Consider the following 576716-nt stretch of genomic DNA (forward strand, 5'->3'; position numbering starts at 1 on the left):
TCGCTGCTGTCTCTGGACTGGCAGAAGAGCGGGGTACCTCCACTGAAGGAGCTGCTCCCAAAATTACAGGTTCCTGCTATTCCAGATTAGTCACTCCGCGTGCATGAGTGCAAACTGAACAGCCAGCAGTGAAAACACATACATTTCCCAGATGGAAACAGGCATTTCTGTTTGAGAACCTAGTGGATGTGGGAGACCAGAAGTGATTCCATGATTCACATCCCCACCAAGGAGGCAATTGTGTTCCATAATGCCCTGTGTACTGTAGAGTACAACCTTCCATGCAGAAACTCACTTCTCCTTTGCTGTCTATAGTGTGTGTCATGGAAAAAAATTAGATTATAGAAGAACATCTGAGATGGTCTCTCGAAGTTGTGTCTCCTGGTGCAACCAAGTGGCCGTTCATGTTTACAGTATTTCCCTGTGAATGGTGGTACCTGCAGTTTCTCCTGTTCCACACTGACACAATGCTGGGCATTTGGTCAACGAACAACTCTTCAGAGTCCTGTTAGAGCAAAACACTTTGGCATGTACTTTGTCTGCACTGTGAAACATTACTTGTTTTGAACACAGAAGTTATACTTTGTCATTGTGCGAAACTGTTCTAAAAAAACCTGAAAATGTACCTTGGGTGTTGGGATGTGGGTTTTCCTTCCTTTTTCTGCTACAAAAATATGGATCTTTGCATCTGTATGATATATTCCCAAGATGTGTGTACAACTCATTTCTTTGATGTGTGGGTATCTCTGAGCTCCTCAGGTGAAAGCTGGGGACAAATGTATAATTAGCTGGATTGTAAGATTAAACACCTACCCTTGTGACACCTACACTGTAGTCCTAGTTCCAGTTGAAAGGTGTGGTTGAAATGTTTCTATGATATATAAATCTCCTTAGGCTTCAAGACTTTACTGTTATATACATCACTGCAGTATCCGGTATACCACTTAGAGCTGTTACATCTTTTATGTGAATCACCATATGGGTCCTTGAAAAATTAATTTTAAAATGTTTGATTTTAATTTAGCAGTTCTTTCAAGGTAGTACAGCCCCAGCAATCACTACTTGGTCCTTTGGGAAACAAGAGAAAAGGAGAAAAATAAAAAGGAACATTTCTGGAATCGCTTTCTTTCACCCAACTCGGTATCAGCTGGCAGAAGCAATAACGAAGGGGCTGCAGGACTGCTCTTAGCTATTATTGTGCCTGGCTTGCTCTCAGCATGACTCACTGCAGACAATATATAACACCACTTGCAAGGGAAATGAACAGTAAATACTTGGCCCTGGATTTTTTTTAAAAAAAATCTCTTCAGTTTTTGGGTTTTGTGGGCTTTTTTTTTGTGGTTTTTTTTTTTTTCCTCTCTGATTTGTATCCCTTTATCCTTGCCCATGTGCTATATAAGCCTCTCAAATCTAATGTCCATAACACCACCTCCCACTGGTCGCAGCAAGCCCTTCCGCTGCTGTAGGGTTTACTTTGCAGAGGTTTACAAGGAGAGGCATTATTGAGAAAATGTATTTGTCAACCCAGTGGCACAGGTTTGCTCCAACTTCCCTCTGGTTTTTCTTTTCTTGGGGGAGGGGTGTCTGCTATTCTAGCTGAATGCATCTCTTGCTTTGCTGTAGCAGCCAGGCTAGCTTAGGAAGAAAACCTTGGGGCTAAACAGGCTAGGAGTGCAGCCAAAGGGGTCAGGAGACAGCTTTAAGGATTATACTACATAATTAAAAGCTGACTCTGAACATACTTCCTGGTATCCTGTGTTCAAACATACAAACCTTTTTAGGTAATAATTCTTGGTCCTCATTTGTATCAGAGGGATTTGTAGGTTAAAGTTGCCATACAGGTAGTGAGTCAGGAATACAAATTATTCATCTAGACTATAAAAAGGCAACACCTTCCTAAACCTGCCCTAGCCAGTGAGAACTGAGGGTAAAATATAAATAGATGAACATGTGTGTGTTTTCTTAGTTTGTTTTTGTGCAATGCCCTCTGGGTGCAGTTGATGTCATTCTGCAGCAACTTCCTATACTGAAAATGAGGATTCTTCTCCTGAAGTGCTCTGTGATCAGAACAGGGCCAGAATATTATTCTGCTGGATAAAACCTGAGACACTGAAGACCCACATTCAAACTTATATTGTGCTAGCTTCAAGGAAGGCCCTTTTATCTTCAAATATTTCTAATCAGCTGGAGCCGATATTGTAATCTAGGTCCTCTATTATTCATATTCTAGGCTAGGGCTGCTGCCCCATCAGCTCACACAGTACAAACACTTGCACTCCAGCCATCCCCCATCCCAGATCAAAATGACTCCTATAGACTCTTGTGTTTGCTAAAACACATATTCTGACATTTCAGGCAGAAATTCTAACAAAGTCTATGCAAACTGTATTGATTTAGCATTTATTGTCTAAAAATAGGTCCTAGCCAGATGCTGGTACCAAAAAAGCTATAAGCAATGGAGAGAAGGAGAAAATACTGAACATACATATTGATAATACATAGTGTGAGCAAGCACTTGCTTATCTAATGCTATGATGCACAAATAGACAAAGAGTCAAGGCAGCATATGCTCACTGATTGAAATACATAAGCAAGTATGAACAAGGATAAATCACACTTCCACACCTAAGTTGTGAAAAATGTGTATTTTATGTTTTGCCCGATTTTCTACTGGAATTATCAGTTTTCTATTTCAAGAGAAGTTGCAATAACCCAGACTTCATCCTCTATGAGATGATACATTTAAATCAGACCTGTTGGGGTTTTTTGAGGTTTTTTTTCAGAATACTGGCTTTTCTACTACTTTAGTTAAATTCCAGTGTGCTGTAAAGATGTCCCTTGTCACATATATAACAAAATGGAAAGAGACACCAAATCACTAACTTACAATTACAGACAGAAATGTGAAGGATCTTGCCCTGTGTAGCACTGCCTTGTACTTTTGATGAAGCTCATATTTAACTGACTCAGTGCTAATCTTTTCAACATATTACTGTCCAGTATCTGCCTGCTCTGAAGGACTTTTCATTCCTTAAAAATCTCTTGTTTAAAAGCATTTCCTTGTTTGATTTTTGGAGAACAAAGAGGAAAAGAAAGGCTTTATTCCTTGGGTTAGGTCTAGATCACATATAAAAAGGAGAAGAGAGATTCTGCTACACTTTATTCAATATGATGTTACAAGAAAACAACAGTTACAGCTGACGTACCATTACATCTTTCATAATACAGACAAATTACAAGGTGTAACAAATAATGTGACATTTATTTTACTGTACTGCTAACTATGCTGTTCTTCTGAAGTATATATATATTTAATTACATTAACATTGTTTTCATGTACCAGCCTTCCCCTTTTTATTTGTTAAAAAAAGAACACCTCTTAGTGCACCATACAAAAATCCGCATGGAAGCTGGCAAGCAGAAATTTTGTATGCAGCACCATTGAAATGCATTTTGGGGGATGGGAATTATTAGTGCATCCTTTACTTTTAGATTTTTTTGCTTATGTGAAAAATGCAAGGTAGTAACATACAGTCACTCCACCTAAATGCTGGTAGGGAACAGTATTGTTATGCTCAGTAATGCAACCAAATTTTGTTTATATGGGGTATCTGCATTTTGCTCCTTAGTCTGTACAGCCTAAACCTTTTATATAACAAAGATTACAAACCCAGTAATATTCAGAGATGAGTATTTTGTATATGAGCATATCAGAGCATTGACTACACATTTGGTTGTGTGCACTGACACAGGGGTGTGCATAACCCACCAGCCCACAGGGTATTTATTTATTTATCTTACCTTCTCTTCCCAGGAGTCTAAAGTGCAGAACCCCTACGCTCCAAAGAGAAAGCAAAAACCCCCTGTGCCTCCGCCTACTGCAGATTGAATTTTCACTGTTGTACTGATGACTTGTCTTAAGCCATGGTTCTGATTAAGAATGAGAATTAAAAGGACCCCACACAGTAATGTAATGTCAGAACTATTGGAGTGTCCTGTCTGGGGTGGTGCCTGCTGGGTGTGGATTAGAGTTGATCTGAACCCAGCAGGAGATGAGCAATCTCCAGCTGGTTGACTTGTAAATTTAGGTTCTGTGAACTTGAACTTGTAAGAACTCTGTATCATGCAAACCATATCACCATCTTCCCCATTCACTTAATATTAGATCCCATAGAGAGTTAGAACATGCCCTCCCACTTTTATCTGCCTGCTACCTGCTGCCCTGTTGCTGCTCTCCCATCTCGAAGCAAAGCCACATCCTCTCAAGATCAGGACAGATCTACTGGATCTCAGCCAGGTGGTAGGAAAATGCAAGTTAAGCTGCTGCTGGCTACTGACTCTGAGCAAATCCTACAGTTTCTCCAGGACTGTGCCCCAAAGACTACTGGTCACTGAAGCCAACTTTTGACTTCAACAATATCACAGTGTTGACAATGTGAAACAGCACATTCCAGACACCCACATGTATGGAAGGTTGGGCTACTACTTGTCTCTTTGAAGATTCTTTGGGGAAGTGATTTCAGGAGGATGAGAGAAAAAGAGAGTAACACTACTGATCTTTGCTGAAGCTGTCTCAAGAGCATTGATAGGGTTTAAACAGTGTATTCTGCAACACTGAGAAGAGCTGTGGTAAAAACAGCTGGAGAGGTGGGCAGCTGTCTGTGGATCCATATTGATGGGTGTTGGGCTAACCATGCAGGTAAGGGCTCCGCTGGAAGGGAGAAGAGGGAAATAAGGCTGTTGTGTTACTGTTGGTTCCCTGGCCAAAGGAGCTTCTACTATCTCAAAAAAACCTTGATATTTACCAGCAGATTTGATGTTAGAGCAGATTAATTTGCAGTGCTCATGTGAAAAGCACCATCCCGCTGAGCCTAGGTTGCCTTGGTGCTGGGAGAATATCCCCAGGACCCCCAGAGCCTCCATGGGAGAGCAGCAAAACCAAATCACCTCAGGAAGTTGGGGTGCCTGGAAAGTAGGTGCAGAAGTAAGAGACCCTGGTCACTCCTTAATGATCAGCAGATGAGAACTTCATTACTGCTGAAGTTGCTATTTAGAAATCTAGATATTTATGAACTTTCATTCAGGCAATTAACTGAGTTTTAATATTTTTGGATCAACTTTATTTCAGTGGTTGCTTAAAAGTGGGAATGAGGCAGAGAGAATAGTCTCACGCACACGTGTGTTCACACACATACACACACATACATACCTTAAGCAAACACTGTATGTGAGTCACTATGGATAGTAATTGGAAGTGCTAGGCTTGTGGGAACAGTCAGGGAATTACTCTCTATATTAAATCTTCAGATGGTTAGTTGAGCGGTGTAATTGCTTGCCTTCAAATTTAAGCTGTCAAGTAGAAGCATCTATGAAACTACCCTTATATTCCTAATCAAAATCTTTGTTACATTTTCAAAAATTCTTCAGATTTTGCAGCAAGTTTTTTTTTTCTAAAAATAGCTAATTTTAATCATCAAACTGCACACAATTTAAGTAGCAAAGATAATGTATAAAAGACTTTTCTCTTACAAAAAAAAAAAGAAACATGAAACCCAAACAAACCACGTCTAAGGCAGTTTCAGTGTGTGATAAATTCAAAAGTTCAGTGGTCACTTTTCCCCCTGTAAACACAGGGGAAGAACTATAGTAAGTTCTAAATAGGATTCTGACTGAAAGTGGCTTTCAGATGGCTTTTAGCAGATCCTGAAACAGAGATGTCATTGGGGAAAATTGTCTTTTAATGGCTGTGCAAATATTGAGAATATTTCCATGGTTCAGTTCTTTGAAAGTGTAGACTCCTGTCCTAGTTCATTAAGAGACCTTTTGTAGCTACTTGTGCATTCAAGGATTTGCCTTATTAGGTGTCTTTTTCTTATTAAACACTGCTGGAGTTTAATAAGATGGCAGTAGCACAAATCCTTTCCCCCTCCTTTTAAACACTGAAAGCTAACCAAAGCATTACCACATTTCCTTAAAATGTAATTCAATGCATCCAGCAAGCAAAGGATGTCAAAATTATGTGTAGAATAATATTGCCTAGCAAGTGCTTCTGTCCGAGCAGGACTACAACTCAACAGTGATTTTTGCACCATACCCTGCCCTCTCTGAATGCAAAGTTGTAAACAGGGCAGTTTTTTCACACCCCTGAACACAATGCTCTCCCCATCCAAAATGTAGCAGGGGCTTCCTTTTCTAAAATCACGCACACAACTTAGTTTCTTGCAAAGATTGCATTTGAATGATTCATTCAGAAAAACTATCTAAAGACTAAGGGTCATGTAGTGCCTTCCAATCAACTCAGAATACCTATGGAAAATAACTCAAAAGGTGCTTTGGTGTGGAACAGCAAACAGTCTGGGATGAGGAGAGTTCTCCACCTTGCTTTGTACGTGGCAAAGTAACACAGCTAGATTTAATGGCTCATTCAAAGGAAGTTTTTCTGTACCTCAGTATCTGCCTTCAATTAAACAGAACAGTTTCATCATCTCTGTTTTCAAGAAAATATTCCAAAAAGTAACTAGTATGAGGAAAAACATAGAGATGTTAGCCAAGACCCATAAAAAAAAGGTATATTCTTGAAGGGAATAAAACCATAAGGAATTCACTGTGTATCTGTCAGCTGCATACATCTCATCATTTTTGCTTTGTCCTTCTCACAGGCCTATTTTGAAAACTGGCATGCTACATAGCCTAAGCAGAGTAACCAAATTTAGAGTACTGAAGTAAACATGCAATTATTGCCATGTTTTTAAATGGATATGAATGGTCTGAGGGGATAATGAAAAAAGAAATAACCCAACAACACTTGAGGAAGAGTGGCAAGGTGCTGTAATTGTCAGCTGATCAGACAAGTTTGGCTTGCCCTGGGAAGAAATAGTCTTCCCATTGGTTGCAAACTCTGCACAACCCTCAAAGAAAACACACAGTCCCTTATGCCACTGCTGGCTCTTTTTGTACAGTTGTTACTGAAGAAGTGTGAACACCAAATGTGTTGTCTGAAAGTATTTAAGACATTGCTGGTGAAAGCATAAAAATCCTTACAAAGATGCAGCGCTGCAGTGGAAAATCAAACAAAATCAAACACAAAAGACTGAAAGAGTACATGCCATGTATCAGTAAGCAAAAGCTTAATCTTCACATAGTTCTCTGAAATCACAAGGTATCCAAATGCGTGCAAGGTTTTAAATAAATTGCAGGGAAAAACAGGGTCTTGCCAGCTTCAATTTTCTTTTGAATGAAATCCACCATAGAGACAGAAAGGAAACAGGCCGTGGTTCCTTCCTGGTGTCGGCCTCCTCATTAGGTTTTTGTTTCCCTCCTCCAACCTGGCAAATTTAGTCCTGTAAGGAAACAATATAAATTATAATAAGCCTCAGGAATTGCATTTTAATTTATTTTATTTTTTTTTTTTTTCACATGGTAAAAGATAGGTTAGGCCAAAGCCAGTTACGAAGATGCCAGCTTGTGAAGGGCAGACTTCCAAAGCATGTTTAGAACTGGTACCTCAAGAAAATGAACTTAAAAACCAATGTTTTCAGGGTGGTCGCCCAAGTGAGATATATTCATCCATATTCATGTGTCTGTGCCCCAAGAGCTAATCTTCACAGGTGCCATTAGCACTGACATTCTCCACGGAAATTATAGACAGCTGTAAATAATCTCTTCTAAAGGTGGTCACACCCCCTGAATGCAAAGGAAGGTTGCTAAAAATGCTGGCAGAATTCAGGAGTTCATAAGCTTTTTTTGCCCCCTTTCTTTTTTGCCCTCTTTCTCCCTCATGATCTCCTTCATAACAATGCTTGTAACTAGTTTTTGAAAAGGTCTCCTCAGCTTTCCTTCCTGAGACTTGTTTGGGGCACCCTGAGACAAATCACAAACATTTCTGCAAACAACCAAATTATGAAGCTTCTTGGTGCTGTGTCTAAACGTATTCACCTTTATTTCAGTGTATTTCTATTACTAGGCAGATAACTGAAAACTCTCCTTTCAAATATAAAAATCAACACTATCAATAGCTTCACTTGTTGTTTTTCACTCTACTGAAGTAGAAGCTCAAAGCAATGGCTGGACTTGCATGAAGGTATCCTGATATTTTTGAGGTTCACACAAAACAGGAAGCAGGCTGAGAATGTGGGACAGGAAAACAAAGTATCCAATAACTGCAAGAAGAGCCATATGAAAGCTGAATGAAGGCTAGATGAACAGGATGAATTGAAGCCACTGAAAGGCTTTTATAATTAACATATTTAACTCTTAATAAATCTCCAAGTAGAATTCTATACCAAGTAATAAAGTGAGACTTTCTGAGAAATTCTGAAAATACATTTGTTAAGTTCTTCAAGACTAGAACTACAGACCTTATACATTTTTAAAATGCCGTTGCAGGAAGATAGTCAGATGTGAAGTAATTTCATCCCTTAAAAAAAAGAATGCTGAAATATTCATTGAGCATGGAACTGGTTTGTATTAGCATGTCCTAAAACTATTTAAATCAAACTGGATGCAGGTGCCAGTGAATCTAGTCTAGCCCTCATTTCAAAAGCAGGAGAAAAACAAGGCATTGGTTTTGAGCTGCAGTGTCACATTGTGGCTTTCAACAAAACACCCCAGTGTCTACGCAATATCTTAACTTCTGTAATTTCCAGGGTTCCTGTCATGATTCTTGAGAGCTGTTCTTTAAGCACCAGGATACCTGAACTGGATTAACAAAAGCCTGTTCTTAAGCATCTTGGGTCCTCTTGGAGCTTGGTCTACCACCTCTAGGGTCCTTCTTGGGTTGTTTCCTAAATACATCTGGAGTTTGTGTGGACTGTCTATTCCACATGAAAGTCCCACTTTCCCCAAGGCCTAAAAGCTTGGCTGAAATGCCAGTAAATCTTGTTTCAAGGAATACATTTGAGCTGATGCATTTAGTTTACCTTCAAAAGCTTGAAAGGAAAAGCAATGTTTGGAACGTGCAGAGATTCATAACTGCTCAGTGATGAAACACCAGTGATAATATTCCCCAAGTTCCAGATTTCCCTTCCCTCATGAGCACTTTTCAGGGGTGTTCTTTTGGGAGCTCCTTCTTGGAAAGCAGCATTCCCAAAACTCCTTCCAACATTGAGGTTGCATTTGCCCCCGCTGCCACATACGCTCCACTTGTGGAAAGCAGGCTTGCAATTTGGAAGCTACATCCAGCTAGATCCAGAAAACCTGGCCTGATTTCAGGCTAAGCCCAAATTACTGTAGTTCCAGAGACTGGGATAAGCAGCAGGGACATCTGAGAGAGATAACAAAATTATAAGGATAGAAATGTCCCTGGATGGATGCTTTTCCAGTAGTTATTGAATTGCTCAGAGGGTCATTGCTCGTTTGAGAATAACTTGAATTTAATTACACAGAACTTTTCCTTTCTATCACTGGATCTCAGAACAATTTCTCAATGAGGTAAGTATCACACTTCTCCTAGGATTATTCTACAATTTCCCAGTAACAATAATACATTGTCTGGTTTCAAGTCTGGCTCCGTAGGCAAAGCTGATGACACATTCTCCAGGGCAGGGCCTGAGCTTGTGGAATGGGGAATACCCTCATTAGGAGCTTAGCACTTTCAGAATCAAGCCCTAGAACATTTAAGAGATTCTTTAGAAATTAATAAACTGAGAGCTGCTGCCATATAACACATGGGGGGGGAAAAGAAAAATCTTTGCACACTGGCAACTACTGCCAGCACCAATGCAGACTGGAGGCAGAACACTGCAGACTAAGAAAGGATAGCAGAGGTTACAGGTTTCCTGCTCTGGTTCAGTATCAGGCAGATCACAGTTTTATGATCACAACTCTATCTGCTTTAGCTTTGCTGGATCCTGCCATGCCAGGGCTGCAACTGGTTTCTTGTGAAGTTTAGAGACTATGTATGGGTGGGCATGATGGGTGGGCAACACCACCCTCCACCTTCTGCACAAGCTCCAGATTTAAATTAGATCACCGGAAAAGAACATGATTTGGTGCCGCATTTCACTAACAGTTCTGGATGGGGAAAGTCAGAAGACACAGTACAACAGGAACCAGGAAACAGTATGGTGGTGTCAGTCTCTCTGCAGTGTTGAAATGTGCAACACACCTGGTTTGGGAAGCCAGCCTGCATGACAGACCCACTGCTCACACGAGTGTCCAAATGGGCAGGGTGTTCTGAACCCTTTCTCCGCCTGCCGAGGTGTTTCTCCTGTGTACGGAATCCTTACATGACACAAGTGTGGTGGTTAGGAACAGATACTGTTTGCATCTGAATCCCTAATGCTCTGAATGTGTATTGTCAATTCAAAAGTGGAGTCAACAGGTAAAGTCCCTTCCCCTGCCTCAGAGAGCTGTTGTGGAGTGCCAGCTTTCTCTTATGCTGAACACAGATATGCCACTTGTCAGAGGAGTGCTGTAATCACTGTGCACTTTCTCTTCACATTTATTTTTGTTTAAGATGAGGCATCAAATAGACAACTCTCATAAGGTGGAGAAAGAGGAGATCATCTCTTTTTCCAAGCAGAAAATCCACAATAAAAAAAACCTAGAAAATTTCAGACTAGTGTGAACCAATCTTTTTAGTAAAAAAGCACTGTTTCTTCAGTGTGGCTCTTGAACTGAAACATCAGTTCACATAACAAAGACCCAAGGCAGGGCCCTCTACACAGTATTGCCATTCAGGTCCCAGATGGCTTAATATTCCATATTTGTATTTTTAAATATATATTTTTTAAATATCCTTGCTTAGAATTTATGCATTTCCCTCATCATACAAATCAAAATTTTGCCTGGTGACTTGGCAGATTATGCTTATGGCCTCTGGTCACAGCTTTGCTTATAAAATTGTAAATTGTTAAATGGAATATTTACAACTTGTGATTACCCAAGAGTAAAATATTGTTATTTCATATCCCCTTAAAAACCAAACCAAAACAACAAACCCCAAACAAACAAGCAACAACAAACCCTGAAACATAACAGACTGCCTTAAAAATGAACTTTTTTCACCACAGATCCTGGTACTTCTGGTTTTCATGACATCTCTACTAAACCTAATAGCTTTCTACAAGTAAATTAATGATGTACTTGAAATAGTAAGTGATCTATATGAAGTGACTAATTTCTATGTTTGTTACCTAGAGAAAACTTCTGCTGCATACATTCTGTTTGTTCCTGACCCTGAACGGGATAGAGTTAATCCACCTTAAAAACATCAGATACCAACTTCAGAATGCAGCAGCTGTTGCTACTAACAGTAGCAGTGGTTCCAGAAAGGCAAACCAAAGCTTGTAATTTAAACATTAATCATACTCTCAAGACATGAGGCAGAGGAGGGTGATTAAGTCCCAAATATTTTTCTTTATTTTAATTAGTGAAATAATGTCCTGTCCTGTAAAAATACTAGTTCAATACATGTTCCTTTTGGCAGCATCAGCATCCTTCTCTAGGTACTTTTAATTTTTGTATAAATTATCACATCGGGTGGAGCTGTGCTCCCGCAGAGTCTTTAGCATGCAAAGCACACTCAGAGCTCAGGTCTATTTCTGTGGCAGCTGATGTAGCAGTATTATAAGAGTATTCCAGTTTTAAAATAAAAATGTGAGCTGACAACTGGAGATACTGTATTCTTTATGAGCTGAAACATGGAGGTATTTAAGACCATCAACAATAATACTCTTTCTGCTTCTCCTTCCACCGCACATGCAGACACCACAGATACTGTTCATCCTCTCTGAAATAAAAAGTATAGTATTAACAGGTGATTTTCCCCACACCTTTTATTCCTACCTTTGTTAGAGAAATAATTTTAAAAAGCCAACTAAACATTAGTAATACTATTTGCACTCAGATAATATCTACATGCAACTTGTTGCTATAAATATTAATTAATTGGATCACCAATACCCATAATGCAACTTTATTTTGACCTACGTGCCCTATGAACTAGATATTTTTTGGATTCAATTTCCTTAAAACCAACTGTCAGCATCATGCGATGGAAGAGATGAAAAATGAAAATGAGCGTTCCTGCTGTGCAGGTGAGTGACCTGTGGGAGACAGCTCTGCCTGCTAGGATTTTTACACGTACCATCAGACACAGACCAATTGATTAGATCATCTTATACCTGCCACCAACTAGGCTCAAGAGACTAATTAGAGAGAGTACTGCCTGCGCAGGCACCCCATTGACACCTAATTTGCTCAGCCAAAGCCTTTGGGGAGAATGTATTATCTCTGCAGCTGCACTTCCTGCATTTCTGATTTGAGGCAGAAGCAAGGAGTACTTCTTCACTCTTTTGAGCAAACTGAGTATATAAGCCCTTAAGTGCTAAATACAAGCAGACAAATTAAATCTGGCCAGCTGCCATAAATCCTTTTTCCCCTTCAAATATATATACAGATATACATGCATACATATTTTATATCTGTGTCTATGATATATGTGCACAAATGCAAACATACAAAAAATGTGTATGTATGAGGCTGAATGTGTGTAGAAAGGATGGGTATAAGAAGATATTTCTATAAATATATGCTTTAAAATATGCAATTGTCACACTGTATAGTCTGCCTTCCTTCACAGTTCCCTGTCTTACCTCTGTGAAATTTAAAAGAAATGCATTTGTTCTTATATATGAAAAATAAATGATCTGCAGTGTGGTTAGCTCAGGCTCAGAATTACCCCATGGACAAGGCTCAGTAGATGGATGCCTATAAAGTTGCTCTGAGTGTCTTTAGAGGTGCTAATTCAAAGATTATTCAGTATACAGGCTAGCTTTGTTGGAAGCTTTTCTTCTATGGACTATACCTTGTTTGTGGTTTCCTGAGGAATACTATTCACTAAGGCTAAATATAAGGTTACTTAAATTGCTTTCTGCTGGGCTTTAAGTTTTATCTAGTTATCCATGCCCCAAAATACACAGGAGAGGCAAGACTTAAGGCTGCCATTAAAAATTTATTCAGAAAAAAAAAAAAAAGAAGAAGAAGAAGAAGAAGAGAAAGAGACACACTAGAAAAACTAGAATCTTTTGACAGACTGAGAAGGGTTTGAAGGAAATAATTTCAACTATAGGCTGGTTAGTGGTTCCTGAACTCAGAAGCCTCGTGACACACAGGAACATAGTGGATTTGCATCACTTCTAAAATAGCACTGAAGCAAAGTATCTTCTTCCCTGTCATGTGTCTAGAAAGCAACATTCAGAAGCTGAATAAGGCTGAATTATTGAAGCTTAATTTCAGTTTCTGTCAAAGCCCACATTGACAAGGTCAGTTTATAGTGTCAACTCAGGATCCTGCACCTCTGTAACTAAAGAACTAAAGAAGCCTTAACAAAATATGTACAAATTACATGTGTGGCCAAAATATCAGGTTCGCAAAATATCTCCTTTGCAAAATACACTATAAATATGATTTCCAGTCCTGTTCCTAGGATGGGGGATAATTCAATACAGAGAGATTATCCTCACCTTTCTCCCCTCACACAGGCCACATCTTTACCAATTCACTTCATATTTCTTTACCTATTTAATATCACTTAATGTTTAAATGACACCTCTAGATTATCTTGGCATTTATTGGCTACTACTCTTTCACAGATGCAGCACTTTACAGGATACTTATAGTAATTATAAGTGCTATGAGTACTTAGCAGTAACCATATTTGACAAATAAGAAGCACAGAATTAACTGGTTAATTTCTTCTCTTTTCTTCTCTTGTGTCTTAGATACTGGTATTAAACATAAGGGATTTCCCAGACTCCACATAAAGTAATGAAAATTGCTATATATTTTTCACAGTTCTAACATATAAATCTTAATACAGATCCTGATGCTGTGTTATGAATTCCTCTCTCCACAAAAAATTTTTCAGTGATTGACTTTGCCTCTAAGCAGAGCCCTGCAACTCTAAATAGATTTGTGTGTGGGAGTTGATTGCAGTTGCAGGGTGGGTGCAAAGGGATGACCCTAAAAGAAGTGAGTGCTAGACAAGGATTGTAAACTAGTAAGAAAATAAAATAAAAAAACCCAAACAGAATAGTAATACAATTATAAACTATATTATTTTATGAGCATACTTTAAATAAGTGACGTAACCTTTGAAAGGTGAGATGTCTGTGGCAGTGTGGATATGGGGCTGGAAAACAGAAACCAGGATTTTGGCTTTGCTGCTGAATGTGACTGTAGGCAAGTAATTTCATCCCACTGCAACCTGTTTTGTAACAAGGGTCCTGGTTTAGGTCCCAGACTCTGGGTTTAGAGTGTCTCCCCAAATTAGTGTCCAGTTTTAGCTGGAACCACCAATAGTTCAAATTATGTAAATACAGGTAAATTTATAAAAAATGCAATATTAAAACAGCTGCAACATTTGGTAGTTGAAACTACCAAATCTTGAAACTTGAAATCTTTACTTGGACTGTGAGTTTTCCAAATTTTATGCACAGTATGAATTCAAAATTAAAGTCCTGCATCACCTGACTCTGTGAATGTGCATCCATTCTGAAGAGCCAAGACTTACCCTTAAATTACACACCAGTTGCTAAGTAGCATATATGCATATCAATAATTGCAAACCAACCCTGTGAACTTTGCACACAAGTCTCTACAAAATATTATGATTAATTCCTTCATAGTGAGAAGAGAAAAAGGAATACAAGCCTGATCTTCACTGTAATATATTTTATTCATAATATTAATTTCCAATGTTATTTAATAATGTGATTGGTTTCACTGTTGATTTGTAGGTATACTTTTAACTTTCTAGTTAAAAGGCTGTGGTGACTTCCAAATCAGTTTTCTACAAGCCTTTCAGCAAAAATTCTTTCCTACCCTAGCTGCCCACAGCTGAAGTTTTTTCTTTGAGTTGAGAACAAAGTCCACAAAGCCCTTCACAATTACCATTTGAATAAGGCTTCACATGAAAAATGGCCAGGACTGAATCTACTACACGTCTAGTTTTTGAGAATAAAGCACAGCCCTCTGTGAGTGAGCTCTGGGAAAACCAGTACTTCAGATGAAGATACTATAAAAATAGCAGTGTTACTGAGCTTAATATAGTTTGCAAGCAAAGCCATAGAAACCTTATTAAATACAAAAACACAAGTTGAAGATTTTGGTATACATCAAGAACAGAAAAATATTAGTGCTAGTTGTTTGCAAGAATAGACTTCTCAAACCTGACAAACAGCCAAATCCCTACAACTTCTAACCTTTTTCCTATCTGATTAACGTGATATGTCTGAATTGCTATGCTTCTCACCCTGATAACTTGCAAAAAAGCCTGACAAAGAGGAATTGACTGAACATGAATTGTAGAAATGCTGTCTCCCTGGATCTATAATGAGAGAACCCAAACCTACAATTTCTGCCAGTGTTTGACACAATGAGATCCTTATCTCACTGGTAGCACCAGCTCTCATCTCTGAAACAGATAAGTAAATGCTATGCCTGAATAAAATTTGTGGATACCTTAATTAAAATATCTGAAAAAAAAAAAAAAGCCTATCTGTTACAGTTGTATATAGCAGAACTTAGAAAGGAAATACATGTTGGAAGATGATATAAAGGCATTAATGCCCTGGTTAACAGGTTTGTTACTGGTTTGAACCTGTCTCTGGAGAAAAGGAGGTCCAGAATGGCTGGTGAGAGATCTGCTCATTGCCAAACTCTCTTGCAGAGCTAAACAGTCAAGGGATGGGAGATTCAACTACAAGCAATTGGGTGTGAGTGAGCTTAGCTGTGGTACCCTTCTACCATGTCTCACCTTTGTGGCAGAGCCAGCTTAAGAAATTCCCACTGTTGCAAACCTAACTCCTTGTTCCTGTCCTGCTCCTTGTGCCCCCGTCACTCATAGTGTGAAATTTTCTGTGGAACTCTTTGTATCACTAAAGGTATCAGAAGTGACATTTTTACGTAGAACTTCGTAGTGAAGTAATCCAGTTAACACCAAACTTCCAACTAGCTTCATCACAGCTAATGGGATTGAAAACTAGTGAGGGAGCAAGAAGGAACTGCCTGGATAGAGCTAGACAGAAACTTACCATGGTGTTCTTGTTTGCAAAGACAAAATGATGGAATAACATCCTTATTTTTCATCAGCAGCATTCCCCAGTGCATTACTAGGAACAAAGGTTCATTCTAAAATCTGAATCTACTTCCCAACTCACAAATGGCTAATTATTTTCAGGTATCCAGAAACACTGTGAAATCTGCCTTAGCCAGCCACTTAGGGGAACAGACAGAAGTTGTCATATAATGACCTACTAATTAAAAAGGAAGAAAACCATACTCTAAAGATCTGGGAATACCCATAAAATAGCCTAATAAGGATAATCTCCGGTACATGTTTCAAGGGAGCAGCAAACAAGAGATGGCTGAGAGCCCATGCCTCTGACTGGAAGTTCTTTGAATTTTTTAGGTTGGCTTTAATTTTCTTTAGCAGCAAGGATATGTTGGCCTACCAGCATATCAAGGAGATGTTTAACAATTTGTGAAGCTTCAAGTCATATTTAACCAGAATTCAGAGAATTCAGGCAGAATAGAAAAGCATCCGATTCTTTATAGGTAACTATCTAGCTTTGAATGAAGAATATAACCCAAGAGTTCAGGGAAAGCAGATCAACTGTGCCCTCCAAACACCACAAATGAAACTTACTGACTGCCAGTGTCAGGAATGATGGTAGCTGTTAGGAACAGTGCTATTTATCAACTCAAACCTAAGCATATTTATTTATTTGTTTGTTTATATTATTTGCAAAACAGCTGACCAACTCAAAACCCAAATAAAATTATATGCTTGATTATCTCTTTCTACTTCTCCCCCTCTAACAAGAAGAAGTACATATCTTCAGAGAACTTAATCAGAAATTTATTCCTGCTTTTCCCTGTCATGGCTTTTATTCCCAAAGTGAAGTCTGCTGGACAAAATGACATGTGAAAGACTAAATGCCTGCCAGATGACTCATTAGCATTTACCTCCTCCCAAAAATTAAGCCCTGCCTCATGTAAAAATTGAAGTATCCACAGGTACTTAAAAATAGGGCATTTAGTATACATGTGATTGTTAATATTAGTCAAGTTACTTCTTGAAAGCTAAGTAGTCTTGGAACAAATTTAATGCTGCTGGTTTAATCAGTGCTGAGTAGCTGTGGGATAGTCTAGAGATGGGTGTGGACCGTTTTGCTCTAACAAAGATTCCTTGGAATTTAAAAATGCCTCTGCAAGGAATCACAACACTATAAACTACCTCAGACCCCACAGATAAATGCTAAGCATTATGAAAACAAAGTGTGAATGTTTATCACTACCACAATCGTTCTAGTAGCCTGCAAGTGCCTACAAGCAGCTTGGAATTAAGTCATGTCATTTTTTTTTTCTTTGAGAAGACAGGGTGAGTGTTCAGGTGCAGAAGAAAGAAAAAAAGAGGGACAGACAAAAGAAAAAAAAGTCCATTTCTCACCTGCATTTTTATTTCCATTAGTGTTCTTCCTAGAAAGTACTTTTCAAACCAGCAAGGAATTTTAAATCTGGAATGCAGAATTATGAATGCCTTTGTTTTAGCTTGACAGAACAGATATTATTGCAGCTGCATTCTGGAAAGTAAAGATCTTTCTAGGTAAACACCATCTGGTTATACATTCTGTTTGCTGCTGTGACTTTTGAGAGACTGAGCATCATGGCAAAGGGGTCATGTCAATTAAAATACATTTCTTAGGATAGCACTGCAACCCTTAAACATATATAAGTTGGACAGAAAGCAGACCTCACATGCTGAAGCAGAAGGATCTTTCCCATGACTATAGTATATTATATTGTATTAATGGCAAATTTAAGTAATAGACATATTTAAATTTTGGAATACATTTCCAAATATGATTATGTCCTAAGCTCTTAATCTATGTGTCCACCCCATACCATGAATGCCATACAATGGTATTTATTGACAGAGATATCAGGAAGTCTTTGCAGTTGACAATTTCAAGCCTCAGTTGTTTCCCAGCCTGAGAGTTCCTAAGACTAGAATGGAACAGAGGAGAAAAAAATCCCAGTTTAAGAAATGCAATGGTGTCTTTATGAGGTATTGCTTGTCTTCATGCTCGTTCCCTAGAAGATGTGCTGATACTTGCTGAATACTGCTATGCAGTCCTTTCACCTATACAGCTCCCACTTGGGATTTTTGCTGCAAATCTGCATTAGAAATAGTTACTGGCAGCTTCAGGCCAGCTGCTTTCTTCCCTGCCAGTTCCATTTTTACATAAAAAACCATATGGAGCACTAAAACAGAAGTATTTCCCCAGTGCAGTCTCTGTGGCATTAAATAGAAAAAATGTTCCAGAATTAGCACCTCTGCAGAGCATCACTACAGCAATGAGGATATTCTGTCTAGTACATAAGGAGATCACAAAGCAGCTCAGTGATTTTATTTCTCACAGCTCCCACTCTGGTTGGGATATGAACCTTTTCCACATGTATAACTAAGATGCTCAGATATTAGGCATGGTTTGTGAAATCCAGCGTGAGATTTCTCTCATAGACACAACTTTTAGAAACCAAGCAGGATCTACACCCTTTGAAAAGCAGACCTCCTTCAGATATTACAGAGGCTTCCCCCTTCCTTTTAGTTTTTTAAAAGATTCAAGTGTTTTTAAAAACCAGTCTCGCACACTAGAGAGGCTTGTGGCAGAAACAGTAGATGTCAAATCAGGTGCTACAAACGGTGCATTTTGTGGTATGCAAAGACAGGGATCATGGTAACATGGAGTACTAAAGGCTTTTCTTTCAAAAGTGGTATAACCATTGGTTTTCTTGTAACTGCAAGAAATACTTAGTCTTTTTTTTTGAAGCTCCATTATAAAAGTAAGGTTTTGCATAGCTCATTTAAATAGTTTAAATGACACAAGGTTAAGAACAGGAAAGCCTTTCACCAAAGGTGGTTAGTCCTTTTCAAAGATTTCATATTATTTGAAGCTTACTTTCACTGCATTCTTTTACCTTGGCTGCTTCCCAAGTGGCTATAAGTTAATTAAATAGGATTTTGACCCTTTAACCTTCCCTATAAATTGCATCTTTACCTAACTCTATTTAAATAAATCAGATAAAAAACCAATCCTAGCAGAATATATATTTTTACAGCTGCGGAAAAAACAAACATGTCTATTAAGCTTATTTGTAAGTACTTAGTAGTCAAAGCAACAGCCAAGACTCATGGATGATTTTAATTAAAATAAATCTGGGTGGGCACATAAATTCATTTATGATGTTTTTTTCAAACTGAAACTTCTCTAGCATTACTGAACAGCAAAGCACTACAGTAAGTTCTCATTTGTTTGTGGCTACTGAAGCTCAGTCCACCTGATTAGCTTGTATTCCTGTTGAGTAATGTTAAGTGTAAATTGTATCTACAAAAAATATCAAAGACATGAGGCTGAAAATGGTTACAGGAAAGAAGAGAAAGAAAGAGCAGAACAGATGGACAGATAACAGCTATACAGAATGATACCCAGCACCTCTGTAACTGACATGCTCTGGGTTTAAATATCAAAAGGAGGTGAAATAGATGCACCAGGAGAACGTTGAATTGCTCTCTACAGATAGTATGGCTTTCTGTATCTCATTAGCCCTTTTCACCTTAAAGTACAGGCTTCTGATTATTAGACCCTTCCAAAAAGTCTTTTAAGTTCATCCAGAAACAAAAATACAATTTAGGTATGAAGAATGATAGCAGTTATGTAAGGAAAAACGAGAAACTAGCTCATGCATAAAAATGAACAAAGAACTAAGCTGCCTCTTTGTGCCTAAGTGATGTGCTCAGGTCTCTGCATAGGCAGTAACAAAGACTCTGCTACTGGAGTCTGAGCATTGATCACATCTCTCACCCCCAGCAGGGACTTCTAAAACTGAGTTAATCACAGAAATAAGTCCTTACAAAATGCAGGCCTTTAGTTTGATATATTAATAGTGATACCATCTAACCACCTCACTGGTTATTATGTTCAAATTTTGCAGCCACTGGGTGATAAATACGTGCCTTTTCAAGGGCACTAGTTTTTGATCCTTGTCTGGGACATGTTTTCCCCTTTTCTGACATTCTCTCAACCCATCCTTGATGAATAAACAGCAGGAAGATGGCAACAACAATCATATTATGCATAAAAAGACCTCACTGCAGCATGAGCAGAGACAGGCACAAGTGGGGAGGCAGACCTCTGCACCAACTCGCATCTCCCAAGGTGCGACTCATCTCATTGGAAGTGTTTGGGGGTTCTTGATGGCATCATGCATCATCTTTGTCCACCTCAGTCAAACTATGTTAGACCAGGGTTGTTACCATGTACAGGCTGTGATAAAAAGGATTAACAGGAATAAGGTCTTCCATTTCTCATATTGCACAGGAGAGGATCATATACTGCCAACAGGAAGAGTTCTCTGCTCCTCTTCACTATCCCCAAAACAAGGCTATCTAAAGAAATATGTAGCAATAGAGAATGTCCAAAGGGGGAAAAAAAACAACGAAAGGATCAAAAAAGGTATTGGAAATTATAATAAATAGTTTGAAGTCATGTCAACAGCCTGTAACTCTCCCTCCTCAAACATTTTTATCCTGTCAAGTAATAACTGGCAATAATGGTACTGTAAACTCAGAGAGATACATTCTTTGTGCTTTGAAATGGCTTTGCGTAGAGTTATTTTAATTATTTTCCTTCTATAGTAAGTAGAGGATGAAAAAGATTTCTGAAATAAGAAATGTTACTGTTAACTCACTAATCAAAGCTGAGGGACTTAGGGGCAGTCTGGTTCCTGAAATATCTGAGTTTATTTTACAGAATTGACTTAGTTGGTGGTATCCCTGTCACATGGATTTCAATGCAAGGCACCAAAACTTCCTTTATGCAGAAGTACAATAGACAACACTGGACACTGAAATCATATCCTGGAAAATTCTAGATCACTAATACTTTAAACAGGGAATATTTATTAATTTTAAGAAGTTAATTTTTCATTTGTAAATGCCTATTTATGAGGTGATTGAGTTTTGAGTCAATGTGTAAATTACACACTATGTTATTTATTTTTCAAACATAAAATACACATCCCTGGTGTTTTGAGAAACTACTGACCATTAAAAATGAAAGCAAGGGTTTGGTTTCTCTCTGATTCTGGGGGCACCACAGATGAGATGGTTATGAGTTTCCCTATTTTGCTTCTGATAGTCAACCTGCTGATGGCTTGGAACCAGTGGAGTAGCTGGGGGCAACCCAGGTATCAACAGAGAGCTGCTAAGGGGACCTTGGAAAAATGCCAAGACAATGGCCAAGGAGCCCCGAGTGGCACAGCAGACCAGGAGGGGAGCCTGCAGCCAAAGCCAGGCAGTCACACAGCTACAAACTACGAGGTTTCACAGCAGAAGCTGCTATATGGAAATAGATTCTTACCCTCTAGGCCCATATGTCATCACACCAAGCTAAGCTGAAGCTGCCAACTAAAATGGGCAATTTCACATGAACTTGGCAGGGTGACGGCCAGCGCAGAGCTTGTTTTCCACTGGTGCCACCCACTCTGCTAATCCAATTCTGTCTCTTGATTTGCTTTTAAATAATAATGAACACAGCAGATGGGAGGGGAAAACGTTGCTGGCTGTTAAGCCAGCATGTGAGTGAGGCTCTTTGCTTTTCACATATCTAGTGCAAACTAGCTCTAAATGCAATGTCAAGTGATTAATAGTGGTTAAACAAGAAAGCCAGGATTTGCCATGTTCTCAGTCATTTAATCTTTGACCAGGACAGGCAGGCAAACAAAACAGTCAGAAGAGTAACATGTTCAAAGAGAAAGAACCAACTTCCATAACATTTAACTTTGATAAAGGTAGGGATGGACTCTTTTTCCCATCTTTGCAAGTATCAATTTTGGTGGGTTTTTTTGGGCAGTGGCATAATATGGGGTTGCTAAGCACCAGAGCAATATTAAAAACACCTTTCAAGTTAAACACACAATGATCAGGACAGGCATTATTGAGTGTAATGCCGTGACTGACTCCTTTTTGACAAGGAGAGAGGAAACAGGCTGAAGCAGCAGGTTAGGGAATAGGGATGTGAGTGCCAGGAAAAAGGGCAGAGGGAGGCATGGAGAGGCAGTGGGCAGACAGCAAACAGCCAGGAGGCTGCCTGTCTCTTCAGCAGCAGCAGGAGGACCTATTGTTCCTGGGTCACACAGCATTATCTCCTGCCCAACAAACAGCAGGTAAGCTTGTTTGCACAATGCTCCGTGTTTTCTCTTGTGTCAGCCTGACACAGAAGATAATCACCTCCTACTGCTATCTACTGACCTCACACTGAGGGTTGAAAGGTAGGAATCCCACTGGCAGCACATCTCAGTGAAGGTGAAAGAAGGTATCGGTAAGAAGGGATCAGTATGATTCTATATACCAAAACCTCTTCCACTTTATCAGTTTCTGAAAATTTGGGAACTTAAAACTCATGAAAGGAGTTAAAAAGCTTGTGAAATATCTCAAATCCCTTGTACACCTGTAGTAGTCTTTAACACATGATCATTTTCTTGTCCCCAAAGAGAACATTGCCAAATTTGCTGCTCAAACTATATGCTGCTTTTGTAAGACAAAGGGTTTTATTGGAAATAAGACCCTTGATTCCTTTACTGTGGAAGTTGGAAGGTCTCAAGTTGAATGGGCTGACAAGAAAAAATAACAAAGTTTCAGTAGCTGAATGCTTGGAAAGTTGCATTTGAGTCCTGCTCCTGCCATAGTTCTGAGATGATGCTAGAAAACTATTATCAGAGCTCTTATGATACTAGAGAAGTTATGGTAATTTTTTTTTTTTTTTTTTAACAGAAATTCACTTGGCAGCTCTCATTTTCTTTGTAATCCAAGATGGATCCTGGCTGGGGCTGCAGATAGGCTGAGCATTCACTGTTCCAGCTGCAGTCAATGCAGAATGAAATCAAATCTGAACGTATTGAGCACTAAAGGATGCAAGGAGCTCTGAAAAATCAGGCAAGAATAATTGATTCATTTTTAACAATTGCCATTTTAATACCTGTGCTTCAGCACCTAGTGCATAAAAATGGACACCTTGACACCATGTCAGCTCATGGGGGGACTGTGAAAGTGGCTTCACAATGCTAGCAAAGAACTAGGACAGAATGCAAATCATGAAAAGCCACCATGGAAACTAATGATTCCATATCTGGTGCAGATTATGGATGCTATAGCCATAATGCATAGGATGAAACACTGAATGATGAAGATGAAAGGAAACATTAACTATCCATCTGTGTCCACAATCCATTATCCTACAGAAAAGTGACTTGAGGGCCCGAAGAAATGAGAGTATATGATCCTGACAAATGAGAATTATAGATGAGTGTATAAACCACAGATGGACAAAATTAAATTTGAAACATTAATTTTTGTATTTCCTAAGTAGTGTCTGAATTTACCACTTTAATAAATTTTGTGAAGCAGACTTTAGAAGCAGACAGTGTTGCTAAGACCTCATGATACATCTTCCCAGTTAGTCACATACAGGATGAAGAGATTCCTAATATGAAACATAAGCTTGTCTCAAATTTACTATGTTTCTTTGCCTTTCAACTGAAATATTTTGTCTGGTTTGATGTTGCAAGGCCACAGTAAAATAATTTGAGACAGCAACCTTTGATAATACAGGTTAACAGATATTTCATTGTGTGAATGTTACAATCTCTGTTTTTCCATCTAATGTAGGGAGTTTAGCATATGCCTTCTAAAAACTGAAAGAATTTCATACAGGCATCTGTACTGGCCTGTTCTTTGTACTAATTAAATTAGTTTCCTGTTGAGTAAGTAAAGTACTGGCAGCCAGGAACAGTTGGGGAGACAGCTCAGAGGCTTAAGCACTGAACCATGAACTTTTCTGTTTACTACAACATTAAACAAGTAGACACTCTTGCTGACATTATGGGGAATGAAAGAGCATTCTGTTAAGATTGTTGTTTCATTACTGTTCGTGAACTACTGATCTTCATAAAGAGACATTTTTAAAGATACAAAAGGTATTTCATTTGATACAGTTAACTAAATAAACTCATTATTTGGTTTAAAAATACGTGTGTCAAAGTTAAAGCTGAATTTGAACTTCAAATCTAAGGGGTCAAAACTCAGAAGGGAGAAATAAGTCAAAGTGCCACCCAATAACCCGGCTGTGTCTCTGGTTCTGCACCTCCACTCTAATGATCACAAAGATGAAAACTTTATATGACACATAGATCTTCAGCCCAAGCACCTCACAAGGGGCACTGACACCTTGAAGGAGCAGGGCAAGAGACATGATGTCTCTGATCTTCTATACTAGTGGCTTTCAGCAACTGCTGGAGAGTTTGCCATTTGTTTAAATAAAGCATAATGACGAAGAAGCACAAGCAGTATGTGAATAGACTATCTAAATAGCTGTTCTTATTTCAGTTTAATTTTTCCTTGTAATGTAAGACCTCTTAAAATATTATAAATTGTTTACGTTAAAATATACATGCTTACTACAGTACATATACACTGAGGCTTTGTGTGCATATATTTAGCTCAAAGCTAATCTCTGAATAAAAGCCCTTTCTGGAAATAGAGATTTATAAAAAGAAATACTGATAAACTTTCAACTGTCGGGACTCTAGTGGTCACTGCAAAAACAGCATTGCAACACAAAACCTGTGTGATTTTGCAGATCACCCCATAAATCTTCCTTTGTCCCATGAGTTTAAGTTTTCAGCCAAGAAAAACAACATTCTTCATAAAATTAATGAAAACAAGCTGCTCTTTGCCTACAGAAAAGGATTTTTCTTAATTACATTTTTTGCTTTGAATCATATATCCTGTAGTTTGATTAAATTCCCTTAGAAGTCAACTAAAAATTAGAGCTTTGCAGCGTGAACCTCAAACATGGTGTTTGCTTGGAGAATATAAACCCACTGTGCATTTGGAAGGTAATATTTAAAGCAAGAATAAGAGCAATACGCAAGACAGTTTTTATTATTTTCATTATGTCACTGCATAAATTTATTTTCAGGGCTTAAGATTTTGCAGAGAAATATGATCTGGCCAATGTATTTATTAGGCATAAATGGTCTGTGTAAATGAACATAGATAAAGCAAGAATACTGGAATTCTGGTTAATCCCTTGAGGCAGTAAATCAGGATTTCTAAGGCACTTAATGCAAAATATCTGCATCAAGGGGTTAAATATATAAAATATGAAAAGTCAAAGACAAGAACTAGATTAAAAGGTTACATGGAGACGGTGTTGAAAAATCTGGAGCCTGCTGCTAAATAGATATCCAACAGGCATTTTATTTAGGTTCACTGGCTGCAGCAGCCGCTGGCATACTCTAAATGAACTCATACAACAAACAAAACTCAAATTCTAGTGTCAGTCTTTGATCATTTTTTAGAACCAAAGCAGAAAATTTCATAGAGAACCAAGCTATGTGGACATTATTAAGCTAATGCAACTAATTGCCCTAACTGAAAAATAAAAATGCCAGTTCTCTATATCCTTGCTGCATCCTCATTGCCTCAATACTTCAGATGAGCCCTGTATCCTTCCTGGCAGACTGTGCCTAATCCCCAGTAGGGACAGCAGACAGAGAAAAGACAGCACTCATTAATTTAAGCACTAATTGAATCAGTTCCTATTCAGCTGAAAATCTCCCTCTACTCCAGAGTGAAACTGGTCCCAAAACCTAAGTATTTGCCAGGCCTAAATCATAATTAGACTGAAGAACATTTTTTTTTTTCCTCTGGCTCCCAACACTTTCATACAAACAAGACTTTAGAAGACTTTTTGTGTATGTACTACTAAATAAGAATTACTTGAAAAAAACCCACTCCCAAATCCTAACCACTCTAACCAACAAAAAAATGAATATATTGCTCATTTGAACAGCAGTGTTCCCCCAGGTTCTCTGTGCAGCAGATGTATTCCTAACATGACTGCAGCTATCACCCATGACCAGTAACTGAGCTCCAAAGCTCAGAGGTGCACTTTGTTTTAAGTTCTAAGGCAACAAGACATACCTTGATATAGATAAATATATTTCTGCTTTTATGCACACACATGGATAAAACTGATCTTTTTTTTTTAACTACTGAAGCTCTGACCCTTTCAGGGGCTCCATGCAAAGAGGCCAGTACCCACACAGAGCTTGTTTGAAGCCAATGTGGTTTTCCCAGTGGGAGACAGGAAGAGATGGGAATTACTGAGTTAAATTTGTATATTGGTATTTTCAACATAAATTAAATATTTGCAGCTAAAGCAATAAATACTGAAATCCTGCTATGCATTGATACCTTTTAGATCTCTGGGAAGGCAAGTGACCTTGGTCCTGCTTCTGTCGTTCTAAACTTAAATGTTTTAAACCTTAAACAAAATTTAGTCCAGATTGAGAGAAGGATTGCTAGTCCCCCCTAGTACTCCAGAAACCTCATTTGCTTCAGTAGGTCTTAATCATATCCCTAAAGCTAAATATTTTTTCAGCTATGTTCCTAAATTGAATTTTGTATGAACAGTAGAAGACAAAAACCTTCTATATGTATGACAAATTACAGCGCTTTTGTACAGCAAGGTCTTACCAAATACTATTTCACAATTCAAGGAAGGCATTCAAATTCCTATGACGAGATCCAGGGGATTAGCTCTTGTACACATCTTTTCCTGTTTGGGACAAGGCTGACAAAATCTGAATGCTGAAATTCTGAGCAAGGTGAAACATACTTGTTAGACCTTTTAACCTATGATTGATAGCAAAAACTATATGTTGTAAAATCTGAGCCTAGCTGAGCAAGCTTTAGGGCATTTTCTCACTTGTTATTTTGTCTCTTGATTATCAATCATGCACAGAAAGAAGCCACCAGAAAAGCCCAGGGAATGGCTAATAGTCTCAAAGCTACTATTTAAAAAGAAGATATTGATAGAATTAGCTAGCATATAAAAAATGTGTGAACTGCGATTTGTGCTCATTATGCGCACAGTTTATTTGTAAAAATTGGCTATTATGATTACCATGTATTTGTCAAACTTGATTGTAAAATGGCATTCTTTTGACAAGCCATTTTACAGTGATACAAATACCTAATGAAGACAACATACAAGTGCTTACTTGGGAGAAGAAACTCTTGAAAATAAAGGACATTTTAATAATTATTTTTATTCATTTCACAAAGCTGATACCTTAACTCCCCTGGGTCTCTGAATGAGTATGTGAATATCCAGGGATATTCAGATATTCACAGAGTTGCTAATTCATCTGGATTTGACCTCTGAGGAACAGTTCGTGTCATCATGGAGCAAAAGCTCTGGTAAAACATTTGTCTAGATAAAAGACCTCAAGCAGTTAACCTGCACAGCAGAGGCAATGCAGCTGGGCACGAGGATAATGACCTCTACCCAAATGGGGAAGGTACATCAATGTAACACTACGACAGCAAGACAAAAGATGACGGCAGCTCAGCAGGAAAACATTAGCAGTGATATAATTCTTGGTACTGTACGTGAAGAAATGCCTTAAGAAGTACAATGCCAATCTGTTTTTCCCTAGTAATTATTTCAAGTTTTAATATTAAAAAAATTAAACATCACACCCAACTTTGTTCTTCACTTTTATTTTAAATCTTGCTTTCATTCTGTTCTGTTTTTTGCTAAATAAAAATCCTGATAGAAGTAAATACCCCGTGCAGGTAAAAGTTACAATTCAGATGGAATAAACTTTCCTCATTTGATACATGGATTATTGGATGGATGATTTTCTGACTTCAGGCAGTTATGACACTGTTCTTAAACATAAACCGGAAGAACTCGATGAGCCTTGTTTAGCAAGTTAAACCTGTCCTAACAGACAGATTAACTCATTTCTTATGCAGATTATTTACACTTAGGATACCTTTCATTGTTTATGCTGAAGTCTTCTTCTTTCTGTTTTTAAAAGGAGACACTGTGTCACATATCCATTATTTTTACCAGGCAAAATGCCTTGAATATTTAGCTACCACTCTTTTAGCACCACACCAAAAGTTCTGGTTTTAAACTATTTATTTTTAAAGTAGTAGCATGATCAGGCCTGCATGCTTATCTAAAGATCTTTGCTTTATGAGGGAGATTTTAGTCTGTGAGGTTTCCTCTACACATGGTAGGCAGCTGTCAGCAGCAGTGAGCAGGGTGAGGGGTCACTGCAGCTGCTCTGTGAAAGCACAGGGTTCCATCAACATCGCAAAAATCCTGCAGAGTGGGAGCTGGGAGACCACGGATTAGAGTACATTGGAGTGTGTATATAAGGTCACATCATGTCTATCAAAGTGATATCAAACTGCTACACTGTACAATACATTTTACTGTGTTCTGTGTTCAAAGAAAATAAAAGGAGAATGGACATGTGTGTAGCAGACCACGCTTTAATACAGAATTTGACACTGTCCTTTAAAATAGATGGTTCACAAAGACATGTCAAATATGTATACACAGTGGAGATGTGTTGACTTGAGAGAGAACTAGATTTCATGAATTCTTCAGGTCAGACATGAATGAGATCAAAATAATTCTTATTAATTAAATAGTAGAAAATACTATTAAGAGAAACCAGATGTTCACGTTTCCTGAATCCTACACACTAATATACATAAATGCCTGTCTTTATATACATATGTCAATAGTTTCCCATGAAGTGCTTTTTCATATCTCCTCATGAAACTTCACTTGGATGAAATCAGTAGCTCTGTTTAAGATAACCCTAAAATCAGGACAGATAGGTAGCAAACACATAATTCTGATTTGTGGGTAGACACAAATCTCTCCCAAATCTGCCTGTTTCAGAGCACAGTTACAGGATATCGAATGTCATATATACCATGCTGTATGGAATCCACAGAATCCAGAGATTTGTAGTTCTCATTGTTAGGGTGCTTCAACCAGAAGAACAAAACTATGCTTCCCAACAACAGCAACAACAACCACAACAACAATTTACTGTTACAACAAGTTACTGACCTGACATCTTGCATTAGGAAACAAGGAAATGGGTAGGGCAACAGAGAATTTATTCTGGCTGAAGTATGCAACAAAATGAGATGACTAGACACTAAACAATGTCTCCTATTTCTAGCAATCTTGTGCAAGCCGAAAGCCAGCAGAGGTATTCAGGCAACAAGGGTTTATCAAACTATATCTGTCTACAAAGTCAAAGGGTTGATAACACTCTAATAGTTTTATGCCATTTCAAAATTGTTTCCACAATTGTACAATTACTGGTAATCACTTTCAGCAATAGAAAATAAGAAATGTAGGTGCAAAGAATAAAAAAGGAGAAAGCATCCTGTTTGCAAACTGTACAGTTGTGAAGTATGAGCTGCTGAAAGAATCTAAATGGTGTGATTTAGACTAAAGCATCCCAAATATCTGAACCAGCAGCACTCTGTGACCTTCAAATTTCCTCTGAAAAGTTCTGAAGCTTTTCTGTTCATGGGGATCACTTTAAAAATTGCTGACCCTGGCAAAGATTGCAAAACTGTCAAAAAAAAAAAAAAAAGTTACCACCTTAAGCACAAGTAAATTACAAACCTCCCTTTCTCCTTACCATAAATACCACCACCCACTTGCACAGTAAGCCCTTTAATCTCTTCCTCACAAAACCCCTCATGCCTGGCATTCACTAACACATGCATTTGCAGTTATTTTTCACAGCCAATTACCATCCTGCCCTCACCTAGTCATTACCCAATCTTCCTGGACACACACATTCACTTGAAGGCATCCTCCTCCACTTCAGCTCTTCCCACACTGAAGCCCTCTCTTCTTAACCACTGGCCCAAATTCACCTGAGCTGCTGAGATGTTTCTGAGCCACCAGAGCTCAGCGTGAATGGGCTTTGTCTCTTTGGATTTCTCCAATTTTGTCTTATTTTAAGCAGAAAATCTTTGATGCAGGACCATTTCTTCCTGCTTTCCTGGGAAAGGCTTCCCCTTACACTGGACAGGCAGGAGTTGCCAAGACTGAAGAATAAATGAAGATGAATATCCCTGGCAGTGCCAAGGTCTCTCCTCAGCTTCACTGCTGCTGACCTGGGTCTGATCCCCACCTCAGGCCCCGCTGTCTCTGCAGTTTTCTAGATCAATATTGCTGCCCAAGCACCGACACTCCCCCCTCCCACAAGTGGGAACACCAACGCACCTGCTGCCTTAAGTGACGCACTTACCATCAGAGAGGATCACACAAGGGCTGCCTTAGTCTACCCATGAAATAATACTTCCCCTGCTTTACAAATGGCTTCTCAATCTTAAGTGAATTATCTTTGTACATGTCTGAATAAACAAAAGAGGTTAAGGACAGTTGGTGGTAGAAATACGAAAAAGTGGAAAGTTCCCATGGCTTTCAGCCTTGTGATTGCTCTTCTAAGCCACAGTTTTTGAGAAAAAAATTAATCTTCAAATGCTATCTTATTTTCTTGTAAGAACAAGAACACAGCTTTATCTTAAAAAAAAATAAAGAAATTAATACTAATCTTTCTAAGAAAAGTAAAGTTCCTGACAAAACGGAAGGGGCAAAGAGTCATAAGAAGAACATATCTGAAAAAGAATTTTTCACCAGAATTATGAGAAATTCTGTCACCCATTTCACTTTGAAATCCTATTTGCCACATACTCTCTCGCAAACCCATGGTACGGTACATATTTTTCTCCCATCAGTTCCTTCTTCTCGCATTATTCACAGGTTAGAGATCAGTTTCCTACAGATTGTAGAGCACAGCAGGAGCTGAGAAGAAGTGACACACAGACAGCCTTAAGTCTGTCTACCTGAATTCCCAGCTTCCACAGTTTCTCCTGCAGCGTTACGGGGCACATGATGGATGATTATTTCCCTTATTTTCTGTGGGACATAACCATTTTTCCACTTGACAGGTCAGCCAGCTAGATAATCAATACATGCAGACCAGTGGGCCCCAAGAGTCATCCTGTAAGTATGATAATTACATCCAAAATGCTGTAATTAACAACACAAACCACTATAAGCTCCACTTTTCAAGTGACCAGAGTGATGATTCAGAGCACAGCCCTGTACAAAGTTCCCATTTTAGGCTACAGAACTGGAAAGTCGAGAACTCTTCAATAATTCCATGTTAAAAACATCTTGGTTATAATTATTATGTTATGCTGGTAACACAATTTCATCTATAATTACTGACCCATATTAGAGGAGTAGGGCAACTAGTAGCTAGCTTAAAGTAGTTAACTTGCAATTAGCTCATAATGATTTCATTACTTGGCACATTGTTTTCTTACACAGAGCTCCCATAATTTCTTCTCTAAAATTACAGAGAGAATTGCTGATTAGGAATCTCCACATGAGCCTGGAATTTATGCACTTGTTTAATTTCAAAATAAATAAAACTAAATTATATACTTTTGCACATGTAGGCCAGGCCTACTGAGATCTTTAGGAGAAACATATTCAGGCTTTCAAAACAGAGGTACAGCCATTAACAAAATAATCTCCATCTGCAAAACAGTCTTTCCTTCCCTTTACAGTGTTTGCAGTAATTTAGGCAGGTAGTAGAATACTTTCACAGCAATCTTAATCTTAATCTTTGTAATACATTTGAAAGGTTCTTCATGCTTCTTATGTGTTTTTAACAAATTAATAGCTGTGGATTTGAAAAAATTCTACATGTATTTATTACACAAAGCAAACAGCTAAACCTTTGATTTTATATCCTTTCTAAAATATTGATCATATTTCCACATATGTACAAATTTTTTGGAAACACTCTTAAACATTCCTAAACAATAACAAAGAACCAGAGTCTTCATGTTTCCTGTATTTTTTTGTTACTTTTTGCAATCTTCTGCTTCCCACTGGTTTCCCTATCTGCCCTTCTGCTTTGGTAAGAAATCCTGCTGCATTTCTGGGAGAGTTAGTAAGGAAAAGAAAGTCTTGCAGTGACAGAGCTGCTCTGCAGACTGACAGCTCGAGACATGGCTTCTAATTAATTCAGTCTGGGACCAGACATGGCAATTCTGTCTATGCAGAAATACCTCAGAGTCGAGGTCAAACACTTCATGTTGTCAAGAACAAGCAATTAGTAAGTGGAATTTCCACACTTTGAAATGGGCTCATCATTTGCTTTCAACTATATGGGTAGGAAATATTAGTATGTGTGGACTCAAGTCACCATCCTTAAAAAAATCCCAACAAAACACTCTCAATGTCTGTGACTTTAGATTATTTGGGAGTTATTTAATTTTCTTCTGCATTTGAGCTGATGTTGATCAGTATAGTAGGTGTTACCATCACAAACAGAGATGGCTCTGTAATTCGCAAACAGCAAGGCAAACCAAACCAACCAAAGAGGGAGGCTATGCAAAGACAGCCGAGAAAAGCCATGTGATCAAATATTTAATATTTACTTACTTCACTTACACATATAATTAGCTTTTTTCCTGAGTATACAAACAAAAGCACGTTTCTATTTTCACCCATATGCTTTAGGCAGACTAAATTGTATAAATGCAATAGATTATTTGAAGGCTAAGTACATCCTGTAGGTGTGTGCACACATCTCTGCACCTGAGTTTCACACAAAGGAACTTACTCAGTCCCCGGAGAAGAGGATTTCTTAGCACAGTTCACTGTCCCTTTTGCACCGTCACAAAACAAATGCTGATGACAGCAACATGAACAATACTTCCAAAAAAAAGGGGCTGTTTAATTAAAGTCTATAGAATGCAAATTCATTGTGCTGTTCAACATGAAAGTTCTTTTCAGCTAGAGACAGGATTTTTTGAGGTGTTGTCTTTTTTAATTATTTTTTTCAAACATGCTTAATGTCTTAGGTCTGGAAGCAATCCAACTGGATGTGACTGTGAAGTATAACTCTGAAAATGCTTGCAATATAACTCTGGCCTATTGCAATGTTGTTACTTTAGTTCTGGTTTCTGCTGGAGCCATGGCCATGAAGCCGCACAGGAGTCATTGAATAAACAACTGCAGCTCAGCTGCTGCCTTTTAAATAAAAATATTCTCTTCATTTTACATGTAGCAGTGGCAGGTTAAATACATTTTGCCTGTGTTTTCTTTTTTTACTCCCCAAGTCATGGATCAACAGGCTGGGCCACAGTGAGAAAGGGTTTGGCATGTTTTACAAATTTTGCGTGTTTTCTTTTAGAACACAAAAAAAAAGGTGCCCAGAGGAACTATTTTTCCCTTGTTTAACATGGACAAAAAGCATCAAAAAATAGTAATTATTCAGATCCTACAGAAAAAATGTGAAATTATGTCACTGTTTCAAATGAAAATTCAGGTTTTCAGAGACATGCCCTATGATAAGTATGAAACTTGGTATTGTTGGTTTATGCTACTATCCTAGATATTTTTTTGGAAAAATTATCCACGAATGGTTTTATTCACAAAAATATGAGTTTTTTCCTACAGAACTGGAAGTACTGGAGAAAAGCTTAGCCCAGAGTGTTAAGTGGGTCAGAGGAAGACAAAAAATAGAAACTGATTGGTTTGGGAGAGGATGTGAGAATGATTATGTGATTTAAAAAACTCCAGATTCAATCTTTGGTAGCTTCTACACCAAAGATTTCTTGCGAGGCACACTGAAAACACGGTACTAATATATTTGTGTCATCCTATGCTCTTTTCCCTACCACTTGCCAATGGCAACTGCCAGGGACAAAACATTCATCTTGATGGACTTTTAGTCTGCCTTGATATGGATGTTTTCATGTTTGTAGGAACCTTGAAAAATCCAGTTTGGGAGGCAGCTAATCCTGAGATCCTAAGGGTACTTAGGATAATCTATCTGCCCTGAGTGAGCTGAGCTCACTCAGCTATTTTTTGAGAAATGTGGTTCTTAAGCCTAGAACATTATTTTAAAGTTGTAGTGTAATTATCTACAGGTACTTTTACATTAAATTTCATGTTTAATTGTATGCAATTTCCTACTAATCCTTAATTTTGATACTTCTGGAGCTGGAATTCATGAACATCTTGACAATAACAACTAATCAATATTTAGTCCCGTGATTCGATTCAACATCAATATGTGTCCTACAAATTGCATTTTTCTGCAGTAAAACACAATACTTTATGAAAAGAATTTGAATTTACCATAGTAGATAAAAATCTTACAGCACTATACAAACAAGGAAAACTTGTTCATCTGTGACAGCCTATAAACCCATCATCAGAAAAAAAAAAATCAGAAAAAAAAATCTCAGATGTGCCATGCAGTGCTTTCATTGTTTATCTAGCTGGCTGGTGGTTTCCAGTGTAGGTAGGTGACTCAAACTTCATCCACAGCACTTCCCGGGCAGGGGTGCTGGAAGAGTACCACAAGCAGAGGTGTCTGCACGCTTAGCCATTCTCAGGAATGTGAAATATTGAAAGCTGAAGACAGAGTCAAGACTTGGAAGCAATGCACAAAGCTGAAGTCAATTCTTCTATTTATATGGGAAAGCTGAGAAAGCAGCTTTTTATACATATTTTCTCCCATTATACCTCCTCTCCTCCCACACCAAGAAATATTCTCACTTATGAGGACACAAGGATGAGACTGGTTGGGGAAAATGTTCCTATATATGGAAGAGTCTGAGTTAAAGATAGCTCTGGATGACAGATCATGTTAAATTCTCATCATGCCCATGCTCCTCACAGTTACTGTAGTAGAGATTAAATGATGAAGGAAAACCCCACTATTTAATTCCAGATGCTTCCTGACAGTGAAAAACTGAGGAGTCCTAAATTCCTATTTAATTCCTCTCATCATACCATCCATAATGTTAGTCTACATCTTTTGGTGAACCTGACACCTGGGTAAGCATTTATGTTTTCATTTAACAGCAATGTAAAGGTGCCAGACAATATTTGTCAGAAAATGGTGCTGTTTTTCATTTGAGAGGACAGTCTCCATAGCTGAACAACCTGAAAGATCAGTGTTGCACTGTAACCATAATTCAAACCACAAGCCTATAATATGTGGTTTCTACTGCCAACATGTAATGCTTGCTGAATATTTAATAAAGTGTTCACAGACTTTAACACTATATACAAGCATTTTCCTTAAATGGATGGGGACATTGATAGGAAATGTGATTGCCGTTTTTACTGTCAGTCCTGAGGTATGTGTGTAAATGTTTATCATCTTTACAATCTAGTTCTGTACAGACAGGTTTTATCCATGTATTTCGTAATTTTTAAATTAGATGTGTTTGCTACAACAAATATTTCTATCACATGCCTTTTTCTCTTTTGAGGTTAAAACTTCATCATAAATAAATGTCCTAAAAGTGACATTTATGAAGTCTTTCTTTTTGTGTTGAATTCCTATTCCACTTAAGGACATAAAGAAGACTCCTCTCCCCAAAATATTTTTTAACAGGAAAATTTCTAATAACTGAATAGTAAGCCAAATAAAAGAGGACTGAGCCTGTATAACCAGAAAATATACAAGATTTCTCTCACTCCAAGTGACAAACCCAGAAACTGTTACAGCTGAAGGCCACATTGTTCTGGAGACAAGAGCCTCCTCCTGCTTTCCACCCTGCAGGAAATGAAGAATGGCTGGTTGGTCCACATAGCTGCAAACCCATTATTTCTCCTCACCTCCCACCTATCTCCCAATCTGCCTCTAAGGCTCTGTAGGTGATCCCATGGGGGACAGATCCTTGGTGTACAGGCAGATAACGTTTGGCATGGACTCCTCTGCCTGAGGATTTGACTCCTCTGAGTTCAACAGCAGCAAGACCACTCTCTCCACTGTACACTTCTAACCTGGTTAGCAAAGTTTTCTCTGTAAAGATGCTTGCCCTGTGCTCTACTCGTGACCCTGGGTTCAGCAGTGCTGCCATTCACGGCAATGCTGAATGAAACCTGTTTCTGTTCACCCTTCTGTCTGAGCAGGAGGAGAGGTTTGGGCTCCATCAGGGGCTTCAGGGCAGCTCAAGCCCTCAAGAGCAATGCCAAATGAAGGCTATATGGGCACAGGCAGCCCATATCCCAGCCCTCTCCACTGCATCCAGCTCTTATGGTGGTCTTTCCATAGAGGCCTGCAGTGGGGCTGTAAAAACACAGCATGGGAAATTCGGAATGAATATGTAAAGTATGTGTACATGGGCGTGCATTCAAGATGTACACTTCACAGCTGGATTTCAGAACTGGCAAAGCCAGAGTGTAAAAAAATGAGAATAGTTTTTTCTATGAGACAGTTTCAGTCTTGATGAAGAAACATCATTTGAAGAGTGAAACAGCACTCAGGGACTCCTTTTGAAATTCCTGCAGCTTCTATACAGAGTCTTGGTTTCAGCTGTTCCTTCAGCCTCTCCATGGTTAATTTTAAGCATCCCATAAAGTCACATGGTGGGAATGAAGGGCAGGATTGGGGGGGAAAAAAATGAGACCGACTTCATTCTCATTCCAGACAAATGGGGAACAAACCAAACAATTCAAATATCAAAGCAATTTATTGTGAAATTTAGTGGCAGACTGACAGAGACTGATAGTTACTTAAACATACTGTAAGCAGATTAATAATAATTATTTAATAGGAAGCTGAGTACATTGTACCTAGTTTGGTTACAAGCTGTATAGATTGCTACAGCCTGTACAGATTTCTTAGCCTTTTCAGAGTGGATAAAATAAAAAATTACTATGTGCTAGAAGCTTCTTTCTTTGCTGACAGGAACCAACTACACTTTTGCCCCCTCTTAAACAAACCAGTGTACTTTTCACTCCATAAATCTCATATTACTTCCTTCCTTTTCATTTATTTTGAACCAGAAGGAGGAGTTTTTAACAGAAGTGCTCTATGGCAGCAAGAGGAAAACAGCAAATCAGGATGGAAGCCGCATAAGGAAAGTAAATCAAAAGTAATAAAATCATGGAGATCTAGCAAGGTTTGTGGGAGGAAATGAAGTCGAAGTTGACTGAATCCAGAGCTGGAGAAACATTACACATGAGAAAACACCATTAAAAATAGGCTGCACTCTTAACAGATGAGATGGGAAATGAAGTAATAATTTATAGCAAAGATAGGAAAAAACCTGCCAGGTTTGCAAATTTCAAATGAGATGCAAGTTTGAATAACAAGTGATAATGAAATGCAAGCACACAATCTTAAGGGTAGAACACCATGGAACAATTTAATTAAAAGGAAAACAATATGCTGTGCAACACAGGATCAGAAACAACATACTGCCTGATGTTTCTGTGCAGCTAACTAGATACCTATCTATCCAACAGGGCAAGCAATACATTCCAGTGCTTGAAAAATTTCACATAAAGGTTTGAACTTGACCTGAAAAAATATCAGTAATGACTTAAAACTTCCCAAATAGGTATTTTCTAAAAATTCTTTCATCTGATTTTACGTGATGTGAGTATGAAACAAATGGAAATGTCTGTGGGCATAAGAACTGCTATGCATGTATATCTTATAAAGGTGGCATTACTTTCAAAAGCAGAATATGCCAAGCATTTACTGTGATAATTATAGCTATTTTTTCCCCCCAATCCTCTAGAATGGTCTTAAAAATTCACACAGTTTGGCAAGACTTCTAAAAAGGAAAAAACCTCACACCCTAGAAATCTCATGTGATATTAAGCAATGCAATAAAATAGTAGCTTATTCTATATTGAAGGATATTAACTACAGTATGGGATATTGCAGAAGAAGAAGGTCTGCAGATTTGCAAATGAAAGTCATGCATGATTTATAAATGCAAATGTGAATAGTAGGTGATAATGAAATACAAGCAAGCAAATACACGATAGATCAAATACCCTGGGGAGGTGGGGGAAGTGTGCTGCACTAAATGTACTTTTTTCAAATGTCAGAGTTGGACCCAAATGGCATGAGAAAGCAGGATCTTGATAGAGTGGAATTATAGGAAAATAGCATGTGGATAACACCAAATGAAGGTAAAGGTAGAATGAGTGTTAACAGTTGTGTGAGAAAATACTCTACTAAGGTGTATTAAAAATAAAGGCATTAATCTTAGTCTGGAAAAGAAAATAGTGCTTACATTGCCCACCAAATTTAGCCACGATTACCAAACCTCAGAAAGTCCACAAAAGAAGACAATATACATGGATGAATATTAGCTGAAGTTAATGGATATTCTTGATTTACTATGATTAGTAATATACAAATACAATATTCAAAAAACAGACAAGGAATGCATATTCAGAGGACAGTAACTGCTCCTGGGGAGCCAGGGAAAAGCAAACACCAAGAGGAGCTTTTTCACTCAAGAATACTTTCGGACACATAGCCCAGGTGCCTTCAAATTTCCTTCCATGTAGCAATAATGACAGATTGAAGGAACTAATCCATGCTTTCCTATATTTTGACTGGTTCTGTAGTTAACAATTCAACTGTTGTTTAAACTGAAGGACTGTACTTGAAGAAACCTTACTAGTGTCTTTTGGAGAATTATAAATTTTGAAGAATTATTCTTTTTAGGGAGGAACTGGGGTCAGGGTTAAAAATGCCCTCACCATATACAACTTTGCCTGACAAGAGAGAAGTGGCATACATTGATAAGGATGTAAAAAACCCAAAGAGGGTAAACTCAGACACAGCTCAATTAAAAAGAAAAAAAAAAAAAAGAGAAGAAAAAGAAAAAAAAAAGAAAAATGTGAGCTGTGTTACATGGTTCTGCCTATTTCATCTTATCTTGGCATCATTGCAGTAGCTATCTGCTGTTTTCCTATGGTTTTTAAAGCTACAATGATTTTTGTGTTGGTATGCAGAAGAAGAGTTTGATGGCCTTCCAAATCTGTATTTACAAATTAAGAATCAGTCACACAGGGCTCTATCAATATGCATATTATTAAAACATAACTAACACTAATAAATACTAATAAAACATAACTAATAAAACAATAAAAGATAAAGAGGTTAAGTATCTAAAATTATCTCTAACCTGTAACTTGATGCCTCATGTAAAGCATATACGTAGATAAAATAAAAGCTTGGAATTTTGGGGCAACTTTGACAGCTGATGTTTTAGAAGAGTTTTCCATCAATTACAATCATAGCTTTGCCTGGAATTGAGCCATGGATATCTGGCTTACTTTCCTTTCATATATTCCATGATCTCTACCTGAAGCAGCTATATCAGCTCAGAGAATTTACTTTAATGTTTTAGGTGGCACATATGAACAACTAAACATGAAATGTAAGAACAAGGAAAAACCCTCCTTAGGATGGATAGATGAAATATTTAAGTATTTATATATTATATAACAGACTGCCAGTACTATCTGGGCACCCAAGATATCCACAGAGGTTATGGGGGAGGCATTCAGAAAAAGGGCTTTCGAAAGAGCTGCACCATGGCTGAACCTTCAAAGGGTTAATTACATAGCTGAGTGTCTACTCCATTTACTGATAAGCAGAAAATGTTGTAATTTTTTGGATTTATGAATTGCTGGGGTCAGTCTGTATCTTGCACACAACAGTGTCTGTCTAGCTCTATCCCTTCCATGCTGGGCAGAGACAATCCCTCTCTCGCCTGGAACCCCAGAGCCCTCTAAGCCGCTTGCTCCGTAACCTTGGCAGCTGGGGCTAACACAATTCTTCATTTTTGTTTTTGCAACTGGGCCTCTCTAAATAAAAACTACAGAGCCTTGTTAGCCAACCACTGAGCGTGAAATCATGACATTGCAATCCCCTACTCTAAGACTCAATCAATATTTTTCATTACAGATTTGTACAGTTAGGTCAACGAGAAGAAAAATGTGCATGGAGCAAAACAGACAAAACAGCAGAGAATTACAAAATCTCTTTCAAGATGTAAGATTATTTTCATTATAATGATGTAAAAAATGCACTCTGATGTAGTTTTTAAATAAAAATGAAGGAGACCTACACTAGATTGGACACAACAAAGTGATCTGTACAGCCTGTATCGACACATCTTGGTAGTACAATCTGTTTGACACTCATAAGGTTTACTGTTCCTTTAAAAAAATATTACATTATTGTACATTAAGCAAGTCTAAACATAAGAGACAGGTTTAAACTGCTGAATTTTCTGGATGATATTTTCATTGCATTAATTAGTAGGAAGGAGGATTAGATAGAGGCACAGGGCTAAGCTGGTAAGTTTCAGCTTGAGAATCAGGGACAATCTGCTCCACAATGTAGTTACTGCTCTGACCCATTTCCAACAAGTTTTAGCTCAGTAGTATACACTGGACTACTCATTTTCCTGAACCACACTTAAAAGCATGACGATAGAACCAAACATACTGAAATTTTTGATAATGCAAAGGTGGCCACTACAGACTTTTACTTGTCAGGCTAGGTTTTACTTTACCTTCTATAGTTATTTAGAATAATATATGCTATATATATATATATGCAGGGTAACAATCCCTAACATGAAGCCTCATGATAAATCAGGATAATTTGGTAACAGAAATAAAGACCATACCTGCCTTTTAAAAACCTTATTTTTACATAATCAAACATTTGTTGAAATAATATTTTTCTTCTGTATTTGAAGAGAAACATCACTTTGTGCCATCAAATACTCTTACTCCCAGGAACTATGGTTACAATAAGCCAAATATGTGTTATGTGTTATATGTGAATCTATTTCACATAGTAGCTACATTCTAAAGTGAATTGAACTTCATATATGTGAACACTCTTGGTGAAAAATCACTGTCATGTAATAATGCTAATATGAAACCATGGCCTTGATCTGAAGGACAGCCATCACAGAGGGATTTAGAGGGCTTTTATAATCCTAGTGACTATTTTACCCTAATGAAATTGCTTACTGAAGGCCTCAAGACAAATTTTTCTTCTGATGGGAACATCCTCGCAAAGGGTGGCTTTATTACAGGTCTATATTGTTAAACTATTTCTTCTACTGGCAGAACATCCACTCATTTGTTCAAAGACAATCTCACTCTGGGTAGGAATTTGCTTCTTCTATGTAACCTCAATTTTCAATCTTTCTTTCTTAAATCCCAAACAAACCCTTTGTCCTCCATTACTGACTTACAAAGTTCATACAGCCAAAATACTTAATGAAGACTGAAAAAAACCAAATCACTTTATGATCTACAGAGGACTGAAGTTTAACTCAGCTGGTTAGAGCATGGTGCTAATAACACCAAAGTTGTGTGTTCAATCCCTCTACAGGACATTATTGAAAGAGTTGGGCTTGATGGTCTTTGTGGGTCCCTTCCAACTCAGAATATTCTGTGAAGTGTTTATAAATTTAAAATGGCTTTTGCAAACTCAACTGTTCTTCATGTCTGCAGCAAATGGAAGTAACTATGGATTTGAACCACAGCAGGAACAGCCAAGTCTTTCTTGATGTCTAACAGTAAGGACAGAAAGACTCTGGAACAGGCTACCCAGAGGAGGTGGTGGTATCACTATTATTGGATGTTTTTAAAAACAGGTTAGTCAAACATCTGACAGAATGACACAGATAGAGCTGATTCTGCCTTGGGGAAGGCAGGATAGACTAGATGACCTCTTGAGGCTCTTCCTGCCCTATTTTTTATGATTCAGTGATTCAGCACATAGCTTTGAAACACCCTGGGGCTTGCTTCTTTTCTCACCTCATGTTATTTTTAAACTGGTGCAACTTCACTGACTTCAGTAGAGCTTTTCCTCCCTGTCCTGCAGTAAGTGTGAGAAGAATCAGAACTTACATTTCTTACACAAATGGAGACTGGGTCTACCCTCCCACTGTGCTGCACAGCTGATTTCCCGAGATAACATTTTTTACCTCTTTAAAGCAGGCAGTATCAGTGATTTAAGTCAACCTTTGTATTATTTTAGTAAAAATCTGAGTCCCATTATATGAAGCAAAGGTGAAAAAAAAAAAAATCAGTAGAAACATTCTTTGCAATTTTCAGTGAATGTCAACTTTTTCTCCCAACATGTTTCTCTTTGTGTAGAGATGGAGCTTGGGACTGAGAAAAAGTCCACCTCACCTACAGAAGGAAGCCACAGTAGATAGCAAAGAGGAGGAAAGAAACAGGAGGGCCAATACAAAGTATTTAGCAGTGCCTCAGAAACAAGGACACTACACTACAGTTGGCTGCAACATCTTGTAGACAGGGTATTCTAAAAATATTACAGACTGGGGGTGGGTTTACCATGTGAGCTAATAAGTGTGGAAGCTAATCACATTCCCATCCATCAATCCCTAAGGACAAAGAAATAGATAAAATATGTCAGAAGCCCCCGAAGCTACACAGCATCTAGAATACCACGTATTTGAAAATGTCAGAGCCATCCACATTCCACATGCAGTCAGCAGGTTTACACAGAGCTTACAAAAACCAAAAAAACTCTGTAGCCCATGCCACAGTCAGTGAAATACTATTATAGTGCACCAGCTTCAGAGGAACCACAGAAAACATAGTCCATACTGACTAATTTGTTCTTTGGCTATCATCATCCATAGATGTTACCTATCTAGGGACATCACCATCTCTCTTATGGCATTCATATATATATATATAAAATATCTCAAAAGTATTTTCTGCTCATTTGATTTTGCTTTTAATGGATAATAAATTGTCTGCTTATTTTTTTGGTGTGAATGACATTCAACACCAAGTAGTGAGCTATGCTTTTCATATATTTAATGTAATTTAAACTAACAATAAAAAAATAAAAATGGCTTTTGCAAATTCACTGTCTTTAAAAATGAGTAAATATAAATATAAATATAAATATAAATAAAATATAAATATACTTGCAGGTGGATTTTCACTTTCAGAAAATTCATAGAAATGAGGATTTTGAAAACTGAGAGACTTCATCTGAAACATGCTGCTCAGGGCTCCAGCACTTTTTGAGACCTTTGGGAGATCCTGTCTTCTGATTAGTTCTACAGTGGTCACTCATCTTCTGTGCTCTCAATATCCCAGCTTATGCAAAACCTCATGAAAAAGATGATGAAGATATGAATGGAAAAATTCTCATAGGCTGCTAATTCCAGTGGTAATTGAACCTGGCATATTTCCTCTATTCTGGTCTAACTGGGATTTGAATATTTGTTTCCCTCAAGTAAAGGTTGTGAAATCCCCTGAAACACAAAACTATGATGAAAAGGTCCCTAGTGTGCAAAAGAGATTTCATTTACTTGTGTAGTGCTTTGAGATTTGATTCTTCACTTAAGAGTACCAGATTTCCTTGGGATGACGAAACATTGTATAAAACCCCAAGGAACACAGAAAGGTTTAACTCCCACTTCTGGATTCCTTTCATTAAGAAAAAAAAAGTATCTGCAGATTTGGTGGGAGGTGGCAGGGGGGATGTAAGTTTTTGGCTTGAGGAACAGTTAAAAATTAGTGACAGGTTTCAAGATGTGTTCAAAAACATAGTTTATCTATGCTCAGAGAAACAATCTTTTATGTCTTTAATGCCAAATCACTCAGACAAACCTGTACAAAGTTTAATGTGACAGCAAAATATACAGCTTTGTCTTTTAAGAAGTCCTCTGTCAAGCACCTTCACAGTACATCACAACATGCCTTCTCTGCTTCTGAATTTGAAAGCCTGTTTCACATGGTTCCTTTGAAAGGGCCTACTCTGCATCCAAGTTTATCACAAGGTCATCTTCCTTTCTATCCTTTTTTCTGACATTATATTTGCTTATCTCAGATTCTGAGCCTTTGAGATGGGTGATGGCAATCAGAGATAGCTGCATGCTGTCATGTTAGTTACCACATGCTAGCTCTTCCAGAAATGAATACTATTCACTTGAACAGGACCTTTGTTAACTTGTTTGGTTGGTTTAGTTTGTTGGGGTTGTTTGTTAGGTTTTTTGTTTTGTCTTCTTTTCCAGCAATGCACTGTGCATAATGGGCAAGACTACTCCTCAGCCTCAGTACTAAGCATTCTGGTTATTTTCTGGGAGAAAAAAGTTACCTGAAGCATCTTGAGTTTGAAATCTTTTTAGTATTATCTTACTGGTCAGCTGCCCAGATCTCTTCATAGGTAGAGACTGAAATAACCGCAATAATAGAGACTATCTAGAGAAATGAAGTGGATGTCTTTCTAACTGTGAACCTTCATGATTTAATCAGGGGCATTCTTGTGTATTCTGGTTTAAGTGAAGCTTTGTGAACCTCCTCCCCTTGGTACTGGCATATGGCTCTTTAACCTGTCTAAAGTTGCATCACTTGCTGTTCACTCATTCAGAGGATCAAGTCCAGGGTAGTCAAAACAGTGGATACAGCCTCTTAAACACAGTACTTAAAGCAGGGCTACCTTGTCTTCTATAGATACAAGGACATTTCTGACAGCATTCTCAAAAAAGGGGACTAAAATCTTCCCAACTGCCACCTCTCTTGCTCATAACAGTAGAGGCTTGGACCTCGACTCCCTTCATTGAAGGAGATATGCAAGTGAGCAGTCTTTACTCTGGAAACACAGAAACAATATTTTCTAGCCCCAAAAATTTGGTTATATTTTTGTAAGACTTCTGACATAATTAGAGTTAAGAAAGTTCAAGAAATGCAATTTACTACTGTCTCAGTTTTTAGTTCTTAATAATAATATGAATTCCATTAATAATATGCATTCATGGGGTTGTCTGAAATTGTGCATTAACATTTCTCCTAAAGCAATATCCCTTTTATCATCATGCTATTTTCCTATCTGTCTGCATAAGGACCCTAGAATTTCTTTTAAGATATAGCCATTCAATAATTACTCAAGACTCCCATCTATGAATTAATATGACTGGAGCATTTAAGTATCATTGAACAGGCAGGAATGAATTCCAAATGGAAAAGCCAGCCAGTCACCTCAATAAAAACAGATTGTGTGCAGAGAGGGGTGGCAATCTGCAAAGCTGAACATGTGGCCTGAGATCTCTGCATGAAGGAGTATTATTTAATATACTATTGCATGGTTCTTAGCAAGACTGAGCCTAGCCGTGCTCTGAGCCAGGGGAGCTACATCCTAAGACAAAATGTAAAATAATGACATTTCTCTTCCATAATAAACAGAACACATTCCTAAACAAAGACCAAAATTTCTGGAGTCAAAGATAAAACAGATTTTTAAAAACTGCAATGTCAAGGCCTTATTGAGCACTTCAGGCTAGTGACCAGCCACATTCTCAGATAATGAAGAACTTGCTAAGAAGAAGGAATAACAGAGCTGACAGCAAATACATGGACTGATCACTATGACATAGGAACTATAAAGAAAAGAAAACATGAGATTGTATTGGATCAAGTAGCAGCTGATAGCAAAGATGACAACATATAACCATATAAATATTGTGACTGGAGGCGAGTTAATAATGGTCTTGGTAGGTACAAGTCATTAGGATTTCTTTGTGGTAGCCCTGTAAATTATACATGGGCCTGCTTTTAGGGAAATCGCCTTTCTGCACTCCTGGAGCTTTTATGCCAAATAAAAAAAAATGAAGGAAGCAAGCAGAATTATTTTTGTTTATGTAGCAATTTTGACAAACAGGAAGGAGTGTCATCATTAGATTAAAAAAAAATTAACCACATTATGTCAAAATGAATCAATGCAGTCAAAAGTCAAGGTAGTCCTTTCTGTCCTCTTGCTCCTCAGAAGGCATTCTTTACCTAGTGACTAATGGGGGAGGGCTGGGAAGCTCCTTAATAAACACATTAACATACATTTTGGTGTATGCCTGGTATTATCCAAGTTCTTAAGAATCTCACTAAGTTAAGACATCTGTAGGGATGACAAGCAAAGCTGTCAAAGTGAAGTACAGCCCATATTAAAAAATGCTAATGGGTATTAACTCACATATATAAATAAATAATTAACATGCAACAATTCTCTCTTCACATTTAAAGAAGATACTTTCAAATCTTTCAGTCCACTCGGATTAGATAATGATCTCTTAAGCAAGCAGTTTTTTCAGCAACCCCAGCTAGAATCCCTTTCTAATTTATAGAACATCAGGTTTTTCCTATGTGATTCAAGATTATTATCACAATTTTAAAATAAAATTATCCAGCAAAATTATTTTAATGTAACCAAGTATTAGAAGATGATTTTTTTCAGTTAAGAGTTCAAGAAAATCTGATTGACAGAAGTATGTGTGACAAGGCTACAAATCCAGCTTTAAAGCTCCTGTGATTGAGTGAAAATCATGCTGACCCAGTACAATCTAACTCTGTTGTTTCAAATCTGATAAAAACCCCTAAACTGATAGGTTAACCTTGAACCAGCAGGTTTTATGGTGGCTCCCAGTAACCAGCATGGAGCCACTGTACTCTGCTAAATGGGATCAGCTATCCATTCTCAATCCAGATCAAATTTCTGCTGCTGGGAAAGCAGGAGTGCACAGACCCCATCTCAATGACTGTGGAACCATGGCATAATTGTAGTTAATGCTGAAAAATCTCTCTGTGCAGTAAACACACCTTTAACAGAGTGTTATTCATACAAAATACATTAAAGCCCTTATAATAATTCAGAAATTTATTTCCTGGAATAACAGATTTCCAGTGCTTTAAAAGAAAAAAATGTAGCACAAAGGAGCTCAGATAAATTAACAGTTCTTCCATATCTATTTTCTCCATGCCAAGTAAAAATAAATTTCACAAAATAGGTAAGGTCTATTTGGAAAAAAACCCCAAACAACTAAAGGGGATGCCTGGTCTCAGAGATGACCTAATTTAACATATTTAGGAGGGAATTTCTGTCAGCAGGGAAGTGGAATACAACTTTCACCACTAGAACAGGACTGACCATATGCACACCCTCCAGGCACAGCTAACATGGAGTGCAATAGGTAAGTTCCCATACCTCAAGAAATGGAACAGTCCAAATCTTGACTTCAGTAAAGTCTAAGTAAATGGCTGCACCTACAGAATCTTAACAGCATCAGCTGGGACTCAAATGCTATTCCTTCATGACAAAGAACACAAGCAACACATTTCTGACTAGAGCTTCCCAGCAGACGGCCCTTTGTCCAGTGACTCCAAACAGCTCTGGATTCACACGACGTGCACCCAGCACACTACTGACTCTCAGCCAAAAAGGAGAAAGAACTAGCAGTTAAATGCAGCTCCATGGTTCAAGCGACTCCCTCCTCAGCTTATTTTCTCCTTTGGTGCACTCACTGTCTTAAATTTTTTATTACCCAGTGAAATTCACTCTAAAAGAAACAACTCTTGGAATAACAAAATAAAAAGGAAACACATTTTCCTCCCTTAAATCAAAACCACTGTGCCAACCTGGAATCCCCTAATGACAACATGAGCCCAAGACAGAACAATGGCACAGTTGCTTGATAAATCACAGAAAGTGAAATGAATATTTTATAAATGGGAATGGAAAAGTCTGTCAGGAAACCAAGGTTCTGCCAGGATTTCATTCCAAACCACATCAGAATGAGATACCAGAATACAAATAAAACTGCAACTTTTCCTATGACCCTTTTGGTGGTCCATCTAAGTCACCTGCAGAACTGTATGGAAAGAGAACGGGACACCTTCTTTAAAATGAACACAGATCCATTTCCTACCTGCTGCGTTATTTCTCAAGGAATTCACATGAATTTGCAGTATGAGAGTTGAAGCTCAGATCTACAGCTTTCCAAGTGGAAAGGCAAGTCCATGGCCACACAAGTGATACCAGTCTGCATGCATGCATACCTACTGACAAGTGTTTCTCATTCTCCTTCAGCTGTACCCCATTGCTCTTGCTCAAAATTTCATGTCTCTCAAGGATTTGTTTTTTCCATTGTATCGCCGGTGCAGATTGCATGTCATACACAAGTAAGCAGCTCAAGTAACTTTACAGTCTTGTGTGATAATTCTAACATTCTAACATTATGAGCCATCACTGTTTTTTCCAACAATTTTTGCTCAGTGATCAATTAGCCACTGTATAAGCACAGGGAGTCACCATATCCACCCTCCTGTTACTGTCATAAAAAGAAAGGACCATTCCTTTAGTAAAATTCAGCACTGGATAAAGACAGCTTTTGCTATATCCTTAAATTTTACTTTGTAATTTTAATTGTATTACTCTAAAAAACTGGAATATAGATTTCTTTTGAAACTATTTTTTGCCTTCCAATTATTAAAAACTATATTTTATTTTCATCAGCTCACTCCCTGTTGACAAAAATGCCCTGCTTAAAGCACATTAAAATAGTGAATCAGAAAATGGATGCTCTAATTTACTAAATAAAGTAAAAAATAAAAGACAATGTAATAAAAAGATAAAGCCTTCATAGAGAATTGCAGCAATTATATCTCCACAGCTACAATATAACCCAAAACTTTGCAAACCCTTTGATTATTGAACCATGGCTGAAGTGAATAATTTGGCTTTCACTAAGAAAACAAGCACATTCATTGTCACCACAATAGAGAGAGGCAGTTTTAATTAAACCTTATCAAAAGATGAATAAAGAATAAACTCAATACCCATTCCACAGGATTCTATTTTCATCTGTTTAGTTTAAGCTTGCCATGTTCATGCAATAATTAACCACTGTCCAAGGAATGCTGGAGTTGTGTTAATGTTGGTAAAGATTTAATTAGTTCAATTATCTGGAGAGTATTGAAGGCTCAGCATAGTACCAATTTCTTCAGGCTTTATACATACCTCAGATCAAAATATATTAAACTGAAATATAAGCGAACAAAGAAAATTTACTATTTCACTTCAGCTACCAAATGAATGTGTGTTTAATAATTTCATTGCCCTCATTTTAAAATGAGGTTTCAGAAATAAAATATGTAAGCTGTGACTTACCCAGTCTTCTAGATTAGCTGGTGGGTTTTTTTTTTTTTCCCTAAGTCATCTTATATTTTAAACAAAACTAAGTTTACTTTAGAACAGAAAACCCAATGCTTCTTTAAGCAGGAAAAAGTATAGTTCCTTTTACATTTTTTTCCCCTCACTGCCTACATATTTTATGTCTTTCAAGGAAAGTGAGGCATTTAAAAAGCATTGAAAGCAGTGACACAGACAACTGTTTCAATCTGTCAGACAGCATGGACAGACAGTAGGGATCATTTTAGAAAATAGAGCGGCCCCCCAGCGGCCTGACCTTCCTGGTGGGAAAGTGAACACAGCGCGGTGCTTGACAAGCTCACCAACAAAGGAGTATATTTAGTCCCCCCAAATTCTGACACGCTTCTCACAGGAAAAACGCAGAGCGGGACGAGGCGTCGCTGGCTGCTGCTAACAAAGGGTGAGTTCTAATTGGAGATTGCACCGTTACTGTGAAACAAAGAGGAAGAGATGAAAAGTGAAAACACCACTTCTCTACACGCAGACTGTAAGCGTTGGAGTGAGCCCAGCTTCTATTTTTTTAAAAACTGTTCAACTCCATATTAGATGCTATTCAAGTTGCAAGCCCTCTGGATCTGTATGTGCAGCTCCTGCTGCCTTCAGTGGGAACAGAGCCCAGGAACGGGAGCGTTAGAAGATTTCCCTCTTTGTGTTACTAAAATATTATCATTAGCTCTTCTTTAGAAGGGATGTTTGAATAAACCACATTAATTTTCCTGTAAGGTTTAAATGACATGTTTATTCCTACCACGGTCTGTCCTTGTTTTCCCAATAGTGTGTTTTGAAGTATGAGTTCTTTATAACCAGTGAAAGCTGCACAAAGATGGCAAGCACGTGAGAAAGTCACAGGAGTTTATTTCCTCAAGAAGCTAAGCACTGTAGGATGATGTTATAATTTCCTTATGAAGCAATAAAAACTTAAGAGTTAATATAAAAGTAACTGTTTAGAAATTGCACATTCCATTATGCCCAGGCTGGATTCAAGCTGCTTGTCTCTTTAGGCAGTCAAAAACTACTTTATAGATTGCACTGCTACGCTTCCAATCAGGAAATACCATTTGGTAAATAAGCCTTGTGAAATACTGTACCTTACTTTCTACTACTCATTTCAGCTGGAAAAAGGTAAATGCTATAAGGAATAAATTAAACTAATAAGAGAAGGTGTGAACTGCACACCAAGTGCCAGCCGATGCCTCAGTTCAGCTCCTGATTTTACCAAAATTTGATCTCCCCTTCCAGTTTTCTCTAGGGTGGAAGAAAAAGGGAGATGCTGAAATTCATTCAGTCTTTTCTTGAGTCCAGATGGCAGATTGTGCTCAGGAAGCAACAGGATATAGCACATTTTCCATCAACCACCTCCCTTTTCTGCTGACTGATTTTCAAGCTGCACCAACAGTCTGAGGACTGGAGGTCCCCTGTAGCCTACTGATTGCAGACTTGCTTCTGACTGTGTTTCTTTGAGAATCCATCACAGCCATGTGGGAGAAAATAAGGCTAATAGATGATTAAGTATTTAATGATTCACATTTATCACTAGCTGAAAAAAATACTCAGCTGAAACATCAATGTCTGTCTCTGAGTAAGCATAAAGAAGCATTTCAGGTTAAAAATACCACCGCAAACAAGTCAGAGCATGTATAACTGAGAGCCAAATTTCATCATATGTGGACTCATTTATTAATATTAACAGGATTGTAATTTTTTTCCCCTTAATTATAACCCTTAAGCAACTGTAGAGTAAACACAAATATATCCATACAGGTATACCCAACATCATTTGGTATCTTAGAAATTGCTTCATCTTCTTTCCCAGAATTTCACCAAGCCTTAAAGACAGTACTGGTTTTGCTAGAGAAAATTCAAGCTCTATTCAGGCCAGGATGTTGCTCACCCTAACACTCACAAAGCATTACTAAGAAACATATGTTGCTTTATAACGACCATTAGTTACAAAGCTGATGAGAAAGTGAGCTATGTACAGACACATTTCTAGAAAAAATTATACATATAAATATATACATATATAAAAATTATATATACAATATTTTATATAAAATCATATATGTAGAATAGAATATATATTTATAATATACATAATATATATAAAAATTTAGATATTTTATTCTATTTTATATAATTATGTGTGTGTATGTACATATATATATACACACACACAAGCACACACACACAATTTCCATGAGTATTACCATTCAAATAAATATTTCATTACTAGCTAAAATCATTAAGACTATAGCAATCACACACAAAAAAATTGCAGCAATAAGAAGCAAAAGCCATCTATTTAAAGTGCTATGCTATTAGATGACCTATTTGGTCTCTAAATATTAATCATCTCCCTGAGATGATGCTCTTTGTCCCATGTGAAAAACCTTGGAAGCTGCAGTATACACTTGAAGTGGATAGTCATTCTGAGGAGTAATTTGCCTGCCACCACCTTTAAATAGTTTTGGGTTTTTTTAAACACAAATCAGATATTTTATCTGGAAAAGCTCTAAGGCATGGTCTGGATCTGCTGCAGATTAAATACAAGAGGTTTGAGGCTTCTGGCTCATCTCTCAGGTGAGAAAAAAAACCCCAGAAAGTACAGAAGAGATCTTAGTAGATACACAGCACTTTACCCCACCTCAATCTCAAAACACTGTTTTCAGTCGGTATGAATTGTCTACTTGTTAAAAAAAGAACTGTGTTGGAGAGGACAGCAAGATTTTTGTCTGCCTCAAGCCTGAAGAGTATCTGATTTTTGTGCTCTCTGCATTTTGAGAATATAATTCTCCCTTTTTTCTCCTAGTCTGAAAACATTTTGTGATATATGAGTTCAGCCAAGAAGTATTGGGGAACTTTGTCTACACCAAAAAAAGAAACTCTAGGGTATTTTGTGATGATAATGAAAAGAACTTGTTCAGGTCTGCAGTGTAAGTAATTTTTACCACACAAATTCCTCGCTTTTGTGTTAGCAAAGAGGAATACTTTGAGTCTTTCAGTTTAGGCGATCTTCAAACAGACAACAGTGTGTAAACAATCCCAAAGTACATAACTTTACTAGAACAACCTCCAGTCTGTGTGCAAGGGCTTCAGAAAGGCCCCCTTCATCAGATTTCCTTCTGCTCTTCACACTGAACAAAGCCTTGGCTGACAATACTGAAATCTCCTCCTTTATTTGGATTAAACCCCCTTTGCAGGAGAAGTATGCAAATGCTATACGTGTTTCTCTTGCTGAGGCTACTCTAACCCAGCTATCTTTTCACTGTCTATTTTCCCCCAGCAGACCATCCTATCGGCTGACAGGGGGACCAGACTTTTAATTCAATCTTTCACAACACTGACAGTTGGATGCTGGGGCCTGCCATGAACTCTAAAAGGAGCTCATTTAGTCATAATTAACTATTCCCTGCATATTTCCTAAGGTATGGTAATTGTGCTAAAAGCCAACAAGTGAAGCATTCATTCTGGTTTTCTTTTAAACTTTTATTTTTCCACAGCAGTCTCTTTCTCCCCTCCTTCCTCCCCCCCAGCCCCCCGCCTTTTTTATTTTATTTAATCTTTTCATTCTTTCTTTTCTTCCTCCTTGGAAACATTTAGAGTAAAGAAAAGGAATGACGGTGGAGATAGGGAGCTGCAGAAAACTGTGATGTGGGCAGTTCAAAAGGCAAAGTCTGTCATACGATACAGGACCCCATGGCAGCACTGAGCTATTCAGCTGGGTAAAACATGAAGAAAAATGAAATGAGTAGAATAGAGCTATGTCATTAATACAGAATGATGGACATCCTATTTGGGTAACAGGGAGTCATGAATATACATTTCTAATTCCTTAGATATGGTGATAAGCGATCTCTGTTTCCATCAGCACCATGTATTTGAACAACCTAAAATCTTCAAGTTACGCAGATGTAAAGCACTTTACACACTATTCCTCCTTCCTCCCCACAACACAAACATATACCATGTCCCACTGCATGCAGTGGGGTTCTCAACAGGGATAATGTGTGACAGATCCAGCTCATCTTTATCACTGTTGAGATGGGAAACTTTGGGAATCTGACATGGATTATTTACCTTAAAAGACAAAATATGATCTCAAATCTGCCCTTATCTGTGTTTCACTTTATTTAAATGAAGGAGGGGTTGACAGCACTCTCTGTTTGCTTATAAGCTTTGCATCTGTTGAAATTCTTGCACCTTTCAGAAAGTTTGGGACCTACTGGACACCTTTCCATCTTAAATGTGCATTGGGCATATACAAAAGCAAAAGACAACAAAGCTAAGTGTCTCCACATTCCTTTCCCTCTGAATGTGCACCAGGAGCAAAGAAATCACTGGCTTTTCAAGGAATGCATAAGAGGGCCATGTGTGTGCTGGGGGGACAGACACTGTCTTAACACTCAGCAGCTGGGCCAAAAGGGCCAAACACAGCACTGAGGTTCCTTATTCTTATGCAGTATTTTTCTAGAGCCACAAAATGTGGTAGGACCTTCCATGAATAGGGTAAGTAGGATCTAGGAATTACAGAATTTATACTTCATGTTTCAGGCATAATGTAACAAATAAAGTCAATAAACAAAGGAAGAGATAAGGAAGAGAGACTGCAAAACTTCAGACAAGGTCATATAACAGTTAATTTTACTTATACTCACATATTAAGGATCCTGTCTTTACTTTTTAGTAGCATTCATCTATAAATATACTACATTTGCTTTAGACTTGTAAAATATTTAAGAATAAAAAAATTGAAATTTTTAGTTCAAACACTAGAGTACAAACACTGTTCTGAAAAAATAATCTCAATGTTGAAGAGTAGGGTGGATAAAATGTTTCTAAAATCCTTGTCCCCTCCCTTTCTTTCTAGACTATATCAAATTTGTGGATCAATATGGTTTGTAATGGCAGGCAAAAACACACTAAGAGCCAAGCTGACAGGCTGTTGCTGAAATTCTTAATGATCTGTTTTGTTATCATGGTCTGGGATTTTGTTTCCTTAGGGGAGGAGGTTTGGGGGTGGGGGATGTTTGTTTAACTTCTGTGCATTATTGTGATCACAACACACAGTGGATTAACAACAGAAATTTAAAACAGAGCATCTCTCAGTAGACATGAGCTGAAAATGTTGATGTTTGTTAGCAAGAAACTGGGCTTGTTTCTGTGAAAATAAAATGGGTGAGAAACACCACATAGATAAGAAGCTTTGCAGATCTAACCTGGCAGAGCTCCTGCTTTTTTTGCCCACAGTGTTTTAGCTGCTCTTGAGCAGTGTTGCTTCCTCCAGGCCAGACCCTGCAGATATTTCTTCTACCTCTGATGATTCTGTAAGGGCCCATATGTTTAGACTGCATTTTGTTTACTCTCTTCCTTACACAGGAGCTCACAGAAGGGAAATTAGGTTTCTCAATCAGTCTGCTCCATTGAGGCACATTTCAAACATCTTTCTAAATCCCCAGGTGTGCTACAGTTTTTCTGCCTTGCATTTAGGAGTCTGGAAGGAGAGATGCCTGTCCTGCTGTCTGGTGACATGAGCTGTGACTCATTAGCAATTCTCCTACTTTGGATAGCACACAAGCTGGCACAGAAAATTGTGAAGTTTGGAGATGATTCTGGGGAGAGGAGGACAGCCTACACAAGAAAGCAAGTCCAGGACTTGAAAATTCAGAAAATCTCAGATTTTACATCATCTGAGGAAAACTGGCAAGGGTTAATGATCCAAAAGCAATGTTCCAGCTCCTAAGAAAATCAAAATGAAGACTTATGCCCAAAGCACCTGGTCAAGGATTTTGACAGGATCAGATCAAGAAATCTTCAATATGCTCAATCTACCTCCTTAAAGATTTAATAATAGATATAAATAATTTATGGGATATTTAATGTAAGGGGGAAGACTTAGTAAAAAAACTCAAAATGGTGGTGAGGCAAAATCTTAGAAAAGAATTTTGAGAGATACCTCCTTTTACTGCAAACCAGGTTAACAATACATATGAAAAAGAAGATTAAAAAGCGAATGATATCAAAGCCAAGAACTATATGCATACATTTAAAAAATTGTATGACCCAACCCTAGGTTAAATTTATGGATTGATTTATACTGCTTTATTTATTTGAAATATAATACATAAAGCTAAAGTTGAAATGTTACAGATTAAACCAGATTTCATCAACAGCTGCTCACATTCTGTAGAGTTATTTTGATGACCTCAGGGCTCACTGGATTTTTCTAACACTTTCTACATATCCAGCTTCTAAAAAGACAAAGGCAATTCATACAGATAGTATTTTTACATGCAAGTAATGATAAAAAAGAGTCACTGATGGAATATGGACCACGTGTCAGAGCTTCTTCTCACCTGAAAAGTGATTCACAAAGATTGGTAATGTCACAGAAAACACAAAAATCAGATGATGAATATGTGATTTTCCCACTTATTGCTTCTGCGTGATCTTCCCTAGAGAATCAAGGAACAAACTAGTGTTTATTTAGAATAGAGAAGTCAAGATTTGAGTGAATGACAAACCAACTGCAGGAATAGTAAGTTTTGAGGGGCAGTAAAGAATTTCCTACTAATTCCTTCCTGGCTACTATTCTTCATTTGAATTATCAAGTTCCTATAAGCTAAGAAAACACTTGTGTCAGTTTTGAAAAACCAGAAGCTGGTTAAAAAATTAAGAGTAATGGTTAAATTATTTCTTCTATTTCTGACTATAATTCTTTTTCTTGCCAGAAAATGTAAATTTGTGGGAAATATTAGTTGTTTAGCTGCTTCTTCTGAGTGATACCTTCTTAGGGGATGATCCTAGGACTTACACAGGTCACTAACCTATGTCACACACAGTCCTAGAAAAGAGCTTATGCACACCTGCCAGATTTCCTAGCCAAAACATCCTTCTGCTCATGTCCAAGCAGCTGTTGCCAGATGCAGACACTTCAGCTACCACAGATCCCTCAAATATACCTCAGGGTTCAAATCTAGCAGGTCTGTCCAGTGCTTACTGATCCTTGCCTTTAGTCCATGGAGCTAATAGACTTGGAGATTTCCCAGTTTACTCTATTTTCCCAACAGAAGCCTAATTTTCAAACTCCATACAAATAATTTAAATGCATATCACTTCCCCAAACAAAGTACCAGAGCAGACATTAAGTAATGAATACTTTCTGAACTTTTCAAATTAGTTTCCAGTTCTTTACTTAAATATTTAAATACTAGCTAGGCATCTGCAGAGCTAACCATGGTGGGAAAAATTCTACCGCGGAACCTGCACAGAGGATATTATATTCTGATATTTTGCTCTCTTTATGCAGCTTTGCAAAGGACTAAGCCTGTGTGTTCATTAGTGCAGAGTACAGCAGCCAGTATTCACAGTGCCTATCTGAAAGAACTTTACATTAAAAAGGTATCTGGAAGGTAAAGAATGCCCTTTCTGTGCTTTAGTAACTTCTTTTTTGCAAACTATCAGGCTGTAAATGCTGAGCTTTTTACATGAAATACAAAACAGAAAACACTCATCTGTAAGACTGTACAAATATTTTGATTAAGAAACTCCTTCTCAAAACCTGATTCTGATTCACATTTAGTGGAGAAAGGGAAATCCAACAGCCTGTGGTTACTCAATAAAGCAAATGCTAGCTACTCCATTACCAACTTAAAAACTTTGATGGACAGAAGAAAATGAAAGCTGAAGAAAATCAAGGACCTGAATAGTAAGCAAACATTCCTCAGCATCCAACCACAAGACTGCTTAAGCATGAGCTCCAAACTTCTGAGAAAACGATAAGTTTAATATATAAAAGACAAAATTCCTTAACAAGAAGAGATACAGTTTGTAAAATAGTTCTCAGGAATCCTTTCAGCTTCTAAGCCTCATTTTCTCAGCCTGAGATGGTATTGTTGTGTCTACATTAGTCTTGATAAGGGAGCCAGCTCTACTCCCACTGGAGTCTATGGAATTCTCCCATTGTCTTCAGGAGGAGCAGAGCTAGACACAAAGCTGCACAAAGATACCATGATAAAACAGTCTGGCAGGTACTAGGATCCCATCTTATTTTCTTAACATTTCTGAAAAAAAATGTGTGTGGGGGGGAAAATCTATGCAGCAACTTCTATTGATATGCAATATTCCTTTTATATTAAAATACAGACCAGTGAAGCAAGTTAATGGTTAGCAATATGAATAGCCAGGGGCTTGTTAAACTGCCTGGGATGAAGAGTTTGCCTGCAATCTTACCACTACAGGATATCTTGGAGAAGACTAAGCATTTTGTAATGCTGATATTTCATATATGCATTCTTCAAGTCCCTGACAGGCAGCAGACCCTGTAGTCTTCATTTCAGATTAAATTTTATACAGTAAGCCTGAATGCTGTATTTATTTTTAAATCCATACTTTCTAAGGGTATGTAGTTTTTCTTGGAAATAAAATTATATCATGCAACTGAAATTGCATTCTGATATTATGCAGTCCAAATAAGTATTAAAAATGAGCCTTTTTATAATTCAGCTTGCAACAGCAACATGTCTTTTTTACAACAGCAGCTTGCAGTAAACCCCCAACCCCACTTCATCCAGAAGATAAACCACTGCCCAATGTTAATAATGAATGCTCATATCTACTGTGTTCTGCTAAATTGCTAAAATTGCCCAGATAAACCATTTGAGAGTATGTCAGGTTAAATTAATACAACATGACCTGATCACTTCCACAGTTGGGAAGAAAGTAGTTGGCATTCTTTAAATCCAGAGCTCAACCTGGAGATTATGCTAAATTGCTTCATTCATAGTCCACACTCCTCTGCACATGTCAGGAGGACAGCATTTGTCCCCTCTAGTGATAAACAAATTATACATGAAATCAATTCCACTTCACAATAATTTTCCCTATTGGGTATTATCTTTCCTCCTCTGCTCCCTCCCTCAAGCTTGCATCCTGTAACTTGCTAATGAGCTGGGGGCTTTCTGTTCCAGGTGGCACCCCCTGCCTCGAAGTCATGACATTTCCCATTTCGAATGCTGCTGGCATTTTTCGACAGCTCCTGCTAACCAGCCTTTTTGACCTGCACCAAGAGGAACTCATCTGATCGAATGCTCTAACCTGCCAATCACGCCAGCAAATGATCTTCACAGTCACTCCCAAGGCAGGAGGGGGAAAAAAAGGGAGAGCGAGAGAGGGGGAGCGAGAGGCAGCTCGAGAGAGTGATGGAGCAGGCAAGCAGGCAGCCTCTGCAGCTACCTAATGAGAGCACTTTAAGTCTCTGAGACAGCTGAAACATTGAAAAACTGGTGGGAAAATTAGGACAGAACTGAATGCCTGGTGCTGTTACTACTGCTTTCTTTACACCCTGAGATAATTTTGAAAGCAATACCTCTGAGATGTGCCATTTTCAAAAGAACAGAAGTTAATTTTACCATATAAATAGAAAACAGATAGATTTTTCCCTGCCACTATCAATATGCAAACCTCATAATTCTCCTCTGCCAAATGGCGTTCTTTACAGAATTAATTAGGAGCTGTAAGCTTGTTAAATGAGTATCTTCACCTAGGGATGATTATGAGTATTTTTTTGTTGTTGATGTAAGCCATAAATAGCACTTTGAACCTAATTTAAATGCTGGCAACATTTACACCTCTGTATTTACAAATCTTTGCACACAGATACATAAAACAACAAATACAGTATCTGCAGAGTCTAGATGTCACTTCGTGGGCTGAAACCAAGCAGAGTCATGATAATGACTCAGTTGTTTTGATTTTGTTCCTTTTATGATGTGACAGATTACTCAGTGCCGAATCTTTCAAGCACACAAGGACAGATTTTTATGTAGACAGATAATAGTGTAGATTTTCTTTCCCTTCAGACTATAAGCTAACTAGATTTATACATTAATACACATATACATTAATACACATGCAATGCACAGACTGAACAAGAGAGGTATTAAAAGCAATTGGAAAATAAAAATTTCAGGGAGAAAACTTAAGTAAAAATGGTGTGATTTTACTGTTGAAATAAAAAAAAGCCAGAAAATATAATGCACAATTAGACTTTATATTAACATCAAAAGAGGGTTGTAGAGGTGGCTGTACAGAATTAAAATCAAGGTTACTAATGGCAGAGAACGATCGCCCATAATTACTAATTCAGAACACATATATGGTCCAAAACAACACTAATAATTTATAACACACCAAAATATTATGGAAATTATCCAAAGATGCTTTTCCAGGCTTATTCTTCTATGTTAGATATCTTTGTTTGGGAATTTAGTACTTTCTGAGTTTTCCTCCTGAGACTTAACAATTAACACTAGAAGGATGTGGGAACCCATCCATCCTCATCCCATTTATGGGGCATAATAAATTAATGTAATTATTAACTGAGTTGTAAACTATTGCCACATTTTTAAACAAGAATCTTCCCACAACTAGGGGCACTCAGTGCACATTTACTTTAATGGGTGTTGCCTTAAGACCAAATTTCGCAGTGGTTGGTTTAGTTTGTTTATTTCACGGAGAATCAGACAATATAAGCTACAGATGAAAAATGGCACCACAAAGCCTGTCCTCCACAGAAAAGGTTCTGGTATATGGAAATACTAAATTTCCTTCTTTGTTTACAATTTGGCTGAAAGTAAAATGTTCTGTTATTGTTTTATGTTTATGTTATTAAATGTGCTGCAATTGGTGCCTGAGAGGCCATGCCTCTCATTAGCTTTGCTGTCTCTCTGGGTTATGGGCTGTGTGTCAGCACTGGAAGCCTCTGCTTTGTCTGGAAACCTCAGTTTCTCCCCTCCAGTGGTTCCACATTCCTCTTAGACAAAGCCTAACTGAGGAGTCACATGAGGAAATAATCCTAAAGGAGAGGTGACTGTCCATGGGAGAATAGGGAGAGTGGAGACCCGCTTTTGCCTCCCTCCCGGTCATTGTCATCTAGACATTGTCCTCGCCGCATTCAAATGTCATCCCAGACCATCAGCCCACTGGAACTCAATCAGCCTTTCATGCCTAGACACTTCTTAGGCAGGAACAGACCACAAAGACTGTCTAGTGGGAATTGCTTGCTATCCTAATATTAATAATGCAATATAGTACACTTATGGCACAGAGGATTCCACCTTTCGTCTCCTAAATTTATGAGCAAACAAACTGGAAAGACAGATAAACAGCACTGCAACTGAGCACATGCATTCATGCAAATATCACTAATATCTTCCCTACAGCATAAATGACTGTAAAATTACAAACCTCTGCACTAAAAATTATTTGAAAATGAATCTTCACAGTGCTGAAGGCAAGTTATCATGCATTAGAAATGAACTGAAAATAGGCGCCATACTATGCCATAGTACAAGGAAATAAAGTATTGTCCTTCAAAAAACTTATCCGTAATGTTTGTAACGCTTTGTTTTCCTTCTGCAGCTAATTTGGCCATGACACATCACAGTTTTATAAAAATAATGTCAATAAATATGTACCCACTAGTTTCACACCAAATGACAGGGTATATAACTGCAGGAAAGGAATCAATATCTCCTAGCAATGGAGGTTTGAAATACTTGTGCTACCAAGTGGAGTACATAACAATAAAATGTGATGACCTCCCCTCTCTGTTCTGCATCCTTTCTTCTTCTTTCCTAAGGAGACTTCCATTATTTCAGGGAGTGTACTTATTTCCAGGCACAGATGCTGTCCTGGGCTTTCAGTCTCCAGCCTGGATAGGCTTCCATCAGAACTGGTGTTCAGCTTCCTCAGTGAGAGGAGATCCTTTCCAATTCGCTTTCCACACCTCTGTGCATTACATTTCCAACTCTTTTTATAAAGAAAATCAAGGGACCGTGTATTCTACTACTTACAAGGAGTGCAATTAAATGACTGCATTTCACATGACAACAGACAAAACGTGAGCTGTTACAGTACTGACACAAAAACACTATTAGACATATTGTCTAAGCCTTATTTGGCTTATTTGGATTTTGGATTTCCTTTACTGGGGCACACCTGGGGACCTGAGGGACAGCTCCTCCATCCTCAGTCCCCACATGTCACTTAGGTCAGATGGGCAGTTGATACAAAAACAGTCTGGCACTGGACAGCTATTTGCTCAGTCCATTTCAGCCACTGTGCAGAGTCCAGAGAATATGGGGGGATTTTCTTTATGATTGAATAGAGGGCAAAATTCAGTCTACAGCTTTCATTTTAGATTAATAGAAATAAGATAATAGATATCACAAGGAGAACGTAGACCAATGCCTGGAGTTTTTCCCTTGCGTGTTATATTTATGGTACATTCTAGCAGTGTGGTGATCTTATTCTTCATTATTAAGTAAAGCACAGCTGGAACAGTCTCATAAAACCACTATGTTGTTAACATAAGAAAATAATGGCACCGAAAGTACTAGAGAGCCAAAAAATATCTTGGATTCTGCAGTTATCTTTCACAGCTTAATACTAATTTAACATTTTACAAAATGGATGTTACAATTTCAACTCTGCTTAGTATTATCATTACTGGACTCAAACCCAAATTGCTTTCAGCTGCCCACCACAACTGCATCCTATTAGCCTTTTCAGGAAAGCCAATTTATGCAAATCCAGTATTAGTTAAATAATTAAACTGACCCTCAACATTCATGTATAGACACTGTCTGGCACTAAAAGATGCAAGAGAAATTTAAACCTCCCATCTTCAGTGCTTAGACTTCCATCTTTTCAACTGCAACAGTACAATGACCGTTTATACACATCTATCTGAATCCATCTATTTAAAAAATGCATTAAAAAATTAAACTGGTTACTGCTGTGCTTTTATAGCTCTGCTTTTCTCTCCCAATCTGGTTTTACACTGAATTTTGAGATTTCACACATATAAAGCACTACTGGCTACTTTGAGCTTTTGATTAAATCAACAGTGACAAAATCTGGCTGATATGCTAGTCTCTCAGTCTAGAATTTCTCTTTTATGCAGACCTTTCTCCACTGTAATTACTACAGTTTTATCCCCTGAAGCTGCAGAGATGAAGACTTAGATGCACAGTGTATGGTTTTCCACAGTGTTTTAGCAACACTGGGGCACCCAGAACAGAGTAAATGCAGGACAGTAGTAAATTAAAATGACTTTTCAATGCTGACTACTGGACACACACACTGCTAGACTACAGATTGCCTGTGGCTTGTCTAGGGCAAGGCAGGCAAAAACTCTATTCCCACACAGCAGTGCTGAAGAGACGCTCTTAAACATTTTATAAATGTAAAACTGAAGATGACAAAACTGAAACGATTTGGATGGGGATGCAACAACAGTCACCTCTCTAGCTAGCAAAGAGAAAAGGGTAATTTTACAGAATGATTCTGTGCTGCTGAACACACCCAGTCAGCAGCAACGAAATAACCAGCACTTTTCTGCCACTATAGTGGTAACTGTCACCTCTTGAGCTTTATTCTGTTTAACACAGCTGAGCTGGCCCGAGTGACGCCATCGTCCCTTCCATTGGCTGGGCTGGTGTCAGTTGCTGGCTTAAATGGACACAGAAGAAAGAATTCAGCACCCTGCAATTGAAATTCAGGATTGCTCGGATGCATGTGCATGTGGTGAAGCAGTACAAATAAAGACCACTTTTTGTTTTGCTTCAGTGAATTGTCAAAGAGATTTAGAAAGCCAGGGGATCTCATTATGGTAATACAGGTTAAATACTTTAAAAGCATATGGTGTTACCATCCTGAATGAAGCTGTCCCTGCTGGCTCCAGGAAGCAGACAATAGGCCAGAAACACATCTCGTGTCTCTGGTCCACCAATGGGAACTGGGGATTATAAATCACCACAAGAAAACATCACGTGCTATCTGGTATCAGGTAATGCCTTGTCTTTTCAATTACTATTTGACTCATCCTTTCCAGAGAGGAACAAGCTTTAGCCATGTATTCCACTAGTCAAATGAAAACAGAGCTCTAGAGTTTCATAGGGTTCATTCTTGTCTCAAAAAACCAGATCTGTAAAGATGGATGACTTTAGTATATACAGTATAACTCAACAAGACTTGTAGAGATGAGGAATGCTTCTACAGAGATGCTTCCTCCCCATGGAGAAAAAAATATCAATGAAAACCATCAGACACAAAATAAAAACATTTCTTTTTATCACAAAACTTTGAAGGTTCATAGATATGGTCGACAGGCCCCATCTAATTCAGAGCTGACAGATTCTTCTGTGTGCAGTAATGCTCATTTACCACTTATTTGCTAATTTTCTCCAGTAGAGAGCAGCCTCAGCATTGACCTTGCTAACTCCAAATGCCAGGTTTTTCCCCATGGGCACTGTCTCTTTTTGGAGCCCTAGACAATGACACAGTGTGGTCTACAAAGACCCTAATAGTAGTCCAAGTGTGACAGATGTTATCTAAGATGTTATCTAAGATGTTATCTATTCAGAAACATGTCCTACGCTACTGCTTTTTCAAGTGGTAAGATGATTTGTGAGTTGCAGACAGGGAGCTGAAGCACTACAATATTTAAAGACAGCAAAAATTCTCAGAGAGTCATCAGTTTCTGAGGGCTTAAGACAACCTCTAATCAATGATGGAGCCAATTACAAATTTACTGCCTTTAGTCCCTCTCCTTCATCAATCTGCCAGAGACTGCTGCTTCCAAAGTTAGCAGATGATGTTCCAGACGTTTCTTCCCTAATCTTTTTGCCTTCCAAAAAAGGGAGGGAGGGAGGGAGGGAGGGAGGGAGGGAGGGAGGGAGGGAGGGAGGGAGGGAGGGAGGGAAATAAGAGAAGAATTTTCTTCAGCATCAGGTTCTGGAGGTGGTTGAAGATGGTTCCTTGTTTGTGGCTCTTTGTGGGTTTCTCTAGTAAATTCCTTTACTATGTATAAATGCATAAAAAGATACAAAAAATAAAGCCTTTCCTTTGCATATGTGTTAAAGGATTCAGTGATCAACTATCTACAGATTTTTCTCTTTCACAGCTTCCTGGAGGATACTGGAACACCTCAAAATTCCAGCCCTTCCTAACTTCCCTGCCACCTCTATATATTCATAAAGTCAGCCCACAAAGTTGAGTGAAACATATGTAACTACCTCGTCCAGAAGACAAGCTAGAAACATTTGTTCACTATGGCTGGATTTTTTTTTACAGTCAGATATATTTCCTTGAAATATTTGCCTCTTCTCATTTTCCTTTATCCCACCAGTTGGGATGCTATCTGATCATGCTTGTTGACATTTTAACATCTTGTACTGTTTGCCTCTATCTCTCTAACTCTACTTGCTTTGTTTACCTGTTAACTTCATGGCCCTGGAGAACTACTGCTATCTTTCCTTTTTCTATTCATGCATCTTTTTGCTTCACAGAGCCTTGTGAATTGAGACTTTGACAGAATATATTGTAATAAATACTCCTAATGCTACTCTCCTGCTGACTGCAACTCCAATATTCTGCTAGAGTAACTGACTCATAACTCATCCATTTTACTGACTGAACATCCTGCTTGCCAGTCACTACTCTACTGTTTAAAATCGCAGCCACCTGCCATTTACCGGGTCTTCTTTTCACATTGCCAAAACTGCAGTCTCTTTTCCCAACTCCTTTCATTTTCCACACTGACTCACACCTCTACCTGCTTGGTAGTCTTATCCATTCTAGTAATTCCTGACTCAAATCCCTTTTCCATGTCCACAGTTCTCCTGCTTCCTTATGAATTTTAGTTTCATCTCATTAATCCCTAGCTCTCCACATGGTACAAGGACCTCTGTTTGGTACTAATATTTTTCCAGCATTACCTGCTGGTCTTCATCTCATGGCACAAGTCAAATACTACAGTGGGGAGCTGATATGCTGATATGATGTTATTGTACTGTAAGCACCTAACAGAAAAAAGTCCCAAGCCACAGTGGAAAAATGTAATCAATAATGTACACATCACAACATTTGCTAAGTGGTTTCAGACCTTTCACAATGAGATATGCTATTCTGTATTAAAACTGTGGTTGAGCAGCCATAACAGTACAGTGCTGTATATAAAGGGTACATTTGGTTTTCTCTTTCTGTTCACATATAAAATTTTAGAGCAGTAATTTGTACCTGCTCAAATAGATATTCAGTATGAATGATCCAATGGTTCTTTTATACTGTTTTACTTACTCATTTGCAAAAACCTTCCATAGTATATTTTATAAATGAAAAATTGCATTTATTTGGAAGCAACAGAAAGGAGATTCTGTCCATGAGAATTGAGATTCTGTACATAAGCTTCTACACAAAAGGTCTTTAGCACAGATGGGCACATTCTAAATATACTTTAGATGGATGATATGTCACGTTAGAACAGACAAGGTTGAAGAGATGTCTGCAGGGACACAGCCCCAGGAAAAAGTAGGGATTAGCTTGTCAATAAAGATGTAAACAGACTGCTCTGAGGCAGCCTCATTTATGACATTAGAGAATTTTAAATGGTTTGTTGGTGAAGAGCTTGTGCAAAAACTGGGGCAGGCTGTCAGCACCAAAATCCATTCATTCCAGTTTTTCAGTAGTTACTGCCTGTCAGCCAAAGACACTATAACATTACTGGGTTAAAAAACCCAATTGTACATATGCATACAACAGTAAACCCAAATGTAATTCATTAGAGAAAGTTATATCTGATACTGTAAAAAACAGACTTAGCTAAATATAGACATCATGTGAATATCAACTACATTTATAGGAGACTGTATCTTCAAATAGGTATATGAGCAGCAAATGCATTTATCTCAGCTCCTAGAACTTCTGTAACAAACTGATATAATGGACTCAACATGCAAAAAGCAACTGTGTTTTTAAAAACAAACAAGAAAAAAAAAGGCAGCCCTTGCTGTTCTTGAATGAAAAGAAACTGCTCTTTAGGTATTTTGTGAAACACTGTGGTATGGAACCATTCAGAGAAGCATAATAAGCAAAGCAGCTATATAAGGAAATAATGTTAATGTGGAAGAGTCTGCCAAGTGTTAAATCCCACTGAACAAACACTGGGGTGGTGCATACAGGCGGAAGACAATCAATGTCTTGATATAACTCCACCATTCCCTTGCTGTAATTTGGAGAGCAGCCTCTCTATTCACCTGGCCTTCCCAAGTTCTGCTCTGCTCTTAAAATACCAGAAGTCATATTACATGCTATTTCATTGCCAAGCAACAGCGGGTAAACAAAACTAGCATTAGTAGATCCAGTGATATAGATCATAATTGCTAAAATGACAGCACCTCTCTCTTCTTCAAGAACATCCTTCTGCTACCAAGACTACCAACCTACTAAATAACAGAATCATAGAATGGTTAGGGTTGTGAGTGATCTTAAATCATAGAATCATAGAATTTCTCCTCCTTGCCCCAAAGTTTAACAGAACTGGCAAGAGGTTATTTTACCAGGGGGAAATCAGTCCAAATTAAAGGCAAACTATTATTTAATATAGTAGCACCAACTTCTGCAATGCTTTCAGCCTGTCAGTGACACTCATTCCTGAGAACTTACACTCTTCATATGGACTGTAAAACTGTGAAAACAGAGTATCAGCCTGCATATGGATGTGCAGCTGAGCTCTGTATTTTGTTTCTCTAAAGAAAACTAAAGAGCATATTCAAATACATCCTTTCCAACAATCATGTCTTACCTGCATCTTCAGTTGTGAACATAGGTATTCTTCAGTGTTTGCTGTTTGATACACCCTTGCCATAACTATTGTTTTTTCCAAAGGCTCTCATGCTTTCTCCAGTCTCTGGCTGTAATCTTACATTCGGTACAGTAAAAATAGAAGACACTGTAAAAAAAAGAGTGTCAGTTCAGAAACTTCAATTTCTTTTTGCAATAAAAGCAATAATATAAAAAGAATTAATATTAATTATTAATATTAATAGAATAATTAAGTTATAACTAATGTAATGTATAATATATAATTACTATTATATATAATATACCATTACTATAACAATTAATCTATAATAATTAATAATTAATATGGCAAACACAACACATTAAATATATATACCACCTATTTCTGCAAGTAAGTACTGTACAAATTCTGAATGGAAAGAAGCTGAATGCATTATGATGGAAATTGTATGATGCAAACATTCTTAGCTACATGCATCTTCAAAAAACACCCATTTCCACATTGTGTGTGTTTATCTGTCCTCTACACCAGCATGCAATTAATAACTTCCACTTTCAAATTTCTGCCGAGAAAACTTAGAAATAAGAAGGTAAAACATGCATCAAGGTTTTTCAATATTATGATATCACATATTACATCTTCAGAATCTAGATATCAGTAGAATTTAACTGTCTTGTTCGCCTTTCTTTTTTGAATTACTAAAGACAACTAGGCTTGTTAAAAATACCCCAACAACTCAAAAATCTTTTACATGAAGCAATCCCCTTTCACATGAGCTAGAAAAACCTCGATGACTTGAATGTCACACCAGGCAACTAGTTACTAGGAGGCATGATGATAACAATCACAGGAATCAAAATGCAAATGGTTAAGAACTAACATATTGATAATATGAAAACTCATTTTTACTTAAGATAACTCAATCTGATGGAGAAAAATCAGTAACTTTTAATTCCTCCTGAAAACAGACTTCCATATAACAATATGAGAGCTGCCACTGCATGATTCCATAAGGAAATGTTGAAGAACTAATCAGGGCCATAAGAGTTTTCTTTTTTGCACTAACAACTGGCATACATATAATTTTCTAGAACTACTTTTTCATCTGTGTGTCTTTAAAAGACCTGGCTACTGCTTTACGCACAGACCTTCCCACTGTAGTTTGACATCTCAACTTGCATTTCTTACTCTGCAGATATTTCATACAAATACATGAATATGAGCTCTCAAATATAAAAGTAGAAAAGTGGAAGGATGGATTTTTGTCTTGTTTTGTTTTGTTTTTTGTAAATAGAATATAACAAGTACACATATTTAGTAAAAAGGATTAATCTTTGGATTACTATTCAATTTTCAGATGAATGAAAGCTATGCTGCATCATAAATTGAGTTGTACTCCTAGACAAGGTTTTTTTAGTAGAACTGCATTACTCTTACCTTTTGAATGTACTATTTTCAAAAATTGAAAGTGGCTACCTTTTAGACAGAGCTTATCTGGAAACTGAACTTCCAGCCCAACTGATATTGTGCCTTGACTTGAAACTAAGCCAAGTAAAAAAAGCAAAATTGTGCTTCTCACATAAACTAACTTTGCACATGTTTTTAAAATAAACCCCATTAAAAAATTCTACTGTAAAGTATTACATAGAATACAAATAGATAGTACTAAAGGTCAAAACCAGAACAGAAAGTTAAACACTTCATTTTCACTTTTTCAGTACAGACAGAGTCACCATACTTTTGTGAAATACAGTGATTCCAAGGAAACAATTTTCTGATGGAAAAATCATTTGACTGATTCATCCCGTTAGCTTTTCTACCGACGTATGAATCTTTCCCTCATTTTAAGTGCTAAATCCCCAAATTTACAATTCAGCATTAGGAACAAATGGGACAAAATATATTCCATGATGAATAATATTCACTACAGAGATTTGCAAAATCACAGTGGTGTCCAAATTAGATAGCAGTAATTTTCTTTGTACATAAAGACTCAATATGTTTATATTTAATTAAATATCAATTGTGTTTCTTGATGTGAAATATTAACACAGAGAACTTGAATCACAAAAACTGGTAGTTTCACTACACAGTAAACATTTTCCCAACTCACCAAAGTATATGACTTCTTTGTTTTGTAAATATGTTTACAAGTATATCCAAGTCATACTAAATAGAAATGATTGTAGTATTTGATACTGGGATTGTCCTTTCTTGCATCTGGATTTATGCTTCATAATGATTATCTACTAGACACAGAAATAGTCTTTCTGTAACTCAAAATTTTACTGGAGGCATTTAGAAGAACCTTGCTTTAAAATATAATGATTTTTCATCTTTATTCTCCCCCCTTCAAAAGGTTTCACTGCTCCTGATGTTTAACGTTATGCAAAGACGTGTTTCTGCCAATGAATATCGCCTTATGGTTATGCTTCTGCAAATAACCTGCTGTGAGCTGATAAAAGGATTAATGCAGCCAAAATTCTTAATCTGTGAAATTACAAATTAAATTCTCATATTAAAAATACCACCCTGAGGTATTTTTTGTGGTTTTAATTCCCCTCTGGTGTTCTGCATACATTGTGCTTGTTAATGACTAGGACAAGACTGTCTCTGTTGGCAGCCTGCTGCAGAGTGATAATGTGTAGGCATTTACTTCACTGATAGAACTGGATTTAACCACTGACTGATAAACTAAGTGGCAAGTGGGTAATAAGTCCATATTAACAGGAAAGTACTACTGCAGAATTCAGAATTCAAAATCCTGGCTAGACTAAATCACACAGTCATAAGGATTGAGATGTCACCACTGCAGAGTGATTTTTGTTTTCCATTTAGTGGAAATACCATAAATGAACTGGCATTCTTGGTGTTTCATTAGTCCAACAAAAAGAATCTCTTTGCATCAGTTTCTGCAAAGGCAGACTTTCAACAGCAGCTGCCTTAATTTACACTGAACATTTAAATTTTCTGCTTATTAAGTACCACAGTCAGCAAACTGAGTGGTGGGTCACCATGGCAGAGGAGGAAACTGGTAATCTTTTGCAGAGCCAGAACACTATCTATGACAATAATGTACAGAAATTCTTGGTGCAGAAATTATTTTTGTTTTAATGTTCATATTCTACAAATGTAAGAGTGCTCTCCATAGCAGAGCTGGGAGTAGGATACTTGGACTGTGAAGCCACAGAACAAGCTCAGAATGTGACTACTACAGCTGTTGAGGATGGAAAAGATAAACTTGAAGAAGACAAAAGTTTTTGTACTGACAGTGCTGTAAACATATTCTATTTTGGATGAATATTCAAAACGAGAACTTAGTTTTTAGAAGCAAACTTTTAAATCAGTCATAGTTACACAGTGTAATGGAACATACACTTGTTCCATTGTTGCATCCCTGAACTTTCTGCCTTGAGGTACTGGATTTAGATATTTTGCTAATTGGATGCATGTTTGAAAAGAGAAAAGAACATACAATGCTGTAATGAAAACATGTGTCTCTTCACCATATTGCATTAAAGCAAAATGATGACGGTTATTCCCTTGTGAAACCTTTTTTTAATAACAGAACCTTCTCCAAATAAAAAAATATCATTGATGATACTGTTTTTTCCCTAGAATAAATAGTTGTGTGCTTTTAACACTGAAAAACAACATGCAGACATACAATATAAAGGATTTAAAATTACTAAAAAGATACACACAATGATAGGAACATTTCTGCCAAGTCAGTTGGAATCTATTCTGTTTAATAAAAGAGGTAAAGGGATGTATGTAAATAGTGAAAGCATTCTTAGTTAAGAATATCATCTGCCATCCTCTTCGTATACAGTGTAATTCAGCAAATTAACCGATTGTTTACTTCGTGTTTCCCAGACTTCTGAATGCCGAGTCCTTTCTTAAAGGTTACTGTTATAACACATAGAGATTCTGTGAATCAAACACAGCTGGATTTTTATCCTGTGTGCTGCAGCTAGTTAAGAAGTACTGTATGTTATAAAGTGAAAAGCACTAAATATGTAAATTGCATTTTTCCTTTTGCTTTATGACAATTCAGAGAATTCTATTGGCTCCACACATAATCAAATACAAAGATAGCAGGCTGCAGACTGCACAGCAGAGATAGCAAAAAAAAAAAAAAAAAAAAAAGAAGAAGAATCCATTCTGTCCTGTGTCAAGCTAACTATGTAATTTCAATCTACACAACTGCAGTCACGTATTTTGTGTGTGGCAGTGTGTGTCCATGAAGCTGTCTGTATGTGAGGGTTAGCATACACATCTGTCTGAACTGGAATCTTTGTTTCCAATCGGTTTGGAGGTGTTATACTCACTATCAGTCAGCTCCCATAGCCGTGGGGGCAGGTCACTGAAGTACTCGTGGCTCAGAGCTGCCTGTGCTGACAATCTGTTCTTTGGGAAACACTGGAGCAGTTTGGAGGCTAGATCTTCTGCGTGGTTCACACAGCTCAGCCTGAAACACAAACATGAAGGTTTTTAATGGAAAGCAGTACCATTATTCTGTTTACTAATTCCATCTCCAGTCAGCACAGTTGAAACACCAAGTCTTAATAGCCAGGAGCGCTACCAGGAAAACTAGTCTTCAGGTTAGGGAGTTGATTAATTATTTCTGTATTGACAGCTCAAAATTCATACAAGTATTACAGCTACAGAGCATATAATATACCATATCACATATGCCCTGCCTAGTATGCATCATGAGCAACAGCATCTTGAAAGCAACTGTTTTGATCCTTCCATTTACATTTTATTGAGTGTATTGACAAACTGAAAATTTACAGTGCTGGAAACAAACGCTTATTACCATCTAAACACATGAAATCCAAGCTTACAATAACAGCAACACTCACACAACTTCAAGAAGTATCAAATTTTAAAATCCAGTGATGCTTAACATTCAACACATTCATCATGTTTCACAAGACATTTGTCTTTCAGGAAGTACTGACTTATTACTTTTTAATATATTCATATGGCAGGGAATTGACTCTTCATTAAGTGTTAATGCAATGCAAACATTAAATTTGAGTTATCTTTTCTAAGGTTCCTACAGAAACAGACAAAACTTAGTGCTTCGCTGGGAGCTAAATCATTGGGACTATTACAGGAAAATACAAACTAAAAGTAACAGACTTGGAGATGGTAAAATGGTAATCAGCAAGACCTGGCCTGGGTCTAGTAACCTACAGCTGCTTCCTAAATTTCTAAAGCCGCCAAGCTTTTTGTAACATGCAATCAAAAAAATGCATGCTGAATCTTGTTGACATGATGTTGCTATTATTACTAGGAAACTTCATAAATTCAATCATGCCTTTGCTCAGCAAAGATCCCTCACTGGGCAAATGCCAAAGTCCATAAAAGGTTTTTTCAGTACACTGTTTTCCCAAAACCAGTAGCTAGTAGACTGCAGTCCAAAGTAACTTGGCATTCGAAAAAGATTATGTCAATCAATCAATTATTGATTAAAATCAATAATCCTACAGCATGTTTCATGCAATTATTCCTTTTTTGCAGCTCAAGCTGACTTTCCAGAAAAAAATTCAAGAAGATGGACTAAACAGCATTACTCTTTTATTGGGCTGACATAGCATGATTTATATGAATCAGTACAGGCACAGGTGAAAACTGTCTCTTCTACAAAGAACAGAAAATGCTGGAAACACTAAATAAATAAAAAAGGTTACACAACTTTTTGTCCATGCCCATAGTAAGTGTGAAAAAAAATAATTTTAATTAAAAAAATAAAAATCAAAAGCATATATTCTAAATTATGTACTGGCATATGTATATATATGCTGATATTTGCAATCATTCAAAAAAATATGCCACTGGCTGTCTTTTTAATTTCTAGCTGTATGCTAGGTGGAAATTTGAATTCTGTGCCTATCTGATCTCTTCATGAGAACTGGCAGGATATATGTCCAGGAAGTACCAGGAATGAATTGCTTAGGAGAGCTGACGACTTTAAGACATTGTATGTCATCACTCAATCTTACTGAATTCTCAGGATTAGATTTCAGAATTGCTGTTTCTGGTTAAACAGATGCTGAATTCTCGTGTTTCTGATGGGCACATTTTTTCTGGTTTAATTTTCAGTTTGTGACAAAAGAAAAACACCTTGAATGAAAGACTCATTGCTTAGAAATTACATCATAAATTAGAATAATTCTAGACTATTTAAACTATCAGATTGTTGAAAATGTTCAGTAAACGTTTGTGACAATTAGAGATAATTACAGATAATTTAATTACAGAACATAGCAAAACACCAAGACAAAAGGTTATTATTAACAAAAAAAAAAAAGGAAAAGGAGGGGCAAATAAATATTCAAGGAGAATTGGTATTAATTCTTCTACACATCCAAAATTTCCATGGAATGGTGATTATACTGAGTCTGTGAGGCCTGAGTCCTAATCCCCCCTGCACCAATTAAACATTCTGTCAATTCATTTCACCAATGTAATTTTCCCCCACAGAGGTAGCTGCAAGCTTTTTAGGAACTATTGTAAACCTGCTCTGTCTTGAATGAGAACTACTGTTAATTCACAAAAATGCAGTCACTTAAGTAGTGAAATGTTACACCATTCCTTAGTTTATCCATACATATAGGGGAGATGCTAATTAGGTAAGGCAAAGCAAAGCAAAAGAAAATAACATTCAAACATCAACAAATTCTGATTTGCAGCTGAAATGATGGATGACATCTGCAGTTCCTCAAAGAGAGTGATGCTGACATTTTGACTGCATAAATGGTCACCAGTGTACCTGGCATACTGCTAAGATCTTGTTGCAAGAAATTCAGAAAAATGAATATAAATTGAAAGTGTTTTGAATAGGAACAGTTTAGAAGGCCAGTCACCTTCCCAGTTTAGACATAAAAAAGATACATGCTTACTGAAATCAGTTGAGAAACCGAAGATAAACATCAAATAATCAGCAGATTATACATTAATATAAACCAAACAAAAATATCTAGGGCTGCAAAATAATCACATCAACTAACTAAATAATTATGAATAAATCAGTCATAATTAGAACCAGTTTTACAATTAATAAATAGAAAGAAGGCTAAATTCATTGCACAGTCTGCAAAAATTGTTCAATCTGCTATAATAATTACATCTACCTGCCCTGATCACATTCCAAGTAGTGCTGGGGGTGTGGGGTTGGTGTTAGTTGTTTGTCAGTGCTTTGAAGATCCCAGTTGCTACATTATTGGTATTATGTTTCCAAGCATTTACAGATTTCAAACTCAGAAGGGACCATAACGATCAAGTGTCACCTCTTGTGTAATGCAGGCCAAAGATCATCTGAGTAACTCATGGATCAAATCACCACTTTCCCCCAGCTCAGCTGGATCTTTAAAGTTCTACATTAAAATTCTAATTTTGTTTATGGAGCTTCACACAGCAGTGAAAAAATTCTTCTCCAGAACTCACATCTTCTGCAAGGTCACTTCTGGAAGTCAGTGGGCACTGCAAAAATCACATGTATGTGGGCTCCTAAGGTTGTCAATATTAAAAACTGATGCCTTAGTGGAATGCATGACTAATTTGCTGCTTTGTTTAAAGACAAGCTATTCTTCACTTATGAAAAATGTACTGTATAATTATGTATTAAAATTACATCTGCTACATTGGAATTGTTTGGAAAACCCTATTTAGTGCAGAACCTCAGTGGTCAGAAGATTGGAACAATTGTTTTGTTTCTCTCGTTTGTTTTTGTTTTGGTTTTTTTTTGCCAATATTGTCTTTAAAATATTCTCCTTGAAACATTAACAATTTGATTTAAGTTTGAAACCTGATTCCTCAATAGAGAAAAAGGCTAAATTTTCTGATGGGGTTCAGTAGTTAAATACCTAATACAGAAGTTAACAAAAAGAACTGAAGAAAAAAAGATTTCATTTTTAAATACACCTCTTTCAGTACGAGACAGGATGGAATTTCATACAATATGGCTTTGTGTCTAAAACATAATAGCATGTTTTGTCTCACAGCAGTTGGGCCATATAGGAACTTGGCATGCATGATATGGCAAGTCTCAATATTCACGCTTCACTTACTGTCACACTAATCACTGAGGAATAGTTACTAGCCATGACAGCATACATACTTTCAGAAAATGTGGTGTACAGCAGAATACAGAGAAATCTTTGGCAATGAGCATTAAATAATATGTAGATATTGTTTGAGAAATACTGGGAATATTTTTGCACACCTACTCTGATGACATTGTGAAACACATTGATTTTCAATTTCATCACAAATGCTATATACAGACTTAGCTCAAGAAAAATAAACACCATATGAACCTGTCTCACTTGAAATACATACGAATCAGACTAGACTTGAGCAGTTGTAAATCTCATTGGATTACAAGAATTTGATTTAATTTCAGAAAACAGGCTTAAATGTCTTTCTACTGCAGAGGAAGGTCAGTATTTGGTCAAGCAGAACATGACTAAGATCACTGGAGTTTGGTTTAAGCTCTTAAGAAAAAAAAAAGTTTGGGGCACGTGCAGTGAACTTCTGAACTTGAGGTGATTTGCTTTTAAATGCAATGAAGAAGGCGGCTCAAATTCACATTAATAATTAAGACAAATGAGCATTAAAACAAATGGAGATATTATGCTGTCTATATGCTCCTAGCAGCATGAGGTAAATACTTCCCAAAGCAAAAATAGTTCACTGTGCACATTTTCCATGTGAAGATATGACTCTTGCAGTGTATCACTAATTCATTTCTCAACTGGCATTTATAGCATGGCCTAAAGGAGTGAGGCACCCTTTGGAAATTTCAGCTGTTTCTTTATTCTAAGCAAGCTCCTGCAACCTGAAGTGCTGAAAGACAAAACCACAGTTAACCTGACCAATCACACCGTTTAGCAGAGCTTAAAGTTTAATGGTATGAAGAGAACTAACAAATTGGTGTGAATCGGGCAGGCAACGTGGCAAGCCTCACAGCTCATTTCACAGAGGATGCTCTGGTCCCCTCAGCATTAGGGCTCCTGTACAGTCCCTGCACTACCCCACCTCCCAGCACACCACCACAATGGTTGTATTCCACATTTTCACCCAGGTCTGCTCGAGGACAGCAGCCTTTTCTCCTCATCCCAGGCTTTAGCCTCTCCTGAGTTCTGCACACAGCTGTACAACACCACGAATTGTAGTTAACATGTTCTTTGCAAATGCATTGTCTTCCAACCAGCTGACACAGAAGTGCCCACGTGTGCCTTGATTTGTACCTCTGAATATACACGTGCTCCCAGTAGCAGCAGCTACGTGAAACACGAATCAGAGCAGGGCCTACCCGAGTCATATTTCGTTTTTACCAACTCCAGCAGCTTTTTCTGTTGTTACCACCATGCAGAGAACACCTACTGTCTTCAAAGGCCCGACGTGCCAGCTGCAGCGTGCAGGAGCCGCTTCCCTAACGTGCCTGGCGGGCCTCCATGGAGCTTTTGTAGAGTTTATTTAGCCATCAATAAACCACCACAACAAGTGAACACAAGTTTTGATGCGAGGCTTTTAGCTTTTGATACAGATGAAGGCATAAAGGAGTACCTCAAGATGAGAATCTAACAGAGCAAAGATGTTACCATTTTTTCAGTGTTTTACATGAAGGGTATTGAGGACTAAAACTGATGAACAAAGAGAGACAAAACCATTGAAGGCTCACTGAAGCAGTGTTTTACTTGTTGCTGATCAATCTCAAAACACAGAATTTGCTCTACAGCACAATATAGAGGTGCTTCAAGCCAAACTATAGAATAAATAATACAATCAAACAGAGCCAATGTGACACGTCACTGTTGGGACTGTACCCCACACCTGCATGGGGCTGCCAACAGCAGTCCTGGGTTGTGCACATTCCTTAGAAAAGACATGTCTCCAAACACCTGGTGCCCCTCTTGCTCTTCCCAAATTGAGATGCTGGCAACAGTTTAGATTTAGAAACACTGAGCTCCCTATGGCGCGGAAAAACCAGTCTCCAGGCTACCCAGACCACCACTTTAATTGTACTCTTCTAACCAGCCCCTGAATAGAAGCAAGACTACCACATTAGCACAACATCCTGCTCTTGAAGGAGCTAGGCTGGGATGAAGCCTGGGTATAACATGTGAAACATGGCTATAGTGCTCCCAGTGTCTGTCCTTGCTCTGTGCTCCTGCACAACACTGCATGCCACAGTCTTCACACCATCGTGGTTTCCATGGTGCTGTATGAAATTATCATCTTGGAAATTTAAAAATTAATTTGATCCCCTTTAATTATATTACCATATTACAGCATCAGAAGTCTTATCCACTGAAGTATTGAAAAGGTGGTCAAAATATTTATTATTACAATAAAAGCCATGACAACCAATGATAAGCATTCACTGATACGGAACAGAGATGAAAATAAAGAGTGTCAATGTCAGATTCCTTGGCATTGCTGAGGTCAGAGCCCCATTTGGAAAGCTGAGAAGGTAAGTTCATTCAGTGCATTCCAGGAGGGTAAAGATAACCCTGGCCCATCTGAACTAATTCTCACTTGGCAGTTGCACAGATGCCATGAGCTGGAAAGAAGACAAGATAAATAGCATTTCATGAAGAAAGGTGAATGTAACAAAGGTTCTAACAATATAGAAAACTAGGTTTTCTATTTTAATTAATATAAATTTAGCCCTAGGTACATAGTGGCATATACTTGGTAAATTTTTAAAACAATCTACTGAACCAGTAGGTAAACCAAAATTACAGTTGCAGCTCTTGAACTTCTCAGAACAGAGAATTAAGATGCTTAAACTGCTCATGAATCACGTTAGGCTTTAGAGACTCAGTTTGGTCACCCCTAAGCTAGACAATGAACTGATCCAACCTCTCAAGGCAATTCACTCATGACAATGGCCATTCTGCTCAATTACAACTTGGTCATTTCCATGTGTCATCACCAACTGCAACTCAAGACAAGGCTTAGATATGAGTCTATTTCTCCCTGACTCTTTTGCACTAGATTTGATGTGTTTTAGTGTCTGTTTCAGGTGTATTTCTGTATTTCTTCAACACAACGATGCTTGTGATTTCCAGCTTGGAAGGTCTGCTTCATAGAGGAAGAACATTACCACCATTACAGAACACGCCAATTTTAAAAACTGAATTTGGTTGATGTTGAAAGCCTAAGCTTAAGGAGAACCAGTCAATATACAACAGAACTAAAAGTATCCTAAGTTTTGTGAGAGGTATCCAGCCTAGCTTTTTCTCTGATACCTCAGAATAAATATGCTGAGCTATGCTGAGCAATGAAAACCTGGGTTTCCAAAGAAACCCAGCACCAACTACTGAGAGCTTTGGGCAGGAAGACTGCTTATACTGTTCATTGACAATATTGCAGGTATTTTTCCTACTTGTTTCTTCCAGCTCTGACGCAGAGTAAGGTTTACATTTGATGCTCAGCATCTTTTTGCCAAAATAATATATGCTGGAGCATCAAATGAATCAAGAAGTATGGAGTCTACATGGTAGACACTAAAGTGAAGAAAGGTTTATTTAAACAGCAAACATTCAATGTATGTGCAGTGATAATATACCCTAAGCTAGTGAGAATGTGGTGTTCTGTGATATGATCACATAACTTCCTTAATTCCTAGGAATTCTGAGATTGTGATAGTCTAAGCAGCATGACTGCTGGGTACAGTGTTTTGCTACTGTTTAAAATCAGAACTAAGTAATGAAACTAAAAGAAGACTACCTTAAGTAATTCACATTATTTCACTCAGTTTTCATCAGTTTCTCTTAGACACAGGTATTTCCCAGAAAAAGTATTTTCTAAGAAATTTTAATTAGAACATGCCTTACTATGTTGTCTCAGAAACAATTTAGCAATTACTTCTTTTTGATTTTATGTGCCACCACCAATCAACTATTTTAATTCTTTCAGCATCCCAATTAGCCCAGTATTAAAGATACCAATTATGGAAGACACAGTACATTACTTACACCATGACAGACCACTACTGAATATGCCAGGTTTATAGTTTACTGGAAGATCTTTGTTTGCTCTAAGTGCAATTAATGAAGAAAAACAACACAGTGGTGACATCTAGTCAGAAGCTTTTGATTATTCTGAAATTCTTTAAAGGGTGTGAATCTTCTGATCAGGGTGAATGTTTTTTAAAGGCTGTCTATGTGCACCTCAGCAAGTTGAACAGAATAACCCTGGAAAATAAACAGAGCTTAAAATAATTACTAACACCCCAATCATTTTATGAGCTATTATTTCACCAGAAAATGGAGAAAATATAACTTTAATCCTGAGCAAAACTCTTCAAGGTTTATGTTCTCTATAAACCTTTCACTGAGAACTGAAAATATAAGTTAGTAATGCAATAAATGCCCTAACAAATATATCAGATTTTTCACTTAATGCTTTTTGCAGGCTTAAACCAAACTGAGTGAAAGAAAATCACCTTTTACAGTCTGACTCTTAAAGGAAGAATGCCTTTCTGTTATGCTTTTTAAAATAAGGCATGGTGAATTTATATCAACTTCAGTGAATCTTGGGGCATGATAAAAGGAAGAAAATATAGCAGTGGAGTTTACATTCCATAGTATTCTTTCTTCACATATTTATTTCCTCACTGGCTGGACATAAGCAAAAAAAAAAAAAAAAAAACAAACAAAAAAAACCAGGAGGGAATAACCCCACCCTCAACACAGAAATAGCTGAAATAAACCTTTGGCATACAATGCTGTCAAAGCCCTGTGCTTTTCCTCATCTCTCCTCATCTCACCCTTGACAACTTGAATTGCTTCTCTCCAAATAAATCCATGCAAAAGATATTCTGAGAAAAAAATAAAAGAAACAAATTCTGAATTTCAAATTTGTCAAGTGGGTGCACCCATTAGGGAACTAAACAAAGTCCTCCTTATTTTCCCTTATCCGCTGTCTTTCTGGGCCTATTACCTTTAGAAAGCAAGCAAAACAAAGACAGAACTAAGTGCTAGTAAATAAACATTAATACTGCTCTATGAATCTCTATCCTCTTGTCTGATATTTTACCATCTTGGGTTTAAGAAGTTTTAATTTCATTCTAATGTAAATAAGAACTGGTTTGTTTGCTCAGTACTTCAACAAGAATTTGCTACAAGGCTGCAGCATGCAGGCAGTGTCCTGGGAAGGGTGACCTTGCTTTAGTCAGGGAAGCCAAAGATCATTTATCAGAGTTAACCTACAATCTGTCTTGCTGGGGCCTCAGATCTGTCAACCTCTTGGAAGCAGCTACTTGCCCTGTCCTCCCACTGCTGCCTAAAACATTGCATGGGGCTGATCTTTTCTACTGCTGTATACCTCTCAGCTAATAAAATATATTTTTGTGGCTATGGAACTAACAGGAGTATTTTGTATTTATTTATACAGCTCATTAAAGGCGGATAGAGATTTGGAGGCAGAGAGAATGCCCCAAGCCTGGAAAGCTCAGGAAGACAGACCCCAGGCATATGCATGTATTTAACTTTATGCAGATGAGTTGCCTGGCTGAACCCAATGAGACTGAGCAATTATGTAAAAGCAGGCATCCTGGTCTTTTTGCAACTATACTCCTAAGCCAAGACACGAGAGGGAAATGATGCAGGACTAGTAAATACTGAGAGGAAGAGACTGAAATGGTTGCAATGAGAGCATATGGGCAGCATATTCAAGCTATGCAGTCAAGAACATTTAATTACGTATTATTATGTCTGTATTCAGACACATCACATAGAACTAGATTTAGACAGTCCAACATCACATAGACCTAGCTGCAGCTCCCTGACCCTCAGGCACTTGGTTCAGGTGACATCAAGAGAGAACACAGGGTAGGACACCCATTCATGCCAGCATTGCGGTGTAGAAAGTGCCATTCCTTCTCCAGATTCACTCTCCTGATTTGTGTGATATCACACCACCTTCTCTTTACATTAATGGAGATAGAAACTTTCTAAAGTGAACTTTAGGTCCTCTTTGAGTAGGGAGAACCAGTCAGACTGAAAATCCAGTGTCTGACACCAAAGGCAGTAATACTTGCTAAGAGACACTTATGCTCGTGTTAATGTATGAACTTGATTTTGAACGTGAACAGGGGGAAAAAAACCTAGGTTTCTTATGCAGGGACCACCATGAAAGGAGAAAACAGTGATCTCTCTAGTATGGAATTTGGAGAAAATGTAACATTATTTTGGATTGGGGTTTTTTGTTTTTTGTTTTTTTTTTTAATGGGAACATTACATATCCACACATACCTGTATTGAAGTGTCTTCCTAAAAAGTTGCTTGAATTTAACATATGAGTTTATGTTTTTTATCTATAAACATCTTTGTGACTTGGAAGTCACAAACTCCATCTATTTTATCTAACAATTACTGAAATACATGGCTCTTAAGTGTGAGGATGTAGTGCTGACACTCAGAAATTGGTTTGCAGTAGGGAAGAACTCAACCCTGAACTATTTTTGCAAATCCTATCCTGTCAAAGTATCATGAAAGAGAGACAGCTAAGCAGGGAGTTACTGCTATTTAGGCATAAATCAGCATAGGTGTTTTAAGAACTAAAATCGAAATTTTTCTCTATAACAGTGACCACTAAAGATCAGATTTCCCAAAGAGCCAGCTACCACTAAAAAGTGACTGCCAGCAGAGCTCGGGTCACTTCTAACAACCCAAAAAAGCAAGTAGATTCTCAAAAGATATCGCACACATGGAATTGTGGAATCCATGGAGCTCTGGTCATGTGTGCTGTCATTGAATTGGATGGGCAGGTAAATAAACATCTGGGTCTCATTTTAGGGTGTTAAATGAACATTAAGCTTTTGTAAAGGCAGATATTTGAGGCTGACAAGTTCTAGCAGATTCCAAACTGAGAACAAGAAGCCTGGAGCTAGGGACCACAAACAACTGATAAATTCACTATCTAAGCATAAGCCCATCTGATTCCTAGAGAGGAAATCAGCAGTCATGAGACTGCCTGACTAGGGGACATGAGAAGGCTTAAATATGAGAACTGGATCACTGACATAAAAATAGGGAATAGCAGCTTTGTGAAGAAAGAGAAGAAGAGGCAAAATTATGGAGAATTTTGAAAAGGATAAGAAGGGGCTCAAAAATGATGGAGTAAAACAGCCAGTGTTGGGATGAGAATTAAACAATACACAAAAAACCAAATTTAATTCACTGGTTGCTTGTTATATGATCTGAAGAAGGATGCTGATCAAGAGAGAACATGAGGAGTCTATTATGATAATCAAGATCAGAGTGACAAAGTTGGTTGGGAAGACAAGAAAGTATCTTGGAAAAGCTGGAAAGAAAAAACGGTAAAATGTATATGTCATTCTGGATGCACAGGATAGGGATATTTCTTATTTTTCTGCTCCTAAGACTTTAGGCCTAAGTGACAAAGAATCCAAGCAGAACAGTGTTAGTAGGGAGTTCACTAGGAATATGTTGGTGTGCTCAGGGCATAGTAGGAATCTCCCAACTGAATCCTTACTGCTGGATTGAGCAGGACTAGGGAAAGAGCCTGACTGCTCAATTGTTGAGTGTCCACAGTGCCCCTGGATTATCTGCCCCGTGTCAGCAGCATGCTCCAAGCTCTCTCCTGGACACAGTCCAGGGAACAACTCACGCCAGGGACCATTCCCAGAACACAGCATATTCTATGCTCCTACAAGCAAGGTATGCCATATATTACAGTAGAAAACACAATTCCTATGGTCTGCAACATTGTCTTCCTTTATTCTGGAAATTTTGATTTAAAAACCTGAGGCTGAACAACCCCAAAATAACAACTGCACCTGCAGCTGAATGGGGACCACAAAAAGCCCACAGGAGATGCATGCCCAAGTGTTACTTAGCACAGCTGTAGCCAAGGTCTGCCACATGGCCTCAGGGCCAGCAGACAGTCCCTGGCTCTGCTTTAGTTTGCAGTACAGATGTGGGCTGTAGCTGACAGAAAAATGATATTCACCAAACACTATCTGTCAACATCTCGGGAAAATTCATGCTCTCACGGCTGCCGAATAAAGCTTGACTCAAGGGCGCTGTAAGGATCAAATATGAAAGAAATAAAAGGAATGTAACAGTATTCTGCAAAAGTTAAAATGCTGAAGGGAGGCAAATAATGATCCAGAGCATGATTTTTTTTTGTCAGGGTGGTGAAATTAATTTGAGGCACACTAGCAGTATTTAATAATAAACAGAACTTTAAAATTGCCATAAAATCTAACCAAAGAAGGCAATGCAGAAGTGATGGTCCATTCTTAACATGCAATGATGTCAGAGTGAAAATCATAACTTAAACCTACTTTTACAAGATTTCTTTACCAGAGACCACAGATATCCAAATATCCGTACCACAGATACCCAAACGGTATCAATCTTTTAAAACTATTCTGTATTCCCAAACAATAGGGACAAAAAAGCAAAGAATACATTTATAAGAATGTGACGGAAGTAAAAATTTTACTTTTTCAATTTAAATTCTCCACAGTAGGATTCTGAGTTTATAAACTGAACATGAAAAATTAGGTCCTTTATTCATTTGTACTTTCAGCCTCCTGTTGCAGCAGTGATCATAAAACAAACACACCTGGCATCTTTATTATTTTATTCACTGAAGGATTTAGCTGGACAAACATCACAAAGATGGTGGCTGTTTTCATTGAATTTATGATCAAATACGCCCCAGCACAAGATCAATTCTGTTACATCAATTATTATGAGATGTGAATAATTTAACAGAAAGTTGTCTATTTATAAATCAGATCCTAAGGAAAGAAATTCAGCTGAGGAAGCAGCCAGTGGATATACACTGTATTACAGAATTCAAAAGGATGCAGGCTTTTTGTGAATCACATTTAGGGATAAACATATTTTGCTAGGTAGTGAGCTGCTAATTCAGGCAAACAATTTCAAAATTTTATTTTAAACTTTAATTAAATTCATCTTTATCACAAGAGAATTTAAATTTACTAATGCTTTTCAAAATTACAGAATGTATTTCCTATGAGGCTTAATAAAAACCAATAAACAAACTATCATCAACACCATATTTCGGGATATTTTCCACAGATTTTCACCAGAGTCTGTTGTTCAGCCTAACACCAGGAGAGTTATAATAATTTTAACACAGAATGTGTGCCTTAGGATATGGGATTGACTCAGTGCCTGAAAGAAAAAGGTCAGTTCCCTTTGGAACCACTTGCCTCTTTGCCCTCCAGCAATGACAGGTGCACCAGCCCTGTGCTGAGGCTGGTTATTCACAGTGTGTTGCTGCAGATACATAATCTCACCTCTCTGATTTAATGCATCAGCAGGGTGAGAGTCTCCCATCTTCCCGTTTTGACATGGGTCACGCAGGCCCTGAACACATATACATGATGACCTGCTTGCAGCCAGCATCTTTCACAAATTCTCAAACAGTAGCCTAAGACTTCCTTAGCTAGCTCATTTAAAGAAATCACTGATTTTAAGTATTAAACTGTTTGGCTAGCAAATAACTCAAAGTTATGAAAAAATCACTGTTTTCACCAGTCTTCTGCAATGACATGTGTTTCTGTGTCACTAATTAAAAAAAAAAAGAAAACCAACATGAAAAAGTAAAATTCTCATTTCTCTGTACTATATGGCAGGCAGGATGTCATAAGTCTTTAGGCAGATACGAGTCAGCACAACCAAAAATGCAGGAAAGGAAATGATGAAGATTTTCTTGAATGAATTTTGAGAGACAATCACAAGAGATGCTCATGATTGGCCATACCTGAATACCTGCGATCTTACCACAGAAAATGTGGTGGTCAAAATTACACTAAAACCCTCACATGAAACCCTCATAAAAGCCAGTATTTGCCTAAGGCAAAGATAGTTTATGATGTTTATATTGCTGCAGAAATCTTAACTGTTGTCATAAGTCTTTGGCTGGCAACAGAGATTAACAGCATGAGTTTTGAGATTGACTTAAACCATCTGCAGTGGTGACAATACCCAGGAACATTATTCATATTTTTGTACTTATTGTCTGGCTGCATCATCTCTCAAAATCATCTACGTTTCTGAGACCCTAAGATGAGAATCAAAGGAACTGTTCAGTTAAAGAAAAATTATCTGTAGTACAGAACAAACAGAGGATAATGAGCCATATAAGCCAAGAGCAGTTGTTTAGCACTAAGCACTTTTGAATGCCGACCCAGTTCTCAAGTTGCCTATCATTTTCACTCTCGTTTTGGAAAAAATCTACATGAAAAATGGCTACATGCAAACAATAAGAGAGACAGAAGTAGGGTCTACTTCATTTATATTACTACTTTCACTGTACGTATTTAATTCCTTGGACAAATATTTTTAAAAAATATCTCAGAGACTCAATTTTGTCAACAATGTCATTATCTGGAGAAGAGAGATTTCAGCAGATAAGCCAACAGCACAGAACTCAAACAAGAGGGTAGAATTCAGAATGTGAGGATATAATGATGCCTGGTCCCTCTGATCAAAAAGTATTAGACTTCAAACCAAGAAATGAACACAGACACCATGGCAACATACGAGTAACAGACTACCAAAAACATAATTCTGAGAAATTAATAAAACATTGGCATGTAGAAATGGAAGGAGAAAGAACAACTGGAAACATCTGAAGAGCTGATCAGAAAGCACTCAAAAATGTTAATGAAGAACATACATAGGAAAAAAAGTCATACCTGGAAACACCAAATAAACATGTCTATCTGATATACATCTCAATATCCTAAGGAATTCTTAAGGAATTAGTGAGAATAGCAAACAAATGTAAGGCATCTTTTAAAAGTCTTTCCAGGGATTCTACATAAGAATAGCCAGTTCTCTTTACTCATTTCTCTTCATAGGTTTATTACTGTAAATATGTTACTAACATATCTACATTTTCTAATTTTGCTGTGCATTCTACAGTATGGTACTAGACTTGAAAAAATGCAAATATATGCCCACACTTCCTTGCTGGTTTTCAAATAAGAGAAGCTTAGCAAATATTTGTTGGTCACTGACACACAACATAGAAGGAAAGTACAGACAACAGAAACAAAAGACAATATGGAAGCAAAATTAGATTTCAGAAGAAATAAGACAAAATGGCAATCAAAAGAAGAAGTGACTAATGCAAAAGACACCATATAAATTATTTTTTTTAAAGCAGACTTGATAATTGGTGGAACAAAACAACAAAAGATAACGTTTGATGCAATTTCTATTTAAAAAAACTTGCTCTGTGGACAAAATCCGAGGAGCTGGGATGTGATACACTATCCCAAAGACTAAAAACTGGCTGACAGACCATAAGCAAAGGGTAATGATGAGTGGCAATGTACTGAGTTGAAAGGGAAGTGTCCAGCTGTGTGCCAGAGGGATTAGCGTTAGTCACAGTTTTATTTAACATCTTTATTAATGACCTGGACTAAGGGATACCCTGCATACTGAATCAACTCTTAGATGACACTAAATGCTGAAATCACCACAAAAGACAAAGACATTAGTACAAAGAAACTAACAGTAGTAAGACATGTGGGCAGAAAATCTAAAAACAAGACAGAGCATAGAACATTACAAATAATTATTACCACAGAAGAATAAGCCAGAAGAATATCACAGAAGAATAAATGGATAGGTCCAGAGTTAATGCCAACAAACAAATGCCAGATACTGAATTAAATATTGCAGAAAACAAAGAACATCCACATGCATTGGGGCTGTATTTTCACTGCTGTCACGGATGGGATAAGGTACAGGGCAGTAACAATGTGATTTTAGTAATGAAGCAGCATAGAGTTATTAGTATTCTGAAACAAAAATGACAAAAGCTTTTGTGGTCCAGTTGAGGAGGCTTTTTAGTATTTTTAACTGGGACAAGAGGATGTAACACAATACCTAAAGCTTAGCAACACAAAAGAGGACTTATCAGGATAAATATGGTATCAGTGATTGACTGTCAGGATAAACGTGGTATCAATGAGGTCTGTTAGGAATAATCTTCCCCCTAAGTTTTAAAAGGTATAACATTATGGCACTTTGCGGTCGCTCCAGTCTGGACGAAAGACTGGAATATAAATCAGAAAGGATTTTTCAGCCTGGCTGAAGGATAGATGAAGGGACTACAGGGATGTTTCTCAGCGCTTGTCCCGTAGTTCCGCACGGCGAGCTGACAATCCCCGCAGTGCGGTGGGCTCAGCACCGCGCGGAGCTGCGCGCACAGAAAACAGCGCTAAGCGGGGGCAGGAAAAGACGCTTAAGTACAAACAAGCAGCTTCCACCACCCCGAAATCAATTCACAATTAATTAAAATTAATCTTAGCATTTACATTGTAAGGAATGAATTGATAGAGGCCGCCGAGCAGGGGGATGCGCGGCAGAAGGCGCTGCTGGGCTGCGGGCGCGCCCTGGCGCGGACAGCGCGGCACTGCAGCGCCGGGGGCTGGGGGGCACCGCCTTCCATCGCGGGCCATGTCGCGACAGAGCTCCCCAGGCCCCTCGGGCAACCGCCTGCTCACGGGAAACAGGGGAAAAAAGCCTGGAAAATAACAAATGGCTTTTGTTTCCAGTGCAGAAGTATCACTGCAAACCTTCAGGCGGTAGAGGCAGGTTTACATGCCTGTTTGCAAATACCTCTGAAAAATGTTTCCATCTTGTGTCCAGTTTCCACCCCTGCTCCCCCAGCGTGATCCGTGGCCCCTCCTGGTCCCAGCACCCCAGCGATGTGCTCACAGTGCACACAGAGCACACAGGCAGCCCACCTCTGCTCGGTGCTGCCTGAAACCCTTACTGCTCCTTGGGTTTATCCAGCAGAAAGGTTTCCCAACGACAACACTAAAGCTTTTTGTTTCTATTGTGTTGGAGAGCTTGAGTACCCTCGGTGGTACTACCGACTGTGTTACAATGAGCCGTGCTGGTGAAGGGACAGGAGGTGAAGGGATAAAAGTGACAATTAGAAGAGCGCTTTTTCTTTAATCAAAACCCAACTAAGGCAACGATTTTCTTAAAAACCCATACAACCGAATCCCAAACCAAAAATGCTTCCCAAGTCTCAGCTCTAAGCAATTCCGTAGTCTGTGCCTGCTTGAAATAAAATACAAACTCAAGCTACATGGACTTGTATCTATTCACTCCCTTTGCTTTCTCCAGGAAGTTTTCACTGAATAACAGTCCCAAAATAGGCCAGTCCATCCTGGAATGCAACTTTTAAACACCCTGGCCTCAGAAAGGGAGGTCTCAAGTACAGAGGCCATCTTGTTAAAGGAAGAAATCCTCAGCAGTGGGACTGGTTGTGAGAATAAAGTGTTATTTATATAATAAATACAGCCATGTTGGGAACTTACAAAGTAGTAGTCCTATTTATGCAGAGCAGAATTTGTTTTCAACTGCACCTTTTCTTTCCAACCTAATTTCTCACAATACAACCCATTATGGCAGAAGGATCTGAAAAAGCTTTTTATATCCTACCAAATATACACAAGGATAATTAGTTCTCCTTTGTTATTCTTCTGTAAGGGTTTATTATTGTGGAGAAGCTTTTGCAAATTGAAAGAGGTTGCATTGCATTCTGAAGGCAGAGCTGTTCTTGGTTTTTATTGTGTAGAGATAATTGAACAGAAAAGTTGAGGAAAAAAACCTGAAAATATAATTCATTATGAACTCAATGGGAAGATCAGATTACCACATCTTAGTTCTTTTTAGACCAGTATCTTATAATTACATTCCACAGTATGTTATGTCATAGGTGAAACTTCATACTAGATAGAAGCAAACATCAGTGCAAGATTTGTTTCTTAATTTTATAAGCATTACTACAAAATTTATAGATTCCGTCTTATCTAGTAAATACTCTCCCTATAATCTTTAAGTAGTCTGACAATCAGTAAAGAAATTCAGAGTTAAAGTTTCCAAAGAACTTAATTCACTGTAAGTGAAAGTTGTATTATTTGCCTCAAACGCTTCCCAAAAGTAGTCTCTAATATTAATTAATTCTATTTTAAGAATTTAAGGGGTCTGACTTATATAATGATCCTGCTGGATATCACTTTGTCATTGCTGCTCAATTCCATGCTTTTAAATAATTTCCAGTTAGACCAGGAATTAAAGAGCAATTGACTTGTGCCCAATATTGTTCCATCACCTTTCTCTGCCTTTAAAATCATCTTGTGGAAGTTGATGTTGGTCAAGTGCAATTATTTTACCCTCAAACTACTGTCTGTGACTTTTTGGAAGGTTTGGGGTTGGAGTTTTTTGCCTCTCTTCCTTTGGCCTTACAGAAGTGAAGCTGGCTCTGCCGAAACTGGAAGAGTATTATTTTTCCTCCTATTAACCTCCCCTTACATAAACAGTAATCTAATTAAAATATACATTTTGAGGTAAAAGCCTTTTTGAAGGTTTCTGAATTCATATTCTCACCCTTACATGCCATGACCTCAAAACCTATATATAAACAAGATAAAGGATCAGCCTGTACCTGAAAGATGAAATGGGGATAGTGAAACTTCATTGTGTTTAGAAAATTAAAGCTGTTCTCTTCCAGTCCAAGAGAATGAAGGTCAATGTTATTGCTGTACAGTTTCTGTGGCAGCTTCTACGTGGAGATTTTTCATTTATTTATTTTTTTTTAAATTGCATTTCCTCCCCTATAAAATGCAGTAATGGGACTTTGCAGAGAAAGAGAGAGAAAGAGAGAAAGAGAGAAAGAGAGAAAGAGAGAAAGAAAGAGAGAGAAAGAGAGAAAGAGAGAAAGAGAGAAAGAGAGAGAAAGAGAGAAAGAGAGAAAGAAAGAGAGAAAGAGAGAAAGAGAGAGAGAAAGAGAGAAAGAGAGAAAGAGAGAAAGAGAGAAAGAGAGAGAGAAAGAGAGAAAGAGAGAAAGAGAGAAAGAGAGAAAGAGAGAAAGAGAGAAAGAGAGAAAGAGAGAAAGAGAGAAAGAAAGAGAGAAAGAGAGAAAGAGAGAAAGAGAGAAAGAAAGAGAGAAAGAAAGAAAGAAAGAAAGAAAGAAAGAAAGAAAGAAGAGAGAAAGAAAGAAAGAAAGAAAGAAAGAAAGAAAGAAAGAAAGAAAGAAAGAAAGAAAGAAAGAGAGAAAGAAACAAAGAAAGAAAGAAAGAAAGAGAGAAAGAGAGAAAGAGAGAAAGAGAGAAAGAGAGAAAGAAAGAAAGAAAGAAAGAAAGAAAGAAAGAAAGAAAGAAAGAAAGAAAGAAAGAAAGAAAGAAAGAAAGAAAGAAAGAAAGAAAAAGAAAATTTCTAGAATGAATCAGTCTATCCATGTGTTAAGTTTTACAACTGGATTATAAACCCTTGGGAATATGATGTCTATAACGGAAATGTTTATACATCCTTAACTACAGCTGTGCAAGCAAACAGCGCTCTAATACAGCACACAGATAAAGATTTACACTGGAAAAAGAGAAAGCCCTTTACATTTCAAATGTAAATGATACATAATTTTGAGGCATTGAGTATTTCCTATTATAGTAGAAATACCCATATGAAGCACTGAACTGTATGTATTGTCATTGCTTCTGGTCTTTCAATCCCTTCATTTATGCTGAAAAATTGCAAATCCTTTATTCACAGAGCATTGAAAATGTATAAATATTTTTGAAGAGGTTTCACAGAATTTAAAAAGCTCTGGTCTTATTTGAATCAGCCTGTGATGTGATCAGAATTTGTGTCAATTATGAAATCTCAGAGACTGAAGCTGTTTTAAGCAAACTGGGTTTTGTTCTTTTTTGTGGTGTTTTATGAAAAGAGAAATTTCACGCAATAGTCTCGAAGGAAATATAAGACAACAACTTTTTCAAATTCAAACCAATTATTGTACTTATTAATACATAACTGTTGTATTTTAATAGTCTAACTGCTGTTAAAATACAGAAAAAAGACTTCAGCTCAGGCCTGCAGGATGGATCTAATAGCATGCCAGTATCTATTCACATTACTTAGGCAAATATGTGCCTCCAAGCAAACACATTCAAATCAACATTAGTTTCCTTGTCCTTCTTTCCCAATCCTGATCTCACTGCATATGTTGTAATATAATTGCTTCTTCTAAGCATTTGGATTTCATTAACTACTTGTAAAGAAAAAATCAACTTGCAATTTTTTTGATTGTAAAAGACAGGATGCAGATCATTATAGTGACAAAATTTTTAACAGATAAGCTGTGACTTTCAGGAAATTGAACTGTACTCCAAGCAGTAAGATTGAGGTACAGTCAAACATTTTAAGATGCCTGCAAGTATCACAATTTGCAAAATTGTCTGAGATGTTTACAAACACCAAATACAAGCAGAGTTAATCTTCCTGTTGTTCCCTCTGCAGTAATCAGGAGATGGACTCGTCCACCAAAGCCACCAAATTAGGCTCCTAGATCGAACTGGACAAGCCAGGAACTTTTCTTTAGACTATTGAAAGTCAATTAATGCAGGCTGCTGACACTTAACCTTTGTGGAGGCCTGAACTGGCTTCAGTGCCAGCTTTATTTCTCATTGCAGGAATTGGGAAGTTACTGCTAACCAAGGAGAATCCAGTAGTACTGCAAAGTGAGCTACAGGGTCATGGAAGATGCCTGGCACTACAAAAGTACAGATTTTGACTCAAAGGACAAACACTGATGGCATTACATTCAACAACTAATACCAAAAAATCCTGCTGTATTAAGAGATTCTTCCTCCTTCTGTCAACCATAATTTCAAAAGGTGGTTTTGTTTGGCTTTTGTTTGTTTGTTTGTTTGCTTGCTCTTTGTTATTTTGGGGGTTTTGCTTGTTTGTTTTATTTTGGTTTCTTTTGGTTTTGTGTTTATTTTTTTGGTTTTGTTTTAAATGAAAACACTGGACCAAATGGGTTTGGGAAGGAGCAGATAGAGAAAAAACTAACAGAATGGAAAAGTGAATATAAACCTAATCACATTTTGGGAAAGTGACCATCCAATGGATTTTGCAGTTGTAGACACATTTCATTGCTAGTTAAAAAGGATATTGAAAAAGCATTTGGATTTCTACTCTATTAATAACTCTTTTCCTTTACAGCAAGGAAGCTTCTTCACCAAAATATTTTTTATCTTCAGTTTCAGTGGTGAACTTGGAGATGTTAGTCTCTTGCTGATTAATTTCTTGAACTCCCTGGTAAACTACCAACAAGACAGGCACTTAGTAGCAAAAATAAAATTCTGAATTAGTACCAGAAAGAAAACAGCAATGCTGGTATAGCAAATGGCTTAGCTTTCCTGCAAAATTTTTGGTCAAAAGATAGTGGAGTAAAATTCTAACTGCTTTTCTGGCAAGACAAGTTGTTGACATAGCTGAAACCATCCAATTCAAATTCTGCAAGCTTTCTTCAAAATATAAAAGCTATTAATTGCTAAATACAGTGCAGTCTAAATATCCTGTCCACAAAGATTCTACATGTGCTGAGAAACTTCTAGCCAAATTAACACAGATGATTACTTAGAATAATGCCAGTAGTGGTAGTATTCAATCTGAATGCTCATCAGGCAACCTTTCTGGACTTTGAGCATAATACCTTGATATCGATGTCCATCTGGTGTAAATGTGACCAAATTCAGAAAACATTGAAAATTTAAAAAAAAAAAAAAAAAAAAAAAAAAAAGTGTGGTGAAATTACACTGATTTTTTCCATTGATAATTAAGATTACAACAGTATGGTCAGCAGCTCACAGCAATGACCAGATGGACCTGGCAACAGGGGATGATTATGTGGAAGCAACACTCAAAAGTGGAGTAAAAATAAATTATTTAAAAATTTCCTAATTTTTATAGATGAACAGAGAAAACAAGATTCCAAACTGACGGCCCAAAGCAATAACTGAGCATTTCTCCATGAGTTCAATACGCTTGCCAACTAACACCCCCAAGAAGAAAATACTACACTATGCAGTTTCTCCCTATTTACAAGAAACTGGCAATTCAAATCTTATTTGAAAAAAATAGAGCCATTCTAAGTTAGATATAATAACTTCAGCATACCCTTTAAGAGTCAGAAGTGCAATTTAAAAAAATACTTACTTATTCCATGCTTGTCTAAGGTTTTTAGGGCCATACTGCGTAAACCGTTCTGTAAGAAAAAGGGGTATATTCCATTACTCCACTAAATCCAGGATTTATTTTTTAAAAATAATTATTTACTGTCAATTTTCATAATTTCATCATTTCTGTGTATCTCCTGCAGCTCAAGTCCTATGGAAAGAAAACTAACCTATAAGCAATTGCCATACAAACAGAGGAAAAAAATTACCAAAACAAAACACAAAAACCAACTTGTTAAACCAAGTCACACCAAACCAGCATGAACTAAAGCTCATTTACTGTGGCATCACCAGAAATTGAAAGTTTTACAATTATTTCTAAAGTATTCTTTGATTGCTACTGGAAAAAAAAAGAATCCTCAAATTAGTATTTTTTTTTCTTCATCACAAATACAATTCTCTACAGCCTCACTGTCATATTTTTTTGTTTCTCAGGGTGCATAAGAGTAAGCATGGGTCTTTGTGACACACAGGGGCAAACAGAACATGATGGACACTAAGAAGTCTATTTTCTAAAGAATACATATAGATAATGAACAGAAGTAACAATTACAATGACAGCTTATTTACTCAAGTTCTTCAAGTTCTTCTTTTACTTAAGTTCTTCAGTTTAGATAGAAGGAGTTTCTCACTCATATCCAAGATGCTTGATCTGCAGTAGGACTCTGGTTGAAAAAGGAAGATGCTAAGTAAGCTGCTGCAGAAATGAGGGGTCAGTCCTTCATTAGCCTCTTGGACAGGAGCTAAGTGGCTCTCAGGTAGCAACAAACGAGTTCAGCTGGAGAACAGCACATTTTCCATGGAGATCCATTGCACGGAAATCCTGCCATGAAGACTGGCACTCACCATGACCAACTATCCTAATATTATTGCATTAGTTGCTGTGAAGAAGTTCTAAACTTACAAAACACTCCAAAAAAAATATACAAAAACCTGCTTCCTCTCCACCCATGTACATGACATTTAATAGAGCCACTGTACAGCTGCAACTGTATTTTTTATATATAGGCACACAGATATGCATGCTTCTTACTGTGAAAAACAGCTGTAAAGGTACAATCCTTCAAGCAGTTGTGTTCAAATTCCTGTATTTGTATACTTGCTTGTATCATTTCTAAAGTTGACATGTACACTTCATACACAGTCAGTTCTAAAGATGCCAAAACCAAGGCAGAAGCAAAATCCTAGCATCAATGTGGATGCTTTGATTTTTTTTCTTATACCTATTTTTTAGCTTTTTTGCCCCTTTAACTAAAAAATGCGGAAGCTTCAAATCTCATTGAATTCACTGTTGGAAGTTACTGAGAAACAATAACAGACTGATAACAGACACCTGCACACTGTATCTGAGGGCAACTTCGTGCTCACAAGTCTTGTTGCTTTAACCATACTGATGCAGTTAAAGAAATGAAATCACTCCCTTTTAGATATGTGTGACAAGTGTACTGAAAACTGGAAGCTACATGACTATAACTCTTCAAGTTTAGTTTGCAAACAGGAATTACATACATATATGCAAACAGATACCCATAAAAATTGGAAAAAAATAAAGACTTTTGGTATTAAGTAAATTGTCCAACCGTAACACTGTCAATTCATTTATGACAAGGGACTGAAAAATAAAATGCAGCCAGCTAGTGCTGTGTAACAACATGTCTGAGATACACATGGGAGTTCAGCTAAATAATAAACTGCAAACTTAAAAATTAATCTATTTTGGTGCAGAAATATCTGGGTGGAAAGAGAATTGAACCAACTTGAAGCACTACTGAAAAGGTAACCTGGACCTAGAGAGAGACAGATTTTGATCTTATCTGTCATTCTGCAATATGTTTTGGTCAGATACTGAGCTGATTCAAACTGGCACAGCAACACTGTCTTCAACAGAGCTACATCCACTTAAAACATTTGAGAAGTATCATATACAAGATATTTTCTTGACCAGACTATCCAGTATTTATTTTAATCAATTTAAGCTATTTTTACTGTGGGAGGAAAGCCCCAGAGTCAACAACTTCACCAAATTGCCTTAAGGCTTTAATGCCCAAAGATCTGTTCCAGTTCTGCAAAAAACCTGAAAAACTATTGCTATGCCAGATGAAATTTTACTGAAAAAAATGATACACTGGATCCAGTTATGTAAATGCTATAAGGGAGACACATGAGCAAAACAAATTTCTCAAAGGGATCTTCCTTTGCTGTTCCAGTCTAAATATCTTTTTAATAAGTACCTTATATATCATATTTATCAGGCAGGGAGAGGGAAAACTGGGGCAGAAGACATGGAGAGGGCAAAACCCTGTCTACAGAGAGGCAAATGTTTAGTTCATAGTCCTTAATTCCAGACTCTACTGAATATGTTGTGACTGCAGTCTATGCTTCTAACTACTGGTATCAACACTTTCTACTCAAGCAGATTAGAGGCTGCTTACTTTACATGCTTTATACAGAAAGAAACCACACATTGATAAAATAATAGCTCACATTTTTCTATATAATTTTATGGTCATGGCTCCAACCAGAGTCTTACCAACTTTCATGGACAAGATAATTAGATGGGACTATTGTGTTAATGAAGCCCAGCCTATGTACATGGCAGCTTTTTATTTTTCTGAACTTATCCCTTGGAGAAAAAAGAAGCAGTGAAACTAGCTGATTTTGGTTTCAGAGTTGCCAGAACGGAGAAGCTACAATAATCTTGTCCTTGAGCTCCTCCACCATGGTGCAGTTTGTCAATCACAAAATGACATACCTAAAACCACCAAACTTGCAGTCCCAACAGAGGCAAAAAAAGAGATAATTTCACAACTTTTATCTGGGCATCTCCTGCTTGTGTCAAATTTATCACAGAACCGTAATTCAGTCTCACAGTTACATCCCCAAGTTTGCTTCTGAGTCACTTTTCAGAGTGAGTAACTCTCACACACCTGTATGAATGCCTCTGGCCTTTACTGCTCGATTGGTGGAATAAAACCAAATCTAAACCTATTGTCTGACTGTGACCAGCTGCACAAAATTACATTCTATGATACTTTCAAGCATGTAGCTTTGATATTTGTTTTTCAGAAGCTATCACTGACATGTTCATAAAGAACAGTAACATAAGTCTGTATGTGTGATGGGGAATTCTGCAGAATTACCATGAATGCTCCCCCACAAAAGAAATCTTTGCCTGACACACTGAGACACAACAGTACTGGCAATGACAATCTTCCCACCTTGTGGAAGAAACCCTATGGAGCAAAAACTTAATATCCCTCCCTCAGAACTGAAAAGCAAACATGAACATGTGAAAACACCATGCAGACACTCACATGATCACCCAACCACACAGCCATCCTCCAGCACATGCAAACCACTCTCAAGAACATAAGGTGCACCATCTTTCCGAGGCAGCTGCTCATTCTCATCAGGCTGAGATTAAAGAAATCAAAAATTGTATGTTTACAGATCAGGATTTGATTTCAGATGTATTTTGAATTTTTATAGTTCAAATTGTAGGCATGTGTACTGAAATTAAAATATTTTTAGATTATTATTATTATTATTATTATTATTATTATTATTATTATTATGTAGTGTTTATTTTGAATTAAAACTCTGGAAGGTCAACACAGTAATCAAATCTGAAATTTAAAGTTAAAATTTTTATTTTAATTTCCTTTATGCAAATACTTCAATATTTGCCGATCTTTTGAGAACAAATTCAGGCAACAAAATTTGATCCTCTGCATTTTTATCCCAAATATGCATTCCTCATCCTCACTTCCAGCTATGTCTCACTGTTGCAGAGCTATTCATATGGGTGCTGTATTTCACCCAGTAAAAGGTGAATTTTTGCTTATGTGAAACAAAAGAAGGAAGAGCTTTTTAGTTTTGCTGGAATCACACAGCACCTTAGAGTGTTTACTGTTTGCTTCTTAGAAGGCCAAGGAAGCCAAATCTTGACTAAGTGCCATGTCCACAATCAAATGCAGTGTAAAGAGATGCCTGTATAGGATGGCATAAATGAGAGCTAACATACAGTATTTCCATTTGTTAGTGGAAAGATGTAGCAACATCTTCCTGTAGTGCAATTTTTACTCTCAGGATGTCCCAGGAGTATCCAAAAGGACTAGGCTGTGACTTCCACACCCCAGCACCAGCCTCAGCCTCGCTATTCTGCTGGGCACTGCACACAGCCTGCCCAGACGAGGTGAGTGGGGCACTTACACAGACATTCTTCTGGCAGCACAAGGATCTGAGCTGCTCCTGGCTTCGGACCTTGCAGCACAGCTTACTCAGTGCCTCATCTGCCAAGGAAGTTTTTAGGACTGTTCCCCACAAACAGTAGCATTGAGAGGCTACTGGAGTAACAACTGCAAAATGGAAGCAGTAATGAGCAACCAGAGGAAGAGAGGGAGGTAATTTCTTGAGCTAGTTAATTTGACAAACTTGATGCATCAAAAAAATTATGTTTTTAAAACAACTGCTTCCAAATTCTGGACAGTTTGAAGACCTAGAGGGAAAAAAAAAAGCCTGCCTAGAAAGTTCATGCATTACACTCAGCAGTACTAAGTGGTCTTCGAAAAAACAGTAATTTTTTCTTTCTTTCTATTTCTTATTTCCTTTAGACAACCACTCTGTAGCAACACTGCTGTGTGTGCATACTCACTTGTGTGCCCACACATATACCTACATGTTCTGCACTGCAAGCATCGTTATCTGCCTGATAAACACGCTCCATCTGACAGCCCCGCATCAAGGGCGGGTTCAAACGCAAGCGAGCTGCAGCAGAACTCACTAGTGAGCTTATTAGCAGACCACTGCAGGAGCACTGGTCTGCTGTGAGAATTGAAAAAATAAGCACTTGCATTTTAAGTACCATAAAACAAGATGAGGGGTTTTTTCCTCTTTTATCAGTCAGAAAAACACATGAGCTATTATACCATTGCCACGTTTGCTTTGAAAAGACCTAAGATAGGCAAGAAAAACCACAGAAGAAATGAGAGGCAGAATACATTTTGGTTTTTTAGCTTCTTTTTAACGGTATTGATAATCTAGTCTAAACCAAAGAAAAAATGCAGTTTAACTTCAAGGCATTCTTTATGTTGCTAATCAAAACATGATGGCTAATATGCATTCCTTGATTAATGTTCTTCTCTATTTAAAACCAAATGTGATTAGCTTAAATGCAAATATTTAAACATCACCATAATTAATATTTTGAAAAGTCTAACTCGTTATGTCTTTGATAGGGTTTTCTTTACATTTAATTTAAAAGTCTAACATGACTAACACTGTATTGTTATATATATGACATATACTACTTTTAGTAAAGATTCAGTGCTAAAATTATTCAAATTATGTTAGCTAAAGATATAAAGACAAGCATCCATGTTGACAAGAAAATTTTCAAGCACTATAACATTTGCACCCCTAATGTGCAATTAGAGTTTTTACTGAAGTTAGGTCACAACCAGAGGATTATCAAATACATGAGCTAGACTTTGGAGTTTTGTATGCCAAACATCTTTAGAAAAACTACAACTCCCTCCCCTCCATTCTGTCCCCTCTTCTCCCTTCTATTTCCTTTAGAAGAGCACAGCTTCTGTAAAGAGGAATAATAGCTGCTGTTTTCTAGACTGAGCATAAGTAGAAAATGTAATTTTAATACCCAGCATTCTCTGAAGCATTGGAGTCCTACATTAAATGGTTCCATCCTTTAGCAGAGCTCACCTTGGCTCCTCTGCACACATAATAAGTTACTTTAACTTTTCAGCTTAATGTAATTTTGTTTAGAGAATGGTAAAAACACTGACAACTCTGCTTCCCTTGGGTGGTGGATACCACAGATTGAAGAAACACTAAATAATACAGTTTTGTTTTGGCAATAGAGAGGGAGGATTTTGAAATTAATTCCCCTTTACAAATAGCCCTCCTTTTTTCAAGTGCTCAAATTCTTGAAGATTACATCCATACCAGTAATTTAAAGAGCTTGAGACTGTTTGGATGAGACCATCACTGTCCTGTAGCTCTGCTGCAGCACCTCCCACTTCCACCCCATACAGGAGATGGGGACATCTTACAGTCTCCATCCCACACTGACTTCCTAACCCTAAGGAAGCTTCCTAACACCCAGGAATTAATTATTTGCAAGTGCTAATTGTTATGAGGCATACCAGAGGCCACTCTGACAGTCTAACAGCAGAGGCTCTCACGTTGCCTGGGAACATTCCCTGGCATCAGTGGTGATGTAAACAGGCAAAATACTGATTTAGCACATAACAAAATGTTGGCAGGCTTTGGAGAAACTCTACAGGAAAAACTGCTATGAAAGTTTGAAAAGCCGTGTTTTCTTATGCAATATGCTCATGTGTTTGTGCCAAAGGAGTTCAGTCTCTCAGTCCAACCCTATTCTAAATGAAGACTTAATCTTTTGAAAAAAATCTGGCTCTCAATCAGCTGTTAAGATGCATGTAGGCAGATCACATTTCTTAACCAAATCTGTATTTATCGATCACCTGAGAAGTAAAGTAGAATTCCTGAGTTAGAACACCAGTTCTGCCGTGGTTTTGTCCGTCATAGACTAGTGATGTTTAAATAAATCCACGAAATGCCCATCAGTCCCTGGCAAAATCCATGTTATGCACTACTTCCTACGAAAGCTTTTTCTCACTGCTTCTTTTTGTGTTCTGCTTTCTCTTTAAGGAGAGACTCTTTCTTTTACCTCTTTTCATCCCAGCTTTAGGGATTCTCTTTTAAAGATCAGTGCTTAGCAGATGCTTCCATTGTCTCATAAAGGCACCTTTTCAGGTGTATTACTCTCTGATTGTCTGTACAATATTGTGAGGCTCAGGCTCCTACACCATCAGCCCATGATTAAATATTTAATTTTCTTTCACCTAGGAACAGTATTGTAAAGAAACTGATGCACAGTGAACCAAAGCATTCTCATGTTTTTTCCACCTTCCTAACAAGTTCCTTCCTCTCCTTGACCATTACCATCTCTTCATTGCCACACACAGTTCATTTATCTTCTATTGTGACCATATCTTATCTTCTCCCACTTTACTCACTGACAGTACCTCCTGATAAATCTCTACTTAACTTCCCAGGATGTTACACAGCACCAGTCCCAAACACTAACTGAGAATGTCAGAAAAGTGAAAACTTAAGTGTAGATATTTATTCAAAGGCTTCTCCTGCTCCTCTATTTGGACAGGACTCAATCCAGGAGAAATGGCTGGAGAGGGGAAATTGATAGGGCTGCAGACTGAAAAAAAAAAGGGGAGGTTTAATAACAATGAAGAACATAATGCACAAAAAATCAGGAAGACTTGGGCACAAGACTGGCAAGGAAGCAGCTTGTTTGGAAATACTGCTTTATCTCTACTCATATAGGAAAGACATAGTTAATGTCTACTTTAATTCATTCCTGGAGATAGAGGCCCAGTGATATGACTGGTGTTTGAATCTGTTTTAGCTCAGCAAATCCACATACTTCCTAAAGTATTGCAGCAAAAGAGTGAATAGTGAAAACATGTTCTCCAAATCTAGGGGATCATATTCATCACTGAAAGTGTCTCTGTCCTGTCACATGGGGCTTCTCGTGTGGGGGAAACATCAAGATTTTACTGAAACAGCAACTAGCACTTTTTCATAATTCCCTCAAACTTTTTTCCTCTTTGAGAGCAGATAATTACTTTCACAGTGATGCAAAATGACTGGGTTTCATTGGTGATGAAACCAATGAAATGATGATTCCTGAGTACAGGAAGACCCCTCAAGATTATAGCATCCATAACAGCTTCAGTGTGAATCACAGAGGTAATCCAAAGTTATTGAAATATTCCTGAAGTATTTCAGGTCTCCCAATTGCATTTTTTAGATTGTCCTTAAGTAACTTACAAAGCAGGACATGTGTGCAAGTGTGTCTGTGCTCACAGGTGCAAACACAAACTGAGAGGAGGAGGCTGCAGAACAGAAAAAGCTCAAAGACCAGGCCAACTTTTAGATTTAAATATCTAATCTATTACTTGAATCATTTGTAAGACAGTAAGTTATCGCAAAGCAGGCAGATAAAATACAAGTTGTTTTCTGACTTTTTAAATGGCAAATAAAACTATGACGATTTTATTTTCACTATTATAAGCTGTTAAAATCACCTAAGTTAGGGCTCTAAATGACCTAGAGCCAGCCACAATTAGCTTTGGGAATGTAAATATTTTTCAGGCTCAGAAATGTTCCTACATATTAAGATGTCAGAGATCATAGTTATTAAAGCACTGGATGTTTCCCATAAAAATTAAGACCCTTGGCCACGGTAGTAGAGACTAATACCACATTTTCCAGACATGTTTCTCCTAGTAAACTGTGATTAGCTCTCAGCAGCTCAAGACTGTGCCCTATCAAACCACAGTGTGAAAATTAGTTATTGATGTCTGTATGCAAACAAGAAATACAATGAAATTCTGTTTCAACTCTCAATAACCTTCCCAAATCCACAGGCACTTAATGTGCTCAGCATTTTTAAAAATATAGTAACCATTTATCACTGACATTTCTTTTCAAATGCTTTTGTTTTATGCTTACACAACTCAAGTCTATAGAATCAAACTCTTTCCTGAGAGAACATTGGTGACATCCTCACCACCAATGTTGTCTGCACTTCTCAATTTAGCACAATTACTGTTAGCAGCTATTTATTTCAGTTTTAAAACTTACTAACACAAGCAAAGGACAGGAGTTACTTAACCCCATATCACATATTTAAACACAGTAATTTCACAGATCTTCAAGAATAATGGAATTGGTTCCGATTTGGCAAGACATTTCAGGATACTTCATTATTTTGCTAGGAAAAGGAACAGATTAAGTCATCTTCAACTTTCATTTTTGCTCCTAATAAGTCAGTCAGGAAAGCTAGAGTGTAACAGCAATTTCAGACCATCAGGGAGGGGAGCGTGGCTGGTTGAGCACCTGTAGAAAATGATGCAGCAACCTTACCAGAAAGCTTTTGTGCACAGAACAGCATGAAGGAAAGCACATTTTTAAGAAGTGACAGAGAACCTGGTGTCCTTGACCAAGCATCTCCAACAACCCTAATGGTCTGAGTAAATAGTATTCATTCCAGCCCAGCCCATGTGCAGAGCATACCATAGGAGCTGGTACCGCAGAATGATCCCAGAGGGATGTGTTTTGCTGCTCTAACAATTCCACATTTACCAGCATCAAATTCCATTACTCAGTTTTGGGGTGTGAAAGCCAGTTTTGGTTGTCCAGTTAGATGGTGCTTTCTATTGCTGCAATTTCAAAAAACAGCAAATAAGGAACCATAAGACAAACAAAAAAAATCTTTTTACCAAGGTCATCAGTGATGTAGGGTACACAACACAGTATGTGTACAGAACAGGGATTTTATTTTTTGAGTGCTCACAGACCTCCACAGTGTAATGGAATGAAGGAGCTCAGTAGTTTGCAATAACAGGCCCTAAAAAGATTAAATGATTGCCAGCAAGAATAGCAGTTACTCTGACTTATGAATCTACATACTTCACAGACGTGGAAAGGATCTGAGAGAGCAAAGGCCATGTGCAGAAATGGAGAAAATACTGAGTAGCTATCTTCTGTCTTGGAGGCACTTTTCCTCCTGTCCCCACTCTCCATTTGTATAAATATTATGTATTCATAGCTGAAAAAATCTATAGTCTGGGATGGAGAAAATAGAGCAATTCTAACACAATGCCTGTACAAAAATTAGATTTAATGAAGTGCCTACAGCGGATTTATTTCCTGATGTTCTTTTGTGGTAATAAACCTACATCCCTTGACACACTTGGAAGACAAACTGAAAACTTAAACCTGGAAATTTCTTGGCTGCCATCTACTGTTCAAGACTTTCCTGTATCTCACAGGAAAACAAACCAACCCAAACAACAATCACTGACACCTTCAGGCTTTCTTCTCTTTACTATTCTTGCTAAAACCAATGTTTTTGGGCTGCTTTTACTGACCACTACATTTCTGTAAGGATTTTGTATTTGCTCACTTTTCAATCAGTATCAAGAATGAGAAACACAAAAGCTTGTGAACTTAATGACACACTGTTTAAGGGAAGAACACTGTAGTATTTTTAGTATTTCAGTGAAAGACTGCTAAATTTTCTACTAATTCACTTGAGAGCACTAGAGTGTGATTTCACTATACAGCAGTAAGTCAGCAGTGGGACAGAGACTGAAAAGCAATGTGCAAGAAAGCTGTCTGCATTCCTGTTTTTCAAGGGTTTGTGTCTCTATCAGGGTAAGCTCTACAAGATATTTCTCACTCTCTTATTTTGAGAGCTATCTAGATCTACTTGTCATTTACAACTCCTTTGCTTCTTCTCCTGCCTGCTCATTCACCTGCTTTGCCATGTTTAAAAAAAAACTATTTCTAAGATCCCCACTCAGAAGTTCAGAAGACTCTATATATTACAAACATAAAGATGCATACATGTGTAGAAAAACGAAGATGACCACATCCTCCTAGTCTCTAGGAGACAAACTGCTTCCTCTCACAAAAAGGTATCAGATGATGAAACAGCTTTTCAAAGATGGTTATAAAGTATGACAACTGCAAATACAACACACATTGAAAAATTGAACCTTTGCAGAAAGATACTAATAGATGATCTAGTAATAACTTTAGCTTTCACAATTTCTTCTCTCAACTTTTTAATTTCCTTTAGTATACATCAAAGTTTGGTGCGCTCTGTTGGAAAAGTAATCCTGACTAGAAAATCAGCACACTAGCAGTCTGAAAGGTACAATAAATATTCAGTGGCTGAGGAATGCAAGCAGGTCAGGGCTCATACTGTAACAAACAGAATAAAATTAAAAAGAAAGCAAAGAAATGAAACAAAAGAAAACCCACCCTGAGAACAATACAAAGTAAGCAGCTGGAGGAAGTGCATTACAGTCCACACTCTGCACACCAGGTCGTTTTGATCACTTCTGGTCAGGGATGTAATTATCTCTGTTGCGTACTTCCAGAGAGGGAATGTGAAGGAACTTGGTGCTTCAACCTACCTGGTTTGAAATGGGGTAAAGAGTGGACTCCAGGCCACGTATCTTCATTTGGTGTTCCAAGTACCTGTATACAAAACAAAAACAAAAACAAAACCACACTGCTTTAATGGAAAAGACATAACAAGTCATAGCACTGCAGAAAGCACTTCAAATAGGCCTCTTAATTGGGGGATGGGAAGGAGGAAGAAGGTACAAAAGGTTAAATGATTCAAACATTTCCAAGGTACCAGTGGAGTCTGTAAAGCAGATGGGAGTACTGTGTTCCTGTCACACTGCTTGTTGAACCAGTGGATGTTAAAGCTACTTTTCATTCACAAGTATCAAGCTATCTGAGAGCACTGGTGCAACAGAAGCTAGATAATTTAGCTCAGAAATAACTTCAATCCCTAGAAACTTAAATAAGATAAATAGATAATGAACAAATACTAGGATAGAAGATTTGCACAGATGGTAAAGAGGATGATCAAGAGTGTGACATGAACAAGAATGCACTGCAGAGAGCTGTGATTTCAATGTGGCTGCAGTACACATAAAAATAGTAAATTCTTAGGAGATACAGACTTTATTGACTTCTGCATTATGCTTTGTTTCTCTTCACTTCAACTGTCCTCCTTCTTGTAATGTGTCAGACCAACTTACAGCATCAAAGTATTTACACTTCTCACATGCATCTTATATTCTCTGTTCACATGAAAAGTTCACTCTCTGTGCCCTTGACTCAAGTAGTAATTAAAGTGAGAGAACTGCTATAAGTAGTTCTCCCAAACCTTGTTTTGCTTCATAACATGTAACTGTCAATGCCTGCTTTAAGTAAAGCCAGGAGGAACACTTAAGTTAAAAGCTCTAGAAACACATTTTGGAACGAACTGTGGAATTTAATATTTCACTAGTAGGATCTTTCTTTTCAAAAATGTACACTCAATTTCTAACATGAATGAAAATGCTAGATTCTTTTGAATATTTGTTATAAGCTCAGGCCCTGGAATAAAAGATTGATATTCTGAGTGGAAGTAATTCACATTACTCTGGTGCTCGTTTTGCATTATCAATGTACAAAAGCCCCTCCGAGCGCTGCCCCTATCTGCACTGCAGGTCATCTGAATAAATCTTTTGGGCATACATATCTTGAGTCCCTGTGACATTCTGTAGGCACTTATGAGCATCATAATCATCATAATCAGCATGAAGCAAGTCCAAAGTTAGTGTGAAAATCTCTGGTCCAAAAAATGTGAAAAGCAACATCTACTCCAAATCATTTAGAACTGAAGAGATTTATTTTAATTTTGTTTGCTGCAATATACATGTGAGTTAGGAGCATTAAAGGAAGGAGACCACTCTAGAATAGTTGTTTCATTTCTTAAACTATGTAAACATTTGTTCATGTTGATAAATTCAAGCTGAAAAATTTTTAGAAGCAAGACTGGCGGGACAAAACACAAAAAGTTTTTCTTCAACTCTGCCAGAAATTTATTAAATTAAATTTAGAAATAAGCTTAAAAACTTGAGACAAAAGTAAGTGACCTCTAAAATACAATATTTTTATATATATATATATTTATATAGTATAAAATATACAATTTTTACCTATGAGGTTTGCTTTATGAGTCTAAGGCCTCAAATTTGTTGAGCAGTTTAAAACAGTCATATGTTTCTAATCTAGAAATATTAATGCAAAGATGCTTTTTCTCCACAAATACAATAGGCAAACAGTCCAACTTGGATGTGGTATGGTCAGTAGAAGGTGAAAGCAGAGCACCGAGGTGACAAAGGTGACAGTATCAGTGCAGCTACAGAGTATACATTCACATAGTTATTTCCCAGTGCAAATTTTATTTGTAAATATTGTTTTAAGCACATCTCTTTCAGTCTTTGTAATATGCCTTAATTGGCACTTGAATAGGATAAACCTGGCCCTGCAACTCTGATTCATCACAACACTGGGTTCATCTCATTATTGCTATTAGAGAGAGCACAGTGCTGTCATTAAACATGGAGGAAATTAGGAGACACCATCGACACTATGTCACAAAATTCAATTTGCAAATAAATTCCACTTGCCTTCTGCATTAATCAAGCTCCTGATGCCAAGCACCTCCCAGACCAGGAGAGGGAGCCCGTGGATCAAAAACAGATTCTTGCATCAATTTAAATTTAGAAATAGGTTCTCAACTTTGCAACCCGTCTTAGTGAATCAAAGGAATATTATCTTATTAAATAAGATATACTGGTTATTAATATATTTGTTCTGAATATTAAAAAAAAAAAAATAGCCACATTCCTCCAAAAGTGTGTTCTTATATGCCTTTATTTTAGATGAGAAAGAGGCAGCTATGGGACTGTACAGATGAAAATTAAAACCAGCTAACAAAATCTGTAATTTTCACTTTTTAAAGGAATCATACTTGATTCAGTGTTTCTTGTTTCACTAGTTTTCCAATCCATTTCTTTAATAATACTCAAGCACATCTGCCACCATAGTATCTAGGAGCCAGCTACAAGCAAGTTCTCTGCACTGGAGTACTCGAAGCACTTAAAATATTTATACCTTCTCTCAAGGGCAGCAGTCAGGCTGAGAACGACTGAGAGTTTCCTAGCATATGAATGCCAACCTTTTTTAAGGTAGAGACACTTGGTAGTTCAGGCAAGGATCCAAACACTTTATTTTAATGCATGCTAGAAATAGTATAAAGTTCATCCTTCTTCCACATGTTTTTTAGCATGTGCAATACAGAAATTCACAATTTGTGACAACCAACAAACAGGGAGGAGAGGGCAGCAAACAACTGTGGCTTTGGTTAAGATGGAACAGTCACTGCTCACAGGTAAGTCGATATAAAGAGATTTGTAAGCATCACCTTGTAAGTGATTCTCCTAAGCAGCAATCAATCCCATTTTGATGAGTGGGATTAAGCAATCCAAAGCAACAAGTTTTGACACCTGCTGTAAGCTAAGCAAAGTTGGATTCACACTTAACTCCACAGTGGAGAAAAATCTGCCTTGTTTTGCAGCTTACAAGAGAGAATTAAGGCACCAACATGGAAAAGGGAAGTGGAGAGGAAGGGAGAACCCAAGAGTCTTCTGGTTTTGCTGGAATACACTGTCACTTAGCAGTGAAGACTGATTATCCAGCCCTGGACAACAGCTGAACACCAGGAGCTGTTATTTTACAGGTGACCTCCTAGCCCCAGCTTTCATGGTCCACCACTTTTCATCCCAAGCATGCCACCAGGAATTCTGCCTCCTCTACATTTCAACACTTTTTCTTTCTATTTCATGTTCCAAAACCATAAAAAAAATCACTGCTGTCACAGCAATCAAGCCCCAAATTAATACTGGAAATAAACTTTTATTAGCATTAAGAATTATTTGAAAAAATTGGACTAACTTGCTTTCTCTACTGATAATTTTCTTCTCAGCAAGGTAAGCCTTCAGCTTGCATGGTTTAATATCCTATTTTCTTTAAAATTAATTACTAACACAAGACTGATCTACAATTCTCAAATTTGGAATGGATTTTAAATTTTCCAGGGAGCATGGTGGTTGTGGTTTCTGCAAAAAATATTTCAAAATCTGCTGGGGTTCTGCTGCTTTACACCACAGAAAACACTCTGGGTTCTTTTATTCTCTGACAAGGGATATAAAATGATGTTCTCATTTGAAACTAGCTATTAAAAATCAGGACCAGATTCTAATCCCATTTGTAGGGTGAGAAGTCTGTTTATATAAAAATAACACATTTGCAATACATCAGGGTGCTGAGGGTCAAATACCTGCCAGCTGATATCATTAGGGTTTGGCAAAAAAACAGAACCTGCTGTTCAAATCTCCATACACAAGCATGATATAGAAAGATTTCCTAGGAAATGCAACAAAATGCATCAAGGGCTGCTGCATTGCCTTATTTTTTTAATGTACGAAAAATTTTGGGGTTAGCATCTGGTTTTGCAAGGACTCACCATTCCCTGGTGTACAAGGGAATAATTAGTTTACAGTGAGCTTTGCACCACTCTACCAACACAATTAGTCATGTTGTCCTGTATTCCGCCTTGAATGCAAAACCATCCCACATTACTGCCATGGATTAGATGAGCAGCAGTGCAAATCTTTCCTAACAGCTCTTTCCCAATTGCTGGCATAATTAATAAAGAAAAGCATTTATCCTTACAATACAAGTTTTGAATATACAAAGCTGCATATTTCTGATATAACACTTTAACCCTTGTTAGAGCTGATGGTCCTCAAGAAAGGTGACGGTTTGGACTTCAACAAGACAAAGAAGCTGCAGCCTGCGGTATTATTGAGAGCAGAATGAAAGACAAGACCAGAATGCAAATGAGCTGCCTTTCCTTAGACAACAGTTATGGAAATCAGGCTAAGTAATATGCAGAATTTTAATTTTTTTCAATGTTAGGTCAACTTGATAAACAAAGAAAGTCTAGTAAAAAAAGTGTCAGCAGAGGGGTTTGTTGAAAAATGCCCTGGAATTTTAACTGGGAAAAGTTACAAGCTGGATGTGAAAATGTTTTCTTATTTCATGGTACCTTTTAAGAATGTTCAAGATTTCTTCTCCAGTCTTTCTGTTTGCTGGGTAAAACATACTGCATTTAGTGAATCCTTGGCTGTGATGTACCATGGGAGACCACAGCTGTTTGAGGAACTGAACTCAATCAAAAGAGAAAGAGAATAAGAATTGCAGATGGCTTACAAATCAACAATCTCTTTTGAGTGAGATTTGGAGGTTTCAGATGTTTGGTTTTTCTACAAAAATCTGTTCTATTCCTCCAAAACATATATATCTAATGAAGATTTCATTTAGCCAGTGTTTCCTGTTTTGTTAGAGGAAAGTACATTACTGCTTTAGATTTGCCTCTTGAGGAGCAGTGTGAGTTCCAGGGTTTTTCTGCAGCAGTTCTATCACTCTTAGAGCCACCTCTGAACACAAAATTTCTGCTCTGGAAAGGCAATGGTGCTAAGCCATTTGTCCAGATGATCCACCTACATTCCCTTCCTGAGGAGCAGAGTCAGGTGGATCTGAACCAGATATTTCACATTCTGGAAAAAATTCTGTGTTACAACCTAATAATGTCAGTGAGCACAAAGTACATGCAGCAGTGAACACCAAAGAATGAACTTCATCCTTCAACTTAGCATTTGGTTTTAGTATAATAGGTTAGAAAAAGCATTCAGTAGCTATCTGTCTATTATGCATACTGACTCAGAGTCTGCTGACTGACAACTGCAGTGAGGCTTCCTCTGACTCTCTGCTGGGCACAACGGTGACAGCTGAGTGTCAAGTTTAATATCCAAAAGATTGAGTCAGAAACAGAACTGCCTCAATACCGGTCATTTCTTTCATTTCTTCAGATCAGGAGTTTAGAGGTTTGCTTTTACAGTTCAGTTTCCATCAGGGCCTGTAAATCTAATTAATTGTGTAATGCACTTACAGGTTTGTTAGACAGGGGCCAAACACATTTTACCCTTGGGAATGTTGTGGAAGTTCCAGGGTTCACAGCTGCATTGAAAAAGCCATCTCATTTTTCACTAAAGAAAGAATGTCTATCAGCTAAGATGGCAAGGATATATTTATTTGGATTCATGAAAAGTAAAGACCACATGCATATTCATTGTCCTTGAGATTTAGAATATTGAAGGCTTACTTCATTAAATGAATGGCAAAAATTATACATAGTTCCTAAACCAGGAATCTATGTCAATTCCAAGTTAAAACAACTGAAGTAAGATTGTGTAATCTAGGCAGCCTTTTCCCATGTGGAAAGCAACAAAGGCTTTGTTCAGAACTGAAAACCATATTTTAGTAGAATTATTTTTCTTAAATATCAGACTTTCTGTGTTTTTTTCAGTCAACTGACATCAAAATATCCCTTCATTATTCACAGACAGGTAAGAAATTAAAGTCCAGGGAAACAGATTAAAAATATAGAAAATGTAATGCAACAGATTAAGCATACAGAAAACATAACTTGTGTTATTCCTCTTCAGGACAAAAGTGTTAAACAAGAACATGTAATTCTTTAAAGACAAATACAGAATTTAAATTTTTATTTTTAGTTTTTTGCATAAAACAGGAGTTTTTTTTTTTTGCTTCCTTCTGTGTAAATGCTACCAGAGTCATGAAAAAAATCCTTACAATGATTTTATATGGCAAAAGGAAAAAGAAATTCAGCAGCCACCATTTTATATGCACAATGGTAATGTGCAAAAGAATATTTTTATGTGATCTGCATTAATTTAGGGAATTAAATCAGAAATATGGATTTAAGAGAAAACAAGGCTGGTTAGGAAAGAAAGAGATTGGAGTATTTATTTTGCAAGCTATTTTGTGAATGATCTAAGCAAGGTCTTTACCAAAAAGAAAAAAGAAAAAAAAAAAGAAAAATAAAGAAAAAGGAAGTTATTAAATTCTTTCATTAGCCTTATGAAGTACCTGCTACACAAAAGGGAGAAGGCACCTCCACCAACTCCATAAACCTGTTCCTGCTGTAAGGAAAGGGATGCTGTTTTGTGAAAAAATGGAATTTATTGAGGCTTATTCTTTAAGGTGAAAAAAGAAGAAGCAAGAACAGAATGAGGCTCAACAAAAGAATGACTCAGGCATCAAGTAGAATATCATCATTCCATTATATACGGGTAATTGAACCACTTCCTTTGAGCATAAGAAGTAATTTACTATAAAGCTGTATTCTAAAACCTTGGGGTAACGTGCCAGTATGGATGAAGGAAGCAAAACATTCCCACTAAATTCTAATAACACACATTCATTTAAAAAAAAATAAAAAATTAACAAAATCAAGCTCAACTAATATTTTTGCTTTAGCTCTGTCAAGTATGAAAAATTTGGTACTTGAAACAGTAGAGGGCCCAACTGTTCTTAACTTCCTTTCCCCATAGAGGCAAAATACAACAAAGTCTTGCCAGGAAACCTTTGTGATATGTGATTTTTTCCATCCTTACTTTATGTATATAAACAATATTTGAATAGATGTCTGCATTGCAAAGTTAAATTTATCCCAACACTGTTTCCATGCCATTTGCAGCACAAGAAGTAAATCCATCATCCTCCACATGCCCATGGTAACCACAGGTACCTTTTTGAGGGACCCTGGCAGAGACAGCCCTGCAGCTGTGCCAACATCAGGAAAGCAGCAGGGACAGGAGGGTGCCCAGACACATCTGTCCATCCTCACAGAACCCTGCACGGGCTGGGGGCCACAGCTGGGAGGAGGAGGAGGAGCAGGAGGAACTGAGCAGTCGTCACTGCAGACACAGCACAAGTGAGCACAAACAGAGCACCAGGACAGGATTAGATGAAATCCCCAGCCCTACAACAAAGCACCACGGGGTTTGACATGACAGCATCCTTAAATGCTCGGTCAGGGAAGAGTTTTGTTTATTCCAAAAAGTGCCTACTAAATACTTACTAGACTTTAACAGGGCTGTTTCTGTCATTAGGTGAGATGACTGTTAGAAACAAATTCTGACCATAATCCAAGCTGAACTGGAATGAGCTCAAAACTAGAGTATTTACTCTGAATTTCACAATGAGAAAAAAGCAAGTGTGAAACACCTAGTACAGGACTGTGACATCCTTTTCCTACAAGGAGTCAGCACATTTCATCATAACGTCCTATTTTAGTAACTCACAAATTCATAGAAGTTCACATGGTGGAAGAAATTGGTTTTTGTTTTTTTTCAGTGATTCTTACTAAAATATTTATATGAATAAGATGAATGTTTAAAAAACAAAAAACCTGGATAAAAGGATTTCACAAATTTATTTTGAAAACAGAGGAGACTAGGCTGTAGAGACACAATCTGAAATTAGCAGCAAAAGAGGAAAAAGGGAACTCCTGACAGAGACTGCACTTTCCCTCAAACCAGTGCAACCACGCAGCAATTTTGCCAAATCAAAAGATAATCTAACAATGAGGTACATGGTAAAAGGGGATTGTTTAGCTCCAAAGTGAAAAGATGGCTCCTCTTTGAGGGATGTTCCACGATGAACTGCTAAAAGCAGAACAGAGACCCTGTCCTTCCAGCTTTCCCAGCCATCTCTGCTCAGGAGTCTCCTCCCATCAGCAAACGATCCCATAATCAGAATTTAAAAATTCTGATATTAAACTAGACTTACGATCTCTAATACCTGCTTTGGAGCTGCAGAAACTATAAAAGACCTGAATGAAACCGATTCTTAGAAGAGAAAAGATTTTGAAAGCTTACGGAGACCTCAAAGCTGTCGATCAGGAAAAGACTGGGAAGAAAATTCATGTAGAAGACTCAAGCTAACCTCAAGAGATTTCTCTGCCCCTCTACAAGGAGAAAAGTTAGGTCTTCTGGCATTGACAGAGCTTGTGAGCTCTCAAGTAAGGTTACAGAGAGGGAATGATTTCACTGAGGAAGAGATTGGTGTTAGCACACGTGAAGAAGCAGCTGCTGCAGCTAGCTGTGCTGGAAGGTCTCTTCCTTACTGTTTGGGAACAAGCAGAATGGTTTTCTTTAGTGCAAAGGCAGCAATTTTCTGCCAGAAGGACCCCATAGCTTGTAAGTCATGCTTGTTTACATATTCTTTAAAATCTGTTCTGATTTACTCTGTTCAGATAGTGATATACTCTGCATTTCACATTTCCTATCCTGTCTAGGTTGCAAAGCCTTTGGAACAACCCACCCAAACAGAAAGTCCTCTCCTAAACATGCTCTTTAAAGATTTATTTCTAATTTTTTTTTTTTTAATGAGTTCTTTTATTTAAACTGAAAAAGGGGAATAAAAAGCCAAAACCTTGTGGGAGGCTTTTATGAAATGTACTTCCAGAAGCCCTGCTGTGCTGGCTCAGCAGCTAGCTCATTTGAATTCCAGGTATGCACTACACAGGGTTTTTTGGAAATGCTGGCTTATCGGAAAAGCAATGCTCCCTTTGGATCATAAAGCTGGCTTTATGGCCTTTTTGAAGACCATAAAACTGGCTCAGTTAACACATATGAGTTCCTACCTAGTGTTGTAGTATCCAATCTCGTTGGCACAGGCCAAGCTCTGCCGTTGCATCAGGATACTTAAGCACTTAAAGCTGCCATTCAGCTGGAAAGCTTGTTTAAATAATTAACAGTCCAAAATATGCATATTCCTATGAATCACCATAAAAACAGCAAGAGAAACTTTTTTATTTAAAATAAAATTAGGTTTCTTCACTATGGTGTCATTTAACTACAACTGTTTAAAGAAACCAGGACATTTGGGATCACACCCTTTCTCCCCAAGGATTTTCTCTGCACCAGGACCTGACCCACTGGTTTTTACAGGAACCAATCAAAGTTTCCCCAGAACAAACTTCCACTCCGGAGCAGTGAATGCACAATGCACTTCTCTGATACTGAAAACATTTTGTCTCTGGCCTGGTGCCCAGTCCCAACACATCAGAGCAACGATTGTGCCTCGTTATGACAACACACCAGCACTCACCACTCCTCACGCCCAAGGAACAGCATATGCACGCCACAATAGAAGCTCATGACACGTGCTGCTTATGTGATAGAAATATACTTGCAGAGGAAAGCTGTTGTGCTAAGGCAGATAGAATACTAGAGCTGGGCTGACTGAGCTGCCCGAGCTCACTGTCTGGGGAAAATAAAAAAAAAATTAAAAAAAAAGAGAAGTATCATGAAAATTCTTTTTCTCACCTAAAAAACCAGGGGAGATAACATACACTGAGACCTATATATGAAACCTGGTGCTCAGCATCATGGAACAGCATGACAGTAGAATCTGATCAGATAACCAAAAGTTTGCCAGCTCCTTATTTTGCCAATTAAGGTCTTGATCTTGTAATAATCTCAACTTGGAATAGGTATGTGAAGCCACATGGAGCTCAGTGATGCAGTGGGTATTTTGTCAAGCTTTTTTAAGTGACAATCTACAGAAAATGAAGGCAGCCAGTCACACTGCCATTTGAAGAATGTGCAGGTTCAAATGTTACAATGTTTCTGAAACAGTGAGGGCATTAATAATGAGCTCCAATTGTGATGGGTATATAGATAGATAAGAGTACTCTTCTTGGATGTCTAAATATCCAGCTGATTCCTACATTGAACCTTATCAGGATTCCCAAATCAAATCTCTTTTAAAAATGTCTAACCTTATCACTTAAAATCCATTTCAAGTGATACAGTTCGAAGTGTGCCTCCTACAACAAAACACAGTGTGAAGCTTGGTGTATTAACTCCAAACTTTTGCTGTTACAAAAGAAAAGAGTTTTATACTCTCCTTCTGAATCACAGGCACAGAACAAGTAAGCAGAATGAAAAATGGAAATTTTTTTTTTTCTAAAAATGGGGGAAATGTCAGCCTATGTCTGATGGAGAGACAGTGGCTCTAAAAGCAGCTGAGACATTTTAAGTGGGGTCAGTGCAGAATCCCAGGGAGTTTGCATTCTCAACCAGAGGATGCAAGGATTGGCTGAACAGAACCTGTATCCTCCAGTACAGACTAGTGAGCTAGCACACCTCACTCAGAGCACCTGGGAAATTTCCAGTGAAATCTTTGCTGAAACAACTACACATTTTCCTGACACTTTCTTTACCTATTTCCTTTCAAACCCATTAAGAGCAAGGGGTTCATTGCCCTGACACTTTGAGGTACGTGCCCAAACATTGAGATCAGAAGTGGGTTTTGAAAGAGTACAGAATGCTGAGATGATAAAATTTTCAAAAATTGGAAACTGTGATTTAAACATTTATTGCTCATTTAGCAGTTGTGGCCTTAACAAGCAGATGGCAGATAGCCTGAGAGTTTTCATTTTGCTTATTTAAATGAAGGTGAAAGGTGGTGCATCTCAACTGGAAGAGGCAGCAGCACTGCCAGCTTCAGTGAACCATCCTGTTTGTTTTGACAAACCGCACTCAGTGAGTTTGCCCATGACCTCAGCTATCAAAAGCACCATGCAGGAAGGACTAGGGAGTAGTTATCTCCTGTCTCCAACTGAACTTCAATCCATCTGCAGGGCAGCTGCAGTGGCAGCTCCTGCTCTTGGCATCATTCCCTTTGGGCAAAATGGAACTACTTCCCAGGAGCTGCTGGAATTCATCCTCTTTACTCACTGGAGAAAGGAGCTGAGAGGACTCAGTATTTGTACTGCCTACAGCTCCAATATGAATTCAGGGGCATGCACTGAAATAATTAGTGAAGTGTGAGTGAATTACAGCAAATTCTCAAATGATTTGACCTACTTAACACCTCTATGTCATGCTCCACTTTTTTTTTCAGAAAAACAGAAAAAAAACCAATCCAGAGGGGAAATGTGTAACTAAGTAAATAGGATACACAAATTTAAAAAAGAAAATTTGCATAGATACATGACAATGGGTTTCAGTACCACTGGTAGTCAATAATGAGACAGAGGAGGGGAAAGACTGGAGTATCTTCTGTCCCCATTAAGAGCCACAGAAATGAATGGCCTGAAATATTGATGACATGAAGGCTGAAAAATGATGGGACTTCCGATACAAGAACCATAAAATGACAGTTTTAATCTTTAACATGAGCAACTCTGCTATTACAAGGTGTTTTGGAGGTAAATTTTAAAGATCTCACTGAAACAGAAGAAAGGGAGATCTTATACCAATGAAACATGGACAATCAACTACAAAAGTTATCAGAGAGAAAAATCAGCCTCTCAACACTAGGCACAGCTGATCTCTTGGACTATGTGAGGAATGCACATGAGCAGCACAATGTTATCATTAAGCTATTTAAAAGGCTATTTAAAAGGCAACAAAACCATGAGAACATTAGCAAGAAGAAGATACTGTAAAGCAGAAGTGGTAGGAAGTTGCATTGAAAGTACATTTTACTGAAAGCAAATGAAGCCCAATGAGGAGATGACTTTAGTAACAAACAGTTTCACTACCCTTAGTTGTCAGCTACATTTGCTAGTCTGAATTTTTTTTTATGGAATAGGCTATTGCAGAGTTTTCATTAAAAGACCAATTAAACAAACAAAAGATGATTTTCCCTGGCTGCAGCTTGAACTGCTTTGAACTGCTGAGCATCTGATAAAGTGATCTGATAAAGTGAGGTCAGCAGGGCCTCACCCCCACCCCTCCCTTTCCAAGAGGAAGGAGCAATACTAACACGCTCTAACAAGCTGGCTCAGCAGCACAGCAGTGTCATCAACCAAATATCTCAGCCATCAGACCAGAGCAGATTATACCAAAATGCACAGGATCCCAAACATCCAAATTATTAAGGCCTCTTTTTAAGTGATTGGGGCAATATGTTTTGTGGATCCACACGAAGATGAGACATGAAGGATACTGAAAGGATTAAGGATCCTGCAGGATACTGAAAGGATAAAATCCTTGGCTGCTTTCCCTCTGATTTTATGTACTTTTGTTACTCTTATGAGAAAAGCACAATTACCAGCTATTGTAAAATATTCAGGACATATAGGTTAAACATGCATATATAGTCTGTTCTAAGATGAAAATGAGTTATAATTCAAATAACACCATTTTGGAAAAGAAAAATAAATAAATTTAGGATATTTCAAAATATCTGTGAAAATAAGTAGGCATTATTCTAAAGTAATGAATCCCCCTTTATAATGTAATAAAGTTTAATCAAATTGAAAGCTTACAAAGTCAACTGATTTGTCATCTATCAGAAGATACAGAAATCCAATTGTAATCTTCCAGTGCTCTAAGTCAGATGCTAAAAGTCTTCCTTGATTTGCACTCACCAAAGGGTAATCATATTTATGTGAGAACATACCTACTGTACCACACTACATTCATTCTCTGTTAAGTATTTACCTTATGCTCTTCTGCTCCTGTTCACCAACAGGTCTGAGAGTTTGCACCGCAGCCGTTTGCGTCCTGCTCTGCCCTGAAAAAGCACTGTGAATAATTCTCACTGTGGTCTCACAAAATATATTGTTAGCTTCCTGTGATGTACTTGGAAGCAGACCTCAATTGCCAGAAATGCAGCTATGCAGTGATACACATGCACACTCTAAAGACAAACAGCAAACACAGGACATTTTTCTTCCTGCAACTGACAGCTGGAGAATCCTGGTCTGCTTTAGCCTCCAAGTCTCTCTAAACTGAGAGCTTAGAAGACTGGGGAAGGAAGAACCAAAGCACCAGAATAAAACATAATACTGCAGAACTCATAACCTGCTCTGTTTATTTCACACTCAGTTGAGAATACTACTGCATTAAGATTGTAATCAGGTAATTCTCCTACTCTCAGTATCTTATGAGTCCTTTTTTTTTACATTTTTTTATGTAGCAGAATATGTTTCGTTTCTATAGCCTTTTTTCTTTCCTTTCCCTACTTATAAATACTGATTTTGTCAGCGTTTTCTTTTCTCTGAACAAGTCTCATAAGAAACGGCAACAACACACAAATAGTGGACACACAGAAATTTTGTGACAGCATTTTTACATGTATAATTAAAACTTGGACAAGGTTATACAAAATTTTCAACATATGAAAATTTTATGCCTAAGTTATTCAACCATAGCCATTTAATGAGCTAGAAAAGCAGCTGTCCTAATCAAGGTGTATTAATGTTTGGCCTGTGAAAACTTGAAGCCTCTTGAAATCACTAAGCTTATATCAAAATTTACATTTAGCTCACTAAGGATCAGCAGCTTGTAAAAATGATAGTTGAAGACAATCTCATGGCAAGTGCTCAGCATCTTGCTAAATCAATACCTAGTCTACTATTAGCACTGATTATAGAAACACTAAAATAGGTATTAAAGTCTACAATCAGATTAGGCTTACTGCAAATGGTACCTCAAAGCATGTGCATGGGCTGAAGGGGAAGTTTCCCCCAGACACCATGATAGAGAGAGCTATTTATTTTTACTAGTTATAAGGAGAACAGAAGAAATCAACTATTATTCTTGAAGTCTTTTAAGAAACATGTGCAGACAGTCAAGACATATCAATCTTATATTCCCATGTCCAAAATCATCGTCTAAAACAGCCTCACATTGTCTTTTAGACATTTTCAACCTTGAAGATGTTTCGACTTTTGCTACAGATCATAAACAACAATTTTGGCCATCAAGATGCTATAGAGAAAACTCTCTTTTGACAAGCAATGTGCAATTCAGACACAAGCAAAAGAAGAAAGGGAAAAGGGAAGATTCAAGTGCAATGAGCATTGTTTCTTTACTTATGAAAGAGAAAGCAATGTTACAATTTGATGCCTGATCATTTATTATCTCCCCTAGCAAATAAAGCCAGAATACCAGAGTAAGTTTTTTGAATGTGTCTATGTTTTTTACAGTACAATATTATCTTGTAAAATAAACTTTTGGATAGCAGACCAACACTTCTGCTCAGCATGGGTTTCAGCTCCTACAAATGCACAAATTGCTTGCAACTGCTTTTCTGTCCAGTGTCACCTGCATGCAAAAATGTTTGCAATTACAGCTTCATAACACATGTGAACACAACCTGCACAGAGGGATTTTACATGGCAAAGAAGATATTTCTGTGCTGTAAGGGGCCAAGAAGGAAGGTGCCTGTGAAGACGTAAATCAGTGCACAGATTTACACCAGGTACTGATTTGCTCCAGCTGAGTCTCATCACATTTTTTTTCAACGTATTGTCTGTAAATACCCTTTCAAAGGCTAGAGGCAAGTCTGGAAAAGAAACAATGCTTCCTTATAATTATAGCCCATTTCTCATTCAGCAACTGAAATATGGCAGAAAGTAAACATTCTGATTCCAAAGAAAACCACAAAGCCATTGTTTTCCACTGAACCATGTCTTAATTTGTTTTCTTTTTCTGATAGCCAATTACTCCTCATGTTTTGCACTACCAAGCTGATAATAACCCACACTTCTTTCAGTGCCAGCCCAGCCACACTCAGGGTTTTGCTCAGAATTAGCAGGCTGGATAGGAACATCTTGGAAGCAGATGACACCTATGTGCATGAGGTTGTGTGACTGCCTGGCCTGAAATCCAGCCAATCCTCAAAGCAAAAAGATGGGGTTATACTTTAATTTATTATTTCCTCTCCTTCTCTTCCCTCCTGCTACCAGCTGGTAGGTCCCCTGGAAAGTGTCCAGAATACACTGGTGGGTATTTTTATGACTTTAAACATGGATAAATGTGAGACTGCATGTCCCAATTTCTAAAAGAAATGTTAGCAGAATGTGAGATACATATTTTTTAAAGTCTCCTATCTAACACACATAGGCAAAGCTCCTCTAGAAATTGTTCTACATTTTTACAAGACTGCTGTTTTTAAATCTTAGGCCAGGTCTGTTTGCCCAGTACCATATGGGTTTAATGGCATAAGGAAAAGAACAGCACAGACTACTGATTCTCAGACATGGTAAGGATGGGAGTTCTTCATGAAAAGTGAATGTAAAATAGCATAATTTACCTTGTGCCCTGTTACATGGGAAAAAGTCTTCTCACACAGTAATACACAAAACAATATAGTGCCATTGGAGAACAAAAGCTGAGCTGAAACTCCATAAAAAGTGATTTAAAAAATTACCAGAATCCTTTACAAAGCATGAACACATAGAAGATTTACTTTGTTTTTTAAATTTAATTTTGAAGGTAAATTTTGCTCATACACACTGAGCTTAGAATTACCTTCATTTGAAGTTTGGCATAAGACATAAAGTCCAGAGAGGAACCTTGTAGAAGTGGTATCAGTGTAAAACCTGCAGGCAACTACAGTAAAATACTGAGTAAGTTCTAACAACTTCAAAGAGAAGACCCGCAGGTATAGAAGCTTGCTATTTATGTAATTAATTTTCAGTGGTGCTGAAAAGAAGTGAAATATTTTGCATATTGTTGTTATAAAGCAAAGCAGAGGTAGATTTATTAGCACAATTGCAATTCTCTACTTACATACTGTGTTATAGAAGACAGAACTCAATAGTCACATTTCAAATTAATTAGTTTCCAAAACCCCCCTCATTTTCCTCATGAAGTCATGGGTGGGAAGCAAATGGAAAGATTTGGGAGGAAAACACAAACTTTGCCCTCTAAGCAAGAACTATTTGTATTACAATAGATTCATCCAACCAAGAGAATAGATGGCACCATAGACACCATGCCTACACAAAATAAAATTTCAGCTCATGTTCAGCCTCACAATTACATGTATTCCATCAGAGATAAATGACCTGTGTTTCAGAGCCAAAGTATTTACTGAGTGAAAAAAAAAAAGACTATTTTAAATAATGAAACAGGGAAAAAAAAAACCCAACAAATTTGACTAAGTACCTGATTACACAGATGGACTTCAAAATCCAATGGTTTAAAGTACTCCTCCCTTGGGTTTAGCATTGCTAGCTTCCCAGAAGAGGCTATTAATACAATGTACCAGAAAGCACATTTTCCCTTGGTCCATCACAAGCTTAAAAGCTCTAAAAAGGTATTATTTCAGGCTTCAGAGGATGTCAGTGACATGAAGCAAACCTTCAGGTACAGAACCAGGGAGAAAACTTTGCAGCTTCACAAATGCCTGCTAACCATCAATCAATCATGGAGGAAACAGTACTAGCCTGCATTACAAGACACTTCAGGCTTGGAGTCCTATATTAAAAGTATGTGTGCATATATGTATAAAAAAAAATAGCCTATTAATTATTCAATAATGGGAGAAAGACTTCCATTCCCATTGAAATTAAAATGTCATTTCCCATAGCTATCTGAAATGGCCAACTCTTGTGAATTTTGCTGCTCAGCTCCATGTGGCATAGAAAGCTGCCATTTCTGGTGTTGCCCTTTGGCAGATCAGGCTGCTGGGCTGCATGCATATTGTTCTCTTTTAATTACTTTTTAATACTGTGTACTGTTATATCAACAGAGCAATAGCATCCAAAATCAGAAAGGAATCCTCAGCTTGTTCAATATATGTGTGTCAGGAAAGACAGAAGCTTCTGGCTGTCATTTCCCTCTCCTGCTGTGACACCCTACCTGCAGTGTGATGCTCCTGTGGTGCCATCTGCAACCATGTTTGCAGAGAGAATGCTCATTTTCAGACAAACCAGCATTTAAATGCCATTGTCCTACCTGTGCAGAGAGCTACAAAGTAGCAGGAGAACTCTTTGTACATTATTCTTGCAATAAAATCTAATTTGCAGTGTAGTTGGCACCAAGGCTAAAGTTCAAGCAATGCACAGATTATTCCCTTATTGGGAAGGCTTCAGAGCCTGGGAGGAAAATTCACTTTGATCAATTGTGGCTCTCAGAAAGCTCACATAAGATGGAAAACACAGAAATACCTTCCCACTTAAAAAAAAAAAAATCTCTGCAGAATTAAAATTTAGCTAACACAAGAGATTAAGCTCTTATCCGTTTTGAATCTGTTAAGAACAGCAAGTATAAAAGCACATGCTTGTATAAAAATCAGAGCTGTTAAACCAAGTTGCTGTCTCCAGTGTGGCATGCACAAGCATACTGCAGGCTGCTCAGTGTAATCAGCTTCAACACTCATCTAATTCATACTGATCATCACCAGATCCAAGGAGCTGTCAATTTTCCATGGTACAGGGCTATCTTGAAGGCATTTGGTGCAGCTTGAACTTCTAGACATGATTAAATTTTGTATTTACAATGGCACGTTCTCCTTGATCTGAAAACCTCAAAGTTTGCATCTAGAGATGTGTATGCTAACAAATGATCAACAGAAATAATCTACTGATAAAGACCTTAGCTACTTCTTATCAGAAGCTAAATGATATTTTCTGATTTTGTGTAATTTTATTTTGATTCAACAGATTGCCTCACATATTTTTCCTATTCTCACAGAAATTTGAGAGCTTTACCACTCAATGTGCACTTTATCAAAGTTTCATCCTGTCTTGTGCACATATTGCAAGACTACATAGAAATGCTAAGACTACCACTTAATGTCTTCAGTCCATCAGACTTAGCACCTTGCAACAAAAACCCAAGCTTCCTGTCTCAGAGAATGGCAAAGAAGAAAGTTTGCTGGAAATGATGACACACCATTAGTTTAATACTCTGAGGCAAGAGACTTGTTAGCTCTTACAGGCTGTAATTACAAAAACCAGCAACAGAGCAAGAGGAAATGGCCTCAAGCTGCACCCAGGGAGGTTCAGGCTGGATATCAGGAAGAATTTCTTCACTGAAATGGTTGTCAAGCACTGATACTGGCTATCCGGGGAGGTGATGGAGTTACCATCCCTGGAGGGGTTCAGAAAATGGCTGGACATGGCATTTAGTGCTATCATTTATCTGACAAGGTGGTATTCAGTCAAAGGTTAGACTCAGTGATTTTATGATTTAATTCTGATACTACACTTTCCTCACTTATTTTCTATGATGAATTTCTATGCAGAAAGTAACCTCAGTTTCAACATGCAGGAAAAAAGCAGGAGCAAAAATGTAATAGTATAGTGATTGAACCAAAACACCTCTGCATTAATGCACTTTATTCACTGTTAAACCTCGTTGAAAAAGCAACCTACTTATACGTGTGATTCCCATTTCATCTGGTAAGCACAGTTTTTTAAAAAGAACTTATCAATACTTTTAATTTTAGGCAGAAAAAAAGAATTCATATGATCAGATCCAAATTGTGACAATAACAACTTGCAGCTGCTTATTCATCAGAATCTCTAAGGGCTGGTCTGATTCTGAGAACAGATCCTGTGTATAAACCCTCGCTATTTTATTGAGGCCTGTGGTTGTAATAGAACCTGAGTATGCTTATTAAAAACAGCTGCTGTAACAGAAATAGAGAATCACTGTATATTACCATTTAAAAACCCACAAATTGAATCAATAGAAGTCAGGAGAGACAAGCTTAAAGAGAAAAGTCCTTAAACAAAACTGAAAGATCAATCACTGTTCTTAATCTGCTGTACACAATCACTTAATAAGGCTGTTATGAAACATAAATAAACATCATTCATAATGAGGAAGAAACATATGTGGTGTGCTGTTTTGCATCTATTTTTGCTATGTAGATATATGCAGAAGGCCAGCAGTAGAGATACACAAAAACATTTAGATAATCTCTCTGCCTAAACTTGATAATTGCTAAAACAATGTACATAAAATGTGTTTTAATTTCATTTACATAATAATGGTCACTAAACAATAGGAAATCAAACAGCCATTTAAGATTTTTAAACTGTTATCCACATCAAATTTTATTCGCTTCTCTTGGCTACTATTTCTTACAATTTTCTGGTTTCCTCCTACAATGTAACCAATTCCCTCAGAGCTGCAACCTGGCTCCTTACAGACTAAGGACATGTAGCTATGACAGGCAACAGCAGCAACAGATATGATGAAAATTAATATTCCTTTTTGTTGCAAGTTGTGTACAAGGTGTGAATAGAAGCATTACTAGATCAGAGCGACAGTGGACTTCAATTTCAGAAGAGAAACCCCAGTTATAAGAAAACTGTCACTGGTGAATGCTGAAAACATGAACTATGGGAACTCTTTCTGCAAAAGTTCTTTTATTGGCTGATCACTTTCGTTCACAGCCATGTAAGTGCTCACTGTGTGGGAGTTAATCATATTAGTTATCTGGTTAAAAACCTGATTAATTTTGTCCTTCAGTGCTATTAACTACCCTGCTATATATGATTCACTGGAGAATTAATGAATTTAATCCCTCTGTTCAAATACAAAACCAAACAAGAATAACCCTCTGGTTTATAACTTTTAAATAGATAACTTAAAGCCTTAATGAAGCTTAGAGTACATTAGGAAGGCACCCACTGAAACTATTTAGCTAATGGTAACTAGACACTACCATTAGAAAGCCTAATTAATTGTGATTTAAAATTAACTCTGATTTGAAATGGACCATTAAACATCCAGACCAAAATTTTATCTATTTATTTGATGGTTTGCAAAAGATCAAATTAAAGGAGTATCAATAAATTATCCCTAGTTACTTCAACACTGTTCTCAGTATTTGCAACTGCAGTTTAAAAACAAAATTTAAAATAATTGGCAGTCCTCAAACCTCATCTTAGATTGCATTTATCTTGGCATTTTAACACGCATATAGTTGTGAGGATAGGGAAAAAAATAGAAGTATATAAAAGATTTACAGAAGGCATGCAAAAATAGATTTATATGATAGACTTATCACTATGACTTTTTGCACTGTATCTTACAATCTCATATGATAAATTGCAAATCAGGCCCTGCTAAAGGAAGCACCCGATTTCTGCTGTTACAAGTGCCCTTAATTTCAACAACAAAAACAGTCAAAATTTTACTGCAATAAATGAGATGACGTCCCAAAGAGGAAATAATTATTTCAAAACTTCATGTTCTATAAATAAGGAGAAAATTTCAAATTAATAAATAAAAAGTATAATAAGCTTAAAAAGCAAACCCCAGAAACTGGCTCAGAAGTTGCTAGCTTAAAATACACAAGCTGGCAAACAAACAAAGCAATGAGACATGTCACAGGAACTGCTCAGAACTGCTGCTCCCAGTCTGTGTTGCAGCACAGCTATTCTTTCACAGCACAGAATTTTCAGGGTATTAGCCAACAGGGCAGAAAAACCAAATATTTTACAGAAAATGAGTTATATTTATATCACAATCAAGTAAGGCCTTGTTTTAGAAAGATGTATTTTATGAGTCATTCTTAAAAGCATTTGCTAAATTCCCTGATGTCCCAACAAAAGAGACATAGTGGAAGCAAGTCTGAATAAAGTGAAGAATGTAAATTTTTTAAATGTATTATGAAAGACTTTTTCTCATCTCCCCATGGACCAAAAAAGAATACCAAATGAATACTCTGCATTTGAAATAAATGAATAGTGACAAAATAACCTTTGAAAGCAAGGGTTTGCTCCTGTTTCCCTTCTAAATTGATGGTCAGAAGCAATCCAGAGATTGTCATGTTAGGGTAAGACACTGCTCCTGTGGTACCTTCCCCAGTGACCACCCAAAAGTACCAAGATCCACTCTGGCTCATCTGGGTGAGCAGTGGCTTCCCTGAACAAACCCACTCCACAAGAGCACAGCTCCCAGGAGGCAGCAGAGTAGATACAAACCTTTACTGGGAGTCAAGAAAAGTTGTTCCTGAACCTTTTGTAAGGGAACTGCCAAACTCAGAGCACAATAGAAGAAAGTGCAAATGAAAATAAAATCCCAAGCAAACAAACAAAAACCACAACCCTGGGTAGAAAAATGTATAAATGATCATTATGCTTGACTCAAATTACCTTTTCTTTCACTCCCAATATCAATGTGTCATCAGTGCCTTTGAGCAAACTGCATGAAGACCCTAACCAGGCTGCAGAAGCAGTAGTCAAGGACCCCTGCTGAATCTAAGCATGATTTCAGAATTCCTATTCTGTTTCTCACATCACTTCCTATCTTACTTTTCCTTTATATAACAAAAAAATACTTGGCATTAACACTACAATATTAGTAGAATATTAATAAGGCCATCCAGAGCTGTCCTCTGCAGAGCATGGATGACAAACTGGCTGGATTTCCATTGCCTTACATTTGGAAAGTTTTTCCACAGTTGCATAAACCTCTTTGTTGTTTTTTTTTTTTAAAAAAAAAAAAGGTGAAAAAAATTAGGACTTTTTTCATAAAATACATCAAGTAAACTGTAACTTGTGGACTGGGCTTCTGATCTTTGGCTCTATCAATAAGTTAATTCCTAACACAAAGAAATATGTGAACATTTATCAATTGATCCTTTGTTGTCTTACTTCAGCAATAAAGAACTCACCAGAAATATTCTTTCGAGTTGATCTTGGATGTCTTTCATTCCTGGAAAAGCAGCAACCCCTTGAATCATTTCTACAAAGATACAACCAACTCCCCTACAAAAGAAAAAAATAATAAAAAAAAAAGTTTAGATTCTTATAGACCAAAAAGCCAACAACAATGCTTTTGTATCCTTTACCAGCATTTAAATATTTTTTTTTAATTGATGCCAGGTGGAAGGACAGGCATGTGCATTTGCTAAAATCAGTGTCTACACATGAACATTTCTCAGGTGTTTGAATAAAGGTGTAGAGGTAGCAGGAATATGGTTGGTGGGTGTTGAGACCAGTAAAGGCACTGCTTTCATTTCTGTGTTAGGGCTTCCCAAGCAGAATAGTCATGCCCCCAAAGAAACTCTGGAGATGTGGGAATGGCAGTGAGGGAGCATCCTTGGGAGAAGCTGAATGGGGACAGACTGATGACATGAAAGCACACTTAGCATAGGAGGAAAAGGTGAGTAAAAAGGAAAAGGGCACATGGCTGCCCACAGCCACTGAACTTAGCTACTGCCCAAAGGCTGGTAACTTGGGGATGTACTTGCTTGGACTTTCTTCTCCCCTCTTCCAGCATAAATGAAAGAAGCTCAAAGCCCATAGCTGCTGACCCCATTCCCCAGGAGCTCTGGCTGAGAGGTCCTGCCATGGGCTCCCTCCTCTCCCCACAGCAGCCACCTCCTTTACAGCTCCTGCCCTTGGTGTCCCACACAGCCTACTTCACATGAGTCCTCCTCATCCCACTGAGTTAAGCCAGTGGTAGAAGTTCTGGGAAATCAGATGGTAAAAATATCTCAGGCACACTAACTACAGCACAAAGAATGCATTCTCAAAGGTTGAGAAAAGCTTCTTGTGACTGCCTCAAATTCCAGATAACCTGTAAACTCCTGCCTCTCAAAAGGCAAGCAAATTACAAACTTGCACTTGTATCTTTTCTGGATGAAAACAGCTCAAGACTTGATTGTTCTCTCAGCAAAAATAATTTTAATAGAAAACATCCCTCTTGGCTATCAGGATTAGGATGCAGAATTTGATGATACTGTTAAACTTCTTCAATTGCATTTTTCTCCATACATTTTCCTCCAACTTTCATGCGTAAATACCCACGGATGCTGTACAACCATGTCTAAGCAACCACACAAAAATACTCTTCACTCAAAGTAACAACATGTTTAAATCCCCAAAATATGTATCAAAATGAACTAAGATTTTGCAACACTAACTACAGCACCACCTCCCCCTAAAACGGAGCGTTTTGTTTCTGTGTCAGAAAAATCCCAGCAATAACCTCTAATTTAACTTTGTTTTTAGAAGTAAATTATTTGGAATGCAGTAATTATATAGCTTTTCATGGCTTATGCACCACGATGATGCATTCAGAAAGCAGCCTTTCATTTTAGGATTTGTGTGCATATATTGGTGAGGAAGTGGTTCTAGAATAAAACAGCTTAATGAAAACAGGTTTCATATTTTCATTAAAACTGGAGCTGAGTACTTACAGGTACCACTTAACTAAAAGTATCAGTAAATAACCTCTGCTTACTCATCTCTCAGGCTTTGACAAATACCCAATAATGAATACAGGACAATGAGGATTAACAGTCAAATTTCTGAAGAAGAAAATGAAATATACTTCACCACTTTCTAATTCTACAATCCAGAGCATGGATACATTAAATAAAGCTTCTCGTTGGCACAGAAAAGTGGAAGAAAACTTCGGAAAGCACAGTTGCAGTCAAATTTTAGAATAAATCAGGTGTTTATAAACAAGAGGTTAAAATTTATGTTCCATATGCTTCTGCTGGTTACCAAGTGAACTGAATTGATTAAACTGCCATTCATCATTTAGTCTGGTTAGTGCTTCATTAGGCACAGATAGGCACAATATATCTTAGTCAAATACTTATAAACAGTACCAGCATCTCAGGCAAGGAAAAAAAAAAATCAAGATTTTAGCCAGGACCCATTTATTCAATATGAGAAATAAAAGAACTGAACTTAGACTAAAGAAAAGAGGATCCCAGTGCTATTCTTGCAACCAGAAAACAGGCATTTGATTAAACCAACGTATCACTTGAGAGCCTATACAAATCTGCAGAGAATCTTCATCTAGCTGTTTGAAATGCGGTAAGGCACCAGAAAGATTTTGCCAAATTTTGTACTATTTTACATTATTTATAAATTTGTCCACTTTTAGTGTTTCTGACACAAGTATAAGCAAAAAAAAAAAATAATCAAGAACAGCAAACAAAACTGAAGAAGAATTTCCTGCTTGGAAAGCAGAATCCTATTACATGTCTTGGACGCTTGTGCAGCCTAAAATTCCATTTAGTCACAAGCAGGAATAAAAGAGTACTGGAGTTAAACAAACACCTAATACAAAAATCAAAAGGATATTATCATCACTGGGGAGAGAAATATAAGCAACCTTCAAGATTTGAACTGGAAGACTTGTTCCCTCCAGCCCACTTGAAAATTAAGCTTATGAGCAGTTTCAGAGGCTATAGTGTTCAGCACATCGACCAGTAAGTCAAAAGTAGAAAGAGAAGTTTAAATGAATACTAAAAAAAGGGAAAATAGCAATACAGAAAAAGTATGATACTGAACTAGGAAATGGATAGGAAAGACCCAGAAAGCCATAACAGCACATAAAGGCTGGAAGATGGATGGACAGTATTTTAGATGTCATAGTGGTATTGGAGAATTTCAGGATCACGGTAAGCAGAAACTGTACTCTGTAACAGGATCCCTGCACTGCAAACTCTAAGCACACACACAGTGAAAATGAGAAAAGAAATAAAGCCTCTACAAGACCTTGAAATTTTGTCTTGTTTTTGTAGACCTCACAAAATTTTAAACAGTTTAGAGATGCTTTTGAACAAAGGAAAAACTATTATCATGTCAGAAGAACTGGGTTTTGAGGAAAAATTAAGAAAATTATGTCATTCTTGGCTACAAAAAACCCAAGGGACAAGGGAGAATGTGATGACTCTGTATTTAAAATTATGCAAAATGAAGGACAGGGAAGAACTGATTAAGATTTTAATGGTTCCCAGAATAGTAGGTAGATCCAAAAGAGTATAACTAGAAATAGCAGAATGCCTTTAGGAAATAAAAAATTTAGGATGAGTGTTAGGGAAATAAAATTAATAATTGTGCTATACCCCAGCCTCCCAATGGACTTGAAGCCCAGTTACAGTCAAGTAAAACTAAACAAGTTGAAATACTTTAGAATATTCCTCAGGAAACAGACTTGCATTAACAGTAGAATGGATAAGATGATCTCACCCATCACTCCCAGCTCTAGTTTCTATGATACAAAGGTCACTTCTTAAAATATGAAAGAGAGGCTTTAAGGTGCATGCATCTCCAAGGGTATGTTATTTAGGTAAGTTTGTGCACGTTCAGCATACAATGACATTTTCAGGAAGCACTTAATAAATAATTTTTGACAAAAGAATATTGCCTTAACAAATTTAACAACCATTTTGGTGTATTCAGTTTGGATTTTCCTACTCTCTTTATAGGACTTCTGAGTTTGGATAAATAAGCCAAATGCTGCAATGTTGTTCAGAGATCTTTCCAATGTAATGGCATAGAATAAACCTGCAAAGTAAAAGTGACAGCCATTTAATGCTGAAATGGGTGGTTTACTCTCTGATGACCAAAAGCATGACTAAACCTATTGCTGTATTGATGAGACCATACATGGCCATGCCATCTAATATTGCTCTTCTATTGTCCTGCTTAATTTCCTGGGACTCTGGCTGTCACTGTACAGCCTTACACAGAGTAAGAGTTACTAGCACTGCTGAATGGCTTCTCTTGCATTTGAATTGACATAGTAAATGAGCCTGTAAAAATGAAGTTGAATGCCTCAGGAACCTACTTTTTTTTGGTTTGGTTTTGTTTTGTTTTTTTTTCCACACAGCTTTTATAACTCAGAAGGGTATTCCCTTAAAATTAACTTGCTTACTGGTGGATTGGTTTTATGTGGCTTAGGGACTCACATTACTGTCTCTGTGTAACAAAGATCCTTATTGCTACAAGAATCTCCAGCATATCTGTACTTGAATACTGTAAAACAAACAAAAAAAAAACCATAACACTTTTGGTAAGGCATAATATATAAAAGATTATAAGGGATGGTTCCTTCAGTTAATATTATGACTTATCTTGATGGAGCCATAGAAGAAAGTACAGACACACTCCAGAATGAGGAGCTGTTTCCAAACCAAGTTTTAGTTTATACTTATATCAAATATATATAAACCCTATATTCTTACTATATATGTTTTAAAGTGTTGAATATTCTGCTTTGAACAGATTTGTAGCAGGCTCAGTGCAGGTGATAATATTCAGCATGGCCTTTGCAGTGAAAACCTATGCTGGATCTTCACATAATATTTTTATCTGGTCAGTAAGCCTGTTTTCCGTGTGCAGGGTTTGGCTTCAGAGGGGGAAGGCATTTTATGAAAGCCAAGTAATTCCTTTCAGGAATTCCCTGCTGAGATTTCTGAAATTCAAAGGAACAACAGAGCTTTCATTCAAGTTTCTCAAACTACATACTGTAATGTTAAATATATCAGAATTAAAAAGCAAACAGACAAACAAATAAAAACACAAACAAAACCCCACAAAAACTACACACATTCCCCTTCAAAATCCTGCTGCTCTACTTTTTTATGGATTTGTCACCAAGATGTAATACTGGAACATCTTCCATAAAAACCTACTAATATACATGGCTTTAAGGGCGAAGAGATTTTTATCTTGTCTGATTTATTCAGGAAAACAAAGGTCATGTTCTTTTATCATCCTGGTTATGAACACAATGAAAACAAATTTTGAGGAAAAAGGAATGTAAAGCAAGGAACTTTTTTCCCCTTAGCTGACAAAAATCTGATTTATTTCAACTGCAGCAGACTGCCAGAATACTCACAAATGCTGAAGTTGGTTGGAATTTGTCTTTCATGACCATTACTCTTTGACATATAAGGAATAACATCTAATGGCCGAAACAGTCTGATAAAAATACACTGGCAATAAGGCGAACAGCAGTTCTCACATGAGACATAATGAGTGAATCAAAATTTCCCTTTCATGATGACAAAAAACATTAAAATTTGTGCAGGAAGCATATGCAGTGAATGAAAACTAATTTACTTGAGAGCATAATAGCTCAAGGTATTTCTTTACAGTCAGACTTGAAGTAATTGTAATTACAAGAGAATAGAGCAGTCATGTTCTTGTGTGTGTCACTGAATACCTAGAGATAAAAGTTCCAGATTTTTTTTTTTTTTTTTTTTTGCTTTGTAGCAAAATCTGTTCATATGGGGTTTCTGTATTAAGTTTCTGTATTAAGAAATACTATATTCATGAAGGATTGAAATCTACGTGAACCCTTCTTGTGGGATTCTTTCTATTGGACTCACTCGTTCTGTAAAAGCAGAGCCAAAATAAGCTCAAGAAAATACTCCTCAAACTTGAGGAACACTTTGCCAGGAGACACTTTCTTGTTGAACATGTACCTCCTGGTTTTGTTTTCTGCATTCATGTACTTTTATAACATACTTTCTTTGCACACATGAAACATATTTCTAGCAATGAAAAAGTAACAGCAAATCTGATGCTGCAAATGGATAAAAGCAGTTTTCAGATGGGAACTGAAATGCCCTTCCCCTAACTACAGACCCAGACAGTTCCTCACTTCCTGACACACAGCATTTCTATGAATCTGAGCCTGTAGAATTTCCCAATCAAAAGCTAATTCAGCTGATAAAACTTTTGAAGAACTCACTGACAGCAAGCAAACTTTAATTAACAATACCTTTATAATTACTGCAATATTACCTTAATACCCTAATCCTACACATTAACATCTCTTTGGAGTGGAAGTCATAATCCTGAGGAACATCAAGGGCAGGAGAACTAATTTCCCCTACGACGTTTTCTCTCTCAGGCCTCAAGAGGTATTTCTTCAGGGCATACTGGGACTACTGCTCTCACATTTCTCTCACTACAAACCATTTACAGGAGAAACAGGATAAAGATGCCTTTGTAATATCCCCCATGTAAAAAACATCATTTGGTGCATCTGTGTCTAAGACAAAATCCATTTCTATGTAATGAGTGTCTTAATTATGGTTGCAGGTCAAATATCCAGGAAAGCATGCATGGAATTATAGTGAGCACTCAAATCCACACTCATAGCAGGCTATGTGTGAAAATTGGTGTGTTCCCACTTACCGTTTATTTTTCTAATAATAGGATAGAGAAACTCCATATGAACAGGTTTCCCTAAATTAAGCTCGGATTTGAAATCATGTATAACAACCCAGATGTAACAAAGTTAAATAAGAGTGATTTAAGAAGCAATTTTGTAACATTTTACTGGCCTCCTTTTAATTTATTTCTTCCACAGTACTAAACATAGCTGATGCTAGTTAATCAAAATGAATTTAAAATATATTCCAGCCCATAACCGCTTAGGTTACCTCTACTGTGACTAAAAGTGTATTTTTTTTATAAACAAAACAACAGAATATGCAAAAAAATTGCCAGCTGTTAGCAAATGCAGCTTAAAGCCAGCTGTACTTCAAAATAAAATATCCCTAGTGACTTCTTGATGTAAGCAACCCAGATGCAGCAGCAGCACATGCATTACCAGAATCAAATGGATTTAACAGCCTGTTTAAATTGCTTCATTTACTAATATTATATTCCTCCTGTAAGGAACAAATAGAATAGGTTAATTTAGGGATTCTTTCCCTATGTTTCTGTGTTACTTATATATGGGTTTTAGTAATCCATAAACCCTTTATGTGTTGAAGCCTATTTTCCTTGCATTGACTTTCAAAGGACTGTAAAATTCAAGGATTAGGACAAGTTACACCAGAGGCAATGCAAAACCATTTTCCTAGCTACTAGTAAGTCCTCATCAAGAGGGAGTAAAAAAAAAATAAGCTATATCAAAGGTTATCACAACTCTTTGATGCAGCAGTGGGTAGTATAATACATTCACATAATGCTGCTGTATCAAACGCTGTCAGCAGTAAATCACAAAGCCTGACACACTGATTTCCATCACCAGCCTGACACCACTATTGCATGTACATCTTCATTAATATTATTTTATTGCCAGTGGCTATTTAAAAAAGAATGCAGGAGAATGTAACATTGCATGTGGATCATTAGCTTTTAGTTACTATTCTAATTCTCTACACCAGCAAATGAAGTGTAAAAATAGCCTGCAGCCTCTGCCACCTGCTTCCCAGCCACTGCCCAGTGGTTAATATTTGGAACTCTTTTTTCATGCAGCTGGTCTTCTACTCTGTCGGAGCCTCACTTTCTGTTCCCAGGGAACCACCATGAAATGTCATTTATCACGGCTATAGAAAAAGCCCTGTGACTTTATTTCTTTTTCTTTTCTCTAGATAGAGGAAACAGCTGTGCTTCCTACCTTAACATTATTTAAATATTTAGTGAAGTGGCTGCCTAGTTTTGTCATCATGTAGATCATCAATAACGACACAGGAGAGCACACACTATCTGCCATAAGGATATAATGCCAGTAATTGCATAAAAATGCTAATGCTACAAACACACTTTTGATAACAAATTACCAAATTATCTTGGAATCTGATGGTAGACAGGTTTCTCCATGTCTCCCTTCCTCCCACTCTGGGAAGCCACTAAATGGCTTTAATGTAATTATGGCTCAGCTCTGTACCAGCATTGTGTAAGCACAGCCCCAAGGCTGCCTGTGCTCCGCTGTCAGATGTGCCAAGTAAGCACAAGTGACCTCAGCACACAGCTACACCTTTCACAATCAAACTGCAAGTGCTGTCTCAGACAACCCAGAAAAGCATAGGAGTAAAAATCTAAAGCTCTTCTGTCCCACACAGTACACACTTGCTCTCATCTGATTTCTGATGCGGCAGAGGCCGAGCACAAATTGCTGCCATGTGAAAGAAACTGTATTACTAAGTTCCTTTTTCCTAAGCCCTTCATAGTTCCTCAGTTTGTACAGGGCAGAAAAATATTGTAATGGCTACAAAATGAGCATGAGAGGAATAGGACATCGTTTTTCATCTGAAACAGAATACACCACCTCTGACCCCCTGAGCACCTGGATTTTTTTTAGGCCTTATAAAATGCTCTCTGCAAGAGAACATAATTTATTGATATCATTGAAGATGTAACTATTGTGTTCTTCCCCAATACTTGAGTCATTCTTGTCAGAAAACAAAATAATGACCTGGTTTGCTGAAGCAGCAATTTAAGTCCTTCCTTGATTTTCCCTGCTGCCTTTTAACTTGAATACAAACATATGATTATGAAGGACATGCTCAGTCTGCAGGTATAGTGTGGATGCTAGCTCTGGAGCAGGCAGCAGAGTGCCTGTAGAAATTGCAAGCCACACAGCTTTTCAAGTCCTGCCTGAGAAAGTAGCCTGGGAATTCATAAGGAGAATTCAAAACAATCCTCAAAGACAGAAAACAGCCTTGCAGGTGTTTCTCTGTCTCTTGTTTTCTTTGCAGGAGAAAGTCAGGGGGTAGTGTGCCCCACTGACCAATGATGGTAATGTAGTAGTTTGCTAACCAATAAGAGTTTCCTTTCTGTGCTTTCCACGTATCGGTCTATAAAATAGACCTGAAATAATAAACTACGAGAAATTCTCCTAATTGACTCCTAGAGAGTCTGTGCCGCTCTTCTCGCCGTTCCTAATAGAGTGACAGTATAGTAACTTTGAAATGTTTTTCATTAGCTACATGACTTAATCTTTACTACAACCACATATTTTGACTGGACCTTCTAACAGCTCTTTTACTAAAATCATCATTGGGGAAAGTAAAAAGCTCTATTTTTGACAAGCTGTTGAACTTTGGAGAGAACCACTTTTATTTGTGGAAAAATTTTCAGCAATAATAAAAAATGTTTAAAAATCCTTTGTTCAGTTTCACAGTTCGGTGGTTTTTAAGTTGGGAAAAGTTAGAAAAATAAATTTCCAATGTTGATTTTAACTAAAAAAAAAGCAGCATTTTAAAGTGATTTTTGAGCAATTTGCCCTATTAAAGCATTAAAAATTTTCTTTAGCTGTTTCCACATATTCTCTGTAATTTACAAGTTGACTCATGTATGTGCAGACATACATGAATATGTGTGACTCAAGAACTGAACCAATGTATAGGGAACTGTGAGAAGATGAACAGAAAGGACTATTTATCTCTCCCAGCTATTTCCATCCTCTGAAGCAGTTGTCTTGCCTCACCCCAAGCAAGCTGAGCTTCTTGCTGAAGGCATCCAAGGCATCCTCTTGGAAAAGAGGTGACTGTAAAACATCACGAGCAGATGGGCTGCAGAGATTGTATGTCAAGACACCAGGTTGAACCTGGTATTTAGGAAAACAGGACAGTTTTAGGATATATGAGAAACTGAGATGCAGAAGGAAATTATTTTAAACCTCTGAAGTGGAGAATGGTCTGAGGGAAACCAGACAATTGATACAGAAGATGCTGCCTTTGCCTCTCTGGCACACTTGTAACATCACAGTGTTCACATTTGGAGTTTTCTCACTTCCCTTTCTTACCTCTTGGCTCACCTTGCCTTAGAGCTCAAGGAACTGCAGCAGCCAGAGCCCAGTTACACTAAGCACTCACTTCAGTATTAGATATTCTAGTATTTATACTCTGTAACCCCTTCACACCAAACAATCCTGTGATTTCTAATCATGTCTCCAGGAGTCAAGATTTTCAGGAAAACCTAAGCTTTCATCCTGTAATCTCCGATTTCAGCTACAGGACTAAACACAACCTCATGTTTAGTTCCTTTCCCCAACAAAAAAAAAATCAATTCTACATGTTCAGTTTTAATATTACACGAAAAGATTACCTTAAAAATATTATTCACACACCATATGAAAACATAAGGTGCTTTTAACCTTATCTTACAGTTACCTCTAGATTTTATATAAGCATAACTCTAACTTTGGTTTGCCTGTGTTTCAGTGAACAGCAAAAAAATTACTGTATTTTTCTGAAAATTCCTCAGTATAATTTTTTCTCAAACAAATGGGTTGTAAAGGTTTAAAAAGTCAAACATGCATTAAAAAGCCAAACCCAAGCCAACCAACTAACCAAAAAAACCTCACAGCAAACAAGCAACCAAAGAAAACAAAACCCAAACATCCCAGAGCATCTTCCTTTCTTTATAAGCGGATTTTTTTTCATATTTCAGAATTTGTACAGATTACAGAGATCCTGTCACCTCAAAACCTACAGAATAAATTAAGAACATCCAGCTTGGTTTTTAATAGTCAAAACCCCAAATACTTTCTTTGTTCCTTGTTCAACACAGCACTAAATGATGTCAGCAAAAATGAGCAAGGTGATATATATTATACAAATCAAACTACTCTTCTAAACCTGCAAGTCTAAATAAAATCTGTAGCTTTGAAAGAAAGCTATTCAACAATATTTACTGCTACCAGGCACAGTAGATTAAGAACAGAGGTTTTATGCTCAGAAGAGAACCAGGGAATTCTGGTTTGCTCCTTGCTACAAGCAGGCATGGTGAAAGTCTATCTTTTGCAAAACAAGTGTCATATCCTACGGAAGCACCACACTAAGACTCCAAAAGCCAGACTCCAGTCTCTTGCAAAGCACCACTGGGTGCTGTGTCAGCAGCTGGTAGCAGCTGCCAGCCCGTGGCAGGAGGGGGTTCTTTTAGAGAGGTACTGTATGAGCCACACATACCACTACACACGTGTTTTTTAACCTGTACCAATGATCTCACTACATTCTTGGTTTACACAACTGAAAAAACCAATCTGCATAGGGTCTTGTCATCTACACTTACCACATGTCAAGGCAGGTGGAGTACTCTGTTGATCCCAGAAGGACATCTGGAGGCCTGTACCACAGGGTTACCACTTCATTGGAATATGTATGACTAGGAACTGATTTAGCTCTTGCAAGACCTGTGGGGTAAACACAAATAAATTCATGTAAACAAAGCAAAGAAATAGTTTGGTGTACAGTTACATTCTAAAAGTATATATGAGCATGTGTCACGTAATGTGACAGGCGTGTTGCAAGAGTATTTCTCTTCTAGAACTGGAGTATTTTACTTAATGGTAGCATCTACTGTTACGTAACCTGGCTAAACAGAGCTGTGAATATTGTGAAAGTATAATAAAATATGTTTTCCATAATGACAACCACAGGCCCAGGAGAGATGCAAAGATATACTGTGGTATACCTATATAAAAGACAAATAAACAAAGATTTTAATTGCCATTAGCTGCTCATCCTGAGACATGAATAGTCTTCCATTTCAGTGTTATTTAGAAAAAGAAAATGAAAAGGAAACTCCCAGACAAATGATGCCACAGATGAGATTTGGCTTCTTAGGAAAGCCTAGGAAACCTTCAACAGCTTACACTGCAAAGCCCAGCCTGCTTATTCAAGTTTACGTTTGAAAGCTGTAGACACACTTACACATTACCATTCAAATAAATATTAATATTGCAGCAATACAGCAGAAAATGGTATGTGAAAAATTCCTCTCTCTCAAGAATTGAGTATTGGCAGTGCTCCAATTTCAGAAATCATTTCAATAAAATCTGTGGCTTACTAAAGATATAATATTTACAATTATTGTCTTTTAAGCTTGTCAGTCATTTAAAATAATTCAGATTACTACACAAGCTATGTAAAAGAGAGATCATCATATGCTAAACTGAGAAGTTTACAAGTATATTTCTCCTATAGAGGACTCTCTCCTCCACAAAATGGAAAAAGATCTTCAGGGCTAAGGTGACTTTTCCTCTATGGGCCTGCAAGTGCTTTTTCCAAATTATCTGATCCTAGCTACTGTCTTGAGAACATCCACTTTCCTTCTGGGAACAGTGGACATGCACAAGCAATGGAAATCAGGAGAACACAGTATTGGGTGCTTTTTTGGGTCTTCCTGAACTACTGGCTTCCTTTCAGAAAACAAGTGGAATTACTATAACAGAAGGTCATGTTTTATACCTTACAGAAACAAAGAAGGGAAGTCATACATTTAGAAAGAAATAAGCAACATGAGAATTCCCAAAAGAGCGCAGAAGAGAGTCCTTTGCCCCTTTCTTCTTAATACACTAGAAAAGCTATTTATGAACATTTACTGTCAGTGAACACATCTCCATAGCAATGATGGCAAATTTTGCCAGCAGATTGCATTATCAGCTGATTATAGCAATTAGACCAGTGTAGGGGAATAATTTGAATTGTGTACCATGGTCTCTTCCTTTAAAAATTACTTTTGAAACATGAATACCTAATTTTTAAATTTGCAGACCTCCATTTCTTTAAGGTATGTGCACTTGTCCATCAGCTTGATGAGCAAAGACAGCCCAGGGTTGGACAGGTACAGCCCCAAAGAGACCAGAGAGGTCACACCATGTGCTCCGCAGTGTCTCTGACTCCAGATCAAGGTTTTTGCTTCTAGGAAACCAGAAATTATCAGCAGCACTAACTGGTGAGCAGTTCTTATTCCTGGCACACAGAACCATTAGGAAGCCTGAGTTTCTGTGAATCTGTATTCCATGTGACTAAACTGAAAAAGCATTCCTTGGATTGGTGGACATGGACCTACTACTATTAAGCAATATAAAAATTATGAATGGCTTTGAGAAGTCTGGATGGTGAATGATTCCATCCTTTTTGCCTGTCTGAGCCCTCCCCATTAGTCTTGTCTGAGGAAGACTGAATTTGTTTGCAAATTCTAATCTCCTACCAAGCTTTCATAGGAGAAGAGGCCTAACCAAGTGGGCGAAAGGCTTCTTGAAGAAGCCACATCATGTATTTTGGGAGAAAACAGTCAAAAAATTTTAGAGCTTGTGGAATGACAGACAAACTCAAGTTTTCACGACACAAAGCCATTGATCCACACACTCCAGAAATCTCCCATGTAGAGAGAAATGAGTATACAAACTTGCCATACCAGAAATCATGTTGCAAATAACACCATAACCAGGCTCGCCGGCCAGCTTCTGCCATTTTACTGACAATGGGGCTTTGCAGGTGTTAGAGTTAGCCCAAGCACACCTTTCCTCCTCTCCTGTGACTGTTCAGTGTGGAACCAGTCCTCCCCTCCTGCTGGGAATGCCCCCCATGCTGTTTCCTCAATACATTGCTTCTAGATCTCCTCCACCTCTAATCCATCCCAGGTTAATAAAAATACATCTTATTTTCAAATAATGGCCCTTTTGGGCTAGTCCCAAGCCTGTTGGACAGCTAAATGTTTTTCTTTAATCCATTCTTCACTCCCAAAATACTATCAAAGTTTCATTTGAGGTTGGCTGCTGCACCTGATTTCTCAGTTATTAGAGGATCATTAATGGAATTGAGAAACATTTAAACAAAATCTTAATTTGTAAAAGCAAGCTGAGGCCATACATTGGTATCAGACAGCACCACCAGGTTAAAAGGTGTTCTAGTTTGAGTTAAACCATGTTTTAACTTGGGGCCAATTTGTTTCCTAGTTGGCCACATGCACTGCTTTGGAAAGTAAATGGAAAAATGGAAAACGGGAGTGAACAACCAAGGGAAATACTTACAAAAGCTAAAATTTGGAAGGGGAAAATTTGGCACAGTCCCACTGTTCAGTCAGTCGCTCCCCTTGTGCAGGATTGACAGGACCTGGATAAGGCTAATGCCTCAGAGGAGCTGCTCTCTCACAGAGAGGGAGCAACCTTTGCTTTTTCTGAATAATTCTCTGCATAAAGAATGCATTTAGCAATAATGAACACATTCACTCAAAATTATTGCAAAAGTGTCTCACTGTGCATGAGATATGAAAAAAATACTCTCATCTTTCAGATATATTTACCAATCTAAAAAGAATGCTATCAAAATATATATGTGAAACACCAAGACACTACATTTCTTGTTTTGATGGTCCTGATGCAAAGAGATGACAGTTACCAGGGTTTTTTAAGATATCCTTCTGCAAGAAAATTTGCTACATATTTTATACCCCTTTGCACATCCAAATATGCTTACTCATGCAAAATTTATTTAAGCACATCCTTCAAGTGAAAGAAAACTGAAGGGTAGGATTAATTAGCACAGCACGTTCGATCACTTTCTTTAAGGCTTCCCTGTCTGTTTCCATGGTTACACTACAGGAAAAATGACAATCTCATTTAAAAAAACTTATAAAAAAGCTTATAGGGGATCATCAAAACTTCAAACCTTAATAACCCATGTGCATAAAAGCCAAAAGGTAAGTGGTGGATCACCAGGTGAGTACACAATATTTACATATTGCTGCCTGAGCACTCTTTTAGCCTGGGAAGTTGGAGGAAGGCCCTCCTGACAACCACTGAATCCCACTCCAATTCCTGGGTCTTACAAAAGATAAAAGGTCAACACATGTCCTGCTGTTGCAGCCCTATTTTGAGAGAAGGAATCCAAGGATAATGCCCAGTTATTAAAATTAAGGCTGTCAGACCCACTGGGGAATTTGTGTGTAATTATGGGAAGGACAGACACTGTTTAATGTTCTCCAGGCACTGACTTCTATGACCATTCTTTACCCAAAAGGAAAGAAGAAATTGTTCTGATGCATTACATACTGCAAGGCTTGCACAACATCATCTAGCTGCTCTGTGGCACAAACCACAACTAAATTTTAACTCATTCATTAAACAGCAGCTCAGGATACCCTGGGAAGTCTGGTATTTAAAAGACAGAGTGAATGATCTATGCCTAAGTATGTTTTTATGTCCTTAACACAGAAAATCCCCTGCTGCCTCTTACTCTGAACTTAAAGAAAAAAAAACCTTCCTTTTTAAGAAATTTTCTTGCTTGGTAAACACAATTGTCTCTGTTTCATCTGGCTGAATCTTAGACTCAGAGGATGTATCTGACTTTACCTAGGATCAGTTATTGACAAAACATATTGCACTGATTTATCACTGTAGTTTTTAAATTGTATTTGGCTTTTACAAGAGGCTGTAGCTACATCCAGACTCGAGACCTATCCAATACACACACCTTTGGCTACATGAGCACAAATATTAATATTTGATACCTCCCTAGCTGCAGGATAGCTTCCTGGTAAGCTTCATATGACAATCAGGAAGCCTTTGTTCACAGCAAATATGATTCTGCAAATGAGAAAACCAGTCACGTCTGCAAAAACAAAGGCTTACCAACCATGTCATGGTTTCACTTTCTATTGTACCTCAAATGTGTTTATGATTGTATGTAATAAATGCAGTTTATTATTTTGATTTAGATATATTAAAAAAAGAACTAGCAAGCATCCTAAAAAGTAAGGTGTTTTTCTTGTTGCTTTTTATCATTCAGATTCTTTATGCACTTCCTTTTTTAGCTTCCTGTTTTGTTTATTTAACAATTACTTAGTTTGAGGTAAATGGCTTATTGAACTATAAATATGAGTCAGTAATAATATTAAAATTTTGCTAATGTATTCTGTTGTAGATCATGAACTGTCAACTTCACCTATTTACTCAGCTACTTGTTTTCCAACAGATGCACATTTATTCGGCGAATACTTGAGTGACAACAAAAAATAAAAAAGTAAAATGGATGGAGACATTGTCACTGCTTCAGTCAAGCAGTCAGCATTCTAACCCAGAAGCCAGGTCTTGGCAATCAAAAGTGTCCTGCAGCCTTTAGGTCCCTCTGCTGTTTATCTGAATGCATCTGTCTCCAACATGAAGCTTCACCAGAGCACCTGAGTTAAATTCCTCTCAAACAAGACAAATTACCTACAATAATCTATGTCCTGGTCCTGATATAGCCATTAGCTGATGATAGTACTGTTCATTTATAAAAGTTACTCACAATCAGAGAGAGACTAATTAGGATCTCAAATTAGCATTCCCAAAATGCACTTGAGCAATGACTAGTCTTCCAAACTGGAGTGCAAGAGTCAGTTTTCAAGTGACAGAGAGAAGTAAGTAAGACAAAAGGCATGTGTGCCTCTCAGCCTGTCTGGTTTTTCCAGCTGTTATCAGCTGTTGTAATAAAAGATTATTTTTCCCCACAAGTCTTATCTCATGTATGTCTTCAGACAATCACTTACAGTAACACAGACGATAATTACTCCTGTCTGTGAATAGGACTCAACTGTCAGTTGACAAACACAAGCTACAGAATGAGGAGACACAGAAATATTTTTCCTGCTACCAGAAAGAATGACTGCAGCACTCATGAAAAGTGTTTGCCCATTTCCAACAGATCCAGCATTATCTTTTTCATTTTAACCACTCTCCTCTGCCCCCCATGCCTCCAAAAAAGATCATAGGGAATAGAAAAAAAGGATACAAGAGAGAGCTCAGCTCTTGGTTGTATAAGATCCCTTTGGTTAATTTGTTTGAAAGCTATCATAGCTATAAAGCTGTTTATTTCTTTGCTTTAAAATCCTTATAAATGATTTCTGATACGTTTTGAAAAAAGGCACACTGATTTTGAATGTGTACCATGACTGAAAAATTAATTCCTTGTCTATAAGCAGGAAAAAGCCACACTAAAAATTTGGTATTGTGCAAAAAGTGGTACAGAAATACTAAAGAAATATACACTCCACTTTTGACACCAGAAAAATGTATCTACCCCTATGGCATTCTGGGTGAGCATGAATGTGTTCAAAGTGCCTCTACCAGTCTGGAAGTAGAAAAGTAACAGTGTGGGCAGGAAAAAAAAAAAGGAAAAAAACTACATCAACATTATGAACAGTCACATAGATGTAAAAGCTATCAGGACACAAGGACAGTAAGCAATTTCACATCAAAGAGAACTTCTGCATTACAGAAAAGACCTGGATTCTTTATGGACATGGTATACATGCCCACAATACCCTTAACAGGTGATTGATTTAAGACCTGCTTTCCAGATTCTGGATTTTTACATAACGATTTGTTGTTTCATAAAAAAGCCTATGAGAAGATGATGCTCTCTATATATAATACTATATACATATAGATATATGACATAAATACCCCAGCAGGAGCACACCACTGTGCTAATAAGGCTGTAAGTGAAAATGTCAGAATTACTCATTTCACAGTGAAGTTATTAGATTTGAAGCAAAGAGTTAACAATTGCTGAACAGATGGTTTTAAATTGGAAAGATCTGCAGAGTGCAAGGAGGAAGTTCTAGAAAGGACAAACAGGCAGAAAATAATTCTTTACTGAAAATGAGAGCTAATACATCTCAGGATATTTTAATATTCCTTGAGAAAAGAGAGAAAACGAGGAAGCAGCTATGAATGAATGAGCCTAGTCAATGCTGGCCAATTATTTGTGTTATAGTAATAATCAACATGTGTTATTTTAAGACATAACTAATGAACTTGACGAAGACAATAAAGGTAACAGAATCACATTCACACAGTTTTAAGGTATAAGTGTTTCATCACCATTAGGATTTTCCCCTAACAAATCAAAAGAACCCAGAAAAGAAAAAAAAAAAAAAGAAAAAAAGAAGATATTCAGGAGAACAGTGCTGTATGGAGACAAATTGAGAGCTATAGATGTCCCATTTGGTGAAGCATAATAGCCCATCAAGCACCAAACACAGAAGCTAACAGCCTACTGCAGGCTATTGTGTTTGAAACTAACAATTTACTGTGATCTCTACCTTTACAACTAAAAGCAGGACAAGCAGGGGTCATTTCTGGATGACTCCATCTGGCATTCAAGTAAAAATGAACCAATCCTTTTCAGCTGGTAACTGGACAACTTATCATTTGATAGGTACTTGACGTATGCCATGAGACAGGTTAAATACAACACAGCAGTAAAGAAATAAATATGCTTGCTCTCCTTACCTTTTTTAGAAATTCATCACATAGACAAACTGCCTCCCCCTCTACCCAGGTGCAAAGAGAACTGAACACACACCAGATGCAACTCAACTGTATACAGGGCATCAGTACCATTAAAGTCCTCCTAGTTTCATGTTGTATGAAACCTGACAGCTGAAGAACTGTTTAATAAGCACACTTTGGTGCTACTGCAGTGATTCACAGTCATCCACACAGAAACACAAAAGCTAAGTTTCACTGACACTTTTCCATCCAAACATCTAATCCCAGTTGTTTACCCTCAGGTAATTTTGTTTCTTAACTGACCATACAACACTGAAGTGAACCTGTGCAGTGCTGGACAAAAGACAAAGCTACTGGGATTTTACTCTGTGGAGTGATTTGTTCCAGTGGGGTCAGTTTTGCTAATCTATCATGTCTTATCTAGATGTAAAACATTTGGACAACTTTGATGAAGAGCATATCTCAAGTCATGGTCAGCTATTGAAAGTCTAACCTAGTAGCTGCAAATTTACTTGAACTTGTCTAGGATAAGTAGTTTAACGAGAATAGGGCTATGTGGAAAAACAAGTATTTGAACAATATTAAGATCTATAGACAAACAATATTTTCGAAAAGCAGAGCATTGTAACAAGTATTTTGTTTACAAATCAAACAACTCTGCCATTTGACATTATCCTGCACGAGTGGAATCTGTGAATTTGAAAAACTGTCACTCCATGGGTGCTGAGACCACCAACTATTACAATGAAAGGTCTGGTTTACGTATAAATGACAAAATTCCATGGCTAGTATCCACCAGATCCTCACCCCTATACTGCAGAGCCAGTGCAAGTGAGTTTGATGTGCCTCCTGTCCCAGCCAAGCACACATCCTGTGTGTCACCTGAGCACACATCTCTACGCTGCAGAGTGCAGCTGCATTTGGCCCCTCATCCACCCTCAGCTCATGAACCACGGCTGCCCTGCCTGGCACAAACTCTTCTCTAGAGCTCATGGAGTTTAATCCCAGCTGCTTCCAGTACCTGAGCCAGACTATTTATAGATAAAACAAGTATTTAGCTGACTTTTGTCATTGCTACAATGTGTTATCTCATAACTTACATATTCCCTTAGTAGGTAAAACACTGTCTTGGAGCTCTACCAAAGAACTCCAGTACATTTTGCATGTGTTATCTCACTGGTACATACATTCACATACTAGGTAACACCCACAGCATCTAAAGCCACATTTGACTGCACAGGCTTAAATCAGAGAAAAATGATCTGAAAACAAACACTGGTGCAAAACTAACAAAACTGGAAAAAAAATCTCAATTATATAAAAGCTTTTTTAAATACAAAGAACAAAATAACTACAAAATAACTTGAAGATTTCACTAATTTTCAAAATTGTTTCCACTTTGCTATTCAGAGTGAAGCCAATAACAGAATCTGTATAAGCACTGTTGCTTCTGTAAAGCAGTATTATAAAGCAACATCTAACAACAGAAATCTCTTGAGTCTCAGACTCACCTGTTCAATTGAATTACTCCTCAAAACTCATTTAATGTATATGTCATCTTAAATTATCTGAATCACAAATCTTATAAGAAAACTTATATGTGAGAGACATTCCAATATGCTTAGGTCTAAATTATTATTTGATTTTGCATCAGTAATAAGGCATCCATATTCCTGCAGAGCCATCTATTCAGTTCTTAATACAATTTTGTCAAAGAAAAAGAAGAAATTAAAGCAGACAATTTCATTTTTAAAAAAGTTACATTAGAAGGGCATTAAGGCTATTCCTTAACAGCACAATTCTGGAAATGTGCAGTTAAAACTCAACTGCTCCTAATGCAGCATTTTTCTCTGAAGTGATAATGAACACTAAAATGCCACTGCCAGAATGGCAAAGCTGGAGCTATACAACCCAATATAGTCCTTTATGTAAAGATGTAAGCTTACCAAGTCAGTAGAACTGCAAAACCCTGTATTGTAACTAATAAAACAAGTGAAAATTTATTTATTCAACCTGGGGACAACGGATGTACTTCTGAACACAGTGCTCAATAAAAATTACTTGTAGATTGCAAGCAAAGGATCCCTATTAGCACTTTGACCACCGACAAACTACTGCTGCCATACTGTTATGGAAGCATTCCATGCTTAATTTAAACCATTTACTCTATCAAGTTTGCATGTGTGAACTGAGTGTTAGTACACATAAGCGTGTCTCATTTAGTATCACAGCCTACAACCTGTGTAGCAAAGCTGGTGGTAATCCTGAGCACTGTAAGACAAATGGGCAAAGAACTGGCAAAATTTCAAGAAGCTAGCAACAGGCATTTGTGTTTATAAAGTACATTTTAGTGATCTGCTGCCTTTTTTCTTATCCCTCCCCCTGCCTTTTTTTGATTTATTTTTTCCTAAGGTCTACAGACAGGTCAGAGCTGAACCAAATTTCCAGCCTGCCAGACGAGTCCAGAAATAACTTAAAATAACTTAAAAACATTGCAATGACATATGGTTAAAAGCAAATATAGTCACAAAAGCAAGTAAATTTGATGCCCAAGTGACTTAAAAATTGCTGCAATAAGAAGGATATGAAAATATTCATGGCTGTGGGTGGGAATAAAAGAGATTACATCTGAAAATCTCCTCCTACTTTATTTCCAATGACCACACAAAAAAATTTGCTGTACAATTTGACATATTATGAGCCAGAAAAGGCCAAGGTGGTACAACTGACCTTGGAGAAGGGCTTGAGGACCTTTAACAAGGTGAAGCTCTAACCTGCCATTCTCCCTACCATGTAAATCAGAAGTCACTCAGCATCATTTTCTCCCCATGCAAAGCCTTTGTTAATGTTCCCACATCATCCAGACAAAGCTGCTGATTCCTGATTCTCCCACTTTTAAGTTTTTTAACTTTGGGTCTTCAAATTATAAGACAAAAAGGTCAAGCAAAGTATGGCTATTTGTAATACACATGAAGGTAACTACTTGGAGTTATCATTTATTTGTATAGTTTTTGGAAATGGAAGTTGTTGGAGAAATGTAAAGTATTGCTAAGACAAGCACTGCCTGATCACTTCTAGCTATCAAGGCTAACTGATGCAGGGGAAACTCTCATCTTAATGCAGGTAGCCCTGCAAGCATGATTTTAATTTATATCAGGACAAATTATGCATCTATGAATATATTAATACAACCAGCACTGTGTCTTTCAGAAGGAATGAAAAAATTAATACATAAATTATTAAGAATTACCTAGATAAAAGGCGACTGTGTTGCAGAAAAGTGAGGTTTTAAACTGTCTGGGACAAAACAAATGATGTTATAAATTACAGAGCTATCATTTCTTTAAAATGTAATCTCGCTTATGGAATTATTTCAGACTGTGTTAAAGGCACATTTCTCTTAATGAACTGCCAGTTCTGTTCACATTAATCTTTTTCTTTGCATATCAATATTTTTATTCTGACTGATGGCTAATTTTTTCTTCTTTAATCCACACCTTTCCCAGTTAACCTTTAATATCTACCTAGCTGATTATTTCCTCTTAAAATAAATCTGTGTAACTATTAACACACTAATGACATTAAAATAATTTTAAAACTTGGCATAATTTTTTCACTATATAATACAGTATGTTCTCTTAAATAAGGAATCATAAAACAAAATCATAATCAGACCAAGATAGAAAAGATAGTAGAAAAGAGCTACTTGGAGACCTGTATTCAAAAGCTTTACGATGAGCAGTACATTTTTTTCTATAGTATTTTTTCCTTGTAACTACTGTAACAGAAACAAGCAAAGAAGCTTCAAAACAATAAAGTTTAAATGAAAGTTTGATATTTTAAATACAGGAGCTTATAACTATGATAATCAAAATCAAAATCATAATCAAAAGAGTATGGAGAGGTGTAGGAAGAGAAAATGCTCTCATGTAAAACTGAGAGAACATCATGACATGACTGAATAAGGCTTTTTTCAAATAAAACAATATATTTTTAAATACATCTACAGATATGGATGGATGGATGGATGGATGGATGGATGGATGGATCTCTTTTGTACAGACAGCTGATCAGAGTTTTCCAAGTCTTTTGTGCCATTGTCACATAACAGTCTAATTCACACTTAAGTGGGCAATACAAGGAAAAAAAAATCATGATTATCATAATAACACAGCACTGAGCTAGCTGCAGTACAGATGACATTCAAATCCCATGTTCTTCTTAAGCACAAAATACTGAAACAGATTTTTCATCGCAGCTGTTTTAATGGTGTCATAACCAACTTCCTTTATTACCCTTAATGGATAATTAAGATGCTTTCCTCCTATTTAAAGGCTTGATATAACTCTCACTTGTAACAATAGAGAATTGCATTGAACCCGAAGTAATCTGAGATGCATTTAACAAGGGACCCATTTAGTGAATCACACCAATCTCCAGGTCCTCCATGCTTTTTAAAAAATAAAACATTCTCCTTTTCAGTCAATAATCCTGCACAGTGCTTCTCAGTGGGAAGAGCTTAAGTTACAGCATCTGATTTAGTAAAAGCTGAAAAGCATCATATTTAAAAGAATTTTAATTTCAATTGTTAAAAAGCAATCAATGAAGACTGGCATGGACAAAAATACAGTAAGTAGCTCTACTTTGTATTAACAATTGGCAGAGAGAAGTTAAAGTCTTAGTTGAATACAGAACCTCCCTAGAGTTTTTGCAATTGCAGTCTCCAGACAGTAAACCCATGTCAAATCTATTCTTTCTTCATAGACTATGAAACCAAATTTCTGCCCATAAGAGATTCTTCCTGCACTGACTCTCACATGGTAATTTTTTGTATAGATTTAACTGGTACCTCAAGAAAACCATCAGATCTATGAGGCAAATTAGATGGAGATCCGTGATGAGAACAACAAACCAAATAAATAGGAGAAAAAGGAAACATTTCCAGCAGCACTACACCACACCTTCTCCTGCATCTTCACCACTGAAACAATTTTTTAGCCCAAATGACAGAAATCAGATCTACTCCTTTGCACTGCTGTTGTTTGAAATTTTCTGCCACCTCCCCAACTCCCTCCCATTTCACCACAGGTCTGGGCATCACAAGAGAAGGTCACATGCACAGCATATGAACCCCTTGCTCCTGGGAGGGAAAGGGAAGAATGCAGCTTTTGCTACTCCCTGACAGCAGCCAGTTATACCATTAGAAACTAAGAAAGAAGGTCTGGGGGTGGAGGGAAAGCCTATCAACCTCAGAAAAGCAAAATAAATGACATGGTAGCCTGCCACAGGTCTCTGGGTCCACACTGCCCACAGCTTTTGCAGCCTACATTTTTCTTTCCTCCAAGAAAAAAAGATTTGAAGGTGCCATAGCTACCAATCAGCTCTGCTCCTAAGTTCTGGCCTTACTTTCCCTGGATCCAGGAAATGTGGATAGCAAGGGCTTTTTACCCTGACTCAGTAATAGCCCATCGAGGCTATTCTAGGACAAGCACACACAGTCTGCTCTGCTCTGCTGCTCCAGCCCCAGCTGCCACTCTAAACAGCAATGGCAGCTTCTGGTCTCCATGGAAAATGAGGAATTTACAGCTCAATGCAAAAATAACCATACTTTATAAAGAACTGCAAGCTGACTCAGGTTTAAGCAGTTTGGGGTTCACTTTCCAGGTTCCCACTTTCTTTTTTTCAATTTCCTCACAACATTGTCACTGAAGTCATCTTCCTTTCTTGATATTTAGTACAACTACTGTCCTCAGAGAAAGCCATTACTATCCTTCCTGAGGGGCAAAAGAGCCAATTCTTCAGATTTCAAAGGCTATTATCAGAAAGGAACAGGCTGCACCTGGACTAACAGCAACCTCCCACAGGAATATGGGAAGGAAATGTCTTTTCTTTCCAGGTTCAACTCAGGCAGGGTGTTAGAGGGGACTGTGGACCTATGTTTGGGGTAAACTGCTTTTCTTTACCAGCAGCAGCCTATGGTACCCAGACAGCTTCCAGCCCTTCTCTAGAGCCTGCAGAAGGGCTGCAGAAAGGAGCTGTGTCGGGCCAGCTGCCTCAGGGGTGACCAGGCTGCTCCTTCCTACAAGGCTCCCTAAATAGCTCACCAAAAGCCAGGCAGCCAAAGGGAGCCAGCCCATATAACTGGAGGCACTCTCAGAGGAATTTTGTTAACCATTTTGTCAGGCTTCACCAACAATATAACACCAGCTCTTTGGGCTCTGAGACAACTCCTTATATCAGCATCTTCAAGAACTGATACTCTGTGGAATATTTCCATGGGAAAAACATCACAGTTATCCATGCAAGCAATCTTTTATGCTATTCAACTTTTCATAGGAATTTTATACAGTATATTATAAAGAAACCCTTGTAGGATTCTTACTGTGAAGGAAAAAAAAAAAAACCTACTTTTTTTTTTCAACTTGTCAACATAGCTTTAGCCATTTTAACAGTAAGCTATACAGGAATAACCTTGTCCCTCATGACATAGTCCTGTCATGCTCTCCACAGAAAAATCTATATGGAAATGCATGGAAACATTGTGTCTAATACTCAGCTGCAGTTTTAAACTGCAACTCCATTGAGTATAATTCCCTTTATTTTAATCCTCAAGTCTCTTTGCTCCTGCTATCTATTATTAATCATTCTATGTATCTAGAAGGATGCATGGTTGAATCACACTGACTTAATTCTTTTACTACATCAGAGGACTTTATATTAAAAAAAAATCTAAAAGCTTAAGGCAGGACTTTCACCATAATACAGACCTCCTGCAGATCCTTACTCATCCAGAGATCCCCAAAGACAACAAAAAGCAGTCAAGAAAAGCTTCAGGGTCAGTGTTATTTGAGAGACTAAATGAAAGACATTTTCATGAAGATGTCATGCTGTTTTTCCTCTCCAAAGCCCATTCCCACAGATGAGAAAGAGTAACTCATACTGCAGAAACAAGCATTAAATTACTAAGTTCCTGATGCTCCTTGTCACTCACCTTGCAACACTAGAATTTGTTGGTAGTGTTACTGCAGCTTGAAGATTTTTGTAAAAGACTAAAATTACCAAAAATAGGAGCAGGGATTGGGAGGGAGGGGAAGCATCTATTCAAGTATTTTCTAAATTTTTCAATTTAGAAAATTATCAATCATCAAGTTTTCCTATCCTTGCTAATGATACTTAAGCTAACAATACTTCTATAGACCCGTTGTTCCATACTTCGAAATTGTACTTTTTATCTGTGTGCCTGCTATGTAGCTACCTAAAGTAGGCAGGTGCCTGCATAGTTTATACACCCTGTATTGGAGCCATAGCACAGAGAAAAAGGTACTAAACTATAATACTATAATATACTAAAATAGTATATTATACTATTTTATACTATATTATACTATGTATAATAGTACATTATACATACTAAAAAGAATGGCATCTAATTAAAAGATGTGATTACCCCGAAGTTCCTTGCACTTACAATAACCGCACAATCCAAAACAGAGACCAAACAGGTCTCCAAACTTCACATTCACCCGCTTCATGCAGCTCACTTCTGTTGCAGGTCTAACAGAAGAGATGAAAGGGAAAGGCAGCTGCAGGGAAGATTCACAAACAAGAAATTCCCTGAGAAACAAACCCCAGCAGCAGGTTGATCATCTCCGAGGTGAAGCAGGCCAAGGGCCCTACTAGTGACTTGGCCAGTTTCTCTCATGGCTTCAGAAGTGCTTTTACTGTGACACATGCTAGTTTACACACATAAATGTTTTGTTCTCAACACACATGGCCTGATGATGTTCCCAGTGCATTGAAAGCTATGTAAATCTTTTATCAGAAAATATGTAATAACAAGTATAACTATTTATTTTTCAACTCAGAAAGCAAAAGACTTTTTAACTAAAGAATATGTAAGATCAATTGTGCTATGATCAGATTAAAGGTCCCCATTGTTCCTGGAGGTGTCAGAATATTAGATTGCTAGTAGCCCTTTTCAGAGAATAAGAAACATGGCATGAAAGAGTAAATCCTTCTGTGAAAGTCCCACACAGAAGGTGGAACCCACCTCCCACCTGATTATTGTCAGCTATTTAGGGACTTGATGCTGGAGTTTATTAAGTATAATAATCTGCATGCAAACATATTTGATTAGCCAATCTTGATTTATATCAGCATATAGAATAACTAAATACCAATATCCAATCATTAAGAAACAAAACAAAACAAGCACAATATTTACTGAGCCACAGAACAACACAAGAAGGAGAATTTGCCTAGTTCAATCTGCCAGACTGTTCCAGGCATAGTCCACTAAGGGAAGCAGAGATTTCATAACGTCTCTGGGCTATTCCAGTGCTGAAGGATTTTCATACCAAACATTTCCTTCCTTATAGCCAGTTGTGTTTCAGCTTATGACCATTATCCCTCATCCTCCCACTGTGTTCCTAAGTAAAAAGCACCACTGTGCTCTTGGTAACCAACTCTTAAAGCACTGGGAGACTGTAGAGCTCCTCATCTCATTACAGAAGGCAATCCCATGGATCAAACACGATTTACCTTGACTGGAACTGGCACTTTCTTCACACCTACAGAAGCTACTTCCAAAAAGCCTCACCCCATTATTTTCTATGGGATAGTGGTTGACCAAGCTGCAGTACTCCAGACCTTCTTTCTTGCCCTCCTTGCAAATGGGTAAAGCAATAACCTTTCTCCAGTTATTTGGAACTTCTCTCAAAGTCTGTCAAAGATCAGAGAGAGCAGCCTGACAGTGACATCAGCTGGTTTTCCCAGTACACTCAGGTTCATGGTGTGATTCTTGGGTTTGTCCAGGAGTTGGATTCTATGATGCTTACAGGCCCTTTCCTGAGGTCAGACTGACAGGCCTGTCATTCCCCTGACCTTCTCCAGACCCAGAAGGGTTCCCAGACCCTTCTTGTAGATGGATTTCACATTTGCTAACCTCCAGGCATCTGGGACCTCCCCAGCTAACCGGGATTGAAGATAAATTATGGAGAGTGGCCTGATGAGCTCTTCTGCCAGCTCTTTCAGTACCCTCACACGAATCCCACCTGGATCCACAGACTCGGGAGTGTCTGAGTGGCACGGGAGGTCACTAACTACTTCCTCCAGGATTGCAGGGGCTCTGTTTTGCTCCCTGTCCATGCCTACCAGCTCAGGGGGTTGGTGCCCCTGAGGATTACTAGTCTTTCTGTTGAAGGCTGAGGCAAATTTCTTACCGTGTTACTCATTAGAGGTTTAAAATACTTTATTTCTACTTAAGACTGATATATGCAGGAGGGGAAATAAACAAACTCAGACAGCCAAATTCACACCACAGGATCAAAAATAATTTGTGCACTTCATTCCGTAAGAATTCCTAATATACGTTACTTTCCTCTGGAATTTTAATTAGATTTTAAAAAGAATGCAGGAATGGTGTTCAAGGACTATTTTTCACAGCAACAATTACTCAAGATGTAGCCTCCCCTATTATATCTTCTCAAGAAAGCCATTTTTTATAGGTCATCCATTTTTAATTTGATAAAGCCTCTATATTCTGTTCTCCCTTTTCATTTGACCGCTGAGTCTTCTCATAAATGTTCATTTCCTAGCAGCTAGAGCACAATGAACAGAAAAGCAAACCGCTGTTCATCTGAACAAAGACACTCCCACACAGTGAACTATCTATGTCTGGGAGTCCTGCTATAGAAAACACATGCCCACAGTTATTCAAAGATTCCACTTCAGCCGCAGTGCAATGCACTGGCAGATATGAACAGCCTTTCTTTTACCTTGTTTATTCAAGAACTGTGATCCACTAGCCTACTTTTAAGTATTTGATATCCTACAGTGAAGAGATTAAATAAGCCTGACGCCAAATGAAAAACTTCAGACATGATGATGATTTTTTTAGTAAACTTAAGTAACCAAAATCTGAAGATCTTGTCCTTAGAGACTAAAAGGCCTTTGCTCTAGGATTTTATATTTATTATGCTAGCAAAGGCAATCCTTTCTCTAACAGAAACTGATTTCTTGATAGGTTCTCTCCTGCCTTGAGTGCATTTGAAAGCAAAACAACCATCTTTCTAATTTCCACACGGCTCCTCATGTAATTAATCAAGTATACAATCTAAACTGACTTCCTTTCCAAGCACATTATTGCAAATCAGTCATTTGTGGGAGAAAATCATAAAGAGAAATAGGACTGTATTTTAGATCTTGTTTAAGAAGAGTCTTTCATACTGGGAAGGTAGAAGATATATAATAATATAGCATTTAAATAAGTTAAATAATAATAATATAATAATAATCATATACTGCTATCATAATACAGTATTTAAGTAAATAAATATGCACAGGGGCACACGGAGAGCACACAGGTGTGCTCTCATTTCTCATGCTTCCAGTGAAAGAGGTCATGACCTTTCAGACTTTAACCTCATCAGTTCTAGTTTTTCATCTTGGTTCTCAGAAGAGAAATTTAACCCATCTGGTTTTCAGTTTTATGAGGTCATGAGCCATGAAAGAAAATCTAGCTTTAAAAAAAAAAAAAAGATACATAATCTCTCTGTGCATGAGAGTAGATTACGCAGATGTTTCTGTTATGTCAAGGCAAACTTGAAAGGGAAAAAAATATCCTCAGCACAGTATTACACATTCATGTCTCTACCACTGTGTATTTCTTTCTGGTTGTACTTATACATTTCTAGTGCCTCTATGAAAACCATACACAATGGTCAACCTTAAACTGCTGCCAACACAAAGCTGTGAAAATCCAGCCTTTCATGTCATCACTGGGATATTTAGCCTGGTGCTACAATGAGACAACAATTTCATCAGAAGTGATAGTCACATTTTCTACTACAGCAGGGCACAAAAAAGCATCCCACCCTGTCCTCTGCACTCTGGCAACACCAGGCAACACAGCCAGAGAGTCAACTTACGTCTGAGCTGGACATTTGTGATCAGTTCACACCTCCAGCAATGCATTTAATAGTACTGGTGAAAGGCAGGTTGTTTTTTTTTAAAAAAAAAGCTCAGCAAAAAAGTTTCCTTCTCTCCAGCCACACAGACCATAGAGCTTCAGTAACACACACCACAGGAAACATTTTACATACAAAAGAGTTTGAGAGATTTTTTTATGGTTTTCAGCATTCCACAAAGCTAGAGAACTTGAAGAACATTGTTACAATCTCCTGGAAGGTTTATAATATGGGCATACTTGAAAGTCAGATTAGTTCATAGGGTTCTATACATGTAAATGATACAACAAAACTATTAAACAGCACAGCACCTTCATCAGATGGTTAACTCACATTTCACTACAAGAACACTGAATGATGCACCTGTTTCATGTTTAAGAGATGAAAGCTCATAGTAAAATGCAACATGCAGGAATGGCTTTTTAAAGCATTTATTTCAAAAAACAGCAAGTTTTGAAAAATGACAACAAAAAATAATACACAAACCAGGAGATAATTGCTTCCAATACTACTTCTCTAACTGCCTTACAATCTAAAGGCCAATCAAGTTCTTGTGGACTGTGTTCACCTTAAGTCCTGTTCCCTTCTCCAGCATAGCAAATACACACTGAGCTGTTAATTGCAGTAACACTAATTAAAAGACAAAACCTCACGACTACATTAACAGTGAAATTGCCAATTAGCACACAAGGCTTCCTCATTACTGCTGCTGCATGAAATGTGAAGCATGATGTGGATAGCAGACATAAAATAAAAGACATTTTTAAAAGGCCAATAGGTCATATTTTCAGCTTACTTCAAAAGTACTGCTGGAATCAGTAACTGAGAAGCTGACCTACAGGAAAGAAGGAAATTCCTACAACCTTTTGTGAAAACCACTAAAGAAAAATATTGCCATTTTCCACATCTGCATTCACAATAGTTTTCAGAGGAAAGAGTACTTGCCTTGGTGTAGCCACTAGAAAATGGCTTAAAAATTTAAAAATAGGCCAAAGGCTAAGATTTCAGTGGATAATTTATCCTGACTTTATACTCCACTAAAGGCTTCCCCAGAAAAAACTAATGGATACTGAAAGCAGTCCAGGTGATGCTAGTGTCCTCTATTCTACAGAAGGAACACTTATTCTTGTGTCCTTCAGTCTCTTTCAATGACCATTTAATGAAAGTTAATCCAGATCTTCACAACCCTAGAGCTGCTTCCATAAAATGATTGTGTTTTTTATATAGTCTGTATTTCCTCAGGTCTCTCTCTACCTTTTTTCCTTCCTTTTTAAAGGTTTTTAATTCTACTTCAGAGGTCTCATGGTAAATAAAATGGAAATACTTTCAGCATGATCTTCCTTGAGAGAACTCGAGTAGGTATTTGGTTTTTACTTGCCCCCTTTTAATCAAGCATTTTGTTGACCATAATCAATTTCTTCACTCAGGAGAAAAATGTGCCATTATCTACAATAAAGAAGGTGTGTCTAAGGAATAGGGTGGGGGTAGGGGAAGAGAAGTCAATGGAACCATCTGTCTTGACATTCCTGAAACATTATAAGAGACTTGTAATTAACTGCTTGCCTACCAAAGTCTGCCAGCTTTAACTCCCCCGTGTCACTGATCAGAAGGTTCTGTGGTTTCAGGTCCCTGTGCAAAATGTAACGCTGGTGGATGTAAGACAGTCCTCGCAGCAACTGAAATAAAAATAACTGAAAAAGAGGGGGACAAAAAATGACCTCTGTTAATATTTTGCATATAACCACAGGTGATTTCTTCACAATATGCAGGGTGCTTGCACATTGCGGTAACATTGTGTCAGAATTCCTCCCAATCTGGCTAATTCCCACCCAAATTTAACACAATGAAATTTCCATCTGAAATATACTTACTTTGCAAGGACTAAACCCAGCCTCCAAGCCCTACTATGTCATAGATTCAATTTGACTGCTTTAAAAAGAATGAGAGTAATACAACAATGTGCAGAAGGCACATAATTTCTACCAAATTATAATTATATTCCATTTACCCATACAGCCTTAAAGATTAGGTGGTAGCCTGAAGACAGATGTGTATCTTCACTAATTATGGGAAACAACAGAACAGGGTGGATAGGGATGGGGTGATAAGGCTGGGGGATAGAAAACTGAAGCTAAAACAAAGAAATTAATAGTATAACAATAATGCCCGTGTACCCAAGGAAATCTGCAAATAAAATAGATTTTATCCTTATATTTTAATGGGAGTTTCCTATGTATTTTTCACTAGGAAATAATAACCCTCACTGAACCTAAAGACAACTTTTGAAACCTACTTGCAGTAGTCTTTAAAGTAAATTTAGATAGAAACCTAACTCACCTCCTGGTTTCTTAGAGTCCTTCCCTGGATTCTATCAATGCTTACTCCTAAAACTAAGCATTACTATTGTGTATTCTGTAATTTACAATTATGAACAAAGAGCTGGATGAAGAAGATTTTTTGTGCTCCCCTTTTCATCTGCATGCATCATTCTCCCGCATCCTTTCAGACACTTTCTGTGAAGGGCTGTGTTAACCGCCATGGGTTTTGTCAGTACAAAGGGTGAATGAACTCCCAGGAGTTTTCTTTGCTGTTATGAAGAACCTATCCCAATGCAGAGACTCTTCCTTCCACCTGATATATTTTAAGAAATACTTCAGTTCCTAAATGTGAGCACACAAATCCCTTCCAAAGCTAAACACGGAGGACTCAAGAGCAGATACAGACTTTGTGTCCCACGGCTCAGAGGACAGCAGAACGTGCTCTCCAGGAAGATGTGGAAACCACACCAAGGATTTGGGAAAAGTCAACTCAGGCACACGAGAATTTCTAATTAAATTGCAACACAAGCATCCTATTCACTGATTACTGAAGTGAAGAGACATTATAAAAAGGGTTACAAAATCTGATTATAGAAGAGAATAAAGGCTGACATGAAAGAAACAGAAATGTCATGTTACTGAAGGTGAAATGAATTTAATTGCATTTAATTTTTTTCCCTGAGTGCAGACACAATGCACTCTGTGTTTAGCTATTTAGCCAGGGCACAAAGAGCCATATCAATCACCTTCTTGCCAGGATTGGGTCTAACAATGTGCTGAGGAAGCCTAAGAGCAAAATACAGAAACAAAGAATAGCAGGAAAGTCATAAGTAACATGCACATTCCTTTTTGAATTGTGGTTAAAGTGGAATTCATGGTACATAAAAACTATTTTAATAAGAGCAAGAAGCAGAAATGGCTTTCATTACAGCCCAAAAATATCAATTTAATTCTATTAAATTGCTTCAGAATAATTAATTTTTTAAATAAAAAGATGGGAAAAATAACCAGTTTGCTAGGCTAAATCAATGGCATTTAACTTCAAACATTACTTCTAAATACACAAAGAAATTTCAATTATCATGGTAACTTACAGCACTTAATCTTTATAATAACTCAAAATATATTTATTAATGTCTTTCATTTGGCTTTAGTGCAAAGACTCAAGTGATTTGACATAACGTGCTAAAAAAAATGCCCAACAACTTCACAGCTAAACAGAATAAACATCTGCTCTTGAGGACAGCTTTGGAATGTAGTTTTATTCCAAACTTGTAGACATTCTGTACTCATTAAGTACTTCCCCAAAAGTTAATTAATTCACTCACACCTCCTTGGAGGAAGCTCATGGAAGACAAGGGGAAAAAAAAAACCTTCCCTGAATTCATTATAGGGTAAACTCAGATAGTGTTTTTTTTTTCTTTTTGTTTTTCTCTTCCTCTTTGATTTTATTAGGTAATATTAAATGTGAAAAGATTTAAGTGAGCACAAGCCTAATGTCTGGCAGCAAAACATTCTGCAAACCACAGGCCCTTTGTGATTGCTTAGGATGAGAAAACACCAAGGGAGGCCTCTCAATTTCCAACAGTTTCCCAGCCCACAAAAAGAAAAGATGAATTGGAAAAAATGTTTCTGCTTCCTCATAAAACACTTCTGCCCTCTCACAATCAAGTTCCCTCTCCTGATCTTGAGGAAAATCTTCTCCAAGGAACTCGTTTTCCTTCCAGCTTATCTGCATTACCTTCACAAGGACAAAAAGGAATCCTAGATGAGGATTCCTACTACCAATCCTTACCCATATACCCACTCTGCAATCAACATCTACTATACCTCCTATCACGGTCGTACTCTCATCTTACTTGCTCCTTTCTCCACCTCACTCAATTCCAATCACTATGAAACCTCAGCCTGGGGTTTTATCAGGGGGTTTTGAACACGCAACTGAACTGCCATTTCCCAAGGCCCCAGGATGGCAGCTGGAGTCAATGGCAAATTCAACATGTATTTCAGCAGATCGGTTGTGACAGTAAAACCAACACAGGTTCATAGCTCTTTAGCTTTTACGTTAGTAATTTTAATATTTGCATGGTCATACACAAGGCTGCATAGGTATTGAATAAATGGCAATAAACAAACTCAGACATCATTCACTAAGATATCATTTGTGTACAGTTCCTAGCTTATTAGAAAAAACAAAGGTTTTGGTAATAAAGTTAGGCTCACAAAATGACAAAGGTCATTGTGGTGAGAGTTGAAAAAGACAGAAAACAGGACAGGGATTTGTCCCTAGAAGTCAGGTTTTCAGCAAAGCTTAATATTAGGAAGCTCAACACTTAACATTCAGACAAAAAACCTAACACTTGTGGCTTCAAGTCTTGCTTCTTTATTATAGCCATTAAAAAATACCTTTTTTCCCCTGACTGTTATGCAGCTCTCACTCTAATGAGCAACGTGTTTTAATGAAGACTCTTCATTGTCAGCGAGAAAAATGCATGCAGGTCAAAGATAATTCAGAGTTTATGGACTGTGATATTAAAAGAACATTAGCAGTTTTTAAAACTTACAAGAGAAAGCCTTCAACTCCACAAAGGGGTGAGTTAGCACCCACCTAGTCTTTCAAGTGTAATGCCTGGATAGCCATTTGAGCTATATGCAACATTTGACCAAATGCCCAAAGTTGTTTTAAAATATAACATTTTCTGAGGGATTTGTAGCTATCTGGATAAACAGCCCAGCTTGCCTGGTGTTTTAATGAGTCTGGGTGAGTGTACAACCTAGAGCCTCACATGCAGGCATCCAGTGGCTGCCTGTTGGCCTCTGTGCTGCAGAACACTTTGCTATCTATCCGCTGGCCTCTGAACGAGCTTGTAAGTTAGACACTGACACAGGCCATGCAAAACACATCTAAAGGGTGGGACTGAGAGCAGCTAAGGCTGTCTGACTCAGGTTCAGAAAGCTCTTCCCAATCTAATGATGAAGGGGAACACTCACATACAGGTAACCTGTGTAAAGTACTAAGATGACTCCATACAGTTGTCCTCCATTACCAGAGGTGGTAGAGAGTTTCTGGCAAAGGATGCTGGGGTAAATGAAAAGCAGAAGTTTCCCTAGGGATGCTTAGGGAGATTCTCCAGAAAATGTACCATTTCAACAGACTCTGCTGAGGCACTGAAGAGCCCAATGACAGAAAGGATGTTCGCCAAGAAGACAGAATAATGATGCCTGTGGGGGCCTTTTTTAAGTCTTTCCATGATGGCAAAGAGGGATTTCTAAATTATTTTCTTCATTTGATCTCCCTTAATTCATGTTGTGTTGTGGGAATAGAACACCTGGCCCTGGATACAGAAGTAGAAAGCTACACAGAATTAGTAAGCTACAAAGAACTTTTTAGTTTACAGAAGATGCACAAAACTCTTGGTTCTGCCCTTTTGCCAGCAAAAGACTGCAAAGAAAGGCTGAGATAATCTGAACCAGAAGCTAACATTATTTCAGAAGAAAGCTGAAAGCAAGCCTGAATTAATGTGTCTTTCCTTTAGCAAGCTCATATTGCTCGATTAGTATAGTTACTTTTGTAACATAATACACAATACAGCACAAGCTTTATAATCATCCATCACTGATTACACAAATGCTCCTGCTTGCTCTGTGTATAAAAGCACACTGTCTGGGTATCACACAATCATCTGAATTCCCAAATGTGTATTCAGCATCAATTGAATCATATTTAGTCTTAACTGGCCATCAAATCTAAAAATACCAGTAAAAGAAACTAAATTTGAGACATCCCATCTCACACTTGCAACCTGTGAAGTTCTCCCTGTCATCCAGAGGACAGTACAGGCTTCTGTAAATTATTAGCTATTTAGAAAGGCAAAAATGAGGTAATAAATCACTACAGTGCCATCTCACAGCCTTGGAAATAAACACAACCGAACACATTACTCAGTTCCATTTGGGTTCACTAGACTTTGTGAGTTAGAACTACTTGCTTTAAAACATTCACATTAGGAAAAACTACCTGGTAATATGTACTATCACAGAAGCAATGACAAATGTCTCCCTGTGACTTCTGCTGGCATGTCAAAAGCTCATTGAGAACAATCTTTTTTATTACTCTTTGTTTGCTATTCATTTCCCTCTTCTCAACCAGGATAATAACCATGAGATAAAATCCAACTTTTTACTTCTATGAGCTGGGGAAATACTGCACTTTTTAGGCCAAATCTTTGTCTACTCTGTTGCTTAAATTGTCGGAAGAAGTTCCAGAAACAAAGTATCGACTTGAGACAAATTTGCATCCCCATAAGTAAGGAAAATCTGAATAAAAAATTATTAGCCATTTGAATCTGCAAGATTTTCAGGATCATAGTAAGATTTATCTCACTAAAAGGTTTCTCTTATCTGTCTTCCCTGGAATCAACTGATTTGTCATCAACATTCTTTTTGTCTCCAAAAAACATTTAAAACAATCCACTCCAAAATGCATTTATAAAGGCCTCTAACTTCCTCCTGCATTACTTACACAAGAGTCTTACCAAGGCAATGTCACACAGAAATACATATGGTACAGCCACTGGAAATGTGTATCACATCATCACTTAAAAATGTATATATACAGATTTTTCCACTTACTTCCAGCGGAACTGCAAAGGAAAGAGATCGGAATGTGTTAATTTGCTAACTTCTATTCTCTTTGATGCTCTTTTAATCATTTTTTGTCCCCTCTGGGTACTACTACAGTCATTTGCAATGAGGAAGGTGTGCTTAATTAACTGAGTATAAAGACACTCCCTCATGATCAGTTATAGCCGTCTGCTAATGTTCAGTAAGTGGAAGGCTCAGGTTTTTTCTTCTGAATGGCAAAAGTAAAAATAAATTCAATTTAATCTAATCTGCTTTTTTACCTTTCATCAACTACTTCCATGCTGAAGTAGGTCAGAGTGGCAATTGTTGCCTCACCAGTTTTAAAATTTTGAAGTGTACTCTCTATAATATACATGTTTTCTTGCCATATGTGAATCATTAAGATCATACAGACAATAAATTACAAGTGCACTTATGAAAGTGACATTCTTCTAGCATGAATTTTAACATGCTAATGAAGATTCTGCATTAACTGTTCACAGTTGTGCATATTATCAAACCATTAAGTGACAAGACTGACATGAAGTAGATTGAAATGCTGATCCCATATTTAATGTCTGATAACTAAAAAGTCTAATTTAAATAATCAATTCTCAATGCCATTTGTAAAAGACGACCTTAATTTGGCATAACATTATTCTGTCTGCTGCACACCTGCTTGCTCACCGATCGAGGAATGAAAAATAGCACCTTCTCAACCACATTAAACAGCATCACTTCTTACTTAACATATCTGCTGAAATACACTTTTAATTCAACTTCACATCAGCAGCATGACCAATTTTAGTGAGTAGGAGAGAGATTTCAAATGGATGACATTAGTTTAGATTTGCTTCCAGTAACAACAGATAAATTTAAGAGGACCACCACAGCACGTTTTCACCTCAAAGTCAAAGATTCTTTTCTTCAAACCCCAGTGAGTCAGTGACATGAAAACTCATCGTACCTGGATCTACTACCACAGGTTAACTGCCCACTTCCTGTGCACCCGTGGTGCTCAGCCTCCTGGTCAGACACCTCTAGTTACACACAGGTGCTCGCACACCTACATCACGTAACATGTCTTTGTCACAAGGGGATGCAGAACTTGGCATGTAATCCAACACGTCTCCCCAGAGAAAAGGGGGAACACAAACCTCCTGTCCATGCCACAGATCTTGATACAACCACCCAATGGAAAGGAAACAGAAACATGCTAGGAAAGCCTACATTGCTAACACAACTACAGCCTAAAACCTAATGCATTTTTATGCTACTTTTCAGATATTATGGTTTTCTAACAAGCACATGGGTTTGTATCTTACTAGCTTCTGCTTAGCAAGAACCAGTATGCCATGCTCTGCCACTGCCAAAGTTCAAGCAGCTTCGTTTAAGTGAGGCTTACGTGACTTAAGTAAGCCTCAGATGGATACGACACAGGAGCTGCCTAATCCTTGCATGTTCTGAATGCTTCCCTACCCTTTGTGCTTCAGACCATCCTAAAGCTGAAATCAGTTCAGTGATAAATATTAATGTTTACAAAAGACATCCGATGACAACTAACCTATGGCTTTGACACAGATTATTAATTTTCACATTAGTCATTAAGTGCCAAAATTACTCGTCTGACAAAAACAGATTCAACATTAAAAACCGAAACCATTATTTAAGGACAATGTTCACAGTGCTGCAGTGCAGCAAGGAACACATGAATACTATAAAGACTAAATTCCAGAGATTTCAGGTAATATAATAACAATCAGTAGATTTCAACATTTTCAATCCAATGTTATGGAGACCACCATTAAACCCTTGGTTTAATAAATCAAATATTTTTATCATATCTAGATTTTTTTTAACTGTGTAGATGCTATAAAGTTGACTGATCTCTTCTTGAGCATTTAGCACAGAAAAATGTTGCAGCATCCCATTATATGTCACTAATTACTATCTATTACATTCCTTTTTTAAAAGTTTTAAGATAAACTAATTATATTCTCACTGAAAGATAAGCACATTTTTACAGAGATTATTGGGCTGCCCTAGGAAACTTAGTACCCAAATCCCAGCCCACATTTTGCTATATACCCTGACTCAGTACTGCAGTGATAAAACACATTTTAAAAGGTTCTGGTGGGGATAGGGCTTAGTTAGTTGAGGTTTTGCTTCAAAAATATCCATCCATTATGCACAGAAGACTGCTGTGTCCTGCTTACTAGGAGAAAGGAAGGCTCAAAATTGAGATGGTAAGAGCTGAAGTCTTGAAGAGTCCTGGGAGAAGGCTGAATATTCTTGTTGCCTGCATGCAATGCTCAACAAGAGGGTCTGCCTATTTCTTTTTAACACTTTTTGGCCCCAGGAAGGGAAAAGGTGCCCAGGGAAAAGAACAAATCAGTGCAGCAATATTAGATAGAATAAGAACAAACTGGAAGTTCCTTCCCCCTCTGGTCACAGCAGACTACAGGAGGCTTCCAAGTTGCCTGAAGTAAAAGATTTGGAGAGCAATTAAGGGACAGGGACAGTTTTTGTCTGGTTGACAACCCGTTGTCATTCAGGCTGGTGTTGCACAGATTAAGGAACAGTGGGTCAGAGGCAAGTGTCCTTTTATATTGCCAAAGACGGGGTTTTTCCTCTGTCAAATGCTCACACAAATCAATATTACCTCTAACTGCAAGTAGAAGAAAAAAGGCAGAGAGAAGAAATTCGGGATGCTTTTCTCAAAAGACTTCAGATATCTCAAGGCAGCATCACTAATTAAGAAGCAAATTAGCTTTCATTAATAGATTTATTTTTAAGGCAGGGATGCAAACAAGTAATGCAGGCATGACAGATGCAAGCTTTTGCTCCACTTATTCTACCAATAATAGGAGTTACAATAAACAAACTCAACTATAAAATGAATGCATCAAAGCATAAAGATGAATTTATGTGCATTACTAGGAATGTAATAATATGGAGTAAAAGTTAAAATAAAGGTGATATGATTAGAAGAATCTAAGAACAGTTACAGTTTCACAGAACATGCTGAAATGCACAAATAAAAATATACTTAAATTATGAATTTACAAAACCAGAGCCTGTTATGCACAGCTGCAAACAAAAGCTCAGGAGAACCAAGAAGATAAGAAAACAGACTGGTGGCAATAGCCCTGCACCAGACAGAAAGGAACATAAATCAGAATGAAGATCATAACAAAAAAAAAAAAAATAAAATATCACTGGTAGGGTCAGCTAGTTGCTCTGACCCATTAGAGTTCCTGCTGTAGGAAGCAATCCAGATGTTCCAACTGAGCATGGACTATTCCTGAAGGCTGCAACATCTGTAGGAAAGAAAGCCAGGAGTACAGATTTCCATAGTCTGGGCCAGGAGGAACAGCAGAGGGAGAGCCAGGAGAAAATCTTGTACCTCAGTTTGCAATAGCACATTTTGCAGCTTGGCAGGCACCACACGGTACACACATAAATCAATTCCTATTTCCAGTCATGGACAAGGCTGCAGCAGTAGCTTCCAGCAGAAACATAATTATATGTGGGGCCATGTATTTAAGATTTATTGCTTGCCTTCAATTGTGGAAAAATTGAGAAAGACATCTTTTAAACCAGACACAGGAGGATGAGGCCATGCCTACTCCACACAGACTTATTCACTGATTACCTTCTCCTCAACATCTCTAACTATAACACTCTACACAGTATATGAATATATAGTTATAAATAAATGGTAGACATGCAAGTTTGTTAGCTACCAAAGACCTAAATCATTGTATCTTTGAAGCTAATGAAGTTTGCAGAATATATGGACTGAAACAACTGCTTTATGCCAATTTCTCTTCAAGCTGATGAAGATGTTTTAGGTACACAACCGCGTTTATGTCATCAGAATAACTGGCTTAACATTACCAGGGATAGGCATTTTTAAAACATCTCAGCATCACACACAAATTCCTTGAAGGGTTTAAAGCCAGATGTTATTTGTAAGACTTGCACCTCCACCCATGAATTATAAAATCCTGAAATCATTATGTGTCAATACATACATACCAATAAAAATGCTAAACCTAATACTTTGGGAAATAATCTTGTTTTATTTGCCTAAGCATACTGGCCCTGGACTTCTATCATTGCCAGCTGAGATATTCTTCTTTATACTTCCACATAGTTATAATATCCTGCTAAGTCTTTATTTAAAACAGTTAAGTGACAGCAAATAGCCTATTTAAAACCACAAAGAAAGGCAATGTCAAACACAATACCTGAGGGGACAACAATATGTGTGTCCATCAAAGTAATTTAGATTTTTATTCTATTTATGAGTCTTCATTTAAAAGTAAGCCTGAGGGAACAAGCATTGTCTTTAGCCTTTAGCAAATACAGAGAAAATTCAGAAATATAATTAAGCTGAAGAGATCCTACAGAAGTCAAGAGGTAAGTAAATAATCATTGTGCATCTGCCTTCCTATAAAATGCTTGTTTAACAGGAACTACTGTATATAGTTTTTGGAAAAAGAAAGATGTGTGATTATGTGGGTTTGTATTTATAACCGGCAACAAGCCAGAAAGGAATATCCATCAATAGGCAATACTTTCCTCAAGAACAAAATTAAAAGGCAGGAGGTCTTTTGTCATGCTGGGAGAGCATCAATGGCTTAATCCCACAGGTTAGTGCCAGAGAGCTGAGGCTAATTTATTGCTACTGGAATATAATTGCTCAACTGGAAGCTTTTAAAATGGATTTAGGGATCACATAACCACTGATTCTGAAAAAACAGTGTCCAAAAGTCTGACTAAAAGTGAAATTACTGAAGGATCTCTAGGAAGAAAGGGCTGGCAGGAAGAGAAGGCTAATTAATATAGCTCAGCTTAACCCTTAGAAATCAGCTGTGGATCCAAACAGACAACTTTGTCCAGAAGCTAAACCGAAACAAGGTGGCAAAGTCTTAAATCCCCAGTTGCGTAAGTCAACAAAGTGAGTACAGCACAACAAAGCATTAAAATGAAATGGTTATGAAATAATTATCATACTTCCTCTGAAACAAAAGAGCAGCACAAGTTTTTAGTTTGGCATGCTGGTGAAGGTCTGAGAATTCTTAAGATATATGACTGGGTTTTGGTCCTCCCAGATGAAGAAATCACTCTCTTGGGCTATTTTTAATTTAGCTTTGAGAGCAGCTGAAAACCTGAAAAACTGAAAACCCCAAGCAGGCTGATTCATTCATTAAAATGGTAGGATTCAAATCATCATGTCTGGTTTTAGCAATTACTGCATGATTAAGGCTAGCCTTTGTTGCTGGCCTGGCAAGAGAGTCTACTAAATATATAAAACTGATTTTCATCAATATTATTTAAGAGAAGAAAAAGTTAATTGTTCAATGGGATTGCTCATGTTTTGTCTGCTGATTGAAGTTTCATCTGCTACAACTTCCAGGTTTTTTTTCTTTTCTCCCACCTGCCACCCTCCACTTTTATTAATAATCCATTAGTAATTTAAAAAACTTGAACCAGCAGTACATCAGGATTCTACACTTAGATACTCAAATACATATTTGTAATGTGTCTATAGGCTTCAAAGGTGTTGCTGAGCATTGTTAGATGGTACGGATAGCCACAGAAACACATGCAGCAAAATCTGAAAGGGAAATGCTGCTGCTGCTGCAGTTCCCTCTGAGGCTCCTGTTTTAAAAGACAGGTATCTCAGGATTTAAGTGGAGTGACTTACTAGCAACCCACACTATCTGTCTATATCCATCCTCCTCAAAGCAAGCTCACTGGGTCCTGATATGATGAAATAAAAGTACAGTTATGTGAATTATTATGTCTTTTTTAGCAGGGAAAAATTACAGCTACAACTACTGCCTTGAGCTACACAGCACTGCAGCCTTGGAGTAAGACAAATCTGAAGCAGCACAAAGAATCTTAGTAGCCAGTCTTCATTTATCCCAAAGCTCAGAGAAATGAACATAAATGTATCCACACAGGGAAATGAAACATAACCCCTTGTTTTAACAAGCACATTCAACACCTGAAATTCTGCTTAGGAAACTGAGCAGGGAAAAAAGTTCAGAACTTTCAGGGGTCGAAAAGCAGGTCCTACCTCACTCCCTTTAGTGCCACACTCATGGTATGTGTGTGTGTGGTTTTGGTTTGTTTTTTTTCCCAAATATATTCAATAGAAAGGAATTTTCCATTTTTTTTTTTTAGATGGCAGTAATTCTCATCTAAATTCATATGTTGTAGATGCCCCTTTTCATTCAAAGAACACAGAAAATTAATGAAGCTACATGATGTGCAACAATGATCAGCTATTGCAGAAGAAAAAATACTTCCTCTTTTTCAAATAATTATCTTTTGTTAAAACCAAACAGGCCTTCTGGCTTTTCCAGCAAAGAGAGAGAGTTTTCATGAACTTCTACATTGCAGTAAGTTACATCCTGGAATAAAGTTCCCAGTATGACAGATGAAGACTTAAACACTTCCAAAGTAGAACAACAATGGGACTGAAGTCCAAGTGCACGACAATTGTAACAAATATTGAGTGATCTATATAGATACGACACATTCTGCACATCTGCTTGGCTTCCATTTAATGCTGAAAGCATTTGGCTGACTTCCCAAATAGTAACAGGCTCAAGTCTCTACTCAACTACCTTTCCATTAAATCCTGCTAAGAAACTCTCTCCTTCCTGTGTGATGATTCTCGGTATCTACCTCAGAGGGGAAAAAAAATTTCCAAAGTGAGATCAGCTATGAAAATGCTGATCTCATCCAAGAAAGTGAGCAAAAAGATTAGGGAAGATTTTATATGTTCATATAAAAAGCAGTACATTCAGCTAATAAAATTAATTACAGTTCCTTCAAACTTAATGAACCCACACTAAGTTACCTAAATGAAGATCTAGCACTGACAGCCTAAAGAATGTTTACCCTGGGGTTTTAGGGCAGTATTGTCTTAAGAGCAAATGTTTGAATGGAGGGGAGGGATTACCAGCACTGTTAACAACATACACTAATATATTTTACAAACCTCAGAAATTCTATTGCAGGAATGGTCAAATACTTTAATCTCTAATTATTTTCAAAGAAAACAAATATTTAAAAATACAGTTCACTGCCAGGCTTTTTCCCTTTAGCTAGCAATCAGTTTCTATGAAACAACTGACATGACATTTTTTGCAAAGTTACTGCTACTGCATTTGCCTTGAATGTGTGCTCTTTTTGACTCTTACCTTCACATTGTCTGGATGAAGCCCTCCAGGGTGTTTGTCCATGTACTGACATAAATCAGTGTGCTAAAAGAAAGTCAGATGGAGAAAACTATATTAATATCCATATGACTGCAGCAATAAATACCCTTCTACTTAGGAGTGGACATAACAAATGGAAAACAAGATTTATTTTTTTCAGCCACATATGTGCAAACACACACTTGTACCTTTACACTCATTTTATTTAACAGCCTTGATAACTGATATGAATATTCAACAAATGCAAATTAATATTTTTTCTAACACCCTGCATTTGGTAGATTAATTACCTGAATTTTAATACCATTCTAAAACTTGTATCACCATCAACACCACAAAGATACTATTGAGACACAAGAGGAAGAACATAGAGGGAGAATCTCACATCCAGCTCCCATTGTTCACATTATAACATTGCCCTTTAAATATAATTTTATAGTGATTCCAAATTAAGATGGGTTAAAGGTTTAGAAAATGAAGCTGAAAGGCATTGCATGTCAGAGTACTGAATGGTACTTTCCAGTTCAAAAAGAAGCACATATTATGGACATGTACAGCCATTAAATACAGATACTTTAGGAAAGAACTTCATGGAAAATTCAAACCAAAGTTTTTACTTCATAGTTACATATATTTCCTGCAAACGTAGCATGAAATCTCTTCATTAAAAAACAAACAAAAAAAGGCTTGCAATGTATAGATTAATGTTATTTTAAATGAATAAATGTTTATAGCTTTTATTATGGAAACACTTTTCTCTGTATTCTTCTCTTACATTTCTACACTCCAGCAGCATGGTTTCAGTCAAGTGGCATGCTGCTTCTCTAATGTGCTTGCACAACTCAGCTTCTGGAATTATGTTCAGAATAAAAAAAACCAAAAATATTAATTTGATTAACCAGAAATTACTCAGAGACAGACTCTGCCTTCCACATCTGGTTTCTGAACACATCTGGTAAAAATCATCCAACATTCCATGAAAAGCTACTTGGCAATACCTGCCTCGCACACACAACAACCCAGCTAAATACAGGCAGTTTTCAAAGTGAGAGTTTTGGACAAAAGCTGCCTTCCACACAGCAGAATGGTGTCTCTGTGCAACATTTCCCAAACCAGAAGATATTCTTTAGCCTTCTTTTGCAGAGTTATTCAGATACATAGGAAAGTTCACACCCAAGACACAAAATTTTTTCTAGTCACAACTATCCTGCATAATCGCTTCTGAAATCACAAACTACAAATGTGATTCTACTCTGTGCATGTAGAATTAACATTGTAAAGACATAAAGATGCACAGGATGATTAGGCTCTGCACTAGCACAACTATTTTCACAAATTCTTACATGGCTTCAAGAGAGCAAGAGCCCTGACTGCAGGAAATTGCTTGAATCCCAAAATGAACAGCATGTGTATCACAAGGGCAGAGGGCATGCTCAAACAGTCAAACCACACTAAATACAGCAAAATAGAGTCTATTACAAAATGCAAGATACAGACAGCAATTCTTCAATTTATAGCTTACAAGTTAGTGAAAGCATTTACAAAGAAAATTTGAAGATGGATTCTACCAGTGAATTGTTAGTGTCAAAGATTTTATTTATTTTGCATAAAGACTCTTAAGACTCTTAAGTTAAAGACTTACTCCTCATTTCTGTAAAATCTTTAGCCTTAAGGTACAAATTCCTCTTCCATTCTCCCAGTTAGCCTTCTGGGACTGCATCAGTAAACCATGCCACAAATGGGCCGGGCACCCTTCAGTATGCATCACTACATTTCACATTTTTGTCTTGTTTACTGTATGAATACCAAGAAAACACACTTAAACAAAGTCATCTGCTAATCTTGTCATTTGTTTTAATAAACTAACAGGTTCTGAGTACTAATCCTAGCACAAGAATCTGCCTTAATATCAGCTGAAACACCATTACTACAGGTGATGACTGATGTCAAATAAGAAATTTGTGGGAGTCCACTAATTTTAATGGGTTATCTGTTATTCAAGAGAAATGCCTGTCTTTGAATAGTGCTGGCACCAGCAGTGTTCAAGAGATGTTTAAAGAAAAGACTGAAATGTCACTTTAGAGAGTCCATTAGGGTGGCCAGGGAAGTGCTGTCCCATCCTCAGACACAGCCATCGTGGTCCCTGAGCACGGCACGCTCCCTTGCGTGGGCTGGCTCAAGGAATTATCATTTGCCCCCAGTTCAATCTTTTAGCCTTTGTGAACAACTGATAACCTGGTAAGTGGGAAGTTCATTGCCTCCTTCACTTTCTACTGTTTTCTATGATTTGCAAGCAGTCAGCTGACAGAAACCAGATCAGAGGAAGACAAACCCAGTGTTACTTCTGAAGGTCCCCTTCCCGGAGCCCCACCACACCAGCTGCACTAACTGCATATTTTTATTCACCAAAAGCTTCTCATCCTATTCAGAGTCACAAGTCTAGGAATAGAAATAAGTCATATTTTTTATTTCCAATATACTTGTAACAAAGGGTGAGGATAACCCCATTTTCTTATGCTTATATTTCAGTTACTATTTGGATACATTTTCTCCATACAGAAACATCAATGATGATCGCATTTGTGTTATCCATCATTAACTTATTCTTCCTACCCCAAGGATGAAGACAATTTCCCAATTGCCTGATATAACCTTCTGCCATCAGTCTAACCGTCAAAACCTACAAAAACTGATTGAACATGTCTGCCTGAAAGTCAGGGTAAGCAGCAATTTCCTCAGGATCCTGGAAACCTTACAGTCAGTTGTGCTGCAGTCTTTTGGCATTTATTTTTTTCTCTACATACACACTACAGACACAGAGGAACGTGTACCAAACCTTCATTCAGATGGGGAAAAGAAATGGAAAGTATTTTCTGTTCAAATCTGTCAACTATTTGCTTTCATAAAACTAAGAGTCCTTCTCATAAAAGTAGCTAAACATTATGGTAAGAACTGTGGAAGGAACTTAAAATGTTAGAGCACATTGCTCCCCAGTTTAAAAAAAAGAAGGTGGCAGCAAAGCAAAGGCAACATCAGCTGCTCCCTTTTTCCAAGGTAGGGAGCGAATGCACATTGAATTAAACATTAATACAGCCAGGAAAATTGACAGTGCTGCAGAGACAGCTCTTTCTAAACCTGTTTTCCCTTTTGGCAGCCAAAGTGTCTGCTCCAGTGCTGTGTGCACAACTGACACTGAAGAAGACAAAACGAATGCAAGTTTCAGGAAAGCATTAGAAAAGAAAACAAGGGAGTAAGCTGGATGAAAGCGGTTTTTTAATGGTATTCCATGAAATTTGTGCTATATAGATGGAGTTTTTTTCTTCATGCTGTATTTCATGGTGGAAAACAACATGCTTTCCCAAGTGTAAAGAGTGGCTGCAAATACAGCCTGCCATACTCTGACACTGGAGTCTTTGCTGCTGTCACCACCCTGACCTAAGAAAATATATATACCCTAAAGGAAAATTCAAGATACAATTACACATTGGCAGTAACATAAAACTATACTGAAACAAGGTACAAAGACAAGAAACAGACCAACCAACACACCTTTTACAGTCCATTCTGCACTGTCTCAGAGGGTCAGGCAACCTCACAGGGAAGCAGCATATTGGGAATGCAGTACAGAGACTTCCAGGTAATTGTACACCTTCTGATCCCAAGTGGACCTGGCTAGGCCAATTCTGCTTCAAGCTAGCTTTTAACAGCTCTATCACCCATATTGTTAACCCCTAAAACACATAAATCACCAAAGTAATATCATGCTGACAGAACATGTGATATTTTAGTTTAAGTTCAAAATCCCATTAGTTCCTGCCCTTTACACTTCACCAGTATACCCACACCTATATGTACAAATAATCAATTGGAACTCCTCTGCTCAAAACGGCTACACAAAAAACAATAAGTAGAGATAGATCAAGTTTCTACAGAGAAGAACTCAAAAGCTAGGGAAGTGCAGAATTAATGAGGTTTATCCAACCTTTTATTTGTTTCCCCATTAAATGTGGATTATGATAACTCCTAAAAGGTCTAATGTAATCATACTTTTTTTCCTTTCCAGGATTAGACACACTCACTGAACAGAATAGGAGATACTTGATTAAAAAAAAACTGTGCTGTATTACAGTTAGGGGGTTTTCCTCTACTCTCAAACAGCTTGCAGAGTCTGGCCTTTTTGCTACTTTGAAGACTGAAATAATGTCACAGGTTTTCCTACCCTGCTTATTGCTATGGTATTGACACATTTTACAAATGTAGAATAATTTCATAGCAATGTAGGAGACATAAGGCATTACTTCCTTTTTTTATGAAGCAAAGACAAAAAAAAATCCTAAGAATCATTGATCTGGGCAATTCTGCTCTAAGAACTTTGGGTTTGACTTTTCAGAGCATTTGGCACTATTTTTTCTTCTGTGTTTTGACTGATTGTGGTCGAAATGGAAAATATTCTGGTCTTCAGGTGCATCCCTTGGCCCCACACACACCCTCTTCCTTTTTGCTGTCTCTGATGGGCAATGTGGTTTGTCCTAAGCTAAGAACACCTGGTGGACATTACAGAAAGAACTGTCGGGTTGCTCCCATTCCAGAGATGGGGAAGCTGATTTGTTGCTATTGATTTTGGTGCACACTGGCCTGAAAAGGAATATAAAATGCATTGGTAATATTTAAATACATATTAGCAATAAATCTACACATAATCATCCACCTAAGCACTGTGACTATCTCATGCCTGGCTGAGAGCCTTGTCTCAGCTACTCTGCAACAGTGGCTTTAGTTACAGCTGTAAATGTATAATGCTTTTGCAAAGGAGACTGAGATTCTCATGCTGAATAGCAGAAATCTGTAATGACAGCAATTTCAACTAGTGATGACAATTCCCAATACAGCAGGGGTGGAAGCCAGTTCTCTACAGCAGTATTACCTAGCTAGTCTTGAAATGATACTTCGAATGAGGCAGGAACCTCAGAAGACATCCTGGTTCCCACATTCACAAAAAATTAGAGAAATTCAACAACAATCACATGCCTTCACCACATAATCCTTAGTAGAGATGCACAACAGGCACTTCCACAAGGGTGAAAAAAGGAGACTGCCCAGGCCATCTTTATCTTGGTCCTCCAATTATAAGAGCTTCATTTTCCCACTTCACTAACAGAACAGTGTTTTCTGCAAAACCTGTTATTCTTTAAGTGAGCAACTTGATCTCTCCTCCCACTACTGGCTTCCACAGGAACAATTTCTCTTTGTCAGAAATTAGCAGCTACAATAGTTGAAGTGAGAGACTAAAGTCCTTGAGAAGAGAGGAGGAATCTTCAGACATCACTCTTAAGTACAATTTATGATTTTTCTGAAGCTTATCACTTGACCAAACTTGGGGCAATTTTCAAAATAATAGTCTAATGCTACCCACAGCACAAAGGCTATCCATCCCCTAAATTCTGAATCCATACTGTACAACTTGAATATTTAAAATAAGGGTCCTCCAGATAGAGGCTCAAGATATCACGGACATTTTGGCTGAAAGTAAAAGTAAATATAGCTGATGTGAGACAGACTTTGGCATTTTTACCTTTGAATAATTGCACTTCACTACTGTATGCCAGAAGATGGTGGCTCCAGGGCTCCACCTTAACTTCAGGGTTCTGGCACACACAGCTACACCTCCTTGAAAAGGCCCTGTCCAGCCTTTCTGTTACCTTCTCTCAGGACATTGAAACACAAACCCTTTCCTCAGTGCACACCTCAAGTAACAAGACCTCCATTAAGAAATCCCATATCCCTTCCTGGGCTAGATGGAACAATTTCTACATGGACCAGAGACTGCACAGTGCTTCCTAGGATAGGGCATAAAAACCCAATGCTGGTTCACCTACTCTTGTTTCCAAACTAAATATAGAAGCACATCAGCCAATGCCCATTTTTGACCCAAACTTAAATTATTTGCTAATATTTTCCTCCCTCTGATAGAGACAAGTATCACAACTCCTACAGGTACCTGAAAATGAGAGAGAGTTTAAGTTACTTTTCAAACACAAGTGCCCATAGTCTAAACAAAAATCAACAAAGTTGTACCAGGATTTAAAAAAAAAGAAAAAAAAGAAAACACTTTAAAAAAAAAAGAAAACACACACTTGCTTTTAAAATATTGACTCTCTCTGTAATATAAAATACAAAATACAGACTGTCTCTGTAATATTTTTCACTCATTTTCCCCCTCATACCATCAGCTACCATGACAACTCTATAAAAACTATGATTTACTTATGAAATATTGTCTTCCAAGCCCACATGAAGAAATGAATTGATGAATTTGGGTTTTGATTTAAACTTGGGGCAGTGTGTAAATGTATGAAAGTCACTTTTATTCAGCAAGACTCTGGTTTATAAGTAGACACGTGTGTGTTTACGTTTGTGAGCATACTGCGTATAAGCATCTGCTGAAGGGAAAAGAATCCTGGCTGATATTTATACAGCTGAAGCAAGGTTTATATACATTACATCCTAGGTCTGGAAAAGAGAGAATATGTAAACAAAGCAGGGAAAAAAGACAAATGTTGATGACTCCCCCTCTCCTCTTGAAGAAATTCTAATTATGAATAGATGAGTAAACCACAAGCTAGAAATGTCCTCAGATATGCTGTGTGCTTCACTTTTACATCAACTGTTTTGCTCAGCTATCTTGCTCAGAAATCAGACTCAAACACAAACATGTTCAGACAAAGGGTGGGACGTTTCGTTTCAAAGGCATGGCTAGTGACGTGAAATGATCTCTACTTTGTTCACCCTTCTCCATAATAATAATGTGAATGTCATTCTCTTCTAATTAAATTAGTCTCTTCTACTTCCCATGCAATACATTCCTTTTCCCTCCTCTTCTTCAGTCATGATAAATCTCCATGTGACTTAGGCGTCCCATAATTCTGCCTAATTGGTTTCAGCTGTCATTTTTGAAGCTGAAATGCACGGAGAGCCCGGGGCTTGTGAATGGAACAGGAAGCACTTCCAACTTCATTCCCATCATGCAAAACCAGCAATGTGTAAGAACCCTCCCATTAAAACAAGAACAGGAGTATTTGGCTGCCGGCGATGCCATGGTGCAGCAGACAGATTGTGCTGCTCCACCAAGGCAGCGAGGCTGTTGTGAGCCATTCCTCTCTGTTCAAAGAAGGGCACACATTAGTTATGCCCTAGCAGCTTTCCTGACTAAAATACTTTCCTTTTTGTCACCAACAAATTTTTAAACTGATAATATAATATATCAATAAAAGGATGGGTGCCAGGAATATTTAAAGTGACAGGAGAACAAAAGAAGTTAATTCCTTTTAAATGGCATGTATCCTCCAACCTAAGCACTCTGCAGATTAGTGTGCCACAGTTAAAACTTATTTTGTGTCACTGGTATGTTCAAAAGTGTCACAGACTCTCATTTTCATGTATTTCTGTGGCTTTCTATAATTCTATCTGTTCCCTCTATGAGATGACATGGTGTTACCCATGCTAGCAGAGAATACCCTTACAAGGTATCTCTGGGTGACACCTAAGCAACTTCCAGCAAAACAGCAGCAGGCAACAGCACCAGCTGGGCTGAGCAGCAGGGGAAAGATCTATACTAGGGATTCAAGGAAGAAGAAAGTGCCCCACAAGACACTCATAATGAAAACAATCCTGCTAACAGATGTTTTCAGTGCCTTGGATTTCTCTCACACTGTCAACAAAGATAATTATACTTCAAAAAATGTGAACAATACTATATAGAAAAGGAGACTAGATGGTGGGGGAGTACATAATACAGATAGAAACATATCTGAAAATCCCAGAGAGAAAAAGGGATGCACAGTTGTCTGATTTTTGGCTGTTACTGGAAAAGATATATTTATTTATGGATACAAAGCCCCTGTCCATTTCACAGAGAATAATCTGGTTCTTTAGAGACAAGTGAAACACACACCACTAAGGAAAGAATAGTTGAATGAACTAAAAGATCTTCAACAAAATACAGTTTTCTAAAGATGCCAGCTTATCCTCCTCCTTATTCACTGTCTACCTTAATAATTTCATCAGTTTTGTGTTCTTCATAAATCAGGTTAAGGAGACAACCTACTTAATTTACTGACATTATCTGAACAAAAGAATGACATTGCAAAAATAAGTAGGAATTCCTGTTTAGTGTGACCAAAACCTAGCATCAACTCATCAGCTTGTGCAAACTGTGATGGACTTAGAGACCTCAAAATCAACAAAGTTGGGACAATTTTTGCAAGCTGTAACACATGTGCCTATAAGGACAGGCATGTGAAAAAATAACAATCTTACCTATGTCTACTATCAATGACAGAATTCTGTTGATTATTTGCCTAAATTGTTCTTTAAAAACTGACAGTATTAGACAAACCATCACCCCACAGTAACTTCTTAAGTGCTTTATTATTGTTAGTATGAAAGGGGCATTCTTTGGGTTTAATCTTTCTCTTCTTTCCTGTAATTTTAGATTTTCTTTTTTATCCTCTTTATGATAGAAATAGGTCACTGACTTTCTCTATGATACATTTAAAGGTTGTAAATGTCTCATCCTTTTTTTATCCACACCTCTTAAGAGCCCTATTTACTTTGACTTTTCCTTAGAAGGCTTTATTCTTGATGTTTACTCACCCTTGTCTTTTTCCCCCTCAGGTCTCCAGCTGATTCATGTCTTTCTTTTGTGTACAATTTGCCCCTTAGGATGGTGGCCTTACCTGTATTAAGCAGAATGTCATCACTGGCATGTCTACTATGCACACGCATCCTACTACGTGTATGTGTTTTCGATGGACTGCAATGACACTTGAATTTTTACCTCTCATTTAGGAAAAAACTAACTGGGAACTGTCAGGAAGCAGACTATCTCATGGGATTTCCAGTATTCCATTTCTCAGCTCAACTCAATGTTTCTTATGCTTTGATTTTGTTGTGTGTATTGTTTTGGGGTTTCTTTTTAATACTTACATTGAATGCAAGGGTTAATACTTAATAAAAAGAAGAATAAATAACAGATGCTAATTATTAAATGGTGCACAGAACATCTAACCAATATTTACCAACCATTGGTAAATAGTACAAAAATTGGTCATTCAGATACACACAGCCTTCCAGCCTGTTGGACTGTAAATCTTGATTAATTTTATTAATACATCTATTCATCAGCATGTGCCCTCCATATGAAGTCTACACAACATCTGGAAATCCTCCAAAGACAGGATCACAGGGTCACAGAATCATAGAACATGCTGAATTGGAAGGAACCCACAAGGACCATCAAGTCCAACTCCTGACCCTTCACAGCATCATCCCCAAGAGTTACACTACATGCTCAAGAATATTGCATGAGTAACATCTGCTCTCCCTAGACATGCTAAACTTCTTAGCCTAGCAAGAGTATTTTTATTTAAATTTAAATATAATGTTTCATTCCTTCTTTCCTACCAATTCCCATGTCTGGCAGAATCTTTACCTCTCAGCAAAGCACTAAACAATTTCCTCCTGAAATCCCACCTCAATCCCTCCCTCCTGAAGCCTATTTTGTTTGCATTTCCAGACTAGGACATCAGCAGCACCTATCTCTGATCTGCTCATGAGAACTTGAGAAAGAAGGCTTTCCCAAGAGCAGTATTCCTTTACTGCCTCTTCTCAATAGGACAGGATTTCCTTTCCCTCTGCTGACCCTCAGCCTTGATCTGTCATCTTTTTGACTGCAACTTAAGCAATGCAACTCAGGGCAAGCCTGGGGCATGAGGCAGGGTTAAACTACAGGGGAACAGCTGCTTCTCTGGTCAAGGTAAACAGAAACTACTAAATTCAATTGTTTCCAGGCTGGGAGCCCTCGCTGACTCTGCTGCTTGCCAGGGAGGACAGGCACATTCACAGCAAGCAAAGGTGACTGGAGGCACCTGATTGTTGCAGAACTTCACTGGATTTCAGTTCTTCCTCACCACAGCTGGACAGGCACCTCAATTTCAAATGGGAAGAAAATCACCCATCATTACACTTTCACACCAAAATAATGTAATTCAGGCTCCAAATACGTTTCACTTTAAGTCAAGGATTAGAAGACTCTTCCTTCCTTCTTGCTGGTTTCTCCCTAGGTATTACACATCACTGAAGGATCCTAGTGTTAAGAGCTCAAAAGCAGCTCTGGGACACTACTGATTTTCCCTGCTCTCTCACCCACTAAAAAAAAATGTGGCTTTTTTGGTTTGTTTTCACAATCCATCAATGCCGTCATACCTTTAGTTTCAAAATTTGCTCCCTAATAAAATAAATAAAAACTGAAAAAAATAATAGTGTTCAATCCAAATTATCAAAAATTATAAGAAATTGAATTTTTTCAATGGAAAAAATTATGGTCCTTGCAGGTAATTAATTTTGCCTGTTTTCTTATGTTATACTTCGTAAGTATTATGTGAGCTAAATTTGTCTCAAGACAAATTCAAAATCTCAGCTGTGTAATTCTTAATTCTGATAAAGAATATATATGTCGATTTCCAATAAGCTTTAAAATGAGAAACTCACACCATTTCTTTTCTGACAGGAAATGGGAGGGAAATGTAACTAATGAACTTTATTAAGTAAACTCATTTTATAACAACTTATTTTAGCTGCTGTAATGAAGCAATGAAAATTGAACATTTTTCGTTAATGGAAACTAATTTTTAGAACCAAAAACATACACAAATGTTAAAATAGTCAAGGCAATTGAAAATGCTTGGGTTTAAATTACATTATTAGATTACTCTGGAGATTTTTTGCTGTTGAGGCAGACATAATATTGCTCATTACTCATCCTTCCAATAATAAGTATCTGTTCTTGTTGCAAACCTAGTTCATAAATATTGAAAGCATGATGTAAAGTTTGCTATACAAGCTCATTTTTACATGCCAGGAATAGGACGAACTGCTGGTTCATTTATTGATAATAATATACTTACATAATTATGCATAATACTAAAAACCTCATTATCATTCTACCAAGCCTGTAGCAAATACATTTTGCTTAGGATTGCCTTTCAGCAATTAAATGTTCCTAAATTCAGTCATCTTCCTTCTAAATAAACAAGTGAAGCAGCAAAGGGCAGCAGCTAATGATCATTTTAGAGCAAACAGATGTGAACCCATCTTCAGAGATCCCTCAATATGTCTGAGATGTAAAATTCACCACCTCCTTGGGCAAAGCTGGCCATTATCAGTGACACTGGCACTAAAGCCACCATCACCATAAGATTGCCTAAACACCTAAAGAGAGCCTGGTGAGGAAGGGAACAAAACCTGTGTGAGTAGTCACACATCTCCACTGAACTGTGACACTGAACTGACCTTTGACTTTGGGAAGTTACTGCAGTCTCAGACAGCAGATGCAAAGTGTGTCGAAACTTCATTTTCATTGCTTAGCACATCCCAGTTAACTATACAGAAATAATTTTCTTTACCATTTATACATGAAAGACTATCAGCCATTCAGGTTCTGTAGAGGAAATTCTAAGCAGCTCATTCTCAAAGCTCCCCAGGTAATAAGCAATGGCTCTCAGTCATCCAGTGATAAAACTGAGCTCCAAGCATGCTTTGCAATTCACTGATATAAGTGCTAACAAAGAATAACAAAGTATTCTAAACTACTTTTGACTAAGTTCAAAAGGAGTAAGTTCCCTTTCTCCTCTTCCACGTAAATGTACAGCTCCAACTTCGCCGTCAAAATGTTTATATAGAGAATAAATTTTTCCTGATCTTCAGCTGTCAGACAGAATTTTTAAAGATTGCCTTTTCTTGGCTTTGCAGATCACCAAGGTTAAAGTTAACAAACTCTGTCATGTTTTCATATAACAGACATACATATTAAAAAGAAGCTAATTTGAGGGACCCAGAGAATTTAATGACTGCTATGTTCCCTTTCAGAGGGTATTCTGCTTTCAGCATCTAAGTAATTACTGTAACACATTCATTTGCAATGAAAGATTACTATATGACATTAAATTTCATTCTATTCTTTCAGGGTTAATGCTGAAACCAAACACCTCTGATAGCCTCAGACATTTCACCAGTATTATTTTCCCAATTGAATCATCACCAACCTAGCAACCCAAACTTTCCATTTTCTGAGAACTCTCAGATCAATAACTGTTCATTACTAATTTAGTCATGATATCTCACTCAAACATCTTTTATTATGTTTGAAAAGGTCAATAGCGATCAATGGCAATAGTGTATCAGTTCTATGATATCCCTTTATGAAATAAATCAAATTCAATCCCTTTTGTGTTAGGATTTAGTCATTCAAAAATGTACACCAGCATGTAATTTTAATCACATGACTATTTTGACTTCTTTCAGTGCAAATTACTTGTATGATTGAGTTAAACCATGTACAGGTGTTAAAATAACAACAAACCAGACATTACAGATACAGAGCTCAGTAACACAAATTACACAGCTATATTGCATATTCAACCGGCCAAGATTTGTACATTTCAATGGGCAACTGTAATCTTTGCCTCTGCACATTCACATTATATGCTGAATGGAAGCTTTTTAGCCAAAGGAACAAATGAGATCCCTGAAATCATGCAATTAAAGCCTCTATCATGCACACCCACAAGAATTCAGTTCAGGTTATATGGGCATTCTCAAGCATTATCAGATAGCATTCACTATGTGATCAAACTATAACTTTACATTGCTGAACAATGAAAACAGACTTTTGTTAAGAAATTCTGTCATCTCAAGGCACAGGAGCATGTTACAATGTCATTATTATACAGTCTTTAGGCTGTTTGGAGAGAATAAAGTATCCTTCCCTTCTTCCCCAGCAGCACCTTGAGAGGTGCCCAGCAGCCAAACACTAAAATATTACTTGGATCAGCTGCTAGAGACCATTACTAAAGGAGATTCTCAAACAGTCTCAATAGGTACCAAACATCATGGGAAAGGTGCAACCACCAGTAGGGTTGGTCTCTTGCTGAAAAACAGCTAAGTGAATCCAAAAGAATGTGCTACTGCATGAAGCTTTATCTGTGCCTGTACATGGCTGAGAGCCAGTCTTAAACAACCTGTCTGAACATCCTTACTGGATATAAAATCCAGAAACTTGGCATCAGTGTAATGTAAATGTAAAATGTAAAATCCAGCAATTTGAAATTAGTGTAATAAACCCTTCTATTTTAGGGAGAAACATATTCTATACATCTGATTTCTCAACAAGTTCTGAAGAATACAGCTAAATACAGCTGCTGATAAATGGGACTGCTAAATGTATTCATGTAAAGACATGCAAGTAAGTGTACACTGATCATTACATAAAATTAAGTATCAAGGTTTTCCCTATGTTAATTCAGTGAGTAAGTCAGGAGCAGGAGAATTACTGATTTTAAGAAAAGGAATTCAATTTTTATTACTGTTCCAATATCTGAGGTGAAAAAATACATACTGTATCAAATGCTCTGCAGGCTGCTGCAGCTGAATACCCACACCCTCACAGTGTAGCACATTTACATAAATACACATGGTGAAAGGCTTCTCCAGACAAGATTCTGTGATGCTGTGTGCATTATCACAGAAAAATTGAGCCCTGCCCCAAAGAAACACACAAAAAAATTCCATCTGTCCTAAGCAGAGATGTATTTAGAGTAATGCTAGCACTTTATAAACACAGTGTCTTACAGACTACAATACCTGATATTATACTGAAAACCTAATGGTCTCTAAACTCACTTGTTTCTTTTAAATTACATGTTCTTGGACCCATCTGTGAAAACTGGGAGGTTAATTATGATAGTACATTGCATAATTCCACAGCTAAATGCTAAAGTAGTTCTACATAAATGCCATATGTTTCTCTTAGAAAAACAAAAAAGATTAATTAGGAGGCCAAGGCCAGTACTTTGGAAAGTAATACTCTCAACACAATTAGATCCTTACTGCCTACTATGTAAATTGAAGTTTTAATTACTAGGTAAAGTATTAATCATGGCAAAATTTTAAAAATCCCAAATTCTAATTTGCATGCACCAGACATTTTTTTACTGACATTGCTTATAAAAAGACACTCTGCACAAGCCAATCACAAAAAAAAAGCAATTTAAACTTAATATGTGCTTTTCAACCTGTTAAGCATTTCAGTCCTGCTCTTCCCTACAGTATTCTCACCTATTTAAAGTAACCTGGTCACATCAATAAAGAAAAAGCTCCAATAAACAACCTATAGCTAGGAAGCAGAGTAAGTTGGAAAAGTCAGCTCAACAGCATAAGTTCCTTCAAGAGCCCTGGCAGCTAATTCTCCATCTCTGAATCTGGTTTAGCCCAGCTACAAAGCAGAATCTCTTACAGCCATCACACTCCAGAATAAAGAGTTTTTTTGGCCTGATTCATAGATCACTGATGATAAAGAGAACATTTCCATAAAATTCAATACACTGTGGACTATATCTAGGATATATAGTCACTTTACTCACCACATATTCAAACACAAGTGTCAAGGTCTCCTTGGTGTGAATGATGTCATGAAGCAGCACAATGTTTGCATGTTTCAATCCTTTCAAAAGAGAAGCTGAAAAGCAAAACATACGTGTTATCTTAAAGAGTATCCAGATATTTTATATTGATTTGTTCTCTTTTTTAAGTGACTTAAGTGAGCTTCATAACCTAACAACCAATAGTTGGACTTCAGTATCTTCTATGTTCGTGAGTTCCACACATCCAGTTTTTGAAGATCACACCTTCCCATTCAGTGCTATTTTCTCCACCTTGCTGGTCAAAGTCAGCCTCACTCTGAGGCCAAAATGAGCTGGAGCAAGAGATGCTTTCTTTACACAGCCTCCTCTAAGTGAATCACTCATGTCTGAGCAACCAGACACCAAGCGCCCTCCTACACTCAAAGGTATTTTTTTTGTCTCAGACAAAAGTCAAGCACGTCTTTTCAAAACAATCTTTCCTATCCAACACAACCAAGCTGCTGTCTAAATTAAGTACAGCATCTATCCTAAGAAAAGGGCTTTAAGCAGTAATTCTCCTTTTTCTCAAATAGAACAGAGATTTAATGAATCATTTGTACTAGCCCATGAGAATAAATACATGGTATTTTCTCACTATATTTTTTAATGGTACCACCTCATGTTTTCAGAAAAGACAAAGACTTATCTAGTGAATTTTCAGGTAATCTCCTTCACTAATTTTTTTTTTATAACCTAATACATATTTAATGTTCATTCCATATTATATATTTAATGTTCCACAAGACATAGCATATTTTAGCAATATATGCTGACAAGCCATGTGTTGTTACCAATGTCATTCTGTCGTTGGTGCCTTGTCATCTCATGCATACATCTGAGCAGGACTATCAGTCACCCTAGCAAGTAAATAATAGATACAAAGACATGCAAATGAACAGCATATTTCTAAGCTGAATAATGTGGAACTTTCTTCTGTCACCCATCTACTTTTGTCAAAGAAAAAAAATGAAAGACCAAATGCATGTCTCAATCCTTTACTCTGCAGAAAGGAAACTACAGAGCTTCCACGGCACTGTTACCCCTTGCTGTCCTATTCAGGGCTTTCCATCAGGCTGAGGTAACTCCAGGGGTCATCTCGCTTTGAATTAAGATAAGTACATATCATCTCTCACACTGGTCTTTAGGAGAGCAATCTGACAAGTTAATTACTCTAGGAAGCAACACAAAAGCAACATGGCATCTGTTTGCATCACTGTTCCTCCACAAGCATCCTCAGCATCACACTCTGGAGTCCATCTGAGGCAGAAGGCAGACAGCAAAGAGGAGAATACCATAAAGACGATTCAAAGTCGGTAACATCACAGACATCATGAAGACAGGACTGCAAACCTGCAAGGAAGCTCTATGACCAAGAATGAGACAGCCCTACAACCCAGCAGAAGAGGTGAGAAGAAAAATTTCCAAAGATCTTGCTTTGGCCTCTACTCCACAGCTCACGCTATTTAGAGAGCCAGCACACATGAGTCTTTCCTGTGCTCTGATTTTGTTGCCACCGAGCTGTAAAACAGCTACTGTAATCACAAATAAGAATTTTAAACAGTTGATCAGTGCAGAAATTTAATAATCCAGATATTAAATAGAGGCCTATTTGGAAAGGAAGAGCCATGAGCAATTTTCATAGGATCCTCATCCTAGAACTTGGACAATTTCTAGGAACTAAAGCTCAGAGGGATTTGGATACATTAGGGTTTTTTTAAAGACAATGAGGAGAAATTGCTACTGGTTAAAGAAATGGACACAAGCAAAAGATAAAGAATAACTGTTTTGAAAGGTACCTTCTAACAGAAACAAGAACTTTTAACCTGGGGAAACCCTAAGAGCTCACTTGAAGTACCTGAAGTATTTATCAGCTCTTCCCTCAAACCTTATTGAAGGACCATACATTCACAGACACTAGGAACAAAAAAACTTCCTCCTAGCAGAGCCTGTGTTGAACTGTAATAGCATTTATGACCTCTGTCAGCTTTTGCTGCTCAGATCATCACCTGAGGCCTTTAATTCCTCTAGCTGGCCATTACTTTGTTGGTAGAATCTCTATATGGTTCATTAAAGCTTAAACAGTACATTGAAAGCAGCTTACCTCAAGGTCTTTGCAAATATTGTCTTTCCCCTTCAGTCCCGTCCCCCACTCTTACTTATCTTCTCCAATATCCAACTCCCCCCTTTTACAGCCTCAATAATCAGCATCTGCCATATATTACAGGAACTACAAAATATCACCTGCAGGGTAAAATTTCTGTCTTCTCCATTAGTACAAGTGAAATACTGTAGGTAATATAGCACAGAGAGCAAAATCATCTTAATTGCACTAATTTTACACTGCAGAAATAAGCAATTACACTATCAATTTATATTGTGAGAAAACAAACATAAATGGTAAAAGCAAGAGAATTACCCCACATGTTCTTCTATCTGGACTGACCATTAAGATTGCCTGCCTTGTGAAAACACTGTTTTGTTTCTTAAAACAAAAGGGGGAGGGAGGAAATGGGGAAAAAAAAAAGTTGTCTGAAATAGGAAAGCTGTTTCTTCTTTCACAGAATATTTTAAAAGCAAAATGAAATATGCACCATAATATGGAGATATTTTCCAGAAAAACAACTTTTCAAAACAAATGACCTATACACCTCCTCTTTTGGGCAAGCTCTTACTCAAAGGTGATAGAACTTTGGATGAACTCCACTAATTCAGTGACAAACCCCAGAAATTTGCATCCAAAAGAATAAAAAAGAGTCCAGAGAATCTGTCAGAATCAACTTGAGACAAGGCTGACTTTACCTCTGAAGCTGCCAATGCAGCTGCTACAGGAGCTCAGTGGGAAGTCAGGTGCTGCTGTGCCTGGTGCTACTTCTAGAACAAAATAATTCTGTCAGAGAAGGCCAGCTCCATCCAGTGATTACTACCCACAGATTTCACACAGAGTTGTTTTCTTTTAAGATTAAAAAGACTAAAATGTTGTTGAAAAAACGTTGCAACAGCTCACAAAAGTGGGACCAATGTACTAGTACTCACTGTATCCTTGTCATGTATTTTTAATAACAAAATTATACAATGCTGCTTCAAAAGTACTGGCACTCTTTTTTTACCCTTGGTATGAAATAAACAGATGGCCGCAGTTTTTATTAATTTCTCTAAATAGTTCTGAGGAGGAACAGCAGCAAGGAATAATAAAATTCATTTCTAAAACACCTTGGACAAAGTATTATATGGGTTTGAATGGCCAGGTGCTTGTTCTGTCACCTGCGTTTGCACAGTCCCACACAGCAAATTCTAACAGTAAAACCCAGGGAAGGTGAATTGTTGACATACTTCAGCAGTCAACAACATCCCAGACAATAATTTCTGTGACTTTTACACAAGCTCCTGATCTGAGTCACCAGCACTCCACACTTTCCATCAAGGGCTAATAACCATATTTGCATACTCAAAGGAAACACATTGCGTTTGCTTGAATAACCATCACAGGCTTTGCTCCCAACAAGGGGATGCTCTCATCTATTATGAGCTCCTGGCAAGCTGCCATATCGCTTGTGCTGGTCAAGGAGGTTTTTGCTGTTCCCAGATGAGCTTTATTCTAAAGTACACTCACTCCATGAGCAAGGCAAGCCAGATGGACTGCAGCCAACTCTCACCCCAAACCTGAGTAGCATCAGTAAATCAGTGCTTCACTCCCTGCAGGTTTTACAGCATCAGCTCAAGCCTGACACTCCACTAACAAAGCCTTGTGACTTTTAGATCAGCCTCGCTTGGGAGTGTTTTGAAAAAGATTATTCTCATATCTCATAAAGCAGTATTTCACAACTGTATGATAAATGCAACAAAGGTAACAATTACTATTGACTACCAGGTCACATGGAAGAACTTTTCACCAGCGAAGATAGTAGTTTTGGACATGGTACGCACATTAAGCTCGAATATTAATTATGGTCTTTTGATCAACCATTCAGTCTTTCAATTCCTGACTATCATTTTATTCTCACTTTGTGAAAAATCACAAATCTCCACTGTGGCCCTAGACAGAAGAATAACCCATTATTTTCAAACTGGCTGATGACTTCCAGTGACCTGGAAGCTTTTCTCAGCAGCAGCAGCAGAGCTCATGCTGCTCATATGCACCATAATGTACAACTGCTGAGGATGCTCTCTCATATTTCCACATTTCTAACATTTTTCTAAAAAGTGTAACTGTAAAAATACCTTCTTTCTTCAGTAGCTGGGGTGTCAGCTGGGACTACCATGCACCACTACTAACTATTGCTCATGCTGCTACTCACATGCAGTGCTCATCCTTTCTCACTGCCACTCCAGGAGGATTTCTCTCATCAGGAGACTTTTGAAGACTGCACACCATGGAAGCTTGCACTTTTCTAATGCTGTTATTGCAACTGTGCATCTTTGCTGCCCTGCTGGATTTCTGAGATGCCAAAGAACACACATTCTAGTCAGTAACACAAATCTGTGAAAGCAAGTAAGCTACTGTGCTTCAGAGCCAAACAACTTATCTTTAAAATTCTGCAGCTTGTCACACTCTGCAGACACAACGGTGCTCTCTGTCAGAGTGCCAACTCCTCACTTACACGGTTGGATCAGTCTCTGAGCTCTCCTGGAAAGGCCTCCTCAGTGAGAAAACATTCATGGGGCCTTTTCCTTATAATCATGTTTTCTGAACAAACACATTCAAATGTGTCTTACTGCCTGCACAAACTACAGTTCTGCTTCTCTCCCAGCAACTTATTTTCAATCTATACATCTTTCATAGCAATTTTTAAAATTTGGCCTGAGAGTAGAATGTCCCTTATGCTTCTCAGCCACTTCCCACACAGCAGGAATTTCTGTTACTTAGAATTCTACCACAGGGACAGGAATTCAGCTCTCTGTTCTGTTGGTTTTGCAGCAATAAATGTGCAGTAATTTCCTCCTCAGAAATTCAGTCCCCAAATCTACACTTTGCCATTTTCCAGTTCACCCATCTGAAATTATTTACTACAAGAAAATAGCTTTGCTTTCCTAGAACCCTAACATAAGAAAATTCAGTTCAGTGAAAACTGTACATCCTAGGTAAGATCACACTGACCAGAAACCTCATATCTTCTCACCACAGGATATATTCTGCAGAATAATCATTATTTATAGAACATATGTAATCTGAAGTAGTTGATTTTAGAGTTGCATACCTATGAACACACAGAATTGGCCAGCTTCCACTCTGATCTTAGTGAACACAATGCAATAAAGATATATAGGTCACTCTTCAGCTTGGAAAACTTTCTAGGAGGAAGTTTCATAACAAATTGCAAAAGAATTTGTGAGCTACAAAAAGAAGAAACAACAGAACAGAAAACTTTAGATGGGTTATTACATAAGCTTAGCTCAATTACCTTCTTTATGGCTAATTCCAACCTCATGGAAGTCTCTTCTAGATTTAACAAATGGTCCTTATTCTAGTTTTCATTAAATCAAAATAATGACAGTCTGCCATTAAGAAAGCAAACATTCTTCACACGCTTGCAAGAAAGGACTTGGCTGTCCTTCACCTGTCGGGTGCTTTGCTGGAGGGACCACATGGACCAAATTAGCTTCATCTACCTCCTCAGCCTCAATTCAGGCTTACATGTGTGACTTGAACTTTAAACCTTTTTTTTTTGTGTGTGTGTGAAATTTCTTCTTGCTGCTCCTCCTTGAAATTACAGTATGCTGCTAGAGAAGAAATACAGGAAAATTGTGTGTGCTACAACACATAGGCACCTTCAAAGGTTCTTCTTGTTACAGCTGTAGTTCCCTAAGCAAAAGGCAAGTCACAAACCTGCTAAAATCTCTTTGCCTACTGAACTGGAACAAAACACTGGAAAGACTGATTAAATAAGCTCTGAAAAGCACTTCAATATGTTATTCTAACAGTCCTATAGAAGACTGCTGTCATATGAAATGAATGTCTCTTTCATTACATTCTAGATGTAATTGTGTGAACAATTCTAGATATGTATTGTTCCCAATACTCTTCCAACTCAAGTACAGATGGAGGTTAAAAATAATGAGACATCATCCTTTTAAAGCCAGACTCTTTTGGAAAGCAATTGCAATATGCTATTCCTATCTTGTAGCCACCAGTCATATTTTGCCTTCCCTATCCATTTCAGTATTCAAGAGGAGGAAACTGTGTAAACCAAAAATATGCAGTGTTTACAGAAAATAAATCTATAATGCTGGTAGCATGTGAAAGCAGGAACATTTCTATTACTTTTTGATGCACACATAGCATGACTGGGACTAATAACACAATCTATTTATAAAACCATCGCTGGCTGTTTTTAGATTTGTTATCATGATGAATTTCAGACACTGTCTTCACATAAATATCTATCTAACTTAGGATTACTTTGAAAGTTTTTAACCTAAACTCCCATCTCTTAAAAATAGGCTTTAGTAACAACTTCTGTAACCCACAGAATAACTTTCCCTTTGGAAAAGAAAACCGTTCAACCCAGTGTTTTGGAGTAGAGACTCAAAATCTGGGAACAAAGAGGCCTTAGAAATAGAAATACACATTTTGCCATCTCTGTGAAACTACTCTAAATTTGGTCAAGTTAAAGCTTTGGAAATTGTCCCTTTGGGTCAGCCTGACTATCAGCAGTGTGAAAGGAAGGAGGAGGAATAGCAAAAAGGAGATGGCAGCAGGGGCTATGATCCACAGTGGAAGCTAGGACAGCTGGGTAAGGAGAAAGAAAAGCCAGAGGACAAACAAACATCCTTCACAGGTGGAAAAATGCAGGAAGTGGAAAGAGCACACAGACAAGACAAAAGGGACAGGATGCAGAGCACAAGGTGGGCAAACATATTTTGGGGGAAGTACACAAAAGCCTGCAGACACTATCACATACGATATCCATCCAAGAACCCAAGATTCCCACTGCTTTCAGCAGGAATCAAAGAAAGCATCTGGTAGTTTTCCTCATTCTCCTGCAATTTCAGTCTACAGAGAGAAGCACCCTTCAAAGTACCAGTTAACATTTCAGTTCAAGCAGGATGTGTTCATACGAGAGCTAGCAAATGTAATGAAACATTGGAGTGCAGGTGCAACACCAGAAATTGGAATATAGATTTTTCAAACTCTTGGAACATTACTTAAACAAAATCCAAATTAAAATAAAGAATGCCAGGCCAAGTGCTCAAAACAGAGATGGACTGCAATTGCAGGGGCTGCTGCAATGTGAACTTGGAGATACCTGTTCCTGATGTCACTGCCATGAGATAAGCCAGAGTTTCAGTTCACAGCTGCTTCATATCTATCTTGCACATATCTATCTCACACTTCAACAGCCTGCAAATTCACAGCCTAACTTCTCCTGCAATAGCCGACTTGTGTGCTTGCACCCATTAACTGTTCTCAGGTCTTTATTTTTATTTTTTTTTTCACAGATGGAATAAGTAGGGGAATGATCCTGTCCATTCAACAGAGAAGCTGAAAACTCCACCAGGTCCAAGACAGAAGAAAATCAGCCTGATCTTTACCCTTACCTTACCACTGACTCAGCATCACTTTAAGTCACTCATGCTGATGATATTACCATGTCCCTCATTTTCTGAACATTTCATTTTGATCTTCCTTCACACATATCAGAACTGTAGAGTGCATACAATGATTAGAGAACCCCTAGCAACCCTGTACACTGATATTACCCAATGTTATGCAAGTACTTTCAAAGTCATCTCAAAATCATCATTTAAAAGGACTCTCAGCAAGTGGGGTGCTGACAAGATGAACAAATATTTAAGTAGTCAGAGTAGAATGACGAGTGTTCTAGAAATTTTCTAAACCATCTGTGTTTTAGTAATGCACAGTAGGTGCCTACAGCTAGAGCCACCCATCAAGAACATTAAATTAAATTAATCGATCATCATCTGACACAGGCAGAGATCACACAGCAGGAGCAAACATGGTGATGTTGTGTAATTAAGGAAAGAACAGTAGAACTAGAGAGACCAAATTAAGTTTTCCCAGGTAAACTTAATTCTGACAACTTCTCAATGATTTAATTTGCAACCATAATAAAGATTCTCTGCTGTAAATGGTATATCTGCAATACTAGTATTACACTGTCCCAATGAGGGTGTAAATAAGCCAAGTACCAGCACTGTATCCCATGCTCTGCTGAAGTCAATGAGCATTTTGTTACTCACTTTTACCAATGCATCAATATGACAAGAAATCACTTAACCTTATGTACCTGCAATGAATATTTCTTTTGTACACTGAAGACAGAAAGGCATCATAGGAAATAATGAAATTGCATTGACATGAAACTCAGTTGCCTACTAGCATACTTGAGCCACTACTTATAAATGAGGAATTCTACAGAAAAGCTATTTTAGAAAAAATTACTTTTGCTCTATTTCTCAGTGGGCCATTTCCATCAGGAAAAAAAAACAAACCTACATGAAAAGCAGACTCATTTGTCAGCACACACTTCAGGCAGCAGAAAAAAAAGGCTTGTGGCATATGTCTCGCTATTTTTCAAAAAGGGAGTGAGACAGGAGTCTTTAAAAGATCATGTCAATTTTCTTCTTCTGGGTGGGTGAGGCTCAACATGCCTCTTTGCCCATAAGTGGAAAATAAAGCTGGAATGCTCATAGCATTGCTGTGTCTCTTGTGGAATGGTTTAGATGTTAAAGAAAGCCAGACTCGGTAGAAAGCTAGCAAATAACTATTTTTACAACTATTTTAGTAAACAAAATCAATCACAGTGAAAATAAGGCATACTGTTCTGTAACTGAAAAGAGAAAAACATGGAGTGTATATAGGAAAAGAACAAAAATTTCATAATAAAGCAAATTAAATCCAGTCACTGTGTAACTTGCCCTAAAAAGCAACTCAAAGCAATGAACTATTATGCTTTTAAGCATCGTTAGAATATGAATAATATCTAGAACATTTTAAAAACATTTTTAAGGACAGGAAATAACCTTAATTCAGGCTAGATCTCTTTGATGCCTTTTATAAGATTTGTAATTGATTTTTCTTTCCCATCCAAAAATATGCTAACCATGCAGATTACAAAATGGCAATATCCCCTCAAGTAACTTGTAAACTAATTTCTACCATGAAAAAAGCAATAGTGATGAAGAAAGCTTGCAGACACTATAGCACCAAAACCCAGTGAAGGTCAAATTCTTTTCCAGACTAAATTAGTTGAAAGATTATATAAGCAATGGACAGCCATGCTTTACCATGACCAATAAAGTCCTTTGGTGGCAACACTGCTGGACACCCACTTTGCAAGCACATAATCTGAAAATACATTGTAAGTGTTATTTTCACATGTAAAGGCCCTATGAATTCACAAGGAGCAGATATACTGTCCTCCTTCTGCATTTGCCCCGTGGTCTCTAGGTATTGTCTTGGTTCTCACCCCATCACTGAACTATCACTTACTCTTGCAGTTCACAATACCCATCAACAGTGTTAGTTTAATTCAAGGTGCAAGGAATGGAGAGGAAACAGAAAAACTGGAAGCCCCAGGATTTTTGCTTTATTCACCCCAGAATGTAATTACATACAAATCAGTTTGATTGCAAACTTTACAAATTTACATTTAAATGACAGTGAAGACCTGTTATTATCATGTCACTCTCTAGAGCAGTATGTGCTTATTGAAATGTTGGAGACATTGTTCAGCTTGGAAATATGTGTTATACAGGACAAAAATTTTCATTTAAGGAAAAGATAGCAAGTCCTGTATGTTTCTTTAAAAAGCAGGTGGCCCTCACAATGTGCAGGAGAGGTGCTAGAACAGAAAAGATGAGCTGACGGAATGTCTCAGCTTCACTGAGTTGACAGCCATAGCTGACAGTGACAGGGTGATGCAAAAGTTAAGTGATGCTCAGAGGAGACCTAGCTGAGGTAAGGTAGTGATTTTTATCCTCTTTCTTTTGCTAAAAACATACCCATAATTTTCCAGTACAGATTCAAAATTACCTGCAGATGCATGACATGACTCAAACTATGGATCTAAATCATACTGGAAGCCACTCTGAGCAATGACATAATTAAAGCACTCCTAAGCAATGTGAGAAAACACATTAAAGGGATCTTTGAGCATAACCCATTAACACCTCAGGTGGTAAGAATTTTTTTTTTTAAAGGACAACTCAACAGCTTGTCTGTCTACTACATACAGATATAAAACATCCAGCCCCCTTGAAAATACACTCAGTTCTTCCATCCTGTTGTGTCATTCATCAATTATAATTACAGCAATTTACTGTTTGCTTTTCCAGATAAAATTCTTTTTATAGAATCATAGTAATTAACAATGACAGTAGCAAAATTGATAGCCCTGCTTCTTAAAGTACCCATTCCTCTAAAATGACATTACTGCCTTAACAGACTTTAAACAAATGTCCTCATCTTTTCCAATTTGCATCTAACAGTGTTTGTTCCAGTCAAAACAGGTCAGCTCTTTCCCAAGAGAGAACTAGAGAACAAATATGCTCTTTAATGTTGCTGACCTTTTTTTTTCAAACAGTTCTCTGAACTCCTTCACTGAAAGGTGGCCTTCAAAAGTTAGACTTCAAATCAAAGAAATGCTTTTTCTAGTTTCTGTGAAAATCTGTCCAATTTCTCAAAGTTTACATCCACTCAGTGGAAAATCATACTTTAAAGCTGCACTTAAGCAGCTAAAATCTCCCAGAGAATCCATTCTCCCTGAGCATGCTTAAACCTTCAGGTATTTGTCAGAAACAGAAGTCTGAGGCAAGAAATCCAGAATACAACACCAGTTACAGATAGGACAATGTCATCAGGAGAACAATTGTAACAAAACTTCCAAATTTCTCCAAAATCTCAGTCACAAACCTGGTTTGGCTGAACGCATTTCCAAATCCTGTGCTCCATTTCTGCTCCTCTCCCTTCACCCCTGATAATAACAAAAAGGTTGGGAAACGCTAGCCCTGTCCAGTTAGATTCCCCATTCTCCATGCCACAGGCTCCTGACTGAGGCTAGCCAAAGTCATCAACCCTTCCCATCTTCCCAGTGCTGCTTTGAATGGCCTGAATTTGCATTCTTCCAAACTCACTGTCATAGCTCATGTAATCCTCACACCAGCATCTATTCTTAACCTCCACTGCTCCTGGTTCTCCTCCCTACCACTGCCCAGGTGTGGAACTGCCAAGCATTCAGTGGGGCAATCTTCTCCAGGCTGCCAGAGCATGTCAGAAAGGGAAGCAAGAAGGCTAGAGGGAATACAGAAGGGAAAAGGGAATAAAAATGCATGGACAATGCATGTACAGTTTATAACTCTGTCAGTATGAGAAAAAAATCCAAAACCAAAGCTAAATGCAAAGTGGGAGGTTTACACCTGTGCAATGAAAATTGCTACCTAAAAAGCCAGTTTCACAAGACGACTTTCATAGGCTCAGGACAAGCTAACAAGCCAAAATCCAAGAGCTTAAATCTTGGTCCATCATCCCACATAGTACATGAGCCTAGAGATATAGACAATTCTTTAGTTATCTCTTTAAATCCTTCTTTTTGCTTACTGTTACAGCTAAACAAAATAAAAAAGTGACTTGCTAACCAAACACATGAGGCATGAAGGTTCCTGTTCCTCAAGAGAAATGGAACAGAAAACAAGCAGCAGGACTTAGACAGAACATGACAACATGCCTAAATTGTATCTCTCTATAACTTCCATTTTCAATTAGAAAGACAAAGCTAATAAAATACGAAGAGATTGAGTAGCTGAATCAATAAGTGTAGCAGAAACTCCTCCTGATGAGCTCCTTTTTACTTGCAGAAACCAAGGGAGGAGAAACATCAAACTTTAGCTGTTAATTTGATTTGACCAAGCACGAACTGGATCAGACCACTCAGTGTACAACTATGTTGCCAGTATGGGACCTGAACACCACAAAACTACTGGATATAATCTCCTTATAAATGTAGCACTATCACACAGTCAAAGATGAAACGCTATCATTTCACCAACTGATCCCGAACAAACTTGGCCAACACAAACAAAAGACAAGTTTGCACTGAAGTTCAGCATAAGCAACAATTTCACGCACATAAGACCAAGGTTCAGGAATACGGCAAAGCCATAATTGCTTTGAAGCAGTTTCTGAACCTCTGCAATGTTTTTTCAACAACCTTTGGAATGTTGGTTTTGGTTTTTGTTTTTTTCCTTCTAAAGAATCCTTTTCCAAGCAATCCTTGAAGATAGATGACCTACAACAGTATTTTGAGAGTATATTTGAGTATATTTGAGATTTTGAGTTTCTACAACGAAAGTGAGAACATCTTAGTATGCCAGAAAACACAGCTCAAGCACTGTAAAGTGCTTGGAGTTCTTTACTAGTGATTTGCTGCCTCATCACCTCATGCCAAGTAAACCAAAGAATGACTTAACAAATCCACCAAATTTTTATCAGCCAAGTTTCTCTCCCAAACGAACATGCTCTGACCTAAAAAAGGTCACAGGAATTACAAGTACCCATAGGCACTAATGACTTTTTTCTCCTTCAGCATGGCTACTTAGTGGATATGTTATATCAGACATTCTGCAACAGTAAACTGCACCTCTAAGGGAAATTGACAAATAAGGAATACTAAGTCCCTGTTTATCCCTGTAATTCCAACACATGCCAGAAAACTCTGGCTAAAAATCAGTAACTGATTGCATTGAAAACTCTAAGAGCACATTCCAGTTCAGATGCTGATGTTAAAATAGTGGCAGCCAAAGTGCTAACATTCACAATGCTAAACATCCTCCCTAAATTCACAGCATGGTCCAGTGTTTCAAATAGCACCAGCCTTATGAAAGCAGAATAGAAATATTCCCAAATAAAATATTTTTTTTTTTAAAAAAAGGAAAGATCAGTCAATGAAACAGGCACAGGAACCCTGCTCATTCATTTCTAATTAGGGCTAGGTACCCCAGTGATGACAGATCACAGATACTGTGAGGTCCATCAAAATGCCCATCCCCCAGCTGGTTTGGAAACTTATACATGACAGCCTGATAATATTTGAAAGAAACTGACAAGATCTCCACAGATAAACAAACCTGGTCTGAGTAAGTAAAACACATTCTTCTCCCCAAGTTCTCTGACCACAATAAACTACATCTAAAATATTAAGAACCATTTACCTGAGAAGAAACTACAGCTGCATATCCATATCTTGACGGTATCTGTGATGTTAACTATACAATGAGTGCTACACATCAGTGTTTTTGTCACAAAGGACCATATGACTATCTGCAGGTATTTTTCCAACATTTTGTCGGGCTTTAACAAGTGCTGCTAATAAAACCTTGTCCTTCTATATGTCTGGGTTTCATTTAATTTTCTAACAGCTTGAGAAGCTGTTATAAACTTGTTTACATAATTCTTAAAGATGTAGATTTATAACTGTCCATGATTTTATAAGGTTAATGGCCTCTGAATTAAATGAATGAGAAACTCAACTTTAAATTTATGTGCTTCAGTCAACTAGAAGAAAAACAGCAAACTCTGAAAAGAACATGGATGCTTGAACCAGACTAAACTCACCTTTTGCTTACTGCTCCAAAGCAATGTACAGGAAGCAAGGTATTTCTATTAATGATGCACTTACGGTATGCAGTATTTTGAAACCTAAAATTCTAGGAGCAGAGATTAATGGAATATTTAGTCTAGTTCCAGATCAAGATGCATCTGAAATGCACTTTTACTCCAGAGGTGTAATTTGAATTTAATAAACAACAAACACACACACACACCAGAATAAAACTTCGTACTGTATGATATTGAAGACTCAAAAATACAGATTGTCTTTTCAGAAGCATATATATTATTGAAGATAGTTTTAATTTACTTAAAACCTCACTTTCTTTTATTTTTATTTGGACATCAAGCTTTTCATTAGTATATTTTTAAATAAATGAATTTAATTAATATCATGCCTCAAACTTTTTTATATTGAATCAATTGACATATATAAACAAATAAAAGGCTAGATCACACCATATTATTTTTTAAGGTTCAATTATCTGAAGCTGTAATAATTATATTACAATATATACAATATATAACCAAATTTCTTTGTGGAACTAAAACTGCCATCCAAATTCCACTAAAGAACTTGATTCAACAGTAACAACACATCAGAAATTCAGTCTAGAAAAAATTAAAGGGATGAAATCTCCTAATATTTAAGGGGTTAAATAAGGTTCAAAGGTTTCCTACTGCCTCAGAGAGGTCAGAAGTTGCTTCGTACTCTTGAACTGTGACCAGGAGTTATTCATCTGTAATTGAATGTGACATTCTACCTTCTTGTCCACAGTCATAAAAATGGATGAAAAACATGAATGCACGGGCTGATGGCAAGATGGGACTATTATTAATGCAATTCATAAGCCTCTTGGACTGCTGGCAGAAATCTGACAGAAAGGTGGTAAAGTCTTGAACACACTATCCACGATACATACTTTTATAGGTTATTTAGTTTGACCTCCTTAGAATAAGAAGCCATTTCCAAGCTCATAAATTTTTGCTGAGCATATCTTTAGAAAGACATCCGTTGTCTTGCAACAACCCAGCAGCACAAGTGCCCCAAACTTCATTCAATATTTGGAAGAGTAGGAAATCCATCTAATCCTCACACTGATAACTTACGCAAAGCCTGCTTAATCAGACTTCTAATGGAGTCTATGCATTGCTCCAAAAACCTTTTCTTTGGCTTTTATATAGATTTGTACTAATTTGTGCAAGCAACACCGAGAGACAGCAGCATTCAGACACACATCAATGCGATCACTTGAATTTTGTCAGTGAGCCACAGCTACAACCCTTAGCTTCTCCACTGGCATGCAAAATAAAGCATTTTTGATTATGCAAATAGTGCTCTGCTTTGTGAATAGGGCCTCAAGTGATTCAAATGCTAATTCTGTTAGAAACCTTGATGAAAAGCCAGAATTTCAACCATGTCAGCTTTATAACCAAGACTTTCTGAGAAACACGTAATTGCAAATTGAAAAATATCTTTTAGAACCAGAAAATACACAGACAAAGTAACCTGGAGAAGTGGGCAAGTTTTTACAGCTTTCTGTCAATGGCCCTGAAACCTGCTGGGTTTTGCTTTGAGTTAGATGCCTCTTCAGGAACTGGCAGTTTCCTAGCAGAGGCAATGAAGGCACTGCTGCACTGAGAAAACCAGAAATGAAACAACAAAAGCAGATTTTTATCTTGTCCAGAGAATAATGTGCTATGTAGTTGGGGTTTATGTCTTCTTATTTTCTTAATAAAATCTTCACACAATCCAGTGAATGTCTGTATGAAAATGTCCTTGCCATTATTAAACACATTTTTTGAGCCCTCACAGCACACAAAAGAGGAAGCATGCATCCCAGATTCCAGAGAAATAGGGGGAAAGGGAAGTGAGTGAGAATGTGTACATGAAATGCGTAGAAAGCTTTTCTTTTTAGTTTGCGAGCAGTTCTGATTTACATTTTTTCTCCTGACTAGCTGCATTTAACCTACTACAGTACTTTGTTCTCTCAAGCTCTGGAAGATATGAGGGAGGGGAGAATGTTTTCAGAAGTAAGCCAGCCACACTGGCACTGCCATCAGCCTGTGTGCACAGCTACCTTGGTGGTACATTCCTACCACCCTCCTGACTTTCTTGATTGCTTCTGCTCAGGGAAAACCAGCTGATAATTAAGGCTAAGCAAAACCTATGGATCTAATTACCTGAGCTGTACAACTAAGACAGGCTTCAAAGAACTAACCTGCAGCTTAAGTTGCCTACAGACAAAAAAAAAGGGTGTTAGGAAGCTTCCCCACGAGGTCCAAGGCAAAAAGTTAAATAATATAAACATCCATGCTTTTGATGGTGCCAGTTTTCAGCATCTCCTCAAGGTAAAATCCAGAGGACAGAATCCTTATTTGCATTAACCCCTTCCGAACACCCCAAAGTAAAAATTAAAGAAAACTGGTCTATACCACCTGTGCACTGATTGAGGAAACTCTGAAACATGCACCACAAAACACACACAACAAACAAGCTTTATCAGATCAGAACAGATACAAATCACTGAGTTTAGCACACCTGAAATATCCTTATTTACAAGGCTTCCTCCATCCATTTTGTTTTAAATTCACTTTTCAATTCGCTCCGGCTAAATCTGCTGTGGAAGCTTGTGACAAGTGGCACAAACCTCAAAAAAATCACAAATACACAGTTCCAGATTCTACAGCTGAATATCCCATAGTAATGGCTTTTAGACTCCACTGTCATGGCTTATATTTTAGTAAATGGGTCAGAGGTGGAAGGTCACATATCCTATTACCAGTCTCTGAACCATCCAGTTCCCCCTTCATCTCAGCAGAAAAATGCGACACATTATCAGCTTCTTTTTAATATTGCTTACTCGGGGGGAACATTCTGAAGTAAAATAATGTGGATATTCATTTTCATTTCTTTGAAGAAGACAGTAAAGGTCAAGTTCTAATATTGAAATGCTACTCTCTTCATATTGATTATAAAGCCTGAAAGCAGTAACTCCACCCATGCTGGAAAAAGAGACCCCATTATGAAGCCTGTATTCCAGTTCTGTACAATTCCTGAGAGATAATCTCCCACCTCTCCCAGCAAAAACTGAAGAATTGAACTGAAATGTTTGCAACACAATCTTCAGGCTATGGAAAAATACAAAAGAGAAAAAAGTGCAGTGCTGTCTCCCGAAGGAATGGTCTCACCCAGACAACTGTGCCTACAGCATCTGACAGCAGGTAGACCAAAGGAAAAAAGGAGCTTGTGAAGAAACAGGAAAAAGGAATATATTTTTTCTCACATATATAACTTTAAAATAAGATGTATTTGCTACCACTTTTTTCACTGTTTTGATTATAACTGACTTTTTCCTTCCTATGACAAAGGTATTAGTGCTTCTTAATGGCTACAGTGGCTGCTGCCATACTTCACGCCAGTATAAAGACGTAGGCTGCTGCAAATAGTTCTCACCTATTTCAAAATTTTAAAATAATTAATGCTTAAAATTTTCATAAAATTACTGTGAATTATAAATTTTACCATACTGGGGTTTTTTTACTTCCCTGTACACATGACATATTTAAGGAAGAATTGAATAATTACCACAAAAGATGGGAATAAAAAGCAGCAAAACTAAATACTGCAGCGTTCTCATCCTCCCAGGCTGCCTGTCTTCTCAACTAGCAACTCTCTACTTATGTCATGGCCCCATCATTTGAAAATAAGTGTCATTTTCCCTTTGGTATAGGAGTGATTTGTTAGATACTAAAGTAGAATAGTGTCTTGTATCTGTAAAGAGACTAAAGGTGCATAATTTTATAAGTTACAAATTTGAAATGAACTAGTGCATTTTTCTCAGAGTAAGAAAAAGTATTCATTGTGCTGTGGACAAAAGCATTGAAAACAAAGGTACTGTTGTGGATCCAGCAGAAGCACATGCACATCTTCATTGTATGAAGAACCAAGACAATTTTTAAATTATTTATACACATCAGGAGAATAAGGATATTCATTCATGAACTTCCTGTGTTAGAAACACACAAAGCTGTTCTGATGATGTTTATGAATGATGACTGAATTCAGTAGCAAAGAGATGGTGACATGTCTCAGACATGACTTCTGATGAAGATGGACAACTTTCACAGGAAGCATTTTTACTTTATCTAGAGCTGGTTACATGTCCAACTCACATTAGACATTCTCTGGGTTGATCAGAAGACAGAATGTCACCCTTCACAAAGGATTTTTTTCTTTGGGGGACAGGGTTAATTGTTTTTCTATGTCTTAAAAATGTACAGGAGACACATGAATGTACAATGCACCCAAACATTTCTTTCCATCTATGTAGTGGTGTATCTCCTCCAAGGGGAAAAGCTGTAACACAAGGAAACCAGACAAACTTCTAAAGTCCTTATTTTGTACAAAACCCATTCTGCTGAGATACAACAGACATTTACTAATTTCACGTGTTAAAAAGAACATGGATAAAACTGAAACTGACTGAACTGGTTCAAACACTGAGTTGCCACCCCGATATTGTATTTACAAAATGCAGGACATAACAGTGGAAAAAGACCACAGAGATCTTGACAAATGTCTTTGTGCAGATTTGAAGTCACCACTTTCATCATAAGGCTAAATGATACAGTTGTCTAGGTTATCCCTTTTGCAAAAGGGAGATATAACAAAGAAAAAACAACTAGAAGAACTAGCTAAGTTCAGGAGATATTGCCTTAACATCAGAGATATAAAATTTTTATTTCACCAGGTAGCCATGGAAGATACTGGCGCTTGGATGGGTGCCTGAGGGTCTCCAAGCAGTTCTAGCTGAGACATGCCATCACTTGCTAACATCTCCACTCAATAAAGAAGCTGATTTCTCTACTACCAATTCAGTCTGCTCCAGCTGGGATATGGTCACAAGGTAAAAACTAACGCTACTTGGAGAAGGATTAACTCAGCTCTACTTTTTATGGTGGCAGAATGTGCTGTATGATGACATTAAATTTGCATACAGTATAAAAAGACAGACTCTCAACAAGTTCCACTCAAAAAAGAAAGCCATGAGGGCTGCATAAGGGTTCTGTATCACTTATAGATGCATATTATCATTATATATGAAGAAAGGATTGCCAGCCTTCTTGTATCCTCCAAATTCTGTGTTTGTCATGTGTTTTCTACCCTTCTTGTCATACTACCAGGGACAACAAGAGCAGCAGACCAGAGTCTATAAGGCAACAGTTCCAACCCCTGCACTAAATAGGGAAGAGAAGAAACAGTTTTTGAGCAGAAGAAATCTCTCTAAGCAGAAAGCCCCAGGGGCAAAAAGCCAAGTCAGAGAGCCCTGAAACTCAGGTTAGAGGAAACTGTAAGGAAAAGCCATACTGAGGAGGGTTCAATAGCACTTGTGAACTAATGGATTTGCAACCTTCCAGTGCTGGAACTAGCACAAGATCCCTTATCCAACACTTTCCATGTTAGAAATGAGGATGCATGGATAACTTCTTCAGAGGAAGTAGGGCAGAGCCTGAAAGGTCTGCCATTAAGCTAACATAACAAGGATGAGGTAAGAATTCTTGACGGCAAAATGATCATATTAAAAAAAAAAAAAAAAAAATCTTTAAAGTGTCACCCCATTCTTTTCTTGCTTGAACTGTGCTCAAGAACAAAAGCCAGAAGAAGGTCACAGTTTGAACATCAAAAGTACTTAATAAAGATTCAATTGGTACAGTCGTGTCCCATCTCAGCAGGCCACAGATAAAATGTTGGAGGGGGAATGGGGGGAGGACAGAGGAGACGGAATATTCTGTGGAACAAATCTAGATGAAACTGGATAAATTGGAATTTGCATTTGTACTTTTGTACTGCACAACACTTTTCCTGGACAACGGAAGCTCATTATAGATTTTAAAATTTATAACATGATTCTCAAAGGGAAACACCATAATTTATGCCGTATTTATACAATCCCAGCTCTCCAGAAGGTTTTCTAATTGAGAAAACTGCTAATTTGTTAGATGGTTAAAAAAAAAACTGAAGGAAAAAAAAAAGGAAAGACTATGTTCAGTCTGTGAATAACCAAATAGAAAGAAACAAACAGGACAGATTTTTTTAATCTCTAGCATTTCTGACCACCCGATGTGGACAGAAACTTTCATTTGGCCCAACAAAAAGAAGTAGCACAGTGCAATTTGGACACACTAAAAAGCAATATAAAATAACATCATAATTAGCATTGTATATGAGACTAGAAAACTATCAGCTCTTCCATGTTCATCTTAGATGACAAGGAATTCAGTTCACCTGCTTCAGCCAGCCAGTCCAACTGCTTTCAGGGAAAAACAAATGGGTACTGTCAGTAAAAAAAATTTGCAGCCAATCAGGGTTGGAGAGAACAGCAGGAGGGAAAGCAGAGAAAAGATGAAAGCTCCTGCTGCTTCCAAGCTCCATATCACATTGCCAAAGATCTAACATGCTTCTCTTAGACATACACAACTGCACATGAGGACAAAGCACAAATGAAACATAGCTGAAAATGTGAGCTATCAAAGAAACAATCAGAAAAAAAACCTCAAGAAATTAAAAACAATTTTTCTATTATTCAAGAAGAATATTCTTTATTATTTCAAGAAGAAATAGCATACACTTCTCTGCAACATGAAAGAGTATTTAATAAGCAACTTCCAAAAGTCTTGGAAATTTTAAAAGTTAACTTCATTTAATGAAAAAAGGTCCCAGGAACATCCTTTTCAAAATGTACTTTAGTTTTTGAAGCCCAGCCTGTCCTAATTTGGGAACTCTTTTACTTCAAGGAAACCCACAGTTTGCATAAGGCTGCAGGGTTCAGAGAAAGAGACCAGACAGAGAAATAAAAATTGCTGGAGTTTCTTTACTTTTGAATATTCTTGACCTTAAATATCCAACAACATAGTGCTCCAGAGGTTCTTGGCTTACATGTTTTATTTTTAACAACACTGAGAAACAAAGTTGTTACGACTCCAAGCTCAACTGGCTTTGCAGGGACTTTGCAGTTAATTGAGCCGTAGCTATTTAGCCTGCAGTAGGCACCAGCTCTGCCAACTCTGTAGGCAATGAAAAGGTTCCCCAAGCTACAGCCAAGCTACTGTCCTTTTCTTTTTTTCACTTAAATGCTCCAAAGCAATGTGGCTTTTGGGGAGAGTGAGCTTATCCTCAGACCCTAAAACACAGACACAAACCCCCTATAGTAACTCTTGTGACGTGCACGCTCAGAATAGCTACATCTCCATGATCTTAAACATAATCTCTTGAAGTTCCCTCAGGCTTGCTGAGCCAGATAGACGTGAAGCTTTTAGGCATTTCAGTTATGGAAATTTAAATTTCATGACTGGACTTTGTGAAGGACATCTGAAAATCTTCCAAACTCCTATCACTAAAAAGAAAGCAGTTGTTAAGCTTCCTAAAAAGAAAAAAAACAACATCCAAACCAACCCTGAATAAAATGAATAGGTTTACCTTAGGTAAGTGGATGACTTACTGTCCAGTTAAAAAAAAAATATTTACTGAAAGACAAAAACAGGATTTTCATTGCAATTTTCATGTTTACCTTCTACGAATAGATCAGCCAATGACTCTTAAAAAGATATGGGCAGATATTGTTTCACTGTGCCCTTGACCTATGGCATACAACCTTCCAGACCTACTCTAATACAGCAAATAGGAGTTTTATCACCATGAGTCATCCAACCGGTGCCATGAGGTCATTTGTTGACTTCAGTGTTGTAAAGACCATTAGGCTACACATCACTGAGTTGGGAAGTGTCTGCAATAACTCAGGTCATAATTCAGGAAGAGGTCACAAGACTCTTCTCACAAGTACACTTACTGAGTCAAAATACAATTTTCTGGAGCTCTTCCTTAGATGGTATGTGTTGTAGTGTAGTCAGGTACAGGTTCAGAATCTGCTGTTTCTCCAGGATAATACAAAAGCTCAGCTGCTTTACATCACTTGCAGCATTGTTAACACAAATCAGTGTTTTCCACCGTGCACCAGTTAGGAACATGAGGCAATAAATTACACATTCACTCAGGTAAGAGCTTTCTCTTGGCAAACTCCTGATCTTCCCTGTATTCTTTTCTTGGCAGTTATTACACTTTGATTTTCCAAAGATAAAAATTTTGTGAAGATCTATTCCCTCTGGCCTGACAATTTCAGAAAGGTAGGCTGTAGAAAACCTCCCAGCCTCAAAGAGGCTCTCTGGTATAAATATATGTCTTGGAGAACTATATATTATATATTATAATATATAAAATATATTTTATATAATCTGTATCATATATATAATATAAATCCTGGGGAATAAATGTGAGCTCTCATTTCTTTCTTAGAGACTATTTCAGGTTTTCATTTTTTGTTTCTCTTATAATCACAGAATGGCCTGGGTTGGAAGAGACCTTAAAGATCATCAAGTTCCAACCCCTCACCATAGGCTGTGACACCTTTCACTAGACCAGGTCGCTCAGAGCCTCTTCAACCTGGCCTTGAACATTTCCAGGGATGGAACAGCCACAGCTTCTCTGAGCAACCTGTTCCAGTGCCTCACAACCCTCACAGCAAAGAAACTCTCCTTAATATCTGCTCTCTGTCAGTGTAAAGCCATTTCCCCGTGTCCTATGACTACATGCTCTTGTTAGAAGTCCCTCTCTGTCTGTCTTATAGGCTCCTTCAGGTACTGGAGGGCTGCAATTAGGTAACTCCTAAGCCTTCTCTTTTCCAGACTGAACAAACCCAATTCTCTCAGCCTTTCCTCACAGGGAAGGTGCTCTATCTCTCTGATCATCTTGGCAGTCTCCTCTTGATTCACTCCTACCACACAGTGGGATAAGGATGGAAGAGGCCTGACACTTTGCAAACTTCTGTGGCCAAGAGTTAAGCATCTCTCTTCCATGCTTTATACTGGCACTCAGATGCACTAAGTTTTCTCCCCTAACACACAAAATAAACTTATTCAGTATGCATGATAAACTGCTCTTTAAAAATTTAAAAAAAAAAAAAACAAACAAAAATCATTAAACAATTCCTGTATTCTCTGTAATTTTATAATGCAATGCAGCAGACTGCTTCCAAAGCACTTATGTTGTATTTCTGCATGCTGCTATCCATACCCAGCATTAAGACCACAGCTTCTGACAGTGAAATAGATGGAAAAGTATTATCTGAGAAACTGCCAAATCAAAGATGTAGAGACTCTTTGTCACATGAGCACTTTTAAATGTGACACACAAATTGGTACATTCATATGAAATCATATCAATACATATCAATTGCAACATGTAAATACAGTAATAAATAAAAAGAAAAACAAACTGAAAGTTGCCTAATCATGGCATTTATATGACAAAGTACAAAAATAGCTACAAAACTGGATGATGCTTTGAAACACCATCTAGACCTATGGGAAATGAAACATTAAGATATACCAAAACACTGAAACAGAGTTTCATTCCTATAGTAAACAGCAGCAATTCCAAGGGTGTAAAGTGAAAAACAAATGCAAAGAGGTTTTCATGATTGGAATGGGGAAGAAAGAATTTTGTTACCCAAGAAAAGAACACAGTAAGCAAGTTAACCTCAGAAGCAAGGTGCTGATAAAGCCAAGGGATGTTTGTCTATATGCATACCCAGAAAGCCAAATCTTTGTCATGCTGGATATAAGCAGTATTATTACCCAGAATGAAAAAAAGATAACTACAGAACTGTAAATCAAGCTGTTCCCAGAATTAGAATCTACCATACAGTTCAGTATTTCGCCTAGATGTACATATGATATTCCAGGAAATTAAGGGAATGAAATATCTAAGATAAAAGTTGAGGTCAGGGAACTTTTCTCCTGGCTGCTGTGGGTTTATACTTCCAGTCTGATGCTGAACCTTTTCTGAACAGTTGATAATGAACATTACAGTAAAAGAATAAACCACAACTGCACCAATACAATAACACCAGTACAATAATACCAATACAGAAAACAAATAATTTGATAATCTGTATACTACCTAATTTATTTTAAATGAGAAAATAGGATGTAAATGACTTTCAGACTCCACAGTGTCTCAGCTATCACTGCTGCAGGCATATTTAGCCCACAACATTAATATGGTGGCCTGAATCACTCACATATATGTTACCAAAAAATCTCATAAATTTATCCCACTCAGGTATATGCACCAAATCAGCTGTGCTTTTTTTCTCCTTTTTTTTTCCCTTTTTCTTTTTTCATCCTCGGGCTCTTCAAAAGTAAATTAGATTATCTCAGACTAAGTGAATTAAATTCGGAGGGAAACATCCTATAAACTGCATACAATAAGATGGTACATCTGACTCAGGCCAAGTTGAAAGAACATTTAGCAAATGCTACTTCTAAATTTTGTTCTAAAAATTCAATAGAGAGCTGAACAGCACCAATAAATCTGTCACATTCACCTATTTTCATTTAAACCTATGTAATTTTGATGGCAGAAGACACACCATATCTGCTGTAAAAACAGGCTTACTTTCTAAGCTTTGATTGAAGCTTCAGCTAAACCTCACCCAGGCCTTAAAATTAACTATGATTTGCCTTATGCAACTTTACTGGTTTTTTTTTTTTTGTTTGGTTGGGTTCATTTTTCACTTTACCTTCCACTTTTTGATTCAACCAAGTTAGCTCTTGTCTCTACAGTCACATATTCCATATTTATCCCCTTCATTTTCCCAACTGTCTTCGTTTTTTTCCTTTGTAGCTTTGTTTTTCTTTGAGCTCCATTCTGCTGCTGTCACAACAGTAACAATACGCTTCCCTGTACATAGACAGCTACAACATTCCCTCAGCATGACCACTGCTTAGGATTTCAGCCTGTAACTTCCCCCTAATTAACATCACACAGCATCCCCCTCAGGAACACGGAGCAGGAATGCTATTTTCTTTCACTGCTTTACTCAAGGAGCCATGAGAAATGTTAAACAATTTCCTAACAGTAGTTTTAATTTACAACTTACTAGACTTCCTCCTGAATTTGCCTTGCATTGGTGGAAAACTAGAAAATAAGGAATAAGTCAAGATGAAACCTGCCTGGTTTCTCCATTATGAAAGAGGTTGGAAAGAAATGTCCTCTAACAGACCTCTGGCTCATACCACCACATATGCATTTTTCCATTAGGGGAACACTATTCCTCAGATAACTGAAATTAGAAGTTGATCTCATCTTCAGTGGTATTTGTCCTTGTTCTAGTTCTCCCAGCCTAAATTATAGCACTGGAGCCCATAGTTAGTCATTAAAGATCAAGAGAAAACTGCTTAACACAGTGTCCCATTCTTACTGTTTTTCCATATCAAACTTATCAGATAATTTCAAGAGCTCATAGAAGCATTTATTTATTTTTTTAATTTCTTTTCCCCCACCCTTGCAGCTGCCAGCAGCCATGGATGCATTACAGAATCCAGCATGTCCAAGTTGGATTAGATGCTGCCAAGAGGAAAGGAACTTCTTCCTAAGGTCCTGCTAGTGAAGCCCATGGCTGTAGTGGCTGTAGTATTACTGTCAAATACTACAGGCCTGGCACAACATCAATGAGCTCACCTTCTGAAAACTGCATTCCTAATACAGCTTTCCTTACTTTTCTGGTCCTAATAGTTGTTTCTGACAAAATCAAAACCAACAGAAAAGTCAAAGCCTAAATCAATATAGATTTTTCCTATCTTACATATCAGGTATCTGTGACATCTACATGACATAAAACATACAACACTGTACTCACACTGATAGCTCCTCAATGAAATTTCACTACCAAGGAGACAAGATTTCATTCACCAAAAAAACCCCATCATATACAACCTATAACCCAAGTTTGACCCTGCTTTTGACCAAAAGTCTACCAGAGTCAAGAAAAAACTTTTTTATTTTCTTAATATTCTTTGGATCTAGTCTCAGCTTAGGTGAAGACTTAAAAATATAATGGATGCACACAGTCCCATTGTAATCAGTGAGACACCACACACTTGAATTAGTATTAATTATTAACTTCAACAGCTTTTCTAGACTTTAATATTAGTAGACCTTTGTTCTGCTAATATTAAAGCACCAGGATTTTAATAGGCTTCAACCAGAGTATTGTAGTCACAGCTAGAAAAAAAAACTTCTCCAATGACAGTGTGGGAAGTATTTTCCTGCAAGTGTGCCTTTATAATTTTTTTAATATATCAAGTGGGAAAAATCTCTGTTCTTGTTCCTAACAAATATTTCCTTATACTGAGTTCACACAACACACTATTTATGAAGGAAAATGGATTATACTGCATTTGACATTTATAGCACTATAAACATTCATCTAGACCAAGCTCACATTAAAAAACCTTTTAAGTGTCACTAAAAAGGCACAAGAAAGCCGTATTTACTATTCTCTCATTAAGTTAGTACCATATCGACTATAAACCTGAAGAACAATAAACATATTTGAAACACGGACTGCTATAACTTGCAACTGAATATTACAGATATTGAAAGCTGCACCTGTAACCTCTGCACACCGCGTTATCACAGCACAGCTGCAGGAACAGACAGCTCACAGATAAAATAGATATTGTTATGAATAAATGTGTCAGATCATTCAATAATTGTTACTCAGATGAAGCAGTAGAGAACTGCAGAAATTCCTTCATAAATTGGCCACCCACGGTTTTCTCTCCTTTGTGAAAGAACCACCTTTAAAATGCACAATCTTGGGGCGGAAATCCACAGTAGTTTAGTGACTTCTAACTCCGGGGTGTCAATCACATGAAACATGGGGGCTTTTTTGCCTGGCCCACTCCAGAATGGGACAGACATACAGCAGACAGATGGCTGCAGGAGCAAGGCACAAGGGAGCTACAGCTGCTGTGTCTGGGGCTGTCATCATCATGAAGGCACACATCTCACACATCTCACATCTCATGTGGAGGGCCAGCTGTGGACCCTGTGAGGGCTGATGTTCTACTACCTCCCTGGCTCATCTCACCCTGGGAATTATGCTGATAATACAATTTTAAAAGGGCCCTCAAAGTCATAAGAGTTCCACCTCTTTAGTTCATTACCAATTTCAGCTGAGTCTGAATCAGCAGCATGATGGTAAATTGATTGTTGTATCTCTACCAAGGCTCACTTTTAGTGCCTTCTAAGAGAGAAGGACCCCACAAAGAAGGCATATCCAGCAATTTCTGCAAAGGAGTTCAGTGCAGACAGACTCAGATAAAGCAGCCTCACTAGGGACCAGGAGAGGACGACAAGGAAGGATAAAGGACTGGAGCAGAAAGCTTAACAGGCATCTCCAAGCATGCTAGATAAGAATCATTCCCAGGCCACACAACTTAGAGTCCATGGGGAAGGAAAAACAAACACAAGCTAGTTGCAAACTACACACAGCTTCAAAACCTCCTGCAGTTTTGCTCCCTGATCTTTTGATTGCCTTTATCAAGAAATGCTTGTCATTGCTTCATGCTGCGTATATATGAAAAATCACATCTACCTTCATCCTAGGTGCTGCCTGCAGGCAAGAAACGCATCTTACACAGTTCCCTCATCTTCCAGAGTGACTCCTCACAGCCACCCTAAACATGCTCTTAAGTACTCGCTTGGATAGTAAACCTAACAGGAGCCAAAGCACAAGCAGAGCTGCATTCTTTAACAAGAACTCCCACACCAGAGGCTTTGTTTTTGAAGCACCAAAATAGAGAATATAACCATGTAATTTGAATTCTCAAGCTATTCACTATAGCATGGCACAGAAATAAGAAGCGCAATGTAATTGCAAAAAAAACCCCACATATAGTCACTAAATGTGAGTGCATACCTTCCCTGATAGCGGTAAATGGGGTTCCTTCCTCTTCTTGCAATCTAATCACCTTCAATGCCACCAGCTTTCCATTTACCCTGAAAGGGAAAGAGGGGAGGGGAAGGAGAAATTTAGAAAAATCAAAATTATAGCAGAAATAGTATTTCTCATAACAGAACTTGTTCCTTATCATGTACTTATTCAATTTCTTCCTGTCAATGCCAGTGATTCATTTATAGCACTGTAGGAAGTACTTCATAGCTTCCATAATGTCAACTTTATATTTTCACACTCAGATGCAATCCAAGAAATGATCTCAGTTTTCTGTGAGTCAGTCTGTTTCCTTTCTACCACAGCTTTGTTACTGAAGCTTTGTTAAGAAGTAACACATTTTAAAATTTCATTATATCTGTTCATTATTTGATCAAATTTTTCAATGGAAAAGGCATATGATTTTCATCAATCATTTCACTTGTAGTATATCCAGATTTACACTGATTACCTCCTTCCCACTGCATGATACACATCATTACAGCCTTCAAAAAGCTACAAATAATTTTTAGGTCATTCTGGACATTTCCTGCTAGGGCAGGATTGATCCTGAGATATTTTCTTGACTTCATGGCCCAGGCTACTTTTAGATTATAATAACTCCTATTTATATGTTTAAAAATATTTTATGCTCCAAGAGACAAAAGTTCTTAACAGGCCATTTTAGTGTAAAATCTATTTGGGTTGTTTCACTTTTAGCATTCAAATTTTCACCACACATGAACTTCATTCCAGGCATTGCAAAAAAATCCAGTCGGTTCAGTTTATCCAAACAAAATTTCACAGAAATGAAACAAAGCTGTTATTCATTAACCTTTTCAAGAACAAACTCATACCATGAAATTTTAACAGACTCCCCATGTATGACAAGCAGTGGTGACGATAAACTACCAAAAACATATAATACAGTTTAAAAAAGATATTGTTATTATTATTATTATTAAGATTTATTTCTGTAAAAGCAAATTTAGCCTTTACAGCCACAAAGCTCAAGGACACATCGGGTCCTTTACACTCCTGTAGTCATGGAGGCAATTCTCTACTGTTCTACAAGAGGGATAGCCCTAGAAGATGTATTACATTTTCAAAGCAAGATGATATGGACAACTACCAACTCTGAATTCATCTTTTCCCTCGGGCTTTTAATTTTTGCGGTTATATGAGTTCAGTGACGGATGACTACTGTCTTGTTTCTTCTGCTTATTCCTCTTTTATAATTACCAAAAACTCATTAGCCCTATACAGAACACTGCACAATGACTCTGAGCAAGTCAAGAAACCCTGGTTATTAAAAGATGGTTTACTCATCACCTTCCAATTGCTCATAGCGTTCAGGATGGCACTAGATCAAGTCTCAGGCCACTAGTCACTGCTGAAAGGAAATTATCAGCTCAACTCTCCTGGATTTCTCCTTATAATTACCTTACATATTTTTTTATCATTTATTTATTTATTTATTTGGATTTAAACAGGACTTAGGGCATCAGAAAAGGTAAGCCTTGCCTCAAATATCTTCATCTGTCATGCTCAGACCCTAGAATGAACCAAAAGCAGAACTAAAAGCAGAAGGACTGATGACAGACATGCTGTTCATAAATGTGTGTAACTTTTAATTCCTCTGTCAATCCACCACCCTACCTATCATATACATATGACTTAGATATCTGGATAACTTGAATATTTTACAACAGATGAAATAACTGCAGGAGGAATTCAAGCAAGAAAAGCAAGATCATTTTGCAGATAAAGAACAGGACAGATGCTGTGTTCAGAGAAGGCAATGCAAAATACAATGAAAAAAACACATCAAAGAGATATTAAGGAAACAGGGATACGGCATCTCTTGATAGAGAAGGACAAAAAACATGCAGTATTGGATAGCTTATGATCTTTTTAATCTGAAGTTCTACATTCCATTGGTTCATGAAGACCAATATAAATCACAAATAGCAATACTATGGAACCAATTTCAAAAAATTCACAATTAAACACAGTAGGTGAGGTGTGCTTTTTAGTTATCATTGCCCCTTTGTCATTGAACATGTCATTATCTTGACAGACATCATGGTAACTCTCAGTACTATCAAAATAATCAAACTAGTCTCAAGTAGTGCCCCTTTGGGATTTCATTCTCCTCTTTAATATAATTTACCTCCAATATATCAATCTATAATTTCCATAATACAACAGCCTCCTTATTAACATTTACTACCCTGCCATTAAAATATTTTTTTTTCCATTTAATTTTGTATAAACAGGAACATATAAAACTGGAGATGTGAGAAATTATGAAGCACCAATTAAAGAGATAGGGTGTATATTCATGTCCTTTAATTATCCTCCCACTGATGCAATCTCAGGATGCAGTGAGATGATGCTGAAGAGATGAGCTAAGGGCTGCCTCATGGTATAGTTTTCTCCTGCTTAATCCTTGCCACACACTCCTGACACTGCACTGCACTGTATTTGCTCTCATTTCTGCTGGACTTTACAATGAGACTGCTCAGAGAGCTTAAATAAAAGAAGACTGGCCCTCCAAGAAAAATTAAATCATATTTTAAAAAAAATTATAAAGGCATGAAAAGAAAGAAAGAATAAAACCACTAGAAAACACATAAGAACTGGGTCCACATTTTGAGAAACAATGTGTCATGGGATCAGCCAGCTATGTCATGAAATTATGCTCTGAAACTTGTGATGCCATGTCAAAATAATATGGTATTTTCCTTAGAAACAACACTGAAAAAAGGAAACCTGAGTAAAATTACCTCTGCAACCTATCAATACCTGTCATTGCAGACTTCAGAAGTGATCAGGTAAGGTTAGCAGAACTCCTTCCAGATATTACTTCACATTTGTCTTCCACAACTTTGAAAGCATGCTCAGTATTTTCATTATTTTCAAATACAAGTAAAGAAACTGACAAGCAGACTGCCTTTAGACAGTGAAAAGGCAGCACTGCTGACTCTTTTAACATCTAGGATTCATTAAACCACCTCTATTACTCACTGTCCAAAGCAAACAGTTTCACACCTTCTCAAAACAATATACTTCACAGTGTCAAAGATTACACTTATCATCTTATGCCCATCCTGTCAACTGCCTCATTAGCTTCTATTAAAGACAATATTGACTAAAGAATTCCTATTTTTTAAGCCATCCTCCCTCCTAAACTAATTCATTTTCTCTTTCTCATTAAAAAGCCTTCAGAGAAAGTACAGAAGTCCTAAAGCCTCTTTAATCATCACACAAAACAACTTTACTCTAGGCAAAACACCTGCACCTGACGGACAGTTTTCCAATTTATGGAAATTCAGCATTTTAACATTATATAATCTTTTGCAATAAATTTATGATTATATATGCATTGTAGGCAAAAGAAAAATTAGTCCAAATTACTTTATGCAGCATAAAGTAAAAGTCTGCATATCATAAAAAATACAAATGAGCCAGATATTACAAAAAAAATGCTAAAATATTGTGTCATTCTGCATTTTCTAAACCAGCATATATCAGCACTACCAAAATAAATACATTTATAAGAAATGACCATTTATGACAAAGTAGAGAAGATTGGAAATTATTTAATGCTTTAATGCATCATTAAGAGCATATAATACTGATGAATATAAAGTAACTGATGACTTAATTAGCTTCGCTGGGGATAATGCTGATGATACCACATAAAGAACAAGAGTACAATAACACTATTTTCTCAAGTTCTTCAGATATATTTAGATGAAATAAATGTTCTAAATATACACATTTAAAAGAGTCAATTAACATAAAATCTGTCAATTCTGATTTCAATTTGTTTATTTAATATTGAGTTTTACCACTGGCTGGAGTTGAGGTTGAGCTCATAATTTGAGCAAGTGCTAAGCTTGGGAACACTTCTTTAAAGAAAAATCAGTAGATGGTACTGGGATGATGCTCTAATTTGTGATACAAATTTCAAAAATTCTTATGAAGAAAAGTAACTTTCAATTGTTAAATATTCAGTTACAGGAAGATCTCAAAGTTTGATGATAAAACCTTGAGAATATCTAGTTAGATCTACTCTGTAGTGATATTAATGTCATAAACAGACCATGGGGGCCTAATGAAACCAGGCTCTGCCAGAAATTTCCTTTGAAGAAACCTGACAGAGGCAAATTCACTGTAGGTTTAGTCATCTCTGATTATTCTACCAACGAATAACTAATTCCACATTCAGGGAAATACTTCTTTTAATCATTAACATAAAAGACAGTTCAGTGTAAACATGGTTTATATTATATTTTTCTTACTAAAAAGGACTTACATTTCCAGTTTACAAAAGTCAATCCCAGTCCTACTAAAGCCCTATCATGTAAATTCTCAGGGGACTAACACAGGCCCTGAATTTCTCTTTTTGAATCCCACCATCTTTTAACCACATCCTAGACAAAAGTTACCTTGTCTTAGTAGGAGCCAGTGGATTAAAGGTACTTCATAATCCTGACATTTATTAGGGCTGAAAAAACAGAAGATCAAAGAGTTTCATAAGAGATGAAGTATTTAAATTATTAATTAGTGCTGTCACTGGAACTCAGGAGTTAAGGCAGCCTCGTACAAGCGGTGTGGCATCCCTCACTTAAACAGGAGCAGGTAAGAGTTTATCTCCAGGTCCTTCATCCCTACCAGCAGCTCACATCAGCTCAGACTGCTCAGCAGCTCATCCAGCACGGGGGCTGTACTCGCCCTATGCCTGCTGGAAGGAGTCACCTGGGAGGGCAGCAGGGTGAGGAGCACCATCCTCCTCCACACACCTCACATCTCTCCACACCCCTCTGATGCTCATATGAGGAGAAGCTGAAGACAAACACAGAGCTATCCCTTTTAAGTTAGGTGGCCTCTTAGAACTTGCACACTGGCATTCACAGGGGGTCTTGTGAGAGATGGTGCTGATCGGCAACCTGGAAACTGCTCTGCACAATGGCAGCTGGAAAAGTACTCCAGCATCCTCCCTACCATCCCAGTCATGCCTATATGGCCAGTTAGTGGACAGTTATATGGCCTATATGGCCCATGTATGTCATATAACTACATTCTATCCTAGCTTTTAAACCAAGTTTTCCAGGGCAGTCCTGGGTAAGTAATATAATGGAATTACTTCAGTTTTGTCCCCTGCTATGTGAGATAATAATACTAAGTCACCTCCTAAAACTGCTGTCCAGGTTGAAGCACTGCACATAGAGTGTGATGTTCTTTTTGTATCTTCAACTATGGAGAAAAATTTTCCCAGTCTTTTTTTTAAATGCTGAGAAGTTCACTCAGTAAATGACCAATATAGTCAATGATTCATCTTCTAGTTAGAATCCTAGTAACTTATTTTAGTACTTACTCTACTTTAATAATTTTTTCCAACATATGGCATTTTAGTTGCACATCTAGCTGTCATTAGTCCTATCTAATTCAACTTTAAGTTATTATTTTTATTAAAGATTTACAATGCTAGAGATTTTTTTGAAGCATTTATGCACACATTTTATAATCCCATGTCATAACATGCCTACAAAAAATCAGTTAAGGAAATAAGTTAAAAAATGAGGAGGGAAAAAAAGAAAGCCTAGTTGGTAACCATAAAGTGACTTTTTGTAACCCATGAATATGTATTCCTTTTCCAGCCATCTGTTATCCTCAGATGAAAAGAGGATTTCATTTGTAGAACACTAATTTCACACAATTTTCAAGAAATAAAGAAAAGGTTAAGAAAGTTTAGGTCATTAAGGCAACATGAATCAGAGTAATTTTGAAATACCAGTCTAGATAAATTGGCCATAACACGAAGAAAACCCTTCCTGTGAACTGGGCTGTTGTACATGAAACTTATCAGGGAGCCTGTGAACACACCTCACATGGACACAGAGTAAAGCCTGGGGAATGACTAAAAAATGGCAGCTTGACCATCGCAAGCTGATGGCACTTGCAAAAGATTGAACATGAAAGACAATCAAAGAATCAAGGAGGTTTCATGACAAGTAAAAGAAATTCTGCAATTTCAAAAACAAAAGTCAGAACAAGCAATTAGTCCTGTCAGTCATCCTCAGGTTCCAGCATCATAAACATAAAAATCAAAATACACACACCATCCCTTTTCTGGTGAGCAGGCATTCACACACGTATTTATGAAATATTATGGTCAGCTGTATTCATAACACACACTGCAATACATCACACCAATAACAAACAGAGGTAGTTCCCCCTGATTATTCAAAGACTCCCTGCTGCCTAACACAGCATGGAAACAACGCCAGTACAGAGCATGATGCCTGCCTGAGCACGATTTCTCTCAACTTTGCACCATGAACTCCCTATTGGTTTTTAAGGTCAATAGTAAAAGGTACTGCCTTTGATGGAGAAAAATGTCAGATACCCAGGCTCCCTGAAAAAATACATTTTATCCTTGGAGTCATCTTGACAACAAAAAATTCCTATTTTGAACTGAAATGAGAGAGGTGCCTGGATGGAAGGACTGCACTATCTCTGAAGCCTTTGAACTCTTGTTGACAGCACCAGCTTCTACTCTGTGTTTCACTGATTTCTCATATTAATAGTTAAAAAGGATAGGGATCACAATTCATTAGAACAAGTGTTTTATTAAAAGTTAGTTGAAATGTAATTTTGTGATAGGGAAAATAGGCAAAAATGTCCTGATGGAGCTGTTACAAATTCTACACATTTTTGCAATACTCTGAGCAGATGCAATTCATTAAAGGTGCCCAAAAAGGTAAAGGTACAGTAAGAAATCACATGGACATTCAAGAAGCATATCGAGATTACAGTGGAGATACCACTGGCATGCCTCTCAAAACACAGACACGTGCTGTGCAAGCAGCAGTCACAGATCACATCGCTTTAACTGAGGGAATCTTTTCTAATTCTTTGCCTTGGAGGGCAATTGAGCACAGTGGGAGAGGATGGAAAGCACGCCAACACACAGAATTGCCAAAAGCACAGGTTTTTCCCTTAAGTGCAATATGCAGAGCTCTCAGCAGGGGAATGCAAGGCCTCCACACTGCTTTGCAAGGGGCTCTGGTTGGCAGCAGCTCCCTTGTGCTGTCACCAGCTTCATCTCCAGACTCACAACTCACATCAACATTTATGTGCCACAGATCAAGCCAGATATCACTGCTGTATGTTCAGGTAAATTTATAATCAAGCTCAAGAGGGAAGAAGGTCAACAGCAGCAGGAAGACACACATGTCAACACACAGACAGGCAGCACTTCCTCAGCTCAGCCACACAGTGAAATGATACAGGAATTCAAAGGCCACCCATTGCTTTGCACCTACTGCATGGCAAGTGTCCAAGGTGTTAATCAAATACAGTGTCAATGGAACTTGAGTTATTTTTTACAGTGCTATCAGTAAATTACTCAGCCCACTTCTCCAAAATTTTACATTAAAATAAGTCCCTTCAAAGTCATCTGAATCTCATGCAGTAAGCAGCCTCTTGTGATTTTATACAACTAAGTGAAATAGGAGAATCTAGCCTGAATGGAAGTAGAAAATGAACATGCCAAGATGAGCTTCATTACACACATCTGATGTGCAACACATGAAATCAAATAGATTTACCTATTGATGCAACTGTCAGCCAGAAAAAAATGACTGCCTGTCTGTTTCTCCTATAAACAAAAGAGCCCAGCCTAAGAGAATACTGCTTCACTTTCCTCAATAACACAGTCCTCTTCACTCTGCTGCTTCTTCACCCCAGGGATTCATTTTTATCTGACTACAGAAAGAGAAATCCATCATCCAGTAAAAGGAATTAGCCCATTTCATATCACTTTCCTGGAATACAACCACAGATGCTCAAAAAGATAGAAGAGCAGCGGGTTTTATAGGAAGACAAGGGCTTGCTACCATTTATCCTGCTCCAAGGTGCAAAAAGCCAGGATTGATCTGAAAGCAAGTTTTGAATGAAAGCACATACTACTTTAAATTTTAGGAAGGGAATGGCTGATTTTTTGTCTTTTCAGGCAGGTATGCATCTTTTAGACTCTCCGAACAGTATGCCAAGATTAAGAATATTTTATTCCATCATTATGATCAGCAGGGGAAATAATTTTAAAAGCTGAAATGTATCTCAGGAAATGCATAAAGAACCCCAACCTCTACTATTTGCCACATGCAGCTGGTGACAAGTACTGAGCAAAATAATTCTGAGTACAAAGCATCTTTCAAAAAGCTCAACACAAACTTTCCATCTTCAACTACAGTTAAGGACACATCTCATAAACATTTTGGCAAAAACGAAGAAACCAACCATTAGAGCTGGTTATTAGGGATTCTCAAACATTTTGACCAAAATCCACTTGTGTATTACCAGCTCCAGCTTTTCCATCATGTGTCTGCATCCTGCACAGTGCCGTGAGAGCTTAATCCTTCAGCTGTCAAACTGGGCACATACCAAAATAAACATCTCTTTTGCTCATTTGTATTCCCTCTGAGTCTGTAGGCAGGGGAACACAGTGATGCATATCACAGTCTCACCCTACACACCCATATCAGAGTTTAGGGAAAAAAAAGAGATCTCTATCTATTCCTGTATCATTTTAAGATAAAGCTATAAACAGTCAGAGTTAACCTGCCTGAAAAGCAGCAGCCAGGTTCAGAATGGAATCAAGGAATCATGGAATCATGGAATTGTTTAGGCTGGAAAAGACCTCTATCACTGAGTCCAACCATTAACCCAGCACTGCCAAGCCCATCACTAAAACACATCCCTAAGTGCCACACTTGCACATCTTTTAAATACTGCAGGGATGGGGCAGAGCCAATGTTGGCCCATGCATTCAGCCCACATCTGTTCCCCTCTGTTCTCCAGGAGGACATCACAGCAGTGATGCTCTTCCTTCTACGGGGATACCACATAGGTCAGAGATTCCTCACCTTCTCACGGGGACAGAAGAGGTAACAGGGCTACATTACCTCAACGAAGAAGTCCTTTTGAAATAGCAGATAACACCTGTAGTGTTTCCCAAGTTCTATAAGTACAACCTTTTCCTGCTGTGAAGTAATTCATCTCTCTAGTTCAAGAAACAGAAGCCTGGACTGGAGATCCTGAATCTGGATAGTGCTGGATAATATAGAAATTATTCAATTCTCAGTGGGGGAAAAAAAAAGTCAAATTCAAACAGGTGAAGGAATACTACTGTAACAGTAGAAATACTCTCTGCATATGAATTCTCATCCACACTCTAGTTACACATACTTTTTTCAGAACACATTTTAAAGACCTTGCAGAGATGTTACAAAGCAGCAACAGAACAAAGTCGTACATAATTGTTACAACTCTCACTACTTATTCAGAGCAAGCTGTTTATAATAGAGAATGTAGTGTGCCCAGTAATTTCAATTTATTATTCAAGTACCATTAAAATCATTGAAGTATTTCTTTCAGATTTGCAGGCAACTCTACTAAAATGAGTATTTCTAACCAATCTACAATTCATAACATGCTCATGCAATAGCTTCAGGGAAGGGTTTTGCTTTGTTTTTAAATTTCAGTCTGTTCCATTGACTGACAAGACATCCACTGACTCTGTAGCCTTAGTTCAGTCTTACTGAAGACCGAGACATATGGACTGACTGTCATCAGATACTCACTGTGATTTCACTAAAGGATTTCAGTAATAAGGCACAAGCTGAAATCTATACTGTTTTCTCGTATTACATAGACCTCAATAAAAAGCTTACACATGTATAATGTCTGGGAACTTACAGTAATGCATAACTGAGCCATTAACAACACAAATTAATAGCATTTCCTTGAAGAAAGCTGCCAGTGAAAGACAATACCTGCAGTGGCACGGCAGAAGTGTGAATATTTCTTCTACATTTAGAACATGTTTTTATTCCTATCAGCTGTCATTATGCTTGTCAATACCTAAGCAAGCTATTGAGAGATGAGGGAACCCTCACTCTGATTTATTACAAATACCCAGTGAAAAAAGATAATTTTCAGTACCTAACCAAGTTAATGACCCTGCAAAATGTTAGGACACACGTTATTTTTTTCAGTAGTTATTCTGTCCCATGACCATTGTGGTATTCTCTGCTGGAATGGCAGTGTTGCCTCATGTATCATTGACTAACCAAAGTTTTTAAATAAAGATATCACATGTAACAAATCCATCTTTCAGAACTGCTTTGTTATGATTGGAAATCTGATTATGAAAACTTCATTAAATATGTCAACTGGCACAAGAACTCTGCCTCACAACGGGTAACTCTGAATAGTTCCACTGGTTGAGGAATATTTTGAGAAATATTTTAAGCGTGTTTACTGAGTTATTTTAGGCAATATAAAAGCACTTAGGGCATTTGGGGATAAAAAAGCTGCAACAAATAACATTGAAGTGGCTGAAAAAATATGTGACATGTATAAAGTAGATTATTTTGAGGTAGACTAGTTGCAACAATTGTAAATAAACTCCTGTAAACAAACTAAACCTAGAGTAGCCCAAACTTCCATTAATTCCCTTCACGTTGTTTTATTAAAGTTTTCTAATAATGATAAACAAAAATTAACAACTTATCACATATATTCAGCACTGCTCTCAGACCATCATAAAACACTGCTTGACAGCATATTTTGCTTTTACCCCTAGATATTATTTTGGTGTGGATACCAAGAATGTAATAGAGCATTAAAGTGCAAAGAAAACATCAGATTAACAAGAACCTCATCTTGTTCTGGCGTGAAGGCAATATGCTACCTGTGCAATATGGTCTCGGCCCCCTTCACTAGAGCACGTGGCAGTCAGTAGCACTTTGATTCACAGGGATCCATGTTCAGCAACAGTAGTTGATACTTTATGCTCATCTTCACTTACACACAAAATTAAATTAAAACACCACTTACTTGCTTTTTCCTTTGTATACTGTAGCATAGGACCCTTCCCCTAGTTTTTCCAGTTTTTCATACGAGTCTGCTTTTCCAAACTTAGGGCTTGTAGGCTAAACAAAAGGAAAAAAGAAAACCTTTCAGCATTGCACCCATAACATTAAATGCTTTGATTCAGCCTTTAGAGACCAAATATCATTATCAAGGCTCATAGGCATGCCTGTTTTCAGTAACCAACAAGAAAAAATTAATTAATAAGGAAAAAAAATTATTCTGCAACCCAGATGGTAGTTGCTAGTATCAACCATACACCTACATCACTGGATCTATCAAAAGGATTTTGTTCTTAATCAAAGAGATGGTTCTGTTTTATTTTTCACATATATCACTTCATAGAGGGAAAAAGACCATTAACAACTAAAGCATTTTATCCATGTTTAGAGATCTAAACAACAGCTTTAATCTGCCCTACAAAATCAGAGTAATAAAGCTGTTTAATCATTTTTTCTTTCTCATTTTTTTTAGACTAAAGCCCATCCAAAAACATTTCCCTTAGTAGTCAATGTCCCATTAAATCAATCATTGTTCAGATAGTGGTCAAAATGCTACAGGAAAGCATCTTTAATGATGTCATCTTCTGAATTAAGATTACAGTCTTCAGAGATGGATATAATCACATCATACTTTAATGTACATTTTACATAGTTGCTATATGTCCTGTATCCTTAACACTTGCAGCCTAAGTGAAGAGTCTAAAACTCAACCAAGCTAAGGAATGATTCTTGCTCAAAGGGCCAGATAGCTCAGCTGGCCTTTGTGATGGGTTGATACTTGCCCCACTTTTACAGAGTCCTAACAGAGAGCAAACCAACTCTGCAAAAACAGAAATTCACCGGACCATTCTGAAATTCTGACAAAATGTTTGACTTTTTTGAACTGCACCCTATTTTCCCACATTTCCCCATTTTCCAGTTGTCTGGAAGGGAAGGGAATTTTATTTTTTCTCGAAGACCAGATGGACACTGAAAAGAACTCACCTGCAGCTGCCCTCAGCATCACCTACACATCTTTTAGATTGCAGTGCTCAGATATCCTTCCTGCCCTAAACCAACCGAAAGATCATAGAGGAAGTTTGGAGGGCCAGCACTAACACTCAAATCACACAGAGTGACTGATTTTATAGTACTCTTGTTAAATGTCACAAAGAAAAGCAGACAAGCACACGTGGCATGGTTATGGTTGAATTCAGCTGGGATGAGCCACGTGCAGCTGAACACATGGTGCCCTCACATTCAGGATCCTGTATCTGATTTACAAAAGGGATTCATGCATCCTTTTTTTGCAAGGAAGCAAACATTACAGCACAGGGCACATCTGTGTGTAAATTCTTGCTAAGCCATGGTTGAAAGTTTTAAATCAACTGACCCTAAAAACTACTTTTATTTAAATAGGCAGAGGCATCCCAGGTAAGCTGACTTGGCGCCTCAAACTTGTCCAACACACCCAATTAACCATTAGCCAGAAAAGGCAAACCTTCTCTTTACTCAACTATTCTTCATTTGTCCTATGGAAAAATTCTGGCACTTCAGCAACTATACACCTTTTTCTGATATGAACATTCCAGCTTCCAATTCAATGGCAGAAGGACATACATATGTAGGTTTGCAAAACTGAGCCCTTTCACATCTCTCCAATACAAAGAACAACCCATTATTTTGCTATCCAATTTCTAAGTAGCAGTAGACTTACACTAATTTACCATAAGGAAACTCTCAGATCTTTTTCCTGCTACATTATTTGGAACACTTCGTTATAGATAAGGCTGTAATATTCTTGGTTTCCAATCTGTGCTTAAAAAGGCATTCTGCCGGGTTAAAAACAAATTTTAGGATTTTAAAAATAATTTTTATTACAGATGTCACTAATAGAGGTGACTAAAATATTTATTCAAGTAGCCTTGTCATTTAGCTATCCAATTATGAAGTAATGCAACATGAAAGAAACCTCAGAAAAAAAGTGGTCAGATGTTTAAACATCTTGCATATAATGAAGAGGGAGCACAAAGTATTTCCCAAATTGCAGGCTGCAATGAACACACAGTGAGTAGCTTTGTTTGGAGTGGAAATGCTGCCCTAGTTAACAGTGAATAGTTCACTGTTGGCCTCCTCATAGCGATACAGAGAAAGGGCAGGGTGTATACATGTGTTTCACATCCATTCTTATTTTCACACTGAGATTTACTTTTATTCTCTGCCTCCGGAAACCATAATCTAAAGGTCACAACAACTTGTAAAGCCTTAAGATCTTGATAGGAAACAGGATGCCTTTATTCCATTACCACACAGTAAATCATCAACAATAGTTATTCCTACAACCTCAAGCTCCTTTCTCCATATATATATATATATGTATATTATAATATATATATTTTGTTAATTAAAAAAGGTTCATTCTGAGGCAAAAGAATATACATAATAATATAAATAATTTGCATGATACTTCTTAATGAAATGCCAAAACACTCATCATATTGCAATTACTTTAGACAATGTAGGGACAGCTTTAACATTTCCCCAACATTTTCTCAATTTTTTGAAAATGAAATCTCATACTTCATATATTTCATAATCTCATATTTCATAATTCAAACTTCTAATTACAAATTGCCTATAAAGTTAAGAAGTTCAGATACTTATTATATTTCCCTTTATTTCTGGATTATAAAGGAGGTGAAGACAGACAGAAATAATGCAGTATATTTAAAGGAATCTAAATAACTTGAAATTCCACATGACTGCTGAAAACTATAACCATTTCAGCCTACTTTCCTTTATTATTACAGTCCTCCCATTCATATGGGTATTTTTTTCAGCTTCATAGATATGAATTTCATTGTTCAGATTTCTCCAATTAGCTTATCCTTTTCAACCATTTCTGTTTAAAAAATATTATTTGTTACAACAAGGTTGGTGACTTTTTTATTACATACTAATATTAAAATCAAATCTAGAAAATCCACTTTTAATTTCTTCTTCCTAAGTATTTTATTCCTTCTGGTAAAATACATGGGAATATATATACACAGGGATTGGTGCTTGTTAAATCACAGGCGTCCATTACTCTGCCTGAGATGTGGTTGACTGAAATACACAGTGAGTGAGACATAGCCAGAGCAAATCAGATGTACAGTGCTTGCATCAGCCACCGACAGGCATCACAAGCAGCACTCACAAGAAATTCCCATGTTTTACATAACTGGTGCAATCCAGACAATATTTCTCAATGGAAAAGAGTACTGGTTTTAGCTGAACACATGTATTTTGGTAAGTTTTTTCAAAGCTTCTTTTTGAAGATCTAACCTTACAATACTTCTACAGCTATTATTTTTCCATTTCTCTTGATCCTTCTTACTGCTTTTTAGCCCTCTAAAACACCAATGGAGAATCGCAGAATGATTTTGGTTTGAAAAGGCTTTAAAAGGCCACCAAGTCCAGCTCTAATCCTAGCACTGCCAAGCCCACCACATATGTCCCCAAGCATCACATCTATACACATCTTTTAAATATCTCCTAGGATTGTGACTCACCCACTTCCCTGGACAGTCTTTGTCAGTTCTTGACAGCCCTCCTATGTACTAAACATCATTGGGACTACTTAGGTACAAAGAAGCCTGTTGCTCCATCTTAGAGCTCCTCATTTGCTACAAAAAAAAAACCACCAGCTTACAAAACTGAGAAAAAAACCCCAATGCCTAGATGCATACCTTGTGACCAAGACTGAACTATCTAACAGCAAAAAGTTAAGTAGGCAGTAAACAACCAGGCAGCAAGAAATTGATACAACTGGAAAACTCACTGCAAAATGAATCTTCATGCTCTGGAGAAATATTTCAAAGAACTCAAATGAGAAAGCTAAATGTGACAAAAGAGAGTAAAGGTCCTCATGCCTCTGAAGAACACAGTCCCAAGTCACTGTGAAAGTCAGCACAGGTCATGCTATCCCCAAGAGGACATAGGCAACTGGAGTGCAGAACAATGCAGATCTTTCCCTTCAGGAAACTCAATGGCAATTTTACTTGTTTGCCTTTACATTTCCCTTTCCTTGAAAATAGTTTTCATTAGGCAGCTTTCTTATTATAAGCCTGTATTTTTTTCCAGTGCTAGATTAGTCTGAGAGTACCACTGAGCACAGAAGTGAGCATTTTTAGCAGTGTGGCTTGCAGTAACCAAGATTAGATATTTTTTCCCCTCTGGTTAAGGAAATACAGATCATAGTAACAAGGATAGAAAGAGTATGCCAAAATGTTGAGTACAGAAATAGAAGAAGCTAGTATTTCAAACTGATGTGAGAGCAGTAAAAATAACAAAGGAAAAAAAAAAAAAGAGTATAAACTGTCTTTTCTAACCACATCGTTTCAAATGGCCATTTCATTGATACAGCCTGAAGGAGAGATAATAGGCTTAAAAAAAGGTCCTGCACTATGAATCCTTCCACTACATCGTCACGTGAATACTTCTCCTTCTCAGAATTTGTCAAAATCTATGTAATAAAAAAGGCTTTAAAGGCAAATTACACTGAAAATCACCTGACTATTCCTATAGAAGCTGTGTGGGTTATGTTCTCATGCATTTTTCATAACTGCAGAACAGCTTGTGAATGTCACACTTAACTGTCACACTCACAAGTCTAAGTTTTAAATAGATCCTTTTTTTTTTTAACTGGAGGATATTAAACTTCAATGTAAAACTATCATTAAGAGAAAAATATTATTTTCACAGTACCTCTGTAAATTAAAGAATATCACAAGTGAATATATGCTTTGCTATATACCTCAAAAGAAACAAACTGATTGCTAGAAAAACTTGAAAGCAAAACACAGGCCAAGAAGCTCAACTGAGATGAAATCACAAGAAGGAAAGATAGTAATTACTTTTTAACCATTTTGCCTTCTTTGTCACAAGAGTAAACCTTCTTTCACAAAACCATATGTAGGTTTCACACTAATTGCAGGTTGTATCCAACCTATAATAATAGGCCAATTTGACCATATCTTTAAAGTTGGACTGTTTTCTAGGGCAATGTTCAAGGGATACAAAGATGTTCAAGCACTCAAGCCAAGCCTCAGTCTCAGTTCTCCCACTCTCTGATCCCATTCTGTTGCTTGCATCTTCCCAACCCTTTAACACACAGCCATAAATTAAGAGCAACCTGGGTAGAAGCAACCATAGAGCTGTCTGTGAAGGGTGCAGTTTTTAAAGCTGTTCACTTGTTCTCCAGGCTATTAGAGCACAGGAGCTGGCTCAACTGCCACATTTTATCTGCCTTTTCATCTAGAGAGTATCCCTCAGGTTAACGATTATTAACGCTTCCTTTGTGCCAGTAAAAAAAACTCCACTCTCTACATTGAGCTCTGAAATTATCTTACCTCCATAAAAAAAGGAGGGATGTAGTTACCCTCATAATTAACAGTTTCCTAACTGGAGAAGGTTACCTACATCTGAAGGGGAAGAGAGGAATAACTGGCACAGCAAGTGTTTATTTGGGGAGACAGAAATGATGGCTAACTTTCACTAAAAATCAGTGTCTGTTTTAAAGCTAGATTTCTCACACAACTTGTTTGCAATGTGCTAACAGGATCAGTAGGATCATTATAGTATTTATGCTTTTTTGCTTGTACTTCTTGGAGGAAAGTTGCATGTATCAGGACTGAAAATTAATAAAAGTTACAGAATCAGAAGAAAGGCTGCTCTGCCAAAAAGCATTGCTAATCCAATTCTTTTTATTTGAATGCTGATGTTCTTTACATTTATCTGAGTTAGCAGAATGATAGTGTTTTGCTTGATTTTGTTTTTAAAAAGTAAGTGACAGGTAGGAACATATACCTTACCATGACATTTAAATTCACCACCAGGGAGCTTAAGCTATTCAAGGAGAACAAACTGATGTGTATCACTAGATAACTAAATCTTGAGCAGATGGCTACTCTATACAGCATGCAATATTCTATTTACATATGGTGCAAAAGCACTGTTTTAGTGGATAAAATGTGTACTCTGAATACACCAAAACTTTACCTTGCACTGGAGAGTTTGATCATGTGTCTGAAAAACAAGGATCTCAAATAAAATTTTCAGATATTTAGAGTAAAATCTTCTTTTAAAACCAGCTGTTTGGCGAAGAGTGGTACGTGTTTCCTTTTCAGTTGTGATTTTTTTTTGTCTTGTCTAGTTTATTATGTAGTATTAACTTTTCTTCATTTAAAGAGAAAAGCTTTTTCTTGCCTTGGTAGACTAAGGATTTGGCATGAGATTTTTAGAAATATAGACATAGACTGAGAGAGAGAGCACAATTATAGCTATATGTACATTATATATATATATATATATATATATATATATATATATATATATATATATATGCACTTACATTGTGTTGGAAAAGGTTTGTCAAGCCAGATTCCCTTCTAACAGTGGCTGACAGGCAATGCACAGGTAGGCAAACATCTTCACAACCTCCAAGTTATCCACTACTCTGATGTGATAAAGGAAAAATTCTGATTTGCTGGAAAATTCATCCCATAATAACATACAATTTCAATCAGCAAAAGGACTTCAGAAATCACTGTCAGAGATGTTTTCTTGTGTTCAAAGCAAGTGGAGAAGGTGGAAAGACTCCAAGTGTAAAAATTAAGCTTGTTGTACAAGAACAAACAAACAAATAATGCTAAATTCTGTCTGTACACTACTGCACTAATTAACTACACAGGAATTCTACCATGTTTCAACGAAGTGTGACATTGACTGCAGAAAAATGCTTCATAACACCAAGAGATTTATTTTCCAAGTGACAATGTGTGGGAGGATCATGGAGCTCCAGCTTCCCCAAACCTCTGTGTGTGTTTCATCTTTCTCATCACAAAGCACAGTGCATTTCAAAGGCATGGACAACACAAAATGGGCAATATACCATTTGCAGAGTATTTTGTGATCTTTACCAAGCACTGAAACTGATACCTGTCAGAGAGGTGATAAAGCTGCTGAAATTAATCAAAGCAGAAACTAACACTCCAGGGCATTATAAACCAAGTCTTTCAGGTCACATCCTGAAAAATGTTATTTTTCTGAGACAAACAAAGGATTTTTACCTGAGCAGAAGCAGTGAGTGATATGGAAACTGCAAACCTTGGCCATGTACCTTCTGTAAGACATCATTTCCACACCTGATGGCTACAGAGGACCTCAAATGATGAAAGGAAAAGACTAAATGGAAGCCTGTCTCTACTTCAGCTCCTCTGCTTATCAAGCATAGAAAGGACAAATTGAAGGTAACGTATCTCTGTCAGTATATCTTAAAATAAGGCTTACAGGAAGCAGAGCCAAAACTGAAACATAACTCCACAACTGTAGCCCATATGAGCCAGAGGGCATAGCGTGTTCACAAACATCCACAGAAATTTAAATGCTTCTTCAGACTGGTATAACCTATACAAGAGGAGAATTTCCAGAGAACCAAGTATGAATTCAGTAAAGGGGCAATATGCAGCTGACATGGAAGCAAAAGACGTAATGATCAGAAGAGCAAGTAGCAAGGGCATCTGCTAGACAATGTTAGGGCTAGAAAAAAAGATGAAACCCTAAACCCTTTGTTAATTCAAGTATAATTCAAAACCACAGAATGACACATTTCTGCAACTAACCACATGAGCATCACTCAATAAAATGTGCATCAAGGCATCTACTGCCTGAAGCCATGTATTCAGGTTCTGGGAATGGGAGTAAAGCATCTTGATCTTGTCTCTGCATTGGATGGCTGAACTCAAGTCTGCCAGAGAGGACCAGGTGTGACCTGATCAGCAGAGGGCTAACACCACCTTTGTTGTGAACTGCTCTTCTCTCTTCATTGGCATGAACACTTTCATTGTTCCACATCCTCCTCCTTGTGAGGAAAAGTCAAACATTACTAATAATGCCTCCAAGCAGAAGGAAGAACTGAGTTCACCAAAACAGAGCTATAAAAATCAGAGAGAATTACAGGAAGCTGAGAAATAAGAATTGTATTTCAAGAAATTCCTTTGCACCTCCTGTATCCAGCAAGTCTCTGTGAGTCACTGTGGACAAAGATTACCAAAAGCATATGTTTTAGCTAGGGCTCTAACCAGCAGCATACTAGTAGAGGAATCATTAATGTCATTTACATAAGAAAATACTGGGATCATAGGAGGTTGTATGGATGCAGTCGAGTGCCAGCCTTCTGGAAAAGAACAAGATGCCTAAAACACAGTTTCAAAAACATCTGCTTCAAAATTCTGGAAGCAAAACAACTGAAATCCTTCAGTGTTAACAGAAGAATGTAAAAAACATTAACAGAAATTAGTAATGGCTTCTAACAGGAACAGCAGAGATGAGGAGTGAGTTAATACCACAAAATACTTAAGATTTTCTAAAAAAAAGTAATTTAAATTAATAGTTGTGGTGCCAAAAAATAATCAGGCATCACAAACAAGTAAAAACAATGCAAATAGATTCATCCATTCTTAATGATTGTAAAAGTTTTATGGTAAGAACTCTTTGTCATGGACTCAGATGGAATACACAAGAGACATCTTTGGCAGCAGCTATATAATGCCAAGTGATGATGAAAAAGCAAATTTGTTTTTGCTACAGATGGTTACATTTTAAAATGTAACCTTTTCTAAAAAGGACAGTCCCCTGGAGGCGTGACATCTTACCCGCTAAATTCACATGGGTTAAACACAGCTCATCTACAGAAAATGAATCTCTTGCCATTTCTCGTTAGAAGTCTGACAGGCTTCAGTCAAACTTCTGTAGGGAAGACAGAAGATGTCCAGAAGATAGAGCAAAAGAAAGAAAAGAAAGAAAAGAAAAAAGAAGAGGCAATCAACCTTTTAAATTTTTTCGCACCAAATAAGATTTGAAGTGTTACATCCATTCCACTTAGATCTGGAGTTTTCAACTCAAAGGTCACATTATTATGGATTTTTCTTGCCAAAGCATAACAGAAATAGTTTTTCAATAATTTTGAAGGTCTTTTGGGGGAAATCTGTTCTGGGAATTATTCATGAAAGATATGACATTTTATTTATCTAGTTTCTTTCAAAATACTTGAGAATAAAACTATTATGATGTGTTGCCAAGCCCTTCTCTATTATTCTTCTCTCTTCACTCTCTCTTGCAGAGTTTCTGACAAGGAGATAAATGTTATTTTTACTACTTGATTTTAAAAAGAGAATTATAAAATGTAAACAAAATCTGTCAAATCTGATGTTTCCCTAAAACCAAAATCTAAATATCAAAAAGGCAATTCATGTGGTTTCTTAAACTTCATGGGAAAGAATTCCTCTTCACAAATAAGCAATCCTCTGCCAAATTTGCTGCATAAACATTATAGCAGCTGTAATGACATAGCAGGATAAGGAGAGGAAAATGCTTAGAAATCCTAACATCTGAAAGGAATTTCATAAATCATATTATTTTTCAAGTTTTATTTTCTAATCCTATTTCATCAATAACTCTACAAATATATATGGAAAACACATTTAATAGCAGCTATGACATTTCCTTTGTTGTTTCCAAGTAAACAATCCCTTCTTAAGCAAGAAGACCTTTATCTCGTGCCCCTAATTCCACCATTTGGCACCTGCAGAGGTATCAGGACTGCGCACTTACAGAGCTGGGGCTGGAGTGTCGCCTCACTTTAGGTGATTCCTTCCCTGCAGATGAAGTTTTGAAGTTAATGCAAGCGTTGTTCTCTGAATGAACCCTCTTCACTTGATTAGTTGGCTTCTCAAATGGATCGAAACTACTCTGTGTCCTCTGAACCCGAACTTTTTTATCCTCAGGAATTGTATCCAGAGGTTTGATCACTGAATCCATTCCCTGGCAGTTCCGTGTAGACATCTTTGTGACACATATCTGAAAAGAAAAAACATCATTTGTTGACTCTAACAGGCTTAAAGTCAATATCATTCCATGCACCAGCCAGCACCAAAAAAGGCACTTCATTCACCTTCTGTTTCTATGTTAAAATTGAAAACAACACATGCATTTTACATAGGGGACACCCACATCACAATTATAACTATAAAAAGCCTATCTTTGTACAATGTAATAAAAGATCCTGGAAAAGGAAGGCAAAAGAGGAACATACATAAATTCATACATTTGTGTTTTCTTGTACAATGTGTTCTTGGCAACAATGCCACTTCACTTCTCTCTCCAACCTAGCCACAGATATCCACAAGCAGTATTGATTTCCATTTGTTCAAAATTGGATGAGACTAAACTAAATAAATGATGGTAGTTTGTGTGTGCACTGGCTGGTGCTGGCTTTCCAAAGATTCAATACCGGTATATTATTGTATTTTTAAATAATGCTTATACAGTGTTATTATTATTATCACCATATGTCTCAGAAAATCAAATCAGTAAATCAATTCCCAGGCACTGAAACGTGAGACTGCAGCTTAATGGCACACTAAAGCACAGGAGTTCAATTCTTTGTTACTGTGAAGTATGACTCTGCCAAGCTCTAAAGACTGCCACTTGCTGCTTGAGCTATCAAAACACGCCATGGTTAGTTCAAAAGAAGAAAATGAGCAGAACAGCACCTTTAGATACTCCAGTCATGTACGCTTCTGCTTTTAATTTCAATACACTCCGACACATATGACATTTTTTTAAATTACACTGTTGGTGAGGGGTTGTGTTTGAGGCTTCACCTTCTGTTTCACCCAAGAGAGACTTGACTTTTATTAGGACAGAAAAAGAAATAGTTTCAGCTATTCAGGCTACAGGGAAAAGTTACGAAGTGTGATGCAAGCAGACCCAAGAGCCCCCTTAAATTGTAAGGCACATCGAAGTAACCTACAATGTACTTTGTCCATGACATTTGCATGTGTTTAAGTATAGACAGCACTGATTTGCTGTCAACTGAATTGTTCACAAAAAAAAAATTAATATTCCATTCAAGCACATATAAACTATTCTAATTTTTGAAAACTTGTCATCCTAAAACAGTTAGGATGTTTTTTTTTTAAAAAAAAAAAAGAAAATACCATTAAATCATGAGTCTTCCTTCCTAACCCAAAGTATCGCCAAGAACTTCTCAAATAAATTATTCTTTGCTATTTTCCCAGATGCTTTATATGCCTTGAAATCCAACTACCTTCAATAGTTTATAGAAAATACTGGGTGACTATACCTTGTGGAGTTTGGCTTTTTATTTATTTATTTATTTATTTATTTTTATGATTCACTGTAACAGTAGATGAAAGATTTCTTTTCTACATTAAAAATTTAAAATATGTTTCGTGCATTGTGCCATCTGGCCAAATGATCATATATCAGGTCAGCTTTAATGAAGGACATCACTACTGTCACAAAACAGGCATTACAAGGGTTCACATTTCTTCTCACTAAAGTGATTTCTCCAAGACTAACACTTCACCAAGTTATAACTTCCTTGAAAAAATTACATTTTTTTCAATTTCCTTCCTTCCAGATGACAATTTTTTGGGGGCTTATTTTAAGACAAATATGTAATTTTGGTCTGTTACTTCAGAGAGAAAAGATAAAGAGCTGCAGCACAAAGAGTTTTTAATTAGTCTTCTTGTAAAACTCATTGGCTTCTTTTCCCTAAAACCACTCATATGCACAGATGTGTAACCACATATTCCCACTGTCATCCCCATGTTCTTGCAATGCTTGCTACCAACAAAGATGTTTTAAAATAATGCAATTTGAAAGTACTGTTAATATAGCAGCACTTCCGCGTTGCTTAATCAACATGGATGTAAATAAATCAGTAATCAGAATTTCTCAGCATTTGAAAACCTATGACCTAGAAAACAGGGTCAGGAGATACGGACAAAGAGTTCCAAAGCGGTACTTGTCTTCCTTTCAGGTTAACAAGGCACCTGTAGCAAATTAAAATATTTGGAATACACATATATAAACATACTATAGATAATAATGAATGCTACTTCTGTTTTCTTTTTCCACTGGAAAATCTCCATGTATAGGTCTAATGTGGACCATGTAAGCATGTGTTACTATTGTCTTGACTGGAAGAAGTAATAGTTTGGAATTAGATATTGAAGGGAGGCACTTTAGCCTTCAGCCACTTGACTGAATCTGCAGTAGGATAAAAAACCCCACCATCATCTTATAACAGCCAGCTTCCAACTTGCAAATGACCAAAACCAAGATGAGCACCAACCAGCACCCCCCTCAGAAGTCAAACACCTTGGTGGATGCACAGGCTGGACACCACTGTCACCTGTGGAAAAGCCTGAAGACTGCAGAGAAATGCAAAAGTAGAGGCTGGACCCCCTGCCCATCTGCCTGTTCTGCAACTGCAGTGCATCTCCTACCAGAGCTGACAAGTGGTTTAATTCATCACTTCTCTCTCACCAATACCAGTATTTCCTTGGATTCTCTCCAAATGGCTGCTGAGCAGAGCGCACTGCTGAAGCCAGCAAAGCTAAGCTTATGCCGCTGTCGCAGGGTACACATTTCCAAACTGTCTACCCTGCCTATAAAACACTGACGAGAAACAACATTTAAGCATTTGTTTTACATTCTGCTGTCCACTGACAGGCCAGCTTCATGATGAAACTCTGTTCTATGAAATCTGAAAGGACCAGGTCTAGAAGGTCAGCACTGAGCACTGGCCATAACCACCTTAAGGACACAAACTCATTGATGGTTTCAGGTTTCCCTCCATCAGCAATCTCAGGCTAGCACAGTAGAGCAGGAGTGCTGATGGGCTGCTCCTGTGCTCCAGCTAAGGGTACAACTTATTCTGTAGTGGCTTATCATGCAAAAAAAAGCAACAATGTGCTAAGCAAAACTGAAACAGAATTTACTTTGGAAATCTTCCACTGTATATAAATGATTATAGATTTCACCAGCATGACCACACTACCTTTAGGAACATTATAGATTTGAATTTTTTTTACTCTAATTCAGCCTTTTAAATATAATTTTCCCTTGTACAGCATAACTGCTGCTTATAAATTTCAACTTATCAAAGGATATGTACAAATACTTAGCATCAGAAGGTGTTAGACGTGTAAACCGGTGTCTACCACGCGGCAGCTCCTTGCTGGTAATCAGAAGAAGCCTAACACACCTTCTCATTTCCAGATTTCTTTTTGCATATTTTCCAGTCAAACACAGTATTTGTCACAAAGAACACTGGTTCAATTTCAGGATCTTTTAGATGCTCCTGGGTGATCCTCTGGGATAGTGAGACTTTCCCTGTAAGTACATTCTGCTACCTCTAAGACCAGGCTTTTCTTTTTACCCTGTTTCATTTGTTCTATCTACCTAAGTCACAGGTTCTTCAGAGTGGGCACTATTCTTTTACTGACCTTTCTTTTACACACAGAACAGCCCTAGCGCACCTCAATGAAGATGACAGTCCAGAAACTTATGGAAACTTTTTCCAATGCAGCCTCAAAACTGGGTAATTTTGTTGAATATCTAATTTAGCCACAGTTATCAGAATGCAAAACAAAGTGAAACAAGCTGTTACATATAGGAACTCAATATCTACGATTCATTAGCCCTCTCTATCTATGCGATGCCATAGTTAAAACAGTGCAAAAAACAGACACTCACTGAGATGCTGTAAATGCCACCACAGTCAAAACTGGGGCTACATGAAGATGTGATATTCAATAGCACCTTAACTCTTAAAATACTGACCTCAAACATATGTGTAGACAATAAACATAATACCTTGTTTTGTCATACACAAGATGATAAGTATGATTTATAAAATGCAATCAAGGAGAAGAAAATTTAAGTATGAATATTCTGTGCATTTAAAGAAAACTCTGTCTAGCCAACTGCATTTAGCAGTTTAAATTGTCATTTCTTTAAATCAAGTAATCATATAAGTAAACATTAAGGTATGTCAACACTTGGAAGTGTTTCTTTCCCCTTCAGGAGCTTCTTCCACCAAAAACTACATTCAAGGCAAAATTTTCTGAGGTATAAACTATTTCCAAAACTATTTGGCTTTTAAAAGTAGGGCAGTGGAACCACTCATCTCTTTCAGATGGGGTCTTTTTTGCCAGCAGATCTCACAACTATGAGGAACAGATGTATGGGATCTTCATTTATGCTTTAACTTTTCTTTACAGGAAACAGGATTTAAAATAAGCCAATCAACTTAACACACTTAATAGCTATAAATTATTACAGGTATAACAGGGAATACACAAAAAACCCCTGCACCATGTATGGATTGTTCAAGAAAATATTACTATCCTTCCAACCCTCATACCAGATATAAAAGGCTCAAAGAATTCACTGGACTATTCACCACTTCCAACTTTTGGCATGTTAGGTGGCCCCAGACATGAAAAGTAAAAGAAGAAATAGCTGGTCTGTCACCAAGGTTCCCACCTCACAGGAATCTCAGTACCTGAGAAAACCATGATGAAAAATGGATGTTGGCAAAAATTGCAGGAGAGGGACCGAGACAAGGAGCATATGATTAAAAAAAAATGAATTCTAGAAGGGTTAAAAATGTAAGACAAAACAATGGGATTGGTATGTATGGTATTCACACCAGAGAACTTCACATGTAGAACATTCACCCCCAAAGTCTCTGCTTTGGTTCTAAGATCAAAATCCTGAAAAGGCTAAACTAGACCCCAGTGCCAATCTCCCTTTAAGGAGATTTGCTTTTCTACACTGAAAACAGAGTGGTCCTCCAGAAAATCATTTTTTGTGCTTGAAATTACTCTTTGGAAAAACACTTCCAAAGCAGCACTCAGAAACTGCCCAGGCACTTGGTATCTTGTGGGAAAATATTTAATCTGGAAAATAGCAATGACTATTCCTACTCAGTGAGGCAACAGCATTAATAGCTAAGACTCCTGATCCGAGATATGATTTCCAGATCTTGGAAAAAAGATCCCTGTCAGCCCAGGAGTGATCCAACAGAAGCACCTCTCCATGAGCATCCTGCCCATTACATTTCCCACACATGGATCATTAATGTCAACACATTATTGTACTTCCCCAAGTTGTCCCGCGTGCTGCTGCCAAGCCATATACATTCTCCATACTCTGATTATTGAAATAAACCCATTATCAAAATTTGTCCATAATTGTTTACTCAATCTCAACTGAAAAAGTAAGACAAAATGAGACATCATGATGAGACATTTGGCCACTTAAAGCCTACAGTGCAAACAACCACTCTGCAGCTATCCGAAGAACTCTTTTCTATTTTTAAAAGAAATCACAAGAGGAAGATTTATCTAGAAAATCAGAATATTTGTGTCAATTTCAGTTATTACTTGAGCTATCACAGATTCTGGCAAGGTAAAGCAAAATAAAATGCAGCACCACAAAAGTTAGTGCAGTTTGATATTAGAAGTTATTTTAGTATTTCTCTGTGTTTTTTTATTCATTTAAGGTAAAAAAAGCCAGAATATTCAAGAAATAATTCCTCATGTTAGAACAACAAAAAAGCACAACATAGTTTTTACTTTGTAACTTTCTTAGTTGTGGCAAAGAATACAGCTGAAGTTAAGAGACTGAAATCACAAGGAGAGTAATTTTGCTCCACGTGTAAAGCTCCGTAATAAACCCTATTAAATAAATAAAAATCAGCATAATCATTCATGGAACAATTTCTAAATAAAGATGACTCTTTGAATCACCTTAAATCTCATTTCAAGCAATACTCCTTAATCTGCATTTGGGATTAATGTGAAAATAATGAATGGTATATCAGATGTAGTTATTGTGATACAGTTTCAATGCAAGATTTTTTCACTTCATCACTGTCAGCAAAATTAAGAGGCCCCAAAGAAACAGGAGTCTTGAAATTAAAGGTTACTAGACTAAGTCATTTACTGTTTAAAGTCATATAGCATTGAAAGAGTGATACTGATCAGCTAAACCATGTAAGTAATTTATTGTCTTACAGTTCATGAATTTTAAAACAGTCATGACTGACCCTGGAATTAATCACCTGTTTGGGCACTTCATAAAATACAGACTGTCCCCTATCAGTGGAATTTATTCATGTGAATAAAGACATCCTCAGTAACAAAGACTAACCAATTCTGGCTGAACAGGTCATACATCCTACCACACAGAAGTAAAAAGTTTAAAATGCTTGTATAGTGTAAAGGCACCCTACTCTGAAGCTCATCACCTCTTTCAGGAAGCTGCATTATATCTGGGTTTTAATTCTTACATTTAACACTACAATGCTTACTTTGGTCATCCAGTAGATACAGACTTAGGCAAAATATCAAGAAAATTTCCAACCATCTACAATTTTCTATTGGTTACTGCCACTGTGTAAATCTGGGGGAAAAAGTGACAGGTTAGGTAAATATCCAAGTGGACATCCAAAGCTGCTACTGAAAAATCTAAAGGAAATATCTGCATTCCACCCATTTGCACCATTCCAGGAGATGTAGTATGAAAAGACCATATACAGGGAAACCCAAGATCTAGCATGCAGCAAGAAAAAAGAAAAAAATTAAAATTACTGAGTGATGTGAGGTAAGGAAATCATTCAACCTCTCCACAACTCCATTTTTCAGTTCACAACTGTGATCCTGCCCCTATCACAAGCAGAAACTGGGAGTGCTAATTAAGTTTGTAAAGCACTTGGGCTTTTTTAAGTGAAAAGTTATGAAGATATAAATTATAATTTGTAGAGCCAAAGCCCATTGGAAGTAGTGCAACAATCTCATTATTACAGACAATAAGACTTAGCAGCTGCATTTAGCTGAGAGATGTATAAAGAAAAAAATATATAGTTAAGTGACCACTGGTTCAACAGCTGAATTGCTTAGAACATAAGCCTGCCATTAATTTTCACTGGAAAAATCCTATCTGGATACAAGTTTTTATTACCTTTTATAAGCATGTTATTTTCTATCATGCTTTGGTACCATGGCAATTGAGAACACAAGTCATCTGCAGATTCTGGCATCCCTGGAATTTGACATTTGCTACTTATAAAACACAGTTTGGGAATGTTCTGTAGTATTATAAGCAGCTTTGTTCAAAATAAAAATGCAGCTATCTGCAGATTCATTCTCTTTGCAGAACAAAGCAATAGGGAAGCTCTTTCTCATTACAAACAAAAGTCTTGCCTGCTTCTTCTCGCTTCATCTGGTAGCACTCTCCATCCTCCCCAAGAGAGGGTCAGCAAATGGCTGCTGCACCCACAAGCAGAAACATGCAGCAGTTCAGAAGAGAGCTCAGTTGGTGAGAACTCTCAATATGGGAAAAGATCCACGAAGAACAAGAGATGAGATAAGGGAGCGAATAAAATTGTGAGAGGGGAAGTAGAGCATGTAATGCAGCACGACATCACCAGCCAGCTCATACCAGAGCTACCAGTGCAATCAGGCTCATACTTGAGAGAGGTCCTTGAACACGCTCACCCCTCCCTGTAATCACCTACACCAGCCTCTTGGTCTGAACATTTGATGGGCACAGCTAAAAGAAACTGAAAGACAACTGGAGTACGATGGGGAAAAAAAATAAAAAAAAAAAACAGGGAGATGGTGGAAAGGAAGGAAGATGTAAGGAAAAAATGGTTGCAAAAAAAAGACACTTCTTTTCCTCTCCTGTGTCCCAGACCTATATGGCCTCTCTTTGTGTCCCAGAACTATAATTCACATTCTTGGGTAATATTTATTTAACTTTAGTTGGCCACAGAGACTGCTAGCAGCGCTAGCTATGAGCTAGCAAATGCAACTGAAAACAGAGCTCAGAGACTGGAAATGGTATCTGGGGATATGGTATGCTCCTTGCTGTACCTATCACAGACTTACTCATACACCTCCCACAGCCCATCTCAAAGGCACTCGCCCAAAATGGCCGTTTCATTTCCAAAGTCAAAGCTGATGTTAAACCAACTGTCATTGTCATATGGAAGAAGGCGAATATAAAAAGGTCACTGAAGTGCCAGATGGGAGAATTTTTGAACTAGAAGCTCTGACATTAATTCTCTGTGTTTGTCTGAAACTGAACTCAATGAACTGATTAAATGTCTGTGCTGAATTGCCAAGTGAGAAAAAAGTCACTCTCAGAGAAAGACCAACTGATCAGACCTGGGGTAGGACTCCCAGTTGCATAAAAATCTCAAAACATTTTTACCTGCATCAAGGAAAATAACATTTTATACTAGAAGTTAAAGCTGGCTACACAATTCTTTCCTTTCACCACCAACACGCCAAGAGCTGCAATATAGTACTTATTTATTCTGCTAACTTGATACCTAAATATTAGCATACTTTCTGAATCAAGCACAATCCTGAAATCAGGAATTCTTGAAAATTATTTTAGGTGCCCTCAACATGGTAAGGAGAAGCTGAACATTTCTAAATTTATTTTTTTTCTGTTCACAGCACAGCCTAATTTCAGAAAAGTGAGTTTCCGATCCATTAAAGTTGATGCTCCTCTCCTTGGAGAGAAAAAAGGTCCGGTTTTCAAGAGAGTCTGGATTAGATTTTAGGTCTATAAAAGCCTACATATCTCCTCAAAGCAAAACCCTGTTCTCTGACAACAGACGTCAGGAGGAGTCACCTAAGGACAGGGTCTCAGAAAAAGGTCACACCGAAGTCCTGACAGCCTCTAACATTCATGAAAAGAGACAGAAACTCAACAGAGCTGATCTAAAGGGGCATCTTGCTCTATTTCTGTCCTGATGACCCAAAATACAGTAATTGTGTTAGTAATAAAGCCTGGCAAATAAGTTCTTCCTTTTACTTGCACAGTGTTCACATTTGTCACGGTGGAATGTAATGCAACACGCCATGCAAGCCTCTCCTGAAATTGCAACCAGGTTGCTGCTACCATTAACCTTGGATGCAAACTTGCTGCATCCAAAAGTAGGAGGGTCATTCCTCCAATAAACCAAACAGGAGAGCGCAGTTGAGGATCAGCAGAGATGTCAGTGTGGGAGAGGCAGCTTCCAGTGCCAGGCACGAGCCAAGGATGCCTTGGTAACCAGAAAGGCGGTGGAGAAAGCGTCTGAACATAAACACTCTCCTGAGAAATTGTGACAGGTGGTTTTTATACTCTTTTACTTAGTTACCCACTTGTATCTGTTGTCTATCCTCCTCTGTAACCATATGAACATGATTTAAAAATAAAGAGTAAAAAAATATTTTCAATCCCTTTTCCATATCAGCCTCCTGCTCCAACAGATGGCTCCATGTGCCAGTGCTAGTTTATACAGTTTTCTTTCCATAAGTGCATTATTAGTGGTTCTGTGTGAACAGTATATTAAGTCTTTCTGAGTTTACAGGTTTATAATTTTATTCTATCTTCCAAAACTCCCCCTGATCATGAAGTTATCAAAGGCATATCCATAAATGCAGTAAGTCTTCCCACTACCAAGATCAAGTGTGAGAAATCTTGAGAGACTTGACAACAAAATGCCTATTCTTGCTAGATTCTGAGGCTGTCAGTAAGGTTTTTAAGAAAATAAATTGTAAACAACTCCATGCCTTGAAAATAAGTTCTACCCAGTTCCTTTAGGCTCCTTTGCCTATCCCTAGCAAGCCTCTTGATTCTTCCATAGTTATCATCAAGTACTTCAGACTGAAACTAAAATAAAATGTCCTCTTACAAGCAGGGACTGCAACAAAAACACTGCTGTTGGCGAGATCCAGTCATGCAGCTGACAGTATAAGACTTTAGCCCAACTACTCAGACTTTTCACATATATGCTCTTCACATAAATGCTGAAGAGCACTTTGTTAATTAAAAGACAAGATGAAGGGGATAGGTCATGTAATCATCTATGTGAAATATACACATTTGCAGGTGGAGAGGTTTTGCAGCTATCCTTCGGTGTGATGACAACCTTCATTGCAGGGAAGCAGCATGCATGTTGCATGGTCATTAACAAATCAATGCCACTCTCACATTAGCTTCAGCAGATGTTTTAAAAGTACTTTGAAAGAAATAATTCAAGAATAGAATGGTAAATTAGTTTGGCTCTTTTTCCTTCAGACCATTTCCTTCATTAAAAAAACCAAAACTACTTCATTCTTTTCCCTGTTTTCTTCATTTTTCTTCTTTTATTTTCCTTTTTAACTTTCTTTAGCAAAAGCCAGACAATAAACTAGGTAATGAGAGTTGCTTGCTTCATTCTGCTAATGCATTTCAAAGTTTCATTTTAGCACCAAGAAAGAAATCTCTTCTGCTCTTATTTGCTTCATCCCTGAGGTCAACAACCCTACAGGTTGAAAAATGCAGCTTCCAAGGTGCTGACAAATGTCACAAGGAAAGACAAGCTCTCTGAGCATTTCTAGATCTGCTCCTCTACATATTATCTTCCAAACCACTGAATTTGACAAAATACCCTCTATCAAATCAGCACAATATAAAGGTAAAGGTAGAAAAAGAGCTTCATCTTTGTCATTATTCTCTTGTGTGAAGAATCTTCCAAGATCTGAATAACCTACATTCCAACTCAGTCTCCCTGAAATCTTAGTAACAGCCATCCATGACCTTTCTGCCACTGCTTTCCTTCATGGAAGTTTGAGAGTTCAGACAAGGATGACAAGCCCAGTTTCACAAATAATCAAATGAAAAGTCCTCATCTGTGTTTGGATTTCATATACGCCTGACTTCTTTTTTTTTAACTCATTCTTTCTGGTTTTTTTCCTCTCAGACAAATGACCTGGTTACAGAATTCTACAAACTTGAATGAAAAGTCTCAAAGGAATTTTCTAGCAGCTACCACAGGTTTGCTAGACTTGCAGCAGCACAATAACTTTCAAAGCAAAAAAGGTGTAAGGGAGCCTAATGAAACTTGCTTCTCAGTGCATAATGTGCTACACTGGCAAACACGCCATATCCTACAATTTAGAATTTTGTCAGGAGCTTAACTGAAAATTATAGCATATTAAGTTACTCAGAATATAAAGAACACTCCAGTATATCTTCTCTTGCCAAGATGTATAAAACTTAAGAGGTTTCAAGATTATACTGAGAAGAGCTCATCATAAGAAGGATGGCTACAATTTTATAATGAGAACTCTGTGGACAGCATAGAGATAATGCTCACTTTTTTTTAAAAAAAAACCCTATGTATTTCAACAGAGAAGTGAAAATCACTGCTGTTTCTTTGAAGTGTTCAAGCCAAAACAGGTGCTGTAGTAGACTTACAAGTGTGCACAAATGAATTTTAAAGAATAAGCTGTAACAGTACAAAGCAGCCAAGTTCTGCTGCAGTTGGTGGCAATTTGCACCTCCAAAGCTGTGAGTTCATCATGAATCACTTTCAACAAGCAACAGATTTTGAGAATCAATTTGGTCAAAAATCACATCTATCATTAGAACATCCAAGTGAGAAGTCCTCCAACCTTACAGTACATTAAGCTTCTCATTAAGAAATTGTCACAAAACTGAGTGATTGTAGATATTTTGCACAGCTTTCCCTACACAGCTGCCTACCAGCAGCACAATCACATTTTATAATTATATAATTTTATGTATCTGGACTACTTTGACAAACAGAAAATTCCTTGAAAACTTGAAAGTTGGGAGACTTTCCTAGGTAGCAGCAACACCATCATTAAACTGCAGAACTTTTCAAGACAACTCTTCTGCATCACATTAAAATAAAATTTCTATAGTCAATATTTAACAACAGAACCAATTTGTTCGTTAAAATCCCCACTATTTACAGGGAAGTCTGGGAAAATCTATTTTACACATACTCTCTAATGGTTTAAATATATTTTCTGTGTACTTACACAAAGATTTAATAAAATGGAGGACATATTCAAATGGTCTAAGCCTGTAGACTGAAAAGCATCAAAAATGAATTAACTGAAGCTGAGCTTTCACAATATATAAATAGTTATTATGCCTTTTCCTAATGGTTTTACTTCCCTGCTGTTCACTTGGCAATATTTGGTATTTTCCTCTTCAGGTAAGTTGTATACAATTTAACATTAAATTACAAACATCCAACACAGCAAAACTGAAATATAACTGACATAAATTCTATTCAATTTCCTGAATAGAATGATACAGATTGGATCAAAAGCTTGCTGATATGATATTTCTTACTAGCTTAGGTTATTTTACATTTATATAACATCTACTTTAAATTTATCAAGTTATTGTTCAATCAGAAGCTGCAAAGAACTAGTCAGCAGGATGAGATAGCAAGTTCAGCTCTAGAATTAATGTACACAAATTGCAACAATAAATCCTACAAATATTTGAAAAATAAAAGAGAAATCTCCACTCACACTTTTCACACCATTTCTGACTAGCACACCAAACCAGAGACAACTAACAGATAAAACTGCTTGTTTCCATGTCCTCTGCAGGCCAGTCCAGAACTGATACAGCAGCTTCAGAGAAGCCCATCCACCCATGAATATGACAAATAAAAGAGCAAGGTCAGCAATAGAGAGAAAGCCCAGAAGTTACTTCTACAAAGGCAAAATTATGTGTTTATGGGGTTGATTTAAAAATTTTATAATACAAAATCACCCCCCCTGAATTCAGCATTCAGTACTAGGTTAAATTACTATTTCACTACTCGCTTTTTGCTAAACTGCTAAATACGGAAATATATGTAGGTTTATATTAGGGAGTGGAATGAAAGATATCAGTGAAAAATATGCCACATGTCAAAGAGATGCATATAATCAATGATTCTGACAATATACAATACACTTATGTCAGAAGTTAAAAGCAGCTACAGAAAGGTATTCACTGAACCATAACAAAACACAGAAGTCACCATGTAGGTGAAAGGAGCACTTAAGGATTAATGGAATTACTACTGGGAGAACTTGTCCTGACATTACCATTATAATAACAGTTAAGTTAATAATTCAGAAAATTAAGAAAAATAAAGTCCTTAAGGGTCCGATTCTTAACATGATCAGTACATTCCTTCCTAACCTGTTAGCAGAAAAAAACCCAACCTTAATCAAAGATTCTGGAAGCCAGTATGGACCTATCTAAGGGAATTCAAGTTCAAAAAATAGTAATTAACCTGTTCTTCCCAAACTAAGAACACCAGCTACTCTTTTCTTTAGTTCAGAAACAGGCTTTGGAGCACTGATATTGCACAGGCTCTCTGTTGTTTCAGGTAATATTTGCTAGGATACTCCATTTCAACAGAGACTATAAACTGTAATTATCATTATATCAATACCTGAAACACTTAGGAACATTTTAACACTAGTATTATCAAACCCAATTTACAAACCGTGTATAGCAGCCCCTGACAGCTGAGTATTTTTGCCTTTCTGGGACTTCAAAGAGAAATGACCCCAACAGAGCTGTCTGGATCTGCTCAGCAGTTCCTGTGACCTTTAAGGGGCACATCTGCACTCACATTTATACCAAAGTTGCCAAATATGACAGCCCAAATTCCCACTTGTCCCAGGCTAAGTACTCACACACACTCCCACCCCAGCAAACTCCTGCTGACCCCGAACACCCACCCAGGGCAGCTACTAAAATCTGCAGGGGCAAATGCACTGGCACCATTCAAGGACTTCCCTTAAAAAGCAAAATAATGCCTTACCCCTTCCCTGCACAGCTGGAGCCCAGCAGAGCTGCCCAGTGGGACCAGCCAGGTACTCCCCTGCTCTTCAGCCTAATCCCAGCCCCTCCGTGGCTCCATCCATGCTCTCATCTGTGGGGGCTCGGGGAGGCACAAGAGCTGCCTGAGACAGACAGAGCTCCTGCCCAGAGGTCAACCCTCCAAACAGCCCACCAGTGCCTACAGTGTGAGGGGAAAGTGTCAAAACCTGTTGGAGCAGATCTGGTTTTAGAGATTTTAGGTACTGGTTTTGTTTAAGATTTACACAGAAAAAATAATTTTTTATTATTATTTACTATTTTTTAATAAAAAAACCCAAAAGGATAGGTGACTATATTTGCTATAGGACATCAATGGCTGGCCAACCTTGCACTTATATCTTGATGATATTTTGCCTGCTCAGCTACAGCTCCTTGAAGTTCTTTCTTCCTAGAGTCAGGGTCATTAAGGAGACAATGGCAAACACTCCCCTCAGGTAATCCCTTATTTCCTGCTGTGACAGACCCCAGCCTCACTACAAAACTGATTCACACAAAGATCTCTATATTCACAGAGCACCTGGCAATAACTGCCTATTAAACTATGTATTTCTTCCCTTTCCCATCTGTGTTCTTAAGTTTTGGGCACATTTTGAACATTTTAAGTCAAGTTTTCCAGCTAGTTAATTTGGGATCTGTGTTTAACTAAGTATTACCACAGCGGAATATTATTTATGAATAAAATATGGCCACAATGTTATTCTTCTCTTAAGCTCAGAAAACTAAAATGCGAGAACTCTAGAGACAGTGGTAACACCGCAAGCAGAGATGATGACTTTAGATTTGGGGAAAAGAAACACTTGGAGCTAGAAAGATGATAGAAGCAACAAATTTCATATACATAAGTAGATGAAAGACAACACTAAGAGAAAAATACAGTTTAAAATTTGTTTTTAAAAAATCCCTCATGCCTGTACTTCCATTCTTTGTATAATATGTGGGCAAACACAAGTGGTTGGATTAGTTCTATGCATTAAACAATGGCTTGCAATTTATTAATAGGCATGGCAATATAAGCAAAGCTTCCAAAAAATCATAAAAAAATAATACAAAATGGGCAATCCTCAATAATAACAACAAAAAAACGCATCTCTACTTTCTGAGGACAAAACTATGTGAATTAAGGTTGCATACAGTGTAAAACTGACCACCTCACATCACTTACATCACAGTATATATAGCATTTTTAAAGAAGGAACTCCAACAAAATAATAATGAAACCTTCAGAAAATAATTGATGTAGGACTGAATCTTTACCCTTTAATCACATTCAGTGACAAAGAAGAAGAACCCTTTAATTGGCAAGTACAAAAAAAGGAAACATGAATCCCTGTCAAATTAGTTATTTGATCCCACACTGATATACAACTGATCTCTTCCTGGAGTATAATTCACATGCTGCATAAAGATAAGCATTCTCCTCTAGAAAAAAGCCCCTTTGCTTTTGTCCTTAATTAGTAATAGCAAAAAACCATCTCTCATCACTCTACCATTACTACCACCGTTCATTTCCTTTAAATAGTAGAACATATGGTGAAATACTATTTTTTTTCAGCTCCAATTGATTTCTGTTGAGAGTTAGTTTTCTATGGCTTGATCTACAATTGAAACACACTAGCTGTCAGTTAAAGGAATCAGAAATAATTCAAATAATTCCATACTATGGTCACATTTTAATCTTTCTGTCTTGTACTAATGGTATCTGCTGCTCTTTTCTTCCTCTCTTTCCCTGAACATGCTGCTGCTCTAAGCTTTCATATGTTGAAATATTCCACTAAGATCCAAACTGCTGTCAACACACTCCTACATAAGCATTCAGGAACGACTACCTAAAAAGACTACCTCACTTTTTGTTATATTAAATAAAGACAGCATGCAAGAGAAATAAAATCATGACAGAGGTTAACAAGGCAAAAAAATATTCTGACATCCATGATATAGTACGTATCTATAAAGGATCATTTTAATTTTATCTTCTACCACCCAGCAAATCTGTAACTGTTATAGACATTTATTCAAATATAGCAAGATGCACAGACTTGTTAGCAGAGATGAAAAAGTAGCTGATCACGTCCTTCACTCACTCATCCCAGAGGGCGTTCAGCCAAGCATGTATCAGAAAAAATTGCCCATAATATCCTCTTAATACAATTATAAATAAGGCTGCCAGAGAGAGAGATACAAAGCTGTACCGAGAAAAGCATCGCTTTTAAGCCTTCCCCTACCTTTTCCCTGGTATTTACAAACCGCAGGCAGTACTGCTGGGGAATCTCACCAGGGTGGCTGCCGAGAGGTCTCATGTGGCGTTCCCAGCTTCCCACCGCCTCCCTCTGCCTGGATGTTAAGCATTCCTGAGAAAACCCACCCTGACATGCACAGAATGAATCCTGCTCAAGTTGGAAGCATGTGATAACCAGGCTTCAGGTTGAAACAGGAAACCCCAGCACCCAATTAATCCCAGAGATTTACACAAACCCCATCTTACCGTTTTGCTGTTGCCCAGATCAGGTCAGATTCACCTGCAACTCTTTGGCATCTCTCTAGCAATGTTAGTGTTTGCAGTCAGGCCGGGCTCATTCAGCAACTGAATTCACAACATCTTTCTGCACTAGCAAGCTGAAATGGTACGGCTGTACTACAGCTAAGAAAGGGGGAAATCTAAAGCAGCAAACAAAGAAATCCCTCAAGACAGGGTAATCCCAGTGGAGTAGAATGTAAAAGGTACAGATGAGCACCGAGGGTACAATATTTCTCTGTCTAAATTTCATCAGCAATAGTATGCTCTTTCTAAAAAGATTTTTTTTTTTTTAAATATATGATGGACTTGCCTGTGGAGTTCCCAGAAAGGCAGAGTATCCAGGCTCTGCAGCAGCATTGCAGCCAAAGTAACCATGCATATGCTATCTAGGCAATTTACAGCAGTCTTTTTGAAAAGATATTGATTTACAGTGTAGCACTGCCTCAACCCAACACAGAACTGCAGCCAAAAGAGCTAATGGTGGTTTCACAGGAATTAAGGGGACAAACTCAACATTCAATAAAAGGATGAAACTAATCATTCCCAATTCAGTTCTGTCCCAGTCCTGAAAGATATCAGCAAGTTCTAGAGTGACAAAATGACATTACAGAAATCATCTATGGGCCCCTGGAAACACGTACTATGAATACCACTATCCACTTTTACTATCCACTTTTACATAAACAATAAATATTAAAAAGCATTTAAAATTTATTGACTCAAAATATAAACTCTCAAGTTAGTTTCAGCATTTTAAGGATGAAACTCTGTATTTAATTTATGAATGTACAAAATACACAAAGCTGTAAGCAATAGACACCTACTCCGTGCTGAGAATCCACCACTCAGCCCAAGCAAGCTTGAGTGTGGTAGGAGGGAAAAGAGGGCAGCAGGAGCAAACCCTGGCAAACCCTCAGAGAGAGCTTCTCCAAAAAGGAGGCAGCACATCTTCTCCATCTCCTACTCCTACAGCAACCCCTGCTGGCCTGTGCTTCAGATGGCTCCTGGCTCCCCAGAAACCTCCTGGGATTGGGGGAGCACTGGGCAGACTATACTAGGACAGGAAATAGTAACGTGTACATCAGTGAAACCTTCAGGAGAAAAAGCACACAGCTCAGCCGCGATGGCATCTTCAACATCCTGAGATATTAATTTTTATGTAATGATGAGGTACAATGAACTAGCAGGCAAAACACAGCCCTGGCTCACACCCTGGGCAGCTCCACTGACCCTCATCACAGAACCACTGGAAATGGGCTCCCCTGTAGAGTTCCTTTGAAGAAAGCAGAGTTTGCTCAAACTCAATTCATTTGCTCAGGTCCCACCACCGTCACCAAGACTTACACATGTTGACATACTTCTCAACTCCAGGCTCACACCTGAACCTAGCATCAGTGGCTCCAGTGACATATAAAATTGAATGGCATAAGCAAATTCTATAATAATTATATTCTGTTATTATAATTCCACAATTCCAAAATTATGTAGTAGTTGTTATCTTTTCCCCTCATCTATTACCCAACCTCAGTCACAGGAGCATCTCCAGACTTCTCAGTTTGTCAACTTGGTTTCTAAGCAGATAGGTGTCTTCAGATCTCCTGAAAAAATATGACTTCCACTCTCTTGAACAAAATTTCCTTCTCCTCTGTCTCAAGTGTGAGGCTCAGAAGAAAGCATGAATAAGAGCTTCCCGTTGAAATTAGGAGAAAATGCTTTTACAATGTTTACAATTCTTGGCTTTACTCAAGCCAAGAGTAAGCAATAGGCTTTACTCAACAATAAATTTGTCTGAGGCTGAGGGAGAACAGGACGGAAGGATGCTCAGAAAAAAGAAAAAAACATAGTGAGTAAGCACCTGCAGAGACCAGTGTGTGCCAAAAGACAGGCACCATATTCAGGGAAAAGTGGTGGACAGCCATGGAAAGAGGAAACACAGAAGGCAAAAAAGGCAAGCCAGAGAAACAGAGAACTGCACTCCAGAAGCAAACAAGGTGTTGGGCCAAGGCTCAATGACTGAAAGCAAGTCAAACAGCCTACAAAGTTATAGAATCACAGCATATGCTGAGTTGCAAAGAACCCACCTGCATCACTGAAGTCCCAACTCCTAACCCTGCACAGGACCATCCCCAAGAATCACACCACATGTGAGAGTGTTGTCTAAATGCTTCTTGAGCTCTGTCAGGCTGATGATGTGGCCACTTCCCTGGGGAGCTGTTCCAGTGCTCAGTCACCTTCTGGGCAGAGAAACTTCTCCTAATATCCTACTGAGACTCCTCCAACACAGCTGAATGCCCTTCTTTTGGGTCCTGTCACTGGTCAGCACAGAGAAAAGAACAGCACCTGCCCCTCTGCTTCCTCTTTTGAAGAAGATGTAGACTGGCATGAGGTCTCCCCTCAGTCTCTTCTCCAGGCTCAAGAGATCAAGTGACCTCAGCTGCCCCTCACAGGGCTTCCCCCTAGGTGGTCATTCACCATCTCTGTAGTCCTCCTTTAGACATTCTCTAATACCTTTTATCCTTCTTATACTGGGCACCCAAAGCTGCCCCAGCACTCGAGGTGAGGCTGCCCCAGAGCAGGGCAGAGTGGGACACTCTCCTCCTTGCCTGGCTGTGATGAGTTCAATTTAGATTTTAAAATTCTCCATGGAAGCCAGCTGCAAGTACAAGTTTCACATTATCAGTACTTTAAGTCCTGCCAACACTTTCATCCCAGGGCAGACTGCAAAATGCTATGTGGCACTTGGGAGCAGTTCTTCACCTATAAGGAGTTATCTTCGGAGCTTTTCAAGATGATAGCAAATTGCTACACTTAAAACAGAGAAATTACAAAATGTCACAGCTCTGATGGTCAATTAACTAAAAATGCAATCCATCATTTATTAATATAGCATATTTGAAAAATGCCAGTAGTTACTTCTGTTCTGTGTGGTCATACTACACACTAATAAAATGAACTTGTAAGTAATGTCCCATTTCCATTAGTCTACACTGAGTCATTTGAGAGGAGGGGAGAAAGGGAGCAAGGGAGAAAGGCAGCTAGCACCACCCTCCTCTCCAAGTGGTAATAACCAAATGCAATAACTAGCAAAAGTTTCACACATATGAGCCCATTTTCTCCTCATAGAAGAAAATGCATGGTTGAGAAGAGCCACTGCTTCTCAACACAAACCTTTCCATTTCGACTACTGCAGACTCAATATACAAGGAAAAAATTAACACTTTTGAAAATTTACTCACTTGTGACAGTCATTTAGACATCTGTCCAGCCACTTCACAAGCCACTGATAATATTTCATGAAGAAAATATTTAACAAGACATTTTAGAAGTTATGTCCAGAAACTGAGTGCTGGATAGAACACCTGTCCAAGCCCAGTTCAGATCCTTGATATCACAGGTGACCATAAAATATGACTGACTCCCTTCCTTAAATTGAGAAGTATGAGTTTAGATTGAGTTAGAATACATAGAGTACAAGAAGACATGACCTTGATGAAACAATCCAGCAGTGACACAAATGTATTGAATGCAAAGAAAATATTTTTTATCTTAAGAAGACAAGTGAAGCAGTGGTAATATTGCACAATGGAATGCATGACAAGTTATTCCAAGCACAACATCCTGTTAAACTTGCTTTGCAATACCAATATTTGCACTATACCAGATGCATTATCTGGTATGGTGGAACATCACTTAAAAAGTCACTTTCTGAAACAAAATACAATGCAACATAGTGCCAATCATTTTAAGACAAAAAAGAGATTTTGTGGGTTTAGGGACTGATTCCATATACAGTTTGGATTACAAAGCCTTCTGTGCTTTCTCTACCAGCTCTTTTTGTTCCCCAATTTGTCCTTTCATAATCCACAGTTTGGGGAAGTCTTCATAGTGCTTTAAGGCTTCCTCACAGAGCTCCTGGGCTGCAGCAGTGTTTCCAAGCACGCATTTCAAATTCACAGATTTCATGGAGACCCTTGCTGTGGGAACACTGCTGTGAGCCTTTGCCTCCTTGCTCTTTCATATTCATTGTTCTCTGACTCAAGCTTCATGGCAGCCAGCCAGATGTCCTCACTGCTGGGGCTGTGACAGGACAGGGGCCAAGATGCTTCTGGCTGCCGGCATATCTCCTGCCAGCCACTTAGATTTGGCTCCTGTGAGCCACAGCACTTCTGCTTTGGGACACTGAGCAACAGCTCTCTGCTAAAGAGCCTCTGGGGATTCTCTGGTTCCATGGTTCTCTTCAAAGTAGGCAGCTTCCAGCCACACATTCTTCTTGCTTGGGAAAACTTGCAAGGAATAGGCATAAATGGCTCAGGCACACTCCAGAGGACTATGAACTGTCTGCATCTTCCATCCAGGTTGTTTTTGATCTTCTTCTTTGATCCCAATCCCAATCACAGCTTGCATGATTGACTGGCATGTGCCATACTTTCAGCTTTATCACATTGCTCAGCATCTTGTGCATTGCTCAGTATCTGGTGCTTCCTGTTGAGTTCCAGACTGTTACATGTGATGTTAGATGTGTGTTCCACACATGAGATGTGATGGCTCTGTCAGTGATTTACTTCACCATCTGGGTGTTTCCATTGGTTTCCTCCAGTTTGGCAGCAGTAATCCAGAAGTAATAGTCCCAGGCTTTGTTAAGGACTTTATGAGCATTCTCACATGTCTCCAGCCTTGCCAGCACCAGCCACAGTTCAGCACTGGTTGGACAGGGCTCCACAGCCTGGCTCAGCATGACCCTGGCATTCCCAGGTTGCTCCAGCTCCGTGGCTGCTTTTCCATCGAGTTTGGAACATGTTCATGGCTTTCCTCAGGACACATTTCTTGGCACAGATGTTCATCTCCAGCTCTGCTGCTCTGATATAAATCCAGAATAACTGGAAGGTGCCAGATAGCCTGGGTCACAACAGCCTTGTTGGCTGAAGCCAAGCAGCTTCCAACCAAACATCTTCAGTCTTAGGGCATGTCTCTGTTCCTTTCCTGATGTGGTCGCAAGCCACCTGGAGTTTGCCAGTGACCTCCTCCAGTTGGGCTGATGCTATCCAGACTGGTGGATGATGAGGATTGGTCTCTTGGACAGACTTCAGGAATAAACAGGCTATTCTGATATTATCATCAATATGTCCTCCATGTGTGGGAATCATGGAATTCAAGTCTGAATCCCAATCCTTTTGGGTCCACTACAGTCTGGCCATTCACAGTCTGACACCTGGCTTAGCCTCATATCCATCAAAGTGCTCCTGGCTTGGCAAATCTTCATATCCAATTCACCTGTCCCAAGTGTTATCAAGCCTCACATCATTCCTCCTGGGTATAGCATACTCCCTGGACGTGGAGTATTCAATCCACCAAACTGTGTCTGGTGTGGGTCCACAGAAGTATGATTCTCCCGACTGTAAATGATTTGCAAAGAAGCTGTCGGACAGGAGTTAGCTTCTTGTACCAAGGATTCCTCTCATGCTTGTTCCTGGCATCACCAACCTCTGGCACACGCAGCCACTCCTCCTCAGAAACCTCTGCTAACTTCCGTTTCAAGTCTGAGAACTGCTGCTGAATTTTAGGTTGTTCCATATGGTATTTTCCTATTTCCTCTTTTCCTTGTTGCTCCCTTCTCTCTTTCTGCCTTCATCCATCCTCTTATCCAAAGCTCTATAAATAGCATCTGTTTCCTCATCCCCTTTTTCATAGCGGCCGCTTGAGGACAGCTCCCAGTGTAGCCACTGAAATCATCATAACTGGTGTCATTCAAGTTCTCAGCTTCATCATCTGCTGTCTGGTTCTGCTTCATCTGGTCCCCCACAGTTCTCTTCCCCAGCAGGGCATGATGGTCATCCATGGGGTCACTGGCACCACAAGGGTGGTGTCAGAGTGGGTGGTGGAACCTGTGGCTCTGCAGCCCAGCCCCAGCACGTAGCCCAGGGGTGTGGGCATGCCCAGGATTAGCTTCTTGTGGTGTGATGTCCCAAGCCCCCAAAAGAGCCCAGTTTATATATAGTCAGATTCAGGCAGGAATGCCCAGCACCTCCTCCCAGAGTGGGGAATTTCACAATGGAATGATGTAATCCTGCAAGTCATAGGATATTCTGGGCAGTCCTTGATGGCCTAGGTCACATCTGCCCAGTGTGGCTGTTGAGTCATTATGGCCCATTGGCAGAGAGGATGGGTGTAGTTATCATGTCTGAGTCAAGTTGTGAGACAAACACTACCTAGGCACTAAGGGCTCCCCTCTTTCCCTTATCAAACACCCAGTCTGCAGCCTGAGGGCTGGGTGTGCACTGGGCAGCTGCTGCAAACGACCCACCATTAACAGTTCATCAGGAATAATGCACATGGGAGTAGAATACATAGTTTGGTTACACCTCACAACGTAACCCAGGGCACCCAGAGAGCTGACAATACTTATGTTTGCAATCCAAAAACCAATAAATTAAAAAAAAAAACAACCCACTAACCAGTAAAGGATAGTAATACTTCTGTAACACCAATTTTAATGATGAATACTAAAAATAGAGTTTACAAAGTTTTTCTTTAGAGATAATTATAAAGAATTAACAATAGCTTCTAATATCTACAAGTATAAATCCCCGAGATGAATCCCTAAAAATGTTTCATTTTTGAGTCACATATATTGCTACAGCTGATCTCACAGAAGGACAAAGCTCAGAGATATCCGATTTCAAAGTCATCTGCAGTATTTTAGCCAGGAGAAAAAAGCTTTCTAGAAATGAATTTAAACACAAAATGATGAGTTCACCTTCATCTCTTTCTTAAGTTTAAATATGTCATGTACCAAAATTCTCATCAATGAAAGCACTGGAGTTTAGCCTCCCTTCATTTTCACTTTGAGATACTCACATAAAAGGCTTTGGGTTTGGGTCTGTATTGGGACCAGTGTTATTTAATATCTTCACTAATGACATAGATGAAGGGATCAAGTGCACCCTCAGCAAGTTTGCAGATGACACCAAGCTGAGTGGTGCAGCTGACAGCCTGAAGGACAGGATGCTATCCAGAGGGACCTGGAAAAGCTCAAGAAGTGGCCCATGGGAATCTCATGAGGTTCAACAAGGCCAAGGACAAGGTGCTGCCCCTGGGCTGGGGTGACCCCAGTATCCACTCAGGCTGGGGGATGCAGGGATGTGGAGCAGCCCTGCCCAGAAGGACCTGGGGGTGCTGGTGGATGAGAGGCTGGACAGGACCTGGCCATGTGCACTCTCAGCCCAGGAAGCCAAAGGTGTCCTGGGCTGCACCAAAAGCAGCGTGGGCAGCAGGGCAGGGGACGGGATTCTGCCCCTCTGCTCTGCTCTGGTGAGAGAGATCCCACCTGGAACACAGCACCCAGCTCTGCGGTGCCCAGCTCAGGAAGGACATGGACTGTTTAATTTCTGTTTTACGAGGCTTAATATTTAATATATTTATAAAAACAGTATTCCTGCAATAACTTCATGACAGCTATGGTTTTGTTCTCCTTTCTTTTCCTATTTGTTTCTGAAGGTTTACCTGTTTTTCAGAGTACTGCCTAAACACTATCTTCACACTGTTGTCCCATGATCCTACAATTCTTATCCAGAATAATGTAATTTGTTTAGACTCACCAACAGACATGCATTGCTGCAGTTAATTTCTTCATATGCATTGGTTGACACATATCAGCATGAAATACTACTACAATTTTATCATCCCAATAATCTATATTGCAAAATCCCTGGGCAACTTCTGGCAGTTGAACTAAATAACTTTTCTTAATACATCAATTTTTCATCCCTCTTCCATGGCTTTATGTCCTACCTGCAAGGTTAGTTGCTATTCCCCTTTAAGTCTCAGAAATGGGTATTTTACTGGTTCTGCATGGTGTACACAGCACATGTGACAGATGTATAACCATCACACAAATCACAATGGCTGGAACACCTGATGATAGCGAAACACTGGGTTAGATGGGGGCATGACACGAGAGTAAACAAGTGGTTAACAAACCAAACAGAAACATTTGAGTAACCCCTGATTTAAGGATATTTTTGGTTCTCATGATAAAATACGAGGAGCAGCTATGAGCTCTCTATAAGCATCCTTCCAGCTGTATTTGTCTAGAAGGGTGCACTAGCTAATTGAAAAGCATTTCATTGCAGTCACCCATGATGCTGTTCTTTACTAATTAAATTGGCATAGAATGATGATCAGCAAAAGGCATGTCAAATCTCAAAGTGATGCAATGCTGAGTCAAGCACCCAAAGGAAATAAGCACCAGAAGTGCAGGTATTGCACTAATATTCATCTGTTCTTTGGTTAAATACAAAGGATTGGTTTTGACCTATAAAACCCTCTACTGTCTGGGTCGCTACCCCCTTGCAGACTGCTTTTCTTGTCCTCTTTTATCTCAGTAATTCAGACAAGAGGGTTGCATTCACCTGGGCATTCTCACTGAAGGGCACTTCAGTCCAGAAGCTGATAAAGCTTTAATGCATGTTGAGCAGCTTATCTATTTTCCCAGGACTTCTTAGGTGCAAAATAGAAAGCATCTCAGGAGGAGTGAGCTGCTGAAGATATAAAACTTCAGAAAGGACAAGAGAAAAAAGCCGCTTCCACATACTATTAAAAATAGTTCTGCGAAATACAGTTAGTGGTGGCACAGCTGCAGCAGCTTAAGCATTCACAGAGCACCCATCCTCACAGAGTATTTCACCTAAGCCATTTTTTCCTTCTCCAGACCATCTCCTTCCATACCTCTAGAGCTGAACCCCATTACAGCATGTTCTAAAACAGACTCCCTATTGTCCTATCATCTCATTAAGGACAAAAACATGGATTTTCATGTGATGGAGCACAGTGGCTACAGAGAGCTGGGATGGATTTATACATCAAAAGATTTATTCAAGAGAAAATATGTGGCCTATAAAAAAAAGCCTCTGAAGTTTTAATAATTTTAAAAGGAGAAAAATATCAATTTCAGAGTGAGAAAAGAAATTTCCTTACCTTGTTTCAGATTTTCATTAATTTCTTGAAAGGAAATTTTAAAGAAAACATACTGTTTCAGTCTTAACAAATTCAAATTCAAGTGAAACTTCTTTTGGTTAAATGGTTTATTTGGAAAAATATATATAATATATATATTTGGAAATATATAGAAATATATGGAAATATAATATATATATTTGGAAAAATATATAGATTAATTTATCTAGCTTATATCTATCTCTCTTGCATCAAGTTAAGGAATCGGAGGAAAGAGAAAAGTTAAGGTATATGACAAACAAGGGGAATGATTCCATAGAACTGACTGGTTGAAGGCTGTGAATGGACATCTTTTTCCACTTAAATCACCACTACAGGATTTACAGCACAGTGTTTCAAACCAAAACCTCTACAAAACACTTCATTTAGCTTTGCGTGAGAGCTTTCTATAGTATTGAGGTGTGAGAGGGGTGTGCTTCCAAACAGTGAGAGAAATTTGGATAGAGATGGCCTCCAAATTGAGAGGCTCATCACCTTTGCAGGGATTGAGGTAAGGCTGGCTGGTATTTCCCTGCATCCTCCTTGCTGCCCCTTCCAAAGGTCTGGATGATGTTTGCTTTCTTCCAGTCTCTTGGACTGATAATCATGACCTTTCAAACATGATCACGAGCAGCCTCCCTATGGTGTCCACCAGCTCTCTCTTCCATTCATGGATGCACTAAACCCATTTGCAAAATCTTCTGGGGAGGAAAAACCAAACCTGGTACTATATTTAATTTGTGACTGATTTAGCAGAATATTACAATGAAAAATATTCTTACTGTACCATAAAGCAAAGTCAAATCCCATTAAAGCAACAATTCTCACAATCTAAGACATCCCATGAGTATCTACACACAGAATGATAATAATGTGCTCTTACCTTTTTTTTCCCTAGAAAAAACCAATAAATTCTCGAAAAAGGAGACAACATGAGCCATAGAGTTCATGGACTAAACTATGTAGCAGTGAACACACTTTCTTAGAAACTTCTTGTAAGAAGCAGAGTCACCAATGCTTGATTATTCTGTTGTTCTTCCAAATAGCAAGATGTCTTCTTAATTGATACTTAGAAATAAAATTAGCATTGCCCTATCAGCTTAGTCATTAAAACAGGTGTTCACTCTACTAGACTCATAATAGACAGAGAAGCATTTTTTTGTGTTCACAAAACCCCTTACAGCATCAGGAGTAAAACAAAAGTTCTACCATAAAAACCAGTAGTGCATTTAGTTATGAATGGTAAGTGAAAAAGAGTCTAAAGCAGGAGAAGCATCATAACATATAAATTACATAACATATAAATTATGATTCCTCTAGAGTCTTTCAAGGACAAATTGCAACCTAAAGTTTAACTGAGGAAAAGTTTGAAGGCCTCAGAAATGCAAATGCTGCAGAACACCTCTTTTGAGGTACGTTTCCCAACAGAAGTGGGAGAGCCTTTTTGCATAAGGTACTTCAGCATAAAATTATGGCTGCTGTCTAACAAAATTTTAACAAAAATGACTGAAAAAGCCCCTTAAATTATTTTAGAACTTATAATATTGAGGGCATAAATGTCTTATAGAGTATCTGTTTGTCCTCAGAAAAGGTTACAGAAATAATTTAAAATGTAAAAAGACAGTAATAGCAGAAGCAATTACTACAGCAATAAAAATTCAGACAAGAAGAAGTCAAACAAAGATTCCACTGAAGCCACAGTGGTATAAAAAACCCAACAAAAGATCACTTTAAAATGTCTTACGGCTGCCTTTGAATTTCATATGCCAAACACACTTCTGACACTTCCAAAATAAACAGTTTCTATTTGAAATGTTGTAATAAAAATACACATCTCATACTCCACTCTTATACCAGGGGTGTTTATATTCCTGGGGAGTCTCATTAACCTCTGTGCAACCAGTATGTTGAGAGATAAACATACAAAAGGCTGGTTGTTCTTTAACTACCCGTGACAGCACCAACCACCAATTACAATACATGCACAGATGGCTAATTGGTTTCATCACTGTTTTCACAAGTCTGGGAAGGGGGACACAACCTTTTCCCAATTTCTCTGAAGGTTAGTACCAGCAGCACAGATCCAATTCATGTGTTGAGGACCCTCGGGTCTTGCTGCCCTACTTGGTCAAACAAGAAAATAAAAACATGTGCAGTAGTTTATGTGATATGCTCAACACCCCTGATTAAATTTTATGTAGGTCTTCAGTACACACATGGATTTTATCTCTCAGTTACTTATAAAATGCTAAGAAGAATGTCACATAAATGATAAATTCTAAACAGTTCAGAACAAGTAAAAAGTTTATAAGACTCACAATTAATTTGTCAGGAATGGCAACACTGAAACCCCATTAAAGTAAATGCAAGAAACAGTCTTCAAAACTAAAGGTAAATTTTAACTGGGCATTGTAGTTCAAATCTATTGTATGTAACATTATTTCTTCCTCTAAAATACCTGATGATATAGATCTCTCTCATCAGTATTGTTAACAGGAGAACTAGATCACAGGCTTCTGTAATTAAGTTTAAACAGCAGTAACAGCTTACATCCCATAATCAGCTGTATGTTCTGCATATCAGCGAGTTTCACACCTACTTGCTGAAACAGAGCAGGGAAACTGAGACTCCACACAAAGATATCTGAATTTCTTCAAGGACCTCCAAATTTTAGAGATCATTTTCTCCCACAGTAGTCCTAGACTCTTGCCCATCTCCCTAAAACCTGTTTCTGTTCCTCCCTTTGCTCCTGGCCCTCCATACCCACCCTTACGCTTTTGCCCTCCATACATACCCCTACACACCAATGTGCTTTTCCAATATCTTCCTGAATCCTCCTAATTCCTTGTTAGGCTCCTCTTTCTTGGAGGATATTTCATATTCTGTGTTTCATGTATTAGAAGCACTGAATATTCAGGGGAAAAACCGTATCGTTGCCCTCACAGTCTCCAGGAACCCCAGCCTGAATCCTGAGGGGGAATGTCCAGGAGCAGTCTGGCTGTCCCTTTCCATACAGAAGTTCCTTTTTGTGCTTTAGCACATGCACAGGTAGGTTAGCACAGGTTCTTTAAGGAACTGCAGTGTGCTTTTGCAATAGGAAACACTAGAAAATTTCAGTTATGCTTTAACAAATCTCCAATATGCATTAATTAGGAATATTTTCTGCGTGCCAATTTCAGGAAAAGCTGGAAAAAATGACAAAAGCAGAAGAAAAATCTTGGTAATAAAGTCTAGCCCTTTCCAAACTTTAAGTGTTTGAGAAAATGAGGATATGTAATTTCTAAAATTACTAATCCTTCCTCCATGTCCTTAACTTTCCTGAGAATTGGCATCTGCAAAGTGATGCTGCAAACAGTGTGGCTTGCAGAATGCACATGATGTCAAGTCAGGAGAATAGTTCTGTCTCCCTCAACATGGACTCTGTATGTACAGGATGCACCTGTACTCCTTCATGAACATGGAGGGAAAGCAAGCAGAATAACTTCCAATTTTTCTCAGCATAATGAATAAATGGTGCCCTCCATCTCATCCTTCAAAAGTTTATACTAATTTTTAGGCTGGGGTATTTCTTCTTCAAACAAGCACTGAAACTAAAATGACTCAATTTTTTGATAGGCCTTCTTATTGAGTATGTATTTTTACAAAACAGCTGGCAATTAGGGGTCAAGCAATTCAAATCTATCTTTAAAATTACTGCTTAATGATGTTGGCTCACTGAGGACTGCTTACTAATATGATTACCAGCAAAGGCTGCCAGTATTGTATGAGATAAATTCTATACTGGAATAGTTAGACTAGCCTTTTCTTATCCTTCTTCTTCCCTGCTAGCAGCAGATGTCTTATCACTGAACGAATGAAACAGTCTCTGCAGACACATCAAGGATCATGCCAGGCCAGAGCACTGCCATTTCCCAAGCCATTTCAATGGAGATAAGAAGTAAGAAATGCTCTTTCAGAAGACAGGGGGAGTTTATTACATGAGAGCATGTACCAGCCTGGGAAATACAAGTTTCCAAGTTGGTATGTTTCATATGATCTCAAACTTCAAGGGGTTTGAACGTGGGATTTGCTTGTGCTAAATTAATACTTTAGCCTCTCTTCTGACTCTGCCAACTGCCTTTCCCTAAAGCTCAACTTTTGAGAGGGCAGGGGGCAAGCTATCATGGAATATTAAACTGCATAATATGGCATAAACAGTAGCAAACAACACAGATCAAATGCATCCCTAAGGTCACTTTCAAGAAATATTCATTTACATTTTTTAATTGCTGCTTTTCATTTCAAACCCAGGTAATATAAACAACATTAAGCCTGCCCTTATCAAACAGATGTTCTTTAAACAAAATCTGAAGTTAAAGTAATAAAAACGAATACCAATTAAAGGTATGCACCCATTTCCATACAATGCACTAGGAGGCCTGTATATTAGTACTAGAACAAAACACCTAACAGGAGATTTCTAAAAATGCAAGTAAAAAAGAGACAAAATAAAAAAAAAAACACTTTATTATATAAAGTTAAAAGCCCACAAAGCCAGGTCTTCCTTTAGCAAAGGCCAGTCCATGAAGATACAAGAAACAGAACCATTAATACACACATAGTGTGAAAAAAAGGACCATCACAAAATAAAGCCAGCCCTCAAAAAACAACCAAACAAACCTTGAAACAAACACATAAGAATTTACATCTGAAGTGCTACATGCATTCCCTGAATCACACATTACATATGACTGGCATGCTTTAATTCATGCAAATCCTTTCTGAACTAGCCCAGATGTTAATGTAAGTTTGGCGTAAGTCCAACTAATACATAAATATGATAAAAAATTATGACTACTCCCCTTGTTCTTAAAGTAAGCAATTACAGCTAGGGAAAAGATAGGGTGGTGCACAGTTATCTGTTAATCTGCAGTGCAATATGTGGTTTTACAATAGTAAAGTATCTTCAGAGCAGAACCAAGTAGTAGAACAAAGAAGACTTTTTTCCTTAGACTGTCTCATGAAGGCCTTTATACTTAAAACATCAAAAATAAAGTGCTCTTTCACAAGAAGGTGCTAAACTTTAGTGTTGGCAAAGGTTCATGGCATTGTTTTTGACCAAAAGGCTAAAAAAACCCCACCAATCCAAAAAACACATTAGAAAGGATAAAACTTCTTTGTGCTATGGGAGCAAAGGAATGCAAGCAATATTGAATAGCTTTTCTCTGACTTCATCTTTGTATTTTCAAGGCCATCCTCCCTAATACCCTAGCATCTGAATATCTTCAAGATGTGCTAAGAAATCTGTCTTCAAAATCCACTGAGAAAAATACTAATTTCCTTCTCCGTCAGACGGAAAATTAAGGCTCAGATGTTTAATAACTTCTTCTGCCAGAAGAAACTGTATTTGAATACAGGTTGGTCCTGAGGTTAAAAGTACTGTGAAATCTAATGCATTCACTTAGTCCTGGCCTTTTATACAATTTTTATACTGCTACCAGGTTGTCAGATTCCAATGAGATTTCCTTCGATGTCACCTTCATATCTTCCACTCAACAGAACAACCTTAGGGTTTTAAGGTTTGCTATTGAACTATTACTTTGGCTTAACACCAGCATCAACAATTAGTATTAAAGGTATGAAATAAAATTAGATATGAGGCATTGTGCACTACACCATAAACAGGTCATTTTTACTACCTCCTTTTACATCTCCCTTCCAAAAACATTGCCTTCACTCATTGCAATCTATTAAGATATGCTTCTATCATAACATTCCCTCTAAAAAAGAAATTATGTTTCTTAGTGAGCGCTGAACTGCAACTGATTGCAAAGCAGCCACGACTACAGAACATTAGCAATATTTTAAAAGCCATAGAATTCACTCATGCCACTGCTAGAACAAACACTTCAAACAAAATGTGTTGTAATTCACTCAACTTAATGGGAAAAGTAATGCCATTATGGAAATGTGTGGACATTGCACATAGTGCAAGGTCAGTCAGCAGTGCTTCATCTTCATAATATCTTGGCTCCTTGCAGGCATTTTTAAAACACATTTCATATAGTGGTGGGTTGGTTTTTTTTCTAATTTGTACCAGAAAAATTTCAAACCTGTGATATAGAACAAAAATACAGAAAGTAGCTTCTTAAATTTAACTCAGTCTATGAGCTTCCTGGATCCCTACTCAAGTGCATCCTTAACTGGACACACCTACAGACTCAGACACACTGACATTCACCACACCAGGCAGCTCAGAGGCTCACACTGCCCTGGTTCCACACCACCTTACACTTGTGTCACCTGTGATCACTGACCCTGGAAAAAGTCTCTGGGCTCTTCTCCTCAAGGTCGGGATTAATGAGTGAGAGACAGTTTTTGTGTTTGGACTCCGTTGTTTATTTTTTCTTAGCTAGGTTGCATTCTCACAAATAGTGAGTTTGCACACCAAGCTAACAGTCCACAAAATGGAGCCCCAGGTATCTCTTTCTAAGGCCTTTTAAGTGTCAACTACCCAATTATAAAATGCCAACTAATTTATTTTTACTTATAACCCAATAACCAAACACCCGTGCTCAGCACTGTGGATTTTTCTATCCAATCACACAATATTACTAAAATCCATGAAGAAGAAGGTAAAAGAAAACAAGGCAAGCCCTAAAACATCCATCTTGTTACACATATATATATTACTATATTCTAAAACCTTGAAGTCTAAATTTTCTACTAAGTGATATAACACACGTCTGTTTAAACTACACACTCACAGTTTCAGTTCTACCTATCAATTTTGGAAGCCTTTTCCATGGCCTCAGGTAAAACCCAGTGTTCTTTTGTGGGTCTGTGCCTGTCAGCACAGAAAGCATGAAATTCTCCATGGGTTTCAACATGATCCAAGCACCGACTGCTCCAAAAATGCCTGAACACATTCTGCATGTGTGATACCAAAATGCTTCTGAAGCAGTTTTAGAGTAGGCAGCTCTGAAGTACAGTTTCCTAAGCTTAAGCATTATAAATCTACATCCAACAGTAAATCAAATTTAAATCATTTCAACCTCTATCATATTTCATGTTTAAAATGTTCTGAAGAAAACCTTTTTCTATCTGCTCTCAAAACTAACACTGCCCTTTCTCACAAATCTTTCAGTAGAACATGAACACTGCCTGACTTTAAGTCACTAAAAATTTAGCTTAGACTTCATGAGTAGCAACTGCAGGAAAAAGGCTCCAAAGAAAGGCACTGACAAATCCAGATAGAAGTATTATTTTCATGGTTACTAATGACAGTCAGAAATCAGCAGAAATGCATTGCATTGAGTTCCCAAGAATTAGTGGATCAGCATTAATACAGGCAATAAATTTGCAAAGTGTAATGAGGTTTCAGAAGACAAATAGCAAAGTCAATGCACATGACTCCAGGCTTTGTTTCACCTCCCTCACAACTGTAAAAGTCATGACTTTACTTATCAGTGTACATTTTGTATAACCTGCATGGTAGACTCAGTTCTTAGGCATGGGAGGGTTGTGCTTTCTTTTTTTAAATTGCTTTTATTCAAGTAGAGTTTCTTGTTTTTACACAAACAGAAGCACAGATCAGACACAGTTACATACAAAGCAGGAAAGGTCATCATGGGAAAACATTTTGCAATAAGTAATGATTTTGTTGAGAAATGGCAGCATTGAATGAATATAATTAAAACTGTTTTCTTTACTTGGTGCTATAAAAAGAAAATTACCTCCACATGCAAATTTGGTGACCTGTTCTCAGAGCCATCCGCTGTTGGCTTCTTTGATGAGCTGTGAGTCCTCAGTTAGACCTTTTATTTACACATTGTTAGATTTAAGCCCACAATCTCTACGTAGGACTTTTTACCTTCAAGAATAAAAGCCATTGGCAGATACAGAGGTTTGTCCTTTTTATTTCCATAGAAAATGAACTATAATCATCCCTTTTAACCAAGCAGAAAAACTTATTTTAGAACTTAGAGTAAGTTTATGCCAAAGGATTGTCCTTAAATGGCTATATAGTATCACTTGGTAATAAAAGAGCCAGTTTTGACTAACTGGAAGTGTTGGACTAAGTCTGCAATTTCTTTAAAGCAAGGAATTACACAACTATGAACTTCAGTAACTATGTATGTATTCATATTTTCAATTCATGTTTCACTATTACAAACTGAGCAATTGAGGTCTAATAAATAGGAATTATTTCCATATCATTTGTCTTAAGCAGCATTTAGAAGGAAAATGGATTGATACCATGAGTTAAGATGTTTGAGTAAATAAAACCATTTTAAATAGTGGACAGAAAACCCACAAAAATAAATTTCTTCTTTTAACAAGTGCATTATTGTCTGCAGTTATTAGAAATCAGAAAAGCTCCTCAGTGTTATTCTTTAGTGACTGAAGAACTGATACATGTCATCACTCCAGGCTCATATTCACAGATAAACTGAACATGAGAACAAAGCATCCTGATTTTCAGCTACCAGCTACCTTCCAGTTTGTGAATGAACTAGCTACAGAATTAGAAAAAAAAAATTTTTTTAATTCTGCAGAAATAACTATTACTGTCAAAAACTGATTCAGCATTCAAAAGGTTAGCAGTCTGTCTTGAAATTTCAGCATAAGAGTATTTCTTACCTCACCCAATTAAACTTTCAACTTTTTTTTTTTCCCAGTCAAAACTAGTCACAGTGCTTTAAAGTTTGTCATAACGCTAAAAAAAATGCAAAATTTAGACCTTTTTTTCCACTCATTTGTCTTTAAAATGCTTTTCTATCATCCTATCTATTTGCATAATGCTAAATCAGTTTAGTTGTATAAGAGCATAGATAAAATACTTCTCTGTGGCACATTTTGATGCCACCAAAAATGCAGAGAAACTCTTCTTCTGTTCCATTGATTTCACTGCAGTCCAAATTAAGCTACATTCTGCATTACTCTATTTGTCATATCAGAGCTCACCGTTAAAACATTCGCTCCATTTTTCATAATCAGTTAATCATGGAAGTATAGAAACACTTCCTCTAGCCACTGCAGCTAGACAAGTGTTTACACCCTGACTGTGAAGCCCCTCTGTCCCTGCTCAGTGCTGCCAACTGCTCTCCGGCAGCGCTCCAGCTGCTTCCCCGCCGCACAGCTGGCGCAGTCAAAACCCTCTGCTTGCATTTTACCCACTCAAATGGCTGGCATCCCAGTGGATTAGGCTGTTCCTGTGCACACAGACCTGATACCTTCCAAATCACTGATTCGAGTCACTTACCCAGTCTCCTGCTCAAAAGCATGTTATTGAGACCCGCCATTTGATGGAGCATGCCATAGGAAAACCATAACAAACTGAGAACACTTATTTATTTAAATGTACTAACACGTGACAAGAGCAGTCTGCACCAGTCTGTAACAGAGGGAAATGGATGGCAGTAAAACTAGAAAAAAAAACAGGAAAGATTAAAAAGGGTTGAAGCAATTCTAGCAGATGTTTACTAAAGGAAAGCTCAAGGGACAAAAGCCGTGAAGGTAAAAATGACAAAAATAATTTAAAGAAAGAAACTAATTTTAAAAAGGAAGGCAACACTTTTGGTAAGGTGAGGACTGATAGATGGATACAATCAGGTTCTGCAGACCTCTGAAACTAAAACTTTGAGGTTTAAAGTAAAGCAGGAATAAAAAGGCTTTATCCTAAAACATACCCAAAGCCAGTTTCCTTGTTTCACTTGAAGAAAGATGCTGCAGTGTTGTATAAGAGAAATCAAAGCTTAGCACCATATGTATGAACTCTCTTTATCTGCAAGAATTAAAAGACTTCAAAACAGCCTAACTCACATAAAGGTGACATTATCAGCCATTAGACAAAAGCCAGCCTGAGTTTAAGGCATGCAGACTGCTAGAAAAAAAATATTAGCTGCCACAGAACCCTACCACGTAAGGAAATTTCACCTTTAGGTCAGAAAACATGGACACTTGCATTTCCATTATTTTTCTGAGTAAGAGAAAGGGAAAACAATGAACATTAAGCTTCTTTCCTTCATGAATATATGTAAGAGTCATTCTTCAATGAACAATTTGATATACTAGATTCTGAAGCTTTAAGAGATTTGTTTTAAGTGGATTCAGCAGGCAGAAGGGTCTTGCTGGGGATGCCAGAGAGGTTTTAACCTGCATGAAAACAAGCCAGAAAGTTACTGTGGTCACAAAACACAAGTAGCAAAGAAACTGTTTATATAAAATGCCCAGAGGTTTTCCACATTCACACATCATAATTAACACTTTAAACCACTCCCTGGTAGTTAAAAGCTGAGTATGACACACTGCAAACACTTCAACAAAAGGCATTCTAAACACTTTTATAGTTCCTAACATATAGCAGAGACCTGAAGAAGAAAAATATCCTTTTTACTGACACATAGCCTTTAAAGAAGTCAGCCATTTGCAAAATATATTTTGGCAAATAAAATACCACCCACAAGGCAAAATATTTGTCTAAACATGCAACCTAAAAGAATTTTATGCAATAGGAAAAAAATATACTTTTCTTCTAATTTCCCTCAATTTGCTCCACAGACTTTTCCTGAAATAGTTTTTGTATGACATATTATTATGAAACAAAGTTCATTTTTGGCATCAAGCACACAGCAGGCAGTATTTCAGGAGTGCCCAATATAAAGCTTACTTAATTACCTAATTTCCATTTGCACTCCTATAACACATCGTTTATCCCAGTGGAAATCAGTATCACCAAATGGTCTACAATAATTTACTTACTCTCTAAGTAACCACAGGAAAATAAGTTATTAATACAATGTATTATTTTCTTCCTATCTGTATACAAGGCCCTCGATGCACATCCCTGTATTGCACAGGGAAGTGTAACACCACAAAACAGGCCTACATAAAGATAAGGTTATATATTTAACAGCCTGCACTTGCAAGTATCATTTATGGTTACCCATCTGCTTCTCAGGATAGTGACCACACTATTGTTGAAGTCCCACCACACCACTTTCAGTGCTAGTAAATCTGAAATAGCACAGTGTTTTCCCAGCTATTTATAATAAAAAGGCATTCCAGGTTTCTTGTTTGTATTTTATTCCACACTTACATAACTATCAGTGCTCCACACCAGAGGCATGAACAGGTGGTTCTGAGCAAGGGTGGGCTGGGGGAGCAGCATGCATGGAGGCAGCCCACACCTCCTCGAGCAGGGCTGCTCCTCTGTTCCAGCCGCTCCCCTGCATCATCAGTGCAGCTGAGGCACAGGCAAATGGTGACAGCTACCCTTCCCAGGCAAAGCAGAGAGGGGCATGGTTTGTGTAATGATAAATCTATGTGCCGTGCACAGACCCAACCCAAAATGCCAACCTTTCAGGTTTTGTGCAATACTCAAAGAGCCTTTTGTGGAATACCTGAAGGACACTGCTCATATTAGTCAAAACAGAGATTAAGATCTCCAAAAATATTTGCTCAGGCATTCCAGAATCCTGCCCCAGAGTCTACTAAGAGCAGCAGGGTCAGTGAAGCAAATGTTCAGCCAAATGAGTAATGCTTGGAGTCAAGAAAACAGCTGGACAGACACAGATGTTATCTAGGTTGCTCTTTTAGACAACCAAAACATTAAGGGCTTTGATTCATACTTTGCAATAATCTCTGTCAGAACACCAGCTACTGGTGCTGAAGATCCATGTGATGCTAGAGAGATCAGACAGCCCGGAAAAATTCCAGCACACACAAGTATTTTCAAAGGCACATACACCTTTGATATTAGGCATTTACGTAACAGCTTCTCTGCACCAAAAATAAAGTCAGCACCGTTTTTCCCAGAATCTTAGCCAACCTCCCCTCCAAGGACACGAACAGGGAATGCTGTCAAACATGGAACCCCACAATTTTCCTTAGTACTTTGATCCTGCATTAGCACTTGGCATCCTCATCTAAACAGCTAATGGCAACCACAGCACCTCTGACAAACCAGCTATAGAGAAAAGACTGAGGTATGCTGCAAAACAATTTCTGAAGTTTCTAGGTAATAATGTGGTTAGATGCATAAGCAGATTATCAACTGTGTTACTGTCGTTCTATTAGGAATGGCGAGAACGACAAAGACTCTCAAGGGAGTCAGATCAGGAGAATTCCTTAGTTTATTGCTTTAGCTTTGTTTTATAGACTAGTTCGTGGCAAGTACAGAAAGGAAACTCTTATTGGTTAGTAAACTGCTACATCACCATCATTGGTCAGTGGTGTACACCACCTCCTGACTTTCTCCTGCAAGGAAAACAAGAGGACAGACAAACAGCACCTGGCATGGCTGTTTTCTGTCTTTGAGGATTGTTTTGAAATCCTCCCATGAATTTCTCAGGCTAGCTCTCAGGCAGGACCGAGCTCTGTGGCCTGTAATAGCTACAGGCACTCTGGTTCAGATTTAGCATCCATATGTTACAATGTGGAAATGCCTTCACTGTACTTGAAAACACCATAATAAATGTAAACTTCATTTTCTATAGGGAGCAGAGCATCAGGGGGAAAAGAACCACACCTGAAAGAAACTAAAAGTATTTTAACTTCTAGAAGAAATAGTGAGAGGATATTTTTTCTCTTCCAAGCATTTCCAGGCAGCCTGAAGTAAGAATTCAGGCTTGCAAAGTAGACAAAAAAGTACCAATATGTTCCTGAAGTAGTTTCTGGGTGACATGAAATCCCTTAGAAATGGAGACTGCAAAAGGTCGCTGATGACCAAAGATTGTTGTATCCTTCTTCAGAAAAAGACCAAAAGGACAATCAAGGAACTACAAACTAGTCACCCTCACTTAGGTCTTTGGAAAAATCATGGAGCAAATCCTCCTGGAGCACATTTCCAGGCACATAAATGTGACAGTGACTGGTAACAGATGGCATGGATTTAGCAGGGGCAAATTGTGCCTGAGAACAAAATTGTCTCCTCTTCTACAAATCTTGACTGGGTTTCTGGACAACATTAGAGTGATGAACATCACTGACTTTAACTAGGTTTTGACAGTCTCACACAGCATTCCTGTGCTCAGGTTAAGATGTTGCACTCTGGATGGGTAGACAACTAGTTGGGCTAAAAAATGTTTAGCTAGCTGTGCCAATAATGGGTTGTACTGTTCCTGCAAGCTGGTAACAAATGAGGCACTGCAGGGGCACATCTGGGGACGTGCCCTGTTTAATACCCCTACCAACAACCTGGAGGAGATGAGGGAGTGCACTCTCTGCAGCTGCTGGGCTGGGATGTTGGTATCCAGGGCTGCTATCCAGAAAGACCTGCACAAGCAGGAGAAATGTCCCGATGGAAACTTCACCCAGTTCAACAAGGACATACAAAAGTTCAGCATCTGGGAGTAAAGATGTCCCAAATGCTGCCCCCGCCTTCTGACACTGGGTGAGTGCATGGGCCAGATCTGCAGACACAGCCCTGAGGAGGGTGGCAGACTGAAGCTCCACAAGAAGAGCCCCATGTCCACAGGAGCAGTGGGGGTCAACAGCTGGAACAGGAGCCAGGGAAGTGACCCACCACCTCTGCTCAGCACTTGTCAGACCACATCTACATTGCTGAGACCAGTTTGGGGCCCTTCAGTACCAGGCACTGACAAACCCCTGAGTTCAATGGAGCACCCTAGGTTGGGGGCTAGAGCACTTGTCCTTTCAAGGGGGTCCAAGGTTTACCTAGCCAGGAGAATAGACATTTTCAGGAGAGTCTAATAGCAGCCCTCCAGTACCCAGTATCTACAAGGAAGATATGAAATGACATATGAGCCTTTATGATAACGTATAGTGGGAGGAAAAGAAATGACATAGCATAAACTTGTTTATGAAAGAGAAGACATAAGGAGAAACTTTTCAACCCTGTTGACAGCCAAGGATCAGATAAGGTATCCAGAGAGGCTGTGCAGTCTCCATCTCATCCATGTGGTTGTACAAGAGATTTCCTCAGGTCCCTCTTGACCTGAATTATCATACAGTTCCATAGAATTCTTTCTACTGCTGCAAAGACCATCCCTGCAGTAAAATGTTCCTGGTAACTCACTGGAAGTTGAAAAGGTACAGTATTGAGTAAGATGGTGATGCTAACTGGACTACTCAGTCCAATTCATCTACTCATACTTGAAAGATCTCCAAATGAGACTTGGAATCTAATAGGAAAAAAAAAAATCACCATGCTACTTAGTTACTTGAATGTATACATTTGTCTTGCTTAGAAAATCATAAAGCAGCTCTAATAATTCCTGTTTAGTTAAAATATGATACACAACTTTTTATTTTGCTTTGTTCAAGGTTTCAGTATCTACAAATAAAAGTCTTTGTGAATCTGGTATCTTTCCTATGTCATGAATAGAAACTGGCCAGCTGCCAAACAGCCTCACTGCAGAGGCCAGTCAGGGGAAATGAATGCAGGAGAAAGGGAAGGTCCCTTCCCACATGTGGAAGTACTGATTCAAAGATGCTCAACACTCAGCATTTCAAAAGAAGAAATGTAATATTTGCCTTTTCAAGCTGGAGAAATATGTCCTAAAAGAAGCACCTTTAATTTTGGAAGGAAAATTCCCAGCCTATTCAACTCACCATGATGAAATGCATGTTAGACAACTGAAAAAGTTTTCATTTCATAGCACACAAATTAGCCAGCTACTACACTTCCTAGAAGAGAATGAATCATGTGACTTTTGGCCTATGCTCCTAATGATAGGTAATTTTCATTCCCAGAACAGGGTGATGTTTTATTAAAACTTTCCCCAAGGAAAAATCAAGGTGGTGTTGCGTCATCTTTTTATGCAGCAATTCAGCAGCTGAACATTTGCATTAATTGAGTATGATACTGGTGATGATTCTCTTCTGCAATCATTGGATATGCTCCGTTTCTCCTCCAGATGGTCTTCTCCCAAGTCCACAAAATTGTCTGGGAAGCTGATAACCTTTTACAAATTGACAGCTATCCTAACAGTAACTATCGTTTCCTGACATTTACAGAATATATAACAAAATACTGGTGTCCAGTTGTTTTTATTGTGTATTTTCGCATTTTGTTTTGGATTGGGGTTGTTATTTTGGGGTGTGGTGCTTTTGTTTTTGTTTTGCCTTTTTTTTTTTTTTTTTTTTTTAAAGTCCATCACCATAATCAGGCTAACGAAATTACTAGTGATTTGAAGAAAAATAAAGAAAGAAAAAAAACCAAGGTAGTCACGTCCCAGGTCTCTATCTGGGCAGATGTCTCATTTGTTGGGGAGTGAAGAATGAAATTTCACACTACCTAAACATGCTGAGCATCACTTTACTCCAGATGGAGGGAATAAAATCCCAGCACTGCAATGGTAGCAGACATCCATCCACTGGAGTTAACTGCCCATTGAGACATTGGAGGTCAACAGACTGTTAAGGATTAACACTAACCCCAAAATTACTATTGAGAAACCTGAACAGAAACAAAGACAGGGTTACAGAAATTTTCAAAGCTCATCTGCACTAAGCTGCCTTTTCTTCCCTATGAAATCTGAATATTTTATCAGTTTGTTGGGTTTTTTCCCTTCACCTATGTAACAGAAAAAACAACAGTTGACTTAAAAGCAATACCTGGTCCCACTGAGGGCTATGCTTTCATTGCTGGTCAAAATCTAGAATTAGTTTTATAAACACTGTGTAATTGACCTGTGAGGTTCAATAGCTCAGAACATATTGAACAAAGACCTCAGCAGTATCCAAGAAGGGATTGAACATAATGATTAATAGCCACTGTAACTAGACCAAAAATTGCAAGAACCTCAGTCTTCATGCTCCAGGGCACAGACAACCAGCTGAGAACAAGCATAATTTTCTGCCCACTATATTACTGTGAAGTTACATACAGGGGAATAGCTTACAGCTTTAGAGACTTGCAAGACTTTTGGTTTCTCCCACTGGTTGGAAAGCATCTACATTCATCCTTAAACATTCTGGAAAGCAAGACATTCTCAGGGAAGAACTGCCTAAATTGAAACAATTTTTGACAACTGTCCATCTCAACTGATTTCTAAACTTTTTAAAAATAGCTAATGTTCCACAATATCATTAGAAAACTGGCTCTGAAACTCCACTACTCTTCCTTGGTGACTGGGAAAAGAAGCTACTCCACAGACAGTATCCCCTCAGTCAACATCCCTCCACCCCCAAACACACACACACAAACACAAAATAAAACAATTCCAGCCAAATCCTTTTTTACTGAAAACTAGTTGCACCAACTTTTCTAAATTATTTTGCTCTGATGAAAAAGAAGCTGATTTTTCCATAGAAAATAATTAAGAACATTAAAGCCTTTCTAGTTTTCACTCAAGAACTACTTCAATTTACAAAGGGCAAGGTTGTGTTCTACCCACATTTTCTTTCTTTAATTCATACTTCCATGGGCTGTATTTCTTATATGAATTAGGCTTTCTGCCACAACTGTATATGGCATTGAAATAATCTATTTTCCTATTGCAAGGCATCACACTGGACTTAGAGGCAGACTTGGCAGGAAACAGATCCACCGTGCAGCAACCACCCATTAACTTGGGTAAATGCTGCACTGGCATTTCCAAACCCACAAATTTGGGAAAATACTATTATTCATCCAGATTGTCTGAACAGGTAAGAATTCTCCCAGCTGTAGCATTTACATTGACTTTATGGTTCTTCTGATTTTCAACTTCAAACATTTACATATGTATTACTATTTTAAACAGTTATCCTTCCATATCCATCCCAATGCAACCAAATTTGCCATAGCTTTCCACAGATTTTTGCAGTTCCAGTAATATTTCATTCCTTACTAGTGGTCTCTGAAATCCTTCTTTTTTACCAAAATCTTCCACAAACTAAAGGATACTGCAACACAATGACAACAAAATTCTAGCAATGTTGCTACTAACATAAACATTTGGTGTATGGGTTACTTGACTTCAACAAAGATCAAGTTCTCAAACAAAAAATATATTCTTATTAATAAATACATATATATACACAAAACACACTAAATATATTAATACAATGAGGTAAAAAAATATAATTAAATGGATGAAAAGTGGGCAGAAAGAACTTCCACTGCCATTAACACCTGAAAAACCAAAGTACTGCCATGTAACAAACAAGAAATTATTCTTATGGCAACAAGGATACAACAAAAGCAGAGTAAGAATGTGGTTTTTTTCATGCAGTGAAAGACAAGGGCAAGCTACCCATCACTCTCAGTTTGGAAATCTGGACAGGAACTTTCTTGATGCAAGGCAAGACTATATAAAACTGACAAGATATTTTAATACTCCACAAGAAAGAAGAAGCTGCAAAGTCGGAAGTTTATATATATATACATATAATACTTAAAATGTATACATATACATATATATATATAAAAATAACACTTAAAATGTAAAGGGAAAATAAAAGCAGAAATTTTGAATTCTTATAGAAATTCGGAACAGGTGAGACAAAGGAAAACATGACAGAAGTCAAACAGCATCTGTTACCATGCAGGAAAGCACTGGAAGGAAAGGAAGGCATGAAAAATAAGAAGTTAAAGGACAAATATCTAACAATTTGATTTGCAGTTACTTACAGTCACACAGACTCTGAAGATGTCTGACACTCCTTTGTTCAGGTGAGGATAATAAGGTATCCTCACCTAAGGGTGGTGAAAAACAAAGCCTTAAGGGGGAACTGGAAGTATTGGGACAAAAAAAAATACAGAGCTGCAGCAAGAGCCTTCTAAGGTCTAAATACACTTAATTAGAAGACAGATTGATACACAGGGCTCTGCAACTTTATTGCGCGTCAGAAGTCACAAAACCAGCTGAATGCATCTTGTTCCCACTCTTCTTCCATGACATTTCAGTCAAAATCCATAATAACCATTCCTTTGATGGTGCTGTGGGCATAGTTACATCTCAGGGGAAAGAAAGTAACTATTAATTTTTTTTTAATTGCCCTGTTTCACAAGGGTCTAACTCAATTTGGATGCAAATGTGGAAGCAAGATAGTCCATAAAGCAGCAGTAACAGAATCTAAGCAGCTGAAACACCATAAAATGTAGTGAAAAATGTTTCTTTTCCTTCCCCATTGTTTCCTACATTTCAACATCTTCAGGAAAATAAGATACAAGAAATAGTCTAAGTTCCCTTTTTTACTGTGGGATCACTCAATGAGTTTTCCCTATTCATTTATCTTCATGATAGAATTTCTCCCAAGAGACCAAGACAACCCTCTCAAAGCTGCTCCAGTATAAAACAGAATGAAAAAAATTAGCATCACTTCAACAGTTTCCAAAGCAGATCCATGTTCTGCCCACGTATATCCATGTTCAATTCTCAGTACCTTCAGCAGGCACTGCTCACAAATGCCAGTTGCTGGCCTCTACAAACCCAAAAGTGAATGAAGCCCATCTCAGGAGGAGCAAAAGCAAATACATCAACTTCAAGCACATACACCTTACAGCACACAAGCTGCAGCCACCAGACCTTGGCATGGAAGAGGAAAGTATTGCCCTCACTCCAAGAGAGCAAACAAAATAAAAATAAATCACTATAATGTAGGGAATTCTGGAAGTGAAGTAAGGTGTTCTACAGGATGAATGGAGTTAATAGAAGTATGTTTGTTTTACAGACAAAATTAGAACAAGACTGTCTTTTCCAGAAGCCAGGAAAAAGGCATGAAAGCAAAGTGGGTCCCAGTTCCTCTTCTGGCCTAGGATAATTACTAAGAAAATCTGGAATGTTTTATCTGGAATCTCTTCTGAACAACACAACTGCCCACAAGAATTTTGGTCCTACTATAGTTTTGATGCTTCAGTATCAAAACTTGTTTTTAAAAACCCCACACATTAAAATCTACTTTCTCAAATGAAAAAGCTGTTCATCGTTAAAACTGGGAGCCAGAGCTTTGCCAATCATACAAAAATTTATTAGTTTCATATATGATGCAAAGTCATATATGTATAAATATGCTGCACAGTATACATGTAATAAAACTACATTTAGTGCTCCATATTTACCTGACACTTCATTTATGAATGGAAAGATGGGGCCCCCAAGAAAACAAGCAAGGTCTCCTAAATATTTTCATGTCTTACATCAGACTTTAAAATGTACAAAAGAGGAAGCAATTTTTCATGTGATATTTTGAATAACTTCTCTGTATTTCTTGAACCACTCATGACCAATGCCTGGGCATTTTTTTGGAAGCCAGTCACTAGTTGGGAGGAATGAAAGTCTGAGAAAACAGACAAAATGTTCTGTACTTTATTAGTTGTCATGAAGTGCATCTCTGATCCTTACAATTTTGTGCTATAACAGGCTAGGACAGTGATGTGACATTATGCTCACACACGCACACAGATGCTAAAGTTGAACTACATGTTTAATTCTCAACTACATCTACATGCAGAAGCCTTGTTGTTTCAAATACCTGCAAGCATGTCCTATAGAATCACTTCAACTCAGGACTGCATTTGAAATACAAACTGTCCTAGTCCATGAAAGACATTGAATTGGAATTCATTTAGAGTTTTTCTTTTTAAAGCTTTCAATCCGACCCAGCCCAGCTGCATACATCACTACAGCTTTCATTTTTCCACTCTGGTGTGTATAAATTACTAAAACATCACCAAATTTACAGAAAATTAGAAAGCAGTTCCAGTTTTAGCACAGTGGACTGGTTGCTCTGTGCACACAGTTACTTCTCCCAGCTCTCCCCACTGTGACTGCTACCAGCTTGCTCTTTTCTTATGGGAAAGGGTTTTTACTTGCCCTCCTTCTTCTTCCTCAGAGTTTACTGTACACCACTTGGACAGAGAGATAGGCAGTAGAGACTTCACACTTGCAGGCCCTTGCCAATCATTCATTAGTATTTTCTTTACCCATTTTCAAGTGAAAGTGGCTGTTACAATTACTAGCACTGGACAGATGTTACAGTCACTTTAGCTAAGTACAGAATGATACTATTAACACTTCTCAGCAGAAAAATGTCACTTGCGCTGCAATAGCCAGCTAAAAGAGCCATCCATCTCTGTGGATCAGTTAATAGATTTTTGACTGCAGAGCCCCCTTGGTCACAAAAGGCCAACAGCAGAGATCAGAGCAGGTCTAACAAGCGAGAGCTGCAGCCGTAACGTTGCCCCAAGTGCAGAGCAAAGCTCCTGTCTGAGAAGCTTCTGTTCGGTACATGGGCTTGGCCATCACTTTCCAATGAAAATTCCACCCCATGGACGAGCTTTCTTCTAAATGAATTGCAAATTATACACCCATGGAGTGCCAGCTGGTATTGTTTCTCTGTAGTTTTCCTTCGGTTTCCCTCTCTCTCTCCCCTCAATTAATACAATGATATTCATGCCCTGTCATGTCTTACTGCTTAATTATGTACTTTGCAGAACAAAGCTTTAAAAATGAGACTATCAGGCTGGAGGGGGGAAGGAGGAAGAGCAGGACAACCAGATGTGCAGAGAGAGAGAAGGAAACAAAGGGCATTTTGAAACAGGAGTGAGAGAACTAGGATTTGTGTGAGGATGAAAGGATGGGAAGACAGAAATAGAACAAGAAGATGCACATAAGATTTATTGGTTCCCTCACTTTAATTTATAAAAAGGTATATGCTGCATTAAATAATAAATCTGTAGTTATCTAAAATAATTTAATAAATAGTTGGAGCTGTTTATTATGAGGTATCAACCTGCTTCCGTTTTATGAAGCAATAGATACACACTTCTTGCTGGCAGGGAAAGAATGCTGCATTGTTTTGCAAAACTGGAAAAAAACAAGGTAAATGACAAATATATTGGCAAATCTTGTGTTATAAGGCATATTTTAGTTGAGTGAAAGAAGTTAAACTAAAAGATATTACAAAAATCTGCTGCACAATATTTACTTCATTCACAGTAAGTTTTTCACACATCCATTTTATCTGAACTTCTTTATTGAGTGCACTGCTAAAATTTATTTTGCTTACACAGTCAAGAGAAGGTAATTAATTAATGAAACAGCTGCTTTATCTTCCCTTACAACTTGAATGTTGTGTATATCGTGGTACAACAGACAGTAGGGACACCTAGAGCAAAGCTCTGGAATCAGTTTTGGTGGGACACAATTACTGGAAACCAATTTGTTCAAAAGCATTGAGGCTCACTGTAGTCCTAAAATATTCTTTTAAAAACAATTACCAACCATTGCAAGTATATTATATTTTGGCATGCCAATAATGTTTTGTATCAAAATTTAAAAAATTTCAGGGAAGAAGAAAGACTTTTTCCACTTGAATAGGAAGGGACCAGAAGAGCCCTTCAGATCTCCACTAATCACAGTTTTACAGCACAATTCAATGCCCAGAGTGACCATTAAGGGAAATTAGGCTTTTCTAGTTTTCCACTTTGTACAAAACCATTTAGAACCCAGCTGTTGCCTCCTACCAGTGCCAAGGGAGCTTGGTGGCAAGGGGAGGTTTATTGACTATGAGTTAGTGTGTCATTTGCTAACTCTCAGATGGTAACATAATAGTTTGGAGTTCCACATCTTTTTACTTTCCAATATATCACAGAGAGAAAAATAATTCTGAGGTTCCCATTTCCTTTGCAGTTTTGAAATCCTTTATTCAGCTGCAGTATTCAGTTCTCAGAGTTACTGTGTAGGCAGCAAATTCTCCCTGATCCTGTATAACAAATAAATTATGTCACATCCACTTCAATTCTATTTGTATAAATATTTTGTAGGGAACAGCTTGCTTACTATTGATCTACTTCTTCTGGTTTCACACACCATATACAAAGGTCTTCAAATGTTTGCTGAATTTGATTCTCCTGTATTGAATGCAGAGAGAGGTGGATTCTCCTTTAGCCTTTCGCTGGTGCTAAGCACAGAAGGAACAGCTTTACAAATGAAACTGACAACTTCAAGACAATTTGTAAAACAGACAGTAATGCTCTTTTTGGACAACAGAGCTAACAGAAGCATTGACTTTCAAGCAGTGATATACTTTAAAGTTAAGCACTGTCGGTCTCATTTCGTAGCAGGAGCCTTCAATATACGAAACTGTCTTGCCTGCAGAGAGGGGGCAGAGCTCAGCACTGTGTGGGCATGGCTATATTGCTATTTTATACCCACATCATCACCAGGCTTGGTTTCAGGGGAAAGGAAAGCTAAGACAGCCCTGGAAGTGCACCCTTCTGCCTCCTTCTCTCCAGCAGACAGGTTGTCAGGATCTGTCCTGTGGACCCCACCCTCAGCCAACGATGCCATCCCCTGCCCCTTCCTCTGAGACATAGCTCCACGATGCGCTGAAGAGAGGCACTGGTGCAGGAAACACTGCGTGGAACCAAGGAGTGGAGGCGAGCCTGAGGCCAGCTGAGTCCAACCTGAGCCCAAAGGAGCCAACCTGAGCTGAAGGGAGCCGAGCAGAGCCAGGCTGAGCGGTCAAAAGCAGCCACACCAATGCCAGAAACAGCTGTGTGGAATCAAGTCCAGTATCCAAAGTGGTGGCACGGTGAGATGTGCACATCCTCGCTTTTGGGGATTTGTCTGTCATTGTTTTCTGTTGTCTTGGGCTCAGGGACAGGGAGAATCAGCCACAGGAAGTGGCTACAATCCTGTCTCCATCCCAACTGCCACACGGAATTGAGCTGAGGTGGTGAACACTTTCTGTATGTAAAGCCCCTTCTCTTTTGCATACTTTTGTTCTTAATATTGCTGCTTCTGTGCATTTCTTATTCCACTGCTTTGTGCTCCAGAAAATTGTTATTCCATATTCTCTGCCTTTGTCCCTCTCTTACCAGAAGGGGCAGGAGAAAGAGGACTGACTTATTTGGAGTTTAATTTCCAGCCAGTGTTAAACTACCACAATAAAAATCAAAGAGAACTCATTTGCTTGTCCACAGTTTAATGTAATAGCCTCCAATCTGAAGTCACTTCTCCCAACAATAGACTGTTCTGCTGCAGTAAAGAAACCCAGTACAACTGAAAGTTGATCCATTGAAAGAACTGTTTCAGTTTGTTTCAAATCAGATTAATAGATTAAGAAAGAGCCTTTTAAATTTTCTTTTGACATACTCTATTTTTATTACCTAGCTGTTCTTGTGAATTTTAATGCATTAAAAACCTCATGTAACTGAGCATGAATGGAGGTTGTGAGAATCAAATTTACTGCAAAGGAGCCCTTTCAAAAAGGGGATACTCAACATTAAAATTTCCAGTATAAAAAACAACAAAGTAAGCTTGGCTAAACCTTTACTGCAAAAATTAGGCTGTAGAATCATGCAACCATAGAATCATTTGGCTGGAAAAGAACTTTAGGACCATACATTCCAACTGTTAACCTAAGACTGCCAAGGCCACCACTAAACCATGTCCCCAGGCATTACATCTACACTTCTAAGTCTTTTTTATGTCTTTTTTTTTTTTTTACATTTACTTTTTTTGCATCTTTTAAGTACCTCCAGGATGGTGATTCAACCATTTCCTTGGGCAACCGTTTCCAATGCTTGACAACCCTTTCATCTGAAGAAGTTTTCCTAATAACCAATCTAAACCTCCCCTGGTGCAACTTGAGGTAACTTCCTCTCATCCTGCCCACTTGTTACGTAGATAAGAGGCTGGACCCCACTTGGCCACAACCTCTTTCAGGCAGTTGTAGAGAGCACTAGCATCTTCCCCTAGTTTCCTGTTCTCCAGGCCAAACACCCCCAGCTCCCTCAGCTGCTCCTCATCAGACTTGCTCTCCAGACCCTCTCCCAGCTTTGTTGCCCTCCTCCGGACATCATTTCAACGTCCCAGAACTGAGCCCAGTATTTGAGGTTGAGCCTCACCAGTGCCAAGTAGAGGGACAGTCACTGCCCTGGTCCTGCTGGCCACACTAGTGCTGGTACAGGCCGGGATGCCACTGGCCTTCTTGGCCACCTGGGCACACACTGGCTCAGGTTCAGCCATCTGCTGACCAGCACCCCAAGGTCCTTTTCTAGCAGGCACCTTTCCAGCCACTCATTCCCAAACAGCACTACAGGGAGTTGTTGTGGCTCACGTGAAACACCTGGTACTTCACCTTTATAAACATGACCTCATACCATTGGCCTTGGCCCATCAATCCAACCTGTCCAGATCCTTCTGCAGAGCCTTCCTACCCTCCAGCAGATCAAAACTTCCACACAGCTTGGTGCTATCTGCATGCTTACTGATCCCCTGGTCCAGTTCATCAATAAAGATATTAAATAGGACTGGCCCCAATACTGAGCCTTGGGGTACCCCACTAGTGACCAGCCACCAACTGGAGGTAGAGGCATTCACCACCACTCTCTAGGCCCAGACATCCAGACAGTTTTGAACCTACCGAAGTGCTGTTGCTGTCCAAGACACAATCAATCAGTTTCTCTAGGATAATGCTTTGAGAAACAACATCATAACTCCAGAGATCCTAATGGCTAGGAAGCTTGCACTGTCCAAAGCCACATATATTGGGTCTGGCTGAGATGGAATCCATTTTCCCCACAGCAGCCCTCATAGTGCTGTGCTTTGTATCAGTAGCTGGTGAGGTGTTGATGAACACTCGTGTTTTGGCATCTGCAGAGCAGCACTTGCACAGCATCTGCACTGCCTCTCCGACTTCTCAGCCCTTCTACCTGGAGCTGGAGCTGGGCAAGATTTTGGGAGGGGACAGAGCCAGGACAGCTGACCCCAAGTGACCAAAGGGATATTCTATACCATATGGCATCTGTTTAGCAATAAAACATAAAAGAAAGGAAGAGAAGTGGGAGGGTGGCGTTTGTCATTAGGATGTTTGTCTTCCAGAGCAACTGCTAGGCACACTGAAGCCCTGCTTTCTGGGAAGTGTCTGGACATCACCTGCTGATGGGAAGTAGAGAATAGTCTTCTGTTTTCCTTTGCTTCCATGCATGTGACCTTCACCCTATTAAACTGCCTTTATCTTGATCTTCACATTTTCTCCATCTTATTTCCTTTCTCCTCCATCCTGCTGAAGATGGGTGTGATAGAGTGGATGGTGTGCAACTGGCATCCAGCCATGGTCAGCTCACCACACTGCATAATGTTGATGTCCTTCTCAAAGAGACTTTGCTGACACAGCATGACTAATCAAAAGTCTGGTCATCAAATGCCATGTGACCAATCCTGCCAAAACCAGCTTAATCCAACAGGTTGTCAAATGCTTTAACTCGCGCTGCACCTCATTCTTCAAGTCATCTTTTTTTCTTGGGGACACTTGCACAATCAAGAACAAATGTACGAAAAAAAATACTCTGCAGAAGAAAAATTGCTCTTTTGCCTACAAATTACTGCCATGACAACACTTTAAATCCAAAGCAAGAAGAAAGAACTACTCCAGAGACTACAACTATTTTATATGGCAGAAACAAAAGCATTCATTTTCAACAAGAGATCCCTATGGTTAATTCCTCTGTTTCTAAAGGCAGCTCCCACCATATAAAATACCCCAGTGCATGTCAGAGTTTCAAATATCAAAAGGTCATACTTCAGTAATTAAATCACTGGATGCTGTACACAAGAATTTTCCAACTTTCTCAGTCACAGTGTAACATTTAAATTCATTTTGAACTCACACCCAGTCAATCAAATACATGCATGACACCTATTTTCAGGGTTCTACTCTGACAATAAGAAAAATAATGTTATAAAAAAAAGTTAATCTCATGCAAAATCTATCTTACCACACTATAGTAATGCATCAAATGACAAATCACTGACTCCTGGCAATAACTGATATACAACAAATACCATCCCAGTTCATTTGTATAGCCTTTACTTAAAACAAATACAGACAACTTATTATCTGTTTTCCATACTGAAGCTCTTTAAAAATACTGTTTCATTAAACTGTGGGCTTGATGCATTTTTAAAATTCTTTCACTCTTCCCAAAAAAGTAACTGCCAGAAAAAATTTAAAGGTATTTATACAGTAAAAAAGCTGCTGTAGTAAACCAGAAAGCATATGAAACATTCTTGCCCACACAAGTCAAAAAATATTAAGTTATGGAAGTTCGATGCAACAGCTCAAAGCCTTACTTCCAGAGATAGAATTTTTTAAGTAGTTGGACTAAAAAAATTTCCTCAAAGTTGAGGAAATTTTCCTCAAAGCATATGCTACACTTAACAACCACTAGACATAGTGGCATTACTTAGATTCAGCCTTATCTATCTGTACAAAAAAGTGAAAAACACAGATGTAAGCAGGTTGAATGGGTTTTGGGTTTACCTCTTTGTAGCTTTAAATACATGCTTGTAGTTTACACATTTCAAGCTCTGTAAAGTCATTATCCAAATGTGGAACCAGATGAATTCAAACAGTTTGACACCTGAGATATCCAAACCAGTCCTGAAGTCCTCAGCCTAATGACCAAGGGGCCAACTTCAAAGAAGCTGTCAGCATCAAGAGAAATTGTGTCAAAAACCTCCAAGTGTTGTTGTTGTTGGGATTGGTTCCTAGCCCCGGCAGCAGTGACCCAAACTCTCAGGTCCCAGGCTTCACACCTTGGTGTGAGCTTTGTGCCCTGCGGTGGTGGCAGTCTTGGCCTGTGATGGTACAGTTATTTTCAAGTCTGACTTCAAAACAAGTATTAGGGTGTATAAAATTATACAAAATTAAGCCTATTATTTCCATAGATTGCCCTTATGTCAAAAACTTTCCAGGCCTCTTCATCCCTTTGCTTTTTATTACTTTACTGATGATGAGGTAGTTTCCTGTACTTACAAACATAAAGCAAATTAAAAAGTCCTCATTTTCATACTAACTTCCACTACCTTTTAGGTTTTCACATACCTTTTACCCCAATTTAAAAACAAAAATAGTATTTCATTAAAAAGACCCAAAATGAAATGTTTTTTTATGTATCACGCACTGCTTATTAAATATAAGAAAAAGAGTAACTTTTTTCAAAACAGATTCACCTTAGAATGTGCACCTTAGAAGCGGTGTAGCCTGCTCCCCAAAATTAAAGCATTCATTTGCACAGAACACAGGTAGCTACACATTTCTATAACTGGGACTTAAACCTGATAGCTACACTAATGTCTGCTAGTATGTTTTTTAAAAATCCTGTGCCAGCGATGGCAGCCTAGGTATTTACCGGTATTGCATGTCTATACCATAATAAGATTTACTATATGTAGGTGTATATGTTTATTCATTTATTCTCATCCAGATGTCCCATCTAAATGTCAAAATATACATATGAAAGATTTACACATCAGTTGTAAGTGCACTTTGAACTTCCCCACCATTATAGGATTGACTTTGCAAAAACAAATATTGTACACTGAGCTGCTGTTTTACAGAGATGCTGTGAGGCAATAGAACTATTTTGTCAAAAAATATACAGAATTTAAGACTCAGCTTAAAACTACCTAAGTACTGAAACAGGCAGGTAACATTATTTCCTTTGACTCCTCCTCCCCAATCACCTCATAAGAACAGCTGTAATGAAATTTTACCAATTCCTTCAAACTAACACTACATCAGAAGTACTTTAATAAGTATAAAAAAATCAAACATTCAAATAAATACTTCCAAATTGAACACCATAGTTTTGATGAATTCTCTCTGAATGAATGAGAGTTGGCACCAAAAAGAAACTCTGAGTTGTACTTAAAAAAGGGGTTTTTTCCTCATTTTTATGACCTAAAAACCTAAAAATCTCAACTGGCTTCTTTGACTTCCTGCCCCAGCTGTAGAAGAGGCACTCACCACTCTGCTCCCAGCAGTGGGCAAAAGACACTTGGTCATCCGAAGGACAATTTTTTATCCTAAGTGCCAGTGCAAACAAACCAAACAAATACACAGTAGACAAGCACAGAGACTGAAGAAGTGGAAGACCATTTCTAACACTGCACCATCACCCCAGGATATATTGCAGTAATCAGAAAAAAAATAACAGCTTTTGTAATCACAGTTTTATGCATCCCAGTGCCACTTTTTGCTTTCAATATTAGTATGAGAGGAGGGACCTCAGCCAATTTTTTTTTTTAATCATCCGGATCTTAATGAAGTTTATGTCCCTGCTTGCTGTTAAATTACACAGATTAGTAACACATGAGTAAAAGAAATACAATCCTTCACATGATTACATTTTAAATTACCACATCTGAGAGGGAAAGCACAAACAACATGCACTTGGCATGTGTGGAACATTTGCTGCCCAGTTTTGAAGGCAGGACTTCTGTTCAAAAGCCTCTACCTCTTCAGCCAAAGAAATAATTTATTCAGCTGGCTGCCATTACAGACTTCTCAATGGGAGAAAGTACCTTCTAACACTGTACAAATACAGTGGCAATGAAATACAAGAACAAAGAATTATCTGGACTCAACTGTTCATCAAATGCTTCTGAACCTGTGGCCCCAGCTGACACTGCACAGATGCACAGAACCCAAGGATGCAAAGGTATGCACATGCAACCCTCCACATTTCCACCCTGACATTTAGACTCTGCCAACCAGGTATCTTAAAGGATTTTATATATTGCAGCTCCAACCACGAGTTTATCAAATGCCTATGAATGTGCCTGATCTGTGCAGTTATGGGAAAAAGGACGCTTCACTTAACCTCATCTGGAGTATGTACCGTTCATCTCAGATCAGACACCAGTTTGCAACCACGTACATTCATAATGTGTTCCTATCAGGTGTTTAATATATATCCAAATCCTACTGCTAACATCATTTTAGTAGTTAATCAATCAAGCCTAAATGTTCCCAAGTTCAAAGCCAGCAGCTGCTGTGTGCTGACACGGATCCAGCAATGAGCGGTTTGTTTAGGATTACGTACCCAATTCACCTCCACGTCTAAGGATGCTCATGGTGCTGTGCAGCAAGGGTCTCAGCACCATTTTTCTCCACCAATTAATTAGCTCATCAACTGAAGACAGCTCAGGGGGCATGGGATTGAAAATCTACCATCAACATAAACTACTTTTCCTAGCAATCACTGGTGGAGACAATAAATGGCCTTGCCAAAACACAGTGTGTATCCCAGTGCTACTTGAATACATTACCCTCCAAATAGGAATGAGAAGCAGATCATTTGATTAGCTTGATCTAGATGGGGGAACACTGTATACAGCCCCACAACCTTCAACCCAGACTTGGACAGCCATCAAATATTGGGGCTTTTTAAAGATGGCCATTTTGATTCTACTTCCCTTAATAACATAGTATCAGCAATTCTTTAGTCCTTGAATAAGGCACTGATTTGATACATTTTGTGCTTGAAAGACACACAACACCACAACTACAAGAACACCTTTTTCAAATAAACTTTTCATAACGCAATACCAGCTCCATTTTGTTCAAACCTTGCAATTCAGAGGCAATTGTTTTGGACAGCAGAACAGCAACCTCTGGCATGACTCCCACCAGCTGCCTCCATTCACATGTAAACCACAAAGGTTGGAGGATATTTTTCCTCACAGACTTGTCCATGAATGGTATGACATGATTCAGAAAGGAAAAACCCAAAAAGACACGCTATTAATAGCCTCTCTACACATTCCCAACTAATAACTCAGTTTCTAAGTCTTTCCCTGTGTTTTCCATCATTTCCCTCTCCTGATTCTCTTATTCTGGTAACACTGCCAGGCTAGACACTCCTTTTTTTTATTCCTCTTACTCTGCTTTCTTTCTTCTGTGCTGGAAAGGAGGCTTTGTCCTATTCATTTTCCAACATGCTGAGCACAACTATAGGAGAATCTGCTTATTGCCTCAAACTATTGCTCACTGATGGGTGAAATAAATAACAGTGTCTTGCTCCTTCTCTTTCCCACACTTTATTCCTTAGCAATGCAAAACAGAGTCTTTATATCAAAAAATAATGCATTTCTTCTTTTTAGAGGGGTCTTGGTAATGCTACAAACCTGAAGGAAGTGACAGTAAATATCATCAATCTTAGATTTTTTCTGGCATCCTTCTGCCACAGAGTTTATTTGTACAGTCTGTAGAACCACTTTGGCCAAAATTTTACTTTCTGAGCATGCCAAGTTCACTTCAGATGGCTGACATTCCCCAGAAGAGCCAGGGAACAAAGAAAAAGAAACATCTTGGGACTTCCCACTTCCTCTCAGCAAGACCCTGTCTCAAACCTCCTGCCCTCAAAAATATGTAACCACTATATTCTGTGTAATTTCCAGTGATAGAAAAGTTCTCCAATCTGCCTTCCCAGTTTAAAAAAAATGGATATTTGTGCTTAAAGGGGAAGAAGGAGCAAAAGCAAGATGAATTTTTTCAAAAAATATTTTAAGTATCACATTTAAAAGCTCTGTTTTGTAACTATTTAGTTTCTTTCCATTACTTGCTTTTGACATACAAATACAAATGCTATTGATGAAAGTCAAACAGAAAACTATATCCCTCTGCATGTAGGACTTTAAGCTAAAAAGACCTCAGAAAGCCAAATTAACTATCTCCCCTCATCAGATCTACCAGAGACAAGCTCTGAGGACCACAATTGGTAATAAATTACACTGGTGACATATTCTTACTCACTTTTGCTTGAATCTCACACCCCAAAATATAATGAAAGCAATTTTAATTTATATTGACAAAATTACCCACTAAGAAGACATAGACAGCATTGATGATCAAACTGCTGATAGAATTTATAGTATATGTTCATATACTAATTTACCCACAATAAGTTATTAAGCTACTTCCTCACATCACCTTTTGAAAACTAATGAACTTTTCCAGGTATTTGACTATGAAGACCTTTTTCTGTAATACTGGACACTGAAGCTGCCTGGAAGCCACCAGCTCATGTGCCCCTCTCAACTTTTGTTTTGATCTTGAAAGGGATCAGATTTTCCTGCCCTATCTGAAAATTCCACATGGTTCAGATTTAATTTCTGAGGGGCGAGAAATCTTTTTTTCCCTCAGTATCCTTATGCACTCCAATTAATTCATTCAGATATCTTCTCATACCTGTACTATCTATACACTACTGAATAAAGATTCTAACAAACCTGCAGAAACAACCCTGCTACAATGGCTAGCTTTAACACACAGATTTCCGATTATTCATGCATGTTTTGAAATTTGTTTAAATTCCCTTCTGGGCAGAGGTTCTTCAAATACAGTCAACATTTCTTTCTCATTAATTAACGGGAGCTATTTTTTACTTCAATATTATTTGAATAGTAAATGTTGAAATGCATGTGAAATGAGTTGCCTTACAAAGATACAGAAATTCCTGCTCTTCCTCCTAGTGCACTGGACAGAAATTTGCTCTTGACAACTGCAGCAGCCAAATGAGACAGCTCACAACATTACAATAATTGAAGGAGTAAATCACTGTAGTAGATGGAGTGCTGACATTGTTATGCCACATTCAGAGCTTCATGTTAAAAACCCAATTCCTAGATCAAATGACATATTTTAAGTTCTTAATCACTTTTCAATATAATTTTTTTTATGTACACTTACAGAACCTTTCCTAATTTCCTCTGCTTTTCCCACTTTTTACCTTGGGGATGATAAAATTCTGATTCACTTTATCTGAAATACTTATTTCAAGAAACAGATGATACTTCAGTAGTGATGTAGTAGGCTACATCAGATCTAGGTTCTGTTTGAATTACTTCATCTTCTTGTATCTCAGTTAATTGTCTGAAGACGATGCAGTCCGTATTTCCAAATGACTCTCCAGGTTTCTGTTTGTCAGTATGACCATCTAGCTGACCTATCTAACCCAACTTGATCCTTCAGCTGGTATCTGAAACTATCTGTGGTGTTCCCCATTCTATCTCCAGCATTGCCACTGATAAAAGATGCAGTGTACACACTTCCAATTGTTTCCTTCCTTCCTTCCTTCCTTCCTTCCTTCCTTCCTTCCTTCCTTCCTTCCTTCCTTCCTTCCTTCCTTCCTTCCTTCCTTCCTTCCTTCCTTCCTTCCTTCCTTCCTTCCTTCCTTCCTTCCTTCCTTCCTTCCTTCCTTCCTTCCTTCCTTCCTTCCTTCCTTCCTTCCTTCCTTCCTTCCTTCCTTCCTTCCTTCCTTCCTTCCTTCCTTCCTTCCCTCCCTCCCTCCCTCCCTCCCTCCTTCCCTCCTTCCCTCCTTCCCTCCTTCCTTCCTTCAGTCTTTCTTTTCTTTCCTTCTTTCCTTTTTATCTCTGACAGATGTTTCTAAACAATACACTCTCCTTTCCCCTTCATGGCATTCTCTGTATCAATGGCTGTGTGCATGTTCTTCAGCCAGTCTCTGCTGAATGCAAGTCATTCAGCACATCAGGATCTGCTGGGAAAACAGGCAGATACGAGAGGAATACATGAGATGCCTTTATGGCAGAAGGCATGAATGAAACAACTGTTTCTTTTTTGATCTGTAAACAACTACAGATGTTCTAGACAACGTGTCTTTGCTAGACAAAGGAAACTAGGAAGCTGTTCCTGACAGTGTCCTGAGGCCTTTCCTCCAGACTGCCCTCTCCCAGCAAGGAAATCCCACAAAGATGTAGAGTAAAATACCTCATACCACTCATGCTAACAAAACCAGATAAACAAAGATAAGATCCAACTTCCAAGTCACATCATTGAAACACAATCTAGAGGTGTGATCAGAATATAAAAATTTATACACACATCAGTCATGACATCAGTATACTCCTTTCCTTTTAAGTTGAATATAAAATGTATTAAGAAACAGCACTTATAATCAGAAGACAGTTTAATGGCATTTGGTATCGTTATTCACTTAACAGTAACAGTAGAAAACATTTCTTTTAAAAAACCCAGTTGTTGTGGGAAACATGGTGCCCTTAGAGCCATCAGAGCAGGAGCTGCAGCCTCCACAGTACTACAAAGTCAAGGTTAATGCCCTTCCAAAGCATTTAAGTACTGCTGTTTGCAGCAACCTGAACTGAACAACAAGGTAACGTGTGCTGCCCCTGGCTGCCTGGAGGTAATTTTCTTCACAGCAGCCCATCTGGTGCTGTTTGTATTTGTGACCAAGGCAGTACAGGTAACACAGCACTGTTTCTGCTGCTGGTGGTGCTTGCACACACTCAAAACCTTCTCTGCCTCTCACACTGATGTAGGCTGAGGGTGGGCAAGGACATAGCCAGGACAGCTGACCCCACATGACCAAAGGGACATTCTGTGATACATAACGTGATGATCAGCCATAAAAACTGGGGGTTTGAACTTTCCAAGGTAGCTGCTGCTCAGAGACTGCTTGGTCTCACTCTGCCTGTGGGAGATGGTGAGTGGCTGCCTTTACATCACTTGTGGGTTTTCCTACCTTCACTTATTAAACAGTCTTTATCTCAACTCACAAGGCGGCTTTCTTGCTTTTACTCTTCCAATTCTTATCCCACTGCAGTGAGCAAGGGAGGAAGGGAGGGTGGGAGGGAGGGAGGGGCTGGTAGGTGCTTATTTGCTGTCTGGATTAAACCCACCACATAAAGTCTTGACTTAAAAAGCTTTACTGTAAGTACTTGTGAAATGTGAAGTTATCGTGCTGCTTAAAACATATGTCTGTTACAGACTTAAACACTCATCACTTGCTGAAATGAAATAGCAGAAGTATCATATTCTCAACTTTATATATAGAAAACAAAGCATTTCATACAACTGCAAGGTTATGTGGGCATACTTAAGAATAAATAGATTCTGTATTTTAAAGTACTTTCAGAATGCCCATCTTGTAGGGTTCAGAACCCTGGATTACCAAGAAACATCCCTGTGAATGGAAGCTGTTGATCAGAGCACCTTTAGGAAGTGCTGCAGGTATTTTAAATAGATTTTAGTAATTAAACAACCAGGGACAAAACAGAGCAAGTCTAGTATTTCCTCCCAATAATACAGCATAATAAGCGCAGATTCTGTTCCAATGTTATGCAAATATGGGCTACAATTGCAAGTTAAAACTCTTCTGTAGAAAGAGGCTGCATGCCAACAGAAGTGTACATCCTATTCTTCTTTATTTCACCTTTATTTTTGGAAGGAAAAAAATGTCCTTATAAAGGAGAGAATATTGAGCAGTATTTTGGGCTTCTGTAATTCTTTAAATTCAGAGCAGAATTACAACCGTTCCAGCCTCCCTTGTTTTCTAGGTATTTTCTATACCTTATTTTCTATTGATTATTTTCTAAAATATTCAAATGGGAGACTAGACAAAACAACCTACTGAGGTTTCTTCCTATTTTCTTTCAGATGAACTTTTTGTATGCCACTTCTCTACAGAGGTGTTCTACTGCATACTTATGAACTCATGGTAATGCTGAAGTTTAATGGCAGGGCTGTCAGGCCACAAACAATGTAAGCACAAACTGCACCAACACTGCAAAAACTCTACAGAGTGAAAATAAAAACCAATGTTCTCATTTGAAAAAAAAAAAAAAAAAATCTAATTTGACACAAGCAATACTCTGAAGCATAAGCACCAACATAACAAAAGAGGAAATGAAACTGATCCCACAAAAATAGACATACAAAGCAGAAGAACGAAGGTGGCACATACAATAGCCTGTGGTATATTACTATGAGAGCTACAAGCAAGATAACTGAACCCATGTACACAAAATATTTTGAAATACAGATGATGGATGATAAGCATAACTTCAAAAAATATATCAGAAGTTATACATAATCTTAATTAAATATAAAACATTATCATGTATCAAGTCAAGAAATAGAAAGATATAGAAAATTAGGCTGGTCAAAAGTTTTCCACTTTTTTTTCAGAGGCATAATGGTTTCTGGAAAGATGTCATTAAGAAAGGATTTTTCAGAACCAAAATTGGACCTAGGTATTATCTCATCTCTGTAAAAGAGAGAATTATCTGGTGATCACAAAATGCAGCTGGGCTGTGTAATACACATGCTGAAACACTAGCTTGTCTAGAGTGGGCTGGATCTTCTTTAAGAAGAGGAAAGACAGCCTTTCATCCTGTTACAGACAAAAAAGGGATCTGAAATCTCAGTACTTTGAAGAATAGATAAAATGTTTATTTCTCAGCTCAAAAAGTAAGGCGTACCACACTTTACACAGTAAAGGAGCCTTTACTCACAACTCTTCCCTGATGTTAAATGAAAGAGCATATGCTCATATACACAAAAAAAAATGCCCACAGAGATATCCAAACTTGCAGGAAACAGAATACAAACAAATTAAAGCAACAAGTCCCTGTGGTCTCATTTGGAAATACTGCACAGGAAACCCAAGTCGTAAGGTGAAACTATTCTGACTAGGAATGCAAATAGAAACTAAATAGAAAACAGTTTAGTTGTAAGTTATTTTAAAATATTTAACAATTCAAGAAGGCACAATGAAGACAACTTCATAATAAAACACTTGCTTTTCATTAGCATTTTTGTGAAGTTTGTAAAATCTCTAGAGAATGTGTTGCCCAAATATGAAGTCACATTTTGAATACTGTGTAAGTAACAAGACATCTTCCCCTCCCTAGAAAATATCCAGATCCTTCACTATAGTCCAGTTTTCCTTCACTGTTCTTCTCTTTACTCTCTCCAGGCTATTCTATGATGGATTTGTCAGCAGCTCCAGCTCTCTCCTAAGAGACAACTCATTTCTGCAAAAATAATAATTTTCTTCTCTTTATTTATGCCAGGCATTTGAGTAAGATAAATCAGAAACTATAAAAGATGAACCAAGGCAAAGACAGGACTATACCTGGAGTTTTGCCAACAAAAGTAGCATTGTTTAACAGAATTACCCCTAAGAAACATTTCCATGTCACTGTGATTTTTATGTGCCCCTAGCTCCAAACATAAAAATGCCAATATTGGATGAAACCACTCAGCCAGTACGTTTTCTCTGTCTCTAAATAGATAAGCTCTGTGGGTTCTCTTGAGGGAGAGCACATACCCTTCCAGTGAGAGTCATCTCCAGATGTTTTCCATTTGTCCCCTCCTCCAACATGTGCTTGTTGCCCCCAGACATGCTTCACTGTCTTGGGGAAAAGTTCACCCCCACCCCAAGCCCTGGCAAGGCTTTTTCCAGTCCTGAAGCACCTTTACTGCAGGAAGGCAGAGAAAGCAACACAAGGCAATGAGGTCAGTTCCATGGAGCTCTCCACAGAAAACTTCCCCCTGTCTGCTTAATTCTTTTTTTACTCAACTTGTCCACATCACCCATAGATTTGCATATCTGACATAATTCTCCTTGGTGGTCTTTTCCAGGTTTAACAATCCTACTCTATTTGTTTTCTCCCTGCAGCACAGTTAACTGCCGTACCTGGGTTGTCCAATTCCAGCAAGTCCTTTCCAAGAAGGACTCCAGAGGGCACCCTGATAGACTACCAAAGAGAGAGCAAAGAAAACAGTGACACCCTTTGTAAAGGCATGCGAGGGAAAAAAACATCCTTGACTCCCTCAACTATCTCCTCCCCAAGTCCTTCAAAGTGCCAAGTCAAAATCAGAGGAGGAGCAGGGCAGCATGTCTGTCATCTAGAAAAGCTGATAGCTGCTAGCTTCCTCTCCCAAATCCCTCTGGTTAGCATGAGGGAAATCATTTATATCAAGTAAAGATGGTAAAGTTTATATGCAATAGGTATAACAAATACAGACAGGATTCAATGAGCAAGTAAAGATGCAACCTGCCTAACATGGATATCCGTAGTTGGAATGCATTGTGTTAGAGAAATCAATTTATTCTGTACTTGCATTCATGTTTGGATACAACTGCTTTGCATAGCCTCAGAATAAATACCAACTTTCCCCTTATACTTGCAAGCACATTTGTGTTTATTACCTTAAAAGACTGAAAGTCATTATGAATATTTCTAATATCCTTTGCTACTTTTTGAACATGTACTTCCTTAAAACCAGCCAACTTTTTAAAAGTTATATATAGTCAAAGATAAATGCAGCATAAGTTAGAAAACTCATTTTCTTAGAATAAGCCTAAAGAAGAGTTCATTTGTCCATATTAAAGCATAACATAACAGCACTTAGTAATGGGGGAGAAAAAGGAATGGGGGGAGATACCTATGCATGCATCAAAGCTTCACTTTTATAATATAAAAGCAGTAGGTAACAGGCTGAAGCAGCATTACATAGATACTTCATAAGGAAAAGTTATGTTTTAAGTATGGAAGAATTTTAATTTTCTCTCCCAAGTTTTTTTGTAGCACACTTTTTTTCTTCCAAAAGAACTAAACTAAACCTGAAAGACCAGTTTATATACCTGCTGCAGCTGCAAGGGACAAAAAAAATTTATGGCATGATTTGCACGTTGTCATGTTAATCACTTCTGCACCTCTTGTCAGCAATCAGTCAAGGCTGCTAACATTTACCTGAACAATAACCATTGTTTTCAACAAGAAAAATTACTACCTTGTGCCCATTTTTCTTATTAAGTATCGTTTTACAAATTAAGGCTTTGATTCTACGAGTACACACATTTTTGACAAGTTCATGTATTTCCCTGCAAGCCAGTGAGGCTCTCAGCCCACAAAGCACAGAGAACTTCATGCTTTGCAAAAGCTTTACTAAGAATTTAGGAACCAAGTATTAAAATCTACTTTAGTAACTAATAATATGAATCCAGCTGAGAAATGCATGTTAATAACCTCCTTATTAAAAGGTACTTAAAATGCTGACCCCATCAAGGTTACCAGAACAGTAGGTTTTTGTGATCAAAATATAAATAAAAATATCTGGAAAGAGAGAAAAATAACAGACACGGCAGAAGATTAAAGAGGGATAACAGAAAACTTAGGTAATCACGAATGTGAGGATTTTAGTATTTAGGCCCTGTCCATATCTTACTAAGTAATAAAAACCAAAACAGTAATCAATACTCATTTTCAAATCCAGAATAAACAATAAGTTTATGGCTCACATCAATTCTAGAGAGAGCTTTATGATGTTTTTAGTGGCACAGGACATTAATTAGAAATGTCAAAATGCACCTCAGCATTGGTGCTTTGTTTTCCATTTGTCTCGGTTGTTAACTTTGGCCATTAAGACAAAAACCCAAAACCAAACAAACAGCAAAACAAAAAAATCTGCTTTAATGACCACAATTCACTAAGCCATAGCTGATTTTTCATTATGAGTTTTGGGATTCATTTTTTAGTATTTTACATACTAATTAACTAGTTTGGGAGAAAACCCTCTCCAGGGGACCATTAATTAATTACAGGCATATTGTTTATTAATGCATATTTTTCTTTTCCAAAACTGTGCAGCAAGAGTGAACATAATTTACTCCCTTCTCTTAAAAACTTAATAATAAGTCTTTTTTACTGCACTCTTAATTATAGCCCAGTTTTAAAGCATCCCCCACCTTGATCAAGCAGGAGCCTAAGGGTACCATTTTCTGGCATAATGAGCACAATCTTTTGGACTATTCTATTGAAGAAGTTTGGTGCTCAGGACAGAGCTTCATGAACCAGTTTGCAAGATGCACATCATCCTGCAATTACAAAATGGTGGCAATTCCAAAAATGCAAGCTAATATAAGGCAGTTCACCTCTAAAAGGGTAAACTGAAAAAAAAGAAAGGAGTAAAATACGTGATCATGTGCCAGTCTTAGGCAGAAAAATGAAATCAAGGTATGCCACTCTTTCAAAAGAAGAGGTCATTCGGCTGTGCTTTGTTGATGTTGACTGCAGCTTTATGCGTAAGCAAAGAGCTTACAGGTACAACACAGCCTTTTCCAATTAAGAATACAGCCCTGCTATCAACTCACAGACCCTTTCCTAGAAAGCAAGCATTAGACCCTGAAGTGTTAAAACCAAAATTACAACCAGGAGTCCTGTTGACAGCCAGTACAATGAAATGAGTAATTCTGGCTAGACTCTGGTTTCCCAGCTTTTTATTCCACAGGATATCTCTTAGTGCTAATGCTAATTCCAGAACTGGAAACATTTCAGGAACAAGTCTGTAAGCAGAGCAATTCACCATAGGAACCACTTAAAGATGAAGAATTGAGAGGTTTCAACTAGCCTGCATTTGCTCCACACAACTCCACATAAAGTTAGAAACATATCTAAGGAAGAAGTAAATGTGAAAACCAAGGTAAAAAATTGCACACAGCAGAAGTGTGATGGGATTTTCCCTCTTCCCCTAGGTTTATGGAGGAAGAACAACATGTTAAAAAAAATTATCTCCCTTCCCACCCTACTGCCTAGACCCACTACTAACCAGAAAAAAGTAGAAAAGTGAAAGTTCTTTACTTTTCTCTAATGCTGTCCCTCTCCAACCCTCCCAGTGTCCTTTACAAAGGGAATACTCAAAACACGGTACAGAATTCTTTTTATTTGACAAAGCTTATTTTTGCTCTGATGCTTTTGGCAGCAAATGTTTCCTCTTTCCAGATAAATCAATCTGGAGCCTCAAAATGACTGCACATTGCTACGAAGGGATAATTCCAGGCAAAAGATACTTTATTTCTGTCGGGAGTATGTGGTCTTTTAAAAGTTCATAAATACAGGTGATTTACATATATAGGTTATTCCCTCAGAGCCTCTTGTTTTTGAAACTAACCTCATGGAAGAGCAGGCAGAAGAGAAGCTTAAATACACATATTATGCATGTTAATAAAAACAAACAGCACTAGAGCCCCCTTTTTTGTAATTTCTCATGGGAACAGTTGATAAGAGGTAAAGCTACAGATTCCTGTTAGAGGAAAAAATTCAAACCTCAGCAATAAGCTCTGTGTTGCTTGCTCTGGAGTACCAAGTGTTGGGATTTGGGGAGGGAAAGAAACAGAAGGACTTTTACAGGGGTGTCTTTGGCAAATGAGTAGCGGATAGGAATGAGTTTCTAAAGGTAAACATTTTATTACAGATGTTTCTAGAGAATCTTCACAATTATATTTCTTCTCAGCTCTTATAAACAAGCGGTTTGAGACAGTATCTCCTACAGTCTTTCTAAGTACTTGGACATCAATTATTTGCAATGTACCACATGGAATCACAGATGAAGCAAATCACTTCCCCTTACAGAAACAATCAGAATATTGCAGGTGATCCCATATGACAAAAGTCACAATAAATCAATTGCATGTGATACAAGCAATGCAAAAAGCTTCAAAAAAATGCAGAAAGAAAGCAGCCTGTAAATAAGTTCACAAGAGAATGGTGGAGACTGGAAGGCTCCTCTGCAGGTCATCTGGTCCAACCCATCTGCTCAAGCAGGGCCACCTAAATCACAGTGCACAGGATGGGCAGGTTGTCCAGATGGCTTCTCCACAGATGGTGACTCCACAACCTTAATGGGAAACTTCTCTTTTTGCTAGGTCACTCTCACAGTAAAAATGTGTTTCCTGATGTTCAGGAAACTGTCTCAGTTGATGCCCACTGCCTCTGATCCTGTTGCATGGCACCACTGAGAGGAGCCTGACTTTGCCTTGGGTACATCCTCCCTTCAGGCCTTGGTAAGATTCCTCACTGCACCTTCTCCTCTCCAGGATGAACAGTCCCAGCTCTCTGTCATTCCTCACAGGAGAGATGCCCCAGTCCCTTAATCACTTTTGTGGCTCTTCATGTCTCCCTTGCTCTGGAACCCAGAACTGCCTGTACAGCAGGTGTGGTCTCATCAGTGCTGAGTGGGAGGGAGGGACCACCTCCACTTCACCTGCTGGCAATACCCCCAGTGCACCCCAGGACACCAGCACCCACCTTTGCAGCAAGGCCACATTGCAAGCTCACATTCAACTTCATGTCCACCAGGACTCCCAGGTTCTTTTCTGAAAAGCTGGTCAGTTCCAAACATAATAGGTTTTAATGAACAGTGTGGTCTGAACTTGGGGACTGAGTCTCTTTTTTAACTCCAGGCAAAATGCCATCTTGTACCCAGTTAAAGGCCATGGTGGGTGACACAGGGTTTATTCTGGATGTTGTCTCTCAGAGTGGCTCATACCAATAGTGACACGCCATGAGTGCAAGTTATGTGGTCTTGAGGCAAAATGAAGAGGTTGTGAATGATGACATTTAATCTAATTTCTTCCTGATTAATCATCTATTTGAAATCTTGAAGAAGGCTAAGAAGCAAACTCAGATTGTAACTAATATATTCCAACTGAATATCTCCTATTCCATTTGTGTTCTTTGGCACAAGGAAAAAGAATTACATTTTCCATTTTTTTGCCTTCCTCTCCAAGAGGCCTTCTCTCTGATTTTTTTCACAAGAAATAGAAACTGAACAAGGAAGATAGCCATGGCATTCTTCCAAATCTTAACAATAAAATAAACCAAGTTCACATAGGCTTCCAAGATAAGGATTCACTCACAGTAGAATATCTGCTCCAAAGTCTTGTATCACCACTGAACCCCAGCAGCCTCTTGAAATCACCTCCTCAGCAGCGAGTATTAAATATACTGATGAGTTCTGCTGGGTCTCAGGGGAATAGGTTCACACTTCACTAACTGAAGCTTAACTGACAATACCAAAATGAAACATCATTTTGACTGTAAAAGTCTGAATCGTTTCTGCCCCACCTGCGGATGAATGAAATAATTAGTGCTGGGAATAAACCTACCAGAGCATCTCAGTTAGAACACTGTTGAAATTAATGTGTAAGACAGAAATTTAAGAAAAGGATTCCTGTGTTCCATTACAGTATTTTTTCAAATATGACAGAATTGTCTTTCATAACCTTTTTCTTTTTACTTTTGAAGAAACATTTTATTGAATATCAGCTCTGTGTTGTTAAATATCAGCACAAACATAGTTTGAGCCCATTGTCTATATATCCATATAAAATGCATGACGACTAAGCATTCTGTTCACACCACTGAAAAAAACCCTGTTTTTAAGATATAAAAAATATATGCAGTCTAGCTCATAAGTGCTCAGCTACTGCAAACTGACTTTCAAAGATAAAAATACCATTTTCTTACTGACTTGAATAGAAAAAGTCCTGAAGTGCTACAGCACATCTTTTTGGAGGGCATGCAAATTAGGCACTTCCCTTCATCTTCTCTAAGCTTCTCTCATGATTTGATGATGGCCAGACAAATCACATTTAACTGAGCCATACCAGAGTAAAAACTAGCTAAATAAGTAAAAAAAAAAACCCAGCCACTCAAATATTTCTCCAGATGCTGTTCTCTAGTTTCTGGAATTCTGTGCATTTCCAAGGTCATCAGGCGATGCCTCTAACAAACATCCTGTTTGTATCTCGTTCCTCTCTGTGCATAAAATAAATCTCCACTGCTTTTTTCTTTCCTTATTTAAACAAAAAAACTTTTTCCCTCCAAACCAAGCAAACCTGCAGTCATGGGAGACTTCCCACATCTGAATGAGCCAGGACATGGTAAGAATGATAACAAATTTGACAAATGGAACTGGCATCATTCTTTGCATGGATAAGCTAAAAAACCTTTTTCTGAGCAAGCATGGATTGCTATTTAAACTGTAAAACTGCATCAGCAACTGGCATCAATTATTGAATTGGCATCAAGGTTGGAGATAATTTAATAAATCTGTTTAGAAGGCCAGTAAATAAAGGAAAGGTACCAACCCACACTTTGCGTGGCTTCTGCTGGTGTCTGCCAGCACCAGCAGCCTCCAGCAGCCCACAGGTGCTCCCTCCTCTCCCTGCCCACTCCACTCAGGACAGGAGCTCCCACCCTGGCTCTGCTTCCCTGCAGCTGACACAAGTGACAAGGACTTCAGAACATCCTTGTCACCACGGACAAGGTGATACCACCGGCTTAAGAACAGGACAAACAGCACAAAGGCATTCAGTCAATGTGGATAACTAGACTAAGCCATACATGAAAAGAGGCACAAACAGGAAAGAAAAAAGGGGAAATCAAGGAAGCATATCTCTGCCTCAGAGGTAACCACCAGCTACAGGCACGGCATGCAGCTGTAATCCAAACTGTAATGCAGCATTTGTCGCCATAGTGGTTAAAAGAAAGTAACTAAAATGAAACCAGAAATTGTTTTAATAAGAGAACCACCAAATAAAAAAGGTAAAGATAAGGATGGACCCATATTGGTCCCATGGGGGAATGGGATAGATGTGTGCAGAGGTAATTTTTAAAAAAAAAGAAAAAAGAAACCAAACAAAACAACGAAACTTATTAGAACTTCCAAAAAAAGTAACAAGTGAAGATCTTGTTTCTCTGTCAGAAAGCAACAATAACTGTTAATGCAGAGATAAAGATAAAAATAATTAATGATTAAGCTATCTACAAATTTCAACATGTACTCCTAACAATACAGGAAGGAAAAATTCTTCATCTGAGACAGCATTTAAAAAAATGAGCCAAAATATGCATCATGTGCACTACTTCTTACAATATAATTGGGATAATGGAAAGTCTTCCAGATCTCATTGCTGAAGGGCATATCTGACCTAACTAATCACAGCAAGTGACCTCAGACAAATTCCTGCAGTGTTGAATCTTCAAGACAGACAACAGAAAACAAGTCCAAGAACAGCATGAAGCCACCCTCAGGTACAGTTTCAGGATCACCATGCCTTAGTCTCAATGTGTATCTCAGTGGAGAAAAAGCAAGGTAAAGATCCATTAAAAAAAAAAAACAACAAAAATATGATGAGTGTGATTGTGTACAATAATAATCCACGGGCAACAAGAATTTTACCCTCCCTAAAAGAAACAGGAAGATTCCTCAAACACATACATATGGATGAACACCTTTTCGCATGCGTGAGATATCAGAGAAGTTCATGTACAAAGAAAAGCCCTGATGAGTACATGGCAACAAGAAAAAATACTGTAAGCCCCTGGATTTCCTGAGTTGGCACATCAGCAAACATCTTCCAAAGCTAGTAATGTTTTTATTTCTCAACACTAAAGAAGGTGAACACCTGGATTCTACTGAAAAACTTAATTCAAGTGAAGTAATAACCTCAGAGGGCCCCAAACACAATCAGTTCCAGTTGTTACTTAGAATTGGTTATAAAGCATTATGTGCTCTCTCAGAAGTCCTGCTTCCATCATTTATTACTAAGTTTCCAGCAGCATTCACACTTATTTTTACTTATTAAATTATTGTCAATATTCATATTTAAATAGCCTGTAATATTCAAGTTTGAATTTTTAAACCTGATAAGAATTTCCATACCTGAAATATACATAGCAGGACTCTGACTCAACTAGCTTAGAAGTAGAAAAGTTTGCTGGAAGGGGAAAAAAATAAATTCCAGAATATATAGAAAAAGAGGTATAAGGCAATAACAATTTCTTTAATCCTTAATATCATCACGATGACATTGTTTTGTGTTCATAAAACCCATTTTGTTTGAATGAGGCTGTACTCTCCTTTTTCTTATCCCTTCAACAAGAGATGTCACTTGAATCAGAACTTTGATTACTGTGGATAGGATCCTGCAAATATATGGTTGTCAGCAATATTGTGACACACAGCAGATGAGGCAGCATACATGCAGAATTTCTCAGGAAAGCTAAAATGCAGACAGAAATAATTTTCATTTAGATCCCTTCATGAGAAGAAGATTCAGATATAGTCATATGTCTGTTCATAGTGTGGCTTGGAAGAAAAAAAGAATGAAAGTAATGATGTCTACAAGGCAGATGGAAGAGACAGGCCTGTCAAGGAAGCAACACAATTATTTCTTGCCTCACAACTGGGAGATTGCCCACAAGGCCAAGAACAAGAAGATACGGATCCCATGTATAGCATATCGTGCTTTGTCACTCTATTTAATCTATCAATAAATTGCTATATTCTGTATGTCCCAAGAAAATAAACAGCAGGATTTACACGTAAGCATACTTCATCAGAATAATAATAGCTTACATTCAGATTCCACATTCCTGGAATGCATACACACTCTCATCTGATGAGCAGAAACATCCCAAAATACACATGCACAAGTGAGAGAAGTAGGCCTGGAAATTCATCTCCATTTCACAGTGTTTCTCTGATAGCTAAAACACTTGCCTGCACACACAACAGAGCTATATATGTCAGTATTTTGGCCAAATCCTCATCAGTCACTGCTGCAGATGTGGATTCAGACCAAGTTCTGCTCCTTTGCTCCATCCATTTTCAAAGAAAAGTTAAGCAAAGGACACAGGCATATTAACTAGTCACATGAACCCTTCTTCTGTCCAGTTTATACAGAAGAAAAGACAGAGAAAGGGTAAAGTAAGCAGGTTCACACTTGACTTAACCACTTTTCTAATGTCATGAAAATGCTACACACCTTCTAAAAGGTAATAGGATGCACTCTCACCAAATACACCAGGCAGAACACACAACTGAACCTATTGACAGCCGGGGCAAAAATTCAAACCACTGCCACTCAACAAATTTAAGGGATGTGCCAAGATTAAAGCTCTTCCTCAGCTACAAGAGAAGATTCTCAAACTTTCATCTCCGAAAAGCCAGGTCTATCCCCCAACACTAAGAACAATTCCTATACTGATTGGGTAGAGCCACGGCCAAGAAAATCTCAAAACCTTCCACATGGTCTCAGGTTTTGCTTCAAAGCCTTGAAATTGACAAAACAAAGCAGCTATTTCATAGTCAGTTTTTCTTGGTGGCTTTCCTGCCACTTCTCATTTATTTACCAGCTTGCATTGTGGCCACCTAGATCTGTTTCAGAAGTGTCCCACGTCTTCCAGAACCTGATTTATTTCCATGTGCAACATAACACAAGAAAGTGTCAGGAATCCCTAATCACCATATAAATATTAGTAATTCTCTGAGAAATTATGCAAGGCTGCCCAGGAGCTGGGCTTTTTTAAGCCACCAGAAGTTTCACAAAGCAGCGTTTTTACAGAACAATGCCCTCCTGTCCCACAGAAGGCACATCTGTCCCACAGCTGATGCAGTAAGAAGCTTTAGCAGAATGGCAATATTTGCTCTCTTCCATCCATGCCCTTCATACTCAGACTCACCTGAAACACAATTACTAATAGTATTATCAATCTAGAGAACAATTTTTCCCTTTAAGCAGATGAGAACAACTTTGCAAGACCTGAAGTGCTGGCACAATTCTGCTACAGATGCACACACATTAGCATCACACACCAGCCCTAAGAATTAGGATACAATTCGGATTTGTATTTTGTTGGTATAGTCTCAAAGAGATGCAGCATCAGAGACCAGTAAATCTGTTAGACAAGCTGATATCTAAGCCATCTGCTGCCAGGGAACCACTGGACCAACACCAGATCCTCAGAAGTGTAAAGGAACAGTACTGGGGAAAAGAAGACATGGACTTAGGAGCAGTAGGAACATAAATCATCTCCTGGGAAATCTCTGTCATGTGCACACCCAGGAGACAACATCATCCCCACCCAACTTCCCTCTCAGAGGTGGCAGTCTGGAAAGATCTTTATCAGACACACACAGACCTCTCTAACACAAGGGGATGGTCCTCCTGCAGGAGGCATTGGATTACATTATTGAGCCTATTCTTGTCACCAAAAAAATATTTGCCTGTGTCACGCACCAAGTAACACTACAAAAGCAGCAACTACCAGTGCTGAGTTATCATCTGCCTGCAGTTATGTTTCCTCTCATTTGCTTTGTGACAATACATCTGAACAGACACATCTTTCCAGACACTTGAACAACTTTTGTACACATTTTGCTAAGTAACCTAACCACCAGATTAAGTTTTCCTGACCAGTTCCCTGGTATTATTTAGAAAATGCTTTGACACCCATACTTCTGGTGATTTTTTCCAAATTCAGTTTTAAGGGTTTTTTATCTTTCTGTCATACATGTACTTCTCTCTCAAGCTACTTGCTATAAATAAAATAGAATGCAGAATTCAGTGCATTACGTGCCACCTGCATTATGGCATTCAAATGCCTCTTGTTCGTGCTTTACAAAGCTTTACTTTTTTCCAACTACACCCTTTCCTTTAACTGTTCAAAGTCAAAATAATCTGTACTCAAAAGTTCTGGTTCAGAGATGGGTGTCCTTTAAACTAAGACATTTTTCATGGCAACATCCCACAGAGGGAGTAGCCTTTTTATTTGGGGTGAGAGAGACTGAGAGCAAGCACATTACAGAATCAAGAAGTAACTTGGCAGAACGCCCTCCCCCTTCACACACTTCCACTTCAAACAGACAGAAGTTGTTCCATGAGTGAAATAAATGAAATTTGACTTCCTCAGAGTTGGAGACTCTAAGGGTAGTAAGGAGTAGATGAGTACTAAGGATTTTGCTGAAGTCAGAGTATTCATAACACCTCCAGCCGCATTCTCGTATGCTCACAAGAACTTGCATTTCAGCTTTTCCGTCAGAGAAGATCCTTATCTCCACCCCTCAGCCAGCTCACATGCTTTTGTACCAAGCATCTAGGCATCTAATGTCAGCCAGCTTCAAAGTTACTGGGTGAAGTCAGACGATGTTACACATGCAGCATGTACAATCACAGTATCCTAACTTCCTAAGAAAGATGGCCTTAAAAAAAAGATTCTGCTCTTGATATCAGTAAAAATTAACAATAAAATACAGCTAAACAATAGCAATGAAACTCAGCAAAAGAAGCAATAATCAAAGAAACTCATGTTTATTTTGAGTCTGAAGATTATTTTCGATTGCATCGTAACATTGATATTAATTTATTTAGTGTGCACACATATGACTGAAGGTCTTAAAACATGATTTAAGTGCTCAGAAAAACCAAGAACAGAAGGATAAGAACCAACAGGTTGTGACTGCTGACAGTAATTTAGAAATAAATTGTAATAGCAAGCAGCTAACCAAAGGAGCAGGTTACTACCAGCTACAATGGCTGTTATTCCAACAAATATGCTAAAATTCAGCCATTTATTAATGGCCTTGATCACATTGTAATGAAAAATCAACTGGTTCCATCATGATAACTTGTTACACCAGTGGTCCAAATACATCCAAGAAATCCTGCACAGCTGGAAATTATTAATCTAAACTTTGACAAACTATTGAAGGACAAATTAAGTGCTAATTCTAGGAATACTAATTAGTTTTCAGACTACTCTTTTCATGTAGTGCTGCTCCTCAGAGGTGTTCATTTTCTATCACAACATTCAGTATAGATAATCAGTGCTTTGCCTAAAACAACAAAACAGATGCTAACTGTGCCAGAACCCAGAGTGAAACTTAGGTTGTTTTGAAAAAGAGGGCAGCTACTTTCGGGGGGAGGGTGGTTCCCATTTTGCCATTTTCAGATAATAGATAACGTACATAAAGACACAAATGAAGGTGCCTTACTCTAGAAGTGTTGAAAACAGGAAAGAACAGCCCCACTCCCGTGCTACCTCATGACAGAGGAAACCAATCCACAAACCACTGAAATCACTGAGAACCTTCCCACTGATTTCAGCACATACTGACACAGGCCTAGGTTACAGTTTCCACAATGTGACCAGTATGACAAAAAGGAAGAGGCTAGGTTAAAAAAGAAAAAACAAAACCACACGATTACTGCTTTGAATGAAAGACTACAGAAGAAGTGGTCTGTATCCACTCCTTTATTCTTATGAGTCTCTGGAAGATGTTACAGCATCTTGGGAAGATGAGCAGGCTACCACTAAATCAATTAAATGGATTAATTCAGTGTTCTCATGGACCAAAGCAAAGGTTTGCATCATTTACAAAAAACTGGTTTTTCATCTAAAATTTAATCAAAGCAACACAAGAGCAGTTATTAAGAAGTGAGAAATCTTACATTACTCCTTCACACTACTGTTGTGCTCTGATCTTGTGGGTAGGACTATACACAGCCATAAGATCCCTGAAACAATTCTACGAATAAAAGTATTTCCTAACACATAACTTATTCACAGGATTCCCTGCTCATGATCTTCTGGTCCTAATTTACTGGAGAGATTAATTTCACAACCAACAGAAAGCAATTATGTGGTACACTTGTCTGTCATATCTGACATCTTAATTTTTAGTAGTTTCTTTTCACAAGACAGATAACTTCCTGCACTATTGGGCATTTTTCAGCTACTGCAAGCAATTGAAGCAGGTAGAATTAAGAGCCACTGAACTGCTCGATTTATTCTCCTCTGTACCTGAGAGATAAACAAATAAGCACCTCATATAGCACCTACAATATGCAGAAAAAAGTAAGAACCTATTCAGCTGCAAATGCAGACCTCGAAGCTTTAGAAGGGTCATCTTCCTCTTCATGCCACTTTCTCTCCTCTGCCAGAGATTTCAGGTCCCTGCTGGCCAACTTCTGCTCCTGGTGTTCTGGTCACAACTTGAAAGGCTAAAACATGAGTCCTCCTCCTCTACCTATCAAGAGCATTAAGTCCCTCTGCAAGTTCATCACTCCTTGTTCAAGCACTGCTTCACAGGTCAACCTCCCTTCAAGAAAGGCAAAACACAGGCTGAGAAGAGATACACAGCACCTGCCAGCAACATCAAAGAGCTTCTTTTCACTAACCATACAAGGAGAATGGGCTGCTTGAAAAATGAAATTTCTGTTTCTAGAGTTGACTATTTTGTTTTTTGTAGTAGGGGGCCCAAAGCTGACAGCTTTGGACAGCATGGAAAACTACTTCCTCTCTCTTCTTCCTAGCTGATATTCCCAGCTGATATTCCCACTTATTGTCACCTTAACTTTCCTCATAACTGCTTCCCTGTTATATCAGTACTACATATACAAACCAGAAGATTAGACTGTTTTTTTTAATATCATGCTACGGTCTTAGTAGCATTTTTCAGGATGACCTCCTAAGACCAAAATGTGCACCCACTCCTCTGCTCACAGACACTATCTTCCTTAGAAGCAGGCATTATTAAATCAGGTACATTATTGTTACCAATGTCTGTTTCATCCTCTGATTTGAAGGATGTTTGAAAAGAAAGGAATTAGGTGATACCTGGTACAGCTCATTCTCTGATTCACACTTTAGGCTAGAAAATTGCCAAGAACTGTAGAATTTGAAGAGATAATAAGGACAACATAAAATCTCAACATACTTTTCTTTCTTCTAAGGAAACTAAAACTGTGGAACCAATTGATGCAAATGTCACATCAAGCTCTTCCATATTTACAGGAAATGGAAGAAAATTCTTTTGTGTACCCTTCCCACTAGATGTCCCTTACTGCCTCTGCAGTATTTCATTGCAACAATCTGTCAGATTCCACAATAAAAAGATTATTTCTCCCCCAACCCCTTGAATTTAAATAAAAATTTGCTCCAGTTGTTTCCTGTTAAAGCAGAAAACCAGGTTTAAAGAAAATAAATGCAACCTGCAGATAAACAATCTTGGGGAAAGGAAGGGGACAGAAGAACTGCCCTCTTCATGACAATGCTTTTTAAGAGATCCTTTCAAATTCTGAATCAGATTTAATACAAGGTATTACTACTTACTGAGTAGGTATAGCACAGATATACCACTGCAGCCTTCAGAAGAAAATACTGAACAGAACCAGCCTCGGTTTGTAAAACAAGGATTCAGAATTTACTAACCACATATCTGCACCTATTTGCACAGGTGTAACTTTTAGGCAGGAATCAAGTTACATGAGTGTTACAAGAGAAATAAAATAGTCATGATCACTGCACGATGCAAGAGAGCTCCTGAAAAGAGAGCCCAACCCCAGGTCCTTCACTCCAGACCTGAGAGGGGTCAAGGTGAGTTACAGCTTTTGCAACTCATGTCAGGAAATCACAAAACACTTCTATTGTTACTGCTGTATTTGAGCATCAGTGTGATCTGTTTAGAAAGAGATGGAGTCTGATTTGATCCAGAATCCAGGACATTACATCATCATTTATTTATTCTAGAATCTGGCATTATACAACAGCTATCTCGCTCTATTCAGCCAAGAATTTAAGCTTACAGCAGGCAATGAAGAAGAAATGCCAGAAGCCTAATATCAACACATGAAAATACTGCCATTTGCTTCCAGCTATGGTGGCAGAGGGAAGTACAAGGCAAGCATTGATTACAATATGACCAGTCATAACACCAAGGTCTACACCTCTTCCTGCATAAACTTGCTCTGAGAGATAACTTGCAGTGCCCTGGAACTCTCAACACAAATCGTGAGCAGTGCATTTTACAACTTGCTAATCATATCACAGATAGGTCAAGACCCCAAAATGATTAGATTGAATAATCAAGTATCAGCTTTACCAATAGACCATTTACTGGTTTTGTGCCATTGAGTTGGGTTTCTTTTTAATTTCATAATAAGCATCTCACTCGGTTGACATATTCAGCAAGAAGCCAATGCAGCAGCACTTTACATAAGGTGTTCTCTCAGGAGGATGTTTTTTCCCTGTCTGTTACAGCACAGGCATGAAGTTACAGGAATTATCACAGGCAAAGTTCTATAAAGTATTTTCCCTACATGCAACATTTCTTAGCATTGAGCATTTTTAAATGGCCACTTTCCTTAAAGCATTCAGTTGTATTACATTAAAAAATAAAACCCCTAAGTGTTCCTTTCAGACCCCTTGACTAACAAATTCTTCTGGTAATTATTTAGAAAATGAAAATATGTTTGAGCAATATGCATGTATTAATTCACATGCACATCATAACACTGCTATCTTACTGTATGAGTTTCTTCCAGCACCAGTGAGAAACACTAAAGGCATACCTGGACTACGTAAGGTAAAAAGACATTTAACCTACCTCATCAAAGCTGCTATCTTCCTTCTTCAAGGCTTTAAAATAAAAAGAAAAAAGAAATTATTATCTGTACTGTATCACAATGAACACAAACCACCAGAAAAGGGAAAAAAAACAAAAACAGAGCATCATTTTCCTATTAGAAAAGAACAGGCTGGCATGAATAACAATTTTATACTCTGAATCTGTAAGTGGAATGTAGAACTGCACAGAGAGTTCCTAAGAAAGTAAATTTACATATTTATGAAAAATATCCTCTCAGGTTAAAGAAAATAAGAGTTTGTAAGGGTGGGTTAGTTTTTTTTATTTTAATTCCTAGTGAATGTGAAAACCCTTTATGGAGAGCTTGACTGAACTTCAAAAAGGGAAAGTATAACAACACCTAACCATGTTTTCAGTTTGTAAAGTACTAACTCTTTATGAACTAGTATGCATTGTAACATGCTTTTTTCCTTTATCTTTTTTTCTTTCTTAATTTTTAGTATGACACTAAAGCAGAAGAGATTTATTTCTTACACTATCAACAAGCAGTTAATGAACAAACATAGGAGAAAAAAACAGTGCAGAAAGTATGTGAACCGGTAAGAAAATTAAGACACAAATAGTTCTGCAGTTGTAGCAAAGATTAAGCTGATGAAAAGTTTTCCTTTAGCATACTGGACGTTATTGAAATATGAAGAAAAGTAATTTCTCCAAACTGCACTGAACTGTGCCAGTCCGAAGGCACGAGACTGGTTCTGCTCAACCAGACCCACGAGGGACTGCACTCCATGTGCTGCACGCTGTGACCTGAAAGTGCTCTTTGCTTCCCTCTTCTGAAGAGCTAAAATTAGATAAACCATTGCATTGGTGATTGCACTGTTTCTTTTCAGTTTAAATCAAAAGGTTTTCAGTTTGAGGGAGGTCATCTGAACAACCAGCAGCTCGTGCAGTGCTGCACCAGAAGGGGCCCTCCTCATCATTTAAGTAGCATAATGTTTCTTACACTCCTACATATTTCTGCAGGAGATAAATATTTAAGCACCTAGCATGGTTGAAGATCTAGACTCCAGTAGCTGTTTTTCTCTTTTGGATGCTCCTTCTGCCTTCAAATCACTAGTAATTTCTAAACAACCAGGAAAAAAAAATACCCTCAAAACAAACAAATAAACAAAAACCTACAACAACAAAAAACAAACCAACCAAAACAAAAAACAAAATAAAACCAAACAAAAAACCCACAACAAACAAAAACAAAAGCAATGCCAAAACTGTAGAAGCTGTATCAGAGATGGTACAGAGACAGAACCACCTGTGCAAACAGTGCTGCACCTCTAGAATCTCCACCAAATCCAAATCCTGGGGCAGCAAGGCACAAACCCCAGTTATCTTTGTACGGAAAAGCAGGGAAGGTCCAGCCTTCCTTTGCTTTTAAACTCCCATTTCTTTAGGACATGAAACATGGCTTCTCTCAAACCTTTGAAGATCACTGCTGTACAGTTACTCATCTACATTTTGTGCTCCGTGATAAAACAATGAAACAAACTCTGGTGATTTTGCTTAGGAGATCTGAGGCACATGCTGTACATTTCGATAGTTAAATATATATTTATGGTTTTGAAGGGTGATCAAAACATTTTCAGACTGCCAATCCCAAGTACTCAGAACTATGAGTCAGGAAAGAGGAGGAAGGAAAGAGGAGGAAGGAAAGAGGAGGAAGGAAAGAGGAGGAAGGAAAGAGGAGGAAGGAAAGAGGAGGAAGGAAAGAGGAGGAAGGAAAGAGGAGGAGAACCCCTAACCTGTGGAACACTTTTTAAGAACACACTTCTAATCTTCTCAATTACCATTCAGGTCACAATGACATACAAGCTATAAATTAGTAAATAACACACCCAGGCCATGCTGACAAGGTTTTCTACCTTGCTAAGACACGAGATTTTCGCATGACCAGAGCATTACAGGAATAGCCAAAACAGATAGCTAAGCCAAATTCACAGTGAGCAGAAAAAGAAGAAATGGGAATCTGTGGTCTACTGCATATATTAGGTTTGTCTTTAGCTTCTACCTTTGACTAAAAGAGGGCTTTTAAGAATCACAAAAAGAGTAAGAGAGTTCTGGCCACCCACTTAATGAAATTCTGTTTAAAAATATGACCAGTCTCAACCATAGTATCTCCCAAGCAAGACACCAAAGCAGCATATTTTATAGAACAAACTATATTAAAAATGGATTTTTCTCCTTGATGCAAACTTTTTGTTTTAAACTGTAAAAAAAAAAAAAATTCTGCTGAACTTAAAAAAAAATAAACTGTTTACAAATGAACATCTCATTATCTCAGGTATGCGAGCTATGTGGATGTACATCAGAGGAGATTACTGGAGATAACCTTTGTATCAGTGAGGAGCTAGTGACAAAGCCCAGGGATGGTCAGAAAGGCCACAGATTGCTTTCAGCACACTGTGATCAATCTCAGCAATGTTTTCTCTCTCTCTCTCTTTGTAACCTGGTGTTAGTTTTTGACTAAAGAAACGCATAAGGAAACAGAAGTTAAATGGCATGAGCTGAAGAGATCTCAAATGTGATTCTGGTACTATACAAACTTCAACAAATGCATAGCTAAGAACATAACTAAAAGATGACTATTAATTTTATTAAATTATTCACTATTAATTTAATTACATGTTTATCAAAGGGCAAAACTAAGAACCAAACCTAATAAAGGTTTAAATGCTAAATTAAACAGTGAGTCAACTGAATTGATAAAAGTTGGTTAACATACAGTTATGGTGTGTTCATTTATATAGCCAACACAGTCTGTAAGCAAGGAAACCTAATTTTTTAAACTAATATGGATGTTCATATAAAAATGAATAGGCCGACAGAAACTTATGAATGAAAATAATTAGGTATATTTTTCAGATTCTTAGCAATGTAAGTTCTTTATGATGAGATAACTTTTAAGAAGGTCATTCCTTGAAAAACCAGAAAATTTCTGCCAGGAGAAAAGGCACCTAAGCTGCAAAGATAGTTCATTTCTCTAGAACAGGAAGCATGCAATTTCTGCAGCAAAGAGCCACCCTGCAGCACCACAGGCGGCACACATTTCTCCCAGCCCACCACAGCACTGTATCATCCTCTGCCAGATTTGCACATAATGGCACAAGGCAATTGCTCAGGAAAAGGCTCACTGAATGGGCAATTTCACACATCACAATTTTCAACTCAGCAAAATAAACATTTTCAATATTAGGTACTCTAAGAGTTACAGGACTTAGCCCAGTTTTGTTGGATGAGCCAGATCTTCATCACCCTCTTCCAGGAAAGCCAGTGGCTGCAAAGCATCAGTTCACAGTTAAGAAAATGGGTCAAGTCTTCCTGAGGCTGTTGTTGGTACCCTTTGGGCCTCTGCAGTGCCCCAGGAATAACGGCACTGTCTAGAGATGGTGGGGAAATAGCTTCAAACTAAACTGTTACCTAACATACTTTAGTGCACTGTACAAAAAAAAAAAAAAAAACATAAATTAATTGCAGCTACAACTTCTCAAATTGAGAGGATTACTCGGTGGGGAGAAGTGGGTCTGAAATGCAGTTTATTGAGCGATAACCAGCAAGCTCTAACAAAAAAAAATTCGCTGTCAATGACAGTTTGGGATACATTTCCATCACTTTTATCCAAGAGGCTAACAGAAAACCTGAGTACCAAAATCCGGTACCAAAGTGTGGGGTCTTGCAGTATTGATAGAATTGCATTTGGTAGACAGAATATTGCCAGCACTGGAGGAAGGTGTAACAGTGTTTTATCATGTCAAGAATGATCATCTTGAATCAAGAATGATCTTTCCTACTGCAACACAGGAAGGTTTGACTCACGAATTATTTGATTTAAACACCATAGTACTCTCACACCATTTATATGACTATGCTCATGATACTATGTTGTGTACTCAAACCTACAAAAACACAGACATTGAAGCAGAACAGAAAAAGCTAATATATCACCACTGTGGTTTTAAAGAACCACAGAATGGTTTGGGTTGGTTTTGGGTTGGGGGAGAACTTAAAGATCCTCCCAACTCCCCTGTTATGGGCAGGGACAACTTCCACTAGACCAAGCTGCTCAAAGCCCCATCCAACCTGGCCTTTACCAACTGTCAGGAATTTACTATTTATGACAAGTCACAGCTGAACAGATGACTGAAAAAGTTACAAATTAAATAGATATTTAATATGTAATTTGCTAACCATACCAAGCAACCAGCACTTACAAAAAAGAGCTTTAAAATCCGAATGTCAAATACCCATAAAGACTTTTTCCAGTGAGGTTTTTGTTTTCTCTCCTTCACTTCAATATAAGAGTTAAAAGTACAGCACATGTTTTAACCAAGGATTTCCTGGTATGCAGGTTTAGAATTTCTTTGCTTGGGTTTATCTGTGGCACTGGTATCAGGGAGTGGACTGTCTTCAAACCTCATACACAAAAAATTAGAACTTTTTTTGCTCGAAGTACAGTTACCAGAATGATGATCAATATATTTGAGCATCTGAAGACTGAACAAACTTGCTGCTAGCAGCTGTGTTTTAATCACAAGACAACCACCAGCAAACAAACAAACCACATACCAGACCACACTCCTACACTTCTGCACACATACACACGGAACTGGAGGAGCTTTTAGACATAAATATCCGTGTATCTAAAACCAGGCCAGAGCTCCCAAGGAAACTAAAAGCTTGTTTAATTTGTGCAAAATGACAAAAAGAGATGATCACCCAACCGAGCCAAATAAAACATGCAGAAATTACCAGCCAGAGGGGCCTTGATCCCTAAAAGGCATTAACGGGACTGTCACTGTTACAACAAAGCAGCATCCTCATTCAAAACATTTTCTTTGTTAATGACTTCCACCATTAGCAAAACCCTTTCACAGCTCTGTGGAAGAGTGTCTCTCTGTGTTTATACACTCACAGAGACACATAACACAACAAACACCTGACCACTTCTTTTCTTAAAATTCTAATCAAAGAAAGTTAAATGTATTTTATAAGTTTAAGACTGATGATAGGTGAAAGCTGTTTTCATGTGGGGACAGAGAGCTTTGTAACAGTGACTTGATATTTGCTTTACAACTGTAACTTTGCATTTCCCCTTGAAACTCTCTGGTTTACAAGTAATAAGCATTTGTCAGTCTTTTTCATTCTGGAGTAGGACAATAAAAAATAACTGATTTCAAACGCAGCCATCCACTTAAAAGCTTGCAGTGCTTGAATGCATACACAGCACGCGAAAAATTAAAATGCCCAAGTGTGCCAACGTATCTCCTAGGTAGGGTTATTGGGGGAGAACCAAAAGCCACAGCTCCTGGCTGCGGCACAGGCACTTCACACCCCCTCACTGGGACAAAGCAGCTCTGCCAGCCAGGCTGCCTCTAAGGGAATAGCTCCCAAATGGAAAGTGCATGGGCACGGACAGTGGAAGTGCCCATACAGAAGGTCTGCAAGGACAGGGGCTGCCGCATCCGCTCTCGTGTGTTACAGCACTGCCTCCAGCTGCTCTGTCCCACCAGCTCGGGGATATTTCACACCTCCTCTGAGGTACCTTCTCTCCCTGCTCAGCTGCGTGGTGATGGTGTCAGCGGGAACTAATGCTTTAAACAGTGAATTAAGCAACAGAGCGTGCCAAAGACTAAGAGGAACTCCAGTCCGAGCAGACCAGAACTCTTTGGCACTGTTCTCAATAACAAATTCAACGGCAGAATAAACTGGTGTCAAAATCAAACACGGTGCGGTGGCACCGGGAGGTAACAAGCTTGGCAGTGGCACTGAAATGACGCTACCTCAGGATGCTTTATGTCAGTGACAGAGCGACAAGACCTCACGGCAGATGACAGACTTCTTTTGTCTGGCCCCCTAAATCATTGGGCCTCTTCAGCTTACCTGCTTCAGCATCTCACACCTCAACCAAAAACAACCGCTGCAGTCCGTACAAAAATAAATCACCAGACTCGCAACAAAATGAAAATAACCGATCGCTTTCTGTTGAGGTTTCTCTTTGGCAATGGAGGCACGTGAGCCAACTCTCGTTTATAGTTTGTTCTTCCCAGCCGATTTTGGGCTAACTCCATCACAGACCCATGCAGCACTACTGGGGCTACAGGAGTTATTTCCCGAGCTTTCTTCCCGAGAAAGGTTTTTCGGGCACGACGTCGTCGCGGGCATTTCCAGCCTGGCAGGGCTGAGCCCACCGCCCCCCGTGCCCTCCCTGCCGGGACCCCCGGGTGCCGGGCAGCGCCGCCGGGGCCCGGGCCCGGGACTCACCTATTCGGCCGAAGCTCTCCGATAAAGTTCTCCGCAACTTTTTCATCCTGCTGATCTTCTCGGCGGACTGCGAGTCGCTCATGTCACACATCGGGGGGCCACCCCCCGCTCCCGCCGGCCGCCACCCCCGCTCCCCTGGCTCCGGGGGGACACCGCCCTCCGGCCCCGCGGCTCTCCCCGCGCCCCGAGGAGCCGCCGGCCGCCGCGGGACGGTCCCGCTCCCGCCCGGGAAAGGAGCCCTACGCCGCGGCCGCGGCTGCTGGAGCTGCTGGGCTCGGTGCCGCCAGGGCCCGGCTCATAGCCCCGCACGGCCCGGGCCCGGGCTGCCGGCACGGCCGGACACGGCGCGCAGGGCCGGGGCGACGGCAGCAACGAGAGATGGAGGAGCGAAAGCAAAGTCCGGCGAGGGGCTGCGGGCGCCGGCGGCGGGAGGGAGGGAGGGCGTGAGGAAGGGAGGGAGGGTGCGCTGAGAGAAAGGAGGAGGAGGAGCCTGGGCGGGCCAGGGAGCCCCGGGGAGGAAGGGCGGCGGCGGCGGGGGCGTGAGGGGGGCAGGCGGGGAGCGCCGGGGCCGGGCCGAGGGATGCGCGCAGTCCCGGGCGCCGGGAGCGATGCGGCGATTCCCGTCGGGAGCGCTCGGGGCGGGGGAGTCCGGCAGGGCAGTGGAGCCACCGCGTCCGGCCGGGGCTGTCCGCAGCACGCTGTACCCCCGGTACCCCCGGTACCCCCGGCCGGCGGGGCCGGGGCTGAGCCAGGGCTTGGCGGTGGAAGGAGGCAGCCCCGGGCTGGCAGAGGAGGGAAAGGGCATCTCGCTCGCCGAGAGCGCCCGGCCCGACAGGTTGAAACTTGGGGTCCTCTGCCGTGTGTCTCCAGGCACGGCCAGATAATGTGCCTTCAAGTGCCTCAGACTGCAACTTAATGAGTGTTGGGAGCTTTTGATCTTGTTAACTCAATTGAACCAACATTATTGAAAAATAAATCAGTTTAACCTATCAAAATGGATGGTCGTGTCTAGTCTGAAGTACAAAGTAGGTACTTTTCAAGAACAATATGTTAGGTAAGATTTTAAAGCTCAGGTCTTTGTGGTTCAAATTGCATTTTAATTCATGTTATCTGGTTAAAATGAACTTGGCTTATAATGAGACTACCTAACACAATTTGCTGGGATTAGACGGTGTCTAAGCTCAGTTTCAGAAGCACATTTGTCTAGACAGGTGTTTAGGTGAGTTGGGTTCAAGCCATCTGTAACTCTGTGCTCTGGGATTGGGGTTGAGCCTTTCTATTACAATGCAGTGAGGATGGACAGCATCCAGCATCTTGAGGTGGAAATCTATTGTAATTCTCTATTTTAATCTACTATATGTAGAATATGCATGTATCTCCCATGGTGTACAAGATAATGGGAACTTGTCCTGGCATATAGCAGTACAGTAGTGCTGGTAAAATGTCATATGGATAACCCCAAATGAACAGGCAGTTTGATAAAAAGGGTTTTGGAAGTGTCAATCCTCTTGACCCTGCTAGCATCTTTGAAACAGGAGCTAAAATGGCATTTTCAGTGTTGGCTATGTCATGTTATGGGAGGAAATTGAGAAACGGTGGAAACGAACCTGGCAGAGTGCAGTGCACAGAAAAGGAGGAGAAATAAAAATTAGGAAGAAACAAAGGCACTAGAAGGAAAAAAGGAGAGAGGTCACAAGTGCTTAAGCATGTTTAACTAAATAATTTCAAGAAAATTACATATAAGTCCTAAATAGTGGCTGATGATTTGATCTTTGTCTGAATCTGACATTACTACCCCTGTTCTTAGTGGAGAGAAAAATGCCATCGTCATAAATAAAATATTCTGGTCCAGGAGCTGAAACTGAGTTTAGCATCTGAGCCCTTTGCATTTTCTGTGTGCACCATTCACTCCAGGTAGCTATGATGTTTGGCTGAGACTTGTACCAACACTGCTATAATCCAGTCTGTGACTTGCTCTCAGCAAACAGGGATATCATTTCTGAGAGCTTCTTAGGAACCTGTAATTAACCATGCTTAATTGATTGATGCTGTCTTACCTACTGAATTAGCCTAGATACTAGCACCAAGTGAATTTGGAAAAATATTCTCTTTGTTTCTCCCTATTTCTGAGTAAACTATTTCTTTATCACTTGTTAAGGAGAAGTCTCTGCCAGGCTACTGCAGTCTTTCTTTCACAGAAAAACAAGCAACCCAAAATTTCTGAGAAGCATCTGGCTTTGCAGCTGCTTGGGAATGATTTACAAGCACATGTCAGGGTCTTTTAAATCAATGAAAATTTTGCCTAAATTAGACACCAGTGTGGTGCCAAGTGAGAGAAATCCAGGTCTCGTCTTCTGAAAAATTGTACAACCTCAGGATGCAGAGAAGTTACACAGACTTTCTCCACCAGAGGAAGGACAAGCTTCCAGCTGTGCACAGATTCTCCAACTGCACCCTGCAATTTGTGTCATTCTTCCCACCATGGTCTTTATTTGGCAGAAATATTTCTGTGAAAGTCCTTCTTTGTTCTCTCCCCAACCCAAACCTCTTCTGTTTCCAAGGGCAGTGGTATTGAAAATTCATTTAATTCAGGAATGTGTAATCACTTTTGTAGCTTTGATCCAGCTCATAAGCTGGTGGTTCTTATTTCTCATCTCTGTATTTCCATCACCCATCTCAGGAAACCAGTAAAGCAGAAACACGCAATTAGCAAACCACAGAGATAGCAGCTACTCTGATGATGATGTTTTGCTTCCTTGTAGGGACAGGATTTCAGCTCTGTTTTAAGTCTTTCGATTTGTGGCATAAGAATTAACATGAAAAACATGCAAAATTATATTGTTGTTTGCTGCCTCCTTCCACAAGCTTTTACCAAGTTAAAGCATGTTTGCATTTAATGGGGCATCTGTTTTATAAAAAGCCAGGCACACTATTTACAGCACCTTTTCTTACATGAACTCTCCAAAGAAAAACCCTAAACAAAAACTACATGCAGTTACTTTATGACCCAAGCATCTCCTTTCCTGGCTTTGGTAAGAATTCACTACAAATCCTGGCCTCTGCCACAGCCACTGAGTCATGCTGAATCACTCTGCAAATATAACTATTATCAAGTGCAGGAAAAATAGTTGCCAAGATATCATTCGCAAGTTGGACAACGCAAGCCAGGAACCTCATCATTTCAGTGTTTCACACTGAGGTGTGTGTTATTTCCAAAGAAGGGGAGAGCAGGGCTGGCAGTTTGTTCATTATTGTGTAAAAGAACATATTGTTTGGAGCTAGAAACAGCGTGGTCATGGGCCTGGAGCACAGGGTGTGCCAGCAGTCCCCTTGCCGCAGATGGAGCAGCCACGGCTGGGCTATTCATTACTTGCAGGGTAAGATGAAACGACCGAAAAATAAATCCATGATGCATGGTGCAGATGGTGACTCAGGGTGTAACACAGATCTGTGCACTCTCCAGATCTCAGGGCAATTGCTGTTGATTTTATGGGGTAATTTTATGTGGTCTGAGCTCTCTCTAAACCCCAGTGTTTGTCATGTGTCCCCTGACCCTGTTACACTTCTTAGGGGCTCTTGCAAGGCAGTGTGTACTTAAATTACATTCCTGGGCCAAGTGTTTGAATTTCAGAAACCTTAGGAGCACATAAACAAGCAGTGTGTGTTTGTGGAAGAGGCACTCAATGCCGTTGATTCGGAGTGTTATGTGGGCAGAGTCAGAGCTTGCATGAAGTGGTCTGTTGGAGGAAAGCAGTAAAGCTCTCTAGGGAGATCAAACAGTCAGTCTAACTTCTCTGGGGAAAGCACTGTCTTGTCAGACCTTCTGCTGCCAGTATGAAGTAGATTTTCATAAATCTCCCTGGCTGGAGACATTCTGCGTTAGGCCAGTCTGCTCACCTTGAAAAGGTCTCTGTGCTGCAGCGTCTGGGACCTGAGTGCTTGGAGCTGTGTTGCTTGTTAACACACAGCAATCCTTTCGTGACCCTGTAGTGATGAAGATGGATGTAAAGTCACATAACACACCCCCCTCCTCTTCCCCCTCCCTCAATCTCACTTTCACTTGTCCTCTAATAATACTCAGTCCAAGATGACTATTATCTGAAGAGAAAGCCAGGCTCTGCTAACACAAATGGTGCCATATCCTTAGGGACACGACCTTTAAGCTCTGCTAGCAAAATGCATTAGTGACAAAAATTAAACTTTGGCAATAGCAGAACAGAATGTGTGTAATCTGCATCCACATCAAAACTTGTTCCCACAAAAAGTTCTTAGAGCTGATATATTTTATGTTGCCTTATTGGTGATTGTCATTAAATCCCAGTTTTTATCCACCCGTGGAAATTTTCCCCTTGCTGATATTCCATGCATCCCTGCTGATAAACAGAGGGCACACGGGCCCAGGCATTGCCTCTCCAGCCTGGCTGCTGTTGCCAATGCTCTGTGGGGTAAGAAGAGATGAGTTAAGGTTCACACACATGGTTCCAAAGGCACAACGGGAAGAAAGTATTTTTTCTGCTGCCTTATATCCAACTGCTGATTAGATGTGACCTGCTGAGCCACCCGTGGTTTTACACCGCTAGTACCCTCTCGTGGTCACTTTATCTCATGTATTAACATATGGGGTCACTTGTTTCCTATTTCATTCTTACTTTACACCATCACATCAGGGGTTAAATGGCTGCAAGTGAGACACAACATCTTTAACCTTGATGCTTGCAGTTCCTGTCCCTGTTAGGCAGCTTCCTTGTGGTGTTTGTGAGCAGTTAATTTCCCAGGAAGGTATGGATTCTTTTCGGTTTGGCCATCACACAAAGTTGTGAGTTAACCCCTGTAGGCAGCTGAGGACTGCACATCTGCTTACTCACATCCACAGAATGGAAAAGTAAGAGCAAACACAAGAAAACTCATGGGTTGATAATTTTACAAGCAAAGAAGTGGAATAATAAAAAGATAGGTGATGCAAAGGCAATCACTTGCCACCTCACCCAGACAGTGATGCCCGGCCTGTTCCTGAGGCAAAAGACAACTGGCCTAGCTAAACTCCACTCCACTGCACTGCTGAACATATTGTTATATGGCATGGAATATTGCTTTGGACGGTGTGGGTTGGATCTGCTTGTATCCCCTCCCCACCTCTTGTGCACCCCTGATCTACTGACTGGTTGTGTAGCAGGAGAAACAGAGGCAGCCTTAATGCTGTACAAACACTGCCCAGCAATAAAAAAAGTCTACATTAGCAGCACTGTTTTGGTCACAAATCCAAAACATGGCATGTACGAGCTGCCATGAAGAGAATTAACTCCATCCCAGCCAGACCTAGTACGCACAGATGTAGGAAAATCACACTGAGGATATGGTATGCAGAAAATAAAATCATGAATGGCAATGTATCAGAAACCTGCATACTTCAAACTAACAAAGTAGCATAATTATTATGAACTTAAATATTCTATAGTATGTCTTTCTGTACAAATGGTGTCATCTCAGAGATTCTGCTGGGCAAGTACAGGTAAGTTAGGTTTGCAGGAATAGGCTGAGGTGCTTTCCGGTTTAAAATCACCTGGCTACCTAGCAACACAGTATTGATACTGAATTTTATTCTTGTGAAATAAATGGAAACACCTTTTGATGAGCTCATTTTCTTATGCTATCTCGATAAAAGTCTAGTAAAAGAGAAAATGGGATTTAATATGCCATGGCCCCAGCCATTATGGTTTTATGATCTCAATGTTTTGAAGTCACCTAAATATTCAGCAAATACTCATGATGAAAATGATGCAAAACGAAATGGCAGGAGGGCTGAGGTTGATCCACTTAGATGCACTAAAAAAGCAACATGTCATTTTATCATAAACATTGAATAAAAGGTGTTTACTGTAACAACACAAGTTTTCTTCACAGCAAAATCTCACCAGCACTGGAGTGTTATTTGTGCAACTCAGAGGTCTGTGCCTCTACACACACAAAGCCCTACTGATTTGGGCTGGGAAAATATGATAACTGGCATACATAGTCTGGGGAAATTCGTCTTGTAGGTAACCCATGATTTTGAAAATACATAGGCACACAAAGCCAGTTGATTCTAGGTGTGAATATTTAAACATGTAAACATGTAAAATTAAAAACCCATATGCTGATATCTCTTTGAAACAAACTTGAAGTAATAACCCTAATTTATTTCTAAGATATCCCAACTTCTTCTTGCTCTGCTTTTGGATTTTCTCCCCATTTCTTAACTAGTAAAATCATATGCAATGACTAATAGAGAAGCATGCTATAGCAGCAGCTGGACTCCATTTACTCATACTTCTCTTTATCCTTTTGGACTGCTTGAACCTTTAGGACAGAGTATAATGGGAATGTTATCTCACTGTAGAGAGAGAAACTCTCCCTCAAAAATAATACTAAATATTTGTATTTTATATTATATATTTATTAAAATACGAAGTATTATACATGAAAGGCTGCTTTGTCAAAATGGAGATCTGCCCTCTTAGCATGAAAATCTGGATGGACTTCAGTCATGCAGGAAAACATTGCTTGTTCTTTCTGCTCAGTTTTATCCCCAAATCGACACCTAAGGCAGTTAAAAACAGTCCAGCCCACATGACGGTCTGCTGAGGGAAGGTTTACAGAACCTGTATCTTACAGTTTTATTTAGTTCTTATCACTGTGGTAACGAAGCATTGCACAAATTAAGTGCCACAAATTCACAGCTGAATATTGTCCTTCACCACCAGCTCACAATATAGCTGGTCTTCACAGAATCAGCACAAATGAGCTCCTGATCTCTCAGTCCAGGACTTTCTTACAGTGCAGTAGCAGTACAGGCTCTGGTTGCCATTTAGGGGGCTTATATAGTGATCAGGAGCCAAACAGAAGTGATGTCTCTGCAGGTTATGCAGGTATTCTCTCTACACCAAAGTGTTGCAGGCAAAGTTGACAATGGAGGATGGCCACAGTAAGTGTGACAGTGGGAGGATGGCAGTACCCATCATCTGCAAAATGAGTCAGAACCACAAGAAACGGCAAATTGGCCACTACGGAGTATATCTCCCAGGAAATAAGTGATCATGAGAAAGATGAAAGAGAGGCTTTGTGTTTGTTTAAAGCCCTGCTTCCAGGAGTTAGGGGAAGAAGTATAAAGACATTTTAAGGAAAATTCAACTAAAGAAGAACTGGAAACTCTAATTAGAGGCAGGGGTTGGTGCTGCTGCAGAACTTTGGTAATGCAAAGATTTATGTAATTAGGAGTTTTAAAAGGAAAGAAAAGGTGGGGGTGTTTAATGCAGCAGAAGGTGGAGAGGCAGCAGAAAGAAACAAAGTGGGAAAGAGATACTCAGGATGATAAGCTGGAAAGATGACCTATAAAACAGATTTTAGAAGCTGGATAAAGAACCTTTGTCAAAACTGAAGGTTAGGAGCTTGTGAGATTAAGAGAATTTCTGTTGCATGGAAAAAGGCCAAAAGTCACTCTGGACAAGAAGGAGCTGCCAGATTTAAAGTACCTGGACCTGTGTGAAAATTAGATGTGACAATTTCTTCAATTTTGTTTTAAAATAATGTATGAAGTAAATGCTAGAAGGTGAGACCTCCTGTAAAATTAGGAGGAGAAAAGCACAGGTTATTATAATAAATCTGCGATGGTCTCCAGGCACACCAACTAATTGTGGCACTTGTGACAGTCTTGTCAGGAGAGTGCTGTGAAAATTCAACGTGGCTGACCTATGAGACAGTGACAACACAAGTTATTTTAATGAAGTGTTGTTCATACAAACTAGCAAGAAACAAGTCAGAACAGAGAGCATCTGCATTAGATTTAGTGACATCTTCATTCACTTCACTCCTGTAGACTGAGCTACCCAGGGTCCATTCCATGCACTGCCTGACCACTGTCTGACCAGTGCTGCACAGCAGCAGTCCCCACTGGGACCCCACTGCCTCTTGGAAGGATTGTGTGTAAAACATACAGCTCTCCAAAGGGAATGGAAAATGGGATCATGAGAAAATATTGTTGGAGTGTGGTGCTAATAACACCAAGGTTCAATCCCCATTCACTTAAGAGCTGGACTCGATGGTTCTTTTGGGTCCCTTCCAACTGGGAATATTCTGTGACTGCCATTCTCTGCTGGATGGAGGGAGTGCTCTCCAAGGACAGAGTCTCTTGGAAATTTGCATTTTTGAGGTATCAGGGCTGGATGCAAAGAGGCACAACACAGGGACGGGTGAGATGATGACATGAAGAGAAGGCAGTGGACTGGGATGATTCAGGGGGACACACAAGAGAAGTTAACAGAAAAGCAGGTTCAGATCTGAGTAGAACAAAGCCAGTCTGACCCAGAGATAAGTCATCCCTGCAAATCTTGTAACCAGTACTGCACAGTGGCTTCAGAATTTAATGGTTAAAGGTCCAAGTACTCCATTGAACTCTCAAAATAATTATTGTTGTTGGATTATTACAAGATTACATGGATTATTACAAGAAAAGTCTGCTTTCATCAGTAATGAATTGATCCCAAAACAAATGCAATATTGCAACTAACTTTATTCAACATTTATATCCTTTGGTTATATATCTTACTAAGGATTTAAATATCACATTTAAAAACCCATGGATTCCAAGCCTGGGATACAATCATGTCTGCTAACCTCAAATTTGAAATTAAGTATCTAACCCCTTTGTCTAACTGATGAAAATAAGATGATTCACATTCTTATTTTTATTTCTTAGTTTATATCATAAAAATTCACTGCTCACAATCTACTCTAGCAGGACTTCATTTACTTGTACAGAAATTTCCAGAATATGCATTTATGTTTCTCCTTTATAAGGAGAAGTATATAAAATGTGGTAAAATGAAAGGACTTTCAGTTTGATTCAGTTTATTAATGTAAGAGTTTAAAAAGTAAATAATAGCACATTACTTGCTAAAGTATTTACAATATTTCTGAAATTCCTCCTGCAGTAACAGCCATCCATAATAGATGTGTCTTTAAGATTTATAAAAAGTGATACACAATATCAATAAGTGCATATACCCAGGGAAAAAGGTCCATGAGGAGTGATTCAGAAGACAAATTCACTGCAAAGTAATTTTTTTCCTGGTGAAAGATTCGCTTGACAGAGTCCCTGCTAAGAAAAATCTCTTTCAGAAAAAAAAGTTTGTCAGTGATACAGTCCTAAGGAAAGCCCCTGATAATTCCAGCTTCCTGAGTTCACAAAACAAGGCTCTCATAATTGCATGTGGTGCTCCAAGCATCCCAAAGGAGGTGACACTAAGCCCTCATTCCTCCACACCAATTAAATGAAACAGAATCTCTATTGTTTTAAACTCATCTTTTCACCTAGTGCCTCCAGTTCATATATAGCCACTTTGCCATAGAAGAACTTTATGCTGATTGAAAATATTTCTGTCAATTTCTCAATTGTTGTTGGGATCAAGAAGGTGAAAGATGGAAAGCCAGTAAATCCAAATAACTGATATCACAAGAAGCTCCTGATTACAAGAGCAACAGCAGAGAAAAGAGACTATCAAGCAGAAGAGAAGGGAGCATATTCTGAATATTCTTCAGGGTAAAACAGATTAGGAGGTAAGGACAGGGTCATTCAAGGAACAGGCAAATATCCACAGCTGCACCAGAATGAAGGAAGGAATATCTCAGCTGTGATATGTACTTCTTGGGTAACTTCTTGCCATTCATTTACTGCATGACACAGTTACTCTTGGTGCTGTCTCTCTCTAGAATCTGGTCATTTTGAACTTCCAAACCAGCAGCGTTGTAGTTGCCCAACCATTGCTATGAACCAGATCCTTCTCCAATGTGCCCCAAGGCACAGCAACCACAGAGCTCCTGCTGCTCTCAAATGGTTCATTGGATTCTGCAGCTCCAGGTACTGTACAGAGATTAACATTTTCTGTCATTTAACCAAGTCCAGTGTTGGGTGGTGTCTAAATTGGATTTTATTGTTTACTAGAAACGGGATGATTCCACAGCATCCCTCTATTTTTTTTCAACTTTTACACCGAGGATTAGTGGTTGGCCTTGGGAAGTGATAGCCAGTGACCTAGCAGGGCTTTCTGTGGTCCAGTGTTGCCCAAAGGTTATCTGTCTTTTCAAATAAACAACTCAGCTGCTGTGATTCATGATCTGTGTTTGATGTCAACAAGAACATTGGTCCCAGTAATGACAAACAGCTCAGTCTGCTTCTAGCCTTCAGCCCAGCTGAGCAGCTTTCATGGTGAGTAAATGAGCCCAGTTTTGTATCACAGATCTTCAGAGAATAACTTGAAGAGAAGACTTGCTTTACTGTGTTCAAAATGAAGTAAAAAGATACCTGATACTTTTTTTTTGCTACAAGTCCCGGTTCCCAAGTTATGCTCCTTGCTGCTTCAGTATTCTCCTTCATTAAGTGTATTTTTGTCTGTCTTAATTTGGCTGAAGCCATGTATCTGTATTTTAGAATAAGAGTTCATCAGGTAATGCAACTAGGGAATAAAAGGAAAAATATATTTTTAATTTATTTGGTGTACTGAAAAGAATGTCAGGAAGGAAATGTGTAATAAAAGACAGTTTTATGGCTCCTTTTCTTGCTTCACAATGTGATCTAATTATGTACTTGTTCAAATGACAGTTCCCTCATGATTCTCATTTAAGAGAAGTGCTAACCGATGCAATGATCAAAACCAACACTGTAGAACAATTCCATCATATTCAGGATACAAGTCCATCACAGGACTGTCTGATCACCACATCTGCTGGTGTCTAGCCTGAGGGCATTAAATACCTTTTCTGAGCGACACATTTATGTCTATTTGCAGAGTCTATCCATGTTTTCCAAAGTTTAATAATCTGTTCTTCTGGAAAAGAAAAACCTAAAAATTTCCTCATGAATGAAAATTAAGGCAGCAAAATGCTTTTCTTCCACTGTCTGAGCAGCCTGGTGGTGCAGCCAGGCTGTGGGCAGGCAGCTGGAGCACCCCTGCATGGCTGTGATTCCGCACCAGGGCTTGTGTGCCTGCCCCAGGAGTGGCAAACAGAGAACACTGCCTCAAGGTTCACAGATGGCAAAACTCATCTTGGAGTGTGGGTGAGCAAGAGGTGTTGAAGGGTTTCATTTATTTATCTCCCTACTCCCCCAGTGGTTTCTGAACTCTCTATTTACCCTCTGAGGGAGAGGGCTCTAGTGTTTGTGTTGCCAGATTCAGCAATATATGCCTGAAAACATCACTGACTTCCTGTGCTCTTCCAAATGAAAGCAAAGCGATTTTTAACTTCCTCTGTTTAAATTTGATTTATAATACAGTTTAACAAAGGATTTAGAAGCATTTTTAGTGCCATGTTAATGTGAAAACAAGAGCCTAAATTCTTGTAATGCTGTGTGTTCTTTTTAATTCCAGTCTGAAAAACTACATTGATAACATACTATATAGATAACATTTTTAATTTATTCATTACATTCTGATAATTTTTCATATAATTACATTAATAAACTTGGCATAGTCCTTTGAAGTTCAATTTAGAAAGTACCATGTTATCTGCATGTAATAAACCTCATGTATCTATCCTCCCTCCTCTAGTATCAGCCTAGTGACTACTATTACAAGCTTTTTAAACTATTCCTCTGCTCAGTCTAATAGGGATTTTTACAGTATCATTACACATTCTAATTGGGCGATTAGGGGTTTCATGCCACTAATTGAAATGCAGGGCGAGTGACTGAACTAGTGCAAGTTATGTAAAAAGAAATGAGCTAAGTTCTACCTACACAGAGTGACAAAACCCAGAGTCAAGTGTCAGGCGCAGCTGGCACTGCAGCCCAGAGCAAAACCCCTGAACAAAATGCATCTGGTCAAAAACTAACCCATGGAAAAAGGGATTTTCCAAATTTCTCTGTGAAAATGGGTTTGCACATCCCTCACTACTGTTTTGATTTTGAGGCCCAAATACCCTTGTGCTAGAGGATTTTCTGCTTGCAACCATTTTATTGCTCGTTTTGGAATACTTTGAGCCTGGGCAGCTTTGGCTAATCATTGTATTCTACATTTGACAAGGGGACAAACTCAGCAGCATTGAGCATTGGGATAATCTTGAATTCTCCTTTTTCACATTCATAGCCCTACATTAGAGCATTAAACAGTCTCTTCTCTGACACAGGGGCCCATATGAATGCTTGATAAGCTCTAGGGGAAAATACTCACTTATTTTGGTAATACCAAGCACATTACAGTCTGATGAAGCTGGTGCTTCTGATATTCCTAGAACATGGACACATAATAAAAACAAGAATCATCATGGCTGATGGGTTCTGCCTTAGAAATATATTCCTATGTTGATCTGTTTGTTATTAGAAACATGACTTCTTTTTTTCATACTATTTTCTTCATAGATGGGAATGGCAATTTTGATAACAGGGGAATTGGAGATGGGCTTGGATACTGATTATCTTAGGATAATTTGGTTATTTCCCCCTTAGAAGTCATAGTCTATCAATTCCACTGACTCAAATTCACCATGCATCAATGTACACCCAGTTTTAGTCCTGTGAATCAACTTAATTTTGAGGACAGAACGGAGCACCAAAATGAAGTCCACGTTTCAGCAGGAGCTACTCAGAGCAGCAGCTAGTCATGTCTTTAGCAACCCAGGACAGATGTTCGGTCTGCTTAAAATGATTAAAACAACACTCTCTGAATGTCTTTATTCTTTGTTTTTCAGGTGTGAAGCTCCCTTGCAGCAGCAACAGACAGTCAGGAGGATGACACTGCTGTGCTGACATTTGGATCTTTGCAAAAATTGCATCAGACCAACAGTAACAGTTGAGGGAAAACTTTGAGATATCACTGAGACCACGAGGACTAAAACCCGGAAGGAATTTGTCCCTCCTAATCCACCACATCTGATCGCTCTTGGCTAGTACTGAAGAATGGAAATGTTTTTCCAGACCACAAACTCTGTCAGAAGCCCACTCAGCACATGATGTTGCATCTGTGGGTAGCCTGAACAAGCCATCTCTTCACAGCTTGCCCAGAAATGCAGCCATGACAAAAGGGTGCCATGCAAATTCCACGTGCTTCCTCTTGCTTTGCAACTGCAATGAAAGCAATGTAGCCATACTGAGGTTGAGCCTTTGATCTGCTGGCTCTGGCCATGTGCTCCTCAAATAAATCATCAAAGCACTGCACTGGTCTGTTGCAACAATCTCAGCTCTGCTACAAACCATCTTTTTTAAAATAAGCTACTCAGTGGTGGTAAAAAAAAATTATTAGGAGTCAAATGGATTTTCCCTATGTGCTCACTGTCACCGTCTCACAACCCAGGAGGTCTGGGAGGCAGGATTTCCCTTTGCAGATTCCATGCTGACTCTTCTCCACAGCAGGCTCAATTGTCCAGTGTAACTGATCTGGATTCACACCGTAACGATCTAGGTTATTGGAGTTTCAAGAACATATGCGAAGAAGAAAGCAGCATTAAACTGCTGAGGCAAAATTGTCATTGTAGAAATGACGACCTTGAAATGTTGCAAACCCTCTTTTGCCAGGACTGAGAACTTAGGTCATCTGGTAACAAGAATCGTGATGCTCATAAAAAGGAAAAAAATGATGAACGAAAGTAATGGGGACATAAAGGACTCTCCTTGAGGGCAAGAGTGGTATGTGTGTGTGATTCCTGAATTGATACATGGGAAATGAGTAACTAGGGCTGGTCTGAGAACACCAGGGGCCAGATACTATTTCAAGCCAGGTGACCATTACAGGTATATGAGAGGCTGCCCTTGTGATGCAGGTCAGAGAAGTATTGAGTTTAGTAACTGTGACAGAAACAGTGGTATGAAAATCCACATCAAATTGGGGTAATTAAACATTTCCTAATCCTTTTTGCCATGCTGCTACTTGACAATTCCTTGCAGAGATTGGACTGAAGGTCAAATTAAAAAAAAAAAAAAAAAAAAAAAAAACAAGCAACAGCCAAGTCTCTGGACCAGCTGTAAATATCTTTATCTTCTTCCTGCATCTTACTTCAGCATGTTAATACACAAACAGATTCAAGCTTACAGGGTTCTCAAAGTGACTTTGCTTAGTCTATCACCCATTTATCTGCCACACCAGCACTTGACTCGAAGTGACAGCTCAAAAACTCTGCCCTCTATTACTTCTTGTTTAAAAGCAATTGCTATATCAGCAAGAGAAAAGTCACTCCATTTGATTAATAATACATACTGATGGTCAAGACATTCAGTCAGAAAACTGATAAATTGTTAAGCTGCTGAAATCCACTTGCAGGTTTCTTTAGGTCTAGACTTACCTTCTGACCTTCTCGCTTTTTGGAAGCTCATTTAAGACATCACTAAATATTTTCTCTGTAAACTACTTATGGTAGGAAAAAGGAAAGTATGTGATTTTCAGACAGCCTTCCTATAAACAAACACTAAGCCAGGTTATTGATACTGCAAGTGAATCAACCTGGGAATTTCTGATGTAGCAATACAGAGTAGTTGCATTTTTTCATTTCTATTAAAGATGACAGGACACAACAAAATACAAAAATGCAAATCTCATCAAAGTTGTGCAAAAGAGAACACCAATTGTTGATGACTGCTGTAGCGTTTTTCCTCTATTTCCCTTCTGTCTCCTGTGAAAACTCACCACTCTTACCATTTGTGGATGGTTTGGCTCATTCACTACTTGCACAGATCCTTGCCTTCACCACTTCACTATGGCTTAAAAATTTTATTCTCATCTCTGACATTTAGCATTTCTTGTAGGAACATCAGAAAAGAAAACAGTTTGTTTTTCTTGATAACTAAGGTGTGTTTTTGAGGACAAACATACTTGAACTCACATGTGACAAGACCTAGCCAGGAAACTAATGCTGAGTTGATGAAACAGAGCTCTGGGCTTGAAAGCCAATGTACACTTCTACATATTTAAACATTTGATCCTCATGCCAATTCCAAAGGCTTAATGATGCCACAATAAAGACTAAATGTATTTGCTCAGCCAGATATTATTAACCATGTGAAGGCATTAAAATTAATAAAGGTTTTCAATGTTGTTTGAAGGTATCAGAATCATGACCCTGTTTTTTTAAGCTTTGGTTGAAGAAGCTTTTGAGGAATGGTCTCAGAGGATTCTGTCAAGTGCCAGCAAGGAGAAACACAACTTTAGGAATACTCTGGAGATGTTTTTACTTCAGTCCTGACATGCCACCTTCTACATATTTTTGACAAGTTCCTTCCTCTCTGCCCTTCTACCACCCACAGAAAGGATAAATCAATCAAAAGCAAGCTTGGCCCTGCTGCATTTGGAAAGATGAGAGCCTATGTGAGCTTTGAAAAGCTTCCACTCATGTAACCTCCCCAATTCATGATTTGAAGCACAGGGACAGTCAGAGATGCTGGCTGATTAAAACCCTGAAACCAAAGATAATAAAGCCCAGATTCAGGCAGGCACTGTGGGAACAGCCACATGCAATTGCTGTCAACTTCACTGTCTCCCCAGACTATTGACTACCCCTCTCCCCATCATTTCTTCTCAAAGTGTCTTTCATCCTCTCTGTTCCTGTTTAGCTGACACCCAGAAAGTCAGCAAGAAGAGCATCCTAAGTGTTTCTGCCCCACTTCTCTCTGGACCAGCTCAAATTTAGAGAACTGCATGTTCAGCAGCTCAGCTGGGGCACCCTAGGATTGCAAGCTCTGGGCACACAGCCCAGAGCCACTCCTTGTGCACCTGCTTGGCATAACAAGAAACTTTGAAAGTATACATGGTGAAATCTATGTATGGGAGTCTGAAACAAAGACACCCTAAGAAAAAAAATAACTGACCATTTTCCATAATTAGTATTTGTACATCTACTTAATAATCAAATAACAATTAAGAAAGACATGGTACAGACAACTAAATGGAGTCATCATCAAAGCCAAGATTTCTGAAGTGGCAAAAAAGCTCTTGCATTAAGACAAGTTAAAACAATATTCTTCAATCTACTAAAATTTTCTTCACTTACATGAAGTACATCCAGCAATATCACTCTTAAACCTGTCCCACTTGAGTTTTGAGTACTGGGAGCTCTATTCTGTGGAAAGATGAAGACAAATTTAAGGTTTTTTTTACTTCCCAGACTGCTCTTCTTTTCCAACATCAATACCTTCACTACTAAAACTCACAAGCAATAACCATGAAAAGTGTAAATACAGAGAAAAGGGAATAGATTGCGACTGAAGGGGAAATCAGAAAAACACAAGAAAGATACAGCTCTCAGGCCTAGGTTATGCTGTTTCCCTGCTTTTGTTATTATGTTGCATACCTTCTGAATCTTTTGTTGAAAAAGTGTGGAGGAGGGGAAGCTCACAAGGAAGGTGATAAATACCCTTGTTCATACACCAGAGAAACAAAGATACAATGATACCTCTTTCTACCGTTTTACCAATTACTTGTGACTACACTGAAATATAAAGCCAAGTAACACTTCTCATGGAAAGCCAAAGAAATAGTGACATACAGAAAAGCAGAGAAGGTAATTAATATAATGAAATAAGGGTATTTCCCATCCAATTATTTGCTCCAATGAACACAGAAAAGGAAGGTTAAATAATCTGAACAGTCTGGGGATTTTATGAGGATTTTTGCATTTTCTATTAAGCTCTAAGGCTGGTGTCCACAATAGTTTCATCGAATTAATAGTCTTAACTGTATAAGCAAAATATACCATATTTGATGTCCAGCTTAACATTTTGTGTAAACTACAGACTGAATTTAAGGCTTAACATAAAGTAAATTTGACCACAGTTGTTAAGTTTTTTATGTCCACAACTTTGATTTAGTAATGTCAATACCCCTGTTCCCTTTTTTCAAAATATTTTGGTTCTCCGAGTACTTTACCATCTTTGAAATGGTAACAAAGGTTGTCCCTCCTCCCCTTTTAGACAGAATACATGACAGCCCTTCATATATTGTAGCAGGTGCTGAAGAAAAATGCTTTTCTATTAAGTCAGGAATGTCACTACTTGGTCATGAGACAGCAGACAGACCTTCATCATTTTTGCAAAAGTTATCTCCAGGGAAAACAATAGCATGTTTCATTTCCACACTATCAACTCACTCTTATCACAGACCATCATTCTTCTAAGACAGGCATTTGAATAATACTTCAAATTTGACAATGGCTGACAGATAAACATGAAATTAAATAGAGTGCCTACTAATAATGCACTAAATAGGAGTTAAAGAAAAAAGGAAAAAGAAAAAACAGACCAGTATTTCATTAACACTAATTACAGTATAGATTCAGAAAGTGGGAAACCTATTTTTATATAAATTCCTGAGAAACTATGCAGAGAAACGGTTTGCAGAGCTAAAGCCAGTGAAAGAACAGTGTACCAAAACCAGTGATAAATGTTATTTACTGAACCTAAGCAGAGGCAGGTTCTTTGACACTACGAGGAATGGCAATTCACATCCTCATCTACAGGCATGATCTAATTCCTGCCACACACCTCCAGCAAAAATACATCTTTTTCCTTCACCAAAGTTGTACTTGGTAACTTCTTTTAAATCACGTTAATTTCAAATGGTATGGAACAACAAAAGTAAACAGAACCATATTCAAGATGTTAAAGAGTTTATTTTAGGAATGTGGACAAAAATAACACAAATATCTTCAATACCATACATTTGTTTAACAGATAATCAACAGCAAGGGAGGTGATTTAAAGTGTACAGAATAAATGGGGACATACAATTAGATTGGGAGGACAGAAGAGCTCTTTGCTTGTCACATCATACTGGTAAGCAACTAAAAGTGCTCAATAAAACATCTCTATGAAAACAAAGACACAAAATAAATCACATTATGGAAATATCAAAATAACAATAAAAGATTTACAAAAATACTGCCTTCTTACTGTATTGGCTCTGGCAGCGACTGAGGTAACTTTCCTCATAGCAGTCCTTACGGTGCTGCTTTGCTTTGGATTTGTGGCAAGAATGGTGCTGGTAACACCCCAGTGCTTTGGCTTTTGCTGAGCATTGCTTGAACAGCATCAAAGTTTCATTTTTTCCCCCACTCTGCCTGTTCCAGCAACTAGGCCAGGGGTGAGCAAGAAGCTAGGAGAGGAAGCAGTTTGCCATAATTAACCCAAACTGACCCCAATTCCAGGCTCACCAAGAAAAATGGAGGGGGGACTGGGAAAAGGTCTGCCTCTGGGAGGTGGCAATTGCCTTTGAAGACCGTGTTCCCAATACCCTCCTTTCCTTCACTAACTGTGCCTTTATTGCAACCCTTTGCTGCTCCCATTCTCTCCCACAGGCCTCCAAGGGAGGGAGGAAGCAGCCGGGCAGCTGCTGACCAGGGTCAGCCCTGGTAAAATGCAGAATCCGGGCAACTTTATACTTTTTTTTTTTTCCAATATACATTAAGTTTGCAGAAGAAAGTGTTCACACAGACTGATGTTTCTTAAATTTAGGAACACATAACTATGTTTGTTTCAAGATCAACCTTCCTCCTATTTTGCTAACTGGCTTCTTTTTCACATTAGTGCTATATCCAAAGTACAGACTAACATTCTCACAACTGAATTTAATTATTCAAAGACAACTATGCTCTTCACTGTCAACCTTTACACATTACACTCTTGGAAGATCTTTTTCTAGGCAAAAAAACCCTCCACCCACAAGAATGCACATGATGTATTTTTCATCAGCTATTTCTGCTATGTGGAACTATGTTTCCATGTTGCTTTTTGTTTAGACACACACACACATATATATATATATATGTATGTATAAAATCTCTGTTTAGGAGGAGAGAACAACATGAGAACAACTACTTGAAGTGGCGGTTAAGACTGAACTCAAACACACTATTGTGACTATTAGCCATCTAAGTCAAGTAATAGAATATAGATTTAAGAAGAGGAAAGATAACCAACAAACTTCAGCAAACATTTCAACAACAAAAACCGTTTATAAAAAAGTAGTTTTACACACACAGGAGATAGAAACATGTTATTTCAGAAAGTCTTTAGCTGCTTCTAGTTTTACAACCAGGAAAAAACACTTCAGAGAGAAGAAAACAAAAGCAAAAGAGCACAAAAGGCTAATGAAAACAAACTGTTTTCCTGGATTCTGCAGTTACAGCTCTTGTGGAAGGTGCTCATCTTTATTCATTCTCAAATCTGCTGTAGGGGTTATCAGAATCCTGGAGAAGACCTGCAAAACAAAATGGAACCACATTTACAATTTTCTTATTACAGGAAAGCTTTGAGTTACTGACTTCACTGCAACAGGTACTGCATGTAACAAACCCAAAAGCCAATTCTTGTAATAGTTGCTCTATTACCTGAACACTCAAGTATTATAATAAATTAGAAGTGTTAAGCACGCTTACTTCCCAGACTATAATCATGTATAAGTATTTAATGATTTAGCAGGGAGAGAACGTTTTCCTATGAAAAATTATCATGGAAAACACATTTCTCTTTTGTGACGTATACACCAAAAATGCACTTGTGAGAGTCAAGTTGACAAAAACCTAAGTATAGAGATGTCTCAAAAAGAACAGATTCCAAGTGGCCTGTTTATAAATGCAAGTGACTATAAGATCATCATCCTTTTAAAATGTAAGATACTGCTACTTTGACTTAGTTCTACTTCAATTATACCCAACCATCTGTCACATTCAGCCAGCTTTTCTGCAACAGGACAATAATCTCTAAGAAAAAATGAAGATCACTTCTTATGTGCACTAAAACCTCCAGGGACCAGAACAAGAGCATCACTTAATCCAAGGTGCAGTATATTTCCTTCACAAAGATTCTTAATGACTTTATACTAAAATACTATCACAGAAAGCGCTGCAAAGACATCCAATTATGCTGAGTGCCTGGATATGCACAGCATCCTCTGTACGGATTAGCTGAGCAATCGCTGTTCCACGCAGAAACTATTTCAGAGACTTTAAACCACACTTCAGACCTGGGGTAGGCAGAAGACTGAAAATAAAGAAGTTCTGTAAGGGTCCAGAGGCTGACCTTATGTTGTGAAAGCACAGGACACTACTGCTATCTTTTCTGCCAAGATTTTTATACTGATGTCTGACAAGGGCTCTTCTCTAGCTCATTTGTCTAGGCATGGAGACAGAAGACAGTGTGAGCAACTCCAAATCACAAATGTTCAGATTCAAAAAAATGACCAAAAAAAATTTTTCTAGTCACTGCCAAACTTTGTAAGAACTCCTCTCAGTCCTTTTCACACCATACCTCTTTTCCACATGTAACTACACACAGATAGTGAACATTCACTGTTTTATCTGAAAGTGAAAACCTAAGGCTGCTGTAGGCAGACTACACTATTGCCTACCTTGTGCAGTTGGTGAGCTTCATTTGAACTGCCAGGTTATTTTAAGATGCCAGTCAAGCTGCACAACTGCTCAGTGCTGATTACTGTATCAGTTACTGCAACTAACCACCTGATAAGGAACATTAAATATTTGGAATAAAGAATAAATATGAAAAGTCCTATAATCACTCAAATAAACAAGATTACGAGCAGTAAACTTGTAAAATGTTAATAACAAAATTATTCCTTATATATAATGACACTTACTTGTCCAAGGAATATTCCAGTAACATTTATAAAGCTTCAGCCATGTATCATGACATATAGTCTATCTACCTGGTGTAGTACCTTGTATCAGAGGTACTATCCCTTTCTATAATTGTTTTTGAAAAAAAAATTAAAATTTAAGCATTTAATAAGAATATGCTTAGATGATATAATTTTCAAAAATAATCAAAAATATCTATTTTTAGATTTTGAAATTTTTATATTTTTAAACTTCTAAAAAGTGGTTACTTCCCAAATTTTAATCTTACCTTTGATGCATTTAAACAAACAGTTGTGATGTCCACTAAGTTTATTCTAGATGTGAAGTAAACTAATACACAATTTAAAAAAAAAACCCTCTTATCCTTGGCCTGCTATTCAACCTTCAGTGCCTCCAGGTAATTTTCCTGCATTAATTTAACCCCAACCCAAAGAGAGCAGACACATTTATTTTACTCCCAGATCATCACCACCCTCACCCTTCCTCCAGACTTGTTAGTACTTTGGCAGTAAGGATATATGGCTCCTAATATATTTAGTTGCCTAAAACACAACTGAGTAGTCCAATTAAAAAAAAAAAAAATACTGTACTTCTGTATCTCACCCCTTTGAAATACAAAACACATTTACACAACATTTACTGAAAATCAGCTTCAATGCTAGAAATTACCACTATTATTACAATTGCCATTGCATAAACTCCCTGCACTCATTAAGTTCCATCTACAAATAAATGCACCTAACTTCCAAAAGCTTTCCACAAAGTGGCAAGAGGTGGTATCATATTCCCTGACAAAATGAACACAGCCTGTAGACTTTTCTCTGTAGAGTCTGGCAAGTGCTTACTATATTTTTTTGATATTTCATTCAAGACACATACTCAACACTTCATAGGTCTGAAAGTAACACAGTAAAACAGCAGGTATTGTTTTTTACAGCTCAAAAAGATGAAACCAAATGGAAAATATTTTCTACATCCAGTAGTGCCAATTTCAAATTAACGAGAGGATTGTGTAAGACTCCTGATAAACCTTTCCTATACGATTCTGAGTGAATATACTTTTCCCCTGCCCCAAAACACTCAGCTAAAATCCATTTTAGAAAACTAATCCACATATTTCAAGTGAATGTGCCATTTTTACTCCTCATTGCAAATGCCATTCCCAGCAGTACTTACTTTAATTTTACTGAATTATGTTTAAGAATGAACAGATCTAATCACCACCAATCAGGCATTAGTATGCCTAACTTAAAGCAATCTCATCTGCTTCATCACAGAATACTGAAACTAAATAGGCTTTAAGAACTATGGGCCAATCCAATGTGAATACTATTGGCTCTGACTTCAGAAATTGATCTCCCAGGAAAAAGGGACTCCAAGAGAAACGGCAAGCCCTCCTTCAAAATGAGGATAACCAGGGGTTACAAATACTTGATACATTGACCTTTCAGCCTTGCTCTCAAACCTGCATCCAGCATTTAAATTTCTTTTACATTTGCATTTTAAGTACATTGTAAGATTACACACATTAAGTAAGAGGAGTGAGACAGCAGCTCATCACTTGCACTAACTCTTATTGAGGAAGTATCAGGCTCCAGTAAGTGGACAACAACTATTTGGAGACACATTCAAAAAAAGAGGCATGACAAAAAGCTTCTGTCAGCTGCCTGCCACAGCTGCTCTGCCAGTGCCACTCAGAGGAGCTGGCGGCCCATGCTAATGGGGCAGCACACTTGGTTCAGCTGAAGCTCTCCTGCTGCCATGAACCAGACAGGAGTTGTCTCTCAACTGTTTCCTGTCATCATGAGAGCCACTACCCAAGTTGTCATTTACCCTCAGGGGTTCAGGGAAACCAGATGTTTGTATCTTCAGGAGCCTTGTCTGCAATCAAGTCCATTACATGTCACTGGTGAACTTGAATATTGGCACAGAGGTCACTTAAAAGTTCTTACTTCTATTTATCCTCATTTTGAGGTTAGGACTTAACCTACTTAGCAGTATCTAAAAAACACTCAAAAAATTTGAAAGGTATAGTAGTCCAGTATCTTTCATTAGCTTGTATGAAATAATGAAGAATCTTAATAAATATGAAATGACAGAGCAATGGTCAAGAGAAATTAATACCTCTTTCCAGCATTATCCAGTATACAATTTATATTGTATACTATCTAACTATGCAGATTCCTAGTCATTGAGATCTCTCATCCCATTTCATTGCCCACAAAGAGAATTAACAAGTGAAATACCTACAAGAGATTGTGTATAGCTGAAAACAAAAAAAACCCAAAAACTAGTTTGCTGCATGTCTTCACCTCTTATTAAACTTTTCCTCCTTATTTTTTGCCCCTCAGATTAACAGCTGTATTCACTAAATAGCTTTCAGTATTCGGCAATGCAAGGTTCTCCTGCCTTGCATTCAGAACACTAAAGAAGGTCAAGTATCTACCTTGAACAGAAGAAACATTTACTGTCATAAACAACTGAATATAAAAACCGATGTCTTACATAAATAAACAAGGGAGGATTTCGTATCATTAAAATAGCTAATCAAAACCTTTGCAGAACTAAAGCAATGGAATTATAATAATTTTGCAAAAATTAAATGAAAAAAAATCCTTCCACTAATACCAGGCAAAATCCTCAAATAAATAAATAAATAATAAATCAGCTTCTTGCTAATGCTGTACTGAACACACAATAGAAGCAAATGCAGCAGGAATTAAATTGTAGTTCCTTTGTGTACTACACAAGCTGCAAAGTACTCTGAATTCTACTTTAAATTTTTCCTAAGAGTCAACGTATAATTTGTGTAATCATATTGCATTCATATTTGTGAGCAAATGAAAAATACTATCAAATTGTACAACAAAGAAACAACTGAAACTGTGTACTCCTGGTTGCTAAAGCTCTCCATTGCTTCCAATGCTCCCAAAGGATTGTGGCTAGAGTGACACCTGCAGTGCATTATAAATGTGTAATTACCATTTAAATGGGGTATGGAAAGCTGGGGGATGAAATGGGAAAAGGCATTCCCTTAAAGCCAACCAAATACTGAAATTTTGAGCATCATCTTAATCTACAGTCAGGTTAACAAAGTCATTGTCATTCTGCCACTCATTCATGCCTACTTAACTGAGAATCTCTGCAGTGTGTAAGAGTGCAAAATAATCTAGAACCTTCATAATTATTTGCAGCAATTTTTATTAGATTATGTTTAATATGCTAACATCTGTATTTTCTAGACAGTAAAAAATGCGAACAGAAGATTCAAGTCTACTATATGTCTCATTGAATTATTCTATGTCTCACTGAATTATTCTGACAATCATATGTCTATTATCAGAATGCAACCCTTATATTCAACTGCAATTGTATTTTTGGATTTCAAAATTTATACATATTTTGTATTTTATTTTTCTTCAGTTACAAACATCCTTTAAGGATGTGCTAATTATGTTTATGTGAAAGTAAGATTTTTCTTTAAGACAAAAATTAACCATGAGATTCCAGGCCTCAAATTGATATATCTGATAATATAAATTATTTTTTGCTCAGACAACACAGCAAGCCTGTCAATAAACTTCATATAGAAGTTTGCTAATAAAATTTAAGCTTTATAGTTCAATTGCAATCTTGTGCAGGTAAGCTGCATTGCAAAACCTAAGTGCAGGAAGGAGTGAGTATGTCTGACTTACAAGGACAAGACTTATGTCTGACAAGAAGGAACACCTTCCATTAACACAATGACCATACAAACTTGTTTCTCATTAAATCATTGATAGAGGAGACAAAATGACACTAGCTCTCTATGACTGTGTGCACAGTATAGCTATAAGCAAAACCTGATTTACTGCATTTGATGTCTGTATTCCAGGGGCATTGCTTTACAGGTTTACACTTCAGGGAACTCAAGCACTCTAACAAGATCCAGCAAAGCACTCCACAAAGAACTCAAAGTTAAGCACTGAACAGACAATTGTCTTCAGTAAAATGTAGGGCCATACAGACACAAGTGAACTGGTTTCACAAGCAGAACATAACCGAATGCAACTTTCACATCACCGAACCCCAGCGCAGGGCTCTGATATGGGAACTGCAATTCTTCATCCAGGACCTGCATCCTGGCTGCATCCAGAAGATGCAAAGGTCCATCTGCACTGAGTGCTGCAAGTTATTGTGGGGACACAGCCACTGCACTAAGTTCTTCATCAGACCTTTCGCAATGATTCAAACTTGCTGAGATTGACTGTGAGGTCTCTTCTAAGGAGAAGCAAACACAAAAAGCCTGTGCTGTGTTGGATTTTGTTTGCTTTTTTTACATCTGGACTATTGTTGTCAACCACTCACAACACCTCTTGAAACTGAATTGTGGTTGAGATACAGGGTTAATTATCCTGTAAAATACCACAGAACAACTTCTGTGACTAAGGCTTAACAAAAATTACTTCCAGTTTCTACAACATTCTTTCTCCTACAGCTCCAGTGTCACAGTGCAGTTCTCCAGTTCTCCTCCATTCCAGCAAAGGATCATTCTTTTACAAACATTCTCCAGGCAGAGAATTTCCTAGAGTTTGTCTGTAACACTTCTGCATCAGGCAAAGGGCAGGCTGCAGATTCATGAAGGCATTCCTAGACCCTGCCAATCAGTTTAACTAGAGGATGAAAATTAACAGCTTCAAGTGACTGTTCAGACCCCTAGAAACACCTTCTCTGACATTAGTGCAATTTGCATAATAAAAAATGCAGCCGAGTTTTAGCAGCTCTGTCTCTGAATATACAGTACTATTAACCTTATGAACAAATCAAAAGAAAAGTGCAAGCACTGACAAGCCTACATAATAAGAGCCTCCTATACAATACAGCAGGTCCTACAGTCTTGTGATATTCTTCTACAACTGGACCACAGCTTCACTTAAAAACAAAGAAAAACAATATTTCATCCCTGCAACAGGCTGCATCCTCCACCCTTCTTTTTCAAGCTTGATTTAAAAAGCTTGCTAGCTACTAGTCAGTCTCTCCTCCTTCAATAGGCATGGCTCCAGTAGCAAAGATCAAGTAGGTTGATTTATCACATTCAGTAACGAACAAAAAAGCCCCCAAACTCAGTCCTCTTACTTAGGAACAGACAGACTGAACCACTGTTCAATCCCAAGCACACTGTCTTCTTGCCCAGTTGGACATTCAGTGCAGAAAGAGAACAGGAGAATAAATGTGCTGAGATCAGGTGTCAGAACACAGGCATCAGCAGAAAACTGGGCTTGATTATTTCTGCTGCTCATAAAGCAGCTTATTTCTGCTGTGAATTTTAACAATAATTAGGGAAAAGGAATCAACTTAGGCTTAATATCAAAACAAAATGACACATACCATACTTCTTACGTATTTCATCATGCTTCAGTTTTCTTTCGTGTTTCCTGCAAGAAATAAAGGCATCAGAAGAACATTCAGATGCTTTTGAGCTGTAAGCGAACTATGATTACATCCAAAAAGGACAACAGTACTTTTACATTGGTATTAGTAATTACATTACGATTTTTTTTTAAAAAAAATCCCACTTAGCTGTTACACACATATATAATTTTTCTATTTACATTTCATCTCTAAGTATCTACATACACTGTATAAGACTTACCATAAATTCCTACTAATAGTGTGAATTCTTACTTGATAGTGCGAACATAAGATGTATTACAATAAAAAATAAGAAATACTTTTCTATATAAAAGTAAATTATCCACATATATGCACACTTCCACACACTGAGGTGTTCATCTATACATAAGGAAGGCACTACACTGGAAGGCTCCCCAATGCTTTCCAGCAGGAAGCATAATTGTAAAATTTAGCTGTGCACAGAACACGCTTCAGAATACTAATTAATTATAATAATCCTAAATGGATAAAAATGTGTAGTACTATTTTGCTTAAGATGTACAGCAAGTGAAAGTGAAAACCACTGCTTTCTAAAATGCTGCATGGCATCCATGCAGAGAATAAACTAAAATATTGTGCTAAATATAAATTGGTTTTTATGTTGTCTGACCATAAGACCATTTTCAAGGCTGTATCTGATATTGCCAAACTTAAATTATTCACATAAACCAAGTCTCTGATGAGTTGATTTCTCCTTCCCCTTTGCAAACGTGAAGGGGGAAAAAACGAAAGATGCTTAAGTGGAAAAAATTCCATCATTTCTCAGATAGTTTTTCTATATTACAAAGGAAGGATCTATTTTGCTTATTTAAAAAACAAGCATAAAACCTCCTACACAGCTGCTTCATGAGTATGATCCAGGATCTATATACCTTGAGGAAAAGACACAGAATTTGGCAAAAAAGTTGTTCCTCTAAAAAAACAAAAAACAAACATTAAAAAAAAATACACCCTTTGTTACCCTCTGTCAAAATCCAACCCAGTTAGACAAGTTGTGACTTTTGCCGGATTCCAATTTGCACATATTCAGCAGAAAGCTGTTAAGCACTGACAGCTTATTTCACCAAAGATCCCGTCTGCCCTATGCATATTCCACTTCCAAACAATTCCTACTGCTAATCAGATCCTGTGTGTCCTCAGAAGCAATTATCCTGCTTCCTTCAGAGCTGAGGGTTGAACTGGCCTTTTCCAGCAATTGCACTTCATGGAAAAGCATGCAGATAAAGCATGATGGGAAAAACCAAACAAGACAGAGACTCAAAACCTTCCACTACTGTTTCCCAGAGATACCCATGTTCATTACATCCCTCTGCATTACTAAGCCCAGGCAGCATAGCAAATAAAGCAAGCTGGCCAAAATACAGTAAGAGGAACTGGAGAGTCAGGGTAATGAAATTAATGTAGAGGAACAAAGTCAGGATTGAGACATTGAAAAGAACAGAAAAAAGAGGAGACAAATTTACCTATTGGAGGTAACCTGGCAGCAGGATTTCTGCTTTCTGTGTTACATAAGAGGAAGATATTATATAGGGTAAGGGATCTCAGGAAGAGAATAGAGAAATTCTGCTTAAAGCAGCCTTCTCCAGTGTAAAGCTAAACCTTTCTACCGTACAGTTTTCACATGACCTCAAGCCAGGCTTATTACTGCTGGTACTAATGGTATTTCTTCCTCGTTTTGCATATCCTGTCTGAAGTAACAGAGACTCACTGCTGCACTTCCAGCTACTGAAAGTTCAGTACTTCAGCAGTCAGTGTGAATCAGTTCTGAATTCAGAAATCACATGCTTAAGAAGGGGATGGTGCAAAACCAAGCTGTGTAGGCTTTAAACCTCAGAAAGGCTTTAGGATACTTCCTGAGGCTATTCAAAACAAACCACCAAACATCTAATTAAATTTGAAGAGTAAAACTACCAATATCAGTGAAACATTCAAACTCTGACAGGCAGCCACGACGGCATCACTTCACCCATGACTAAGTCATTGCTCAGTAAATAAGGCTTAGGTACACATCAACCCAGAAGAACCAGACACAGCTCTGAACAGGCAGTCCCTGAATCAGCTGCCCAGAATTACTGCACCACCCACATCTCACTTTATTATCAGCTTAAGTCACTTCAGTCTTCTGAGTTGGTTCTGTTTCTTAACACCACTGCTATTACTCCATATTATAGATGCTAAAGTTTTGGCTTCTCATGCAAGCTGTCCCCACTGCCATAAGCTGAGGGAGTATTTTTCTCAATACTAACAATTCACATAATAATTTTCCATACTTGGTTCTTCACAAATAAACTGCCATCCTTTCTTTTCCTGGCCTCTCTCCTTGTTCTTCCTTACCAATACACTATCAATTTATACTTGGCACTGGATCTTATTGTTTAGCATTTGTTTATAAACTTCTAAAATAAACAGTGATTTATAAATTATATAAATCTAACATATAAATATACCATGTATTTGAAGCTGTAAATAATTGAGTGTATAGAAGAAGACTCATTACTCAATGCTATGCTTAAAAATTATTTTTCATGTTAGAGATGAAGTCAAATAAAGGACTAAAGCTATGCAATAAGATACCTGTTTTAAGTAAAAATCTGAACTCCAGACATGCTTCTCTTAATGCTCCTCACTATAAGTGCAAACTCAAACTATTACCAGTGATTTTCAACCCTCTCAGTAAACTGGCAGCTAGTTTCAGCCTTGTGTAGACAAGCAGAGAGCAAACATAATTATCTTTACTTTTCCTTTTAACAGGCATCTTCCAAAGAGACACTAAAGTATCCATAAATAACTGAATTTTAATGCAAACAAATATTAAACTTAAAAAGCAGACTTTTTTGATGTACCTGAAAAGGCAGAAAATACTAGGTGCTGCAATCATCTTAAACCTTCCACAAAAAATATATCCATGGAACACTATGGAACTTGGGCCGCCTTACTTTGTTTTTACCACTCACTATTAGACTCATGAAACGAAGCTCAAGCTAGTCCTGTTCACCTTCCATTGCCAAATGATATGAACAGCTGTATTTGAAGTAGCTGTATCCCACAGAAAAAAAAACAACATGTAAGATGACAAGAAAAAAACAAAACCAGATAGACACAAGGTCAATGCTGTGCCTATTTTCCTCTCATAATATTTATCTGAGCATCTATTCAGCTATTTTCATAAACTATGTGTAAACTTCACAGTAGGAAGGAAGGACTACACAGTACAAGGCACTGTTGTCCTTTGCAGGTTGCTTGTCAAAAATGGGTTGTTGAGAATATTAATTTGTTCTACAGTTTGCTACTAGCAATTCATCCTCCAGAGGTCTTACAGGAAGCAAGCAGTGGGTAGGGTGAGGTGCACTAGGTTCTGGAAGTGGCCTACTCCTTGTGTTTTCCCATGACCCCCAGCCACACACACAACAGGTATGCATGTTCAGAACATGGAAACACCCCAGGGTTGCTGCTAAGCTCTCTCCTGCAATTAAAACAGTTTCTGTTTCACAGACACTCCTGAGACAAGCTGGGAAAGAGGAATGCTGCTCTAAGTAAGGCTGCAGCAATCATTCTGGCAGCACAGTCTGCTCCCAGTGATCCTTATTCCTAGGCTAAATTCAAGAATGGAGCTGGTATTAGCTCTGTGTTGCTAATTGCCTGGTGCAACACTACTTGCTTGGTGTGTGCACAGCACACCTTACGCTCCAGAAGCATCAGACCTCCTACAGATTAACTGTACCAAGAATTTAAAGCTGATACACAAATCGCAGAGGAAAGGCTATGGAACAAACATCCTCTGTTATGCACCTAGTCAGAAGTCTGCTATAACAAACATAGGTAAGTGCTATCTTAACTGAATGAATTATTACATAATTAAGGATGTGCATTTCATCACAAGGCACATGGTTTTGGCATACAAAAAGATGTTGATATTCCTCACTGGATCCCTTCTCTTTAGATAGAAACAAAAGCATTATATGAAAAACATCATGATCATATTAGTACTCAGTCTACTGTGCTGTGACTAGTTATAACTGGATTAAGAGGTAGAAAATTCCCCTTTTTTCTGATCCATTTCAAATATTTTATATAACTTATCTAAGAAACTGTGTGTGAGCGTAGTTCTTAAGTTGGACACCTATTTGTTACCCTTCCAGGCTTATTTAAGTCTGACACTTTCAGCTCACAAATTCAGATGTTTATGAAAACAAATTTGCATCTGTTCTCTTCTTGGATAATGTTTGTCATGCACAGAGCATGCTACATGAGCATTCATGGTACCTGACACACTGAGCATCAACTTGTTTGCCCTCTTGTTTGTTCATTTACAGGAATACAGCTCCTAATCAGGTACATCAGCCTCACAATAAAGCTGCTTTGTAAAAACCTGACACTGTCATGTCTAACATCACAATGCCTCTTTGTTTAGTACTCCATGTATTTCTTAGAAAGGCAGAATACTCCTACATCACCAGGAAGTGTACAGCTATATATCAAGCTGTCAAGACTTACCTCTGAAGAGACTGTAGTCTTCGTTCCTCTCTCTTCCTAGCTAGCTGCTCCTCTTCTTCATCTAGTCTGCTAGAAAAATAAGGAGGCAAGGAAAGCGTGAGGAGGAAAAAGCAACTTTATACTATTTAGTTACCTTAAAAAAAGAATTTAGTTACTTTCAAAAAGAATTTATGGTCTGACCAGAGATACTACTTCATAGCCTCTGATCAGAGATACTACCTCATAGCCATGTAAAATTTCACAGCTGAGTAAGTATAATAGACAAGTTTGTGTAATTATCCTTTCACATTTTGTAATAACAAAATGCTTTACTCATGTAGTAATATGCCCTTCAACCTCCACAGGACTATTCACAGCTTCTTAAAAAGAAGATGCAGACTGCTCCAGAAGCAGGATTCCTAATTGCCCTTTTCCCCATGTGTCACACACCATTTAGGACTCAGTGTTCTGCATGTGCACAGTTAAGTCCATTGTAGTCCTCTGGAAGAAGATTGATGGTTCAGAAGCCTTTGATGCCAGAACAATTTATCTTTCCAACAACCAATCTCGAGCTGCCCCCAGGAAACGAGTCTGTTCTGGAATGAGCAAGGATTTACCTGAGTATCAGCCGTGTGCTTCTGGGAAGTGCTGAACCTACACATGCCTGAGCTGTGCATGTGCAGATTTGCACTACTGAATTCTCTGCTGCACTTTAGCTTTGTGTCCTGCCTTGGAGAAAGCTCCACTTAACTATTAGATAGACTGTGTAAGACTTGTAGGACCCTAAAGCAAATGTCAAACAATTTTTCTGTTAATTTTTCACTGACAGAATTTATGATGATTCTTTGGGATTAATAAATGTACAACTGCCATACTTGCCCATCATCTTCCAAAAGTGAACACAGTTCTGAAGATGTCTGAGACAAATATTTACAATATTAATACACCTGAGCAGCATTACCACACATCTGCAGCCACCAACATCTAAGTTAAGCAAGAGTGACATCCAGTGGTTAATTACAGCATGTCAAACACTTTAATACAAATAATAAATAAAATGTTGGTATATGATTCAGAAAATACATTATCCTCTGTAATTAAAGAGCATTAGGTATCTTCTGATTTTCTGAATACTTTGAGTTGCTCTTCCAAATTCAGAAAGCTTGAGATTATACAAATAAAAGCATGGCTGATAATGGATGCTCACAAGAGTCTATTTAGTAGTTTAATGAATAATAGCTGTTAACGAAACTGTCACAAGTACATGGAACCAGACTCTGAAAAGTCCAAAAACACAGGATAAAAATAAAAACTATGCACCAATATTCCTAGGTGGTAGGATGGACACAGATAAGCCAACTACATTACTGGTGTGGGGGTTAATGCACTTAAGAATTCTCTGTGTTCAAAGAAAAGGTAAATTCAGGCTTTTCAAACACTTATACACCACAGTTTAAGAATTCCCACAAGAAATATGGATACTTCTGCAAAACAAGGATATACCTCAGATACATCAAAAAAGTCAGTTAAACAGATCTAGTCATTTCCACAACCTTTCCTTCCTCCTATTCATGAAAAAAATAAAAGTTTCTTTTGTTGAAAGTGAGTCCCCAAAAACAAACAAGAAGAGAGCAAAAGAATTCCTGCTGAGGATCAGTGGGCTTAAAGCCAATAATGTACAAGGCTTCAGTGTAATAACACATTCTGACTCCTCCTGAAATAAGCTGGACCCCAGATTGACAAGACCTTTAAATTCTCTAAGGGTCACAAGATTAAGCTTGACACCTCTGGAGTCTTGGCATATGATAACTCTAAACTAACCCTCTATTTTTAGAATTAGATGTTACAGTACTGATTGACAACTTTGCTACTAAAACTGAAGTCTAGCACTAATATCTCTTTTCACAGGATTCAAGCTTTATTTGCTGACATGTCAGCCACGGGAGCCCACTCAGTTGTTCTGCAGAGGATGTTGGCAGATCTTACGTAAGATCTAAACATGTTCTTTACATCTTCAGAGCTTATCAGCACAGGGCTAAAGAGTATTCATTTCTGTGCTGGGGCAGATTTGGTAAACCAAACTACCAACAAAACAGGTAAACAGGTACATGCTTATTCCTCAGGAAAGAGAGAAAGGAATGAGATGTTATTTGCAATTACTCACGATTCTTTAAAGCCACACATGTACCATATTTCTCTGGCTTTAAGATCAGCACCAAACAATGTACAGTTACATAAGTTCTTTTAAAAAATACAAAACCAAATCTCAAACAGGAACAATGAGCCAAAGGTACTTTAAAAAGTACAAAAATAATTTCAGACCAAGAAATAAGGTCTCCGTTTTATTCATATGGGAAATACTGAAGGACAAAAAGAACAGAGCTAGCTGAAACTACCCTGTCCAGAAAGCTTTAAAACTTGAGTGATAAATGCAAGATGTTGTGCTGTGCCACTTTGCATTGCAGCACTGATACACATTTTAGCTACTCATCAACTACTTCCCTCTGTTTAATAATATCAGCTACTTAGAGGAGCCAGTTGAAAAAAAAATTCACAAGTTCTCCAAGATCTCAAGAACATTTAATTTTGCAGTATTACTTGCCTTGAAAATAAGTAAATGATTCTTAGTATCTTAGAGCAAAGAGGTATTATCTTACATTTAGAATATATTTTTGAATTGGCAAAGACAGCTAATCCCTTCAACACTGACTGTTAGATCTGCTTAGAGACTAACAGATCCTAGAGCAACTCTGAAAGATGGATACCAAGTTCTGTATAGGACACTGTTGCCTAGTTACTTGTTAATCACCTGGTCCCTTTTTGCTGTACCATGAGCTTGCCTTGAAAGAAATTATTTATACCATTATCACAAGAAGCAAGGATTTACCTGGTTGTTGAAAGATTTCATGTCCAGTGTTAATAAGAAAGTGTAAAACACAGATGTTAATTAAAGCAATAGCTTACCTGAAGTCAGACACATTAGTGCTGTTACCACTAGAAAAATCACTTCATTGTCACTCCAGCATCATTTCCAGTGTCATACTACCTGCCACTAAATATCTTGTTGTCTTTCACAAACTAACAAAGTGACCAAAACTGCTTCCACATGAAAATACTCTTAGAATACTGAAGATTAAAAATTGTAGGTAGACAGGGAAGACCAGGAGACAGTGTTAATAAAGAAAACAAATACATGTGTTTACCTCCTGGAACGCCTTCTGCAGTAACAGCAGTAACAGCAACAGACTGTTATGGACACCAGAATGAGTCCAGCTATCACAGCCATGGCAATAATTAAAGCCTCAAAGTTTACTGAAAAACATGAATATATTCAACTTGTTAGACTCCATCAGTAACATTTATCTTTCTGAGAATTCTTCCTTTCTTTCCCAGACATATTTTTCATCCCTATATGTAAAAACCTCCACGTGATTCTGCTCAGCCACACCAGATAAAATGCATTCAAACTTTGCTATACACTGAACAGACATTAAGTAAAACCATATTTCTCATTCTCTTACTTCCCTACAAGTTACAAACAATGAAATATATTTCATCCAGTAAAGCAAAAATTTTTAGAAAAATCTCTTTTAAAGAAATTTTTTTTTTTTCAAAAGTATACTATTTAATTGAAGCACAAAAGGTTTTTTGACCCTATTATTAAAGTGCAGAAAAAGACTGTCAGTTTTCAATCTGCATTCCTGGCACCTGTACCTATTTCATCTGCTTACTATTCATGAAAACACCCAACACAATTAAACTACTTTGTATTACACTGTTCTTCACTCTGGTTAATAATCTGTCAGCATATGTTATTCTTATTAAATTGTAACTGGAAGCCAGTCATTTGTTTTTGACTTTGAAAGCTGCACTATTCACCTTCATTTTCAGCAATGGTGAACAACATTCATCTCTTAATTTTATTTGCTCAAAGGGAAAAAAAAAAAACCATCACCACCACCTTCACAAGTTAATTAAATTTCCTGCTGTGTTTGTAGGGGACAGTCTCAGTAAGACCATATAACCCCATGGCATGTTGCTGCCTGTAATTTGTATTAAGGAAATGCATATTTGAGGGTGTTTTTGTTGTTTTGGTTTGGGGTTTTTTCTACTTTATTTATTTTTTTTTTTCTGAGAATGTGCTCCATTGTGAAGTTTTCGTTCTGTGCTTAAGCTACAGTTAATCTAGAAACACAAATGGCACACAAGACAGAAGCCATTTCCACAGCAGCAGTAAACTGTCAAGACCATGCTTAGTATCAGTAGAAAAGGACATGTGTTTCTCTACTTGATGTGTTTGAGAGCGTTAACTTCATAGCAGCTGACTTGATGCTGTGTTTTGGATTTCTGGCTCAAACATGCTGGTAACACACCAATGTCTCTGCTGTAGCTGAATAGGATTGAAGAGCACCAAAATATTTTCCCACCTCCCCCCCTGCTCCCTTCCCTCTGTTCCCCCCCAAGTGAGTAGGGCTGGACACAGGCAAAAGACTGGGAGAGGTCAGGAGGGGATGCTGACAAAACACTTGACCCAAACTGGCCACCATATAATCTTGTGGTCAGTGAAAAAATCTGAGGTAAAGGAAAGATAAGTGGAGGGCGTAACTGGCTTCCAAGGGGAAAGGCAATTCCAATGGGAATTTATTGTCTGGGGACTGGCTGAGAATCAGTCTGCCTGTGGGGGGGAATGGTAAAATAAATTGTGTTTTTTCCTCTCCCTCTTTTTTCTTTCCTTTTTAAACCATCTTTATCTCAGTCAAGAAGGTTTTATGCTCTTGTTCCTTTTTCTTCCTCCATCCCACTGGGGCTATGGGAGAGGGGAAGGAAACAAGCAGCTGTGTGAGTACTCATCTACTGGCAGGAGCCAACCCTCCACACTTTCAGAAAAGTCTGCTAAACATTTCATAGTTAGAGCCTTTACTACAACACTCTGAGCTCAGTTTTCTTAAAAGAGAGCTTTATCACTGAAATTATAGTCTTACCATACCCTAAAAAAACTTCAACAAAAGTCTAAGCATAAATGCCTGTTCTCAGAAAACAAAGCACAAAGCCCTTCTGTAAGAATATAGAACTAATAAAGTTCACCTGTACTTTTTGATCTAGGCACTCTGCAGCGGTCATTAACTGGTAGTGTTCAGAAATTTGCATGTTCTAACAGCAATCTTCTACCTCTGCTACTCTAATTTAGACTGCTGCAAAATCTCTCTGCTCGAAGCATGGTAACTTTCTTCAGTAAACACAGTCACTGATAGTTCACCCCTACTTGTTTTTGTCCTTTAGCCTCCTGGTGTCCATGCACAAACACACAGAAAGCAGCAAGCCTTTGCTCTGGTGGACTGAAGCTGTACTCTTGTTTCATACACAAGGCTTTCCAATGCCTTAGGTGTTCTCTGTCCCAGTCTAGTCTGAATTTAGATATGTACACACATTATTACAAAACCAGCACCAAATATTTCACCCTGATGGCAGCACATGCTCAGTCCTGTATTTTGTAGTAAAACATGCAAAGCAAATGGGAATTGAAGAACAATGACATGATGCAGGATTACAACCTACAGTGGCACCATGCATGTTTCTTATAAACCTTATCTACACTGCCTTTGGTACCAGTCAATTACACTGTTATTTCAGTTGTTCACTGCTGCCACTGGAATATAATAGAACTGTGGATCTAGACAAATCACCCAACACTTCCAAAAATTTTAAAGAAGGTAAAAATGTTTTAAAGACATTGCATCAGCACACCTACACTGTCTGTTCACACAGAAACCTTAGCAATGACCGTTTCTAAGTTCAGAAGATTAGAGCTACGGCTCCAAATCATAACCACAGCTTCCTCGCCCCACCCCTCCAAATAAAGTATCAGGAAACAGCTCTAGCAAGCTGCCTTATTTTAATCATACTCATAATTCTCTACAGCAAAAGTAAAATTAGTACCTACTCCAGCAAACTCCCCATCGAGCATTTGAGAGAGAACACAATGAAGACGGTGGAAGAATACTTCTTACAGGGTAATCAATACACGTGTTGTTGGTGTAACACCAAAGGCACTGTGCAGAAGAAACAAGAAAAAACCCAAATTATTAATCTTCAAAAACAGTTAACAATTTAGTGCACCACTCCAAAGACAGATTTCTTATGTGAATGCAGTACTGGAGAAATGGAAGTGCTTTGTTTTATAAAGCCTACAGAAGTCCTCATGCAATTTCTCAGTAAAACTAAATGGTGAATAAGAACATAAGAACATTTTGTACTTACAAGTAACACTAGCCTGAAAAGATCTGGGAACATATTGAGGTACTCTGAATATTTGAGGGCAAAATGGCTTTGGGTTTAAAATTACTGGAATTTACAAATAAGAAATACAAAATCAGACTGACAACTGTTACAAATTTTAAAACACTTTATATCTTTAAGGAATAAAAATACACCTATACTCTTACTTCACCCTTGCATTTAATTATCAACAGAAAGAAAATAGTAAAGAATCCTTATAAGTCTGCAGAAGCTTTAGCTGTAAGGTAATGAATGATACAGCCTCATCCAGTCTGCGTTTCAAAGTACTCTGTGTACCTTAATTGCACATGCTTATATATATGGATATTTTTAAAATTTAAAGTTTTTATGTGTATTAGAGTTAAAATTCCAGTACAACATTTCTGCTTTTAAAGTCATCACTAAGCATCAAGCTTAGGTTTTGGTTTTCATCTGTTAAATTAAATACTTATTTGGAAGTCATTTACCACACAACTCAAACAGTGATATAGTTTTGAATAACAGCAATAGGAATCTTTGATAGAACATGTTTTTTTAGAATTTGTTATAAAAAGAGTTCGGCCAGGAACTATGGTTTATCTATCAGTATCAAGAATATGTCTGTCATACAGCCTCAATTACACAAAGCCTGTTATCTTGCTCTTAATGGATTACAAAATGTTAAATACAAAGGAAACCATCTGTAGCAGATTCTGCTTTCTTGGAAAGTGTGGATACAAGAAATATGTATTACTATTTTGCAGTTGCTAGACTGTACAAGTTAAACATATCCGTAAGGACACATCAACAAAAAAACCTAAGAAAACAGAATTCACTTTGCAAAAACTGTGCCCTTTCAATTATGAATGTAAGATGAGAATGTGCTTTTTTGGTTCAAATATTTAATAAGAATCAACAGTTAAAAAAAAAACTAATAGAGGGCATAATAAAAGTCACTGTTAAACTCTGAATATAATGTTGACCCTGTTTTAAGTCGGAAGCTGGATTAGGTGGCCCATGAGGTCTCTCCTAATCTGAATGAGTGTACACTGTTGATGACACCTGGGAGCCCAGGAAGGCCAGCTGTATCACTCTGATGGAGATCCTCCATCTACCTACTGAAAACGTGTCTAACCCAAAAGGCAATACATGACACAGCTACAGGCTAGAGCAGGGGCTGAAGTACAAGAAAATATTTCAATTGACTCATTCCCAATGATAAAAGAATCTAACAATACACAATCAATACAATTCAATTAACATTCTTCCCAATATATGCTTAAGACAAGCAAGTAAATTCAGATATTTCTCAGTCTTCCTTGGTGAAAAGGTTTTTCAGTAATGGAAACTTATATGCAACTTTAAGACTCCTGAAATGTTTCTTTTCAGTGACATCTGAAGTTTGAATTTGAAATAATCTCTCACTTCTGCTCTCCAGGATGCTTTCTGCATACTTATCACAATCCTTATTGTAGAGCTAAAGAAGTTTTCAGGAAAGAACAGAGAAACAAACTCTAACATTTAAATGTCTGCCTTACTGCAATCTCACTAGAAATCTGAACACTTTACTATCAACAGTAGCTTAGTCTGGCTGTCTTAAGTACACACAGTCTAATGTAGTCAGTGGAAGGACCCCATACACTCTGCCTCAGTTACAGGCACTTCTTGGGGCATCTTTAGAGAAAGGCACTTCCAGTTTATTTACATTCATTTCCCCAGTTTTCCTAGCACAACAGAAGAAAAGCAAGGCATTTTAACTGAGTTTATTAGATGGACATTTAACTAAGTGCTACCCTCAAAATGAGGATGAGTCTGAGGCAGCAGCAACATCAGCTTGCTCAGCTGAGCTATAAAAGCCCTGAGCACACACTGATACTGGACACCTGGATTCCGTCTGTCCTCTCCAAACAAAGCACAGAAAACACCCTGAGCGACCAAATCATGGAGCAACCCCGGCAAAGTGAAAGCACACTGGCATCATGTGTGACAGAGGGGAAGCAACACATCAGTTGACTCTATTGCTTAAATAAGAAACAAACTGCCAAAGAAAGCTTAACAATTTGATTGCATATTAAGTGGAAATTCTTACCAATCAAAAAAGATGTTAAAAATCTTACCGAAACATTTTTTAGACATTCTTCACAGGACTTCTGGGAAAATGCTGAACATGCTAAAAAAATAAACAACACCAAAATACACAGAGATTATACATTTATTTTTATTCCATAAGGTCAAGCATTTATCATAATATTTAACCTTTTTTTTTCCTAATCCTAGATAAAGCAATAATTTTGACTGAAGTAATGAGATCTCAGTAATTCCATTCCAGGAGAACTGCAGTAAACAGAGACAAAATTAAGTTCAACCTTAGACACAGGGAAACAATTCAAGCTTACCTTTAACCTCAGCTTGCTTTCTCTAAGGACAACATTGAAGATGTAACCCAAGAGTCTCCTGATATCTCTGCTGAAATTCTAGAACTTACACATTTCAATTTAGGGAATGTTCCAAATTGTGCAGCTTTGGAAGCTTTGTAAAAGCTGGCCCTTGCTTTGGATTTGTCTCCTTCCATAGGTATTAATGCTTTTCTGGGAGAAAAGAGTTTTTAAAAGCTAAAGCTCTCCAAATACAATGATTTTAAATAACAACAAAAAATATTTCCTAATATAGGATACAAAATTAATATGTAATATGTATTAATATGTAAGAGTTCAATAAGAACTTTAACAGAAGTTTGACACGCCAAGTGGTGCATTTTCTGTGAATTTAAAAAAAAAAAAAATACATACATACTGGTGTTCACATTTACTTTTTGTAGAAGTACCCCATATTTACCATCTTAAGACCACGCTTTCTTTATCCATAACTCAGACATAATTTCTTGCCCACAGGGCCACATACATGCCATCATCTTGACCCAGATGAACTACTTGAAAGACGAAGGGAAAACTCCTTTCCTACTCTGAACCTGGATTTTTCTTCCAGTAATTGTGCTTCCTACAACAATTTTTTACACCAGTTAATGAAACAAGCTTGTTCTTATTTCAGCATAAAAGAAATCATCTCCAAATGGAACATCAGTCACAAGCAGTAGTCAGTTTGAACTACAGTGACTTGTTTGTGAGACAGCTACAGATTTCAATATTCTCTTTTCATAATTCAATATGAAATATTTCTGGTACTAATTCTTAACATTAAATGCATTTAATTAATATAGTCATATAGAAAAACCCCTTACCAGTTTATCCCATATCAATTAAATTGTTACAGGTACCAATTAACAGCCTAAGTGTAAGGCCCATATACTAATTCATGAACCTGCTTCATAAGAAGCAGGTTCAGAAACTGTTCAGTTTATACCCAAAAATTTTCAAATGGGATTTTTCAACACGGAGTACCACCATAACTATTATAAAAGTACTTCACTACTTTCTCATTGTGAGATTTAAAACATCCAAACAAACAAGCTTTTTGAACACGAATTAGCAAGGCTAATTTGCTTCAAGTTAGTTGTCTCAAAAAGCTGGGGGCTCCCTTTTCAAGTATAAACCCTTCCCTAAAGGAAATTAAATACTTCTAGCTGGGATCTAGACACACCTGTCAAGGTGCACTTGAGATACCCAAATTTGATGCCAGCCAACCTGGTGTGCAGCTTTGTGGTCACATCTGTTGGTGGCAACTAAATCTGGGGCCGAGCTTCACCAGCTACTTGCCAAGAGCAGCGAAATGATAAATGATTCCAACAGAACAGGGAGAGACGAGCATCTCTGCCAGCTTCTCCTGAGCCACGTTCCTCATCATCACCCAGGGCTGAGCAAACCCTGGCGACTGCGTCTCTAGGATAACCCTGCTTGAGCAAGGGAGGTTGGACCAGGAAACCACCGTGGTCCCTTCCAATCTGCCCCCTCCTGCGATTCTGTGACTGCTGTTTCCGTCCCGCAAAGACCCGGAAAACCCCAGCACTTCGGCCGGGAGCGGGCCATTCCACGGCAAGCCCCGAGCTCTCCGCAACTCTCCTGAAGGCGCTTCGGGCGCCGCTGGGCCCTTGCAGGCCTCGGGGCGAGCCTGAGCCCCTGCCCGCCGCCGTGCCGCTCTGCCCGGCTCAGGGCCGAGCGCGGGGCCCGGCCAGGCCCGCCCGGGAAGGCCGCACGGCCCCACCCGCGGCACGGACGGGAAACAAGGGCAGCGCCGCCCGCCCCTCCTTACCCTGCACAGGCGGAACCGTGGTGCGGATCTGCTCCAGCCCCGCCACGGCGCGACCCCACAGCAGCGCCAGGCTCTGCAGCCACAGCGGCCACCGCCGCGCCGCCCCCATTGTCGGCACGGCACAGGACGGGACCCCGCTGGCTCCGGGACCGGCACCCGGCCCCGCGCAGGCGCCGCCAGCCCCGGGGCGGAGCGGGCTCGGGGCGGGACACGGGCCGGGCCTCGCCCTCCTCGCTCCCGGGTCGGAGGAGAGGCGGGGATGTGGCTGCCGCTCATCCGCGGTTACTGTAGGCGAGGTCTGACGTACAGGGGGCCTTTTCCTCTCCCTTCTTCACCCTTTTTATTTCCTCTGCGGTGAGGAACTTTCCGGTGCCTGTGAGGACAAGGAGGTGGCGAGGATCCTGTGCCCTGATTCTGCTTCCTGGTTTCGTTCCTTAGTGAGGATGCCCAGCAGGCTGCCACAGCCAGTTTAGACAACAAAGACATCCCCAAGCCAGGGCTGGCCAGAGAAATTGATAAGGAGATGGAGGCAAAGTGAAAATTTGCCGTGACCTTCCCATTTTAAAAGACTGACGAGTGGTTGGTTTTGCATGGTGACCCACCTTTCAGGGCCTTTGGGAAGCATTTTCAAGTGCCCAGAGATACACAGAACACCCAGATAAGTCTGCAAGATACAACACAGGAGCAAAAAAACAGGAACGAAAGAAAGACCCCAAACCCTCCGAGATGGCAGGGTAAGGATACACAAGACATTTTGGGCATCTCAGTGGCCCTAGATAGCTGTGGTTAGGCACCAAATTGAGTCCTAATGGCCACTGAAGTGACTTGCTATGCTGTGACAGCCAACCTTGCTTTAGTTAAACAATCCTACTGCTGAACTTCATTAGCTTCTCTGTGACTTGTTCAGGAATGGGAAGTTTGGTATTTGGCAGTCAGTAGCTGAAGTACCGGTGTAGGTTTTGTTAAAGATTCTGCTTCAAGGAGGCAGTGAACACTCCTTCCAGGTATGGCATTGTTCAGTGAGTAGTGACTCAGCTGCTTGTGACCTCCCTTCTCGAACACTCCTTCTCTTCTATTTGGACCATTTTTATTACTCTTGTGTAACAAGGCCGTTGTTGCTATAGAAAGAATTGAAATTGGTTTGTGGACATAGGGACAGGAGATGTGGGCTGTTAGAAAGGCTTTTTTAAAGACTTAAGCCTTAACAAGAAATAAGAGGAATGTTTTTGACAGTGCTTGTCCTTGATATCCTATCTATTTTTAGACACCTGATTCACCTTACTGCAGATTAGTCTCCCTAAAATCCTACATAGTAAGAGATGAGTAGCTCCAGGAAAAAATCAGAGGGAATTAGGATAACTGCTAGTATCTCTGGTGGCTTAGGCCATTGTGTAAAACTGGAGAGATCAATTGAAGGTCAGGTGCCCTTACCTTAAATTAAGTTTTAACCTGTGCATTAAGAAGTTGTTCATGTTTAATTTTGTTTATGTTATCTTCAGATTTTTACCATCAGCACTAGAGCCCCTGATTCTTGGTTTTCAGGGATATTAGAAAAATAAAACCCAGGTCTGGGTATACAGTCCATATGGAGACCAAGATGTTTTTGTTTTGTTTTTTTTTTACCTGAGGTTAAATAGTAGGACAATATTATTATGACTTCAGTGTACTTCAGCTGGCAGAATCCTTGAATGGTTTGGGTTGGAAGGAGCCTTTAAAGGTCATCTTGTTCCACTCCTCTGCAATGAGCAGGGACATCTGAAGACCAGGTTTTACCACATGTTCAAGTCTATAAATTTTTATGCTCTGAAATTTTTTTTTTCTTGTTTCTTGAAGTCACTTGGAATGGGCTCTTGGGATAGCAGAGAGACACAGGTGGCAGACAAAGACTGCCAAAGATAAGGAGCTGTTTACAAGTAATAATTCAATAGACTATAGCTAGGCAGGCATATGGCAGAGATGTATCAAGTCACGAAAGGCACAGAAAAGATGAACACAGAAGGGCTTTTTTCTAATAGAAGACCTAGAGGGCATTGAACACAATTATCATGTAGAAGACTGAAAAAAATGTTCTTAGAAGAAAATAAAGTGCCCTAAATTGTGAAACTCTGGATATTAAGGACATTAAAAGTTTAGATTGGGCCAAAAGTTTGGATTTTTTTCCCCATAAATGTATCTGTTAACAGTTATTAAATACCCACATGTGTCTGGTTCAGAAAGTCCCTGAACCACATTGCTTGAGGCTGTGTGCAATTGCTGAGGAAGATGCATTATATGATTGCTTTATTCTGACATTCTTCCTTAGGCATCTGTTGTTGACTGCCATTTTAAGTGAGATACTGAGTTAAAAGTGCCCTTGAAATGACTTTATAGAGCTGTTCTTATTTTCTTTTTCTTCAAAGCTTATGTTACATTCTGCCTGATTGTCCTGACTTATGTTTGAGGCAAAGGGGAAATCCTTTAGCTATTTTTTTTTTTTGTATCTTAGTTTTGGATGGTTTTATGTATTCACTGAAGAGTGACTTCTCATAAAACAGCTCAAATTCCAAGCTTTCCAGAGTTTGTGATTTTTCATTCAGTTGCTTATAAAACAGTTATGTTAGAAGAAGTATTTAGCTGGAGCCAAGTGGGAGAGGAGATGAAAATAGAATTTGCTGAGAGCTCTTCAGAAGTATGGATACATTCATCTTCTTAGATTTGGTCTTATTATTCCTTTGGGGGGAAAAAACCCCATTAATATAATTTATGAACAGCTGTAGTAATTCTCTCACAATAGCTATTCCTACAGCAATGAAAAACGTTTTTTCTTGGTTAGGTAGCCACTCCCTCAGAAAACATAGATTCCCAGGAAAGGAGTGTAGATGACAATAAAAAGTGATCGACCAAGCAACTGACTTTGGAACAAGTCATATGTATTAAGACTGCAAATAAAATCTCAGAACTTAAACCAAATTTTGATTATTTTGTAATTCCATGCATATTTCAAATTATAAGAATTTTTTTTCAGCTCTCTAGATTTTGCCTGGGGTTTTGAGCAGTGTTTCTACTCATGCATTTTCAGCATCACCTCTGGCCCCTTTGCCTGATCTCTGCTCCAGCTCCACCACTGTGACAGAGCAGCTGAATGAGCCATTCACTGGTATCTGAACAAAGAACAGATTGGGCTGACAGAATCTTGTCTTCTTTTTTTAGCTTGTTTATTTTCTCTTATCACTAGTGCTAAGAATCTCAAAGGTGATATATGGGTTACAAAGCCTGTGTGTGTTCAGTTGATTCCCTTAATGGCAGTATTACTTCATCACTGTGGCAGAGTTTACCCAGCTTGCCTGATTGCAATATGTGTAAATAATTCAGCTGATGAGTCACAAAAGTGATTAGAATGTCACTGTTCTTTTTCTGTGTTGGGCTTATGAACACCAAGGCCCTGGTAAAAGACATTTTACTGCAGCAATACATTGTTCAAAAAGCTTTTTTAAGTTTGTGACTGGCTGGAGCATGAATGTATCTTCAGGTTGCACTTTGGTTGTAATTAGATCAGTGTTCCCACAGAAAGCAGTCTGTACTTCCCTCTCCCTCAATACTTGTTCTTGCCTCTGAAAAGCATTGTGGTACATGCAACAAAAGCATATCTGCAGTCCTATAGTGAACTGATGCAACTGGAAGTTAGTTTTTCAGTGAGATCAGTGATATTTTATGGGGTTCACTGAGTAGGGGACCAAATTCTTGTCACAGTAGAGGAGGAATTGTACCCCAGGAGCAATTGTTTGTGTTTGTTTGCTTTCTCAGTTGCAAGACCAGCTGAAATGTCTGTTGGCTCATAATGTCTATTGGGTCATATAAAGGCTTCAGGGCATTGTTGAAGTCGTGTGAGAGGGTATGTGTGAGATCTAGTACTTTCTTAAAGTACTAATTGATAATATAGCTACAGGGAGCAGATCTGCTGAATAAGGACATGCACCTTCATGTAATCTTCCTTAGGAGTGTATTCAGATTTTAATAAAATGGTTTCTACAGCTATCTTCTTAAAAATATTAATAATATTTTACAGAACAAAATGTGCAACTATGAGTCCAGACTATTTCTCAAGGCCAGATACAGAAAATTAGATCTTCCAGATCAATGTTCACCTTCTGTCATATAATAACCAATCTGCCATAAATGATCTTTGGTGAAACAGAACTCTTAGAGATGCTAATAATTAGAAGTGGGAAGTATCATAAACAACCTAGCTCTGGTCCTGCAAATACACAGGTATCAGATATTTGCAGAGGTCAGAGCAGTGTGGTTTATTCAAGGTTTTTGTGAGTTTGCTATAAATGCAACAGCCTAATTTCATCTTTCAGGCAAACCCTGGATTAAACCAGAGACTGGCTGTTAAATAGTGTTAATAAATTCAGACACAATCAGCTGAATACTGCTGGGACAGTTAAAGAAAGTCAGTCTTCTCAGCTGACGTGGGCCTTTGCTGCCATGGAAGTAAGATTTGCACGCACAGTGAGTTTCTGCTTGCAAAGAGATAGCCTACAGGAGCAGTTCAGTGTCTCTGCTAAGGGTGGTGGTAGCAGTTGATTTTCCTCAATTTTCATTGCAGAGTACTCAGGTGATCACAAACAATGTTTAGGGAATAAACATATTTTTCAGAAGAGTATCTGCATATGCAACTCAATCATCTTGTGGTTATACTGAGAGATAAAAATATTAGTCTCGTCAAAAAAGGTGTACAGTGAAAATTCTTGCTGACCTACACGTTTTCCAACCTAAAGTTTGTTTTTTTAAAGGAATATTTGAGAATAGCTTTATGTACACTGTTCTGCAGAATGCTTAATAGTACTGAATTTCAGTCAAATTGAATTATTAGATTTATTGTAATGCTACTATGACCAAAGTGGCAAGCCAAGTGCTTCAAACTTACATTTCAAATTAAAATACACTGGCAGTGCATAAACAGCTGCTAACATTTAGTCCTCTCTAATATTTCAAAAAGGAGAGAGTAATGAATTTTCTAATATATCATGTACTAAACTGATCACTCCTAGCAGGGCTAATTTATTTTGAAAAGCATTGGACATATTTAGACAAAGACTAATTGTTAAAAGCTGCAATTCTTCAATGGCAGGGCTGATTTGGTTTCTGGCTGAGCAGTGTTGCGTAAAAAATGGTCAGAGTGTTCAAGAAAAATAGTGTCTGGGGCCATGGCATAGGGTATTGTTCAGATCTCCCAAACAGGCTGGTTGGTTGCTGTCTGGGTAGTGATGGAGTCACTGGGCCAGGGGAGACTTCCTTAACTGCTTTTCTGCTCAATTCTCACATGCCAGCTGGCTCCTGATCCTGTGTGACTACTTCAGAATGTGCATTGTCCATTGTTGTAGAGTATTTTAAACTAAAACATCTTGCTGTATTAACTATGTGCAAAAAGACTGTCCTGTGTGACCATGTTTACATTTACAAGAACAGTTTCTAAAATTTGCATGCATCCTACCTGCATGCAATCCCATCAGTTCTGCAGCAGGAACCACCAGGAGGGTCTGAAAGGGCCAGATTCTTCACCCAGGAGGTTATGAGACAAATTTAGGTGTAGAAATTTGTCTTGGAAACAGCAGGAGCTGCCTGGGAGGAACCCTCAGGACTGTGTGAATTCCTTACCTGAAAATTTCTTGCAATAGTCTGATCCTTTCATTGTGGAGGTGAGGAGGAGCCAGGTTTGTCTCTTCTGTGCAGGGACTGGCTGAGGAATTCCTGAAGCACCCAGGGAGGTAATGAGTTTGGGGCACTGAGTGTGCACACAGGGACACCCCCAAAACCCAGCTACATCACAATTACAACTGAAGGACAGCTTGACTTTCATCCATATGTCTCACACTAAACTTAGATACCAAAGCTCTTGCTGCAGCACCTCTGTAATTGAAAACGTTGCAGAACAGCATCCATCCAGCTGTGAAATAAGATAGGCAGCTCGTGATTTCCTGTGGGTCTGTCTTGAAGTTTAACTGGGCACAGGCTTTTTCCTGGGAACATGGATATAATGCTATGCAGATCATGCTGTTTTAAATTGCTCTTGCTCTCTTGAGAAATTTGTTTCCAAGATTCTGCTCTTTTCCCCAGAAGGAATGAAATGTAATGATACTTAATTGCATGTTTTGCATTTATCACTGGCTTTTCTGTATTAAGTCTTGCCTCAGTCATAGCTGACTGGGCAAGAGAGACATTGTAGTGCTACAGCCACCTGGGGTAAGGTAAATGGGAGAGTCACAAAACCACAGCCCAACAGAAGAGTTCTGTTGCATTCCAGAAATTACTAACTCCATTTGATTTAAGCTATTGGTTTAACAAACTGACAGATAATATCCTTTGGCTGTTATTTCCCAGGACTTATCTAATATCTGAAAGACTTCCGTTGTCATAAACTGGTAAAAATCAGCTAACATTTTAATGCCAAAATATGGGATAATTATTTACCCACACAGCTGCTCTTATCTAGTCCATTTTTTAAACTGTGAGGGGACCAGATTTTCTCTTGGCATTTCACAGTCTGTATCATATGAGTTAACAGACTTTTTCAGTTGGACATTGGATCTTTTCCTTAATACTGTGTATTTCCTGGCTTGTCAGCACTTCAACTTTTTTTCCCCTGCTGCAGATTTGAATTTGGTTCAGAATGCCATATAGCTATGCAAAAACTGGTACTGAGATCTCATATAGCTCTGTTCTGATTATTTTCAATACAAAGTGCTAATATAATTTGCTTCTTGGATCAACTTAAGTAATTCAAGAATCCTAATACCAAAATATCCTGCTGTGGCTTTGGTCTATCCTCCTCGCTCCATGACTAATCCAGACCAATTAAGAAAAAGTATCTGTGTCTAATTATTGTCCAGGAATTTTGGGCAATACCAGTTCTACACCATCACAGAAAAGGAATCCCTTCTTCTGTCATATGCAATATAAAATTCCCGTACTTATATCTTGTTTCTTTGAAGAAATTAAGATACAAATGATGCCTTAAGTTTTAGCTTTCATATTTTTCATATTCTGTGCTGCCTAGATGTGTAGTTTTGAGCTTCATATTAAGTGTCAGTGAGCTTTCTTCACAGAGTAGGTAGACAAAACAATTCCTTTTCCAGCTTGATACCAAGGACAGTCATAACAAGTTTCAGGCCCAAAAGCATAAACAATGGTGGACTGAAGAGAGAAAACAAGGATGGGACTTCATAACCTGAGGCTGTAATTGGACAATTAACTTTGATGTGCAGATGGACCAAAACTTAAAAAAAATTGAGACCTTGTGACCAGTTGTCCATTTTGTGACCATTTTTAGATCTATCTTTGGTGTCGCCCTGGCCAGGCTCTTGTACTGCCCAAGGTGTATCCTTTAAGGCGTTTCAGTAAATACCTACTTTATTCTTAACTCTGTCTAGCCTCTGTTCTAGGTCAGCCTTCTCAAGGCATCAGTTCTGGGACAGAAGACATCACAGAGAAGAGACTATTGATTTCCCTGCTTAGTTTCACAATATACACTCACCTGTATTAACCAAAGCACATAACTACTGTTTTAGAAATTATAGCTTTACAAATGTTCCCATGAACACAGCGTCCTGTCCAAATCTCCTTGCTTGTACTACTGAACTGTGATGTTTGGAATCTGGGAGTTTACAGTCTGCCTTTACATCTCAGACATTTTCAACACAGCTGTGATCAAATCCTTATTTTGATTTACAGATAATTTCTTTCTACGCAGTGGGTGACAGACTTGTTTATAGATGGATAATATACTGAGGGGGGATCTCCAGTTTAAACCCGATGTCCAAATCTGTAATATTTTCCTCCATGCCTGTGCCAGTGGGAAAAGGAATCCTGCCTTCTCCTACATTCTCCCTGCTTATGTCCAGCCAGAGTTGTGCACTTTGGACAAATGATAAAAGACACAACAGGCACAGTGGATGGATACAGACAATATTTTCAGGAAATGTAATAACAATTTAAAGCCATAGAGGAAACTTTAAGAGCTCAAGAAAATGAATTGATAGCTCTCTGACATTAGGAACTTGTATTTATTCCTGTTAAAAAGATGTGACACCAGAGCCAGAAATAAACCCAAGAAAATGTGTTGAAGTATTTCAGTAGAGGCTAATATCAAGATGAAATGCAAAACATTGTAAAAATAGCTGTAAGAAAAATATGTTCCAGAACCAATGCAGGAAACATGACCAATTTTAGTTTGCTAATTTACAATAATATTCAAGCAAATCTAGGCTTGTTATCTTTGACAGACCACACAGGAGCTTCTGCAGCCCCTTAATGCCATGTCTGGGGCACTACAAAAATAATGAGATGTCACCTGAGAGAATGTCCTGTAAAAAATGGCTCCTGGAGGGCTGCTGTGGACTTTTGGTCCCAGAGAACTGGCTTGCCCATGCTAGGAATGCAGAAGGACCCTGAAATTCTTTAGGGAATGAAACCATCCATGAAACAAAGACAGTTATGATGTACAGAAAGGCTCTTAGAAGGACAATTTTCTATGGCAGAAACTGTCAAAGGCAACCTTTCTTTTCTAGAAATGGTAATCTACTTGGCTGACTGGCAAGTCAAAAGCTGCAGGGTTTTAGTACTTTTGTATGCACACACAAGAAGCTCAGAGGCATATTTCATCAAATCATGTTTTCATGCTATATGTCTAGTAAGACCTTTTTGAATTCTTTTAGTGAGTTTCAAACCAGTAAGTGTTCGTGATGTGTTTGAATCTTACCGTGAGTAGTGAAATTCTTTCGGAACAAATTCTGTTCTGCCAAGTGTTCAAGACCTTCTATAGCAGCTCTGAGTAGATTAGTGCTGAGAGCCTGAGAGAATTACAGCTCCCAGGGGAATTCTCAAGTGAGGCATGAAGGCATCAACTACCAAGATCAGTGGTTCTCAGGGTTCTCGTAACTCCTTGGCTAATTAAGGTGCAGCCACACAGTGTTTGAAAGTGTACATGCAAACTAACTGGGACTGCTGCAGCTCAATGACCACAGTACCAGAAACTTGTGTTGTGGCTGCCAGTGTCCCCAGTGTGCCACCAAGCTGGCAGAGCCAGCTCTTTCCCAGTTGTTCAGCTGACTTGCCCAAGTATTTGCAAGGGAAATGTCTTCACCTCTGCACCTGCAGAGGTCAACAGCATTTGGTCAGAGTTGCAGTAACAAGTTAGATCTGAAGGTGCCCCCACCACAAGCCTCACAAAGACCAGAAAGGTGAATATATTTTTTTTTATGACTGGGCTTGTATTCTCAAGGCCTTCCCTGTGAGACGTATAATTGAATCAAACAGAAGGCAGCTAAAGTTGTGCAATCTCACTTACCTGAAGCTGCACTGTAGAAAACATGCCCTCAACTAAGCCCATTTTGTGAAAATGTAATTCTTTGTCAGCTGCTTCCCGAGATCAGAGTTTTGCCAGGAAATTCAACCTGTCTACAGAATACCATAGCAAAACAGTAGAACCTGAGCTGACTTGATTAAAGAGTCAAAACGGTGAAATCATAGTAATCCATGGTGCTGAGTCTCTAGAGATAACACTAAACTATTCACATCTAACCTAGAATGTGAATACCTTACTATCTGGCACTATTAATCTACTAAAAAATTAGCTCTTTTCCTTACTAATATCATCAGTTTCTGCATACATTTATAGTCTAAAGTAGTGTGATCTTCAAATTTGATAGAATTCAAATAAATTTGAAGCACAAACTCCTTTTTGTGCTTCATTACCTTTTTTTTTCTTGCCATACTGTCTTTCTGAATGAATTAGGATGAAAGGAACAAAGGAACAAACTCTGAAATATTTTGAAACATGATTTTTTTTGCCTTGCTAATAAATGTGTTTTTTCTCCAAATGCAGCATTTTTCAACAATTTCTACAGTTGATAAACACAAACCACCTTAAAAATTTTTCAAATTAACATAATCTTTCTTATTCAAATTGCTCACTAAGTGAGAAAACAAGGGTATCATGGCTTCATGAAGAATCAACCTAAGACTGACATCTTGCCCTTCTTCCACTCACATACGCCCACTGCCTTCCTTTGTGTTGGCAGTAGAGCTTGTGACCAGGAGGCAGACCAGATTAGCCACCTGGGCTGAAAACTAAATAAGCAGAAAAGATAAATAGCAAAAGGAGCAGTAAAACATGATTTTATCATCTGGTGGCAGACTATATTTACATCTGCTTAAGCCCATCAAAAAAATCACATGCTGAAGCCTCTTGAAGAGTAGGTCACAAAGGGTTTGCAGTAACATAAGATAGATCCAGGACCAGTTTTAGGAAACAACTTATTTTTGACATAACTTCTAGTATTTATTAAAATGCCAATGTAAATTTGTAAATTATCTTACACATTTACTTATAAATATATTGTGGCCTTGACAAGAGAACTAGCACAGTATCAATGGTTACAGACCCTCTGACTGGTGGAAGTGCTGTAATATGGAGTGATAAGACCAGAGAAACTGGATAGCAGCAAGCTTTGGTGCTGAAATGTCAGCCTTGGCAGTGATGGCTACACAGCAGGCAAGGCATATAGCTAGGAAATGGTACTGTGCACTTGGGTCAATGTCTGTGGTCCCCAAGGACACATACTGCCTGGGCAGTACTAGTATGCTGTGTTTTCCAAGTTTGCTTATATTCCTCTGGGAGTCTTGGATGTCAAGTAGAGTCTATTCAAACACTTAGAGCTTTTATTACATATTTTTCTCTTTGTTAGAACAGAAACTAGGACAACAACCCTGCTCTTGGAAGTCCAGCTGTCTGGTCTCTCTCCTCAAAACAATCAATAACTTACACCCTACAGCTCACCACGATTTCTACTGTCCTGTTCTCAGCCTTTACATCTTGCAGCTGCCACACCCAGAAGACAAGGCTCTGTACTGCCCAGCCTGAGTAACCAAACATAGACAAGAAGCAGTTTTGAAAACAGCAAGAACTTATCTTCCAATGACGCCTCTGTATGTCCCTCTTGATGAGTAACGATGCAGCAGTGGAACAAGAAGCTTACAGGAAAGCGTATGCTGCTTCTGAGGTGCACTACAGCTCAGTAGGTACATGAAGGGATAAGTAACATTACACACCTTATGAACCACACATGTGAACCCAAGTCCTGGGAAATAAAACAAGGGAAAACACTGCCAAGATATTTGCTTCCAATGAGCATAAATAGGTGGGGTAGTTTTTAAAAAAAAATAATATGAAAAAAATGAGTCATTCCCACATTTTGGGAGAAACTGAGTTCTCTGCATCCCACTATTTATGCCAACATCCAACCAGCCCCTAGCTTTCTGCCAGCTCATAGAGAGAGGAGGCCTGTCTCAAAGTGACAGCAAAGAAGGAAATTAAGGAAATCACTGAAGCAGAGAATATAAAATCATTTTTCCACCCCCTCAAATGAGTTGTGGTACCGACAACTACTTTTTACTGTGCCTACTCTACAAGAACAGTTCTCATACAAACTATTTCCCAAAACAGATAAAAACTGAATCTCCTAGAATGCCAGTAGAGAAGACTAGAAATCCTGGGGAATTACCAGCAAGTCTCACTCTATTCTGCAAAATAATTCAGGTTTTGTGAACTTGAACTATGGTATCAGCATTTTAATGCTCAAAGGGTTTTTGTGTTTCGTCTCTTAAAAATGGGGAAAGGCTCAGTACTGAGTCACCATAACGCTGTTGAGCTGTAGTAGCCAGGAGCAGCACACAAGAACACGGAAGTGTAGCACCAAGAACCACTACCATCCTTCTGGACTGCCACAAGTCCCTGGGATGCCCAATGACTTTCACAGGTCAGGAGGCAGCATGTTCTCCAGCTGACAGCACATCCAGCACACCAGATGGGAGGGCAGGAGTTTGGCTTATCCCCCCTTTTCAGAAGGGTTAGTTTGGGGTTTTGTGATACTTTTAAAAATTATTTTGTTTTGCTTAAAGCAGGAGTCCTATAAAATTAGGCAACTAAAATGCAGTATACACATTTTAAACGTGTTAAGGCATCTGAAAGTCTGGTGATCAGTATCAAAAGGTAAAGTCTTTCATAATCTAGTAGCTACTGTTTTCAACACAATTAATCAAAATAAACTGCATCTGTATGAGAGTCTTTTATTAAAAATACATATCTTCTGTTTCACATAAAAAGAACCAACACTTAACACAATTTAAGGAAGTTGGACAGGAACTACTTGAAAAAATACAGGTTCTTGTAATCCCAGAGCACCCAACCTTTAGTGCACAAGCTACAAATTAAAATCTTTCTGTTCAAGACACAAAGTGCTTGTCCTGCACACAGCAGTGCCCGAGAAGGTGCAGCTGGTCATAGGCAGGGCTGCAAAGTGCTCCCCAGAGGCTGCTCCCTGGCAGACATACCTGCAGGTACCTGTGTTCTCTCCCAGTCCAGGGAGGCCTGTCACTCCCCAGCCCTGGTACTGGGCAAAATGGCAACCTTAGCGAAAAAAAAAATGTTAGAGTGGCACTCGGCTCAAGTGTCACAGGTTGGCCATCTCTTTCTGTAACAAAGGAAATACAGCACAGCACTTCCAGGTAATTTCACTTAGGATGCAGCAGAAACATATTAACAGCATTGATAAAAGAAAACCAGCCGTGCTTCGGTGATAGAACATGATGCAACAGTCTTTTTGCTAACTAAAACCTATGCTGGAATCCATTATTTTCTGTAGCTCCACTTTTCGTAACTCACTCATGTCTGACTTTTGGAAAGACAATTTTCAAAGCAATGAGTTATCAGCTTAGGCAGCAGCAAATACTAATTAAAAGTTCTGTGCATAAAAATCAAAGTCAGAATACAAAAGAGCTGTCAGAGTCATCTGCTATTAAAGTGCACAGAAAACAACACTGGCTAAACTTATATTCTTGTAGAAAGCAAGAACAGTTTGCCAGGCTGTCATTCTTGTTCTGGAGATGCTGAAAATTCAGCTCCTTTTAAAGTCACTAAGAGACATATTCATCAGCTCTTAAAAATGATCAAAATTCTCTGCAAATTCCAGCTCAAAGAGTGTATCAGATGCTGATTGTAACATTTACTGGCCAGCTCATAACTGGAGCAAGGCACAAAGAAGAAAAGACTGAAGTGATGCAGAAGCAAGATGATGATGTTAAATCACAAACCAGTGGCCCTTTTGCTTTGACCTTACAAGGCATTAAAGGATACAGGCAGCTAAACCAGCAAGTGTTGGACAACCAGATTAACAGCAAAACAAAGTTCAGTTTTGAAGAAAAAAAAACTGGCTTGCATGTCATTACACGTGTTCTAATCCCACGCAACTCATGATCTGCTTAAAAAAGATACTTCATACTCTCATACCTTGTAAACCTAAGAGAGTGTTAAGCTCATCTTTAGGCCTCTAGAGGCATATCTCCTTATGTCTTCTTTATTGTCTACAGCGTTAATTCCTTAAGACTGTTGTTTAATCAACCACTGTCTTAAAGGCCTGTCACTTTACTGACTATGCTAGGAACTACGATAGAGATCAGCTTCCTCCCTCAGTCCACTGAAGTCTGAGATCTACCATCTAAAACACAATCTTTGTTTACATACTGTTATTTCACAGATTTTAACAGAACAAGATTTGCCCAGTGGAGTATTTGTTTCTATTTCTAACACCTAGAGCAGAAAACTAAATGGTTTTCAGGACCTTGGATGAATTTTCAGAACTGGAATTAAAGAACTTGATTGGATTTTTTTAGAAAAACAAATTTATTCTGGGATTAATGAAATGCAAATACCCACTAAGCTCCAGAATGCCACCAATCAAAACAACTTTCCCTACTGGGACGACATGTTAAACATTAAGATCTCAATTTACCAAAACCTGAGAGAATCAAATGCTTCCCTTATTATAGCACTCTTCAACTCACTGTCATCAAATTTTCAAGTAATGTCAAAGCCCATATTGAAGAGCTTTGATCCTGAAGGCTCACCTGCTGCTCTGTATTTTAGAAGGCAAAAAGTGATTTAAAGACATCCCAGGCTGGGAATTTACAATCCCTCCTCATCCTTGTAGATCTACAAGGTGAAGCTCACAAGTTACTCAAAATCTCATCTTACGGAAAATAGGAACTGGAAACTTTCTGCATTTATGAGGTGGCAGCAGGGGAAATAACTGGATTTTAAAACAGCTGAATTTGAAAGGTGTTAAAGAACAAGGCTGAAAAGGCCGAGTTTTAATTAGTAATGAAATAAGCTGCAGCATGAAAAGTCTATCAACCATAAAGATCAACTCTGAAAAAAACATGAGCTCATTGTTCCTTGTATATTCACTTTTAAAAAATATGTAGATTAAAAAAATCTCTCCCCAGGGTTATAATTCCCTTTTCAGAAAGAAAGATGCTTGTATACAGTGTTTCAAAAGAATCTTTCATAGTCTTCAGAATTCTTTATGATTTTCCTAAACCTTTTTGCTGTGAGTGACATTTCTCTCCAGAACTGAACACTTTATATCCTACTTGAAAATCCATTCTTAAGACTGCTTTCAAATAAAACATTCAAGGTTCTAATCACAATTTTGAAATACTACTGTTTTTTTGTTTTAGTCATAAGATAGATCTAGTGAATTTGCTAACTTAGTAAAAAACAGACTAGAAATAAAATTCACAAAAGATTTCTAGCCTCCAGTAATTCACAAAATGCTATTACAGCACAGAACAACACTCTTAGTTAAATCAGTTTCATTCCTTCTGATAACTACTTTGAAAATAAAGGGTAATTTGGCACTAATTCTGTTACAGAAGTTCCTAAGCAGGTATCTGTTTGTGTGTACAGCAAAAAACAAAGAACAGTGCACAGAACTGAATTAGTCTGCCAAACACCCTTTTCAGACATCACATATTACAATATGTAGTCTGGATGAACAAGAAACTCAGTGAATCCCCTACACCCAGTTCCACTGCCTGGATAATACACAGGTGCAGGGGCCTTAAAATGAGATCGGAATCTAGGAATAGCTTATCAAATTTCAAAGAGGTTCAAACCTGCTTTGAGATCAGTAAGTAAAAGGATGGATACATACAATTGTTAGTGTACTGTTCCAGCATTAGCAGCAACTTTGACTGTAGTGAGCTCAGAGTAAAAAAAAAGAAAAAAAAACAAAAGGAAAGGTGGTCAGGAAATAACAAACAGACCAGAACAGCAACAGACTTGCTGAACTCAGGTCTCCATGGCTTTGTGCCTTGGGAAACTTAACCTTGCCAAAGATTATGCTCAGTGCAGGGCAGGCAGCACAGAGAATTAAGCCTGCAACTTTCATGGCTTGAACGAGCACAAGAACTTGGCTTCCAAGGCTTTGTCTCCTTAAGATGAATGTGTCACAACAGGAATGTCAATTTCTACACCAGAGAGGCGAGAACGTGCGGAGTAGGGTTGAGAGGCATAGCTGTGCATGCTGGGGGCGTGGGAATACAGAGGCTGCCAGAAAGGAGAAGGGAGGCTTTTGCATGCACAGTACCAAAGGAACAGCAGGATGGAAGTGAAAAACAGACCGCCAGCACTGGCAATGGCAATAAATACAGAGATGTCAAAGCTGAAGATAGGCTCATATTTTCTGTTCAGATAATTGTTGTAAAAAATTACCCAGATGGACGGAGTGAGACAAATGGCACAGGCAAGCAGGAACAAGAGGCCAGCCACGAGATGGCAGCCCGCACTGTTTACCAGGCACTTAGCCAGTTTGACGTTTGGCACGCTGGACACAAAGGCTGTGTTACACATGCCAATCATGCAGAGGAACAGAGCTGAGACAGCAGTAAACATACTCAGAGGAAGGGCAAACTGAAGAACACGCAAATCCAGCTGATCGACAGCCGTGTACCACTGTGGGTCATAGATCACACAGTCTCTGCTCCCATCAAAGCGCGCACACTTAATCCAGAGTCCAGTGTAAACGGTCACATTCCTCTCATTCTTGTTGTATGTGTACAGTCTCATTTGCCTCCAGTTTGGAAGCAGAACTGCTGCAAGGAGCCCAGCTACTGAGGCTGTTCCACTGAGGAAGGCCAGTACGGTCGCTGCATGAACATCCCGGCAGCCCATATTTGCCCACAGAGGTTGTTTCCTGCAATTAAAAAGAGAAATATAAAAGAAAACCGTGGACACAGGACTGACTATAGTTGATTTGTGCCAGGTTAGTAAACTCAGATGACAGCTGGTAGGCACAATCTCTGTGGCACCTTCTTTGTCTGACACACTTAAGACAGTGGTAACACCACCATATTCACTCTTTAATGAAACATCAGGTTATTTCACAGACTGTTATGACATCTCAGCTGACAGACTGCTAAAATCACTGTGTTCAAGATGAGAAAGAAGCACATTTGAATGTGTTAGTCAACACAGCCATGATTTAAGCATGATTTAAGTTCACCTGCCCTAAACTGGCAGCTCCCTGTCTTTAGTTCAGATACAGTATCAGAATGCATGCTCAGTCCTACCATGCTGCTGCATGAGTAAAAAGGAGTTCCTTAAAATCTACATCATTAGGCTGGCAAGGAATGCATATGCAGGCAGTTATATAGGCCAAACTGTTGACAAGAGCTGTGAGGTAGTGGTGGAGGCTCTGCTGAGTAATTCACTGTGAGATTTTCAACAGCAACTAACAGTTCTTCCATACTACTCTTGCCTTTCAGAATCAACTGTCCGAGCACACAAACAATTACTGAAAACAGATGGCTTTTCAGCTTTCTACTACATCTTCTACTTCAGAGCAAGTGTTAATACTGCTTCCTTTTTAATATAACCACTGTCTGCATACCTACTATAGCCTCTTGCCTGCAGAGATGATGAGAAAGTCTTAATGATGCATCTAAAACAAACAAAACCAAAAAAAACCCAAAACAAAACAAGACTCAATTAAAGTTATCCCTTCTCTGCATGCCCAAGTTGTTTTAAAGAAGCCTAATACATAACAGGCACTGAGCATTTACCCCAGAGTGTACTTGAAGCTGGACACTAAGAATTATAGTATCTAAAAATGAACAGATACTGTACAAATTCTCACTGCCATTCAGTTACAAACTCCTCCTGAAATTTCTTCCTAATTATACTGCATTGTGCATATCTGTCAGATGCCCAAAGTCATAAACCATTTCCTTAAGTACCAGAAGTTCTGCTTAATGCATATACAAGTAACTGAGTATCTGTATCACAGAAAAGTTATAGACATGGTTGCAAACAAAAAGGCAACTGGATCTGATTCCTCACTCTCCTTTTATACCTGCATACATCCAATAAACAAGGAGCTCCAGTTTTCAGATAAGGAATGCCCATGCATACTGGGAATACTAAAAGCATTATCAAGCCATATAGCTAGCCAGCATTCTATTGATTTATAAACTAATAAATGAAGTTCAATTTGTTTCCTAAGAAATCATTAGGCAATTATTTTATGCCATCTAACACTGAGGAACTGCACTGGAATGTGCGCACTATTTAAGTGCTGATCACAGTTTTGTAAATAAGCGCTCTGGAAAGAAATAATGACAACCACATTTATGGTAGAAACTATCTTATTTGTCAGAAAGACAGCATTATATTGTTGCTAAGGACAGCTGAGCATGGGCAAGCTTCTCTTCCCAAGGCAGTAAACTTTTCAGATGTCAGGTCATTAACAGGATAACCCCTGGGTAGGGGGACCAGAAATATTTCCACCATGATTATTTTAATATGATGCTTAACCCTAACTTCAGTAAGGTCAAAACAATCAACTTACAAGAAAATGCAACTATAGCAAATGAACTTGACAGGTAAATCTAATATTGCATCAAATTTTGTTCTCCTCAAGCTTGATGGTTTTGCTCTTCCATAAACAGCTTGCCTTTACCTGGATAAAATTTCCATGCAGACAGGGCAGACTCCAAGACAGAGCTATAAATGAAACAGCTGGAATAAACACATGACTGACCATTTTCAGAAACCTGCTGTTTCTGAAAATTCATTTGCAGTAGGAGATTACTGCAAATAGGCAAGTTACCCACCATCCCTTCCACCAGGGGAGACCTATCCCATCTTGCAAATACTGATGGCTTTATAACTGTAATTATAGCTCAGATCCCCGATGAAGACAGTAACAAAACAAGCGTTGTCTTAATTAGATGGCTTCAATGTACTTACCAGCAGTGTCCTGAAATCAAGAGAAACCTTAGCAACTTCTACAAGTAGCAAAAAAGCTGTTACTGGAGCTAAGAAACAGAACAAAGAAAGAGTCAACATCACATTTGTTCCATGCAATTTCAGCAACAGCATTTACACTGTAATTCAGGAATTAGGAATATCAACTATGTTTGCATTAGGCCAACTCCACCACCTACAATTTACTCTTACTTAAAAAACAAAACTCAAACTACTCTTTTTTTTTTTCCTTTCTTAATTTTTTTTCTCCAGAGCTTGTTCTCGGTGTATTCATCTCAAAAGGTAAGGGTACAAAAAACTGCTTTCCTTATGGGTGTTCCAAGACAAAGAGTTTGCATTCAGAATTTTATGTTTTTAGCAAAAAATCTACAAGAAGCCATACAGAATGATTACTGCAGATGTTAGGTTCAAGGCTGCACTTAAACAGCAGTGAGGAAAGGCTGCAATGACTATTTAATGTCAGAAAACAAAGCACAAGCTCTAAATTGTTTATACATCTTGTGGGTCTCTATTCCTTCCTGCCTTCTACACGACAGTTTCAAGGAAATTGGAGAAAAACAGGAAACACTAGTAATGGCTTTCAATGGCTGTCAAGCTTTTCCAGAGGAAAAGCTCCTCTTGTGGATTTTCTACACCCATATCTAGGTCCCAAGATCAAATCTGCAGGTCACAATAGGTAATTCACTTTACTACTGGACAGCATCGACCTCCAAGTATGTCAGTAAGCGACTGTTAAAAGTTACAACCTAAAGGCAAGTTTGTTGGGCTAACATATACAGAGTTTATTCTAAACTGCCCATATCAAACCCTGAATTATAAAATTCATATATGAATTGGCTCCATCACCTACAAAAACATCAAAGACATTCTTCTATCAAACTATCTAGGCAAGAAAGAGATTTTACAACACAGTCATGAACCCTGATTTTTTCACTAAATGAGAAAGAGGGCTTCAGATTTGGAAACTCATTAATATAAAAGCTACTGCATACAAGACACAGAAAAGCAGACACAGCTTGGAGCAGCAGCTTTTGTTCACTAACATTACTGACAAATTTTCAAGCTTTCTGTGCACTTTGCAGCTAAAGCCAAGATAAACACACAGACCTCCCTCTGCAGGTTCACACCCATGAACAACCACAACAACATAATTAAGAAGAAAATTAGTACAGGCAAACAAAGCTGTCAGAGGGAGCTGCGCCCAGCCCAGGAGTCTCTCCCATTAAATGATGAAACCTGTGTTGTAATAAACAGATACAGAGGAGCTATGGAATATTCCCCAATACCCAACTAATTTCTGCAGACACAGAGTTTCTTTTGGTTTTCTCTTCCTCTCTTTAGTCCATCTGATTTTACTGTCTATCCCTGGTGGTGCTGAACAACTAGGAACCTCAGCCCCTTCTCAACTAGTTGCCCAAGGGAAGAAAGTATACTTTGGCCAGATAAACCCCTGCCTTGCCTTAGATTCTTGGCTTCAGCGTCTTCCATCACAAGGATTTTAAAGCTGTACTGTGCTAGGCTCTTCTATCTCAGAAGTTACCAGTCCTAATAGCACCCCTTAATAGGGACAGATTTTACCCCCTATTCTAAAGATGCATGTTGCTGTAGCAAGAGGTGTTGGCTGAAGCTGGCAAATCATTTAAGGCCCACAAGATAAAATTAAACAAAAACGACAAAAAAGACATTTACTATAGACATAATTCAGAAATGAGTAAAAGCAGCTCTGTTTCCTTGCATGGCCTTGAGAAGACCATGGTCTGGGAAGCATCACTCTTTTGTAAAGATCTCTAGGAGAGAAGTCGCAGTATAATTTATCAACGCAATTTATAAATAAATGGTTTTCCAAGTATCCACAACAGCATAAGCAGTTTAAAAATTTTTATGAGTTTTGGGAAACTGGCTACCAGAAACTGGAGGCCTAAAGCTGTCCAGTTTTAAGGGACTGGTTCAGAACCAGTACCACCACTCTTCTTTTTTTTTTAATTCTGAGAATCAATCATGCAGTTCCACGTTCTACAAAACTCCTTTTAAAATTAAATATAGAAGTACCGGCTTAGAATTAACGATCCTAGCTAACAGATTAGGACTTCCAAGGAAAACGTGCAGCACGAGTAATAATTTTACCGACTGAATCGGAAAGAGCAGCTGACGCACGGAGAGAACACACAGAGTCCCCCCGGGGAGCACCGCCGACCCCCGCCCGCGACAGCGCTCCGAGCCTGCCGCGTTCGCGGGGGAGCCGGGAAGCGCCGCAGGGCCCGGGCCGGCCGTGCCCGCTCACCTTGCCGCCGCCCCGAGGAGGCGCCATTGCCGCCGCTCCGGCCGCGGAGCCGCCGCGCTGAGGGGAGGCCGCGGCCGCGCGGGGCCTTGTGGGGCGGCGCCGGCGCAGTGCGGGCCCGGCCCGGCACAGCGAGACTGCCGGCGGCGCGGCCCCGCCCGCCCGCCCGCGGCTCTCCGCGCACCGCGGAGAACTCCGCTGCCCCCGGCCGAAAACGCCGGTGCTCTAAAACACGTCCCTCCGATAAGCCGGCTATAACCGATAACCGCAGGGCGGAGGAACCTGACTACTACTACAGGCAGCTACGGCCCACGGCGGACAGCTCCGGTCAAGCCATGCTGGCTCTTCGTCCAAACACCTCCCCGCTCCCCTCTTTATAAGTGAGGTTAAGACCAGTGTTCGCAAAGTCTGTAAAAAAACAAAATGCTATTTTCGGCTATGAAATAGCCTGCAGAAAAGGAGGCTCAGGGGTGATGTTATCACTGTACAAGCCCCTGAAAGGAGGCTGTAGCCAGGTGGGTCTCCAAGGCAACCAGCGACAGGATAAGAGGACATGGCCTCAATGTGTGCCTGGGCAAAATCGATATTGGACATTATGAGGAATTTCTTCACAGAAAGGGTAATGGGCTGCCCAGGATGGTGGAGGGTAGAGATGTTTAAGGAAAGAGTGGATGTGGCACTGAATGCCATGGTCTAGTTGATAAGGTGGTGTTCGATCTTTGGTTGGACTCAATCTCACAGGTCCTTCCTAACCTAAGTGATTCTGCAATTCTGTAAAACGGAGTAGCAAAAATTATGACAGCTTATTCTTAGCCTTAGTGAAAGCATATTAGCCCCAAACACAGTAAAATTAGAAGGAAATCACAGTAAGAACCAGTACCAATGATAAAATAAATGCATTATGAGATACCATACCTTTCTTCCCAGTGAATGCTTTAACAAAATTTAAAGAAGCAGGGTATGACACATAAATTAGAAAACAAAACTAGAAGTCTTTGATGTATTCAATCTTATTCTGCTTTATAATCAGTTTAATACCTTTAAAACAGAAAACACCCTGACAATAAAGGACTTCTGATTTTTTTTCAGAGTAAACTCTAAGTGTGCCTTCTTGTAACACAAAATCTAGAATACTAAAAATTTCCAAAAATGTATAGCTCTGTCGAGAAGAAGCCATTTTTTTCACCTAAACGTAACATAAACCAAATGATTCCATAAAAGGAGGGAATCACAAATTAACCATAGGAATTTGGAGTCAGGATTTATGCAACTAACATGACTACAGCAGGCACCAGCAGGTGTCAATAAAACCTCCAAGATTACAAATCAGTCTTGCTTTTTGTGCTCCTACAAGTCACTTCCTTGCAGCCATTTATATGTGTTTTCCTTTAAACCCTTAAAACAAACAAAACCCCTACAATCCAATGCCTGTCACAATAGGAGAACTGGTTCACCTTAGAAGCCTCAGACCGTGGAAAATTCCTCCATCAGAAACTTCCCTTTCTTCTTCTAATGCCCACAGGACATGAAGAGTTGCTGAACTTGCTCCTTTGTGCAAGTTACATTCCCTCCATTCCTCTCACTTGGCAAAAAATATTCCAGGGATCATCAGTTGTTAAGCAGTGCTCTGAGTTACACATACTTTGGTTTTTACATTGTTGAGCTTTTTAACCAACATAAATAAAGAAAACTTGCCCCTTTCCCCACTGTGCCCTACCCAAGTGCCTAAACAAATGGAGGGAAGCAGGCAATGATGGAAGAGGGAAAAATTAAATGGAAGGTCTGCACAACAAAGGCTTCATGTACATAGTTAAAATATTAAAATGTGCTGCATCCATTCAGGAATGCCAGCTTCTATTCATTTGTTTGTTGGAAGTTTGTAAAAGCAGGAGTTTCTCTTTCCGATATTCTTCATTCACCTCCTCTGCTTGCTCATCTATGGATTTTCTTAGACATGTTTTAAGTTCCTCAATTCCTTCTCCAGTGTACGTAGATATAGGAATCACCTCTCTGAATTCAAGAGTATTTGCTGGAATAATATCTTCCTCTAGTAAGTGTAAGAAGTCTGAAAAATAGTAGTGAAAGAGTTAGTACAATCCCCTAATTCTTTATCACTACAAAGCCCATAAAATCCCATTAGTAGAAAATAAACTTCAATAAATTACAGTTATAAACATAACTACAATTAATATACATATTATCTGCTTAATTAGTCTTTTAAAATATAGCTAAAAGATCTCAGAAGACAAGCGCTAACATAGCAGTTATACCATTCTTAATACTGCCATGAGAAGACTCTATTCCAATGAGTACAAAGAAATCCCAAGTTGCAGAATATGGGAGAGTACAGTCTTAAGCCTTTCTGGTTTCTACACAGTCCAGAGAAGAGAAAGCAATTCACCCCAATGTAACTGCAAGATTGAAGTAAACCCACAAAGACCTGTCCAGATTTTTCATGTGTTTAGGCCAAAGTCACATGACAAGTGGTTTATATGTCAGTGACTGTAAGGGGACTTCTATGCACGTTACTCTTCCTCCAGAAGACACTGAGACTGGAAACTTACTTTCCCATATCATGGTTGGGAAAGATCATCTGGATATCTCTATTTTATTACAATCCTTTCCCAACAGTGAAGCCATTAAAAATGCATATAAACAGAGCTCTAAATGCAGGAAGTGATTTTAAACATATGTTCAAATAATAAATTTAATAGCTGACTTCAGTTTCAAACACCTCTCTGCCAATACAGAGTTATCCATATGAAATATTTCTACTACTTTTGATGAAAGTTACTGTTGGAATTGCATTTACCCTGAGGATTCTCTAGTTGTGTCATAAGTTCATCCAAGTTATCTTTTGCACAAGGCAAATCCATTTTATTAATGGCAAGAAGTGCAGGCTTTGTTACAAGTTCCTCTTTGTACAGCTCCAGTTCCTTGAAAGAAAAGTAAATTTCCCTTAGTATTTGTCATTTAACAAGTGCTACTTCAATTTTACATCTTGTCTTGCTTTTGTTTAATTAGCCTTTCTTGCCCAAGCGCCTGTGAGTTTGACTCAGGTGCTCAAGGCTGATATATTGAAGAACAGAAAAAAATAATATTCAGTGATTCAGTAATTTTTTGCTCAAAGACAAATTTCAGGTAAACAAGCCACCTCATTCTGAAATGCCCTTTACAAAAAGAATGAGTGTTTTTTGTTTATTCTGACATCCATGAACACAAAATCAGTTTCAGAAAAACTTCAGATCTATAAAACATGTAAGAAAATAATTTGGAGAGTGTTATAATTCTTAAACATTTTAATATTAGAAAATCACAACCTGAATAAACTAAGCAGCAATACCTGAAATTTAGAAGATTTATCAACTTAAGTCACACAGTTAGAAATAAATTTTAAATTACATAATATGAATTATTTTAATCAGAAACATAGTTAAGAGATGAAAACAGTGCATGTCTGCAAAGCTGGGGCCTGATGTCTTACCTATGTTAGTCTATGAAGTAAGGGCATCGAGGCAGGGCTTTAAGTGTAACAACATATTTCTACTTCTTAAAATGCTATTGGATTGGGGAACTGAGAATGATGTGTCTTTTTACATTTACTGTAGGAAATATCCCACATGCTGCATAGATTAATCAATTCTATTAATAATTATGTGGTACCCAACATAAGCTAGAGTGATTTAACCTGGACAAGTAAAAATAGAGACTTCATAATTTTGGAATCTCTTTGTTAACAGAACCTGCATTGTAAATCCAGAAGACACCCTGACATTTGAATGTTTCTTAACCAAAGCTTTCTTGACTCAAGATGTAACTACAACTGTCACATAGGAAGATGAGAACTTACCTTTGTTAGAAGCAGTATCGTTTCAAAGGCTGTTCTGAACTGAGTCTTGACAGACAGCTGAAACCCAGAAATATCAACCTGAAAAAGTTACACAAAAAGCAGCTTTGTGGTGTAAAATTATGTTACAGTATCAAGGTACTCTCTATCAACTACTTTGCCCTGGAATGTCCATGTGTTCACTCCTGGGCAAACAACACACTGCAACTACACAGCAAAGAAACATCAGAGGCTGGAGGCACAAACTGGTTACTTCTTATACAGTGTTTCTCAAAGGTCTGGTTTTTAAACTTATTATGGGAATCTTACAGAAAACAAACAAACACATTTTTGTTATGCTCAGAACACATCACTGTTCTAAATTAACTGGAAATTTTCAATGATGAATTCTATTTAAGAATTTAATTTATCATTAGTCACTTGAGTGCTCCATTCTGTAAACAGAATTACAGCTATATTTATGATAATCATGCAAATTTCAAATTATTTGAGAAATTCCAACAACACTGCAATTAAGATGTATTTTATTTATTGCACATTGATTTCAATAAACTGTAAATTTTATTTAACTTACAACTAAGAGAAGCTGTTTAGTTCTTTCCACATGTTTGAGAAATCTGTGGCCCATTCCTTTGTTTGCATGCGCACCTTCAATCAGTCCTGGAAGATCAGCTACTGAAATCTAGGAAAACAAAAATTTCAAACAAAATACTTCCAGTAAGCAAACCCAGGGACTTTAAACCATAAACAGTGACTATCATTTCACATAAACAAAAGAACCCAGACAAAATAATATGCATTGACTGTTTCAATACAATTACAATCTATCATTAGAAGCACATTAAACAAAATGCTGCTATTACACAGACCTGGTGCTCCTCACATTCCTCCTGTCTATTTTTTATAGCTGTCTGCAAAGTATAAAATAGAGGATAATAATACCTCAGCCTCAGCAGAGATATTACAAAATTTAGCTATTACCAGACAATAAAACAGACTCTGAAAGGTGAGCAGGTTAGGCTATCACATTTGAATAGAATTCAAACTGTCACTAGAAAATAAAATAATGCCTGTTCCTTGTGGCTACAGAGCATTATTATTCCAAATACAAACCCACTTAACACTGCTCCCCTGAGAATGAGAAGATACAAGAATTTGACTTCTGTCCTTGAGCTCAAATGAGACTTTGATTAATCAATCAGCCAAAGCCCAGCAAAGACTACCACAATGGACAGGGACCTTTGTCATTTTCTCTACTGTTGAGAGGGCTGCTGGACAGCTGAGGCAAACCAAAAAAGAGCAGGATGATAATGAAACCATCAAAATAGCTATTCAGTAAGTCATAGAAAACTAAGACAGAGAGTGAAGAAGAGCAGAGGTAGGGTCTTCACATCTATCTAATGCCCATTTAGACAGCAACTGCATTAAACTGAACAGTACCCAAAGCCAGTATACCATAAAATTTCCAGCGTGCTACTTATTGCAGAAGGGGGCTCAGATACTCTGTTAGAAAATGTAAGTGCTTCTGCTAGTTTTCATGATCTGGTACTTAGACTTGAAACCCAACTCTGCTCAGATCCTCTACTTTTGTATCTTTTTTTCAAGCAGTAATGACAGCACCAAGAAACTTGCACGTATTTTCTTTTTTATATTGTACTAAGATAAAATGAGTAAATTTTTTCTCTTTAAAAATGTCAATGTTCTGTAGGAGAAAATGAGTCATTGTCCCTTGAGTGATACAAGAAAGACACCTCAATTATTGCTCTTAATTACATTGCTTATGTTGTTTCAGCTTCAGCAGCTGCAATATGGAGAATACCTTTACTCCTAGAAGTTCTCTATGATCACAACCCCTCATTCCCTCGACTTTAGAAAAAAGGAATTTTGTCCACATAGTTCCTATACAGTACCCAAAACTGTGGTATAAAAACCATGAACTGTAGAAATGACCAACAGTAAGGATCACTGGCTATGACAAAAAGACTTCAGAAAAGAAAGCCAGGAGAACAAGTAGATCTCTTGCTGGAGAAGGATACACCAGTATGAGCAAGAGATCCTCAATCATGGCAGACAGTTTTTTGAAAGGGCTATGCAAAATCCTGTTTATTTTCAGCATAGCTTTCTAAGATAAGCTACCCTAAACTAGGAGATAAAATGAATTTAAAAAAAAAAAAAAAAATCCCTTAGAAATACTGCATCTCTACAGGGAACCAGACAAACTAGACTTACTTTCTTTCCTACACAGCTTTGTTGAAGTTTGTTAAATGAAGATTTCAAGCATCAGCTACTGAATCTCCCTAGCATTATTGGTTCTGAAACCAAAAACAGTAGTTTTTTGTCTTTTCATATCTGAGGGTTATGTTTTTCTGGTTAACTCATCTGAAACCCTTTTATGCACTCGCCTTTTATCTTGGAAGTGATGAGTCCAGTGCTGCATGTATCATACACTTCAAAAACAAAGTAAAAGCACATCAAAGAAGATTCAAGCTTGAGGAATGAAAACATTTGCTGCAACTTTTAAGTGAAGCTGGGGTCCAAAATCTAATAGCCTCTCTAGTCTCATTTAGCACTGGTTTCCTCCTCAGTGGATACTGCAGAAAAGATTCCAGACACAATTATCTGACAACTTTTATCTGAAGAAGGTGGGTGGTACAGAGTTCACAAAAATTAAGGTGGTAGGGCTATAACTCCACCAGTCTTTAGAACTACAGTTTACCACAAAAGGAACTGGACCCAGGTGCCTCACCTATCAGGTAGTGCACTATCCTGGCTGTTCAGGTAATCACCATCATGTCATACTATTTCAGTTTTTAATTAAAAAATCCAACCCGTCAAACAAAAAAACACTCCTACACCCCAAAAATCAAACCAAACCAACAAAAACCCCACAAACACAAAAAAATGAAAAAAATAAAAAAAAGTTAGAGCAGCCAACCTTGAAAGTTGTAACAAGAAGTTACGGTAACAGGGTTATAATCTCAAAACTCCCTGCCATTCACTAACGTAGATCTTCAGCTATTGGACAAATGTAACACTATTTGCATTCTGAAAATTACTCACTCAGTCCACAGCTCTCTGTACAGGCAACTTGCATAAAATTTGCTTCTTCTAAATAAAAACAACGGGCTGGTCTCTGAAACAGTGATTTTTCTCAAGTCCTAAACTTGTAAGTGTATACAGCAATCTCAGTTCCGTAAACAATTTCATACCTCTAAGACTGTAAGCCAGGATAAGAACCACAGAAAGAAGGTAAGGGAAAAGGAGAAGCTATTTATTAAAGTGACTTGAAATAAGCTCTACAGCGTAACACTATATTTAGCTATGAAACTCTCTTATTATTACTTCATAAAACAGTACTTTTCCCACAACTCCTGTTAAGTCCATGTAATTGCATTTGACATGTACATATAGCTACACTTATGAAAAGACAAGTTTTCATAAAAATAACTAAAATTTTTCCTTCTCTTTCTGAAATTCTGTTAAGGAACAGAAATAGTCAGTCCATGTAACTTTAACAATCAGAGTGAAGTTTCATACCAACCTGCTTATAATCCGCATACATGATCTTTCCTAGTTCAGGCTGTATTGTTGTGACTGTGGCAAGGGGACAGGAAGAAAATAAAACTGGTTTTAACATTTAAAAAAATGTTAAAGTAACAAAACATTTAAGTATTGTAGGACTTTCTCAGTGTATTCATATTAAATTAATGTGCAGTAGCAAAAAAAAAAAAAAAAAAAAAGAGCAAAAGGAACAAAGAGAATCAAAATAAGAAAGATGAAAATTAGACAATAAAAAATCCAGTGCTTCACCAAGTCCTGTCTCTTTCTGCAGTTCTGCTCCAGTCATCCCAAAATAGGAACAGTGAAGGTAGAGAAGTCTCAGACACAAAAACTATTACCTAGACTTTGGATTAGCTCCCAAACAGGGATAAAACAATGAAAGGTAAAGTGAAATTGGACTCTTCAAACTAAGAAAAGGCTGTAGAGAATTGGGAATGGTGCAAAAAGGTCAGTAGGAATTATCAGTACCTGCACTCTTTAATTAAAGTAGATCAGACAACTAATTCTAATTTACTGATAGAAAAATAATAAAAAAAAATCTGTCCATTTTTCAGTGGACAGATTAAAACCCCGAAATCTTATCTGTAACAAGTGGTAGCAAATTCTAAAGCATACAAGATATTTGTGCAAAGGAACTTGACAGTACGTATTCAGTAGACTGAGGATATTACACACCACGGAGAGTCTCAGTTGCAATAAAATGGGCTGAGGAAAAAATAAATGCTAAATAGACCCTGAATTAGTAGGTTGAAGAATTGTGGAGGTGTATACATGAAAAACTGAGGTGGGTAAAGAACTGGACACTGGGGCAGCAAGTATCTCCTTGAAGTATTTCTTATCATTAAAACGCCAGGCAACATTGCTATACCCTATTCTTTATTATAAACCTTTATTATAAGCAAGTCAGTGAAAAAGACATTTTGCTCTTGGGAAATACTACTGCTCTAAAAATAAAAGTATGAACTTACATGCATAATTTGCAATCTCAGGTTTGGCATGAGAAATCTTGCTTAACAAGGATGACTTTCCCGCATTTGGAAACCTAGAAGGAAAGTCAGGATTGATACACTGAATAAACACCTATATGATTCCTGTATACTTATTTCCAAACGTTTTCTTTGATGCTATCAACTCATTTTCACACTCATCTACTCAGACTATTTTTTTTTTACAAAACAAACAAGACCCAGGGCATTATGATTTAATTTTTTACATCAAATCTGAATTTTTCTAAATCCAACAATGCTTCCTAAGGATGCAGGCAGAAGAGTTATGTAAATACATGTGTAATATATTTAAGAGAAACCTTTCAAAGTCACTCAGATAGAAATACAGCATTACCATCCAGGCATACTTGGATTCACTCTTTAAGTGCCACAGCTAATTTTGTAAATTATGCTTGCATTCTAAAAGGCTGTCATGCAAACCTATCTTCCCAGTTGGATTTACAGTCTCTTAGCATACACATCATGGTTTATCAAAGTCTACACTTGAAGTACCAAGGATACCTATGCTAGAGTTTAGCTAACATAGCAAAGCAAATGTAAACTCTGAGTGAGACTGTACACAGACACACACGTGCACAGTTTATGCGTGGATTTAAGGCAGCGAAGCTGTATGGGGGATCCTGAAACTAATACTAACCTGTTTTGTTACCAAGTAAACCTAAAAGAACACCTAGGAGCTGGTCTGTGCACGCCTGACTGTTGTAACGTTTTCCCTTTACAAGGGATAGCTATACCTGCATCCTTACACAAAGGTGTTCCTTAAGGGATACACACCAGCTTTTATAAAGGATTCTTCACAGAACACATGTACCCACTGAAGTGGAAACCTAAGTTAAGACTGAAATTGTAACACCCACCTGTTTTAAAGATTAACCCGAGCTGGAATGGGCACAATAGCTTTGATACATGTAAAACTTGAAGTTAATCCTGACATCAAAGGATAGACTACAGTTCTTATTCTTAGCACTCTATCCAGAAAGTCCATACAAGACTTGTGTTCCAGTCAAATTCACAAATATTCACCACAGCAAGAGCAAAGAAAACTCCTTCTACAGACTGTGTAACTCAACACAGTCACAAGACACAAAGGCAGGTGTCCCACAGAAAACCAAATACTCTCCACTTGAATACACGGAGAACTGTGGCCTGTTAACAGAGCTGGTACTGTACTACATGCCTTTATAAAGGGGCTGTACATAAATCTTTCTTAAAAAAAAATAAAGCAACCTAATGACTCTTGTTATAACAGGGAAAACTACTGAGTGCATTTTTCATACACTCTGATGTTCAAAGGTGCCTTAAAGACATTCCAGAAGGCTACTCTGGTCATATCCTCAAGAGAGCACTTTGTTTCCACTGAAGCAGAATATGTTCTTTGAAGTTTAAATTGCAACCTAGACTAACACATCACAACCTGTACCCAAACTTGATGGGCCTTTCTTAAGTCTACGTATTTTGGGTTTTTTTTAACATGATCTAATAGCAAACCACTCACAAAAAAGGTGAAAATAGCAAACACAAAGAGATCAAAGAACAACCACAAACTATTGGAGGCTGATTCATATTCCCAATAAGAAAATTATATGCTTCTCTAATTGAATGATAATGATTTTTGTATCCATTTTGAAGGCAAACTGTCAGCTAAAATACAAGATTAAAGAAGCATCAGCATCGTAAAACTCCTGTACTTTCACACTGAACAAAACAAGAAAAAAATTCTATCATGTAATTACTGAAAACCAATTGAAAATTATGTAACTTTAGAGAAATTTTGTATTAACAAAATTATTTCTAACAACAACAACAAAAAGTTAGAAAACCATGCTGTCTTCAAGCTTCCATTTTTTATTGGTATATACCAACTAGATTATTTCCACCTCAAACTCATCATTTCACGTTTCCTATGTTTTTCTATTAATAAGGACCACAGGGCTGATTTATGTTAGGGTTTTATTCTATTTATTCAGGTGCTGAATAGAACAATAGTTGTACTACACTACAAGTGTAGGTTGTTGAAAGCTTTCTCCTAATAAAAATATATTTATCTGCTTTGCTATGAAACAGCAACATCAATATGCAAGTCCTAGTGTTGTAGTTTGTAATTACTTCCTTCCAACATTACAAGCTGGTTTTTTGGGGAGAGTAGGAAACAGCCTTTGGAATTCACTTCAGAATTGCTACTAAAAGGATCTACTTGTGCCAGTGCCATGAAGTTAAACATACAATATGCAGTGTTCTTGGCTCTGTTTTGCACCTCCTATCTACTAAATAAATATTATATATTTATGATATTGTGATAATAATATTGTGGCCATCACTGCAACTGCTAAATACAATTAAATTACTAATTATGTATTATCCTGATTCATGAAGCCCTTCACTCACCAAAACATCATGAATACTTTCAAAATGTTAAAATTAATTTTAATAGCTTGTCCTGGGGTGACTTTATGATACTGGTATCCCCAGTTGTCTGGTTTATGTTATATATTAAGTTCTGCACCTTTAAGACTGGCTTTGAGAGCAAGAGAGGGGGAAGAAGAAGCCGCAGTTTGTGTTAAAGAAAAACATCACTCCCACACATCCCACTCCTGGACTGTGGTGTCTGCAGCACGGACAGACAGCGGGACAGAGCTTCTCTCTGGCTTTTAGTTAGTTCTAGCTAGCTGAGGCAGAGGAGTTCCCTGGACCTTTGTTTGTTTTTTTTCCCAATTTTCTTGGATCTGTGCAAGCCTGCTCTGGACTGAACACCCAGCCAAACCCCGGGAGCTCACGCCTGTGGCCCACCGGGGCCTGGGCCTCGGCACTTTCCAGCGCCGGAGGGACTGATAAGAACCTGAGCGAGCCGAGCTACACCACATGAAAAGGACTTTTTCTTCCTAGACTTGCCATCCCATCGAACAGCAAGAGGTTTTATTATTTAATATTACTCAATTTCTGTTAAATAAACAGCTTTCTCTCTAAGGAATTTTTTCTTTTCCCGGACCAGTTAGTGGGGACGGGCATTTCCCTGGGGAAATCCCCATTTGGAGTTTTCCTTCCTAATTTGCCCTAAACTAAGACATAGCTTTAAACTCAATCTAATTTTTTCAAATTGCAAATAACTTACACGACAATGCAAATGCACAATTAACACTCATCATCCAAACTGTCAAATTTCTTTGAAATCAAATCTGAAATATACTACTTTGTTTTCTAATATTAGTTTTCAAATTACAGTACTTACCCAACTAAGCCAACATCTGCTATAAGTTTCAAATCAAGGTGAACAGTTCTCTTCTGACCCTTGCAAGGTAGAAAGTTTGTTGCCAAAGAGCCTCCAAGACCTCCACGAGCTGCTAAGAATCTCTCTCCTGCTGCATTAAGCTCTCCTGAAAATAAATTTGTTAGTGAAAAAACACAATCCCCTGCAGTAGCTCAGTTGTTATTTTCCACTTAAATGTCTCTAGTTATGAGACAATTTTCTGTATGCTTCCCAGCAAGAACTGTGCCCTCAAGGTCATGGTGATTTTCCTTGTTTGGCAACAAATGAAAGCCATCACACCCAGCATTCTTCTGTCATACAGTCAAGTCACCTCAAGAAAACTGCAGACAGGCAAAGTATGGCCAAGATGGAGGTTCTGAACCTTTCAATATTTGAATTCAATAATGCATTCATAAGATGTGCCTCCTTTCAGATGGTGCATATTTTTCCATTAAGATGCAGACTGTGAGATCTCCCTTAGGGTCAGAATAATTAAAACAACAAAAAAAGACCAACATTTGGATATCTTTACCCCTCTGATATGCCTGAATTATAAACAAATCTTGCAATACCTCAATCTAGTTAAATATCCAAACCAGGGCAATTTCAGAATTTAGTTTTAATTCTAAACAGTCTGAAAAAGAAAAACTCTGAGAAACTGCAAATGAACTATTGAGAGCTATTCCAAGAGTAGTATTGGAAGAGATCTTCCTGGTGAGTGAAAAAACAGATATGCATTTTAAGTAATCTAAAAGGTTGACATTCAGCAAGGATCTTTGTCTTTTCATAATTCATAAAGACACAGGGACATTTACTTGGGTTTATGACCTCACATAATTTATGTGAGGTCATGAATGGTTTTGTGGAGGATCAGTATGGCTTCCAGCCTTTAACACTTGCTTCCAACAGCAAAGGACTTGTACGTAGTGATACAAACCAACTACTGCTAATTTCTGGAAGGGGTCCCTACTTTTCCAACACTTTTTACAGTATATTTGTCAACTCTTTGGCCAAACAAAGAAAAACACAGCCATATTTTGGAAAATGTGTAACCTTAAAACATCCTAGTACTAGAAATCCACTCAATGTTATCAATAAATGTGACAAACATTAGATACCTTAAAACAAAGCAAATGTTCTTACCAATCTGCTTGCCCTCATCATCAAGAACTGAAATTCCCAAAGGCACATGAACTTCACAATCTTTTCCTTTTTCACCTTTCAGAGCTCTAACACTGGGAAATATTAAACCAGGATTAGTAACTTAAGCTGACATTTTGCTTTCTGGTAAAGCTGAAAGTAACAATTCTCATTAAATAGATTCTTACCTGCTGTTGGCTCCTGTTCCAGCTACAAACCGCTTCTGGGGATATTTCTCCCTAATGTTCTTTAAGGTAGTCTTGTCTCGGGCGACGAACCAGACATCACCACCTCTTCCTCCTTCCCCTCCCAGATTAGGGTAACCCATTCCACCAGTTCCTCCTCTCACATAGACCCGCAAATTGTCGATGAAGTTGCTGTACTAATAAAACAACAGGTTCAACATCAGCTAATTACGTTCTGTTTATATTTCGCTTATGGAAATGTGTGAAAAACCTCTTGGACTGATCTTTCCTGGCAATAGATGAAACTTCCGAAAGCAGAGCGTAGAGTTTTTAATCAGTGTTCGGCATGTCTTCCCCGGCAGCGACACCTCACGGCGCGCAGGGCCGCGGGCCGGGCTGGGCCGGAGAGCCGCGTGTGCCGCCCCCCGGGACATCGCCGACGGGCCCTGACGGGCGCCGGGCACTGCGGCCAGCACGGCTCGGGACGGGACCGGCCTGCGCCACCCGGCACACGGGAACCCCCGGAGAGACCCCGCAAGCGGGACCGCGGCTCCCCGCCAGCCCTCCCCGCCACCCGAGCGCTGCCTGCGGCTCCATCCCCACCGCTCCCCGGGCCGGCCGCACTGACCTTCCGCAGCACCGCCGCGCCGCACCGCACCATGTCGGGAGCGGCCGCCGCTCGGGCCCGGGCCCAGGCCCAGGCCCGTGGTTGTGCACAGGGCACGGGGCAGGAGGGCGGGCAGGCTCCGGGTGCCGCACGGCGCCAGCAGAGAAGCGGCCCCGCTCCGGCCCTGCAGCCGCGCAGGCGCGGCCCGGCCCGCGGGCTCCCTCAGCAGTGAAACCGTAACCTCAAAGGAGAGACCCGGGGCAAAGCACCACCTGGGCTCGTATCGCACAGTCCTGTGGAGCCGGCGGCTCCTGCTATGTCACTGGCTATCTCTTGTCACCTGCTGGGTCTCTTGTCCCTTGGCTGGCGCCACGGGTCCCCGTACCCTGTGTAATGCAAGGGATTGGTGCCACTCCACGGCCTTTACAATCCAGCAGTGGGAGGTGGCCACCACCAGTACGCCAAATCAAAAGAACAGAAGACTGAGCATGTGGACTAATTAGAAAGAAAAGACTACAAAGAAAATAATAATTTAAGCAGCAGAAGATAGAATACTAATTAATAACTAGATAGCTGAAGAACTTTGACTTATTTGCTTGCTAAAATATGTATATAAAGTCTTGAGAATTGGTATGCTTGATTTGTGGAAAACTTCCACCTCGCACCCTGCGCAGAATAAACGATGTCTCGCTTAGAAAGGAGAGATTTATAAACCTGGCTCTGTCGGTGTTTAGAGGGTCCCTAAATTGGCAGCAACAGGAGTGCCTGAGGGGAGAGGTTTTGGTTAGCAGCGCTCTCCAGCAGCGTGTTCTCTCCTTGGAACCTGTGTGCTGGCTCACTGCTGCGCGCTGGACCCGTTAAAGGCTGTTGGTCATATTGCTGGTGTGCTCTCCTTCAAGAAACTGAGACCTTAAAATTATGCTATTTTTCAGGATAAGTATTCTTATAAATTAAAAGCTAGACTTGCCAATACATCAAGCAATATAGCAAATTTATTAATTTGTTTGATAAAAGGTGAATAAATTTTACAGCACTGGGTGTGTGGGGGTCTCTGCCCCAAGCAACGTACAAATTCAGGGTTTGAACAGCAGTCTTCTTATACCATTCTAGGCACTTCACTTCCTCAAATTTTCAGTTATTTTCTACCTGCTTTTCTTCGTAATCAGCAGTTGTGGGTTTTGAAGATCTGTTGGGGAAGTGGTCCAAGATGGTCTTCTGATGTCTCTCCAGCCTCCCATTCTTCTTTTAAAATATCTTTTATTTCCACTAGCATTATTTTTGGTTATGCAGTTTGTCTAAGCAAGCATGTATATTCTGTTAGTCAGCATACATTTTGCAAACCTTCTTTTAGTCATTCCACAACCTAAAGCTAGCATGTCTAAAAAATGTCTTCATAGGGCTTCTTCCTCAGTTATTACAAAAATTAAAGTCAGCACGTTTCAAAATGCCTTTGTAAAGCCTTTCAGTTCATGTTAGTCCTAATTCCCCTTTTTAAGTGATAACAAATTCTTCTATACTCAAAAAAACACAGTTTATAGCTTGAACAAAGGATAATTTGGAACTTACACTACAAGGTAGTTTAAAGCTTATATTAGTTACTTGTAGGTAATTACAATTTTGTTGTTAAAACAAACTGTTAGCTAAAAGTTTACTGTTATATAGTTACGTTGTTAAACCTTACTTCCATGCCTTACTTTAGCTGATTCTTAAAACTCTTCTTTATCATAATCCCATGGTCTCTGTCTGCATTGCTTGCATACACACATACATAGGTGGGTGCTATTTGATTGACACAAATCACAACCTGATTTCTCACAGTATGACAGTTAAAAATACATGGCTTTAATAAGGCTTAAAGTGTTTCACATTTTTTAAATGTTCATGAATCTAAGAAATGATTCTGTAAATCGTGACATCAGTAAGGTCTGAAGAGTAAAACTGCTGAAAAAAACAGAGTCATAGAATGATTTGTATTGGAAGGGAGTTCCAATTCCATCCAGTTCCAATCCCCCTGTCACAAGCAGGGACACCTCCCACTAGACCAGGTTGCTCCAAAACCCTTGCCAACCTGGCCTTGAACACTTCCAGGGATGAGGTATCCACAGTTTCTCTGGGCAACCTGTGCCAGTGTTTACGACCCTCACAGTAAAGGACATTTCCTGTGTATCTAACCTAATTCCTAATTTCCACTTTTAGTCTGAACCTACTGCCACTTGTACTATCACTACAGTTCCAGATAAGTCACTCTCCAGCTTCCCTGTACAGCCACTCCACATACTTGAAGGTTACTATAAAGTCTCAACAAAATCTTCTCCAGGCCAAACAGCCCAAATTTTCCTGGCCTGTCTTCAGAGGGGAGATGCTCCAGTCCCCTTAGCAACTTCATGGCTTCCTCTGGGCTTGCTTCAACAGTTCAATGTCCTTGTGTTGGGAGCACCAGAATTCCACACAGTGTTCCAGGTGGAATCTCATGAGAGCAGAGCAGAGGAAAAAAATCCCCCCCAAGTTCTTCCATAAGCCTCTACTTTGTAGATAAATATTTCTTTGGCAAAATGAGCATGTTTTTATACTTTTTGTGGCTTTTTAAAGCACTAATCCTCATCAAAAAGTAAATATTTTTCTGTTCCTTCTTACAGCTTTTCCACAAGGCTTTACATTCTTGATTGCACCTGCTAGCTGCCTGAGAAGAATCATTACCATTTACAGTAATTTAATACTAAAAATAACTTTAACAATGCATGTTACCTGCTACATAATAAAATAATTTGTAAAAGATTTAGAAAACAGTGGTATGCCTTATGCATCCTAAATGTCCCAGCAGAACCTTTAAGTTCATGTGATTGGCAGAACAGAAATTATCGCCACAGCAAAAAATTCAGAACTCCCGTGTTGTGCTTTCAGATCATGGGGACCACATCTGAGCTGTGTAGCAGGTAATATGTAACATCTAGTGGGAAGTGTTTTGAACTGATCAGTTTAGAATGTCATGACTGGAAAGTAGCAAATGTGGGCCTGGCCTTGTCCTTGGGGCATTTACCTGAGGACTTGCAGGCTGAGACTCCTATACTCTGATGTCTCCAGAGGTGCAACCACGTCGTGAACAGCTCCCTGCGATCTCCATCTCTCTCTCTAAGTTAGGTCAGCTGAACTTGAACTGTAATTGCTTATCTTTGAAAAGAAGAAAAGTGACCTGGCCAACCACAGACCCTGAAGCCTGGTCTCAGTCTCACTGCAAAGTTTTGGAAAAACTCACATTTGCTGTATTAATTCCCAAAAACATTTGATATGGTATCACCTGGGAAGGAATGAGTTTATTTGGGTTAGAAGAAAAACTGAAAAATGAGATAGCCACAAATAAGGTTGAAAAGAAAGATGCCAGGCTTAAAGGGTTAGTTTTAGGATAGTCTTATTTGATATTCTTTGTAGTAGTCCTGATAAAATCAGTAAGAGTATGCTCATGAAATTTGGAAATGAGATATACTTAGGAATCACCGTAAGTACAGAAATGTGCTACTTTTGGCCGGGGTAGAGTTAATTTTTTTCACAGTGACTAGAATGGGGCTGTGGTTTGGATTTGTGCTAAGAAGAGTGTTGATAGTGCGGGGAATTTTTAGGTGTTGCTGAGCAGGGCTTGCATGGAGCTGAGACCTTTTCTGTTCCTCACCCCACTCTGTCAGTGAGTTCATGGGAAACTGGGAAGGGACACAGCCTGGACAGCTGGCCCCAACTGACCAAAGCATGTCCCATACTATGTGGCATCGTGATCAGTAAAAAAAGTCAGGGAAAGAAAAAAGAAGGAAGAACAGTTCAGTCATGGTGTTTGTCTTCCCATGCCACTGTTATGTGTGACAGGGCCCTGCTTTTCTGGAGATGGCTGAACACCAGCCTGCCCATGGGAATTCGTGAATGAATTCCTTGTTTTGCTTTGTTTGCTGCACAGCTTTTGCTTCCCCTATTGAACTGTCTGTATATAAACCCACAAACTTTCTCACTTTTACACTTCCAGTTCCACCTTGCTCTTGAGGGAGTGAGGGAGCAGCTGCATGGTGCTTTAGTTGCTGGCTGGGATTAAACCACCACAAGGAAGTATCTCAGGAGATGGATTTCATTTAATGTAGGGAGGCAATAATGTCATTGCGTAAGGCCCGGGTAAAATCTTGTTTGAGGTACTGTGAAAACCTAATCCATTATTCTATAGCTGAGCTAAGGTTGAACTAAGGGAGGGCTAGAGGGAAGTTAGGTTCATCACCAGAGACCTTGAGAGCCTTTCAAAAGAACAGATCTTAGGATGGCTCAGCTTGTTTACTGCAATAAAACAAAACCACAGAGGAGACACAAGTGCTGTCTATAAATATATCAGGAAAGTAAACATGAAGGATGAAAACCATTTAAATGAAGGGAAAAGACACGAGAACAAACAGGTCTGTACTATTCAGTAATAAATCTATCAGGAAACCAGAATAATGTTTCTAGACATTTCTGCAATTGACTAATGAAAGTGCCTTTCCATGGAATTAGTGGGAACAAAAATATTTCTATTTTTAATATGGCACTTGATAAATGTATGAGGTGATTGTATAATAGAGCTTTTTTGAAGTGGCAGGGAACTAGACCCTGTCATTCAGGAGGATCTTCCTGTTCTGTGTTACCATGCCAATTCATAGTACAAACAGCAGAACATTTTGTCCAGATTTATGATTAATAATATGGGAAGGACCTGTCAGTTTTCTCTGAATAGTAGGCAAGGTTCAGAAGTCCTTACAAAGGCAACAGTTAGACTGTGTTACTGTGACTTCAGTAAGGCATATGATGTCAGCATTCTATAGAAAATAATACAAAGAAGGAAATAAGCAAAAGAACTTTTAAGTGAGATGAAAAAAGCACAGGTAAGTTGCAGATAGTTCTTCAAGGATCAAGTCACAGGCCCAGAGCCCTCCTTGGATATCAGTACAGGTATGTATCAAATGACACCCTGGTTTTGTGCCGTGATCTGCTTTTGTGGTACGCAGGGTTTCAGTTTAGTCCTTAGAACTGTTAGAGCATCCTGGTCTGAAGCTGGTCCATTTAGCAGAGCCATAAATTCAGTGTGCTGCACTTCCTTAACACACAGCAGGAGATTAACATGTTAATGTGCAGACTGGCTCAGAGATGCCAGCAGAGCTACTAACCAGTGTTAATTCATCCCATGTAATTAATCCACAACTTGACCTCAAGAAACAGAAATAAAGAAGAGCTTTTCTCCTGTATGTTATGAGTTGAAGATGTTAAATTTATTGATGTAACACTAGATTTGTTTCAAGAGAGAGCAAGTTTCTGCCAACAAGCTCATGCCAGCAGGGAATTAAGCAACATTTCATTTGAAATGTGGCACTATGTGTTTTCTGGAACCTTTTATAACATTAAGTGGCTCATCACACATACATGATGCTAAGAATTACTGAAACAGAATCATTAAACACTCTGAAGTTTGAGGATATTTAGATGTTTCATTGTCAATACCTAACTTCAAAAATATATCTGGTCTCCTGAAGAGAGTCTGTTTGCCAGGGCAGGACTGATTCTATCACCTTTGTCCCCTGTTTGCATTGGGTGTGTCATACTTGACCTTCAGTAACAGGTCTGGGAGCACTTCAGCGTCAAGCCTGATGGCAGAACATCACTCTGTCATTTTTTTATTTCAGAAGCTGCTAATCAGTGATGCAGAGGGTGACTCAATTCTTTATCCTCAGTGAATCAATCCTGTTTACGTACAAGTGTGCCCATGTCACAGAGATATATATAATTCAGTCACAAAAGGCTGGTAGCATTTTAAAGGTTTCCAAACTGATTTATACATAGCCAATGCATATTCTGAGTTTCGTGATAAATAATTCTTCAGTTCCTGCTCTTTCCTTCTTACTGTGTACTTCACGTATTTGTGTACGATTGCTTGAAAATCACAAGGGTACAGCTACCTCGAATCATAGTTTTACCCTTCTCTTTTCTCTCATGGTACAAATTACTAAGTAGTGTACTGTCATCAATTCTAACAAGAAGAAGCCATAAAATCTCTTCCCCCAACAATTTTAAAACTTTCACCAGCAATTTTTTGAAATTTGTGCTATATGTGGTGTTTTTCTCAGTCTAGAAAAGAACTAACTTCTATGGAAATATGTAGAAATTAAGCTGAAATATTTTAGCAATACAACTTTATTTAAAGTAGAGTCAAAATAATAAAAAAACAAAAGTCAATTTTTCTTTCCTTGCCTTTCTGAACGTGCACACAGCTGGTAAGTTGGCATAATGGTCTTTCTAATTGACAGAAGTAATTTCACCAACATACCCGAGGTCCAAATATTGTAAAATATTGATGTATTAATTTTACACTTTTCTAGAGAAAGATAAAGAGATTTAACCAATACCAAAGATATGCTCTTCAGTACAATAAAGTCCCACTAGATGGAAGCACCTCAGCTTCCACAATAGCAGGAGTAAGTGGAAGTACAGTAGTTTAAAACACATGCTATGGAAAGGTATAAATGTTGGAAGAATTTTGAGGGAAACGTTTTATTTTGCCCAGATTCATGTATCAACTGAAAAAAATAGACGCTTTTACTATGAGCCATATGAGCTAATAAAACTCCATGTCAAGCAACTGTGCTGGAGTCCTTGGGTTTACATGTAGTGTATGCTGTAGCTTTGGAATTTTTTTGGAAGTCCTGCAGAATTAAGAACACAACACAGTTTTTCTCTAAATCCCATTTATATTTAGTCATTAGCTTAAAAAAATCTTTCCAAAGCACATGGATAGGTTCTCTGCTTTAAGGACTTTCCCCTTCAGCCCAAGCTTTTACATAGCCTTCAGGTATGTTAGATTTTACAAAGGCGGTCACAGATTGATTTTTCTTGACTTTCCTTTTCTTGTTCTGAAATAGAAATATTAATGACTAACTTAATAAACATGATCAGTGACTGTCTTCATGATGCTTCCATCCTACAAACTTCATGTAACATTTCACAGGATTATTAATTGCCAGTAATTTTTATCTCTGCCAACTTGAATTCATGGGTTCATCCTTGTTCCAGATGCCATTCTCCCACAGGTCATGATCCTTCAGTGCATGACTGACAAAGTGGGTAACATCAGAAAGGAAAATAAAATACAGAAATCAGCCTTCAGAATATTTTTCACTTAGAGATGTGATTTTTTTTAGATACTATCAATGAATTTTCATGTAGATTCCTAAGAGAACATTGTTGACTAGGTGGCATTTTAAAAAGAGGTATTTTTATTTCAAAGGATTTTCCCAACAAAAATCTATTCCTTAGCATTTTAATTTCTATAGGTGTGTTCTGTGAGTACCTTAAAAATGGTGGATTGAACTAGAAAAAGGAAAAGCAAGAGGAGAGTGATAAAAATAAATCTGTAGGATGAAGAAATATGATCAAAGGCTGCCTTCAGTGGCTGTTGGAGTAGAAGGAAATCACTGTGTTTGCACCAGTATCCTGTGCTATTACACCTAGATGTTTTAAGCGGGAATGAAATGAGAAGGGATTGATGCCACAGCCAAGCAGCTGTGGAGCTACCCACCTCTTTACATGCCTTTAAATTCCTTTGAAATTTTGGCTGTTTCACTATGAGATTAACAACACTAATAAATTCGATAGTGCATGAAGCAAACAGAAAGGGAAAATTTTCTGAACTTGAAAACTTACTGAATGCTGTTTTTTATTAGTGATACAAAGGAGATCACTTAAAGGTAGGTTCCTACTGAGGTCTTTCTAATGCTTTTATTTCTTTTTTATGAACACTGCCGTAGAATTTCAAGGAACAATTACATCTAATTGGGCTTTAGCTCCTTTTAATGATACGAGTTCAGAGATAAGCTAACTGAATATTCCAGTCTTTCAGATAGTTCCTTCTGTTTAGTTGTGTAGGTTCAAACTTGGCTTACCTTTTGAAGAATGATTTTGAAACAGTGTTGACATAGCTTAGCTGGTAAGGCTTCCAGAGGATTGTGAACGCTGTCATTTCAGAGCAAATTTGTATTTGTGCTTAAGCACTTTATATATTGGTTTTTAGACAGAAAATACTACATTTCTACTTGAAAAAACTGTCTGACTGTTCCTGTCATGTTGAGTTCCACCAAAGTGTGTTGTGAAATCCTAACAGACCCAACTTACCACATATCTGTTCTTTTTCATTACATTGAACATTGTCCCTGCATGTTCTGGTGGGCAAACAGGAACATGCATGGAAACCTAGGTTTGTGAATGGGAGTTTATTAAATGAGAGTGTTCATGTTCCTGATTAGGAGAAAGATTTGCTACCATTGTGTTTTCCTCCCCCTGACAGCCCTCTGCCCCTCCTCTTCCCTCTCCCAAGACACCCCCACCCCTGAAGGCAGCCTCTCCAGGTGAGGTCCCAGCCCAGCCTGGGCTGACACTGGGTGCTGCTGCAGAAAGAGGTGGGGCTGCCACAGCTCCCTCCACCCTTCCTCCCACCTGAGTTCAGTTGCTGCTGCTGCTGCTGCTTTGCCAGTGGCAGAGTCGTCCCTGTGCACTGTAACCTTGGCATCCTCGGAGCATCCAGCAGCTGCCAGGCACTTGCAGCCCTCTCATGAATGTCTTTCTTTTTCTCCAAGTGGCTGACTTCTGTTTTTCAAGGCTACTGTTTTCCATCTCCTCGCTTAAATACTGTAAGTACAACTTCTGCTGTGGCTCTTTTGTTACTGCCTTTGTGAAATTCCTCTCTCTTGTACTGAATAGTGAGAGTTACTCATTTAAAGTCTCTGAGGTTTGCTGTGGTCTCTGCTCCTGTTTGTGCTGTTCAAATGAGCCCTTAGTATTTCAGTTTTTAGATGGATTAAAACATGAAATTAGAACAACTCCAAGTGTTGGTGGTTTCCTGGCTGCCGTTTTCCTACTTTGTAGGAAATTGCCAACGTGTCCTTCCTCTGAATGCTGGTGCCCAGTGAAGTGGAAATGAGAAGAGAAGCCTTTCCATCCCTACTTGTTTGCTGGAACCAGTGTTCTAAGAACCCAAAGAAGAGAAACTAATGCATGGTGATAAACTCTCAGGATGCTGAGGCAGGTAATCCTGCCACCTGCTGAAATGTATCTGGCCTGGGGTTTTAGGAAGGAGCTAGGCTGGAAAGTATCGGTCTGGCTCAGTTCCTTGGGTGCTGAAGCTGAAGTAAAGGAATACATGACTAGGGACCTCAGTTGGCTGCAGCAGTGTGATTACACATTCAAACAAAAAATATCATCCCAAGACCCTGAGGCTACAGCAGAAAGGCCTATTCCTAGCTGTTCTAGTTCCTGACCAAGTTTGGCGTGACTGTGAACTCCAAGGTGTCACCCCAACTCTGTATTCTTACAGACATTCCATATAAATGTTGTATGATCTTTGGGTTATTCTCTCTTTAATTGCATCACTAGGAGTTGCAGAAGGGATATCAGTGTGTTAGCACTTGGAAGATATCACAGACTAACTTTTAATATTGACAGTGCCCAGAGGTATTTTGAGTGGAAGAACACACTTGCAATTCTGGCCAAATTCCCAGTAAAATTTGCACAGCTGCCCAAAATGTTGCCTTTTTTTCTGTACAAAATCTCACATAATTTTCATAATTATATTTTACATCCTGAATTGGAAACTGTGACAATAAGCATGTCACCAGCTATTTGAAATGGAATTGATTTAGGATACCAAAATAAGGAGCACTGTCTGAAAGTTTTGACTTTTTTTTCCTCAGACTTCTTTCTATGCTTGTCTTTTCTGTTTGATTGGTTTCCTCTTTATGTTTATTCTCATGTTCCACTGCACTTTATAAAGATAGAAAGGGCTGATAAAAAGATTATGAGGTGTTCTAGTGCTGTTCTGTCTAAACTTGATTCAAGGATATAGAATACACATCATAGGAAGCCTGCATTTTTCCCAGGGGGAATCTCTCTATAGTAAAGAATACATATTCTGTAGCATTTGAAATTCTCATTGTGCCTCCTGTATTATTGCTCTTCCCATCTCCAATTCTCTGGATAGTTTCAGTTTTGCATATATACTAGAAATAATAATGCCAAATGATGACAAAATTTTACTTAATTTTCTAATATAAGCCAGAAAGGAATTTTCTGTCTTGCAACAGTTTCTGAATGAGTTCATAACATGCCTACATTCACCCAATACAGTGTACAGTCTGATTTACCATTCCTTCATTACCATCTTTCTGAGTCAGACTTTCCATGAAAGACTGCCTGTTTATAATTGTTTGTTTGCAGTAACTTAAAATAGCGTACCACTAGGACTCTAAGCATCTGCTATTAACCTGATTTTACTGACAATCCAAGCACAGGAGGTTAAGGAAAGAAATGTTGGTCTCAAGGAGTAGTTCTGACATTGCCTATGGTTACTTCAAACATTTTGCTTCAGGTTTTCATGTTTGAAATGGCATTAACAATTTCTAGGTGCAAATCTAGCTTTCAGAATTAGGGTTCATTGACTGGTATTTATTCCATGGTTTGGAAAAGTATTTTTCTGAATATATGTATAAATTATCTCCTGGGGTACCCATGAGACTTATGTGACAATGAACTATGTAACGTCAGAATCACTGTGATTTTATGCACTTCTTTTCAGGTATCTTCTCGAAGTATGGGATTTGTATGGAAACGATGGTGGTATCTTCAGCTGGGCTGTATATTGATAATGAATTTGGTTTATGCCAATCTAGAGTATCAAAAAGAAACTCCTCCAAGTCTGCGTGAGATTGACCATCAGTGCTGGGAGGCATCATCCCATGGGCTGGTGGAAATGAAGAAACTCAAGGTAGCAGATACAGTCATTGCTCTCTGGGACTTCATGATGTTCCTAAAGGAATCCCCTAAGCCCAAGCACAATGAACTCTTCAATGATTTAGCCCAGAACTTCTGGGATATGTATGTGGACTGTGTGCTCTCAAGATCCCATGGAATGGGCAGAAGACAATTAACATCTCCCAAATATTCTTCCACATACTCACACAGAACTTTAGAAGGTAACTATAGGATATGGTACTAACATTAAACTGAAACAATCCTCACCCTTCATTGTTTAGACAACTCAGTATACTAATTCCCAATTTTCTGTCTTTGCATGTCAAAAGTGTTTGCATCTTTCAATGGTAGCTACTTTTACAATACATGAGACACTAGTAGTTAGGGTATTACATTTCTACAGTTAATGAAGTGTAAAAAATGCTGGGTGTGCATGTGGAAATGTGTGGAAAAAGATACCGCATTCTCTGTTTATCACTGTGTGCATAAAAATGACAATACATTAATAAAGTAATTTCAATACTGAAAGTCTCCTGATATCAGGAGTTCAGTCTCATCTTTGGGGAACCATCATTCTGCAGAAGGGAAGCTCAAATCCCTGACAGTTTGAGCCCTATTCTTCCTACTAAAACTGCTGACATATAATGTGATGTCATGGTCACTGTGACTCACGAAACAGTGACAGGTTCTGGTCACCATGATCGGGTTTGACTCTGAAGTGATGTAGGTGACTTTACATCTTACTAATCAGTCCTAGGTCTGTTGCCCCTGTTCCTCCTCAGCAACAGGCTTTTTTCTGATGTACCCTGTCAGATGATTCAGGTTCTCAGAATGAACATGAAGATTATTTAATCATATAATTTCTAACATCTCACTTGGACAATAACTACCTGTCTTTCATAATCTTGCAGGGTCTGCTTTCACCAATCCATTTTAGGCCAAAAGGGGAGAAGATGAAGATACTTAAACAAGGCAACATCAAAATGAAGGAGCACAAAATCACAATATATATTGTAGGTGTTTGGACAAATTATTTGGCATAGTTCAATCTCTTTTTATTTCTTCTTTCTTTTTGTATAAAGTACTAAATCGCTCCTAAACTGAAAAGTACATGAACCCCCAGACTGGCACTTTTGCTTTCCTGTCTTGCAGACTACCAAGCTTGCCTTTTCCTCACTGCATGTGTGGATGTGTTTGGAGTCAGCACCTCTGCTTTCCCATGTAAACGTTAAAGTCTGGATGTGCCGTATTTTTGTAGTCTTGTCTTTTCCAATAATTCTCTTTTTAAAAGTTAATCCTCATGGAAACCCAATATATTTTTATACATTATCCAACAGAGGAAATGTAAACAAATGTATTTTGTACATTGTCTTGTACATACCATTAAGAACTGCCAAAAAAAGAAAGAGGTGAGACATTAAGCTGAAGGGGAGGATTATGCTTATTGTAATGTCCTGTGCAATCTAGACTTTGTATTTTATCATTGCTTAGTCTAAGCTATGGATTAATTAAAGTATTTTTCTAAGCAGCAAGGTCTGAATAGCAGTAGTTTTCTTGTCTATTACCATGTTATTTGGTAAGCCACCACTACGTGACATGAAGCACAGTGCTTTACAAAAGACTGCAAATAAGGTGATGCAGTCCATGCCTGTCATTGCAGGCAACATTGCAGTTGAGATGAGACCAAGTGGCTCTAAAGAGGGACAGACTGACTGGACTACTGCTCTCAGTATAAACCATTGAGCATGGAGATTAACTGCCTCCTTAATCCAATTCTTCTGAGCATAAAAAACCTGAGAAATGCTTACTGTTCTCTGCTTTACTCCTTGGGCAATGAAGCTTCAGTCCCTGTTGTGTTTTAGCCTTTTATGAGATTACAAGTGGTTTTAATAATTTTAGGAAATAGTACTCATAGTAAACCTTCATGAGTAACAAGAAATCCATCCCATATAATGCCTAGCTCATACATAGTTTGTAAAATATCCAACAAGTCTCACAGATTTGTAAATGTTCATTTAGGTAAATACAATATTTAATTTATAAAATATGTCTCCTACAGTATTCTGGAGAGGGTACAAAGTAGTGAGAGATTTTTCTGGCCCATGAACATCACTTTAGGTTGCTGATAGAAATAATATTGTTGAACAAATGGAATTATTACACACCCAAACACAGCAGCTTCAGAAATTGATACATTATGATGAGCAGCAGTTTGAGAGCCATCATCGAACCTGCCCCAGCAATATCCAGTTTATAAAGTGTACTGCATTGCATTTGCAACAAATATTTTAACTGGCATAAATCATATTAAAAATGCCCTTACATTTTACTTACATTGATCACCTACAGAAGAGTCAAAGTATAATAACATTTCAAAGGGATTGTTTCCTCTATGAGTGGTCTTTTAATTGAATGCCAGAGCAAGGTATCCTATGCAGTTTTAAAAGCTTCATCCTTCTTCAGGCAGTAAGTCTGTTTTAATCAGTTTTCTATAAGACACAAAAGTGCTTAGCATCCACTGTAATTGTTTCCAGAATGTTTGAACAATCAATTGCTATGGTCACCCTGCAGTGTCTGCCAATGGGGCAGGTGATTATGAGCCCCAGATACACAGCAGCAGAACAAATTCCAGCTGGACATTCTATGGTGTACATCTATAAGAGCTGTGGAAAGCCACAGCTGACTACTCCTGGGATGGCAGCATGAGGGATTAACAGTGAATGGGATGCTGTTTTCTTCCACCAGTACCTCTTCTTTTTCCACCCCTGGGTTACAGCAGGGACAGCAAGCCCAGTTTCCTGGGTGTTGTATTTTTCCCCCTGCAACAGCCAAACACATGGCTGTCTGGCAAAATCAAATGCTGCTTGTGCTGCTGTGAGTCTTGTGTTAGTACTGATTTATGAAGGATAAATGGAAGTATTTGGGGAAATTCTGTCTCCTTAATTCTCCGGTCATTATTAATTAACATTAATGTTCAATTAACAAGTGCATTTGCAGCTGATCATTTGAAGTCAGGGTGTCTGTAGCAGAAACAATACAGTTGTGGGAGAATGCAGTGGGCCTCACTTTGTGCCTGATTTAAAGTTTTTTGCGTAAGTAAAACTGATTTCCAGTTAAAGGTTCTTTAGCCATACCTTGGCTACAGTGTATTGCTGTAGCTTTGGCTCAGAAATCGGAAAGACTTACATAAGTCCTCTACATTTGTTCTTAGTGGGCCTTTGCCTTGCTGCCAGTAGTAATGAGTCACCTACACATTCACGTATGTGCATGTAAAAACGCATGTGAATACCCCTCCAAATGCCACAGTCTTTGGTCTCCTAGTAAAATATGTATAGTTTGGTTTTAACTGTGAAAAGACAACAGACCATACATTCTCTAAACCAGTAATAAAGCAGCAAGGCTGTCAGGGAAATACAAACATAAAAAACTGAGCAAGATGACTTGACACAGAAGACTTTAGTGAGAGAATCTTTATATACCTTGGCTAACCTTTCTTGTAGGCAGGCAAGAAATACACAAACAGGGCTAGTTCAATAAAGCAAACTTTATACAGATAGTTTTGGGAAAAAGTCATCATGAAATTAGATTATAATTAAATATTATCCGTCAGCAAAAGGTCAGCATAAAAATTTAAATTAAATTAGCACAGCTCAATTTAATTTCTTTAGCTTTAAGTATTAGATGACTTTCCTACTGTACAATGTGATAACTTTCTCACTCAGCAAAGGTTTAACAGACCTGCCCATAAGAAAAATCCTTCTCATCTTTGGAAAACACACATGTAGCAATTTTTCTAAACCTCAAATACCGTTTTTCATATGTATGTTTTATTTTATTATTTTCTTAGGGTTCTTCTTTTCATAGAATTTAGGTAGTCAATTTTGAAACAAAACTATTTGCCTTTATTTTTAATGCCACCAGTGCTATATTTGTCTTGTTATGTGACAAACATTTTTAAAATACAATTATACACATACCTATCTCATCCCTCTTTCAAGAAGTAAAAAAAGGGAGTTGGAATATGTTTAGCTCAAATTTATTTCCTTTTTTTCAAGCTGGCAGTTAAAAAAGCAAGAGTTTGTGCTTTTCTCAAGATGTTGCTGACAGGCAAAAAAGACAGACTAACTGCCAGTTTGCATGTCACAGCATAAAATCTTGCAATGTCACAGAAATTTATGCCATAGCACTGGATAACAACTGGTTTTAAAATGAAGAGCCTCAGGGAATCTTGTGCTATTGTAATGTAGCGAATTCTGGCACTGACCAAATTAAAAAAGAAAATAGCTCAGAAATTGAGTCATCTACACAAAAGTTTGCTGCTCAGCAGTTTGTGTAGTTATTCTAAAGGTGCCACAGTGGAAGAAGATGAGTTCTTTTTGGAGACAATAGGAATAATAGCCCAACAATTATTAGATTAGTAAGATCAGTTAAAGAGCTGTGAGCAATCCAAATGGAGAAGGATGTTGCAGCAGGTCTCTCCAATGGGCTGGGAGAAACTGTTGGCATAAACAAGCTCCTTGGTGAGTGTCTAGATGAAAACTGGGATGTCAGAAGTCCTGATGCTAAAAGTGGCAATTCAAGAAACAAAACGAGCTTGGACAAAAACTATGTGGGCATGGTATTCAGAAAAATGAAGAATCAAATGTGCTTATGTTAAGATTTATCACCCTGCTCAATGAAATATTTAAACTGCAATATATGGAATATGTCAACGAGAGATGGGAATGAAAACTGGACCTGCTGACAACTGGGTATTACCACACAAAGTTACTAGACTAACATACCTTTGTACCATACTTTACAGGGGACTTTATTAATAAAACATTCCCACATTATATCAATTAAGGGAAAATATAATTTTACTCTTACGATGTTTTAAGCAATTTTTAAAATAATTAAAACCAGATTTTATCTTGTATCTACATATAGGTAATAACATTAATATAGCACTCTTAGGAACAGCATCTATTCTACAGATACTGATTTTTTCTTTACCGAGTCCAATGTTTTATCTCTTTTGATCTTTTTTAAGGCTCCTTTACAAACAGAGGACTTTCTACAAGCATGGTCTGTATCAGCCAGTGGCCCTCCACCGTGCTGACGAGGAGCTCTTTGCACAGTTACAAAGCGACCAGGTCCAACCTGAAATACAAAATAAATACATTGCATGGCTTTCATGCTAGCATTTAAAATGAGAGGAGAGTTAAATCATGAACTCCCTTTTGAAAATATTATTCACTTGGTGGAGATGCCTGCTGAGGTTTCTGACGGCCACTAAAACTATCCTTTATATGAAATTTACAATTTGTTCCCATTAATACAAAAGAAAGAAGTGTTTTTTCAGAGGGTACTTTTATGTGCTCTGCTATTCTGCCTTCATGTCTGATTTATGAATTGCGAAAAAGAAAATCAAGCCTTGATCCAATAAAAGCTTGCTGTACCGTGTTATTTGGATTTGTATAGAATGTCAGCCACAGCTTGTGACCTCAGAATTTCACTATACATTATTACTTATTACTTCAAATTTAAAAAAAACCAAAAAAAACCCAAAAAAACCCAAAAAACTACTGCTCCAGTAAAGCTCCAAGACTGAAAGACACATACCCTTTCCAGATTCATTACTACTCTTTATATGGAATAGGTTGGGGTCTTGGAATGAATACACCTGAGTGACAGCTCTGAGTAACCTCCTAAAAAATTGCAACTCCTTGAGTGCTTGTGGCTCACACGTTTGATTACTTGACCTTGAATGGTTTGCAACAACCATTATAGCTTAATCTTCAGTTCTCCCTGGTGAGGGTGTTTGGCAGAGAGGAGGGAAGAAGAGTGTTGCATTAAAAAAATTTCCAGCCATGTCTATCATTTGTGATTCTCCTAAGCAATGTACCTGAGGAATGTTATATGATGTTGCTGATACATTTGTTTTCTCAATACACCTATTGTGCAAAATGGACTAACCTTTTCCTTGTTTTTATCTACAATTATTGAAATATTGGTTGTAGAACCATGAAGGTATTTTCTTGTTAAATCCTCTCCCTCTAAGATATGAACATTCTTGGCTTGAGATTCAATCCCTTAAAATAAAATCTAACAACGTATTTCTCTCCACTAACAATTTCCAGATTACTCATGCTTATATCAACATTTTTCAGATACTTTCTGTAAAATATTGCTGTTTAACAGTCTCACTGTTTATGCAAGTACCTAAATAATTGTTCCAGACCACTTCATCTTGCATTTACAGATGTGTCCCTCCATATCTTTCTGAAGTTTAAGATAATGTGGGAAAAATCCTAGTCCATCATCCTGAGACAATCCCCTTGCTTTCTATTAGGCTCCTTGCTTCTCCATCACATCAAACATGAACTTTCTCTTTTCTTTTTCAAGTTGCAGCTACCTTAGTTGTTATTATTCATTCATGCCAGGGAGCCCAAAATAGAACATCTTGCCTTCATACAAGTTTGAAAACAGCACCTCATGTTTATTCCTTTTCATTTTTCCTCACATGCAAGAATAACTTATAAGCAACCAAGAAACTATCCCCCTTAAGTCCTCCTTTGTGGGGGCCAGGGATAGCTGCAATGCTTACACAGAAATAATCCAGTTAGCTCGAAAACAGTTATTTGCTAGACTGAGGATTCTCCCATGTTTTGTCAAAAGTCAATGTCTAAATATGCTTTTAGGTGTGAATTAGATCTTAACAAAGGCTTTTTATTTTCTCACACTTCAATTAACTGATAGAAATGAGAACAAAATGTTTTCTGCAGATGCAACAAGTGGCTTATCTGCAGACAGTCTGGGACATGTTCCTGATAAAGGACATCTCTAGGGATATATCAAAAGTAGCACAGATGTACTTAACAATGAAAGGAGGAGGTCTTGACCTCAGCAAGGTTTTCATGAATGGCTCTCTCACAACAGGTACATGTCACATAGCATAGGGTCCATCTTGCCCACGCCTTTTCAGAGTAATTTGCAGATCTGAATCTCATTTTGGCCAAGTGCATGTCTAAGGCTATGTCAGAACGGAAGTGGCAATTTACAGAAGATACAGATTCTTTCTTATGTACTTGAAGCTTGTCAACATAAACATTATTAAAGAAAGTGTAAGCAGCAGCATGTATAGAGCCAGAACAAACCCCATACCACTCAACTATTAATGAAAATAAAACACTGTTATTAAGGATTACTTACTGTTATATGGAGGTTTTTAATATCAGTAGAATAGTCTGGTCCATTTTGAATCTTTGCTTTCAATCTGGAAGTCTCTATTAATGTTTCCTGGAGCCTTTTTGCTTTCTAAAGATAGTCAGAAAAAAGGTAAAATTGTTTTAATCTGCATTAATTGTGTCATTTGCACTCATCTGAAAATATATAAACAACATGACAAAATAAGTAAGGTTATAATTCTATTTGCCTTTAATTGTAGGTATCCTCCCCCGTTTTTTGACTCTTTTGACTCTGTACTGAACACCCAAAACCAGAATAAATGGACGAGGTCCTGCAAGGGTGGGAAGGGGATCCCTGCTCGCTGTGACCTGCGGGCTGTGTTCTGTGCAAACCAGCCCTGGGTGCTGTGAGCTTTCATGGCCACAAGAGCACACTGCTGCCTCACGGTCAGCTTTCATCCCACACCGAGCACACAGCTGCCTCTCAGACAGACCCAGCTGTACTGAGGCATCTCAACACAATCCCAATACATCCCAAGTGAAAGACCTGACATTTTCTTTTCCTGAACTCCATGAGCTTTTGGTCCGCCCATCGGTCCAGCTTCTGAATAGCAACCCTACCTCCCAGCATATGGATTGCTTCCTCCAGCTCAGTGCCATAGAATTGCAGAATCACAGAATGATTTGGGTTGGAAGCGATCTGAAAGTTTATCTAGTTCCAACTCCCATGCTGTGGGCAGGGACACCAGGTTGCTCAGAGCCCCGTCCAGCCTGGCCTCAAACACTTCCAGGGAACAGGTACTCACACTTTGAACTTGATGAGGATGGATACTGATCCAATATCCAAATCACTAATGAGAATGTTAAATCAACACTATATTATCAACCCTATAATTAACTCAGAGGAATATCACTTAAACCTGACCACGAGTTGAACTTCAATCACTGACCACTGTCCTTTAGAGCCCATCAGTCCAGCCAGTTTTTCCCACAGCTTGTAGTCAACCTGAGTGTAATCTAGTCCATATATCCCCATTTTGACTACAAGAATGCAATGCAGGACCATGCTGAAAACCTTGTTAAAGCCAAGGGAATAGGTATCCCCATTCCTCTTTTTCTAGAGCAAATAATTTTATCACAGAAGGCAATTATGTTGGCAAGGCATGATTTGTCCTTGGTAAGTTCATGACAGTCTATATCAATCTCCTTTCCCCTCAACTGCTTCCCAGGGACTCCGTTAAAGCTAATGAGTCTGTATTTCTTCAGGTTCCTTTTTTGTCCCTTTTTCATTTCTAATTCTAGCGTACATCTTTCCAAAGGCCAGGGAGACACTTGTATAGAAAGAAAATTTTTCTCCTCTGCAAGTCCTTTGGGAAATGAAGAAAAATTAAATTTAGCTGCCAAAGTTTTTCTTTTAAGTCTGATTTCATTCATTTTCCAACTTAGTCTGGTTGCCAAACCAGGACTCCAATATTTTTATGTTCTTTTGGGAAGGTGCAAATATTGCTAGAAGAAACTCCTTTCATCATAAAATATTTCCCATCTTGAAAGATGTTTGCTGTACCAAAAAAAGAGAATGAAGAAATAGAAAAAATAAAGTAAGAATGAACAGAAGTGTAATTTCAATGCTTTTAGAAGAAATACATGTATATACACCCGCTCCTCAACTGCAAGTGACAATGTTCATCTCCAATTTGTGATTGTAGTCAGAAGAATCAAAGATTGTATAACTTTTCCAATACATCTTAGGGTTACTTCTTCTATATCTGTGTGAATATGAAATTTTCTATCACTTTTACTTGAATATCCTTATAATTCATTACAAAATGTGTTTGGAACTTCACAGTTATAACTACACCACGATTGTAAATTTTTTGCTCCATCAGGTTTCTTACCTTCAATGCCTCATAGTTTGATGTCCGAGTCAAGAAATTTTCCCAGGATTCCTTTATCACTTCTCTCTGTATATGGGCATCTTTGATCTGTAATAGAAACAAGATTTTCAGCATGCAACACAATCCTATTCTCATATCAGATCTCTTCTGAGTTCATAGCTTGTGCCATTTGAAAAGAATGTTCACCTATGCCCCTTTGGCTACCTTAGCTCATCCTTCTCACCTGAGATTGGATGATAAAGTTGTAGTAAAATATCTGCCCTTTAAAAACTTTATTTATGCACTTCCCTTTAAAACAAAGAGAGGCTTACTTTGTGCAAACTAATTTTCCTCTCTTCCAACACATATGTTGGATGAAGCCCAGCTCATCCAGGAATACTTTCTGTATATTCTTACCCTCAAATGCCAAATAAAAGAGATAGAATCAGTTCAGGTGACAAAATTGCAGTCATCATAATGCAGGACAATCCCTCAAAACCACTAGCATGATATTTCAGACAACTGGACCAACTGATCTTACTTCTCAGAAAGCAGGAGAGGGTGAGACAATAGATATGCAAAACCACAAAATATTTGCCTTATAACCAAAGCTGGAAAATGTTTATACCTTCTCATTCTCAGCATGCTGGGAAGCACAAAGCCCCACTTTCTGAAGTAATAAAGGTCTGTGAATATTCAGCAAGGAAGCTTATTATAGAGACTTCTACTTCCTCTTAAGAAGCAGGTGTAGGTGTAATAGGTACTTTGTATTGTTATCTGCTACAGATGAACACGGACACAACTCTATAGTAAAATAATGATCATTTCTCATTACCCCATTGCTGATGCATCACTGATGATACTGCTTAACTTTTTTCATGTTGCTCTCTAAATACTGTGGAAATTACACAAGCTGGGAAGACTGAGGTTAACCTAGTTTAATTTAAAATTTTGCTGATGAAACAGATTAAAACTTTTCAAGCAGTGTACACGTACAGGATTCTCAACATCATATACAGTAAGAAAATCTGCACATAAATGGACAAAAAAGCTTAGGTGAGCTTTCTTTATTTAAATACTCCTTTGTCTTACTTCTTTGTAAATTTTTTTCTCTTCCTGTATTTCGTCATGGTGTTGTTTTTCAAGTATTTCATGCTGCAGAACAGCAACCCTTTCCCCAGTAGTTTCTGATGCCTCTGAAGTGAATTTCAAGATTGTCATGTCAGGTGTAACAGGCCTGAATTCTTCTTTTAGTTCTTTACGTATTTCACTCCAAACCTCTCCAATCTGTGTGTGAAACGTGCACCATATGATTCAGTATTTATCTCATTCTTCAGTTCCATTTATTCAAAATAAAATAAAGCAACCATAATCTCTCCTTATTGTTGTTTGACTTCTCAGAATTTTATGCAAGGTTAGACTGCACTAATACCATGCCAGATTCATTCATGATAAGCCTCCCTAAGCCTTCCCGTGTCTTGATTCAAAGAGGAGTAATAAGAATGCTGACAACTACAGAAATTTAGAAGAAATAGCTTCCAGACACCAAATTACAATAGTGAAGTGTTAAGTTCTACTGCCTACTTCTTAAAATCTCAAATTGCAGACATTATTAAACTGCAACACGAGCCATCAATGGAAACTGGAATTATCAACCAAAGACTGAGTCTTGCTAATTCCTGAACACTGCAAGCTCTCACAGACTTCGTTCCTAAATATAAATTTATCATAAACTAAAGTGTCTTTTGAGCAAGATGGCTCTCACAAAGCTTGTTACCCTGCTGTAGTTTCCTATAGGCACAGCATTCTTAACTTTACACAGGATGGATGGATGGATGGATGGATGGATGGATGGATGGATGGATGGATACTGCATGTGGGGACAAAGATCAGAAATCACAGAAGAACCTTTATAAGAATGTGTTTTTAATGTTATTTTTAATAGTGTCCCCTTAAACTGACCTTACTGCACAGGGACAGAGTCCTGCTCTGCAGTCCTTCCCCAGTTTCTTACTCCTGGCACATTCCTGTCTTGATCTGGCAAACAGTTAAAACTATTTTTTTTCGAGTTATTTATAACTAGCATTAGTTTCTAGTTTTATTTGGTCACAAACATTTGTAGCAGTATGAAGCAAGAACATGGGGACTGATGCAGTGTTGGAAGCGGCATTGTTTCTTTTGCTGGTGAATACTGGCTTTCACTATGTGAAATTATAGGTGACTTGTGACATAGGGGACAGCTTTTGAAGGGTTATTTGTTTGTTGTGTCCTGAGATATACTTGCTGTTTTTGGGAATGCAGGTACAATAGTATATTTGCTTGAACTATACTCACTTTAAAGTCAAGATAATGTTGTATAATAGCAAGTGTAACAAAATCCTTAGTAGATAAGCCAGGTAAATTTTCAAAACCTAGAAGAATATTAATCACATCAGTATGATGAATTTCTCTAAAAATATAATATTCTAAAAAAAGACATCTTAATTTGTCATATAAACACAGGGAAAATCTTTATCACATATACATGAGGTACTCACTCTTGATCCTGAGCAGGCTTTTGCTGATAAAAACCCCGTTTCTCCACAATACATTCTCACTGTACTAAAATCCTTACTTATGAATGGCTCTGTCAGCCTTCCAATCACTTGGCAGGCCAGGATGCTACACTTTCGTGGTAAGGGTTTGAGTTTTGTTAAGGCAGACAGTTGAGTCTACAGATCACAGGTTCTAGAGCAGCAGTTCAGCACATAAACAGTTTGATTTAACTGTGCAGTAGCCAACAGGAAAATTATACCAGTGCTTTGCTCCAAAGCTATCTAGTGAGGGTGTCCCTCCATCTTGTAGGTTTTTGTCTTCAGCAATAAAGCCTTGAGCATCGTGACTCCATCTTTAAAAAACATTCCCAATATGTGTAAAATAATAAGGTAGGGAAGTATGGCTGCTGAGACTATATATATATATTTTTTGCACACTGAAGGATAATGGCACTTAATTAAAAAAAATCTAAATATAGTCTATCAAATCTCTTTCTAGACTTCATATCACCTGTGTGGTAACTGGGAAAGTAGCATCAGTGTAGAGTATAATTACATCATGTTTTGAACCTAAGAAATACTGTAAATAAAGACCATTTACCACCACTGCTTTTCTGGATCGTAATGTTACAGGCTATTATGGAGCTTAATAGTAAGAGGAAGTTGCTGAGAAAAGACTATAGAATATTTCCAAATCTACTTTCATATAATTTCAGTACTTCACAGGAGACAGTACAATGTATATAACTAACATGGAAAATATCTGTGAATAAAGGAAAAAGCTGGAAGAAATTCTTATGCCTTTTTATTTTAGTAAAGAATCCAGCTGTGATCCAACATTTAATATAATTAACACTACTAAAATTAGTATGAACCTGGGTTACAACAGAGGAGCAAGTTGCTATCGGTTATTAGAGAAACTAAAGATGTTTTCAAACCAGTTCATTCTCTAGGTAAAGCAGAGAACTGGTTTTACCTAGAGGAGAAACAATCTCAGAGCAATTATTGATTATCTTTGAACCTGCAGAGGATAGACATGAAAACAAAAATAAGCCTAAAACCCCCCAGCCCAAAAATAATTAGACAAATAATGTTTATGCAGCTAAATGTTAACAGTAACTAAAATTAATATCCCACATGAATTACAGAAAATTAGGGCCCAACTTTTGTCTACAGACAGAAAAAAATCTCATGGATGTGGAAGAATTTATCAGTTATCTTGACTTCAGTCTAGATTTTAACACATGGGTATAATGAGTGTTCATATTCAGTGTGCAAACAATGAAAAATTAAGAGGGACTGCGACACTTTGAATGAAAATATTAAAGTGCAAATTAATCTTGCCACTCTGAAAAATTATCTAAAAACACAGAATTCAGTAAGGACAAATAGAAAATTCTAACTGTAGGAATAGCCACCTGTACAAATCCAGGATGCCAGATGACTGAACAACATTCTAAGTGGAATGAGCAAACAACATCATGCCACTAGGAATGCAGCTATTGTTACACTTATGTCTGAATGTTTATTTACAAGATGTGTAGAGCATCATAACTCTACCTGGCAGTGAGTACTGGACTACTGTGGTCAGCTTTCAGACACTTACAGACCAAGAAGAATTTGAATCAATTGGAAAGACTCCAGAAAAAAAAGAATAATTAGAGATATATTAGGAAATGCAATCAATGAGTAGTAACTTTCTCAATCTAGAGAAATAAATGTAGAAGAGCTAAAATTTGTGAAAGAGATATTGTGTGTGGGAGAATAAATTGCAGAGAATTTCAAGCGAATTTTAGGTATAGTCCCAAGAAAATTCTTCCTGGTGGTTGGGGCAGCGAAGTAGTAGGGAAACCTTGAAATCCCAATAAAGAGGGACTTTTTTAAAAAAACATAACAACCAAGCATCTATTAATGAGAGTACTGATGCTGAATCACAACGTTTCCTTAGACCTTGGTTTTTTTTTTATAGCAACTTTACTGATCACCAGTGAACAAGTTCAGTTTAATGACAAATATGACACCAACAAGGCAATTAATTTGTCTTACCTAGCTTGCAAAATAATGAATAAATTTTTGCCCTTATGTTCTCTGAAATTTCCATGATGGCAAAACTGGGACAGCTGGCAGGCACTGGTATGACCTTTTGCTGTTTCTGGAAGCTGGTAGCAAGAGGTCTCTTAGTGTCTAATAATATAAAAGCACAAAATCAGAGTAGAAGAATGAAGAGGTAGTATGTTACCAAACTTGGAGAGGAAATCCATCTTACTTTGTGGACACCAAAATTTTTATTGTTTAGCCAAGAGTTTGAACATAATTTGGGTCAGGAAATTTTAATTAGCATGACTAAAAATTTGTGAGAACAGCACTCACTTCTATTTACAACATATGACAAAACACATTGCCTTTTGTAGAAGAAATGAAACAGTTCAACTGCCCAGCATTAGAAAAGCTGGTCATGGTTCTGTTCAATACTTGGTTCATTCCCAGCTGAGGTAGAAAATGCCATATAGTGGCCAAAATGCAATGAAAATTATTGAATAAATAAAATGAAATAAAAATAAATCAAATGGAAGATATTTTAGGTTTGGCAAGAATTATAGGATAAAGCCATAAATGCTGTTATTTACTGCCATCAGAATTGAGACTAAAAAAGCAAATAATGTCATTATTTTACTGTATTTCTCACAGTTCCACATGCATCATAAAACTCACCAATAATCTTTCCATACTGATCACGTTTGACTCCCAAATCCAACTCCTCCTGTCTCCATAACTGTATTAGAAGGTGGGCTGCTGTTTGATCTCTCTTCCCTCGCCAGACACGCATGTGCAAAGTGGTTTTAGGGTTGTCAGAAAATTCAACCAAGATTCCAAGAATTATATTGCACAGGTTCTGTTCCTTTGACTTGGTCAAGGAAAAAGTAAAGAAAGTTGTAAACTGTTCAAAACACAGCGATGTCTACTTTCTGAGAGATTGTGTATTATGTAATCAAGTAACTGCAAGCTTTCTATCACTAGTACTTGCACAAAATCCTTGTATAAACTTGCAAATCTTTAAAGTTTCTGGAATCCTGCTATGCAAAGATCCATAAATCCTGGAACATGAGGGACATGAGTGTAGGATCATTTAAGGTGCATTCCTGTGCGTAGAATTACACAGTACATGGCTCCAGGATCACATGCTGGAGAATACACTGCAACCAAGGTTTATTGTTGTAAGAAACAGACTCTGAAGGCAGAGGCTGAGCAGTACCACACAGCACATCTTCTGTTTTGTGGCCAGATCTTTTGGCAGCAGCTGAGAGGAGGCAAGGGCTTCCAACTGAAAGAGGGTCAGTTTAGATTAAATATTGGGAAAAAGCTCCTTATTTTGAGGCTGATGAGGGACTGGAACAGCTTGCTCAGAGAAGCTGTGGATGTCCCAAGCCTGAAGGCTGGACAGGACAGGCTGTGGCTTTGGGCAACATGATCTAGTGGAATGTGGCCCTGCACATGGTCAGGGGAGCTGGAACTGGATGATGTTTAAGGCCCTATTCCAACCCAGGCCATTCCATGATTCTGTTATTCTGAGGGTCTGCAGCCTCGCACTGCAAGAACATCAGGGCTGACAGAACAACCAGTGTGAATAAGGAGTGAATGAACCAAGGAAGATGTGTTTTTACTTCAAAAGAAGTGAAATGTCTGTGCCAGCTCTAGGTCCAAGATCCACAGAAGCAGCTCTACACACAAGATATATGTACAAAGTAACTTCAAACATAAAAAATGTTTAAACCATCAAGTGCTCTTACTAGCTTAAATATGAAGAACTGAAGTGCTTTTCTAAAGAGAGATGTCATCCAAACTAAGAGCATAGTTTGGGTTTTCCTTGTTAAAATAGTATATATAAATTTTGTTAAATTAAAAACTCCTTCTGTCAAATATGTATTAAAAAAAAAAAGAAAAAAGATACAGGGAAAATCTATCTGATAATTTCTGAGCAGATATCTGGGTCTGTCTCGGGGAATTAAATATACTGGGTTTTTTTTGTTTGTTCGTTTTTTTGTTTTGTTTTGTTTGTTTTTTGTTGGTTTTGGTGGGATTTTTTGTTTGTTTGTTTGGGCTTTTTCTTTTAGTATTATACCAGTCTTAGGAGAAACTGCAACAAAAATTATGCAGCTTCCCATGTTGTTTTCCTACTATTTCATTCTACAAAACCAGTAATAAAAATACCTACTGCCAACAAATCCAGAAGGAGGAAAATGCCTTGTTTTTCAATAAAACAGTCCTCTGCAACGGAACATCCAATGACACAGGACCTTAAACAGAAATAATTTCACTTATGTAGAAACACTTCTATGCTTCTGAACATTCTACAATCATCTCATTTATCTTGCTGAATTGCATACCATTTGGTATGCAATATGCAATATAAATGTTTCATACCTTCAGGGAGCAGAAAAATCATGTTTCACGTGCCTTTTCATTTACACCTGTAACTAAATATACCCTGCTAGACTGCTCTTTCTTCTCCTGCAGGTGGCATACCATCCTTTAAGCAGCCTAAGAAATTTGGCAGGCTCTCAATGAATTGGAGTATGTATTTGAACTGAAACTAACTCAGTAAATATGTTTAAAATTTAACCAGGTCATGTCCCTAATCTGATTTATTGTAGGGCTGTGTGGATATTTCTGCCAGCAAAATCAAAGGAGTGAGTCAAGCAAGACATTTTTTGGCAACAGTTTGCTTTTCTCAGATTAAAATTATCATAAAGCCAGCATTCATGTTGCTGTTGCTTCTTTATTTCCTCTCCTATGGTCATTAACAGAGAAACCAAAGAAATCTCCTGCATTAGTATTTCTCCCAGCAAACGTATTCGAGTTTTAATGTATTTATCAACCTCTGGCTTAAAACAAATTAATTTTTTATTTTCCTCCTATGTATTGTTAATCCTTAAAATATTTCTAGCCCAATATAGCCAGTTTACAAACAATTCTTATGCTTACACTTTTTTTTTTGCTAATATTGGTCTATTCTTGCCTGCTGTTTACTTCTCTGAAGTTATTTACACACTCTAACAACATGCCTCTCTTAGAAAGTCTTGAGTAACTCTGCATGTCAGAAGGTCACTTTGTGTGGGGAGAGAGGTTGTCACACTGAATCCATATTTTGAAAATCTTACATGCAGTATATTCCATTTATTTTGCATTGTTTTTAATTAGTCAAACTTTATGGAAGATTTTTATACATTATAAACAGAAGAAAGGCCTATGTGTGCAGAGAAAGGTCATGGCATTGCAGACCTAACAAATACAAGACTTGACATTTTTCCGAGTTACTGCTACTAAAGTATTTCACTAACCACAAGCAGTCGAGGGCACTGAGGAGAAGACAATTGTAGCCTAATCCAATACATAACTTCCTTGGATCCATCTTAAAGAATGGGATAAGTCTATCAATTCCTTCACAGCTGAAGAGTTCCTGTTGAAATGTTAATTAAAGCAATGTTTCTTAATCAATATTTACTAAATTTAAACATGTAAGAAAATACAATGGGAAACGTAAATGTTTGTATCGTAATAAATTTGGTCCACTTGTTAGAGCAGGATATACAGATAGGAAAAAAGATTTTCAGTTTTTTCAAAGTGCTAATTCATTCCTTAACATACTTTCATATATCAATTCCAAAATAATGTAAATTAATCAAACAGGTTCAACACTTGCTAGTGGATTTCTGAGTGTTTTTGTATTTTAGCTGTGTCAAGAAACATGAGTTGTTAACAATGAATTACAATTGACACCTGTTTTTCAATTAAAACACAAAAAAGCAGTGTCCCTTAAAAAAAATATAGTATGTTTTGACATTTTCTGCACAGTAGAAGATGGAAATATACGTACCTTTCTGTGGACATCATTTTCACAGAGAACAGACAAAATAAATAATATGTCAGCTTGGATTTCCAGTAGAACGGTACCTTCTTTTTCTTTAGATTTGTCTGCTGCATACTTTAAGATGTCTGTAAATGTATATATTTTATATATATGAATGCCCCTATATACAAGTCAAAATTCTATTACAGATGCTGCTTTTTAAAAAACTCAAATTTACATGAAAGGATTTTTAAAATAAGTTCAGTTTTATCTCCTGTGTTTTAATAATAGCTTCCAGAAGTGCAGCACTCTGATGTTGCAGTTTCACAGCCTTTACTCTTGGTGACAGTTAATGACAGCAGCTTGCACTGACTTCTCCCTTGTTCAGACTCTGTGCTGCCCCTTATATTGTGCCAGTGCAAGGAATTCAGGAAACAGATATGAGTTAAAGAACTCTTAGAAAAAGACAACAAACTGGATGGTTCATGCTACTCTGCAGCTTCACAAATGTTTAAACTGACAATGGAAATGTGGGAAAGACATGAAATCCCACCATTGCTGAGCAAATCAGCCTTGGAACCACTATGTCAAGAGAGCATTCATACACGAAACTCCCCCAGAGTAAGAAAAATTACTTAATTCTGATATGTAAGGTACAGTATTAATTTTGATTTCACTAAAAGCTGTAGTTTCCACAGAGTTTTCACTGGAGTTGAACTGAGGCTATAAAATACTTCATTTCCAGGCTTTTTATTAGAACATACTCTTTGAATTCCAAAGCATCTTTCCTCTTATGTTTCCCCCAGAGTACTGAAAACTTTCTGTTATTGCAATGAAAAAACTTAATCCAGTTTGTTTTGTAACTTAAACCAAAGTTAAATAGTAGGTATGTGTTGCTGAACAAGAAATGCTCTAAAATTGAAGGAGCAGTGATTAAGCAGTTTTATTCTGCTTTTTTTCTTCGCATTGTTCACATAAAGGTACCTCGTTATTAGCTTTACTCTGCACTAAAGAGGAGTTGTGGAAAGCAACACCATGATAGACCTAGATGGAAAAATACTCATGGGCTGAAGTTTCTGGGGACTGCCACATTGAAAACAAGATCTACATAAAGCAAGAAGGGGCAGCTTTCGCTCTGAAATTAAACATCTAGACTTTTAAAACTGTCTGTTTTGCTTAACTCATTCAATGTGTATTGAAATGGAAAAAAAAATAACATTGAATCAGTTACATTTTGGATTAATTGGTAGAGATTTCTCTTTAGTTTTTCAGCAGTCAAAGGAATGACACAACAAAAGCACAGCACACAGAAACACATGAACATTCTTAGTGTCAACAAAAATGTGCTAATTAAAGAACAGTGACACAACTTGTGCTTTACCCAGTAGCTGGCTAATTGCTCCCTGGTCATACAAATCAGTGCTCACAGCATCATCATAAAGGGCCACAACAGATCTCAGCACTCGGATGCTGTAGCGCATTTGTGCAAGTTTGTTGCCACGACCATCTGTTCCATGGAAACTGTTACCTTGACCATAGAAATGATCTGTGGAGCAATCACAAGGAATACTCGCTTTGGCAGACAATCTATGTCCAGAATAATGTGCTGGAAAAATAAAGACAAAAACAAAACAAAACAAACAAACATCCCAACCAACCAAACAAAAAAACCCCCAAACCAAACCACAAAAACACCCAACCACAAAAACCCACAAAAAACCAAACCAAAAAAACAACAAAAAAACCCACAAACCCTCAAAACACAACAATAAAAACCCCCAAACCCTGTTGAAGTTAGAAATTACTCTGTTTAAAACCATCCAGTAATAAGCCTTTCTGTGTAGGACTATACTGTTTAGATGCATAAGAAAGGTAATATTTTAGTGAACATTTAAATTATTATACATTTTTTAACCTTACTAGGTTCATGAGCAGTTTTACAAACTCAAAACTTGTTATGTTTAGCATGACATTTAATATCAACCTTTTGATCTCGGTTCAACCTAAATTAAAATTTCTTCCTAGGAAGACATACCAATTTTATGATGAAAAATTTTATGACAAAAATTTCTATCCTTAGAAATCTGGTCAACAAAACTGAGTGTGCTTAGTTATCTTTCTGCTTAGCCCACACTCTTATCTGCTGCCCAGAAGCCAGCTTTAGTCTGGAACCTGTCTCATTATGTACAACTCTGAGTTAATGCGAACTCTCTATTGGCAGGAATTACTGCTTGGTCTTCTTGCCACAAGGGGAGGGCCTGGGTCACTTAAAAAACAGACAATAGATGTGTTTGTCTGAAGGAATATCAATATAGTGGAACACAGGGAAAGTAGCACCAGCTTATAATTCAGTAGGGAAAAAAAAGGATCATTAGTTGTTTTTTGGAAACACTTGTTTCCCAGGTGGCCTATGAAAAAGAATTATTCTGATGTCAGGAGTTTTACATTTTCCTTTCCTGTCAAAGAAAGTAGGTTCAGTTGAACTTTGAAGTTGTTTTGAGGTTACCTGTGTGTGAAAGCCATGAGTACCCACTGACCTTGGCCTAGACACCATTCTAGAAACACAAGGAGAAGAGTATTCGCTCGGCAGGACAAATATTTATCTACTAACACAGGAGCCACTGAAGCTAAAACAGCAATTGCATGAAGCTGTAATTCTTCATATTGGGAAGCAGACCAGTCATGAAATCCAGGCTTTTCATTTTTTTTTACATAATAAAGCAAAGCTGGCATCACATGATTTTCACTGAGGAGCTGCAGAGTCCAGACAAAGAAAAAGAGAGACAGTTTACAGGTTTCACATGCAAATAAGAAAAATCTAGAGGATGATTCAATTTTATCTGTCCTACACTAACAAAATTATTTTTTAATTGAGAAACTGTGTCATAAACACTACAAGTACAGGCAAACTCTTTTTATATTCTGTAGCTTTACCACAGATTGTGGTTTGCTAAATTTTATTATGTTCTTGGGGTGTATTTCAATAATGCTCTGCAGTCACTTGTCAGCAATTTTCCTAACATGGTTTAACTTTGCAACTTTCTGAAATAGAAATTGTATGCTGCTCTCCAGGAGCAGGACTTGGTCTGAAGCTATGTATGAATTCTTGATTTGGAGAACAGATAATTTCAGTGTACTGGACTATGTACAGATGGACAGATAAGTAATATTCTTGTGAATTTTGTCTTCTTTTTTATCATTATTATTATTATTATTATTATTATTATTATTTCTGTTCTGTTAGAACTTACCTGTGCAGCAGACGGATCTTTAGATAAAATTCCTATTATATTAAATAGTAACTTCTTCATCTCAAAATCCTCATATGAGTAAGTAAGTTTAAAACCTTTTACGAAGGGATTGGGAAGTTTAACTATGAAGGAAATGGTAGATAAATTACAAAAAAATCATAATTAAAAGCAAAAATTGTGTAATTATGCAGTATGGAGTATCTTACCTTCAGTAAATGTTGCAAGTACTATTAAGAGCTTTGCAAATCCACTTTCCTAATGGGCATTCAAAAAACATACATTAATTAAATTAAATTGGAGTGAAGTTAACACTTATGATTTAATATTGGTTTGACGTTTTTCTTCAGAACACAGAATTTAATGTATCCTATGGCAGAATAAACAGAATTTTATCAAAGAAGAGAACAACCATTTGGACATTATACAACAATAACTAACTGCAGTCCTAAGGGTACAATTAGTTAAACCCCTGTTTCATTCAGTACAAGCCTGAACTTCTGTGGGGAAGTCCCAAACACATGTATTCACTACTATAATCTAACACAATGAAACCATATTCTCAGTGCTCTTAGAGCAGTGTTTTTTAAAATGCATTTGGTCACATTCTACATCAGGGTCATCAGTACATATAATTTTGTGGCATCAGTTGTGCATACCAGTGCACTTCGAGTTCATTGCATTTACAAGTAACATATGAAAACTGCATGTATGGGCAAAAATTTACCAGTATCACATATGAAAAGCCAAGAAAATAAAATCTTGTAAATCACAGCTCCTAGAGAGCTAACAGAAGGAAAAAAATGTCTAATATAACTAGGGATAGGACCAAAGCGAGGAGGTGTCTATGCAGCACATTAGAGGCAAAAGAGTTTTGTTTCTGAGGTAAGCAATTAGCAAACCGTTTTGTTCTAACACAGAGATAATAATTAATATAATTATGAAGTTTATGTATATTTTACAGTTTGATTGTGATGAGAAAACTTTTCCTTTTCGAAGGCTCAGATTCTTGTGCTGATTTGTGAACTATGTAAAATACAAGACAGACTTTTCTGAAGTTGCTTGGATAGTATATTAAGAAGGGAATATTCTGAAGCAAATTGCTCTAGTATGATCTATAAGGCAGGATTGAATGCTAATGTTTTTTCTACCTGACATTTATACCTTGTAAAATCTCTAGGCAGGCTGAGGGTAAAGAACCTAAATTCAAGAATTTTAATATTTTCTTTGTGTAGAAACACTTATTCCTCCTTTTAGTATAAGGAATTAAAAATACATATCTAGTTTACTTATCTTGTAGGAATAAAATGTCCTGTTTCTACAGCCATATAAACAATTTGAATGTTTTAGATATCCAATATGTTCCTGCAATAGTATAACAGACATTTCATGCTAGTTGGTGTTAAATGAAAAGCTTGAATGAAAAGTCTGTAATCTTCATTTAGTAACACAGCCAATTGGAAAACTTCTGAAGACAAAAATAACATATTCCTGAACAGACAATAGATCTAGAGGGATCTGATTTCTTAATTATTCAGTATGTATGTCATAACTTCATTTGAATTTGTAAATCTCAAGTGTAAAACAAGAGACTAAAGCAATATAAATGTCTATAAAAAGTTAATTTCTCTGCAGTTTTCTCATTAAAATTCTGGAATATTACAAAAGAATGAGTCATCTACATTTCAGGCAAGTCATGGTACTGCATTATGTGACTTGTCTTTAGAAGAATTTATGTGCCTCTTATTAACTGGATCTAAGTAATTATTTCCTCAGAATCTTACTTCAAGCTCCTGAGCTGATTTTTGGACACCCTTCTTGTTCCAAGTTATGAGGCACACATTGAATTTGGGTCATCTGAATATAGCCTACATCTTGAAACAACAAATGAGATTTAGTGCAAAACTCATTATAGGAGAGTGGCACATTCAAGAGTCCATACAAGAATTAATGTTAAATTTTGCACATAAATAATGTTAATGTGATTTTCTAAGTATTAAGTAAGGTTGATTCTAGTATTCTGGGCTAATGACCTAAAGATTTTAAGTCTCTTTGAGGTAAAGACAGTTGCAGAATGAAAAAATGCTTTCTTGCTCAGCAAATCCAAGAAAGAAAAAAGCACTGGAGACCCAGTACAAAAAAAAACTACAACTGTAATGGAGAAGAATACCAAGCCTATAAAAGCTAAGGAGAAGTTATCAGTCTCTGGAATACAACTCTAAATACTTACAATCATATGTACTGCAGGTTTTTTAGCTAGTAATGTGGCAATCACCAAGAGGTCATTCCGTAGCTGATAATCACAGTGCCGGAAGCCACATGTGAGGAGGGCTGCAAATACTTCTTTCAAAGCACTTAAAGGAAAATTAAATGTGTTTTATTTACCTTTTCCTTTGGTATTTTAATGCTGGACAGCTCTACGTATATGAATCCTCATTCAGCATCATACTTTTCAAAGCCTTAGGGTTTAACTGCAAGTAACATACTTAAAACTTTATTATGAAGTGGTTTCTTTTGGGTATCACTAGATTTCCAATGTATTCATAGATGCAAGATGCATGTATTAAAAATTGCATCTTCCACTGTTTGTGTTATAATTAATTAATTAATACAAAGACACAGTATTTACTCAAATGTGGAACTGGACATTGCTAAATGATTACTGAGAAGAAATAGTCTAATCTTAAATAGGTAAAACAGTCTAAGGAAGAACATGTTATTTACTCCAGCAGAGAATCTAGAAATAAACCTTGTATATAATGGCATAGAAATTCCTTGTAATTTTAGAACATCAGCACTTCAACAGTGAAGGAATACTGGCCTGTTGAGCCTAATGGAGCTTGAAAATTCTGCAATTAACTCTTTTACAGTACAAAGCAATAGATAGAGCTATTCCTCCTGCACTGTGCAGGAAGCACCTTGTTCTTGCCCTGTAACAGCAACAACTGTGTTAATACTGAAAACTTAATGAGGATGTAATCAGAGACCCATTTGCATTTCTCTCAGTTAATTTCCAACAAAATGCTACACAATAGAATGCTTTAGATGTCTCCAAAATTATAAAATTAATTCATAAAATGCTCCTTGTACTTACTGCACACATTCCAAGCTCCTGAGCTGATTAGTAACTTCTTCTTTTGACGTGCTTTCTAGCAGGTTCCATAGGATATCTGAGGAACGGAACACTAGCTGTCCTGAAGGATCAGCACCATTTAGATACAAACAAAGCCTGCTGGCTGCTTGGGTCTTCACCATTTGTTCACAACTTACTCCTGAAATTATGCAAATCAGAGTAATTAATTCTCTATAGGCCAATAATTGTTTCAGGCATGTTCACAGAACAAATGATCTAAGATCAGTGGTAATGAGATTATTGAAAGAACAGTTTGTACTAACCAGAGGTGGAAAGATGCTGGAGAGCTTTAAGTACCCACAACTTCTCAGTAAGTTGATTTTCAACTAATGGTAGTGACAAAACAAGAGCTTCTACTAATCCTCCTTCAGCCATCTGGATTTTATAGTTTGCATTTGTTGGCTGGTGACCTGCACATACAATAGCTTTAGTTATAATGCAGTAAATACTCAGAATTCTGATTACTTCATAAAATGTTCATCCTTTCTCAATAAAGGATTGAAAATCAAGTATCATATTTCAAGCAGTTAAGAAAAGCAATCCAATACACAAGAGCTGCTTTTCTTATATCTGAATAGTGCCTAAAATATACCAAACAGACTCACACTCTAGCATATTTCAATGCTATAGAAACAAATTAATTGCTTCTTAGAATTTAGACAATGAAAGCAAAAGCAGGGCTATAGAAGTGAAAAACTTTCTTCAGTCATCAGTAAGTTGCTAGTGCACGACCTGCATATGTTTTACATATATGCTTAGAGATGAAGTATTTGACTTAAAAAAAATCTGACGGAAACACATTTTTCATTTCAAGATAACATATCTTATTTTCTAAATTGGAAGAAGAAGAACAAAATTGCTCAAGAACATTCACTTATCCTGATGGAATTATTTACAGATAAAGAACTAAATGCACATAAAGCTAATTGCAGGATTTGAGTCTTGTTTGTAAGGTAAAAACAGATGCTTTCCTGTTTCTAGAATTTTGAAAGGGCTGTAGTAGCAGAAGCTTCCTTAGGCCTCCTAAAATAAATGAAAACTTGTAAAAGGGAACAGGACTAGTGCCACACTGAAGGAACACAGCAGAGGAGCACACTGTCATCAAGCATGCTCTTTCACCTGCACTCTTGAGCCACACTGTGGCAATATTCACTTGAGGCTGGCTGCCTATAAATCCAGTGCTGTCTCAGAGCACATGATGCTGTGCCCCTCTAGGAGGGGATCCATGATTGACTTCACCTAACAACAATCACTGGCACCATCACAAGAGTCAAAGGAATTATATAATAGTGGATTCTGATCATGCCCGAGTTTGTGCATAGCCTCGTTCTGCAGAGACAAGTCATACGATTTATTCAAACTATACTCAAACGTGTCCACATAATATGACTTCAATCAAATTTAGATGGGTGCAGATCTATCCCTCACAACACAAGTGAAACCAGAGCTGCTGCTCTCCAGACTTCATATAAAAAGCTACATATAAAAACTACATTTCCCTTCTTATAATTCTCATCCTAACTGCTTTTTTTCCCCCTCCATTACCCACATTTCAGAGATCTTGTATCACTTCACATTTTCTGGATACTATTTAATGCTAATTCCTTAAGTGTAACAATTAATTCCTTGTATACTGATGAACTTATTTCAGATTTAGAATATGCACCTCTATAAAAACATGTTAATTGCAAATTTGCCAATGTTATATATTTAATGTATGAGATACACTAACCATAGTTGTAAAGAAAAATTAATCAATAGCTCATTAAAAGAGGCATTTCAAAGTAGTTGAGATCACGAAAAAATAAAAAATACTGTGTTTTACCTGGAAGTAGTTTTCCTGGTAGCTCCGTATTATAAAAGTTAACAATACTCTTACAGATTTGTATTTTAACTTGAGAGCTTGGCACTCTCATCAAGTAACCTGTCAGAAAGAAATAAATGTAATTAACAGATTATAATTTTTTAGAAAGTATTCTTAACACAGTATTCTTCTTTTTACAGCACTTAGTACTACCTTCGGTCATATCCCCTACAAATCTGTCATTTTATGCAGTTTCATTATAAAATATTCAAGAGACAGACTTCCACACTGGAGAGGACAAAGGCGTCTTAGAGGAGTGGCATAACTTTAATCAAAAAGTTACCTTCTCTGCTTTATGGCTACAGACACTCATAAGACACTGCTATGTTATAATGTTACGATGTTACTCCTGAAGTTGTGGAGTTCTGAGGAAAGCCACTAAGCTACTACACTAAGCTGTTGTCATCACTATCATGTCATTAGAAACTCTTCTTTTAAGCAGATATGATATGAAATAAAGGGAGCATACAAGCAGGAAGGATATATGTTCCTTGCATCCCAGCTTTCAGTGTTTACAGTGATACCTCCATTTCTCATAGCAAAATTAAATTAAACAGGCTATATACAAATTTACTTCTTACTCTGTACTGATAATGTTTTCTCATGTAGCTTTTGACATTTGCAAATAGGTAATTCTGCTAGCTAATCTTCAGGTTAGCTGCAGAGCAAAGTAAAAATTATTTTTAATACTAAAAAGCACAGAGGATTGAATGAATAATTTAAAGAAATTACCCATGTTTACTAAGGAGTAACAATAAATTAAAATCATGCTAATAATACAGTTGATTTTATTGTGGCATAATAATAATTTTATTGTGGCTTATCAGATTACACTCACCCAGTTGTGCAATGGACTGTGCAACTTCAGCGGAATAATTTACTTCATCAGACGATTTCTTTTTTTGAAATGGCAACCTGCAAAATGAAATTTAAAAATATTACAACTATGTTTTAATCAAGTCACCAGGAAAGTTCAGTAGCTCTTCTCTTCTTCCTTGATAATTTTTTCAGATTAGGACACCTGTTCCTGGATGAACGCATTCCTTGCAATGCTGATTCTACATTGAGAGCTTCACAATCTGCAGTTACATGTTGGCAATTAGTGATAAATGTTCATAGATAATATTTTCATAATTCAAATATGATGCAACTAGACATGCTGAACAAAAAAATGTAATTTAAATGCATAAGACTAAATCTAACAACCTAGACACTATCTGGCTATTACAGAGCTAGGCTACGTACAGACATGTGCAGAGGTGGAAAAAAGGCATCATATCTGTGGGCAAGACCTCTTGAAATGGATAAAAGTAAACCAAATAAACTGACTCCAAATAGTACAATAAATTTATTTTTAAATACAGGATATTAATAAATACTCAATAACATATTCAAAATACTCAAGATATGACATAAACATACATTTAGCATGTAAGTGCTAAAAACTGTCTAACAGTAAACATTACAATATTATGCTAAGGTGTCTGCAGTAAATACTGTAGAAGCAGCTTTCTGGTATGTTTACCTCTGTAAACATTGCCAAAGAAAAACAAAGGAGAGAGCAAACAATGGAAGAAATGTTGCAGGAGGCAGGGGTAGGAGAAACAAAACATACTGAAAAAAAAAAAAAGTGGGAAGAAGACAGGTAAACAGAAGCAGTTACAAAAGAGTGGAATATTTTACTGGAGAAATTCATGTATCTGAAACTGAATTCTAAAGAAAACAGCCCCTGCCGCTGGTTAAAGGCTTCTCTGTCATATGAAGTAGCAGTGAATTGTGGTGGTATTTCCATAGTACAGAAATTAAAGCAAAACCCAAGGGTGCATTTTTCCAAAATATATTCATTGCAGAAACCACAATTAGTGCTGAACTGCTCTAAAAGAGGAAAAGTTGCACAGCCACATTTTATCGACTTTATACACTCATTCTCAGTTTTGTCATGCTTCTAGCAAATACCAAAGAAAATTAAACTCCATGATGTACCTCCTCATTCCCCACTGTGTGGCAGCAAAGAAAAGCAGTACAACTGAGGGTGCTCAGGGAAATAAAAGATTCAGCTGAGAAGTTCTGTGTTTATTAAACCTAACAGCAGAGTAAAAAACCTAACAGCTATGTAAAAATGTATCTGAATATCTGTTTTACTATGCCACTAGTTTTCTATCTGGTGGGGATTTTTTTGTTTTTTTTTTTTCTTCCATATTCTCCTCAAATGAAATTAAATACAGGAGTAACTGTAGCTACAAGCATACCATAAATAACTTTACTGAATTATTGAGGAGAAGAAAACTACTGACAAGTGTGGACAACACCTAAATCTATTCTACAGATTACTTAAAATGCAGCATGACAACAAAGATGCCCAAAAGTTCATGCAATACATTTTAAAAGTAAATATAAATCCTAAAGCCCGTTGAGGCTCATTCTCTTCTGTAATATGGCTCATCATTATACAGTGCTTACCTTCAAGTATTAGAGTGTCCTTGTGTTACCCTAAGTTTTTAAACTCACTAAAGAGCTTGTCTGAAACAGCAAAACACACCTCAGTACCACTCAGCTGCTGAATCTTTTGAGGCCAGCAATCCCAGATTGGCTTAGGCAATAAGAGACCTTGGGGAACCTTGCTTCCAAGCAAGCTGGGGCCAAGTACAACACGGTTTTGAATTATGTAACATGTAAATACACAGATATGGAACTGTTAAAATCGGATGCTCATTCATGTCACCAGAAACTGGACACAAGTACAAGACAGCTGATGAGAAGGAAGGATGATACAATGGATACCTTGCAGATACAGGTGCTTTGTAGATAAATGCTGTATGGATCTGTCAGTTGCCTTAGAAAATTTATAAGCAGTATTTAAAAGAAGAGCCAAGGTACTTACCCAAACAATTTAATAAGTTCACATAAAGGCTCAATGAAAGCTTCTTGTTCATTCACTTTTTCTGCACACAGGTTAAGAATTTCAGTAATTTGTGCTACATTCTTAATGGGCTTTTAATGTGAAATTAAGGAAATCAGATCATCTTTACCACTATGTATCAGAAGAAAAAGCTGAAAACTGTGCTCATCACACTTCAAAGAAACAAGCAAGAAAAAAATAAGACCAATGTTTACAAAGTTAGGTATTTAAAAGATGTATGCAAGTCAATACTTAGGCTTTTTGAAGCAGCCTTACTTTACATAAGTACAACTTTTGCAAATCTGATTTAGGTGTCTTCTCAGCTGAACTCACTGGAAGCTCAGCACTAAATTTCTAAAAATGGAGGATGAAAAGTTTTTACATCACAGTGTCAGATTTACCTCTCTAATTTCTGAGAGAGCCTTGTGATACTTAAATTGTTTCCCAAGTGACTAACTGAAAATCGAAAATCTGGACCCAAATATGTTTTGAGATTAATTTAGGATAGAGGCACAAAATCAAAACTGAACAGAGAATTGAGACTGAGAAGTTACTACCAATCCACTAACTCACAGACACTGCCTTTAATTACACAACTCAGTTATAATGTGATGCCTTAAATCACTGTGCAATTTTCTGAACTGTATGAAATTAATCACATTTTTCCACAAGCCAACGCCTTCCTTTGTACTACTTATTATTGGAATCTTTCGTTTTGTACTGTAAATATGAAAAAAAGATTCACATAAATTAGTCTGACTTCATTTTTCTTTAAAATGTCTTCTTACCTTACTGAAATTCATTTTATCTTGCTATTTTATCTGCTGTTTCTTAAGTAGTGACAACTATTATGCTTTTCTATTCTGACTTTAAAGTACACCAGATACATTTTGGATGCTTTCAGCCACTGTACAGGTGAGAAACCTGTATAGAATTTTGGGACAAATGAATCTAATATCCAAGAATCTTGCCAACCTACCAACCTTGTCTGTGTGCACACAAAGAGGCCAGTGATGAGAATTTATATGACCATTCCTGTTCTCCATGTGGAAGCACCATACAGCATCAAATACTCTGCTGAAAAGTCAGACTATTACCATACATAAAACACCATGACTTCAGAATTCTAGAGTGGCAAAAAGGATACAAGTCCATTTTCAAAATTCTTGACTACCTTCTTGAGAATTTTCAGCTTCTCTTTTTCCAAATCTTTCTTAAGTAAAAGAATGAAAAGCAGGTTTTAAATTGCAGTTTGCCCTAGAACCTTAAATGATTATGTTTATCTCCTTTTAAGTTTAATGAAAGTGGAAACCAGATTTAAAAGTTTATAAGACATAATGAAATTCTCAAAGTGCTTTGAAGCAGGATTAACTCCATGATGAAGCCTCCTTTCCAAGTATGAAGCCTGTTCTCTTGCAACTGAAGAGGCTTTCAAAAACTCCTGTTGAAACGTGTGGACTCTTCTCTTAAATTCTTTGTGATTGTTTGTAAAGCAACTAAGAAAACCAAATCTATGTCACAGACAACATAAATGTGTAAGCATGAAGATGTAAGTGCCTTAGAGTGCTCTGCAGCATTAGGAAACAGCCTTCAAATTCAAATCTGAAAACAACTGAAGTGAGGATATGTCAGGCTGTGTCAGCAGCGTGCAGTGCTCATTTCAGCTCTCCTGAGCACATGCAACTTGAGGCAGGCCAGGAAGTTGTTTCAAGAGTCTCGAAGCCCAGAATCCTATAGGCATTTTATCATGCATCTTATGCTCTCTACAGAAGCAGTAAGTAATATCATCTGGCACTTTTTTCTTCAGTCAGTAAGTTTATTCTATCAGCTCTGCATTAAAAAAGGGGAAGAGGGGAAGATACAACTACTTCTCTGTGGGCCATTATTTTAAAATGTGCGAGGTTTAATCAGGTCCTTGTTTAAGAGTATAAATTATCCATATTTTGGATCAAAATTATTTAATGATTTAGTGAATTCAATCTGCCAAATCATATTGTGGAAACTAAAAACCATCTGTGAAAGCCCATGAGATGATGCTTCTCCTGTGTGGGTAGGTTAGCTGTATTTATTCTTCAACCTTGACCTTTGTATTTTTCTCCATTTCAAATCACATCTCTGGAGAACTGTTAGCAGTTAACTTGGGCAATTACATAAATTCATGACATACTTTCAGTAAGGTTGTATATATATCTATTCCTCAGCTGTAGGTTTCAGTACTCTAAAACTCTCAAATATGCCAGAAATTCTGCATGTCTAGTTTTTGAATGCTCATAATTTTGTCTCTAAGTTCCTGTGTGATCTTCTTTTTCTCTCTCTATGTATATTTTTAATATAAACCGAACCCAAAAGTTGACACAACTTTTTTTCACAACAATGGTCACCTTTAGAAGCATTCAAATACCAGAAGAAATACTCATCTTTGTTCTCTGTAGTTCCAGACACCTGTAATATATATATGTATTATATATTTATAATTTATTTTATATATATATAATTTTTATTACATATATATAATTTGATATTACATATATATATATATATGTGTAACAAATTTATGATATAATAAACCACCTGAGCCTATTCAGAGTGGGTGCTAAAGTAACTGTGTAAAGCATTTGTCAAAGCCCCATTAGTACCTGCGTAACTGAGATAGAGAGGTACAGTGCTACTTACTGAGCCCGAACCTTTGAGTAGTGTGATGACGCGATTCAAATCCTCTGATCTCAGCTGTGTGTCCTGAAAAAGCAACACTTTTAACCCCTTTTTTTTCCCCTTTAAATTTTGCTTTTAAGGTATTTAAAATGTGAAATAGCCGCGTTAAACCAACATGAATTTACTCAGAGATGGGTAAAGCCAGACCATGCGTGAAGCACACACCGGGGTTTGTTCTCATCCCGAGGAAGACGGCAGGGCGAGGCAGGGCGAGGCAGGGCGAGGCAGGGCGAGGCAGGGCGAGGCAGGGCGAGGCAGGGCGAGGCAGGGCGAGGCAGGGCGAGGCAGGGCGAGGCAGGGCGAGGCAGGGCGAGGCAGGGCGAGGCAAGATGGGGCAGGGCAGGACAGGGCGAGGCGGGGCACGGCAGGGCAAGGCGAGGCAGGGCAGGGCAGGGCAAGACGGGGCAGGGCAGGGCAAGGCAGAGCAAGGCGAGGCAGGGCAGGGCAAGGCGAGGCAGGGCAGGGCAAGGCGGGCCAGGGCAGGGCGGGGCAGGGCAGGGCAGGGCTGAGCAAGGCGAGGCAGGGCAGGGCAGGGCAAGACGGGGCAGGGCAGGGCAGGGCAGGGCAAGACGGGGCAGGGCAGGGCAAGACGGGGCAGGACGGGGCAGGGCGGGGCAGAACATGGCTCGGGCCAGCAGCGGAGCTGGGGGTGCCCCTGCCCTCGGGAGAGCTCACCTGGGCGGCGTCCGGGGCGTTCCTGCGCCTGTCGCCGCCGCTCCGGGAGGGGCCGAGGGCCGCGGAGCGGATGGCCGGCTGTGGGGCGGGGGGCTCGGCCGCGGCCAGCCCGGCCATGGCGCCTCCGCGGCGGCGGCAGCGCGGCCCGGCCGTTGCCATGGGAGCGGCGCGGCGCCTCCGCCCGGCCCGCCCGCGGCGGCACCGCCCGCGGGGCCCGGCCGGCCCTCCTGCCGCCTTCTGCTGTTTACAGCACTGCCGCGACTGGCGCCCTCCTCCCCCTGCCAGGAATGTCACTTCGTGGGCTGCTGTCTGTAAACGAGACCTCGGCGACAAAACCATTTTCCTATCCCGTCCGCGGCAAAGGCTCGGCGGCTCCCACGTGCTGGGCAGCTGGAAGAGGCCGGTCGATCCGTAACAAGGAATCATGAAAAAAACCCTTCATGAGACGCCAGCATAACAAACCCAGACGGGAAAGCGCTGCCTGGCAGCGGGGAAAAAGGCAAAGGGAACCCTTTCTCGGCAAAAGAGTAATAAAGGCAGGGACAGAAGGGTGAGGGGATGTAGATATCTTCTACTTGCAGCTGTTTGAGACTTAGCTGACAGCTGAGATTCAAGGACAAGGCAGCGCTTGGTGCGCTCACAGGTACTCTGCTGTACTGCTCACTTTAGCTGCCATTCTAGGGATCTGGATACGCTTCGGGAAAGTTGCACACACGTCACCTTGGACATGCACATATCCCACGTCTCTGAGTGCAGGCACTCTTGATGCCAACCTCAGTTTTCATTGACAAGTAATTAGCTACAGTGATTCCAAACAAATATTTGAGTATGTGAAAAAAATTTTTAAATGCTAGGATAAGCTGTTTACATCTTCAGATGGCTTTTATATGAAAAAAGGTGATTGATAACAATCAAGAAAGACTCCTTTATGGCTCCAACTATAACCAACACAGTCCTTATTTTCATTTTCCCAGCTTGCATGCAACAACTTTCCCATTTTATACCTGCTTTCTGCAGAAGTAAGGTGCATCTCACATTTAGTACTAGCATATTGTACAGAATTCTCTTTCCATCAAAGGGAAAATACCCAATATCAAGTATTTGTGTATACCCAAAAATACCTATGCACACTCTGCATTTAGTAGAAATTCATCCTGTATGCAACTCCAAAATGATGGCAAAAATACAGCCTGGCACAGTATAGGGCTCTGAATTTAGAAAATGTCTTTTGACATCTCCTCCTGAGTTGCTATCGTAGAACACAAGATCCATAGAACATCCAAAGGCAGGACCTGTAGCACATTACGCAGTGCCCTCACACGGTGTGACAATGCAGTTGCCAGCCTTGCAGCTGGTGTTTGACACTCTTCATCCGTCCATGTACACACATCTCTCCATTACTCTAACCACTTTACTGGCCTTCTCATGTTCTACTTAAATATTTGTTTCTGTGAACATTCTGTTTTGTATCTGGGCTTACACTGGGTGAAACAAGATTTTCTGTTAAACATTTGAGATTGTGCTGACAATGCTTGTATGTCTGCAGGCAGTTAGCTGAAAAAGCTGGATTATATAAATATTCCTTGGTGCCCAGATAGGAACTGAAGTTGTATGTATTCAAAGTTTTAAAGCTTATATAAAAAAAAAAAAAAAAAAAAAGGGCTTACATTTATTTCTATTGTAGCCTAAGTGATTTCAAGTTTGGCTGCTCTGTGTTTTGAATGACAAATGTATAGAGAATATACCTAAATTGGGCAACTTAATCTGTAAATTATAAGCTTAAATCACATGGCACTTGTTGGCTCACTGTTCCAGAGATCATATTGCAAAGCTCCATTTGCTCACTGTTCCCCTTCTTCAAAATGAAGCTTTTAGAATTTAAGATGAGAACTACATTATGCAAGTTTGACTACAAGGGATTCTGCTGCCCTTGGCAAATACCCATCCTCAAAACCATGCAATCAACTGTGAAAATATTTACTCAAAAGTTAATAAACCCCAAACAGGCTTATAGTGTATTTTTATCATATCCACCTCTTCTGTTGGTAATGAAAATATTCAAGACACCAAGGCCTTACTTATGAGAGTATTGAATTTTAAATCTTACAAATGCTAAGAAATATGTTTAAGAAGTAGACTTGATGTAAAGAGGATTTCTGTTTTGACTGAGGACAAGGTTTTGGTGTGAAGACACAGTTCAGCAAACTCTGTTCTTGAGGTAAAACTCAAATTTCATAAAACCAGAGGACTCTGTGTGTAGGACACAGCTGTGTGTTAGAAGATCAAGGTTACATAATTAGGTCTGTTGACTTTCCTGAGTGAATTATTTCCTCTAGCACTCATTAATCACTGTTTTACAAATTAGGTTTTGAGCTTTAAAAGGACTATTATTTCAGTATATACCTTTCACGTGCTGCAGTGGGGGTCTTCAGCTCCAGTCAAGTGATGTCCTTTCCTTGGCTGTATTGAAACTGTAGACTCTGTCCAAAGCCACCCGCACTCTTTATCAAATATGACACTGAGGTCTTTAAAGTACAGAAATCAGAGTATTTTTAAGTCTGTTGACCCCTTGACTTCCTTTTCATTCTCCTTTGTGTCTATCCTGACAGACTTTCTGTGCTTTATATTCACAGAATAAAAGGAAAAGACCTTTGAAGTGGCTGGCAGTAGACTCAACCTTAAACCCATCAAGTCAACAGAGCTTCCAACATCTGGATTTACCTGCCTGTACTATTAAAATACAGTGTTGAGGTTATGGGGTGGTATGGAATTGAGGGGAATTTTCACATTGATCTTTATTATTGTAAGGAAACATGGTAAATCACAGGACACAGAACTTATACTCTTGTACAGTACAAAGTACAGTACAAAGGCTGGAGAAACATTTAAGTTTGGGGCCCCAGCTGCTGGCATAATATCAACACTCAGTAGAACAAGCACTGAGATATAGAGAAATGGGGAGATTAAAAAGTAAAAGCCAAGAAAAGAAAGACTTCAAGGTCCAAAATGTTACTGTTATGTTAGGCATGGCACAAACCAATATTAAATTTCTGAATTTTAAAAATACCTATATTCCATTTGGGAGTCTGGTAAGGCTATGTAACCTAATGTGAAAGCAATGCCAATGCTGCCAGCTCCACTGACCCATGCATCTTTACTTCTCTGAACTTAGAAACTCAGTTTGTGCTGCTCATTGACAGTTAAGCAGCATTATATCTCTCATGTAGTCTTTTCCTCTTATGCTGGCAAAAGCCTCTTAGCAAAAGAGTTATGTATTTCCAAACGAAGGACTGCAAAGTGCTTCACCTGTTTGTTTCATTTGAAGACTAATTCTATTTCATACACACAACAGGACACTTGGAAAACATACTGGTGCCTAGCCATCTCATCATAGCCAAACTTTTTGTTGAATAAAAAGTGGATTGAATATATGCTGATAGTACTGTAGTGTTCCCTCGTGTTCTGAAAGCATGGAGAATATTTTACAGTAGGATAAGGGATATAGCTATCCAGTGTATCTGTGTGAAAAAGCTGTTAACTAGACATTGAAAAAGAAATAAACTGCCCTTAGAATATTTTCATGAATTCACATTCAAGTTTTATCTCTCAGAGAAAATGTTGATCAGAGCATCCATGTATTAGAAATAAACACAAGGTAAAATTTATTCTGCATAAGCACAGAAGAAAAAGCAAAATACCTTACACTAAGTTTTTATTGATTTTTGTGTAAAACACAGTCTATGGAAAAATAGGTAAGAGCATTACTAACAATTTATAATAGCCCTGTTCCGAGAGACAGCACAAACAGTCTGACAAACACAGCTACAAAGAGAATATTACATATGGGAGACATATTATGCTCACTGTAAGACACTGCCAACAAGGCATGAGAAACAATATATAATGACAGAGATCATTGTTCAAGTCAGTTAAATGTGTCACTTATTTTAAAGGCTGTAATCTAATTAATTCAAGCAGTATCATATGGTGATACAATATCAGTACTTCAACATTATTCATTATATTGATAGAAAATACTACAGGATGAACAGCCAAGAATTCAAAATCTTGTATATTAGGAGATGCACTCTCTGCAAGGATCTATGCATATGCATTCATTACCACTGCATATGTGAAAATATTACACTGAAAAAAATCAATCTAATTTTTATGCACCTGATATATCTAACTTTCAGAGGAAAGCTGTTTCCTAACTATATTCATACCTGTGAAATTTATTGCCACGTGGGAACTCATTGCCTTATATTAATTAGCTATTTCCTTTAATGCTAGTTGAGCAGCTAATGCCATACAGACACAAACATAGAAACACTATTTTATAGGCAATTAATGCCAAATAAAAATATGAATGTACTTTCTTATGTCGGCACATCACATAATTCACAATGTTGGAACAAAAAATTATAAGTGGCACCAGTTCACAGTAACTATTACAAGCTAAAGAACTTGCAAAACGATTACGAAATAATTAACCACTAAATAAGTCAAAAACTTTAAATAATTTGAGAACATGTGCATTTAATTAACAGTTGCCACAGTTAATAGAATTGTAAGATAAAATTTAAGACACATGGAACCTGTAATAGAACTCTGTTTTAGACAATGTTAAGAATATCTTAATATCTTAATATCATGGAAAACAAATAATCTGTTACTAAATACATAGAGGTCTCCATTTTATAATGTGTGTACAACTCTGTATCACATATTAAGCACTATTTTTTTAGCTATACAATAATTAAGAGAAATTAGGATTATTTCATTACTTATTTTCATTAGGCAGTTAAGCAATTTATATAAACCTACACAAAAATAATTTTATAGCAGGCTATTCTCAAAATACGTATTTATTCTCCTAAGTAACTAAGATGTCTAAAAGAATGTAGTTGTTTATATTTATGCAATCTAAACTAAACAATTAACCTCAGGTATTTTTCCAACGAGAAGTCCTATGGTGAGTTCTATAGAAATCAATGTGTTTGGTCACATGAATAAAAGATCCCTTCTGGGACTAAATATATGCTGGATATAAAGTTTGCTAAATGTATGAGCATTGTTTACCTTCAGGCTTAACAGTGTCTTGTTAGAGCGGATTGGTCCTTAAAGAACACTATATAATATTAAATCACAAGTCAACATGCTAGTCCAGTTAGAAGTAAATACATGGCCTAACAGGAAACCATATGTCATTTTTGTAGCACAAATATTTCATAAAATGCCTTCATATAGTTGATCTAAAAATATTGTCTATTTATTAATACTTCAATATTTCAACCTTTCAAGTAACATATAAAATTAAAACACGTTTTTAATTTTCTACACACAGTTTGAAAATAGGAATGACTCATCATTATTCTCTCCAGACATCTTTGGCAGTTTAAAATTTAACAGTTTAATCATTGTTGAAGAAATTTAACAACAAAGAAACTTTTTGCATAGGAAAAAGGGCCAATGCATTTATGTATATACTGTCAGTGGATGCATGACTGTACAGTATCTGTGGACTTTGACAGTAATTTCCAGTTAGTACAGTATCATAGTTCTGCATTATCACTATTGCATCAAAATAAATAACTCTAGGGAACATAAATGTTAATTACATATTCTACAGAAATGTAAAATTACTGTAAAATAATAGCAGCATATTTAATTTTCAAATGTAGTCAGATGGTCAACAGTAATACTTTCTGCTTAAATCTGTTCAGAGGTTTGATATTCTACCCTCAGTTATACCAGCCCATTCCAGTAATTTTAATTAGGTTTCATGCGCAGGACTGGGGTAGAAAGTAAAGTGGTATTTATCCCATTAAAATTCTCCAAGATTTGATGTGTTCTAAGATTTTTACAGTTAATTTTATTTAAAAGAATGAAGCACAATGCTTCAACAATGCTGCAATAATGAAATAGGAAACAGTCCAGGACATTCAATTCTGCAAGCTTTTTAAGACACATACACTTTTTGGAATGCAATTACGAAGTTAAGTTACAAGTTGTAATTGTTACTTGTTCATTTTTATGTGAAAATCTCATTTGTAGTAGTTTAGGCTCCTGCCTGTCTCTAGTAACAACCGTTTTTCACTTAATGTCTAGAATGTTTGATAAAAAATTATTGTACTTGTGTATCACCACCAGTATCATTGAAATAGCTGCATATTGGAAGAGGAACAATAAAATAAATACCCTGAAACAAACTTATTTGTCTTTGGAAAAAGAAAGAATGCAAACTTTTTTTATTTATTCAATAGATTTTTTTGAACCTTTTTTTCTTCTTTATTTTTCTGTTAAAAAATAGGAAAGTTTGAAATTTCTAAAATGTTTGATAAATTTTTGGAGAACATAGGTATTAAATAAAGTAATCCAGAGCCAGCACCTGTCTCAAATAAATCCAAAATTACTGATTTCCAAGTGGCTGAGAAGTTCTGTTAGAACTGGACACCTGCTTTCTTTTGACAAGCATATGACACTTGTCAGCTACTGGAGACAAATCTCAAAGGCTTTAGCCTGACCAATTGTAGCTGTTATTACAATTTATTTTTCCAGAAATGGTGAAATAAAATGAATTATTTTCCCTCCAATTGACTCCATCACCAAGGCTTTAAAAGGAGGATAAATTTGAGCTCTCCAACTATTTGAAATTGTGTATTTGTGAACTAGAAAAAGTATCAAATATCTGCTGACACACATAATGTAGTTATTTTTTTAAAAAAAACTCCATTTTCAAGAAGAATCCATTGGCCTCTCATTTAATACAAAACATGTCTAAAGACATATAAAAATGCTCTAATTCTGAAAAAACATCATGCAAGTATTTTATTTCTCATCTCTAGATTTGAACATACTTAAAATTAAAGGAAGTTCAACTGTCTCTCATTTTGTAACAAACCCAGAATATACACAGGCTTGATGTGTAAGTTTGGGGAATTTGGATACTAGAATAAAAATAAAATTGTTGTTAATATTTTGAATTTGAAATTAAATTAAGAACAAGTAACGCAAATTCTTTAGGCTTAGGTTGGCATAACTGGGGGCAGAGTCTGATTCTAGAATCTTCTTTTTCTGTGAAGCTGTTCATTTCATTACAAGCAGAGATAATGAGATTTACAGGACCAGTGATATTTAAGGATAAATTCAAGGTTAATTATGTAGATTTCTAATGCATGATAGGACAAATTCTTACAAAGTAATAAAAAATAAGAGAAGGTTCAGCTAAGAAAATCATAGATTTTAAACATGGCAAATAGAGATAAGAAAAATATATTTTAATACAAGAAAATTAGGACCAAATCCACAATCTGATTCACTGAAATAGAAGTTTTGCTAATTAAGCAGCAGCAGTCTGAAGGTATGAGTCAAGTTTGGTTGTTTTGTTAGAGAAGAGTAATCACTACTGACATAGCAGTAGTAATAAGTAATTGTGAACATTATTTAGAATTCAACAGGAAATGCGAACGTCAAGGTGTAGAGATTTTTAAGTATAAGAATAATAATTTGGTTTCTCAAAACTTCAGACATATCCCAGAGTCACTTGTTGTAAAAGTTAGACCTTTATATAAAAATAGAAGATTGTATTTGCACAAAAAGATACTAAGAATTTAAGACACATTCTGGGAAATTCATATATAATAACTGAAACTCCAGTGTAGACACAGATAACATGAGCATTGTGATGCTTCCAATATACTGGAAGCTTCACAGTGAAAATGGACTTTTATTGTTGCTGAATTCTCAGCTTTTCTTTTTGTTTTAAAATATTTCCTCATATTTCAAAATCATTGAAAAATCAAAAACTAGTTTGCACACATCTTTCTTTAAATGTGTATCACGGTTTTGAATCTTAATTATATGATGTATGAAAAAAAAGAGATGCCAAATGTCTAAAAATCCTAGATAATGCTTTGAAAAAAAAGAAGAGGGTATTAGTACAATACCCTTTGCTTACAAGATGTACAATCACACCATAATTGAAATTGGGTTTGCATATTCAGATCATGGAATGGTGTAAAACCACACACAAATAAATATACAGTACATGTGCAATACACTTGACTGAGTACAAGTGCTGCCCCTGGGCTGGGGTGACCCCAGTATCCACTCAGGCTGGGGGATGCAGGGATGTGGAGCAGCCTTGCCCAGAAGGACCTGGGGGTGCTGGTGGATGAGAGGCTGGACAGGACCTGGCCATGTGCACTCTCAGCCCAGAAAGCCAAAGGTGTCCTGGGCTGCACCAAAAGCGGCGTGGGCAGCAGGGCAGGGGACGGGATTCTGCCCCTCTGCTCTGCTCTGGTGAGAGAGATCCCACCTGGAACACAGCACCCAGCTCTGCGGTGCCCAGCTCAGGAAGGACATGGAGCTGTTGGAGCGAGCCCAGAGCAGGGCACCGAGGTGATCAGAGGGCTGGGGAACCTCTCCTGTGAGGAAATGCAGAGAGAATTTGGTTTGTGTAGCCTGGAAGGGATGGCTTAGGGGTGACCTAATTGCAGCTTTCCAGTACCTGAAGAAAATCTTCATGAAAGATGGAGAGGGACTTTTTACAAGAGCATGTAGTGACAGGATGAGGAGAATGGCTCCAAACTGAAAAAACATAGGTTTAGATTAGATATTAGGAGAAGATTCTGTGAGGGTAGTGAGGCAGTGGAACAGGCTGCCCAGAGAAGCTGTGGATGCCCCATCCCTGGAAATGTTCAAGGCCAGGCTGGATGGGGCTTTGAGCAACTTGGTCTAGTGAAAGGTGTCAAGGCCCATGACAGGGGCATTGGAACTTACTTATCTTTAAGGTCCCTTCCAACTCAAACCATCTGTGATTCTGTGATTATTACAAATAAACCCTGATTATTATTTATTTCCTAAATAATTTACTTTATATTTTGAACTTATTAATGCAGAAATGTGGTTTTAATAGAAGAAACACTGCCCAGAAAATGTCATATTAATAAACAGCACTCTGACACATATGCTCCAAGTCAAAAAAATATCTGTAAAGCTTGGTTCTAATAAAATACTATTGTGATATAATTGTGAAAAGGAACATTAAAGACAATTTTATTTCATAATCATCTGCTCTCTGTAATCCAAAACAAAAATATTTTTCTAGCTATCAGAAGTAGTAGTCTTCTAGATATAAACTTCTCATAGTTTGGTTAACAGCTTGTACTATATGTCAAGCAAGAGACTTTACAAAGACTCCTACTTAACTAAACTCCTAAAAATGCAAATTTATGACAAAAACCCCAAAGCCCAAACATGTACAACAGTGTTAACAAATAACATCACATTACAGTTATCCTTTCTGGGGAGAGATGAGGAACAGATCCGCTTACTTCTTCTATAACATGGCTTTTCTCCCATCCTCTTCGAATTCTCCTCAGTTTCCTACTTACACATGGCAAAAGTAATACAATCTTGCCAAGAATTACAATGCAAGGCAGAACAAGGGCAAGAACAAAATTTGGTGGTGTATAAAATCTGTAATACTCTTCTTCAAAAGCTCTCTTCCATCCATAAATCAGTACATGGAAAGTACTTATAAGCAGAGCAATGTATCCAAGTGTAGACTGAAGAAAGAGAAAACAGGAAAAAGAAGATAATAGCATTTGGTCCTTCACCTGACATCTCTAATACATTGTTTGCACTATTTTAACATTTCTATTATACATCAAGTTAAAATCTCTTACCTATTCACTACATTAAATTAGCTATATATGGTTTTAAGTTCACATTCTGAAATTACAGAACTGAACACTGATTTACAGAGTATCTCTGGTAACATCTACAGGCCTTAGTCACAGCTGAAATGATGCCTGCCCAAATTCTAAGTAATGGAAGCCAACTTCAGGACAGAGATGCCAATAAGGAACAAATCCAGTATAGTTAGTAGAACAACATCCATTGTGACTGGAAATTAAGTTTCCTATTTCTTAACTGTGAGGCTAGATCACTTCCAAGGTTCCTTATTACAGAACAATGCAATTGTGTTGGAAAAGATTTGGGCCTAAACTCACATATTTTTATGACTCTGAGATGCGCAGCTTACTTCTACCCCACAGAGGCCTACATCCACTTTTCTGATGTTAGCATAAACCAGCCCTTACCTTCTCCATCAGTTGTTGCTGACTGGTTAATGGGAATATCTGAACTGCAGGGCTTGGGCATAATAGCACAAAGCAGTGCTGCAGTTTACCATAAACAGGCAGTGCTGGATAAAAGGTGAAAGAGAAGATTCCCACAGCAGCCTGCAGAGGAAGAATCTCTCAGCACATAAATCTAGAGCTTGCAGGTGGTGATGCTAATAGGGGTCACTCACCACTTCTGTGAATCTGCCTTTTTAAGGGCCCTGTAGCTGTAATGCTTCGTAGATTTGACAACGCATTGTTAACTTTCTCAAACCATGATTAAAGAAGACTACTATGCTTTGACTTCTGGTGGTAATCAAATGAAAAACTGTTTCTGGCCAAAACTGATGTAATGATTAACCTGGCTGGGAAACATTTGCAGAAAATCACTGAAACAGAGAACGAGCATTAAGAAAGGTAACTGGCTACCAAGGTATGGTCTAATTCCAGCAAACAGACAAGCAAAGAAAAATGTTATAGACCTAAGGGTCTGTAACACACAGTGAAAGAATTAATTCCTTCTACTTCAAGATTAAGCAGTCTCTAAGGCAAGAAGAATGTCTGAGCTAATACTATTTGCAAGGATTCACAGGTATAATGGTATAAAAGGAAAATATTTCTGTTGATTTCTTGGGATTGGTACATGTTTTTTGACTTTCCAATATTTATCTATCTTTTTGCCAGTGGTTTCAGAGCCATTTTGTGAATCTTTAGATATGCTGCATACTTTTTCTTAAAAAACAATTTGCTCCCAAAATATCCCATAGTAAACAGAACATTTAGACAAACACTTGAGGATATGAAAATGGCATATGCGGTATCTGAACAGAACTTCTGGTAAGAAATTTGAACACCAAACAATACAATCAAACCTGATGTTTTAATATGTTATTGGAGATTTTTGTGGTATGACCTGAACTCATTGTTCACTGCTAGCAGGGAGAAGGGCACAAGTGAATCATATCCCTCACTTCTTCATCAGGATTACTGATGAGAAATACAACAATTCTTGAAAAAAGAAACAGAAGGGAAATATGATACAGTCATTTCCAATTATTTTTATTTTAGTGCTTATTTTAATTCCATTTGCAAGCTCTAGTTTTGAGACATCTATATATTTCTCTCTATCCAATGGTCAAAATGGAAATTAAGAAGTACATCAGTATACTTTAAACTAACAGCAAAAAGACAAGAAAACTATAAGATGTACTTTTATTAAGTTCTCTTTTTTTGCCCTGTGAAGAGCTGCCATATGCTTCTCTGAAGTGTTGGTAGAGCATGTGCTAGTGTGTACTGCACAATTTCAACCACACATCCAAAAAACTAACAAAGACATTGCTATAGCTTCTGTCAGCTACTAATGCTATGTTCTTCAGCTGGGCACTTAATTACCATTACCAGGCTCCAGATGTTAATTCCTTTAAGAGCAGAGGACTTCTGAAAGCAGCAAGAAGCAATACTGTTTCTTCACTGGTAAATTCACATTGAACAGTGCAGTGAGCAGCAACATCAGTTCTATTTCTTGGCAACCCTCTGCCTGGGCTTTAGGATGGCTGCCGGGGAAAGTGGAAAAATATCTTTGGCTGCTTTGCTTCCTTATCTTCCCTAATACTGTGTTTCCTGGAAGCTGAGTAATAGATTAGCACATTTCCTAAGGACTCCCAAATCTTTTAGCTTTTCTCTAAGTCCTCCCTGTTTTGTTTCTTTTCCTTCCTGATCAAAGTCAGCTTTTAGCCAATACAGGAGATTCCCAGGCAAGGCTACTGATAAACTGGACAAACGGGTATTGTTTGAGAAAGGAACTAACAAGTTAGAGGAGCAGGAAAGATGAAGGAGAAAAACCCCTACAATGTTACCAACAAGGTGTATGCATTTGAGACAATAATGTGCTGTGGGGCAAATCTGCTTCAGGAATTTCTACATTTGCAATGGTCGAGTAGTTCCAAGCAATTGATATAATTTATATATAAAAGATATTTTCTAAATTCTACATCTATGCAAGATAGACTTCAGATTCTCTGTGTAACAGGCTATTGCTAAACTTAAAAACTGTGTAGTAACTCCTGACTGGAATCTTATCCATAAACTTGCTGAATACTCAGACCTCAGTCATCTTTACTGTGGGGAAAAGATATCCTATTCTTGTGGGAGAACCAAGGCAGGGCAGCCTTTCCTCAAAGTGTATGCATGAGAAATATTTTACTCATGCTACCTCCTAAAAGCTTTAGGATTGTGCTAGGAGAGAAAAGGAATATCAACAAAAAAGTCAGCTTCCTACCACTCAAATGGCAGATCTGTGTTGTTTTTTTTGCTAAAAAACATGATGCTCAGCCTTCAACACAAGTCTGCTCTATCTATGGCCACTATAAAGGATGGGTTCTGGACTTGAAGTCTTAGATTGAAAAACAAAAGCAGCATTCATTTATGTTTACCTCATATATTTACAGTTTAACTTTCCTCACTAAACTGAAGGCATAGCTTGCTGACAACATTCTCTATTTCCTTGTACTTTATGTGAACACTCAAGCACTGGTTTCAATAAATGTCTTTCATTCTTTTTACAGTATGTTGGTTTAAGCTGTTTATTCTGCCTACTCTGACAAAATACCAATTCTTTTGTATTTCTTGCCCATGTCTTCCTTTGCTCCTTATCCAAATATATTTAGATGAGAAAAAGAAGAATACTGAAGTGGAATTTAAGAAAACTGCTGCATTAGTTTATCAGCCACAGCTTTCTTCCCTGCTGCTTTTCTCAGTAAACTTAAGCTCTAAATTATGTTAAGGTGACTGCAAAATTTCTCACTAAGTTTCAATCATCTAGGATCTCCTACTGAGAAAATTCTTCATCACTGTCTCGTTCTGTGGTTTCCTCTATCTGAATATTATGAGTGTTTCTCTCCAAATAATAATGAAGTAATCAGACCTTCATTTTGTACAGTGGTCAGCTCTGTACTGTAGCAATTCCTGTTTTCTGCTGGTCTCTTAGCTTCTTCTAGGACTGACACAGTAATTTCCTTTTGCACTATTAAAACCTTTTCATATCTCACTTTGTTCATATGCATACTATGAGCGAAGGAGCACTGCCTGCACTGCTTGTCCTCTCCAAGTCCTTTTCCCTTGATGAAGGAGGCTGGAACTTTTGGGCCTGCTGACACCTGTGTTTGAAACCAGGCTAGGCAAGATGGAGTCATCTCCAAAATAATTTGGGATACCAGCAACAGCAATGACTTCTGTGTAAACATATTGACAACTGGTGTTTCTTTAGAGTATATTAGGAAGACTGTGTTCAAAGACTGTTTGAACTGCCGTAGGTTGGGGAGATTAGGGCTTGATCTACTGGGATAAGGCTAGTGTATACTGTACATTTTAATAACCTCAGATTTTCCTAGTAGGACTCAAGACTGAGTATGTTGTAGTGGTAAAACTATTTAGAAGAAGCCAGACTCTTATTTTGATGAAACTATTTAGTAAGATGGCAAGCAAGAATGTGTTGTTTGCAGTGTGAAGTGCTGAGCTGGGACTGAGTGTGGTAACTGCCTGATTCTTCGTCTGTCAGACATGAAACAAGTTCAGCAGCTATTGTGGCAAATCATCTGAGATTCAGGACTAAAGCTAGAGACATACTGCTTTTCCCAGCTGAAAAGAAAAGCAGCAATGGGATGATAGGTTAGTAGTTCCATTGTTTGTCTCGTGACTTAAAGAAGAATGAGAAATTTAAGTTCAATTTTCCTTCATTGCACTGCACTTCACTAGAAGAAAAATATAAAAGAGTAAGTATTATAAAGTTTTACCTGTACTCCTTGCATACTGGGGACAGTGAAACTTACACAGAAATACAGACTCCCTTTACTCTAGTAAGCAATCACTGAAAGTCTGTTATCTGATCGAAGAAAGCAAAAAGACTTTTTTGACAGCTAACTAAATGAAAAATAACTTACATCCTGAGAATTAATACCAAACTAAATGCTCATTAACTTTAAGGAAATTTTTAGTAGTTCAATACTTTTGTGGCTAAGAGTTGCAAATGATCATAGTTCATTACCAATATCAGTTATCTGCTGCTCATAATGCAGTATGAACTGTAACATACATCCAAAGCAAACAACTTATTCCCAAATTCCTCAAAATACTGACAGATGGGATATTAAAGTTCTTAAGTATTTATATTTGGAACTATTTTTACTTAATTTACAGTGGAAATAACTGCAGTAAATATGCAGTGATTATTGTGTGGGTTTTGACTCAGTCACACAAGCCTAAAATTTGGAAATATGAGTAAGGAAAAATAAGACAAAAATGCTGTGTTTGTGGCTGGAAGTTATTACTGGATAAAGACATCATGTCACTCACTAGTGAACACATATTTTTCCCTCTTGCACTGAAGGTTTATATCACCCAACAGCAGCACTATTGTCCCCACACAGAGAACTCCAGATGGCAGAGATGTTGTAACAATACACTTGAGTATTTAGTCTCTCTGAAGGCTCAAAGCCATGACCATGAATAAACAGTTCTGTCAGGGTAACTCCACTTTTAAAAACTTTTCAGCAAACTTTCTGTAGGTCTACCTGCAGTTTTCCAGTAATGGAAATCATAAAGGAAGGGAAGACATTACAGACAGTCCTCAAATAACTACAGCCATTTAAGTGTTCCATAACACTCTCTTTAAAATGTCTGAAAATTATGAAGCGCAACCCAAGCCCTGAACTTTAAAGTCAGTGACCACATTCTGAAGTGAACAGGACTCAGAATTCAGCATTATTAGGCTAAGCTGAAAAAAAAATGTTAATCAGAAAAGACTGAGCTAAGACTACAATACTAAAGCCAAAGTCAGAAAACAAAATGTAACAAACCCCAAAACTGTGCACACAGAGGAATTTTCACCTGAATGCTAGTAAAGTTTCTTATACCTGACTGCTTCCTAAAACTACTGGCAATTATGTGTAGGAGCAAGCATTGAGCTGTTCATTAAAGCCTGTATTTCTCAGTATTTTATACTGGTTAGATTTGCATGTTCTAGGTATTTACCTGAGGATGGAAGGCAGCATATGGTGTGCCAGGGCTTGAAAAGCCTCTGATCTTAATAAGCAAAGCTCCATTATTTTATTAGTGGATATTTTCAGCTAATGGGAATAATGCAGTTGAGAGCTGTGTCAAGTCCCACAGCAGACAGGAAGAAAAACTTATTCAGTGGCACCATGGCTGTCAGAGGGCTGTGTAATAAAAATCCTGCAGGGCAAATTAAGTCTTCAATTTTAATAGCTGTGTGCATCTACCTATACAAGTATCTACTCAGTATCAATGCATTTAGCAGGTTTGTCCAAATTTATCTAATTTGAATTTAGCAAGACATTCTAAGAAAAGAAAAGGAAAATATTAGTGACTATTTGGTCATAGCTATGTTGGTTATTTAAGATCAAGAAGTGTAAAACAAAAAGTCCTGTTCTAACACTCATGAAATGCTTAATGTATCTTCATAGTAACATGTGTGCTGAGTAATTTCTGTTTTTATTGAATTCCCAGAGACAAAGGGAAAAAAGGCTCTTTTGTTTATGATCGTGATTAAAGAATTCTTGTTAACACCAAAACTCCCTTATTAAAAAAGTAACATACCTGAATAAAATTGAACTCCCTCCAGTTTAAGGCACTGTTTACTGAAGGGATGGAAGTTACTGCCAGCAAAGAAAGCAATCCAAGACTCATTATTCCAAAAGAGATATACATTTCAATTCGCCACACTTCTTCCTCATTCCAAGAATTTTCAACATTTGCATGAACCTGATGAAAGAGTAGAACGGAAGAACTTTATTCTAAAGAATATTAAAAATACCAACAGAAGTTATTTTGCTGACTTAAAAGTTCACAGTCATAGGACAACTATAAAATGGGGTCAAATGTTTCAGAGGTTTCCTCATTCCTTGCAAAAAAATCAGCTATTTCCTTACTGCTGGTATTGGCTCTTGCTAGATTAAAAATATGTTCAACAAGGAAATTTAGATGACATGCTAAAAGAAAATGTAACATTATATACCATTTACAACAATATTGTTATAAAATCAGATAATTCTGCACATTCTTATACACTGTAAAAAAGGAGCTGTGTTCTTCAGACTCAGCAAACTTAAATTCTGTAACGTAAGTTGGATAAACCTGCAATTTCTTTTTAGTTTGTTACATTTAGAAGTAGTTTAGCATCATTTCCTTCAGCTTTCCTATGCTGAGTCCAAGCTTGTTTCTCTCTTTTACTATTGGCATCACATTTTTCCAATATGGTTCTCACTGGACAGCTTTACCAGAAAAAACAAACAACTAAGAAAGTTAGATATTCAATTTTTTTTTTTCACTTCCAGCTGAACCATTGCAATAAGATATGTCTTGAAAAAGGTGCACCTTTAGCAAATATTAGCAAGTTAGAGTTTTACAGTATCATCAAAACGAAGATAATTTCTTAGTAAAAGTACCAATGAATCTTTTAGTATTACTAATTTTAAGTGTGAATTACTGTTTCTTGCTGCCTATTACAGTTCTGCCCTTCCTTTCTCCTAAGTTCAGTTTTTGATGCGAGCTCTTTCAGAATTTGTGACACTCCCTGTTAATTTCTTACATTTCATTTTATTTCCTTATTTGTTTTTTCTTTCTGTTTTATCACAACTCTTTCCTACAGATTTTATGTGGTGCATGACAATGCCATTTTTCTGCAGTGCTGCTTTTCTGCCTCTTCAAAGGTTACAATAAGCTGTCTCACTGACAGACAGCAGTATCAGACCCTCTTCTAGAGGATGACAAATTTGTAGGAGAATGCTACAGGGTTGTGCAAGATCAATTCTTCCTGGAAACTATGAGTCAATTTCTATAGGCTGCAACTGATGATATCCACAGAATTTTAAGAGAATAACATATTTTTAGCATTGGTCCAAAATGTTACAAAATATCAGCATCTTCTTTTTGGAACACAGAAGTATCTGTAAGCAAGATTACAGTATCTGCCCTTACACTTCTAATATTTGTAAATGCACTTATGATATACATACTTCCCCCCATGTGTTAAGTATACATAGAAAAGAACACAGCTCAGAATTCTCCTGCTGTTGCTCTTATCCTACATTCTTCTTGTGTATATTGCTATCAGGAATTTCAGTAGGACATGTCCTTGATTCCCCTTATCACACAAACTTGACTGCAGATTGACCCACAAGGTGAGCAAAATGCACAGATATTTCTTAATTGGCACAACCTATGCATAAGATAACCCATAACATTTTGTGCCAAAAGCAGTAGAACAGATTAAGAAAAACCCAATAATTGCATTCAGGAGCTTTATGTACCCAGCCAAGGCATTCTTTGAACTAAAGATTGTCTTACTTGTTGATATGCCATGTTGAGGAACAAGTACCGCTCTGATCTCCTCATAGGCAAGCAGAGGCTGTACACCACGTGCACTGTTGCAAAGAAAAAACTCAGCAGTCCAAGCTGCTTTCGACACTGGAGCCAGTTGTCCAGCCAAGGAGGAAATCGCCGATACTTCGTGCCATAGTAAAGCTGATAAGCAGCTGCAATAAGTCCTGATAAGTATACTAGAGAAAGCAAAGTGATAGCAACAACTGGCAGAGTCTTGTTCACAATCTCAATGGGAATCTTGTAAAAGTCACTCTGCTGATTTCTCATGTACGGATGGATGATATCTCTGACAAAAGAATAGATGAAGAAAAATGTTGCCAGACTAATGGCAATCACTACAGGCCCCTTCCACAGGGTGAACAGTCGCAGAGGCAGGTTTTCAATCTCCCTTGAAGATGACAATGCCCCCAAATCAATAGGAATGAAACCGAGCTGACGGGCAAGCTCAATAACTTGATGGCGAGCCTGAACATTGTTACTGCATATATAGACCTGTTGGGAAAGTCAAGGGAATTATCTGTAGTCAGAGAAAGACAAAGTTAAAAAAAACAAAACAGCAAAACCCATCGAAAACCTTAAGGGCTTCCAAATCAAAACTATGACACAACCACTAAAACTATGTCCTTTATCCAAGCTTATATCATCAATGACAATAAAATCACATAAAAATCTAGCCAAAGTGCAAATATGCACATTGATTTATCAACAGAGTAATCAAAACAAAATTGGCTTTTTCTAGGATTTAGTAACGGGAGCTGTCTTGGTAATCTGTACACTGAAACCTGGCATACTGAAATGTCTACAGGACTGGATTAACTCCAGCAACAGCTAAAAGCATTTCAGAAAATCCCAAATCCCTCAAAAACACAAGAATCTTGAATGATGACCTTTAAAGAACTATAGCATACACAGAATGAGAAGCAGCGAACACTGTAATCTCTCTCCACGGATAACAATTTCAGCTTAATTTCACAACCCAGATTTTCACAGATTTCACATTTGAGCATTCAACAGAAAAGACAAAAACTAGCAGCCAAATAAGAACTTATTTTAAAGGCCAGCTTATTATACAGTGAAAGAAGTGTATGGCTATAAAGTACTTCAAGGTTCTGTTAAAATTTACAATGGGCTATAGTTTGTCCAACACTATTTGCTGATCACCTGCATTGAAGGACATATAATCTGTTTTGACTGAAGTGAATTACTTTTAGGGTAGTGCTATTCTGAAAGGGGATAAAAGAAGTATGGTGAAGTTATTTTTTAAATTATGCTAATTCCATATAAATTCCATTCCACTTAAATCTACCTGAAGCGCCAGAAGACTCAATTTAGCCTCCAGAAGTCATGTTACATTAGTTATTTCTTATGTATTTCTCAGATTTCATAAAGCTATGAAGGATTGGATGCTTGCACAGGCTTAAATCCTTTGTATCACTTCAGCAAAACATGAAAACCATGAAGGTGCATTTTCTGTATGCAGGATGGACTTGCAGAACATACTGGGAAGGACTTTGAACATGATGTTCACAGGCAGTGCTGGTTCAAATGAATGATCACTTAGAAAGATATGTGTTTCCTTCTGTTCCCTCATATTTATGATTTTGGGGCACTCTAAAAGCTAGAAAATTTATTTTAATTACCATGCTGCTACACTGAACACATCCATTTTTAGAACAGCTGATTCTTGAGCTCTGTGATTGGGACCTGAGATTTCTGTGCATCTCTTTCAATAGTTCAATAGTTCACCCCAATTCTGCCACTAAAATGCATCGGGAAAGACTGTCTCTACCCTTGTATAAAGCATAGGGAAACACATCAACTTATGTCCCAAGGGAAACATTAAGACACAACATTAAACTCCTCTCCTCTGTCTGTAGTCACTGAAAGGTAAGTGGTGTTTATTCTAAGGTAGTGTCCACATTTTCTTTGCAATCTTTAAAGAAAAACAGCCAATAAGGGGGAAAAACTGGACCACTTAATTTATTTGTCTTACAGTGGGATGAACTAAACTCTGAAGGTTTTATTGGCTACTAAAATATAAGCTAAAGGTACAACATTTTAGGCATGTTAAATCAGGGAATTTAAATCTCATGAGTTCTGGCTGTTACATTCAGTTCCTGTCACTTTAATTTTACAAGTAAGTTAAATTAATATAAATAAAAACATTTACCTGTCTGCTGGCATCCTTTGGTCCTAACTGCAGTGACCAAGCTGAAATGACATTGAATCCTTTGACAATTAGGGAATCAGGAAAAAGTGATGCCAAATACTCTGCATTGGAGTCTGGATATTGGTCTACTCTTGTATTATTGCTGACATCAATCAGAATTTTACCAGCAAGTAAATGTTTGAGATCCCACAAAGAGATGTAATGCTCTCTATGTATGGCTACAAAAATGATGTTTGTTTTAGCTACTGCATCTTCATGGTGAGTGACATCAACCACATGGGGAAAAAAGTCAGCAGCGTGTTTAGGGTTTCTGCTCCCTACAACCACGTGGTACCCACATCTGATAAGTCTGATTGTCAATGACTTAGCGAAGTCTCCACTTCCAATGATGCCTATTGTGACCTTACTGGCATCCTTGATGCCATTGGCAACATTTGGTAGAAAAGTTTCATTGAGGTTCTTGGGACTCCCCATCATAGAGATTGATTCCATACTTCAAAGACACCAAACCTACAGTGATTTCTTTAGGGAAAAAAAAGGAAAGAGAAGAAAAAGGAAAAAAACAACAGAAGGAAAAAATCAGCATCATATAATTTTATGAGACCTCAAAATCTATTAACACCTCTGGAAGCAAAATCTTTGGCTCTAAGTTTCATATTATATTTTCTCCTTAAGTAAGCGCTAATTAATTTTGTCTTGCAGTATGTCACCAATAGAAGGAGAAACAAGAAACAAAGTATTTTAAGCACTACAATAATACAGTTACTTAAGTAAACAACTTTTTTTTCATCTTCTCCTATTTCTTACCTTCCAGTGCCCTGGAATACCAGACCGCAAGTTAACTTTGTACTCCTGAAACTAATGGTCTATAGAATAATGAGTAGAAACATGCAAAGAAAATTGGAAAACAGTAGACTGTAGAGAGCACTGGCCTGTGATCAGCATGAGATCAGTGAGTACATGGAAGCTGAATTCCATTAAAAGTTTATGCAGGTTATTACTGAGATAGCCTCTCCTGGCCATGAAGGAGAAGATGGAAAAGTCTCAAAGCTGCAAATGTCACAACACCATGACAAACATCCATCTGACATACTCACCTGTCAGCCTGGAAAATGGGCTGCCCATGTGGATCCAATGGCAAAACCAAAGAAATTTATCAAGACCTAGTCATGAGATCACTAATGACATTTCTAGGTCAGGCTGCTTGGTCTGGCAAGGATTAACTGCGGATGCAAGGGTAAAGGATTCAAGGCCATGAGTCACAAATATGCTTAACACAATTTTCTATCCAGGCAAGTAAGATAAATCCTGGAGACAAACACATGGGACAGCCTTCCATAAAAAGCTAATGGCAGGAAGAGACAGCTTTCATGCAATAACAAAAGGGAAGATAATTTTAGGACTCGAATTCAGTGAAGTAAGGGATGTTTTGAATAAGAACAGAAGTTGGAAAAAAAAAATAAATACTGCTATATCCTTGGTCAAAGAACTGCAATAAAGCTCTAACAAAGACATTAAAAACCAACAAAACAACCCTCAGGAGGGATGTCTTCACACAAACCAGCATTATGACCTAGGTGGTTCTGCATCATTGTGGGGGGTTTACCCTGGTTGAAGGCCAGGTGTCCAAAAAGGTGCTGTTTTACCACTCCTCTCCTCAGCTGGGCTGAGGAGAGAAAATATCACAAAAGGCTCATGAGTTAAGGGCAGGGAGAGATCACTCACCAATTACCACCAGAGGCAAACCATACTTGGGGAAATTAACTGAATATTACCAATCAAAAATCAGAGCAGGATAATGAGAAGTAAAATAAATCCTAAAGAAACACCCTCCCCTCAACCCAGTAAGCTTCTTCCTGGGCTTAACTTTATTCCCATTTCTCTGCTTCCTCCCCCTCTGCAGCACAGGGAGACAGGGAATAGATGTTACGGTCAGTTCATCGCATGCTGTTTCTGCTGCCGCTTCCTCCTCAGGGAGAGAAGTCTTTCTCCCACACCAGCATGAGTTTCCTCCCACAGGAGAGTCCCCTACATACTTCAGTGTGAGTCCTTCCCACAGGCTACAGTTGCAGCTGGATCTCAGCTATACCATGAACCTCATGGGCTGCACTACAGACAGCAGGGGAATGTCTAATCCAGCGCTTAGGGCGCCTCCTCCTCCTTCCTCTTCAATGGCTTTAGTGTCCATGTTGTTGATGTCTATGTAAGTTGTTTCTCTCACATGGTCTCGCCCTCTCTTCTGCAGCTGCAATTACTTTTTTTCCCCCTTCTTACCTATGTTACCCAAGAGGTGCTGCCACCATTGCTGATGAGCTGGGCCCTGGCCAGCCATGGTCCAGCTGACACTGACCCCATTAGACACAGGGTAAGAGTCCTGCAGCTTCTCACAGAAACCACCCCTACAGCACTCCTCCCCATCCTATTACCAAAGTCTTGCAGGCTAAGCCAATGTAATTGTAGAACAGGAATAAATTCTGAAAATTAAGGAGTCAATGAGGAGAGGCAGGCTAAGAAGTAGCAAGAAGAAGGTTGCTGTCTTGAGAACAATGAACAACAGCCCACACAGAACCTCTTCCTGAGCCACCATCTAAGAGCTGATATGATGGTAATTAATAATCAGTGAGGAATATTAAGCAGCCATTGGCTACTAATACAGCATGTGTGGTGAACAACCTCCCACAATTAAAAGCAGCTTTGTGTTTCAGAAATTAGAGGAAGCTACTAGAAGAATGGGCACTTTTCATTTCAGCTTTGAGTAAAAGATATAAACTCACTGAAACTAGACTGAGAAGTTGAAGACAGAACGCAATATGTGAAAGTGACCACTAAGATAGTTTCTAAGAAAATATTCTAACAGTGAATCCTTCTGGCAGAGGCAGAACACAAAGATTTTTATGCATGCACTCAAAAAAGCATTGACTTTTTCCTTACCATGTGACCTAAAGCATATTTAACACATGACCAAATTACCAGTATTTCCTGTATCAGGATGGGTTTGCACCCAGGAACATGAGAATATATAATGAGATAAGAGATGTAACTGGATATGACAGAACATGTATGCTTTTGCCATGTGACAGTGCAGTTCATACCATGTAACCAGAATATTCTGCAAAACTTCGAGGTTGAAAAGGAACCACCATAAGGAAATGGGCTTTCCAGTACCATTTAACCATGCTGCAGCCTACTTTCAGTTTAGTCCAAAGGATCCTGGGGAGAGTGGGGACACAGGACTTGGACATGATTAATTGCTCGGTGAGCTGAATTTGGCCTGCTGGCCAATGTTTCTCACTGCCTGTTCTAAGGAAAATACGATGCGAGTAACAGAATCAAACTAACAGACTTCATAAAAACCCTCTGGGAACAGGCTGACATGACTTTTAGACAAGTAATCTAAGAGAGGTACAAGAACAGAGAGCCAGCAGTTACTGAAACAGACTATATTAAATGCACAACTGCAATTCAGAGGCAAGAGCGTATAAGACTCTTTTAACTGCAACAGGAGAGCTTTCCTTAAGTGAAAAATCACACAAGATTTAAAAAAATACAGAAACTGTGTACATGGCTAAGGAGCACTATAAAAAGACAAAGGGACAGTGCTATCATGTAGGGGTAAAATCAGAACAAGGATGGTAGAGAAGTGAGTTTGTAACTAGTGAAGAACATAAATGGCAACAAGTAAAAGTTCCCTGAATACAATAAAAAGACAAAAGACAGAAGGCAAGGTTTTTAACTTCAGAGGAAAAGGAATGAGTTATACAAAGTAGGACGAATTATTATGTGTCTTCTTTATTTCAACCCTTAGCAGAAAAGTTAACTGTGAATTGGTATTTACAGAAATTCCTTCTATCGGGAGAGAGACCGAGAGGTCAAAGTGGAAAAGGTAAGTTAAGAGTAAAGGATAAAGTTAAAGATAAGATAAAGATTCTCAAGTCAGCAGACACTTGTGAAATCAGCCCTTGATGCTTAAAATGCTGACCAAATTGGCATCTTCAGAACTTAGCAGATGACATGACAGGCAGACTAGCATATATTGCTAAAAGAAAGGATGACGACTAAGGAAAACAAAGACTTGTTAGCCTAACTTCAGCACCTGGACAGATTTTTCATCGTTATTGTGCAATCAATCAGTAAATAAATGGGAAGCAGATGATAAAAAGCAGCTGAGGTGGGTTGCTCAGGAACAGATTTCAACAAAACTAACCTTCTTTTATGAACTAACTGATTTCGGGGTTATAAAAATTAATAGAAGTGACATAGATTTGACATATGCTTAAATGAGCTAAGAGAACATCACAGAGCTATGTCAGACAGATGGGGACACATGTGAGAAACTGCTCTTGGAAAAATAACTACGGGAGGAGAAAACCGAACCGCTGCATCGGTGACCCCCCGCTCGGGCGGGCACTTACGGGGCGCGGGCTGAGGCGCGGGGCTGGCGGGAGGCCGGGCGCGGGCCGCTGCCCCCCGGGCGGGCCGGCAGCGCGGTGCGGAGATCCAGCCCGGAGCAGCTCGGCGGGGCCCCGCTCCGGGCCGGCATATCCAGCTGCAACGACAACACCGCCCGTGACGGGCAGAGCCGGGCCGGCGCTGCCAGGCCCGCCCGCCGCGGGGCGGGGGCTGGCCGGCCCCGCCAGGTATCGGAGCGCCCCCGCGGCTGCCCGAGACCGGGCCGCACCGCTCCGTGGTTCGCCGGCACCGCCAGAGCCTGTCCGGAGACGGGGGCAGCCGCAGCCCTCCTCATCAGACAGAGCCCCGCGGGCGGCGGCTGCGCCGAGGAGCGCCCGGCGGGGCTGGGCCCCCTCCCGCCCCGGCCCGGCCCCGCCCCCCTCCCCCCGCCCGCCCGCCGGAGCACCGCGCCGCCGCTGCTCCTCCTCGCACTCGGGCCCGCAGTGCCGGGCGGGCGGGGAGGCGGCGCCTCTCCTGCCGCTGAGACCCGCCCCCTGCGGCCGCCCCGCCACCGCCGCCACCGCGGCTCCGCACGGTGTAGGAACCTTGGTGGGTGACGAGTTAATCAGGAGCCGGCAAGTGTGGCCTCGCGGTCAGGAGGACCAATGGTATGCTGGGGATGCATCGGGAAGTGTGGCCAGAAGGTGATCTTCCCCCTCTGTTCGGCCTTGGTGAGGCCACGTCTGGAGTGCTGAGTCCATTCTGGGCTCATCAGTGCAAGAAAAACTACTGGAGGGGGTCCAGGGGACCCAACAAAGATGATTAGGGATCTGGAGCATCTTTCTTATGAGGAGAGACTCTGGTAGCTAGGCCCATTTAGCCTGGAGAAGACTGACAGGGAGTCTCATCAATGCATATGAATATTTCAAAGATAGGTGTCAAGAGGGGGGTACCAGGTTCTTTTCAGTGGTGCCCAGCAACAGGACAAGGAGCAATTGCCATAAATCAAAACTCAAAAATTTCCACCTCAACATGAAGAAAAACTATTTCACATTGAGAGTCGCAGAGCACTGGAACTGGTTGCCCAGGGAGGTTGTGGAGTCTGACTCTGAAGACATTCAAAACCCACCTGGATGCTTTCCTGTGTAACCTGCTCCAGGTTACCCTGCCTTGACAGGTGTTGGTTAGGTGATCTCCCTTCTAACCTTAACAGTTCTGTGTTTCTGTGATCTGTGACAGCACATGGGGTCGGTGTAGGGAAAGAGGGCTGAGCATGGCCCTGTGGTGCCCTCAGCTTTGACCACTGTCACTGTGCTCTAGCCCCAGCCCTTCTGGCCTGCACAACACCCCCAGCACAGGCAGAGCTGGATCCGGGGTGCAGCTGTAAGCAACTGGCCTGTTCCCAAATGAGTTCATGGCCTGGAGGACAAAATGTACTTCCCAGGCCCTGCACCGCCTTGGCTGTCCTGGCCCAAGCCATTCTTCAGCAGGAACCCCTCACCAGCCACCTTTCCTTCTTCTCTCTTGGCAGAAGTGTGCTGCTGCAACCAGTGTCAGCTGCAGGGCTGTGGAATTACACCTTTATGTGCCACAGAATGGCAGTGTTGGAAGGGACCCTTAAAGGTCACGGAGTCCAACACCCTTGCAATGAGCATGAACATCTTCCACTAGATCTGTTTTTCCAGATCTCTGTTCACCCTGACAATGTTTCCAATGATGGGGCACCCACCACCTCTCTGGGCAACTTATTCCTGCTTTTCACCACCTTTCTCATGAAAAATTAATTATAAAGGGGTGTTGGGTGTCCCTGCAGCCCAGAACAGCTTCCCAGGTTTGGTTAGTGGTCACTCCCCATGTTTCCCCATGTTTCCTGTGTACCCAGTATACTCTGTGTAGATGGGAGTTGTGCTCCAATTTTAGTGTTACTTAAAATGAGAAACAATGGTTCAGACATATACAAGGAAAGCTGAGCCTCAGGATCTGAATTCTGTCTTGTTCTACATGGGAATTTCCAGTTGAAGACAAATGGAGCTTTTCCCTGAAAAAGAATAGCTTCTGATTTTAACATCTTCTGATTTACCTAAAAAATTCTACCTTTCATTAAGCTATGCTGTGTACGTAACAAGATATAATACTCAATTCTTTGTTTTTAATGCATTTCAAACTGACCAACTTGCATGAAAATGTCTCTCATGTTGCAGTAAAAACTAATGAATGCACAGGTGATTGAAAAGAAGCCATATGATGACACTGAAAGTAACAATTTTAATCTTTTGTGTGTGCAGGCTGACTTGTTTCTATAATGTATTAACCAAAGACTTCAGCAAAATCATGCAATTAATACAAACATTTGTTTCCATATATAATCATAACAACCATGCTGTAGAATTTGAAAAGATGACTGTGACACTTTTCTGTTGTAGTTCAGAATCCATTAATTCCCCTCCCCAATTATTAAAAAAATAATTTTCTTGATGTTGAAAACATATATTTTTAAAGTGTTTTTTATTTAGGAAACAGGTGCATGTAAATTGTATTACTTGCTTTTCCAAACTGCGTTTTCAGCTCCCAGACACTGAGGACTGAGTTGCTACTCCACACAAAACAAAAAGGCGAATCCATTGACAGACCACTCAGAACTGAACTGTTGCTTTCCATGGTGAGAACTGGCATTCCAGCTCTTCATTTTCTTTTTCTAATATTCTCCCTTGCTATTGATTGAAAAGTTCTTATCACAGGCTTGTTTTTTCGTAGCCAGTACAGGTACAATAGTATGAGCTCAAAAATTTTAGTCCAGTCAACAAATACATCAAAACAAAAAAGCAGAACATTCTTTCCTGCATTATTTGTGGCTGATTCTCTTTATGTGCTACATTATGTGACTCCTGTTACCAGAAAAATATTTACATGACAATGGGCACTTGAGTCATGTGCCTCAAAATGACAGTGTATTAAACAAAATCAGAGCAGTCACAGTCTTATATTTCTTGTATTTCTTAATTTATGTGAATTAAAGCCTTAATAAGAAGGCTGCAAATTGGAATGTTTGTCATTGCTATCCTGTGGGATTTTTTTAAACATTATTATTGCAGCATAAAGTCTTGAACTGAAGATGCTGACCTTTAGGAGATGATCATTAGATCCATGTTGATTCTTTTAAAAAGTAGGGAGCTTTTTTCTTACATGGGTATATGATTAACAGTGCATGGTTTGTTACCTGTTTCTTGAGCAGCTGTTTGGCCTTGTGAGTGCTCTCTAGCTACATTTTCATCAGAAAACATCACAGATTCTGTCCTCCAGCCTGCACTATGTAGGGTATACCAGCTCTGACCCTGGTCCTTCATTCCTGACCCACAACCCCATGGGTATCATTCAGTGTCATTTCTCCTCTACAGTTAATTTTTTCTCCAGTTGTTTCTCCTCTTGCTATCTGCAAACCTATCTGTCTTCAGCCTTTGGCACAGGGGTAAATGAGGGAACTCTTGAGACATGGTCATTTACCAGGCTGTTGAACAGACACCACTAACTTGGTATCTAGTACATTTAAAAATTAAAATCAAGGCAGTATGATGGATTTAATTTGTTCTTATGTTTTCCTTCTACCTCTTTGAGGTTTTGCAGTTTGAAAATTCTTCTCTGAATTTGGGACTAAAACAACCACAGCCTTCCTTCCATTGCTTTGCAACTGATCTGTTCAAACAGGAAAAGCTTAGAGGGCCCTGTTTTGCATGGAAATTAGCATGAGAACAAGGGTATATAAATATCTTTTATATACTTAAGCTCTCAGCAAAATGGGACTATGTGTCTGTAGTAAGAGGATGAAATAGGATAGTTACAGGTCTTGCATATTATATACCAAGATCTATGGTCAGTGTACTCCTCAGACACCCTGTTAAATTACTACCTTAAACAATCTGTTAAAGTAGGAGATTATTTTATTTTAGCAGTTTTTTTCTATTTTATTTTAGCAAAGTCCAGGGAAGCATTATTATTTCTTCCTTTATGGAATAGAACATAACAAAGGACTTTCCAAATGGCAAATAGAACAGGTATTCTGGTTCTTCCTCTTGGCAATAGGAAAGCAAAGCCCTGGGGATTTCCTTGTGGCAAGAGAGTGAAAACAAACACATAAAATTTTGCTTCCTATCAGGGCAACAAAATCAAATAGAATAATCTTTTGGCATACTATGCTCACACAGCTAATTTTATAACCTAGCAGAAAAATACAGTGTTTCCCAGCCAGGAACGTTTAGACCATTTTTTCTTATGGCAGCCTGCAATTACTCTAAAAATAAAACTTATGCTTCTTACCCATTCTTCATAAGGATGAAATGGATCTGAGAGAGAGGTAATTGCTTACTTGAGAAAAAGGGGGGATTTTGTTGAAATAAATAGATTATTAAAAATACCACCACCTTACTACCAATTAAAAGAAGAACAAAAATAAATGGTAAATACCTCAACCGAAGTCTCTTCCTTCTCTTGCTGGATTTCACCAATTTGTGATGTCCCCTTTTCAGTAATTGTCCAGGTATCACTATCAAAAGCAAGGAAAGAAGCACAAACTGAAAAAACTAAAACCATTTAGAAACTCTTTTGAGAAAGAGAGAAGAATATAGTAAAGAAAAAGGAAAAGAAAGAAAAAAGAGAAGGAATGAAGGAAAGAGGATAAATGCCTTTCTAGAACACATTTAATAAACTATAGTTGAGAAATACTGGCAAGTCATGTGGAACAAGACAAGGTATCTCTTTCTTCCCAAGAGAAATTACAAAATAAGGGTGATTCACCTAAAGTAGAGGACTACTCTTTCCCCTCCTCTTTCCCCCACACAAGAGAAAAAAAAATAAAATCCAGGTTTGCACTTCTATTTCTAAAGCAATCCAAGTAAAAAAACAGTGAGGAATGTTTCAGATTTTATGATCTATTTCATTAATTTTACTTACCAGAAAGAAGTTGAAGGAAGGAAGGAAATCTTTCCTAGATTTCTCTGACTATAGCTATTGTGGTTCTCCATAGCTTATTGTGATGCCCAGTTGAGGGGTTTCAGGACCTTTGTTCTTGGATTCACATGGAGAACAAAGTCATGTGTGACCTTTCCACTTGAAACAACATTTGCTTTGTGGTGTAAGTAACAGAAGGTCAGATTTTTTTTTCCTCATTTGTGACTGCTTATCTTAAAAGGTATCTACGAAATACAAAAATAGACAGTAGGTTCTAAAAGTGTGATCTTATGCCTGCAATAATTATTGGACCCAAAGTCAGGGGAAAAATATATTATTTTTCTAATGCAAACAATTGCATCCAGACCAAAGCTTTCAGTCAGTTAACTTCTTAACCAACAACAGACATACCCTCCTTCCTAGTGAAGTGTGGATATTGCAAAATTGAAAAACTTATTCGAATGACACTGATACTTGCCTGAATACTAAAGTAGCTGAGGAAAGCATAGGTTGGATTGTGTCTTGGCCACCTTTGACAGCCTAAGACTAATGTGTTTTACTTTTTTAGCTCTCTGATTTCAAATTTCCTTCACAAAGATGAAGACCACAGATTTTTCTTGAGAGCAGAAGAGAAGTGAAAATCAAGATTATAGAATGTTTCAGGTTGGAAGGGATCACAGTGGGTCATCTGGCCCAACCACCCTACCCATGCAGGATTATCCTGAAACACTTGGCACAGGATTGTGTCCAGATGGTTCTTTAATATCTCCAGTGAGGGACTCCACACCCTCTCTGGACAATCTGTTCCAGTGCTCAGTCACCTGCACAGTTAAGAAGTTCTTCCTCATATTCGTGTGAAACTTCCTGTGCACTGGTTTCTCTCTGTTGCCTCTTGTCCTATTGCATGGCACCACTGAGAAGAGCCTGGTCCATCCTCTTGACCCCCTCCCTTCAGATACTCATAAACACTGGTGAGGTCCCCTCTCAGCTGCCTCTTTTCAAGGCTGAACAGACTCAGTTCCCTCAGCCTTTCCTTTTAAGAGAGATGCTCTTGTCCCCCAGTCATCTTTTTTCTCCTCTGCTGGACCCACCCCAGGAGCTCCATTTCTTCCTCATTCTGATGAGTCCAGAACTGGACACAGCACTCCAGATGTGGCCTCACAAGGGCTGAGTAGAGGGGCAGGATCACCTCCCTGGAAATGCTGGAACTGCTCTTCTTAATGCACCCCAGGATACCATTGGTCTGCAAGGTTATGAGGGCTGGTTCATGACAGCTCATTGTCCACCAGGGCCCCCAGGTCCTTTTCTTCAGAGATGCTTTTCAACATGTCAGTCCCCAGTCTATACTGGTGTGGTACTACACTGTGTATAATATATCATTGTGGTGGTGAAAATGTAAAGAATATTTAATAAGTAAAGTATTTTTAATCTCATTATTACATGTACCTTGTCATGGATTAGGTCTTCAGTTGATTGATTCTGAATATTTTGTTTCACTGAATAGGATTGTGCTGGCTCTGTAAAATATTTCCTGACAAACAAAAATGAAACCATAATTCAGTAGCAACTTAGCACTGTAAAAGGAAAATCTGTATGTTTATAGAGTAATTAAATACTAATTGAATTCCCAGTCCTATCAAGAATTATGTAGTTAATTCCACAGATATGAACTGAGACCAACGAATTGCTACAGATCCTAAGAGTTAAGTAATTTTTCACTATCAAAGCAATAGCTTTTTATTTAGAATTGGTCATTCCTAACATATTTGTTTTCCAGCCACGTAACTTACAGGAATGTATTAGTCTGAATGATTTACTGTTGCTGTAAGGGAACATTAGAAACCATACTTGGTCAGACCAATAGCCTATCTAACCCACTAAACATGTTTAAGAGCAGCAAAACAAAATGCTGTTTAAGGAGAGTGTGCAATTTTGGGCACTGTATTTTGTACTCTCTTCCCAAATCCATATTTACCCTAGTGATGTCATAGGCTACATACCTACAAAGCCCTTTTGGTATTGCTTTAGGGGCTGTTGTTTCTGGGTTTGTCTAACCTCCTTTTGAACCTGCTGATTCTGTTTGCCTCCACAGCCCTCTGTGGCAGCAAGGTCCAGAATTTGTTCACTGCAAAAGATGCACATTCTTAATAAGTTGCAAACTGATCTAGTACTATTTCTATTGAATCCCCTCTATTCCTGGTAAGGTAGATTTGGTTAAAAATTGTTCTGTGCTTATCTTGTCCACTGTCTTCAATATTTTGTAAATCTTTATTTAATCCCCTTCTACCTTCTCCCCTTTCATTTGAAGAGCTCCTCCACCTTTTTAGTCTCTTCCTGTAATGCAGCTGTTCCACACTCTGCTCATGTGAGAAGCACTTCTCTGTATTGCTTAAATTTTGATTAAATTTGATTAAATTATCAAAGGCTAATTGTGGCAAAAACAAAGACCCAACAGGCTCAGAGAAGCAATAACAGGTGAAGGAAGCCCAGCTAGCTGATCAATGAAAATGAAGCCTACTGCCAAGACTATCCAAGGGGAATGACCAGATCACTGCCACTGGGGTGAAAACTGCCAGGGTCATCAGAGGAGGAAACTGTTTCCCCTGAATGCGTTGTGAACTGAAGGAGTGTTTTTTCAAAGAGATGTGAGACTTGATATGCAAGGGAAAAATAATTATCTGAAAATTATTATTGGCTATTTTAGGGATACTGTAAGAATGTGCAAGGCTTACTGTGGGATGTTTAGAGAGGGATCTAAGGTGGGGAGAGGCATCAAGGAGGATAAGGTTGGAATAGAATGTGAAAACTGAGGGAAGGGGGCCATTAAATTATAATTAAATTATACCCCCCTTCCATCTCCCAAACTTTCTGTAGGCTCACAGTTTCCCCCTGCTTCATTCACTCACCCTCACCTCATTCTAGTAGCTAAGTGTATCTCATTCCTATTTACCGTATGTACATAATTTTCTCTTCCTCACCATTAGCATTCCCCACCACCAATTTTCCCTTATGTTTTTAGCACTTTGGTGTCAGAAAGGTTAGAACTCAATTATGTGGAAGAGTTTCCAGGGATGTTGTGCTGGTGCAGGGAACTACACTCCAAATATGCCACTCCCTTTCTCCTGCCCCTTCTGGTAAGGGAGGGATAATAAAGCACAGAATATGCATTGAAATAGCAATTTATTAAAAGAACAAAGCAATGGAATAAGAAATGCACCATAATAACAGCAGTTCTTATTAACAACAAAAGTATGCAAAAGAGAAGATGTTTTACCCACAAAGGGCTATTTACCACCAGGAACAAAACCCCGAGATGGCTGACGCTTCCCATAGTTCTGACTCCATGCTGCCTGGCCTGCTGGCTCGTTTGCACTTCACAGGTGTCCCATCAGCACCACAGGTCCATGGTTGTGGTCCAGAGAAAACAGGAAGGGAAGTCTGAGTGGCAGAGGGACGAGGTCTGCAGGGTTAATGGTGACAGCCCCTCCGCCGGGGCAAGCCAGGTGCATCCCTGGTTCCAGCACCCCAACTTTTCCTGCTGACACCAGCTCCCAGCAATGATGTTTGTGGTATAGAATAAACCGCTGAGCAAGGCCACCAGGCTCCTTCTCTGTAACCAGGGTGGAGGTGCTAAGGAATAACTGAGAAAATATGTTAAACAGGGCTGAATAAAACTTTGTGACGTTGCATGGCTCAGCTGCTGTGTTGTGATATGGAGTGTTTCAGGGCAGGCAGATAATAAAAAATGGTAACAAATTTAATTGTTGTTCACATGATAAAAGCTGCCTTGATGGAAGGTACATGGCAGGATAGAGTCCATCCCAAACACTAGAGGAGGTGAAAAAGTTATTGGTAATTGCATCAAAGACAACGAAGATATGAAGTATTTCAGCGACTGTAGGGGACAAATCTTACTCTAAATAGCTAAGTAAAAGTCCCATTGATTTCACTGGGAATTTTGCCTCTGCAAGAACTAAATGATTTAATACTTGAAGTAGACTAGTGGTATCAGTACAAAGATAAAACTTAAGTTCTTAAGAATATTCTGAATATAGTGTAGTGCACCATCTAAGTCTGGTTTCAGTTGGTTCCTTATTTTGCATAAGTAATGTTTAAGAGTGTTTTAGTTTCATTGTGTCTTACATGAGAGTTTTCCTTTGTTTAGCACAATGTACACTTTACCAGGAGATAAAACAGCAACCTCTGCTGTTATTTGAAACTAACTCAGTTTATATATATATCATTATGAAAAGTGGAGCAATATCTATGACTTGGTCCCCAAACTTCAGAAATGGTATGTCACTGACCCACTTAAAACCTTGCTGGTTTTCATTTGTATCAGCAGATTTTGAACAGATTTCCCCCGAAATGCATCAAATGGTGTTTCAGGGTTGGAGAAATGTTTGCAACTTAATAGGTTCTGCAGGTCAAACTCTACACATACCTGGGCTTTTTTTTTTTAATCATTCCATTTCCCAGCTCTATGTGGATAGCCAACCCTCCCATCCCCTCTGTTTCAAGGATTCACTTCAGTGTCTTCAGACTCTCCCACCAGTCATTGCTGTCCTCCATTTACCCATCTCTCTTACTAAGGATTTCTATTCCCTCCTAACTTAATGATGCTCACTGATCTCAGTCAGTATCCTCCACCTACTTATTTTTATCCTTTAACATCCATTGGGCACCTTTACTCTTTCATAAGAAAATCCAAGTGCTTGCAATGCGTCCTTTCCTCTTTTTCACATATCTCCAGTTGTCGTGTTCCTTCTACTTCCATGTTGGTGCCTCTTTGCATTCTGCAATCTTCATTGTCCCAGAATACACTTTGGTCTGTCATTAATTATCAGGGAATAAATAAAGATGTGAAAAAATTATGTGAATAAATAAAGATGTACAAAGTCTATTGGAAATTAGAAGGGGGAATGCCATCATTATTTTAATTATGGGTGACATCTAATGACTGTTAGATTTCTAAACTAAAGTTGCAGAGATACTTGAGGAGCTCTGAAAGCAACTTGTTTTTTCCAGTTCCAGTTTCCTGTTTATTTTCTTTTTAAGGATTTCCTGCTATATATTTAGAATATTATTGAATGAATGAGATGCACTGTTCAGAAGTTATTCTGGTACATGCACAGGTACAGGCAAGACAGAAGTGCCATTCATTTTTATATATGAGTCACTGGACTGAAAAAATAAAGCAGAAACAATTAGAGGTAGATTATATGGCCATTCCTGTAAGTCCAGCAATAAGATACTTCTCAGCATTCCAAGTAATGGAGATACTCAGGTGGAAAATTCTTTTTCAGTTGAGTACATTCAACAATAAATTGTTAAGTGTGTATATAAAGACTGTACATGACTGCAAACTACAAATTTGACCATCCAGTTTAAAAATCTCCACTTTTGCCTCACTTCTTTCTTAGTAGTCAGCCCAAAACCATGAAATTTAATGACCAAATACTTCTATCAGTAGCAATGGTAGTATTCTGCAAGTCCCACAGAGACTACACATCTTTAACCAAGTCAAAGACATAGCATATTTATCTCAGTAATATACTTTCATGCTATGAAGATGAAATATACATAAAAAGAAACAAAAAATATGAAAGAACTCAAATTTCTGTTGTATCATCTTTATTGAAATAAGCTGTGGTATTTTTTATGTTTTTAGAGTTTGGTTTGTGAATTGGTTTTATGGATCTTCAGCTGAAAATCTCTGAAAACTTATGCCTACTTAATAAATTAGCCTCATTTCACCCATTCAAATGTTAAATTTAATATACAGAAAAGTTCAAAAAATAATGCAAAAATTGAACCCTGGTGCAATTGAATTAAATGAGACTTGTTTTAATAAAAGAAATAACAAGAAAATAAGTAATTTTGCCATCAGCAACAGAATATACTCATGGGATGATGAAACTCTAGCATTACTGAAAAACATCAGTGGTAATGATCAACCACGGCCAGACATTTACAGCAACTACAGCAGATGACATTCTTCAGAGGTGGATCCAGTGTGTTTTCAAAAATTGGTCTTTTTGTTTTGTTTTGAATTATTCCTTTCATGCCATTTAAAGAAATTAAGTTTAAAAGAAATTATTTTGAATTTAAAAAATGGTTAAGGGACAGTACTAGAAACTATGGGTGTAGGAAAAAAGAGGAGATGTGAGCTCATCATCTCTCCAAATGAAACCACACAGCCCACAGTCATGTAGAGGTCAGTCAGTTTCATATGGGTTTTGATGACAATTTCTAGAATGCATTTTTGCCCACTGATTCATGGAAAATTAAGAACATGACAAAAAAGTGAAGCAAGGGAATATTCTTGCTACTGAAATAGGATGAAATAATGTAAGTTTTAACTTTTAGGAACACTTGGAACCTTTCATTTAGGGCTGGTTTAAGTTAAACTGCCTGTTTACACTACTCCTCTTCCTGTCCTTCCTACTGACATATGGCATGGCTGTCAGCTCAATCAGACACATGAGTGGATCTGGCTGAATCATTCTTCTCTCTGCATTACTTTTCAACTGGATCCAATGCCCCACTCTGATGAACCTCACATCTTTCAAGACTTCAGCACTGAGAGAACAGAGAAGAGTGGCCAAAGGGAGGGACTGCTTACAGTAAATGCTGCTGTCAACAGAAATTTGCATTACACAATAGCCAACACAGCCCTGGCTCTAGCTTCCTGAACAATGAACTAACACTTCTTGGTAAAAGTATTCTGGATGTGACCCCTCCAAATGAATTTGGCATAAAATTCCTCAGGCCCCTTTAGGAATTAGTATCTCCAAAGTTTCAATTCTGTGTCTCTCAAATACATTGGAGACATGTAACAACAGAAAAAAAGTACTTTTCCGGCCTTGTAGAGACATTTTAAAGCCATTGCCTCTAGAATGATGGATTCCTACACAAAAATATGCCCATATATGCATTTCCTCAATGCCCTTGCTATTCTTGAACTTTTCTTGTTCTTTGATCAGTATTTCCAGGGATCTTGGGTATCCCTCCAAAGCCTTCTTTCCTTCTCACAAAACCTCTGGATGCTATTACATACAGTTAAAGGTACCATCAAGAAAAATGCAATTTCATTACACTATGAAAGTGTTCATTTTACTTTTACATCTTTATTTTCTTTCCTTTGGAGGTTCCAGGCTCTTCACTAGCATGAAGAAAATGGTTCCCCATAACTGTTTATATCACCAGCTCTTCTAGAGTATAGTGTGCCTTTTTACCCTTTGACACTGGATGTATATGACACAATGGCAGATACAGCATACATTGAAGCATTTAATGATGCAGAGTTTTATAAAACTAATTAGTGTTATACAAATAAGTGCCTAAAATGTGCACACACATTCAATTAATGTATTACAATAATATACAGGCCTATTAATATACTGAATTTTGAAACAGGTACATAAACATAAATTAAAAGATACATATGAACTTAGTTTCATCAGTATTGAACTAAATCATGTCTGCTACAAATGGAGAAAATAAATACTGTCAATGGCATTTTCTTCTTAGCCCTATATAGATCTCCCTCACTGAATTCCTGAAGAGCAAATCATAATATCATTTAAGTTGAGTCCAACTATGAATCTAACACTGCCAAGCCTCCCACTAGAACATGTCCCTAAGCACCACATCTACGTGTCTTTTAAATACCTCCAGGGATAGTGAGTCAACCACTTCCCTGAGCAGCCTACAGACTGGGAAATTAGTTACTGATATGTAGTTGACAAAAGACTTACAAAGTAGGGAAGAGACTCAATATGAAGTCTCAAGTTCTGGCTATAAGCATTCAGTGGTAGCTTCCAGAGAAAGGGCTAGATGTGACACAGAAAGCTTGGCTCCTACATAAAACAGTCAATAGGGGAAAACATGCTTAAAGTTTCGATGTCATGTGTGATTTTTTTTAATAGCTTTTGTAGAATGTATGTAAATTTCATATTGTAGAAGACACTTCTGAGTTTGCCTCTGGGCAATGCTAGAGAGAAAAGTCTGAAGTGTGCTTAATGTCCCCAGCTGAATGATGAGTGTAAAAGGTCAGTTTGGGTAGTGGTCAGTTGTGATGATCTTGAAATTGATTTTCCCCTGTAATTTATGTTATCAATTCAAACCATATTAACTGGTTGAAATTAAGGAAATATGCTACCTTACACTACCTTCTGTAACAAGTGCATAGAACTTAAACTTAAAAAAGATTTATTTCATTCATAGAAATATAAATGCAAATACATTGAGCACCATACTTTTCCTGCTCTGTTAGAAACTTAGATTAACATTGCAGTCCAGCTTCCTGTATTAAAGGGTATTGGCCTCTGCCATGTATTACAGGTTTGATACATAATGCCACAGATTTCAATCTATATTATACAGGCCACCATGTCCCCAGTTACTTTCACAGTATTATATGTGTAAATTTAAAAAAGGCCAACTTTTAAGTTGCAATAATTGAATGTTAACAACCAGGAAAATACAAAATGTAATATCCCTGTAGCTATTTAATTTTTCTGCTTATTTATTTATGCTCCGTATAAAAGTCCAGAAAGGGACAACAGATTCATTAGCACCATATATTTTTTTTAGGCATATGTTGTTTTCCTGTTTAATACCAGAGCCATTACCAATTACAGTTCTCATTCAGAGGATTCCAGAAATAGGTGGCATCAACAGTCCACATGTCCTAGTCAACTTCTGCAGGCAGACTGGCAGAAATGTTGGGTGAAAATATTTACTACTGAATAGCATATTTCAAAACTGATACTAACAAATGAATTATTCATTTACAACTTTCAGCCAGACCCATGCAATATAAGGAAAGCAGGATTTAAGGAGCATATTAAAGATATTAGGAAAATTTCTGTAAAAGCAAATGCACTTAGAAACCATTTAACATGAGAATCTCACCAAATCAATAGCAAGATTCAAATGTCTATTTTTAATGTTTTTCTTCCAGTCACACAATTGTGCTAGCCCTAGAGTAAACAAAAAAACACATTTACCTGATGGAGTTATCCCACTGGAATAATTTGTGCAAATAAACTTTAGCACATGTCAAGGGCTGCAGGCTTAGGTCAAAAGCATGGAAAATTTCCAGCATCAGAAACAAAAGAATGTGTTCATGGAATAAAAAATGGGAAATGTTTTATCGTTTCAAGTAAACAGAGACACACCTAGTCCTGGACAAAACGGAGATCTGAGTCTAAAAACTCTTTTTTAGACTGTGCCCAAGCCTCAGGAGATATTTACTTCGTAAAGATCCCTGTAATTCTGCTTGCCCACTTGTGTACATTCAAAACCTGGCAGGAATACACAGTTTCTGTCTGGTTCATATGCCAAGGTCCCCATTCTGCAGAGTGAAACACAGGCTGCAGATGCTAAGAAGCAATGGGATGATACTCTAGTTTTTGTCCCATTATAATTCTGAGATTAAATGAAGGTACACACATGGCTGTGTGAAGCAGAAAGCATTCCTGGGCTCTGCAGTGTAATAATTTTTTTAAATTCTGTGGTCATCTGGAGAAATTATTTATGTTTTCTTTTGCATACAAAAGAACTGGGATTGAGAAAATGAAACGCCTGGATTTTAAAAGCAGTGAGGCAGAAGAAAGAAATCATGAAACACCAGAACACTGAATAAAGTATAAAATGAATGTTTTTGTTTTCTGTCCTTGAAAACAACAAAATTGCATCAAGCATCTCATACTCCTTAAGTCAAAAAGAAAAGTGAGAAAGAAACATCTATAGCAAATGTGAAAACAGAGCTCATGAGTGAAAATAACATGGCTTTGAGCATATTTACATACATAGACAGGATATGTCCATATTTGATCTACAGTCTGGAAGTTATGCTAGTTTGATTGACTTGTGTCTTAGCTTCCCAACCACTTCTGATTTTTCTTATCTTCTTCCTAAAACATGGAAGGAGCAGTATGCATTTGCAAAGCAGAACTACAATAGGAAGAAAAACTGCAACCATAAATGAAGGTGGCGTATACCAGATGAATTGGTTAGCATCAACCCACTTATTCCAAGCAAACACCAGTGCATGAACAGTGCATAGCAGCAGGGCTAAATATCCCATCTTGCTCTGAAAAGAGAAAGAAAATAGCAAGCTATTTAATTCTCCCAAATTGGCAAAAAAAGTACTCTGTTAAGCAAATACAGAAATCTGGATGGGCCTTGACCAACATGCTCAAGTCAAAGGAAAGCAACCATTGGCTTTCAACTAAAAGGTAAGAACTGTAAGCCAAGACTGCAACTGTACTCCTTTATGCCACTGTAAAAGAAAATGGATGAGGCACATTTTTCAAGTATTGCTATGATACTTAGCTAAAATACAGAAGAGATTGCAGGTTATTCCTGAAACATGCTCAATCCTGAATATCTCAATTTACAGATGCCATCTGGATACTAAATTACTCTAACTCTGTGATAAATCATTATGAGTTCAAAACCACATACATTAAGGGATTAATTGATTACTTGCAAAGGAAAATTTTAAGCTAAATTAAAATCACAAGCTCTGATAAGTCTAGTACTGTGGAAAAAGCACTGCCCAACTACAGGAAACTCAAGTCTTTCATTTCACTCAGTGATAAATTTGGCTTAGCTTGTCTACAAAATTCAGGAGTAAAGAAAATTTACTAATAATTTTAAGTTTCTTGTCACTAAATAATCTTGTACTCATCAGTGAAGTTGAACACTGTCTTTCCAACTGCTGAATGTGCAGAATATGATTTTTAAGCAATAAGGTTATTAGTTTATAAAGTAAGTCCAACACAGAAGTATTACTCTTCTGGGTTTCTTCACCATAGTCATCAATCTTTCAATAGTGAAAGTAGTCATGCCTTTGGAGACTTCCTCCTGACTTGTCCATATTCTCTGTACACTTATCTTACAAATGATGGACTTCATAGTGTGTAGAATATCAAATCAGGAATTGGTGATTATATACTTCAGATCTGCTTTTAAAATATAAATCAAATCTTCAAATGCCAGGTACTTACTGAATTTTCAGATTTTGGTGTTCGAGGAGTGTTTGATCCAACACTGATTGTTACTGCATATGATATAAGAGAATCGAGAGCAACCCATATGCCTGGGTTAAGGAAAAAAGCACAGCTAGAGCAAACTCGAGACTGGCTGGATTTGATTATCCAGCATCTGTTCTAAGATGTCTCTTTCAGAATACACTGTGTCATATGGGAACAGAAATTGACTGGTTCAATGCCACCTGCTCCAAATTTGGCAGGACATGGGACATTCCGGAGAGATAAGATACCTAGAAGATGACTTCAGCACCCGAGCTAAGAAAAGGTCTCAAAGGGACAACTGCTGCTGGTCACAAAGTCAGGAGGAGAAAAAAAAGTGGTATAGTTGTCTTCCCATTTTATACACTGAATACACAGCCTGTTCTCCTGACAAAAGAGTAATGAAAAGAACACTTCTCACAAATCAGTTAACAAAGAGTACAGAACAAACTTTCTGATTGGTTTCACTAACTCTGTGCTTCATATTTCTAACTCCTAATGGTCTTAGCTGATAATACACAGTTCTACAAATGGGACTAACAACGTGCACTAATGACATTCATGCGCACCTGAATGTAGTGGAACTCTCTCCAGGTCAAAGAGTGACTGACAGATGGAATTGATGTTATTGCCAACAGGGCCAGCAAAGCAAGTCCCAGAATTCCTAGAGACACATAAATCTCCATTCTCCAAACATCATGTTCAATCCAGGCATTTTCTTTTTTTTGTTTGACCTGCCAAAAGAACACCATAAAAATTACAGACTGGAACATTTGGCTGTTTGTGTTAAATATAATTTCACTATTTTCACCATAATATTAATGAAATAAGCAAAGAAAAACAGTATTTTGGTTTGAATATCTTTGAATCAAACTGCTATTTACTTCTGATGACAAAGTCTTCACTAGTATTTGTACAGCAAAGGTGAGCTTCTAGAGAGAAGAATTTAGACTTCATCAGTGTCACGGCCCAGGAGAGCCTGATTCTGAGGCCTCTTAACCTGCCTTCACAGCAAGGATAAACCTTGGTTGTGACAAGGAAAAAACCCCACCTATGGCTAAATACCGTAACAGGGAGATTATAACAACAGGAAATATATTAACAGCACTACTTCAGGGAAGTAATTCAACAGGCTTTCTTAATAAAAATATCCTGCCAGGATAGTTGTTTACCTCTGTTTTTTAAAAAAACCCCACAACTTGGTACATTTGTGGTTTTATTAAACTGCTGTCAAAGCTTCTCTTATTTACAACTACTTGCAACAGCACTTTGATCCTGCTAGTGATCACCATGGCAGAATATGCCCCAAATATGATCATTTCTGCATCTTGAAGACTGGAATCTCAAGGAAATTTCTAGTAATCCATTCAAGTCAGATTACCAGTAAGGCAGATTTCAGAGTTTTGAACAGGTAATTTGACTGCTTACAAGAATCTTAAGGATCTACTGACATCATCATATTGTGCTTTGAATAATTTTTAATCATAAAGACTTTAGGGGTAATAAAAACATACATTTGCCATATACTTTATATTGGAATATTCCTAATACTGCATTACTTATGGCACCCAAAGAAATAGGTGAGTACTAAGAACTCTCTGGTCACAGAGGACATAGGAGAGCTTTGCATGCTCCATTGGAACTGGAGCTCCAACTCTCCATTGCCCATGAGTTAGAAGCATCATTGAAATCCTCTTTTTAAACCGGGTAGTGTGCATCAGTCCAAATATGAGCCATCAGTATTCACAAATTTAGTTTGAGCAAATACAGATTACCGTCATTTAGCTCATCCCTCCTTCACTGCTGGCTGATTCAGTTTCCAAAGGTGTCTAAAAATGTTGTGTTCAGCGCTCAGTTTGTTTCTAGATTTCACTAGTCCAGAGAAGATTAAGCTACACTAAACTAAATAGTGTGTCAAAGACTTAAATGTTCCTCTGATATACAATTCTGTGCATTTTACAGATGGGAAAAAAAAATCCCAAATTAAGAAAAGGACTTGCTTAATATACATTGGCACAGCTGTGATGACTCTTGACTCTCTATTACATGCTTTTGCAACTCGGTCCTGCCCAGTCCCTCAACAGTGCTCTCTGTGAATGTACTTGAAAACCAAACAAAGTGAAAACCAAACAAAGAGAAAATGGCTTTCCTCCATCCAGATTTGCTTGAATGATCAAACCAAGGATTTTCTGAATACAGAAGGGTTGGTGTGTGCGTGCTTATCGTACCTGCTGGAATGCCCAGTTCAGCAGCTTGTATCTGTATGATCTTCTCATTGGATAGCACAGGCTATAGCAGGCATGCAGTGTAGCAAAGAAAAAACTGAGAAGTCCAAATTGTTTCCTTGATAACATCCATCTATCCAGCCACTGGGGAAACCTTTTATACTTGGTGCCAAAGTACAGCTGGAAACCAGCAGCTAATATTCCTGGTAAATATACTAGTGCTAAAAGGGTAATTGAAGTCACTGGTAAAACTTTGTTTATGACAAGGATTGGAATTTTATAGAAAACATTTTCCTTTCTGGTTATAAAAGGATATATGACATCTCTCATGGACGTGTAAATAAATGTTAATAATGAGATCACAGATGCTATCTTCATTGGCAAGTGCCACTTAGGGAACAGATCCTGCTTGCAGTGCTGTTCTGAAGAGTGTTCAAATTCACCAAAATGGTGTGCTTGATGTAAATCAAAAAGTGCAGCTGCTTCTGATGGACTGGCAACCTGCATATCCACATTCTGGAAGGGACAGAAAGGAAGTACAAAGTGAGTTCAAGAGAAGATTAAAAACTTTGGTAGTGACAGTATTTGCCATCCTGACTTTTATGACTTACGACAGTGAAACCATATACAAAACATATACACTATTAAAGACAAGGTAACTTGGAAACATAACATTTCAAACAGCATAGTCAGCACTTGAATAAGGCACTTGGAGTGTAGATTTCCCATTCTTCATTATCTGCAGTGATTTTAAAATAGATTTTCATTCCAGGAAGATAACTACACTGCAAGGAAGGAAGGATTACATTATGTGAAGCATCATTTCAGCTTATTATATAAGTTATAGATTTCAAATGTCAAATTTCAGCTATAGACTTAATGATGTAGCCAAAATGCCATGCACAAGAAAGGATTAAAGGATTTTTTTTCTAGACTTTTTTTGCGTGAGGTGGAAAACTACCTGAGTGCAATGTTGCTATCATGAAGATTCGCCCAAAGATAAATTTTATATTCATGTGTAAAAATCCCTAATTATTTCTATGGAGTTTTGCTCATCTGGTAAGATACAATTAGCAGCTACCCTCATGTAGTTTTTAGCTGCTCCAAACTTTGTTTATTTTTTATCATGGACTATGATTAAATTGAATGCTATGTTCTTTATCTTTCTATATCTTCATGTCAATACTGTGATAACACTTCAGAAATATTCATGATATGCCAGTGTGATGGTAACACCATTTCTGGACAAAACTGAATTAAGGACTGCAATATTCTATCTGACATATGAGCTGCTTTTTCACAGAAACATTACCAAGTAGTTAAGATTTCCTGTATTTCTTCTTGGCATGATGTTCTGACCTGTATTCTGATCAATGGCACAATTACCACCTTCCCTCTTCTCCATTGTGGAAACTCCCTGCAAAACAAATACAGGATGTGAAACAGGTTTTGAAACACCATACTGGAACTTTGAGGCCTATTTTCCCTCAAATTGTTTTCTTCCTTGTCCTCCACACATTTGCTGGAGAAGGTACAGTCAACTAAGGAAAGGAAAGTCTGTCCTCTGAGAATGGAAAAAGCTCAGTTTATTTTCTGGGTAAAGAAGAGACTAAGAGAGAGCATAAATCAACAGAACAAAATTACTAGTGAAAAATAATATTTAAGCCTAATATCCCTGTCATCAGAGGAAATAATGCATTAATTCAAGTTTTTAAATGACAAAAAATTAGTTTGAGACAGATTGCAGAAAAAAAACATGTAAAATGCTCTGAAGAAGGATCTTAAGTTCATGAGACTTGCTGATGCAAGAAGCTCATGGAGATGTGTTGTTTCTAATATATTTTAGGGTTTAGGATTGGTCTACCTGACAGTCATTCTGAGGTTTTAGAGGTGTATTCTCCCTTAAAGATTGTCAAGAAACTGGAGCTTCACTCATGATGTTCCCAGGTATTTTGGCAATACTCATCACCACAAGTAGCATCAGAAATGGTTCTAAGCTATTAGGGATGACAAAAAATCAGATGGCAGAAAAAGAAAAAAGGAAGAGAATTGATAAACTGAAAGAGATTTTTCTGAAAATCCTATGATAGTAGGAAAGACAGTATTTTGAAGAGCATAAAATCAGGGCCTGCAAGGACCTTGCAACAAGGAATTTCCAGGTGTACATCACACTGTTGCCCACTGCAGGAGAGGCACTGGCATCATTCTACTGGAAGCTCAGAGTGCCGTACCACAGAGTGACTTTCTGTGACAATCTTTGAGAAAATTACTAGGTGGCTCTTCCATGTACTTTCCTACTGAACAGTTGAATTACTAGATATTAACTGTTTTTCTAACTACTTATTCTTTTATATCAATAAATATTTTGGGAAATTATATGGAGAAATCACACTTTTGACAATTTTTCTTCTTTTACGGTGTCTGGTTCCTTCAGTGGATGAGTCTTACAGTCCTTTACTGTCTGTTATGAGGGTTTGCTCTCTGCCAGGCCACCAGGCACTGAATGAAGCTGAAGTATTCTTTTTTGAAGTATTCTTTTCCTTAGTATTTCTCTTCGGATTTTTCCCTCCTAGTAGTCAGCTCTCCCTTTGAGCATAACCTTTCAGACAAGTGTTGCAGAGGAGGGTCAACAAGAGTTCTGTCTGAAGGTCAGGCTGTTAACCCTTTCCTACATTGGCTAATGGTGTAGGAAAAGGTTATCCTTTGTATATCCTGCACACAAGAAAGCATGCACTGATGAAGGCACACTTCTGTTATTTTTCCCCCCATTCCTAAGGCTAGTCCTGGTGATTTTAACAAATGTTTTGTATTTTCATAAAGCCTCAGATTTTAGAATTTCTACTTCTACATGTTTCAATATACATAATCTCTAGCTGTTACAATTCAAAGAATAGTTTACAAGTAGAACTTAGTAGGGTGAACTTACCTGTAAAAAATCCACTAACAAATACAGTGAACTTCACATCTATTTTTAAGGAACTCATAATATGAGGGGCAGTCACTGTTTTTGAGGCCTACGTTCTGGCTACCATACTGTCTTAGAGGTCCAAAAGCATAATTTAAGTTGGGAAGCTATGTATGGAAAAGCCTGATTCATCCAGTTCTTGTGCTCCTATCACTCTTCATTCAGAAACTTTAGAAACAAAGAGTCCATTATTAGTTTCCAGTTAAAGGTTCATATTGATGAGGATGTAATAAATGATATCATGATGTGAGCAAAACCCATGAGCTAAAATGCCAGCTGCTGATCCTAAAAGCCGATTTATTGGTTCTTTTGGGTTACGGTGTTTAATACAACATTAAATACAGCGTTAAAAGGTTTATGCAGCAGAAAACAAGACAGAAAGAAAAAAGAAAGTGCGTGCAAATGAATGAACATGTTCATCCAGGGAACTGTGGGTTTCAGCCATGCGACTGCATTCAAGGAAACTCAAGTATCATAGCATCATATTCCATGTTTCCTTCATTTGCCTCATGACCATCACAAGAACAGAGACTAAGACCCTGAAGACCCCAAGGGTCTTGGTACAGGGGTTCTGACCTGGTTGGGGTGGATGCTTGCCAAGTGATTCTTTGCAGATGTGCTTGCTGTGCTGCCACGGTACACTGCCTTCTCTCCTGCTGGTGAGCAGGGACTCGTGAAGAGCGGCCTGTTCTGTACCTTACACCTGCTTCCCAGAGCAACAGGTCTCATCACAATAGCCTATGAATTTCCCCACCTCTTGGCCAACTGCCCCTCGCTTTGAAACAGACTATAAAAGTGACTTTCTAAGTTACTTTCTGAGAGAGATCTCCCCATGGAAGAAGACACCGGTGACTCTGTGTCATCCATTGGTAGCTATAACCCCCCCTTCTTTTCTTTCTACTTTGTCTACTTATCCCTCTCTCTCTCCCTCTCATCTATCACATAACCCCTGTTGTTGGCACTAAAATAAAGGTGCATTGCTGTTGTGATTTAAACTGAAATCCCTTGGAGCCCTTTTTGCACTCTGAGATCAAATGAACCTCTCAAGACTCCCGCTTGTGTTAGTGGATCGTGACAGCTTCTGATACCAGTTAACACGAAATTATTTCCCAGTAACAAAGCACAATAACAGCCTTTGAAAACACTAAAAGAAGAGCACCTACAATTCACTACTCAGTGTCTTATAAATTGCCAGAAAGAACTCATGTAGACTGTATGTCTTTTTAGAATACATCTGAAGAAAAATTAGGAGTCCTGCAAGACACGGAGTTAGTCACCTAACTCACAGCTGTCATGAAAGAAAACAGTTATATTAATGTCCATCCTCAGTGTACATCCCTTCTGCTCTGGGAGGCAGCTGTCAACAAGGGAGGCGGGCATCCTGCTGCAGAAAGCCAAGTTTCCAGCGCTGTGAATACACGGTACTGAATTTTGTACCGAGACAGCACGCTCATTGTAACGCTGAACCATCAGGGATCCGCATCGTGCAGACATTATCCCGGGCAAACATCATCCCAAGTCACTGGGAGGTTTTCCTGAGTAAGGGGTTTCAGGGCTGGCTCCACGTAAAAAGCAAAATGGGTAAAATAAACACGTTATGATAATAACGAGGAGGTGATGGAAGAGAGGCGCGGGACAGTGCCTGCACCTCTCTCTCGGCACTATGGGAAAATTACAGCACGAAACTGCTGGGCAAAAGTGTCTCGTTTTCCAAGCGCCCGCTGCATCGTACAGGACGCTGTAGGCACTCGGCACGCGAACTCATAACTTTCCCCGCTCTTCAAAAATTCTGCTGAGCTCGGTGGAAAACCGAATACAAGCCCAAAGAGTGGCAGCCGGAGAGCGTTCCTCCTCGGCCAGAACGAACTCGGGGCACTTCCCTTCAGGGAGCCCGAGCCCACCGAGGGTTCCCGGCCTGGCCCGGCCCGGCCGCGTGGCGGGCGGGGCCCGAGTCGGAACCCGCCGCAGCCCGGCCGGGCGGGCGCACACGGACACCTTCCCGGCGGCTCCGGGCGCGACCGGCCCCCGCCCGCCCGCGGGCTCACTCACCTCGGCCCGGCAGCCCGGCCTCTCTTTCCCGCCGCAAGTCCCGCCGCGGGGGGCGGCAGCCCCGGCTCGGCTCTGTCCGCGGGGGGCAGCGCCCGGCGGCGCCGCTCGCAGGGGAACGCGGCCTCGGGACAGCAGCCGAGCGCCTGCCGGTCTCTGAGGAGAGAGGCGGTGGGGCCCGGCCGCAGCCTCCACCTCCCCTCCCAGCCCCGCCTTCCTCGCCCATCCCGCTCCCCTCTGCCCGGCGGGAGCGAGCCGCAGTGCCGTGCCCCGTCCCGAGCGGCGCAGAGCGGCGGGACGGCGCGGCCTCGGGGAATGCCCTCCGCCAGCGGCCGGCCCAAAGGGTGCCCGGCCGTGGGTCTGCTGGGCCCTCCGCCGGACGAAGGGCGCATTCACCTGCTCCCTCCCCGCCCCGCCGCAGAGGTGCGATTCTGCCCCGGCGCCCCTCGCCTCCACCGGTCCGAGCTGTGCCGGCAGCCCCGCCGCTTGTGACGGGCACTGTGCGGTCACGACACGCTCCGGGCCCGCCAGCGGCCCCGGGCCCTTCGGATCCCGGGAACCCTTTTGCTCTCCTTTCAGTCCGTTCTCGCTTCCCTGCCGGTTCCTCCAAACGTGTCACTCTCCTAACCTGACAAAATGCCCTATTAATCCCTGCTTCTCATACAAGCAGTCCTCACTTCCCCCCCCCCCCCCCCGCCCCCCAAAATACCATGATCCTGTAATTATTTTTTTAAAAAAAATATTTATTTTTTTTAACCTGTGTTGGCAATTTTGAAAAGGCAGCTGTCTTCTGAAATTTTAGTCACACGGTAGCGTGAACTATCATTATCTTGTGAAATCTCTGTCTTAGTGCATATTTTGACATCTAGTGGCTTCCTGACGTTGAAGAACGTGTCAGGAATGTTTTCATGCAGAGCTCATTGTATCATCCTCAGGATGTCTTCACAGATTTGATGCCAAGTTCCATGTCTATCCTGGGAGGAGCGTAGATTGTTTTTCTCCTTTTCAGTGGATGCTAAATGGACGTAGACTCCACCTGAGTGCTACATCTGGAAGAAACGAGGAGACTGCCTTTAGAAGGAATAGAAGACAGAATAATTGTATCTCCTGTGTTATAACCTTAACTTTTAAACTTTTTTAGTTACTTTCATTAGCATGTTTTTCTCTGCTTTGCATAAAGGCTATTTCCCACGTGTTTTCCATTAGTTCCTTTTTTTGCAATGGATGCTAACTTTGATATGCTCTCACTTTGTGCAAGTGCCATTTGATTTCCCTCCCTGCTCCTTTTTTTGCACGGTCGGTTTGGGATTTTCCCTGTTCCCATCAGCAGGATGACGCCTGGCGGTGGGAGCGCAGGGGAGGAGGTTGCCTGTGGCAAGGTGTGCCGGGCGGTTCCAAACCCCGGCTAAGGAAACTTTGCAGTCCAGAGGGCTAAAAGCATGTTCCTAGCGAACTACTTGGCAAAGCAGTCCTCAGAAGCCCTGGGGTAAGCTAGTGTTATGGGAAGTACTTTTATACAACATAGCTCAAGATGCTGAGAGATTGCAGCATCTTGTCTTAAGAGTAGAATATTCTATCTTAAGGATAGAATATCCTTAAGGTAATCCTTAGCCTTTTCATAAAACACGCAAGAGCTCAGCTCCTGCCTACTCATTCTCAGAAGATGAGACGAAAAGCCAGCCAAAGTGTGAACCTGGTTATTAAATAAGTACCTGGTAAGCTGTTCTGCACAGATGCTTTTAGGAATCTCTGGACAAGCAATCCTCTCTCTAGTCTGCATCCTGAGTACTATTAGGTGCCTGTCTGTGAATAAAAATGGAAAACTGATTTTATGTAGGTGCTGACAAAGTGGAAATAGATGCAAATGCTACTGAAATCTTTTTTTTCATACCTACCCTAAGGCATGACTTCCACGTCACTCAAAGTACCACTTATATTAGAATGGTTACTGGAAAGCAAATTGCATGGCCGTCCTGCAAACCATGACACCCAGATGTTAGCACTGCATGCTCACTGCTTTGAACTGGTATTTATGAGATGTGCCTTGTAAGAAGTCTGAGGCTGAAGGTTGGAAACACCACAGGAATCAGGAGTTTATTCAAAATTAGATAATTTCTCTTGGCACATGCAGAATGGGCATGATTCACTGACAAGAATGTAAAGTTGTGCAGGTTTGGCTAGCTCCAGAGATTTAGAATAGTGTCTATATGCTTTAACTCTTCTAGGAGCTGGGGGAGGAAGAATAACACTTTTGTGGTTGCTGAAGTGTGTCAGGGTTTTTTCCAGAGAATAAGAATACTCTGATGACACTGTCTTAGCCCATCTGTGTTTTATACCTTCTATATTCTGATCAAAGTCTGTGTGTGATGTTGACAAAGAACATGAGGGAATGTTTGATGACATTTTCTGGAGGAAAGAAATATTGCATAATTGACAAGATTGCCAGACACTTCTTTAATCTTGATAACAGTTTCATCAGAGTTTTTACATGGAGAATTCTGTGGTCAGGACAATTTGTTTGCTTCTGCAACTGCTCTTTAGACTAGGAGTTCTGAGAAGAACTTGCCAAATGGCTGGAAATGTGGTGCAGTGCTCCAGTAACACACAGACCTACATATAATCACACTAACAGTCTTGCTCCAAACTTGTTGAGTAAGCTAAGTGTAACCATTAGTGTCAGCAAGATGACTACAGCATGCCCTTGGGTGACTCAGAAATGATGCTACAGGGGGGGAACTGGTGTGGAAAGGTGGAAATCATTCCCTGTAATTTAACCAAATGCATATGGGCTGGGTTCAGCTGGGTTGAAATACTTAAATGGTGACTGAGTTTCCAGGATGGCACTTGGAAGGTTCCCTAGAGGCTTACCAAGGTGGTAAAGAGCTGACAGCTCATGCTCCCTGGGGAGAGATGTGGGGAAACTGGGCTTGTTTCATCTGGGGAAGAAAAGACTAAGGGATGACATAGTAGCAAGCCTCCATACTAGAAGAGAAGGTACAAAGGTAAGGAAGCCCAACTTTTTTTGGTAGTGCCAATGAGTGTAAAAACAGTTAGGGATCACAAATAGCAGTTTGAAGGTTTACACTGGGTACTAGGGAAATATTCTTCACTGAGAAGATAGTGGAAATCCTCTTTATGTCCATTGCTTCTTGTCTTTCCTTTGAACTCCACTGAGAAGAGTGTGGCTCCATATTCTTTACTGTCTTCCTCCCTCAGGTATTCATATTTAATGTTAAGAACTTCCATGAGCCTTCTGATCCCCAGGCTGAATAGTTCCAGCCTCTCATTGTGGGAGAAGTGCTTCAGTCCTTTGATCCTTTTCATGATTACCTGCAGAGAAGTAATTTCAGTACATCTGTGTCTTGCTTGTACTGAAGAATCCAGAACTGAACACAGCAACACAGATGAGTCTCAGAGGGGCTGAGGGAAGGGGAAGAAGGACATGTCTTGAGCAGCTGGCAGTGCTCGTCCTGTTGCAGCTTAGGACGTGATCTGGTATTGACAGGGTTCTTCCTTTGAGTGGGATAATTTTTGCCCATGAAAATATGTGAGATGACATCAAGAGGACTCTTGCTCAGCATCCCCAAACTCAGCAGTCTGAACAGGAAGTGAAAAGGAACATAAAAATGTCAGTGGTACAAAGACTCATGTATGAATTTGGGAAATCATGAAAGAATATGAAAACTCATTTTGAAATGCTATAAAATCTAACCTGATTTTGAAAATTACAGCCTAAAAAACTGTAGTGTTGACTCCTAAATAGGAGTTGGGAATGGAAGTGGCAAGTGCCCTGTGTTCATGTTGTGAGTAGGAGTTGCAGATGCAGCTGGCAGAGAATGCTTGTCCCTTGTGGACTAAGGCCATTCGAGAACAGAGACATCAGACAAAAATTTGTTTACTGTCATTTAATAAACTTCTTTATCCAAGGGAGTACGTCAGAAAGATCAGATAAGCATACAACTGCTGTATTCCCTGCTGAATGAGTATGTAGTAAAGGACCAGCTGTTCTTAGTGAGTAACATTGTTAAAGTCAAACAAATTTCTTACTTGGCCTGGATTTATCGCACAAATCCTTATTCAAAGAAGTGGCACTCAAGCTACTTGAAATAGTTGAATTCCTCTGGAGGATTTAAGTAATTGGTGCCAAGTAACAGAAAGCTGAGGAAAATAACTACAGTGAAAAAACAAAGAGGCTCAAGATTGCTTGAGAGGGCTGTTCAATCTCGTCCAACACGGGTAAGAAACAAAATTATGTACTACTTGTCTTGAATTATGAGAAATCAGCAAAGCCACATGACACTCAAATAATATTTTTAACAGTGATACGTTTAGACATTGTTGAAAGTACAAGTAAGGACCACATGACCACAACAGTTAAAGTTCAATGAAATGAGTTGAAAAGCAACTCAAAGTAGAGGAGAATAGCAGTATTTTATTTTCTCATTCCCTGTAAAAAAATTGCATTCTGGATTTCAAGTATGTCATTTATAGACAAATTCAGAAAACTCTTCCATTCTTAATGTTTTGAGCTAACAGTTTTCACAGCATTCCTTTGTGATAATGCGTGCTATTTCTTGGAAGCAACACAGAAGAATTTATTTTATATTTAAGAAAAAAATCTGATTGAACCAGACATAGTGATAGTCTTTGGGTATAATGACATACTCCTAAAGAAATGCTTGCCCTTCCCAGTGTATTTGTTACTTTTGCTTACATAACATCTAAAACTGTACTGTTACCTCTTGAGGCCGCTGTGGTTCATCTCTGTGATGTCTTCTTGATTTCAGGATTTTACCACACACATGCCACTGGAGTATGGAGCTGTCTGCCTTAAAATACTTACAATAATGAAACCAGTGATAATAAAAATAACAGTAATTTATATATAGATTAACAACTACCACAACAAAGCCACAACCACCCTGAAGCATGTCAAGGCTGTCAAATGTAAGGAATACAAGAAAAGGAATAGACTCACAGGGAAAGGGTTGCTGAACAAAGACAGAATATTCGTCATGCAGGGTTTTTTTTTTTTTTCAGGAAATCTTTTTGCCTAAATCTGATTATGTAATAGCAAACAGCAGTGATATATTTTCTGCTGCGGTATATACAGGTATTCATTACCTCTAATTGTTAAAAAGATAAGGTTTTACAGTATTTATACAAGAAATTAGAATTAAATTTTCCATTGAAATTAAAATGCTTTGGAACATATCTTGTGAAAAGTGTGGCTCACAGCTGTGATTCTTTGATGGATTTTGTGGTTGTTGTTGTTTAACCCCAGCCTGCAACCAAGCTCCAGGCAGCAGCTTCCTCACTCCCCCTCTCAATGGAATGGGGAAGTGAATTGAGAAGATAAAAGTAAGAAAATTCATAGACTGAGTTAAAGACATTTTGATAAGTAATAAAAAAGCTATGTTTACAAGCAAAGCAAAGCCACTTCCCATGGATGTGCAGGTGCTCAGCCATCTCCAGGAAGGTAGGGCTCCATCAAGTGTAGCAGTGACTTGGGATGCCATCACTCCAAACATTCCCCCTTTCCATCTTTTCCCCCTGACTTTATATGCTGAGCATGATGCCGTATGGTCTGGAGTATTGCTTGGGTCACCTGGGGCTGGCTGTCCTGGCTGTGCCCCCTCCCTACTTCCTGTGCATCCTCAGACCACTCACAGATGGGGTGGTGTGAAGAGCAGGAAAGGCCTTGTCTCTGTGCAAGCTCTGTTCAGCAATAACAAAAATGTCTCTCTATTATCAACACTGATTGCAGTGCAAATCCAAAACACAGCTCCATGCCAGCCATTGTGAAGAAAATGAACTCTACCCCAGCCGCAACAGCACAGTGGTTTAGAAATGGCATTCTAATGTCATTATACTTCCCATGAGGAGTTACAAAGGCATGCAATGACACAAAATAGTCAAAATGTTGTAGCATTCCTCTCACAATCATATTCTTTCCCAAGTCATCTTCCTCAGAAATTTATCAGAAAATCTTGTTCCAATACCATATTTTAAACTCCTTACCATTTGTAAGGAATTTTTTGGCACTACACCTACTGCAGTTTTTTTTCCTATCCTTAGTGCCTACAAACCCCAGTCCCTGGTGTCAGATGTGGTGCAAACACAAACCATGGGCACTGACACCTTCCCTGCAGGTCATGATGTAGGGTTCGCATTAGAAAGAGTAGGAGACAGGTGATGCAAGCACACGGGGATGAAGCTGAAATGAACATGGTTTTAGGAATCTAATGAGGATCATGGTTTGGATGTCAGGCTGTGATGATAACTGCCCACTGTGATGATAGCAGTCTCAACTGCTGGATGCCATTGTAATAGCAACAGCTTCCGAATTTTAAAGAGGGATTTGAAAGAAGACAAGGAATTGACTTTGTCAGAATTTATAAGTAATTTCTTGGTTACTAAGATGCTTTTGTGAAGGGAGCAGGTGAGAGAAATTTGTAAAACTCTGTGTTAAAGGTACTGAGGTACTTAAAAAGACTCTAGGTTTGTCAGATAGTTGTTAGAAATCTGATACAATCTAAACAAGTATGGAACAGAATCTGCTGATGCAATTGAAATTACTTAAATACTTTAATCAAGTAATACCATAATTAATTAAAAAATAAATAATGAAGCAAAGTTGTCTTCCATCCAATTTTGGGAAAGCGTGGAATTACTGCATTAATACATTTATTATGGTTGACTGATTAGGGAATTGTTGCTCACATGCAAAGACTGACAACACAATTACACATATGTCTTCAATGTGGAAATAATTGTGCTATTTAGACCTCGTTAAGTTGGATATTTTGCTAGATTTGGAATTAACTTTCAACAATTTTACTGCTGATTGATATTATATATCAATTGTAAGTTCTTAGAGCAAGAGTATTTTTAAATCTGAACAGTTTTCTGGTTTTTGTCCAAAACTTAATACTGGAATTCTAGCTTAGGATTCTGACTGTTCAAGAATACTGTGGTCAAAATTAAAATGTTCCTGCCATTAGAAGCACTGTTCTAGGTGACTAACTTCATGCTACAAACAACACTAGATAGCTGAAGCTAATTGTCAGAAATAATCCAAGAGATTATATCTAAAAATGAGATATTTGTTTGGACTTATTCCAACTGCCTGGGGCACTGGTCTACTCTAGAAGCAGAGCAGGGACTCAAAAAATAACTGGAGCAGGAAATGAGGCGGGGCTGGAACAGGCAGGGAACACAAGCAGAGAAAGAACAGCAGGCTGTAGCATGCTGCAGGTTCCAGAGAAAAGCTGTAAGCTTCCATCTAACAGCCATCCTGTCACAAATGAGCATTGCAGGAGATGCAAAAACTGGGTGGAGTGGTAGATGTACCAGATGGTTGTGCTATTATTTAGAGTTGCTTCAGCAGGCTGGAGAAATGGGCCAGCGTGAAGTTCAGCTAAGTCCTGCACCTGGGAAGAAATAAACCCATACACCAGAAGAGGCTGGTGGCTGACCAGCTGAAAAGAAGCTTTGCAGAAAAGGCCTTGGAGGTCCTGGGGAGACACCAAATAAACATGAGCACCCTTGGAACAAAGAAGGCCATAAATCTCCTGGGTGGCAGCAAGAAGAGAATTGCCAGTGGGTTGAGGGAAGTTCTCCTCATCTGTCAGCCCACATCTAGAATGCTGTGTGCAGTTCTGGCTCTCCATACTTGAATGAGTCCAGCAAGAGCTGACAAAGACAATTAAAGGACTGGAGCATGCTGACATAAGCATTGGAGTATAATAAGATGGACTATGTAGTTTGGAGGAGTGAAGGCATGGGGATATTTTATTTATGTGTAAATACCAGGGAAGCAGAAAGAAGAGACAGACATTTCTTGATGACAGAACAAGAGGCAATGGGTACAGATGGGTCATTTAAACATAAAAGAAATATTCCTGATGGGCTGTGTTTGAGATTGCATTGACTGTGAAAAGACTGAAGTGAAACTCCACCCTAATGACTATGGATGGTTTCAGGAACTGGACTTGAGAGTGCACTAATTTGAATATAGAGGTTGAGTGATGACACAAGAGCTTGATGAGAACTTTAAATCCATATCAGAGGAAGTGTAGTCAGAAATCTCCTTAAGGGTAATTTTTTTTGTTTGGCCTGTACTTGAATTTTAGAGTAAAAGTCTGTTTTTCTGTTATTTTTCTATTTATTTTGGCGCACTTTTTTGACTAGAGTTATGGACCTATGGACTTACCATTGATGGTCCTCTGAAAATTCTGTCTCTGCCAATTCTAATATCAATGAAAATGGAGGTAGGGAAAGTGTGGTGGAAGAAAAGATAGACACTGACCTGGATTTAATAATTGCAGGCTGAAAAATTTAAGCTTGGCAGTCACTTCACAAAGAGATGAGTCAAGACAGAAGCTCTTTAAACTACTTAGTAGAAAAATGGCATATATCTTGTTTCCTATCTAGTTTCAAAAACAATATTAGAAGATGAAACAGTGTAGAGAAACCCAGTCTGAGCAGTCATACAGAACAGCAAAGCTAAGGAAACAAGGTTTTCTTAAAATGATTTATTGTTATAGCTCCCTGATTGTCAATATGGATCTGTAACAGCCCTGGCTTTGGCTTAAACTACAACATGATATTTTTTTCTCTCCCAATTTGTGCCAGCTGATAATGTCCTGGCTTACTTAGCCAACGGTTCATGAAAAAAACAGAGACTTCAAAGACAGGAACTATGCTCCTAAATATTCAGGTGATGTACCAAGGGGTTGAGCGTTGCTATTTATCCTTTATCCTCACTTAAGAAATCCCCTGTGATTACAAGCACTTTTTTCTTATTGCCTAAAATAACTGTCTGGAGCTTTGTGAATTCCATTCTCCAAGGCATTTGTCTAACTTTTAGGTGTTGTGGTGCTTTGCATGCCTAAGAAACTGAAGTAGGCTGATATGCTTAAGGATGCCTTAGTGTTTTTGAGGAACTTGCCTAATAACTGCTGTAGTGCTATTTAATGAATGTTCTTTAATAAACTGGCATGGTAAATTGTAAACCCTTTATCTTTCTAAGATACTCCTTTTGATTGACTCATTGCTAAACCATTCCAAATTCTACCAACTCCTACTTCTTATAAATTTAGAGTTTTCAGCAAAACAAAAAAACATCTTAATATACTGTACCAAAATACAACTTAGAGGAGAAAGTTAAAGTACTCTGAATAGATGTAATTTAGTATCTTTGTGTTTTATAGTCTAGTGTTACTTAATTTAGGGCTCACATGTGCAATTTTATGTTGACAGAAATTGAAAATCCCAATTTTCATTCACTTATACTGACTGTCTTGTTTAAAAGTAACTCAAATAATGTGTTTCTATATTATCTAAAAGTCACTGATATAAAAATAATTGAAATAATTTTGTACATTTCAATAATTGTGCTGGTAAAGTTATAAAAATAAATTATAGATTTTTTTGCAATTTTGCTTATATTTGTGCTGAGTTCTGCTCTATTATTGCTGCTTTGGTGCTAAAGAAAAAAAACAAATTCTGTTTTAGTATGTTTTTTGTACAGTTAATTTGTGTAAAGCACACAGAGTTATTTGTATCCCTAGGAAAAAAATGAGAGGTCAGGTTTTTATAATGCCTTTGAAAGGAAGAGAGATGTAAACCATTTAACAGATCAGTAGAACAAAGTAAGATGGTGATGAAATAAGTTCTTCTGGTAGTACATTAATTTCAAATTCAAGTTCACACAGAACATTCAGATGTTGCAAGGATTTTCATAAATGAATAAACACTGTGTCAGTACTAGCTGTATATACATACAATTGGAATTAAGAAAAGGGCTAGAAATTATATAAGAGAAAAATAAATACTTTTTTCCCCATACAAGTCTTTCTTCCTGCTCTAAAATGTAATTATATTGTAGAGTCAGAGGTACTAAATGAAACACTGAAGCTGTTTGGTGAAGAGTAGTGCATGTAGATTGGAATAAACAGGACTGCATTGGACCTGAAAAAGAAGTTGTCTTCTTTTTAAAATTGTACCAATAATTTGAAAATTGTTGGTAGTGGTGCCTAATTCTACTGCTGTGGAGTTAATTCAGCATCACATCTACTTGACACTAGTGTTGTGTTATTGTTGGTGGAATTGTTCCTTCTTTAGCATCACAAAAGAACACGGCTTAACCCTATGGAATGTCCTCTGTGGAAATTCCTCAGTAAATTATGGGACAATTTAATTCATGTGTTAGATAACAGAATATTCCATACTGAAAGAGGTTGTGGTCCTTTAAAAATGTCATAAAAATACTCTTACTTTTACCCTTGAACAGCAGCACTTTATAGTGTAATACACAGGAGAAAAGTTAATCCATATTGCTAGCAAGCCCTTTTTCTGCTAGAAAGGCTTTTGAGTTTTGATAGCGTGGGAAATGACAGAACTCTCTTATTAAATAACTTCTCTCCTTACTGCCATGCTGACCACTTCTACTTTCATTCACAAATTCATCTGGCTATCTCTCTGAAACACATAAAGTTATATTTTGGCTCAAGGGAAGAAACAACAGCTTCCTGTATATTGTCTCTCCTTATCCCAGCTGTTTTCCATGTGGCCAGCTATTTCCTTCTTCAGAGCAGCATACTTTGGAAAATATATGACATTACTCTATTTCTGGAAAACAGCTTCTACTTTCCCCCTCCATTCTTGGCCATGTTCTGTGGCCTGAAGAGTAAAACTTCAATATCAGTGTGGGGTTGTTTGTTTGTTTAGTTGGTTTGTTTGTTTTAATTTTTTTTGTTGTTGTTGAAGACCAAAAATGAACTGAAGAAGTAATTTCCATTATTTATTCCATAATTTATTGAAATTTCATATTTATTCTTATATTTTATCTGGGAGAAACAGGAAACTTGGATGTGGGTGACTTTATTTTGAGAAAAAACTGCATGAAGTCCTGTAATATGATAAAGAAAAGCTCTGGGTGAGGAGAAATAAACAAATACTCAGTGTTGTGTCTTATCTTGTTTGGATTCTCCAAAAGGTTCTTTTTTGTTCTCCCCACTACTGCTATTACTAAATTAGCCACAGTGCCAGAACATGCCTGTATTCTGATACAGCCCTAAGTATTTCAGCTCGTGGCAGCCAAGATTTCTGCTAGTGATTTAAACTAGCACAAAGTTTTTCTAAGGGTGAAAGTCTGACCAAAAGGTCGTTGAGGTCAAGAGCAGGTATTTTGCCACTGACTTCAACAGAATTTGTATCTGATCCTTTGTAAGAAGCTCTTACACCAAAAGCTTCAAAATGCAGGTTGGTGTCAGACTCAGTGCTTGCTTTCCCCTGAAGCTGAGCACTAGACAAGAAAGCAGCTGTGATTTCCATGGTGAGCATGCACAGTGACTCACTGACACTCAACGGCAGCACCTGAGGCACAAGGCTGCGTGTTTTTTTGGCTCTCTGGTTATTTTTTAGTTTATGTTCTACTGCAGTATCTCATGTCTGCTGTGCACTAAGAAAAGGAACATAGAAAGTTATAACTCAGTTGGTGTTCAATAACTTGTTAAGCTGCTGTCAAATTGTAACAAGGCGTGAAGTCTGAGCATTAATACAGCTACCACTCCCAGCAACAAACGGGAATTAAAATGTTGTATCAGTTATGGTTTTTATTGCAGAAGTAAATCTGTTTTAATTACTGAAATTGGTTAAGCCAGGTCCAACAAGAATAAAAATGCAGTGAAAATATCTATTTCCTAAACTAACAGGGTGACATGAAACAGCCTTCCTGAAGTAATAAACACTTAGAATTAAGCTATGAAATCTCTAATTAAATACTTCGTAAGGGAGGCATAAAATTACTGTGAAAGAGACAGAAAGGTGAGATAAGGAATAAAGCAAATTAATATTTTCACTTAGGTTATTTAATTTTGGTTTTCAGTCATTGATTTTTTTCTACAATAAGTGTTTACTTCATAAATCCACTATGAGCAGAAGTCCACCAAGTCATCAAGGGTGCTGAAAAGAGAGGTGCCAGCATGTGAACCAGCATATGCTGCTCATCAAAACTTTTGACAAATCCCAGAGCATAAAAGAGATAATTAATGTTGGAGGGAGATTTTAGAGTGATATCTTCCATGATGCTCATATTTTATCTGGACGAGATGTATAAACCCCAACACAACAATGCATCCCAGCGACTTCAGAGTATCTGTTTTCTCAGCTGAATGTCTGTCCCCTGAGCCAGAGGCTGCCCATGGGTAGCGTCCTGAGGGAGTATTTTTAGAAGGGCTGTGGTGTGGTTGGTGGGAGGTGCAAGGACTGGAGGGAAGCATCCTGAAGCAGGGCTCTGATGACTTCCTTCTTGGCCACTTTCGACAGCTTATGGGATGCCTTTGGAAAAGATCACTGCTTTGTGTCTCTGTGTCCCCTCTTTAACATGAGGGTGTTCGTGCTGATACCTGTGAAAATATTTTGAGGTCACTAAGGGCAAATACTACAGCAGAGAGTGATAGTAGCAATTCCTGTACTTACCAGTCTTGGGATGTACTAAAGTATAAGCTTGACACTTCACCAAGTCTGTAGCACCAAAGTACAAATGTTTCTGTTACTTATATATACTCTTCCTACAGGCTTACTCACTTCTCTCCCACGTGCTCCTTATTCTTACCCAGTTGTATAGAGAAGGTGTATCCGTGCTCAGGATGTTCTGGGATCTTACTGATTTCAATTAACTCATGTACTTTGTGGCAGCTAGACAGCAGCTATGCTGCTTTCGGACTGTGTAACATTTTGTTAATGACAGAAGAGTTAAGCCCTTAAAAAATGAGCAGGTGTACTCAATGTCCTAAAGCCAGTTGGTCTCAGCATGTGATAAACACTTGACTCTCTTTTGTGGAGGTACAAGTTAAAATAATGTTCATCTCTCTTGCATGAATGTTTTTTTATGATTTACTAGAATGTAAAGTGGTTTCACTTGGAAGCAGATTTTGGGTTATGTCTCCTGGGAATAGTGGATGATTTGGGTGGTGTTTGTGAGAAAAGGCTGTTAGGGATTAGGAATATCTGATGGTCTGCCACTATGCAGCACACGTTAGAACAGCCTTAAAATTATTTTAAGTGTTACCAGTGAGAGCTGGTCCTGTAAGACTCATTCACTGCATGGAAATAATAGGGTAGATGGTGATAGCCATTCATCCTCTTGGCCTTTCTTTGTGCTTCTCTGCTGAGACCACAGGAAGTGAGTGGAGAGAGGTGACTGACAGTTCCATGATTTTTGAGGCTCCAAAATGCTGAAGGCCATTACAGATTACAGGAATCAACGAATGTAATAATATTGTGCATTTTCTTTGGAATTACTAGTATTTAGGTAATGAATAAACTCTTTGCTATATGTCTTTATCCAGTAAAGTCTTCTCCAGTTGCATTTGAAGTGCTGTTGCTGTTTAAACTTTACATTACTATATTTGTAATAATAATCTATTAAATGTTATGTATGCCTTTCTGTGACACCAAGCAGCCATCATTGTAAAACAGCATTCTGCTGTACATTAACAAAAGTGAATTCCAATAATGATGAAAGAGTAGCTAAATATTAGAAGAAAACAAGTATATAGTGGGAGCTATTGATTTTTGGAGAGAAAACAAGTAGACACTAGCTCTTAAGTCAGCATATCCAGAGACTTCATAAATTTGTGTTCAATCGAAGTACCTCAGGAGGGCTGTGAATCAACAGCAATGAACCTTTCTGTAACTGACTTCAGAATAAAATAAATTTCGGGTTTTTTCTTGTCTGACCTTTTTCTTGTTCTTTATGTTGTCGGGTTTCTTTGGTTCTTGTTTTTTCTTTTTTCTTCCTTTTTCTTGGTTTAGACTTTGAAGATGTTGAGACTGAAAAGTTGTGTTTGTATCATCTTGCACTTTATAATCTGAATATACTTTTGCATATACTGAATATAATTTTTTATTTGGAAGGTTTGTTTGTTTGTTTTTTACATTGCTATTTTTGTACTGCTTTTAAAAAGTAAAAATGCAAAAATAAATAAAAAAAGAAAAGCAATAAGAAAAAGGTTTGACCACAAGGTGGCAATGAAGACACGCAAAATACACAATCCTACATTTGAATAGAAAACAGTTCAAAGGAAAAATCTTCTCCTGAGCCTTAAGAATGTTATTGTTAAAAAAGTTTCCAGTTAGGTTGCATGTTAATGCACCCTGAAACTCCAAAAGAAGTTTGGCTTATTGAAGTAAGTTACTTCTTGACAAAAGTCTGCTATTGACTTGAGTGAACTGTGTGCAAGTCAGGAAAAGAATGGCTTTGCCTTGGCATTGTCTAATGCTCAGAGAATAGATGACAGAGGGCTCGGATGGCTCGTATTGAAATGGAAACACCCAAGGCACTGCCCATCCATCATTCCCAGTGCAAAAATCTACATGGCTAAACAGCCTTTCTTTTGCTCTTGCGATGCTGGCTCTGCTTGAGAGCAAAGGAGGAGCCAGCACTTGACCTCTTTGGGCCATGGTGAAATCTCTGCATGCTGTGCTGCCGGCTGCAGCCCCTAAGGGTGTTTGGTTCACTGGTGTCCTTGGGGCACATCATCTATGGCCCTTCCTCTGCCTGCCAAATGTTGGTCCAGTTAAGTAACACATATGACATTGCACTCTTTTGCCCCAAAAACTGATTTTGTCTTAAAAAATGATTTCCTTTTTATACTTACTAGTTATGACTGTAGCTAAATAATCTAGTTTTGCTCTATAGAAAATAATAATTAAAGGGATAACTTCTTCCTCAAGGAGTATTACCCGGGGCTTACTTTCTTTTTATGTTCTTAAACTGTTCCTCACTTGCACAGAAACATAAAATTTGAAGAACACACACACATATATTAACGTCATTGCTGAAAGACTCAGATTTTGTTTCTGGGTTTAGCCCATTGGCAAGGTCGAATTCCTGTAAATGTTAGCTTTGTGTTTTTCCAATGCATTTTCTCCTGAACATTAGTCAAATATATTATGGAAAGTAGGGACAATGTATACAGTGAAAGATAGCTTAATTTATTTGTATATCTGCTTTTCACAACTTTTAATCCATGGATCACTTGATTTATAAGACATCAAAGACTTTAAAACAAGCTATGACATCTTTAGCATATAAACAAAGAAGTAAGCAAATGAAATAGTGGGACATGTGAGTTAAAAAACAAATTTTCAAGATTTAGCCTGATTTTTATTTGGTTGGGAATTAGAATGCATTATGAGCACCTTCTTTTTTCAAAGCTATATGTGGTTCTCCTTGTGAGAAGAGGTTAAACAATGCTGTTAGCCAGTACCCTACTGAATGTGTGATCCAGCCAGCTTAAAAAACTGACAGCCCGTCCTCTGGGAAGATGCATCACTGTGCGATAAATTTCTTTGCAAGGGAACTTTCATGCCATGAAACCCAGATTTACTTGGCATCACATGATGTTCATCAGATTCCACTATTTTTTAAGCCTGGAAGTTAAACCTACAAATGCTGCAGTGTTTTAAGATGCTGTATTCTTAAAAGCCAATGGATAATTTGGTGTAGGTTAATCTCATTAAAATTAGAAACAAATTAGCTTGACACTGAGGATGGGAAAATCAATCCTTACTTTACTGAGAGAAATTCTTTATTTTCACACCAGGAATTGGAAAATGTTTTTCCTGCCTTCCCAGCTTTTGGTATGCATATTTAAGAATTATTATTTTTTTCTCAATACAGTTCAAGACAACCAGAGGAAACCACTGACATGAAATACATTAAATGTATTTACTTGAATCACATATATTTCTGAAAATAATTTTTCTGAATTTATTAAATGAGCTTGTGTCGTTTGGGTTTCTTGTTCTTCCAAGGACTCACAGCTGTAGATTTCTTAGATTAGCTCAGTTTGGAATGTTTGTGCAGTTTTGATGGCAATTGCAAATACTTTATTACCTTGTCCTAATTAAAGTCTTTGCAAACTGTATGAACCCTGAACACGTGAAATGAAATCAAGGAGATAGTGACATCATAAACATACAGTTAAATACTTGCAGATACCAATACATGGAAATTGCTATTTTTGTTAAGTTCATGCTGTGAGGCACTTTTTGAGCTATATACTTATATATATATATATATACATTTTTTTTTTTTTTTGTGTGTGTTAATCAGTCAGAGTAAAGGTGCCATATAAAAGTATAAAAGTTTTAAGTAGCTATCTGGGAGTATTGGAGTGTCTACTGAGAAACTCACACCTGTTTTGTAGTCAGTAGAGCTGCTTCCCTACTGGAATGGGTGCTGGAAATGCCTGAATGTGGACTTAGATGGCTGTAGTCTCTTGCCTTCGCTCTGTGTGTACTATTGTGCTGCTCCCTCTGTGTTGTGTGGCATAGAAAAAATTGCAGCACTGTTGATTTGGCTCCCTGAGATGGGACTTTCTATTGTGGATCTTCTGCTGTTGCAGAGTTCTCTCATTAGATTTGGCTCTAAGGAAACATATGTCCATCTCAATGGCATTAATTTCACTCTCTCCCCTGTACTGCTGTTATCACTGCTGCATGTATAGAGCTCTTAAGATGCAGGAAGGATGTGCTGTGTGCATGTCCAATTGAGGCTGAAAGTGACCAAGGGGTTGGTTCTCCCCATCAGAAGGAAACTCTGTGTTGAAATGAGCTCAGATTCCTTTAAGGAATTAAGGAAATGCCTCCATGTTCCTGACAGCACCCTTGCAGCAAATGGAAAATACAGCTCTGTGCTGGGAACTACAAAAAACCAGAAAGACAAAATAGTGTGCTTTGGATGAGATACAAAATGTCATATTCTGAAATTTTACCCGAGTTTAAGAAGTATATATTTAAAAACGTCCCTCTTGTGTATTGCAATTAGTGGTGCAGAAACCTGCTGCCTTCTGGAAGACAGACTGCAGGGGATAAACAGTATTTCTGTTCCTCTATAGTTATAAAAGAAAATAATTATTTTAAACAACAAAACAACCACCTTCTTTTCCAGCTGCCAAAAATTAGTGGGTGTAGTTTCTGGGGATTTTTGTGAGAAATGTTAAGCAGTCCTTCAGTTAAAAAACTATGAAGAAGTATTTGGTTGCACTGATACTATTCCATATAAACTTGAAGTAACTCCAAAATTTAAAGCTTTTGGATGAGGCTACTGGTAATCTGAAATTCATCTCTTATATGGTGGATAAAAAAAACCAATCATTTGGAAAGAGATTTATATGGATGAAAACAGATAAATTTTCATATTTGAATGGAGAGGGAAGGACTTTCTCGTAGAGCAAAAAATAGATTAAACCAGGAAAATTCATATCGACAGTTTCAGAAAAGGAAGGCAATCTGTGATATTTTTAGAGTTGCTTCAAATACAATTTATATATATAAACTGAAATGTCAAAAAGACAGTGATACTTGAATTTTAGTGAATTTCCTTGGGAAGCGTGTACTCAAGTACATATTATCCTTAATCTTACATATTAGGTGCACCCCTTTTAGTTCCAAATGTGAAAATTACAAATCTAAACCATGGTTCTCTAAGTCCTACATATTATGGAATATATAAGGTGCAATTAACATTGCAGCTTTACTGCACTTTATACTTAGAGTTTGGATACTGTTTCAGCTACAGCTTTCCTTAGAATACATAAAATTTGTGCTGAGGAGAAATTTTCTCTACTGCCACATACACAATATCAGCATCAGTAATGCCAAGAATCAGCACTGGCTGCTGCTATGCTTAGCTGATAATGTCATTTTGGCCATCATGCCTGGATTCCCCTTTGTGAAAGCTGCAGTGCTGCGGGCTGACTAGATGCATGCCTGGATCCAGCCCTGATTAGGAGCTTGACTGTGCTGTAAATTGTGCCTAGGACTGGAAACTTGAAAGGATGGGATTTGCAAAGTAAATGTAGCTTTTATAAGATAGCTGGAGCCCAGTCAGGGGTGGCAACCCTTATCAGTGGTTGTTAAAACTTCAAAGTGGGGCATAGAGAATCTCTGGGTAATGGTAGGTTTGAATAAATCTTTGGATAATAACTCCTGTTATTATCATTGTCCTATTATAATCTTTGTCTACAAGTTTTGTTATACAAAGGACTGATGACTTAGCTTGTCCTGTTGTGTACAAAATACATCTCCTTTCAGGTTATCCTCCTTAGTTCATGCTGTTTATTTCCCTCTCAAGGTATGCAGTAAATGCTTTTCACTTTCCCCTGCAGACAGAAAAATATCTTCAATTAGATATTTATCTAAAGCTGTTACCGGCTTTAGCTGTGTTTGTTACATAATGGAATTCCCACACAGCAAAGCCAAGCAGGCCTGCCCTGCAGCCCCATCTAATAACAGCAAGAGGTGCACATTAAACTCACAGTATGGTCACATTCCTTTCACAGTAACTTTTGTACATTATCACAGGACTAAAATAAAATTAGCAGACAAAAATGTTATAACCAGGAAAACAGCATATCAGAGGGATAAAGAAAGAACAATTTAGAGCTATCGATTATGAATATTTAATGATAGCAAGGTACTGTTTTTGCAGAGCTTAGCTGGATTCCTTCTTGCCAACAGGAGCATCTAATTATTTTTTTTTTTATTTTAATCAATTAATTCTGGTTTAAACAATTACTAAACCCTTTTGTCCAATTTCTCATGTTCCTTCTCATACCCTTGGTACAAGACTTCACATTAAGAGCCTAGAGCAGGCTTCACCTTTCTTCCTATTGAAAGCTTCTTATGCCTTGGGAGATAAAGACCAGAATGAAAAGAACATACAAATTCTAAGTGGGAAGTGATGTGTTCTTTTCAAATGCATTTTACTTAAAATATATCCTAAATTGTTGTTAGTTGTTGGACTAATATGAACCAAGCTCTTTCTAGTTTTCAGATGCTGTCTGATTGATTTGTAGATCTGAAATCTGCAAGGCTGTTGACATCTGCTGCTTTGAGACTGAAACACGCTGAATACTACTAATTGTTCATTGAGCTATGGAGCCTCTTATGCAATTAGGCCACTTTTTTTGATGAAAAAATCAATTTTAAATTAAAGGACTGCACTAGGGAAAGGTGTAAGTTAAAGGTTCTACCTAAAAGGAAATAGGAAAACTATACTAGAACTGTAGTGCTTTTTCTTGCAGCAGATCTGAAGAGCTTTTATCCCTGCAACACATCTCAGTACCTGAAGATGAGCTTTTTGCAGAACATGGTAATTCACTTTCAGAAGTTTAGTTACATTATTTTGGAGTTGATGTGATTGTTGTGCTGGTGATAAGACAGTGTTTGGAGACCACAGGGTATGCATGAATGACAGCAGAAGTATAAACAGGACAACTGAACAGTGATGCTCAGGGAATCTTATTTGATGCACTCACATGTTATTTAACTGCAGAAGTATTTTTTTCCTAGAGAAGTACAAGTTCATTTTTTTGCCAGGAGAGTAAATGCAATTGGTACAAAGAGCACCCTTTATGACATCCTGAGGCCATGGTGTTTTCCCCCTCTTTGTTCTTATGCTGCCAAAGCATGCAAGCAAACTCAGACATAGAGCTGCCAACTGGGTTACTCCACTTTGTAGAAACTAGAGCAACCTGAGCTAACATTCCTTCACACCTCTTCTAGCTGATTCTGACTCTCCTTTTTACCCTTTGCTTTGCTTCTAGGTGGATGTGAGATGCCTCTGCTTAATGTCAGGTGAAGGTGTGAAACTGGGCTAAGTATTAGGTTTGCAAGCTCCTTAGTCAATCCCCCTATGTTCTGTCTGAAGTTCTCAAATGATCTTTTCAATTTTTATCATTATTTAATCTGGCTTATCTTGACTATGTTAACAGATGAGTTCACACTGATACATTAAGACTCTTATATTTAGGCTGAGCTGTTTGAATCCTTGCCTGTAGTCATGGACAGATGGACTGGTAACAGAAAGATGTATCAGTGTCCAATACTCATAAGATGATCCTCTCACAATGTCAGAGATACTGACCTTTCCAGGAATAGAATGTGTCTCACTCACATGCAATCTACTTGATCTGCTGAAAAAAGAAAATATAATGATGATGTGAAAAGGTTGAAATGCATCCTTTCAGTCAAAGTATTGGTTGGTTTGAGTCAGAAATAGTTATGTATGGATAAAAACTTGAGAACTACATAAATACAGGCATATCTGTGCACATGCAAGTATGAAGCATTTAGACTATGTGCTCTTTACATTTCCTAATCATGGCAAACAATATGTATAAAAGAAAGCTTTTTGTTCCACCTAAAGTTAACAGAGAAAACACTCATCTCCTTGGCAAAAAAAAAAAAATAATAAAAAAGCAGCATTATTTTAATTTGTCTCATTGATGGTGCTTTCAATTAATGATGCAAATTTCCTGACACAAAATGAAAACAAAAACACTGGAAAGACCCTTCAGTTCAGTTCAGTATCTTCTCCTTTAACTAGTCTACCAAGGACTTTTTGTTCGATAACATTATAATACTGATTTCAACATAGAATTAACATGGTATTATCTTTATATTTGACATACCTTTTGTATCTAAACCTGTTTTAAATGTCGTTTCATGCACTACATCACATAAAAGAAGTTGCAAAGGGATGCAAAAGGTATTGTTGTGTGCACTCGATATGCTCTCTCTGGCAGATACTTTTCTTACAGACAGATTATTTCTGCACAATTTGGCTTGGTGAACTACACTGAATGTTGAGTCTTACAGTCACAATTCAGCAAGTTTTTATGTGCCTGAAATGTAATAGTCTTGTTAGAGTAAATAAAAGAAATACCACCATCGAATAGGTGCTACCCTTATTGAAATGTGGAAGGCAATGTACCAAATTCTTATATAAATTCCATCACTGGGTCTGCCTTGTTTCTTTTGCTTTAATATTTCCTCATATTTCTTTTCCAACAATAAGTTTCTTCTGTCTCTTCTTTGGTGCACAAAAAGGCAGGAGTGGCTTTATCTGAACAAAAGTACTCTCTCATCCAAAAGTTCCTATCTGGGACTTGTGTCTGCTTGAGTCTTTGAGCTGTGCTAACTCAAGTTTGTGGTAACAGACATAAATTACATTTTGTTGTGCTGCTCCAGCTGTGTGCTAAGGGGATTAATTTCAAGGCAATATATATGTTTCTGTCTCACTGTTCTCTTTGACTTCTGGAATGTGAGGGCAGATTTAATTTGCTCAGGAGGGGCTGGTAGGGAGGGAGAGTGACTCAGTTTCTTATTTGTGCTCTGCATTTCTTTCCTCCCTGAGATAAAGTGATCGACAGCTTGGGTTACACAAGTCTCTTTGCAGAGAAACATTGACCCAGTCTTCCATTTGTGAGTGTTGGTCTCAACCTTGTCAGGATGTAAACCGATAAAAGAAATATTTGTGAAGCCCTTATCTGTGTGCTGAATCGTTTTTCTTTGTGGCCTTTTGAACCTGATGAAACCCATAGAAAAATGTGGTCTTAGACCCTTGTCAAAAGTCATCTCTAGTACAGGCACGGGGACCACGGTCTGCAAGGGGAGCATTTTCAGCACTTGCAAGGAGGAGCAGCAGAGGAAGATCAGGAGGGGCCTCATCCCTTGCTTAGCTGAACCAGGACCGAGCAAGACAGGGTGCCTCATTGCATGGTTGGTGGCTGATAAGTCTGGGGGTTATTATGAGTAAACACTAAAGTAGTTTGTGTAATTTATTTAATGTCAAAGAAACCTGGGCGTTCACTCAGTTTCAAGCCCAAGTGCATTTAATTTAGTGTACTGTTATTTTATTAGAGACGCAGATAACTTCCAGCAGCTTGCTTATGTGTCTGCATTTAGAAGTGGTTGCCTTGATTGGTTGGAACTTCTAGAATGGTAATTCATGTTGTTACTGTGCCTAATCCTGATTTAAGACTGCAAATATTTTTGCTCATTGCATTTTGCTATTTCAGAATATGCCCTGACCTGCAAGAATTGAAAATTTGAGGAAGCATATTGGGGACCGTAAACACCTTAATCTTAAAGCTACATCTCCCTCAAAACCTTCATATAAATTAGGATATATGTAGATTGTGATAATTTAATATAGAAAATTATACTTTTTAGTTTTCAAAATTGGTTCTTTAGAGGTACACTTTTATTCATTTGTGCACTAGCTCAACACCTTGAATAAACCAGAAGTGCAATCAGTTCAAATACAGACATATTGATGTGCTATAATGGATGGTCCCAGTGCAAAAAAAGTCACAATGTGTTTGCAGATGAGTAGCACTGGTGATATTCAGAAAATGATATGGAAAGCAGGAGGGAAAAAAGGCTGTACAGAAAATAGTGTACATGTGAACAAGTCCTGAAAAGGGGGTGCATGGGGCTGTCCTGAAGGAATATTGGATGAGCATGAATACAAGATACAGGAAGACACTGACTTATGAAGAAGCAGAATTGCTATAAATAGTTCAGTTTAGGGTCCAGGGAAGACTATTCAGTAGGAAGGTTACAAGGTGGGAAGGATGGGAAACAGGCACAACTTCTGAGTACTCTGTTGAAGAGTAGGACATCTGTATTTCTGACGTGTCATGAATGTTCCATGGAACAGCAGAAACACAGCAAAAATAATAAGATTAGTCAAATTGTTGGATAATTTATACTTTTTATGATGTGCAACATAGGAAGGCTAGTAAAGTCACTAAAGTGTTAAAACATTTGTCTTATGCCTTCTGTAGAAGAAAGAATATGTTAAAATTGCAACATAAAGGTCTTCTTAAACTGGAAATGGAGAGAAAAGAGGGAGTCATGATTCCAGGAAGTGCTTTGAATATCAAAGGCAACCCTGAATATTTCATTTGCTTTGAAAGGACACTGATCAAGCTTTGAATGTTTCATTTGCATTAAAAAGGGACAAGAATACACAGCTAAGAGAAATCATCCAGGATTGGAGGAAATCAGCCAGCAGATGGAGTAATTTGATGAATTCTGCACCCTTAGCTTCTGCAGCAAGAGTTTTTGGGTGACTATTATTTCTTGAGCTCCTAAGAAGAAACCATTTTGCTATTAAAATTTTGGTGTGCATTATTAAGTGTTTTACTGTTTGCAATCCAGTTAAAAACTTCCTAATTAATTGTGCAAACGTTATCTTTAGCAACTAGCATTTATTGTGCTTTAAGCTTTCATACTCACATAGGATTATAGGGGAAGTTTGGGTGAAGCTGGGAAAATGGGGATTTATAACATCTTTGAATGTAAAAAGAATTTATATGAAACATCTTCCTTGGGACAATCTGCACACATAATAATGTTTTTAAGGAACATGTGTGCTTTTCTGGTGAGGCAGGAGCTGGTCTGCGGGCTATTAAATACAGAAATTGGTGCAGTGAACAACCATCCTAAAGGCAGCAGACCATGAAAATATCTTACCATGAAGTGTGTGGAATGAAGCAAGTTCCTGCAAGACTTTTCCATCTGGTCTACTTGACCTTAGGATCAATTGGATTGGAGCAGAGTCAAACCACAGCTAACCTGACTCTTTTCCTTAAATAAGGTTGTTTGAGAGTTTGGCATGAAACAGTGCCTAAGTCCAAGAGTTCAGTTTGATGGCAGCTTTCAACTTTTATTTTGTTTTTTTATTTTGTAACTTCACCCCTCCCTCTCCCCAAGCCTTTAGTGTGGTCTCTTTGCAACCACAGAACACAAACTTTGTGAAGTCTTTATATCATTTGTGGAGGCCCTCATGGGTTCCAAAAATCTGGCTTTACTCTGTAGATAGACATAGAATTTGTGAATGTCATCTTGCCAACCTGGAATTTTTTAAAAAGCAAAATGTTTAGATTAAATTCAGGAAGAGAGATAGTGGTAAAAACCCCAGTGCTTGCTAATACAAAGAGTCAACCTGCTGGGTAGAATTAGCCATTGTACCTCCCAGTTCTCCTCAAAAACATTTTGGTAAGCAAAACCAGAATTTACAACTGAGTTGTACCAATTAATAAAGTTCATTCCAGAAGTTTGGAAGGTACCTGTGAATGGCACAAATTACTGCTCAATTTATTTGATATATTATGACACAAAGGTTCTTGCCAGAGCCCTTGGCTTGTAAACTCAAAAAAACCCAAACCTCTTATTACTCTAATTAGACACATAAATCAGGTCAAATTTATTCTATTTTGGCAAGAGATGGACAGCTCATAAATACAATTGTAATTGTGCTTTGTAGGAATTTGGAGGAATGCTTTGTAGCATTGCTTCTGGGCACTAAAAAATGATAGGGTTTGTTGGGATTTTTTTCCTAACCCTTGAAGGGAAAGGATTCAGTGCTCCTTTTAAGAATCAGGTTAAATTGTTGTATATTAACCCCTCATTAGGGCAAATAATAGATAATTATATTTCAGAATCTTTTTCATTAAAGAGGGAAAGTCTTTGCTACTCTTCCATATTCTGTTGTTCCCTGTGAGTTATATCATGCTTGCAACAAATTGAAAAGCTTTTTGCAGCTGATGTCTGCTTTTAAAACCAATGAAAACTTGCTTTCAAATTATGAGAATGCACTGAGAACTGTGTACATAATATGTGTGCAAATGTTGCAGAAAATTCTTTGTTATAGGATAGATGAAATACAATTTTCAGGTTTAGCAAATGACATTGAAATACCTAGAACATTAATGCTAGGAAGTGAAAATAGCTGAATGTGCTGATTTGGGCTAAGGTAGAATTATTTTTGTCCACAGTAGCTGGCATGGGATTCCATTTTGGATTTGTGGTAGGAACAGTGTTGGTAACACAGAGATGTTTTTTGCTGTTAATGAGCAGCTCTTACACAGTGTCAAGGTCTTTTCTGCTCCTCACCCCACCCCACCTTTGGGTGGGTTTGGGATGCACAGGGAATCAGGAGGGCATGCACAGGACAACTGACCCCAGTGACCCCATGGACATCCCAGACCATATGGTGTCATCCTTAGAATATCAATTTGGAGGCAGAGAAGGAAGGAGGGATCTGTGCACTGCTCAGCAATAACTGAAGTATTTCTGCAATAGAAACCCCGTTTTCAGCACAAATCCAAAATGCAGCTTCATGATAGCTACTGTGAAGGAAATTAACTTCACCCCAGCAAAACCAGCACTGGGTGATTAAAATCAATGTCATTATTGCACTAAGCACTGAGAATTGGTTAAATGAAGGTATTTCCTCTCAGACTCCCTGAGAAAAGAATGATGGAAATTATTATTTCTACCAAGATTAAGTAAGCCTTAGGGAGATTCCTACGTCTGTAGTAATTTCAGAAAATGGAGATACCCCTAAAAATGAGAAACACCTCCTTATCCTTACCCTGACACTATTAGGCTTCTAAAGCTGAAATGGTATCATATTTGTATTAAAACAGGCCATACAATGTCTACTTTCTATCACAAATTAAATGCGATTGGTGTTCTAGTTCCATTTATGGTTCTAGATTTTGAATTTTAGTTAATCTGCAGTACTCATTGGACCTGTCAGATAAAGGCCAGCTTAGTGTATCAACAGCAATTTAGGCTTCATCTTATGCAGAGAAAGTTTCAAGCTAAAAATTGAAGAGAAAAGTTCAGAAGAGAATGGCTGCCTCACATGTATATATACACCTCCAAAAATATCTCTGTTAGTAGCTGAGGCCTGGATTCCACCTATTTTGAGCTGCCAAGAAGTCTAGCATGTTCTTAAATAAGGTGATATGTTTAGATATATCACATCAGAATGAAGTCCCAAAATATTTATGTCACTGAAATACCCAAATCCTCTTCTTCCTGAAAGTGATACTATTTATACAGACTGCCAACCACACAGTGTTAGTTTCCACTGACACACCAAAGTTCACACAGACAAGTATTACGAAATTATAAAAATATACTTACATAGAAAGATTTTTATGTATTATAAAATTATACATATATGGATTATTTATATACTCACATGCACCAGTAGGCAGAGAGGCACATAAAGTTATAAAATGTAACAAGAACTGGGGTGAAACAGTTTGCCCACTTAGAATGAAAAAGAGCAACATAGATAAAACGAGCATTCTTTGACTGTTGTCAAAGAACTCATTCAGTTTTAGCAGAAATAATCTTTTAATACCTTGGCCATTTCAGAAATAGAAAGCTGAACCAGAAATAGAAGAAAGCAGAACTAAAGAAATAGAAGTTGAACCAACTGACTGATATTGAAGGTGTAGGGGGTGAAATATCAGGTAGGTTTTTGTTCAAATTATGTCTTCCAAAGTTCTGGTCTGACATCAGTGTGATTCTAATACACTTAGCTGATCTTAATCAATGATGTCTCTATACAGTGTAGAGCAGGCAGTTTACTAAAGTTTTGGGGATTGTGAGGTGTAAAAAGGAATACTGAATGAAAAGCACTTGTTAAGGAATCCTAGTCCCCTTGAATCTGATAAACGGATTTCATAGTTGGAGACTTAGAAAAATAGCTGGAGTTAAATCCATATATTTCTTTTCTGTATTAATTTCCTCTCTTCTTCACTTTGCATGTTTTTCTCTCTGTCTTTATTTGCCCTATTTTTGTGTATTTATTTGCCCAGGGTTTATTTTAGCGTGTGCCATATTAATCAGTGCAGAGGAACTACTGTGTTCTATGTTCAATATACAGGCATCCAATCACTGAGAGAATATTTTCATCTGTTCTCATGCTTAATATTTTTTTCTTGTGTTGACACAGTTTGTTTGGTTTGATTAAGAAAACAAAGATAAAAACAGAGGAAAGCTAAAAGTGTTTTATAAATAATGAAGGGGACGTGTTGACAACCCTTTGACAGCCAGAGTAGGAAATACATAAAGAATTTTAAATGAAAATACAACCCCAGCAGGACATGAACACAATGGTTTTTGAAATATGCCACAGACACTTTATCAATTACGCTTAAAAAAACAAATGGGTTGGTCAATACCTAAAAGATGCTAAAAGTATTTTTTTGGGTGACAGATTCACAAAGTGCTCTGTTAATTGAAAAGGAATGGAATCTTAATCCCAGAAAGTTTGCAAGTAATATTCCTGACACAGAACAGTAATATTTTTAGGAGGAAATACTAAGAAAGCAGAGCACTTGCTGGTGAGTTCTAGCTGACTCTAAGAATTAAAGGTGTCTGAAGTGTCAGAATTTTTAAAACATGAGTCTCCTGTTACCCTGTTATGAAAGTCTTATTCTCTTTCAAATGTAAATACTTCCTTTTTATATGTTAAGGACTTAATCAGTTGTCCTTGTGGAGATAAAGTTCCTATTTGTGGACACAGTGACCCTTAGATAAGATGGGAGCAGTATGTTCCCCAAGTTTACATGGAGAAGGCAGCAGCAATCCAAAGTCGTTGTACTCTCATATCTTTAACCAGAATTTGATTTGAAGGATATATTTTGAATTCTGAATTTAACCATCCCGTCTGTAGACAAAGCCTGTCCTAATTTCCTAATTAAATTTGTTCATAACCACATTTATTCCAGTGTACTTGTTGCATTTTGTTGTGTTTTGTTTCTTTTCTCTGGTGTTTGTCCTTCTAATGTAGAGACCCATCTTTTTCACTCCTCATTTTCATTTTGCTAAGATAAACAGGCCAAATCCTTATAGTGTTCACTGTAGTACTTGTTTTTCTAGCCTCTAAATCATCTCAGCATCCTTCCAGTTTGAATTCACATTTTTTGAAAAGAAAGATGTCCACCTGGATAAGTTCTTGGTGACATCTGGTACTAAAGCAGTAATTTTCCATATTCCCACAGGAGTGCTGATTCATCTGATATAACCCAGGATCATATCTGTGCTTTCCATGAAAGCATTGCAGCAGCAGGAAAATTGTGTCTAAATCTAACCAACAGTTCAAGACTTCACTGTTCTTTTCCTTCCTTATTAGCATTTCCCTACCAATGAGCCCTCAGTTTATGGCAGAAATACTTGTTATGCCCTGATTGTGGGTCTTTGTACCTTTTCCTATATAAATTCTATTTGTTTCCTAGTACATAATTTCTTCCCATGCAAGTTTACAGTCATCCAACCATATAATTTTTAAAATTATTCCACTGTTAGAAAATCTCACCATGTTGTGGTCATTAATGGTGATTTATTGAGAAACTCCACCATAATGACAACTCCTCTTACAATGACAACCTGTTGTTTTCAGAACAACTGACTCTTTCATTTTCAGTCAGGTTTTGCCTACCTTTAATTCTTATAGTCCCAGCCTTTATTTTAACTGATGATTTCTCATAGGGTGAACACAGGAAAATTTCTTGAAGACAACTTTGTCCATATGTTTTCAGTCATAAAAATCAGTTATCATATTGAAGAAGAGATCTGGCATGATTTACCATTAGTAAATTCAAGCTGGATTTTTATATCTCATTTTATTTAGCTTCAAGTCTTAATTTTTAATGTTACCACACCATTAATATGTTGTTAATATTTTAATTAATAGTTGTTAATTTTCCTTGCTCACATTTAGAAGTTTTATATTTGCTATTGTACAGCTGTATGGAACAGTCCAATTTTGATTTATTAAACCTCTTTGATCTTTGCCTTGGATTTCACAACATCATTTTAAATATACACATTATGCAATTGTCATTGTCCCACTCTGCTGGGAATTCAGGAGTGCATTTTCTTCCTGTTATTAAAGTCAAAATGAATACTGTCTTCCATTGTTGTAGATTTTAGAGGTTGAGGGTATTTTTCCTCTTACAAGGAGTTAAATGGGACCAGAAAATAAAGTATTCTGAGGCTCTCTTTACTAGCTGGATAATAGTTTTAGGAGTGCTACTATTCAAAAATTTACTCAATAGATTGTAGAAGTGCAAGAGAAACCACGATAATGACTCTGAGGGCTTACTGGATTCTATTTGAACAGACTTTCAATTAAATATTGTTATGAAAACATTTCCTCCTCATTTTTCAGTTAGTAACTTTCAGTGTCTCTCATGCCATCTGATCTCTGCTGAGCTCTTTAGTTCCCAGACTATTTCAGGTCTCTCAATATATTTTCTTTTAAGCTTTTTTTCCCACTTCAAGATCAAGAAATGTTTCTGTATGCCAGATTACTGTGTTATAGTAACTCCTACATCCCCTTTCACATGCTCTCAATCTTCCAGGAATACCATTGCTGCATGGTTTTTGTCTCATTGGACTGCTGGACAAACAGAAATTCAGGCCTCTCCAGAATTAGGCAGAGTGTTTTCCATTATATATGATCTGTTCTTGGAGATGGGTGTTAGACACTGCATGTGAAGTCCAGAAATCAGATAACATGATTCTTGTGGACAGACTTTAGCTGTGCATACCCCAATCATCTGCTGCATACTGTTTTTCTGTCTTTGTACATTTCTGGGGACAGAACTGGAATAAAACCCTGTTTTTATGTCCAATGGGGCCTTCTCTTATTCAGATATGTGGAACCCTGTGGGCACAGTAATATTATTGACCCTTAACATAACAGAATTAGCCCCATGGCGTTCAGCCTTCCTGTGTGCTGTGCTTCTGTCTGAGAAATTAATTTAATAGGAGTGGGACACTAACAGACAATTACTGCAGTGGCACAATTGACAACAGTGTGGAAACTCTGATGCAGTGGACTTCTTTTCTCCCACAGTTAAAAGTCTGGTTTTCATTTTACTTTTCCTCCTGCAATGTAACATCCTGTCTTTGACATGTTCATAGATCAAAGGTATTTTTTCCCCTGACTGGAGTCATAATTTGCTCACGTAGTTTCAAAGCTGACTGAACTCATTTTTACCATGGTAGCTGTAGTTAGTCTCTGTGCCCTAAATCTGGGATGTCCTCTCCTACGTTTGACTTTCAAGTCCTTAGCTAGTTTCTGTGTTTGACTCTGCAGGGTTGAAAGTCACCATTGTGCTGGGAAAAGAAAGAAATCTGCCTGCCATGGCAATGGAAAGGTTGCTGAACAAATTTCTCTGGTGGCCATCTCAGGTATGTAGCCTATAGAAATCAACAGCAGAAGCATTCAAGATCTCAGCCTTAATGCCATTAGAAATCCACAATACTGTCAACCTTGTAGTTCTTTGGTAGAAGGAATTTTAAATTGAATTGAACAAGAATCAAACTTCTCATCTAAGTTATGGATAAATAAAAGATATGTTATATAAAAAAATAAACCTGATGCCTTAATAAGGCTTTCAATTTTCATGATAGATAGAAACTGATAGGTGAAATTGAATCTTGAACCAGGTTCCAAAAATAAATGATGAATATACTTCTAATAAGTGATTAGAAAGACATAAACAAATGGTAAACAGGGAAAATGGGAAGGGGGGAAGTACTAAAGGTAGAAAGTTAGAGAAGAAAATAACTCACAAAGTAGTTAATTATAAGTAGGATGCCAAAGGATGTCTGAAAAGAGGATGAGAATTTAATTATGGTTGCATAAAACTAGACTGCTTCTAAGGACAATTAAAGAAAATAGAGGTCATAAAGGGAATACCTCATGTGGGCTGTTTACATAGATATACGTAAATTTGAATATTGTTGGTCAGAGAAAAGAGTAAAACAGTTTCTTTACACCAGGGAGAATTTGCATTATTTGGGAAAATTTTCCAGTATCTTGGACTCAGTTGTCTGCAGTAAGCATGGAATGTAAGTAAGAAGAAATCTATAGAGGACGTGTGGCCCCAATAAAATCATAGCAAATAATACTATAAAACTGTTTGAGCATTTTATATCCTTCAACTTTCATTAATGAAATTAATGCTAGAAAACAAATTATAGTCTTTTTAAAAGGTAGAGGATTATTACATTGGAATTGGTTTAGAAAATTTAAATTGAAACAATAAAGAAGATTCATAAATATGCTCAGTTATGGCAGAAACAGAAGTTATGAAGCCTGGTGAGTGATTGTTGTAATCCTTCTCCCCGATGGGACCCCTCTGTCCCACCCCCCGTGGTGAGAGCCTGCTCGTCTCAAGGCACAGGCGGCCGAGGGGTCCTGGAGTGGATACAACACGGACTCAAAGTATCTAGACACAGGAGGCTCAAACTTGCTGGAGTAATCCCGGGTTTATTGTCCGTAGTCCATCCGGGGCAAGAGAGAGCCCGAAATGCTCTGGGTGTCATCTCTTATACCAGGGGGCAGGGGTGATTAGGGGATGCAGGGAGGTCACAGCCAATGGCAAGGGGGAAGGGAAAGAAGGTTTTCAGGTAGGAACTCACATTACACAAAACAGGTGAGTTTTACCCTTGGGAGGTACCAAGATTTTTAGATGCACTACAACAAGTGATGATCTAAAGTGCACTGTGATCTTACTGTGGGTGTACCAAAATAGCACTGCTTCATAAGAAATCAAGGTTCAGCAGTCTGTGAGATTTTAGAAATGAAGCACCTTGAGAATACTGAACAAGGGAATAGCTATGTGAGCACATGAGTCTCACACACATGGAATTCCATTTCTCTTAAAATTCCACCTGATGTCAAATCACCTTTTTCGGTCTGTGTGACAAATAACTTGATTTCTGTAGAGGGACTGAAGATTTCTGTAGAGGTTCTGTTTCCTTTGCTTATGCTGTTTTGTGTGTGAAAAGATTCAGGATGAAGGTTAAGTTGAACACATGAATTGTGTGGCATGATCATGAGATCACCAAGTTCTGTTCACTCATTAAATACTTTAGAAGAAATGTCCTTGGATTGAAGTGTGCTCTTGCAAGATCAAAACAAGTGCTGTTTTTCATCTTATCTTTTAAAATTAAATCCTCATAATTCAAGTGGATTGAGAACAATCTTGTGCTGCTCTGTTGCTAAAAGCATAAAGGTAAGTGGAGATGATAATTCTGATGTCAATTCAAGGGGTTGCCTACCTCTCTTCAGCTTTCAATTTCAAGCCAGCTCCCATTAGCATTCAGTAAATACACCCACATGCAGGGAGACGTGAGTTGTGACATCCAGTGCTTCCAAGCTGCAAAGCCAGATGCTGGAATGGAATTCAAGAGCCTCTTAAGGTCCTTAATTTGTTTCCATAGGAAATGGGGGCTGTCACATCCCTTGGGTTTAAAACACAGCACGTGTGGGAGTTGTTGAAAACAGCTGGTAGAAAACACTAGAGAGAGAGTTATAGATGAGATTTTCTTCTGTGTTAGGTCTCTCTCTGAAACAGCTGCTCAGAAAAAGAAACTGTTTCCAAGGCTCACACACCTGAGCTGGATAGGTGGGCATAGAAAACTGGATCACTTTTTTTTCTTTTAAACAGTCACTGAATGTGCATTTATATTCACCCCATTCAGAAAAAAGTTAGGTTTGTCCAGCACATTTCAAAGTACCTCTGTAATATATAACCATATTCATATTATATCCTAGTTTCCTGCTATTGGGGAAACTTTTATTTTAGATTAGAAGGATGAAGTAAATAGATCTTCAGAGAAAGAAATGCATTTCCAGCTCTCCACAGTGTAACTAACAAAGTATAATAATAGCCAATGAAGAATCTAGCATCAAGAATATAGTAATAATTTCCTAATTGCATATACAACAGGTGTAAATTAAATAAGTAGATAAATGAAGCCTGAAATAAACAACTCTATAGGGACCACAATTAATATAACAGATGATAGGTGTAGAAAAGAGTTGTTCACAGCCTGACCACAAGAAAACCTTCTGCAGGGAAAATGTGTTTTATAGCTCTCTTCTAAAGGTAGGCAAAAAGATTTGGGCACAGCTATGTCTCCAGTTTCAGAGGAATGCATTGAAATGCTGCTTGTAAAGTTGAAAACATATTGAACAACTATCTATCAAGGAGTGCTGAGCCCCATTAAATATTGTATATGGCAATAAACTGAGTAGAAAATGAAAGGAAGAATCAGCACATTAACAGTTGGTTAAATGGGCTGCTTGTCTGCCGAGTAGTAATTTAAAATGATTAATCACAGCAATAAGAAAACAACCAAAAATCAAAGAAAGGCTGTGAGAAGAAAGACAAGTTTTTCAGTGGCACATTATTATAAAGGACATTGGAGTAAAGAACGCTGCAGGACCTGGGAACCAATGGCAAAGAGGCAGAAGTAGGTGGATACAGAGCTCCAAAGACTGTATTCAGCAGATATTAGTTTTTCATACAGACACAGCTCAGAAGGATAAATGGGAAGTAAGGGCCTTTCATGGGAATGTCTGTTTTTCTAACTGCACTCACAGAGTGCAGTAACCAGACCTTCTGTGACCTTCAATTTGTTTCCATACTTATTTCATAATGTCCATTTATTTGGTGGCTCAATTCCTTCTTCACATGTTCATAATTGTTAATTCCTTCCATTTTCCTTGTTACAGCACAAATATTTCTAAGAAGAAAATTTTAAGTGTAAAAGCTCTATGTCATATCTCTCCCAAGGAACTCTGTATGTTCCAGATGCTTTTAACCTGACCAGCGAACATTTTTTGCCACATATATTATCATCCCAATTCCCTTTTATCTGTTTTACAGCCATTTTGCTTTTAGTAAAGAGGGTCAGAATTTGAGAAATTGTGCAGTGTAACTTTTTATTGCTGAGTACTTCCACTTTAGCAGTTGTTTCTACACAGGCAAATTGTATTAAAGATTGAAACTGCAGCTTCACTGGACTTGGCATATTTAGGAAGAAGGTAATACTTTCTGAATGCAGACTTCTTTTTTATCTGTATTGAAAGAAGAAACTCATTTAGAGGCATATGTTGATAATCTTGAGAAATCCGATATGCCTTGTGTTAATACTGCTGGTAGAAATCAAAGGTAGTTGTGTGGAAGACTCCGTTTAACTGACCTTGAGCAGGTTATCAGTCGATGTTTCATTCAAAGTGATAAAATAAGTAGGATCAAGAAAGATGCTCATTTTACAACTTGAAAATAATTTTGCCCAGCTCCTGAATCAGTCTTGTGTTTTGCTTAAACACCCACAGCGGAAAGAGGGACACAATCAACATGTTTAGTAAATTCTTTAGATGATATCATTAGAAAAGCTGTTCATTTTATCTGTATGCTTCAAATAAATTATTACACCTCCAAATATGTTTCTTTTAAATGCTATTATTAACAATGTACATTAATTTAAGGAAAGGCTCATTCTACCATAAGAAGTTAAGAGTATTGTAAATGTCTGTGTTCTGTGGAAAAGCTAAGGGTATATGCAAAATCAAAACCACATATTTTCTTAATGGGGCTTCCTCAAAGACCACTTATTTTAACATTGCATTCTGTGAGAAACTAATATCTTTTTCAAAACCTTTTAAGGTTTCATTTTTATTCACATGATCAAGTCTCTAGGTTAAATTTCAGAGAGTGAACAATCTGCCACGAAAGGCCAACTCATCCCAGTACTACATAGCTTCCTTTAGATAGAAACAGAGAAGAGCTTTGATTCTATCAGTCACTAGGGAACTCTGTGAGATCAGGACAAGTTGGTGTTACTCTGACTCAGAAGTTCATACATGACACATAAGTGTGTTATCTTATCTTACTGGGGAGATTGTCTCTGAACCTTTGGAAACAACTAAACAGTGGGAAGTGGTACCACTCATTACAACAAACTAAAAAATACCTTGAAGATTGGCCTGTTTTAGTAGGTTTGGTTGTGTAGCCAAAGATGAACAAGACAGCAGTTGTGCTCTGTTGTCTCAGGTGCATTTGAAGCAGTGTTCCTCTCATAACTGTTTTTCACTTGTAAGCTTAATTCTGCTTTTTCCAATACAATAAAATTGTGTAAATTTGTTACACAGTATTCAAGGAAGTAACACCAAAGGACCTCAAGGCAAGATGACAAGAAGGCGCACAGCACCATTCCAATCACACAAGCTACTGGCCTCATGGAAAACCCTTCTAACTTCCTATGGAGCAACATGCTTCACAGGTCACATTTTGCCATCTTTTTACATGTACCTCTAGGAAAATTCCTTCCCCATGCACAGATAAGAGTCTGGGAAATAAGTTAAAGAAAATCTGTATATATGTGTTACTTGACACATTACTTAACTCATCCCCTGTTTACGCCAAGATGATTTAAAGGGCAGAAGGGCTTGTTCTAAAAGGTTCTCTCCTAGGGTCAAAATTTTTACAATTCTGAATTTACCATGTCACCTATATACAATAATTCTTTTAATGTATTTAAACAGGTTATTCCAAAATAATCTTCAAAAAGATAGCTGAAAATTCCACTTGACATCCTTCTTCCCTTGTCTGAAATATGGTGCATCATCTCTATATTTTTCTGCACTGTATGATATCCTGACAAACTTTCCAATGTTCTAGAATAATAAAGATAATCTGTATTTTTCCTGTTTAAGATACCAGGTGTGAGATGGCTCATGTTCTATTTTTGGAATGTTAGTAGGCTAGCAGCCTGTTATAATTTATTCAAGAGGGAAAAAGGTCAATCAAATATTTTTCACATTACGATTTTTTTCTGGCTGTCAATCAAATATTTTTCACATTACGATTTTTTTCTGGCTTTCAGAGGCAAAATTATAACCAATAGCAATATAAGCAATTCTACATAATTTTCCTCAAGCTCAGCTCTAAGTAGTATGTACCAAAATCAGTAACTCATTATGTCTCTAAAAAACAAATAGGAAAGGCTCAGAACTGATGGATTCAAAGTATCTCTGAAGGCTTTCTTTTCAAGAGGCAAAGAGTTTGCACAGCCAGTGCTTTTATTGGACCTGTTGTCTGAGTATGATTTTAAAACTTACAGAGGTGATATATTTCACTGAGCTTTGAATCCCCATGGACTGTATTAGCCTTTTGCTATACTGTGTGCTGTTAGATACTGAGGTGATGTGGGGCTCAAATTCTTTGTCATGAGCTAAACCTTAGATTTCATCAGCAAAACATACTGAAGGGAAATACATACAGGTTTAGAATGCTGCAAAACAGCTGTAACCCACCAAATAAAATTAAGAGACCATTTTCTTGGCTGTGATCCACCTCTCAGAAATGTTTGTATAATCACAATTAAGAAAAGAAAAATCTATTATTTATTGATATGCAGACAATAAATTTTAAAAAAAGATCTATTAAAGAATGAGAGGCATTCTTTAAAAAGCAAAATAAGTAACAGACTTTTATTTCTCAGCCAACATTTGGAACCTTGCAAACATGTGTTCTAGGATTTAAATATCAGCATCCTTAAAAAAGTACCATGCGGCATTTCTGTTAAATTCACTGCATCCTCCTTTTTTGTATTGTAACTTTCTGTTTTTTCATAAACCTGATAGGTATGAATCATTTAACTCTAAAACAAATTTGAAAATTAGCTTTATTTTTGTAATATTTTTCTTCAGGAAGAAAATGCAGGTAATAATCTTATGCACCATCTTTTAAGACTCTCTATATCAAAATGTTAATTGAAAATTCAAAGTATCTATTTTATACCTAGAAGATTTTCTCTACAAATAGAGTGAATTACAACTCTGAAATGAGACATGTTTACATGGAGATACAACTGAAAATGCCTCGTGGGTCCTCTGTAGTCACAGATACTTACAGTTTAGCAAAGCCATGCCTCTTAAAGCGTGCATACTACTAGGAGATACTCTTGGAACCAAGCTTGCATTTGCCTTCACATTTTGTAACATAAAGGTCTAATTCAATTACAGCTGTTAAGGGCAAGCTCTGTAGTACAAACAAATCATCAGGAATTGTTAGCAAGCAATGGGTTTGCTAGTTGTGTTTTTTGTAGCATATATTTTTCTTTTACAGAAAAGATGGCAATACAAGGCATTTTAGTGAACCCACCACATAATAAACTGAAGATTTTCTCCTCAGAAGTTAGTTGCACAGTCTCCAATAAAATTTGGTAGGTTTTTGGTGTCTCATTTCTTTAGGAAATCACAGTTTTCTAACATCGTGGATACACGTTACATACGTGTGCATATGGTTTTAGATACATGGAACATGCTGGAGAAATTCTGTGGTAAATAAAGTACATCCATGCAGCAAATTGAAATTGTCCTTTGCCCAAAATAACCACTGCAATTTAGTCTCAGAATTTGTGAAGGAAATCACTGATTACCATCCCGGACAGACCAAATTAGTCTGGCTTTATCCCTGTATGCAAGTGTTGCAACGTAGCAGGAGTGGAGCAGAGCAAAACAGCTGGTGCAGAGGAGCTCACACATCTGGATGTGCAGAGTGTAAGGCTTTTGCTGCTCTTGTACTGGGTGCTGTGCACTGGACCCCACTAACAGCCCAAGTGCCCTTGCTGGTGTGACCCAGAACCACTCTCAAATGTGACACAGAGAGCAGCAAGTGAAACTGGTTGGGAGACCAGCTCAAAAGCACTTTCCTGATCTGAACTGAAAGGCCAGTGTAGATATATCTTACAAATCATTTGTGGGATGTGCCCTCTGACAAGACAGCACCTTTGAAGTGCTTTTTGCCTCTGCTGTGGTGCTCTGCATGCACAAGCAGCAGTGGACCTGCTTCAGGTTCATTGTGGAATGAAAACATCTAAGAAAACAGTGCATTCTGGGTGCAATATCTTAGAAACATTCCTGATTTCTCTGAAATGCTGCAATTCCCCAAATTTCTCTCTTAGCACCCTTAGATAAAATGCCATTGTATGACTGTAGTATGCTGTGTGCTTGCCTTAAGTGAGTTGATTAAAAGGTTCCTGTTTTCTGGAATTACTAATGCCTTGAAATTAGTTTCCACATCCTTGTCTGAGCCAGTACTATTTCATCTATGCTATGTGCTGGTTGGATCCTGCCAAGGAGTTGAGCAGAAATCTTATTTCTGTGATGCACTGGAAAGATGCTTGCAGAACTTTAAATTGCTGTAGATGAAAGAAGTGATTTACACCTTGAGCATCATCAAAGATGATTTCAGCACATTTTATTTCTTGTCACTAGCAGCATAACTATTCCTGTTATTCAAGTGAAAATAAGCACTGAATCAATAAAGTCCTCGAATTTTCAACCTACAAACTGGCTCTGCCTGGCTTCCTTTTAACCAACAGAAGATCAGGCCAGCAGGATCCATTCAGAATTTTTAGGTTTTCTTATCCTAGCAATGTAAATGTAAAACGTTTGATACAAATCTCTTATTTATTTCACTGGTCTCACATTCATTTTAACTGAGGTGAAAAACCTACATATTTTAGTTTGTGGCTGTATGTCTCCTTGATTCAGAAAAAGGTATTTGGTGGGCATAGTGGGGTTTTTATTTAAGATGAGTGACAAGGGTCTAAAGGTCTACCAATTTCCCATTGGAATAGGAAGTGGTAGTTCTGCTTTTAAAATAAAAAAAAAAAATGTTTTCTTTCCTAAAAACTGAAAAATTATGATATTGATTGAATTTTCTGGAAATTTGCATATAATGAATATTGTGCAAATTATGGAATGCAATTTTTTTTTAAAAAAGATTGAGATCTAATAACTCTTTCCTGTAGGTATTAATGTATCAATATGTAATCCTGGAATTCTGACCCACTGATTTTCCATTATATAAGATTGTTTCAGAAAAAAAACTTTCCAATGGAGATTTTTCCTCCATATTTGCATGAGTCTGAAATTTAAGTACTGTTAATATGAGGTCTCTACAGATTATCCTGACTTTACTGGATACAGAGTCATCTGAGTGAGTTCAGCAAATGACTTATTTTAATTTAAAATCCAAATTTCCATTTTATACATTTCTTTTATAAACCAAAAGGATTAAGTCCTGTGTCAGTGGAAGCCATGGAGTATTTTACCACATCAGGTTACCTAAATTTATGCTTATTAAGGGCAGAATTTATCCTCTTATGATGTTAGTCTATAATATATATGGGAAGAAAAATATTAAATTAGACATAGGTAGAAAGACCGATTTAGAAAAGCATTTTTTGGTAGAAGAACTTTAATGGAAATTAAAAAAAAATTTATCCACCAAACAAAATACTGACATATTGTGCTGTGCTGGAATGCTTCAAATGTCAGTCTCCCACCTTGAACAATTCTTGAAAAATATAGGAAAATGTATTTGAGAGCATTTGGTTTTCTTGTCTTCCCATGAACTGATAAGTTCTGAAACAGTAAATTAATCTCTTTTTTTAAATAAGAGCAATAGCAATATTACTTCATGAGACAGCTTTTAAAGAAAGAATTACAATTCAGAAGAGAGAAGAGCTTTGCTTGAGAGAAGTTTAATGTCATCATAAATGCGCTAAAACCATTGACCGGCTGCTCTCATATGTGGTGTTTTTGTTTTCCAGAGACAGATGTTTTAAATCATTTATTACCTGTTTGAAGAAGTTAATGAACAGTATGAAAAGGGGAAACTTTTGTTCTTTTCCTTTTTTTTCCTTCTGTAATGATGTTTACTCTCTGGCACAATGATTATTCCATTTTCAGAGATGTTCACCACCTTCTGCTGCTGATTAAATTCCTGTTTGGTTTCCCTGCCAAATCTGCTGGATTAAATTAACAAGATCTGTCTGCTTTAGTGGGAATGACCTGCACTGACCTTCAGCTTGTACAAAATAATAATCTTTTCAGTGATTTATTGATTCAGTGCTCTTTATCTTCTTTTAAAGTAATATGCAATGGAAATGTTTGCCTTTACCTTGACTGAATTTGCAGACATGCTCTGCTTATTTCATTATGCTTGAGACTTTGGCCCTTTATATATAGTATTTTTGTACTCTTTGCTATTATTAACACTTTGTTTTCTTCAGAGGTTTCACTGGAACTTGATTACTCTAAGGAAAAAACTTCATATGAGCCTTCAATCTATAATAGGGCCCAGTCTTGAGAATTATCAACATCAAAGGACCAATTTAAGAAGTTTAAGCCCTTTCTCTTTTTTTAAAATAAATTACATTTTTGTTTAATTACTTCCTTAATTCATTTTCATTTGTTGTCAAAAAAATTATCATAGTATATCTTTAATCATACTTCCTTTTGAAGTCCAGAGAAATATAAGTACAAACTCTCCTTTTTGCAGGATAGATTTCTACTGGGTGGTTTTGCAGTCCTTGCGTCGTCTGTGTGGGCTGTGAATGCTGCCTTGGCTCATGAAATCTTATGGCCATTGCTAAGCCATAACACTCATGATCTGCTGTGGAAAATAGTGCTCAAAGGGCACAGATAACCTCAGATAACATCTGTGGAATGAGAAAGGCTGTTCACAGAATCACAGAATTATAGCTTTGAAGCCAAGAATCCAGGCGTTTCAAATAGCTCTGGTGGGTCATAAAAGGAAAATTTTGCTTAAGGAGTCAAAAGCTGTGGATACAGGGAAACTGAGACTCTGCAGAAACACTAAACATTACTTCATATTTTTCTGTTTATTTTCATTTTTCCCTTCTGTTGATTTTGCCAAAGAAGATAGTTTTATTTCTTAGTGTTGGTTGTCACTTCACTTTTGAAAATAGAGTTAATAGTGAAGTCTTTGTAGATCCAAATCCCATCACCCTTCAGGTGAATGTTGTTTTCCCCATTAGACAGGTGGGAAAACTTTTTCAAAAAGATTCCCTTTATGCATAGCTTTGGAATGGATATTTTTCTTTTGTTGTCAAGAGGATATTTTAAAAAATCTGCTTTGTTGACACCACTGCAATATTAAACCATTTCTAAGCTATTTCAGTAAATCTGGTTCTTTGGTTTATCCCAGTTGCAGAGCTTCAGCAAATCCTTTTTATGTGAAATGTAAGGGAAAAATGGTTGCAGTACATTTCAAGCGAAAGACAAGATGAGCACTTACAGACATCTTAAGCGACCAATTGATTTGTTGATGACACTGATGAAGGGCAGTGTTCCTTAGTAAAGAGAGATGAGGTAACCACATAATACTCTGATACTTGTGTTTCGGTGTTATTGTTTGTGCACACGGATAAAAATCAGAATGGCCATCTAAACCATACTTTAGTGCCTGTATTGATTGCTCGTTCTCCAACCAGCCCTGTTATGAATTGGCCATTTATCACTTCAGAGGAAATGAACATCCCCAGATTTTGAGCTTCTGTAACAAGGGTCTTTTCAGACAAAAAAATGAACATGTAAGATGAAAGCAAAAATAAGACCTGTATTTTCCAGCCTTGCCTATGTGAAGTGATCAGTGTACAGTATGCAGAGATCATGGTGTTTGCTGCATGCATGTTTGTTGTGACACACTGGCTGCACTCAAGAAGTTCTCCTGCAAAGCCATTTGGTTGTCTTACTCTGCAACACCCAGGAGGCTGACTAGCTGTCAGTGCACTCTCTAGGACACATTAGAGCAGTAAAAAAAGTCACTACTGTGCTCAAATGAAATTTCAGTGAGGTCCAAAGGCTGTAGTTTTGGTCCGAGCTTCAAATTCCATTTAAAAATTGTTGTGTTTGCCTTCATTCTGTAGCCTTCCACACTCTGCTTTTCTTGTTTCCTCTAAGTTTTATGTAAAAGGCTTAGGTTTGCTTTGAGGGCACATAAATTTTACAACCATATTTTACTGATGATAACTTTTACTTTGAAGAGGGTCTCACTTTCCTGTTGTGCATTTGGCAGCTGAAACTGGCTAGTATTATCTGCTTTACACAAGAAAATAAAGGATAGAGATTTCCTAAATCGATTGACTGAGACTTAAATACATATTGAGTTTTCTAGTTAAATGTCCTGTTTTCAACAGGTATATTCTCTCTCACCTATATTTCTTGGGGGTTTGGAGAAAAAGCCTGAGTAAGCAGGGCTTTGGAAAACCAATCCTGCTAGGCTTTTAAATTAATTCTTGATATCTTGCTAAATAGTTTGATTTTTTGGGTATCTTGCTCTTGTAGACATTTCTGCTAACTTCAGTGGGAACAGCTAGCTGGGTTGGCACTGTCACCTTAAACTCCATTCTTAATGTGATTTGACATTCCCTGTATGTCTTCCTTGTATATATTTCTATATTTTGATCTCAATTATCCACTTGCTGGTTTACTGTTTTGCAGTCTTTACGGACAAGAGACATTAGATAATTATTTTGGATTATGAACCATGTAGCAGCCTATCCAACTGGCCAAGCAAAGGTCTTATTCCATACGAAATCTTCTGAAATTACTGTGAAGGCTGTTTAATATCTAAAAATACTTTCAAATTGTAAAATGGATCTATGAAGGTATCTGGTCCTTATGCCATTAGCCAGTCAAAAAAACTAACTTACCATAGTTATGTATCTCTGATCTCCTGTATAGTCTGTATGGGAAAACAGTTTCTTCACGGAAAGTATCAGATCTTGGGCGAAGTGTTTTGAGATGTCTTGGTGAGATGGGATGATTGGAACAATGCATCTATATGTAGACTATGTAACCCTTGTGACTTTGGTCTGGAAGGAATCCTGCTGCATTAGATATATAGAAATAAGTAACAGGAAATGGTTGTTAATAATAGCTATTTTCTTGAGAGTATTCTTCCATATTATATTTTTGTTACCATCAGAAATAAATTTTTTCCTTATTTTAAAATATCATTGCTGTCTCTAGAAAAAAATAAAAATCATGACATAATGATGAAATAGACATCCTTTCACCTGAGAGAAAATCTCACTTTCAGTGGGTAGGGGCTGTTCCACATTATGTTAGTGATGAATTTCCATTTCCTGTATGAAAGATTCATTGACTTCAGCTTTGTGTCTCCCTATCAGGAGGCAGAAGATAGGCTATCTCTGTCAGAAATGTGTGATATAAGTGACAGGATGCCAAATACATGGTCTTGGGAAGAATTTGCTTTCTCCTGCTGTGAATCATGGATGCCTGAACTGCATTTTTTCTGCAAGCTGCAAGTGACTGTAAGGGCATCCACACTACCTAGAAGCAGACACATAAAACAGGGAGCTAAACAAGGACCCTGAACTTCTTAGGTGTGATTTTAAAATGAATTACAAAATCTTCTTACCACTGCATGACTCTGGGAGGAGCTGCCTTTTGAGTCTCCCCCAGAGCCAATAGGGTTTCTGTCTTGTTCTCACTGCAAGAGATTGGCAATCAAACTAGAAATCAGTCAAACCATGCTTAACTGGGTCATGGAGAAAAGTCACTAAGGTTGGACTTGACTCTTGCAGCTGAAAGTAGGTGGGCAGCTTTCTTTGTTTGAAATGTAGCTTCATTAATCCAACTGCAAAAAAACTTCTCACTTTTTTTTGAACCCATATAATAAGTAACAAGAGGATGGTAATCACACAGGATAAATAAAATTATCTGTATTTCATAGAAGGAAGTAAAATGCAGCTGTGTACTTTTGTGATGGCTGTTTTTTCTAATGCTGTTACAACTCCTGGTTTCTTAGCATGTTAACTTTGCTTTGCATCTGTCTCAGAGTATTAAATGACAGCAAACTCCAGATGAACAGGCTAGATAAGGACACCCAGGTATATTTCTCAGTCATATGATAACAATGTTAATCTGATACTAGATCTTTGAGGACAGAAAAGTGGAAAAAAATGCATGTTCAAAATATTGTGGATATCTGTAGGTTAGAAATATTGTTTAGAACAGCCCTGAAACTGCTGTGAATAACTCCAAAGAACTAATTAATGAGGTATGGAACAAAGCACATGATAATGGAACTACTAGTGGGTCTAAAAACCCTCTTTAGCTTTTTCTGATCTGAACAATGATATGAAAACAGCTTGACCACTGAGTTAATAACAGTTTAAAATTTTTCTTTGGCTCCTGAAGCAAAGTGAAGGTACATTTCAATGGTGCAGTGACTAGTACAGGCAGCAAGGTGACTGGCACCTTGGATGAACACAGTGAATGCTAGGCAGGCAAGAAGATGAAAGTATAAAGATATTATGGTAAAGTTAAATGCTCCAATTAAAAAAGAACTTAAGATTATGACCAACACCTGCCCAAACAAATGCTTCCCTTAAATAAGATAGAAATAATGCTGACCTTCATCTCTGAAGAGCTTACAGTTCGTTATACAAATGACCTTTTTGTTGAAATTTGACATACTTATTTTACACTGTTAACACATTTCTTCTCATAACCAAATTTGATCTGGTCTGTGGTATAATTAATGATTTATCTGGAAGTCAAAGGGAAAATTAGCTTTCTTTTGTTTATAGCTTGACTGATATAAGACTTCATTTTGACAATCCAACATCACTAATACATTATTTAAAACAAAGAATGAAACATATTCTTTCATTCACACAATAGCAATAAGAAATAACTGCACTTTTATAGTTCATCTTGCATGGAACATGCATTCAGTAGAAAATCAGAGATAAAATTTATCTTTGGAGGTGAAATGAAGGGGGAAAAAAGCAGATCTCATTTTTTCATTCTTATTCCTGTCATCAGGATTGACTGTTGCCTGTTTATCACTGGAGTTCCTCTTCCTCCTCTGCCTTTGGAGCTCTCATGGAGAAGCCAACAGGAGCCATACACGAGGCATGTTGCATGTCCACTCAGTGTTCCTTGAGGCAATGGGAAAACAAACAAAACAAAACAAGACTGTGGTATTTTATAAATGCTTTCTAAAAGCAATATTTCAACAGGATGGGTTATAGATATGTGCAAGGCTGGCTAGATTAGAACATGCAATTCCAGTTGCTTGCCTGGCAGTGGCAGTGGTACTGTCTCAGCTTTGATAAACAAGGTAGACCTGAAGATGATTCTGCAGCCCACCTCCTGCTGCTGTCCCTCTCACAGTTAAGCTATCACTACCACCTGTCCATCTGGATTAAACTGATGTTTCTGCAGCTTTTCTATGAGCTTGGTGCTTTCTACAATTTCAGAAATTGTTTCAAAATAACTTTGTTTTGGTGGTCATAAATCTAGAGTTCTGTCAGCAGTGATCCTTCTATGCTCTGCTTCTGCTTCATAATCCTTCTAAACAACTTTCTGTCTTTGTCAAGGACTAGCCTAAAAAGTAGGCTGCATGTTAAATTGGACATTTGGGCCTACTTTAGCTGTCAAGGATGTCAGTGTTGATGGCATTAAGTGGGCCATATTGTAGCAGAATGGCTTATATGTCTCAGTATATTTGAGAACTAAACTTAAGCTTGACCCTAAATATCATCATGAGTAGACCCTGGGTCTCCTTCTAAAGAGGTTTCTTTTTATTTCTTCCAGCACAACCCAAGTCCTTGTACTTTTTCTGTGGAAGATGTGTGCTGGAAGAATCTTCTGTTTGACTTGCATGGTTAATATTATGTATGTTGAATGCTCTGAGATGCAATGGAGGCAAAAAATTGGGCGAGTAGGAAGGGCAGTGAGTTTAAGTTAAAAGTTCAGTGGAGATGCAAATACAAAACTCATTTTCTCCTACTGGTGTCTTGGCTTCTGTTAAAGGAGGGCATTGATCACATTGGAGAAATGAAATGTGGGTTTGAATCTTTGCATCTTTGTGTTGGCTGAATTAAAAGTCTTTTGTCTAATTTTGGACACATGCTTTTAGGTACAGCTTGATCTCTCCAGTCAAATAATCCTCATCTTTTGTTTTTTGAACTACCTTGCCTAGATTGAGCTGCTATCACAGTGAAGAATCTTCTCAAGTGTGGATGATTACCCAGTATTTAACTGACATCTATAGTTAGTAGATGTGTGCTATGTTACAAGATGAATTTTTTTCTTAAATTTTTCTTAACTTTAAAGACCTTCCTACTTACAGCAAATTTTTAAGGGCCAAATCTTCAGGTAGAATAAAGCAATGTCTTTCTATTATGCCAATGGAAACTATTTTGATTTACAGCTACCAAACCTCTCACTCAAGATACTGATTTAATATTTTGTTTCCTAATGGGAACAGAGTCTGAATAGCTTCTACATTCTTTTTGCTTGCTCTGTTTCTTCTCCTTCTGCATATAAAAACCATTTGATTATTTTATTAACAAATCCTGTTGCAGTTTTTTTACACTGTATAATAAAATCCCTTCAGATCGTTTATGGAAATTCACTCATTTATTTATGCATAATTGCTGCATTCTTCACTTTTGTCTCATTTTCCCTGGTGTTAAAACTGAATATTTTATTCATTGGTTGCAGTTGTGCCCACCATGCATATTACTTCATCATGATGGAATAAGATTAATGTCCTGTCTTCTAATCACCTATCTATACAAGCCATCTTTGTCAGTACCGGTTCATTTTTCTTTTTCTTTGCCAAAAGGCAAGTGCAGGAAATCCAATAAACATGTGTAATACTGCTTCAAAATTAAGTTTATAACATGAAATCTGAAAAGTACTGGAAAAATAGTGGGAGACAGTTGGGCAAAGTCCAGGCTACTCCTGGAAGGTTTCACACAGCTGGGTTTTTTGTCAGCATTCTCTGTAGGACTGGATGGGTAAATATTATCAACATTAAAATATATTCAACTTGAAAAAGAGTCTGCAAGTGTGTTGTTGCACTGGGAAATTAACCTTGTAAAACTACCTCTCTTTCAAGTTTAGTGCAGAGAGGTTTTTTTTTGGTTTTTCTTAGTTATTCAAAGACCATTTCTTAATAGATCCTACCATACATATATATATATATATATATATAATATCCCTGTTTTATAGTACATGGTCATACTGTATCACATTTTCTCCATCTCAGAGTAAAAAGAATATACTTCCTGATTTTTTTATTAGCTTTTTGGAGCAATGAGTTTTTTAATTTTTAATTTTGTACATCAGTTAGCACAGGGCCTCATGCTGACTCATGAACACAGCAAGAATTAGTCTTTCTGCTCCATGATTCTTGTTACAATGCAGTCAAGTAATTTTTCAGCGTGTTCAATAAAGGCCCTCCTCTCCTCTGAGGAAATGTTAATGTTAAAGCCTTTCCCAACAGTCCTAGGTCTTCAATCCTGACTGTTCAACACTACCTGAGGGACAGTGTAAGACACAGAGTCTTATTTCTTATTTAATTTCTATAAGGCCACATATAAATGTGTGTGTATAAAGAAATGCTGAAAGTCACAGACCACTGTGTAACTTCACGGCTTAAATTCAACATAGATCCATTATGGCTTTTCTTGAATGTAAAGTTAGTGTGTGACTACCAGGAATCAAAATATGGCTATGCTGGAGACTACTAATATAAGCAGACTCATTTGCAAAATGCTCAGTTTGAAAAGTTCCTTTAGGATGACTATTTGTGTGCTTTGAAAGGAGCACATGCAAAAATAATTGGCTGAATCAGGTCTTAATGCAAGCACTGACATGCATTGTTCCAACAGTTCCTAAGAAAAGCTTCAAACTAAAATTCAATTATTAACAAAAGATTAAAGAATTTTGTGAGAAAAGAAAATGTTGTGGTTTTGTGGTTTATTTTGTGGTGTTTTTGTTTGTTTGTTTGTTTGTTTGTTTTTTAAGATTTTAGTGATTCTAGAATGCCTGCAAAACGAAACTAAAACAGGAAGTAAGCTACAAAATAACAATAAATAACCACATGACTCTGACATGGTTGTCATTCTTTATATCATGATTTATAACCTGCTGAGCTTTCCACCTCAAAGCATGATGAAATAATGACATTTAGCTACTCAGCAAAGCAGAAGAACATATATTTTACAAGAAATTACTGGATCCTATACTGGCTGTAGTGGCCATGTGTTCTCTTTGCTTGTAACATACTACCTGTAAAGCACATTTGTCTCCTGCTAAACTATGTGAGCATTCACATTTGAATTATTTTTTTAAATTGAACTTTTACTTTTTATCCTCAGCATTTGCTTTGGGTAGGGCAGAACCATTCTGGTGAAATGAACAGAAATATTCCCAACTTTCTATGGTTTTAGTTTCATAACATTTTAATCAACAGGCTACAAACACCGATCTTTTTTTTAAGCACTTCTTGCCCAACATTCCCCATGTTTTGTTTCAAAATGTAACCATGCTTATTACATCCTGACTCCTGGTCTTCAGATGAAGCATGAAAAACAAACTATATCCTTTGTACAGGTAAAAAATCACAAGGAAAATATTCTACCTCTTCAAATTGCACCTTCTGTTTAATAGGTCCTAATATCTGACTTCAAAATTGTGCTTGAACATGGGTGCTGTTGGAGAATTATTACATTTTCAGCTCTTGAAAGAGACACAGAATTAGATTTCAGCTATTTTAAGTAGTTCTCTGGACCAGAAAATTTGATTGTCCACAAAATGGAACTTTTATTAGCTGCTTGATTTTCACAGTGTAAGAAATTATTTCTACTATTTTGTCCAACAAAACTTACCTTTCATAATGTTCAACATCTGTCACCTTCATTAATTTTTGTACTTAGAAGCTCTATTTTGTAAGATGTTGGAAACGAATAGAAAAGAAGCAAATTCCTTTTGTACCACTGAAGTAGGCACAGTAGGGGCACAATCACCTCAAATATGATTTCCCACTTTTAAGTAACATTTTGGATTAAATTAATTCTCAATTTTTGTGCTAATAAATAAAACTATTTGTGATAAATAAGTTATTTAAACTTGTTTTTATTTAATATTTGAATGTTTGGCTAAGCCAAAATATTCTTTTATCTAGTGATAGAGATTTCTATAATGATGTAGGTGGTATGAAGAGTTAAAAATCTGAAATAGATCCTTATAGAAACATTGAGTGACATAAAATAATCTAGAGGTTATTAACAGCCTGAGCTGTGTCAAAGCTCATGCTTGTTTTAATTTTCTAGACCTTTTACGTTTAAAGTGGATAGGTGGAGATGACAATATTTCAGTGTTTATTATGGGACAGTGTTCTTTAATTTATAAATTCAGGAACATGTTGTCTGACCCTTGCCATTTTAGATGTAGGGTGTGTTATATAAGACAGGTACTGTCAGACAGGTAAAAAAGTTAGGTCACTATTAATAAACACCAGTAAGAAAACAAGGATGCTTGAAAGGTAGGTTGCCACTATTATTCAGGAATTAGATAACCAATGCATTAAATTTTTATTTTTCTAATAATTTATTTCCTAGCATTTTAAAGTAAATCTCAGAAATAACCAAAAACTGAGACAATTTACCACTGACCATTTTGCATACTCTGAACAGCTAATGCTGAAACACGTAATATTTTTACATCATGTGCTGTCCTGTTTGGCTGACTGCTCTCTGGATTCTCCCTCACTGGATATTTCTCTTTCTGCAACAGGAAACCAGGCTCACTGTGCATGCAGAGTGTTTCAGCGACTATGCTAAATCATTGTATTGACATGCTGTTAGTTCCACTCACTAGACCTTGTTTTGGTCATGTAGAACGCTATCAGTTTGAGAAATGCTTGTAGAGCCCAAGAAAACACTTAGGACACCATGCACACTAGGGACTGTGTGATGGAGCACAGGGAAAACTCAGTCTGCTGGGAACTCAGGAGTGGCTCTCCAACCCAATCTTTATTCTTTGTTGTGTACAAAAAGATCACAGTGAAAGGTACTACAGCCTTCCTGTGAGCCTCTGAATCCTGGGAAAGGCACGAGACAATACACACTTGCTACATAGTAAACCAAGCCCCAGCTTTGTTCTGGAAGTAATACTTCTAGAGGTGAGCACCAAACCTGACAGTCAGCCTCAACCCTGAGGGTTAGAGCAGCTTCTGGAAGAGTACAGCAGGAACTTCCTTAAGGACATATTTTGCAAGTATTAAAAGCAGTGGATTTGGGTACAAAACATAGGCTGGTTGTCTTTTTGTTCCATGAAATTTCTTCCTTGTACTTTTAGTGTGTGGTGAAGTCTGCACCGTTTGCATATCTGGGCATTTTTCTGAATCCTACAGGTGCTTAAATTTAAAAAGATTTATATACCTTGCAGCTCAGGATGGTCAGTTCTGAGTGACCAGGAAAGAAGAACTGTCTATATATATATATATATATATATATATATGTGTGTGCCAAACCAAATAGGAAGCTCCAGCTGAACTCAAGATGCTGAACAAGACACTGCTTTCTCATAAATTTTTGGGTTAAAGGTTAGTTGTCTTCATAAGTCTTGTGTTGCATAATTCTCAAGTTTTAGCAGGCTTTTGGTTGATCCAAGAAACAATCATTGCTTGAAGGCAACAGGATGTGTTTGAAATATTGCTATCATCACTTATGCAAAGCAAATGAAAGAAAACTTCTCTGAAGAAAAGTATTACATGCCCAAAGAAAGCAGGCAGTCCATTATGGTGTTTCAGCTATTCTTAAAAGGAGAAATGTTCCAATACCAAGCCCAAATCTCCTATGTTGCAATTCAAGCTTTTCTGTCTCAAATTTAATATACATTGCCTCATATATATATTCATATAGATGATTGCATATAAAAAAATTCTGATATATGAGAAAATGTTATTGTTGCAGTTATTTGTTAGACAAAATTGTTGTGGTTTTCCTTAATCTGCCCTCATAGGTCATGTTCTCTACAGTTCTTTTCAACCCACCTGAACATGATTTCACCTAGAAGTTAGTTCTCTGGTTTGTATACTAGAACATTTAAATTTATTCTGGGTATTAGGAAAGTCTTATTGAAGTCCAAATATATCACAGATGTGACTTTTCCCTTATCCAGTTAGGCCAGCAATCAAAGAAAGAAATTACATCAACTTGACATGCTTTGTTCCTGATGAGTCCATGCTTTCTCTTTTTTATTACCATCTTACTGTTTTGTGCCTTAGAAAATAATTTTTAGTAAATTGCCCCAGAATCTTTCAAGGAAGGACAGTTCAAGGACTGGTTTGTACCCTCCCAAGAAGAGATATTTTCCCCGTTTTGAAGTGTGACATTGTGATTGCCCTCTATTTCTCTTCAGGGAATTCTACTCTTCAACTCTCCAAGGTAAGTGCTATGATTCAGAGATTGCAAGGGTCTCTTTGTTAAAGGTACTTAATTGAAAGTCATTGAACTAAGCTAAATTGAAAATCTTTGTCTTTTTCAATGTCCTTACTCATATTCAGGAAAACATGCCTATCTCCTTAAAAATTTAATTTAATTAAGTATTGGATGATAGTTAACATCTATCTGAAAATTGAAAGAATGCATTGGATGCAATGGCCTTCCTTGAGCCATTCATTATTTCCTCTCCTTAACACTTCCTTTTACTTCTTTAGTGTGTCCTGTATTTGTAGAATCTTTTGACTGTTATGTCCCCTGTTAATTGCAACTCAGCCTTGGCCTTGATGAATTTAATGTATCTGAGAAAATCTTTTATATCCTTAAGATATATGCCCTTGTTTTCATTCCGTGTGAAGGTCTTTTTTCCATTTTCAGGTCACTAAACTGCTAGTAATAGAGTCAAAATTTCTTCTACTAGAATTCTTATCTTTGGGGTAGTTTCAGTTGTGTCATTGGCATAAAGTTTCCAGTAACCACCAGGTCTCCCACTTTTTAAAAATACTCCAAATTATCAATGCAAAAAATCTGAAAATAAATAATTTCCATTGAAGTCTGCTTTCTCAAAGTTCTGTCAATATTTGGTATCCCCCCCTTTTATTTTTTTTGTTTGTTCCAACAGTGTCTCCTTAACCCAAATGATTTTCTGCCTCTGGCAGAATAGTTTTAAAATAGCTACTGTCCTAATAATTTCCCTTCCAAAGAAATTACTGTCTTCAGGACACGCAGCAAATATTTTGAGCTCTAGAGTATAATTGTTCCAAAATACATAAAGGAAAGTCATGTCCCCAGTTACCAACAGGCTTCCTCCCTTGGGTTGTCTCTAAACTACCATATCCAACAGCCTCTCCTTGTTTTAGAAGTGGAGGTATTGCCTTAAAATCTCTTTTTTCTGTCCCAGAAACCATTGAAACTGTCATTCACTGTATGTGTTTTTCCCAAAGTTCAGAAAGTGCTCTTGATAAATAACCCCTTTACCACTGCATGTCAGGTGCTCCTCAACCCTCCCTACGTACTACCTTGTATACTTACTATATTCCACTAGGAATCTGTGACACCAAATTATGCAAATTAGTTAAGCCTTTGAGTCATTCCTGTCTTCCTCATGCCCTGACTGTGTACCTAGAAGGGATTTCAGATATTCCATTGCTTGTGATATTATTCTTTTACTTGCCTCATAGTTTCTCATTTCTTCATCTCACTTTCTAGATGAAAGCTGCTCTCCTCTGAGAAATAAAAATGGCTAAAGACAGCTCTTCTCTTTTGTTCCTAAAATTTTGGGAGCCAAGCATGTGTTATCTCTGAGATGCTGTCTTATTTCCACTCTAGATTGCATATCCATTCCCTCTCCTGTTCTTCACGTCACAAACAGACTAACTGCATTTTGGAGGTGTTCACTGACTGCTCCAGGTGACAGTGACATTGCCCTGGGAGTAGAGGTAGAAAAATAGGAACTGTGCCAATGGATTAAAGTGTGTTTGCCAGCTTGCATTCTGATGAACCTCAAAACATCTAGCTGTTACATTTGGTATTCCTCCTTTGGAGTAGGGTGAGGAGAGTTAGCTTAACCCCAGTACTAGAGCTGGTAACCATATCTGAAAGAAAAAATGACAGCCTATTATAAGCCATGATTTTCTTATCTAAAATCAAAGGAGAAAAATCAGTTCTCTTCACAGCCTGCATTTGAGAAAGATTTGGGGTGTCTTTGAGGTGGACCTTTTTCTGGAAAGAAAGAAAAGGGTAACATCAATAGAAATATTTGCAATGATCTGAGTGAAGATCACCTTTCTGTCTCTAAAAGAAGAGATAATCTGTGTGGATAAACCAGAGTAGTGTCATTTTGCTGTTAAAAAGCAGTTCATTCAGTGACTGTCTAGAGAAATCAAACAGTTAGGTATTTCAGCAGCCTGAGTTACAGCTTCTCTTGGGAAGTGTGATACTGACATATAGAGCCCTTCATTCCAAGGTCAGTGACTCAGATCTGCCCCTTGTTGAAAGAGCAGAAAACCCCAAACCCTTACCTGGTGGCTTTTTGATGATACCTGTGAAGAAAGCCAATGGATTACAATGAAACAGAGAAGTGCCCACACTGCAAAACTACTGTCAGAGTCACTGGTGCCTCAGCAAAATGGCCAAGGACAAAAGAGTCATGGAGAATCTACTTACTGCAAATTCCTTCTGGCAGCTGCTGAAGCCAGCGGTGATGGACGTATACCTGTCCTATCACTGTACTGAGCTTTTGTGGGGGCAGTGGGAGGGAGTGAAGGAATTCTACCTGTAATGTCTCTAAGATAAAAGAATCTGTTTCAGGGAGCCATGTGTGCTCGAGGTCTCACCCAGGAGTTGTAATTTTTATCACAGATATCTGAAGCCCTGCCACCCATTATGAAGTGAAAGGTAAAAGTGTTTGACAGGTTAAAGCAGTTCTGAAATCTATCCTGGCAGAAGCCCACTCCTGATGGGCTGTGCCACAATAACTTGTTTTCTTGTAGTGCCACCCAATGTGTTAAGAAGAAAAGTGGGATTCAGTGCATTCTGCTATGTCTGAGAACTCATCCTCAGAACTACACATAGAGCAGCACTCCAGGGGGTTTTAGCTTTAAGAGAGGAATAAAGCTGACAGGATATCCATGGTTCACCCACTGAATTCAGTGAAACTCTCGAATGTACTCCTGTACTATGCTTCAGTTTGCACTGTGGAGCAGCCTCAGAGCACGATTCCCTTTGTGGGGAACTTAACTATAATGTGCACTCCAGGAGTTCACCAGTGGTGAGTTGGCAGTCAGTCTGTGAGAGCAAAACACAGCTATTTTGATGCAGAGAAAACCCATGCAATATGAGGAGGAAGGATGTAAGGTCCTCACCAGCTTTTCGCTTTACAGAGCCACTTCTATGATCTGTGTTGCTTACTAATACAGATGTAACTTAGATGGACTATGGGATTTTGACATCCTATAGACATGTGAGTTATATTTTGCACTTAGGATCAAAAATTGTATGCAGTATTTACTTAAAAATGAGATAGAAAAGTAATTTTTTTGTTGCACTTAGTTCAGTGGTTTTGATTACTCTGTCATCTATATCAAAGTAAAAGAAAAAATCCTAGTGGATTTAATACTTAGCAATTGTCAACAGTATGTCAGGATAAAATGTATCTTTAAGCATAAAGTATAGCCATTCTCATTCTTATATATATAGGGAGTTCTTGAAATGACCTTGGAGGCTGAGAGTGAAGAAAAGACATAGTCAAAAATGCTTTTTGCTTTTCCCAGTCAGTGGGCTGGATTTGACCATCAGTGTATCACAGAACGTCACAAGCTTTCACACTGAATAAAGTAATTTTTGGTAGCTGTGGAAAGAAGCTCTACAGATTTGTAAGACTGAAATTTTAGTGGCTTTTTTCCTAATCTTGGCAAACTCAGGTTTTTACATTTCTGCACCAAACATTTGCAAACAAGACATAAAGAACTTTATAATTTTTTCCTTTTCTGTAATACTGTGACAGTCATGTTTTTTTTCATGTAAAGAAAATAATGTCAGGAGGATACTAATCATCAGTTTGCTACAGCACAGCTGGCAGATGAGTATTTTAATGTATTTCTAGATTAAGGAAGGCAGTTTAAAGAAAACGTCATGCAAAAATTGAAGCTGCTATGGGTTTAAAATAAAGTCCTCATCTGTGCCATGGTAGAGTGAAGGGCTACCTTATGTTTTATCATACTGCAGTGGATTATTTTCCTAATGAAGCGTGTGTCTCCCTTAAGCATTCTTTGGATATTTTGTATTCACTTTGGTTTATAATAATGCAATGATTGAGTGCAAGAGTGGATTTTCCTTTAGTAAGGCTCTATCAGGACACTTTTCTTAACAAATTAAACTCTAAATGAAAGCAATCTATACAGGAAAGGAAAACAAAATGTTGTATATTAATTTCAATGAGCTATTTTATTCTCGCCAAATTGGATTATTTTCAAAATTAGTAAGGGTTTTGGAACGGGAGGAAAATAGAAGTTTGTTTATATTTGTTTTAATGCCTCTTTTTCTCTTCTAATCCTTAAATAATAACTCCACACTTTAGCTGGAGTAATACAGCTGGAGCTTAAGAGACTACAAATCGATATTCAACACTTCATCTAGGCTGGAGATTCCTCTACTTTCCAGAAGCCCGGGTTGAGGGAAAACTAGATTTTAATTACTCCTGAGAATAAGCTAGAATACAGTGGTATTAAACATGTGTAAGAAATGGCATCTAAACTGCAGAACATGAAAAAAATGCGTAAAGAAGGTGCAGAGAACATCTATTTTTAGTCATGTGTACCTATGGTTTGAGGTTTGGAACAGACAAGATATTTGTTCACTCCTGGTTTCACAGAGGAGGGCTCAGAGCCCAGGCTTGAAGTTTGGAGCAGGAGGAGGGGTCTCAGACCACTTTGCACTTTGGGTCAGTATGGAGTCAGTACTGACTTCCTGCACACTCTTCCATAAGTTGAACTGCTTGTCCATGCACCTTCAGGTAAGTATGATTTCTCTTAGGAGAGTATCCTACAGGCTAGGATATCACAGGAATCCGCTTTTCCCTCCTCTGTGCTCTGCAAGGGTGTCAGTCTCTTAATTGCAGTCCGTCATTTTACTGTGCTAACTGGTGTCTGTACCTGAGGTCCTTCAAATAAGCTAAACAAAACAGCAGAAAGACATCACCACGGCTCTGACTAACATTTTCACATGATTTTTTCTTTGTGCACCTCTTTGGGAGGCAGGGCACAGCAGAGGGCATTCACCTTTCCCTTGGCAGTAATAAACTTCTATAGCCCAAACAGTTGGTCATTTTTTTTGTGCTCTCTTGCACCAGCTGATCTATTTAAACCCTGTTACCTATTTTCCTGCTTTTTTCTCCTTTCTGATAAGAAGATGGCATACTCTCTCCCCTTGGTGGTGGCTGCTTTCCCTGCCTCCCCCCTCTCCATCCTTCTAGAGCCTTTACTTGGACTCCTTCCAATTGTGGCCCTGCTAAATGATTTATGTCGAGCTTTCCTCCTGCATCAGTCTCAGTCTCATCCCTTTTTCCATTGAAGACAGTCTGGCATTCTCTCTCCTCAGTCCAAAAGAAATATTATCAATCTCAGTGAAGGGCATTATTTGGGGCTAATTCTACAAACCATATACTAAAAATCTCCTTCTGATAACCTTATCCTAGATTTGAATATTTTTTTTTGTTTAACCAAGTACATCTAGTTTTCAAGACTGGATATGGCTTGTGATATCAAGGGTTTGGATGGGTGTTTTTTGGGGATAAAATACTAATTAAGGCTGATTGTCCCAGTAAAGCCCAGTGGAAAATCCCCAGGTAAATTAGGTCATGCTGATCAGCCACTGACTTTTTATCTCATTTTATGCCTTCTTCTTTTAAAGATAATCTTTCAAAGTTGGAGAACTTAATAGTCTTCAAAGTGTTACCGTCAGAATAAGTAAACCATGCATGGTTACTTCAGAGTGATCTGACAGTTTTTAACTCAGCCTCTCACCTTTTCTCCACTCCAATCATGACACAAGGTAAGCAGATGAATACCCAAGTGTTCTTCATTTGTTTAAGTTCTATATATAAAGAATATATAGAAAGAGAAAGAGAATTATTTGCTCATGAGTCAAATCTGCAGATGACAGGCATCTGCATATTTAGAATAGTCAAATTCAGGGTTATAAAACGTGTAGTGTCCGCAAGTTATGAAACTTGTGTGTGCAAGGTCAAGGAATGCTGAATAATACTGTAGAGGAATAGGACAGCAGCTCAGTGGCCTGCAGGAGGGCAGCAGAAACCTGCTGGCTCTGATCAGTCCAGCCACACTAGCCCCTTCCTTTTGGTGGACAGAACAGGGTCTGTACTGCCCTTGGCACAGCTGCAGAGCAGCATTTCTGAAATCTCAGTAGACACCTTAAATTTCTGAAATCTCAGTAGACACCTTAAATTCAACCTCACTGTACCCAACCACTGTTCTTGTGAGAGGGATCTGCTCAACAGGTAAACAGAGAGGGATCTGCATCACTTTGGGGATAGTCTAAAGAGAAAAGGTGCTCACAGCTCCTCTGCTAATAAAAGTAAGCAAGAAAGTAAGGTGGATAAAGAAGAAAATAGAAATTAATATATTGTATTGTTCTCAGATGAACTGCTGTGTAGGGGCCCTGTTATTCTATCTAAGGAAGAATACTGTTAAATTAAAGAACAATCAGAAAAGGTCACAGTGTGATTAGGGGTTTGAAAATCTCTCTAATTATGACACTTAAATGATGGGGAATGTCTATTTTAGGCAGACCTGTGCAGGGTTAAGGAGTGAAAATTAAAAAATGAACAATTTAGAGATGACAGATAATGAAATTCTGCTCTCCTTACCTCATAAAAAGGGGAACAAAGAAATATTTTTCTGAAGTGTCACAAATTTAAAACTTTCAAAGGGAATACTTTTTCAATCTTGATGGAATTAAGCTATGAGGATTATGAAGACTTATGTATCCCATAAAATACACAGGGTTTATTTTAGACCAACTTTGATGCAATGGAAAGGAGCTATGTAGCTGTTTTGGTTATTATTATGTATAGAAATGCAACAATATAAAAGTAGAAAGATACCAGTTAGCAAAATGTGTAAGGAGAAGAAAGAGACAGAAAGGATAAGCATAGAAAGATATCACCATGTGTGGATTTAGCCAGGAGACTTGATTGTTGCAAATTCTGTGTCCATTGTTCAGAAATGTGGTCACAGCCTCGATCCATCTGGGCTGGGGGCAGCCCACAAAACACAGAGTTCGATGGGTTAATATTTAATTTTATGTTTGGGTGGGAATGCCCCCTGGAAGGAGGGAATTTTCCAGTGCCTACTGCAGCGCTGTGGACGTGATGTGCTCCTGGGCTGTCCCTCGGATGTGGCAGCAAAGCCCCCAAAGGGCGCTGGTTTGCCATGAACCATGAGCACCTCACTCTCCCATGGCCATGCACACACTGGGAGAGCTCTGCCTTTAGGGGCTGGGGGAGCTGAAGAAGGAGATATCTCCACTGGGAGATATTGTGGGTGGCTCCTGCCCAAGAATTTCTGCTTTTAATTCCTGTTTGCCAGTGGGGACTGTGGGCAGCCTCTTCTCTCACAGAACTGCTATAATGTCTTTCCTTTGTTACTGAGGAGTTGGTATTGCCAGCCACCATCTGCAGACAGGGCAATGGTCTGTGTGACAGGTCTGGGCCAGTATAAGCATTCTGAACAGAATTGCAGCACTGACTGAAAACACAGTGTGGGCTAAAAATCCCCTGAAAGATGTCTGTGAAATTTATTATTCAATTTGGGAGGGAGCAAACTCAGTTTTCTTGTGTTTCATTCCAGCTGAAGCATCTGTTCCCTAGGAAGAGTGACTGAGTCCTTGACTGTGTCTCTCAATAAGATTAGCAAAACTTTTCCGAGTGATACGCAGAACTGGAGAGGAGAGGAGAGGAGCTGGTTATGGGCCTGATATTTTGGAGGTACTGAACAGACATGCATCACTCTGACTTTAGCTGGAGCTGTGGGTATTCAAGGTTTCTGGTAGATTGGAATACTTCCCAAAAGTTTAATCAATCTTTATGGAATTACATTTTTATAAGTCATGAAATGCATTTTTTTACATTGATTATTTTTCTCCAAAAAGCGATTAAGTGATGCATGAAAGGCAGAGAAGTAACTAAAATAAATTCAAAAGGTTTAAGGAATAATAATTTGAATTATAAAGATCAATTACATCCTAAATGTAATTCAGCAGACTCAGAAATCCCTTACTACAACTTTTACAAACTTTTACTACTTGTCTTCTTAATCCACACATAGGAATGGGAATACTCTGCATCTTAATACCCATGTAAAGTTTGGTCTAACTTAGAAGTAGTTAATTTCCTTTATAGTCTACTGAGAATTCACTATTTGCTGAAGATTACTTAGACTGAAGAAAAACATAGCATGATAAACATATCAGTAATCTGTAAGTGGGATTGCTAGGAAAGATCTGAGATAAATGTTGGAAAAAGAAGACTTCCAATGATGAAAATATCTTGGTGTCTAGAGCAGGCCTGAATTAAAAGGCTGCATACTGTTTTTTTCTTTGCTAGCAGTGAATATAATGATCAGTAGTTTTCAAATTACTGTCTGTAGACACCAAGGAATTTGCTAAGTCTGTCCTGGTTGTCAGCAGAAAAAAAAATGTTAATTAACAATTTAGCCAGGGATGGGACCAGTGGCAGAGGAAGCAGCTCCTGAGAAAGGCAATTATGAAAAGTGCACTGTGAGATGGAGTTTCTCAAAACAGCTAAACCTCTAGGAAATTAAATGGTGATCACACTTCATGAAGTGCCCTGTTTTGGCTGTTCTTTTCACATTTATAGCAGCTGAGAGCCCTTGTCCTAGAGTTCAGGCCCCCTGATGTCCTGTACAAGCCCAGAAGAGATGGCACCGCTCCTAGGGAGCTCGATAGGTGTGAAAGCAGCTTGGTGCAGCAGGGACATGGGCTCAGGCTCAGCCCCAGGGACAGGTTTCTGTATGGTCTAAAAAAAAACAATGATACAGGTTTCTCTCTGGCCTAAAGCATCAGAGAGCAGATTCAGGATTGCTCAAACCTGACATGCCCCATGTGTGAGAAAACAGACAGACAGGAGACAGCCAAGAGAAGGCCGGGACCCTATGAGACAATTCTGGTCACCTTGATAAACAATTATCTCAGCAGACAGACTGCCTAAATACTTTCAGATTTAATTATTTGTGCTTTGAGTACAGGTTTTACATAGATGAAGCCCAGTTGCTAAACAGCAATAGCAAACTATAAAATCATAGGCTTTTTCCTAATGGTTTTCCTGCAGAAAGTTTTGGCAATGTTTATTTCTCTTGCACGTAATGTGCTTAGATTTATTGACTAGTAAATAAAAAAAAAGTGCAAATTCTTATAATATAAAAGAAGAAAATGTGCTATTTCACTGATTCATAGTTTGGTTGTTTTCGTTTTTGCTTTAGCAGATCATAAAAGCAATGTAACATGAACGAAGGTACAAGAATAAGCATTTCTGAAGAGTAGATGGAAACTTAGTGGAGATGAGTCTTACGGCTCGTATATCTTTCCTATCAGCAGCAATGCACAAAGTTGGAGCCTGTAGGGGTAGAAATATTCTTACTGTTTAGGTAAACAATTTTTAAAATAGCTGTTGACAGTCTTCTTGCTCAGCCAAGATTAGTTGCTGATATACTTAGTTTAAAAGCAGCCTTCACGTTAACAAAAACTTCTCTGATACTAACTACAGCACTCTGAAAGCCATAGATGTGCAGTGCAGAACTCTGTAGACATATATAACAGACTGAAATTTAATACAGCTCCACATGGTATGGTATCTTATTAAACTGAAGGTATTTATTTAACAACTTTCCAAGAAAACTAATGGGTTAATTTTTTTCTGAATGCATACTACTTCTTTTGCCATTGTAATTGTGCATGAATATAAAGCCTGAAGCTATCTTTTCAATCAATAGAAATTTCTTTACTGACTTAAGAGAGCACAAATACATATAGATAAAATACTGTTCCTTAGCAGTTTACCAGGACAGCCTTGCAATTTTATCCAGGCTAGCTACTTGGAGCCAATTTTGCTGTCAGTTCTGCTACATCTATTTCTGAAAAATCTGAATTTGTGTTTACTGAAGTTTCCTGTAGTTCTCAGTTCATGAGTTAAAGAATGAAGCACTTTTGTTAGCCTTTTGAGGTACAGGCAATGCTGGATCCTTTAACTATGCTTGCTTGTTTTATCAGACCCTTCCATTGGTAGATGTATTGATCTACTGACTAAGCTGCTGAATTACTCACCAGCTGAAGTGACTGCTATGCCTCCCTCTAATTTCTGTATTTCTGATAACAGAAAAGAAACAGCAACTGAAGAACTGAAGTGGGACAGAATTTTCGGCAGTATAATTTAATAGGTTATAAATGTGTGTCTTAGTTATCTCATTCCAGTGCCTAAATCTCTGAGGAGACAAGCTGTCTTTGTTAGATACTTGCCTCTGCACTGTTAGCTGATTAGTACACTGCTGCCAGATCTTGCTGCAAAAAGGGTTAGGCTTATTTTAGTTCTCAAAAACTGTTATTCAGTTGAGTCTGAACAAAGCTGATTCCCAGACACAATGCCAGGGAACAATGCTGATTCCCAGACATATGATAGTCTGGTAATTTTGAAGTCAAAAATAGATTTTTGGGGGATTTTTTCTAAAAAGTAAGTTTCTCAAGCTTATTCAGCAAAACCAGTGCAAAGTAGGACACAGTTCCTTACTTCATATGTCACCTTGGAGCACAGATTACTCACAATTCCAATTTTAAAAATAAAGATTAAATACAACTTCCGAAAAATGAAGAGTAGAACACCTCGTAAATGTTTTAATAATAATCCTTTTTCCAAAGTGCAAGGACATTTCAGCATGGAGCAAATAAATGTGACACTATTCCCCCATGTTAGCGTAAAGATTTAATGTTAATACACCAACTTACTTTCTAGGAAGTCCAAGAATCCAAAACATGCCTAAAAATTTATTTATATTTCCTTATTCTCTGTTGTCATGGTCTTCAGGGGTGTCTACACACATTAGGCCATATTTCTTTTAACAATTCAAAGTTATCTTGAAAGTAGTTGTTCTTCCTTCAATCTAAAAACAAGGTTGCTGAGTCATCAGTAATTACAGATACAATGTGAAAACAAAATGGGAAAAATATCAAACACACTAAAAATACATCATTAAGAAAGACTGAGAAGCTTAGGAAATGGTATCTGGACTGGATTAAAGAAAATATTCAAAATTGGCAGTTGTGTGCACTGAGAAGATTTTAGGCTTATTGAGTACTAAGAAATACATGTGAGAGTCCAATTAATGATTAAATTTGTGTTTACCAGCATTTCGTTGAAGACACCAGATGGCCACTGAGTTCTAGTGAGTGAGCTGTAGTTTTCAAATCAGTTTTTTTGGTTGCTCCCATTATGTTTCTGGAGAAGGTCTGAAATGCTTCTGTTTCATTAAAAACAAGGCCTCATTCTGCAACCCCTTCTCCCTTCCAAGTCCCTTTAAAAGTGGATTGGTTCAAATGGATTTTCTGAAACCTGAAGGCCCATGGGTGTTGTGTTTCTGGGCACTCCATGTTCCCTTCGAAAGATAAGCATTACATTTATCTTCTTTCTGTCTTTTACTGTGTCTTTCCAAGACCATAGAGATAACTCTTATTACTTTAAGTTCAAATTACTTTAAGTTCAAATTTCCAAGTTGCCTTCCTCTAAAGCAAAGTATTGAAACATCTGAATGCATGAATGCAGCTATAAAGTTAATGAACATTTGGGTTTACTCATATCAGAGAAAAAGAGGTCTTAAAAGTAAAACAAAGTGTACTTACTAGATGTGTATGAGAACACTTGAACTAACTGAAAATTGTATGGAAATACTTCACTGAAAACATTCTAAAACATATACTAAAAATGTTTTTCTTACTAGAGATACTAATTCCAAATCAAGATTTCCATATGAATATATAGATTCAAATATACATTTCCATTTTCTATCACCTTCCAAAATACCCCCACTAAAATAATAAGCAAAAGTAACAACTGAATTAAATAATGCTTTGTAATAAATTGTCCTAAAATGGGGAAATTACAAAATTCTTTAGCCAAACATCGTTGATTATTTTATCATATAATCACAGAATGGGTGGGATTGGAAGGGACCTTAAAGACCATTTAGTTCCAAAGCCCCTGCTGTGGGCAGGCATGCCTTTCACTAGACTTGTGTGGGTTGTTTGTTTATTTGCTTGTTTTTCCTTCCCTTTTCCTTTTTCTTTTTTTTTTAATAAAAAAGAAGCTAGCAGGGATTTTTTTTTTCAAAGTATAGACCTGGATAATCTAATTGAAAATGCCTACTGGTGATAACAATGTGTCAGTGTTTTGATTAACATTTGATGGTATTATAAAATCCTGTCTGGGTGGTTTATAAAAACTAAGTGCCCTAAAATATGAACCAGACACTGTATGCAAAGTAGATGTAATAATGTTTGCTGATGCAAAAGAAAAAGTTGACAGCAAAGAGCTTGGAAGGAATTTCACAGTGCTAGACAAGCACTGGTTGTGACCCAGCTGACATGAGAAAGTCACTGTGTATAGACACAGGGTGATGCCAATGAGGGACAAACAACTGTCATTTCACAGGCACAGTGAAGAGCTCTGAAGGAGCCACCACCATTTCAGAAAGGGAACTCGGAGGAAAGAAAGAAAAGAAAAAGGAGATATAATGATGTTAGTGGTCAAATCTTTATTCTAAAGTGCAAATCCCATGTGTGGTAGTAGTTCATCTAATACCAGGACAACCATAAAAGGTCTTGAGGAGGCAAGAAAACTGATCAATGGTATGAAATTGCATTCAAATTAGAAAATGACTGACTAGAGCTGCCCCAGGTGGGGCTGATGATGGAACAGGTACATCAGAGTTGATAAATTAGCTAGGAGGATTCACAGTCCTTTCTCCTTGTAAAATACTTACAAGTTATTGAAAATATTGATCAGGTCTCAGTTTTAGAACAGACCTTTCTTCATTTAGAAGATGGTAACTTCTCAAAATCCTGCATAGGTCAGCTTGGGGGTGGCTTTCTGCACAAAAATGTAGATGTCAGAAGTTTTCAGATCTCTGAAAAAAAAGCAAATAAACTAATGAGAAATGTTAGTTCAGGAATATTATTTTATACAAAGAATAATTTCTGGCTTAGGAAATCCTTGATCTATGGGTTATTGAGAACCTGCAAAAGTACATTAGAGTCCTGCTTTATCTATTTACAACATTTCTGTGCCCTCTTCTAGGTAGGGTTGTTGACTTGTGAAAGATAATGGAGGTCAGGCATGGTTACATGAAGTTTTTCTGTGGATGATGTTTGTTGACCTTTGCAAGGCCAGAGCTAAAAAATATTAAGTTTGAAACATAAACATAAACTATAATCTAAAACTTATCTTGCACTGCTCCTGTTTTACTCTTTGACGGTAGACAAGCACTATGGTTTTAGTAGCGGAAAAATTTTATCTTGTATTTGAGCTGGGCTGAGATCCATCATTGCCTTCTGTGATAATTTCAGATAGACTGCAAAGATGAAATATGCAAAATTGTTGAACTCAGCCTAGCTGTTCTGGTGGTCATTATTAGAGATTTCTTCCAAGAAATGTTTTGCAATTCCTCAAGCTGTCTCAGAAACCAAAACCACAGCCACTCTCTCTTTGCTATGATGCGATGCAGGGACTGTGTTTATTCTCACTTCTGTTCCTATATATAAGGTAACAAATAGCACATCCTGAGTAATTCTGTTATAATTTCTGCCTGTGTCTACAATAATAATTTTTTTCAGTGCTCTTTCGTCATTTTGATCTCTACTTCAATATTTGGAAACTAACAAACTGACTATTTGGCCTTACAAATGATATTTTAAAATGATTGCTTATCTTAAGCAGTGACTGCCTGTAAAGAGGTGTGGATGCCACTTACAAGACGGTACAATGGTACAGGGATACCACATACTTCAGTCTCCAACACTGTACTTAGCCTGTAATTAGAAAACATGTCTTTCTAGCAAATTAATTAGTGCTAAATTTCAATAAAAATATGATAAAGAAGGTGAGTCTAGGGAGGGCCTGACAATGTTCATGTCCATTTAATATATTTCTCTCTTTCCCTCCTTCCCTGTCATCAATTAAATACATGATGAAATAAAGATGAAATTAAGCCTTCTGCAGGTCTCTATTAATTTGGTTTTGGAACAACCTCTGGTGGGGAGAAACTCTCTCTTAATTCTTAATTTTCTGCACAGGATGAACATTGCTGAAAAAATACAACCTTACATCTTAGTTGGCCTATTTTATACTGCTCACTCTCAGTTAAAAATTCAGAATGATTCAGAGTGATTCTTTCAGCGCAGTGTGTTTTTCAATGTTATGGTGATTATTTCCTCATCTGATAAGACAAGCCCACAAGCAATGTTCATCAAGAATTCCACCTAATCCACTCTTTACCTGAGAGCTGCAAACTGGGCCAAGAAAAACTCAAGAGTACAAAGCTCAGAGATTTGGTATAAGTTTTTAATTTGACACTCTTACTACATAATGCCAGTATTAAATCTATACTTGTGCACTTACTGAACTTCTTGGGAGTCACCAAGCTGTCTGAAGTTACCAGCTTTCATAGTTTCCTTGGGCTAGAGAGTGGAATCTGACCCAGAGGGAATTAATAATTTAATTCTGGATATTCTACGGTTTGTTGAACGCAATTGAATGTCTGTGACCTTAAATGTAATTTTTCAAATTGCTTACAAACAGGGAATTAAATGTAATCACTTCTTGCGTGTGTTTATTCACAGAAACACCTGCAGAATCCCCATGTCTTTCAATTAATCAGTAAAAACTTCAGAAAATGAGCTTTAGAAACATGCACTTGCTAATAAAGTGATAATGGAATGAAGTGTAATAGGAAAAGTCTTTTTTCTAAGTGGTTATTTTTGAAGTAGATTACAAAAAAACCCACAGGAATGGAACTTCACTGTCTTAGACTTCCAAATTAAGTGTCTCAGTGGGGTTTGAGAGGCAAAGTTCTCAAAGAGATCAGTTTCCAGTTTTGTAAAAATGGGAAGTTTCGGAGCTACTTTGTGTTTAGTAGATATATTAAAGTTAATAGAATCTATGCTAAATTCTTGAAAATGATCCAAAGTAACAGTGGGGCATCAGTTTGAATTTTTATATTCAACCCAAAGAAATATTTGTCTAAGGAGCTATTTTACTAACCATTCTTGCATTTCCAGAGATAATGAGCTGATTTAGCTACTAGAATGGGAAGGAATGAAATCCTAAATTCTTTTAAATTCATGCAGCTCTAGTTTTGGTATTACTTGCTTGAGCAATAGGAAAACATCTATTTCTATAACAAATGGTGATCCTACCGTGTAATTTCTAGTTAACATCAGGCAGGGTAAGAACGAAAAGCTCACAAGTGCTTTTTACAAGTGTGCTGGTCCAGACGCTCACCAAACCATACACTCTAGGTAGGATCAATATAATGTAAACATTCTTGATAAGACTTAAACAGACCCTAAGATACATCTCTTCCCTTAGTAAGCATTTTAAGTGCCTTTCCCCTAGGGAAAAAGTACCACTTATCTCACAAAGAGTCTTGAAGGGTTTGGATTTCCTTTGGTGTTCAGTAATGAAAAAATTTAAAATTTTTTCATGGTCTGGGAAAGTGTTTTCTAGATATTCTGTCACTACCTACGTGTACAACTAGATGTGACAAGCACAAACACAAAGACACAGATCACTCTGTAAGTTGATAAAGTCTTACGTTGAATCTGGATATGAATGTTGTTGAAAATAATAGATGATATTAGGAAGAAGACTATTCACAGAGAAAAAAAATGTATGTGAGTATCCCCAGGATTTTCTGTTTTGGCACCATTATTTTGTAATAGAAACTGAGTTAGACTAGCAGTAAAAACCGCAAATAATTGAAATTCAGTAAGCTGAGATGATTGTGAAAAATTCTGTTCGTCTTTAATTGAATATGATTAGGGTAAAGGACTGTTGTGAGTTGAAAATCCACACGGAGCCATTTCTGTAAAGTAGCTCAAAAGTCAAGCAAAGTAAATCCAGCAACAATACAGTATTTGCTGTCAAGTAAACTGTTCAAAAACTTAAAAAAGCTAAGAAGTTTAAGTTAAAAACTTAAAGAGAAATATTTCTAACATAGGTATTTATTTTAGAAATTATGACCATTCAATTAAAAAAATAAAGTCTTTATGACATCTTGGAGCTGTTAGGAGGTTTTTCTATTGTTGGGAACTAATTAATTGATTAAGGATAATGTGGGAATTACAGACTTCAAAGAAACAAATTTCTATTTTATGAAATAGAAACATATATTCAAAATATGATCAGTTCAATATTGTTTTTCAGCAAATACCTATACTGTCTTTACGGAATAAAAATAGGACTGGGATAATTCTCTGTTAACTTCCTGTAATTGTCATGCTTTTTCAGAAAGAAACACTCAGGTTGTAATCACATCATATAAGTGCTGTTGTGTGTCTCATATGTCACTCTGGTTTTGGTCTCATCCTGCTTATACAAATATTTTGTCCCCTGTTCTCAGTGCTGGCTGTCTCTCTCCTGAAGCCATGCTGGTACATGCAGAGACTGGAAAGCACTGAGTACTTTGGTCTTTCCTGCCCATCTGCCATTAGGTTGTCTCTCCAGTTCACAATTTCTCTGTGGGGAGTAGACAGGGGAGTTGATCCTTGTCTAGAAAATGGGTGTGTGTTCCCTACAAATAGTGCAGTTGGCAACCACTGACTGTGGATGTCCCCTTCATGGTGCTGCTCTCATTCTGAAGAGCTTGGCCATGCTGCCTGATGTCTCCCCTCTTTCTCCCCTCATTTAGCAGAGCCCTGACTCTCTCCTCTAGGTGATGGATCCAGGTAGAGCAATCCTGCTTTTGTCTACACCATCCACCTTGTTCTTGCCTTGCCAACGTGTCCATTTTTTAATACAACAGCTCAAGATTTTTTCACTTCATACTCAGCATGCAGCTTTCACATGTAAGGTCAAAAGGAATAGCAGAAGAGGCCTGATTTAAAAAGGATGGAAGGGAATGAAAGCACAGTACTCTCCAGTGAGCTCTCTCCACCACTCTGCAGTTACAGAACACTCCAGTGTCTGGCACTGCTGTACAGCAGATACCTCTGCAACCTAAAATATACACGCATGTTACAGTAGTTTCTAGCCCTGCCATGCCAAGGCAACTTTGTGCCTTCTCTCCTCTGTATATTCCACTTCAAATGTCACTACATTTCAAGTTTCTGACCTCATTAAAATGATTCTGAGAACTGATCTTCCTGAACCTCAAGACATTGCTTGGTTTCGACATCTTCTTAGAAGCATGTCTGAATGTTCTTCTCAAGGACTATGAAGAGGACAGACAGATGTGTCAGCTCAGTGAAGAAAATATAGGTTAAAATGTAGATTCGTGTTTATATTTAACATTTATGCCACCTGAATTAACTTTTTTCAAAAAATAGTATGTGTTTCTGGTATCTTGTGAATATTTGGGTGCATCCAAGGAGACAAAAAGCCTTGAGCATTCATGCACTAAAAATTACAAAGCACAGTGAAGAGAAATTCTTGTAATGATTTTTCTATTATTTTTCCAATTTATGCAACTGGAAAGTAGCTTGGAATATTTATATTAAAAAAAAATAAGTGCATGCTTATCACTAACAAGCACCATATAATTCTTTGAAGGTATTTTTCACATGGTTTTAGGTTACTTAGAAAATGTCTCATTGGTTGAGATTTTTGCAGGATCTTTAGTATGAAGATGTGTTTTCAATGAAGAGAAAATGGTGAAAGATTAGTCTATAGCTCAGGCATTCCATCGTTTTCTGAAGGTATGCACTGAGAAATCATTTAATGTGTGCATAAATGCTTTAGTCAAATATGCTACTACTATATAATTTGTCAAACCCTAAATCTTGTGCAGACTGAGAACCTGCTGTAAATACTGTTTCAAATTGTTTTCAGATGAGATTGTTATCTGAGAAAATTCACACGATAAGAGGCAGAGAAGCTTTGCTCTTCGCTTGTCTTTCATAGCTGTTGTAGGACAAGATATATTAATTGCTGTGATTTTTTATTTTTATTTTTTAATTTTTTTTTTCACAGCTAACCTTAGAATTTTGATATCAACTTTAAGTATTTGCAGGTTTTGTTTTTTTTCCAAGCAGGGATAGCACTTTGAAGTCTGTTTTTTGATACATCCTTTAAAAAGGTATACAGATATAACCTGGAGAGCAGAAAAGCTTTTCATGCCCACTCAGAGTCATTTTCCTGATATGCATAATCATTTTTTTCCTTTCCTATCTAGGTTTTATCTCCGTTATTTTTGTCAGGGACTGAAATTCAGCTTCCCATTTATTGTGACACTCTGAGAGGACCTTAGGGCCAGCCTTAGCAGTACAACAGAACAACCTGTTGGCTCTGTGCTATAAGTTACATCAAAATCTGAGTAAGGAAAAGCTATTCACTCTGACTTCCTAATACAGTTGCCAAAGAGGTAGCAAATGAACTTAGCAGCTGAACTTTAGCAAGAACAAAAGAAGGGCTTTTTCAAAGAACTGTTTCCTTAATCCCTTTTTGATAGATGTGGATGAAAAAACTTCAGGCAGGTTAAGAGGCAGAGACCAACAGACACAAAACATAATTTTCCAGATGCTAATAAACACAGAGAGATGTCTGTTGTGGCTCCCTCAGTCACAGAGCATGAAAGCTGTGGGGACACCTCAGTGGTGTCATTATGTGTCTCATATTCTTGACCTCTGATACTGGACATTATGGGAGATAGGACAATGAAAAGTATTCCCAGACTTGTGTGCTACAGAACACTCTTGCTCTTACAGGAAAAGCCATTGCTGCCGTCTCCAGAGGATAAAGAAAAAAACAAGTAAGAATTGGATGGATTTAGGAATTGATGAAATGTCAAGTATTCCAAGTATTTTGGCATTTGAGATTTTTTTTGTTCTCATTACAAAAGACAGGAAGAAAGAAGACAGTACTTAATATTGCTTACTTCTTCGGATGTCCATAGCCCTGAGACTGTTCCAGAATCTGAGTATTATATTAGTAGTAATTAAAGAATTTGCTCTTTTCAAGGCTGGCATGTAGAACATGGCATGAGATGAGAAAAAGCCAAAACACCTCACCATACTATCCATGAATTGATATTAATCTGGAAAAATGTGAATGTTGTTGTGACCATTCCTAATTGCATAATTTCTCCTACCTTTGCAAATGGAATTTAGGGAGGACTGTTTTGTCCAGCTGCTCTGCAGCTATTAGCATCCCAGAATTTACTCCCATGACAGAAGTTTATAGAATCGAAATTTACTAATGTCATTCATATATGACAACTGGCTTGGGTGTGTGCCTGACCAAGTGAAGATGAGTAATTTCATTATAATTAAATATATAACTGGTAGAAATGGCAACAAAATTAAAAAAAAAAATACTGAAATACTTGACAACATTTTTAGGTTTCTGACTAAGGTGTCTGTGTTTAGATGCTTTCAGCATTTTAGCAAGGGAAGTGTAGAGCAAATAAGTAATTCAGTTTCTACTATATTTGCAGTTACATCTGGTCCTGGAGCTTATTATAATTCTGTGAAACTATGAAGACAATAATTCAACATAATATTGTGTATGAACTTGTGATATAGGTGGCTTTGATTTGTTATAAACCATTAGGATATTTGATTAGCATGGCTTTGGCCATTTGAGAAACAGTTAAATGATTAACTTGGCAAGTAAAAGCAGGGTCTTTGCGCAACCATAACCAAAAATCACAATAACATTTCTAGCTAAGAAGATTGTAGAAGTGAGAGGAAGCAAGAAGGTTACTTTGATGATGTCTTTAGTCCAGGTTATTCTCCCAGAGCAGGAAGACAACAACCATTACAGACAGGAGTGAATCCAAGTGACAACAAAGTGTATTTTAAGACATTTTAAATTCAAAAGTACAGAGCTCAGAATCTCTTAAAATCGTCAGAGCAAGACAACCAATCCCAAATGAATCACGCTTCATTTAAGATAAAGGTATAAATAATTCCCTAGGACAGATAATATCTGTTTATTATTATGCTGTGATAGTGGCATCACAGTTCATTCAGATTTTCTGTGCTTGTGACAAGCACATTGTGTTTTGCTTCTCATTTTTGGTATGTAATGTAGCTGTTTCATTCCACAGGCATGACATTCACACTTGTTCTTTTTCTTATTTATCCGTGTGTAAAAAAACAGTCTATGGATGTTTTCTCCCCAAATGGCTGCACAATATTCTTTAGTGATCAAACATTATCCTATTTTTGTGTTCTTGCAACTTCTGCTTCCTACAATAACTCGGCTTTGATGGTGATGGTATAGAGCTTAATTAAGAGTTTCTAATATTCATTGTGAATATATGGGGCTGAACATATCTTCCCCTGTCTTCCACAATTTTTATTTTTTTATGTGTGAAACTCCTATTAACAATGAAGCATCTGTTCTCTTAAAGGGAACCATTTTTTACACACACTGGCATTGGGAGCTCTTGTGATCAATAAATAGTGCAGGTGTAAATGTTCTGCTTGGTTCAGGAGCCTTAATGGCACTTTGCAGACCTTCTGTTTTTCTTCATGTAAATGATTTTATCTACACAAATCTGTTGGTTTACATGTGAAATAATCAGCGTCTCTAAACCAAAGCAAGCCCCTTCTTTTGGCACAAAATGCTAGTCATATATTCTACGTATTCCCTGCTACAGTTATAAATGGTAAATGGCAGCCTTTTAAGAAATTCCCCTGTGGTGCAGCTAGCAGGAGATTGCTCAACTGTATAATAATCAAATCTGACCAGATGGTGATGAGGCTGGGTACTAAATGTTTTTAAAACTCTCCTGCTAGGTTTTCTCATTTAAAAGAGGAGAAATCCCACTTTAAGGCGAACATGATTTGAAAGACACCTTTCTATGAGGCATTATTCTGTCACACAGTACAGCATTTCACATTATCAGGCAGTGTAGAGAAAGGGTCATGACTTATTTAGAAAGTCAGTGTGTTGCTCAAGGAGAGTACCAGCCTGATGGCTCTGGAGAAGAAGCTGACACTGGGTAGGATTCCATTTTTTAAGTTTCTATTTTATATGGGCAGCGACTAACATTCTGAAGAAGATTTTGCTTCTTCATGTGGCAACTCAGTTTTGACACCAGACTTTTCACCTTTTTTAAAAAAGAGCCCATGCCTCGTGCTTGCAAGGAGCATTACTCTTTGTGATTGAAATTCATTTAGTACAAAATGTCTTCTAGTTCTGTTCTCCCAGTGGTGCTGTGGTGTGATGTCTCCAGGCACCCTCTCTTCTCTTATTCCATCTCTTCCATGGGATGTCCCTTCTTTCCTTTCTTAGATTTTATTCCATATTATTGATTTATCCACACATCACATATTTTGCTGCCTCCATGCATACTTTAAAAGTGTTTGAGCTAAACACTTTATCTTAAGGAAAAAAATCCGCTCTAATTGTCTGAGCTCCTTTTAAAAAATATATTGTCTCCCCCACATCAAACTGGAGGTTAATGGTAAATAGAGAAATAACCTGATTTTGAATATTCTTATTACTTAAGTTGCTTTCATGTGAAAGCTGTGGTACCTGTTGCTCACAGTCTATTCAGGACAATGTTTAGCAAGAGACACTGCTAGCAGAAGCTAGTTATTGATTCAACATTAGCTTTTGAAAACGAAAAGCAAATTGTTTTCTGTAAGTAGTGAGATCTGAGGAAACAACAAATCAAGTGTTCAAAAAAACTGAAAGCACCTTGAAAGTGCAAAGCTTCATCTAAGAATATGTATATGCCTATACAGGAACTCTGTTCTTCCTAGAGTAACCCCTAACTCATCACCTTAACTCAGAAATGCATTACCTGCATTTTTGAGGACGGTGGAAGAAATTCTTTGGTCGTATAAGAAAGTTGCCTTGCCATAATGCTGACAAAGCCACTGGCCCTTTCGTGCTCCTCTGGAGAGCATTGACAGAGGAGAGCACAGCTGAGTTATTGGCTTGGCAGGTGAATCATTAATTTCCAAATCAGCATGTTTTGTCTGACAGCTGCTGCCCTTCCCCAGAGGCAGAGAATGTAACCTGGCTGCCAGCATGTGCTGCCAAAACTCCTGGTGTCCCTCTGAAGCTGGGCTGTCCATGGGTGTGTGAGCCTGGAGCTGTGCCTTCATCTGCATGTGGATGTAACCTCCTTCTGCTGGCAGGACAGGCAGCTGAACATGCAGCCAGCAGCCAGGTGAAGGATGCTGCAGGATGCTGCAGGATGCTGCAGGATGCTGCAGGCTCACCAGCTGCCTGCAGTGCAGTGTGCCATGAGCAGGTCTAGGGGGCTGGGCAGGGCTTAGGTGCAGCTATTGCTATCTGAAACCAGGACAGGTTTTTGATTTTTCTTTTTTTTTTTTTGTTTTTTTTTTTTTTATTTCCAGAGAATTAACTGACTGTTACAAGTGGAAGAGAAGGAAAGCAGTGTTGTGCTTGTGCCTTTCCTCTAAGGGAAAGTGCAGAACTTACCATTTGCGGTCTGTGGTGTCCTAACCCCATGCAGTGAGTCTTATGCAGTACTTCCTCTACACACAACCTCTATTTTCCTGTCTCCCTGTCTTGTGACTCTGGAAGTTCTGATATAATTTTTGTGAAATTAGAGATTTTTTTTTCCTTGTTGCATGAATTTAATTTATTATTTGCTGTACTGGTAGAAGTCTGGGCTTTGTTAAGAACAAAACCGTCAGTATCCCAATAGTTTATTCATCACAGATGTTTCACTTAAAAATAATTCCTTCTTCTTCTTCAGAGTTGTCAGTCCTGTGTTTTACTTGCATTCAGAGCTGATCCTACTACAAACACAATTTCCTAGTGCCAAAACTCTACTCTGGCAGTCATTTTTATCAATTTTTTAAGAGCTGAGTACTGGAAGAAAGGCCTATGATCCTTCAGTTTCTTTTGTTGTGGGGTTCTTGTTTTGGGGATTTTTTTTCATCATTTAATGTCTGCTGTCTTTTTATTTGCCATAATCTCATTTACAAATTTTTATATTTCATGTCTTGTGAAAATTGCACCAGCTGGTACATCTTCTGAAATGACATGAACTGATTAAAGAACTTGCTGACCTACCAGTTACTGAATAATTATATCCTCAGGTGGGGAAATTGCACCAGACTAAAATGCTCTTCAAAATGATATTCAGACAACTTGCTGAATACTTTTATGTCTGTGCACATATTTGGTGTGAAAGATTGGGTAACTAAGGCTTTAAGTTAAAGCAAAACCAGTTCTTCTGTTGTCCAGGGAAGAACAGAGTTACCAAATGAGAAATGCCTTTCTGCCAGGGAGTAGTAACAAACAAAATGAAGCTGGGCACAGTCCTGAAATTGTTCCTGATTGAAAGAACAGGTTGTCCTAACCTGTGCACCATCTAACTCTGCAATACAGAAAGAGCAGTCTGAAAAATGAAGAACTGGTCAGGGGTTTTGCATAAGTATGTTTAATTAAACTGTTTGAAGCAAGAAAAGCTACTTAAGGGCTTATTGTCAGCCAAGAAACAGAAAGACATTTTAATGGCATGCAGGTTAAGTGAGGATAATGTGGCAGTCGACAACGTTTCATGCACTTTTGCTAAAAACTAAAATGAGCAAAGCTGAAGAGATTAACCAGAACATCCAATGGCAAGTGATGCCTAACAGGAGTTATTAGCTCAGCTGAGAGGAGCATGGTGAGCCAGGCAGGACAGCTCTGGTTTGCCACTCAAGAGTGCAGAAGCCATTTTTGTATGAAAGGAAAGCAGTGAACTGCCCTTAGCAATTGTATCCCCAAGACAGGACTTTTGTTTTTTTTGTAAAATTGTTATAATTTGTGTTTATAATGTGCTATAATTTGTGTTATATAATGTGTTTTTCTATGCACAGTGGATGAATTCCCTGGTTACCTACCATTTTGGTGTTTTTCTTTTCTCTTTTTAAAGTAATGTGGTTTGTTAAGCCAGCTGATTCATGTTAGATGAGCTTCTTGAACATCAGAATGTTTAGTTGAGTTTTTCCAGCATTATGGATGAGGTTTTTAATCAATGTCTCATTAGCAACCCTTTCAAATTTGAACCCATTCCTTCCATTATGTTCCTGGCAGAGACATTGCAGCTATATTAATCCAGTTTTTATACTTTAAATTTTGGGATGAAACCAGCTCTAGGTACATAAGTGATTATTTTGCATAATTTCATGCCAAGGATTTTTTTGCAGAGACACAAGAAATCAATTTCTAAACCTGTGAAAAGAAACAAAAGAAAATCCTGTTCCACTGTCCTCAGATAATTGTCAGGACTGTCAAAATAGTTCAGAACCCTGTGCAATGCTACAGGCTTGGGGATGAGGATCTGGGTGCTGGGGTGGTTTATCCTGGAGACAAGAAGGCTCAGGGGGAATTTATTGGTCTTTTACAACTGCTCTAAAGATGTTGTAGCCAAGTGGAATTGGTCTCTTTTCCCAGGTAATGAGTGATAGGATGAGAGGACATTGCCTCATGGGAAGCTTAGGTTGGATATAAGGACAAAATATTCACCTAAATGGTTGTTGAACATTGGGATGGGCTGCTCAGGGAAGTGGTGTAATCATCATCACTGAAGGTAGATGTGGTGTTAGGGGACAGAATTTCACGGTGGACATGTCAGTGGTGGGAGAAAAGTCTTACAGGTCTTTTCCAGCTGAAAAGATTCTATGAGTTTATGATTTTATGATGCATCTTAAGGTCCTGGGAATCAGCCTCATGTTGATCAGTGACAAAAAACTAAAGGATGGCTTTGCAAGTGGTTGTAATCTTGGAAAGGCACTTATGTTCCTAGTCCTACAAATAAACTTCCAGTGCTTTGCAAAAACCTTTAAGTAAGATTAATTTAACTCAGTGAGGATCTGTGGCAGAATTCAAACACAAGGCCAACAACTGCACCAGAGGGATCTCAAATGGTGAGTACTGTGATTCCAGGCGAGAAATCATGCTTTGCAGCTGTTGTCTGTTAAACTTGTCATTGTGAAGATGAAAAAAGTTGTAATTTTTGGGGCTACAAAAGAGGCCCATGTAATGTCACCACCAACTCATGAACACAGGGAGCAAGGAGGAGGAAAAGGCACAGTCAAGGTGGGAGGAACTATGTGGGAATAGTAAGTCTATTTTTCATATCTGTTTCTAAAAGTGAGTGCCAAAGGGACCTTGCCTGAAAGAGCTCTCTGGAAAACAGCATTTTTCAAGGGTTGGTCTGCTGCAGGAACTGAGGGAGGCTGGAAATGTAAATACAAGGCTGATACCCTGCTTTGAGCATTGATATATCAAATGAAGGTCACTGTTTAAGTCCACTTCATGGAGACTGAGATTTTAAACACAAATGCTGCTTCAGTTTTAAAAGAAAATAGAAATGTGGAGTCCTTGTTCTGAAGAGAATGAGGCTGGGAATCTTGGCTATCTGTAAGCATTTTCAGATTTCAGTACCTGACATGACACTAAGCAGTCTGTCAGTGGAAAGACACCCAATTTTCTAAGCTTTTGGCAGATTTCTATAAGACTGAACAAGCTGCCAGGAAGTATTTGGATTTCAGCTAACTTGCAAATTCTTCTTGAAGGTACATATTAACAATAAATCTATCCCAAGAGCTCTTGTTGTGGCTTTATTTTTTGTATGGATTTAAGATGCAGCCTGATGTAGTTTATGGCAGTAATCTTACATATGCTTCTTGAGAAAGTTTCAGAGAGTTTTCAGCTCTCAAGCAGTCTTATTTTAGCAAAGTTCACAAAAATAGTAGGATATTATCAAACACTGGGCAATTTCAATTAAGTATTAATTGAGAAACCTTTCTGAGACTGGAGTATAGGCCCAACTTCATCCTTATGAGATATTTCATTCAGGACAAAAATATTTAGTACAGTTTAGATAGCAGCCTGATTTAAATACCTTTTATTTCTTTAGCAGCATGACTGGAACCAGCCAGGACTTAGTATTTTCTGAAGGAAAGTTTCTTTGAGAAGTTTAGCTTCTGAAAGTGAAAGCTCAGAGAGGAGGTAATTGTCAGTTGAGACTGGTTTTATCCATCTTTGGGAACTGGGAAAGACTTTTTTTGCCTTGTATTATTGCTGAGGGGGGTGGACATGGGGAAAAAAGATTTTTTTCTTTAGTTATTTTTGAGAGAGGAAAAGCTGAGGATTTAAGGGATTGTAGGGAAAGGTAACTGGGCATAGACATGCAAGTTTCAGGAGATGCCTGCCACAGAGCACAAAAAAAACTTTAAAAAAGAAAAGGTGGAAGCTATTCTTAGGCAGAAAGTGCATTTTTGGTTTCCAGGATTGAGGGAAAAGAGGTAAATATTGCTTATATGGAAAAAATTTAAATTGGGATTACCTAAAAAAGGAAAAGTACCTGCTCTGACAGGCTGAAGAACATTTTATAACCTGCAAACCAGCAGCTGACAATGACCACTTGCACAAGTCCTGGTGTATCTTTTGGGGATACATATGGCTGTTTCAGAGAAAATATTTTTTGTGACACTGATTTGGACCTTTAATAAGGTCTATAGGACACTAGAAGATCTATACTTTTACACAGAGGTATTTATTATAGTAGTGCTCTGATAGTATCTGAAAGCCTCAGTGTCAGTGCCCTGGTCCATCTACACATCATTACTTTTGTCTGCAGTACCCTAAATTAAGAACATATGTTGTAATACAATTATGTGTTATAGGTGAAACAAAACCATAATGACCAGTAGTTTAAATAAGCTTTTCCATGTCTGAGCCTGAAAATCAGTGTAGGAATTTTATTATCCACTATGTCTTTTAGGAACATGGAAATAGTCTTCTCTATTGGTTTAAGTCAACTTAGGTTCAGCATGGGGCCGCTCTGAGGGGAAATTTTGACTGTTCTAATGTTGAAGATATGGTTTAAAATTATTTAGTAATCTTTGCGAAGCTACAATTCATGCATTTAAACAAAGTAATCTCTTTACAGCTATAAGGAAAAGCAATATGAATTTGAAAACACATTACTCATTGGAGTTTGTAATGAATAATCCATTTGTTTGTTTCTGCATGTTATCTGATAATATATGGCACAGTACATTTTACTGCTTTTGTTTACACATTGCAGCTTTTATGGAATGTATTACGTGCGGAACTTACTTGGAATTAATTTTTTGCTTTGCCTTTTTTCTTTTGAGTGCACTTTTCATGTCTGGGAGTGTAACCAGCACCTTTCTCTTTCCTCCTGCTTTCCCACCCTCTAACAGCTGTCTTCAAATATTTCAGCCAAATTTTGTAAAAGGGAAGAAGCCTGAAAGGTAATTAAACTCTGAAAGTTTAGTGAAAATGTGTAGCCAGTGGAGGAGGAAGTCTGGAGGAGAATGGCTCAGCTGAGGGATGTTATACTATGAGTACTCAGGTCACAGGATTCCAGGAAATTCTGGGTGGAAAGATCTGACTGAGGGGCCTGCTTTGGATACCAAGAGCAGTGAGGCATAACTGTATCTGCAATCCCTGCTATATCCAAGCTGTGCTACGAGCTCATGTCACATCCTATCATAAAGCTAAGATGTGGTCAATACGTGCCCTAAGGGACCAAGGTTGCAGAGTAAAACTTGGAATTTACTTTTCTTCCGGCATAGATAGCCTCCAAGATATAAAATTATGCAACACCTAAATCCATAGGAAAATGGACTCCTTCAATGTCAATACCTGTGGAGATACAGGCTTTTCTTCTCTCTCCTTTTCTTATTTTAAAAATTGCATTTAAAGAAAAGACTGAAACATGATCTGGAATGGAAAACTCATCCTCTAGACAGCCATCTGCAGATTTCTGCCATGCCACTAACTGAAATGAATGTAGAATTTTCTTATGCTACCTTTCTTTGTATTTTACCAGTAGTCCTCCAGTAAATCAAAATATTCCTGTTAAACACGAAAAGGTACAACATTTATGCTGCTCTTTTGCTGAAGTAATAAAATAGAGCTGGATCAAGAGGGTCTGAGGATAGAAAGTGTTAGAGAAACATTCTGTCACACTCCCCAGGTTTCTTGCCAGTCCTGATCCTCAGCTGTGAGCCGTTCTGGTGTGTAACAGCTGAGGTGTGGGCTGTTCGTGCTGTCAGGTAGGTCTCTGAGTAGCTTCCTTCAAGGCACTTATTTATAAGACAGACTTGAAAAGTCCAAGCTGATGGTGGACTTCTTGTAAAATATGTAATTAAAATAACAACAAAGTCAGATCTGTCCTGTGCTTGCCAAATTGTTTTTTTCTTGTTATTATTTTTGTTGCATGATAAGTATTTTTTGTGTTGACAGTATGCCGACAGGAGAAAGCAATATTTCCTATAACTTCAGGAAGAGATAAATTATAGCCACATTATTATTATTTGTCACATTAAATAAAAACCAATAAACTAATAACCTAGCAGTTATACTGATTTTAATACGTGGTTAAATAAAGCACTAGCAAAGAAATATTTTTCCTTTGAGTATAAATTCAATTATAAAATTCCAATAGACAGAATGAAAAAACTCTATAACAAATAAATCTTTCTCACAAATAAGTGTGTATTTTCCTCAAAAATGTCCGTATTTAAGTGTTCTATTATATATAAGCATTCTGATTCTTCTCCTCTTGTCCCCCACCAGCTGCATCAGAAGGAAAAGAACTTGGGGACTTTATTACATAGATAAATGGGCAGTATATCAAAGAAGACATACAGTAGCTTATTTCAGTTGGACAATTGAAATATTTAGATTCAGGTAAACCTAAAAGAAATATGTTTTCTTTTTTCCCTTCTGATTGAAACAGAGAAGAAAAAAAGAATCAAAAAATTTCCTGGTAGATAAAATAACTATTTTTTTCCTATAAAAGAAATTGCAGTTTTATCTTCTTGACCAACTGAACTTTTCAGTTTACAGTGATACTTTTAGGGTGCTGTGGTGTTTCGGCTCCTTTTTTTTTATGAAGCAGTGCAATTTATTGCTTTCTGGTGACTGTTTCACAGAGGGAAAAAATAACTTATTATTGCTTCAGATAAGTGAGTTCTTTTGAAGTGAGGTAGTAGAGGTCAGTGTTTTTCCCTCAAAAACACTGGGCTCCAGTTCCTCATCAAATAATGGGTGAGTGAGGATTTTTCGCCACTGAACCTGTTTGCAACACAGATTTCAATGGGCCTTAGATTATCAACTCATGTTTTCAGAAACTTATTCATTCCCTTACACCCATTTCTATCAGTCCCTACAACAAGTAGTTATGGGACCTGAACTAATTTTCTGACTTCTAAAGAGTAATGATTTAAAATAGAATTTTCATGTTCTGAGTGTCTCTTGAATTGTTCCCCTTGAAATTTAAAACATCATGCTTATCTTCTCTTGGTATTGAAAAATAAAACTAATATTTTATGTAGTTCTTAGTAAATGACAGGGGGTTTTTTTAGACTGGTGTTTTTTGGTTTTGTTTGGTTTTTTTCTTTTTTTTTTGGTTTTTTTTTATGTTTAACCTTCTCCAGGGCATTTTTCATTAGAAAACAATTTTATATTCCAAGAACTTAGTTATGATTGATTTCAGTTGCAAGACTGAGCATACAGTACTTCCACAGCCAGATCTCAAGTGTCTAAAAAAATGAGCCTTAAAATCTAAGGAAGACAATGATCAACCAAACATTTTTATGATAAATTATTTACTTGGCATCTGGGTAGAAGGCAGTTATCTAGGACACCATTTTACTCCCTTAACCTGTTTTTCCTTTTTATTCAATGCATCTTCCATCTCCTACAATACATGACAGGTTTCCTAGAAACAGAAGACTACTATACAACATGAATTAGTCTTGCTGCCCATGGGGAACCTTTTGGAAAAATAGTATAGGAGCATTTATTGTTGCAACTGGGGGCACATAAGAGAGTCTTGACTTGACTCTCAAACTTCTTAATGGACTGTTTTTATTAGATTTCTTTGGCTGTACCTCTTGGAGTCCTTGTGAGGTAAAGTTCCTGTAGTCTCGGGAGAAATGCGTGACAGAGATGGAGACGTGCTGTTAAGGTGGAATGTGCAGAAGAAGGAACTGATGAAGTTTACTGACCTAGTCTTAATAACATTGTGCAAACTTTTTTTTTTTATTATTTCTTAGCAGGGGGCCCCAGAATATGAACATTTGGATGAATTTTTGAGTGAGAAGAAAAATGCCTGTCCTTGATGTAAAGGACTTGTGTTACAAATGCCTTTGCCCCAGCTGGAAGGCTGTGACGGTTCTCAGTACAGTGGTTAGAAAATGTGGCAAGCATGAAGTGTTTTGTTCTGCGGAAAAGTTGAGTAATTTTAAACTGAAATAAAAACAACAGAAGGGCTGGGGAATGCTGAAATGAATGGTTAGTACTAGTGAAATTATAAGTTACAAAAATGTGGATCTTATCCACTGTCAATCAGCTTTAAATGGAGGCAGTATTATCACTGAAATCTATTGTATGAATGGGAGGAATGTTAAAGCAGTTGACATAAATAATTTTCAAATAAGAGCATGTGCTTATTAGAAATTAATAGATTTTCTTTTTCAAAACAGCTATAGCAGTCCAGGATATTTAGAGAGAAAAGTCATTCTAGAGAGCCTCTGATATTTTCTCCATCTTTTTGAGGGGAAAAATCCAAATTAAACAAGTGTGGAAGAAAGGTTTGGGCTATTACTATTAAGGATAAAAGTGAAACTTCAGTTCTGCAAATATGTGGGCTCACTTACCTTTGAACTCATGTATAGTTCCAATTATTTATCTGAACAAAGCTGTACTTTTTTTCAGACTCAAGGCCTACATCTGCAAAATACAATCTTGTTTTGTACAACTGAGTTCCACATGAAGTCATGAGTGTTGGTGACCTTATGAGAGTGTAATGAAGGTCCAAAGAGTCTTCCCCTCCTGTGGATTAAAAAAAGATCCTATCTGCTCAAGTTACCAGTTTTAGGTATCTGTGCAGAGAAAAGGAAATAAGGTAGACAAATAAACACAGGCTTTAAGCCCAGAAAGGTTTTCTTATGCTCCCGCCATTGCCATTTTTTCCCTCAAGTCTAAAATATATTTTTGGAAGAAGATGCGATCTGAGCAGAAAAGATTTTGAAGACACAGTGGTAGTGTCAAACCTTTGAATGGTCCATTCTCCTAAGCAAAATACTTACTGACTCTCCACAGCCAGCTCCACAGAGCCACCAACCTCACCTTGAAAACTTGAGTAGCCTGGTGAATATAGCAATACTGAGGGTGTGAACAATGTAAGTACATATGGATGCAATTGCATAAACCTGCACATATTAGTACATACACAAGATAGGAAGTGCATAGAGAGTACATGTATAAAGCTTTTCATTTTCTTAAATTACAGCAGTTATTTGGAAGGATTTGTCAAACTTTTTGAGGATCACAGAAAGACAAACTATCGTAGACAAAGTCTGCAGTGAGAAGAAAATAATTTGGGTTTTTAATTTTTTTTTTTTTAATGGAGTATGTCTCAGGAACTGAGGGATTGTAATTCTGAATTCTTCCTATTGTGTTACTGAGTGCCTCTCTTTCAGAAAAGTTTGGCTTTCAAATTTTCTTGTCTGTCTGGTAGAAGTTAAACTGCTCATTAAGAATTTCATCTTGAAGGGTGACTTACTGTCTGTCTCTATATAATTAGATTTAGAGGATGGTGTTCAAAATGTTCCACTGTACCTCTCAAACAACCTGGTCTTTGACACAGCAAGTAGTGATCATCCAGCTTGTCTCATAGAAGCAGATAAAAAAAATCAATTACTGGAAATTTTCGAAACATTGGTCAGTAAACTGACAATAATAAAGGAAGTTTGAATATTTTAAGCATTTGAGCTGCAGGTACTTTTACACTGTAATTTTCTCCCACAGCCTTCCTACAGGAACTAGGGAGCCCTTCCTGTTCAGCTGGGTGTGAGTGGAGCTTCTGGGGTCAAAAAACTTTTGTTTCTGAGGTAGTTGTGCAACATTTCTTGGATATTTTCCCATGGGCAAAAATTTTCCAGAAAGATCAACCAGGTTGTTGGTAACTGGCAGTACCAGCTATAGAGGGTATGAGGAAGATGGCTGGGAATGGACAGCTGCTTGGTAGACAGATGTTTCTGCTACAGACAGGGCAGTCAATGGGAGAAGTCTGGGTTAATGGTGTAAAAGGAATGATAGATTGTGTCTCAACAAGAATGCCATTTGGAGCTCTTCAATATCAACATAAAATATTAAGACACTGGTAACATTCTTCATGCATGCTTCAATAGCAGAGTTTATGTCTATGATGAAATACTCATCAGATTGATTTTCTGTGCATGCAGAGCTGCCACTGACAGCTCTAGTATTGTACAGGAATAGTCATCAGTCTGATTTTCTGTGAACATGCAACTTCTCTGCAGGCAACTCAGAATGGTAACTCAACTGATTTCTCTAGTCTCACAGTCCTTTCACTCATTTCAAAAGTGGAAATACCTTCTGTTCATACTTCCTTCTTCCCTTAATGACTGATGGAGATGAAGATCTCTAAAGGGTCTTCTTCCTCGTGATCCCAAAGATGCTCAGCCCTTCTGGGACCTGCAGCTTGCTATGAGGCTTTTATGTAAATTGTTCATGTAGGTACCTAGTATAGCATGCCAGGGCCACCACCTCCATAAAGGATTGACAGCTGTGATAGAGGTGTATGGAATACCCACAGTCATGGAGACCAGCAGAATACGCTAAAGACTCCCAAATGGTCTCTTAAGTGTGTGTGTGTGGATAAATGAAGCCCTGAAATCCTCACACACCTGACAGGACTGGACGTACTTTTGGAATCTCTCTCACCTGAAGTTCCTTAGCTGGCTGTCTAGATACCTAAGCAGTTTCTGGGATGTTTCAGTGTTGGCTGTTGCAGTGTGACATGACACCTTTTAGTTAGGCAGCTCTGAATACATGTGACTTGAACAGAATGCAGCAGTACTGTGATTTCTGTTTTTTATTTTGACTTTGAGATGCCCAATATCTTCCTGGCCCTTATGATGTACTGGAGGAATTTGCTTTTATTTTTTTTCATTTTCTTTCCTTGCCTACACTGATTTAAAAATTATATTTCTTAAATGAAGTTAAACACATCTTTATGAAATGCTTTTTAAATAATTGGTAATAGTCCACATGTAATGGCTGAGATTAGCATGACCATTTATTACGTGGCACCTGGTCATCTTCCTCTGTCTGGTCTGACTGTCTGGTTTTCTTTACCATTTTTATTGTTCACAACAATCTCAATTTTTCTGAATATTTTTCTGCCAAGCAGTTTGAAATAGCATGCAGCCAAACACTGGTATAGGTTATAGCTTTTCAGGCTCTTGGGTTACCTTTACTTATTGTCAGCATCACTTGACTTCCAGAATCGTTCCAGTACTGCATCTACCTTCTTTCAACCAACCCTAAGTGATGTAGAGTAGGTGTTTCAGTACCTGAATGAGGTTTCTCCATCTAGTACAATGAAGAATAGCCCTGGCTGGTGAGGGCTTATCCTAAGAGATGGTGTTAAAAATATATTTATAAGAAAAATAATCAGTGTGGGATGAATATTCCTTATGCAAATGACAATCTTTTGGTCCTGGCCTTAGACATACTCCAATGTACTAGTGACTACAAGTCCCAAAGGAGGAACAACTTACAACAACCTACCTGAGGAGTGTCTCAAATAATGTTCTGGCAAACACTTTTCTGTGATGAACTGGTCTTTCCCAAGGAAAATACTCAAAGAGAATTTTCGTAAAGGAATTCCCAAGTGGCCTAGTATTCAGAGCAATGCAACACTCATGCTCAGATAGAATGAGCATCCAGGGAAGAGAGTTCTCATTAGATTTCACTAGCACTGTGTGATATCTACCAGATTTCCATATCTGAGCTGACAAAGATGATTTATAGTGCAAATAACCTATTAACGTAATTAGATTAGACATACCATGGTGCAATTAGAATTGTCTCTGTCAGACCATTCTTCATTAACAGAACTTATTCAGAACATACTGTCTGCTTCCTGCTTCTCCTAGACTAATTAGTTACGTGTATGAATGCTTGGATTGCTTAATTATTTTCACTGTTCACCATTAACATCTTGCTGAACTGGGACATAGTGTCACCCAGAAAGTGGATGTGGAATTGACTCGGGTCCAGCACAGCTGGAGTCCAGATCTCTACCTTCCGCTGAAATGATGGTAAGGGTAGGGAAGATCTCAAAAAACATACATGGAAGGAGTTAATAGGTTTACTGTGAAAAGAGGAAGATTTCAGCAAAAAAGCTGCTTGGAGACAGATTTTGCTGCTTACAAACAGAACCGAGAAAATGGATCCCAGATAAAGAAGGAAAATTACTGGGATTTGGGAGAAGGAAAAGATGAGGGACAGGAGAGGAGCCCTTTTATGATTTTTTTTCTTTTTAATAACAAAATATTGTGCTCCTGTAGTTATCTTGTGATGTGATAATTCAAAGATCTCCACAGGCTTTGGTTTTTTAAGCCTTTAAATTAAACCTGATCATGTAGTAGACTTCTTGCTTTGGTTTGGAAAAAAAAAGGTAGATTTGAAGTCTGTTTGGGGAAAGAACCTCAAACAACCACATCTTTGGAGATGTCAGTTGAAATGTTTGTTAATCTTCCCTTTAGAAGGCAATTTGGGAATGAAAAATACCATTTCAAAACAAAAATAAAAGTTGACATTAAATGAAATGTCAAAACAGAGTGAGTCAACTTTTCTAAAATAACTCCTTTTTTCAACAGTCTTCCACTGAAGCTATTTTCCAAATGTGGAATGAAGGCAATTTCCAGCTCCTTCCATCCGGACTGACATCATGCTACATTTATTTTATGGCCCAGTATTTGCCAACACTTTTGGCCAGTACTAGTCTTGTTTTTCTGTGAGGGAGGCTTACAAAATCACTTCTCCCAATACTTTGGTACAGTTCTACCTCCAGGAGAAGCTGTTTTCTCCAGCATGCCAAGATAACAGAAACTCAGCACAGGGTGAAGCACAGTGCCCTTAGTGCACAACACAGGTGTCTAGCCCAGATGAGCACACTGGAAAGGGATTGTGTTGCAGTATCACCAGAATGGACAATATTTAGTCTTTTTAAATTTTTTAAAATTTATTTTTAAAGTATGTTTTTCTGTTTAGCTGTGGTGAAAATGCTGACTTCACCTTTCATCTTAATGACTATGTATTCAGGTATGCACTGGTATCCCTTCTGATTTCCTCTCTAGCTTTTGACCTTTCCAGTTAACAAACCAACTGGCAGTTCCTTATTGAATCAGAAGGAAAAGAACAGTGTGGCACTGCAGTTCTGGTCCTACCTGCATGTTTTTTTGGATTAAAAAACAAACAAAAAGGTGATTAAGTAACCTTGTATCTTCCAACACACACCATTAAGGGAAGACTCATGAATTCCTTCAGTTTTTTTAGTCATAATTCAGTTGTATCAGGCTTTTTCTCATTAGTAAAACCTGAACTCTTGATCATCTGGTACGGAAAAAAATCTCAATTTCTTGGTTAACTACCAGATAGCAAATCACAACCTGTTCAGCTTATTTCACCAGTCAGATTTTCAATTTTAAGAACCTTTCCTTGGGCTTAATGTAACATTTATAGAAACATGGTCCTCTCAATAATTCTGATATCTGCATTGATATAAATGAAATTACAATGAATTTCAGTGAATTTGAAGGTTGAAGAAATTTTCCCATGGTATGCTTAGTAACAGGGAATGTTCTGTTCTGTTGTATTCTACATTCAGTATATCTCTCAATTTTATCTAACAAATGGATAAAATTTATGGGGTTTTTTTTGTAATATAAAAGATGGATTCATAGAAAAATGTGGTGCAAAGGGGCAGACTTAACATTTCATCAAGCAGTTTTATTCAATATTCAATTATTGCTGAAGGTTTTTGGGCATGGTTATATTCTTTTAACAGACCATCATAATTACATTTAGTGTTAAATCAGCTTGAATGAGAAATGACAGTTTGAGATATTGTTCACATTGCTTTTCTGTTCTGTCAATTCACCAGCTGCTGGAGAAGATGTTCTTGCTTTTTAAACCTGACATTTAAGCTCTAATTAGGAATGGTTGTGCTATTAGTTTATTCACAGACCTTCTACAAGTAAGCTGCATGAAGCTTATAGTGTCTTTTCCTTCACTTTAGTGGGTTGGTGGTTTCATGGCAAGATTTTGAGTGTAAATTGTAAGCTAAAGTGTTAAGCGAATTTGTACAGAGATTTCCTCTGTACTTTTTCCACAATCTCTTCATTTCTAATAATTTAATGCATGGCTTAGTTGATGAGGTGGTGTTAGATTCTAGGTTGGACTCAGTGATCTCCAAGGCCTTTTCCAATCTAGTTAATTCTGTGATTTCATTGGACTTGAATATTGGAGGTTCCACACTTAAATGTGCTGTTATTAGAGCTGCACTATACTGATAAGCAGATATTTTTAATGCAACTTTTAAAATGAGATCAGTAAATCAATTTTGAAGTGAGTTTTTTGCAGCTGAGATTTGTTTGGAGTAGTCATCTTAAACAATAAAATATCTCTTTTATAATATATAGCACATTTATTATTTTGTATAATGTATGGGTATATCATTAGTTCATTAGAAGTTTGACTAGAAAGCAAAGAAATGAGATGCAGACTACACAGAAATCCTCCTTATTGAAATGTTTTCTTATCAAATTCTTGGTTTAACTATCCATGGTCTGAAATGCACCCTAATTTAAATATTTATTTACTTCCTATGTGCAGATTCTTAAAAGAATGAATTATATAGATCTACTTTTCTAGTTTTCTCTGTCTCACAGCTGGGATTATATTATACCACGAGTTGTAGAACAACATTATTATAATTTCTACATAAATAGAAATGGTCTTTGAGCTGATTATAAGTAGCATATCCTTAAAAATAAAAATGACTGTAAGGGTTTTGGGTATTTCAGTATGAAATATAACCACTCAATGTGGAGTTGTAATCTAAATGGAGATAGTGAAAGATTTTTGAATTGGGTCAAGATTTTACCTGAAAAAAGTGATTGTAATGTACCACTTGTGGCCTAGCCCTGTAGTCAGTCAGAATGATGAAACTATGTGGAAGAATTTGTCTTCTTTGAGGAACTTAATACTTGTATAATTTTCTATATTATAGAAAATATAAATGTAGATGTCTGAACTTTTTCTGGGAAAGATGTTATCTACTTCTAATTTTTGACGATTTCTTTCCTGAAGGAAATAATTTACCTGGAATGCATTGAAAATGTCTTGCAAGAAGTTATATTCTCTTTTTTCCCTGACAAATCTCTCTTAAAGTACTTAATCTTGTTTGTCCATGGTTATTAAATTCCTCTGTTAAGAAAATATTTGTTCAAAAAAAATCCCAAAGGAACCTTTGATTCCTCATTTTAAATTTTTTTTAAAAAAACCTTTTATCCAGAGAATAAGTTCTTTGTGGTTTTGATTTTTTTTTCTGTCACTATTAATCTTGCTCAACTACAATTCTGTCATGAAAGTTAATTGCCCACTTGCTTTTCTGAAATAGAAATTCAACAGATTTGGGCTTTACAAAGTCACCTTTAAAAGTTCATGCTTAGTAGCACAATTTCCAAATACCCTGGTTAATTTTCAGTATTGGAAATAGGAATATTAAGAAGCCATTCTGGGACATGCAGGATGCATATACTTCTGGAAGCAGTGCAGCCATTTTTCTTTGGATGGAGACAGCTATTTGTCTAGGGAAGTTATTGTCTCTTGCCGACTTCCAGCAGAGGATCTCCATACGGATTGCATGCAGCGTGCAATGCTCTGCATTTGGAAATGGCAGGAAACAGTCTAAAACCCTTTAATTCTTGCTCTGTTTCAGGACTAAGGTTTTACATTAGGGGCTCTCTGCAATTCTTTTTCTCATTGGTTGGAAACAGATGACACTTATTATCTATTCAGGAACAAATTGTTTTTTTGCTGATTTCTACACCTTAGTTTCAGTGGGTATAGATTTCAAATGTGGGAGGCAGAAACCCTCTTATTTCAAATCTTTTGAAATCTAGAGAACAACACCCTAGCTACAAATCTTCACTAGTTACAGCATATCCTTCTTACAGAACTAACCTTCATCAGCACAAACCAAAAAGAGTAAGTTAGGTTCACAGAGCAGTAGGTGGGAAATGTCTCATACACCTTTTTTCATGTTAAAGATCCCGAGGCTCACATTTGACATACTGCTGCCTTTAAAATTGTTAACACTATGGGACTTTTCGGTGGTAGGGAATTGTATCAGTCCAGCTTCAGGCAGCAAAGCTAAAGAACTCCAGAGTAACACTTCAGATATGCAGAAACAGTGGTAGAGGCACACTAACACTTTCTGATGAATATGCAACTTCTAAATGCTTATGACATTAGGCTGAAAAAGGTATCAGAAAGAAAACTTTGCATCAGAACAATCATTCTGACCTTAAAAAACAATGAGACTATATTAATATTGAAGAAGCAAAGGCAAATATTGAGAAAATGAAAAATATTCATACCAAAGGAATCCTCTTTATTTCTGTAATGGAATTACAGAATAGTAGATTAGTCTAGCATCATATTGAGTAAGTGAAGAACACACTCATGAAGGACACAAGATGATTCTTAGCTTAAAGTCAAGAATGCTACTACTTTGATTGTTTTTGCAAGTCAAACCAATTCTTAGTGCTGACACAAGTAAATCTTATCAATAATACTTTTATATCTATACCCCTCTAAACAAGCCTCATTGAGAAAACAACATTGTTTCTTTTCAGGCAAATTATCAAAGTCTCTGCAGACTTCAGCAGTACTTTACCAAATCATCTTTTGCATAAGTAAACTTGTTTGTAAGGTGTAAAATTAACTTTCCACTGGAATGAGAGACAGAATTACAATGAAGCAAGAATAGAGATTTTGTTTTCAAAACTAGAGACAGTTATATCTTGTTTTGTCCCTAATTTGTTTGCTCCCTTGAGCCTTTTGCAACAGCTCAGACTGGCACACAGCACTGATAAACCATACAGATGTGGTTAAGAGATGGAACTGAGAGCCATGAAAAGACTTCTGAGCAGCTTTTTCAGCATTGTTAAGCACCCACAGACTTATCAGTGGTCCTTGCTCGTGTGCAAAAAGGGATTGTTTCATTTTCAGACTGCATGTCTAAGCAGTACATCAGACACCAGTGTGTCAGGATGGACCATGAGTAGAATTTACAGTGTACAAGAGCAGAGTTGGTGATGCTCTCAAACTAATGTACAAGAGCAGAGTTGGTGATGCTCTCAAACTAATATAAAATAGAGTTAAATGCTGAGACTCTGAGACAGCAATTTGCTAATTAGTGGTATTGCTGAAATTCTGTTTGATCGTTTCAACACTCAGGGGAGTGAAATGTACCTGAAGTACCAAGGCAGAGTTCAGTGAGCACACTCATTACCATTGTGCTTTGACACACAGATAAAGACTTCTTGCATCTAGAGATGCAAGCTGCCATTGAAGTCCATGCTAAATACCTGCTTGATCATGTGCAACTGATATGTGTTTCATGTCTTTGGGGAGTGCATTTCAGGACCAAGCTTGCTCAGTGTTTTTTTGGTGTGATGAGATGAGTAATTGCTGTAGTACTGAAGTCACCAACATTAGGACTTCGTAAGAGCATCAAAGAAAAAGCTGTATTATAATAATCTGAGAATATCTATAGTTTTGCACTTTACTCATCCACACAACAAAATCAAGCCTATGTAGTAATATCATATACATTATTCCCATAAAAAATTGAACTGAGTAGATTCTTCTATGTGTTTAACATGTATTTATCCTGTTTGTGTGCAAAGCTGACCTAAGCACTTTGAAATTAAAGAAAACATAAGTAAAAAATACATAAAAAGTTTGTACAGCCATGTGTTACAGTTTCAGCAGTGGTAACTGGGATAAGTTCAATTACAGGTCCTTTAGGAAATAAAGATGGTATTTTATTAGACACTTAAGCTAGAGTCTTACTCAGGACCGTGTTTTAGGAAAGAAACAGAATTAAGCAATCTACTAACTTCCCAGGATTTCTTCATTACCATAGACCCCTATAGAAGCCCTTTGGAACATTAAACAGAGAATTTTTTTAAGCAGTTAAACAAGCTGATCAAAGATGATGTTTGAAAAGCTATCCTTTGCTCTCAGTTGTTTAAATGTTCTGTCCTAGAGTTTGCGCATGTGTCTAAGAGAATGAAGTCACTCTTCCTAAATTCCTGAGTTAATCCTGGTTGCCAAAGGACCAGTCAGGTGAAGGCTTATGTCGAGGCCAACTGTTAAATCAACTTCTATCCTCTCTTTCCTGATTCATACCTCTCCTTCTTTAGCATTTCAAGACTGAGTTTACTCCCATGTAGCCTGCCCTTATTCTCAGGCTATGCCCAGACCACACTTTGTGCCAGAAACTCTTGCCATCTTGCTCAGAAAGTTACATTTCATGGGTTGTGAAGCTCTGCCAGAAGGTTCTCTCATCTATAGTTTATATGGCATTTTAGGAATTGGGGTTTATGTATTTTGCTAAATCTGCTGATCCGTTTAAATTCTCAGAGAAATTGAGATGGACATGGATGATTATCATCTTTCTTGCCTTTGGAGAAAGCTCCTGATTCTGTGATTTCAGCTGAAGGAAAGGTTCACCTTGCAAGCCCACAGACTGATCTCTCTTTTTGGAGAGCTGCTGCCTGAATGCCACTCCTGACCTCTGTGTTTCAGCAGCTGTAGGGCTGAGCCCTCAGTGGGCACCAGGCCTGAGCTCCTTGCTCAGCCTGAGGCAGTTTATTTCCATGCTGCATTGACCCCTTTCACTGGCTTTTACCTTTCTCAGTCACAAACTCAGCTCAGTATTTCCTGCCTGGCCACAAAGGAGGCAGCCCCAGTTAGTTGTGTCTCATTCAGTGATGCTCTTGACAAGAAACAGGCTGCTCAAGGCCGAGCATTTTGGTTCAGGCCCAATGTCCTGGTGTCACCCACAGGGACAGCAAGCAGGGGGAGAGCAGTGCCTGCCACCCCAGCGTGGCACGTGTATGTCAGAGTGAGCACCTCAAAGTTCAGAGCGATCCCTAAGGCAATTCTGCAGTTCCCAGAGATGATGCCTTCTGGAGTGAAATGCTTTCCTCCTACAGAAGTAACAGAGAGCTCCTTTTCGTTTCAGCATTATGGCTCTGGGACTATCAGGTGTGAATACTTACACAAGGAGCAAAACATGGATACCCTTTGTCCTGGCCCAGGGCAGGACCTTTATGCAGCTTAATAACATGAAGCTGCCAGCATGTAGTTTTCATCACCTGTGAAAATCTTGTTACAGAACTGATTTAAGAAGGGGCTGGTAAATGACTTTGAGGTGTTCAGTGGATTGTGACATATGCTTACCCAGTGACAGCAGAAATACAAGCTGATGAGCTGTGCTCAGGCCGAATCTGCTGAGCTCACACAATAACAAAAAAGAAATCTCAAGCCACCCAGGAAAGGATTATGTCAAAGAACTAAGGCTCCTATTTTATGTTTTATTTTTGCATGTAATCCTGTGAAAACATCCTAACCTAGCAACAAATGTCATTTATTAGAATCAGGTATGCCTCTATTTCCACCTATGAACAGCATAAGAATGTCACAGCGAGCTCTAGCACCTACTGCAAGAAAGCAGAGTGGTGTGTACCTTTGAAGCCACAAATACAAATAATTTATCTGTTGTTCCTTGCTAGGCAAGCTCTTCATTATGAATGCAAAGCTGCCTAGAGGTGATCTGTTAAAGCATCTCTAATTCCCATTAGGATATCCCGGTTTTGGTTCTGGAAGAGCAAGAGCATGGCTTATGCTCCATGTAGGGCATGGTGCTGAGCTTTGCCATAGGTCTGCTCAGCAGAGAGGGGCTGTTCTGTCATGCACTGTGTAACTGGGTTACAAATGCAGGATTGCACGTGGAAGAGGTCTTTCCCTCCCTGTCCCAGAAACCTGGTCCTTCTGGTGAGCAGGTGTGACCAATCTTTGCTCTCAGTGTGAGTGGAGAGAAGAGTTTAGGGGAAGACACCTGTGTATAACAGGGGAGGAGAGTAGCGGGGAATGCTTTTTGTGATCATAGTCTCTGCCTAAATCTAGTGCAGTACAATCAGCACAGGGTAAATGCATTTTCTGTAGTATTGGAAATTTCCAGAAGAAAAATACCTTGTCTGGGTAGTACCACCTTCATCTGGGCATTTTACCTGTTCTTTCTTTAGGCACTAGGAAAATACTTTTTCTTCCTCTTTTGCCTTTGGCCTGACAATCTCCTTCTGTCCTCATCCATTATCATCTCTTCCCTAATGCTCTCACTGTTGCTGTATAACATCAGCTTTCTAACCCTTCCTTCTGTGTGCTGTCAAGTGCTTTCAAAGACTTCTTAACCCTTTCCCTCCTGAGCATTATTCTGTGGGAAAGCAGGTTAGTGACAGATAATCACACAGTGCTGCTTCAAATTAAAAGGCTTTCCCTTTCTCCCTAATAAATATTCAGTGACAAACCAAAGATTAAGGAAGCTGATGCACAAAGATGGAGCTAAGCTGAAGTGTCAGATAAAAATAATTTTACCATTAGAAGGGAAAAGAACTGAATTTGCAATTTTTAGTTTCAGAAGGGATTCAGAAGGGATTGTATAATTTCTACAGTGTCAGGATTGAGACTTCTAGAGAATAATTAAATTTCACTGACAGAGAGTAGTTTTTTACTTAGCATGTTTTCTCCATCTGTATTATGGCCATTTTACCTCCAGTAATTATGATTTCCAGTATTTATAAAACAGATTAATATGCCAAGAGACATATTCATGTCAATCATTCATTTCTTAAAGCAGTATAAAATGGATTATTTACTAAAAGTGCATGCATTTATGCAATTAATTTCCCGTGAATATTCTGTATAAATAACCTGTAGAGTGGCTGTTCATTGACCTTTTAAAAACTGAATTTAGTCTCAAACCAACATCCCTGATGACCAAACTAATTGATATAGAACTAAACATGAATAAACATCAGAAGAAGTAGGCATTGAAATGATTTACTGATATGGTCAAAGATAGATGAAATGAAATTTCTGTGTGTGGAAAAGAGAGTTATGATAAAACAGTTTTAAGCTGATGCTTGAAATGATTGGAGTAAATTAAAACAAAGCAGACTAGGTTTAGGTACTAGTTTCAGTTTAGCTAGGTTCAATCATGATAGAAAATTATGGTTTTAATAAGCAATCTTAAATGATTCAGTAATTTTTTTCCATTCCTGGTGAACATTTGTCGGTTGACTGACACTTTTACTATCTTAGATACGACCAAGGTTTGAATGAACTCTAGAGACTGAACTGTATCATTATCAGTGATTCCTTCAGTCAAAATTAAGATAAATTTCAGGTTTAGAAGTGAGATAAATTTAAGTTTTCCTATTTAAAAATGAGAATAATTTTTTTCTGAATCAGAGTGAGTGATCTGGCACTAGCAATGCCCAGGATATCTAATAAACCCAGCTTTCAGCAGAAAGCATTAGTGTCAGTGCTCTGAAATATTTCTTTTGAAGCATCATGGATTCAGTGAACCCTCGACAAATCCAGGACAAAGTCTGGAGATCCACCTTGCTGTCACTGTCTTGTAAATTAAGCAGATTCAGGAGCCTTTTATGGCATTAAGGCAAACTCAGATTATTTATTACCTCATCCTGAAGAGAGTGTAATTGTTCCCTTAACTAAGCCGTTCAGGAATTGTACTTACCTCGTACTGGCTGTTGCATTTTCCTGAGGAAAATGTCTGGGGAAGTGCCAGTTAGGGTTAAAAGCATTCCATGAATGTCTCCAACAGTTTATCACGACAAACATTTGTGTTCCTGCAGCACCGACTGGCACTGCTTCGTTTACTGTTATGGACACAATCTGTGCCTACAGGAGGCATCATGGTGCTGCTTCAGCACACAGGTGGATTTTTTAGCAAAGCAGCTTCAAGTTCAGCTCCTGTGATGGGTTCAGAAGGCCAGAGGCTTGAGGTGCAGCCTGGATCTGTCCAGGTCACAGGCTGAGCCCATGTGCAGAACAGATGGATATTTCTGACTCAGTTGGCTGGGACTCCCTTTACAGAGAGCTGAGGTTGGAGCATGAGTCACCCAAACTACCTGGGCCTTCCAGGACTTCTCAACACTGCCTACAAAGAGAGAGTGGGTGACCTACCAGCACCTGAAGAGGGATGCTATGATTTCCACTCCAGGTCCTGTAATTCTTTGAGTGAGACCCAGCAGCTGAGATCCAGGAGGTCTTTTATTTCACAGGAAGGTTGGGAAGGTTTCTATTTAATGTGGATGTCAGCATTAAACTGGCTTTTGAGAAAAGTGAAGTTTTATGTTGTTGAGAGGAAAAGGTTAAAAGCTGAAGAATAGCGAAGAGGGTGGCAGAATTACTCAAGTGACCTTGCAGCTGGGAATACCAAGGCTGGAGAATATAAGTGATGGAAACCTGCTTGGAAGTGGAAATGTCTACAGGTATTTATCCTTTGTCTGTTTTGAGAAGCAGAATCTGTGTGGAGATAATGTAGGTGTTTACAGAGACTTGAAGGCCCTCTCTTGGACATGCTTGAACTCTGTGTTTTGGGAGTGAGCCCAAAGCTCACAGGCCACAAAAGGCCCAGAGGAGGTCACAGCATGCTGGTAAATGGGCCATGTGCGTGGCCCCTTGATAAATGGTTGCAAAGAGCAGCCCTGCTGCCTGCCAGGACTGGACTAAGCCTGACATTCTGGTGCTGGCATTCCTACTTGGAGTGTCTCTGCTGCCTGTGTGCTGCTTTGGGATCCTGCAGCTAGCAAGGTAAGGTAACAAATTTACTCTTTTTCTTTCAGCCATGGTTTTGGGGTTGTTATGGCCACCAGCCTGTGTCAATTCTCACACAGGTGAACTAGAACTCCAGCTTTTTGGACAGAACTATATCACATCTTTGTAGAGATAATGAATAATCATAGCATGAGACTGGAGGTTAAGTCTTGTTTGTTTTTCATCAACCAGTCCTTGAAACAACTAGTACTTCAGAAATAAAAATGGTACAATTATTTTAATGAGGCTCTGCTTCTTGATCTTTGTATCTCTTGCCCTACTGTTATATTTTCATTTCAGTGTGGTTTCATACCCACTGCTGACCTTCTATAAAGGATTTTGGACTGTTTTTTTGAAATAGTACAGCATCAAATAAAATTAGTTTAGCAGTGAATTAACATTATAGGTGAATTTGGAAATTTAGCACCACTTTATTCAAAGAACCCAAGGAGCTGGACCAGGTGTCCAGAAACCAGGAATGTCACTGTATTCATTATTTTTTAACACAAAGTTAATTTTTTTTAACTTTTTAAACATTATTTTTTAACTGCAAAGTTCAGAAGTCAATCTGAGCATTATACAGGACAGAGTCTTACTGTCAAGAAATCAAAAATGTTCTCAATGATATTAGATGCTTACTGTTAGTAAGAGTAGTATTTACAGTTATACAAAGGAAACTGTAAACCTGCTTAAATCTCTTGCCTAACAGCTAAACTTTGTCAGGAATAAATGATAACAGGTGAAGAACTGGTTATTTCACATTTGTCTTTCAGGGAAATAATGCATAATAATGCAGTTCAAGCTTCTAGTACATTTGGAGATAGGACAATGAAGGTGAATTTTGCCCTGTGCACCTTCACATTTGCCTTCATTCTGGACATCATGCACACTCTACTCCCCTCATCTCAGAAAGGAAGGATGTGTTAGGACTGGTGCAGGCTCAGAGAAAGGTGATTAGCACAATGAAATGTGTGTCTCTCATCTAAGAAATAACTGAGCTGGCTGGGGCTTCTCAATATGGAAGAGATGACTTGGAATACAAAAGACAACTGCAAAATTATGAATGGCATAAAGTGGGAAGAGAAAGATTAATTTGTCCAATAAAAATACTGGAAAAACCACAAGTACTAGTGATGCCTAAAGATTTTTGCTATTTATGTATTTTTCATATATTCATAGCTCCATAGAATACTCTTGCATAGTTATGTAGCTCCTAATAATTTTTCCTACCCTTTTTCACTCTGTCTGTGTTCAGGACAGCTCTTTAGGGTTGTGAGCTTCATCTAGGGAATGATGCACAGCCCACCAGTCAGATGTCCACTCCCAGGCATTTCCCACCATGTTCTACAGGCTGTATCTGTTGGGAGGAAAGGCAGTGATGGGGGCAGTCCCCTTATACCCATCCTCTGTCCTATTATTAGTTTGGAATTCTCCCTGCCAGATATTGGCAAAGCATTGATCTTTGGGCTGCAGTTTTTGCCTCATGAGAAAAGCCTGTTTTCAAGGCCAAGTTCTTCATTAACACAAAGGCTCTCCAAGCAATGTTGAGCAGTCCAGGATTTTTTTCCTTTCAGCAGGAACTTTAAGCACAATTTTTCCATTTTGTGTCATCAGCAAGGGACTGATGTCTCCTTCCTGAGCTGGGATTAAGTAAACCTTCAGGCAACATCTGAAGCTGGGTTCAAAGCAAGCAAAAGCAGCTGATTCTCCAGCCAACAGACAGTAGCCTTGTGTGAGTACCTTCAAAAGACCTTGTGAACACAAGAACCTTGAATGTATGTAAAGAATGATTGGAAAAGTACTTATGAAAGAGATCCACTGCAGTTTGCCAATGAGCAATACTATGTCAAGTTTTGGAAATACCCTGAACAAAGAGTTTGAGTCTATGAGAAAATTAGGAAAGAATGTTAAACATTTTCCTTGTTTTTACATCTTCCTAGTTATCGCCTTCAGCTAGGTAGATTCTCACGCTGAACCAGAAAATTCCTCTGTTCTTATTCTGGGTTCAATCACAAAGGATAATTGATATCTTTCTCTATGCAAACCGGTGGATTCAAAACAACAAATGTGATATGCATTGATTTTTACTACAATAAAAAAAGATTGACATAAGCACAATAAAATACATCTTAGTGATGCTTCTTGTCCCTACTATTTCTCACCAGGGCACACAGCCACTGGTTAGTGGAATTTTGAGGAATACCTTAAGAGAAGCTGCCCATTGTGCCCACTGTGAAGGGGCCCCAGGCCCAGCAGTTTAAAATCTCTGGTGGTGGGAGTGTGATGGCCAGAGTGCCTCCCAAATGGTCAGACAGGGAAGTTTCCTTAACTTCCTAACCAGCCCCTGGTAACATTTATTGTGAATAGTAGAC

At 38.1% G+C, this 576716-nt stretch overlaps 8 protein-coding genes, 1 long non-coding RNA gene and 1 pseudogene across 20 annotated transcripts; 2 read left to right on the forward strand and 8 right to left on the reverse strand.

The window, feature by feature from the left end:
- Positions 1 to 3147: 3147 nt before the first annotated feature.
- On the reverse strand, positions 3148 to 314216 carry CDK14 (cyclin dependent kinase 14). 4 transcript variants are annotated; one of them, XM_005518789.3, is made up of 15 exons: positions 314119 to 314216; positions 307828 to 307859; positions 230862 to 231107; positions 221194 to 221288; positions 210268 to 210347; positions 182839 to 182933; positions 168344 to 168406; positions 155747 to 155870; positions 136222 to 136342; positions 125331 to 125424; positions 103586 to 103649; positions 92518 to 92566; positions 70792 to 70931; positions 66461 to 66607; positions 3148 to 7340 (listed from the first exon to the last, which is right to left on the reverse strand). In XM_005518789.3, exons 1-14 carry the CDS (start codon positions 314207 to 314209, stop codon positions 66492 to 66494), a joined length of 1410 nt encoding a protein of 469 aa, XP_005518846.2. In that variant the 5' UTR covers positions 314210 to 314216; the 3' UTR covers positions 3148 to 7340; positions 66461 to 66491. The 4 variants fall into 4 exon arrangements, with proteins under 4 accessions (XP_005518846.2, XP_014104166.1, XP_087915318.1 ...); XM_014248691.2 differs by lacking the exon at positions 307828 to 307859 and having other exon boundaries at positions 314119 to 314195; XM_088059192.1 differs by lacking the exons at positions 307828 to 307859; positions 314119 to 314216 and adding an exon at positions 247300 to 247411.
- On the reverse strand, positions 251131 to 278805 carry LOC148185225 (pre-mRNA-processing factor 6 pseudogene; annotated as a pseudogene).
- A 17504-nt stretch (positions 314217 to 331720) lies between the features above and the next one.
- On the reverse strand, positions 331721 to 355267 carry PTTG1IP2 (PTTG1IP family member 2). 3 transcript variants are annotated; one of them, XM_088056758.1, is made up of 7 exons: positions 355090 to 355267; positions 353001 to 353053; positions 350570 to 350678; positions 347832 to 347940; positions 344650 to 344715; positions 340090 to 340136; positions 331721 to 333326 (listed from the first exon to the last, which is right to left on the reverse strand). In XM_088056758.1, exons 1-7 carry the CDS (start codon positions 355196 to 355198, stop codon positions 333277 to 333279), a joined length of 543 nt encoding a protein of 180 aa, XP_087912884.1. In that variant the 5' UTR covers positions 355199 to 355267; the 3' UTR covers positions 331721 to 333276. The 3 variants fall into 3 exon arrangements, with proteins under 3 accessions (XP_087912884.1, XP_005518845.2, XP_087912890.1); XM_005518788.3 differs by having other exon boundaries at positions 344650 to 344718; XM_088056764.1 differs by lacking the exon at positions 347832 to 347940 and having other exon boundaries at positions 344650 to 344718; positions 350566 to 350678.
- An 11910-nt stretch (positions 355268 to 367177) lies between these two features.
- Positions 367178 to 375602, reverse strand: CLDN12 (claudin 12). 3 transcript variants are annotated; one of them, XM_014248718.2, is made up of 4 exons: positions 375516 to 375602; positions 373217 to 373284; positions 371859 to 371909; positions 367178 to 371162 (listed from the first exon to the last, which is right to left on the reverse strand). In XM_014248718.2, exon 4 carries the CDS (start codon positions 371138 to 371140, stop codon positions 370403 to 370405), a length of 738 nt encoding a protein of 245 aa, XP_014104193.1. In that variant the 5' UTR covers positions 371141 to 371162; positions 371859 to 371909; positions 373217 to 373284; positions 375516 to 375602; the 3' UTR covers positions 367178 to 370402. The 3 variants fall into 3 exon arrangements, with proteins under 3 accessions (XP_014104193.1, XP_014104191.1, XP_014104192.1); XM_014248716.2 differs by lacking the exon at positions 371859 to 371909; XM_014248717.2 differs by lacking the exons at positions 371859 to 371909; positions 375516 to 375602 and adding an exon at positions 375359 to 375435.
- Positions 375603 to 376504: 902 nt separating this feature from the next.
- GTPBP10 (GTP binding protein 10) lies at positions 376505 to 389286 on the reverse strand. Its single transcript, XM_005518786.3, has 10 exons — positions 389125 to 389286; positions 388500 to 388693; positions 388315 to 388406; positions 387154 to 387298; positions 383889 to 383962; positions 382901 to 382953; positions 379934 to 380041; positions 379363 to 379440; positions 378325 to 378448; positions 376505 to 377577 (listed from the first exon to the last, which is right to left on the reverse strand). Exons 1-10 carry the CDS (start codon positions 389155 to 389157, stop codon positions 377351 to 377353), a joined length of 1128 nt encoding a protein of 375 aa, XP_005518843.2. The 5' UTR covers positions 389158 to 389286; the 3' UTR covers positions 376505 to 377350.
- An 8260-nt stretch (positions 389287 to 397546) lies between these two features.
- FAM237B (family with sequence similarity 237 member B) lies at positions 397547 to 401109 on the forward strand. 2 transcript variants are annotated; one of them, XM_088062987.1, is made up of 4 exons: positions 397547 to 397781; positions 398058 to 398176; positions 399722 to 400118; positions 400809 to 401109. In XM_088062987.1, exons 2-4 carry the CDS (start codon positions 398165 to 398167, stop codon positions 400832 to 400834), a joined length of 435 nt encoding a protein of 144 aa, XP_087919113.1. In that variant the 5' UTR covers positions 397547 to 397781; positions 398058 to 398164; the 3' UTR covers positions 400835 to 401109. The 2 variants fall into 2 exon arrangements, with proteins under 2 accessions (XP_087919113.1, XP_005518842.1); XM_005518785.2 differs by lacking the exon at positions 398058 to 398176.
- A 2601-nt stretch (positions 401110 to 403710) lies between these two features.
- On the reverse strand, positions 403711 to 431970 carry CFAP69 (cilia and flagella associated protein 69). The gene is made up of 23 exons (XM_014248370.2): positions 431854 to 431970; positions 431140 to 431202; positions 429614 to 429679; positions 428449 to 428558; positions 426406 to 426482; positions 425529 to 425627; positions 423967 to 424113; positions 423665 to 423842; positions 422801 to 422924; positions 420780 to 420828; positions 420574 to 420695; positions 419860 to 420076; positions 418704 to 418868; positions 417350 to 417468; positions 416814 to 416932; positions 415688 to 415769; positions 414187 to 414379; positions 413521 to 413658; positions 411275 to 411351; positions 410033 to 410227; positions 408962 to 409048; positions 407092 to 407196; positions 403711 to 405039 (listed from the first exon to the last, which is right to left on the reverse strand). The coding sequence occupies exons 1-23, from the start codon at positions 431968 to 431970 to the stop codon at positions 404863 to 404865; spliced, it is 2826 nt and encodes a 941-aa protein (XP_014103845.2). The 3' UTR covers positions 403711 to 404862.
- A 3634-nt stretch (positions 431971 to 435604) lies between these two features.
- STEAP2 (STEAP2 metalloreductase) lies at positions 435605 to 456073 on the reverse strand. Of its 3 annotated transcripts, XM_088060234.1 has the most exons (6): positions 455964 to 456073; positions 451552 to 452073; positions 449346 to 449873; positions 447597 to 447761; positions 441192 to 441425; positions 435605 to 440445 (listed from the first exon to the last, which is right to left on the reverse strand). In XM_088060234.1, exons 2-6 carry the CDS (start codon positions 452041 to 452043, stop codon positions 440065 to 440067), a joined length of 1800 nt encoding a protein of 599 aa, XP_087916360.1. In that variant the 5' UTR covers positions 452044 to 452073; positions 455964 to 456073; the 3' UTR covers positions 435605 to 440064. The 3 variants fall into 3 exon arrangements, with proteins under 3 accessions (XP_087916360.1, XP_005518841.2, XP_087916368.1); XM_005518784.3 differs by lacking the exon at positions 435605 to 440445 and having other exon boundaries at positions 440887 to 441425; XM_088060242.1 differs by lacking the exons at positions 435605 to 440445; positions 441192 to 441425 and adding an exon at positions 443511 to 443536.
- Positions 456074 to 470530: 14457 nt separating this feature from the next.
- On the reverse strand, positions 470531 to 475556 carry STEAP1 (STEAP family member 1). 2 transcript variants are annotated; one of them, XM_005518783.3, is made up of 4 exons: positions 475464 to 475556; positions 474155 to 474667; positions 472496 to 472660; positions 470531 to 470983 (listed from the first exon to the last, which is right to left on the reverse strand). In XM_005518783.3, exons 1-4 carry the CDS (start codon positions 475554 to 475556, stop codon positions 470726 to 470728), a joined length of 1029 nt encoding a protein of 342 aa, XP_005518840.1. In that variant the 3' UTR covers positions 470531 to 470725. The 2 variants fall into 2 exon arrangements, with proteins under 2 accessions (XP_005518840.1, XP_087922508.1); XM_088066382.1 differs by having other exon boundaries at positions 475511 to 475555.
- Positions 475557 to 573542: 97986 nt separating this feature from the next.
- LOC148185226 (uncharacterized) lies at positions 573543 to 575468 on the forward strand. Its single transcript, XR_015774371.1, has 2 exons — positions 573543 to 574341; positions 575118 to 575468. It is a non-coding gene; the product is annotated as an uncharacterized LOC148185226 (long non-coding RNA).
- Positions 575469 to 576716: the final 1248 nt, after the last annotated feature.

The sequence above is a fragment of the Pseudopodoces humilis genome, chromosome 1 (assembly GCF_049639895.1).
Source record: "Pseudopodoces humilis isolate 2021_Gansu_Grassland_sample_001 chromosome 1, ASM4963989v1, whole genome shotgun sequence".
Lineage (NCBI taxonomy): Eukaryota > Metazoa > Chordata > Aves > Passeriformes > Paridae > Pseudopodoces > Pseudopodoces humilis.

Bases quoted from the DNA above. Each gene is read 5' to 3' on its own strand.
- CDK14 (XM_005518789.3), bottom strand. From the start codon at position 314,209: ATGTGTGACATGAGCGACTCGCAGTCCGCCGAGAAGATCAGCAGGATG. The intron at 155,871-168,343 runs GTAAGAGTCAAA...CCTCTTTTTCAG, and splicing joins TTCATCCAGACAATGTGAAG to TTATTTTTATTTCAGTTGCT. The intron at 70,932-92,517 runs GTAAGTATTTTT...TTTGTGTTTCAG, and splicing joins CTTAGACAAGCATGGAATAA to GCTGAGCTGTGTGAACCACG.
- PTTG1IP2 (XM_005518788.3), bottom strand. From the start codon at position 355,198: ATGGGGGCGGCGCGGCGGTGGCCGCTGTGGCTGCAGAGCCTGGCGCTG. The intron at 347,941-350,569 runs GTAGGTACTAAT...CATGTTTTTCAG, and splicing joins TCGATGGGGAGTTTGCTGGA to TAAACTTTGAGGCTTTAATT. The intron at 344,719-347,831 runs GTAAACACATGT...TTATTTTTCTAG, and splicing joins TGCAGAAGGCGTTCCAGGAG to CAGACTAGATGAAGAAGAGG.
- CLDN12 (XM_014248716.2), bottom strand. From the start codon at position 371,140: ATGGGCTGCCGGGATGTTCATGCAGCGACCGTACTGGCCTTCCTCAGT.
- GTPBP10 (XM_005518786.3), bottom strand. From the start codon at position 389,157: ATGGTGCGGTGCGGCGCGGCGGTGCTGCGGAAG. The intron at 382,954-383,888 runs GTAAGTTCATAC...CCCTTGCCACAG, and splicing joins TGAGATTGCAAATTATGCAT to TCACAACAATACAGCCTGAA. The intron at 377,578-378,324 runs GTAAATGCAATT...ACTATTTTTCAG, and splicing joins ACAACTAGAGAATCCTCAGG to ACTTCTTACACTTACTAGAG.
- FAM237B (XM_005518785.2), top strand. From the start codon at position 397,707: ATGTCTTTCTTTTTCTCCAAGTGGCTGACTTCTGTTTTTCAAGGCTAC. The intron at 397,782-399,721 runs GTAAGTACAACT...ACTTCTTTTCAG, and splicing joins CATCTCCTCGCTTAAATACT to GTATCTTCTCGAAGTATGGG. The intron at 400,119-400,808 runs GTAACTATAGGA...ATAATCTTGCAG, and splicing joins CTCACACAGAACTTTAGAAG to GGTCTGCTTTCACCAATCCA.
- CFAP69 (XM_014248370.2), bottom strand. From the start codon at position 431,970: ATGGCCGGGCTGGCCGCGGCCGAGCCCCCCGCCCCACAGCCGGCCATC. The intron at 413,659-414,186 runs GTGAGTTTTATG...TTATATTATTAG, and splicing joins TCAGTATGGAAAGATTATTG to ACACTAAGAGACCTCTTGCT. The intron at 407,197-408,961 runs GTAAGAAACCTG...GACTATCTTTAG, and splicing joins CAAACTATGAGGCATTGAAG to AAAGCAAAAAGGCTCCAGGA.
- STEAP2 (XM_088060234.1), bottom strand. From the start codon at position 452,043: ATGGAATCAATCTCTATGATGGGGAGTCCCAAGAACCTCAATGAAACT. The intron at 449,874-451,551 runs GTAAATGTTTTT...CTTTCCCAACAG, and splicing joins CAAAGGATGCCAGCAGACAG to GTCTATATATGCAGTAACAA. The intron at 447,762-449,345 runs GTAAGACAATCT...CTCTTTCATCAG, and splicing joins TCAACATGGCATATCAACAA to GTTCATGCAAATGTTGAAAA.
- STEAP1 (XM_005518783.3), bottom strand. From the start codon at position 475,556: ATGGAGAAGAGGGAAGGTGGTAATTGTGCCATTGATCAGAATACAGGT. The intron at 474,668-475,463 runs GTAATGTTTCTG...TGTCCCTTCCAG, and splicing joins CAGGAAATCTTAACTACTTG to AATGTGGATATGCAGGTTGC. The intron at 470,984-472,495 runs GTGCGCATGAAT...TTCTCTTTTCAG, and splicing joins GAGAGTTCCACTACATTCAG to AGCAAGATGGGATATTTAGC.